At 38.1% G+C, this 576716-nt stretch overlaps 2 protein-coding genes across 2 annotated transcripts in view; both read left to right on the forward strand.

The window, feature by feature from the left end:
• Positions 1 to 51693: 51693 nt before the first annotated feature.
• Positions 51694 to 331740, forward strand: MALRD1 (MAM and LDL receptor class A domain containing 1). The gene is made up of 40 exons (XM_054818588.1): positions 51694 to 51982; positions 56350 to 56490; positions 61116 to 61210; positions 61291 to 61452; positions 64876 to 64969; positions 68578 to 68721; positions 73665 to 73822; positions 81967 to 82059; positions 84741 to 84948; positions 93300 to 93446; positions 96442 to 96551; positions 101756 to 101923; positions 102989 to 103109; positions 116368 to 116520; positions 116668 to 116773; positions 118039 to 118406; positions 120077 to 120489; positions 138304 to 138391; positions 140122 to 140298; positions 142723 to 142900; positions 159135 to 159291; positions 162826 to 162936; positions 163860 to 164073; positions 169259 to 169506; positions 174893 to 175190; positions 195255 to 195500; positions 198525 to 198682; positions 224532 to 224712; positions 238477 to 238605; positions 242470 to 242631; positions 249392 to 249549; positions 257119 to 257320; positions 272186 to 272461; positions 279622 to 279747; positions 281671 to 281737; positions 318426 to 318508; positions 318601 to 318691; positions 328881 to 328956; positions 330609 to 330665; positions 331397 to 331740. The coding sequence occupies exons 1-40, from the start codon at positions 51820 to 51822 to the stop codon at positions 331511 to 331513; spliced, it is 6444 nt and encodes a 2147-aa protein (XP_054674563.1). The 5' UTR covers positions 51694 to 51819; the 3' UTR covers positions 331514 to 331740.
• A 30213-nt stretch (positions 331741 to 361953) lies between these two features.
• Positions 361954 to 576716, forward strand: part of PLXDC2 (plexin domain containing 2) — a 272495-nt gene continuing 57732 nt past the window's right edge. The window contains exons 1-7 of the mRNA XM_054817548.1: positions 361954 to 362861; positions 489848 to 490059; positions 510633 to 510779; positions 514949 to 515018; positions 563348 to 563470; positions 566388 to 566506; positions 575288 to 575387. Of these exons, the coding sequence (XP_054673523.1) occupies positions 362753 to 362861; positions 489848 to 490059; positions 510633 to 510779; positions 514949 to 515018; positions 563348 to 563470; positions 566388 to 566506; positions 575288 to 575387 (880 nt within the window). The 5' untranslated portion in view covers positions 361954 to 362752. The remainder of the gene's footprint in view (positions 362862 to 489847; positions 490060 to 510632; positions 510780 to 514948; positions 515019 to 563347; positions 563471 to 566387; positions 566507 to 575287; positions 575388 to 576716) is intronic.

The raw sequence follows: 576716 nt of genomic DNA on the forward strand, positions 1-576716 counted from the left end.
ACAGACCTATGCCAATTATGCGACCACAAATTTAGCAGATCAGCAGACCAAAATTAAACAACTATTTAATGAAAACATAAATTATTTGGTAGCATCTTGTTCCAAAGACAGATTTAATTTCAAAAGGAAGAGGAGTTTGTTTATTTGAAACTGCAAAGAAAACCAGTATTTTTCTACTATATGTGATAGGCCACATTCTGTTTTCTTACTTCAATTGTTTATTCATTTTTTCTTTCTCTCTTTCTGTCTTTTTTCAAAATCAGTGTACAAGTTATGGTTTCTCCCCTGAAAAAAACACCACTTAGCACATTGCTATGGAAACATAAACAAGGATGTATTCATCTTAACCAATGGAATAATTTAAACATTGATTTAATCAAAGTAAACTGAAAGGATGATTTCATATTAATTTAAGGAATAGACATACAAGTTAACCTGACATGTGTCAACTTGACCATGATAATTGCTCATTCATGCATTCTTCAGACATGACAAGTCATGAGGTAAGTCTACTTAAGACACAGTTAAACAAGATTAAAGTAAAAGTGGCACTGCTTCCTTTTGCTATAGGTTTGGAGTGAACAGATTCCACAGCCTAGTTTTTGACTAGCAACTTCTTAAACCACATCAACTTGACCAGGTGCCTGAGTCTTCAGTAGTTTGAGACACAGTTTAAACTAAACTTAAATACTCTTTCTGTGCACTTGAAACTAAAATAGATTCCTTAATAGCATTTATACTGCTTCAACCTAATGGGAGCTTAAATCAAATTAAAATTAAAGCTTTGTAAGAAGACCTAGTCTGACTGTGCAGAGCAAGGGTAAGCTCAGTCCTCTGGTATGCGGAATGCTTCCAGTTCTTGTAGCACATAATTTGAGTGGGAAATGTTGCACATAGTTCAAGCTTCGGAAGAGGGGACTGGACCCTCATGAGCTTAATGGAGCCTGAAATTGATTTAGCAAACCAGTTCTTTAACTGGAGCCTCAATAGCACAATTGAAAACCACCATTTGACTATCAAAACAGGAATCGAAAATCACCAAGACAGACACTAGGTCTTTTGTTAACGATTATTTTCTCTGTTTACATGCAAATGTATTCTAAGTGTTCTGGGTGTCCCTGTAAGGACTGTGTTTTAATATATATTTTGAATACTTTTTAATATGTAGTGATATATTGGAAAAAATACAATACTTGCAGCTTTTCCTTTTTTAGCAGATACATGTTAGTGTTGCAGGAAATGGGCATCACCTGACTCCATAAAACAAAGAGGGGTTTTCCTTTCAAAAGACCCAGAGTGATAAATACTTATTGCTAGTTGAGACAACAATAAACTTCAAGTCATGTAAGTGAGGTTAGCTAATACAGGAAGTTAACCATTACGTATTTAATCAGAGGCAGGCACTTCCCAGGTAAAGCACAATATGATACAAATTTAAAAAATCTTCCAGTTCCTTATGAATGAGTGACCATAGCTGATCCTAATGTTAAAATGTTGCATTGGATTTAAGTGGCAAGGTTTGGGCAGCAGGGAGGCTACAGGGGTGGCTTCCATGAGAAGACATCAGAAGCTTCCCCCATGTTGGACAGAGCCAGTTCCAGCTGGCTCCAAGATGGACCTGCTGCTTGCCAAAGCTGAGCCAGTCAGCAATGTTGGTAGTGCCACTGTGATAACTTGTTTAAGAAAGGGTAAAAAATGCTGTGCAACAGCAGCTGGGGAAGAGGAGTGAAAAAATGAGAGAAACAACTCTGCAGACACCAAGGTCAGTGAAGAAGGAGGGGGAGGAGGTGCTCCAGGCACCAGAGCAGAGATCCCCCTGCAGCCTGTGGAGAATCTATGGTGACAAATGTTGTCCCTCTACAGCCTATGGAGGACCACAGTGGAACAGATATCCCCACTGCATCCCATGGAGAACCCCATGCTGGATCAAGTGAGTGTGCCCTGAAGGAAGCTGTGACCCTGTGAAGAACCCACACTGGAGCAAGTGCCTGACAGGAACTGTGGCCTTGGGAGAGGAGCCCATGCAGGACCCAGTTTTCGGGCAGGACCTGTGACCCCATGGGGAACTCACACTGGAGCAGTCTGCTCCTGAAGGACTGTATCCTATAAAAGGACCCATGCTGGAGCAGTTCTTGAAGAACTGCAGCTTGTGGGAAGGACCCATAATGGAGAAGTTCATGAAGGACTGTATTCTGTGGCAGGGACCCTGTGCTGGAGCAGGGGAAGACTGTGAGGAAAGAGTATCAGAGACCACATTTCCCATTCCCCATCCCCCTGCGGGCACAGGAAGGAGAGAAAAGAGTTGGGAGTGAAGTTGAGCCTGGGAAGAAGGGAGGGATGGAGGGAAAGTGTTTTTAGATTTGTTCTTATTTGTCATTATCTTACTTTGATTAATTTGCAATACATTAAACCAAGTTCCCTAAATCTAGACTGTTTTGCCAGTGAAAGTAGTTGGCAAGTCATCTCCCTGTCTTTATATTGACCTATGAGCTTTTTGTCATATTTTTCTCCTCCTGTCATGTGGAGAAGGAGGAGTGATAGAGAGGCTTGGTAGGCAGCTGGTGGCTAGCCAAGGTCAACCCACTACCAGAGTAATTGTAAGTTTGCTGTCCACAAAGGCATTCAAATCCAGTTGTAACAGGATAAATGTTTGCACCAACCTTTATTAAAAAGAGTCTTTAGTGGGCTTTAAGTGAATTTGTTTTGCCACCTCAATATTTACTAAGGTCTCACCATTGGACGAATGCTGAGCTGCAAGAACTGTACCTAGAAGGACATGCAGTAAGGGAGGTATTCAGAATGGCTGTGCCTAGGGTGATGGCTCAGATGTGCCTATTTGCCTCACTGCATACTCTGAGGACATGCCTAAGAAGGTACATCTAAAACCAGTTAATTTACCTCATTTTCATTTTCATTCACTGACTCAATTTTTCATTATGTTTAATCAAATCGACAAGAACTAGGTAATTTATTTTGTAATTAATATAGCCTTCTTTTTAATATTGGTGAGCTTTCTATTTGGACAATTCAATCACTGATGCCTAAAAGAAACCTGCAATGATTGCAGAAAATAACCATTTTTCTCCAATAAATGTGCTTTTTCAAAATAGTCTTGTAACTGTATTCATAGTTTTCTCTGACAGGATGCACTCCTGTAACAGTGGTCTAATTGATGTGGTAAGACCTGTATTGTATTGTTTATCTCCTTAAAACAGTAAAGAAATATTTTGTATTACCTTTTTTGTCTTCCTCTGGGTTGATGTTGCCAGGCCGTAACTAAGATCTGGGAAATACCTCGTAACATTTATAAATTCTGTTATAGAAAATTTTAGACTAAATAATCCTAATAGTCCATTTTGTGCATAAAACCTATGAAATAATAAATATTCTTGCCTGCACCTGGCCAAGTAACCTTGTAGTATAACCTCATGCATTCTTTTCAGCAACCTTGACAGTCTTTTTATCTTTTAAATTATGTTCTTGTATGTGTCATCCAACTACTGCTTCATACATAGTGACTATAATCTTTATTTATGTGCTTGCATGCATATATAGAGGGGAGTGTATGTGTATTTATTGGTTAAAAAAGTAATATATTGTAAAAAATGGCAAGTGTACAGACTCTGTCCCAGAGGAAGCTGGTGCATCAGGAAATGTCTGAATGTGAAGGAGCCAAAACCAGCGGCATTAGACAGTAAACCTCAAGTCTTTGGCCTCAGACATTGTTTCACGGACTTTCAGGCATGCATCTCTGGTCACATAGAAACAGTGAAATGTACGTGTTTGGGCCTCCAGATCTAGGCTTTGAAATGTCATTTAAATTACACGGTGTTCTAGCTTGGAGAAAAGCAAGCACTTTTACTTCCAACAGGTTTAATAATGTGCCAGTAATATTACTGTAGTTGAATAGATATTAATAATGAGTAGTTTCCATTGCACAAGTATTTACCTTTTATATATATACATATATACGCATACATCTATACAACATTGAACCAGCTGCGGTCATGCAATCGTAACGGGTAGCTGAATGTGGTTGTTACACAATTTTACACATGCATAAGTTATTCCCTGAAACTGGTCCTGCCCCCCTCTCAAGGCTGCATTTAAGCAGTGGCCAGTAATTGGCTACTAGTGATTTGTCTTTATATGCTTGGGGTTTCCGATACCATCTCGTCCCTGTGCTGTCATGGCCTCTGCTCTCTTCTTGCATTACTCTTCTACACTGCTACAATTCTGTTCTTCTCCAACAACCTGAAGGATATTGCTTCCAGATAGCTAATATTTTGCCAGCATGGCCTACTCACGCATACATACTTCATCTAGGGCAGTTGAGTATATCAAGCCACAAAAATAGTGATCCAGTAGAAGATAATTAAATGTATGTATGACTACAGTAGAACGGAGCTGTTTCAGAGGCACCTTTATGTCAGAATCAGGTATGAATACATTGGTCACACTGTTTTCCGGTATCATTACACACCTATATTTTGCTTTATTGCTGTCAAAGGGAAACATACTTTTATTGATTTGGTATTCTGTGGTTGTGTTTGGTCTTCCATGCTGCCCTTGAGGCGTGGTTGTAATGTGGATCCCACAAGAATCATGCGAAACAGGACAGAAGTATTGACAGTCAGATACTATGTTAACTCCCAGGTACAAACTGAGTTGTTTAGTTGGTTTATGTGCACACTATCTTCTGTTAGGAAGCATGCAATATATTGTGATGGCTCTTGTTTGAGAGTTCTTCTTCTTTCTTTCCTTATGGGAATCTGAGACTCTCTGATGAAGTTACACTTAAAATCTATTGTAACAATTGGTACCAAGTCTAAGGTCTCTCCCTCCAGCTTTTTCTCCAAAAAGAGAAATTTGCAATTGCAGTAAGTGACTCTGAACTTCGCCTTTTATTTACAGGTGGTCAAATCAATAGGAGATTACCTTCCCTTTCCTATGCTGTGTTCCTTCTGCTGTCATATCCACATTCTGTATGGAAACTGATGTCACTGCATAGCTGTGCAACGTAGTGCAAGAAATTCCTTAAGCTTAAACTTCCTTGTGGATGCTGGCCACATTTTCACTGCCTGGGGTCCCCAAACACAAGGATTGCTATTGGCAACTGCCTTATGAGTCTGCTTTTTTTCCAAGGCAATATAACAGCAACCATTAATAATTTAGCACAGAATATGTCAGTAAAGTACTTCCCAGTGCTAGGAGACAGGTCCCACAACTACTGATGCTGTGTTTAGTAGTCCATAGTCAAAATTTCTGAGTATATAGTAGCTTGTTCCATCACCATCGTGACTGAGGATGGAGGAGTTCCCATTCTGATTCAACCTCCAGATCTGTATCAGGTTTCATTTATGCCATTAGCAATTTAAAACCTTCAGTTGTTCCCAGCCATGGCTCATTATTGTCCACTACATGGATGCAGTTACTGAGTACCAACTATATTTAGTTTCCTAGCTCTCGTACAAAAAGGGGCAGAAACATTAATCAAAGCTCCAGAGTATTCAGCAGGTAAGTTTCCAGTCAAAGAAAAAAAATCTATCCTTTTACATCATTGTAAGTGGCTCATAATTTATGTCAAGGGAGAAGTAATAGGAGCACCAGGCAGCAATTTCCTTCCAGTGGTCCATGCAAAGGGAAGACACATTATTTGTTTAGTGGTCTAGTGACAGGTGCTGGTGCCTCACTTACCATTCCCTACACAAGGCAACAAAACAGAAAGGGTTTGTGGAGACCTATAAAACATGAGACAGTGTTTTGGAATCTTTAGTACGATTTTACGCTTTGTAATTACTGGAATCAACTATATTAGATTATTCATTAATTTTAATTCTTTTTTTTTTTTTTTTTAACCCCGTAATGTGTAACATGGTCTGGATAATGAAATTTATCCTTTAATTTTGTCAAAGAACAAAGAGGGTTCACTTTATTAAGAAAACACATTTTCAGCCCTCCTTTTTTGGTTTCCTCTTGCTTCTCTGTTTAGCTTTACTGCTGAAGACATCTACTGAGGCAATTTTTAATTTTTTTAAATTTAACAATAAAGGGCAATTTTGCAAGTGTAAAGGTACAATATTTTTTCCACATCAGCTCTCCACATCGTTCTTGCAGCTAGGTGCGTTGTTTATAGACTATTCTTTCAAATTCAATGTTCTAGCCATTTTAATTTAATTCTGTAATCCTACAACTTGCTGGTAGTTTTCAGTAAAAGTAGTTTCTTTGGCATCGTTGTTAATTAGAGAAGGAGTCCAGGAAGGGCTTTGCAAACTATTGCTTTTGTTTAAACTGTTCCTTGTCAAAGAAATGTAACTAAAGAAAGAAATTACATTTTAAATAGACGGAGATCTGTGTTAGGTAAACAAAGCAGATTATTTTAAAACAATATTCATTCTGCTTCTGACATTAGGAATAGATTTTTTTTCAGTTTTGTGAAAGTTAAAAATTTGCATTTTTCTGAAGTAAACCAGAACTCCAGGAATCTTGAGTTCTGAATCTGAAAAAAATCCTCCCTCCTCTTCCTATTAAAAATAACTGCTTTAAGTACCTGCTCAGACAGACAGTGATGGGAAGGAATGGATGGTTTTCTCCTTGCTCATTTTGACCAGACATTTCTTCTGTTGACTGAAGTGCCATTTCCAATGAAAAGTCAGGGTCCTGAGCAATCAAATTTTTCCAGTGGAAAAATGGTCTCATCATATATTGCTCTTTAGACATTGCTCTTGGTTGTCACCTGCATTGAGGGACAGATTCTTTGCCCTTTTCTACTCTCAGCCTTGCTGACAGAAAGAGAAAAGTCTCCAGCTGCAATACGCTTGTTGGTACCACCTCCGTGAGCAGCAGAGTCTCTGTGACAACTGCCACTCACGTGGCCTTGGTGAAAGACCTGAGCCTGGAGGTGAGGAGTAGAGGTGACGTGGTCAGCTGGGAGGCAATTCTTAGTCTTCTCCCACATGTACCTGCTCCAGTAAGTGGGCAATTAGTTAGAAAGGCAGAGTAATTTTCCCGACTCCATCGTCGGTTCCCTCTTTACCATTCTTCACCACGCCACAATGTATAATGAAATAGAAGCTTCAGCCTTGGGGGTGTAATAGCATTGGTTCACTAAGGTTTCAGCTTTTCGGACTTGAGAGAGAGGGTCATGTCTCTACTTCATGCATAGCAAAATTTTCTGAAGGAGTTGTGTGTCTGGGTTTGCTCTAGCATGGTACCAGTAATGCAGGAACAACAGTATTTGACTTCTGCATTACTTTTGCATTCCTTAGGCTTTGTCAAAAGATCAGCATTTCATTGGCTGACCTTTTTGTTTCTCTCTTGTTTAGCCTCATTAACCTTTGAGGAACGAGGTGGATGGGACAGCAGGCAATCAAAACACAGAAAACCCAAGAAGGTCACTGTAATGTGGTGTGCAGCTGGACTTCACAGAATAAAAGGGTACGTATTTCCTTTCCCTGCTGTCACACTCTTCTATTCAATATTTCTTAAGGGACAAAGCACAACATGTTAGCTAAGTCTGTGCTGGTCCCTCAGGAGCACTGCCCTTCTCCTGAGCACATAGGGCCTTCCCTGTGAGCTGACTGTTTCTCTTGGCATCCAAGTGCTCACCAGTTCTCTTCCCCATATCTTTGTACCAGTGGGAAGGTACTTGGGCCACGCAAGCCAGAAAGGAACCATAGTTTGCTCTGATAGACCCTCCACTCTGGACAATGTTGGGAACCAGAGCTGCGCTGTATTGCACATAGCGTTGGAAACCTATCTAGTCACTGCTTTTTACTTACAGATTGAGGAATTATCAATTCATAGTTTGAAGCACATCCTAATGGGTTCTCATGGGGATCAGGACCCTTTGCAAAACTGGACAAGTCTCCTTGTCTCCAGTGGTCTGAGAAGATTCCTGTCGGTAGGTTTTTATCATTTGGACCATTGTGGGAGTTCAATTTAATTTCATTTGGGTCAGATTACCTCCTTAACTCTGTGATTTCATTGTCAAAGCACAGCAAAATCAGGAGGTACTTTGATCAAATGTTTTAAAAAAATTATGAAGGACGAGATTGTGAGCAATAGCATGTAAGAGGAAAATCATGAGCAAAATAATGAGAAAAAAATGGGTGAGAGAATAGTGATGTGAGGGGTATTTTTGGTTCTTGTGCTGCTCCTTTAGGAGCGCTGCCCATCTCCTGTAGGATGTGCTCTGGATAACACTGGGGCGCGTAGCTGGTATAATCAAAGCTGTCACACCAAAGTCAGGCAGGTTGGGTGAATCCGAAATAACTGGGCCTGAGGTGGGGAAGATGCAGAAGTTACTGTGTTGTGACTTTGCATATGTGGTTGCTTTTAACACTTGTAGACAGAATTTTAAGATTGTATGCTAAACTAAAACTAAACTGAAACAACCAACCAGTCCCACAAACGTATTCATCACTGATAACTATTCCAACAGATCTGCTTTTTTAAAAGAGGAGAGAATGATTTAAAAAATGTAGCATTTGTGAAAAATGTCAGCTTGACAGTTAGAATTAAAAGTAAAAAACATGTCAACAAAACTTTTTGTGCCAGTTTAACTATGTTAGTATCAAATAAGACCTTTAATTATACCAGCACAGCTTTCTTACTAGGGCAGGGGCAGACACTTTGCAGACAGCTGTGCTGGTGGAAGATGCTGGCATCCTCTTTATTCCCTGCACTTCACTGGGGGTTACTACCCCACGGTTCACCTGCTAGAAGGGACCATATGGACAGTTCCGACTATGAACCAGGCAAAGGCAGGTTCAAGTAGACTGGGGTTACTGGGGGGACTCGCCTCCACACACAGAGAGATGGAGACAGCAGCACCCATCCAGCTGTCAGTGACAAGCATCTGAGAATCATAATGTCTTCTTTGCACATCTAGATTTAGAAAGGATACCTGTCCTGGCCTTAGGCAACAAATAAATGAGTGTACAAAAATCCCCGAAATCCTGTACTTGCTCAAAATATATGGTTATGTTAGAAATTTGCAGCAGCTTGAACTAATGGTTAGTCAATAACTTATATCACATTTAACTCACATGATTGAACCATCTAACATTGTCCATCAATGCTTATTCCTGGGCATGTTTTGTGAGCATCTACACAATACCTAATTTTAAGCATACATAGGTGTGTTGGGTTTGCGTGGCAGGGTTTTGGTAGCGGGGGGGCTACAGGGGTGGCTTCTGTGAGAAGCTGCTAGAAGCTCCCCCTGTGTCTGACAGAGCCAATGCCAGCCGGCTCCAAGACGGGCCCGCCGCTGGCCAAGGCCAAGCCAATCAGCGCCTCTGTGATAACATATTTAAGAAGTAGAAAAACACTTAGAGAGGGAGAGCTTTTGCAGCCGGAGAGAGGAGTGAGAAGATGTAAAAAACTCTGCAGACACCAAGGTCAGTGCAGATGGAGGGGGAGGAGGAGCTCCAGGCGCCGGAGCAGAGATCCCCCTGCAGCCCGTGGTGAAGGCCATGGTGAAGCAGGCTGTCCCCCTGCAGCCCATGGAGGAAGGATGAGGGGGTGTAGCGATTCCACCTGCAGCCATGGAGGACCCCACTCTGGAGCAGGTGGAGGCACCTGAAGGAGGCTGCGGCCCGTGGGAAGCCCACGCTGGAGCAAGTTCCTGGCCGGACCGGTGGACCCGTGAAGAGGGGAGCCCACGCCAGGGCAGGTTTGCTGGCAGGACTTGTGACCCCGTGGGGGACCCCACGCTGGAGCAGTTTGCTCCTGAAGGTCTGCACCCCGTGAGAGGGACTCCATGCTGGAGCAGGGGAACGATGAGAGGAGTCCTCCCGCTGAGGAGGAAGAAGCGGCAGAAACACCGTGAGATGAACTGACCGTAACCCCCACTCCCCGTTCCCCTGTGCCGCTGAGGGGCGAAGGTTGAAGCCGGGAGTGAAGTTGAGCCCGGGAAGATGGGAGGGGTGGGGGGAAGTGTTTTAAGAGTTGATTTTATTTTCTCATTCCTCTACTCTGTTTTGCCTAGTAATAAATTAGAAGAATTCCCTCTCTAAGTTTGGTCTGTTTTGCTCGTGACGATAATTAGTGAGTGATCTCTCCCTGTCCTTATCTCGACCTGCAAGCATTTCGTTATGCCTTTTCTCCCCTGTTTGGTGAATGAGGGGAGTGAGAGAGTGGCTCTGGTGGGCACCTGGCCCCCAGCCAGGCTCAACCCACCACAATAGGGCAGATGTACTCCAGCATCATTTAAGAAGACTAGAAGCTAATTTACCATACCCTAATATGACTGATAAAGTCAACAATGATTAGGACTGCATTTTGCAGAACTGTTTTAATAATGAAAAGAGGCAAATTCCACTTGATTACTGATAACCTTTTTGTTTCAGAAAGAAAAAGAAGGGGAAAAAAAGAGTTGTGTTTGTTTAAAACAGACACCTAGAAATTGTAAGTATTTCTTATTGTCATGTGTAGGACCTTACCTATCACAGGATAGTTGCAATCTTGGATGAGACCCAGCAGCTTCCCGAAGTTTTAAAATGTAGCAAAAAATAAACAAAGTATACTTTCACATTCAGAGAATCATGATTTTTTACATGTCTTTTAAATGTTGGGGTTTTGGGGGTTTTTTTTGGTTATAAAGATGAAAAAACCCTAACAGAAACAAGGGCTGGGGTTTTTTTGTGTGTGTTATATATATTAAAAAAAGAAACACACTGTTGTTAATATTACTTATACAGGGCTTGTATGAAGCTTGCAGTTTAAAAACCATAATGCTGTGTGGGTACAGGAAGCTGTATTATTCATCCAGTGCAAGTATATATGCGAGTTTGGAAAGATAAGCCATGATAGGGCTGTTCAGCTATCTCACTTGAGCATTTTCTCTGACATGTGTGACACTGCTTCCAAGTATAAGATAAGCAGGATTTGGTGCTCTGAAGTTGTGCTCTGACTATTTTGTTGTACATTGCTGTATCTTGCATTTGCTGCTTATAGAGAATTATAAAACAGGGTAGAAGTGGACTATAGTGGTGTCAGCCCAGAGTCTGAGAACTCTTGTGTCCTTTGAGTTAAGCACATGCTTTACTAGATCCAGGGTAGAAATTGTGAGAGTCTCAGGATGAGACAACATCACCCTGAACTGAAAAAACTTCCTTTCTTTCATTAAAAAAAAAAATCCCTACTACTCTAATCATTAATGAAAAAAAGCTAAGAAATATCAAGAGCTGTTCATTTCAAAGCCAAGCATGTCTGAGCTTTATAGAGCCAGTTGTTTTTTTATAGAGTGTGTGATTTAGTACCACTGAGACTGAAACAGGTTGTCAGGCAGAAGATGAAGCAAGCACGAGCTACTGAGCCCTGTTTTTGCAGGAGCTCCGTCATAACTGATGGCAGCATCTGTACTGTCAGCACTAAAATAAGTGTGTGAATAAGGAGGTGATCCAAGCAAAATTAGCTATTTCTGCTCCAGTAAATGTACAGTGACGTAACTGTCTGGTCACCGAGCAAAGAAAAGTGTTTTTTCATTGCTTCATTTTCTAGTTTCTGTTTATGTGTATATGGCATGCCTGAGAGAGCTCTAAACCCTAGAAGTAACAAAACAGCTTCCTCCAAATTGAAGAAAGAGAAGTGAGAGAGGAACCAGCTTGTTCTATCTACATTTAGACTTTGCTAAATGGAGAAGATTTGAGTAGTAAAGATAATACTTGTGTGTCACTTGCTTTATCGCTTCTCTCTTCCATTTGGATTTATCATCTAGTGATGGTATTCTGTGACTTCATTCAAAACACTTTTGTGCTCCCTATGTGACCATTCCGGACTTGAATGATTTGCCGATTTGAATCTCTCACAATCTAAATCATCTGATCAGGAATCACTGTGCCTGTGGCAGACCCAGCCAAAACCGGCACGACTGTGGCCATCTCTGTGACTGGCCCATGCTACAGAGAAGATGGGGTCCAGCCTCTTTAGCTCTCCTGGTGTGCTTATGCCTTGAACATCTAAGGACACTGTGGTTTGCATATTTGTGCAGAGAGCATACTATCCTGAAATGTAAGTGTTCTGGGAAATAATGGAACAATTTCAAGAAAGACGAAGGCCATGTTTCTTGGGCTCATCCAGTTCTATTAAAATACCTGTTTTGTGGGAGTCCATCGTACCCTGTGAACTGCAGCACTCTTCCCATATGCCACAAAGCAATGTGCATTCCACCTGCAAGGTGTGTTTCAAATGGCTTTGTGAAGCTGTTCAGCTTTTCCTGCCTTTTTGAGCTCTTCCCACTGCAGAGACAAAAGCGTCTTCCTGGACTGTGGAGCAGCCCATGCTGGCAGAAGAATGCAAAAGGCAAAAATGATGCCACCTTCTGTAAGACAAAGAGATGTGACTTTCGTTTACTTACTGATGGAGATGAAGAGATACTCTGATCTTCAAAGCTGAAAAATATAAGAGAAAAAGAAGGAGTAAAAAATATAAGTAAAAAAATATAAGAGAAAAAGAAGGTGTATAGTGCTGATATTCAACACTGTTTGAGGACACCTCAGACTTCCTCATAAGATCCCTTTAGATGAGGGAGACCAGAGGCAAGAAGGAAACATGGAACATTAAGTCAGCCAGTTGAAAAAAATAAAAAATGGTTTTAGCATTCTTTTGGAGGAAAAAACCCCACTCAAATTGTAAAATATCTATATAATATCTACCAGTAGATTTAATTCAATATCTCCATCTTCATTACTAATTTTCAAGGTATATTTCCACTATAGAAAGTGGTCTTTCTCCATTTCTCTGTTCGTCACAGACTTACAGCTCAATACCTGCCTTCCAGGGTCAACCAACGTATGCACTGTCTGCAAACAGAATACCCTGTGTTATGTCTGCCCCTTAGCCTTGTCTCTCTCTTTGCTTCTCCCTGTATCTCCTTCGCTCCCATAGATAATACAGGACATTTGGATGTCAGATTGTTTCATACGTGCTACTACTCCTTTCCCTAAAGTATTCCTGAGTTAAACCTGTGCATCTTCTGCGCAGCATGCTCAGACCATCCCATTTCAAGACTCATCTCTGAAAAATTACTTGGACAAAGGAATATTCTCTGGTTGTTTTGTGTTTTTTCTTTATTTTTGGTTGGTTTTTTTTTTAAATTAAAATAATTGAAAAAACAACATAAAAATAAATTATTTCAAAGCTTAGAAAGTCAGATCAGTATATTCTCATTGTGCTTATTTGAATAATTTTTTTTGTAGGGAGAGCATTACAATGGTGGCACTTTTATATTTAGAAGCCAGCACTGGGGGGAGGAGATAGTGGCTGATCCTTTCCTGTCCTGCTCAGACAAGAACACATGCTCTTTGTTTTCACAGTAAAACAAGCAGCAATAATAAAAGTGTCATATTGAGAAGTTGTTTTCCTTTTTAAAAGCTCAGGGCAAGATGCATATTCAACCAGCTGAACTGCTGCCTGTCATTGCAAAGGTCTGTTCATCCCACCTAGCTTGAGGCATCTAATTAAAGGGAGCCATTTTTCTTTGGCTCCTAAAAAATCACTGTGGAGAATATAAGGGGATCTTAACTTCCCTCCGAAGGAGCCTACCTTTCCTGTGACTTCACATTGACTACCTTCCTTACTAGGGTGTCTAAATTAGATTCCTCATATATATATTAGATTCATCATATGTGATTTAAATCAGATTTGGTGTGCATAAGGTAGCAAATGCTGTGAAATGAGATGGTAACAGGATGCTACAGTGTGAACTACAGAGCTATTCAGTTACAAAACCTTGTGTGTTTTGCTAGGCTACCCTGAAAAAAAGTATGGGAACTGGCTTACCAGGTTCTGGTTTTTTCAGAATATGAACTCTTCACATTAGAAACTTACAGGAAATTGGTTTAGATGTGCTGATAGTACATCACTCAATGAGGGAGATGGTTCAAACACATTGAATATCTATGTACAATTCTCCACTTTCTGAGGGTACTAGAACTTTTGAGAATGGGTTGATGATAGTGCTCCCTGAACAGACAGGGCAAATACATGATTTCACAACAGCTTTTTGAAAATTTAGGAGGGGGGGGGGGAAATGTTAGATCTTCAGAAATACATTTTTCATCTCTTGATATTGTTAATGCATATTTAATTCCCTTTAATACCCAGGTCAGATGAATTTGAGATTTTTTTTTTTTTCATTTATAACCATTATTTGCATGCTTTTCAGGTGTTATCTCATGCAGCAGAGGACTATTTTCACTGAGGCTGTCAGCTAAGGAGCTATATAAGAACATGATTAGGAACAAGGCAAGGCTGAGGAGGTAGTTTCCAAATACTCTGTCCCAGCTTCTTGCAGCCTATAGCTCAGAGATTAATCTAGTTGTCATTACTTTGTTTTTAGTAGTCCTTGATGGATTTCTGTTCAATGAATGGGCCTAGTCACTTCTGAAGTCAAGTAAACTTTTAGCATTCTCAGCATCTTGGAATTGCAGTTTACCTCTGATTTATGTGGAAAAGGTATTCTATTTTTTATTCTGAATTGCCACCTGCTACTTGCATTTGATGTCTTCTGCTTTTTTTTTGTAATCAGAAATGATGAATTACTGTTCCCTATTTCCCTTCAGTCATGTTTTTATAAAGTTTTATCCTATTTCCCAACAGACAATTCTTTTCCAGGCTTCAGAGTCCAAATCTATTGGATTACCTTTTCAGTGTGAGCTATTTTATACTTCTGTTGCCTTTCTTTGCAGCTATTCTAGTTCTACTCTAGCCTTTTGATGACAGAAGTGGAACACCCATTTAAGATGTACTCTGGATTTGTTCTGTGGTATAGGGATATTTTTTGCTATGTTCAATATTCTTTTCCTAAAAATAACTGACATCATAGTTGCTTTTCTGAAAGTATCATATTTAACCTATTAAAAAACTCTAATATCTTTTTCATGAGGGATAATAGCTATTTCAGAATGCATTGGTGTGTATGCATCCAGTGAGTTGCTTTTCCTGTGTGCGGTACCTTATCTTTATCAGTAATTTACCTTTCAGTGCATTGCTCAGTGACTTACCTCCAGCATGTCCTTCCTCAGTCATTTGCTTCTGGCTTTTGTATTTGCTGTCCTGAACTTATAATCATGATAAGATGTTGTCATCTTACTTTTATTACCTTCTACAAATTTATGAAAACTTGCCATAGTTTACCATTTATGAGTATGTTGAAGAGGATCAGATTCAGCTAAGATTCCTCTGGCATGCAAATGGGTCTCTCACCTTTTGAGTTTATTCTTATTCTGCTTGATATTTAGCAGGGAAGGCCCTAGGGATCCTGGTGGACAAGAAGTTGGGTAAGAGTCAGCAATGCACCCTTGCAGCAAAGAAGGCCATCAGCTTCCTGGGCTGTGTTAGGAAGAACATTGCCAGCAGGTCAAGGGAGGTGATCCTTACCTTCTGCTCAGCCCTGGTGAGACACATCTGGAGTGCTGTGTCCATTGCTGGGCTCCCCAGGACAAGCAAGGCATGGACACACTGAAGTTCACACAAGAAATGAAAACTTTTTTACTGTGAGGGTGATTGAACAAAGAACAAGTGGCCCAGAGAGAGTGTAGAGAGTGTGGAGTCTCCATCCCTGGAGACATTCAAAATTTCACTCTGCATTGCTGTAAGCAACCAGCCTCTGTTGTCCTCCTTTCAGCAGGAGATTGGACTACCTCTGGACAACCTCCAGAGATTCCCTCCAACATCAGCCCTTCTGTGTTTCCGTGTTTCTGTGGTTGTTATAGTTTCTACCAGTTTCCCCAGTGCTGATGTCAGAAACAGTTGTCAATGTTTTACCATCAGAGCCTTTCAAAAACGGATTGATTTTTGCTGTTTCATTCACCAGTACTAATACAGTTTTAAGGAATATAGTTTAGCAACACAGTTAATAATCTTGAGATTTTATTTTTCATTTTTCAGAACTTTTTTCTTATATTAGAATTCTATCTTTTCATTTTCTGTATTTTTCTAAAGCCTCTTCTACTGACACTTTTATCAGAGACAGATTCTTCAGTCTATTCCAAGTAAAGAAAGTTTCAGTCATGAGAACTTTTCTAATATCTCTAAAGAGACTACAGGTATAAATTATTTGAAGACCTCCTCTCTTCTTTAAGAACTTCTTTTATACTTTCATTTTCTAGCCCCACAGACTGTTCATCTCCAATTTTGGAATACTTCTTATGCATTTATTATTAGCCCTTATATCATTAGCTCTTATGTGTTTAATTAGGTACTGCAGTCCATAGACTACTTGGTGTCTAAAAGTATACATCAGCTGTGCATCATATTTATTCGTACTTGGAAGAAAATACACTTTATCCAAAACCATGTTTTAGGGCTATGAAAAAGTTATACCATTTTTTTCCATCTCTATAGTGTTCAGAATTTATAGATAATGACTTTGACCCCATCAGGACCTTTTCAGGTAATAGATAACCGGAATGATGTGTATGCCTGGAGTAGACTGTGTAGGGTCAAGAAGTTCAATTTCCAAGAGGTCTTTAGGGGATAAAGCTAAAGATTTTTAAGGACATTGCTAGACAGCAGTACAGTGATATTGAATTTTAATGAATACAGCTGCATCTGTTGGATGGTCCCTGTCCTAGTTTATAGCCATGAATTATGGTCTAAGTAATGTTTGCCTTATCTTCTTTAGGTCATTAGGACATCTTTGTGCACACTATTATTTTTAGTAGTGGGTCAATGTCACTTCATCAGAGTTCTCATTCTTTGAAAAATACCTTCTCTTTTTATATGCATACATATTTGTTTGTGGATATGTTTGTTTGCATTATTGGATGCAATACTTATACATTATGGGCATTACTTATTGGAACCATTCTGATATGCATGTATCAAAACTGAACACCCTCAATCAATATTTCATTAAGAAACTGAATTTTTAGATTTTTTTAAATGTATTTTCCCTTCAATAGCGTGACCAAGAAAGGAGTAAGAAAATATGAAATAATGAAAGACAGCACATTTGTAATCAGTATTGGACCAAACTAGAAAAAGCAACAGTGCAAATGGAGTGCAAAATAACCTGGATGGAGAACTTTTTGGCACTTATAAATTAATTTCTGCGAGCACTAAATAAAGACAATGTCTACTAGAAGCATATTTACAGACCAGATATACTAATAACAATAGGATTTCTTTGGATAGTGTTTGCCAGAAGTTCATTTGTTCATAAACATTGGTTTATTCTTTTCATCAGTTCAAAGATGGGGATATTAATTCCTGTGGGATATTATCTGATTTAAAGGAGTATATTTTGTACAATTTATTTAGTTTCATGTGGAATATAGGTAATATACTATGTGAATTCAGGATGACTGCTTGTATTACTGCCCATAAGATAAATCTGCCACTGCAAAAGGATTTTGGTCTCCAAGACAGAGAAGATTTTGTTTTCCAAGTAGCTCCATATGCTAGCCAAAATCAAGGGCTGTGGGAAAAGGACTGTTTGGAAAATGATGTGGAGTCATATAAGCTGCTGAACAACACTATGTCTGCTTTAGAACTTCTATCTTTCTGTTCTATGATACATGCAGATTGTGGCTGCCAACTACTGCCAATCTTTGCCACGGAAGAGTTTACAGATCAGTACACAGATGTAACGCCACCTTTTCATCAGACAGCAAGAACTTCAAAGTTAGGTAAAGCAGGCATTTTTTCTCAAAGAAGTAGACTAATTTCACATTATGCTACATTGTTGATACAGAATTTTGACCCAAATAAAGTTTTATATTAAAATATAAAATCCAATTATTTTATTCCTAAGAATGAGAATGAGTCTTGAAATAGGAAACTGTTCAGGATGGCTCTGTTGTCCCCCTGCTTTAGTATATGGGAAACGAGTTCCATGAGCAATGGCTCTTAGATGTACAGACCTTTGCAGATGAGAACCAATACAGCAAATTCTAAAGAAAAGAGACCAGAAGTGATTGCACAGATGAAGAGTAACTGAAATATATTCGTGACAACATATCACACTAAGCAGAGTGTATTATGAAGGTTTTCTTCCAGATTACTTTAGAACAGTAATTCTATTGACCCAGCATTGACCTGTCTGTATATCAGACTTAAGATCAGCACTGCCCTCATTCAACATGCCCTGCAACTCAAATCTGGGTTAATTTGAATAGGTATATGGACAACAGTCTCGTCTATAAAGTAGGAAATTGTGTTAGAATCAAATAATCCAATAAAAACAGAATTGCTCCAAATGAGTTGACGTGAAAAGGTGTATACAAAATTCCTGATATACCTGGAATTCTGGAATTATAGAAAGAATCAAATTTAGAAGAGATAATTTGCAGCTTTATTATTGACTGAAATTGATTGATAATCGTATATTTTTGGAGGATATAGAGAGTGTATTTTCTGCTTGTTTGGCAAGATGTTCTCAGAATGGAATTTAATCTGTAATAAACCAGTTTTTTACTTCTCCCTCTTCAGTCAAGGTTATGTTTGTTTTACATAGAAACTTTGGCTTAAATTCATTATGAATGCTTAAAAAATCCCAGACAGAATTTGGCCAATGGTTGGTCCTTTGTATAAAAAATTGTCTTCTAATGAGGTCAGCTTTGGTCACAATGATTTGTTAGAAGCAACAGACCATATTCCAGTTCATCAAAACTTCATTATATTCCAGTTCCTAAAAGTGCCAAGAAAAAATAACGTCGTAATCTAAGATGTCAAGGAAATAATGTATCCAAACAGTTTATGTGCTGCTTAACACTTTAGTGAGGTGATGATAAGCTGTGCTGCAACTTCTTTTTTATTGCATCTGACAAGACATTAGATCAAGCTTTTGCAACAGGAATAATCTGTAGTTAAGAACATAGTCCTATTATCTTTATCAGAGGTATTGAAAGCTATATTATAATTGAGAGCTTCTTTAGGTTCTTGAGACTGTATGGCATCTGCCTCCTTCAAGGCTGTTCAGAGTTGCAGAAGGATAAAGGAGAGAGTCTTGAAAAGAGTTTGTGATGTCTTCTGTTGTGAGGTCTATACAACATAAGAGAGCAATGTACGCTCTGCAGCACATATCCCCCTCAACATTCTCAAGACCCTTCTGGATTTTGGCTGTGCTTTCTGCTGACATTAGTCAGGAGGTTTTCAGGCTTGCACTTCTAGCTTCGTTTTGTGCCTAAATTCTGCTTATGTCCCTCTTGGCATGTCAGCCCTCTTTTAGGTCTGGCCCTCAGGTACTATATTGATGACCACTAGGAGGGGAAAAAAATGGCTCAGAAGGGACAAGCTGCATTCCAGTGTGCAAACTAGGGGATGCAGGAAAACAGAAATCTCTCTGTGTCCTACACTCTGAAATCTTTGAGTGTAGTTATTATACCTGAGTCCTGCTTTTCTACTTCAAAGGAGGCTCTAAAGTGATCATTAATGTCCCTTTGGTATAACCTTAGCATTCTGATGAAATTCCATCTCAGATAATTGCGTTCTGCCTTCCCAAATTCCCTGTGCCATTTCAGCTGGATATGAGATTCTTTTCTCACTATCTGTTCTTAGCTGTTGTGAGCAATTGCTGTCTAGAGGCAATGCTGCAGTGGGTGAGCTATAGTGTCTCCTTCATTTATTTCCCAAGGGAATACTGATTCTTAATTTAATGTTTTTAAAGCACTGTAGGAACAATTGTTGTAAGCATTGGACAAAGCATTATTTTCTTTGCTATTTCAATGTTTTTGATACTTTGATAAAAGTTTGTTCTGGTTTCAGCTGGGATAGAGTTAACTTTCTTTCCAGTAGCTGGTATAGTACTGTGTTTTGGATTTAGGATGAGAATAATGTTGATAGCACACTGATGTTTTAGTTGTTGCCAAGCAGTGCTTACACTGAGTCAAGGACTTTTCGGCTTCTCACGCCCTGGCAGCGAGAAAGCTGGGGGTGCACAAGAAGGTGGGAGGTGGCACAGCAAGGACAGCTCTTCCCTTTTTGTTAGTCCATGTTTTTGCAAGTAACCATTGTATTAAACCCATTTAGCCTCATAGTGGTTACTTGGGACGTGACTCCTACACAATTTCTGTAGTTTTTGTTTCCAAGTGAGGCCTAGATTCTTTGTTTCTTGCTATAAATGCTTACATTTAGCTGTATTAAAGGTTTTTGTAAGACCTCTTTAACCAAGAAATCTATATTATTTTGTATATCTTATTAGAAATACCTTTATATTCCTGTCTGACCACCGATAGTTGAATACTATTAAATCTAGATGCTATTAGAAATTTCCCATTTGTTGATGAGTCTCACAGACACTCCTTTCAAGCTTGGCTAATAGGCCAATTTGTAATCTTCTCATTATGTACTGGTAGTGCTAATTCAGATGCCTTTATTATTCCTAGAGTCTTCTACCTCTACTGTAAGTATGCTTAAAAAAATTTTATGCAATAATTAAGTCAATTTTGTTTGACAAGATCAATTTCCTGTAAAACAATTTAAAATGAAATTATTTGATTCCTGTAACAGGTTTGCCAAGAGTTTGTCTCATTTAATGTCAGTAGTTATTCCTGTCATCCTCTTTGTCTTTTGTGACTTTAGCCCAGTGTTAATTCTTTTGCAATGTTTTAGCATTTCCTTGGAGTCCCAGATTTATTTGAAGGAATATACACAGACCAGAGATTGTCCACTGATTTGAAAGTAACCAGCAGTACTAAGTGTTGATTAACAGCCTCTTTAGTTATTGCTAGTTGTGATGTCTTCCACATTTGTGGATTTTGATATTATCCTGCTTCATCCCAAAAGCAAAAAAGAAATATTTATTGAGTACTTCACTCTGTTCATTACTTGTTGCTGTTGTTATTATCATTACCATCTCCATTTGATAACGGATGTAAAATGTTGCTAGATTTATTTCTTTCCACTATGCTTAAAATTTTTTTGGTCTTTTGCTCTGCCAGCAATTGGTTTTCCCCAATGTATTCATTATCCCTTGTCACTTCTATATGCCTCATAACTTCTAATTTACTTTCATTTCCATTTTCTCTTTTTCTCAGTCTTTTATTTCTAATTGCTTTCTTATTTCCAATTGCTGCCTTAACTTTTCCACTGAAAGCAGAATGGGTTTTTAGATAAAGATGCATAGTTTACACATGCAGTGAAAAAATTAGGGCATCTTAGAGATCGTCATGGTTTAACCCCAGCTGGCAACTGAGCACCACGCAGCCGCTCGCTCACTCCCCCCTGATGGGATGGGGGAGAGAATAGGAAGGGTAAAAGTGAGAAAACTCATGGGTTGAGATAAAGACAGTTTAATAGGTAAAGCAAAAGCCACGCACACAAGCAAAGCGAAACAAGGAATTTATTCAGGCAGGTGTTCAGCCATCTCCAGGAAAGCAGGGCTCCATCATGCATAATGGTTACTTGGGAAGACAAACGCCATCGCTTTGAATATCATCCTGTCCATCTTCCCCCAGCCCTTTATATGCTGAGCATGATGTCACATGGTATGGACTATCCCTGTGGTCAGCTGGGGTCAGCTGTCCCGTCTGTGTCCCCTCCCAACTCCTTGTGCACCCCCAGCCCACTGGCTGGTGGGGTGGTGTGAGAAGCAGCAAAGGCCTTGGCTCTGTGTAAGCACTGCTCAGCAATAGCTAAAACATCCCTGTGTCATCAACACTGTTTCCAGCACAAATCCAAAACATAGCCCCATATCAGCTACTGTGAAGAAAATGATCTCTATCCCAGCCAAAACCAGTACAGAGAATTTCCAGAAGAATGTATTTAAAAAAATTTTCCTCAGAGATTGTCTCCACCAATCTAACCAAAACTGTTGAAACAAGTGGCTGCTGTGATTATTATTTTCACTAACCTACCAGTTTCAATTAGTTATTTAGTTTGTTGCATTTGGTGTAAAATAAGCAACAGAAATAATTTATTACTTATGTTGTACAGATTAAAATGGTCAAATTTAGTAATGTTGCTGCTATGTGTCCCACCAGACCTATTCAAGCGATGCTGACGATCTGAAGCTCACAGCGGTGGTGGTCGTCAGAAATGCCTGTCATTCAATTGCTTTGGCATGGGTTCACCTTCAGTGAAGTAACCATCACTACTTAAGTTACAACTCTATCCCAAGCATGGTGCCATCAGCCAAACTTCATACAGATGTAAAGACACAACCAGTTTTTTTAATGGCAGAATTGTGTCTATGGTTTGTATAAAAAATGGATTTTTTTTCCCCAGAAATAGGATACATTATAAGAAAGGGGTTGCAAACAATTTTCAGTTTAGTGTTTAGGCTTTGATAAAGACTCCAAGAACCTTTTCTGATATTTATGTTTTAAAAAGGCTGAAACACCTAGAATTTGCTAAGTATTTTCCATCAAAACATGTGAGTGGAATGTATAGCTCAGCAATTCACTTTATTCTTATTATTTATGTCAGCAACATTTTGTCACAATTTGGATCAATTTTTAGTTCCAGAGTGCGGCATATTTCAAACTAGAACCTTCCTGAATTGTGCTGAAAACTATTATTTGCTAATCATGACAACAAAAATAATACCATCACATTACTGCACCTTGGTATTAAAAACAGAAGACAAGGGATGTTAATTCAGCCAGCATGTGTGTTATTGCTCTCACTGTCACGTAATTCGATCTACTGAAAATGAAGATACACCACTCTTAAAGTGTAATCAAGAACAGTGTGATTCAGGCAGGCAATACTTTCCTCAAGTTGATTCCATCTATGATGTACTACTAAAGAAAAAGAATCTTTCTAAAGTGGTATTAATTGCTCTACACTTTGAGCCCTTTTAGAAATTATATAAGAGAATGTCAGGATAAAATGACTTAGTCTTCATTTGTCATGATAATTAAATTGTAGAACATATTGCTTTAAATTTGCCTCATTTCAGGTGCACATTGTATAATGATAATATATCCTGATAGCCACTATTCTTCATGCAGTCAAGTTGCTATTATGGTGACTATTTGATTTGAAAAGATGAAGACAAATCTTCATAATGATATTATGCGATCAAAGCAAATGGCATATGTTTTACATGAAGCATGTGAAGGAATAAAAATATGCTAATCATAAATTCTTTAGAAAAAGGATGCTTTTTGTTCATGGAAATATTCTACAGAAGACATTCGTGTCTTGGTAAGTATGAGCTTGCAAGTGAGCTGAAGATATTTACTATTTAGAATCATTCTATCTACTGAAAATAAATATGCAATATTGTATGAGTATTTCATTGTGTCCAGTGAGGGTAAAAATGCTTTGACATGATACTACAAATGGTTGTGGGAGCAGTTCTTGGTAGGCAAAAATTTACTATTTTTAGTCTACTATTTTTACATAGAGACAAGTCTTGGTTTTATGTTGTCTGATCATTACTTATGTGAATCTGTTAACTAGTGTTTGAAATTTTTATCTTTGTTTAAAATTTGAATTTTTCATAAGGAACAATGTTAATGGATTCATTAACACTTAATGACAAGCATTTATATTTTTGTAAAAAACACCTTCTAGCAACTTGAACTGCATCCATGTCTGATTCCAGAAAAGTCTCCGATGTCAGGACTTTACTGATTTCCTTGGTCTAAGTGGTATAAAGAACAGGAAAAGGGGTACGGATCTTTTGTATTTCCCAGACATCACATCATTTTGTTCTTAATATCTTGTATGGGGTCTGGCTGAGATGGAGTTATTTTTCCCCATAGCAACCCTCACAGTGCTGGGCATTGGTAGCGAGCAAGGTGTTGGTAACACACCAGGGTTTTGGCTACTCCTGAGCGGTGCTGGCACACATCAAGGCTGTCTCTCCAACATCCCCCTCAGCAGTAGGCTGCGGATGGGCAAGATCTTGGGAGGGGACACAGCCAGGACAGCTGACCCCAACCGACCAAAGGGATATTCCATACCATGTGATGTCTGCTCAGCAATAAAAGCTGAGAGAAAGGAGGGGCATTTGTTATTTGTGATGTTTGTCTTCCAGAGCAACCGCTCTGTGTACTGAAGCCCTGCTTCCTGGCAAGTGGCTGGACATCGCCTGCTGATGGGAAGCAGCGAATAAATCTTTTGGTTTTCCTTTGCTTCTGCATGCAGTCTTTTGCTTTTGCTTTATTAAACTGCCTTTACCTTGACCCATGAGTTTTGTTCCATCTTATTTTTCACCCCTCCTGTCCTGTTGAGGAGGGGAGTGATAGAGTGGTTTGGTGAACACCTGGCATCCAGCCAGAATTAACCCACTACACTCTAATAAGTTCAAAGTTGAGGTCATGACTGGATAGGGACTTTTTCTATGCTTCCTGTATATGCTGTTGCATGTATTACATGCATAATATGCAAATATATAATCATATTTTACATATTCACCAAGCATAATGTCTATGTGTAGATGTGTGTACACTTAAGTATATATGCATGTACACTTGTATGAAGACCATATATATGTACACATATCTTTGTCTTGTAGGACACGACTAATCATTTTGAGTTTCATTATGAGCTCAGACAAATAGCATTATCACTATATGGGACACAACAAACGCTAGCAAAAGAAAAGCAGGCAATTCATAACCAATTAATGCTTTAGCCATTGCTCACCCTATATTCAATTATGCTGTTTCATTTAATGTTCTGTAGTGTAACTATCATCCCTATACAAATAAGTCATTATACGACAAAATGTGTTAGGAGGCTGCATACATGGACATGTACCAAAGGGAAGTAATTCCTTCTGATTAAAAAGCTATTCTGCCACTCCTTGGCATGCCATACACAATTTGGAACACCCCTTTGAAATAATATATTGCTAGAGGGATTGAGAGCCATTAAAGAATGAAAATATTTATTAATAAAGCACCTCTGTGTTTTGCAGTGATGTAAAGTGCAAGGGGTCGGATTGAAGAGTGTTTAGATTTTGAAAAAGTGACAGCAATGCTGACACTTGGAAGCTCCTGCTTTTCCACTGATACTGTAATAAATCATGTTACTTTCCCATTAAAGAGAAGTCTTTAGTACTGCCACACCTGTAAACTCACTGTAGGCACCAAAATCAAATCATTTATCTTCCTACATAGATAACAAATCCAATTAGGACCCATCCGACTGTGATGTCTCATTAAAAAAGCTCCAATTTTACCTTGGATAATCACAAATGTGTATTTATTTAAGATACCAGAAAGCAAAAAGGAGAGATTAAAAGGCAACCGCTGGAAGTATGCCTACACTGAAATTCTAAGATATATTTTGACTTTATGTTTATTTCATTCTTCTCATTATCATCTTGGTCTGCTCATATTTAATATGATTTCTTTTGCTGTTTCTAATTTCTTGGGCAGATAAATAAGTCTATTGTAAGGTACGCACTGAGAAATCTTAGGGTAGTCTATGTTTGTCCTATGAGATACCACTTTTTTTTTTTCCTTCCCCTTATAAAAATAGTATCTTTAAAAGGATTATGCAATGTCTAGATCTATAAAGAGTGCTAACTCAAAATTAGTCTGTTAGATTACATTGACATTTTTTTATTAATCAGGTGATTGGACCAGATTTGGCTTTGAATTAGTGGCAAAGATGAGAATACCAATGGCTTATAGATAGAGCCATTACCTATTTGGCAACCTAGTTTGGATTTATGAGATGAAGATCTCCAGCAGTGGTTGGTATGAATCATACCACAGTAGTGGGAGGTTCATTATCTTTTGCCTTTTACACTTGGATAACTGGATTCATTTCTAACCTTACATCTTTGAAAATTAAGAATTAAATGCACATTATTTTCTGAAATTGGAAATACATTGTGAAATGTACAAAATGGAAGTATCAGCAGTGGAAAATCAGTATGTATTTACTAGTTTTCATATAGATCAGGAATGTTAGACTAATTTCTCTGGCATTTTTTTATACACAGTATTTTGATTAATTGTAAGTATTGCAATATGCAATATTGTTCTCTTCAGTTTTATCTTTCACTAACATGATTTTTAACCAAGCTTTCCCTTATCTTTCACTTGGAAATCTTGGAAAACTCTTCACTTCACTTTGAAAATTCTCCACTCGTGTCTTGGAAAATGGGATGAAAAGTGACCTCCTGGGCTGCTGATCTCCAGTCCTCTGCAATTTCAGACAACCATGCACCAGAACATCTCTATTTGATCAAATGTCAAATTTTGTCCTCAGCTTGTATTCCAGGACTACAATGCTCTGTAGGTTAGAGACCTTTTTTATTAGTCATCGATAGTTTATGCCAGTTTGTTTTTCTCCCAACACCCTTCTATTTCAAGTATGTCCTTTTAATGAGCTGTGTTTACCCTCCTGCCTGCTGATGTACTCCTTGAAAGCAGTTATATCCCCTCTTGCCTTGGTTTGGTGCTTCAGCTTATTTTAACCTCTTTTTCTAAGGTTATCTCTTCATGCCTCTTCTCAGGCTGGGTAATTTATGTTTATTACTGTAACTGAAGGTTTTTTTTTGTAAATGAAGGACTAATGCTCTGCAAATTATTTGTTGTGCACTGTCACCAGTGCTTGGGACAATGGAGTTACAATTCCTTAGCTCTGTTCACCATACCTCTTTCGTGGCTACGTGACATTGTTAATTGATAGCTGATGATTCTTTCTCCTCCTCTGTCACCTTCACTAAACTTGTATTTTGGACATCAGTGAAACTCATATGACCCTGTGCTTTGCACTGTCATTTTACCCAATTCTAATCACCCCTTTTCAGAGTCTGTGGTCTTTGTTATTTTCTGGAATGGGAAGCTAAAAATACATTTTGCTAGGACATTATCCTAGGTGTTAACACAGAGACTTCTAGGTCAAGTTCTTCTTCCAAAGAGTGTTTATGTATTTTAGCTGTATCTTCCACTGCCCTTTTTGAAGAATGTGGTATCTGTTGTTAAATTCTGCAGACAGCCCAATGACCTATTAGATGACACTCCCCTCGCCACTCCCAGTAAGTAGGAGGAAGATAGGTTAAAGACCATGACTGGGATTAGGAACTAATTAACTAAGCAGATTGCTTTCCACTGTCAACTCTAAGGTACTTCTGAGAGAGTACAAAGTCTTTGGACAAACATGAGCCATTAATATTGATGAATGAAACTTTTAGTGCTTTAGAGGTCTCCAGAAATAGGTAGTGAATGACCAGGGTTTAAAGGATTTCAGATTTGAAACCACATGCCTATATTCTGCTTAATTTTCACTACAGGTATTTTGATATAGTCTATTTTGGATTTGAGCCTTAAATTCTATGCCTTAGTTCTCCATTCTTAAAAGCCTGAAGAACCTCCTTTACATAGCAGAGTTGTTATGGAGAGAAATTAATTCCTGGCTCTGCAGTACTTGAAAATGACAGAAGAGTTGCAAACCCCTTTATAGACAGAAGTGAACAAGAAGATTTTCCTGCTACTGCACCTGTTATTTCTGAACACTGTGTCTGTCAGGCATTTGCCCAGCAGTGGGTTTGGTCTTCATTTCCCATTTACATAGTCCTCTCCAGGGAAGGTCAGGATAATTTCGATTTGCCTTTAATGGCTCATCGCTTCCTAATCAATATTCCTATGTGACATTTTACTTCTTACCAGAAGTTGATGCTTGATACAGCTACAAAGAAGTCAGAGAAGAAAAAAGGGCCTATTTAGGCTCCACTCCTAGTGCAAGTGTGAGGCAAATGCCTTCAATATGTCTGAAAACACTCCATCACATTGATTCTCAATGACTGTTGAAACTCCTTTCTTATGAGAAGTTAAGAAATTGTCCTGTAAAGCACTAAGGATGTTGCCTCTTGGTACTCAATCTCAAGCATCAGCACACTGCCCTCTTCAATGGAAATATGTGCAAGCATAAAATAAAAGCAGTATTTTAATGCTGTGCTGATACACAGCACTTCGCAGAATTTGCACAATACTGAGACCTGTTGCTATATACAATCCTCTACAAATGTCACATCCGAGAGCCAACCACAACCATGTTGGTGTTGTTTGGTATATCTCTAGGGATATCAATTAATCTGGATATCATTTAGCATGTAGTATTAGTTTTATTAAATATGCAGATTTATTAATATTTCACTGCATCATTTAGTTGGATGTTTAAAAAAAGATTTTATGAATCTATTATTTAAATGAGATAAAGGATTATATGGTTCTTTATGCAGAAAATATTTCTCATCTCTCTTACTTTATTATCTCATTTGGTTTTAGATGAAGGATGTCAGATTGCATAATGAGGGAACAAGATCTCATTTTCACCAAGGCTGCTCAAACTTAATGCATGGGCTTCAAGCTCCACTGTTCTTTTAAGTAATAAGACTCTATGTCATACTTTTTTGCTTGCGAAATGTGGAGTAGTGCATTGTGAAGTTTCTAATTCCATGGTGATCAACTGCCTGTGACATTATTAATTGAAAAGACTACAGTATATTATGGCTTTCAGGGTTACAGTTTTTTCTTCCTTTTAATATGCATGGTTTTGTTCCTTCAGGGCTTTTGGAAGAAAGAAAACAAGTGTGTGGTTAAAGAATATCTAGCAATGATGCATCAGTGATATTCTCTTACGTACAAGATGTAAATTTCAAATGTTTCTGAAAACCTGCTTACAAGTTAGAATAGACTTCAGAGGTAAAATAGAGGCAGCAACCAAACCTTTTTTCAGATATTACTTGATTTAAATTGACTGCAAGCCACTTGTCTCCGGTGATCATCTTCCATTATTCGTTATCAGGCTTGGGATTTTTAGGCCGCTTCTTAGAGCACCTAACTATTTTTTTTAGTAACCATGTGTGGCTTGCTTTGAAATGCCCAGACTGTGTTTGATGAATCATAAATCAATGGTGGCTAGATTCATTTGAAGGTCTAAGTCTAATGAAATATTATGAAATTATCTAAGTCTAATGAAATGTAAGGCATCAGGTGAAATATGGAATAGAGACAAGATAGAGGCTCTGATTTTCTTGCTTTACTTGCTGGGTCGGGGCCGACAAGGTCAAACCTCACATGCACAGCTAAGTAAAAGTTAAAATAGTGCTGTTTGCAATAACTTTTGGTGACACGTTTAAGAATTTTAAATTGCCCGAGGAATACGAAGCCAAGATATTTAAAGACTATTCAACCACAATTCATGTAATTTTAACTGGAGTGTAAACTGACAAGTCTCAGCGGGTCATAGACCTAGAAAAATAGTTTTTGAAATGCAAGATCAGTGGAACAGCACATGTTTAATACTTATGGGAAAGTCAGGCTTTCTGATTTATTCCTTCCCCCAACCTGGGGGGAAGAGAAGCCAGTTAGGGTTTCTACAGGCATTATTGAAGGTGTTGGGACTCGCAGGAAGGAGATAATATGCAAAACTCTGGTGGTGATCAGGGATTAACGTGAGATGAGAATTGCTGGAAGGCTGAGTTCACTGGATTAATATGGGTATATCAAGAAAGTATAATTTATTGCTTAACAGAGAAATTGGCAGATGTGGAAAGATAGTGGAAATTTCCTCCTTCTCTCAAATAATTTCACATATTGAATTCAGTGCATTTGTAAAATCATTACTGGGTTTGGTCCAAGAACTCAGCAGGAATTATTCCTTAATCTTTCACTATGCTGTTATTAGTGTAAAGTAGAGTGTCATGAATATTGAGGTGGCTGACCACATACAACTAAGCATGAAATTCCTGGCTTAATTTATTTTGTTGTTTAAAGAGAGAACTTTTCATTTCAGATCTGTAAGAAGGCGTGAGAGTTCTTCTCACACTTCCTCTCTCAAATCAGCATTTTTGCTTTTGCACTGCCATTTTTACATGTTGGCAAAGATACCAAACAACAGCAACTTGTCCTCACTAGGGCTCTGTGCACTTTGTAAACAAACTTGAATCACTGGTCTCCTATTCAGCTAAGAAATGAGTCCAAGTTCTACAGTCAGATCTCCAGAGATAATTGTAGTCAAATACAATCATATGTAAGCAATAGTGCAAGGCTTTAAATTTGAATTTTCTGAAATTAGTAAAGAAATTACTAGTTCAGACTGCAATCAAAGAGCAGATAAATAATCTAAAGGTATGACATCATGGCAGATCACCTTTATTAGGCTATTCTGTCTACAATAGCTCTCCAGATGGTTCCCATAGTTATATTTAATAGCTAACTTAAATGTCAGATAGAAACTTCAAAATGAGTTGATGAAGTCACTCAAGGCAAAATCTGGCTTGGTGATGCATACAGCATTTGTGATTCCAATATGGGCCTGTATTGCTACTGTTGTATTGCTTTCCAATATTGAATTTTAATGGCATGTAAAGAAACTTCAGTGAGCATTATTCAAACAATAATTGAAGACTGATTATTTTATGAATATTGTTTTGAAGGAGGCATTATTTTCTTAATGAGTTTGGTACTAAAATATGTGTGATTTAACTCTCACAAAACTAATGTGATGCATACTCCAAAATTATCTGATCCAACCTTTCTGCAGGTCTCTGTAGAAGAGAGAAGTGCCTCTTCGTACGCTCCTGAGGTAGAACAAAAGTAAGTCTAGAAGTATTACCCCATCATTTGGTATACATACGTAAACAAAATGATCCTTATAAAACAGAAATTCCAAAATGAGCAATTTAAGGAGTAATTGAGGATGGATAGGAGTTTGATTTGCACATAACAGTTTAATTGCCATTAATACTGTTAATGAAATTCCATAATTTCTTGTCAATACCTTAGTTTAAAACTATCTTTGAACCCACAGATCTGTAATGTTTTATATAGTCTGTTATTTCCTTACCAAAGAATCACCAACAATGATATCTAATTTATTTCCAAGAAAAGATATTTAAAATACTGAATTAAATGTTCACCTATTTATATTCAATATGTTCTCAAGTACCATTTTCGACTTTTCCACAGTGTTTTAGAATCAGCTAGTGTAACTTCCAAAAAGATTTCTATGTGTGGAGACTTATATGACTTATTTATGCAATAGTAATTTTAAAATGTTGTTTATATTCAATAGGAATATATGTCTGTTTGAATAATCATTTCATATAAATTAATGCAGATAGGAAATGAGTGTTTGGAATAGAAGTATTTCAGATAGAGGGCAGGATAGATGCTGGATTTGATGGCAAATAAATATATAAATATCCCTATATCTGGGTTGAAAATCACAGTCATAGTTTATTGCACTTAAGAAATGAAAAACAAATTAATCTTTATGCAAAATATCCTGAGACAGTTTTTTTTCTCTCTTCTTTTTTCTCATATCTAAAGTTCTTTATGTGGGGAAGACTTTGGGTATTCTTAAGAGTGTTACATTCTGGTTATCTGTATAAAAACAGGATTTGTTCAGAGGATTGAGTTAAAAGCACATTAGTATGATGTGAATGTTTTATTTTTATTGTTGATCAAGACAAGTCTGCTCTCTATGTAATCAGCATAGGCACAGGTTCAGCTTCCAACAGAGTTTTGGTTTCTGGGATACAAAACTGTTCCCCTACATCATGATACTATCCAGATTTTTTTCCTTAATCTTGCCTAGAATGCACTTGTGGTACATTCTTTGAAAGAGTACATAGGGGATGCAAGAGGGCTGTAAAAGTGACTGAAACGAAATAGCTTTGACTATTATCAAAAACTAACAAAATAGAAAATTGGAATATAACATATGCAGTGTAAATGATTGTAACTTTCTAGCATACCTATTTAACTAATCTGGTGTAAAAATATTTTTAAGACTCTCCAGATATCTTTATTCTCTTACAATTCTCCATTCATATTTTATTTTCTCATTCCTTTTTGCAGTTGGTCTAGCTGATGTTATCAACATTGCTTAGAATTTCATACTGTTCATTTAAGTAGTATCTTGACATCTACTTTCACAGGCTAAAGAGAAAAGTAGGCATTCGAATGTCTTTTAAAATTCATACTGGTCAGCCAGGCTGGATAAAATTAAACTCAGATAAGTTCAGATTATATCCCATTGCCATTTCTTGAGATTTGATCAAAACACATGAAAACTTCTGTCACAGAATGAGAACAGATCTATCTTTTGAGCGCATAGATATCAATTTTGTGTTCTTCAGATTTCAGCTGCATAGCAAAACTGTGTTATTTTGTAACAATAAACTACAAAACCTTCAATATTGAAATTCAGCTAACATGATTACTAATCCAATACCAAAATTTATGTTGATGTATAGCAAGAAGCTTCCTATTTCATGGGTTATGGCTGTATACAAAAATTTCAAAGGTAAAGCATAATGTCATTTTTTTCTCTGAAGTTTTTCTTTAACCTCCCTTGGAATGAATCATTTTTTTAATGGTTTTAAAAATTCAAGCTTAGTTTTCTTTTTTGTAGATTAGTAAGTTTTCCATGTCAAGAGCTGACTACATAAGCATATTTCTAGAACTGAAAAATAATTTTTAAGAGTTATGAGAAAAAGAATAAAGTTCATATTAGAACTTTAAACTTACTTTTAGAACTGAATAATTCAAAAATCTCAGTTGATTCTCTCTTCCCTTCCAGAAACAGTTTTCTTAATGAAAGGGATGAACCCCTGTACTTCAGTGAACTCTATGGGAAATTTGTCTTCAAATTCAGTGGAATCAGCATTATCCAATGCAAGCAACCATAACAGGACATAATTTTAAAAATATGTCAGGCAGGACATTACAAGGGAGAGCCCCTGAGTTCTGTAAACACAGTCCTTATATCTCATGAAGCAACTAAGAGAATACATTTTTTAAGATGGACCTCCAGACCGGTATGCTCAACATGAGCTCTTCAATTTCACCCATTTGCCCCTGTTTTGCTTCACAAGGAATTTATTAACTTTGATATTTTGGATATAATGCATACATTCTGCATTTAGGTACAGAAATATGAATAATTTGATGTCAGAACTCCTAAATACTTCTAATTCTGGCTAACTCTAATGAATATGAGGGTGATCAGCATTCATGAAATTCAGTCTGCTGTGAATTACATGTCTGTCCATAGATTTAGGTACAAAGGTTTGCTCAGACTTAAAATACTTCCTTAAACATTTCTGTGCCTAAGATATAAGGTGCAATATTTTTACTTGCTCATGTAAAAATGTTCTTAGATATAGTAGAAGTGTTTGAAAATTTGTTAGAAATAAAAAGGTTATTAAATAAGGCTACAAAAAGAAGGTGCATTCTCTGTACAACACTTCTGAAACCATGAGTAGCCTTTCCCTCAGTTTCCATTCAACCAGTATCATCCCTACTTTGTTTTGAGCACTCGTGTCCACATTATTTTAAAATCTTCTGTGTGAGTTTCCTACCTTCTTTTTCAGCAACAAGTTATTTCTCTATCTACTTAACCCCTCATCAAAGAGAAGAGTTCTTTCAATGAATGTAAGACCATTTCCTTTCTCTATATCTCTTCTACCTTTCTCTAGTAAATGAATAATTTAATACCGTCATATCAGTATTCATGCACATCCTTATCATTTAGTGATGACAGTAAATCAAAGCTGAAAACACATCTGTTTACAGAGAAATTACCATATATCATATACTGTATGCAAATTCTATGCAACATTTGTTATTTCCTTGAAGGCAGAAAACTCATTCTTCAGACACAGCTAATTACTTCCATATCTGAGTTTGACTTGCTGATGAGATATATTTATCAATATATTTTTCAATACTGCATTTGGAGTTTTCTTCCTGTCCATGAACTTGATATACTGAATCTAAGCTGCTGGAGATGTCATCATCTTAAAAGACCCTATCATTTTAAGCATGGTAAGTTAACACAAAGTTAACACAAAGGGAAAAGTAGAAAGAATACTGTAAGTAGAAGGAATAAACCATAGTCAAAATTTAAACAGAAATATCTGTTCTATTTTGTATCTTAATTAATGTTGCGGTTTAACTCCAGCTGGTAACTAATCACCACACAGCCACTTGCTCGCTCTCCCCTCAGCACTATGGGGAAGAGAATCAGAAGAGTAAAAGTGAGAAAACTCGTGAGTTGAGATAAAGACAGTTTAATAGGTAAAGCAAAAGCCATGCACGCAAGCAAAATAAGACAAGGAATTCATTCACCACTTCCCACGGGCAGGCAGGTGTTCAGCCATCTCCAGGAAAGCAGGGCTCCGTCATGCGTAATGGCGACTCGGGAAGACAAACGCCATCGCTCCAAACGTCTCCCTCTTCCTTGTTCTTCCCCCAGCTTTAGATACTGAGCGTGATGTCATATGGTATGGACTATCCCTGTGGTCAGCTGGGGTCAGCTGTCCCAACTGTGTCCCCTCCCAACTCCCTGTGCACCCCCAGCCCACTGGCTGGTGGGGTGGTGTGAGAAGCAGCAAAGGCCTTGGCTCTGTGTAAGCACTGCTCAGCAATAGCTAAAACATCCCTGTGTCATCAACACTGTTTCTAGCACAAATCCAAAACAGCCACATACTAGCTACTATGAACAAAATTAACTCTACCCCAGCCAAAACCAACATAGTCAAATTATTGCAAGTGGGATGGAAGTAGAACAGAATTTTTGTTTCCTATAGAGAAGGGGAAAAATGTATTCTTCTCTATTTCCTAAATAAATATCCACAATTACTTCACAGTCAGTGTCAAGTTTGTCACATTATGTAACAAAATAGTAAATCTAATTTACTAATTAATGCATTTTCAAGAATGTGATGAGCAGCAAAAGAGTGATTGTCATTCCTTCAAAACAGTGATGACATCAGATTTGTCCTGCTATACTGCCTGCCTTTGCTTAACTTTATTGTAAATCAGGACAAGATTTGGTCTCCTCCCTTTTACACATGTTGCAGTTCCTGGAGGAGGATTCATATGTGGCGTATGTACAACTATTAGGGAAGCTGCTCTTTAAAATTTGATGTATTTGAGGACAGAGTATTGTTTTGACTCTGCAGGTTTAATGCTTATGGTTTAATGTTTATGGCTATGGAAGGCATAAATTATGCTTTCTTAGCATAATTTGACATCCATCAATTAAAAAAATTACCTTACTCCACAGCTGCTCCTTTTTTTTTTTTTTTCCTTTCTTTTCTTTTGTCTATAATGCTCATTGCTATTACAAAGCATAGGACTGCATCAGTGCATCAGAATAAAATTCTGTTTGGGCCAGTGTGCTCCTGTACCCTGACAATGAAAGCATCAAGTGAATGTGAGCTGACTTTCCATATACTAGACAGCAGAAAAATCACTAACCAAAAAGTGTGATATTTTTGAATAGCTGAATGATTTTTTCAGTTCGGCTCAGAAAATTGTTTCATGTCTTTCAGAAGAAATGTGAGAAGAAAGTTGAGCAGTGTTTTAACCATTTTCAGGACCAAACCCCAGATCCATTCCTGTATCTTAGCTTTTCATCAGTAATCTTGCATAAGCAAATTCATTCATTGAAACAAAACAGCAAGAAACTGACAGCCATTCTTTCTTGCTGTGTCCATCCTGAATTAAGCATGTGGAGATTCTAGGTCAAAAAGTGATATGGCAATGCTGTAAAAATATCCATACAAATGACAGCCTGTCTGTTTTGTGTCACAGACACACACAGAAAAAATGTTTCCCCATCTTTTTATATTTTATTAAAAAAAAAAGAAGTAAAAAGCTCTCTTAAAAACTCAAGATAATAATATCATACGTACAACATATTCAACAAAAAGGAGCTATAAAAATTTGAGATATAATAAAGGATCTTTCTTTGTCAGGAGCAGATGACAAGATAAAACATCAATTTGAATAACTAAAATAAAAAAATTATTTCTGCAATTCAAAGTTTAGCACTGTGTTAGTACAAATCTAAGGAGATCAATCAAGACTTTATTTTGTTTTACAAATAATTATATACCTGGCAAAATCCTACTAATAAAAGTACTCAGGAAAACTTCAAAGATATCAAATCACCTGTGCTAAACCTACCGTCAGCCGGTTATCTATATTATGCCTGGAACGGACACAATGACATAAGCCATACTTAACACGACTAAGCTCTACCACCACCACTGGCAGTCAAAGCAGGTGGGCAGAGCAATTGAAAGCCAGTTAGTGCTTCCACTTGTATGAATTTTATGAATTGTAGGTGTTGAGTTAAAACTTGTTGCCACTGTGAATGAAATAGCTCTTCATTATGGTAGAGGAAACAAAACATTAGCTATTTCATGTGATCAGGTTGCTAAACCAAAAAAACTTCATGTAAAGTGCTGGTACTATCCAAAACTCAGACAAATTAAACCACATGTGCACCAAGAAAGCAGCTGGCTGTCCCTCTCTTGGGAGGTGAATGTGACTGAGAGAAAGCGGAAAAATTGAGGATATGGCAGTGAAAATCAAAGCCACAGCGAGAACAAAGATTGGGAACATGGGCCTGAGAGAAACCTTGGGAGAAGTTTTAGATAAAGTCCTGGATGAAGGAGTCTTACACTGGGTGTTAACAAACCATCCTTCTGTACTTGACTCATGGTCTATTCAGAGAAACAAGAATTCTCATTTTTTTTAGAAATATGAAGAATTGGATCTAAAATAACGGTTATCAATGTCATTTGACTGACATCATCTGGGCCCCCTAGGGCAACCCATCGGATTTCCCTTGGCTGAATGGGCTTTGAAGCTTGTCCTAAGTATCGGCTGAGGAGGTAGAGGATGCTGGCACGTGTATTCATTTTGGGTTTCTTGTTACTCATAAAAATGCTTTAATTTTATAGAAAGTTAAAATGTAATATGTTCTTAAAGTCAGATCCAACCAGGATTAAATTTCTTTTTCATGTTTATTCTTTCACTTCAGTTCTCAGTAAAATAAACAAGTTATTTAATATTTAAAACAAATATATCTTCTGTACCTGGAGATTAATGAGCCTGGGAAAAATTATTATTGTAATGCTGGGTATATGATTTTGACAATGAAATATGTATTTTTTTAGTACTTCTGGCAAGGAAATGGATTTAATATTCTTAAATGCTTAGAAATGTTAAGAAATTAAATGCAAATGTGTTTCTCTATTAAGCCAGTACATTTCCATCTAAACTGAAGTGAAAAAGCCAGTACAGTGGGATCTCTTCAGATTCACACAATGCGTAATATGAAAAACAGCATTCCCAGTGCATTTGTTCTTTCTTTTTCAGCTCATTTACTTTCCAACTATAAGCCTATTTGGAGCTTCTATTACACAGTGAATGGTTTTCCAATTTGTGCCACATTCATTTGTATTTTACTTACCGTCAGTAATTAAAAGAACACTTCTTTTGGCTTTAAAGCTTAATTTTTATTGTTATAATTAAGTTTATATCTTAATTCCACTTAATTTTATTGAAATTTCTGTTCTGTGGGTGGGAGAGGAGTTGGTTCAGCTTTCTCAGCGTTACACTGAGATGGAACTGCAAGACCTTGTTTTTCTACAGAATCGTGAGAAAGGTCCTTTAACTGCGTGTATTTCATCCAGATCTTCTCTTTTGATCTGAAAGCCTGTCCATGTGGTAGGACTTCTTCCACTAGCAGCCTTAACTTCAAACAAAGTTCATGTTCAGGAGCGAATCTGGGAATCTAAGTGTTCCCAGTGTTACACTATGTGAACATATACATCCACACATATGCACAGGCACGTTATTTCTAGCTAACACCCACTCCATCCTCCACAAGCCTGATGTTTACCTCCTGTGGGTAACTTTTACGTACTTGCATATACTGTGTATTCCTGCTGATACCCCTGTTTGTGCTCAAGGTGGCATAGGAGCTGTAGCTATGAGTTATGTAGTTCTCTCTTCATGTTTTCCCTTGCATTCTCTTTTTCGGGTGTTCTGGTACCAGACCTGGACAAAAACTTGGAGAAAGTATAGTCTTTAAAATAGATGCCAGCCTGTGAAGAGAAGGTGAAAATCCTGGAGACTGACTTTGTTAGTGATGTATGAGAAAGGAATGTTACACTTTCTCACCCATCCTCTTTCATACATATTTAAGAAAACAAAGAGAAAGGATTGTTTTTCCTAGCAGAGGCAGCTGTGCAACAACTTGCTGTCCCTGCTTTTCCCACTCCAAAACCAAATGGGATTTAAATTTAGGAAAGTCTGGCTCAACAACGATCCTAATTATTTTTTTTCAAAAGTGAACTGAACCAAAGATTAACTTAGTGTTGTGCTAACAAACTATTAACTAGTGTTGCTAACACACTATTTGGATAAAGGGCCATTTCTGTTGCTTTGGAGATGTGTATACTTCTGTGTGGTGACAGATTTGTTTTCATTTTGCTGCACAGTGCTTTCAGTTTGTAAGTGTTTTTAGCTGTGAGTGACTGTGGGAGGCTTGTCACAGTATTATTTAAAATTTCAGAAAGTAATTCTGCTAACAAATTAAATTAACTGCAGATTGCAGCACTGAGAATTCTGACATTATGCCCTTTAGTGGTGGATCTGCTAGCAGAGATGGGTTTTCTTCTGTTGCTTAAATAACTAGTTTCAATTTACTTGCTTGGATATTTGTATGGAACTCTAATGTAGCAACTCTTACCCAATCTGTTTGTCCACTCTGGCACATTTCTGGTCCAATTTATTATTTGTTTCATGAAGTTTTGTTCTAAGGCTGTCTTTCCAGACTTAGCTTTATTTTCTGTCACTCTCTCTGACTTTTAAAATCCCCTCTCCCTCCCTTTCTGATCATCTGGTCTGACTGTCCACAATAATTTCATCCAGCAGTTGTGCATCAGTAATAAAAATCATTATGTTCCTTTTGTATATGGGGATACTCAGGATTTTAGTTTCTTAAAAGTCACAAATCAGCTGTTAGAAACAAGCACCTCATATTCCACCCTCCTCCTAACAAACAAAGTATGTTTTCTCACAAAAAAAAAAAAAAAAAAAAAAATCCTGTTCTATTAAGCCCTGGGAAACCAGTTCCATCAAATAAAACTAAATACAAAATTAAGCTCTAAACTGGGGGCTAGTTTGATGTTGCCAGCAGGATTTGACTTTGGTTTATTCTTAAAAATTCCAGAGAAAATTGATTTCTACAGCTGTTAATTACACTGTCAGAACATAATTTATCACCAGAGAGCAAGACAAAAGTTTCCACTTAAATTCCCATCTTCAAAACCTCCTCAGAGTTCCTATGCTAGAATAGGAGGTATCGTATTTGATGCAAACCACCACAGTTTCTAGCTTCCTTTGGGATGAATAGTTTTTTGTTCACTGCTTTTTTATCTTGCTAGGACTTAAAATTTTAAGATAAAGTCTGTTTCAGCTATTAATTTAAAATCTAATGTCTATCTCACTTAGGCTCACACTCCCTGGTGATGCTTTGTTCCTATCACTTTTCAGGGAGTTTCTCCTTTTGAACGTCCCTGGCTGTTCTCCATATTCTTCACTGCTGGCTCCTTCTACCCCGGTTTCCGGTTCAGGTGATCCCCTGCAGCTGTCGTGGAAAGACAGGTAAAAATCAAAATGTACAAAATTAGACACTTTGGTGTAGTGTGTTCCACATTTGGTTCCACATTTTTTCATCTGTAACAAATCTCCTTGAGTTTTTAATAACAGAGTATTTTGATTTTTTTTTTTTGTATGTGTAATTCAAATCAGTCTCACCACATCAGCAGCATAGACATCTGAGCAGTGAAATAACATTTATTATTACTATCTTCAGAATTTCAAAGGCTTCACTAATATTCACAAGCATTTTTTGTAAGTTCATAACTTCCATAAAAAATATTTAGGAGGGATATGTGTTCTAATCTAAAAAAGTTCATGACTTCTGGAAAGGTGAATGCATGACCAAATGAAACCTCTGTTGACCTGTCTCTTGTGCATTTCTCTGTCGAGGTTACAGAGATTATTAAGGAAAAGTGGTTCAACGCTCAGGCGTGGCAGCGGCTGAGTCCCAGCTCTGGGCCGGCTGCTGAGGAGCTTGTCTCCACCATGGAGCTCAGCACTGTCCTTCATCCCTCTCACCATGCTGGCAGGGCAAGAAGGATTAGCGAGCAGTCTGGCAGATTGGCTGCCCCTTCTGCCCAAGCTTCTCCCAGTGCTCAAGGCTGAGATTTCCCAAGCTGATGTGGAGCCAATGGGTCCCAGAGAACGGGCGACTCTGGTGGCCTCTTTTCCCAATACTGGTCTCTCTCATTTGTGGAGCACCTGTGTAATCAGCTGCACGCCAGCTGCAGCCAGAGCCCCGGGGCTCCACGTGCCCTGCCAGCAGTCTTCTCAGTTAAGAAGGCATTGTCCACCCTGAGGGCACAAGCACAATGCCAAGCTGCTGTGAATTGTCTCTATGCTTGTTTGTCCAGATGCGCCTGCACCTGCATCCACCAGCCTGGACACCTCTGGGCAAACACTAATCATTGCCATGGTCTCTCTGACTTTTCACTGGAAGGCCTTTGTCACTAAAATGTCATAATGGCAAAAAGAAATCTGAGAAAAAGGAGTTTCTTTACCACTTGTCAGAGGTGCTCTTTTCCTGTACAAAAAGGTTCAGAGCACTCATTTCACACAGTGTATTGTAGAGAAGGAGATGTGAGGGTATAGGACCTTCTGATACAGTGTTAGAAGACAGCTGGATAATTGCGGTTTGTTGTGTGCCTCCAAACTGTCTTTCTAGACTTTGGTAGGTATTATTCCTTCAGTGTGGCCTGGTTTTCCTCCTGGGAAGGGTTATAATGCTGACAGTGTAGTTATCGTGTCAGTGATCCACTTGCTAGAAGGTTGCGTGCAAGGGACAACCTAAAAGAGACGTCTAATCTCTGTCAAAGATACTTCCTGCACCTGCGTCCAGCCACCTGCAGGACCTGGCTTTATCCAGACATTTGTTCTCATTTCCTGCCAATCATTCTACGTTAGGTTCAGAGTTGACCCCTTTGATTTGGAGTTATTTATTCAAAAATTCTTTGGGTTCCAAGTAGAAATGAAGTTCCTAATTTTATCTGGTTGATGTTATTACATACCTTTCATCCAGCCACGCTGCAGATTTGCACTGGTAGGTTTGTAACGCAAACTGTTATGCTACCTACTTTCTCAACACGTATCTGCATGTGTTGCTGTGAACATTTCATCTGTGCCACCAGGGGCTGGAATTCATTAGTACCTGTCAGTTGCTGTTTGCTTGTCTCCCACGGAGTGGGTCAGCTGTGTCAACCCTGTCCATGGTTTATGCCTCAGAAATGACTACAGCTAAAACTGGCATCTCTGCTGGCAACAGCCTCAGCAGAAGAATGGAGCAATTGAAGAGTGATAAAGCCTGAAGCAAACTGGCAAAAATCTAAAGGAGCGTTGACATTTTAAATCTCTTGAGAATCTGATTCAGTGACATTGCAAACTTCTTGTTCCCATGTGTGAAGTGGAAATCAGTAAGGTAAATGTTCACCATGGTACTTGGGTATGCTCTGCTTCTTTGGAAAGGTGATGATACTTTTTCTAACCTTTATTGTTGATTGAAAACTTCCATCATTAAAACTTAATTTTAATGAAAGCTTGTATAGGACATAGGTATATATTTACAGACCAGTCTGAATTTACTGGTCATTTAATCTCTTTTTTTTTTTTCTATGATCTTGTCATTAGATTGTTTTTTTTAAACTGAATTGCCATTAGTAGCTGTTTCTTCTAATATTAGTAGAATATTGAAGATGAACTGTAATGTGTGGTATTTTCCATGTATATAGAAAATAATTAACTGCTTGTTATAAAGTAATTTCTAGCTGCTTGTAAAACATTATACTGGGTTTCTACCTACTCCACACCTGTAACTTTACCTGATATTAACTTATACAAGTATACTTTAATGAGTTACCTCTTTTCTACATAATTCATGCTAAAAATGTAATTTTCTTGCAGTGATGGATGTCCTATCATTTAATTATTGTGTCTTGGGAATTTGCTTTCCAAACTAGAATTTTAATAGGCATTAAATCAATTAATATCCATTTACCAATCTTTGAAGATTAACTGTTTAGGGTAGAGCTCTGATTACTGTCCAGAAACCATCTTTTGATGTTGATTACTATGTGATGTCTGATTTTATCTCCTATGAAGGTTATGCTGAAATTGCTTCAGTATTATCTGGAGTTCTCACATTTCCTTGATTGCAGTTAGTGAGGCTTTTGGCCTTAAAAAGACAAGCAGAAGGCTCATTAATCAATTTTCTAGTGGCCAAATCACTGTAGCCTAGTCCATTTAAGCATAAGCTCTGTGATAATTATCTACAGCAAAGGTCTGAGAAATGATAGCCCTTTATTTCAGCTGAGGATGAGGGAGGCATTGGGTGACTTTCAAACTTTGCCTGGGAACCAAGGAGAAGGAGGAAAGCTCTTGCAAGAAAACTTGCTAAATTAGACCCAAATGTATCCTAGACCAAAGATGAAGACTCTGAATTATGCCTGTGAAAGGGTATAATTGTCCTCCTGGAGAAGACTTCGGGTTGCTGATGACTTGTCTCAATACTCCCCCATTCTTCTTGAGGGAGATTGAAACTGCTGATGTTAGGACCCAGAGGACCTTTGTAGAGATGCACATGAAAGGAAGAAAAGGGAGGCACCTGGAAGGTCGTGTACCTCAATTGCATTAATGAGGATTTTCTTAGAAAATTTGGACTATTAAAACAGAAATTGAACTGTTAAAAATTCCTAGCTCCATATTTATGTGTTTTTCTATTACTCTTGCAAAATTTTGAGTGTAACAGTTTCATATATTTCAGATTTAAGTTACTTGATACTGAAATACAGCCACTGGAGTGGGTGGAACAATTTCTCTCTTTAGTGTAGTGGACCTATAAACAGTTATCAGTTCAGGGAAATTTTTGGTCTAACTTAGAACTTCTCAAGACTCAAATTGTTCCAGAATGTTTTGATAACGTTCAGCTAAAATCTTCATTAGAGTTGTTTAATGGAACTGCTGCTTATATAGTTAAAAAAAAAAAGTAGGAATTTGTTCACTCATATGAGTTGTCTTTTTGATGTGGTAAATACCTAATTCATTGCAGCTGTTCAGAATTTTAAATCAGTAAGAAAAAGTAATAAAAAGTTTGTTGCCATACTTGAAATAACCTGTCATTATATATAACCATTACATTCATTTTAAACGTTGTAATTCAACAGACACATCCAATAAGTCTGATAAGGACCGAAAACTATTGCTGCTGATGGTAGGCAATACATAACTGTGAAAAACAGCAACCATGCTAAATTTTGGAAACAAACGTTTGGCGATCTAAAACCTCAATCACACCTTTGTCAGCTGCAGTCTGACAATGTGTGGTGCATCTCATAGAGGAGTGGATGAGATGAGAAAACATTTCTTTTTTATCTCAGTTTTTGATACACTGCAACTACATTCAAAGCAGCTATGGAAGTAGTTTTGCTTGCTGCAGGAGGACCACCCCCATGATGGTAGACCCTTGCTATGGCAACTTCTCTGGTATTGGTACTCTGAGACTTCAAGTTTTCACAAGAAAAGAAAATCTATCAATTTTCTAGGTGGCTTGTAGATAAGACCATGACGTTTTTTCTAAGACAGTAGCTGCAAGCTGTTTGCTTTAATGCAGGTGTAGTGGATCACTACATGATGCATCACCTGGGCAAAAGCAGCAGGCAGGGCAAGGACTCCAGAGGAAGAGTAAGGATTCAGGAAGATCTGGAGGCTGCATGCTAGACTAAGGTATTTGGGACTTCTAGGCTGTGGTTGGGGAGAATAATATGTTTCCTCCAGCTGTATGGGGCTCATCCAGCCTGCTAGCTCCATGCCCTTTCCTAGAAGTAATCAGGAGCTCTGTGGGTGCTTTTTCTGATTGTGAGATGGGAATAGTGGCATGGGGGTGTTTCTGATTCATTCTGTATCTGAGGTGGCTCTAGAAATATCATTTGGAACAGCTTCAAGGTCCTTCTAAGCTATGCCTACAGCTGCTGCTCTATGAGAGTTTTTAGATTAGTGGAAAAATTACTGTCCCTTAGTGGCAGCCCTCTTAGGAAGAGTAGAGCAAGGGTTTTGTTTGTTTGTTTTGCTTCTTTTTTTTTTTTCTTATCTCATTGATGATCTGTGGTGGGTTGACTTTGGCTCACTCTATCACTCGCCTCCTCAGCAGGACAGGGAGGCAGAAAATAAGATGGAAAAACCCACTTGTGGGTCAAGATAAGGGCAGTTTAGTCAAGCGAAAGACCGCATGTGGAAGCAAAGGAAAACCAAAAGATTTATTTGCTGCTTCCCATCAGCAGGTGATGTCCAGCCACTTGCCAGGAAGCAGGGCTTCAGTACACAGAGCGGTTGCTCTGGAAGACAAACATCACAAATAACAAATGCCCCTCCTTTCTCTCAGCTTTTATTGCTGAGCAGACATCACATGGTATGGAATATCCCTTTGGTCGGTTGGGGTCAGCTGTCCTGGCTGTGTCCCCTCCCAAGATCTTGCCCATCCCCAACCTACTTCTGAGAGGGGATGTTGGAGAGACAGCCTTGATGTGTGCCAGCACCGCTCAGGAGTAGCCAAAACCCTGGTGTGTTACCAACACCTTGCTCACTACCAATGCCCAGCACTGTGAGGGTTGCTATGGGGAAAAATAACTCCATCTCAGCCAGACCCCATACATGATCTTTCACTGTAAGCAAGATCACTCGAAGTACAAAGCAACGTTAACAAGAGGTTAGAACCAGTAAAGAAAGAATGTAAGTAAGGAAGAAATATCACATTTGCTAATATCTTCTGATGATTTATGGGAATGTATTACATTTCACATGAACTTGCTAATCCATCTAGACTGAGATTCATATTAATTTAGCTTAGATTTTAGGTTTAAATGAATCACTAGACCTAAATGATTTTTTTTTTTTTTAAGATGTGGTGGGCTTTTTTTGTTGTGGTGGTAGAATATTAAATAACTAAAACAAAAAATGACATAGTATTTCCTACAGTTCCTTAAAATGTGAAATTGCTATTAGTATTACATGGTTCCAATTGAAAAGTGGTTACTCTAAATACAGTTTCTAGTGTTGTCTGTGTTAATTTAAGCAAAACTAAGCATTTTAGACTTAAGATAAAGCTGCTTTGATGAGACAGCACAAAATGACCCTGTGGTTTATTTTAATTAAATTTTTTCCAAATGAAGCACACACTCTGAGTTTTACACAATTTCATTGTGTAAGTGTTAAGCTTCTATCATTAATCTCCCAAGTACTTTAATTTCTAGGACTCTTCCCAAACCATGCATGTACCTTTATTGCATAACGTTCAACTTCACATTAATTGCACTAGAAGTATGTTTTGAAGGAGCTGTTATCTGTTGAGAATGTCACCTTTTCATTTAATCTCTTTGAAAAACTGGAAAATATCCCTCCATTACTTTTAGGGAAATACTATTTCTTTGTGTATCAAGATATTGCCCTTATATTGAAGGTCGACTTAAAATTGGTGGAGAAAAGTTACTTGCTAATATTAGTTTCTTTTAGTCTTATTTATCAGAAGGTATCAGAGCAATTCAGCAGTTTTCAGATCACTTATTTGTTTACAGATGAGAAAGATTTGTAAGAATATACTTCCTGTACCTTTTGTTTGGGATAACTTCACGAAATGTGTGGAACAAGCATGACTACTGAGAAACCCTCAGGAGCAGTGTCATGTCAGAGATGTCTTAAAGCCAAAATCAATAACATGGGAAAGCCTGGTGGATAAATTTCTTTATTTTTAATCTAGTTACTAAGGTATATGTTCTCTTGAGACTCCCTCTAGGTCTTAACAGCCTTATTTCCAGTTCTTGGGCACATGGATATGTTTCAGGACTAAAGATGAATATTGCTGCAGTCACAACTCTGGGCTATGCTGATTCTGCTGCGGTTATGGGAGATAAGCCCAGGGAGATCGCTTTCTTCCACATTTCTCTCTGATCTTGCTGGTTTTTTTCTAACTAATGTTATGTGTTGACAGACAGAAACAGGCAGACAAACCATGGGAAAGATTTATTTGCCCTCACTTGCATACCTAGAAGTGATACCAAGGAGTAAGATTGTTATATTGCTGATGGAAAATACCAAGCACCTCTAAAGGAGTTCTTTCACTTGGAGATAGAGGTCTTTGGGTGATTTGCCCTGGGAAGGTGTTTGTCTGCTTCTACTGCTGCAAAGCCTTTGGTCATTGGCTAAGTCTTGAGCAACTAAGGTTAGGATAGATGAATCTTCCAAAGTATACAGTTGTGATGGATAGCAAAACTGTTTAATATGGCTCCAGTTTAATCTTTATAATATATTTTCTCTCCAAACTTTAGAAGAAAACTAGACCTATTTATATTTTTCGGGGGTGAGGAGAAGACCAGGTCTTGTTCTGAGAGCCATTAAGCATGCTCAGCACATTAGCATTTTTGGTTGCAGCAAGGGGTGCCTTATTGAAAGAAATGTCCCAACTATTGCTGCTCACTGCGTGACCTAAAGCAGAGCAGCCATGGTAACTGTGAAATGGATACCTTTGTGTTGGACTAGAGCAGAAGATGAGCTCCAGGAGCACACCTAGTACACCTTGGCCACTGATGGGTGTTCAGTCCTTGGGACCAGACTGGAGCTAGCTTGAGGTAAACACCTTGCAAAATTCATGTAGTCATGTGATGTAATGGTTTGTGTCACACAGTGCATCAGGTCCTGAGCACCAGGAGTTTCACACACAGCTCTGTTCCTGTGAGCCACTGCTACTTGATAAATTAGTTACAGCTGAAGAGGGCTTAGAGGAGCAGGGAGTTCCTGCTTTATAGCAGAGAAAACCAAAATGCTTGGTAGATTGATGTGATGGAAGAAAGACTTTCCGGCTGACATGGAGAAGACTATGTGGGAGTGGTATGTGCTGAAAGCTATTGGAAGTTGTTGGACCGGAAAACAAATGCTGAGAAAATAATTATTCTGCTCTTGCTCCAACCTCTAATTTCTCTGAAGTACACAAGGGGTAGAAACATTTTTTGCCTGATCAGAGTTATCTTATTCCAGTTTATGGTTTTCTCTTATAATAGGATATTGTTTTACGGATTAGAAGCACTTTTGGTGTTTCCCCTCTATGGGGGTGGGAGAGAAGAGCAGTTCTACTGAGCTCTTGACTGTTCAGAATTGAAAATTTTTTCCCCTCCAAACTCTAGGTGCAGGAACAAATTTTAGCACATGGTACACAAGTACACATTGGGATCAGATTAGTCTTTCATATCTCCCCTTGATTATTTTCTTCTCTTTCCTTTCCCTTCTATCTGCATCTGTCATCTCTTTTTGAATGTGACATGGTCTGTCATTACACAGATAGAAATTATGCTACCAAAAATTTTCCTGAAATGTTATTTTATTTCAATCTGTAATGATCTAGGACTTTGACCTGATTTTAACTAGTTCATCACATCATGCGTTAATATTATGGGCTTTTTCCTTCACTAGTTTTAACGGTGGTGTTCATGCTGTACACTTATCAATATATTGTTTGGTTTTAACCTCTCAATTGATTCTACTAATTTCTTTTAGCAAATGGAGATCAGTGGTAAGAAAACTTACCCAGAATCGTTTTTAATCAAATGTATTAATATCTTAGTCCTCTTTCAAGTTAACTATTGAATTAGTGCCACTTAACTGGAAACAGATGGTATGCAATTATTGCCTTTCACATCAAAGTAAAGAATTCTGTCAATTCTTGTTAAAAACTGGTCAGTTTGGGGTTACTGCCGTTGTTTGCCTTTCTTCTACTTTGCAGAAGTCATGCAGTTCCGATCTGACAATTAAAAACTAGAGCAGTCATGATAATATGAACAGCATAGCTCTGGGAGGGGGTTCTCAAAAGGAAGTCTTGGCTGAACAGCTGTGAATTATTTCAAAAATATGATTTTGATGATTTTCCTAATGATCAGATAAAATTGTTCTTGTATACATAAATTTGAAGGATTCTTTGTATTAACATTAATGATGTTTACTGAAAGTGTAGTTTAGGAGAAAATGAGATATATGATAAAGGTATGTACACTGCTGCTGTAATGCTCCCTACCCTGATCACATATAAAAATATAATCTTGCTATTAAAGTTAATGAACTTTCAATTTCTCTGAAGATGTGACTGTTTTCTATTCTGTAAGTCTTTCCTCTGAAAGAAGGTCAGCAGTGGCAGCAAAATTTGAACACGGTTTGCAGACGGTGAAGCTAATATCCCACTTTTTTGAGTTCTTTCCTCTGTTTCATGTGTTGGTAACAACTGGCTCTACAAAAACTTAATGGAGAATTGCTAACTGCAATCCATTTTCTGCTTAAGCAGATAACTTTCTGTTTACATGAAAAATGGACTTAAAAATGCAAAAAATTTCTGGTCCTATTTCAGAGCCTGTTTGGACTTCTTTATAAGACTTATCTTTTAAAAATCCTAGATTAAATATCTATAACTTTTTCAACAGATTTATTTAAACCAGTGGAAAGTCTGAAAAGGCAATCTTTTCTTGGCTTGAATGAAATTAATTAGGCTAAGCCAGATAAATCTAGCTTTGATGTAAATTGAAGCAGTTTTTTATTTTAACATTTTTCTCTCTTTTGAGAACTGCTTGTTTGCTAAACTAACTTTCAAAATAGATATAGTACCTGGCTCTGCTTGTTCTCCTTCCGGTTTCTAATTTCTCTGCAAAATTTCTCTACTGCTTTCAAAAAAACCCCATTTGATTATAGCCCATCCTTCTGCTTTTCTGACATCCTGCATATTTTTACTGGTTTATACATCTTCATTCTCTCTCTGCTTCTCCTTTTTCTAGATCTTGATTCTTTCTTCTTTCAGGGTGCTTGCAGTTCAGTACTTCAAATGTTTGTCCTTTTGACTTTCCCTGCAAGACTTGCTTCTGAGTTGTCTTTCTGTCCCTATTTATATGTTTCTCAGAGCTATGAAAAATTGTGTTGTTCTTCCTGTCAATTGAGAAGAGGGCTGACTTGTTGCACTTGTCAAGAAACTCTCCCTACTTGTACGTAACCACACGCTCACAAAAAAGATAACTTTTCTTTGGTTTTGTACTTTTTTTGTTAGATCTTCACTGAAATACCATTTTTTTCTTCACTAAAAATCCTTGGATAACACCCTAAATGCTTTCTGAATATTTGATACATTTTTCATCTATTTCCACTCATGACAGATCTTATGTTGATTCTGACTTCTTTGGGTTATGCAATTTTGCTTCTTATTAATGTTTTAGAGCATAATAAAAATGGAAATGGATACCAGTTTCTGCTAAAAATTACTCTTCTAGTCACAGAGCTGGTATACAGATTTTATGCTACAGACAGAGCAAACCAGCTCAGATTATTGCAGCAGAAGTTTTAATAAAACGGGAGAGAGCTGAAAGACCGGGAAAATTTGTCACTGTAAATTACAACAGTGTGAGGAGGAGGTTTAGAAGATGTAGGAGAAAGAAGGAATAAAATGAAATGTTGTATGTTGGAGAAAATAGACTGGAAAACAAAGCAGCTGAATACCATAAAACATGTAAGCCTTTACAAATGTATTAATATGACATATTATATGGAATACATTTCTTTATATATAAAGCTTCTAATCTGAGCTGTACTTGCGGAAAGGAAGTAAGCAATTCAATGATACACGTTCTTGAAAAACTCTGAGAGAGAGAGAGAGATATATATATAAATTAACTCTTAATTAATTTATTAGTAGTTCTGCTTTTCTTCAGGAGGTTTTCCAATCAACTCTATGGCCTGAGTCCAAAGCGTTAAAATGAAGCACGTAAAATGATGTCCAAAGAAGGATAGTGATGAAAAGGGTGGAGTTGAACTAAATCAGCTGGAAAATGCTTTCTAGGCAGAACCGAAACCTTTATTACAATGAACATATGTCTGCCTCTGGTGTTGGAGATAATAGGAAGTTGCATCAGACCTTGGACTGTTAGCCTTCAGGCAATGTTGGAGTAGTAGTCTTTGTACCCTGACAAGAGATTTCTTAAATTATGAAAATACGGATCTGCAATGACTGATGTCTCCAGACATAGGTTGTCTGTTTCTCTTTGTAGATACTATAGCACTTGTGCTTCCTGATCAGCATACTTTAGTTGTAGAGGTATGCCTTAACTCTGCTCACCGGGGCCAATGGGCAAATCAGAGGGATGCACAGTGGTATGCACATTCCAGTTATTTGATCTTGGGAAATATACAGGTGAAGAAATCTCCAGAGCTGCTGGCATCAGCTACTTATTGCAAGCTGCCACTTGGGCAATTGTATGATCCTTTCAATAAAGGAAAACAGCTCTGTCATAAAAGTAGTTACATGGTTTTACATCCCGCTATTTCTCTTGAAGGAGTGTCAGGTTTAAGCAATTGTCAGCCTAATTTTGTCTAGTTTTCAGTCATTTGCCTTGGGCTAATACTATCTAACTTTTGCAGACATCATCTCCTTTTGCTACTATCTCTCCTTCCCCTGGGTTTGGGGAATCTAAAGTACTTAAAGTACTCCATTAATATAATTTCCCTGTTTTCTTTTGTTGCTAGGCTGAACAAAACAAGTTGATTTAATCCTCTCTTACAAGGTTGGCTTTTTAGACTGGCTGGATATCTCTCCTCACTCCTCCCCTTCAATGTGAAGATCCTCAATTCATTCATGTAAAAGTTTCGTCAGAACTGCTGTGTTTCAGTGAAATATAGCTGAGAAATTCAAAGTTGATTTTGCATCAAAGGGATTGTAAGTCAGAGCAACAACTTCCGTCTCGTGTACTGACAGAGTTTTTTGTACGAGGATGCTTTAGTAATGCCCATCTCTGCTGGGCGAGCCCTGATGGGCTTGCCGTGTAACGCTCTGTAAATCTATTCACGCAACACAAATACTCTTCTTGACAGCTTAATAAGGAACTGTTATGTCACTTCTGACTAGATGCTTTTTCTTCTAAATGCATTATTTCAGAGCAAGTCATTATGCAAATTAGGGACATACACACGTTTATATCTATTACTAAACAACCCTGGATAGAAACTGAATAAGTTGGGAGGGCGATATATTTGAGGTTAATACTGATGGTGGTTTCCCCTAAAGATGGATTTCTGCACTGAGAGGCAGCTTGTTATTGTTATTTTGATGAATTCTGATTGTTCTTGTTTGTATGATCATATTGCTCGCTGTTCATAAGAATTCAGATACAGGATCCTAGGTATTTTTCCTAACCTTGGGAAACACTAGTAGTATCATACAAAATATGATTTTTTTTCTGGAAAATACAGGAAGCTAGTAATTTCAAAAGTATTTGCTAATAGCCAGCCCATTCATGCATTTATGCAAATTGTAGTTGCAGATAGGTTTCCATTAACAACCAGGTACTCTGAAGTAATTCAGGCATTATCTACAATTGTAGCCCAAGTAAATAATAAATATATATATATAAAAATATATATATAGATACCACCTTCAACTGTTAGCATCATACGTCTACAGGCTCTGAAAATTCTTTCCCTAGATCAGTTACTCACAATCCCTTTGAGGCAAAATCAACTTTGAATTTCTCAACTGTTTTCTACATTTGATGCAAAAACTCTTCATAAGTTTGTAAGCATTTGCCAACTTCTGAGAGAAGAGAGATCTTTATGAATGTTGGTCACTTAGTAATTCTACTCAGTTGTCCTGTTACTTTCTTATCTAATATATTTGCAAGCTATCAGGCAACGAATCCAATCAGTAAGTTAATGATATACGCTTGACTTGCACAGCATGCACCAAATTTTTTTAGTCATAAAACAATGTTATAATTCAGTTAAATATTATCCAAAGGCACACCAGGTTGAAAGTCACTGCTTCACAGAAGCCATATTTCCCTTAAGCTGCAGATTTGGAAAGTGAGGATCTAAAAATATCTTTCAGAGAGATGTGTATAAATACAGCTTTTTCAAAGACTTTTCATGACAAATACTAGACAGAGTAATTCTTTTCCAAGTGAAAGCTTGGATAGTAGCATAGCCCATGAACAGATTCATATTCTTCTGTGCATTATATTGCTTTGCTCTGGTAGATACTCAGTCATCTACAGGAGGCGAATGCCGGTGGGGTGATGGCTCCTCTGCTCCATCTGGGGAACTGTGCATTTTCACCAACCAGTCTGGAGGGACCAGTGATGAGAAACAAGGTAAGTCTCAGTGGACTTCATCGTAAGTGTGATACGGTTAGATAACTGAACATGGCAGGAGAGAGAACTGGGGGGGTTAATGTTACAAAAATACTCAGGAAATATTTTTTCTTCACCCTCTTCATCTGATTTTCTAAGACAGTTTCTTCCTGCTCCAATCTGATTTTTTCCTGCATATTTTTCAACCTCTATACAGTGCAACTCTTTCACAGATCTCCATACAGATATTATGCAGCAAAGCAAGTGTTTCTTCATCCACTTAAAATTCAATGGTGCTTTAACATGCATTACTTTTTTTTTTTTTTTCTTAATTCATAGTCAAAGTTTTTGCTGAAATTCAGGTATGATCCAAAATACCTAAATCAAGGCATAAGCAACAGCAGGGGTTTTTTCCTCTTTTTTTTTTTTTTTTTTTTCTCTTTCTAGGTTAGGCAAGGGGGAAACATTTTCTTGAAATCATGAACTGATAGTCCTAGCTTAATCTTTGTTAGATTCAGAGGTTATGAATATGGTTGCTGCTGTTTCCCTTAAAGGAAAGATCTAAGCAGTGAGAGTGAATTTTAACTGCTACAGTCTGAGTAAACTTGCATCAGAAATCTACTATTTCAGAACACTGTAACACAAAATCAGGCTGCAAATGATTTCATATGATGGATAATATAGTCCTGCTCTTTGAGGATCTTTGTTCTGGAGTGTGAGGAAGAGCTTAGATTTATCAAAAATTCTAATTTTAACTAAAAGCTTATCTAAGTTCTTCCACTCACTGTGCAACAAAGGAAGCTACTATATTTGTTGGGGTTTGGAGCTTTGGCTTTAAATTCAAAATAGATGGTCTTTAGATGAACCTGAGTGTTTCTGTGCGTGCTGAAAAATGTTAATTACAGCATGTTAGTGATCAGTGCATTCAGATGAAATCTAGGAGAAAGAACAGTAACTTAAATCTGAATCCCGCAAATTCTGTCTGTGTGCCCAGATACGTGGGCTTTTTCTTCTTCCAATATGTCTCCCTGTTTCATCCAGGCATGCAGGTATGTGTTTGGAACAGGAGTCTAGAATCTCCTCTAGGATACTTGGGGTTTGTTCCTCTGAAAATAAGACAATTGCTAAGACTGTATTGGATACCAGTACATTTTGTAACTTTTTTGTGCTGTATTAAAATGTATTAAATGCCAGTGGCTGGAAGTTATGCCTGTTGAATCCCCTGATGTGTTACTAACACATCTCAGGTTAGCATATTTTTTTATCACTATGCCTAGAGATCGTTATGCTACGTTTCACTGCATAGCCTTGAAATCCTCATTGTGCTTGGTCTTGGTCTCCCTAGAAAAGAGCATTTCCTCCAGGCAGCACTTTCTATTATGATTGCAGAATATGCAGCAAGAGATGCATTCTTCCGTTAATTTTTATGGAGGCTTTTTACACTTTTTTGTTGAGTGAATACTGCTATAGACAAATGCTTATACAAAAGCAGAGAAATTAAAGTTGTCCCAAAGACTAGAAAAGATTAGAAAAATGGGCCTATAGGCTGTGTGAAAGACCTAATTACCAGATAATGTTGTATGCAAATTAGGGATGAGCAAGAGGTGTGGAACTAGTCTCTGAGTGACAGGCTGTGGATGCTGGGGCTGCTTGGATAATGCTCTGGATCACTCCAGGAGAGAAGTTAGCTGTCAGACATGAAGATACAGATCAAGGTGTCAATTGAAGATTCATCCTGCTGCCATCCACTCTTCTTATTTGGGATTATTGCAAAATTATTTTTCTATTTAGGTTTCAGCTCTCGCATCTCCTGTTCATGATGAGTTCCTGCTGTTTCCTCTGGGCTCTACTCAGGTTTAAGGATGTTTCTGCACTGAAAATATATCAATGCTGGAATTTCAGATGATGCGTTTTTATTGTCATTTTGGACTTCATATGTGGTTGGTTTGTGCTTTGCCACAACGTTGGAAAGGATCAGAATAAACTCTACAGTCATTTTTTACCTCTGAACTACTATTGCAAAATATTCACTAGGGGATGACTAATAACTAACTACTCTTAAAAATATTTTGCTCCCAGAACATCCCAAAACTCAGAATATATACACATGCAGACTTGACATAGAACCTTAAACTGCAGTCTATTTCTGTGAGACTTGGAATTTTTTCTTAGAGTTTATTTAAATATTTGTTTTGTTAACAGGAAATTCTGCAAAAAATATCTAGAATATCCCACACGTTTCTTCCTGCCGGCCTTTTAATCTCTAAGCAGTGACTTTATCTTTGTAAATCTATCTTCCAGCAAATTTACATTGATTTGCTTTCAAGTTATATTTTCTCTGAAAATTAATATTGCCTTGGAAAATAATCATGAATGATCAAGTTTAGTTTTGGGGGGTTTTGTTTGTGGTTTTTATTTATTTATTTAAAAAGGTACTGTTCTTGCTATTTTGTGCATATTGATTTTAAATTGTTTTCTCAGCTATGAGAAAATTCCTGAGGAAATATTTAACATGATTTGGTGCATTTCATGTAATGTGAAGCAGACATGCCTCAGCAGCATTTGTGCTTTTGATGAACCGCTGACATGCTTTTCAGCCACTTAAAGAGCTAAGGAATAAAAGCAGCAATAAAAAGTTGGCTGATGAATCAGCCAATCTGCACATTAACTTGAGTCTGAAATGCTTATATGAATTATATCTATTTTCCCCTCTCTCACCTTATAATTAACTGTTGCAGTAAGTTGATGTGAATATGAAAGCCATGAAATTGGACATCATAGTGTGATTATAAATGTTGCAGTTGCAACTTTATTTAAAATGATTAGTGAACTGTGATAATATAGAATAGATTGAAAGCATTAGTGAGGGCCTGGAGTGAGCACCAATTTGAGAGGGAGCGCAAAGGTATCGTAGCTCTCGTGTCTAACCAGAATCCTGATTAGAAGGCAGCACGTTAGCCTATCCTCCTCTGCTGTGTAAGAGAAAATGCGAGTGAACTAAAAGTTTCCACACAGTGCATGAAAGTTGCAGACAGTCCCACAAACCTGCCCGTCTGCTTGAGGTGAAGTTGCAATAAGCTTGCTCTTTCCAGATGCATCTGATTAGACTTTTCTTTTTTTTTTTTTTTTTTTTTTTTTTAAAATCCTTCCCCCACTACAACAAGTGGTTCAAGGAATGGGGCTGTCCAGCCTGTCAGGCACATGCAAACTCTTTCAGTGGTGAGGCACTGGAACAGGTTGCCCAGAGAGGTTGTGCATGCCCCATCCCTGGCAGCGTTCAAGGCCAGGTTGGATGAGGCTTTGGGCAACGTGGTCTAGTGGAGGGTGTCCCTGCCCGCAGCAGGGGGGTTGGAACTAGATGATCTTTGAGGTCCCTTCCAACCCAAACCATTCTAGGATTCAGCTTTGATGCAATGGAAAAAGAGCTATCTGACACCAGAGCAGAAACAAACATCTGCCCCTCCCTCTCAGTAAACAATTATTTATTGAGTGGCATACCCACCTCAAATTCCCTGAATGAACTGGTACACCAAAGTGGGTCCTGTGCCAGAAAGACATGTCCTGTCTCCCTTTCCTAACCTATGCTGCCCTACAGGGCAGTGTGGAAGAGGAAGAAGCAGTCCTTTCCCACCACACTGCTATGTGCACTGGAAGACAAAAGATCAGAGGAAAGGCAAACGGGGAGACTCATTCTGAGGACTTGTTTCAGCTCTTTGAACAGTGTGGTTTCTGCTTTAATGCAGCAGCTTAGTAAAGACAATGAGCACTGGTAAACTTTGGAGCGTGTCAGATGATGAGAGCCTCACCATTCTGTTATTAGGCCCTGGGGGGCTTCTGGGACTGGGCTTACAGTCCAAGTTCCTGAAAAACTGCAGATTGCAAAATGGTGAAATAAACGGTAGTTGAATAAAAAAAATATTTCTTATATCTGGTTATTTCCTGGTGTTAAGCCTTTGGTTTTTTTATGCAAGAACCCTGAATAAACAGAGGATATACTGAAATTCTTCAGCTGACAGCTGCAGTATATTTTAAGAACAGCCTTTACATATAAGCTATGCTAGCTTGGAAAGTTTCCTACAAGTAGGTAGCTACACACATATTTGTGAAGAAAAAAGGATATCTTACAGTGATATAATATAAATGGACTGGCTTGGGTTTGCTTTGGTGAGGGGAGGGCTTGGTGATTTGTTTTGGTTTTTTTCATTTTCCGTTGTCTCTCTTCCACTGCCCTGTTTCTCTTTGTTCATGATTTTAAAATTCTGGTGTTTCTTACTTATTCTAGCTTGCAGCGTTTCTGTGTGCTAATTAAATAGGAAGTAATGGTGAGAACATGTCCCTTTGCTTCTGTTTTTGAGGTTTTAATTTTTTGTTTATTTGTTTGAATTCAGATTCCTCCTGTCAAAAGTGTGATTTTGAAACTGATCTATGCAAAGGTCTTCATGAGTTGCATTTACAGCCTGGATGGATAAGAAGGAACGGTCGATCTGGTATTGGACCACCATACTCTGATCACAATGGGAATGACAGTGGTAAGAATCCTCATGTTCTTTGAAGGAACCGTGGGCTCTTAAAGATTATGTAGTTCTTTATTTTATTTGCTTGATTTTACTAATTTCTTGAGAGTGCAGTTGGATTCTGCCACATGTTTTCTGAGTGCTCATGTCCAGGTGATTGTAATTACAATAACCCAGAATTTCAGGAAAAAAAACAATATTCCAGAAAGCAATTCTTGTTATCATGGAGGAGCAACTAATCAGTCATCAAGAGTCATGTTTATGTGCCTGAGTGACCTTTACCTGTTTTGGAGATATCAGATGACAATTTCAGTCTTGATGGTTGCAAAGTTTAGAAATGAGTATTGACTACCCCATTTTGAGATGTATTTTCATCTCTTCTTGGATTGGTGAATGCCCAGAGTGTGTGTATTGATTATCTCTGGCTAATATTACTGCTCCAAATATTTTGAGAGAAGGTGACTTTGAATCTGGGGACAGGAAGAGCTTTGATAGTCTGTTTGAGCCAACTCATCTCTAAATCTTATTACAATTCCACTTTGCATCAAAGACTGTCCCTCAACTCAGTAATTCATTGTCCCTGTCCTCAGATAAAATATGTTCCTTGTGCTTGTCCAATTGCCAGGTTAACCCTGCTTTCCGAAACCTGTCTTCTTCTTTCTGTAATATGATTTTCTTCATATATTTTTAGTTTATTGGAGCCAACTTCTTTAGCTGCAGCATGCCTTCTGCTTTTCAAAGCTGTTAGAAAGCTTGTTTGTAAGAAAGCAAGGAAGAAGGGAAAGAATTTGATGGGGACCTCTAATCTCACAGTAACATCGTGAGTTGGTTGAAGTAATCACCCTAAGCTGTTTAATTCTCTTCTCCGTGTTTTCTGTTATTCTCTTTCCCTTTTCTCCACCCACCCCCTCTCACCTCTCCCGTGCACAAGCAGTGATGCAGTAGACCTCAGAGCGAGCACCTGAAGGCAGGCATACAACATTGGAGAGTGTACAAGAATATAACCTTATGTGGAACTGGAGTGTTCTTGTGAGACTCAGTTTCCTAGATGTTTTTCACCTCATTCCCAAACTGTGATTATCTGGGGGTGTGGAAATCTGTACTGTTCTGAAGCAAGCGGCACCTCCTACACATTGCATAAGCTACCAAACAGGTAGAAGTTCCATATAATGATTAATGGGGATTGGTGGTTTAAAGGTGAATGCATGGAAAACTTGCTTAGAAATCAGTAAAATGAAAATGGCACAGAACTTTATTATTTTTTCATAGAAAATACATCAACAACAACAAAAAAACCTTTAAATTTTCCTGCAAATTCTCATTCCACAGCTGACAATTTTTATGATGCTCTGTAATTAGGAAACTTTACCCATGCAATGTACTTCTAACAACTTCATTTTTTTGCTTGTGTATGGCATGCAAGCACATCCTGCAAAAGCCAACACCAATCTTTAATATGTACAGCAAAAAAAAAAAAAAAGAGCATGGCACGGATTAGATAAACTAATATCGAGAATAGCTGAATCAATATCATGACCCACAACTGTTAACAGATATAAATCCCTTCTGTTACACTCTAGTCAAATCTGTTTTCTCAAACCCTTTGCCCCACATTGGGTGCCAAAAAGGACTATTGTGGTTGAACTGCAGCTGGGAACCGAGCACCACGCAGCCGCTCACTCACTCCCTCCAGCAGGACAGTGGAGAGAACTGGAAGGGTAAAAGTGAGAAAACTGGTGGGTTGAGATAAAACAGTTTAATAATTAAAATGAAATAATAATAATTTTGAAAAAACTTAAGGAAAAGAGGAAAAAAAATAACAGAGAAAAATAAAACCCAAGAAAAACAAGTGATGAAAACAATTGCTCACCACTAACTGACCAATGGCCAGCCAGTCCCTGAGCAGTGGCCCCCCTGCCAGTCTCCCCCCTAGTTTTATTGCTGAGCATGACGTCACATGGTATGGACTATCCCTGTGGTCAGTTGGGGTCAGCTGTCCCGTCTGTGTCCCCTCCCAACTCCCTGTGCACCCCCAGCCCACTGGCTGGTGGGGTGGTGTGAGAAGCAGCAAAGGCCTTGGCTCTGTGTAAGCACTGCTCAGCAATAGCTAAAACATCCCTGTGTCATCAATGCCGGTTTCAGCACCAGTCTTGGCTAGAAGTAATTCATTAACCAGGGAACAGTCTTGCTCTAGTTGAAGTTTCTAGGGTTTGTGCTTGATTGGTAGCATAGACCACATCAGGATGTAGCAAAGAACCTAAAAGATATTCTTGCCTATATTCTATAAAAAAAGTGACCTTTATCTTGTGAAGAACTGGTGGGAAGGGTTAAATTTAAACTTACGCAGACACCCAGAGCCAGCAAAAGATTGACAACCATCAACTTCAGGTGTTTGTTACAGAGGAAGCATGCTGTTCAGTGACCTGTATATTCCCATTGCCTTGTTGTGGGTGCTCAGACACCATTGTATCTGCCAGGTCTGAATTGTGTGGTGGCAATTTTAAACTAAGTTATTTTGTTCAGACAACAGAAAGCTCGAATACTTGTACCTATTCAGCTTGCTGAGACGCTGTGTACTCAGATCTGTGAACTGAACGGCTGAGGAAAGTTAAGTGTATTTGGTTATTTTGGTTTTCTACCTGGAGAATGGCTGAACTGCACTTTCATTTTCTGAATGCTGGTTCTAATCATCTAGGAAATATTTATCTCCTTATGGCAGCTATTCAAGTTTTCCCACTGCTGACTCGACAGACTGTGTAATCAGCTTTATGTTGGTTCCTGCCTAAAGAGCAGAAATTATATTGTATGGTGACAATTGAGCAGAGTATGCTCTATGGCAGGGTATTAAAGGGAAGAGTTCCTGCCGTCAGGATAAGTAATTGCACACGCATTAGCAGAAGAGCAAAGATCACTTGGTAGGTGTAACTCCTTTGAAGATGTATGTAATCATTTACTAGAACGTAACAGGTTTTGTTTAGCTCTGTCCCTCCTCATCGTTCTTATTTTCACTGAAAATTTAGTTGAACAGACTAGGCACAGCCACTAAACAAATCCCAAAACAAATCTGTTTTTACTAATTGAAACTTGTTACCTATGCAGAGGTTTAATGTAAAATCATTGTTCAAAGAATTTCTTAAAATTATCATTTCTGCTTCATGTGTAAGACACAAAATTCCTCGTGCAGGTGAAATCTTAGATACATTTGTCTTTAGGGAACTAAAATAAAAACGTTCAAAATTTCATGGAAGTTAAAACAAGAGTGAAACAGATTGGAATGAGGGATAGGGCTCTGCTGAGGCACCAAGCCATCTGTTGCGGGTAGAAGGAATATCCCTGCAGCTGGCAGGCTCTGAGTTGTGCAAGACCTAAAACCTAGGGGGGAGCATGGCCACTGCTCTGGTGGCAGGCTGCAAAACGCTTCTCGGGGAGGGATTGCTCAGCTGGTTCCAGCACCGAGCTACTCTCATGGTCCTTGGTCAGTCGCTTTCCAGTTGCACGCAAGGATGAGAGGTCATAGTGGGTAATTTTGTAAATGAAGTATTTGGATGTTCCTACATATCATCTGATATTTGGGTTCTGTAGTAATCTTTATTTTTAGGTCTTTTTTTCCCTTTCAGTCCCACCCGGCTTTTTTCTCCTTTCTTCACCTTTCTCCTTTCATTTACATATTAAGGTCAGTGGGCAACACTTTACCTGACATTGCTTGGAGTTTGGGAAAAAGGACAGAAGGAAAAGGAAAAGCCAATATTTTTTTTTTCTTTTTTTTTCTCTCGCATTGCATCCTTTAGCATCTAACACCTCTGAAATCTTCAGGTTCAGGAAGAGTCAAATTTTGACTAACAGTATTTGATAATCTAAAATAGGGTGATTGCCTTCCATCTTTTAGAATATCTGAAACAACATTGTCAGGAAGAGACATAATCGGTCAAAAGGCATAGCAACAACCACATTTCACTGACTCTTGTTGAGCTGTTATACTTTCAAGTAAAGCAAAGCTTTAATTTGGACTTGTTTTGTAAATGGAAGGATAATGGTATCTTTAATGGTACTGTGGAGATTCTGAGGACACCCCTTCACATTAGGAGTGTGTACATGGATACCACAACCTCCCCTCTGCCATGAGGCAATGTTCTGAGCAGCCAAAACACAGACCCATGTCTTGTGGAACAGAGGAACACCACAGCCTCCTCTCTCATCTTCCACCACCTCCTTAAAGACTTGAACTGTTGTAATAAATCTGTATTGTTGCTCACAACAAGTTTGCTGTTTAGGCATGAAATATGCAATCTATTCAATAACTGGCATTTAAGCTCTTTGATCAGCTTGCTGAGTTGGTTTTATCTTCGTCCCACAATTTTGCACTTATTGAGTATTCAAGCCATTTGCACATGAAACGTTTTGGAACCCTACTTGAAATTTCAGCAGGAACGTGGAGCAATACTATGTCAATATTCAATATGAATGAAAGCTTGGCAGACAATGGCTACAAGTGTGATATGAATCTTTTCTGGGGAAACACTTCTAGCTGGCTTTTTAGTTATTAATTCATACCTGCTCATGTGCCTTTTCTTGTTTTACTGTAATATTTTATATATCTTATTTCCAAGCTTCTAAGAGTTCTCTCTTATTCCTTTTAACAGCTTATTTCCTCTCATTGTCCTCTGACACGCGAGCCTCTTCTGCAACTTTAAGGACCAATGTTTTCCTTCCAACTGACAAAGAACATGTTTGCCAGGTATGTTGATGAATAGTCCTTGTATTTCATTGTTTGTCATAGTACTTCCCTGGAATAATCAGACCTTCTTTTTGTCCTAGATTACATTTCATTATTGGATCAGTCAAACGAGTGGAACATTGATGGTGGGGCTTCAAAAGCACTCTGAAGATACAATTACAAACATCTGGCAAGATTCAGGAGAACTGCAAAGTCAGTGGAAAGTAAATACCATCACAATCAATAGCACTGAAAAGTATGAGGTTCGTAAATTGAGGTGACTGTAAATTGCATTTGTTAAATGGTTTATAAATTGTGGGGTTTTTTTAATAAGTCAAAACTAAATATTTTGTAAATAGAAAGCATTATCAGGAGGTAAAAGAGAGAGAAGACATTTGGAAGCTCAGGGTTGGCATTAACAAATACTGTTTGTTCTTATCTCTTGGTGGCATTTAAACTAATGCCAAACCGTGCTTAAACTGTGCATGTATCTTAAATAAAACAATCAGTATCATTGCATCATAGATGCCCATAGTGGTGATATACTCTGGATCTTAACTTTCAATACAGTATTCCCTTAACCTCAGTCTAACTGTACCGATAAACTCAAGGTTTAATTTATATAGGAAATACCATTCTGTTCTATAGGGACACTTCAGGTGACAAATACTGTACTTAGCTATTCATTGTAGTTTTGAGCCTTTGTCACAGAACACATGCATTCGGTTTTGTTTTGCTCAAAGCTGCTGAGAAACAGGGCAAGTCTCAGAGGTTATTTAAACGTTTTTACATGTACATTTACACAAAATATTAGCACAGTAAATGTAACTTAGGGCTAAAATATTGTGGTTGATGTATACTCACTATTATGCATAATACTGGAGGGAAACTGGGGAACAGAGGAGAAAATCAGAGGCGTTTCCTCCTACAGTAGTTACTGTGAAGAGTTGGTTAGCATACAAACCTGAAGGCATGAGAGCACAACCTCATTTCAGTAAACCGTATGAGTAACGTAATTACTTGACTCGCAGAGGTAACATTGTGGTAAAGCATCCCACGAGATCTGAATTTTTGAAGTAATGCTTGCTTAACCCTGACTGAGAACATATGTTATAAAATACACAAGTACCAGTGTTGTTACTTGTCAATAACTTACCTCTACCTGATATGAGTGTATGTAGAGTAATGTAAGATTGTACTGGAAGGATTTACTTCTAGATTTAGTTTGTCATCCTTCATATTGTTCAGAAAATTGACTGAATCTGGGAATGGTTAATATAATGTGGCATCTTCTTCCTCTAAATTGCTGGATCAAATCCTAATTAGGTTATTGCTGCAAACCTTGTTATCCTTTGGCCTCTATAATGTGAACTGATGAGCACAGTCCCACTTTAAAGAGGCATGTGTCAAACTTACTGCAGAAATCATTACAACTGGCTAAATAAATGTAGGTGGGCACCTCACCAAACCTAGAGATCGAAGCTGAGCAAACTTTCTTCTTTGGTTGCATATTTTTCCTCCAGTGACAGTTTGCAGGATGCTGGTCATACAACTGAATGCAATTCACTTGCCCTTCTGCACTTGTTCTTTTGGTATGACAAGGTCTTTAGCCTACAGGGCTACCTGTGGCATTTTTCAAGATAAAATTTCAAGCTATGCACAAATAAACTAGAAAAAAAATTGTAATCAAAATTAGTAATCATACTGGTTTATTGCAGCAGCATGTAAAATTCCCATTGCAATGGAACTGTTGGAAATATAAGTTTTTTCCTGTTCCAAACTTCCAAAATAAAAAAAAAAAAAACAAACTTTAACTTTATCATGAACTGACGTCTCATTTTTCTCAAGAAATTTTCATGTTCATTGAATGCTTTAATCATATATTCAGATTTCTTAGTTATAAGATTTCTTAGTGATGATTAAAGTTTCTGTGGAAAAAATGGATAGGAAAAATGAGAGTGCTTGAGTATTTTTGCCAATTTTGCAAGCACACTTGAAGTGAGATTTTAGTTAAAATCAACCTCCGCTGCTTATTTTCTTTGTTCATTTTTATATTGACTATTTAATAGTTTTGTCTTTTCCTACTCGAAACACCCAATAAATCTTATCTCTTTTTCAAAAATATCCACCTGTAGGGAATTCTGAAAGACGAAGATTGCCACTGCTTTAATTACTGAACACACAGGAAGCTCAGTATGTCTGTCTGGGCTGGGTTTTGGAGAGCTGTATCGTGGTTTGCTCTCCTAAACTACTTCCCTCCCTTCTATTGAGAACAAATTTCTGTCTCCTAGACTTTGTTAAGGGAAATGGCTCTGGGCTTAGGGTTCACTTTTGTCTTTGTGCTTGATTCCTGTGCTTTACCTTGGGCTTCGTTGCTGTACCGGGAATCTGTCCCCATAGCAGCACCTGGGGGGGAAGCCCAGCCTGCATTAGACCCCCATCTACATTCCCACTACAGCTTTCCCTGCCACTAATGGAGCTGTAATTTTAATTTGTTCTGATGGCCATAGATATTGCATATTTAGGCAACACTTGTTATGAGCAAATAATGTTACGAGCAAATAGTGTCATTAAGTAGACATTTTCATTACAGATTTTTGGACTGAAGAGCTCTAGACTTTGTGTGAGAAGGAAAACTGAACAATCTCTTGCTCAAATAAATGTGGATGGCAATCATTTTGGTTATTACCAGACTGACTTCCTCAGGGGAGGGCAGATGGGTATCTCTGCCAGATAAAGCCCAGCTAATTATTTTTTGGACTCGAGAGCAGCTGGAGGCATTTAGCATGATTTTCTGTCATTGTGGAAGTAGGGAAGTTAAGGCACAATGAAGAAAAAAATAAACTGACACTTTTCTAGAGATGGGTTCAGAGTTGCTGCACTGCTCCTAGTTCAGTCCATAGTAAACTTTTCATAAACTCCAGGGTATCTGATTCCCCTCAAGGAATGTTATTCGTAAGATTGATTTGTTGGGCTGTTTTGATCGGTGTGGGTTTTGTTGGATCTTCCCATATACTGCGGTTGATCCAGCCCCTTCTATGTCACTGCAGAAAAACTGTGATAGTCTCTACGTTTACAAATATAGATTGAAATCTACCCTAAAGATGGAAATGTAAAATATTTGTAACTTCTTGTGTATAGAAAACTTTTTAGGAAAAAAAAAAAAAAATCACTGCTGTAACATTAGAGCAGAATAACAGTTGACCAAGGACTGCTCAAGGTTTGTTTTGGCTAAAAACTTGATGAAAGGCTTCTGATTAATGGTGTTTGTTGCTCTGACTTTGCTCCAGGTATCTGATAAATTCTGAAAACAACAAGAAAAGGTTTACATTTCCAGTCTCTGGTGGAATAAAGGCTTGATAAAACACAAAATCCTTTGTATTTCTTAACTGTTGTGATCCTTGCTTAGATTTTAATGTATTTTATTGTGGTTTTCAGATCCTTCCTGTTAAATGCTACTTCACTCTTGAGTTAGATTATTAGACTATATATATATATGCTGACAAGCTACAGATATGTGAAAAAGTCAGGATGTTAATCCTCAAAAATTAAGTGCATGATTTGAGTTCTTGTATTTCTAACAGGAACTCTGTGGACTGGACTGGCTTTTCTTGGAAGGTTTTTTTTCTCTTTTCTATGACACCAGTGAATGCCATTTCTTGTTGATTTGCTGTTAATCTCTGCAGGTTATCTTTTGGGGGATGGTGGAGACCCAGAAACAAGATGAAAGTGTTGCCATCGATGATATCGCTTTCAGTGAAGGATGTTCTCTGGCATGTGGTAAGAATACCTGTTTTTCAGGAGACAGGTCATTTTACTTTGTCTTTCCCTTGGATTAGAAGAGAAAACACAAAGGAAAGCCATTTGCTATTCAAAGGCTTTCTTAAGTCCGTAAGTGTTTTCATGTGGCTTATTTTCATTCCTCGAAGCCATCATCTGTCATATCACATCTAAACACAGTTACAAACAATGACAATAAATACCTTAAGAAATCTGGTACAGTATAAATGTAGCTTCCTGCAGCCAAGAGAGCACTAAGGCCTCAGTGGGCAGAAGAGATCTACTGGTTTTGGCCAAAGAATCGACGTGTTCAGCCAGCTCAGGAAAAGCTTTGGAGCCAACTTTAGGGAGATTCCCAAGGCACTTGTGCATATTGTTAAATGCGTGAAGGTCCTGATGCTCAGCTGTGTAGTGGGGCTATCTTGTTCCACTCTGCTACATCCAAGAGCTGTAGTGTTGGGTTGGTCAGCTCTGCAGCCGGACCATCTGTGCATGTCGGGATTCCCTAGGAATACATTTCCTATTTCTCTTTTCAACCCAATGTAATTTCGTGGGAAAGAAATGCTACCCATCCTAACATAAATTATATTGTTGCTGCTCTGTATTACACAAGAAGATTGCACTGTTGCACATATGCCACATCCTCAGGTGAGCATAGTCCTGATTCAAAGCACTCCCTTCGTTTTCCTGCCTCTGAGTTGTAGCACAGGCACTGGGGGTTTGGTCTTTAAATTTAACTTGAGGTATGGAACGCAGTGTTTGACACAGACCAAGCTAGGTTACGTGATTGGTTGTGTGTACTGTTGTCTAAAATAAAGCTCTCTAGATTTCCCACTAGGAAAACCTATTGAAAATGGTGGCATATGGTTATTAATATTAGAGTGCTGAGTAATTGTAGGCAGATCACAGTCGGAGCAAGATAAAATCCTAGTGTGATGATTTAGGCAGGCATACATATTTATTTCAAATGGGATCTATATTGGGGAACTGAAGTTTCAGGTAACTAAACTTGGTATGTAAGTGTCTCCATGTTTCAACTTTCTTACAATGGAGAAATACAGATGCAAATGTTATACAAATATTTTCATTCCAGGGCCCATCTTGCTTTTCTGTTTTGCAGAAGTTTTCTAGCAGTACTACTTAAATGAACAAGGATACTAATTTAAAACTTTGGGCATACTTGTCTATGAACTCAGGCTAAGTTTACAATATGCTTTCTCTGAAAAAATGAATTTCAAACTGACAATGAAAAGAGGACAGATGTGCGATTGTCCCAACTCCTTTCTGTTCCTTGGAGTATTTCTGCAGATGAAAGGGCAGGTTTAAAATGGAAAAAAATTCATTGCTAGATTCTGGCAACCTATATGATTGCTTAACCATTTCCCGCAGGGGGATATAAATCTCTCTGTAAAAATATATCGGCTTTTTTCATAAACAAAGTGCTTCTAAAGCAAACAAAAATGAAAAAAAAAATCAGCTATAGAGATGAAATACTGTCTCGAAGAGATGAAAAAATCAAAAATTTAAACAGAAACAGGGTGGACTCACCAGAACTTATAAATCTAGGTGTTAAACTTACCTTACATGGAAGCTGTTGAAGTATATAGTGTGGCATACAGATTGAGCTGCTGCACTGTTAAGTACCTCAGGTGTATTCTAATAAGAGCCAGTTCTTATCCTGTGCTTCCCCGTTATGAAAAGGCAACTTCATTAGATGACATCTAAATTGCTCACAGCAGCCAAAACCAGGGTCAAAGGATCTTCATTTTCTCCCTGAAAGAGGAATTTTACTACTGAACATTTTCCAATAATTAAAACAAAAGGTCAGATTAATGGTTACTTGAATTTGAAATAATTTTTTTCTCTAGTCCTTGTGGAATGTCTGGGTAAGAAGAGATTTTAAATGAAGACCACTTTAATTACATGAAATTTGTAGTTAAAACTTGCATTTTTAATGTACCCTTTGTGATTTTTAGTCCCAGTGTAAATGCACATAAAAAATAACCTGTGCATTTGTATTCATTAATATGACTGTGCTTTTAGGGTCAGTTTAGGGTGAGTAAAATGGCTTAAGTATCTGTGCTTTCAGGAGTTTCTTGACACAAACTGTGATAGCTAAATGTAAATGTAATTTAGTTAAGGATCCTTGAACGCTTCTGATGATGGGGCATCCACAACTTCTCTGGGCAATCTGCTCCAGTGTCTCACCACCCTCACCATAAAAAAATGTCGTCCTTCTATCCAATCTAAATCTACTCTCTTTCAGTTTAAAACGATTGCCCCTTGTCCTGTCACTACGAATCTTGGTAAAAAGTCTCTTTCCATCTTTCTTATAAGACCTCCTTAAGTATTGCAAGGCTGCAAGGTCTCCATGGATAACAACTCCAACTCTCTCAGCCTTTCTTCATAGGAGAGGTATTCCAACCCTCTGGTCATTTTTGTGGTCCTCCTCTGAACTCAGTCTAATAGGTCCATGTCTTTCTTATGCCAGGGACCCCAGAGCTGGATGCAGTACTCCAGGTGGGGTCTCATGAGAGTAGACTAGACGGGAAGAATCACCTGCCTTGACTTGCTGGCCACAGTTCTTTTAATGTAGCCCAGGACACGGTTGGCTTTCTGGCCTGCAAGTGCACATTGCTGACTCATGTCCAATTTTTCATACACCAGTATCCCCAAGTCCTTCTCTGTAGGGCTGTTCTCAATCAGTTAATGCCCCAGTCTGTACTGATAGTGGTAATTGTCCTGACCCAGGTGCAAGATCTTGAACTTGGCCTTGTTGAATTTCATGAGGTTTACACGGTCCCACTCCTCAAGCCTGTCAAGGTCCCTCTGGATGGCATCCCTTCCCTCTAGCATACCAACCACAGCACTCAGCTTGGTGTCATCTGCAAACTTGCTGACGGTACACTCAATCCCACTATCTATGTTATAATGAAGATATTTAACAGTATTGGACCCCATATGGACCCTTGAAGGACACCACTTGTTACTAGTTTCCAAATGGACATTGAGCCATTGACTGTAACTCTTTGGACATGGCCATCCAGCCAATTCTTTACCCATCTCACAGCCCATCTGACAAATCTCTCCAATTTAGAGATAAGAATATTTGGGGGGCGTACCAAAGGCCTTATAAAAGTCCAGGTAGACAACATCCATAGCTCTTCCCTTGTCCACTGTCCTGGTTTTTGGCTGGGATAGAGTTAATTTTCATTGACATCATATGGTATGGAATACCCCTTTGGCTAGTTTGGGTCAGCTGTCCTGGCTGTGTCCACTCCCAGCTTCTTGTGAAAATTAACTCTATCCTAGCTAAAAACCAGGATGACATGTAATTTTTTATGTTTCCTGGCAGCTCTCTCTGCGGAAGTAAATTCATGAAGGTTGCGATGACTGGCTAATAGTACTGCATCGCTCTGAGAGAATCATCCGTCTTTAGGGAATGATTTCTTAAAATGGTACGGTTAGAGATGGCAGCCTGAAATACTTAGACAGCATTCAGTGATACACAATGCTTTTGAAGTAACCAGTTTAATAAGCATATGTTTCTAATGGGAAGTCATAAATAATGACTTCTTAAGAAGTGATTTGTTTTCTTTGTCTTTTAGCACCACAGACTTCCAGTTTTGAGCTTAGCATGTGCAAGTGGCATTCAGATGAGCCGGCTGAGCCTGCTATGTGGGCACGACTGCAAGCTGGGCACAAGATTGTCTCCTGTCCCTTCCTGAAAGATTGGAGCAACAATACCAAAGGTGGGAAATTTAAGTTAATGCACAATTACTAGCTGTCATTAAAAATATGGTGTTTTTTAGGACAAGGTGGTAACTCAATGTAGAAACAGAACAAAAACATGAAAAGTAATTGCATGTATTTTGTACTTAGCTTTTGCTTTGACCATTTAGTAAGGGTGCTGTGAACACACATGCTGGGAAAACATGAAAGATTTTAATGTAAGAATTCCCATAAAAACTAATAATTGATTTATTCTCCAGTTAATTCTTTGTATCAGATCTATGCAACAATTTGGTGAAATTAAATTAAATCCATCTAAGCCTACAGCCCTTGCGTATGTTTTTTCTGGTTTGTTTGATGCTTGCAGTTTTACTTGTGTAGTCGTACTATGTTTGAGCATACACTCAGGAATTTCGCTTCAAACCTTTAATTAGGGGAGCTGTAGAGAAACATTTATTATAGAGAATAGTTTATTACTCTTAAAAACAAAATTAATCCAGGTGCAATTTTCAGAAGTAAAGAGCAGCACTTGTTTTTGAAGTCACTGTTTAGTGCTTGTCTATGGGTTTATGGGAAAGGTCTTGGAAAGCTTAATGGATATAAATGTCTAAGAGTTGTAATGTGAAATGGAATCGCCTTGCCAGCTAAATGTTTGACTTGTCTACTGAGACTGCCTTCAAAGGGGTTACGTAGCACTAGTTGTAATGGTATAATTTGTGATGTAGTTTTGAAGAACTGATAACGTGGAGATTACCGCTTGAACTCTGAGCCCACAGAAATGGAGTATATGTCATTGATAGCAGCAGAATGAGTGCTTAGATATTGTTTTCATTTTAGAAAGATTTTAAAAATAATTTTTAGCATGCATTTCAACACACTCTAGTAACTATAAGTCAAATTATAATGGAATACCAAGCAGAAGTGCTGGAGTGTATGCATTCTATTAAGACAAATTTTTACATGTTAACATTTATGTCCCACAGTGAGCACATAGACTAGTAAAGCAGATTTTTTTTCTTAGCTTAAAAGAAAAGTCACAGCACCTTTCAATTTCCACTGGGATATCTAACAAAAATAAGACTTTTCATTTGATTGTATTTTAAAGACCTCCCTGAAAGATGTTGTATCACTGCTGTACCTTAACGTGATACCTCAAGGGATAGTAATGGGTATAGATTTCCCTTTTATGGCAATAATGTGCTGGCAGAAAAGATCCTGAAATTCTGTAAATGGCTTTTACAGGACCAGGTCACAGGCAATGTCTGTTGAAACAGAACACATTTTGAAACGTCTGTTGTATAGGTGCTTGGGCATTACTGTATAAAAATATACAGGTAACTGAGTAGGCTGAACATATAACACAAACAACTGCCTGGGGACATTCCCTGTGCTTCCATGTCATAATGGAAAAAAGAAAACATGAGAAGAAATAAGTGTCAAAACCACACACAGAATTTAATTCATCATTAACATTGGAAAGTACTGAAAACTCTCAAATATGATTGCTCACCTCTCGACATATTCAGTATTTCTATTCATGCAGATCTGTTAAGGCATAAAGGAAGGGGTTGAATATTAACTAAAATTCTAAAAAACTAAAGAAATCATATGCAAACTGCAAAAATGCCATGCTTGAGGGCTCCAACTTGCAATGCAAATAGAGCTTGACTAAGCTTTAGTTTCTGATTTTGATCAAAGCTTTCACTACTATAAATAGAAGAGGAGTAAGAAACTAAATTATAAAGCAGAGGTCTAGACAATTATATTTATAAAGAAAGGATTGCTTATAGTCTTTGAATAATCCTCCTTTCCTGGTATTCTTAAATTTAATAAAATACTTTCTGTCCTTGGCAGACTTTTTTTCTTTGTTCTTTTATTGCTTCTTTTCTCCAGTGTTGTATTGTAGGCACTTTCTCTATAACTTCTCCTCTTAATTTCTCTAGTGACAAAAGTTCTTACAGAGGTTTTATATTCCTCTGCAATACTGTTGAGAAAATACTTTGTTGTTGTTGTTTTCTTTGTTGATATTTCCAGCATGTTAGGTAGTTTCCACAGTTCACTTTTCACATTGGGTTAATCTGGTTTCCTGCATCTGGGGTAATATTTTAATAAGAAACTAATGAAACCAATTCTCTGCATAACAAAAACAAAGATTATGAGATGCAAAAAGAAATCAAAAGAAGCACCATGGCTTTTCAACCCAACATTTCAGATAACAAATTATAAAAATCCCTGAAGTTTAAATCTGAAAGAACAGCCAAATCATTAGATTATGTGATTCTATTACATTACTCTTTTTTCTTTTTTTTTTTTTTTTAAGATTTCATCCATGACTTGTAAGTGTGTGAAAATTCACCTGTAAAGAGTAGAAACAATGGCAGTTTGATTTGACCTCTTCTTTCCTCAGAATGGTTGACTTGGGAAAGTTGCAGAGGACTAGTTCAGAGACTGAACAGTTCTTTGTTGGGGAAGAGAACTTGCCAGAAAAGAAAAGGTCCCACTCTGTGGCTCAGTTTTAACTAAAGGCTCAGTTGTTGCTCTAAAACTAGTAGCATAGATTCAAAGTCATGTATTTTGTGAAATAAAAAAAACCCAACAACAACAAAACATTAATTAAAGCAGGAGTAACAAATTATTTGAGTCAGAAAATGGTTAACATAGAGCCAAGCAGCTAAATATTTATAGGCTTTGAGTTTTCTGTGTAGCAGGATACAGGCAGGTTCACTAGCCCCCCTTCCCACCCCCCCAGCTCTAGGAAGAGACTGGGCCACCTCAGACAGTAAGTTGTAAGCTCTGCTTCTAGTTGGGCTCCGTTGCTGTCGGTGACTGATCTTTCCCCAGGACTCCAAGATTTTGCTTACAACAGACAAAATTTTTCTTCAAAACTGAAAGAAACAAGACTGTCTATCTCAAACCTGATTAAGCAGCCACATGGGGAAAATAAAAAACTTTATAGAAAGTTATTAAATTCTACACTCTTTGTCCTGGCAACGATCCCAGCATCTCTTGCCAGAAATACACACATCTCTGTGACTCGATAACCCTACTGCCACATTGGCAGGAATGAAATGGCTTTTCTGGGATTCCCGTTCTACTTCTAAAAACATGGGGAAGTTTGGCACTTCAGAAACAGAAAGTCATGGAAATTCAAGAGAGCAAGAAGGTCAGGGCATAAACACAGCAATATGCTATGCAATGTATTGGACTGAGGGAAATTCAAACCTTAGAGAAGAGCTACAAAGTTTGTAACAAATGAAAGAATAACTTTCCTAATACTGTTAATCTTTAGAAAGCTGCTCAATAGATGTTGGCTATAAGGTAATAATAATAAAAAAAAAATCCCCAGAAGAGGGGAAACAAATAAGTAGGTTAGCATAGTTTATTGCCTGTCCAGTTAAACTGACATGGTTCTACTTTTACAGGTTATAGAGAAGAGGGAAAATAATAATAATAAAAAAAAAAAATCAGCATTTTCAGGACAGGAGTTTCTGGAGTCTTCATTTCTGAAAGTAGACCTCAATTTGCCTCAGAAGCATTCACAATACTTGCATAAAATATATTCCCTGAAGAACAGTCCATATCCCTTGTGGACACACATTCTGGATGTTTTATAGAACTTTTGTTTATCTAGTGCTGTTCACTTGCTTTCTTATCTAAAAATCATGTCAGCTCCACTTTGCCCTGTTTGTAAGATTCAGGAACTTGAACTGAAAGAGGGAAAGGAATGTTAATTGTCATTAGGCTCAGAAAATAAAATTGGTTGCTTTTATAATGGTGTCAGACAATTCTGAAATTAGATAAAGAATGGGTAGTGTAAATTCTAATGTTGATGCATATTTCTCTTCTGCACAAGGCAGTAACTGTAAAAGCATAGATGTTTTGTTGATCTCTGTCAAACAGAATGCTGGGTTAAATCTGTAATGTTTCTTTATATCAAGGTTAGCCCGTGTGGCATGAAATTACAGACCATGTAAAATATTGCATAAGGCCAAGAGTAAACTGGCAACAAAAGGAATGTGGTCCCTTATAAAAATTGAATGTTTTCCTTGTGAAATGGTACTTTATTCCTTCAGCTTGAAATAGATTGTGTAACACTTGCATTTGAGATAAGTTGTATTTAGAGACATGAACACAGAAACAGCGGACTTAAGACCTTTAATCAGCCTTGTTTATTATTTTAATAGCTGCTTTAGAAGGCAGCAAAATGCTCAGTGACTCAGGAGAGGAAAAAAAAGACCTGATATATTTGATAAAAAGTATTTAGCCTTTTTATTTCTGACAAATAAAAGACACTGTTGAGGGGATGGAGTACTCCTTTAGATCTCTGCAGGAATGCTTTTATAAGGGGCAGTAGGTCAAGAAGAGCACAAATTGCTTTTCTGCTTTAGATGGAAAGACAATATGCTTCCAACATTTTGTTGCAGAAATTCTGGCTGAGAAGCAAAGAACCTTGACAACATGGTGGAGATGCTACTGCCTCCTGTAGCACTAAGGCAGAATGCTCCCCCCAACCCTCCCCCCCCTCCTTTTTTTTTAATTTTGAAGAGTCTACAGAAGTATTACTGTAAAAAAAAAATGGAAACCATAGTGGAAGATGGAAGAAAGCCCAGTTTCCAAATATATTTGTGATTAGGTATTGAATGGCTGTAAATGTAAGGAGGGTGAGCTGAATGGGGGACTGCTTACAGCTTCCAATATGCAAAGTAACAACTTCAAGATGCTATCAACTGATGTAATTCTTGGTTCCTGGGGCTATCTGGGAGTAAAATGAAGATATATATCTTTTTGATAGGAAACACTTAGATGACATGCAAGTCACATCATCAGCATAACAATCAGATTCCATTGTTGCAGGCATGGGTCCATGGTTTAATTACGGGAAAACAGTCCTTATTTTCATAGACTGAGAAAAAAAATATATGTTTTGTGAAAAAGCACACTTTTTTTTTTTTTATTTTTTCAGGCCATTTTGAGTGGTTAGAAGCTAATGACAATGCATTATACAAAAGCGCTTATCTTAACAGCTCCATGTGTCATTGCTCCAGCAAGAACTGCCATTTTCAGTTTCATTACTCCATGGCAGACAGCAGCGTTCTCAAGGCGGTACTGTTAACTAATCAGGTAAGGAGAAACATGCATTCATTTTCAAAGGGTAAAGATACGGCAGACCAGGTGTTACCAGCCGAAACGCAAGGAAGTACGTGTGCTAGCGCATGCCTGCCCCCTAAGTTAGTTTGTGCGGAACAGGAACTTGGTATCGTTCCACTGATCTATGCGATTGTAAAACCTGGGTGTTTGCCATCTCAGCTATAAACTAATTTGATGGGTGAGTGTTCTGCAATAAGACTTCAAGGACAAACACCAGCTACTACAGAATTAAATAATTTGAGGATTTCAGGGAAAAAATAATCTATAGTAACAGTTTTTCTAGCCTTCTTCCATTCTGGAAGTGGGAAAATAAGTGATTTTCTCTATGGAGACACAGAAAAAAAGGAAAGTTGCTGGCTCAGGATGGATGTCTGGAAGCTAAGCTCTTGCTTAGCCACCTGATTTCCTTCGCTCATGTTTTAGAGCTCTAATTTTCCTATTCTTCTACCTATTAGTATATAAAATAGCCATGCCCAACTGAAACACAAATGCCAGTTGAGCAATGATAACTATTTCCATCTTTCTTACCTCCCTTGCCTTGTGGAGGGTTTCTGCTGCTAGAATGTTCCCTTTTGAAAGTCTTGTTTAATAACTTAATATTGATACTATTGTACTGCTATTTAATGAAAGCAAGACCAGTACAGATTGTCTCATTAAGTTAATGGCTCTTATATCTTGGAGTTGAACTATTTTCACCCAACGATACAAGTATTTAAAAAGACAGATCCATTTCATTCACAAAGATAAGATGAAAAAACCCCTGAGGTGTAAAACTACTAAGGGGTCTAAATATAGGATAAGGTAATGGAAACATCTTATTTCTTTCCCACGGTGACTTCGAATATTCGTGAAAACAGCTCCAGGCTCTTGCTCATTTTTCGTTTATAAAAGGGAATAGTTGTGTTTTTCCATGACCCATTACTGTACCAGGGAATTGTAACATAATCAGTGTTCTGGTCAGAATGCATGGAGATTTGTGACATAGTACTTGCCAATAAATTCCCGGGTATGATGCCCATGGCAAGCTCGAGACAGACTAGGAATACTGATGTCTATGATTCAACTAAGTAGCATCAATGGATCTGATTTAAGAGTTTTCTTTCCCTGAAAACATAGCAAATCATGTGATCAAAACACACGAGAAAACTGGCGTTTGAGTTCCCATAGAACTGAGCGCCTAAATGGAATTCATTATTAATCAGTCCCTTACAACTGTATTAGAAGAATGATTTTGGCAGTTACTACATCAGTTCAGTCTACTGTGTTTCCACAGCTTCTCTTAGCCCTTTGATGTTTTAGTTATTTAATTTCTCCTTCAGTCAGAAGTGTATTTATTACACATAGACTTATTTGAGGCCGACATGAGTTACTCATACTGCAAAATTTGCCAGAAAAACCTTCAGAAACATAAGCTGGTCTGGTAACTTTAAAATCAAAACCCTATAGACTCATATTTAAGACTTCTTAAACTGAATTGAAGGAAGGGGTAGATTTTACACAGTTTGCTACTGAATCGTTATGTCGTTTATGGAAGACAAATGAATCTTCAAAACTAACCAAATACTGAGAAACAGAAGTGAGAGTCTTCACTCTTCTGACCCTGGAGGACAACAGAGCTGCTGTCCTGGAGGCTGTCATTCAGAATAACCTCTCAGCTGCACAGTCCAGTACCATGCAGTTTCCCTGCACCCCCTTTTACTGTTTTTATTGATCAGAACCTCTCATCTCTGAATAACTCTCGTTATGTCCCAGTACCACCAGGCCTGATGCAAACGGAGACTGGATTACTTTTAACGTACGGTTCTCAGGACAGTTCTTGGACAAGCACACAGATGTTGCAAAAGTATCCCTAGCCTTCCTTACCCTTTCAACACAGAGGCCAAACATGAGTGAACGTATTTTCTAATATAGACATTATGACACCAGTTGGAAGACACAGAATTTAAATTGTTCTTGAGTGCAAAGAAGAATAGGGAAAATGGAATCTTTTTGCCAACAGTAACCTGTTGCTGACTTATATTTAACTTGCAGTCCATGATAATCTGCAGAACTTCTCCTGTTTTATTGCTGGCTTAGCAAAGTTGTTCTTCCTTCAATACTACTGCATTTGATAATTTGATGTTTCTTTCCTAACTGTGATTCATATGTCTGAAATTTGTGTTATTGGTTTGAAACTGGTTTTTGTATATTGAGATGATTTTAAATTCTAATGATGTCCCTTCAGAGTGCTTGTAATTCCTCCCATTTTAGTGTTATCCACATTTTTTTTTTAATCTAATTTCTCATTACGCTATCACAACAGTTAGTCAGCACTATAATTACATCAGGCCCTGGAACAGACCTATGCAGAGCCCTATTATAATTTTCTTTCAGTTTAATAGAAAACTATTGACAGCTCCTCTTTTAAATAAGGTCCCACTCCTATTTCTACACCCATTTTACAGTAATTTCATCTGCACCAAATCTCTTCAATTTGCTTAAAGAATGTCCTGTGAGATTATGTTAAAATCCTTAATAAAGTAATTTGTACTTTTTCAAGTCTGTTTATGATGAAAAAATAAAATAAAAATTACACTGGCTGAATGTGACTTGCTCTTCATCAGAAGCAGCTAATGTAGGTTTCTCACTTCCTAATTCTCTAGCTGCTTACAAGATTATTAGCAATTTATTCCAGTGTCTTATGAGTTGCCAACCTTCAGCTGATTGGCTATAATTGCATAGTCTGTATTTTTCCCTTAACTGTAATATATATTCTTTGTTCTCCCAGTTCTCTAGTTTCCCACACATTCTCCTCAAGTTCTCAAGAGTTAGTTGTTGATAATAAGATATTCCTTCCATTATATAACTTTTACTTAAAACTTCCTGATTCCCTTCCAGTTTCAGTATTTCTGGCTTATATATATTTGTAATGCCGTTCTTCTATTCCAGTCCATGTTTGCATTCACATTTGGCATTATTAACTGTCTTACTAACATAAAATGTAAACAATATTAACTGTCTGATAAGTTTTAATCTTTTCTGTGAAAACTGAAATGAAAGAAGATAATATTGACTTCAGTCTATCATTTGCCATTCATCACTTGCTCATTCCTCCCATTAAGTAATGGGCTTATACTTATTCCTTTTATCTGCTTAAACTTTAGATCTTGTATGGCTTACAAAACAGATAGAAATTAAACAATGTAATGTGGATGTGGTCTACCTAGATAATTTCAACTGATGTTTATATGTACAAACATATTTATCATAGAATCGTTTAGGTTGGAAAAGACCTTTAAGATTGTTGAGTCCAACTGTTAACCTGGCACTGCCAAGTCCACCACTAAACCATGTCCATCAGCACCACATCTACACGTCTTTTTAATGCCTCCAGGGATGGGGACTCAACCACATCCTTGGGCAGCCTGTTCCAATGATTGGTAACCCTTTGGGGGAAGAAATTTTTCCTAATATCCAATCTAAACCTCCCCTGGTGCAACTTGAGGCCATTTCCTCTCGTCCTATCACTTGTGACTTGGGAGAAGAGACCAACACCCACCTGGCTACAACCTCCTTTCAGGTAGTTGCAGAGAGCGATAAGGTCTCCCCTCAGCCTCCTTTTCTCCAGACTAAACAACCCCAATTCCCTCAGCCGCTCCTCATAAGACTTGTGCTCCAGACCCTTCACCAGCTTCGTTGCCCTTCTCTGGACGTGCTCCAGCACCTCAATGTCTTTCTTGTAGCGAGGAGCCCTAAACTGAACACAGTACTTGAGGTGTGGCCTCACAGGGGCACAATCACTTCCCTAGTCCTGCTGGCCACACTGTTTCTGATACAAGCCAAGATGCTGTTGGCCTTCTTGGCCACCTGGGCACACTGCTGGCTCATGTTCAGCTGGCTGTCGACCAACACCTCCAAGTCCTTTTCTGCTGGGCACCTTTCCAGCCACTCTTCCCCAAGCCTGTAGTGTTGCATGGGGTTGTTGTGACCCAGGTGTGGGACATGGCATGGAGCCTTGTTGAACCTCATACAGTTGCCTCAGCCCATCGATCCAGCCTGTCCAGATCCCTCCTTAGACCCTTCCTACCCTCAGGCAGATCAATACACCTGCCCAACTTGGTGTCGTCTGCAAACTTACTGAGGGTGCATTCCATCCCCTCATTCAGATCATTGATAAAGATATTAAAGAGAAGTGGCCCCAGGGGAGCACTGCTTGTGAGTGGCCACCAACTGGATTTGACTCCGTTCACTACAACTCTTTGCACCTGGCCATCCAGCCAGTTTTTTACCCAGAGAAGTGTACACATGTCCAAACCATGAGCAGCCACTTTCTCTAGGAGAATGTTGTGGGAAACAACGTCAAAGGCTTTACTAAAGTCTAGATAGACAATATCCACAGCCTTTCCCTCATCCACTAAGCAGGTCACCTTGTCATAGAAGGAGATTGGGTTAGTGAAGCAGGACCTGCCTTTCATGAACCCATGCTGACTGAGCCTGATCCCCTGGTTGTCCTGTACATGCCATGTGATGACACTCAAGATGATCTGCTCCATAACCTTCCCCTGCACGGAAGTCAGACTGACAGACCTGTAGTTCCCTGGATCTTCCTCCCAGCCTTTCTTGTAGATGGGTGTCACATTTGCTAACCTCTGCCCAACAGGTACCTTCTCAGTTAGCCAGGACCACTGATAAATGATTGAAAGTGGCTTGGTGAGCACTTCTGCCAGCTCCCTCAGTACCCTTAGATGGATCCCATCTGGCCCCATAGACTTTTGTGTGTCTAAGTGGTGTAGCAGGTTGCTAACCATTTCCCCTTGGATTATCACAGAATCACAGAATGCTAGAGGTTGGAAGGGACCTCTGGAGATCATCTTGTCCACCCCCCTGCTAAAGCAGGATCACCTAGAGCATGTTGCACAGGATCATGTCCAGGTGGGTTCTGAATATCTCCAGAGAAGGAGACTCTGCAACCTCTGGGTAGCCTGTTCCAGTGCTGGGTCACACTCAAAGTGAAGAAGTTTTTCCTCGCGTTGAGATGGAACTTCCCATGTTCCAGTTTGTGCCCATTGCCTCTTGTCCTGTCATTGGGCACTATTGAAAAGAGTCTGGCCTCATCCACTTGACATCTGCCCTTTAGATATTTATAAGCATTGGTCAGATTCCCTCTCGATCTTCTCCAGGCTAAACAGACCCAGCTCTCTCAGCCTTTCCTCATAAGAGAGATGCTCCACTCCCCTCATCATCCTTGTAGCCCTCCACTGGGCTCTCTCCAGTAGTTCCCTGTCTTTCTTGAACTGTGAAGCCCAGAACTGGACACAATATTCCAGATGTGGCCTCACCAGGGCAGAGCAGAGGGGTAGAACAGCCTCCCTCCATCTACTGGCCACACTCTTCTTAATGCACCCCAAGATACCATTGGCCTTCTTGGCCACAAGGGCACATTGCTGGCTCATGGGGGCTTCATTCTGCTACTCATTCCTGTCTTCCAGTTCAGGGGACTGAGTACACTGAGAACAACTGGTCTTAGTGTTAAAGACTGAGATAAAGAAGGCATTAAGTACCTCAGCCTTTTTCTCATCCTTTTTCACCGTGTTCCCCGCCACATCCAATAAAGGATGGAGATTGTCCTTAGCCCTCCTTTTGCTGCTAATACATTTATACATTATTTAATGTATCTATAGAAAAAAATCGGTACCCTAATGCACTAGAACTTCTGTAAGTGTTCAGCAACACTTGCAAAAACCATGCAAGTATACTTGTCTGCAGAAGTTAAAGATGATCCATTAATCATTTGTACAAAGGGAATAAAGAAGCATTTTTTCCAAATTACTCTCTGAAATGAGAGAAGCAGGGACGAAATGATGAGTTCAGTTGTACAGCAGTGAATGTATCTGTAGAGAAATGTCAAAAATAATAACAAAAAAGTATTTTATAAATGGAATTGATAAGAAAAAATCATGATTGTCACTTCCATCCTTCAAATCTGAGAAGCATTCTCTCAAAAAAAAAGCATTGCAGGAAAAAGAAGCAATTCTTGGCCATTTTAGCTTTACAAAAAATTGTTTATAGATAGTAATATATCACAATAAGGGGAACAGAGCGAAGGTAATTTGAGCAACTGCTCCCCTTCTTCACCAAAATAAATCTCAAGGGAAAGGATTGGAAAAGCAATACATTCAACATTTTAAAAGAAGGCTAGAGACACAAGAAATGTGCTAGAGGGGTTAACCGATTTGTACCAAACAGGTGGAAGAATCTGACAAGCAGGATGAATACTACAGAGAAAACATTGTGAGGAAGGGAAATAATATTATTGGCTTGAGCTGTATAAAATCAGAAGATAATGTCTGTTGCATGGAACAACAGCCAGTTTACAAAGTTGTTGCATCTGAAGTGATTTACAGCTTTCAGTGTGAAAAACAGCCCTGGAAGATCTGGATACTGGCACATGGACAGAAAACTCAAGTTTACTGCTACAAAATATTTCTAAAATATTTCTAAAAGCAGACACATAACCACAGGCTATAGTTTTAACCTGCTGTTCAGTATGGTTCCTAGTACATCATCTTTTTCTGTCTATTATATGTGGCTATTGTAGGCTAATAACTTTGATAAATTTTCTTTGGAAGATGAATTATTTAGCAACATTAAGCAAGTTTTATGCAGAATGAAATGTCCCCGACACTGAAAGACATCTGTCACACGAACAAATTGACAAATACTTATATTCTATACTGATGTGGATACTCAGCTGACCTTTATTTCTGAAATCAAGTATGTCATGTGGTTTATCCAAATTTGATCTCTTATGTCATTTAGTGTTTGGAATTATGATATGGGCTTGGCCCTGTCTTGCAGTTTTCCAAAACTAATTTTTGAACACATATTCAATAGAGATTTAGTCTTCCAGCTTTGTTAATGTGTCATAACAGTTGAAGCCTGGGTAGGAAAACAGCATAAGTAATTGACTACTCATGACAAATCATATCAGTGTTGTTTTGCTGGCTCAGACCTCCCAGTCTATCAAACAGCAGACAGCATCTTCCTCCTCTTTTTTTATATTGCGAGACAGGAAAAAAGATAACTTTCTTTGTGTATAGTATTGATAAAATTTCACATGCCTATCATATCCCTTTTTATTCATCTCCTGTAAGGTAAACTGTTTTTATCCTTTCAATTGAATTTCCATTTCTATTATCCTGCTTCGCATCTTTTTCTGAACTTCCTCTAATTCTGTAATACCCTTTGTGGAAAAGGCATGACCAGGGCTTTGCACATTATCCTAACAAGAGTCTCACTATTGATACTTGTAATGGTAAGTCTATTCATATGTATATCCTCTATTAGCTTTTCCTGCATTTTTTTCTGTCTTTCTGGTTTTGCTCTATTTTGGAGCTGATTCTTGAAAAGATTTTATTTAGGGATATGAAGTTCACATTGCTACATTTCTTTTCTTCCAGTTAGGATCATGACCAGAAGCAGAATAAGCATGAGCTGGTTTTGTCAGATTATTGAATCAAAAGTGCTTGGAGTGCTTTCATGAAGGGAGTCATATTTGGCACTCTTGCTATTATCCTTAGGAGGTGGAGTGAAAATAGAGATTGAGGTAACTGCAAACATGACTAGGACTTGTTAGGTAGTACTTTGCCTGCTAGCTTTAACAGATGTTTGTTTTTTTTTAAAAAAGGTTTTAGCATGGTTGATTGTGCAATTTGACAGACCCCACATTCAGTTCTAAGAAAACTAAACCTCATTATAACACAACATAATATAAGCAGTTATTTATGAAAAAGAAACTAATGTAGAGAGAGCATCATAGAAACATATTCTTAAATTCAGCAATAACATGGCTTAATTTACATCTTAATTCCCTTTAATTCTACCAAGCTGACTCCTGATAATTATATTATTAACCTGTTTAATCACAGTAAAAATGTCTTGTTTCCCTTCTCTCCCATAGATTTCAGATGCAAAGATTGCAAAAGAATATATGTGAAGATCTAGTTCCTCTCATAGAGCAACTTTGTATATAGTGGTCATTTGGCTAGGATATGAAAAGATTGAGGACAAAAAATGGCCTTGATAATTTATAGAGGAACAAAAATTAGCTTTATAACATCATATTCTACATTTTTCAGGAGGAACATGTCTTGTGGGAAACCAGCATCATGACTAAGAAGGAATGGGTCAAAGTGGATATACAGCTACCAACAGGGACAGAAAAATTAAAGGTATGAATGAAAAAGGCACATGCTCGATTTTTGAAGATGGTTTACCTTATTGTTTATAAATCTTCTAGGAAACTTTAAAAATTGTTAAAAAGATATGTATCCTGAAGGTCTTGCTGTTCTTAGTTGCTTGAATGTGTGTAATGCTCTGGTTATAGCTCAAAAAACCATCTGCAGAAACATCATATGTTGAATCTTCTTGTCTTTAATAACACACCAGAAAATGAATACAAATCTCACCATACTTTAGTTAGTCATCTGAGTCCATCTCAGGTGTTACCAACTCATTTAAATATAAATGCTATTAAGTGAGATGATTTGAATGATGTTTGTGGGATTTCAGTGAAATTATGTAAATCAGTAATTGTGAGAGAATACCTTCTCCTTGAATTTTCAGACATAGAGAACACAAAATTGCAACTACTTAATTCTTAATTTAATTTACAAGTTTCTATTTTTAAGTAATTTTACATTTACATTTATTTTTCATAATTCTGTAAATAGCCATCATATTTTACTGTCTCAACAATCAGCTGAAAATGTAATCTCTGTGAAAGGACAAAGACTAAGCCTGCTGCAGGAATTGATGTTTTGACATATGTTAGAATGAATGCATTTCACCAAGCTAGTAGGTTATAAGTACCTGTTGTTGCCTGTCTCTCCTTTTCCCACAAGGACAAGTGTGAATAAACAACCAGATGTGTAATAAGACTATCTATCGTATCTAAAAACAAATAAAAAAAGGCTGCCGAAGTTGTATGTATATATGTAGAAAACCAAACCTCTGCATTCTTGTACAAAGATGGTAAGGATCACTTGTGCTTAGGGAAGGAAAGATACCATCTTTAATTATGTGATTATGTAATGTTTTCAGCATAGCATTCTGCCGTTTGAACTGGTGGAGAATGGATAGTATTAGAAGACTTTTGCATTTTGAAGAAATTGTCTCTAGTGGAAGATAAAGACATACATCATTCTTATTTCTTAGAAAGAAAAATTCCTCTTGAGATTTCACTCCAACCTAGTTCCCAGTCTTTGGTGAGCGTGTTAGACCCTTCTGCTTGTGACCCAAATCACATCTGTTCTAGTTTCCTTCTGTTTTGTCAGATACTCTTGTCCAGCTTTCCTTCCACTGTGTTTTCTGCCTCTTGCACATGACTACTTTCTGAGACTCACGCCCTGGTCATGTCCCAGCCTGTTGAAGCCCACAATGCCATTTTTGATTTGTGCCTCCAACTCCTGCTCTTGGTGGTTCGTTTCATTGCAATCTTCATCTTTCTGATGAATCCAAGCTTGCTTCCACCTGCTTGCTGCTTTAGGTCAGGTAAAAGAAACTTGGAGAGCACAAGTGGAGTAATCTGCTGTGCTGGTTAACCTTCGCAGTAGCTACTATGGGGCTATGTTTTGGATTTGTGCTGGAAACAATGTTGATGACACAGGGATGTTTTAGTTACTGCTGAGCAGTGCTTACACAGAGCCAAGGCCTTTGCTGCTTCTCACACCACCCCACCAGTGAGTGGGCTGGGGGTGCACAACAAGTTGGGAGGGGACACAGCCGGGACAGCTGACCCCAGCTGACCACAGGGATAGTTCATACCATGTGATGTCATGCTCAGCATCTAAAGCTGGAGGAAGAAGAAGGAAGGAGGGGATGTTTGGAGTGACAGTGTTTGTCTTCCCAAGTCACCATTACGCATGATGGAGCCCTGCTTTCCTGGAGATGGTTGATCACCTGCCTGCCCATGGGAAGTGGTGAATGAATTCCTTGTTTTATTTTGCTTGCATGCATGGCTTTTGCTTTAGCTATTAAGCTGTCTTTATCTCAAGCTATGAGTTTTCTCACTTTTACTCTTCTGATTCTCTTCCCCATCCCACTGAGGGGGAAGCAAGCGAGCGGCTGTGTGGTGCTCAGTTGCCGGCTTGGGTTAAACCACAGCATCTCCTTGCTTTGAGACCCAGCAGAGGAGGGCTCCACAGTGGCCAGGAGCAAGAGATGTTCTTCTGAAACTTCATTGCTCTAAATCAGCTTGTCTAAAATCTGGTCAGCACAAGTGAGCTTGTCAGAGAGAGAAATGCTCCTTGAATCTCCATGTCTATGCCAATAGCAATAAAATAAGCAGGTCCAGGGCACAGGACCAAGATTGACATGTGACAGTCCATGCAATTAAAACCTTAACATGGTCCCTAGCAAGGTTTTGCCCCAAGCAAATTGTTAACCTATGCTGTGCCAATTGGTGTCTGAGGACATTCCCTAGTCCAGTTTATTTGCCTGTGAATGTAACTGAAATTTTTTCTCTTGGGCATCTGCAAAATGAGGTTCTGAAGAGACTTCAGAGTAGAAGATGGAGTCTTTAGGATATTACATTTCAGGTCACTCTTCTAAAGCACAGGGGCATTGCAACTTTTTAGCCAAATTGTTATGAGATTAGGAGTTTTTCTTTTATATAGGCTTTTACTTAACTTCATTCTTTGAATTTGTCAAATCATTGTAGCTGAAAATTTTCAGAAATTTCAAACTGATGTAGTCATACAAAATTTCAGCTTTTAATCTGAATTTTTTTTATGTTTTTGTAATGGAAAGTATTCAGTGCTTTTTACACAGCACATTACTCTTTTATGTAAATAAAAATCAGTTTCTCTCTGTTGTCTGTTAATGGAAATATTTTAACTGTAACAATCCACAGCTTACGTTTAAAGGAACACTCCAGAGCAGGGCAGGTTTCATCTGTCTGAATAGCATCCAGCTCTTGGACACTACATCATCAGAGCCACCAGGTTTCTGCTCCTCAGAAGAATTCACCTGCACTGATGGGCAGTCCACAGAGCCTGGATCAGCCCGTGACTCTCACCCAGACTGTTCTGACGGCAGCGATGAGGATCCAGCAGCCTGCTGTAAGTGAATTGCATTGCTTTAGAAGGACACTGTGCTGAAGGGTAATGTGAAACCTAAACAGGTCTATCAAACAAATGGCTAGAAAATTTATTTATTACTTGTATAACTTCTTTTCCCCAGAATATTTAATGATGTACAGGTTAGTGACAATGTTCATAGCATTTTCTGTCCTGCATTTTTCTTCTTCTCATTGCTTTCTACCTCTCTGTCTGGCCTCAGCAATTTGTTTTGGACCCAGATAGTAAATTTTTAAGTATTTGCAGAAATGCAACATTTTGCATATTTTTGTTTAAATGTATTCCCTACATACAACATTTATAACCTCTACTTCCCTAATTTGAGTGGCACTGAAATCTGCCTTGGGATTTGTTGTTTGAACACTTTTCTATTTTAGACTGTCTGTGAGTTACCGTCAGAAAATACATTAGCTGACATGATATTTGCATGGTGAGACAAATCACCGTACAAATCGGCTACAGTTCAGAAGCTACGTCTTATTCGTGATATTTTCAACTGAAAGTTACTTTGCTTAGAAGTCACAGTTTCTACTGTACAATCAAGAATAAAAGAAAATAATTAAAATTGCTGGACGATGTCTATAATAATTCTGAGACATTTTAGATCTCCATATGAAAGTAGCTTTAGAGACTGTATCACTTCTAAAATGAATATTATACAGTGTACATCTGTATTTATGTTTGCCTGTGGTAGTAACAATTAAATGTGTGTTGCAGATGAAAACTGTGCACATATTTAAGATATTGGTGATGATATATATTGCTGCTGGGAGGGGCAAATTAAAATTTCATGTGTCACTCAAGACAGTGGGATGAAGAACACTGATAATGTTCTAGTTTCAAATTTCTTGAGAAGACTTTGAGAACTATTTGTGACTACGAGCTTTTTTTTAAAAAAAAAAACAAAACAAACCAACCTCTCACAGTCTGAACCTTTAATCTTTTCAATTACTTAAAGAACCATGCAGGAGCCGTTTCTGAAACAAGTAATATTTGCAAATGTTGAAATAACATTTTAAATAGGAAGGTTTATACTGTTTTATCTCTGGGTGTAATCTAAGCCAACATTAAAGTCTATAGGGGCTCCCTCTCTGAGATCTGTTTTCCTTTTCTACCAGATTTGACCCTGTGCTGCTAGCTCTGTGTGTTTGCTGGTAGGAGCGTGGAGACTCTTCTCATGCTCTTTTGGAGGGGGAATGGAATGAAATTGAATAGTACTTTATAAACTGGACTTTATTTCTCAGCAATTTAGTGTGCTCACTTCAGTAACAATGTGAGAAAATTGTGGTGAATAATAACTGGGAATATAGAAGAATAATTTTAAGGTTTAAAATGAGAATGAAAAATAATTGTGCCAGATGAAGGGTAGCTGTTAATAGTACTACACAAAGTAAAAATAAAGATAACTCTAAACACAGGTAATTATATTTTGCATGCAATGCATTGCACTTTCTTATTTTATTTTTACCTCTGTGCCTCAGACACTGGACATTGGCATTGGGTAACCAAAAGATTAACAAATAACCTAGATATAGTCAGTATTTTGAAGTTAAAGAAAGATCACAGTGGGACTCACTCTTGAGAATATTGCTTCCATCGTGCTTGTGTGGATGGGTCAGAAAAACTGGAGAGTGGGCAGCAGAAAGAAAATTCAGAATGGCCTGGGGTTCTCAACACTGTCCTTCGTGGCATCTGAGGGTGCTGGGGCAAGGGAGGTCCAGCCAGTGCAAAACCTTCTTTGATAGCTCTGCCTAGTGGTCCACTGTCTGCTGCTGCCTCTGCAGTTAACTTTGGTTCACCGTATGGCACTGATTCTCCACTAACTCCTAGTGTAGTTCAATTTAAAGAAAAGATCACACTCAGTTGAACCTGAGACATAGGGATTGTGTGCTCCCTTCTGTGTTGAGGCATTTACAGGTTGAAGATGTATCAATTTTTTGGAGCAGTGCACAAAAGTATACTCATCCTCTCAAAAAAGTGTGAGAAAAGGTGCTTTTCTTAAATATAAGTAACCCATAGCAGTTGCGTGTTGCTCTGACTACTGGCTGAGAAGAAAGAAAAGAAAAAAATAACAAACTTTAAAATAACAATAACTGGTTTTGAAGTGGGCCCATTTTAATAGCTAATATTGTCTTGGATACTTCACACATTCCTTTTCAGGAAAGAGGACCCTAAAGGTGGAATTTAGCTCTTCAGCAGTTTGGTCAGCTTAGAAAATTCATCTTTCTGACACTTTCTGCAGTCTGGAACAAAAGACCTAAAGGAAAAATCATCCTTTATTTCCTTCCTCTTTTCCTCTCCTTATGTACACTTTCCACATGATCTTGAAATTGTCCTGCATGATATGTAGAGTGCACTACATTTATTCACATTGATTTTCAGTAAAAATTCCTATCTGGTATAATAATGCATATTTTAGCCTCTATTCTTTTAGTTATTTTAGCCTCTATCCTTGGACACATCCTCTGTAGTTTCCTTTGATGAAGTACTCTCACGTACTGAAAGAGCTGGCAGATCTCCACACTGAATGAAAACAAAGGCAGACAGCTGTTACTTAGCAATGTGAAGGATTTCCCTCTTCTTTGAGGATTTTCTTTTCTTCATTATAACGGAGAAGGAAAAATAATGTTTCTCTTTGGTCATGTTAACTTGACATGAATGGTCTTATAGTAACGCAATTTATTACAGGAACAAATACATATATGTTTTACAATGCTGCTTAAACTTTCTGTTTAATCTCTGCCCATTTATATAAATATATATTTAAGTATCTGGGACTTAAAAGTTTTGAAAAATTAGGAACTTGTCTAGGAAACACTTATGCATATGAGTAACCACCTTTATTTGAGTAGTTTTGTTGAAATCAATGAAACTAATTAAGGGACAAATTATGAAATTAGTGGATTTTGTATTAAATTCCACATTTTCATTATGTCTTATTAGACACCACTTATTTGAGATCACTTGTAAAATTCTTATTTCATAATGACTGATAATAAATTATCAAAATCTAATTAATATACTCAGAGAAAGTGAGAGACAGTACTTAGATCATCTGAAGGATTAAAAAGACCCCTTTTATTCTGATCCCTTTTCTTTATTTCCTACCTAATATAAAGGAAGTTTTGCACTAAATGCCATACCAAATAACAAATATTTAAAGTGCTATACTTACTATCATTATGCATGATTTATATGTAACATACACGATACATATAAAAATATCACAAATTAATCAGTAGCTAGCAATCCTAGGAACTTGGCAAGAAGTCTAGGAAGTGTTTGCTATTGTCAAGCGATATCACACTTTGATACAGTAGTGTTCTCGGAAATTGCCTGCTCATCATCATTCATGTAGAATCGAAATGATTGTGGGGTGGGACGTCTGTTTCTGAAAGAACATCACCTTCCACGTAGCCTAATTAGAAGCTTCCTTAAAACACCCGTCTAACTCTTCTGGTTATAATTTTGCATCTCTAGTATTAGCTTAAATATTGTCAGTCACAGGATTTGTATAACTTATGAATAGAAAATAGGTAGAATGAAGGAAACTTGTATAATTTTAAAGCCATGTAATTTTTACTGCATTTCATTTACAGTATAGCAATTTACTATTGCAAATCCTTGAAACCTTCTACAGCAGATGAACACATATGCAAATTCTTTTATTACCATTCAACTTTAAAGTAGAAAGAGCATTCTGTAGTCTGAAACATTTTTTTTTACTACACATTTATGTGTTTCCTGTGACATTAATTGTCTGGAATTGTCAGAATCAGTCCATCAATCTTGTAGGTGCACTTGGAGAAAAAGAAGCTACATCCATATTATTTTCACAGACTTCATTGCTTATGAACACTGTGTAGCACTGCCTTTGTGTTTCACCAGAACAGTTAACTCAAAGTACTTTCACACTCTGCAGACCCAGGGTTGGCATGAGATTCTCTTAACACCACCAGTCTCTTAACCCTAAGCAAGGTAACTGCATAGATTGAGAAGCAGATGAGGCCATCTCACCTACGGGACTAGGGTGTTAGGACAGATCTGTCTAATGACATATGACATCTGGAAGTTCAGGCTAGACGACCTATGGTCATCTGTGACATTTCTGCAAGAATCCTTTAACAAATTCTAGACACATAAAACTAATCACAAACTGGTAGGGAATGTGCACGGATAGTCAGTAAGAAGGTATATGTGTAACCCTTCCCTTTCCCATAATGACATTAAATGTTAGGCAGGAATGGCAAAATATTAATGACAAAGTAATCACACAGAGGTGCTTTCGTCGCTGATCATACAGACAGTTTATACCCCAAATTCCATAGGAGCTTGAGTGGTGCCACACTGAGAGGGGGTAGAAGTCCTCCTCATTCAATACTTTTAGTTGGGGAAATCCCAACCTGATGGAGCGACAAGCTGTGTCTCCCCAGTTGTGTTCATTTGCTTGAGCTGCCAGAGTAGGACTGAAAAGCTTCATCCAGTTGCAGACTAAAAAAGTTGAAGCAATGTTAACTGGCTGGTAACCCAGCCTAACTAATAGTACCGCTTTGTCTTTTCTTCAGGAGGATCAAAAGAAGCTGGGATAGGTAGAGTAAGCCAGTCAAAGGAAAAAACATTTCCATTTAACCTCACAGTGTCTTGGAATATGTACTTTGTTTCCTGTATCTTTTTTAAAAAATGATGTGGAAAAATGTTTCATACTAATTGAAAAATCCTTCCAGTGTATTTTATGGCTTTAGGAAGCTCCATTTATTTCTTGAAATTCAAGGAAATATGTTTGGGGAACATTTTGTTCTCCTGGTTAGAATCATAGAATGGTTGGAAGGGACTTTAAAGATCATCTAGTTCCAACCCCCCTGCCATAAAGCCAGCCCCTCCTTGTTGGTGAGAACAAGGTCCAGCATGGCACCTCTCCTCATCGGCTCCTCTATCACTTGGAGAAGGAAGTTATCATCAATGCATTCCAGGAGCCTCCTAGATTACTTATGCCCTGCTGTATTGTCTTTCCAACAGATATCAGAGTGATTCAAGACCCCCATGAGGACCAGGGCTTGCAAACATGAGGCTGCTCCTATCTGTCCATAGAGGGCCTCATCCACTTGGTCTTCCTAGTTGGGTGGCCTGTAGCAGACCCCCACTATAATGTTCCCTGTCCCTGCCCTTCCTTTAATCCTGACCCATAAGCTCTTGGTCAGCTCCTCATCCATCCCCAAATGGAGCTCCATGCACTCCAGCTGGTCACTGACATAGAGGGTGACAGCCCTTCCTCCTCTTCCCCGCGTGTCCTTCCTAAAGACCCTGAATCCTTCCATTCCAGCACTCCAGCCACAGGAGCCATCCCACCACATCTCCATGGTGCCAGTAATATCACAGCCCTGCAGATGTGTGCAAATCTCCAACTCTTCTTGTTTGTTCCCCATGTTCCTTCCACTCCAACACTCCAGGAATCATTGCTTTTGCAGACCTGCTGTAATAATTTACTCCTTGACTAGTTGAGATAAACTGATATACCCACTTTAAAAAAACAAAAAAAATTCAGATTTGACTTGTTATTAAAATGAATGCAGGTGGTTGTTTCCTTTCTAATTTCCTTTCTGTTTTGCTGAATTATAAATATATGAATGTCCAAAAATGAGAATTAACTGGTTTTGCTTTCAGAACGTAGAAAACATTTCTGCAGTTTGAATGCAGTGAAATCTTCCCAATGAAATAAATAAATAAAAAACATAAGTTCTGATGGTAAAAGGTACAGTAGGAAAGGACATAATATCTCAGAAATCTGCTTTATGTCTGTTTAACTTACATAACTGCAGTATGACTCTTCAAAAAATATAGGTTGTGCGGTCACTTATTTTCCAACTATGCATAGTGAAGTGTTCCCTATAAAGACCTGAAGGGTCAAATAAAACTGTAGAAAAAGGCTGTGAATAATAAAAATTATGCACTGTTTCTGTGGGAAAGGAGCATTTCTCGAAGTTTATTAATGTTTAAGCAATGACAAAATACACTGAGAAACTGTCTCACTTGGATTTGGGTTTCAGACAAAGAACAGAACTTTTTTTCCAAGCTTGATTAAACATTTACAAGCACTCCTTAAGTTTTTAGAATTAAGCAGGTATAAAATTTAAGTCAAACTGTTAACTCAGACAATTGGGTTTCACTCACATTTATAACCTAGCTGTTCCCTAATATTAATACTTTAAAAAATGAAGTATCACTTCCAGAAGCTACGCACAGTGGAAGACTTGAGCTTGGTAAGTGACTCTGGCTCAGTGTCTCTGCATGATTGGATTTTTGTATAGACTTTGTCATTTTAAAAACACAACTACATTGTCATTTTAAAAACACATGTGCAGTGAAGAAAAAAAAAGTAGCATCTGAACTGTGCTCAACATGATCACGTTTAGTGAACTGGAGCCATGTTATTTTATTTCCCCTCACTCCTCAAAAAAAGAAAACTAAAAAAACACAACCCCCCCCCCCCAAAAAAAAAAAACCAAAGCACCATGAATATTCTCCCTACCTTTACAATTCTGCTGAGACTTTTGAAAAAATGACTGGGCAAAATAATTTGATTTGGAATTGTGTCTTTTTGTGTGTGCATGTCTTTTTTTTTTTTCTTTTTCCCCACTGCTTGTATGTTCAACCTAAAAGATGTTTATGCATTTCTTTCTAAATCCATAGTGTTACAAGAGACTGTACAGGTGGCTACCAATGTGAGAAATGATGATTTCACCAGACTTCTCTCTTTCCTGTTGACCATCAAGGGCAGTGATTGGCTCCGTCTGACCACAGCCTTGCTGATTCACCATTTCTTTTAGTATATGGTTTTGAAATGCAGCTTCACCAGTCAGGTTTTCACTATGAGCCAGGGAAAAACCCTGAGCCTTGTATTGAGCCACATTAAATTACTACAGTTCTGATGTCATCAGCACATGAAAGATGATGTTCTTCATACTGTAATAACTCTTCTCATGGTCCTAAGTATCTCTAGTTAAAAGAAAAAAATAATTAAAAAAACCCCTATGCTAAATACCTTATTGAACTGTAAAATAATAATAATTACTACCATATTGATTTCTCTTTTTATTATTCTGTCATTATTTTATCTTTGGTACTTCCAGGAACAGCTTTTTAGTTGCTTAGTAGACAACCGAGTAAGTCTTTGTGTCTACGTGGTGATTTATTGATGTCTTTTTGGGTATTACTACACAACCATTGCAGTCAGCTTCTTACACAGAAGACCTTTTGCAGGGTTTAGGGAGGCCCAAGGAAAGAGATGTTTAAGCAAAGAATGTTTGCTTTTTTGTGTCACATGGGTTCTCTCAAGACTGCTTAGCTAAGGAAAGCACAATGCCTAGACGTAGTATTAATTACTGTACAGCAAAACAGCTTAGTCTTGGATATCAATTTGCATATTCTACCTTAATGTATTAGGAATTGAAGTCTGATTAACAAGGTACCTTGTCAAAAGCATGAGAATTCTGTAATTAAATAAGTTAAACAAGTTTCATGTTTAACTAATATACTGCACTAAAGAGAAAAGCATGCTCCATTGAATTTTAAATTTATATCGAGATAAGAAATATTGATATTTGTGATTTATTTTGTACCTTAGGATTTAACTGCTCAATTTACGTCTTTATAGCAGGAAGACCTTTACTATGGACCTTTACTACCATGGTGTTTCAATAAAGATGCATTTAATTTTGGTTTTGTACAGTCTGAAATTGGAGTAATATGTATGTTCATGTCTGAGGCTGATATGATAGGGCAAATGTGCCATGAAATCTGGAAAGTGCTAAGTTTAGTTCAAAAGCAATTTTTACAATTGCAATAAGTGACCCAAACAGGTAAGTGCAGCACTTTGTGAAGCTGTTCTGGATTAGGAAAGAAAACTCTTAGATTATACTATTTTCTTATTAAAAAAATTAATTTTGTTCAAGAAATTAAATAGTGTGTGAGATTGTTATACAGTTTAAGTTGGTTTAATCCATACCAACTGAGAAAATGGTCTTTTACTTTGCAATAAAAATTTCTAGGAGACCTAAATAATTCATAAATTTAAATCTCATTTTCAAAAATAAATTAAGTGGAAGCTTAATTCATCTTTACGTTCAGTGTATTTAAAGAACTAAATAAATTTGATTTTTTTTTCCACACATTCTAGAACTTTTTGTCCATCTGAATAACCTGGATTTCAGTGAAACATCCCAGTGCTTCTCTAAGACCACTTGTACAGCCAAATACAACATAGTCACAGTTTTGGCGTTAAACTGTTGCATCAAATTCAAATTAACTATCTGTTATCATTGTTATTCTTCCAACAGCTAATTGCACTATATGTGATTTTGAGACTGACCTCTGTGGATGGAAGCCATTAAGCCTAGGTGATGCTGACTGGAACATAGTGAAAGAACAGGCTCCCCTTGACAGAAGACTCCCTGACAGAGGTCATACAACTAATACTGGACATGGTGAGATTTATTTTATTATTATTTTTATTGTTGTTGTTGTTATCATCATCATCATCCTTCTGTGATGAGTATTTGTATTGGTAAATGGTGACAGACTGATAATAACAACAGATTTGAAATGCATGCTACATAGTATGCATATAACATAGGTAATGATACAGAAAGCTAGTCTTTCGGGGATGCTCTTTCTTAGATGTCATTTGGTTACTATGTCTTCGTAACCTTCATTTTCTGCTGGGATAATCAAGGAGGTATGAGACGTGATCCAGCCTTCAGTTGTTTGAGAAACCAACCTTTGAACTGACATATCTAACTTTATTCATGCATAGTGTAAGCATCTTTTTACCCAGAGGCCATTCTTGAAAGCAGTATTTTGACAAAATATCAATGTAGCTTTTTGTAGAGCGCAGGTAAATTAATCAGTTTTGTCTGGGAAAAATAGAGTGAAATATCCTTTGAACAGCTGTTCTTCCTTCAGCCGATAGTTACTATACAATACATTCAGCAGGAAAAAGTTTATTCCAGTAGAGGGCTGTTTTAAACTATTTTTCCAAAATGAAAATGTTATTACAGCATACTGTATAAAACTAAAACTGCCTAGCATGTTTGTCATTGTCAAATAATATTGGCAAATATTCTGTTACTTTAATGTTATTAAGATGTATCTATTACATTGCTTCCTGTGGACATTAGATTACTAATTAAAATCTGGGTTACAGGCCAATACCCCTTTAAGTTAATTTTTTTAAATTATGTATATCATTTTACAACCAGACCTCCACACTTGTCTCCCATGTTCACGTTAAAGGAATGTGAAATATTAAGAATTCCACCTCAAGCATTAAAAGGTGGAGGAATTCGAGGATTAAAATTTGCCTGAGCAAACCCTGGTGGGGTGAGAGTACGTGAGTGCATGCTATACAACAACAAGGCACAATCATATGCCTTTTTTTCCATCGGTCCCCAACTGATGAAGTGCGCCAAAGTTGCTATTTGCTTCCTCAGCAGCTATTTCATATTTCATTTTATTCTCTCTCTAGAGTGGCACTGCATCCGCATTACTGCACTGTCTGCAAACGTTACTGTGTCACAGCTTCTGAACTCTCACAGCTCCGGAGAAGCGCACTGATATACTTGTGTCTTTCCCATGTGGGTTATTCTAGGTGCTGGTGAGATCTGAGGTGTAATGTGGTCATAGCAAAGGCTGCTGGTAGAAACACCTGCTCTGCAGCCTAAGCAGCATGTTAAGTTAGCCTATGTGGAGCTACGTGCTGCTGCACTTAAGCTACTTCGATACCTGAATCATTACAATTTAGGTTCACGTCTTTATATGTTGCTGCAGGTTGAAGCCTCAAGCAGATCTTGAGGTTACCATGCAGCACCTCTGAAGTCCAGTGACGATGCATTCCTCATACAAGTTAGCGCAAAGGTCTTTCTGAGGTGGTTTTGTACCCATCTAGCACTGTGCCTGCTACACCCACATCATGGCTTTAGAATTAAGTTTCCAGAATTTGAGCAAGTTTTGCCCAACATTAAATCAAGGTACTTCAGGTTGCAACAGTTGCTTGTAATACCACAGAGTGTTCGTCTCTCTTCTCTCCTGGGGAGGGCAGCAGCAAATTTGGTTAATGAACATCTTGGCAATGTTACCGTAGAGCCTCAGCTGCAAAGTAAAAGAGGATCCTTTGAAGTACCCTTGCATTCCAACGAGGGGAGCTTCCCTCGCGCTGTGGAGCGCAGCGCGCCTGTTTGTACGACGAGCTGCAACGGTCACCTCTTTGTGCCAGCCTTGCTAAAGCGATGCGATTATTCACATGGGGCTGGACTTACCCCTCTGCTTCATTATGTATCCATGGGAAATAAATGGCTAAGGAGTATGACCGTGGCAGCACAATAGCTGATTTTCGAAGATGCAAGGCAATATGTGTAATATCAATGCACAAACAAGACTGAGCCTTTAGTGTTGTTTTGCATAGACTTTCATGAAAAAGTCTCAGTATTCAGCGAAGGCAGCACTGACGGCATTCAAAATATGCTGCTTTAGGGCCCCTCGAACATGTTTATCCTTCCCTACCTTTGTCTGAAGCACATCTGCTGTAGTTCAAATCCAAAGGCAGTTCGTTTGCCAGAGTTCAGATTAGATCTTTAATTAAGCTTTCATCCCCACTAGCACAGACAACAATGTCAAGTCTGTGGACCCCATGAGAAAATATAACTTATTCCATTGGCTCCCATGGTCTGCAACATTGTTAGCATGCTTAAAACTGGCTGGGCTGCGCTGACAGTGAATACTGTACCCTAAAGGAAATTAATTTTTGTTCTAAATTCTGTTTGAAACATTATTTAAGCCAATTAAAATGTGTCCTTTAGGGATCCCAGCTGAGGCCTATGCTGTTTGATCTCCAGGATGCTCTGTGTTGCAGCTCCTGCAATCCCTTTGCTCTCCCCAGCCTGTGTGGAGAGCAAAGGCACTGTGCGAAGGTGATGGGAAGTAGTTGTAGTATTTGGAGGATGGAGGTCTTAAGGTTTTTGCCTGAGGAAGGTGGATAAAAAAATACATCCAGTGGGTCTGCACCATAAAGCTTTCACAGAAGCAACACCTGAACTCCCTTTGCAGGGCTCTGTATTTACTTCCACAGGTTTAAGTGCTTGCAGGCACCACGACAGCAAGGGCTGCCCAAATACCCTTTTTTTCTTGTCCCTCTTTCCTCATCTTTGGACTCAGTCATGTTAATTTTACTGCAGAGGAAAGAGGCAGGAGCATTTAGCAATTCTATTTTGTCTTTGCCTGCGTAGTAGACGCTGGTTGTCACAGCCTGTTACAGGACCCATCTCGTTATCCACAGAGACTGAACTGACGGCAAAGCCGTTTCATTTGTTTACATTTGTGAATAAGCTTTAGGTGCCTCACCGAGCACATAGCTGCTTCTCTGAGATAGCTCTTTGCCATTGGAGCATGACATATTTCTCATATTTCTTTGATTTTTGTTTTCAGGAGCATTCATTTACTTCCATGGATCACATCGGATGAACACAAAGATGGCCATGTCTCATCTGGTGAGCCCTTTCCTTGTCAAGCTGTCGCCTGGGCTCTCCTGCTGTCAGGTAGCAGTTTGATATTAACTGTCCCCACCTTTGTAAGCTATCACTCACCTGACGTGCAGATATGGTATTCTTCATGCTGCAAGGGATGCTGCAGAAAAACTGGCTCCATTCCGATACCACTGGCAGGAGTTACAGACTAATTCTTTGGGAGGAGGGAGATGCAGCAGGCTTCTTACTGCTTTACTGCCAAATTTTTATATCTAATTATTATTCTTTTTAAAGCATCCACCAGTTGACTCAGGCTATGCTTCAGGTTTTCATATGCTGTGACAAACGTAGCTGGACAACAACATCAGGGCCATTATCAGCTCACAGCCTGCCTTTCGAGCAAAAGCTGGCAGAGTCACGCTGTCATCTGTAGGCAGGACATGCTCACACGTCCAACATCCCATAGCAGGAGACCTGTGGTCTGACTCATAGAGTGGTTACGGTCGGAAGGGACATTAAAAATCATCTATTTGCAGCCCCTCTGCCATGGGCAGGGAAGCTATACAGACCAACTACATTGGTGTGACCAGAGAGAATTAGCTACCATGCTCGAGACATGTACTAAATTTTAATTAACGGTTTGAGGAAGATGCTTTTTTAAGCTGATTAGCACAGTACTTGGGAGTTTACCTTGAAGTGCTTTTTTTTTTTTTTTTTTTTTTGTTAAATGTCTTGTGGTTCCATAAAGGAATGCAAAAGCAATCAGCCAGGATGGTGGTTGATCTGAGAAACAAGAAAACTACCTGGAAAAAATGGGTCAGGAGGGCTAAAAAATAGAAAAGTCTTATATGAAAAATGAAAATAAAGTTTTATAACTATTGTATTGGAATTTTCAACAAAATGCCTATTTTTAAAATAGAACTTGAAGAAATATATATGTATAATTATATTATTAAGGAACATAATACAAGAAAATACTCCTAACTGTATTTTTGTTTATCCTTTTGGCCACTGAATAAAGTGAATAGATGCTGTACAGATTTATAAGGTTTTTTTAATTTTTTCTGAGCCTTTTTTTTTTATTTTCTGTTCTGTAACTTTTCAAAGCTTATGCCATATTGGGGAGAAACTAAGTTGAGTAGTTATGGTGTTATGTTTCTTCTGCTACCACATAATGCCTCCTGATTTTAGAAGTCACAGAGAAGAAAAGGAAAAGATAGGGAGAGCTTGCCAAAATAATTTTATTGCGTTCAGTAGTAAAAAGAGGCTTTAGAGAAACAAAATAAAATTTAGACTGGTTGCTTAATTTTTCAGACTCAATGTAGAATAGAAACTGTAATTTCACTGAGGAAAACTTTTTTCAAAAATAAAAATGTCAGAAAACAATGTGTGGAGGAACTGCACTTAGAAGGCCTAACAAATAGCAGAATTTTATTCCAGCAGGACCTAGGCTTCTTAGGTTTTTTTCTAGTGTAAGGGACCTGAAACAAGTTTTAGCTTACATAAATCTGTTTTCCTTGAGACTGTAGCTGATTTGGACTTTGCACATCAATGAGTTACCAGATCTCAGCTGAATAGTTTCAACTTGCAGCTGAGGCATAGAAGCCTCTTAAATAATTTAAGAACAGCACCTTGCCGTCATTTAATTCACTCTCTCAGTTCTTAATCTTCCCATGGCTTCTTAGCATTGTAAAAAATCAGAAATAAAATAGTTGCAGAATGAAATCAAGCAAAATGTTGCTGCAGGGAACACAGAAGGCCTCGCAGTATCCCATCGGAGCCCTGCGCGTTGCATTACTCCTGGGATACCAACAGCCTTTGTACGCACAGTGCATTCATTCGGGCAGTTCCGTATCTCTTTTGTAGACTTTGATACCGAGTAGATAAGTACCTTTCAACTTCAGATTAACTTATTTTAGAATCCCTTAAGGTGAACTGGGCACAACTGGTATGCGAATCAATGAATCATTCCACTTAGATCTATTGCAGAATTTGGTCTGCATTCAAAATAAATACAAATGCAGCAGGGATTCACATATATTTCTCTAGTTCAAAGTCAGAAAATACACTATTTTTAATTTTGAGTATGCACGTATTGAATGTATTCAGAGTTCCCAGATTCAACAAAACCAGGGCAAGTTCTCATCCAGCTATACATGTCTTGAAAAGAGAGTGTTTGAAGACTGGAAGCCTGGCTTTCTGCCACATTTTCCCTGCAGACTTTTATTTCTGGGAAAGAGCAAGGCGTAGGGGTTGCTCATTAGGATGTGTATTGGTGTGTTATGCTCTCTGCGTATAAATGTGAGATGTTGCCCTCTGTTGGATGTCCCACTGAGAGGATAAAAGGATCTACAAAAAGAGATCTATGTTTATTAATGGCTTTACACGTTCTTTGGCTCCAGTTGTTTAAAAAAAAAAAAAAAAAGAAAAAAAGAGAAATAAAATTGGAGTTGAGAGATAACAGTCTTATATTGTGCCTTACTGACTAATTGAAGCTTAGAAGTAACTTGTTTCTGCAGCTTCCTGCAGCTGAGTCTTTCTGTAGATGTCAGCTAAGAAACATCTTCATTTAGCTCAAGTTTTTGGAGTTGCAAAAGCAAATTTCTAGTCCTAGCTCTCTGTTTATGGTTCTTTAATGGACGCAGCAGTCATTGTAAAGTAGAACATGTAGATATAGAGAGGGAGGGTAATTGTATTTCTTACATAATGAAAACACAAATTTGTTTGAAAAGCTGTTTGATAAACATAAACCTTACATCTAGATTGTTTAGGGTGTAGTTCTTCAAATAGCTCATTTTGAAATGTGTTTGTATTCCTTAAGCTTTCTGGTGGGGAAAAAAAGTTACATGAAAGTATTTCAAATTATTAATAAGTCTTGAGTTTATTTTATGTAATATATGAGCTCATGAGTGGAGAAAAAAGAAACACCGTGGGAAATTGAGAGACCAAGTCCACCAGCCGTGAAACCAGAAGATACTAAAAATGAACAGTGTGTTGTAACAAGAATATTTCCTAACCACTGATCTACCTTGTGCTACGTAACACAAGCAAAAAAGAAACTCTCTGTTCATGCATAGCAGATGTTGTGTCTTTGGCATATTTGCCAATTTTATGGACTAAATTCAGGGCCAGAAGTGAAAGGTGGTGAATCCACATGCATGATTATTTTCAGATTATTAGTCAATGACTAGAATGTAAGGAATTCTCAAATTCATTAATCCTGTTAACAATTTCCTTGGCATACTCAGGGTCTACAGCTTTAACAGAGATGCTAATGTGATAATTTATTGAAGAAAAGACTCTTCTCAGATTCTAGTTACTCTTAAACTACTATTTCCCTTAAAAAGGAAAAAAAAAAAAAGAAAGAAAAAAGAAAAAAAAAGATCTCTTGGGGACAAACAAGGAGGAGAGGAGCAGAAGGGGACACTACTGGGGACACAGCTGGAGACATACCCACAGAAAGAGGTGGTCCATGCTGAGGAGGTATGGCTCTGAGAGGTCTGCAGCTGTGGGTGACCCATGCTGGGACAGGGACACCCCCCAAGGGACTGCGGTGGTGGGTGACACATGCTGGGGTGGGGACACCCCAGAGGGACTGTGGCCTGCCAAAGCCCTGCGCTGAAACAGGGGAAGAAGAGGAAGAAGCAATGAGCAGAGGAGAGGAATGTGCAGGGAGCACCAGAAAGAAACCATTACTCACATGCCCAACCTCCTGCTCCACCTGTTACCTCACCAAAGGAATTGGGCCAGATGCAGAGTAACCTGCAGCAAAAAATTAGGGAAATTAAGACTACGAAGGGGGCAGGTTAAGTGTTGGACTTAAACTGGTCTGGGGAAGGGAGAGGAAAGGTGTTTGCTCAAGTTTGTATTTAAGTGTTTATTCTGTTTTTACTTTTTTCTCAGTAGCCCAATCAGTGATTAGAAATTTGTGTTAATTCGCAACAAATTAAGTCAAGTAAAAATTACACCACTACCTTGAGGCTGGTTTGCCTGTTACAGTCCCTAATATAATACTTTTCCATGATCTGTACAGCCCATTGTGTCAGCTGTCTTGCTCAAATAAAAGACTTTAACTGTCTCATGTCTAACTGAAAGATGGTTAACACATGCATCTGTGTTTGTCCTAAGGCTAAAGATGGGTTTTCTCATATTTGTTATTGTCTTGCAAAAAAAATACATAGGTTTCATTTGGCTGTTAGCCCAAAATTGTCTGTATTCTTTAACTCTGTTTAAAAGTTGATATAACATGAAGAAATAAAAGGAAACATTTTCTCTGCAGTGTGATGATCCAAGATACACAGTGTAAGATCATATGAAGATGGGTAGAGAACTGAGTGGGAAGAGCTTTTTTTACAGCTCTTGTTTTTCCTTCACAAAGATTCATTATCAAGGCTTTTGCAGGGAAGTAGAGAGTCTGCAGTTGAAGAAATTTTAGTCTTTCGCTATGTGAAGAAGGACTCAGGGGGAAGGAAAAATAAATTAGTCTTTGAAAATCTTATTTCTTCCCTGGACTTCTCAGCTGAATTTTTTTAGTATTTAAAACAAAACAAAACAAAACCAAACTACAAAAACCCCAACAAACCAAATAACCAAAACCCAAACAACCCAAAACCCCCCAAAAAACCCCAACAAACCAGAAAAGCATCAGGTTTACTCTGTATTGCAGGGAAGGCATAGTGAACTGGGATTCTCACTATTTTCTGATCTTTTCTGCTTGTCAAGCAGTTTTTTGTAGCCTCATCCACCTACCGTCATTGTTTTTTCTTGCTGTATATTGGTCAACCCACTTGTTTCAGGAGATTGATTATTTTAAACATCTGTCTTCAGGTAATTTTCATTTGTGTTGATTGTGGAAATAGATCGTAAGATTTCTTTCATATAAGTACCTCAACTGTTGCACGTCTGAGATTAACATACTTATGAAGCTGCCCTAATTACAGCATTTGCAAAGAAAAAGAATCTTTGAGAAATTTCTAAGTCCTTACTAAGATAAAAAGAGTTAAGGGAGGTCATACCAGTCAGTCTGCATCAGTTGACAGATACAAGTAAAAAGTAAGTTTTAAAAATAAGTTTTACTTTTAATTATGGTTTTATCTTTACACATAATGCTACTCCTCAACATACCATAATTTCATACTTCTCTTTCTTTTATGCCAAGGCTGTGTTTAGACCTGTCATGTCATTTTGTGTTATAATGTACGTATAGGAGTTGGTATTAAATTTATTGCAGATTGACGATTTAGTTTTCAGTGTGTCCTTAAAAACTCTTTCAACAGGTAAGATTTTGGTACCGATTATCTCAGGATTCCCAGCTTTCTGTCTTTAAGAGAACTGCATTGGACGGAAGTTTGGAAAAATTGCATGACATTTCAGGATTGCCTGAGACGAAGTGGACAAAAGTGAATATACCTGTAAAAAGTGCAGCTGAGGACTTACCTTTCCAGGTAATTAGAAATTACATTTACACTGCTTTCAAAAATTTACTCTAACTTGGCCTTTAGAATTAATTTACTTTTATAATGAAATATAAAACCAGAATTTCTATTCTTTAATGCTCATATAAAAAATAATTCCATTCAGCTCTTTCAATAGATGTAGCTATTAAAGAGCATTGCCATCATTTCAGTATTGTATACATTAGAATAATCTTGTTCTAATAAAAATCAAGTAGCAATAGTGCAGCAGCTTTTAAAAATGAACTCACTATAAAAAGTGCTGATCAGAGTGAGGGCCTAATTATGTTGGTTAAAGGCAGGAGAACTGCAGATACTTCAATTTGCAGCACTGATCACAGAAAGAATTAGCAGTTTTCAAATTTAATTTTATTTTTACATAATCTCAGGCTGCTACATTTTACTAAAACTTAGAAAGGAACTGTTAGGAGAATCAGCAACTCAAATATAAGGATTTGGCAAATCAAAATTCCAGTTTTGGTCTCTTCATTTTATGTGTCATCTATAAAATGGTCTAAAAGAAAGGGCACTCAGTTCTCATTATTGGTAAGTTATGACTGAACTTTACTTCCTTTTATGACCTCCTGAATATTTCCTTGTATATACAAACGCATCCTTACAATCCCTACATTTACTGTACCACTTGTTGTTGACTTCAGCAGGCATAGTATAGATGAACACAATTAAATGGAGTTGTAAACCATCACATTTGGTAACCCTGAATAGCTCATTTTAAAAGGTGCATAACTTTTCACAGTTCCAGCAGGAAGACAGTTCATTAAAGTAGTGATGGCTTTTACCAGTTTAGATTGAAACAAGGTCATCTGGGTTGCATAACTTTCCATACGTAAAGGTAGTTATGGCTCTGACAGTTGAGGAGTAAACTTCTGACTGACCAAATCTCAGCTGTAGTTTTTGCTGGCTGGTATTCAGAGTTGGTTGTAGGCAATATTTACTTCCTGAGCACATGCAGTAAGTTATAAAGGAATAGATAGATATATACGTCTTTTTCCCATGTCACCTTTAATGAGCTAATTTATTTCTTTGTCTTTGCAGATTATTTTACAAGCTACCATTCTTACAACAAATGCTACTGTTGCTGTTGATGACATTAGTATAACAGAGGAATGTGGATTTGTGAATAAATCACTTCCAGGTGTCAGCCAAGAAAGTGAAGGCAAGTTCTGTGGTCTTCAATACATTTTCCCCAATGTCTGTTATGTATAATTGTGATTCAGCTGACAACTTGAAGATACCTTTAAGAAAGCAGGGGATAATCTGATGAAAAAGTCCATTTGCTGTAATCATCTACAATGAAGACTCACCCTGTGTTACACACTAGCTGCTAGTTTGCACTAGTTCTGCAAAGTAAACTGTGGTGGGAATTTCCAGATACCACTTACTGTGCAGCACCTGCCCACATTTACACTTGGACGCAGAGACAGAAGCAAAGCATCTTACACCTTCCACTGGAGAGCAAATTCTACTGCATTATCTCTAGAGCAAGAGCGTGCTCCCATCATTACTGTCAAACACCTCACATGCAGTCAGCGCCCACCAAACTTGTCTGCATACCTGCGGTCTCTAATCTTGAAGTGCAAATGGATGGAAATGTAAAATAATTGTAACCTTCTGTCAAACTGCTGCTTCTGGTCCTCTCGAATATTAATGACTACTTTTCTAAAATGGCACGAGCACGTACGCAGCCAGTGGTAATTCTGATGGGTTATACCCAGCAGATATCTGAATTTCTTCTTTATTTAAAGGCATAATAGAAAACTTCAGGGTTGTGTTTTTAAGGCTTCTCTGATCCCTATATACAGTCTGATTGATGGTAGCTAGGTATTCAAAGAAACATTAATTTGCTTTAATTATTTTCCCTACAACTTCCTTATTTACCCATCAGTCATGAAGATGATCTTTTTAGAAGGGAGAGCTTTTTTGAAAAAACCTCTGTCTGGATAGCAGTATGAGTATCAAAATAAGCTAAGTTAAACAAAAAAGATGAAAAGCTGCATGTCATTCCTCTCACTTGCTCTCTTTCAAGAAATCTACTGAAGAAAAAAACAGTAGTGAAATTTGGTGTGTTTTCGAATGTGTAGCTTGTGGTGCAAGCTGTTAGTGGTACAACATCAAACTTTTGGCTTCTTGGAATTTTCATTGTGAGCTGAATGCAGAGAAGCCACTGCTACAGCAGAATTTTTTTGTGAAAGACCTGCACGTGACTGCGGTGCAAACGGCAAGTTGCCGTACACGGCACCTCACCTCTGGACTGGAGCCTCGCTGTGTAACTTTAAGGGAGTTTTTATAATTTTTCTCACAAGTGTTTGAATATTTTGGAGAATAATATATAGTTTAAGAGCAGCAGACATTAATATCAGCTGTGTTTCTTGTCAGTTGTGATATAATCTAGCTCACTTCTTAGGTGATACTACATTCCGTATGCCATGTGCATTACTATATTCAAAGAAGACAAAAAGTACTTCTTAGACTATCGTATATATGTGGTTTTACTCATATTTTCCTTTCTGATTTTTAAGGGGAATCAGAATTTGCAGGTGCTAACTCTTCATCTTTTTACTGTCCACCGGGACTTTTTTCGTGCGGGGATGGACAGTGTATTTCATCTGACAAATTTTGTGATTTTACACCTGACTGTTCAAATAACCACGATGAAGTCAAGTGCCGTAAGTAAATTTTAAAAATCTAGGTTGTTAGGCTCCTGTGACTATTTTTGTTTGTCCTATTTGCCAGGTTTTCATGAATTCATAAATGTTGTAATTTTAATAACAGTAAAAGCTCCTGAGAAATAATCACTTCATTTTGATTCCATTCTGATTTTTTTTCCAATTTTATTTTCTGTAGCAACAACTTCCCTCTTAGCATTAAAACCAGAAAAAAGGTCTTCGATTAATTATTTAGTAGAAAGTGTTGCTTAAAATGCAGTATTTTATTTTATGAGTCTTAAGATGCTAAATATCAGGTACAGTGTTATACTTAATAAAATCTTAATCTGAAAATATTGGAAACTGATTCAGGAAGCTGTTGTAAAATAAACCAAACAGAACTTGTGCACACGCTTGTGCACACATGACCTCACATATAGAAAATTACACTAAAAAATGTGAGGGAAATACACTTGTACAAATTTGGAAATTCTGTAGCACCACTGTGTAAGATGCTTCTTTTTAAAGTGTAGATGGTCCTGCAATTAGACCTGAGAAACAGTGAGACTGAAAAAATTAAAAATGCAGTGGTCACAGGCTCATGTGAAAATTGTGTGTTTTGTATACTTAATTTTTATGTGAAGATACCACAACTGGAGTGGTAAATAAAGCATCCGTGCACAGACATGGTCACAGATATAATTTAGACTGTGTCAACATTTTCTGTTCAGATGTGCTGTGACTCCTGTCTGTACTACATGCCTGGTTTTTCTCCGCACGGAAACAAACGTGGGAAAATAGAGGGAGGTGGTGCGTCTCGGAGTCCCTCTCCAGTATACAGTCTGGAGAGAGCTTGGAAATGTTTCAGAGCCTTTTTCATTCATTCATTCATTCAGTTACCTGCTCTGCATAAGAGATCATGGTTATCCTTTCCATCTTCAAAAACGAGTCTCTTTCTTTTGTGTTGAACTATCAACTATGCTATGAAAGCCATGATGCATTTTCAAAGGGAGTTGCCATGCACAATACTTAGTTCAGCTGTTGGGTTGTTTTTTTTTTTTTGAAAATAGAACATGATGACTTTTAGCAATCTCACAAAAACCACAAATATTGTAGACAAGATCCTTACAGTATTTTTTGACTGTGTTGTGTTATGCATCACAAAGAATAAACTTCTTCACAAGTGCTAATGCAATCCAAAATCCATGCATATACTTTACAGTTTTTGTTAGGAAATTTAAGAGGTATTGCTCAGATAAAAAAAAATCTATTTGACTTTTAGCAGATAAAAGAAATAATTACAGCTTCTATTTGTAGTCACGCAACATCTCTACAGTTTTAGTATCCAATCTTTCTTGACTAGAGCACCGGTGTCCAGTGTTTTAGTTGTTTAGAAAGATTTGTATCCAAAATATACAGAGCTTTAAGTTAGGAAACTGCATTATCTTTAATTAGATAACTTTTTGATTACCTAAAACCATAAATAATTATTAGATGTTCACTAGGCAGAATATCTTTCCTCTTGTGGGCCAGATTGAAGATGGGGAAAAAATTCTGCTGTTACCATAGATAGTTGCGGTTGGAAGGGACCTCTGAAGACTATCCAGTTTAACCCTCCTGCTTAAAGCACGGTCCACCAGAGCAGGGTGCACAGGACCTTACTCAGTTGGGTTCTGCATATCTCAAAGGATGGAGACTACACAACTGCTCAGGTCAACATGTTCCAGTGTTTGATCACCTTTACAGTACAACAACAACCAGCGTCTATTGCTTCTGCTCATTTCACTGGGCACCACTGAGAAGAGTCTTTACTTCTTTACTCCATCCCTGTCCATGTTACTTGTATTAAAATTCATATTAGCCACTATCCCTTTTTGATTTACTTAATGTTTTTGTACTTTTCTTCAAAATATGCTTAAACATCCTATGTATTATTGGGTTATGACAGTCTGTCTGGATTGCTCTCTCATTACCCTTAAATATCGGGTACTGGAATTTTATTCTCTGATCAAATAGTAACACTTCCAAATGAATAGTTTAATTAAAAATATTTTAAATAGATTTAGTTTCATGCAACATCTTTTTCACTGCTCTGCAATAGTAGCTAACTGGTAACTTTAAATCAAGAAAACTAAAATCTACTGTTTTCACTTCAAATATGGTAATTCATATTTCAAAACACCCTTCAGCTCATGTTTCCATTTCAACATTATATCTAAAAGTGAAGACAAATGTCCACTTAGGTGTTTAACCAGTGCTAGATTATCCTTAATCACAAGCTTCCCATATGACAACTAATTTTCTCTTTCTTTTTTTCTCTAATTATATGAGAAGAAACGTTTATTAGATCCAATTCTCACTTGCCCGGACTACACATTAACAATGCCATGCTAAAGGGTAATCTATGGAGCCATTATAAATATATTTATGGTAGTCTTTGCCACAAATATATTGCTTACTTCTGAATCATTTTTGTAATTCTGAGTTTGCTCAGTGTGTGTTAGCGCTGCAGCTTGTAGCATGGGAAGTAGAATGTAGGTAGACAAATGTCTCTGCAAGTAGTTTGGCACAGCTGACTGTTTCCAAGCAATAAACTGGCCTTTCAGCATGTTAGTCTGGTAGTCTACAGCACTAGAATATTTCTTATAATTCTTCCACAAATGGTATTTCACCATCTTCATGCCTGCTTCTTTCTTGTTATCCATCACAGTATTCCAGTCATAGAATCATAGAATCACAGAAAGGTTTGGGTTGGAAGGGACCTTAAAGATCATCTAGTTCCAACCCCCCTGCCATGGGCAGGGACACCCTCCACTAGACCACGTTGCCCAAAGCCCCATCCAACCTGGCCTCGAACACTTCCAGGGAGGGGGCATCCACAGCCTCTCTGGGCAACCTGTTCCAGTGCCTCACCACCCTCACAGTGAAGAATTTCTTCCTAATATCTCATCTAAATCTACCCTCTTTCAGTTTAAAGCCGTTACCCCTTGTCCTGTCACTACACTCCCTGATTGATAGTCCCTGACCATCTCTCCTGTAGCCCCCTTCAGGTACTGGAAGGCTGCTCTAAGGTCTCCCCAGAGCCTTCTTTTCTCCAGGCTGAACAATCCCAACTCTCTCAGCCTGTCCTCATAGGAGACGTGCTCCAGCCCTCTGACCATCTTCATGGCCCTCCTCTGGACTCGCTCCAACAACAGCTCCATGTCTCTCTTGTACCAGAGGACCCCAGAGCTCGATGTGGTACTACAGGTGGGGTCTGATGAGAGTGGAGTAGAGGGGGACAATCACTTCCCTTGACCTGCTGGTCATGCAGCCCAGGACATGGTTGGCTTTCTGGGCTGCAAGCACACACTGCCGGGTCATGTTGAGCTTCTCATCAATCAATACCCCCAAGTCCTTCTCCTCAGGGCTGCTTTCAATCCATGCCCCGCCCAGCCTATAGCTGTGCTTGAGAGTGCCCTGACCCACATGCAGGACCTTGCACTTGGCCTTGAACTTCATGTGGTTTGCATGGGCCCACCTCTCAAGCCTGTCAAGGTCCCTCTGGATGGCATCCCTTCCCTCCAGCGTGTCAACCGCACCACACAGCTTGGTGTCATCGGCAAACTTGCTGAGGGTGCACTCGATCCCACTGTCCATGTCGCCGACAAAGGTGTTGAACAGTGCCAGTCCCAGTACCGACCCCTGAGGAACGCCACTCGTCACTGTTCTCCACTTGGACATTGAGCCGTTGACCACAACTCTTTGAGTGCGACCATCCAGCCAATTCTTTATCCACTGAGTGGTCCATCCATCAAATCCATGTCTCTCCAATTTAGAGACAAGGATGTCATGCGGGACAGTGTCAAATGCTTTGCAAAAGTCATGACAGGATGCCTTAAACAAGGTGGAACCACTGTTAAATCCATTCTTGTACATTCTACAACATACTTTCTACATTTTGTTATATATATTCATGTGATTGAATGCAAGCATTTCATTTTTCTCAGTCACTTTTCTTAATTTCTTAGCTTGGCTAAGCACAGATATTTTGTTGACTTCACCACCTACAATGACTTTGTTCCTTTCATCAATATTAATATTTTTTTCCATTATGTTCCATCTGCTGGTGATTGTATGCTCTTTAACCTCGTTAATTTTTATTTTTCATACTGTTATGAGAACCAAGTAAGGATATTACATGAGCTTAAAATATATTTTGAAATATTTTTGATTTAAATATTTTTATCTTATATTCCAGTGAGATGATTTCTTTAGATGTGTGGGTCCACCAAGTCCCAAGTCCCAAGACCCACCAAGCAGGGTCTCCATGCAATTTTTTTGTCTCACTGCATCAATCCCTGAGTCATCTCTTCATTTGCTTTCTTTCTGTCAGGACTGGAAGAATTCAGTTGAAGATCTCCACTTCTTGGAGTGTCTTTCTTATCGCAACGTAGGTTTCTGAGTTCCCGGTTCTTGCAGGATATGATCTTGGTCACTTCTCTTCATATACAGGACTGTCAGTAAATTTGTTTACTCCATTGACATCCTCTTTTGTCTTAGAACCACATTCATGCTCTTGATCCTGGTACGTAATAATACTGTTTGTTCGTCCAGTTTTCTAGTTGCATTTTACAAAAATACACATCCTGGACTGAAAAAAATCATTCAAATTTATTCTGATCAGTTGAGAAAAGTAAAAACAATATAAAATATAAACTATTAAATGTTCTCTTTCTTGAGTGCCACTACTCCTGACTTTAGTTAAAAGCTTTTCTTCTGCAGCTGATGAATTTACTGTGGCTATAAAGCTATTATATATGACTACCACACATTAAACCAGAAGAGAAAAGCAACTGCCTTACTCAAGCTGCAGATTTACAGCAGTGACCTAACATACCTATCACACTGTATGTTTGTGCTCTGGAAGATGAATGTATAGTATAATTTCTAAAGTCTACATCCTATGCATTTGATGGAGTCTAAATGCTCACTTTTCCAACCTAAGAATGATGATGATGATGTTGTACGGAATCAGATCAGATTGGAAAGTAATCTGGCAACATGAATGTGTTCCTGGTATTCTGTCTGACCTTTGCAATTCATCCCCCACATTCTGTCTTTTGTGGTTTGTTTTTTTTCTGTCTACTTATGGTGTTCATTATCAGGAATACTTATATGGGTCTATATATAAAATACACATGAAATAATTTACATTTGGATAAAAATATAACACATACTTATAATACTGTTTTTATTTAAGTTTTTATAAATGAAATATGCTTTTAATAGTTATTATCTCTATGGTGTACAATCTAGTGGAACCATAAGCATGGTCAGTCTACTCTTTAATTAAGTAATTCATAAACTGGACATATTCTATATGTTAGTACAGAGTTTTATATAGCATAATTTGACTTAGATGGCAAACGATGCATGTGTTGTTTCTTAAAATTACTTTTGTGGCATAATTGTTTAACTGTAAGCACCATTGGGTTTCTAATGGCTACCTTTATATAAGTAATAATAACTTCCTTTTAGTATTATAAGAAACATTCCCCTTATTACACATTACCGATCTTGCCAAAGCTTAAAATGTCTGCTCTGGTTATAAGGTAACTCTTCCAAAATTTCATTTTTGGAGTCAAAATCTCGCATGCCAAAATGCCTGTCTCATATGCTTGCTACTCCTTCATTTCAGCCAGACAAATCAGTTGTTTTTAAAGGTCAGGACCAACAGCCAACTCACAGGAATGAGTTTAAGTTCAAGGAATGAAAAGATCATCAACTTGTAAATTGGAGAAGGGACCTGATACTGGAATTGCAGAGACAACTGCATTAGAATCATAGAATCATAGAATGGTTTGGGTTGGAAGGGACCTTAAAGATCATCTAGTTCCAACCCCCCCTGCCATGGGCAGGGACACCCTCCACTAGACCACGTTGCCCAAAGCCCCATCCAACCTGGCCTTAAACACTTCCAGGGAGGGGGCATCCACAACCTCTCTGGGCAACCTGTTCCAGTACCTCACCACCCTCACAGTCAAGAATTTCTTTCTAACATCTAATCTAAATCGACCCTCCTTCAGCTTAAACCCATTACCCCTTGTCCTGTCACTACACTCCCTCATAAACAGTCCTTCACCATCTTTCCTGTAGCCCCCTTCAGGTACTGGTAAGCCGCAATTAGATCTCCCTGGAGCCTTCTTTTCTCCAGGCTGAACAACCCCAACTCTCTCAGCCTGTCCTCACAGGAGAGGTGCTCCATCCCTCTGATCAGCTTCGTGGCCTCCTCTGGACTCGCTCCAGCAGCTCCATGTCTCTCCTGTACTGGGGCCTGTACAGAGCTGGACTGATTAGGATCAGTTTCTGAAAGTTAAAGGTGGAAGAGCTGGGACTAAAATGCCACGTACAGTGATAGGAAACCATCTTTGCCTGCGAAGATCAAGGAATGGCTACAGAGGCTCCATTGCTCAAGTTTCCTGGTGTGGGAGAGAAGTAGCCAGGGGGCTGGAGTAAGCCAGGGCATGAGGGACACAGGCTGCTGTGGGGGAAAGATTAAGACCAGCTGATCAAAGAGCCAGTGATACATTGTCAGGAGAGATAACAATAATGAAAGATAAAAAAATTGGTAAGAGAATAAAACAAGGAGAGAATGTGAATGATGAATATGGATGTGGAGCAGTGATGCTTTGGGAGGGATCAGTATAAAGTGTGGCAGTAAGTGACGAGGCAAAGAGATGAGGACCGGATGAGGAAAGACAGTGAGGATTTCCAACTTTCCCCTGAGACTAGGACCAAGATAAGGGATCAAAGACGAGCTGTTGTGGAACAGGTAAGAGGGGAAATAGGCTGTGGAAAGGAAGAGCATTGAAGAAAGGGCAAGAACTTCTGGATACTGCATGCACTTTCAGAATTTCTATAGAACCAAGAAGCCAGGAAGCTAACTTTTCTACTTCTGTCAGCAAATTTTTGGGGAAAAAAAATATATTGTTTTATAGTTATTCCTATCTATTTTCTTGCAAATTATGCACTGCAACAACAAATATTGCATGAGGTCCAGTGGCAGAGGACTACAGGGTAAATAACAAGATGGCCTGAATAATGACCATCATATCTTATTTTTATTTAGTTCAATAAAAACAGGAACTTTCCCCTTTAGTTATACAGAAGGAGCATTCTAATGGATGTAGAAAGCCAAGCACTTGATTGTTAAAGAATGCTTAAATTTCTCTTATTTTATTTCACCTGGACCTGGGTATCCAACATCCTAAATCACCAGGTTATTGTGTTTAAGAAATTTAATTCTCTTCAGACTTCATTAACATTTTTTAATGGAAGAGAGATTTGGACCAAATCTGCTAAATTTCCAATGAAAATGTTAATCAAGTGTAATCTGATTATTTTGGAGGCTTTTATTATTTTAGGACTATTTCCCATATCAATACACTATAGTCACTCACATTCAGATCCTGAGAAGCATTTGCAAATGACAGTATCATATGAACCAAGAGATTTCCAGAAAATGTCAGATCTAATAAACCAGCATTTTTAGACACTATTTCACTTAACAATGTTGTTATGGAACCCCCTTCAGTTAGATGATTGCATATCTGCCTCACTGCACAGAATGGACTGTCACCAAAACTGGAGCTCTGTAATGAAGATTATTTTCATATCATTATTTAGAAAATGAAATTTTAGCAATTCGATGTAACAGTAAAGTTATTTTTCTGGGCAATACTTAGGTTAGATGTAGGGTTGATTAGTGTTGTGTTTGCACCCACAGAATTCCTTTCCCCTCCCTCTGCGAAAATCTGAATTTTTGCAAGTCCTGCAGCTAAATTAGTGTTAGGAGACATGTAGTACAGTTAGCTTGTTAAAAATGTTGGTGCACAGTGAAATCACAGATTTATTTATAACACAATCTTTTCCCTCTGCTTATTTCGCCTGTCTTCTATGTGAAACCCTTCCTCATTTCATAAGAGAGATAGACTTGTGTGCTATGTATGAGTCATGTTTGTCTATGACTGAAAAAGCCCACGTGACTGAAATCACAAGTAGTTCTGTTGCAATTTCCTGGCTATTGAAATGAATTTCCCAACAGAAATTAGCAGTGGAAGAAAATGTTCTGGAGTGCTTTGTTTCCTGTAGCCATCCATAGAGGAGACTGCATATCTGTCTGTCCTAAATGATTGTTAGATTTAAACTATGATTTTATGTATATCAGAATATGATCATGCAAATTAGGTTTACCATTCAATTTTTTTACTCTAAACGTTTATATGGAAGTAGTTTTTTGTGGGTTGTTTTTTTGTTATTTTGTGGGCTTTTTGGTTTTTTTCAAAACTGTAACAAATAATATATGAGAATAGAAAGTGAGGGAAGGGGAAACTCTAACTGCGATTTTGTAAAGATCAAACTTATTCGATCTTCAGATAGCGACTTGTCTTTTGTCTTTTTTTCCAGTTAGCTTTGCTTAATACTGATGAACTTTTGCAATTTTTTTTTTTTATTGAGATCTATTCAAATTTTTACCGTAGAAATTAAACCAGTGGACCTACAAAGTACAGTGTTATTTGAGTGTGTATGTATCATGACATTAGCAAATAGTAGCTGTGACAGAAAATATAAATATAGGAAGGCAGATGTAATACTTTTCAGTGTGTTTGTATTATAAAGGGGGAAAAGAACTTATTAGGATGAGTATGTCCAAAGTTAAACTGATTTTGATTCCTAGATTTGAAGATTGTCTTTTTTTTAATGACACCTAGCTATGAGTTCCTAAATTGATCTTAAAATTAAAATGATTTTTTAAAGAAAGTTTAAAGTCTATTGGCTTATTATGGTCTTTTTAATCAGCTTTTAAGTAAAAGAAAAAGTTGTAAGCCAGTAATGAACATGGTATCAGCTCACTTGGATGATTTTTTACATCAGGCTTTTCTCAGAATGTTGCATTCAGTATAAACATACATGTGCCAAGAGACAGGGAGAAATTTTGGGGGAATGTAGAGATTGATGAACTCGCAGTCTTGCAGAAATGCTAATATCTTAAACATTTGTTTTTAAATACTCTTTTCAGCAAGACTTTTTTCTTAAATTCTTGTCAGGTGTCGTACATCTGATTTGTGAAAGCCTTTGAGTGAAGCTCCTCAAAACAGAAAAGGGTAAACTCACATTGCATAAGAACCCAAAATCAAGAAGAAATCTAGAGTTTTGTGGTAGCAAGTCAGCTCAGAGAAAACTAAACCTGCTGAAGATGTAAAGGCAGCTTTCTCAAAAGAGTGATAAAGCCAACTATCCTGGAATGCTATGGTCACAGTATCACTCTGGTTCCTTCATGATTATTGAGAGAGCTTGTTAAAAAAGATGATAAAAGTGGCAGCAAAGAGAAATATATCCATACAGGTGGCATGGGTACTATTAGAAGTAAAAAAACCATCAAACAAATAGCTGGAGAAATGCCCAAATGAAAAAGGTAGAAAAAATCACAAATTTTGGTGGGTTAAATGTCAAAACACAGTAGGGATGACAAAAAAAAAAAAAGTTTAACAAAAATTAGCAATAAATTTCTTAAACACATGAGGAGCAGAAACCTGGCAGAGTCTGTAGGGCCACCTGATGGTTAGAATATAAAGAGAATATGTAAGAAAATAAGAAGTAGGGGAAAGACAGAAAATAAAGTACTAGGAGAGAAGGCAGATTAGTTTGTGTGTGTTCAGCGTGAAAGAAACCACAGAGGTACCCAAGCAACAGCCTTTCTTTCTGGATAATCTATCTGAAACAGAAGTGCCAGTCAAAGAGGTTATGGGACAATTAGGTAATTGAAGTGTTATCACGCATCAAGAACCAAGTGCATTTCACCCAGGCTCTACCAGCTTTCTCTCTTCTTGTACCTTCCCTAGGCCTTAAATAGTTGGCTTGAGATTTAGTTTCAGGGTTATTTTATCTCAATGTATTCATCCATGCTAAAGTTGAACGTATGGTCTGATGCATCCAGCTTTTTGTGCTTTGTCTCTGTTACAACTTACAGATGCAAGAAGTCTGGGTTCAGACTTAACAGTTTTATCTTGTTTATTTGCCTCTTTTGGTGTAATCATCTGTGTCCAAGGTTTGTCATATTCTTTGTTGCTGTTCTCCTGGGTATATGGGACAGTTTCTTCTATCGAGCAAAACACAAATCAGAAATAGCTCTCCATATTCCCTTACTGTTGTATTCTGTCAGTGGATTCTCAGTCATTTCCATCATGCCTAGGTCCTTGAATCTTTGTACTTTTAGCTTCATTTTATTCTCTTAAAACATTCTATTAAAATTTTTCTTCCTTCTGGTTTTTTTTTGTCACATTTGATCTACATCATTTTACCATTGACATTTCTGACCCACATGCACCATATGTATAGCAGACTCATATTTTCTTTGATTTCTTAAATGTTATTTGGCCTTCCATATTTGTGGAATGTTTTGGTTTTGGGGGGTTTTGGTTTTTTGGTTGGTTGGCTGGAGCTTTTTGTTCTTTTTTTTTTTTTTTTTTTAAGCAGCATTTATAACAGTGCATTTCTATGTGCTTTGCTTCATAATCCACAAAATCTTGTCTTTTTAGAAGCCCTAATCAACAATAATACTAATTTGCCTGGTTAATAATTTTTTCATTCTTTCTAATAAATGATGTATAACAATGTGACACAGTTCTTAAAGAAGAACAAAAAGAAACCAAACAAATAAACAAAACCAACCTCACATATCTTAAACATAAACATTTATGTTATCCTGTTTTCCAAGAGACTTCATTTCATTCTGAAATGTACATTTTCTATACCATAATGATATGGCCCCTGGAAGTTGTGATAAGATGTTAGAAATAATGATAGAATTCTGACAGTCATGTCAATTTTTTTTTAATTTATTCTGTGTATATAATTAGTAAATTATTGCTTAAAAAATCTTGAAGTAATTTTCTTATTATTTTCAGTTAAAAGCCTGTTATAATTACAGAAATAAAAAATATCATATTGTGATTTACCAAGGATTTTTTAAAGTGGAGAAGAGGAAAAAGTGATGTTTCTTCATTGTAACATAATAAATATTTGTCAATTTACATTCGTTCATACATGACACCCTTCCACTCCTTCTTTCCTTTATTTTGTATTATACACATTTTCTAAAACATCACTGCTATTTTAAATGAAGAATTGAAGAATGCAGCTGGATATGTCTTTCAAATCTTCTTCACTGCAGTAGTTTGTGTTTCAGAGATTTCCTCCTTTTACCAATAACATAATGTCTCAGTAATGCCTGATATTTAGCTTGATTCCTGTTACAACTAGAGGAAGGGTGGTGTTATCATTAGCATACTTGCTGAGACTGAGGAAATAAGGGATTTGATTTCTGGCTCCAACATAGATTCCCTAAAAGGTTTTGCAGAAGGCTCGTTACTGCTTTGCGTGCTCTGTGCTCCTGTGTTGTAACATGAGGCTTGTGAGGTCTGTTTTCAGCGCCTCCTCGCCTGCTCTGTGTGCTTTGCCTGCAGCGCCTTTAGAGGGAAAGACTTATTTTCCTGAATACATTGCATAGAACGATGACTCGGTTGTTCCTGTGCCACTGCTGTTTTACCTGACTCTTATACAACAAATATCACATGTTGTACTATGCCTGCGCACACCCCTTTCCTAGACTTCTTTCTAGAATATCAGTGACATCTTAGAAACATTTTATTTCCTTTTCATAGTGCAAAGCTTGTTTGGTAATGTTATGTACAGAGAGAAAGTAAAACGTCTCTCTCTGCATTTCAGCTGCTGTGTGTGACTTTGAAAGAGAGAGCTGTGGTTGGATTGAAACTGCAAATGCAGATGACTTTGACTGGGTAAGAAGTTCCAGTAGTGCTCTTGCGCCTTCTTTTCAGAAGCAAGCTCCTCCGCGGGATCACACCTACAACAAATCCGAAGGTAAGACAATCCAGGCCTAGAAACAGAGAAGTGGATTAGATATACCTGCCCTTTAACCAGATTTTAAGTGGAGGCCATGAATACTTTAAAAACCTTTAGAAACGCTTCCTTCAGCCTGAAAAGTTGTTTTCTGTTTTATCTTGATAGGTCATTTTATGTTCATTCTGCAAAACAGCAGCAGCATTTCACAAGTAGCTCGGCTACGAAGCCCAGAGTTCAGGCAAACTGGATCAAATTGCACATTGTCCTTTTGGTATGAAATAATTTAGATTTAAGATTCATGGAACATGTCACATTGCTTCTCCTGGACTTAAATTGAGGTCATAGTTTGCAATAGACACACCTTCCACTGAAGTATTTATTTCTTTTTATTCTTCAATCTTATAGTCTTCATCGTGAACAATAAGCAGAAATATTGTGCACTTGGAGAACAGAACTGAAACATGGATGGCTTTATTGTCAGGCTTTGAGCAAAATTATATTAAAGGATTGTGTCTGCGTATACATAGACAAATACCACACTCGTTTTGCTGACATTTTTACTTCAGTTAAGTAAATTTGAAAATGTTGTGGAATTTTGTTCAAGAACAGAAAACCATCCAAAAATCTAGTAGCTCCTTGAGTCACCTACAGTATCTAAAACTAGTTTGTATCATCTTTAAGTGAAAGCTCCAGTGCAAGAATTGAAGCTTTGTTTCCAATCCTTTTATATACATAGAAAAAAAAACCCCAAAACCCCAACCTTTCAGTTATTGTCTTGTCTCAGTCTTTGTGCAATCTTGTCAAAGACGGACAGAAAATATAAACTGTGATAATTTGTTCACTAAGGTTAAAAGTAGTGCTACTGTTTAAATAAATGCTTGTCCTGACTTTGATATTATAAAGTGCAGTTTTTCTCAGTAATGTCAAATACCTTTGCCACAGAAAGACAAAATGTCTTTTTATCAAAGAGTCAAGACTTGAAGTTGGAGTATAGGTCTGGAAATCACAAGTTATTGGTTCTGTTCCTGGTTCTGTTCCCAGTTTTGTTGTTCAATTGCTCACCTTAGTATATATGACTCTTAAATGCTTTGAGATCCTCGAAAAATGCTGTAAAAATGTGAAATCTTAACAGTAACTAACAAAGATAGAAGGTGTGCTTTTGCATTCAGTAAGCATTCTGTTTTTCCTTCTTGAAACTTTACAATTATGGATTGAATTAAATGTATAAAAAACATATTTTGCATCTGAGCGAGCAGTGTTCATTGTTTAATATCAAAGCAAATTTGTCTCTCCAGTTGTTGGTTATAATTTAACAAAGTATGCTTCTTCTCTCATAGTCTTCAGTTCTTGAAATGAGCCCTAGACTGATATAGCAACCTACCCTACTGTCATAAAAAAAGTGGACTGAATAAAAGAGAAACTGGAAAGAGGCACTGTGGACTTCCTATGTTTCACAGAGCTATGACAGAAATGCCATTATACTTGACATTGTCCATTCTCATCATTTGCACCCTTAAATTTTTTTTATCATTTTAGGTATTACAATTATGGACAGTCAGTTGGAGCAGCAGAGATGCAATTGCTTGTGGATGGGCTGAAACAGCCTACTGTCCTTTGGAGGGCATATTACAACGAAGGAGATCAATGGTTGAAGGCAGTCATTCAGCTTGGACGCCTTCCACATCCTTTCCAATTATCACTTGATAAAATCAGTCTGGGTTTTTATGACGGCGTCTCAGCAATTGATGATATTGCATTTGAAAATTGTGCTCTTCCACCTCCAGCATTAAGTTGTGAAGGTCCTAATCGTTTCTGGTGCAGAGACACAAAAGCATGTATTGACAGTTTATTGGTCTGTGATCTTGTGGACAACTGTGGGGATGGATCAGATGAAGACAACTGTAGTAAGTACTTTCCATTATTGCTTACTTTATATCGAACCAAAATTTACTTGCCAAATTCATCCCTGGAGTAAGCCTGTTACAGCCAGTGATGATTCAACTGAATAGAGTTACTGATGAAACAGACTCCGAAAAAATTTAACTTAAATTCATATGATGAGTTACAACTGAGGGTAAATGTAATTCAATCTCCTTTATTCAAACAACTCATATTTCTTTAACTTTTGTAAAACACACGCATACATTGCAAGTTTATTTTAAAAGAGAGAATTCAGTCTGCCAGTTTATTTGGGTTAACATGCTGTCTTTGATTACGCTGATGGAAGTAGAGTGGAAGATGTATATGGACTGAGAGGAGTGTATGTCCTATAACTCTTTCTACCTAGAAAACATTAAAATATCTGTTCTGGAAGATATTAATCATGCTGCGAATAGTTGTCCCTTCTAAGGAGAGAACTTGTAAGAACTGAGAAAACCTATGGGTCATTCACATTTTTGACATTCACCTTGCAGTGCTGAAGGGTGCTGTTGATGATTTTCTCCCTGAAGCAAGTATTCATCAATTTTAAGAACTCAAGAACATTAATATAACATAAAATTAACTAGCAGTTGCTTTATCACATCCTGAGGTAACTAAATTATGCACATCACAATGAGTTTGAGTAACAGGGGACACCTTATATGCTTGAGGGGATACAAGCCTACACTGATATTTCCTGAATATCAACTTAAAACTGACCTGAATTTAAAAGAAAATGAAGACTTTCCAGCCTGTCTCAGTTTTCCCACTTGTAAAATGCCTATCTTCTTTATAACCCATTTTGAGGTCTATAGTAAGAAAGTACTATATGACTTGCAATTTTAAACATCATAAAAAACAACAACCTAATTAAAAAAAAAGAATTGGCTGTTATGTCAGTTACTGTTTAGGAAGAGCAGATGCAAAGATGCGAGTTCTCCAGCTCTGAAACACCTTTTATTTTTTTTTACATTAGAAGTAATTGGTCTAATCAATATATTTTGCCTTGGTGTCAAATAATAAAGTGCATTATGTTATAAATGTCTCTCCTGAATTTATCTTTGATAAAGCTATCAAGCTACTATTATTGAGGATAATAAATATCTGAAAACCAACCCATTTTTAGGACTACTTCTGTCATGCAGAAACATATTAGGTCAGTTATTACATGTACTTAACAAGACTATATCCTGTTGTTTATTTCATCCAATTAACCTCAGTTTTAAATCCTTTACTCAGATAAATTTTAGTTAAAGAACTTTGTATGCTTTAATTATAAAAATACACAAATTTAATACTATGAATAATAAAATGTTCTTCACAGTTCTGTTTATTCAATAAATTAATTATGTACAGTTTGCCAGGTATATTTTGAAAGAAGAGGTAATTAAGTAATGTTTTTGGCAGGGGTTGGTTGGGTTTGAGTGTTGGGGTTTTTTTTTTCTTTCTCTAGGCAAGTGTATATTTATTCTTCAGAGATGAATTTTTGTAAGGAGAAGAAGATATGTGTTTTTATCTATACTGGAAAGAAATTTTTGCAAGGCAACAAAGATTTTTTTTTTTCATTATGTTAGAAAGTTAATGACAATATATTAAAGCATGATGACCTTTTGATACTGCTTTCACTTGACAGTCTGTTCTGTTTACATTTCAGACCCTGACCTCCAGTGCAACTTTGAAAATGGGCTGTGCAATTGGGAGCAGGACGTTGAGGATGACTTTGACTGGATCAGAATACAGGGTCCAACCCCCACGGTTAATACAGGCCCGTTGAAGGATCACACGACAGGCACAGCCAGGGGACACTACCTCTACATGGAATCCTCCGAGCCACACCTATTCCAAGATAAAGCAATTTTGCTTAGTCCTCTCTTCAACCCTTCTGGCAACGGAACCTGCATTTTCCGCTTCCATTATCATATGTTTGGAAAGCAAGTTTACAAGCTGTCAGTCTTCCAGAGAACTCTGAGTAATACCAAGGGATGGCTGTTGTGGTACAAGTTTGGAAATCAAGGAAACAGATGGATCAGACAGACACTCTACATCAGCAGCTATAAGCCATTTCAGGTATGATCCTTCTAGGTTGCAAAGTGCTTATTTGCTGCCTTGTTAAACACTGTGAGTATATAAATGACTGCAATCTCAAAGCTATTTGTAACTGTCTGATCAAATTGACTTTGAAATACATTTCTGGGGGTTTTTTTGAGGAAATATGTCTGAAATACCGATTTTTTTGTGGGATTTACTTTTCCCCCTAAAACACAAGACTATAATGTTTATAATAGGATCATGGGGTATTTAAAGTAGATGTTATTTTTGTTTTTCAAGCATGTGGTGAAACAAACTTATCTGAATCTGCTACAGAACAGCTTGGCAAAATTTTGATTCATTCATGAAAAAAGGATTATTAAAAGGAATATCCTTTACTATGCCTTACTTTTCCACAGTTATATGTCAATCTTTCATTATATTATGTCAGAAAAAAAAATCGATTCAAAATGTTTGGGTGCAAGGCTAGGCCAAAAGTCAAATATCATTTGGAGAAAGGTATGAAAACAGTAAGTTACAGCTACAAATCTTGGTTTATTTTCTCACCTTTTTAAAATTGTGTATGTTGTTTACCTTTCTCTATCTGTGATCTGTTTATTCTGGTCAGTTTAATGACACTGCAGGTTTATTAGAGGGGACATTAGTACACTTGACTGCCAACTAGTCATAAAATTAACTTAAAAATCTCCAAAACATATTATAAAAAGAAACACTTTCCTTTTAAATCTGATATAATGCAACATTTTCTGTAGGTTGTCCCACATTTATTTCCCAAAAGATTATTTTTATGTGGAGAGAAGTTCTATCCTCTTTAGAGTAAAAGACCTTAATATTACTGTGATTGCATGGAGGCATCTGGAAGGAGGGTGCTCATTTTTCATCAAGAGCCTTTGTAGAAATGTAAAGGAGTATCAACATAATACTAACAAGGTGTGGGGGTTTTTTTTGTTTTGGTTTTGGTTTTGGTTTTGGTTTTTTTTCCCAAGTAAGAAAACATATCCTGTGCCTGATAGTTTGTCTAGAGAACTATAAACCCGCGTGTCCTACATTTGACCTCCTGAGCATTAGGAAGGTCTGTTGAGTAACTGAAAATATTTTTACTATGTTAGTGTAAAAAGTTAGGGCTTTATATTGTACTTAGCCAGGAAATGGAAAGATCTTATATTCTTTTGATGTTTTGTTTTTCATAGTCATTTTTGAGGGGCATGAGGTGTAAGGCATCATTTGATATCTTGTTATGAAGAAAGAGTTCAGGATCTGATGGTCATTATTGTGTATGGCATTTCTCTTGATGGAGCTTGCTGTGTCACAACCTACAACCCTTCAAACCTCAGAAATTTTGAAGAGAACAAGTTGTTGTTCTGTTGCTAATAAGTTGTCAAGTGCTGACCTCTTTCCACTCTTTCTTTTAAGTGCGTAGTGTTTGGATACTGCCAGGGCTAAAGACGTGTGAGGGGAAAGGTCTTCAGACTCTGTTACCACTTTTTCTCTGAAGCCATATTTCTACTGAGCTGTGTACTATAACAACCTCTCAATTAGGTTTGGGCTGTCTACTGACTGGGTAACAGTATTAAAGTTGTAGTTCTATGTTTACTATATTGTGTACCTCACACTTTAGAAAGTTAGTGGTTCAGTGTTTCCACACCACATACTTAAAGTCTTGTAAGTCACCTCCATGGCTCCAAGGAAATGTATAGATTCACTTGAGAATGGATTTTTTTTTTCCCCCCTTGAAAGTCTAAATATAAGATAGAACTTTTTGATAATTTTCTGATCAAAATACGTGTCTTGACATCCTAATCTCCTTCTTCATCTCTAGCCAGAGCATCTCATCAGCTGTTTTAGGCTTTTCAGAGATTCCTGGAGAACAGAAAACTTTAGAACCTAAGACCAAAGATGGCCTAAGTCTTTGTAAAACAGACCTTCATTTTCTTTTTCTCTTCTAAATGTAAGAGATAATCATATATCAGAGATAGCTGATATCAGGTCTTCCTCTTCCCTCCCTATGCAAGTCCGTTATTTGTTTACCACATCCCAAGAAAGAATCACTATGAATAGGAAATCTCTTAAATTCACATTTTCAGTTTATTTACTAGCATGGGAAGCCAACTTTGGGATCATAGAAACAATTGTGCCTATATACTAACTATTAGGAAGAGGAGAACTTCTCAGCCAGAAATTCAAAGCAGCGAAGAAAGATACTTGAGGACATCTGGAAAGCCAGATCCCCTTATGAAAGTCTGGAATTCTATAGATATGAAACTGTATGGCCTTCAATTGAATGCTCTGGCAGAAAACCAATGGGAACAGCACAGGAAGACTTCCTTTGCTCACACCAGGTCCCACTAAACCTCAGAATCTTGAATTTCTCAGGAGGGCTTTATTCTAGCTTCCATCAAACCGTGGCTGAAGTTTGTTGCTGTTCTATCAGATGTTTTACATCAGAATGTTAAATGTGACATCAGTGAGTGGAACAGGAATAGCTGGATGAAAGGAATGCAGTTCTCTGAGCCAAAATTAAGCATTTATCTCAAATACTAATACTGACAAGTAACAAGTCTGGTCTAAAATACACATGCTTATAAAAATTTTGCAGCTTGAGTGCTCTTGAGTTTACTTTTGAATTCAGAACTTGTATGACACAGAAATCTGTGGATTTAATAACCTGCAAGAAATTATACTAATTTCTATTTTTTGTAAAAATTTCAGGTTAAGAATATATTCCTATTCAAGATATTCCTTTTTACTATACGAGACATCTGTTTCAACATGAAAAATGATAGGCTGTTGAATGTACTTGTCTCTTTAGATGATCTACGTTTATTTTAATCTCCCTGAGAAGTTTACTTACATGTCTTTTTCTTAAAAGTACATTTGAAAAGGTAGTAAAATAACAATCTGTCCATGGTAGCCTACTTATATTGATGATGAATAGTGTTTGCTTTTATATTACTTGAATAATCATAATACCTGAAATGCTTTCTGCTCAGAAGAAAGTGCAAAGATTCTATTTTAACATCTTAGATAAATGTAGCTGTCTTAGCTTGCTCTATTCATGCAAATTTCTGTGGATACAGAAAAAGAAAATGGTGGTATTATGTGAACAATGGTAAAATTCTGTATTTCAATTCTTTTGGGCAGTGTAGTCTCCTTTTAGTCATGATATAAATCATATATTTACCATGTCCATCATAAAACATCTAAGGAAGTTTTACTATATTCCAAACCATATTATTAAAAAATAAAAATAAAAATTTACCTTTACCCCAATCCAATTCACTTTTTCCTCATCTGTAATACGTATGTGTATGTCTGTAATCAAAGATGGTTACAGATCTTTGATACTCCGAAGCATAAGTAATACATAAAGGAGTCTAATATTCTGGGATGATTTTATAATGATCTGTCTAGATTTTTTAAGTTGGATAGTATGAAATTTAAAAATGCAAATACACTCTTTAAGTACATGATTAATTATTAATGCTATATTGAGTATAATTACTAAAAACTTTAGTATTTTGAGTATCGTATGTAAAACCTTGTATCTCCTTTCAGATATAAAACTTTCTCCCTTTAATTGTAAAAAACAAGGACCAAAACCAGGAGAAGATAAATAAATAAAATTTCTTGAAAAATACTAGCTTACGGAAGCTTACATGCAAAATAAAATTGCAATTAAGTAGATAAAAATGCATTTGGTATTTTCCTATTTTACAAGTGGTTAAGAAAAGTAAACAACCAAATCCACTGTAATAATTTTACTTGTATTATCAATTAGGTATTAGCTTAGAAAGTAATGGAATATTGATTGAAAATTAGAATGATACATTTGCTATGAATATAGAATAACGCTATTTTCTACAAACACAAATACAAGTCAACCTTTCTCTAGCTACTATTTTTAGTACCTCTTGTGCTATTTTTATGTTCTTTTCAGTGTAGAATCCAAATTGTTTGTATTTTAAGGGCCTAGTTCTGAAACGTGTATGGCTGAGTATATTGATAATGTTGCAAATTAGATTTCTCAAGCTCCTGAGCAGTATTTTAAATCAACCAGATATAATGGTCTGGAATATGACCAAACATGGGAAGGCAGACAGCTGAAGCACAGTGGATCCCTTTCCTTTTGATTTGTACATTGCTATTTGTACCTTTGACACTCTAACACTCTGTTTTCAGGTATAGTGGTTGCACCATTTCTTGCTCATGATTTAAAAAGAAGACAATTTTGTATATTTAAAAGTTTTGTCAGTTTGGGGAAAACCCACTTTCTATCCTGAAACTGACCTCTGTTTTGTTAAAGCAAAATGCGACTTGTGGTTTTGCATTCCTCTGACGTTCTGAATACCCCCATCTCTGATTCAGGCTGAACTATCAAAGCATAAGCACTGACCAGTCCTATTTCAGATGTTCTCACATAAAGGACTTTGATATTGGCATTTTACTGTGGGTTATAAATGTATCAAAATAAATTAACTTAGTTGTCTTCTAAAATCCTTTTTTTTTCACTTGGTGTGATGCGAGTTGTCTCTTGCAGCATCTGCAAGGTAGAAATGTTCAATATGACTGTAGTTACAGCTCGTGTGTGTGTGTGTGTGTGTGTAAATCCTAGAATCCCTAGGGATTCTTACATGCCATCTCCCTTTTAAGTTCCTCAGGTCATAGGATCTGATGTTGTAGCCACCCGGTGCTGAACTGGGAGGCATTCCCTCTTACAATCACTGAGCATCATGTCTAGATCAGATAGCGGGAAACATCTTTGAGAATCACTAGGGTCCCGTTACCCTTGCAGACATGCAGCAATGAAAGCCAGCCTTCAGGAAGGCTTTGTTTTACTTTGCTACCGCAGGATATTCACCGAGTGAAGCATTACAAGCATCATCAGTCCCAACTTAGACAGACAGCCACCTTGGAAGTTTTACCCCTAACGGCTGTTAGTTGTCTGTTGAAGAGGAAGCCCTGGGTCACTTCCAAAGAAATCCCTAATAAAATTCATATATTTCACAATACTTTAGATGAAAGAGAAAATTAGTTCTGAAATTATTTTCTAAGGTAGTCATAGCCCTAATAATGTATTATTTGTGATCTGTGACAACATCATAAAATATAATATCAGTTGTTCAAATGGGAAGGGTGAAGTGTTAGTCATAATTAGTTCTGACACATAAATCCTCAAGTATACCTCTTGAATGGTGCTAAATCAAGAACCGACTTTATTCTTCAGCAGCCACATTTGTCTAAAGACAGATAAGAATCTAAAGGAAGTTTTCTGCATTTCTGAGACACTGCATTAAGGTGATTGTTTTGTCTTTTAATACATTCATTTAAATCTTCATTTTTCATCTTTTCATTTCTATTATGGAGATATAGGGCATATTATAGCTTTTCTTACAAAGATTTTAAAATTCAAAGGCAAATTAGCTCACTCTCAAGGCATTTTATTTTCAGTTACTCTTATCTTTTAGCCATAGAATTGGTTGTGGAGGCGCATAGTTACAGATGAGATTCTAATCTTGATTATAGGGTTGTGTTAGGTTTTCCTCAATTATACCCAGCCACTCCTTGTGTCATGGTTTTGACATAAGATCAGCTTGGTATCAAATACATGTGAAGTAAACATACATTATTTGCATCCAGGCTCTTACCATTCATCTAAAAAGACAGGAAGGAATAAGAAAAGTGTTTAAGGTACGACCAGGTAGATGATCCCAATCACACAGATGGCATCTACTTTCTTGCCCTCTACTCCCTCCCTTTTCATTCCTCAGTGAGATGAGATAGTGATTCTTCTTTGGGGATTCTAACGATCTGCTCTGTAATAAGTGAAACAGGATCACAAAGCTCACTCTTTGGCTATTTCTGCAATTCTGGCTGTTTCTTGCAATTACTTTCCTGAGAAGAGAGCAGATTGATCTACACGCCCCATCCCCGAACCATTTCTGTAATGAAAAACTCAGGATTCTAGTGGAAAATGGATTTTTTGGCATAATTCTACTTTACAAACTATTTTTAAAGTGGTTTTGAGTTCTATTACAAACAAAAAGCCTGTGCTATGGCAGAAATTAATATTTTTATTTCATGCATGTCTAGTGGTGATAATTACATTTCATACGTGAATAATATAGCAGGACTTGTTATAGTAGGCTAATTTGTATCAATTTAAGAAAAGATAATGACTTTCTAGGCTTCCTTATCAGCTCGAATATCCTTGAAATAAGACAATTTCAAATTTAATTTCCTGCATAACAAGCATCAGAGCTATTGAAATTACAGGTTCTAGATCCCATGTCACATTTCACAGCACCTCTGAGAGAAATTTTCAGTGGGGTTTGCAGTGTAAATACTTTTGTAGATCGACTCATGTGTGGGAGTTTTTCAGTCTCGTCTAATCATTAACTGATAAGTGTTGGGTTGAAATTCTGGATTTATACTGGTGTACTCCAGAAAATGGAGCTGACCAAACTTAGCCATATTCTACTTCTTGCACGCAGCTTTGCTGGAAGAGTGTGCATAGCTTTTTATTGTCCCAAAGAGAAGTACTATTTCCTAGTGTGAAAAGCAGTGTGAGGAGTTCATGTTCCAGCCTGTTACAGTTGTATATCAGCACATGTAGCTAGGATTTATCCTTATCATGCACAGTGTTCTTAGAAGGAAACTGGTTCTGAACAGTGTGTGCTCTTTCTTCTAGATAGCCTAAGAAAAAAAATCAAAGTAATTGTGTATTTGGCCTTATGTTAGGAACATTAAGCTGGGAAAAAAAAAAAAGAAAAAAAAAAAAAGTAGAAATGTTTGACCCTTTCTAGAATACTTGGGTAAAGAGTGTTCCTCTTAGAAAGAGAGATGGTTGAGATGTAACAGAGAAACATCAAACCAACAGTGTCATAGAGAAACTGCATAGAGAATGGTCATTAATGATTTCTCTGAATACAGAGAATGAGAGGTACTCTGTGAAATTATTAGGCAACACTATCAAAACAAAAGAAAATACTATTTTAGGATGGACTGTTGTACAGTTCATTGCCAAGGGATATTTTGGGTACAAGGAAGTATGAATGGGATCAGTAAGTAACTTGGCAAATTACTAAAAGAAAAGTCTGTTAAGGGCTACTAGCACAACAATGAGGCTATAACCTGCCACCTGTGATACACTGCCACGAGTTTGGGAGCTACCACCGCATACCTGTTTTGTTCTTATTGTGGATATGGCAGCAGTCCACTGGGAGACACACATTGCAGTTAGCTGGACAGCTGACCTAACCTCTGGTACATCTGTCGTCATGCTGGGAGGCACCGGGCTGCAAACAGTTTTCGGTGCATCGAGAGGCTCACCCTTTTTCATATTGTAACTATGATTTCTGATTTTCTGCAGTTGCTTTTGCCCTTATTGAACCAAGTTTATTGTTGTCAAGTGTTGTTAGCCTTCTGCCTTGATTTGTCTGCTTACTTCCTTGTTCAGGGCCTCATTTTCAGTGCGTGCTGACATGCCAGTAGCAGTTTGTTAATGTTTAGTTGGTCAGATATATCTTTAATTAAAATCTGGTGTTGAAGAAGCACTGAATTTGTCAAGGACTTTTCTAAGATATTTCTAACACCTCTAAAACCCGCTTGTGATCATTTTTCTATTATTGCTTTTGATCCATTCCCTGGTAGCAATTTTCACACAAAGATTTAGTCATCGTGGATTTCCATGCTAGCAACAGCTTCAATTTCAACTTTCAATTTGTTGTTTCTCATCTTTCCTCTTCTACTTTTCTTCTTTGCACTTTGCCTAATAATCTGCTGAGATCAGTATTCAGGGATTTTTTTTTTTTTTTTTTTTTTTTGGTCCTTTAAAGTTTGCCACGATTCTGTTGCTTGTTACTCCTCTACTTCTACTCCAAATACATGGATATCCATCCATATTTGCTACATTTTGGTAGATCTCTTTCTGGGCACTGTTTTTCTTCACCTCTGATCTGTGCGTTGGCTTCCTTCATCAGTGATATGTTGCATATGTTGCATGCTACTCTTTGGTTTTCAGATTTACATTGTGCTATTGGTTTCTGATCTGCTTATAGTCATCATTCTCAGTTTTGTTTTCACTGTGGCAATGTAAAGCCTGTGATTTCTGGCTGACCTATACAGTTTGGTATGCAGATGCCTCTGGATCAATTGTTTATTAATTGCCTAAGTAGATTAATATTGGCAGGGAACTGCTACCCACATTTTTCAATCCTTCCTTGATTGTAGAACCATAGAATCACAGAATCACAGAATGGTTTGGGTTGGAAGGGACCTTTAAAGATCATCCAGTGTAACCCCACTGATGTGGGCAGGGACATCTTGCACTAGATGCAAGGTTCCCCAAAGCCCTGTCCAACTGGACCTAGAACAATTCCAATGGTGGGGCATCTACGACTTCTCTGGGCGACTTGTTGCAGTGTCTCGCCACCTTCATTGTAAAAAATTTCTTCCTTATGTCTAATCTAAATCTATCCTCTTTCAACTTAAAACTGTTGCTCCTTGTCCTATCGCTACAGGCCTTGGTAAAAAGTCTCTCTCTGTCTTTTTTATAAGCCCCCTTTAAGTATTGCAAGGATGCAATAAGGTCTCCCCAGAACCTTCTCTTCTCCAGGCCGAACAACTCCAACCATCTCAGCCTGTCTTCACAGGAGAGGTGCTCCAGTCCTCTGATCATTTTTGTGGACTTTCTCTGGACCCACTCCAGGGTCCATGTATGTCTTGTACTGGGGACCCCAGAACTGGTTGCAGTACTCCAGGTGGGGTCTCATCAGAGAGAAGTAGAGGGGGAGAATCACCTGCCTCAACTTGCTGGCCACACTTTTTTTATGCAGCCCAGGGTATAACCTACATATTTGTGTAGACTAGTTTAAAAAAAAAAAAAAAAAAAGCAAGCACCCAAACACAAAAGAGTTTCTGAGTTACTGATATTTAACTCTCAGGTCTTGTTAGAATGTGTCCTGGCAGGGTGTGATGTGCAGAGATGGTTATAGGGTGTCTGGGATCTGTGCCAGAGGATGCTGATGTCAGGCCAAATCATGTGGATTATTTCATGTCTGTACTGTAGAAGTATCAATGCCTTTTGGTATGACAGCTCTAATACCTACACTTGTATGACCTAGGCTCCTCCACCATGTCCTTTCCTCATGACCAGGATCAAGGACTACCTTGGAGGTCTGTAGCAGGCCAGGAACAAAGGCTGACATATCTCATGTCCATCTCATATCCATACTTCATGCAGAACTTGTGTAGACTCTAGTTTGGACAATTCATGCTCAGGTTTCTTCACCAGTCCACAGTATGTAGAAAATGTGTACATAAAGTGGAAAATGAGGGAAATGGGACAATTGTGGGAAAGAGTAAAAACCAACCATAACTTTATGGTTGGTGGTGAACTTTGTGTTGATAGTGAAGGCTATTCGGTACCTACCGTATGAAGCGAAATACAGAGAACTTACATCTTGAAAATGTGTGTGGTGTAATGCAGTATATTTGAAAGGCAAAAAGTACTGTGATTTTTTAAAAAAGTCATTTCTAAACATCAGTATTGCCATTTTTGACAAGTGTGTTTCGGAGAAAACTGTGAAAACAAGGAAATCACGTGACAAGCCAGGAAAATATACTGTCCATTGTGCAAACCTTCCGGGATAATTTCATGGTTTCAGTCAAGTTCTTTGGGAAAGAAATTTCCTTTTTGTCCAGTGCTATTACAATACTTACTATTATGAAGATATAATCCACTCTGTGGCAATAGAAATAATTTATTCTTTATGTTACTATTTTATTGGTATGCAGTGGAAGACTTGTCATGATGTCATCAAGTCACAACACATGCACACAGGGGACCAAGAATTTCTAAGCCTTTTCCAGTCAAAATTATATTCTTAATTTCACATCTGTTATTTCCTTGCAGTTTTTTTTTTTTGGGGGGGGGTGGGGAGAGGGGAGTGGGACACAAAGGGGGCAAGAGTGGGTGTGTTTTACCTTTGTTCCCTATTTACATGCAGGAACCTCAAAGGAAATCTCACAAGGTAAAAATAATCTCTCTATACATCAGTGACCTGTCAAGTATTGCCCAAATTTTCAATATGGAAAAGGTGAAGTAATGAAAGATTTTCACCACCTTTGACAAAGAGACTATGTTGAGTTGTTTGAATTTGAGGGGAGTCATGTAAAGTAGGAATTTTGCTTTTCTGAAAATTAAGAGTAGTGTCTTAAATTTGCTGTTGATATTATTATATTACTTATTAGGAATTGATGAACAGGAAAATGAGACTTGGGTAACTTTGCAAAACATCAGTGAGTTTTTTCTCATTTCTTTACTGGATCTAGAAGCCATCTTTGAAAAAGTTACAATATCACAGGAAAGCCGTACTTCACTGAAGCTTTAATTAAGTCACCTTCCATAGTTCTACGTTTAACATCAAACATGGGAGGGGTTATATAATTTTTTGTAATCTTTCTATGTTTATTGAGTATAGCAGAATTCAGAAACAATTTAGAAATTTTACTCCCACTGAGGTATATAGTAAAACTCTCATTATCTTTAATGAAAACAGGATTTCATGGCAAGTCGTATGTTCCATGATATGATATCCTTATGTTATTGTTTTCTTACTTGGGGAAGTTAAGGCCATATGTGTGGATGTAGAGGCAGCAATTCTGTATAACTTACCATCTCGATCAGGCAAAATACTTTGGATAATGAAAACTCCACACCTTTAGTCAAAAGATGTAATAGCAATCCCCTTGCTCGCTGGCATTTGCTGCTAAACAAATAATTGAATCAGTTGCTGGCACAAATGTTTTCATAAGCATTGAAAAGAAAACAATTCATGCCTTTCCTCAGGACAGTCCTTAGCTCAGCATGGAAGAATTGCCTTAACAGTAAGCCTTGCATAGATCAGACACAAGTCTGTCCATGAAGGCCCTATTCAGGCTCTGTGGACAGTCATATGGAGATGTCTTTATGCAGCCCTTGACATCTTGACATGCTCCAAGGTACAAGAGGAAGGGAAAAAAGTACTCAGGTCATAACAAGCCATCCTGGTCAATGTGGGACACATCTTTTAGGACCAAAAATCCCAGGAATTTGACATAGTAACTCAGCTAGAATCCTGTAATTTTATTTATTTGTTTGTTTGTTTATCTTCAAAATCTGGGGAAACTGTGGTTTAGAGAAAGAAAGCATCTATGTAGTGTATAAGTGACTATGTGTGCAAGCTGCTGAACCTGCATACACCTGTCATGGAAGATCACCCCAGCAGCAAAAAGACACGTATGGTAAAGGAGTGGTGACGAGATTCCATCTGAAAGTAGTTCAGGGTACCGTAATACGATTAGAGTCAGTAAAGACTGATCATGCAAGAACATCATCAGCCTTGCCATTGCTTTGCTAGTCCCATACTACAACTCATCCACTTTCACTTGTATGTATACTTGTCAGTTAGATCCAGCCTTTGGATCCTCAAACTGTCTGCGTAATTAACCACAAGGCTTTCAGAAATTACTGACACTCTAAAAAACCCCCTTGATTTATACAGGAACATTAAAGGAACTTGTACTTCAGATGTGGGAGAAAATTTACAGTATGTTTTGGCGGTGTTATTTTGACTAGATTTGCCCTTGCCCAGTTAAACATGGATGTTTTAATAATGTCTGTGATTATATCCTTATCTGTGAAGTATTTTCATTACTTGGTGTTTTTAAGTAATTTTTAAAAAGTCATCATCCATTCTCTTTAGGGAAAGAAAACTTTTACATCTTTAATATTACAAAAAGTAGAATTGCTAAAGGATGTATATGTATTTTTGGGTCCCTGTAGCCAACTGAACAGAAATTAAATTAATTTTTAGAATGAAAAATATCTTCCAATTTAAAGGAGGTTTTGTCCATTTTTCTGTGTTTTTCATGGGTTTGGGTGTGGGGGGTTTTTAACGTTTCATGTTTACAATCTCAGTGGCTTTTGAAAATAATCTCATTCTGCCATAATCTTGTGAAATAGAGGAGACTTCTGTAAATCTTTACAGATGAAGTCAAAACTAACCATGAAGTTAAATTGGATTAAAAATAGTTTGTCATTATAATTTCTAGATAGATTTTTCCTAAGTGGGCAGGCTAACCATGTTGTTTTATAAAGCTAGAATGTCAGAAATTTTTAGGCACTGACTATATACTACTTCTGCAATAATTCTTCCAACATTAACATTAGAGTGAAAACAGGATCTTTTCTCTTGAGTGAAGTTTTGTGGCCTTAATGCAGCAAAGTACTGACTCCCAGAATATGTAAACAGTTATTAATATTATGCTTGTCAGCAGTCCCACCAACATCAATGAAGAGTCTGAAAGAGGACAGAAATGTGATTCTTCCCTGTGCTTTAGAGAAACACTTGGAAAAACATCATAAATCAGCATGAGGGTTCACAAGCTTATAGTGAATTGTGATCAAGTGCTTTACTGAACTAGAAGTAGTGTTTTTCAGTATCTTGTAAAACCAAGCACTGTAAAACATCAAATATTTGACACAAGGTTTTTCATATTTGATGTGTATATCCTTACGATCATTGGTAAGAATTCATTTGGACACCTGTGTGCAAGGATTTTATTTCAGCTTTTGAAGTCTTGAGAAATTAATGCATTTTTGATAGACACAAAATGAAAGGTCTGATGGGCATGAAGATGGGCAGTGGAATCTCAAGCTTTTCTACGTGCATCGTTAAAATGTTGTGGTGGCCTAATGTTGATAATCTTTCCAGCAGCTGATGGGCTGTCCCTGCTTGTGCTTCCTTTTGGGGTAGAAGGGCTCCACGCTATGCGTAGTAGCCCTGACTGCCTAGTCATTCCCCTCATGAGGGGAGAAGCTGGAACACGCTGTGGCACCTCTTCTACCAGGGCACCCAGGTTTTTTTCCTGAAGAGAAACCATGGTACGGAAGGTACAAAGGAAAAGTTCAGCGCCATGTAGTCATGATGCAACTACTGGATGCCTAGATGAGAGATTTGGGAAACGGTGTCAGGTCCCACAGTGCCTACTCCTTTGATAGCAGCTGAGGAAGCAGAGAAACAAAACTAGGGAGGAATAAAATACCATGTTTGGACTCACTTATTAAAGAATAATAAGTCTTATCCGACATAAACTAATAACTCAAGAAGTCAAAATTAAATCTAAATATCTCAGATTTTTTTTTAAATCACAATTTTTCTGAAAAAATGGTATTTGCTTAGTAAATAGTTTCCGTTTTTTCTGTACTTTTTGAGATATCGTTATAGGAATATGTTCATGTGTTCTTGAAAAAAATAGTCCTACAGTGAAGACTTATTGTGACATTATTGTTGGATGAAGATATCTTGATAAAAAGGAGTTTTGAAGCAAGAAATTTTGCTACAGCTTTCACACAATTCATGGTTCTATGGGTTGTCTTTTATCTGTAATGACAAAGGTTCCATCATCTGATAAGAAATTGGTTACTTTTCTCAATGCAAAGTTATGAGGCATTTTCCTTTATACACAGCATTAAAACATAGGAGTAGTTTACTTCACAGATATGCAGTGAAATGTATATGACTTTCAATCCTGCATTTGCTTTCAGTAAGTTATGACAAAAGTTTTTGATGACAAAGTGTTGTACCAGTTATTTGTACTATTATCCACTTGTGTGATTGTTCTTTCTTCTTCGAACCAAATCACGTGGTTCCTTGCCAGAAATAATCGTGGAAAACCTAATCAAAATTAGCATGCTCTAAGTGGTAATAAAATCACTAAGTAACACAGCTGACACTTCCTGTGACAAACCTGAGATATTGTTTGGCTATATTACTAGATAAATACATTATAACTCATATCACTATTTCCTAGACATTCAGAAATTCTCAGAATTTTGAATACCTCACAGTTTTTGGAATTAATTCTGTTCTAGCTTAAACAATGCTCATATGGAAAGTAAGAATTTGTCGTGGTTTAGGCCCAGCCGGTAGCTGGGTGCCACGCGGCCGCTCACTCACCCCTCCCCCAGCGGGATGGGAGAGGAGAAGTATAACAAAAGGCTTGGGTCGAGATAAGGACAGGGAGGGAGATCACTCGCTAATTACCGTCACGAGCAAAACAGACTGAATGTAGAGAGGAGATTCATCTAATTTATTACTAGGCAAAACAGAGTAGAGCAATGAGAAAATACAATCAAGTCTTAAAACACCTCCCCCCACCCCTCCCATCTTCTCGGGCTCAACTTCGCTCCCGGCTTCAACCTCCTCCCCCCTCAGCGGCACAAGGGGGCAGGGAATGGGGGTTGCGGTCAGTTCAGCACACATTGTCTCTGCCACTTCTTTGTCCTCAGGGGGAGGACTCCTCTCAACGTTCCCCTGCTCCAACATGAAGTCTCTCCCACGGGCTACAGTCCTTCAGGAACTGCTCCAGCGTGGGGTCTCTCCCACAGGGTGCAGACCTTCAGGAGCAGACTGCTCCAGCGTGGGGTCTCTCCCACAGGGTGCAGACCTTCAGGAGCAGACTGCTCCAGCGTGGGGTCCCCCACGGGGTCACAAGTCCTGCCAGCAAACCTGCCCTGGTGTGGGCTCCCCTCTTCACGGGTCTACCGGTCCGGCCCGGACTTGCTCCAGCATGGGCTTCCCACGGGCCACAGCCTCCTTCAGGTGCCTCCACCTGCTCCAGCGTGGGGTCCTCCACGGGCTGCAGGTGGAATCTCTACACCCCCTCATCCTTCCTCCATGGGCTGCAGGGGACAGCCTGCCTCACCATGGTCTTCACCACGGGCTGCAGGGGGATCTTTGCTCTGGTGTCTGGAGCTCCTCCTCCCCCTCCTTCCTCACTGACCTTGGTGTCTGCAGAGTTTCTTACATCTTCTCACTCCTCTCTCCGGCTGCAAAAGTTTTCCTTAACTCTTTTGTTTTCGTTCTTAAATATGTTATCACAGAGGCGCTGATTGGCTTGGCCTTGGCCAGCGGCACATCCATCTTGGAGCCGGCTGGCATTGGCTCTATCACGCACAGGGGAAGCTTCTAGCAGCTTCTCACAGAAGCCACCCCTGTAGCCCCTCCCGCTACCAAAACCTTGCCACACAAAACCCAACACAGAATTTATTTTGCTAACCTTCAGTGGGAATTGGCTAGTGACAGATATGAGCATTACTGTAAAAATGGAACATTTGTACAGAACAGTATTACCCATTGTAATTCCTCTATTAACACTTGTCATAATGTTCCTTCAGCCTTCAAAACCCCGTTTTGTTCAAAATCTTAAGGGATCAATCCTTTTCTGTATACAGAGTGTCATTCTAATACATTTTGCTTTTCATGGAGGCTTCCCCCCCCCCCATTTTTATGTAGCATACCTTTTGCTACCTTTATGGATTTCATTCAGACTGGATCTCTAGAGTTCTGAAAACTGGAGAAATTGGGAACTATTTATCCTCATTCAAATAATAAATGAGATGTGAAATGAGCTTCATGGTAGATGAGTTCCCTGGAGGTTGTTTAATAATAGCTTATGAAGTTTGCAGAATTTCAGCTGGCAAATTAATTTAAGTGGTCAATGTTTAACCACAGCTGCAGAGAGACTAAGTTTTGTACTGCAGCACTAACTCATAAATTGGTCCTATTTTCAGTTTTAAGGCTATCAGAACATTTATCTACACCTCTGATGATACATTTTCTGTGTTACCAAGTGAGTTTATGTTATATGCCAAAGTGACAGACTCCCCAAGTGAGTACATAAATAAATATATAAATAAATAAATAAGGTGGGAAGATTTTAAGAAATACAAGCATAACCACCATCAGAACAATAAAGAGGTATTCTGGATGGAATTACTGCTGCAGAACTGTGTCCTGACACTTCTATGTTTGGATATTTTTACACCCTTAATAAAAGTATTCCTTCTTAAGGTGCAGGAGGGCAACCTCCTCCAGGGAAAGGTTGGGGGAAGATGATACATAAGGATGGCCTCAGACCGTGTGAATGTCATGGCTGGGGAGATGGGCACAGGGAGCTATGGGGAGAGAAGTCCCTAGACCTACTGGGTAACATCCATCCGAGCACAGCACAATCCCACAGAAAAATAGTATAGTTTTGAGGGGGCTTGGGTTTGTCTTAGTAATACCTGTGTAAATTGAGTTAACAAACCCTCTGCCTCTTTGTCTGAATCTTAGCTTGTTTATGAGTAATTATGAGTAGTTAATCATTCATGCTTTGAAAACAAAGTCAAAATTTTGTTTAAACAGTTTGTGTGTCTGCCAGTCAAAATTACACTGGAAGGAATTTTGTCATTCTGGAATAATATATTTCCTTGCATGGCATTTCCAAACAATAGATGTCTTGATTTGTCCTATTTCTAAGCATTTTTATGGTATTGGTACTGATACTGTAGTATTGCTCCCATTTTAACATAAAGAGGAAAAAAAAGACTGGGGTAATATTGTAAAGAATATTTGTGGATATTCTGAGGGAAAAATAAGAATCCCACACTGACATGAGAGCAGTAGCAGCAATGCTCTCATTTACTGTTGTCAATCACATTAGATACATTTTATGCTAAAATAACTCATCTTCAGCATGTCCATAGTGAGGGATATATATCCCTGAGAAGCTTGTTTAATACACAGTGCTGATTTCTGAAACTGGAAATCCATTACAGGACTTCATTTACTATAAGACAAAATAAATACTGAAATGTAAAATGCATATATTTTTGAAATGACAATGATATTTGATCAAACGAATTGAGATACTTATCTACAAAAAAATGCCTTGCATCTTTGAATTTGGAGCAGTGCCTCATTACTTGTTGAAAATAAGCTTTCTCTGCGAATAAAATTACAAATAAGTAAATTACAATAAAAATACTACAACTAACAGTACTGTGAAACAGTATTGCAGTATTTTTTCCACTATTTATACTTCCTTCCTTTGTGGGAATTTTCTGTTGAACTGAGGAACAAACAATGAAAAAAATATATTTGAAATTTTATGCAGCATTGCAGAATAACCCAGAAGCTTGAATGTGTGTGTGTGTTTAAGATGTGACAAAAGTATTTTAAAAAAAATTGCAAAGAAATAACCTTAACATTTAAACTCTATTGGATCAGCAAAAACATTTATTTATCTTTTTTAAAAATATATGGTTTAATGAGGCACTTTTTTAATAAATAAGAATTTATAAATTAGTTAAATTAAGAAAACTCTTACTAAATCTTTCCCTAATCACCTGCTTGGAGCAACAGTCGGAAGAAAAGAGGCTTATTCAGTCATCCAGAGAGTATTTCACAAATGCTAACCTCTCCCATTCTTTGGCAGTAGACAATATCAAGAAAATAAGCGTATACAGCACTGGCAACTCCAATGAAATAGTAGAATATATTTTTAAAAAGGTTCCATAGCACATCTCTAACCTGCTTGATTGTTTTCATCACAGTGGGATTTGTATAAGGGTATATAATCTATTCACATGAATGTTGTTATAATTAATCATGATTAATGTTATTACAATAAGTACCAAAGGAGCTAATCATAATATGCCACTTATGATAATGTCTTGCCATCATTTTATATCACAATGATGTTTCAATGGATTTACACGATTGTGAAGCCATCCATTCTGTTATGGTTCACTGTGATTAATGTGACCCCCAGTGAAAGCTGATAATAATTAGTCTCTTTCGTAAGGTATCACTAAATAGAATATATCCTCTAGAAAAAAATTTAATCTCATTTTAAGTGTGAAACATGGTAAATGACTCCTCTATCAATCGATATGAAATATTTAATGAGAAGTGGAAGTCTACTATATAGTGAAAAATGTTTTTGTAATTCTTGTTTCCCTAGATCTTGGTGAAAGGTACTGTAGGAGATGGTTTCACTGGAGACATTGGACTTGATGACATGTCTTTTCTAGGCTGTACTCTTTACAATGGTAAGAACAGAGTTCAAGTGTACACCTCCTAGCTGTGAGCTGATTCTTTGCTGTCATTTGTAAAGATTGCTAATGGAAAACAAAAACCAGATCAAACTGTGACTCGTGCCTGACAAAGAAATCCAGACTTGATTCCCTGCTTCTCAGACCCTCATAATCCAGGCATCAGCACGAAATAGTTTCTGCTGTGCACATAAGGTCCAAAAGAGACTCTCAGTAAGAAGTGTGCAGCTTCCAAACTCTTTGAGATCTTGATTCCTAGAAGGAAAAAGAAACTTAACAGTGTGTAAACAAACTGACCTTTCATTCAGCACACCCAGTTTGATACAAGTTTCCACCTCCCCCCAATAGTTCTTAATGTATTTACTGTGCCAATCGCTCTCACGTTACAGCACACAAACAGTTCAGATGAAAGAGCAGTCTGTCCACAGAAGTCGTTGCTATCTAGGGTAGTACAATGTCCACTGATGTATAAAATATTGTATCCCAAAATACACGTACTTCAAGACACCAGATTCTAGACCCGTCACTCCATCACAGAAGGGATTTCAGGAGGACTAGTGTTAGCTGCAGCAAGCATTGCAGTGTTATGTATGGTGTGACAGTTGATGTACAGTCATAATAGGGCTGTAGAACAGCAAACAATTTAGAATGGTGTCTGGATAATAGTATCCTAGCACTAACTCTAAAACACCCTAGTGCAAATGCATTTTATCCTGCTACTCCAAAAATTTCCAAAAAGGTTCTTTCCCCTAAGTCTTTTGTTTGAGTCTTAGGATATTATGGGAGTATCATTCATTTGACTGGAGTATTATTCATTTGATCTCATAGATGTGCTTTCTACCTTATGAAAGAGAAATGGCTCCTGCTCGTGGGAAATTTATTATCAGTCTTAGTGCTCCAGGCCTCAGTAGAAAAAAAAAAAAAAATTCCTTGCTATCCCAGACACATTTTATATAAAAAGTCTTTACATGTACTTTTTAATTAACTCAGGTGTATTGCTCAGGTGCATTGTGCACTACAGCTAATAATTTCATTAACTATTCAATTTTAAGAAGGAGTTATATAAGGAAAATTCCTTTTATGGACAATAATAGCAAAGGTTTACAAGAAACGAGAGTAAGCCTGAAGAAAGGTGCATAGTAAAGAACAGGAGGAAAACCAGACAATTGATTTGAAAGAAGTGGTAATGAGTTTGAATGAAGCATAAAGGAAATGGTGGAACAAGATGATGACCTCAGAATAATTTTTCTAATGAGAAAAAAAATATTTTTTCAGTGATGAAATTACAAGGTAAGAAGGTTACATAGTAATTTCCACAGTCACTTGCAGTAATCGACGTGTTAAAAAAAAAAGCAATTATCATCAGAATAATCTGTTAGCCCTGGTTCACAGGGCAATTAAGTTTCTGTGATTGTTCTGTCAGTCTCTGTGGCATTAGTTTACTGAAATAACTCACTGACTTAATCTGAATTTGAAAGACAGGTAAGAGGTGCAAATAAATTCCTGCAAGTACTAGGGATTGTATGAATGGTGGTTGGCTAGCATGACCAGCCTAGTGCTTTCCACTGAGGAAATGTTAAATTCAATTCCTGCTGGGCAGCATTTAAGTCATTCAACGGTAAAGCTGTACTCTTGACAAAGGGTGGGAGTGGCAAGGGGAGAAATCATTACAAAACTAGAATACATTGGTCCCATTGCTCAACATTTTGTTGGTTTGTTTTTCAAAGGAAACTTACCAACAATCACTACAACTACTTCAGGAACTTTGGTTCCTGTCACGCTCCCCATGAACAACTGCACAGAGAAAGAGTTTGTCTGTAGAGCCTCTGGCCATTGCATCCAGATGATCCAGAAGTGTGATTTTAGACCTGACTGCTCTGATAAGTCTGATGAATCAGCTTGTGGTGAGTGTACTGAATCTTGTACTTTGCTATCGTATTTGCAGCTATTAAACACGTTGCTTTAACTACTCTGTATTTACCTTTGCAATTTGATATTAGCACCTAGATGCTATTTTTGATGCGATTTTCCCTAGAAAGATAATATTTTGCTCTTAAAGTGGGAATCTGAGATGTTATGCACTTTCTGCCTTTTAATGGGCTGATTCAGACTTGACATTCCAACTCAACTTACTAGTAAAATGAGGGAGGAATCCTCAGTTCCCCAATGACTGGTAGCTATACATGACAATTTTTTTAAGTGAGTATAGTTTCTCAAATTAAATGACCTATGTCATATTTATTTTTTTCAAATGTTCACTAGTCCAAAATGAAGAAAAAATAACTTTACAGTCTCATGTTTGGGGTGCACATCTGGGAGACTTGGGTCCACTTCTTACCTACTTCAATGAATATGGGTTTGGGGCTTTTTTTATTACAAAGTATTTTTATCAGCAGCAATGACTGTGAAATTCAGCCTACTCCACACAGAAGTGAGACCCAGCTTGTAAATTCCTAAATCTCTGTTGATCAGATGGGAACACTGGAACTGGGACAATGGATAGGGTCACTACATGTTGTCCTAGAGATCTAAAAGACATTTGTTGATTGCTTCTAAGTTGCGGCGGTTCACACTATAGCATTTTAGAAGAAACTCTCAATGACTTTGTTTTGCCTTAAAGCACAGTACTTGAAAATGCTGCTGCAGGAAGCTGATTAATGAGAGGGACAGACATCTAGAGACGGTGAACTCATCAGCCTTTGCAAGCTAAACTATTCTCACTGAAGAACAAAACTCTGCCTCCATTGTACATGGTGTAGGGAACTCAATCACCTTTCTCAGGGCTGAAAGCTCAGTGAGGAAGAGTAACATTAGACTCTTCTCTATTTTTTATGTGGGAATAACTCTGGAAGAAATGAATCTGATTGATATATTAATATCACTGGGTAATTTCCTATAGTGTGAAAAAACACCAGTCATTGAAATTCTGCACTGAAAAACAAATGCAGAGCCCGTTGGATAAAACTCTTTTTTCCCCTCAGAAATTTACATTGTTTTACAAAACATCCTTCCTTTCTGAGAGAGATAAATACTGTGGAGAATAGAGTTTTACATATTTGCTCTGTCTGAAGTCTCCCATCACTACAGCAGTGATGGCAATTTATCACTCGAATGACAGTGCTGTAGTAGAAGTTATGTCCTGACTGAGGGCAGAAATACATTCTCAGCAAGTTGTTGTCTTTCTCAGAGGCATTTGAAACATAATGTTTATAAAACGTGTTAAAAAGGGGGAATAAGCACTTAACACTATGCCCCTCATCATTTTCAGGAAACGTCACAAATCTTTGTATGGGTAACTCATGAGATCACATTGGCTGCAGTTTGCTTCCTTACTGGAGGTACATAAGCTATCAATCAAAACGCACGCCCTCCTTAGCCTACCATTTTTAGCCTCCAAGGAAGCAAGCATCAGGCATGTTCTCCTAACACACTCCAATTTCTTGATATAGAAGTTACCTCAGCTATGCTAGCATTTGAGCTTCGTGGGTTAAAATAAATTCTTGTTTTCCTGCACAATTCTCACAGCCGTCACTTAGACCTGAGTATAATAATCGGTGTCAAAGTTTCCGGACAGTGACAAGACTCACCTTGGATCACCTAGATAATGTTTCTGCAAAATATTCAGGAGATATAATAGAGAATAAATATTCATAGCAGAAATGGAAAATAACGGGGTTTCTTTCCCCTAAATATTCTTACGGGGGGATGCACTGGGAGGGAGGGAGGGATGGTAGTGAGATCACTTTTCTTGTCCAGGAATCAAAAACTGAGGCACAGGAAGCTGCATATTTATTTAGTAAGACAACAGTTCAGTATTTGACACCACTACCAAATAGCTTCATTATTATGTGGCTTTCAGGTATGGTGGGGACTACTTGAAATACTGATTTATTTTTTTAAGTTTTGGTCATGGATTTTGTACACAATGCGCAATGAGTTGCTAATGTCATCAGTCTACAGGACTGAAGAAAGAACCATGCAGCAGCTGGCAGATTTGTAGCTCATGAATTTTACAAGCATTAAAGTGTATATCACACGACGGATTATTAGGCCTAAAAGCTGATCAGAACGCATATGAAGGTAGATACTGAGGTGCAAAAGAATTGCTATATTCCCCAAATTAGAATCTGCCTAATAGAAAAGAACACAGAAAATGTAACTGATGTTTTATCTATAGAGGAAAAACTATGCTTGTTAGTACTGTGTAAGTATTCATGGATTGTATAAATGGAATCCTTTTATAGCCATGTTGTTTACTTTACCATAACATCAATTATTGATTTCCAATTTTGATATAAACATGAAGTATTCACTGTTCATCTCTAAAGTTAAGGAAGTCTGCAACTTTGAAGATAAAAACCAGTGTGGATGGTATCAACCAGCTTTGGAACAGATGTCAGGAAATTATTCCATCCATACCACAAACGTATTCAAGTGGGAACTCGGAAGAGGGGCAAACCTCTACCCTGGGCAAGAAAAACACTGCCCATTAATTGATCATACTACGTGAGTACTATTTTTCAGGTACTTGAATCTTTCTGGGACTGTGTGAGTTCAGCCCTGTATGGATTGTCAGGGGGGAAAACTGCTCAGTGCACAGTATTGAAGCAGTTTACTGATTTATTAATGGCATATAATTAACTGACAATCAGTGAAGTAGATATGCAGGATCAATAGCATCAATACAACAGATGAATCAAAATGCAAAATATTAATAAACTGGTACAAATTTCTAAATACCCTTCTGTAAGTAATTCCCAAAGGTTTCAGTACCTCCCCATCCAGAAATGTGTGCACTTCCTCTCCCAGAGGACATGTGGGGTACAAGATGTTCCCTCTTATGGGAGAGCAAGTTTGGAGTCATGGCTGTTCCAACTTTCTGTTTACGCATGCCGCTGCCTACAATCTGTTAATACATATGCCATGAGATATCAACCCTCCTTGTAGCACTCCAAACTGTTAGCCCACCAGCTGGATGTGGGCTATTTGCAGCATCCAGTGGGGATGATGCTCTGTCTGGTCTGTGCAAGGGATGTGACACCAGCAAGATGATCTCTGGCATGTCAAAAACATGTTTTGGCTGCTGCTGTTTCCACTCTGCAATGTCTCCCCAATATTACAAATTTCCATCCGACTTTTATACTCCTTCTCAAGTTGACTTCTCCTTTGAAAGCCGTCTTTGCAATTCCCTGGCTACTGTTTAATTGAGTTGATGGTGATCATCATCTTAATCAGTTTTGGGCAAATACCTTCTCAGATGATCTTTATTCACACAGTGTGTGTTCACCTTTCTACCTTACTAGCTATTGTTACCCAGGCAGTTTTGCCCAAGGGTAGGTAGTACAAGTTACCCCAACAATGGGTCTTGTGAATTCTGCTGTCATTTAATAATTAACTAATGCAGTTCAAAATGACTGTAGTTAAATTCAGTTTAGATGATATTTTACCATTTTTCTGATAAATTATATCACTTTATAGTAAAATGAAAAACATTTCTATTCTCTCAGTGAAGATTTCTAAATTAATTTTGGATTCTAAGTAGATTGTTCTTGATAATTACTAACTCCTCCTAAAGACATTCCTTTGATTTGTCCTAAGGAGCAAAAATTAGCTTTTTTCCATGAATATTTGAGTTTACCTAAATGTATTTGGGTATGTATTAAGTACAAACAACTTTCAATGTCAGACAACTTCAATTCATCTAATAAGGAAATTTCTGTACAGCATTATTCTTCTGAACAGAAAAATACTTGCCTCGTTCTAGTGACAGGCATGTTTATTTGCTCTGACAATAGTCCACAGAGTGCAAAAATGGACTTTAAATTAAAACCACTCCAACAGAGCCTTTGCTGTATTGCTGTTAGTTTAAAATGAGATTTATATTGCATTTACTCAGCCTGAGAGTATTTCTATCACTATAAAAGGATCAGCTCGATACATTAGTTTCACTGCGTACTTCATTAAAATCACTGTATATTTTTACAAAAAAAGCCCCTAAAAAATCCTCATTCAACAATAGCAAAAAAGAATCAGAGTGCTACCTAATTGTTTCACGATCTCTTATATACATGTATATATGTAGGAAGTGTATTCCCTTAAAAAGAGCAACTATTTATGATAAATTGGCTGTCAAATCTTTCATTAACTGCTATTTAATTGTTATGTATTAGCTGATACCAGCACCGTATGTGTACCTAGTAAATCCTCTCACAGCATTTCCACTAAAGGTTTGCATTGGCACAGTGATACATGAAACTGTACTACTGTTTTTCAACATATTCTGCTTTCATGCAACTAACAGTATATTGAGAAGGACTGATGAAAAGAGAAAGTAAATGATCCATAGAGATTGCAGTTTTCAGGCAACACTGAAATGTATTGCTGTTGTGATGTTTCACATGAGATGCAATTTGGTCGTACCGTTTCCCCATTCCCTTTGTTTATTGGCCTGTAGAAGAGAACGGGAGCACGATGCTTCCACTGTACAGCAGGAGGTGCAGAGCAGCGCTTTTGTTGAATTAAAACCCCGCAATGTTTTGTTTTATTTTATCATCCATTTTCCCCAAATTTCCACGGAGCTAGATGGGAGAAGCTGTAACACTCCAATCCTGTGTGTTTGCTTATTAAAATACAACATTCTGGATTATGTATAGAAATGATTAGATTCATCCTGATGCAAGACTGGGTGACGGAGCAGCTTACTACGAGTCCTTTCAGCAGAAATACCTGTGAACAGCTGCAGGTTCCAACCATCTGCTTCCCATAGAATATGTATTTGGGCTAGCCACATGTAGGCTGATGAATTGTAAGGTGGAGGTGTAAGTCTTTGAAGCTGTAATTACATTAATTAAGTGAAAGTAATGACTTCAGAAATGGAGGACGGAACAGCTTGTATGTGCATATATAAGCCCAAGGCTGGAGGAATAGAAGCCGTTACGGGAGTCTGCTGTGACAGTCCTTGGCTGGAGAAAGGCTGGCACGTGTTTTGCAAAGAACTAGGTGACATCGGCACGGTGCACTGACAAGACCATCACGGGTATATGAATGCAGGGCTCTTATGGCACGTTTCTACTCTTAGCAAATGGGAATTCTCTATTGCAGTTAGGTTTCTAAATGCGATAATAATGAAAGCATCCGCTTGTGTAGGCTTAAAGAAGTGTATAGAGTAGACACCAGCAAATGGATAACTCTGTGAATTTATTTCCATTTGTGAGAAATTGGTTAGTGATGTAGCAAATTCTTTGACACTATTAATAATATTTGGGTACAGCTGTTATTTGAAAACTTTGTAGGCACTTAATTGATATAATAATTCATACCCAAATCTGTCATCAAAACTAATGAATCAAAACAAAAAAGGATGTGGAACTAAAATTCTAACCTCACATGATAATTATTGCTGTGTAAATAGCTCCCTTGATAACCATATGTTTAACACATCTGTCTTGCTTTTGTGTCTGCTTTTCAAACAATCATTATCAGAATTCCACATAGGAAAAATTAGGGAAAATTAAAGGTTTTAAGTAATATACTTAAGCCCTGAAATTTTTTCAGCAGTCAAGAAATGTCTTAAAGTTGACAGTCTACCAATGTCAAAATAGGTGAAAAAAATTACAATCCCACAGGAAACTACTCATAAAACACTGGAAAGGAGAAAGCTGAATTTAATTACTTGAAGGCACTTCTTTTTCTCATACTGCATTTCACTTAGCTGATAAAACCAAAACTAAAAAACATTTCTTTTATATTTTACATATAAATTGCCCTTGTTCTGTGCCATTGACCCTGACAGAGAAGAGATAATAAAAGGAGCATTTAAATCCACATTGAAATGCATTTCGGAGTACTTGGTAAATACTAGGTACCTTCCGAAATAGTTAAGTCCAGTTAAGGAATACCTTGTGTGAAGGGGTCAGAGACCTGATCAACTATGACCTGGAAAGTGTTGCACAAGGAATACTGAGTCAGCCTTATGTACACAAAGCTTTATTGGGAGCATCCATAGCTGGATACATCGACTCTAAAGGTAAGATTCTCTCTTTGTAAAAAAATAAAGGAGGGAAAACTCTGCAGTGGCCAGACAGGAACAGAAGTGTTTCCTAGATGAGCATCCTCTCCAGTACAGCATATTTTCCCCGTGACTCTTTTTGCATCGTATCTATATAGTTTTCATCAGGACTGAACTGTCTCAGGATTTGTGACATGCAAGGGCATGAGAGAACCCACAAGAACAAGAGGAAAGTCATTGCTGTAGCAGCCTGCTAGTGCCGAGGTGGAAGGGTGCAAAGTTGGAAGTCGAAAGCAAACTGCAGAATTACAAATGGAAGGTGAAAGGAGCCAAGGCCACCCCTCCTCCAGTCACAGCAATAGCTGTCTTCTGGGCTACCAGAAAGACAGCTGGAGCTCTCTGTCCTTTCCACACTCTCAGCACAGGCAGCTATTTCCTTGACCACTGTAGGAGAGCTTTTCTGAAGTTGCCTTGTCATCCCACTAGCTTCATGCTAGAACTTCATTCTTCGTTCCAGCCACGTTCTTGATTCGAGGAGTGCTTTATATCCAAAAGCAAACCTTTTAAAATCCTTTTCTGATATTGGGATAGCTTTTTCCATGTGATGTTTAGATATAGCCCTTGAGACACTTGTGTGTTATATGCAGATATCTCATTCAAAGGCTAGAAAATGACTCTTCACCTGGATTATCCTACGTGTATCTCAAAAGTGCATATACTCTCATATGGAGACAATTTCCTAGAGTAACTTGTTATGCAGAAGTAACAAGAAGATGCTTCCAGTTAGCCCAGCAGATATTTAAAACACATTTTCTCTTATAAAAGTGATTCAGCCAAATATTTTTCTAAAAAGAGAAATTCAGCATTTCTGTCTACCTAGGAAGATCAAAGTAATGTGTTGCTATTTTCATATTTATTATTATATTTATATTACTAAAAATAATTAAAGACTGGTTGAAAGTCTTGACTAGGTCGTTCATGAAAAAGATAAAAATGTCTATGACAATTTAGTCTGATCCTTTTTTGTTTAATTAGGAATTTTTCACAGAAGAAGAATTCAGATAATCGAGGTTCAGAAAACAAGTTTTCCTCTGCAGTCATTTTTAAACAAGGTGCAGCTTAGCATATGCTTGTTTTCTAAGTGGCTGTGAAATATGAACTAATTTGTGTTAGTACTTCATTAAAGTATTAACAAAGCATTGCAGGTAATCAAATGCTTTACTGTGCACACTAGTAAATATCCAAGGTGATGATAAGACCACAGATATTAGACATTTGATGCTAAGTAAAAATGTAGCTACTGAGAAGTATTCTACAGTAACATACCATTTTATACTAAACTATAATGCAGAAAATTGCTAATTAAAACTAATGCCCATTGTGATTAGAAATTTTGGTGTCTTTTTCACCTTGAGCTTGGTTATTTGAGAAGGAACTCATTCCTCTTGTTTCATTTTGCCTTCAACCTCACAGAATTTAGAGAGATATGACAGAATGCTAATAAGATGTGGCAGGTTCAGATGAGCCATGGAAACACCATGAATTAATCTCAGCCCTGTGTCAGTCAGAAGCCATCAGACTAAAATCTCCAATGGAGAAAATCCAACTAACAGCCACTGACTGTTGTGTTATGATCAAAACATGGAATCTTTCATCTCTGATGCCATTTGCTTTGTGTAGTGGTTGGTATGCTGCAATGATTTTAAGTGCCATTGGTAAATCTTGAGAGAGTTTGAACAGAGATTCTCTGAGAACCATGACGCTGCCAGAACAAAGGGGAAAAAAAAGAAAAGGAGATTAGACTCGTTAATAACATACTAATCTGTGTTCTACTGTTCAGCTATAAAAACTTATTTGTTTGCAGTTAAGTCTATTAGGCTTTAGTTTTTGATATCAGCTATTCTGTTATTTTAGCCTTCTGCTATTTTAAAGGTAGCCTCAAACCAATGATACAGTTCCTGCTCTTAAAGGATCCAGCACTTTATGCAGTTCTAAAGACACATCTGTGCACTTTTAAAAGACATGTATACAGCTCAGATGGTTTAGAGATTGGCAAAATTTGCAAATGCACAATCCATAGAGAAAGGCACAACTGCATTTACAGGAGTGTGCAGTGATCATGTTTTGTCTGAGCAAGAAATCTAATGTTTTTTTTAAACAGTTGTTGCTACTTCCAAAATGATGTTCTGCTCAGCTAGTGAGAGAAGGAAAATGGGATTCAAAGTACTTGATCAGATTCGTGGTTCATTCAGCATTGTGCACTTTCCTCTGATTACAAACTGTGTGTCAGCGCCGCAGTGCAGGTGTGATTACAGCTGATGTGGATACGCCTGCTCCAGCCCAATTTTAGCTCCCACTGGTTCCGATTGCCATAATACGGGAGTGTGGCACTCAGTGCGCAGAATTGTCCCGGAGTGCTAAGCAAAGACCTCACTCATGTCAACTCTGCTGTGATTACGCTATATCACTAAATAATCTACAGCGCTGAATTTGTATTAACGTTCACCAATTTTCCAGTCTGTTCTCCAACCACATCTGCACACCCATTTGTATTCTTTTCCCCATAGCTGAATAATACTGCTAGATGAATCTACAACTAGTAATTAAGATTTATTTATAAAATTCCAGTTTCTCCTGTAAAGTCTTGTTCAGAATATACTCTGGACAGTCTATATGTGCTTTGTGTTTTAAATTTCCTTATCAAAACTCTTATAGAGGAGATTTTTGCTTCTCTTGCGCTTTTAGACAATGATATGTTAATTAACACAGCAATGGAATTACCATATACCTTTTTTCCCATGAATTTCTTCTAAAAAAATCTTTAAGTTTTTATCACGTAATCAGAACCTCCACTTTGTGGAGATAATCCCAAAAGCATCTTAAATGTGTTTATAATGTATGAAAATATTTTTAAAGGACTGATGGACATTAACAAAAAGCTGTCTGCATTATTCCAACCAAAAGGATAAAAACCCCACTCCTGAGATGAAACACCTTCCTGAAGGCAAAACCCAAGCTGCATTGCAATACAGCACAAGAAATGCTTAATACACCGATTCTGTGTTTATCATTTTATATGGAGGGGTGTCTGAAGAGTTCGACATATTTCACTACCCCATATTTATGTTGGACTTGCTGTCTCATTCTGTTTAGGCTGTGCTGACTGCTATTCTTTAAGCAGGAATTTGCTTGAAGACGCTGAAATTAATGACGGTGGTTTTAAATGAGCCTTTTAGACAGGGAGAGTATAAATGATACCTGAGAGTACTATAGTCTAGTTACACTTATATAGAAGTGGAGGAAAAGTATGAGCTTTATGTGATGCTTTTACACTCCATAGATCTGTTCTCAGTAGTAGTATTTACTTTAGACAAATGTACACGTATATCTGTTGATCTCGCTTGAGAACTTCATTCACAGTGAAGTAAAGGACATAGCATTAAGCCTCATAGGCTCCACAGCTGTGTCTAAGATACTTACAGTACTCTTAAAGACAACGGAAAATGAAAGGAAGGGGATACCTCAGCCTTGTAAAGAGGAGTTTATTCAGCATGTTACAGTGTATCTGTCTGTCACAGGCTCTGATGGGTATTATGCTTCTATATGTGCAATTCTTGTGACTCTCGAGTTGAACAGGTGTAGATTTCATCAGAATAAAGACTTGAGGGCATCTAGAGAAGTAAGGTAACAAACGGCAAAAGCTGGTTTACTTTTTATATATTCATAGAATTATTAATTCACATACTTTCACACACATACCCCCAACTTTAAAAGCACTTTCTGAGAGTACCTACTATTTTCTCTTGTTACACCCAGTACGAGAAGTGAGGGTTATGTGTGGTTGCAGTACAGTCTGAGAAGAATCCCACGGCAACACTGTGCACAAGGTTTCTCCACCATCCTCTTGTCCCTTTAGAACTGGGACCATAAATTCAACTTTGAATATCAGGTGACTCCAGCAGCGCTTATAAGAAATGAGCCACCTTCAGTAACGAAGTCTGATGTGCTATCAGACTTCAGGTAAACATTATCTTTTGACTTCGTCATAATCTATTTGTTAGTGTCTGCTTACGTCGTTAGTAGCAAAGTTCAGATGAATGAGTGTGGGAAAATAACCTAGAAGTGCGCACAGCCATCACAGTAATATCGATAATGCAAATTAGTATCATCTGAAGCAATATGTTGAATGAAAACTAAATGCTAAAGACTGAACAGTTAATATTTTTATAAGAGAAACTTCTGTACCGTGTGTTTAACGAAACTGAAGCAAACATAATATTTTTTTTTTTAGGAAAAAAAGTTTGGGGTTGAAAAGTGCTGAAAAAGTATTTCTAAGTTTTGCACTTGGGGAGCAAAAGTATTCATATTACTTGTGTGTTCAACTTAAATATGTAGTTGTGAAATACTAATTACTTTTAAGAATATGCAAATAGTCAAAAATTGTTTGCAGGATGATGTCAAATAGCTAGTCCATTTCAAGTAATCGTAATTTAATCAAACATAAGTTTGTACAAAGAAAGAATGAAGTATTTTTTAGCTCTGTATATGAGGATGCCAGAGCATGGGACTAATCGCATAATGAAAATAGATTAAACTGTGAAGAATTTAATCATTGTGTGTAGGTAAAGCTTTACCAGCACATCAAAGTTGTACTCAAAGGTTTACGTGTTTTGCTTGTATCATGGTCAAAGATAGCAAGTTCCTTTTGGAATTTTGACTCTTAGAGTCTGATAATAAATATAACACACTTTGACTTAGTGCAAGAAATTCTCTTCACATTTGTGGGGATTTTCTTTGGACCACCTTTCTAATCTCTGTCCGATTGCAGGTCTGTGGCTAGGGCTTTGGTGTGTTAAGCACCTTTGTTTCTGTTCAGTTTGAATTAACCATTGAAGCTCAATCCTGTATTCATGTGCCAAAGTTTAGATGCTCAAGATGATAGAAAATTTTGTCTCTAGCACTGTGCAAAGGACCAGGTCTGTTGGCATCCAGCAATTTACAGACAGTTGTCTGTAAACACATCTAGAGGATGTCTTCTGCAATAGGAAATGGCTCTATTATATCCTTTCATAAAGCACTCTTCTGAAAAATTTACATCCACTTTGTTATGACATGACAATTATATTACTTTTTTGATTCTAAGTTATTATACGTTAATGTTGAATGTTGATGGAGGTGAGAGGTTACTAGATAAATTACCACTGTTTGTATTTAAGTTTATCACATATTGCTGTAAGTGAAGATCTGTATTCTTGATTACTGTTTGCTTTCAATTCTTTTAATTTTTTTTAAAAGTTTATAGAAATGCTTAAATTTAATTGAAGAAAAGCCTTCCTTTTTTTTTTTCCTTTGCTTTCTAGTTTTTCAATAGATATTTGAATTATCGACTGTTTAAAACATATAAATAGTTAAGTGATTAGAAGTGTTCAGTGGAGAAAATCTTTCTCTGATACATAGTGGAAATAATTAGATTATTGGAGTTCTTATTGTCCCTTAAGATTACTGGAAGTTATACATTTTATGACATTTTAATTTTGCATATAGATTCTTTTTTCTGCAATAATAGCCTCACAGCTGCAAACCTTTAATAAGGAAAGAACCCCCTTGAAGCCAGTGAATATGTTATGTGTAAGTCACTGCAAGACAGGGGCCATAAAAGATCTGTTCATATGTTATGATCTATAAGAGGCCATCCTATATTATCTACAGAAGGATGACTAGCCAAACTACTTCTGGTGCAGACACTGAATATCTAGCAAATACAGATACTAAAGAAACAAGTAATTTTTTCTCATTCTCCTTCGTTCTCCCCATAAAACTTCTCATGCTTCCTCGAGCAGTGCGCTCTGCCACATTTCCAATCGTGACAGATTCACGGTCATTTTACATCTTGGGTAAAACCTTGGCCACTGTCCACAGACTACCCTCTCCTTCCTACACCACGTGTTGCCTTCTGTCTGAAATAACGGGCATAACGGGCAGTGCGTCGAGTAGCTGTTCCCCAGAGCATAAGGGAGGTGAGAGATATCCTCTTGAATGAGTGCTTCAATATTAAGGTCTCTTTCACTTCTGAAGTTTTTTAGCAGCTTTTTATGATTTCTACAGGCAGATGCAGTGCTCAGGGAACTGTTAGGGTTTGCTTTTTTTCTTTTTTTAACAGAAGGCTTACTCTTTCTGTGTATTTCTATAATACTTCCTGTAACATTTCTATATTGCTTCTACCCACCTTTCAGCAGTTTCCCACCTTAAAGATAAATTTCAAATAAACAGTGCTAGGGGCACAATGTGTACACAGCTTCTCCATTTTACAGTTAATATATTGAAGTTACGTTGGACTCTATATGGACATATAAGAAGATAAAGATTAAGCCTTCCCTGTATCTTTGCCTGTTTCCTTAGGAATACTGTAATAATAATGACTTTTGGATGCTTTATGTTTCTATTGCAATCTTTGCTACCAATACTAGAAAACATGAAAGGTTAGCATCTTTTGAGAGATTTTTAATATAGACTGTTATTTTTATACCTACTTAAATTTTTACCAGAACTTTCATATCATTTGATTTCTGACACTATAAACAAGAAATAATAGGAATCAACATAAAACGAAGCTAGTGTGATGGAAACGTCAAATTGTTACAGTTTACAACCATCCTGTGTCATATATATAAAGCATTAAAATACCAATACTATACTCTGATGACACAGTACAAGAGAAAAATGACACCAATGTAAATATTTTCTCATAAATATGGTTGTTAGGAAGAAAAAGGGGAGAATTTAACTCCCTCTTAGCTAATGAAATAATAATCTAAAAAAATTTCTCAGAAAACTTTTGATTAAATATTTGCTAACTAGGAAATCCTAGCTAATATACAACTAAAATTCTCCTGCAAACATATTACCTTTGGCAAAACATTTGTCAGCTGGTTACCTATGCTCTTGGAGGAAAGGGAATAGATAGAGAAGAGAGAGACTGATGATTTCAGTGATTTCAGCACTTACATAAGATCTACATCCTCCAGCCCCACTACCCTGATAAAGGATGCATACGATGGGATAAATGCAAACTGAAGCCGCTGCCTTGTTTGATTCAAACCATCAACTTGAGCTTCGATGGCCCACATTTTCCTGATAGGTCTAGCATGTCACAATCCTTCCCCTTTGGTCAAGAGAGTGCTTCTTTTGGATGTCATCTAGCGCCCTACTGTGCTTTTTGACCACTAGTTTGGGGTTTCTCTCTGTACAGAAACCCATCTGGACTAACAGCAGGTCACTGACTTGGCAGATCCTGGACAAATGGTGTCAGAGAGCTGAAGAATAATGCTTTAAATACTTAATAGGTCCAACATGTCTGTGGGGCTCTGATTTTCTATATAGATGCTGCACAGTGTTTATGGACATATATATCCAGGAAAAATGGAAAGGAACGTGGGAGCTGCTGCTTTTTGAATTTCAAATTTTAGTATGGTGTGCTAATCATTGGGACGTTTATCCCTCTAAAGAAACTGAAATTTCCCTCTCTGGTTTGCCTTTTTTGTTTGCTTGTTTTTCTCATCATTGCTGAGATTTGGAAGGAAATCAGAACTCTCTAATGAAATGGAGTTGTTTGTTTTCTAACCAGATTTAGTTTTCACTCTAAATGAAAATCAGAGTGAAGGGTATTTTATAAGTCCATCTAAGTGCTTAACCTGGGATTCTCAAACAATTTGTAGAAGATATATAGATGAATTAACACTTTAACAACTGAGAGATGTCCAACAACTAATCAAATCAGAGCTTGAACTTTCTGTGCAGGAAAATCCAGCTGATTAATTTTTGATCCACTTTCAGACATTAAAACAATAGACAATTACTACTATGAAGTGAGTAATTCACAGCATGAAACCGTACATGATAATACTACCAGATTTAAGCTGGGCCTAATTTTCTTGGTAGGCCTCCAACTTTTTTTTAACACACCTAATCTTTCCCTCAATACTAATTCCCATCTAGCATATTCAGTTCCCTGTGTTCTTCTGAATGCTTTGTAGGGGGAAATACAGTGAAGATTCTTCTATGTGTGCCCATTCTTTGCTAACTACATTTTAAAAGGTACTTGAAATATTAAGCTATTAACAAAGTCAAGTATGGAAATGTAGCTCAGTTTCTTATGTTGAATTTTTTATGTCCATTAAAATGTTGTGAATTTCCCTCTGAAATTAATTAGGATTGTTGCACTGGCACAGGAATGTCGCTATATAGGGAATGCTTGCAGTACAGAGGTAAAATTAATTATTTTCAAAGGGTAAATATCAAGATTTTAATGACACATATTGTAGCTGCCAACTCAGAAGTTTTCCATGGGATAATTTTCCAAATGAGCCTGAGATCTTGCAGCTACTGGCAGGGGAGCCTGTATGTATTCTGCTGAATTTCAGCACTTACATAAGATCTACATTGAAAGCCAGATTTATTTACTCTTATATGTGTTGAACAAACTCTTGTTTTACACTGGTTACCATGAACTTCTTGAGGTCTCATTTGAAAAAAACAAAACAAAACAAAACAAAAAACATGTAAACTGTATGCAAACAGAATGATTTCTTATTACTTTATTCAAACTCTGCCCCCTGTGGAATGTGCATCTCCCTGTAAATTCCACGCAGGCTGCTATACCAGACAGCTTGAAGAATTCAAAACAGAGAGATTGCTTTGCCCTGCAAGGAAATGTGGTGCAAGTTAATGTCAGCTACAGACACAAGAAGAAAGCTTTCCTTTTAAACAACAGCATGGATAGGTCACAAGTATATCAGTCTTGTAGTCCTAAGTGTAAAAATTTCCATGATCGGAGTGAAGGTGAGCAAGGATGCTCTGCATATCCTTATCCAGCCCTTCTGATCCTTCTATCTCCCCTTACTTTCCCACGCATACTTAATATTGTTGTAACCACATACTGCCACCATGTTTAATGGCGAGCACTCCGTGAAGTGTATCGTACAGAGGATTTTCATTTGGTTTATTAGTTTTAAATGTAAGATTATAGCAAACCCTGAAACAAGGGCAAAAAAATCGCAATGACACCTGCCTTCTTAGGATGCACGTTGGGACCAGCAGTATCTAGGCAGTGATGTGAATTTGGTCTGCCTTCAGGACAAAGACATATTTGATAACACAACACACCAAATAAGAGATGAATATTTGAATTTCATCATAGTACTGATTGTATCCTACCACTGTTTCAAACTAATCTCACTGAGAGGCCTGAACGTAATACTGAATAGTCTGGGAAGTACGAGGGCTGTAAGTGCTCTTGCTTTTCAGAGCTCTTTATGAGACTGGTGCTTACAGCCCTCTTGAAGGCTGTTGTAAATACAGCACTGACACTCTTGGACCACTGAAGGCATGAGTTCCCAGGAGCAGACTAAATTCTGAATTTTTAAATGTTTTTCCAAACCTTAGGAGAACTGGGTATTCTTTTACCTCCAGGCAAGACTCTGGTAGAATACTTAGTGCCAAGGAAAAAAAGAAACCAAAAGTTGCTACATTGAAATAACAGCTTTCTTCAGCAGAAAGGAGTGAAAAGAATTAATATTCCAAATGCAGACTTGCTGAAAGTTCCATAACTATGTAGTTTTCAAAGTTTTCGATTATCACTTACAGTACATGCAGTTTATTAGGACAAGCTGTTTTAACAAAAATGCTTTATTACTTTTTATTTTGAGAATTTTTTTTTACCTAATTGCCCTAAGGCTTGCATATAAGTTACTCTATTTTGTGCTTATTTTCTGCAATAGTTCACTTCCAAACATTTATGCTACTCTCTCAAGGATGATGTAAATGCATGTAATAATTATTAAAATGTTTGAATTGCCAGGATACAGTGTTAAAAGAAAAGCTTCAGTGACACTTCTCTCATCTGCTTCTGAATGAAAAGAAAAACAAGATTGTGGAGAAGACGTAGATTTCCCCAGATCATTACTCTTCCCCCTAGAATCTCACTGGACTGACTTTGGTCCCTCTTGGTTTTATCAGCAGTCCCCAGTGATTTCACCTGTAACATGTCTGACCTACACCAAATGAAGCTCTGCCCCACATTTTAAGATGTATTTTTAAAACATATTGTTCCTCCTTCAAAAAATGTATCTATTTGTATATGGCTTAGAAATAGAAAAATTTACTATGAATTATTGGGCATTTCTTTTATAAGAAAGGAAGATTATAATTCTGTTGAGTAGCTAATTCTCTTTAATGAGTAGCACTAGAAATGTTAACTCTGATCATGACCACTACTTTCCTGCACGTATTTGATTTCTACCTAAAACTATGTGCATAGGCAACCCATCCCATATGCTGCTGATTTTTTATGTAAAAGTTTTCATTTTTCAATTATGAATCATATGTACTTTATGTTCTCCAATTAAGACGTATGAAACTATCTGCAGAATGTTATCTTTTCCTGTAAAAGTTCCTTCATTTTATGGGATCTTTCAGTACTTCACTTTTAATAAAACAAATGTATTAATAGTTTAGAGCTGAGGATGATCTTTCCTAGCTAAAGAGAAATTATGAGAATAATTTCACTTCTGTGCCTTTTGACATTTGCAGATATTTTACATACAAATCCTTACCAATATCTACAAATTCAATGATTCTCTCATTCTTCTCTCATTGCATGCTAGATAAGGTTTTGGGAAAGCTCTGAGAAGTGTGTAATGATTACAGGGTTGAGCTGCGGCTGATTAACCAGTAAAAGTGCTCCCCCCACTTCTGACCCACAGAAGTGTCAGAACTACACTTACCTGTGCTGAAGGAAACAGCCTGGGATTTCCATACCAAAACATATTATAATGACCAGAATTGTCTCTTACTTTCATCTACCAACATATTTTCTGTAGTTTCCCATGGCTATAGCAGTTGCCTTTTTAAACCTTTTTTTTTTCTGGTGTGACACCGGTGGAGGCAGAAGCAGTACTCTGCGTAAGAAGCAATGAACCAGCCTCTGGTTTGGAAGGATTTTTGAAGGGCTGTTTTGTGTCAATGGCTATTACTAGGTTTTAATTTTCCTAAGAAGCAAAAATTTAACAGCCTTGAGCATCAAGAAGGAGAAAGAGATGGAAAATTATTTTCATTTAAATATAACCTTAAGATCAACCACAGGTTATAGGAAGGATAAGGAGATACTTTATGAAATTCTTTGCCCTGGGCAAAGGAAGATCAGGCTGTTTGCAGTCTATCAATCTGTCACTGGTCATAAGAGAAACAAGTTTCTGCATACGTGATTCTAAGGATGAGTGAATTAATTAAAGGACTTCAGATCCTCAGAGGAAATTGCTGTGGGAGTACAGAGATAAAATTTGTCTGTTTCTAGCCTACTTTGTATTATGTACTAGAGTAGATAGAATGTGCTGTTCCTAAAGTTACTGAATATATGGTGGAATTCATTCTGTCCTTGACCTCCAGAGTACATGACAGGCCTTAATTAATATGTTAAAGTATTTTGTGATTACTGAGTGTAAAGTATTCTATATAGTAAATATAATCTATTAGTTTTGTTGTGACTTTGCAGTGATAAACCTGTATGTGCTAAATTCATAGTTGTCACACAGATCAGTACATGTTGAGTTCAATACAGGCATTGCAATTGGAGGTAAATTGTGTCTAAATAGTGACATTATTTTTAAAAATTTTATAACATGTTTTAAAGAAACAATTTTCTTACAAGATTTCAAAGAAACTTCACTAGATTATTGAAAAAGTAGTTATAAAAAGACTGCATTAGTCTGAGTTCTTGCCACAGGCACCAAAGTCTTTTAGACTGCTCTAAGTACAAAAACTGACAGGTTTTATAGTATAAAACCTTATAGTATAAAAACTTAAAGTTCTTGAATCTGCACCATTGAAGCCCTGACTTCCCATTTGGCAGGACTTTCAGTTTGTGACCACGCTCTGGGTACCCCGCGTTTCTCGGCAGGGTTTGCTGGGCATGGTCACTGCCTTCTCACAGTTGCAGTGATGCAACTTTACGGAGTGGTTGCCCAGAGCGTGGCCAAACAGGAAAACTGAAAACCAAGAAAAACCTAATACCAGGACCTTTTCAGAAACCTAGGTCTCATTGTCAGGTTTGTAAGCCCTTGTTGGAAAGATTTTTTTCTTTTGAGAAGCACTGAGTGTGTAGCAGCTCCACCAAAGAGAAAGCAATCTTATCTTTGGTCAACAGCTGCTTTTTATTTTGAAAAGCAAGGTTTTTAGGAGCCAAATCACCCATTTAGATACCCAAAACACTAAAACTGTACTTCTGGTCTCTCTGTACACTCGGAATCTGAAGCTTACTGCCAAGCCAGACTCATCTTTCCCAGCGGCCCGGAAGAAAGAATTTCACCCGGTTTGGGTTTTCTTGACTTCAAGCCAGGCTCAAACCCTCTGATTTCCCTGAGGAAAGAGGAGGGGAGGAAACCCAGAGGCTGTCCAGCCCTCATCTATACGACCCTGTGGGTAAAGGCTGACTTCAGCTCTGTAGTTTATTTTGCCTATCTGTAGTTTATTTTGCCTATCTGTGATATAAAAATGCTAGCTGCCTTGTCAAGGGCTTTTTGGGATTCTGGCTACACAGTAATTAACTAAAGGGCATCCAGATACCAGATAGAAGATGCTCTATCTGTATAAGGAAATATTACCATTTTACCTTTAAATATAATTTAATTATGATTAAATGTTTTGTTTTAATAAAGAAAAACCTTTCTCTCTGAGCAGGTTTACTGAAGAAGGGTGGTATCTCTTTGCAGACAGCTCAAATGGAGAATTCGGTCATATCGCTGACATTGCTACCCCAGTCATCTCCCTTACGGGGCCCAAATGCAAAATCATATTCTGGAACTACATGAATGGTTCAACAATAGGTTCTCTGGAGGTACGGAGATGTTCTTTGTTTTGGGTCGGGGTTGTTTTACTGCCTGAAATTGCTGTGTGAAAATTCATGCCTTGTCATTTAGTTTCACTAAAAACTAGGCTGCTAATAAAAGAAAATGAACAATTAGTAGTACCCTGTTGCTCTCAACATGTTATAATCTGAAGGAAGCATTAGCTTGAGTAAGCTGTGGAAAATGTAACTTTCTACAACTATCATAAATGCTGACCTTTATAGACATACTGTGGTTGGAGCTTCCATAAAAGAAAAAGCCTTGTACTGCACAATACCCTTTGACACTGAAAAGCATCAGTAGATATTTGGACAATGAGGTTTTTGGCTGAATGTGGGAGGATGAAAGAAAAGAAGTAATTGTATTAAAATTTGCTGTAAAATTCTGTAGAAACAGCTTATTGCTATGTTATCCCTCAGAAAGTTTAATATATATCTTTCAGAGGTTAATTATATTAATGTAAGCAACATCAAACTATGTCTAGGACATAACAATAACAAACTTTCTTATGCATAACATTTTCTTCACTCTAGTTAAAATAAAAGCACTTCTGTAATAGAAATGTAACTCACTCAGCAGCTCATAGATCAAATTAGTCACTGCAAAGCGAATGAATAAAACAGCAACGTTGTTCTCAACAATTCTTTTGCCACACATCTGAGTAACTATAATGGCATTTCCCATGAATGTTACACAATAACTACAGCATCAGAAATGGATTTAGAAAAATTACTCGGGATAAGATACCCAGTCACCTGTGCACTCAGTATCAAATTGGGTGCGGCCAGTGTGTGTGAATTTAATTGTACAAATAAATTCTCACTGGCTCAGTTACTTTGAATAACAAATTATATTAAAAAGCTGGCAGAATTCAGCTGTTTTGAAGATGAAATTAATATATATGTTGACATTAGAACTGAAATCTAAGATGTGGTGTGCTTGATCCCATGCATGTGGTTTGCTAGACATTCAGAGGAAGTATGTTCTGTGTTTTCTTGAAATTTTCTTAAACAATTTTTAAAAATATCACTGAATTTCTCCCAAGCAAGTAAGGATCATGCTAGGCTGACTGGCAAGCGGTCAAATTTTAATTCATTAGAATTAGTGGCAAATCAGAGTATGAAGATGGTTTGTCATCAGGTTTAGGACTTGGGACAGATCCATTTGCTTTGGGAGTTCTTTGCATTTACTCCAGATTCTGGGGCTTCTTTAGAGTGTAGGAACTGACATTAGTTGGAACAAGGTCCACAGAGTGTTTTTCGGAGATTAATAGCAAATTCTATGGAGCCATGCCCAGTATTACCACCACAAAAGGGAAATGTATATAAATTTTTTTTCTCTCAGTTTCAACACAGGAGACTACAGTCTCCCTCCATTGCTTAAGTGGTTTCTGCCCCTCCCAGCTAACTGATTTTAAGATGTACCAATGGAAAATCACAAAACCTTTGCATTTTAAACATTGAAAATAATTACCTGGTTTCAATTCCTTGATTAAGAAATTAATAATGAATGTAAAATTAATCCAGAATATAAAACTATTTAGGTAACTTCTCATTATTTTCTTCTAAAGGTTCTAAGTATTATATGAATGTGCATATTTTCTGTGCTTAAAAATCACTAAAGGTCTCTTATGCATCTCTTCCCCCAAGACTACCACATTTTTATTTAATTCACAAGTTTGGATTTTTGCACATTATTCTGCATCCATGCCATAAAATGTCACGTAAGACATGTTGAAGACTTTCCTGCTGTTTGCATGAATGGCTGTCTTCCTGTGTTTCTATGACTTTATTTAAATGCTGATTAGCTGTCACTTTATTGTGCAACCCTAGTTTGAAAATTTGTTGGAATCATTTTTGTCTGGTTTCTGCCCTCTGACTTGGCATGGGTAACTCTACCAAAGTATTAGATGTGCTTTTTCAATAACCTGCAGTGTAATCAAAATGCATAGGGCTTCATAGTGCATTAGGGTACAGGAAAGTCTTGGATTTTAATAGCACATAAATTTATGGACATCTTTAACTCCAAAATTAGAACCTTTAGCACAGTATGATCGAAAATGTGAATTTCTGATGAAGGATTTGGATTTATAATTTAGTAGGTAATTTACCATGTATGTAAAACCATGTGTGTATGTGTCTATATAGTCACAAACATTTATATCTATATTTGTATAAATATATAGCTTGTATGTGAGCATAAGAAAAACTTTTTCGTATTCAGCATCTTTTATTTTCTCAAATAATATCTGTCATCTCTGTTTCTCCCCAGTTTATTCTTTTTTCCCTTGAAATTCCTGTCTTCTGTGGGCAGTTCTTCTTCTCTATAAAGCTGGGTGTCACTTTGTTTTTCTGTTCAATTTAATATATTACACCTGTTTCTTTTGTTCCTCTGGAATGAAAACTCTTCCGTGTGAGGATCTGCTGTTTGCTTGGCAGAACTTACCTGTTATGCAATATCATATACACTCATGGGACTGCATAAATTCTCAAAAAAACCCTTTTTTTTCATTAAGATGAAAAATGCCCGAGCTGCCCTAAGAAGATTACACAGAGTAGCAATAAATCCTTGAAAGCAGAAGTGGTTCAGGCAGCTGATGAACCGATGTTTAGTTCTGCGAGTAGTGGCTGGAGACACAGCTTGACACACTTCATCAAACACCCATCTTGTTGTTATTGGCGGGTCAGTTGAATTTGGATGCCCAAGAGGTTGGAGCAAAGTATCTTTAGGACTTTGTGCTCATGTTGAAAAGTGCCAGCTTTTCCCAGTTCAATGACTATTCACAGGGGTAAGGGTGTTTATGAGTCTTCCATTGCTGAAACAGGTGAAATTTGGTCTTTGGAATAAAAGAACAAGTTTTTATTTGTAGAAGAAAAAATGCTGTTTTATAAGAATTGGGACAAGAAAATCTATCCCAGAATGGAGCAATCTAATGGATGCATGAGCTAACGTATTTTTCAGTAACTTTTATTGTTAGTGCTGTTTCTATGTTTTACAAATGGATCCCAACCCATTAAGAGGAATTTTTATTTGTGGCTAGCCACTCCAGATAAATTAATGACATAAGTTAGGCCAGGCAAGACTTTGCATTGAATATGTTTATGAGGAGATCAGAAAATCTTAAAGTATTATTTTCTTAGAATAGTCGTTTGCACTGGCAAATCCCTTTGCATTGTATTGGACATTAGGAAAAGGCTCTTCACTGAGAGAGTGGTCACTCACTGGAACAGGCTCCCCAGGGAAGTGGTCACGGCACCAAGCCTCTCAGGGTTCAAGGAGTGTCAAGGACGATGCTCTTAGTCCTATGGTTTAGGTTTAGGTAGTCTTGTGAGGAGCAGGGAGTTGGACTAGATGATCCTTATGGGTCCCTTCCAACTCAGGATATTCTATGATTCTATGATATTTAATGGTGGTATAGAGATAAGTTGTACAAGGCATTCTTGTATTCTTGTCTACAATTAAGGAACCTAAAGTCAGTTAGTAACGGAAAGATTTTTAGTGACCTAGAATTATATGCATTTTAGGTACTCTGTAAAACTGGTAACAAGACTTCTAAACTGTGGACTCAAAGTGGCAGCCAAGGTCCTCAATGGAACAGAGCAGAAGTGTTCTTAGGAATTCGTTCAAATTTTCAGGTATGTATTCCTATATTATGTGCTGTCTAGACAGCTGGCTTTAGGTAGTTATATTATGCATTCTTCACCTCCTCATTTCCCTTTTTGCCCCATACTCCTACTGTACCTCCCCTTTTGAATAGCAAAAGTCATCTTTTTTGGCTATCTGGTTATCTGAGCTGGACACAAGTTTTTGTAAATTTCTCACTCTCCCTCAATCTCAGACTGATATCCATTTTTAAGACAGAGAATCCCTTCTATCCTTGAATCCATTTCAGGTTAAACTATTCCACTTCCTTCTCCTTAGGATGTAGTAGTATTACATCTGGTTTATGAAAAAAAGAGTCTTGAGCATGATGTTTGCTTTGAAATATGAGCTGATTCCTAAGCCTTTTAGAGATATTTAGTCATGGATATGCCATGCTTAGTTATATCCTTTTTTTTTTTTTAAAAAAAGAGAGAAAGCGAGAGAGAGAGAGACAGCCAGGAACATATTTAAAAATGTATTACATTCCCTGATACTTCTGTCTTGGATGGTTTTTAATGAAACTTTTAACATTCTTTTTACAGTGATGGAAAGAACTGACGAATGACTCATACTAGTCTTTTTCATGCTTACCTTGCAGAAGTAGGTGGAACCCTTGCTATTAATTCAGAAGTGGGGACTACTATCAGTTTGTGTTGCTCATTTTCTTTCTCTTTTTTTTTTTTTTTGTTTGCACTTGGTCGATGTTAGAAGATCATCCTTCAATAGCTATAGTGACAGATCTGTACAAGCAGTAGTACAAACTTTCATAGGACTGTGCTGTGGCAGTAAGAACTGACCACCTCATATTCCAAGATTTGCAAGGACCATCGTAGTTTCTGTTCTATTCATTGTGCATATGTAAGCTTTTATATATCTTAACAGTGTCTTACTGTAATAGCTCTGTAATTTTTATTAGGTTGTTTTCAGGGCAAAACGTGGTGTCAGTTACATGGGAGACGTGGCAGTGGATGATATTACCTTTGAAGATTGTTCCCCTTTGCTCATCCCAGGCAGACCTTGCACATCAGACGAATTCACATGTGCCAACAAGTACTGTATCCCAAAGGATAATCTGTGTGATTTTGTAAATGACTGTGCAGATAACTCAGATGAGAGCCCTACTATTTGCAGTAAGTATGGTAGTTTTTTAATATAATTATCGTAAATAACTGTGCCTGCTGTGAATTGTTATTACTTGAATACTTTTGGCAGCTCATCAGCTAAGAAAGCAAACAAGAAGGTAATAATTTAATTTTATTCCTTGGCTTCTAAGGATTTTAAATTACTATTATTTAATTTGAAATCATATGATAGAAAAAAAAAGAGCTGTTAGTGAATTTCTTAAAATAACTCAGAAAGCAGCTGTCTTTAAAAACAGAATAGAAATCTCCTGTTTTCCATATGAAAAGAATTTATTGAGGCTAAAAAAATACTTCAAGCATAATACCTTTGGGATATGAGGGACCTGCCTGCTTTGATATTTCAAAGATTGTCAGGTCTTTTAGCAAATCATTTTGATCTGAACAGTGTACAATTTTGGTTTTACAAGAGATACCAAGAAACAGCATCTGTAGTACTGGATTCAAAGAATGAGGTTTCATATCAAATGGGTTCTCCTCTGGAGAAACAGATCACAATATATAGTACTAACAATTTCTTTTTTCTGGTACAATTGTGGGAAAAGCTCACACAATCAAATCTGCATTGTCTGGTACCGTACAAACAGTTGCCCCATTTTTATCGAGATTATGAATACAGTTTATCAAATTCTCAGTTAATACAATTCTATGAGCAAAGGTATGCCAATACCCTATGAAGCTAAGGTACACGGCAAAGGCACTGTGCTTTGCAAATCCTTTTCATGCTATTAAACTTCTCAGTGATTTCCAAACCAGGAATAACATGTCACTAAGCTATATGGGGACCAGTTCAGATCTTCTGCAACTAAAAACGAGGAATATTTCAAGTTGGAATTACTCTGTTCAAAAAGATTCTCATATTTTGGCTTTTATTTTCTGAAATATTTAAAAGCCGTTTACCTATGACTTTTCTGAGTTTTCTGGATAGTCTGTATTTCCCACAAAACACCATCAGCCAAGTAAAGACTGAAGCAGTTGGGGCAAGATGGTTCAAACAGGCCGATAGGATTTAGTTTTGCAACCCACTGAAGTAAGTATTTCATTCTGATTCCCCATTGGAAAAAAGAGGAACTGAAGCAGTCCCACAAAGAAAATGCTTTCCTATGAAGTGCTTTTCCTAGTCATTATTTTTAAGTTTAAAAAAAAAAGTTAAAAAATCTTTAAAAAAATTAAGAACTTTCCTAACTGCATTGTAACAGGAAGCTTTACAATGAAGTATTATGGAGCCTTTAGAGCACAGGGGTCATTACTGGGTGAAACTTCTATAGCCACATGGATGTTATCTCAGGTAAAAAATTAATCCCATTTGTAATGTCTAATTGTGCTGTAAAATGCTGGGTGACCAATTATGACTTTCTTTGTTAGGTCTAGGAGTGCATTATTCAATAGTATTTTCAATAACAGTGTCAGGAATTGGGCTAATTTTTGCTTTCCTTTTTTCCCTTTTATTTTTTGAGTTTTGAAATAGGTATGCTGCTTTAAATCTCCACTTCGTGGGTTTCTTTCATTGGTGCTGCCTCTGCTTTAGTTATTTAATAAAGTAGAAATACATAATATAGCACTTGCTGAAAATATACCTATCAGAAAAGTGCTAGTTCTCTTTTCACAGCTTTTTCATGAGGCGGGCTGCCTCTGAAGAGAACACAATGATAGGAAGCACATACTTCCACTCTTTGTGGGTTTTAATCATTCCTTGCAGCCATCAGAGAAGAGTTGTTTCCTCACTGCTGAACCATAGAATGGTAGCTTGAAAACCTCAAATTCAGAAGCCTGGGGAAAGCTTTAGTGGGGCAAAGCATGACAGATCAGAGCACAGGAAACAAGAAATGGGCAGTTTTGCCCAGGCGTGGCAATTGTGTTTAAAAACCATGAAAACTGTGTAGCTTCAAGACATCTCCATAGTACCTTTTAGCAGTAGGCCTGCCTGGATCTCTAGTTTTAATGGTAGATGTTGTTTGCTATGTGCACAAAGAGTCATTATATATTAATTAATGAAATCTTTCTGCACCATGTTGAAAGAAATTAGTCTCTAATCTCTGTAATATTCCTGAAACTCCAGAATGTTAATAGGACTATATCACATGATAATACTCACCAAGTCTAATTAGCAATGTCTAGACAAAGCCAGTGCTGCTGAGATATAACCTATGCCCCATAAAGCTGTTAAATTACTGTTGAGAGACCTGTGCCTTGGTTTTGTTTGCCTTGTAGAGGGCTCTTTCTAGCTAGTTGCATGACATCAGTGCCGTAAAATAAATCAAGTACACATTTTAACAGATACACTGATTCATCAAATGTTTAGAAATTATTCCATTAGATACTGAAAGGATCTTTAAGTATAATGTCACTAGTACTATTTTCTTACTACAAGGGTATGAGAACAAAATAAACCACAACAGTGCTGGAGACCTAACGGGTGGTAGCACTCTTTCAACCTTGTTCAGAAACTGCTGGCGTTTGCCTTATGCTGCTTGAGATTATCAATGTATCAGAGGAAGGTCTCTGAGGTAGCTCTGGCTAGATTGAGTTGGGCATGCCTCTTGAGGTAGAAATGGTGTTTTATGAGATCTAGGAAATTAAATTTTGTCAAAAAGGCTGTGGGGCCATAATGTTTTTCCAGGCTGAATTATGGATTAGTGCCAGTGCAGGTGGCTGTACTTGGTAGGTGTTTGGTTTTATCTGAGCTTGGTTAATGTTTGGTTTAGCTCATCAGTGTGCTTCTGAAGCAAATATCTCAGTTATTCCTATTTATTACAATTTGGTTTGCATTCTAGAGTGTGCTCAAACATATGAGCTAGGGTCTATTCATTAGAAAATAAATTGAAGGATGAGCTCCAGGAGGGCATCAAATATATTCTAACCACTAGTGGTCATTCAGCCCACCAGATCAGTTTATACCACCTCAGTCCTCTTTCCTCCACTAGCCCCCTAAATGCCATCAGGTCCTCAGCATCAGGTGTTTTGTGCTACAGAACTGCTCCTATAGCTCTGTACTTCTTGTTCATCTGGGCATAGCTGTTGGGAATAATATGACTTAAAATAGTTTAAATTTTGCTCCATTTAATTGCTTGGTTTATTACAAAGATTCATTAGTCTTTTGTCAGCAACATAATACGATTCATATACCTCCTGTTAAGTGTTTTTCTTCAATTATTAAGCGCTCATCCAGTAGAATAATTCAGCAACCCTGTGTCACTGCGCCACAGACAAAAGGATTAGCTCTGCTTTTGTACTTCATTACTAAGAGTTCATAGTTCTTCATAGAAGTGTCTACTACCAAAGATTTAATATGCAATCACACAGTCATCTGCTGTAACTTGAGCTTCTAAGCAGGCTGCCTGAGTTCTCTTTTTCATCACTAGAGTGACTCACTTCCAGGGTGAAGTTCATGTAATTTAAAATTGGTTGTTTGAGTTAGGTTAGATAAATTGTCCTACAGATATGACTATTTTTCTTTGTTGACTGTAGAGATCCTACAAGGACATCTAAATTTAGATTAGGTAATGCACAATATATACAGCATTAGCAGGGATGTTCAATGCTCATGCCTTGAGGTCTTGATTCTTGAAAACATGCCTTTAAAATAAAATGGTCTGTTTCAGGCATGAATTTTATTGACTCGAGGTGGAATGTGTAAGTAATTGAAGGAATTTCATGAAGGATCATGAAATATTAAGTAACTAAATGATCATATGGCAAAAGATGAGGAGTTACAAATTTTATGGGCAATTACATTCCATTGAGGTAAACTACAATCTATGTTTTGCATAAATTATAATCATATCTTTTAGCACATCAGGTTTGGGGCTTTTTGAATTGTTATTTCAGATGGCATCATATTTGCAGAAAAAAGTAAAAGATAGTGAAGCTATTTTTGCCAAATAGTTCATGTTTTTAAGAAAAAGTTTCTAGCTTCTTTTTCACCCTTATGACCTCCACAAGAAAAATACAAGTAAGAAATCTTTCATCTGATTTCAGCCTGAAATTTTAGAGGTAGCTGTCTGTACAGTTTTGGTCCATGCGTAGACTCCATGGATTTTAGCTCCTTGGCCTCATTACTGAGGCTTCTGACCAGCTGCCAATTAAATAAAGCTACTTTTAAGTGAGTGAACTTTATCAGACCCCAGAAGAGGGTTAGATTCTGTTTACATTTTATGAGAGAGCTTTTGTCATTTCTTATATTGTCTGACCAAATAATCCATACAGTTTCCAAATTTATTTTCAAAGCACTTTTCTTTCCAGCAACAATAGTAAGGATATTCAGGGCACACTTGAAAGTCTCTTGAAGGCTCTGCCAAAATTCCGACTTATTTCAGCAAGTTTAGTCTTACTTGGTAATGATTATAATGAAGTTATAGATGCATAGAGGAAAAAATATACACAGTTTAAACTTCTGGAGTGATGCAATTGAGTTAATTTACATGGACAGTTGGTTCACCATGCTGGATGTTTTGACATTCAAGATTGGAAAATTGGTAAAGAACATAAATTTTATTTCATATAAAATCAACCAACATTATGACAGCTTTCTCTTTTTCTAGGCATTAAATACAATTTAAGGAGAAATGTAGATAATCATCTACATTTGCATGTTGGCTAAGAAAATACAAGTGTGACTTCTGGAAATATGCAAAAGTAAACTATGGGTGTGATTCAGGTCAAAGTTAGCACACCTGCATTTATATTTTACCTATATGTGTCTGTATGGAGGCTGTGCCTTTATGGTGATCAATACATTCATTCGGATGGGTTTCTGTTCCCTTAAATATAGGCATTTGTTATTGTTTTCACCTGACCTTAACATGTTCCTCCGAAAAGAGGCTAGTTTTCTGCAGACGTCTTGGATGCCCTATGGAGACCACCAACTGACCTCTGCCTGTAAGACCCTAAAGACCTATTCAGCTTGACCTGTAATAGATTGCTATATTTGGTTACTTTTATACCAAGGACTGTGATGAGAGTGCAGAGACCTACCTCATATATATGCAGTTTTATCCTATCCTATTATTATATCCTAGAACATAAAAAATGCTCTGTTTAATAAGAAACATCAATATTATTTTTTCTACTGAAGCATTATTTTTTCTCTATGGATTTGAATACTACGCTGTAGTACATCTACCTAATTAACTTCTTGAAAAAAAAATCTCTTATCATGTATGCAAATGTCTTTCAGGTACATCTATCGGGCATTGCAATTTTGAGTTTGATCTTTGTGGATGGAAGCAAGATGAAAATGATGATTTTGACTGGAACCTCAGAACTAGCAGTACAACAAAAATGGGCATTGGACCAGCTACTGATCATACATTACAAGAGCCATCTGGTCATTATATTTTTATAAAGAGTTCATTTCTTGAGCTGCCAGGACAGAAAGCTAGGATTTCTAGTCCTGTCCTAAGCAGAAGGAATAAAGACTGTAAGGTATGTGGGGGTCTGGTACTAGCAGGAATGCAGAATTTGATTTCTAGATGGCACCAAGATAATATTCCTAAAATTAATAAAGATGATCACTGAAACATTTCTTGAGAAAAAAACAAGCATGTTGTAGAAGAGTCAGGGCCTGATCTTATTTCCTTGAAATCATAAGAAAACATGTATCTTGTTGTGGGAGAAAAATGATTTCTGTAAGTGAATAAGTACTCCGGGAGATTCAGATGAAGTTGACAGGGAACACAGCGTCTGATTTAGAATATGTCTTATGTGACACCAGCCCTGAGTAGCATACAACTATGTAACATTTTGTGATTTTATGGAGAAAATATATATAAATACAGTAACAATTGGCTTTCAGAGTACAACTGCAAATGGAAGGATGCATGACAGAAGGCTGTGTCACTGACTCTCTTCTAGGCAATGGAGAAAAGCAAGTCTTTATTTTCCAAAACATTACAGCACAGTGATTTGAGCTTGATCATCTCTCTGCAAATCTGGATTAAAATGTTTTCTAGTTTTGATACATCTTTTACAGTTGTTGCTAAAATGGTAAATTGTAGTTTCATAAGACATCTTCAGAACACATCTTTCAGAATCTGCTAGAGGAACAACATGCTGAAAAAGTGAATTTTCCAAAAAGTTGAACTATGCATTACTTTGAAATGGTATTTTTCCAAATTTTCAGTCTTTTAGTGTCAAGGCAAAACTGAGAGGTATCTCAGTTTCTAACAATGTCAAACACAAAATGGAAGTTTAAACATTAATAGTTACCAATAATTCTAATTATTAATAAAATTAGTAGTAATTTTAAAATACTAATTGGAAGTAGAGCTTAAGAAATACCTATATATATTATTTACATGGAGAGGAATATTGTGCATAAATGGAGCTGCTGTGAGAGGGAAAGTGGTACTTCTAGCTTTTGGAAAATTAGCAAAGGAAAATTTATAAAGACTTAGAACATTAGCAAGGCAGGAAAGGCTTAACATTTTCAGGGTAAATTTGGGAATGGATTTCTAGAACTGAAGAAGTGTTCTGGGGGAAAAAAAAAAAAGAAAAAAGGAGCTAGTGAAGAGAAAAAGGAGGTATTAGTATATTAATTTATTTCAGACTTTGTTTTGAGATGAACTTTTATACTCCATTCTGTGAGTTATTAGAGTTGAAAGGAAGTGTGAACAAATGCAGAGTGGTCTCAGTTGTATGCCAGCCTAGAATCCAGGGTAAATAATTTTGGAACAACTGTGAGTAAAAACAGCATTCAGGCTATTATTTTGCTAATTATTTTGCTATTAATACATTAAGATTTGTCTAACTTGGCAACAGGAATGTTTGTTGGCTATCTATCTGTACCCAGTTAAATAAATTCAATAGCTCTCTAATGATAAAACAGCCACCTTGCTCTCCAGCATTTGGAGCATCTCCACTGCTGATGCTACACCGGGAATTCTTACTCCATCTGTTTGTTGGAGATACTGGTCTAGTGACTTGCCTGAGAGATGATATCAGTGTTTTTATATTTATTGAAGATGTAAAATTTTGTTGACTTTCTGTCTGAAAATGGGATATGTAATCATTTTACATTAGATTTTGTCCTCAGTAGTCTCATTTTGCAAGTTCACCTTTATATATCTATCTAGCATCTAGTTCTCTCAAGAGAATAATCTTGGTGAAGAGGAGCTGTTTTTTTAAAAAGCCTTTGAATCAAACTGATTTTGTGATCACTGCACTATGCTCATCAAATGAAGGTTTTCTTAGACTGAAATAGTCCTAAATAGTTTTGCTGTATATGCAGATGACATCTCTGTTCAAAATGTCCAGTCATTTGCTTCTAGATCCATTTATCTCATATTTACTACTCACAAGGCAAATCAAAACCTGTAAAGAGTTTGTCTGTAATTTGGAAAGAGTTCTGCTTATGCTTGAGATTTCTAAGCATTTCATTTGATTGAAATTCTTCTGGCTGTTTGAACGCTCCCAAAACTCTTTATAGATAAGAAAGTCAGGAAGTCATAAATGTCTTGATTTTATGATCCAAACAAAACTTGATTAATTTCAATATGTCTGTAGCAAAACTTAATCTAGCCATTACAAAATATCTTTAAAATTCGAGCCATGGTCTCATGTTTTCCAAGTTAATATTCTGTATGGCCTAAAATATACATATTTAAAAAATTCTGCTCACACGATCTTGGACATGTTTGCTTCTTTCTCTAGCATCATATTTGAAAACCTCTTTTTCTCAACCTTATCTTGTTTTATGCTTTAAAAATAACTTTTCCACTACTTCTGTCAAGGAAGAATAAAACATATCTGTAAAGAAATGCAGAATAACTGAGAATGATTGGTTCACATCTGAATATACATGATGTATCACACATTAAATGCAATGAAAAGCTTGAAACGTAACTATTGGAAACAATTACTTTTGTCACACTGAAAATTATTTACAAAACCCAGGAGGTCTATGCACCTTCTACAGACAAATCTCTACATCCATGATATGGTCTGAAACAGTCAGTCATATTTATGATAGTTTATAGTGCTTTTTGAAGGTTCTGACCAGTTCTGAAACTTTCATTTAGGCAAAAGACTGAGGGAAATGAAATTTCTAGTAAAGTAAATTGTATGAATGAAAAAAATTATTTCAGGACCCAGAGCTTTATCTTAGCAGATCAGACAGTCCCTTAAAGTATTTTTCTCCTTTCTATGAAATATTAGAGAAGCAAAGGCTACATCACATATTACAAAAAACTTTTAGCCTGAGATCTTAGGTCCATTCAGATCAATGGAAAATGTACATTTACATCAGTGGGACAAGAGTTTTATGCAGAGAAAACAAACACACATCAACAAGTATAAAGGGAGATGCATGGGGAAAAAAAAAAAAAAAGGTTTGTTTGTTTACAAGACTTTCACAAACCAAGCTTCATCTTCAAAAAGAATAGAAATCCAAGGGAAACAATCTAAGTAGAGAGAAAGGGAGATTATGCCAAAATAAATCTGGGAAAGAAAAGGGAGAGTTCTGCAACAAGGCATCAGTGATAAATAATCATACTATTTGGAAACGTCAACCCATAAGAAAACCAGGAAATCTATATATGCTGTTGTGGAACAATAAAGAAATTGTGATGAAAATACTTTTAAAAACCTTAAATACCTTCTTTGAATTAGTATTCACTGCAAGACATCGTGTAGTGATACCAGTCTGAGGGCTGCTCCTAACTACCAATGTTGAAGTAGCACTGTTGCAGACTATGGTGGCAAAAGAGATGGTGTTGGGACAAAGTCTTACATTTAGTGGCAATTGGTAACCAAAAGCATACGGCATACATTGTGATTCTGAGGGATTTTAAGAATGAAGTCAAAGAATTTTAATGAAAGATATCATTAATACCAGCAATTCCTTTATAGTATGCACAGTAGAAAGGGTATGTTGTTTTGGTTTTGCAAGTATTGGATATTTCTGTATATTTTTGCATTGTAACCTTTCCGATTTTATTTCAGTATCAGAAAATTAGTTACAAACAGAACCATTTTTTATAATTATTTTAGTTTTCAAAAATCTATGATAAATTCTTCAGCACAGACCTGAAAAGATTAAGCAGCCAACTGATGAATGACAACATCCAGAGAACTTTGGAGAACCAAGACTAGAGCGCTAGCCTACATTCTGATAAAAAGCAAATTTAAGTATGGGAATGAATATTTCACATGCCTTATAATTGAAGCCTGAGTAATGTGGGGCCCCAGTCCTGAAAGGACTTGGATACATACTTAAATTTTTGCATAACTGCTATCAAGATTACATTACTACTATATGATATAACTAGAAATGATGGCTCCAATATACAAAATTATTCAGTGTAATTGAGATAAGGGTATTGCAAATAAATGTGAAGTCCAGAAGGTAATGTTGGGAGCTGGGGGAGGGGGGGATATGAATTCAATGATCATAGAAGAAAGGCAAACATACAAAATACAGTCTGGTAATTTTGAAAAGAACTGTAGCCAATTAGGAGCAGTGTGGTGGGCAGCTCTATGAAAATACCCCCTAGAATTTAATGACAGTCAGAAAAATCAAACAAAATTCAGCAGTATTAAAAAGAAATGGAGGTTACAGATAAAAATATGGAAATCATAATATAGTTTAAAGATAAACACATATATTGAATAGACAAGCCTCATTTAAAGAGGGATTTTAAGAGAAACAGTAGTTGCAGGACAGGAAATGGGCAGATGAAGAGAAATATTTCAATACAAGAAAGCTGACTTATAAAAATTGTATTTGACTATTTCATTGCACAGGAGACATTCTGAAAGTGAACATAATAAAACTTTCAAAAGAATTATAACACAAAGCCCTTGGTGGCTTTACTAATCAATAATTAGGGAAAAGCCATTAAATAGAAATGTGGGGTTTTTTAAAAAAATAGTATGTTTGTGCAATACAGTAGACTACAGAAGCCTATGAAACCCTATAGCACCAGGTAATACAAAAGGACGTGACTTTACATTTACATGGGCATCATCATATTTGTTATTAAGTTTTTATAGCTATAATAAATAAGATAGAGTTTTCATTCTTTAGGGCTTGTGTTATGCATTAAACTAGAAAGAATTTGAGCTACAGATATGTTCTTGCATATTGTAGTATGAATTGCCTTCTTTCAGGGTTCTACATCATTCTTGAAAATATTCTGATCTTTGTCAGAAACAAGATATTGAACTAGATTAAGTACTAATTTGATCAAACACAAGTATTCCTTTGTTGCTCTTGAACTGAAAATAATTTAGAGAGCAGTTAATGGTGACAACTCTTCACAGTGATTTTTTTTAATGTTCTGTATATGTAATCACTGTTTTCTAATCCAAGGACCTCCTATGTTTTATTTTGGATATTGTTTTGCATTTCTGCAGTCCATGTAGAAGTTTTGCTCCCATATTAGATTAGAGAAGGTTATTTTCAAATTACACACTCTATAATCTAGCACAAACACGTTTATAACCAGAAAAGTGTTCAGTAAACTGAAGTTACTTCCCATATTGTAAATGGCAGTGCTCCAAACCTCTGTTTCCTTATCAAGTTTTTTCATTCTATTACATTTACATGAAAGAGTTATTCAAAAGAAATGTAAGATCAGCTGTCACAGTATTGTAATGCTGGCTTCCAAGTTTTCCTTATGGAATAGTTAAAAAATTTTCACTAGTAAGTCTTTCTGTGTGCATTTTAATTAAATTGGTTTTAAATCAGTAAAATTAAGGGTTATTCTGAATGCTACTAATGATGCTTCATTTAATAATTAGGGTAAATACACTAGCAGAATGTTTCTGAAGTCACCTATTGTATATTTGATGCTATTGTTCTTGCTTACAGATACTTTTCTATTACCATATGTATGGAGCTCACATTGGATCATTGATTGTCTACCAGAGGACTATGACAAAACATAAAAAAATTCTCCTTAATCTTACTGGAAACCAGGGAAATTTCTGGCAGCACAAGGCACTGATCCTCGCTGGAGATGGAGATGATGATTTTCAAGTTGTCTTTGAAGGGATAGCTGGAGGAGGTCCCAAAGATGGCATAGCACTTGATGACCTCACATTTTCAAGGGGGTGCTTACCATCCCAAGAGTTTTTACCAGCAGAACCAACAATGCTGCCTCCAACAGGTAAGTTCCTGCTATGGACAAACAGTCTATGTAAGTCTGGAAAGAATGAATAGCAGCATTGCTTTCATTTCTTTGTCTCTCCTTCAAAAGAGGAATAGAATACATGGCTTGCTAAAGACTTGTTGAAACCAACATGCTTTTAAGTAGCTCTTTGAAATTCTAATAGAATTATTTTATTAAATAATTGTTTGGGTACTAAGTCAAGACTTGTGAATCTGCAAGACTTATTGTCCAGCCATGTATACTTAGACAATATACTGATTAATTCAGTGGGATTTATTTATCAATAGTTGTAAAATATAGTTATTGTAAAATAAAGAACTAAGAGTGAGACAGAGGCATTATGGATCGATTGTAATACTAAGGCCAGTAGGCTTTAATGCTTTTTGGCTACAGGGAGTTCCTGCTGATACTGTTTAGGCACCGTATCCATCTTCTTCCTGTATTGTATGGTGCCAGCACTGGTGCAATTATTTGCACCATCCTCACTTACTGCACAAGGGAAATAAGACTCAGAAAAATTTTACCAAAAATAATAGTTCTGGTGGATATGAATCCAAATAACCCCAAGGTAAGAGCTGCTCCTGAAGGCACCGATGTTCATTACCATTATTTGCTTGGGCACAAATGATGAAGGAGAAACACTTTCTGACAGAACAGGACAAATCTCTTTCTTCCTTCCACATTTATCACCAGAGCTACTGAAATGTATACCCCCAAAGTGGAATTTAGGAGATGCATTTTGTTCCTGGGACTACTACAAATTTCCTGCATGGCTGCGGCAAGTCATTTTATCTCACTTCCCTGTCTTTCTGATCGATAAACCAAAGTTAATATTTCCCAATGTCAAGGACTACCAGGAGAATGGATCATTAATTTATGTGAGCGGCTTTGCTTTGTTACTGCTGCTAATGAGTAGTCTTCCCCTTTAGGATATCATTAAGCACTGCTCAGGCACTGGGAAATAACACTGGTGAGACTACATCAAACCTAAGAAATTACACTGTACTCTGTGCACAAGATAAGCAGGAAAGATATGGGCAGTGTTTTCCAGATATATCTCTGATAAATTGCCAGTTACAGTACGTAGTGTTGGCTTCCTACTTCTGTCAAAACAGTCACGGAAATTTATTGTAAATGAGATTGGTATTTTAAAGTTCAGCTTTATATGAATGTTACCCCAAGAGGAACACTAGCTGAGGCTTTTGATTCCTTTTTTTTGATGTTTTCAGATTCCATCCTCTTAATGGTAGATGCAAGTCCCTGTGGCAATGTTAGAAACTTTAAAAGCTTTGGTTTTGATAGTAAAGGATGTTCCAAAACACTTTTATGATGTATATAATAAAAAAGCTACTAAAATTTCAGGAAAAAGCCACCGGAGACTGATTTCTTGGTGTAGCTCATCTAAGATGTACTTTGTGAACTTTGTAGATTCACAACACTTTGAGATAATAGTCTAAATTCATCCTTACAGTAAAACGTCTTTTCTATATCAACAATTTTCACTTGTCCCAGACAAGAGTTTACATTAGCCACTGAGGGTTCTAACTTACAGCTACTATTTAGCAGCAATATCTGTGTGGATCATTGCTTGAAATGTGGGCTTAGAAACCCGAGTATGAAATCTATTCCTGTCTACAGAAATGTTCTGAACAGTGGCAAAATGCATGCTGGAGGCTATGAAAAATGCTCTGTGATGTAACTTTATAAACCAGAGCCAGCTAGAATGACCGTGGTGATCAGCTGCAAAAATTTGGGCTCATAGACTTCTCTGTTTATATGTAGAGACAAAAGGAGAGGTTAACCAAAAGTGAAATACTTATAACCATTGCTCATTTTTGTAAAAGTTTCTGAAGAACATCATGCAGCAGAGATCTGCTCCTTTCTTGTCTCCAGCTGGAGAGAACATTTGCTAAGAAAGTTGAAATGTTTTCTGTCTAAGAAAGAGATTCAGTAGCTTTTGAAGTCTGTTCTCATAACATGACGATGAAGACTTGATACTGACGCTTATTTTTCTATCTGGTTAATATGCTCTCTCTGCTATATTTGGATAAATTTTTCCTTTTCTCAGGACTTGCAGGGAATGTTTCCTTCATTTTAGGTACTCAAAATAGCACAGTGAATATTAACTGTCATAATGTTTCCCACCCTTTCTCTTCACTCAAATGAAGTTTGGTTATTCAGTGTTCCTTCTCAGCATTTGAAGAGCTTACTTTATTATTTTTATGACATACCAATCTACAATTGGTATTCTGCAAACTGAACAAACTACATTAAAAAAAATCTAATACAATTGCTTTTTAATGTCTTTTTTTAAAAAATTCAAATTCATTGTAATGCATACATCAAGATTCTTCTGAGTCTTATGAGCAATAACACTTTAACACAGGTGTACTAATGTGGTTTGTGCTTGTTATTTCTGCACATGAAGTACTATCACAATGGGTATAGTGTGAGGACTAAGTAGAATAGAGTTATTAAATGTTCATACCTATGACAGAGACTCTCACTCTTCAGAAGAATTGTTCCCTGACTCTATGTAAACTTTTTGAAGTTCTAAACATATTAAAAAATCACATTCTGTGGGGTTGTTTTTCTTCCTGACAAACATGAAGTAATACTTAAAGGCTGAAAGCAAGCACTGGACAACTAGGAGAAATCATTTTGAAGGTTAGCGTTGTCATTTTCTGTAGACTGACAGCATACTGTAGACTGTCCTCATGATGCTGCTTAGCAACGACGATGCTGAAGTGGAAAGCCACTGAGAGCCGCTTAAAATGCTGCACCTGAGAAACAATAAACATCATTTTAAGCTGGCGCTTATCAACTCTTCACGGTTTGAATAGCGATGTGTGGGGGAATATCGAGTTTTGTTCATATCCTACAACAGTACTGTGTGTAGGAAGATACAAACACAGTTTTGTTCTAACTGATATTTATTCCTGCTGCTATCTGTCTGCAGTGTGGCCAGATTCTCAAGTTAAACTCTGCCCCATGTAAAGGGCTGCCAGTATCCACATCAGCCCAGAAACAGCCCTTGGCCACACTGAACTGATTGCAAAGGTGCAATTCTGGCTTTGTTTTCTCTGAGATAACACATACCTTCCTATGGAGCTGGCAAACTGGCAGGATTATGTAAGTCAGGTACGACATTTTCCCCACACTTAACCACTCTTTCTCTCCATTACATGTCAAAGATGCAGTGACAACTATTTTCTATATGCTTTTCCCAATAGAAGGACATTGTTAATAGTTTTCAAAGTCATGACATTTCCAGGAGGCATTCACATCCTCTTCTCCTTCATGCAGCAACCATAATTTTAAAGGGAGTTATATGATCCCCCAAGAATGTTCACAGATTAAGATACTGCCTGACTATGCCCACAAAATATGAGACCATTGGTATGAGTGATATTTTATACATATATTTTTTTAACAAAAGAGACATCATGGATTTGACAAGAACTTCCACGATCTCCAAATGTGCTTCTCCTTTCTCTCCTTTCCCTCTCTTCCCTTACAAAGTGTTGGTACTGGCTATAAAAATGGCAGACCCCTCCATCAGAGTTTCTGCTCATGTCTCCGTACCACTTATCTGGGAATACAACAGCTGCCAAGGGCTGCCTGGTCAGATTAACAGTTTACAGTAGAGAAAAGGTATTCCCAGAGACAAGAGAACTGGTGGCTGTTGACTTAAGTTTTGTAGAGAAGACAGTTGTTATTTCCAACAAATTAAAGGAGATTCATTGGAGTGTTACATGTGTCTTTAAGAACATAGGAATATTTACAGGAGAGCACATCAATGTCCATTTCACTTGATATCATATTATGTCCAACACTGTCAATGAGATGTTGAACAAGAACCAAAAAAGGACAGGCATATATGATACTTCCTCCTAATGTTCCTAACATTTCCTTATCAGGAGACCTTATGAACCAAATGTGGTTTCGTATATGCAGTAAACCTTAATGTATTTGCCTTCTGTACAGAGTCTAGCTTCTCTGGGAACACACTCAAAAGTTTAGCCCTCTCCTCATTTTTGGCAGCAAGTTGTGGAGGTCTGCCGCTTGCTGAGAAAGCAACTCTGTTTTCACACTGTCTCCTGTTTGATAATGTCTTTTACTGAAAATGGTGGTGAGCAATAGACAAACCCACCTACTTCCATATTGATCTCTATGCAATTGTCCTTAACATTACACACTGAAGGAGTTCCAACTTATTTCTTACATGGAAACTATTCCATATGTTTTCCTTTCTCTGACTTTTTAAAAAATCTGCTATAGTCTTTTGAGATTATAAAATCAGGTCTGTGTAGAGTATTTAGGGAATGAGTGAATAGTGGAATGATACTGTAGCAAAAGGATTATTTTTCTCTTTGCTCTCTTTCCTGATAAATCCTAAAGTTTTTTTTGCTTTGCCCTTTTTGAGCATTGGGCTGATGTGTTCTGGAGCTGTCTACAGTACTCTGCTGTGTCGCTCCTTAAGCGGTGGTAGTGGGTGTTGTCATTCTGTGTAACTCAGTTAACATTGCATTTCATTGCCAGTCACTCAGGATGCAATTCTTTCGCTTAATTGTGGCTGTTTAGTTCCATTGCAGTTGTATAAGATGCCGGACACAACTGCTTGGGGCTGGCAGCTTCCTTACAGGAAAGTCTGCTGCCCTGCAAAGGTGGCTGGTGCCAGGAAGGCATGAAAAGGACTGGATACTGTCTCTTTAAGCAACTTCATTTTCACAAAATACTCTTCTTATTATTCATAGTTATTCCCAGCTCATATCACCCTGAATAGCTTCATATCACTAGCAGAGTTTCTTAACTCATTACTCATGCACTTTCCTGGTCTGTTATGAGGAAGCATTAAAGAATACAGCCTCATTACATTTTCTTGGTTTGTTTGTTGGATTTTTGTTGGGTTTACTTTGTTTTTTCTAGACTAGATTTTGAATCTTTTTAGCACAAATGTCTAATTCACAAGAAAAAAAAGAGTAGAATTCAACAACATAGCTAAAATTAAAATAAATAAAGATAAAGGTAGAGAATAGTCAGGAAATCAGATTTGCCAAAATCTTTTCATTTGAAATATTGCCCAAAACTTTAGAGTGTACTCTAAAGACAAAAGGATATTGCTTATATCACTCTTTCACAGATATAATTAGATTTATAAAAATTTACAGGCACATAAATAGAAATAACCTTGGCAGTTATTCTAACTAATATATAATTACAAGAACAATCACGTTTTATGCCTCAGTGCATAATGTGATCTCCTACTGAAAAGAGGAAAAATATCTCCTTATGGACACTAATTGAATAACAAAGCATTTATATCTTCCTTTGAAGCAACCAGCATTGACCGTTGTCTGAGAGAACAGGATGTGAAACAAATAAGGGAGAATGTCTAAAGCACTTTAAAACCAGTTCTGGGAAAACTAACAAACAAACAGAAAACCAACCAACAACAACAACAACAACAAAAAATTAAATAAATCCAAGCCTATAAAGAATACTCATAATTTCTGATATGCCCCTAAACTTTTGGAAGATAAAATATACCTACATAATTGCCTTAATCGCATACAGCAGGTTGTGAAACTTTCTTTTTTTCTTAATTAGTACCTGAATAGAAACATACTCTCGGATGTATATAGAATGAAATTCCATGCAAGTGGCAATTTTTGTTTTCACCTATATAATACCATGAAAATAAAAGTTCATGGTTATAGTCCAAACTTTTTAAAATAATAAATCAACACATATAATTTTTTCTCTCTCCTTTCTGGAACAAGATACAATTGCTCCATACTTTTCAGAAAAATGATGGAAATACTGTAGAATACATAGATTGGTTTAGTAGCTGGACACAAAGCTAGCAGTGGTCGCATACAGGTGACTTGAATGCAACTTCTACATATATTGGCCAGCTGTTATGAAGAAAATAATCTTTTTATTTACAGTGAACAAGGAAAAATATATTGTCTGGATTTTCACGTTGTATTTTCTGAGCCTGTGAAGCTTTCCCCAGCTAAATTCCAAGTCAGTGTGATTATAATCACTGTATTTTATCAATTTATAGTTGGAAACATCTGCCCTTGTTCCACCTATTTCTTTCTACAGTTGCTTCTTTTTCTTTGTTGGTAGCTAGGACTCTGATTTATCTCCTTTATTTTTGAGCTCTAGCCTTACCAGATTGTATGATGGTTTTAAAGATTAAAACAATGTGCCCTTTCGCTAAACTAAAAAATTTTTCTATTTGCTTATATTAGTCTAGTTTGCAAAACAATTAAAAAAATTTACTCAGCTGCAGTTTTAAAGATACATTGGAATAAAAAATAATTTTGTCAACATTCTCTGGGGTTTATGATACATTTCTCTCCGTAACTGATTGCAATATTTGTACATACAATAAAGCATGGATAATTTGCAGAAATTTTTCATAATTTGTCATAATTTTATCTCAAAGCAATAAAATGTTTTCCCTAGTTTCTTCCAGACCTAATACCTTGAATGTGAAATAAAGCTCAAAGAGTATTTGGATCAGCAGTCAGAGCAGAGTCGGGATCGAGCCCATAACTGGTTACAACTCTGGAAATTGGACAACAGAATGTGATTAACGTCACCTGAGGTCCTTGGAGATAGGGCACTACCAGCACTGGTTTTTTTTCTGTTTTGTAAACCAGTTTAACATCTCCAAAACATTCCTTAGTTCTCGGGCCTCCCCAGACAGGTTTCTGAGAAACATGTCACAGAGCAGACATCCAAATAAATATGAGGTCAGGAGAAATGAATTTTCAGTGCTGGCAGTTTGAAGTGAGTCTCTGAGCAGCAGGTGAGGGCAGGAACATATCTCTGCGTTCACGATATGAACTGGTGATTCCCTTTGGCAATGGATAGCTGGGGGATGGGAACAGTGTTTATAACCAAAGGCAAACTGTTCTTAAAAGTGCAAGAGCGAGTCCTGATACCGGATTTATAAAGAGGAGCCCCATTAAAGAGCCCTGCTCTTTTATTTTCTCCCTACTGGGAGAACTAAGTAAGAAGACTTCTGCCAAACCTAAGCTTTCCCAGGACTATCAGTGATACTGGCATTATTAGCTCAGACCTTTCCCCATGTGTTGCATATTCCATGTGCAGAGCCTGCCCCTCTGCCTGGCCGATCTGAGAGCATGCGAGCTCCAGCCTTACTTTGCATTCCAAGAACTAACAAATTACCCTTACTTGAGTGTAATTATTACTTTTCTCTCACTCATATAAAGTAGAGAAATAATGCTGCAGTACAGGATATTCTTAGAAATATCAAATGTTCTCACTGTTAAGTCTTGCAACAGCAAAAGTGATCTAAAAAAAAAAAAAGTTGTATTTCACAGTATCTAGTCTGATTTTACATTTAGTGCAGTACACCTTTGCTGGGCATTTGAATTTTCTAGACATCCTGGAACAAAATTTGCATGTGTGGTTAAGACTGCGGACATGTGTGTGCTGCTTTTCTCTCCCTCTCTAACTGTCGGAAGCACGCTGAATTTAAAGTGGCTTTTCGGTACATACTTAGCAATAGTCACTTTGGACTGTATTTTACTTTTCTAGTTATAGTGTTTACATTTTCAATATGGTATACATTAGACAAAGAAAAACATTATTTTGCATAAGATATTTGTAAATTTTATTTGAAAGCTCAGTTTATATTTTGTGCCTTATATCAAGGAAGATTGCAAGCAATTCACTGCACAGCTTCATTTTCATTCTGTGATTTATGTTTTTCTCAAAATTTTCAACAGAATATGCTTCCCAAGATACCTAACTAACTATCACAAAATGTGCCTGGATTACTGTCTAGTGGTAGGATAAACAAAGTTAATAAAGTAAGTGGTAAAAAGACTGTTAACTGTCAAAATGTACAAAGCATTCCTGAGCGTGGAAGGGCCACGCTCGGTGTAAGCTCAAAAGTGAGATCACCTCATGTGCCTCACACAGGGAGAGCAGATTGTAGAAATGGAAATTCAAAAAGGGGTTTTTTTACATTTGGAAACTTCCAACTATCCAAAATAAAAGCAAAAGTTGTGTCACCATGTCACCAATAATCACAGACGTAGTCCTCAAGAACAAATGATGGGAGGTTATTGACTGAGGCTTCATGATCTTCACTGAGCATAGGGGGAAAAAAAGCTAGCTAATTTTCCTCTTAGGCTAGGCTGAAGAGGGAATATGCTGATGAACTGGAGAGAGCAAAGATTCTTTTCTCCACCTTTCTGTTTTAGTAACTGCTTCTTTCTTTGAGGAAAGCCTTCAAAGCAGCTGCTTTGAGGAAGCCCTCAAAATATTTTTGTGCTGCATTCTTAGATATCTGAGTAAGAAATACAGTTAGGGGGAGAGATAAATAAAACCAGCTTAACGTGCATAATGAATCTTTAAGTTAAGTAAATCCAAACTTTATCAGACTTATCTAAGACTTGAAATATTAGAGTGGGATTCAGCTCCAAGTAAAGACTCAAATCACATGTCATGTACATCTAGGTGTACTCAAGATGTGTCAGGTATCTAAATTTCAGTGGCAGTCGATGTACAATATTGTTCTTTTGCTGCTCAGCCACTCAGGACATGACTGAATTGCACATACAAAGGCATCTATTGTTATTTGTGATGCAGTAGGGCGTCTGAGAAATTCTCTCAGTGCTAACAGGTGTGTAATGCAGGATGTATGGAAATTATATGCCCTTCAGGGGTAGCACCTGGTGACAAGGAATGAAGTCTGATGATACATTTTGAGATGCTGTGTGTGGGAAACAAAATAAAACTCTAGGTTTCTATTTAACATGATGTGATCACTCTTTGAAGTCCAATGATTGTTACCAATCAGATCCCCATCAGTTTTAATGGCAACTTAGACACTTAGCTTGCCTACATGTAGATATCATAGAATCATAGAATGGTTAGGGTTGGAAGGGACCTCAGAGATCATCTAGCTCCAACCCCCCTGCCATGGGCAGGGACACCCTCCACTAGACCAGGTTGCCCAAAGCCCCATCCAACCTGGCCTTGAACACTTCCAGGGAGGGGGCATCCACAATGTCTCTGGGCAACCTGTTCCAGTGCCTCACCACTCTAACAGTAAAGAATTTCTTTCTATGTCTCTTTGTGAGCTGAATGCCATCTAAGTTTTTACTTTAGAATTCTTTTTGACATCGTTTTATTTGCATCATCTTTTACAGGTCTCTCTTTCCCTAGGTTGGTTTAGATTTGCTTTATCAGAAATGTTTTTTGAGTTACCCTGCTGCTAGCTTAAGCAGAAATGACTGCTAAGTGATGCACAGCCAGGTTGACAGCCTCAGTGTGCTGGAAGATACGGAGTGTTTCCCATAATGCTGGTGCAGTATCTCATCTATGGGATGTGACACACACTTGTTTAACTGTAGACTAAGCAGTTGTTGTGGGATGGCAGCACATGATGTCTTCTCCTTGTGACGTCTCCTTCTGGTCATGTTCAGCAGCTGCAACCTTCCACTCTGGGTGGCTCTATTAGTGTTTCCCCTTTGCGTGCACCTTCCAGAATGAGATTTTGTCTTCATTAGATCCTGCTGTTCTATTCTAAATCTTCTCCCTTTGAAACACTCTTGCTTCTTGCATCTACTTTCACAAGAGGTCACCTCAGGCTCTCAACCTCTCCTTTTCTTGTCTCTACTCAGACCAGATCATTACCATTTTTGCATAAGGAAGTGCAATAAAACTATCCTAGATACTGCAGGTATTCAAGACTGAGGCATTAAGGAGACACTAATTTGGATTCAAGACATTAGACTCACACTGCATGATCTCTGACTGGTAGTACTATGGAAACTAATGCCTCCAGTACTACTGTGCAAAGGTTTCACAGCAGTGGTTGAAGATGATGGCTGAAACCATCATGTTTGCTTCAGAGGAAAATTTAAAAGGTCAGAATACTGCCTTTGAAACACTCAAAATTAAGATATTAGAAATAATTCATAGCTGTTATGGGAGAAGACCTTCAAATATGCTTTCTTGTTTAGTCTGTGTTTACTTTGAAGATCTTTTATTTCTTTTAAGACTTTCGTGTAATTGAACTAATGATAGACTTTAATGTTCTGTGTGTTTTATCCAGGACTGCCATTTCTTACAGACACCCAGTACAAGATTTTTATCTTGATAAAAGTGTTTATGAATTGGCTGCATAAAGCTTTATATATGACATCTTTACTTTGATGCTATTACAGTTCAGCTTGAGGATATGTAAAGCATCATTTACATATTACGCCAAAGACTAGAATATTCCTTGTTTGACAGAAAGGTTTGCAAACTAATGTTTGTAGTAAATGTCATTCCATAAGGCTGAATTAAGTTACAAGGTCTGCTGCTAGCACAATAGCCAAATGTCTGTCTTCTAACAGATGCCTTTGCAGTTGTGTAGGATATGATATTTTCCAGTTTTGTTTATCATCTGCTTTTTATGGAGCTATTTGCAATTATGTGGGGTTGTAAGAAAAACTTGAATACTTTTCCAAATACATGAAGTACTTTCCATAATTCTACTGCTCAAATTCTACTGTTTTTTTGATTCCAGATCTTTTCACAAGTTGAATGTGTGCTTACATTTGTAGAACAATATAGTTTATGAGCACATATTTTGTTAAGCATCATCTGGAGCACTTTTGTAACTAGATAGAGAATGCACGAGCATTTAAAGGTGTGGGGTTTTTTTAATTAGCATAATGAAAACTAACTTGAGAAATTATTTTCTACAAAAAACAAACAACCTATTGTATGTGATGAATTTGGGGATGATGTCTTAAGACAAAGTGTTACATCAGAAGAAAATTGATACCAATTTCAGTGAGTGAGACCCAGAATGTCAATGTAATGCTTTTTCATAAGAGTAATCTTAGTTTTCTGAAGAGTTCTAATACTTCAATGCTAAGTGTGTAATAACTAACTAGACAGAGAACTGGGGGAAACTGGAAGCTGAAACAGTAGTTTTATACTGTGATAAATAATCATAGAATAAAGACCAATTGAAAGTTTAGTTTCTGAATCTCAGTATTAATTAATTGAGGTTGTTTAGCTAAAATATTTTGAGACTTAGAATTAATATTTCTATGCATACTTCATATAACTAACTAGTTAGTTAAAGCAGTTTAATTGTAAGCATTAGTTGTTTTTACTTTCATGTGTACTGAAGATCATAATTGAAATAACAACATATGTTATCCTAGGGGGAAGGAGAGCAGAGAAACAGGGTGAAAAAAAATATCTTTAAAAAGCTATGTTCTTCAGTTGTAGATGAAAGTAAGTCATGCAAAGAAAATGTTTATCTAGAACAAGTCTTTATGACTAAAAATTTACTGAACAGTTTTTCATTTAGCAAATTTCTATTAAATTTTTTTAAAAACAGAAATGTGACATTCATCAACAAATTAACTGTGGACATTTAATTACCAATTATCAAGTACAAATTAAGTACCTATTTCTTGAGGTTAAAAGGAACACAACCTCTCCACCAGCCATGAGTTATATCTACTCTGTCCCTCCCAACGGGGCACATACCTTTGCTTCTCCCCCATATATCTATACATACAATCACTTGCCCAGTCCTAAAGTAAATACTGACTTCTAATTCCCAAACTATTTGAGACTGTAAGCTTGGGAAACATGGCTGAAATATCTCTTCTTGTGATATTTTGACATTTTTTATGCTTCTGAAAAAAAACCCCACAAAAACCAGCACACAAGAAAAGGCTCTGTGCAAGTAGAATGTCTGTTTGAAAGTATTTCCCCACTGAGAAAATGCGTAACAGCTACACTGGTCCCCTTTGAAGTGACAATATCGACAGCAAGTTAGAATTATTCCACGATGATAAAAAGGCAGACATGATTTTGATCATAAGCTTTTAAGCCACCTTCTCTCTTATTCATAATTAACACAAATATTTTAGTGGGGTATATAAAACCTAATTAGCATGATAGATAACAAGTTACTTTGTTTAGTGATCAGGAACAAACAGTAACTGACAAAGCAAACAAAGATTCACTATCCAAGACAGAAATTTTATTGTTATTCTTAATTTTTTTGTAAAGGGATAACAAATCCTCAGTAAATACTATCTTAAGCAAAAATCTTGCATCTCTCTTTACAAGGAGGAAAAGATCCTTTCTATAGCTATTGCTGTTCTGTTTTTCCAGGCAGGGACAGAGATGGCTTAATACACATACTACACCTTACTCCCTTTGGAATCAATTTCTGTGAAAGATGCTTATGTGATTCTGTGTAGTGACTTTTAGGAGATGTATGGATCCATCCAAATGTAAATGCCCAAGAGGATGACTTCCAAGTAGATGCTATACATTGGTCAAAAAGCTATTCCAGTCATGAAGCTAAAGTAGTAAGGCTGTTATAGCCCAGGGAGAGTACAATTCTTTCCTTTTGTCCCTGAAGAATAACCCAGGATTGAGGCTCTGAGTTTTGAGAGAAGATTTGACAGATAAAGAGTTGTAAGTGCTGAAACTGCTAATTTGAGAGCTCGGTTAGCCAGGGCAGTGTTCAGTATTCTAGTGCATTACAAAACATGATCTACTGGGTTGTGAACTTGGAAACACTCAGAGATGTGTTTTAGATTTTAAAAAAAATCTTGAATTTGGATGCCCAACTTCAAATTAGTGAGACCTAGTTTGTCACAAAGCAGAAATGCCACCGGTGAGTCTTTCTCATGGTTTTGTCACAGCCATAGATATAAAATTATTCTTCTGTATTTTGAAGTTGTCTAGTGGTGTGGATAGGTTTCAAAAGAATATTGGTGTAAGCAAGTATTCAGCTTATGTTGGACTTTCAGATGGTTTGGGCCAGGTAAATACGATGGTTTTGAGTAGTATTGGGTTTTGTGTTTCAGATCTGTTTGTACTTTCTTCTGTGTTTCCCTTTTACCTTCCTTTCTGCACAGAGAGCTGAATGGCAGAACTTTCATACAAATCAGTGCATCTGACCTGGCCATGGATAAATTTAGACTAGATGTTAAAAGGGTCCCTTATCTGAAAACCGAAAAATAGCCTTCCTGTAACAGCAATTGAGAAAGTTACTGATTTTATTGAAGGCATAGGAATTGCTTGAGGTTGTTGCCTTTCATAAAAGTGACCTAGGCCCGGTGATTTGAGCAATTTCTGTTAAAGCCCAGGTTCCTATGAAGTAGTACAAAACAATTTCATCAGGGCTCTCTTTCCAACCATAAACTTTTCTGCTGTTTGTTTGTTCAGTCACTCGCTAAGCTTGCGAGTTCAGTCACTTGCTACTGTTTGCTTACTTCAAAGAGTGCTACTAAACATCAACACACCCTGAATTGAGGTACAGTTAATAAAGCTATTATTCTTTTGGAAATAAATGATTGTGCTGGATTGGACTAATGTTAAATGAGGATAATCAATTTTAAAATGCTTTTGTCTTAATAATTCATACTGGCTGGAAAAAACAAGGAACAGAACTACTTGATCATGTTAGGAGACATTAACAGTGTAAGTGACATTAGAGCATACAGGTTCCAAATGCAGTTGTTGTTACTTGCAGAATCTCACTACAGACCACTTATGCTGACTTTATAGGTATATTTTTCATCTTTTTCTTTCATTCTCTGAGAACAAACATGTGACACAGAGGAAAGGGAAAAGCTGACCATAATAGAAGCTATGGGTTTTTGAGATACTGAGTGATTAAAGAGTTTGTTGGTATCTTTCTCTTCCATCAGGCATAACACGTTTTTCATTTTCCTGTTGACCTTCCCAGTGGAGGCTCAAAGGTGTGTGGAAGGCTGTTCAAGGCATCAATAAAATCTTTTAATCATCATGTCCTCTTCAGCTCATGATAGCATTCTGTCTAATATAAAGTTTTGTAATATCATATGGTAAACACAGTAATCCTGAAACTTACTCCTTTGAGCAATAAGAGATGAAGGTTCATAGGGGTCATGAGATACAATTTAATCAGTTTTCAACTTTTTTTCATTTCTCCTATGCCTGCCTCCTACTCAAGTATTGCTAAAGAGTTTAAATACTATTATGTTTAAATGCTGTAATTGTTTATAGAGATTTTACACAAATTATATTTCTTGCAGCTGTTTTATAGACTAAATATGTGTTATTACTCAAGCAACATTGGAAAGTATGCACCATTTTTATTACTGACAGTATTAGTATATCCATACTGTAACAGTGGAGGAGTTAAAAAAGCCTAGTAAGACCTTCTCTAGTCAAAACCTGGGCTTTTTTATTTCTTTTGAGTGAATGCACATTCATATGCACCTAAGGACTTGAGACTGAAGTTTTTATTCTTTATAATGTTGGTTTTAGAATTCCCCTGCACTGCCTATAGTATATCAAATAAACTCACTATGAAGAGTCACTGAATACCCCAACTTGCCTTTAGCTCCCCTTATCCTTCAGAATTTCTGTTAACCTTAAATACAGAAAAGCACAATGTTAGGGCACACTGTATGTATCACAGATTGGGTATGTCTTAAAGTGTATTGAGTGATAAATGGCCATCCTTTTCTAATGAGAAATAATGAATTACCAGCAAATGGAACAAAGAAGATACTTCAGTGATCTGTCATGGATAGAGAAGATAATGTTGAACAGTGATAGGATACCTTTCTGTTTCTATTTAATGTTTCTGAGGATGAATATTACTGGATCTGATTACTGGAAAGGAATTCTCTTGTGTCTGTATTTGGAAATGGACAACATGAGAAATCAACTGAGGAAGTTTTGGTTGTTGTTAAAGTCTTCATCAGCTCTTCGTTATGGGAGAAACTTAGAAGGTTCACAGTTTCTTCCCAAAGTCCCTTTTGCAAATGAACTCAAGATGGTTTTTTTTTAAACCTTGGGTTGCTCAGAATGCAAATCAATATGCCAAGGTACTTGAGAGGCTTACAAAACCAAAAATTCAAATGTTCACACTCAGTCCTAGAAAAAACAGACTATTTACAAAGAAAGAGCTGGTAATGCATAGAACTTTTTAATTCTTTTTTTCCAGTACTTCAACTTCCAAAAGTCTTTAAAAATTCTTGTAATTTCCAAAGCTTTGCTTTTGAAACGAGATACATTTTTCACATTCCTGTGCTGACAAGTCATTATTACTATGCATCATCAACTGTGATGAAAGCACTTTATTCTGTGTCCTTGGGTTATACTGGTGAGATATTAGGGGAAAGATGTTCTTGTTAACTTTTTTTTTTTTTTTAAGGACATGTACAATTCAGTCATACAGTAATGTCAACTCAGAGCAAGAATGATAATGGAGTAATTTTTGCACAGAAAACCTGAGAGATCTAAATTACCTAGATAGCCCCTATCCCTGGGATGTCAAACTCCTAGCCTGCTGATTAACTACTCTGGCCTCTATACCAGATTATGGTTGTACAGGAACTCTAGCTTTGATTTAGGAACAGGTATATTTCTAGCTGTGTGAGTGTAAATAAAATCTTTTAAAAATATTTTGAAGCAGATCTAGCTTTCAAGCCTACTGATATGTTATTCTGATGCTTCTGAAAATTATAAACTATCCATATAATTTGATTTGGGGGTTGGATTGGAGAACATAGATGATACCATTAAATATAAAATGTTTAAAAAGCACAAGTTTAACAACTTTTGGAATATCCTTATCACTAGTCTATTTCCTCTGGTTCTAAAACATGATTGAGCTTGCTGGTGATTTTAAAGCGATGCTGACATAAAATAAGAACTAAAAAAGAAACAAGTTTAAATTATGAGAATTAAGTGTTAAATGTTTCTGACTACAGTCATAACTAGTGTAATCCCATATGCAATCATATTTTTGCAATTGTCTAGGAGTTCTGATATTTATGTTTATTTACCATACCGAATTTATTTTCAATAAGCCAAGATATTTAAAGGACCAGCTTCAAGAAGATTGAAATCTCATGGAGAAATTTGAGATTTTCATCTCTATTTTGTAGCTACTATAGGCATGGATAAGTTTATCTGTTATAAATTCTCATAAATATATCAGTAAATTGAGGTCTACAACTGCACTTTGATTTTTAAAACCAAAAGGCACTACTATTAGTAAGTCCTCTAACCTCCTGTATAACATTAACCAGGTTTTCATTGAGCATTTTCCTTGATTTATCAAACAGTTTTTAGTTAAAGTAAAGCCTATCTCCTGGGGAAAAAAATCAGTCTTTATTTAAAGACGTTAAATAATAAAGAATTTATCACAGTCCTTGGTTATCTGCTCAGTGGTTAATTAATCATTTTATTTTAATTTCTTCAATTTTCTAGCATGTAATGTTGGGGGGTTTTCTACTAGATTAGAGCTTTCTGCTATCAGTGTTTGTCTTCTTACAGGTAATTACAGAACATGATCAAGCTATTTCTTAAGCTTGTCTCTGATAAATTACATTAATTGAGCTCCATTTGGTCACTCAACATGTGTAATCAGACAATTCCTTTAGGAATCTTTCAGGACCATTCCAAGCACACAATTTGTTTTCATGAATATTGAGTGAAAATGAAATTATTGCATACTCAGATATGAGTCCAAACACCTTGTGAGGTCTTCTAATGGATTTTAATGGTAAATTAATAAGTGATATTAAAAAAAACCAAACAACCAACCAAACCCAAACCACCACACTCTTACCTTCAAAAAGGGAAGGATGACGGATTCTCATTCTGAAATAAAAGGTAAACTAAATGTTGTGGAGGAAACAAACAACTGGTAAAGAATTTGAGTGATAAAAAAATCAGCTTTAATTATAAGGTGTTTCTGAACAGAGATGTAGGAAGATCATCTGAAGATCTCAAGAACTTCTAAGTGATAGTGGAAAAATCCAAGTCTTCAAATATCTCCATCTGTTAAAGTGATAGAAAAGAATAAATAAGAGTGCTTGTGCACCATCTTATCACACATAATTTATTTTAGAGGATTTAAAATTTTATTTTAAATAATTTTTTATTTTCAGAGAGGAGCTGAACAAGCAATGAAGTTATTACTATGATATAGAGTGATGTAAAAATTCACTACCTTATAGAAATATCCTATTGTAGCACAGGCTATAGTTTCAAAGATTGAAGAATAATTTTTTTCCCCTCTGGAATTACTTCTTTGAGAACGCAACTGTTCTTGCCAGAGTTTGAAGTTTACATGAATAACACACGTAGGTGTTGTTTCTTAATATGAGTGTTTTTTCTGTAATTTATTGCTGTTCTGCCTCAATGCTGCAACCTATATACCATGTTATCTTTATTACTATTCAAAGTTCATTGATGTAGAAAAGAAACCATATTTCAGTTCTGCTAGTAAGATTATTTTCTCTCTTGATGTTTGCAGGAGTGGGTTTTTTTTCAAAATATATTTAAGAAGAGAAACACTTTTACAAAATAAAGGTTATTAATCCTTTTCCTAATTACATATTTTAAAATATAAATATTCCATCTGTTGATTTTGCCAGGGTATTTAAAGCAAGGGTTCAACTGTTTTCCTCTGTTGTGTAAATCCTCCTCAATTCAGAGATTATTGATCTGAAAGACACTAACAGCTCCTTTGGGTCCACTGCATCCCAGAGTGTTGATGCAGTTACCACATAGGCCAAAAAGTCTACCTGCTAATAATCTTTAAGAAACACTGCTTGGAGGAAAAAGTTAGTGAACCTTGGTAAGGAGAAGTTCCTCTCAGTTAAATATCCCTATTATACCCACATGCATCTGTATAACAGAGTGTTGGGATTGTTAGGCTTGAGAAAAAGTAGGGAGGAAATGAAGGAAACACAAAAAAACCTTTTCTTATAGGGTTGCTTTGGGTTATTTTTAACAGTTGTAAAGCCTTAGAAATATGTCATTTAAAGAGAAAACCTACCATGGAAGTACATCCAGAAACAAATCACGTTACAGACTCAGTTAAACAGTGTAATATTCATTACACATGCTTGAAAAGATTCATTCATGCCAGGATTCAAGATGGAATTTCTGTTTTTCCTCAGAAAACAAAGAGTTCACTTTCCAACTCCGTTTTTTTTACCTCAAAATGGAAGAAATGCTACAACAGGATTTCAAAATGCAATAGTTATTGTAATTATTGATGAACAGCAAGGAAAAGTATTTCCAAGCATGGACTGCATCCTGAAATTTAAATTTCTATTTTGCTGACAAAACAGGTTTTTTGCTTAATTTTTTAGTGTAATCACATACAAGGAACGCAGGGTCATAATAACTAGCTCCTAAAAACAGATGCCATTTAAATTAGGCAGCAATTTTATAACAAATCTCTGTCCCCCTTTGGGAAACAACACAGATGATACAGACTGGTAGAGAGGAGAAGTTGCTGACGGACTCTGACTGTCTCACAGGTTGCACTGACTGCTACTTCAATCCAATTACTGCGTTCTTTGGCCAGGACCATGTTCAGAGATTGTGTACTAACAAAAATCACACTGATGCTTTCAGAAACTTGTAACTGTGAACTTCAAACAGGTCATTCTCTTCTAGTCAGAGCCTACTCATTTTCATTGTCTCCAGCTCTGGACACCTTTGCCTGATGTTCTTGACTTTCTAAGTCATTATCAGACTTGTATTTTGGCTTGCTGCTTTTTATTCAGGACTTTTTTCTCCTTTCTCTGAGCAACTGTTAAAAGCCAAATCATGCACAGTCTTCTAGAGTAAACATGATACATACTTTTATGCTACTAAGAAATCAGGAATTAAAAATTAATAATTTCCCTGGAAAACTTGCTAGATAGTTCTATGGTATTACAATTTATTTGTTTGGGGTTTTGTCTGTTTGTTTGTTTGTTTGTTTATAGTAAGTATGTGTTAGGAGGATTTTTTACTTTAAAAAGAGGGGGTAATTCTTGTTTTCTTTAGCTAACATCTAGAGAATCAAGGTTTGTTTTCACTTTACCTAAAGCCTGCAGCAAAGGGGCATGGCAATGCTTTTTCACCTAGTTTGGGGCATTTGTAATTTATGGTCTGCCATAAACAAAGTCCTAGGGATGGAGGTTGCCAACACACCAACTGAATACCCCATCTCTTATTTTCTTTTTGTTAATAAATCTGTTATTCTGACCTCTTAATAAAATCCAGACATATGTGAGTTTCATTTAGCTCCATCAGGTCCTCCTTTAAATTAAGGTAGTGGTAATGGAAATGTTTTTAGCACCATGTGATTTTCAGTATCAATTAACTCAAATTCTTCCCGTATTTGTACAACTTTCATACATGTGCATGTTACTATTTTGTCTGATGAGCTACTATAGTGCTACTCCTATTTTTAAAAAAAAAAATTAGCCCTGTGCATTTATTTCTGGCAGAGCAGAATGGAAAATGGAAATAGGGAAGATCCTTTTCAGAATTTCGTGTTTGTCTCCTTTCCTGATTAGAGAATGTACTGAAGGGGCTACATTTATCCAGAGCCCTGCAGAAACTGATCTGAAACGAAAACAAGAAGCTTGGAAATGGATCCTGTTAAATGAGTGCTACAATTTTTAGACTATACAAGAATTTTTAGACTATACCAGAATTATCCCTCAATAGTGCCAGGAATACTGCACAAAAAGGGCAGCATCACTCCACTGAACTTGTCTGCAAAAGAAAAGTAAAAAAAAAAAAAGAAAAAAAAAAAGAAAGAAATCCATTAAAAGGCAAACCTCTGTAGTTAAAATATAAAAGCTTTTTCTTCCAAATTGGGGCTGCTAAACTAAGCTCAACTTTGCAGCTAAAATGAAATGGTCTAATCCTACACCACAAGAAAGGAGAACGTCAGCAATTAAGTCAGACTAGAAATCTTTGTTAGTGAAGGAATGCCTGGCTGGAACTTGCCCTCCAAGGCTTTACAAGGGAAACAGTCATTTATTTAGGCAATCTCTTGACAACATACAAAAGAAATAAACTGATAATGGATTGGCACTTCAGGGGAACCGAAGGCTTCTAATACAAGTGCTCTGGACCACCCTCCTCCTCCTAAATATCAAACTCCCTGAGATGTAACCTTCCAGTAACCTTGCTGGGGTGCGTGGCATGCAATTCACCAGGACACCCCGGTTCGTCTCTTTTCAGGCTCCTGCTCACACGGCTATTGGCCATGTCAGAACGGCAAGTGTTACAGGCCAGAACAAAGCTGTGATTTTGAAGACAACTGCGGGGATAATACAGACGAGAGTGAATGCGGAACTTCCTGCACCTTTGAGAACGGCAGATGTGGTTGGCAAAATTCCCTAGCAGACAATTTTAACTGGGTGCTAGGGGTCAGCTCGCCTCAAAGTCTTAGACCTCCGGTGGACCACACACTTGGAAATAGAACTGGTATGTTGTCAGGTCACAAATTAGATGTAATTGTCTTCATGGAGCTTCTCATACCTCCCTTCATAGGCAGCGGGGGTGGTTCTAACATGTCTAATCAGGGTGGCATTTTTAATGAATTACATGTATAACAATATCAAAATACTAATTACTGTTGTAAAATGACTTTAAGTTAGGAAAAATTGATTGTCAGTTGTTACTCCTTTAAGTATTGCTATATGAGTCAAGCGAGATAATTTGTTACTTGTCAGGAGAGAGGCACTGGGTCTGGCTGAGGCTTGCGAGGGTGAGTTAGCTCAGCTCCGAGATCCACTGAGTCCTGCTCCTCCAGAGCCTGAGCTCACTTCCAGGAGGCCCCAGCTCATGTTGGAACATGCAGCGATGTTCTGAATGGGAGAAAAAAAAATTCTACGCTGGTATACGATATTTTGTATGCTGAGTGTTAATAGTTCTGAGTGGGGACAAAATTATCTAAAACATAATAAAAATAGATTTCTGTAAAGAGCAATAAGGCATTTTAATCTCTTCCTGAGAACTGATTAAAGGGGATGCATAAGTACCTTTCTACCTTAGAAAAAAAATTTTTTTTGGCCACTTAATCATATCTAAATTGTGTCCTAAAGAAATATGGGGAAAAAAGCTATTTAGGAGTTAAGAAACTGATCTGATATTTTAAAGTTACCTGCAGTGACTATTCGTAGGTTAATTTTAGGTAATTTTAAATAAATAAATTTAAATAAATAAATCTCTTTTGTTAGTGGCAGCGCAGTTCCTGGCTTGTTTTGGCCAAAGCACCCAATTAGCTGTTCTTCCTTCAAGCTCCGTGCCTTCATCCTCTGTCTTTGAAGTTCTCATAGGTCAGGCAAGGATGTTACCGAAGCTGAGCTAAGAACGGATCTTAAATTCAAATGTTCCACAGCAGAGTTGTGCAAAGGCATGGGACTTGAATTTAGTAGTTGTTGAATGTTTACATGAACTGTCAAAAGACAGAGCCCAATAAAACCATAGTTTACTTGAAGATATGTAGAAACTCAGGGGCTAGTGAAAGCTTGCCGAGGTGAATGAGAGTGAACCAGGCACAAATAATCACAAAGATTATGTGCTCATATATTTTTAAGCTTACAGACAGTCCAGCCTAGCTGCATTTCACTGATCTCAGAGCAAGATGCAGAACAAGAAAAGTGCCCTCCAATGTGTCTCTGTCTTTCATTTGGCTTTTAAAATAGCCAAATTTCCCTAGCCTGGAAATTTACTCCATAATCTGAAAGTTAAGTGGTTTTGTTCTGGTGAATGATCAAAGAGGTCAAATTCTCCATTTTTTACTCCAGAACTGCTCTATAGTCTTGAAATTGTGCTCTCAAATAAATAGATTTAGAATTCATTTCACTTTTCACAATTTGAATGTAGTCAAATGTTTAAAGGTGAAGGTGGTATCTGCCCATATTGTTAGAACAGATAGCACTTAATAATTGTGCTCATCATGAGAGAACCAAACCAAAATTCAGCTCAGCTGTTAAAATTGTGTTGTATGTGGTAGAGTATACTACACTATTCAGTGATCGGTCCTTGTACAAAGAAAGACACAGAGGAATTTCAGCAGTTACCTCCAAAACCACAGCTCTTGAGCTTGTATCTAGCAATTGTTTAATTCTAACTCCCCTGTTAGCACCTCAGTTTTCAACATTAAAATGCAGAAAATTTGCTTATGGCTAGAATTACATCATTCTGATTGGTATTAAGTGATCTGTCCTATTCTCTCCTAGCCAAGCTTGACTAGCCGTGACCAGTCCACTGTCCCAGAGTGCTGGTCCCAGTCATTCAGATCCAGGTGCCTTTCAGAGTGCCCCATGTCTTTCACCTCAGTCAAAAAAGAAGACTGTGAAAGCTTTTGTTTTGGTTTATTTTCCTCCAAACAGAAGTAATTTGCCTAATTTTAAACAGATATTAACAAACATCAGCATTCCCAGCACTCAGTCCAGCCTAACCAGATCTTCCTAGCAGACGTTAATGCCATGATATGACATGCTTTTGACATCTCACAGTGTTTATGTACATGGCTTTTTTTAACATACAAAATAGCAGACGTAGAAAAAATAAGTTTTCATTTACATTTCCTAACTTTTTAATATTTTTTTTTTTTATTATCATGAAGAGGTCACTATACTTAAGTAAATGCTTGACCTCAGGGAAGCATCCATAATAATAAGGCAAACATCTATGGTTGTAAATTAACCACAGAAGTGTCAAAGTTAGAATTAACCCATTTTGCTCCATCCAATGGAGCATTCCAATAAAGGAATTTTTTTTTCCCTCTAATTCATTTACAGACTTCAGTAGATATGCAAATATAATTTGACAGGGTATTATTATACTACATTTATATTTATGTGAACTAAGCATTTGTTTTTGTATAAAGTAAAAAATTGAATTTGAAAATTTGTAGAATTTATTATAATTCTGAGTGAAAAAAGAAATTCAGAACTCAAGGAGCATATCAGTTTTGGAAAATATTAACTGTAGGCATCTATTTTTGCAATTTCTTCTGACTAAATAATTTAAATGTGAGTTAATATTAATACATGAAAGAGTACTGATGACCAAAAGTAATATGAATCATTAGGCATACCAAAAGATTTATAAAGGTATGAAGGGTTTTTTTGCCTGTTTCACAAGTTTTTGTATAGTGTGGCTTGCTGTTTTGAAGGTTATCTTTCAGAAAACTTCCTCCTGATATTTATCATGGTGTGGCTATTGTACGATGTTCTGTCAAAATAACAACTAATGATGTTGGACAAGGACATGTAATCAGAGCAACTGGGAATCACAGAAGTATTCTCTCTCTGCTACACAGGCCCATCCAAATTAGAAGCTGTTCCCAGCTTATTTCTGATATAACAAATACACAAGGAATGTGATCTGGTCATTTTTTACCCTAAGCAGAGGTTCACTACTTTGAGTTTTGTTGAGTTTTCAAATCTAATTTGAAAGTACAAAACAAATTTTCAGTAATATATCATTTAATTTCAGGAAAATTCCTATATCTTGAGGCCACTGCAATGGGCCTAAAAACCGAAAAAGCCCATGTGAAGAGTTCCAGATGGAAAGAATCAAGTGGGAGTTGTGTGATGAGCTTCTGGTACTTCAAGTCGTCAAAAGCCATGGGACATATCCAGGTTCTAATTAAGGTAATTAAAAAAAAACTTTTTAATATCTGATATCTGTAAGGGTGTATGCTCCAGCAGAGTGCTTCAGCAAGCTGACATTCTCTTGTTTGGCTTCTAGACTGGAAGAGCTCCCATATACCTCCTAGTTCAGCACTGGTTTTTATTATTATTTTTAGTCTCTTAAAAATGTTTTTACCATTTTTCTTCCAAAAGAAGTTTCTCTGAAAAGCGACAGAAAATATTTTTAAAACCTCTTTCCATTTTCCCTCTTTACATAGAGTATTTTTGTCTTTGATATTCTCCATATGAGAGCTATTTTCATATTTTGCTTCCATCCCTGCTGCTATCAGTATGCAACCCTATTGTTCTGATAGGATGACATTCACCAAAAGACTGAATTAGCAACCTGCACAAAGTGGGAATAAAAGGCAAAAATATGACTGTATTGAATTATTTGTCTTTTTATGTAGACAGGTACAGAATATATTATCAATTTTCTTTAGAAATGGCATTTTCTTCACTAAATGTGGAATGACAAAAAATTTATGAAAGAAAAAAATTATTTAAAATTATTCAGTTACAAGTGAAAACTGATACATTCCATGAAAATTGGATGTTCCATTTGTTGTTCATTAAAAAGAAAAAGCATTAAATGTTTGTAAAAGCAAGTTTTAAATTATAATATGATTCCGAGTAAAAGGTAGAAATTAATGATCAGTGTAGCAAAAGCAGATATTCCACCTCCCTGTGCATGCTGTGCATTTTAATGCCATTGGATATTTTAATACTGTTTGAACACAATGACCAAATATACCACTTTTAGATGTAGAAGAAATCTTTGCAAGTGAAAGTTTGTGTATTTGTGTGTGATTGTATCTGTGCAGGGATTTCTGGTTACTCAAGTATAAATTATGGTGCGATTTATTTGCCACATGTCTGGTACCTTCTTTCTTCAATATTGCTAATAAAATCTTGGGATATAAACTATTTTGGTGAACTGCATTAAAATTTCTGCTTTATTTCCAATGCACATGTTGACAGCCTTAACTTTTAATGACATTTCATCCTTGAAAATAAATTGCTAAATTTGTTTTTCTCAAATATGCTGGCTATTATAAGAATAATTCAAAAGCCTGGAAGATAAAACACTTCAATAGTCTTCAACATCTAAAGATACAACCCAGACTAAGTCTGTCTGAAATATAAAAGCGATGAACCCTTTGACAGCCATTAGGAGATTTTTTTCATGGATTAGTCCAAACACCTACAAATAACAATAGGCCACTCATCAAGTAGCTATATAGATAAAGAGATATATTTATACAGCTTTTTTTCCTAGAAAAGCTCAAATGCGTAAAGGAGGCAAGCAGATTAAAAATAAATAAACTTGTTGTTTGAAAATGTCTTTTCTTTGTCAATGTATTAAAAAATGAAACCAAAAATAGATTCCATGACTTATCATTAATAAGGTGCAAAAATGAACATTTATTTTAACTCAAAGTTCACAGAAGACCTTTAAAGGTCCCTTCCAACCCAAACTATACTATGATTCTGTGATTATGTTCTCATCATGTTACTCAAAGGTGTATCTTGTAGCACCCAAATATTGTAATTATGAGTATTTTGGGATTGCTTAATGTTAATTGTAAAATAGCTTGCAAACTAACTTTAGTGGAAAGTAAATAGCAACTGCATTAGGTATGTGTGAGTAGTTTGTACTTCAGTTATCACTGTTGATTGTGTAAAGTAATTATCATATTAAGTATGTTGCAGCATGGGCAGTTGTCTTAAAATCAGACAAACAATTATATCTCATTTTATTACGTGCAGTGAAATTAATAACACACACACTAGTACTTCTGTTAAACAGCGGACAAAACAAGTAAAATAAAAGAAAATCAAACAAACCACACCACCTAAACTGAATTAAAAAGAGACATTTATTGTCTGTTGGGATATTTTCTCTGAAGGGCTCAAGTCCAGTAGTGAAAATTCTCAAATATTTTTTCCGCTCTCAGGATGGACAAAGAGATTTCTTTTTTTTTTTTTTTTTTTTTTTACAAAATCGACCTGAGCAGAATTTTACTAGATAGTTATCCCTGCTGATAAAAGCCTGTACTGTTTCTTTTCTACTGTACTTTGAACATTGCATTTCAAATAAATATTAAAAATATGTGACATCTATGGAATTTTCTAGACCACAACCTGTGATATTTCCTTTCTCTAGGTTTTGGGAATATTCTTTATGTTTTCTCTTTCTTTTATTCTCATTACAGTGAGACATCACCCTCTTCTTATTTTGACCTAATTTTACTGTCCTAGTAAACCTTTCAGACATTATTTTTATGTTATTTTAAAACCTGGTCTCCAGGGATCTTAAAGAGATTTTTAAAGGCAGTGTAAATAGAAGACATTTGAGTAATGACTTATTATTCTTATTCAATTTATTTTAATGAAGGCAAGAATTCTACATGGAGATAGCAAAAATTATTCTCATTATTGTATCAAGGACTGTTTTGCAGATCAGCCTAGTTTACTTATTAGGTGGCTTATAAGGATTCATAAGTCAATATTATAATCAGAATTTCTATTTAGCAGTGTCTGTATGAATAAAATCTAATTAAACAACACATAGTCATGGGAAGTCATACTGAAGCTTCTCCTGCTAGTTCAAACTGCAATACCAATATATTTCCATCCAGTTTCAGTATCTCTTGATTTAAAGTTAAGTTACTATCAGTGAAAGCAGATCAGTAGATTAAGATTAGTTGAAAATGCAAGGAAGAGGAGATGACCTGGGAAGAATTTACCATCTCAAGTTTGACAGCTTCACAAACTGTGTCCAGCTAAAGTCATCGCGTCCATTAAAAGTTGAACTGAGAGTGAACACTGTACACACCGATGGTACAGTAATGAACAATATGATGAGGAAATATCGTATGGAGGCAGAATGAGAAAGACATTTCTCCTCCTATTGAATATCACAATGGAAGAAAAATGGTAATCAAGAGTAAAAAAGTAATTTTTTTAAAGTCATAGTTCATGGTATGTATTGGTGTGCTCTTTTAATATTCACATTGTTCATGCAGGTTCAGGAAGCTTAAGAATATTATCTATCATACTACTAAACTAGATTATGATATAACCAATAAAACTGCAGGATCATAAATGGAATACTATAGCCAAGCATGAACTTTGGTTTTAAGGTTTGCAGTTGGAGAAAACAAATTCATTTTCTAAGGGAATTTCTCTGCAGTTACTGGGTTTTTTTCTCCTCAAATTGTACTATATCTTCTTTGTAGAAACCTCTCTGTATATGGAATCATAATCCAATCAAAATCATGGGCCATTGAACTAGTTGCAGAAATACAGTATTCTTCAAATCAACCCCCTCAACATATATGCAAATGAAACATTGACATTAGAGCTGTTTATGGAGACTGCAATATCGAACTCACCACCCATCTCAATTGAAATTACAATGTGCTTACTAGCAGTGCAAAAGCTCACCGGGCAAACAGAATATTACCAGAAGAGATCTGGATATAACTAATCAAAACTTTGCTACTGCAGGGAGATTTTGAGATACGTCTAATCATCCCTGTGGCAGTTGTGAGAATACGATCCATTGTAGGAGACATTCTGCAGCTGAAGTGCAGCATATTCACTGTGCCTGTTTTAGTCATGATGGTGGGGTTCCTCGTTGGCACTCAATACTGGTTTATGAGTCAGAGGAACCAGTGTTATTTTTAAACCTGCTTCTAAAGAGGAAAACAAGAATTATTAGGTGAAAGGAATGATACATTTTATTGTTCTGCTGATCTGAACATGTTTCCTACTGCTGCTTAAGTTGTTTCTGTCATAAAAAAGTAGCAAGTCTTAGGTATCGCAATGAGAAAGGAACAACAATCAAAGGATAAAACCCTTTGTTGAAGATAATTTTTGTAGGATCAATGTTAATTGTCCTCCATATAGATATTGTCATTAAAAAGATAAGGATTTATTGCAATTAGGATGGGCCTCTTTCAAGGATTTTAAACGAGTCTCTAAAAAGAAATATGCAGATGTATAAGGAAGGTGAAACCTGCCATTAGTAACTACCTCTGCTGGCTGCGACAAGGCCAATATACACGGGATCTCCTTAGGAAGTTCCAGCGGACCTTACTCAGGCATCTGTCACAGTGAATTAATTCCATGCAGTTACAAATGAGCAAAGACATAATGATATTCAGGAGGACAAGAGGTGCTGGCCAGGTCATGGCAAGTGACGCAGGGGCCCGTTGACACCACCGCAGCGACAGACTAACCCGGCCATGGCAATGGGCAGCTGGAGCCAGCAGCCAGCATCCTCCAGCTGCTCAGGGCTGATGGCTGATGCAGCACTGACCCTGTCGTCTGGTTGCTGCAGCTTCTCAGCAAAAGCTGGAAGCCGTCATGGTTTTTCCCTTGATACTGTTATTGTTTTTAGCTAGCCTAAGGTAGAGAGGAGAGGGCTGGTACTGTAGAAATGTGGAGCGTAGCAGGTGCCACAGCTCAGGTATAGATGACTCATACTGGTTTTTTGTAATTCCCTGGTAATTTTTAGTGGGGCAACCTACTGTCCTGAGCTGTCAACAGAAAAACTTGCAGCAGAGGTGCTGCAGATGCCAGCTGATATCTTCTGGACATTTGTATTTCTGGGATCGAGTAGTTTAAAATGAAATTTTCACCAATCCATAGCACTGAACCTACGTCTATGGGAAGTCACTGAAGAATAAAGTCTGAGGAAACAACTTATTCTACTTCACAGCTTAAAATAGACTGTGTATTTCTACATTGATTCTTCTCACTGGCTGCATGAAAAATGATCAACTCCTCACATTAATGCAGAAGTTATAGATTTCATTGGGTTCAGGTAGTCTCAAAGCAGATTATCTGACCTCCGTGCAACTAGAGGAAGAGACTTTAAATTTTCGAAGATTTGCTTTAATGTTTTACCTAAGTGTCTGCTGAATTGAAAGCATGCTCCAAACAATATAGAAAACGTGTAGATTTTTCAGTTGCCTTCTTAAGACATAATAAACTTTTTAGAGAAATTCTTTAAATCTAATGCAGAAGTGTAGTTTTCCAGTCTCTGTATGCGGGTGAGATAAATACATGAGCATATCTAGCTATATGTTCAGTAGCTTACATTTACTTTTTCCCCTTTGAATCCTAGTAGTTTGTTTATTTGAAATAGTTTTTCTTTATTAAATCCAACAAAATACACATTCAGAATTTAGTTCCACATAGCAGCACATGGGTAATGGCCTTTATTTAATGAGTATCTATAGCTCTCCAAAGGGACACAGTTTTTCACTCTTTACTCCCATTGTTGACCTGCGAACTGTTATTAAAAGTTGTATTTGAGTCAATGAAATGTCTGATCTGACTAAGTGAGAGTAAGGGAGTACTACCTTAGTCCTTTAAAGGAAATCAGCAGCGATACTGTGAAATACAGTATTACTTGTCAAGAAAGAAAGGAAGATTAACTTTTATGGCAGCTTTACTTTCCAGAGTAAGATAATTTTGTATTTATATCTCCTGAATTGAATGCAGAATCTGAAACAGCACTTTGCACCTTTATAGGCATGGTTTCCAGCAGGGTTGTTCTAGGTCTGATTTTGACCCCATGACATAAGCATATCTCCAAGTAAATTGAGAGACAATGATTAAACAGAAATAAGTCAGTTTTCAGTGGAAGCATCATTTCTCAAAACCAGCTTACATAGAAGGGACAAATACGCACAAATGTAGATAAGGGCAGATTCAGTGCCTTCTATTTTCTCAAATAAGTACCTTAGGAAGTTATTTCAATCTTCTTAACTGTAAATTATTGGAAGCATATAATTCATTGTATTCTTATACTGCAACCAGATGTAAGCATTCATTCCAAATTGTTGGTGAGCTGGAATAATACATTCGGATGTGCTTTGAAGAAAAGGAAGTATTCTGAAGAAGGGTTAAAGAATCACCCTTGTATTTTGGAATCTTGCTTGTGAAGACGAGATTTATCAGAGGATTTGTAGTTTAAAATCATTGTGTTTCTAGAAACACATATAAGAGAAATTGTTTGTATGTGAATTATTAAGCATAATTTAAATTATTTGAGAACTTGACCTTTTTCTCCCTTAGGAGATGAGGACGATGAGTACTAAAGGATTAGTGTGACTAAGGGCATGTCTGTCAGGCAGGGCAGTGCCTGGTTGCTCAGAAAACTGAGCAGGCTGGCACTACGTGTGGCGAATCATTGAAGCAACACAACAATATCCTGTAACATTACACATGGAATCACAAGCCATGCCTCTCAGGGCTAGTACCACTATCCTATTTTCTGTCCCAGCTCAGCACCACATGGCACAATGTGAGACAGATGAAAAATGCACTTTCAGTCTTTCGACACTGTTCTTCAGTGTTATTTCACTGGACTCATTCCCCAAATCAGAGATCTCTAGGAGACATTTACTTTATTGATTTGTGGGCTCATAATTTCACAGAGTGATGGTGGTTATATTGCTCCTTTTTAGCATATCAGGCTTTGAAACATCTCTGGGATCTTTGCAGGTCAGACTTCTTTTGCTCTTTTCTAATGCTTTTCAGGGCAGACATTCAACAGTAAAAGTTGTGATTTAAGTATGTCTCAGGGCAGAGTTCTTTTAAGGATCTTTTAAGCTGCTGTTGAGTGATTTTTACTGAAGCAACAGACATCAAAATCAGGTCTTTTTTGTATAGCATCTGTGAAACAGAGACATATTTTTATGAAGACAAAAGGACTTTGTCTAAAAGATAGAGGCATAGCCTTGAGCTTTGAGCATTTGTATTAGTTTTTCTTATCTCTTCTTCTAAATAGGTAAATTTAGAAATTTAATTATGTATCTTTTTTAAAAAGAAAAATAAATAGTGCAATGTGTAACCCGGTGCCTGCTGATATCTTTTAGAAAGCATACAGCATTGATGAGACCTGAAATCCCAAGACAGTATCAAATTTTCCCAATCAACAACTCCACTTGAAAAAAACACATTGAACATTTCTAGGAGTTCCATTTAACCTCAGAAAAGGTGGAAGATCTTTCTTTTTTCCTTTTTCTTTTCTCATCTCTTTTTACATCCCAAGGCCCCTTGGTCTTCCATTGAGAAAAGTATCTTCCTTTTGTCAAACAGACTGAACTGACAGATGTTATACTAGCAAAACTTCAGCAAGCACGGATGTAGCCCTAGTGCTCATTTGTTTCCAGTTTTTTCCTCCTTTAATGCCACTTTTATTTTTAATTCATAGATCCATTTTTAGTGGAGATGTTCTAGTTTCGGGTAGTCTTTGATCTTTGCCAAGCTTGCAGTATCAAGCTGTAGTGAGCTTAAAATTACTTTGAAGAATCAACAAAGGCTTTTAGCATGAAGAGCCTAATTTTTATGCTTCCAGAGTTTGGTTTGGATTTTGTTTTGTTTTCTTTTTAGTTTCTGGCCTTCAGCTTTGAATCCACAGTAGATTCAGGGGGAAAAAATAAAAAAAAATAAAAGTCAATTGTGTTTCTGTATTTGCTGTAATTTATTTCACAAAGATGGAAGTATCTGATTCCAATTCATCTCATGCAAGAGTCAGACTAGGTATTTTTTAGTACCTATGTTTATGACTGTAATAATCTGTATGTCTATTGGTTTGTAAGTTGACCCCATTGCATTATGTAACGGTGAATTAAATGAAAGATAAAAGGCTGCTTTAAGTAGAACTGTCTTATCATAGCATGCACTGACATCCAACGTGGTGGTAGAGAGCAGTTATCATTTGCAGCAGAGACTAACAGCGTCAATGTAATGGGAGCTTTGAGAGACTTCAGTTTCCTCCACTATCTTACTTACCATGGAGACAAACCTTTCCGTAACCTGGTAACTTTGTGTTCCTTGCCTATGAGAGGGCCATTGCAACTCAGAGATGAATTGCCTGCAGACTCATGGAAACCCCGTAGTCCATTCATAGGAGTTTCGTGTCTAGGCTTTTGGACTCAAATTCTTTCGACAGGCCTTTAAGTTCAGTCGCACACCTCAGATTGTCCAGCTACCCTCAGCACTTCCCAACTTGCCTCATTCTTCATTAACTGGATCCTGCAAGTTTTGCCAGGCAATATCTGCAAAATTAAAAAACAAGGAGCTCATTTAAGGAATTTTAGTACTACTCTTAAGACTGAAGAAACCATGCTAATGTGATTTTCTGTTTGAATTAATGAAGTAATGAGACATAATACTGTAGTACCACTAAAACCCAGAATTAAAAAGACCATTTGTATTATGTCCCTGGAATACGTGGGTGTAACTATGTGGTCTGCAGACTATATTTGGTTTTGACTTCAGAAGGAGCACTGAAAGAAGGAAATGAGCACTAAAAATTGCATTTCTTATCTCCCACATATCTGATTAGTTGAGGCTCTTTATCTATGATACTAATTTTTCTTTAGCTTTGGATTTTTAGATGACATGGAAAGTTTTCAAAGGGTAATGCAAATGAAAAAAAAAATTACCTTTCTTATAAGTGTGGATCATATGGAATTAACAAATAAAGAGAATTATTTAATCTTTAGCTGTAGTGTTGGGCTCTAGTGTGGATCCAGATTAACTGGGTGTGTTCAAAATACAAGGATTTTCTTAGAAGAATTGGGGCCTTGTTTTCTAAAGGGAGTGAGGACACTAAAAAACCCCACAACCTACAAAAAATAAAAAAACCACCAAAAAAACCCCCCCAAAAAACCCCCACCCTTGAGACTATATCTATCAAAAAATCATGTGGATGTTTTTCAGATTTTCATAATAAATGAAAACTATAAGACCAATTTTTTTGCTTAACTTTCAAAATCATACAAGTGAAAAAAATAAAATTCTTATAGTGGAAAACATTCTAGTGAAAATTTTGTTTGTTGGATAGCAGTCTTTGAATAAAAATACAGTGAAATATTTTAAACTAGTTTAAATTCCAATACTCTTAATAACAGGAAAATAATTAAAAGCATGGAGAACAAAAGAGTGCAAATAACCTTATTTTTATTTCCTTGCAAAATCATCTCTTTTCTATAAACCATTAAACGTCACCATGCATTTCTCATTATAATGGTAGGGGACAGTTTGATAGCACAGGTGCCATTTTATATTAATTATAAACATTTTTTGGATGTCAATTGCTCTTTTCATTGAAAGGTAAGAAGAGACAATTGTTGTGAAAAGATCGTATGAAAACACAGTGGAATCTTAGGCTAATGCCATTGTATAACACCATTCATTTCATATAACTAACTTCTCAGTTTATTGAAAACTGTGTTTTGTTGTTTGAAATTACAGTGAAATGGACCAGGCATTCAATCTATATTTGACTGAATCAATAAATCAAGGCACAAACATCAAGCATCTTTCAGTTTTCAAATAATTTGCTTAGACTTGTTTTCTGTACATTTATACAATCTCATTTAGGCAGCTAATGAATATTACTCGTTCTATTAAGCATCAGTATGATAAAGCTACTCTGCCATTTACCCAATGAAAATCTGCCGCCTGTACTTAGATGTTATTTGGTCTTCCCCTCAGCTGCTCACTGTTGCCTTCCACTCCTTCCACTGAATAGTACAACTTGGTATCTTAATGTTTTATAGTTTAATTTAGTTTGATCTTTATGGGAGAAAAGGTTATTTAAATAATAGTTTCCAATGTGATCCAGAAGAGGTAGTATTTAAGTTTTGATACAAGAACCATCTAATTCATTTCATTGATCAGCGAACAGAATAAGACTCATTATTTATGACTTAGAAATACTCATTAGATTTGAGGGATTCTGTTGTGCACAACATTATTCTGAGCATTTTGACAGTGTGATTCAGTTCAGAATTGTGTTCAATGGGAGTTCAGAGGGAGTATGTTATCAAAAAGTTTATTAATGATCACAAAATTATTTAGGTGGATTTCCATCCCTTTAACACTTTATCTACCAGCTGCGTTACTAAAAGAATGAGAGTTCTTTTTTTCCAGCCTAGCTGTTTTAGGAGTATATGTGGGCTATGGAAAGGAATTAACAACTAATGAAAATCCTCCCCTGACTCACTAGCTACACACTTTAGTGCCTTAGTCACGAGTATAGTCTGTTTAAGTCTGTACATCTGGAATTTAATCTCTATACAAATTGCAGTCCAATTTTGTTCCAAAATTTCTTGTACAAAGAAATGAAGTGTTTCTTCAGGTAAGATTTGAAATCTCTTGACAATAGTGGTGTAGTAAGACTGCTCTAAAGAGACCAGCTGTCTTGGAAAGACCAATCTTAAAGAGTCAATCTTTTCAGTTTGAACAGAAAATTTTACTGTGTGCAGCTGAAGAACTTGAATGGTCTTACAAATAATATCCAGAGAAGGTGTGGTCATATGAGGAAGAAAGGTACAGGAGACCATGTAGCAAGACAAAAGTAAGCACGTTGTGGTAAATGGTACTAAAATACCTTAAAGCATACCACGTAGTTCATATTTTCTGAGTATGCCAATCTAATAGCTACAAATCTTACAATGGCACATATAGGATGCCATTCCTATAGAAACTTCTTAAGCTTTGTCTTAAAATATCCTTTTCCACACAGATATAATCAGACTTAATTTCTGCTGTAGGAGGAGTAGGAAAGGTATGTTCTTCCACAGCTCCTTTGGAGTTCTCTTATTTTCAGTTGTTTTGTCACTCAGTGGTTATATTTTTCCTTTGATTTGCCTTTTTTAATGTTCCAATGTTTCCTTAGTTCACACAAAAATATTTATATTCTGATAATTAGCTTTGTGCTTATTGGCTATAGGGAATAAATCCATTTAGAAAACACAGACAGAACTTCTGCACTGTCTATGACATCTAGAGAAAAACTGAAGTGGAAATGGGAAGTCAAGGTTATGACAACTATTGAAACTATAAACCAGAAGTGGATTATGTAACAGTTGCTGCACTGGGAAGAAACGGAAGGATATTGGAGGGATTTTCATTGAAAACCAAAAAATTAATGGAAGAGAAAAAACGCCACTGAATTTCCTGTTGTAAATTTCCTGTGTTTATTTGTATTGTTTTGACAGGTTGAAAGTTATTACAAATTCTCTTTTACATATTTGAAGTGTGGCCAATGCTTGTTCTTATGCTTATTTTAAGACCTATCATTTTGCCTTTATGTAGGCAATTTATTTCTATGTTACCACAAGAAAGACTTCTTAGATCTCTGCACTTCCTCCAGCATGTAGATTTCTTTCCTAAGAGATCACAGGAGCTGCTGTTAAATTGTAATTTGTGCCAATATGGGTGGGATTCCTGTAACTTAAAGTCATAGATACCTCCAGTGCAGTGACTGCAGCAATCACCCTAGCCTCCCCTTGTTGATGGTGGGGGTTTTACTCACTATGTCAAAGGGAGTCTTGAGTATGATTTATCTCATTCTAAAAGTTAGCATCTATGAGAAGAAAGGTGACTATTGCTTTCTGTAGACATGTAACTATATATTAATATTCAATAAGCAATATTAGGTACATTCAGGAATGTCACTGGATAAATATTTGAATTTTGGACATTTCAGTAAGTACTTTTGGATACTTACACAGGTATTTCATATCTGTGCTGGCCATACAAACATCAAGATCTCATTAGTCTGTTTGCAAACTTTTATCTTCTACATCCCTACCATACTAGATATATTTATATATTTATAACTTTATGTGTCCTTGAACATATAAGGTGGTGCCCATTGAAGAGAGAAGTAGGGAAAGAGAGGGAATCTCACTGGTGTTTTAATATAATAAGATCTGTCAGTCGTGAGAGCCCTCAATTTGTAGAGAATATATTTCATAACTACAGATTAAAAATTTAAATCAGATATCTGGTTCCTTGACATTCTCTAAGAAATAAATTGTTGTATCCATCAGATTTTATAGACACAGGACTTGAATATTCCTCTTAACGATGTCTCTTTGCTCAGGATCAATTCAGTCAGGCTTAAAAATACTTAATTGAGCTTTGACTATTTATTATAAAGAGGTTACTATTTTTTTCAGCCTTGGTGTTTTGATTCCCCTGAGCCTGTCCAGTTCAACTAATATCCCAGAGGATATGTTTTATATTTCTACAAGCCCAAAAGCTACAATCCAATTGAAAAGAATATTCTGATAGAATACAAACAGGCTGTAAAATAAAATGTGACAGAGGAAGAAGTACAGTTATACCCCAGTGAAACTCCCACTATATCAAAGCAGGAATGACAGCTGACTGACACTGATCACTCTCTTATATGTCTGAAAAACTATAAGATGCTCTTTGATGATTAGTAGGGAATATTCATGTCAATCCTTGTCCTGGAGACTTGACACTTTGAAGAAGTGACAGATGAAATATTTAGTAAAACCTTGAAAGTTTTAACATCATTGTACAACAATTAAGAATTACTATTGCTAGTCTTAGGAATTATTACTAGCCTTATGATTTTGTCGTACTGCCCTAAAAGAATCTTACTTTAAAAAAAAGTATGTACTTGCTTTCTTTTTTATTTTTTCCAATATTTTTATTTTTGTCGCAGCAGAATCCCTGTAAAGATATGTTTTCCAACTCCTTACATTCAGTTTTATATACAGAATCAAAGTGGTATTAGAGGTAAATTGCTAAATTGAAATATTGGTTAAAACAAACAAAATCTCTGAAAAATTCCACGTTTTGTTCAGCTGAATTAGCTTCGCCTTGGGGCTTTTACTTTTCAAGGCAGCTGTAATGATAATGCTTTAATTCTTCATGAACAAATCTTCACATTTTGAAGAGCTGAGAGAACTTTCACACAGACTGATTCTATGATTCCCACCTTGCAGAACTGATTTTGTAAACACTGTGACACTGTGAATAGAAAAATGTTTCTGACCTTAGCCACTAACCATCAAAGTTTCAGAGAAGAAAAGTTAGTCCCACCAGCACAGCTTCTACCTACCCACTGTGTCACTCAAACAGTACTTTGATCCAAGTGGTTGACTAGAGTAAGGTCCTCCACTTCCAAGCACATCTTTGCCCAGGACTGGCCACACACAGTGGTAAATTGTTCCAAGATAAGATGTGCCAATGAGTAAGAGAAGTTTGGTTGCACTGCCTGAAAATTTGAAATTCAATTAAATACTGGATAAGTATCCAAACCAGTAGATACTTATCTGAGTCAAAGAGTTTATCAATTTTTCCATTCAGTTTGTATTAAACACTGATTCAATGTGAGAACATCTAGACCAGATAAATTTCTTTCATTTTTAGGATAGAGAGACGTATTTTTTTTCTGTTTCAGCGGCCACAGAGAAAACTGACAAAGTCAGATTTTTGATGCAGCTCAGCAATACTTTCTGTCCCTGCTGAAAGTTTCAGTCAACATTCAGTAAAGGCAATGAAAGTGCCAAACAACTCTGCGCCATCTGACTTTTTTCAGACAGTGTACATAAATAGATGGGCACAGACATACATGAAAAGAAAGGTGCTCCAACATCCTCCTAAAAGACAAATACACATTGACAGTATCTGGTGTGATCTGTGGTCCTGAGCCGCAAGGTTTGCTCATGTCCCAGTTTCACTGTGGCTGGTCGCATGAACAGACTTTCCAAGGCGCTCAGGGGGCTGTGCCGAGCCAGCGCCCTCCCCAGTGGGTGCTCCGAGGTCAGGACGCAACCTGGGTGTCACGACTGGCTCGAGAGTTATTAGGGGCACGCACCTCCTATTTGGACAACGAGTTCATATTCTTTCTCTCATTCCATAATCCAGCTGATAAAGGAGAATATTAATGGGGAAAAATGTAGAAGATGAGTTAAAAAGTTAAAGCTGTTTAATAAAAAGCTGAAATTTGATATGTGATTTTGCCTCATCTATTCAAATGTGGTTTTCAGAGTATTCTCTGTAGGAGGAAAAACATCACAGATTTGAGGTTCTCTCATTTCTGTATATGTCTTTTTATGATCTTGATTCATAAGCTGTTTTGTTGCATCTCTTACTGTATGTTCTGCATTTGTTTAGGCAGTCAGTATAAGTAAAGGTTTGACTTTTATCTTATAATCCAAGAAATCTAGCTTTGCACAATGTTTAGCACGCTGTCCTTACTTTTGGCACCGTGGAGGATTGTAACAGTTGTTCAGAGTCTTCCTAGAGTCTTTGTAACTGTGATTACTTCTCTTTCAAGCTTTGGTTTTCCAGAGAATTGCATTTGCCTCAACTCTAAGATGGGAACAATCTGAGGAGACCTGTAGAAGATCATTAAAACAAAGGTGTGACGAGGTTTGAGACAAAATGGAACTAAGTTGCTTGAAATGCTAATGGTCTTATAAAATGGCTTTGATGTTTATTGTTACTCAGTCTTAGCAGTAGAACTGAAGGGAAAAAATGAAATCCAAGCAATCATAATTGTATCCCTCAAGCTACCTAAAAACCAAAATCAAATGAAGGTGGATTATGCCAGCAAATGAAGAAGAAATTTTGCATTTGAGGAGAAAGGAGGAATGGGAGGGCTAGGAAATGAAGATAAGACGAAGTAATACAAAGTGCCTAATGAATCCTCTTTTACAAAGAGGAGTTGTTTCATTTCTCTGTTTTAATTGGTAAGAATATACATATATACACACATACAGAATGAAGATATATTTCAAGAGACTTGTATTTGATGGAAAGGGCATCGTGGGAATGTAGAAAGGTACAAACAAGAAACAGAAAAGTTTTCTTGGTTATAAATGAAAGCTGGCTATAATGAAATATAGTAGATTTAATAGTTGTGACAGTATAAATCAAAGTTTTAAGAAGGTGATACAGAATAATTCAAAGAAAATAAATAAATTATTCTTGCCTTCCCAGTATTTTTTTTTTTCCAAAATAAGAATTTTAAAAGTATAACTTCATCTTTACTAATGAGCAACTTAATTGTTGTTCCTTGAAATGTCTACCTGCTTGAAAGAAAATCCTGACTCGAGATGAATTACCAACCACTTTTTATCAAAGTGTTTTTGAAACTGGCTTTTCTCAACTCAGCACTTACAGCAATTAGGAACCAGAAGTCTACCATTTAGCTCCTAGAAATATTGCAAGTGCTAACACTCATGACAGGGTGAACTGTTAATGCCTTCTGATGTTCTAAAGGAATTCACTATGAAATTCCAGAATTCCAAAACTGGTGCATTTTAAAAAAGGAATTTCATCAATGGTATAAGTTTATTTATCAAATTTATTCATTAGAATGCATGTTCCTTGCTGAAATGCATATTCCTTTATTACAGTGATGTTAATTTTGGAAATGAAAATTGGAGAAAAGATATTTCAGAGAGTGAAAATCATCTCAATGTTTTGCACAAAGGAGGAAAAGAAAGAGATGGATGGATGGGCTTTGTCATTAACTCTTATTATGAAAACCTGCTGAGACTAATACATGCAGACTGTCTAATAAAAGGCTTGAAGGCTGAAATATCAGTGTTTCATCTTGCTGTTTTCCTTCTTTCTATAATGCACTGTGAAAATGCAATTATCTGATTTTGTAAGTTATCCCTAAAAGTGAAGCCAATTTTTCATGCATACTAATGTACTTATGCAGTATACATTTTGCCTGCATCAAATAATTTCTTAAAGATACCATTTGATCAGCTTGATGTTTCTTTTTCAAGTTTTTTATAGAAGGCAGAGGCATACTAAACAGCATTTCTGGTTCCTGTCAAAATAGAACTCTGAAAAACTAGAAAGAAACTTATTTTTAATGTATTCTCTTCAGTGCTGAGAATCATGAATCTTCATTGAAGTCACTGGAACTTGAGGAAGCTCATCACTTTCAGCAGCACATCCCTAAAGTAAAATTCACCCCGTTTCATTACTCATCACTAACATTTTCTTATCTTTTGGGACCATTACTCTGTAGACTGTTGCAGTTCTGTTATCTGCCTTTTTGTTGCTGTTGTTTTCTTCTTTTTTTGCTGCCTCCATTTGCTGAATATTTCACAATCCCATAACATGCATCCCTCAGCATCCTGTAGCTTAGTGATGGAAAGTTTAAATTTCAAGTTTAAAATCTCTCCCTACATTGAAATTGTTTCTATTTGTCTATCTCAGAGCTATTCTAGGTGAACTTAATAATTTTGGAATTATATATTTAATGTAGAGCTTCAACATTCAGATAATTAGCAGTAATTTTCTAAGTGTAATGGTAATCGTATCCAGAAGTCTCTGCGGGTTATTTAATAGGAGAGACAAATTTTCAAAGTAGCTAAAGGCAGAGTAGTAAATAACTACTGCTGCGCCCAGATTTTCCTACATGATTAACAACATGTACAAATGTTTTATTTGGTTTGTTTGCATACACTTACCAACCTTACGCTTTCCATACAGAGTATGTGTCTTCCTCTAAAACAAAGTAGCTTGTCAAAGCTGAGATGAGTTATTGTAATTAGTGCTGTTGTAAAGTGCTGCTGAACTCTTTGTATTGAATTGTTATCAGCCTGGTGATTGACAGTATGCCAGAGGACACACATGCTCACTCATAACTCATATCTTCATGACCTTATTGTCTGCTCTCATTTGTCTTCATGTCACCATGAAGAAAAGAGAGAAGAGAGAACAGAAGAAAAGAAGAAAACAGGAAAAAATTAAAAGAGGAAAGAGGAAAGGAAAGAAAAAGTGAACTGAAAATTCAAACCTTGGGTGAACAAATATTGAATTCAGTTCTTTCTTTGACTCATTTAAAAAAATTTAATAATTTTATACTGTATGTTGATTTATCTGATTGTGGTGGGTTGACCCTGGCTGGAGGCCAGGTGCCCACCAGAGCCGCTCTCTCACTCCGCTCCTTCACTAGACAGGGGAGAAAAGGCATAACGAAATGCTTGTGGGTCGAGATAAGGGCAGGGAGAGATCACTCACTAATTATCGTCACGAGCAAAACAGACCAAACTTAGAGAGGGAATTCATCTAATTTATTACCAAGCAAAACAGAGTAGAGGAATGAGAAAATAAAATCAACTCTGCAAACACTTCCCCCCACCCCTCCCATCTTCCCGGGCTCAACTTCACTCCCGGCTTCAACCTTCCCCCCCTCAGCGGCACAGGGGGACGGGGAATGGGGGTTACAGTCAGTTCATCTCACGGTGTTTCTGCCGCTTCTTCATCCTCAGCGGGAGGACTCCTCTCATCGTTCCCCTGCTCCAGCATGGAGTCCCTCTCACGGGGTGCAGACCTTCAGGAGCAAACTGCTCCAGCGTGGGGTCCCCCACAGGGCCACAAGTCCTGCCAGCAAACCTGCCCTGGCGTGGGCTCCCCTCTTCACGGGTCCACCGGTCCGGCCAAGAACTTGCTCCAGCGTGGGCTTCCCATGGGCCACAGCCTCCTTCAGGTGCCTCCACCTGCTCCGGCGTGGGGTCCTCCACGGGCTGCAGGTGGAATCGCTACACCCCCTCGTCCTTCCTCCGTGGGCTGCAGGGGGACAGCCTGCTTCACCATGGCCTTCACCACGGGCTGCAGGGGGATCTCTGCTCCGGCGCCTGGAGCACCTCCTCCCCCTCCATCTGCACTGACCTTGGTGTCTGCAGAGTTTCATACATCTTCTCACTCCTCTCTCCGGCTGCAAAAGCTCTCTCCCTCTAAGTGTTTTTCTGCTTCTTAAATATGTTATCACAGAGGCGCTGATTGCCTTGGCCTTGGCCAGCGGCGGGCCCATCTTAGAGCCGGCTGGCATTGGCTCTGTCAGACACAGGGGGAGCTTCTAGCAGCTTCTCACAGAAGCCACCCCTGTAGCCCCCCCGCTACCAAAACCCTGCCACGCAAACCCAACACACTGATGTAGAGCTTTTTTTGCTTGAATGAAATATTAGGTCAAACTCTGTAGGGTTAAGTTACTATTTTCAAATAATCTAAGCAATATTCTTTTAGGAAGTTAAGTTTTAAGAGAAAATCAGTGCAAAATGAAAAAGAGATAGAATCTGTCATGTGATTTGAAAATAACTTTAGGTGAAGAAGACACAATAATTCACATCTTTTTCGTTTAAGATAAGAGATTCTGCTATACAGCATCAGTATTCAGTTTTATTGCATTTTACTGTGCTTTTTTTTTTTTCAAGCTATGTATGAAAGCCTTAGTTCTAGGAATTGAGATTTTTAACAATAAGCAAGTATTCTGTGTACAGCAGTGTTGAGGTAGCAACAGCCCAAATTTACAAAGAAGGTGCTCAGAGCCTTCTGAAAATAGGACTCACTCTCAAGCAATGAAACTTAAATAAGTAGATAGGTGATATTAGAAATGTCATCAAAGATATTCACTGTTCTGTGGGCAAATTAGGAAAAGCTGTGATTTTTCTTCCTCCACCTCCTGTTTCTTTGATGTACATGTAAAAGTACAGGACTGCACTCTACTCTGTGTTGAGTAAAAGGAGAAAGCAGGAAAGGAACATACCTCATCATAGGATACTTCTTCATTAAACTCCTTGGTCAGCCATGAAAAGGCTTTAATGATCATATTACATCAAGGAAAATAAAACTTCATTAAACCCAGGTTTATTAGTTAACTTCAACATGAAAACACACTTGATTCTAAACCAAGAAGAAATAGCCTGAAATGCAAACTGCCCTCCTGAAATGCTCTTGTAAAACAAATGGATTACCATGCATCAAGCGCCAGAGAAATGAACAGCGACAGTTCAAGTCACATTATGCTCATTCTATACTATGTTTCTGTGCTTCGCATAACACATATGAGATGAGGCTTTGGGCAACCTGGTCTAGTGGAGGGTGTCCCTGCCCGCAGCAGGGGGGTTGGAACTAGATGATCTTTGAGGTCCCTTCCAACCCAAACCATTCTATGATTCCATGATTCAATGATAACCTGTTTTAAAAATTCTGGATGGTAACAGCTTTGCCAGGAAGGTACTGTTTTCAAAGGAACCTGACAGGAGAGGAGAAAAGCTTTTTCCTAACAGTTTAAAAAAACTATGTAAAAAGAGTTTGACTTCTCTCAAAAGTCTGAAGGGTGCTGCAGAAAGAGAAGCCTTTTGATACAGTGAATCTTGAAAGTCTTTGTATGGTATGAATAATAAACACTTAGTGTTTTTTGATGAATCATTTGAAAATATTTTGTCTCTGATTAAAAAGCCCTCAAGTATGTTTGGTTTGAAGAGTCCAGGAATATTTAGCAAATGTTTTTATTGCCTCCATCCATTTGGTAAGCTCAGCTTCATTTCCTGTGGCTCTGCTGAAATAAATATCAGATGCAAATGAACCAGGGAAATATTCTGAACGCAGCTCAGAACATGAATAGAAGGAGAGGAGCAGATCAAGAACAGAATCTGGGTTTCATTCCTGTTTCACTGCAGATGTAACGAGGCAGATATTCTCATAGCAGAACTTTTATAATTGCATCTGGAAAACTTAGTGTATTCTTCTGACGGAGAGCATATTCATAAGAAGTTTCTTTGCAACGTCTTGTAACGGAAAATTGCATACTCCTCTTGCATGCTTTGGATTCAGTTCCTAATATCGTTCTGACTGTGTTAGAAATGTAGCCTTGAGAATAATGGTAGTCTCTGCTGCGTAAGAAAAATATTAAACTCGGCCACAAAATAAAAGGAATTCTAAGACAGAAAGAAATCCTTCCTTCTCCTTTATTCTTAGCATCCCCAGGTGAATTAATGAGGATATTGAGCCCAGTAAGATATACTTTCCCCCTGAAGTTCTCAGAAGAGAGGTTATAAACACTTTAGATCGTTCTTCAGATGAAGACAAGCATGAAGAAGATTCTGAATTGCAATGTAATGAAATCATTAAGAAATAATTCCCCTCAGACTATCAGAAAGTAGATAAAAAATCCTCTCAATGCGAATAGGAATTTTCCAATATGGCTAGGCATATAGACATACATATCTAAACAGGTTATGGTCTTCTTAGAAATAATTCTGCCATTTTCTGAGAGTGTTTATCTCTCAGCACCATGGGACAGTGGAAGACCAGGACCCACTGCTACAGGACAATGGAAAAACATGCCTTTTACTCTTAAGTTTTCCTTAATGATGGCTCATCACCTCAGCTTGACCTTCAACTATGTTCAACCCATAGAGGGCAGTGACATGCAATTCATAATAACTTCTCAGAGCCTTAAATGTAAACACCCTCCTTCACATCTGTTTTTACTGGTCTTGGTGTGTGTTTTTGGGAAGAAATGAAATTTTGTTAGCTGAACTGTCAATAACGTTGGACTTTCAGGATTTCTCAAGTTGAGTTTAGGGAATTATAAAGTACAGAATTAAAAAATAGGTTGTAAAAATTATATTCTGAGGAACTTTCCAGAGGTGTTGCCCAGCAGTAGTCTGCAAAAATACATAGCTGACCACATGCCATGAAGAAATAAGTACAAATACACATGATAAATTAGCAAGTGTTCTTCTATTGTAGCCTGTGGTCCACTTGTCCTGTAAAGCTTATAGGAATGACCAACAAATAATTCTCTTTAACTGTTTGTGTCTGCAACAAGATTAGGTGATCATTAGGGCTATTGAGACTGCTAAGTCCCCCCCTTCCCACCGTTCTGGGATGGAACAAATAAGTTTATTGCAATGTGAACCTGTGATGAGGACACCATTGATAAATCGGACTAAATTTCTCTCCTTTCTGCTATAGGTAGAGATATATGTTACCAGGTTAGCTTGTTTGATACCAAAATAACTTTTTCTCTGTCAGGAGGTATAACAGGGCAACATGGCTATTTCATTTTTGATCCACAGAAATATTTGGACTATGCTGGCTGCTATGACTGTGTTTGCATGGTGAAACTTCTGCCTGCTCTTGTGATGACATTCTGCACCTCTTTTCCTTCTAGGAAGTTCTAGTGGTTCCCTATGTACTTGCAGAAGGAAAAATCTGATATTCCAAGAACAAGAATTATTATAATACTTGGAGGTTTTATTGATACCTCAGTCCTATACTGTTGTCTCCTGAAATACTCATTATTTAAGTGCTAATTACATCTTAGGTATTGTAATTGAAATATTGACAGATATATAAACATACACATATGGGCTTTTGAGAAAACTGTGGAATGGGAGAGAGAATTGAAAAGAAAAAGGTAAAACTCATAAGTTGAGATAAAAACAGTTTAATATGACAGAAAATTAAGAGTATAGTAGTAGTAGTAGTAGTAATAATAATAATAATAATAATAATAATAATAACAATACAAAACAAGTGACGCACAGCACATTTGCTCAGCATCTGGAACTGATGCTTCACAAGTCTCCAAGCTGCCCTGCCTCCCAGCCCACCCCAAGTTATATATGAAGCATGACGTCATACAGTATGCAATATCCCTTTCGCCACTTTGGGTCAGCTGTCCTGGCTGTGTCCCCTCCCAGCTTCTTGGGCGCCCTCGCCTTCTCATTGGCAGGGCAGCATGAGAAGCTGACAAGTCCTTGACTGCTTGGCAACAACAAAAACATCAGTGTGTTATCAACATTACTCTCATCCTAAATCCAGAACACAGCACTATACCAGCAGCTAGGAAGAAAATTAACTCCATCCCTGCCAAAACTGGGACAATGAGCCAACATATGTTCATGAAAAATGTTACTGTGGGAGTCCAGTTTTTCTAGCTGATTGGCTGGGAATCATCACAGCACTATACCAACTACTAGTATGAAAATTAACTCTATCCCTGTTGAAACCAGGACAGCTGTGTAGATCATAAAGCAAGTTAGATGAAGGCTTTAGCAGTGTAGCAGAGAAGAATATGCGGAGCCTACAGTATGATTCTTACAATGCAGAAGAGGGTTGCATTTTTTAATTTTTTATTTTTTTTTCCTGAAGGACCACATGCAGCTAGACTCCTGCAGGGTAACTGGAAAATGGGATTTTCACCCTGACCAACAACCAGCATCATCAACCCCCCCACACAGAGGCAGCACAGATACTATTCCCCAAAGCCACATATCTTAACCGTCTTTTATCAGTGTGTTGGAGCATGGAGTTAGGCTGGGCCTTTTGCCACCAGCTCAGGTTGAAGAGCAAAATAGACACACAGTATGAGTATGTGTCAGTAGAATAATAGTCTCATAAAACCAGAAAGGAAGGTGAAACTGTGGCCTCCAGCCTCCTCCATGCTGAGGCACATTTCTTCTGACTGTCATATCTCTTTTACATATCTCTCTTTTACATTAACACATGTATATGGGAGTGAAAAAGATCAAAGAATTTCTGGATGCAATGGACAGGTCAAAGCACAGACTGATTTTTTTCCCCCCCTCAGGCCATGTTTGTGTTCGTTTTAGAAGCAAACACATTCCAAAGATATGAAAGAAATGCCAAAGCACCAGACAGATTAAATGGCTGGAGAATGTAGAAAACAAAACAATAATTCATGAAATGTAATCTGCAAAGCTTACAAACGATGATCCTCTCATGCCAAGTATGTATCCAGAAGAAGCGTATAGCTTACACCCACCCCTTAGCCAAGTCAGCTCCACTGTCTGGGCCTGGGGAGAGGAGGAGAGCCAAGCTTCCTGCCTGTCTTTCTTTTTCCCACCTCTTCCTTGGCTGTTTCATGCAGACAATGTGCAGGACTTGTGTTTTTGAAGGGACTTTTCCCTCCGGATTAGAACAGCCTTCGTGCAGTTCTGCAGGGGATGAGGTTGCTTTTCATTTTGTTATGTAGAGCTGTAGCTGAGCAAGTGAAAAATCAGCCTTCCCTGCTTTATAAAGCACTGCTGTTGTACAGGAACCACTACTGCTGAACCCAGACCGGAAATGTCTCTCTCTTCTGCATTTTATTTGCGTACTCCTATTCAAAAATTTGGGAAGTGCAAGGAGACTACCAATTCTGTTGAAAAGTTTCTATCTGAAAAAAATTCTTCCTAGCAAAAAGTATTTCTGTGTCTCACTGTGGAAAAAAAAATGCCCCATTCCTGTAACTGCATAAAGATTTGATACTTTATCGCTATGATACCATATACAAATTGATTGCTACAACATTTGTATGTGGATGTTTCTAAAGAAATATGTGATCAGTATTACTTGTTACTTGCAACATCCTTGATTCAAAAATCATGATAAACGTAGCATAAGTCTGAACAGAATGTCATGTAATACAATATAATGTGAAATCAATCAAAATCAGGCTAACAGCAGATGTGAGGCTCATATTCTGGTTAACTGTGCTACATTTAACATTTCCAGATTTTATATAAATATTTATCTCTGTATGTTTTAAGAAACTCCACTGACTTCTATACATCCAGACTTAAACACATATAATTTTTTTATAGATTTGGGGCTTATTGTCGGGATAGATACAAGTTTGGAATTTTTCAATCCTGCTTAAATGCATGAAAGTATAAAGGAATTCCCTTATCATATACTATTATTATTATCCACTTCATTTTTAGTCTCCTAAATTCACCACTAATACACAGCACTGAGCTACTTTTGTAAAATTAATCAGTAATTTCTTATAAACAATGTTTTGGAAATTTTCCCATTCCAAAGAGTGCTCAAGGGCAGACAGAAGAGGTTACATATACAAAAAATTGATTAAATGTAAAAAGTGCTTCTTTTCGAAGTTTTGTTTTTGTATTCCATGTTGGAGACCTTAAAGCCAAATGTAAGTCATCATAACAATCAATTTTATTCACATCATGGATAGATGGAAGATGTTTGCAGACTAAACAAGTTACTTCAATAATATGTAATGCTCTTTTGGAGGTTTCTCAAAAATATCAGAATCAATGGAACAGATATTGTTGAGTTACTGAAATAATTAAGTTAAATTGTTGACTACATATTTGATGAACAGGAATAAGTCAAGTTAAGATAGGTTTGCCAAACTGGTTTACTACTGTCAATATCTGCTTCAATTACCATATCTACTCTTCTGAGCTCAGTGTTAATATAGAGTCCTCTACGCTGTGTTTCTAGGCTGAAATGTAAGTGGAAGTTTTACACAGGGTCTCACTCTCGTTCTGATTCCAGTTCCCCTTAATTGCATCGAAAGAGGCTTCCTCAATGGGAGGGTGGTTGGTCACTGGAACAGCCTCCCCAGGGAGGTGGTCACAGCATCAAGCCTGTCAGAGTTCAAGGAGCATCTGGATGACGTTCTTAGTCATATGATTTAGTTTTAGGTAGTCCTGCAAGGAGCAGAGGGTTGGATTCGATAATCCTCATGGCTCCCTTCCAACTTGAGATATTCTATGATTCTGTTAAATGAATGTATCTCTGATGTGATGGCACATAGAGTCAGGAGTCTTACTGGGAGAAATACATTAAGAAAGTCATAACTAGTTGTCATCAACTGTGGAATTAGCAGTGCAAAACACCAGTGAGGTCCTGTTATATTATTTTCTTTTTAATGGACTGTGTCATTGGCTTTAAATCAATGAGCCACAACTGAAGAAGCAATGCCTAAACTTGCCTGTGTAGGTGCTTCTGTGCTCAGTCATCATGACTTATAAAGGGCTGCTATCACCACTAGTCCAACACCGTTAGTAGTGTGCAGCAATAGAGATGTTCGGCTGAATATCTATGACTTTACATGCAGTTATGGAGATCCTTCCCTGTGTTTTCTTTCCTGTTTATGAATTTAAAGTAAAGTTGCCATTGTTTTCAACTAACTCCTTTAGAGTTAATGATGATTTTTCCAGAACACCATTATTAAGTCACACTTCAGTATCTCTATATTTTCATAGGTCTGAGAAAAGCTCTTTCTAAAAGATATCAACAATTCTGTGAGTTCCCTGATTCAGAAACAACTAATATAATATTTTTGTGCATGCTTGTCTGCACTTTCCTATTCAGAATACAATATCTAAAGCACCAACATTCATTTTCTCATCATAAATATGCGTAAGACAAACTTATTAACATGAATCTGATCTAACAGGTTCACCACGTATAAAGAAATGTAATTAATTTGCTTCCCTGCCTATTTTTATTGTTGTCTCGATTTTCCTTAGATTTTACTGGTTCATGTGTGACTTTCTTAGAACCTTTGTTATGCATTACATTTAGCTGTTTGATGCATCACACAATGTTTTTATTAACCCTAGCTGGAGTACTAATGGGTTTTGATAAGCAAAGACTAGCAAAAAATTTCTCATTTACAGTTTGGATGATTAGTCACACAGTCATAAAGAAAAATAAATTTGGATTTATACAAAACTTTTTCAGATATTTACTTTTGGTCCTATCGTGTATTTGTATCATCCATTCACAGCAATTTAATTTGGTGCATCTGCATTCTAATACCACTATGAAAAAATAAAGCATGTTGTTTGCTGCTGACTTGGCAATTAGGTGATATGATTGGACATTTAAAGAAAAGCTTTAAAATATATTAGCATATTTGAAAGTTAGAATACTCCTATTTACCTTCAAATGGACTATACTAAACATATGATTATCTTACATTTGTTAGTTTTTCTTCCCTTGTATTACATTGTCACAATTTTATAAAGATATACCTATCTGATACTCTAATTTTAAGATGGTAGACTAACCTTTCATCCCATAATATACACAAAAGACAAAGAACAAATCTCAGTATTACATAAAGTTAAATACAACTCTACCAACATGGGCTGTTTTGGAGTTCAATGATACGCATAGTAATTTCTGTACCGAGACTCCATCTACTGTAGATGTTTATGTGATTTGTATGGTAATCATCTCATTTCGCTATTTTTCCTATTATCTGAGCAAAGCATATGTTTACCATTCCTTGACAAAACTGCAGGGGCGTCTTCCAGTCTTCTCTCGGTTTGTTTTATTGGTTTGGTTTGGGGGTTTTTTCAAAAAGTGGTATTTGATAATCCATACTTACATGTATCTTATTATATATATTTTATTCAAATTTCAGACTGATTATGGGATTATGAAAATATGGAGTGAATCAGGAAATCATGGTGATGAGTGGAACCAAGTCGAGTTACACTTGGGGAAACTGAGGAATTTTGAAGTTATCTTTGAAGGCATTCGTACGAGAGACCTAGGAGGTGGAGCAGCAATAGACGACATAGAGTTCAACAACTGCACCACAAGTAAGTTCAAGAGGGACACTTCTAGAGACGTGCTAAAGGAGATGTAGGATGTTCTTGCTTGTTTTTAAATACATCACAGTTTAACTGCTTTTGTAATAATGTCACTGTTCATAAAATCAGTTATGAATACACTGTTTTCACTCTTACAACATCAATACCATTTTCAACTCATACAAAAGTCTTGTATTAGTGTAGTGTTCTCACTCTAAATTATTGCAGATAAATCCAAGAAATGCTTGATCATTTGTTTCTTTAATTTATTTGGTTTTGAGTAAGAGCTTTCCTTCTTTATTTCATTGGTAAGTTATTGAGTCTCTGATGCTGTACATAATCATTTTATATACATTTTGTCAGATCATATCAAGTGAAGCCTGTGGTCTCCCTCTTTTATCATAAAGATTCTTGCCATAAAAATGAGTTGAGACCACAAATAAACCATTGTCACTATTCCTTTTCCCAGTTCAGTTAAAGTGTTAAGGCTGGTAAAGAAAAGTTTTGATTCCTTCATAAGGTATTCACTCTATTTAATTCATCTGTTTTGTGCACATAGGCTAAAATAGGAACAAAGTGTACCTAAAAAAAAAACTGGGTAGGAAACACTGTGACACAATATAAGTAGATTTGTTGAGTGAGGTGATCATTGCTGTCACCTCATATCTTCACTAAATGAGTTTTGGGGAAGTTATTTGGGCAAGCTTTAATCTCCTGCCGTGATCTGAATGCCCATTATCAGTGGAAAATGCACCGCTGGAGACCATCTTTTGATCTAGTTTCATCTGAAAAATGCAAGTTTTGCATTCAGAAATTGTTCTGTGGTGTAAACCAAAGAATGGGAACTGGATACAACTTGGCACCTACTTCAGAATTGCACTTTAATAAAACTCCAAGGCAAATGTACCCTTAAAAGTTCTTCCAGGCACATCAATGCTAGTGATTCCCTTGCACTTTTTCTAAGTGTTTCATTATCCCCATTGCTATGCATGTGATTATTCTCCAAAGGACAAGGGTAGATGGATAAGGATGCCCTAGTAGGAGATGGGAGGTCAACATTCCCCTATCATCTTGAATAACAAAGAGGAAGCTGATTGCTCTTGCAATTTATTGCCAAGTTGTGCTAAAATGTATTAATTCATATGGTAGGGTCTAGTTAAACCACATTTCTGGGACTCTGTCCCATTTTGGGGCTAGAATAATTTAGACACTTCATTTCACAGTCAGATTCATGAAGATATTCAGCAAATAAAAATAGCAAGATTTATTTTTTTAAGGAAGAAGAAAACTCCCTGGTAAGTTCATAAAGATGGTATCAATGTATCTTCATATAATGTAAAAATATTTCTGCTTACTCTTAAGCCCACATATTTTATAATAACATGAAAATAGACATTATATAAACATAACTGGAAATAGTCCACAGAGTTGTCATTGCGAGGATGGAAATTGTTTCAATAGAGAGTTGGAAAGCTGTCATTTGAAGGTTCTTAAATCTCTTACAATATTACAGTTGCTGAAATTTACATTGGGTTTAGCCTATGACCCTATAAATCTGAATGTTAATAGTGTTTTATAACCACTCTTGCATTAAAATACCTTTGCAGTGAAACAGTTCAGAAAGTAACTTGGGTTTATTACAATATAGCAACTATTTGTTTTATAGCACTGCTTCATCAAGAAGCTCTGTTGGGAAAGCAGTTGCACCGTGTGCTCCAACTACTTTTACATACCTACAGCTTCAGCATAGTAATATTCCTGTGTATTTCACAGAAAATTATTATTTATGAAGATGGGTAAATCACAGGAGGCTTTTCTCATAGAAGTTTGAATTACACAGTTGAAGCTCAATATACAAATACATTTTTTTTAAAGATTGAATTAGAAAAGTTGGAAACACAAGATGCTAATCCTTTATAGAGCTGCCATTTGTACGGTGGATCTTTTTGCACTGTAATAAGGTACAATCTTTGCATAATCAGGAAACATTCACCTACAGCATCTCCAGTAGCATATGCTAGGCACAGCAGGGTTTTCATTAAAGTTTAGGTGCGTGTATCCTATGGGAATGGGTTTATGCTTATCTTTTTGCTCTTCAACAGGATCAGAGCCCTGTACTATATTTGCTTGTTAACTGTATGTATGTGCCTATGTGCAAGTACATGTCTGTAAAAAACCTGAAACAAATAAACCCCCAAAATAACCTGCCACCTTCCCCATGATTCTCCTGTCTCTACAATATTTGAGCTCAAACCGAAGCCAAGAGGGAATCATTGCATTGTCTTTAGCACCTTTCACTTCAGCTTTGTGTATGACTTTTTTGCCTTCTACTCCACAAGTTGAGATCTGTTTGCTTAATTTTCTTGAGACTTTTGGTATGCTGACCTTCCTGCTGGCATGATGACATGAAGGAGCCTGGTCTGACCTTTTTCATTCTTGTTGTTATTGATTCTTTACCTTTGTAGAACAAACAAACAAAATACATTTTGCCAGATTCTCAAAAATATCATTTCCTCTCTGACCCAAGCCTGGGGCATTCAGGATAGAGAAAGCATGTCATGTCTAAATTGTTGGGGTTTTTTTCAGCGCAGGTTTCATAGTGTTATTGCATCTGTTGTTATAAAGCTAAAAGACAGCAAACACAATCTTACTGTGGCCAAACTCAAGGAGAAGAGTAGCATACAAACCAGGAAGGGTCAGGGGTTTCTTCTCAGCAAAACGACTTGATTTACGACACTTATTCATGTACTGTGTTTGTAGCTGCAGAATTGCTGAGCTAGGCACATGGCCAGAGTCCTTTAGGGGAACTGAAGGCCGTGTCTCTATTTTCCACTGAGACTTATTAGGTTAAACTAAGATCTTATACAATATTATGGATATGCTAGCCACAGTAATTACATAAGCAGAGGAATAGACCATGCACAGAAAAACTAGAAGATACTTGAAAATAATTTATACTTGAATAACAGGTTTGAAATAAACAGAAAAGAATGGAAATGAGAAAACCTTAAAGTGCATGGGAAAAAATTGAATGCTTAGCTACTTCCCATCAGATGGCAGGTAGTGGTGGGGAAGAATGTTAGAGCAATTCTGGATCTTTCAGATATTTTGGGATAGCCTGCTCCTCACAGACTGTCCTTTTGGAAGCTGCTGAATGGTATTCCTGGATCATGGTTTACAGTCAACACAATAAAATAATTACCTGTTTGCAGAAATAATGTACTCAAGTGGAGAGGGTGAAGAGGGAAGAGGGAGCCAGGCTGCTGTGATTTACAAAGCTCATGTTAAATGAGCATTTTCAACTGACAAAGGAGAATCTTTTCACCATTTCCTTTTAAAAATTAATTAGCTAGAAGCTTCTATATCAGTAGAATACTACAGATAATTTTATTTATTATGATTTGAGCTTCTGGGACCCTATCCTGCAAGGCTCATTTCCCTCAGCCCTCACTGATTTCTATGGAAGTGAAGGTCAAGAAGCAACTGTGGCTTTATTGGAAATGTGAGAGGCCTTGGAAATATTGTCAGAGATAGAAAATAAGAAGATATAAAAGACTCTTATCAGTGGGTGGTGAGTTGGTAAGTTATGTTTTGATACAGTAAAAATAATTTAAATTCCAAATCTGAGAACTTTTTATTTTGCAGGTTTAATTGAAAAATATGAAAAATAGTGGAGTCATATCCCAGCCAGAGAAAGATTGTTCTTAATATTAAATTAATTAATTTATGAATTAATTATGTTTTAATTTTTTTTCACCTTCTTGTACAATAATTCTTCATACAACTTTAGTGACAGACTATCCTATGTGATCTGAATGGAGTTTAGAGTGGTCATCTCTCGTGCTTTTTTAATAATTGACTTTGACCATGCATGAGGTTATTTGCAGTCCAGAAAAAAAATGCCTGAAATTTTGCCTTAATAAAAAGGTAAGATACCTATGAGTATTGTACAGAATAATCCATACAGAATCATACATACTGATTTTGGCATCCCAGGGCACCATCTGAAAAAACTACAGTGAAAAATAAATGAAAATAAGTGAAACATAACTTATACATGAAGTGGTATTAAAAATATATGTAGTTTTTAAAAGAAAGCAAAATCAAAATGCCATAGTACTATTAATAGGAAAATGATTTACCGAATTAAGCTGAACATAAATTTTCTTTAAAATATAATAAAGCTTGCTTTGCCTGGTGGTAAACTTTTTCTTTCCCTTTCTCCTCCTATATTTGTATTCCTCCTTACCTACTCTTTATGGCAAAGACCATAGGTGAAAGTACTGCAATCCTTTGAACAGCTTTGCTTCCATGCACCCATAAACAAGAAGCTTTGAAAATCTCAGCAGAGAAATCCTTTCTCATTAGAATTCCATTCTAGCTTTTCAGATCAGAGAGAAAACAACTAAAACATCCTAGTGTTTGGGTGCGTGGGCCAACTTTTTTATTTTTAAAATAAGCCAGTGTTTTCTTTGAATCCTCAGCCATGTATCATGCAAAGCTTTACATTTAGTGGAGAATTTAGTTCCTTCTGCTCAGACACTTGAGAAAATTTCGAACTCTCGTAACAGAAATATTCAGTACAAACCTGGCCCTGAAGTGAGAGAGAGAAGGGAATTTAGGCAGAGAAAGCTGCCAGACCTGATTTAGTCACACAAGATATACATTTGTATTCAGCCAGAATGTATGTCCAGTTACCTGGTTTTTTTTATCTTTTTCTTTTTTCTTTTTTTTCCCCTCTTCAAAGTACTTTAATGTTTTATGATGTTTTTCACCTGTTTTCATAAATAGGTCAATGTCAGGCTCTTCTGACATGGGACACTGGATTGCAACACCTGTCTAAAACTTCCCTAGTATATGTGCTTAAATTAATGTAAAATTCTTATTTGTTAGTCTAATGTTTGGATTTTGCCTTTAGAAGGAAATTATTCTCTGATTTCATGGTGAGCTTTCAATTTACAAATTGCTGATATCCATTGAATCTGCTTCACTGTAGAGGAAGAAAGCTCATTTTGAGGAGTCTAGTAATTTTTAGTAGCTTTAACTTAATTTGTGTTACTGTAACATAGATTAACATGAATGTGCTTTATCCTTTTTGAGTGAAAATCTTACTGAACTTAGATCTCATTACACTCAGCGGAGGGTACAGATGCCGCCTAATTTGGTTCTAGGCAAGCAAGAATATCCATTCTCCCAAATGCCCTCGCATAAAGGACTCAGTGGGGCAGGCGGTGTGCTCAGGAGGGATGCGGGGGAAATACAGGCTGCCTCAACCCAGCTTGCCAGGGCTGCCAGAGTTACACTGGGGGAAGGCTTGAATTCCTGCACAAGACGATTCCTTAAATGACATTGCATATTAATAATTTCTAGAAATTTATGGAAAAATATAAATTCGTTTTTACTGAAGAAGCAAATATTAATTATATAGCCTGGCTTCAGGGAATGAATAATATTCCATTTGAAAAGATTAAAAGAATGGAAAGAAAAGAAATATGGCACCAGCTTGAAAATCACAATATTCTCTACTTTTTTTTTGCACTGTACAGAAGTCATTCACACACCTATAATACTCCAGGACTGCTATTTCTGTGTGAAATGACGTAAAAAATGCATGAGAGCTTAACCAAAAGATTTTTTCACCATCTTTCCTTCTTTTTGCAATTCTCAGAATGTTATTAGGAGAGTACTTGAGGTCATTTGCTGCAGATTTTGAATATGAGAAGCAAGTTTTAGCTTTTACCTCACTTTTCGTGAAGAAACCTCAGTGGCTTTTTCAGTTTCTGTTTATCTCATGAAACTTTTGAAGACAAGTTGCTGACTTCACAGATACTTTGGTTAGGTAGCAGGTGGCTGCAAAAACAGCTTTTCAGTATAATATTAAAATCTTATTTTGACATTCACTTCACATATTGCTTACTCTTTATATCCTATGGTAGATTCCTTAAGTCCATGTATTTTGACTGGGTGACAAAAGAAGATTTTTCATGGCTAGTAAAAGATTCAGAGTAGAGATGACCGGATTTTAACTTCACAATCACTGTCTCTAAAGGCGGTACTAGAAGAATAAACACTGCCCTGGCTTGAGTTCATTTTCATATGAAATTACTGTAGAAGATAGGCACCCTTCCAATACAAATAAACTGCATATAACAGTTGGTCTTCTGTAACCCATCATACACCTCCCTGCAATATGATACTCAAGATGAATTTCACATCTAATGATGATTCTGCAGAGCCAGGGAGAGCATTCAGCTGGGGAAGTGCCTCCTTGTTGCAGACAATTGCGACCTGCGCCTGTTTGCTGTATTCCATTGGTCTGTCACAACAACCCCTGTGGACCACATTGGGACAAGCCCATGTACAAAAAAAATAAAATATTCATATGAGATGCTTCTAAGAAATCTGTGATAAGGGGACAGAGTGATGTGAAGGACTGGTTTGGATTGATTCTGCATCACAGTGGAAACAATGGCTTGACAGTAATTTTGTAGGGTAAAAAGCTCTAAAAGTAATCTGTTCAGCTGAGCTTTCTGAGGTGTAATGTAGCTCTACACTGGAGTCAGGATGGAGGCAAGACAGGGAAGGGAAAAAGGACCAAGCAACAGAGACCACATGTCAGATTGCTTCAGGAGATAATTTTCTCTGGTTAAACATGTTCATAATTACCAGGAAATAAAATTTTCTGCTAAATCATCGCTTGATTTTTTTACCTAATCTTCTCTTCTCCCTTTCTTTTACCACTTGCAAGCTCCAAAGAGATACAGCCTAGAACACCAGACCCTCCCTCATTGCTCAGTCTTCAGTGCTTCTCCCTTCTGTCTTCTTTAGTATTAAGCAAAATAAGACCACTCCCTACGTGAGGGCACTGTGAGCATCAGCTCCTTATTGATACACTCTATGCCATGGCTGGTATTTCAATCTTAATAAAATGTAAAAACTTCTGTCCTTGTCTGGTGTGAGTTTATATATTCCATGATATCAGCACTAGAATTTGAAGAGAATTTTTTCCTTATCTTTTGTATTGCTTGAAACAGAGCCAGTTGTACATTTCCAGTTTATTTGGTGGCCTTAGGCACCAAAATACCACTTTCTCTGAGCATCTTTAGGAAGTCCATTGGCAGAGTTTTGTATCTACAGGTGAAATTCTCTCCTAAAAGTTAATGTAATTTATTAGATCTGCTGTTTATGCCAGAGCCAATGTATATCTTTGAATTAAATCTAGCCTTTTACATGACAAATTCTGTGAGGAGAATTCAGTATGTTTTTTTTTTAATTACAGAGGAACATTATTTGAAATTATATCTAGCTTTCATGAGTAGAAACTTTTCATCTAGTTTTCCCTGCAAAAGATTGCCAAGGTCATCCATGGACAGAAACATTATTGATGAGTTTGCTAATAGAGTTTTAATGTTCTATAAAAAGTCATGTAGAAAAGGCTACTGAAGAATTGGGGTAAGCAAGTGGGAAGTTTAATGCAGATTGTGTTTCATAATTTCTGAACTTCAGAGTACTGAATACAGTTGAGTTCCAGTTCTAATGAAACCTTCTGGGAGCTTGTATTTCATACATTTTAATTTAAGCAAAGGTGGAAAGTAAAGCTCCTTTCACTGAATAATATTTTTGACAAAACATTTTTATTTTTTTATCCTTGATTATTCCTATATCTCAAGTATTGTGGAAGAAGGGAGGGAAGTGATATAAGTACTCTCGCTATACAACACATTTTAAACAACAAGTAATAGAAAGAGGTGAATTTTCAACTGTGATTTGAAAACATTTCTACTCAGAAAGAACCTTAATTTCTAAAAAGACAAATAAGGAGGAAAAATGTCTATTTTCCCTTAAATATGCATTACATGTTTCATTTCATACTGTTGACATGGTGGTGATGTACTGTCAAGTGCATGCATTCCTCTCGGAGAGCAGGAAAGATGAGACTCTTGGCAAACAGCATCTCAGCGCACTTGACCTTGAGTTACATGTTGCTTTTCAAAACAGCTCAAGATCTTGTTCACTGCAGCCTTTAGCAACCATAATAACTTGGGATTCACCCTGTGCCTTTCACAAGCACATAGCACTGGCCAGACATAACCTCTGACAACCCATGGAAGTCTTAAGTGTTGTAATGCAACGCAGCAAGAGCATCTCTTCTTTTTGGCTGTGTGATCAGTCAGTTCTTTCGTGATAAGTATTTTAAATAGGAGAACATTCATTGTGTCAGTCTAACATCCAGTCTATGATACTTTCTGGTATCTATCAAACTAAAAGATATTTTGCAGTTATCCATTTTGTTTCAGACAACCAAGATCTATAGCTTATAGAGTTGATATTTGTCCTGCTTTGTTCCTTCCATGATTTTAGATGTAACAGATATCACAGGAATATTTTCATCTTACAAAGCATTGGTAAAAGAAAGCTCTTGTACTCACAGAGTCAAAGACAGTCTCTGGCCTGGTGCTGTCCTCTAGTAGCAAACTTAAAGGAAGGAAGATTGCTTTCATGAGTTCTTTAATAGCCAATCTTCTCTTGGTAATTGAAACAAAGTGTCTGGGTTAATAGTGTTGTATTTATCATCACCAAATGAATTTTGTCATGTCTATAAATTCTGTGAGCACCATATGGGCATATCTATCTTCCATAGATAATGTATACTGGAGATAGATATAAATATATAGCTTGTGATGTATCCACAGTAGAGTCACAATTTATTCATGGTATGCATCTGTATCTTGCTTGTTTTCTACGCATATACGATCACACACATGTATTCTTACTAGGGAAAATCTTATCTTTGCTGATATTCTGAGAATTACATTGTGCAGAACAAAATATGTAGAAATGAAAGCGAGTGTATGTAAATGCAAGTTCTATGGCAACCATCATTAACATGCTTCTTTTGTAGGATTTAGTGATCCAAAAACCAAGCCAGTTTTATTGGTCTCTTAAAAACTACTTAGAAGATTATATGGGTCTTTGCTGCATCAATCCAAATTGCATTTAATTGAAAAGTGATATCCTGTGTATGCTTTTTCCTTTTCAAGTACTGCCATTTCATTTGGCGTAGGGATTTGCATAACGTAGTCAGTAGTTACTACTTCATCTAAACTATGTCCTGTGTTAGTTTCTTGTGGTGTCCTGGTTTTCAGGAAATGCTGCAGTTCCAAGGGGAGACCAAATAATGGATACAATAAACCATTAGCATTTTGCTATGCCATAATAATTGCTTTAATTTTTTTTTTTTTTTTAATTTATGAGAATCTAATCCCCAAGTATTTACTGTAAGGGAAAAAAAGGTGGTTAACAAGGATATGTGCTGTGGCCCGTCAACTTTGATCTAGGAGAAAATCAAGGGTTTAATTGCTACACTGATTCTTGTTAATCTAGTTATTTCTACGCTGAACTAAAGCTCAGTTGTTATCATAAGCTATGAAATTCTCCTTTCTGTTTTTTTGTGGTTTATATTTTATATTATTTTGCTTTGGTATGAGGTGGGGTTTTTTTGTTGTTTATATTCTCTCTTTGTGGGAAAGGAACATATTGTGGTCTTTCAACTTGCAGCATATCTGTATAGTCTTCAGACCCCACAAGTTTATGGACTAAATAATTGTAGGAGAAGAGAAAGCAAATCATAATGAAAACCAAAAGTAACTTGCCCAAGACATGTGCAGGAGTGCTGGAAATTAATAAATATTGCTGAATGTCTGTTCTCAACAACAACAACAACAAAATCCCCAAACCCCCACCTCCGATTTTTATAGCTCTATGCCTTTTATAACTATAACTCATGATATGCCTATAGACCAACACTCCATATCTGCATGAATATTTTCCATGACGTAAAATTTTGTGTAGAACTGAGCAAACAATTGATTGTTCAGTTCGGTGGCTAAACCAAAGATTTGGAAAAAGGTCAGGTCAAAAAAAATATTTATGTTTTTTTCATTAAGTGTAAATTTCTTTCTGGTCAACGGTTTTCTTAAATTTAAATAAAATATTTTCTTTTGCTTTTGGATATTTTAGCTCTCTTCAAACTCTCCATAGCCTATTCAGAAATAAGCTTAGTACTTATCAAAAACATTTAATCTCCCTGTAATTCCTCTCATTTCTATTGTGTGACGAATCCACATTTACGTATTGGATATTTCACTGTTTTCCACCTCTGACATTTCATACATGGAATCAGCTCATTCTTTTGCTTGCTGTGGCTCACTGATCCATTTTAATGTTGTAGCTTCTCAAAGATAACTTCAGAGTAACACAGTGACCAAAGTACAACTGATTTTTTTAAAAAATTATAAATTTTATCCTAATTTGATTTGAGTGTATTCAGCAGTATGTTAATTTTTTTCCTTATAGATTTCTTGAGCTGTTGTTAGAAGAAAGAGACAAGAAAGAAAATTTGCCATATTTTCTCATGTTTTTTCTGCTTAGAATAGTTTTTCTGTATGTTTGGATTTTCATGGAACACTGTGAGTTAGACTACTGTAGAAAAAAAAAATATAATATTACAAGTTATAAAATCAACCTTTATCCAATACATGTTATCTTTCTACTGACTGGTGATCAAAGTACAATTGAGGAATATGAGCAGTCAAAAAGCTATATATTTTTACATGCAGTCCCACACAACCAACATATGCAACGAAACAAGACGTCATGAAAATTTCTCATTTTACCTGAAATATCAGCTCTAAACATATCTTAAGCTGTTAATTAGGAGTTTTGCTTTATACTGCAGCTCCCTAGAGGGAGGTCTGAATACTGTTCTTGGAAACATCCTTCTCCAAATTCAATATTGATAGACTCAAACTCTGATTTTGGCAACCCTGTAATTTTGATGACAAAATTAGAAATGGGCAAGATAATATTTTGAATGTCCTCTCTTTTTCTTTGTTCAAAGTGGTTTCTAAGATGTTTTTTTTCTTAAATCACAGCTCAACACTCAAAATTGAGAACATATTTTCCAATATGTTCTTCAATACATTTTTCTGATTAAATAGAATTTTTGTATTATATTTAAAGAATGTCTGGTAAAAATGAAACTTCTAAGTTGCAACTTCTGTGTGAACTTCTGTTTGATTATTGAGGTTCTTGATGCTGAAGTTGTATTTTATGGTTAAAACCCACCCTATTTCTTGTTTTGATGTAGTTTTTAGCTGGTGTAGGAGTTTTGGTCAGAATGAGTGTGTGCTCTGCAACATTGATTTTTAATGCCATGATTCTGAATAGGAGTTTAGTATATTTAGTTTGACTATGCTATGCTAATGCTGGTATGCTAATTCTGATAGGGATTTTATTTTTATCTCTGCCAAAGGCTGTGGCAGAATCTCCATCATTATCATAAATAAACCAGGTATCCCTAAAAATGACACATAAACAAGGTCTTACTCCAAAAGGATAAAATCCACAGATATGTGACTCTCTGTCTGGACTTTATGGCATTCACATTTGTTGAGATACAAGTTTTCATTATGACTATGTATCACATATTATAGGATAAGCTAAGAAATGAATAATATTCTTTAATGCTGTTTTCTGATATGCTTGAAGTACTATAAAGTAACTTATTAAAAAAAAGAACAACTGTATTTAATATTAAGTGCTAAATATAAATGATAGAGTAACATAACATTGTCTTGATTATAGGTGAAAGGAGGTAAAGGTGAGGAATATGACCAATCACAAAGCCATGGACTTTCAAACATCATTCCCCTGTGCGGTGATAACGTACCTCTTTCATATGCAGTGAAATAAGATGTGAAAATTATTGTACCCTAATGGCTCTGCCATTAAATAATTTCTGTCATTATTTAAGCCATTGAGTGACTTAAGGAAGTCACTTTACTTTCCAGTGCATCATTTCCAGTGCATGGGAGGGAATGGAGATAAGGGAGTCAAGACGCTTCTCATAAGTGCCCACTGACAAGACAGAAGGCAATGGGCACAAATTAAAAAAACAGAAAGCTGCATCTGAACACAAGAAAACACTTTTATTACTGTGAATGTGGTCAAACACAAGCACAGGTTGTCCAGAGAGGTTGTTGAGTCTCTATCTGTGGATAGAGACCAAACCCAACCGCGCGTGGTCCTGGACAACCTGCTGTAGTAGAGGCTGCTTGAGCAGGGGGTTGGACTAGATGATCTTGAGAGGTCTCTGACAAACTCAACTATTCTGTGACTCTGTTTTGTTTCCAGAATTTAGGGTAAGCCACATAAATGAATTTTTGGTAGTATTTTCAATCAAGTTTTATCACATATTTTGGGAGAGGTGTGAAAACTGCCTTCACCGTTCACAAATGCTTCAGTCAATTTTTTCTCGAGTCCACCCCTCTGCCAAGGGCTCTCTGTTGTATGGATTCTCTGTAGAAAGCAGCCATAGCTTTTCCTGTATTTAAGGCATTCATAGCAGTGCTTGCTGTCTGTGGATTCCCTGACACCTAATCAGATCAAATTGTCAGTGTAAAGTTAAAAACCAAACCAACAAGACAGATATGAATTTGAAACCAGATTTTATTCATACCAATGCTCAGGGACATATATATCTCAAAACTGACAATTTAAGTCAGGTCCTGCATGAAACCAACCTTATCACTGAAATTTTTTTTGAACTATCTATACTAAATATTTTAATTACGTTTTGATGCTGTGTTGTTGCTCTGTTTAATATTACCTTGTGTACGTTTAAACTAAACCAAAAATTTAATTCTCCTTTTCTGTTTTGCTTCAATAAGAACATAGATCCTCAGTCTGTAAAATTTAGTATGTTCCTCTATTTAAGGACATTAATACCCTGACAACAATAATTTCCCCTTCTGGAAATATGGGCCTGCACAAAGGTAAATATCAAGGTGTTCTGTCCAGATTGTGTTTAATGATGTGTCACATTTTAGTCATGTTTGAAGGAAAAAAAATGAAGCATATTGCAATTAATAGAGTCAAAATACATTCTCCTAAATGTCTTATTGCACAACTTGGAGCTCTAGACTGGAAAACAATCTTAGGTTAACAGGAGTGCATCTTAAATGTCGCATTTGGGATTATCAGAACTGTTTCAACTAGTGCTAACTGAAATTATGCACCCAGCGCATTGAACTAAAAAATAATTTATGTAAGATTCTTTATAGACTGACAGTTTAGAGGTGGCTAAATCTCAGCACTCTTTGCCTTTGGCCCTAATGCTTTATGTACAAGTTTCTAAGTCACTCTTATTTTATGACAAGATTTTCACTCACTTTCAGAGATGATCAATAATCAGTTCCTCATATTAAATACCATAAGAGGAGTTTCTGGGCAGTCACACAGAGCAGAAGTTTTTCTAAACTCTTCAAAAAAAGTTAAATGTCTTAAAAAAGCTTTAAAAGTTTATGCATTACATAAATGCTTTAAAACATTAATTTTTCTCTAGTTTAAAATGTTCTTATTCCCCAAATGATGTCCTGTAATTAGGAGCAGAATAAAGCCTTTAGCCTGTCTACTTTTCAACACCTCACAGAACCCATTATATGGAACATGCACAACAAATACACTGAGGAAACAGTCATGTTGATGCTCAACTCAGTTTTCTTCCAGGCAAAACATCCTACCCTGGAAGCTTTGGGCAAGGCCAATACAGTAGTCTAGACACGCATAATGCACCATTGAAAGAGTGAGACCAAATAACATCTGTTGGAAGCAGTAAATCACTGAAGTCATGTTGTATAATGGCCAAACAAATAAAAAAGAGCATCCTTTGATTTAATTACAATATTGATTTAAACGTCCTGTTGGTTTCAGTTGGACAGAATCCCAGGGAATGCCCTGCCCTCACTGATTTTGTGTGTGGGAATGAGAATTGCATAGAGTCCCAGTTCGTCTGCGACTATAAACCAGACTGTGAAGACCTATCAGATGAAGCTGACTGCAGTAAGTATCTCTTTGTGTATTAATGTAATCTCCAGTTAAAATTATAAGTTTAAATTCTGTAGCATAGCTTAGGTGAATTCACACAGCTGCTCAGAAGATAATTACAAGTGGGTTGCCTGCTCCCCCAACACAGAAGGTCCGACATTTTCAGATCCTCAGAGACATTTGCTGCAAAAAAGTATTTAAGTGTGATTTAGTTGCAAAAGTGTGACTTACTCAAACCAAAGATTAAATAAAAAACAACCAAAAACACCCCAATAGCTTAAGAACTAAAAACATACTTAAGGAACAAAATCCATGTGTTACAATAAAAATTAACTCTGAGAAGAAATGTAACCTCATTGTTAAGTTGAAAGCATGTTGACCTGTCAATCTTGAATGAAAAAAAGAAGTAAACAAAATAACATTTTGACATGATTCTTCTATAAAAAAATGGGGTTTTTTAAAAAAACAGACCTGTTTTTCCTTTCAGATTAATCTTGTCTTTATGATCTGAGTTGTGTCGCTACTATGTGTTCATTGTTCTTTGTTCTTGCTCCTACTTCAGAGCTATGATGATATTTTCTTGCTATTACTCCATTACAGAACAATTGGACAAAATCCAGTCTATTTATATTTTGGCAGTCCTAGTGAATACTGAGACAAAATTTGTCTGTGGGTATTCTTCACTAATGCTGTTTGAGATGGAAGGACACAGCTCAATTTTGAAGACTGGATCAAGTTAACAGGCTTTCCAATTCAACTTGAAACTCAAAAGCAGTAAAACATTGAATCACAGTAAAGCAACACAATGTTTGCTATACTGCAGAAAAGCTTTTCCAAGGGAAGAAAAAAAAAACAACCCACAACGATACTCACTTTAAATAGAGTGGAATATCCTTTTATTGTAGATGGAAAGGCTGTAGTTACATCAAAATGTTTTCATCAGTCTTTAGTCTTGCTGTTACTGCAGAACTGACAAAATATCAGGTTAACAGTAGAGGATAGATGCTGTAATCTGGCATACAGAAAACCCAGATAAACGTCAGGTATAATATTTCCCTGTCTGCTATATCTTAGTTCCAACAAATGAGGCCTTACTTTGGTATAAACATATCTTTTCCCAGAATGTATATCTTATAGATGGAAATAAACATCATTAATGGGCACATAATACCTTCTAGATATGGAAACCTCATTTTTTTAATGAAAAGGCAACAGGAGCTGCTTAATCAGAAAAGAGAGCAGAACAGGCACAGAGAAAGCTCTTCGTAGTCTAACCTGCCCCATCATAAGTGGTTATGGACACTTTTGTCTGCAATTTTCTCCTTTTCTCTGAGCTCAAGGTCTGAGCTTATTTCACATTCTACTATAGTTTTATACCAATGTAAGTCCAAAGAAGTAAATGGACCATAATCTACTCGGCAGCAATTCCTCTGTGCAGGATTTACAACAGAGTCTGGATGAAATGAATTGAATCCACATAAACTGGTGAACCCTTTTTTTTTTTTTTTTTTTTTTTTAATAAACTCACAGAAATTACTTACTCTATGCTTCATTCAATCCAGTAAGGCAATCCTGCAAAATTTTCATTCTCTTTCAGTAACCCAGTGGAAGTACTGATGTGAAAAAAGCACCCATGAAAGCAGTTTCAATTTTCATGAATTGCAGCCAATTACACACCCAGATTTGATTAATAGCAAACCTCAGTGTTGATGAACCAACTAGAGGAAGGATTGAATTATTGAAATAAAAGCAATTTTTCAGATAAATGGAACAATCCTCTTCTGATGGCTTCTAAATCGGCTCTGTTTACCCATAAAATAAAAAGTACCCAGCAAGTGCAGATATGTCGGGTGACTCCATCAACCCTGTAAATATTGTTCATAAATCTTTTGTTAATGATTGCCTTCTGAATGCACTGTTAAGATAATAGGGTAAAATTCCTGAAGTCAGCTAATCTATTATGACTAGTCTAAATTCCAAATGCATTTGGACTTTGGTCTTGTTAGAACTGTACAAGAAAATTGTACTTGCTGTTTCGATTAATGGGTTCCTTTCTTTGCCCTCCCTGCACGTGAGGGTGTTTGGTGTTCAAGTTAGACTTTATTAGGCTTACATGACTCTTGTAATGCAGCGTCAATGTGGATGCTCAGTGCATTTGTGTATTCCTTTCATGATTCCTGAAGGTCATGCTGTGAGTAACACTAACACAAGCACAGAACAGCTGAGGTGGGAAGGGACCTCTGGAGATTGTCTAGTCCAACCTCCTGCTCAAAATAGAGTCTACTGCAATAAGTTACTCAGGGCTGTGCCAGTCAGGTTTTGAATATCTGCAAGAATGGAGACTCCACAACCTCTCTGGGCAACCTGTGCCAGTGTTTGACTAGCCAGACAGTAAAAAAAGTTTTTTCTTAACCTTAAAAAGTGCTTCCTGTATTTGTGCCCTCTGCCTCTTGTCCTGACACTGGGCACCACTGAGAAGAGCCTGGCTTTGTCTTCTTTACATCCTGACAGAAAGTTTTATGCATGACTGACTGCGATGTTTAATAGTTTGGAACCTTTTCCCAGAATCCTCTCAGAGGGGAAGCCCTCACTCTCACTCAGCAGTCTTGCAGCTGCCTCTGCTTTATAGCTAAGAAAAAGACCTTTAGAAGCCAAAGAAGAGTTTGTCATTCTATTTGATTCTTCTCTACCACAGTATTTGTATAATTTTGTTGATTATTTATTTTTCCAAAGTCACCTGAAGCATTGGAGTCAGATCTAGAAATGGGAAGTTTAACAAAGGTCTCCTGAATTCACTCAGTCTCCTACTCACTAGAACTTCTCTCTCATCCTAAAACTGCTTTCATGCATAACATTCACAAGGATCAGTGTCTTGGTTTAACCCAGCAGGCAGCTAAAACAACCACATAGCTGTTTGTTCACTCCTCCTTCCCAGTGGGATGGGAGAGAGAATTGAAAAAAAAACCCAAATCTCAAAACAAAAAAACTCTTGGGTTAAGATAAAGACAGTTTAATAGGACAAAAAAAGAAGAGGAAGAGGAAGAGGAAGAGGAAGAGGAAGAAGAAGAAGAAGAAGGAGAAGGAGAAGGAGAAGGAGAAGAGGATAACAAAAGCAACAATAATAAAATGTACGAAACAAGTGATGCACAGCACAATTTCTCACCACGTGAAGTTGATGCTCCATAAGACCCCGAGCTGCCCCGCCTTTCAGCCCACCCCCAGTTATATATGAAGCATGACGTCATACAGTATGCAATATCCCTTTCGCCACTTTGGGTCAGCTGTCCTGGCTGTGTCCCCTCCCAGCTTCTTGGGCACCCTCGCCTTCTCACTGGCAGAGCAGCATGAGAAGCTGACAAGTCCTTGACTGCTTGGCAACAACAAAAACATCAGTGTGTTATCAACATTTCTCTCATCCTAAATCCCAAACACAGCACTATACCAGCAGCTAGGAAGAAAATTAACTCCATCCCTGCAGAAACCAGGACAATGAGCCAACATATGTTCATGAAAAATGCCACTGTGGAAGTGGAGTCCAGTTTTGCTAGCTGATTGGCTGGGAATGATTCAGTCCATTCACCTTGAATAATAACTAAAACTGGTGAAGTTACCAAGACTTGAGGACAGTCCTTTGTCCTCAAGACTTACATTGTCATATATCTGTAATAATGTTTAAGGCTGTTTATACCTGCTTGGGACGCAAAGGGTATTTTTTCTTTCCTCACTAACTACCATATGTTATTTCTGTCAGTACTTAGAACACAGGGAATCTTAGCATTAGCCAAACAGAATCCTTTCCATTACCATGTACAGTATGTTCATTATAGCCTTTTGCATGTAAGAGCTGAGATAATGATTTACTTCTTGCTATATTTTCAGGTTACTACACAAATATTCCTGGAAGTTGTAACTTTGAAACACAAGATCAAGAATGGACCACTGTATGTGGATTAACACAAGACCCTAGCGATGATTTTGACTGGAATATCAGCAACAGTGCTGTAACTGAACAAACAGGTCCTGGTACTGACCATACACCAGGTATTGGCATGTGTCCTACATCACTTTGGGGAAAATGAAATATTCAATGAATTAAAAAAAAAAGTCCTGTAGAGTAATGCTAAGATAACAGCAAATCTCAGGTTGAGCTTACTGTATATGCAGACAAATCATAGTCAGCAATTAGCACGGTTCACAAAGCGGTTCCAACAAGCATTTAAAATGTTCCCGTTTGTGTTAAAATTACAATAGAGGATATATATCACAAAGAAGCCATGCAAAAAATAGATATGAAATGTTTTAACCTATTGAGTCTTGTCATTTATACTATCTGGTAACTTCTAGTTCTATCCGAACACAAAACCAAACAGCTTGACATAGGAGCCTATTACGAACATTTTTAATCATTGCTTCAGCAGCACTGTAATTTTATAGATTGCTCTTTTCGGGGTGGTCCTGATTACATCATTCTTTATGCTCCACTTCATCTTGATGCATTTGTTTAGCAATTTCCTAGACAATGAGCTGCTAAATATAATGTGAAGATACTAATTAGTCATCACATCTGGGACACAACAGACCTCTTTCTAAAAGAGTACAGCATGCCTGTACAAATGCAGTAACTGTCTCCAGCTCTGCAATGATATTATTAATTAAGGGTCTATTTGAAAATTTTTGAAGAACTACAGATATGAAAATTTTAATACAATGGAAGATGATATATTTGACAATAATCATGGGTCACTAAGATATTCCATCAAGTCTTACTCAGAAATGCTGTAACAATGAATGCTGAGCAGCTGAAAACCTCTGGATAAACGAAGGTGCAAATAATAGTCCAGCCATCCATTTCTCTTAGGCCACCTGAGCTCACAATGTAGAGTTTATATTATGTAGCACCTTGACTGAGACCATCTGATGACCCTGACCATGCTGTAGTCAATCTCTGGAAGACCTTGTTGCATTGTAGGCATTTTTATAGGTAACTCCACAAAAATATCATCTTTGTGTTTCCAATATCAGCTTGCAAGCAGACAAAGCAACATTAGGACATCTTTCTAACCTCTAGCTAACTAGTGTTCAAGAACCAATTTATTCTGAGAACTCAGCTTAATGTGTTATCGTTCCCTCTCTCAATCACCAGCTCTGCATTTTTCTCACCTTTCACTAGTATTTTTGTTCACTCCTTATAGAAGTCACTGAATTCAAATGAAATCTCTGTATGAAACCCTGAGTGTCAAGTCCCAGTACTCATGGTTTCTGTTAATGTATCTGCAGTATGAATGACAAATCTCAGCTATACAAACAGTCTGACTTTAAAAGTTGAATTCTCTAAAAGTGTAACTGGCTACTCCTCTCCTTGTCAACATTTTAAATAATCTACTTTTCCTGGAGTGTGGTACCATCCTAATGAATACTAGAAAAACATGCAATCATTCACTGATCCTTAAAGAATAGCTGAGGAGCAGTGTGTGTGGATGCACATGATTAAGGCTCCTACGTAAGATATTGGCTTGCCGGAAATATTAATGTAGAAGTTTTTCCCTAGATGCCCCTACAAGATGTTGCTGACAGACTACTACCAGAATGCCTATGGACTGTTATGCAGACAGCAAGCTATAATTATATATTCTATAAATACAAAATCATATATAATATATAATATATAACATATAATAATATAATATAATATAATATAATATAATATAATATAATATTATAATATAATATAATATAATATAATATAATATAATATAATATAATATATCTGGATGGTATATTAATTTCCATCATAAACATACCAATCTCTATTTGAGAAGTGCTTAGCTTTCCTTTCCAGAAGCTTTAATGGTTAGACACCCTATTTTAATTTCCACCTAATTAGCAAAGTATAGTTAGTATTCAACATAGAACTATCACAATCTCTACTGGTTTTCACTTGGATTTGTAAGCAGCATGATCTCCAGGTTTTGAGTCTTTTTTGGTATTTTACATTTCCAAAATCAGCAGAGACACCTTATCAGCATGTGGCAATAACCATTACTGTCCTACTCATTTACCTTCCCTTTTCCTTTAGAGGATTCTGCACCTGCTGCAGGAGCTGCTTACCTGATCATGAGAGAACTTCTTATCTGCCACAAATCACAGTTTTTCATTTTAGAGGAAGCAGACATCCATACCAGTTTGTGTTGCTATTGCAGGCTGTAAATCTGGAAGTTCATTCCTCTTGGAAAGGGACAGAACAGACAGGTAGAGGTAGAAACTATTGCAGTTGTCCCAGGCAAGCTGTTCCTTGCAAATCAGTAGTCTGACTTGCATTCTTGCTGTTATTTTGATGCAGTGTGATGACAAAACAACTACTAGCCCTTGGCCCTGCAAGGAGATTTTGGATGCTTTCCTATTTCAGTTTCTCTCATTTAATTGGTTCTTCTTTGCTTCTGTGAAATTACCCAGCAATTGTGAGAAAAACAAAGTTAATAAAAAGCAAAGCAAAAGGAAAACAGAATTAGAGCAAATGTGTTTGCAGAATTACCCATAACTGTAATTTACTTGTAAATTAACTGGGGAAGAAATATTCACATTAGCTATAGAGAAAAGGAATCACTTGTCAGAATTGCCAGCAGCCTAGATACTGATGACCTGTAATGTCCAGAAGTATCTATCAGCTCATTCCTGTCCCAAATCCAATTCCTTCTTGCTCCAAACTCATTTCCTCTAGGTACTAAGCATATAAATTCATTGTACAGACTGTACGTGCCATTATAGCAATATCAGGAAGCCTGTGGTATTATGCCAAATTTGTATTAAACATATTGGCACAACTTTGTGTGAAGGAATCTCATATTGGTTTAAATGTCTTATGTTGCTTCATCTAGCACAACTTAAATTAACATTACAGATTTCAGATGGATAGAAATGTTCATTTGAAAAAAAAAAAATGCATCAGTTTAATAAAACTTACTTATTGCATTGGTACTGTATCTGGGAGAAGATAAGTCCCATGATTTGAAAACAAAGACTTTTAGTGGTAAATAACAGCTATGCTTCACCTGTTTAACATCCTGCAATCTGACCAGTGTGTCGCTAATGCAGGTCTCAAATTTAAAAATATTCCTTTCCATACATTTCCTTAAATCATTCTTTCTCGTTCAAAACCAGGACACTTTCAACCTTTTGCTACTGCATCCGTGAGCTATTTAAATATTCAGAGGGTGTAGCTGATCAAGTGCAGAACATTTCACCCTCTAAAACTTCAGCCAAATGCCAAAGCAAGCTTGTTTAACTTTTACTATATATCATATATCGTTTTGCTATATATCATATATCATGTACTGAGGAGCCAGGCACCTTGGTCTTCCAGTTTGCTGATCAGTATGCGACTATATAGGACCATTCTATTTATGAATAATATAGTATATCTGTGTCATTATAATCTTTCAAATAGGTTTTTTTTTTCTCTCCTGAGAAAATTCACATCTTTCTTGAAAAAGCTTGAGGCATAACATGATACTCATATAACTTCACCTGAAATCTTCATCTCAAATAAGATTGCTTGAAAGACAGCAAGAGAAACTAAGAACATTTCCTTGACACTCATTACAATTTACAAATATTCCAAATTCTGGTTTTCTTTTGACTGGGATCCAAACTGAATAATTCTCACTTTGAACAAATGAGCATATGCACATCTGTAAGAATGGCTTGTTGGCTAGCAGTTTGAAACCCCATTACATAGCTTCACTTTATATGCCAAAGGCCTAAATTACAATCAATTTCAGGTAGAAATAACTTCAGCTCAATTTAATTGGGAAATATTTTTTGAAATTTTCACCCCAGTCCAAGTGGGTCTGACTCCTGAAGTAACACAGCAATGAGCAGCTTTCTGGTTTTGCTTTGTTAAAATCCTTATTTGCCACCTTACTAATAAGAAGTGCTAGATTGTATCTCATATTGATCTTGCAGCTGAAAAAACCTTATTTTTGTTCTAACACAAAATTTTTTGGTGATGGAAAAGTGGTAGGAGAAGGAAATCATTTGTCTTCTAGGTCTTCTAATAAGGCTGCCAGCTGGGGGGTTTTCATCAGTCTGACAGAAAATTTAGCAATCATGCCTTAGCATATGATGTTTATACTATTTGAATAATTTGTCAATATAGGGAAAGGCTAAATTTTAGAAATTAAGTTGGGTTCATCACTATCCGGTTTGTTTTACAAATATTTCTTTCCTTTCCAGAATAACAATTAGTTCATTGAATGTTCCTTCTGTGCATCTGCCTCAAGACCATCACAACTGACACTCTTTACAATCATACCTTCTTAAAAGTTACATCTTACACAGATGCATAAATCATATGCCTTATTCTTCACAAATCTTTGTTCTTGAATTATTTTACTTTAATGCAGACTGAAATTTGAGAAACTTTAAATTGCAGAGCATATGAAACTACACTCCTAGATTCAGCTGCAGAATACACGAACTCATATATGCGGGGGGGGTATACAGGGTGATATAAAGGCATCAAGTTTATTTTTAAGGATTTGAGAATTTATTGCCATAAGAAAAAGAAGATGGTATTGTGCAGATGCACAATTCACACGAGTTCATCCATAACTTAATTCAAGTTTGGGACAGTAATTTTTGCGACAGTAATGTTTGGAGTTCTTATCCAGAAGCTCCTACTCGTTGACTTCTGCAAGAGCTGGAGGTATGGTATAGTGAAGAGATACCATAGTTTAGAAGGTACTGTTTTGCCCAGTTTACAGACAGGGACTGAAGGTATGTTTGCACCTACAGAGTCTTTCTATTTTATATTTGTATTTCATGGTGTCCTTGAGATCAGCTTCCCAGGTGACCCAAAGGTGTGGTATGTGTGCCCTCTGCAGAGGACAGCACACAAGCACACCAAGCCATGGCTCCACATTAGCTCTGCAATACAGGTAGGACACTCATGCCTCTCATGAGCTGGAATGCTCCTTCCACAAGAGTAATGCAAGGATGCTTACCAGGAGGCCTGTCCTTCTGCATTTTGGAGCATAGACTGTCTGGATGGCCATGACTGGAGCATATCCCACCACCGGAGAACTGTCTGAAGGGGATAGCTTGACCATAGCGGTCTCTATCTATCTTACCTTAGATAAAAAATGTATCTCTACCCTTCTGTTCTGGCAGCAAAGCTGTTTGGTCAGTAAAACTACATTAAGAGGCCTTACCAGGCTGTCCAGACCTGCTCCCTGAGAGCTCAGAGCTTCAGCAGCCACTTGCAGTGGCTGTTGCCAGGTGGCGTGGGTGAAGAGGACTTGTGCATATCATCCATTGATGCTTGCAGCTACTCTCTACTTGACCCTCACCAAATAGCAGCATGTGTCCAGCCAGCTGCACTCCTCTTAAGCAGGTCTTAACGCCACCCTCAGCCTACCAGGACTAAAAAAACAAGCCACAGTTACAAAAGTGAAGGTGATTCTGACAGGAATGAACTTACCTTAGATAAAATATGCTACCTGAATACTGACACAACATCCTAGCTTCTCCCAATTCCAGTCTAGCTTGATCAAAGTCTCAGTCACTCTCAAGCCTTCTCCTTGTAAAGGACTGCAAAGCTAAGCTAAAGCTTTAGTTTTGAGCCTGTGTATTATGATCTTGAGGTAGAAGAATGGTATTTTTTTGGCTTGGTTTGGGTTTGGGTTTGTTTGAAGAAACCCTTTTAAGATAGTTAACCATTCTACAGCTATTCTGGCTGCAGCTAAGGCATCACTTCCATGCTAGATTAGAAAGAGCACACTGTGCTTTACCTGCCACCATAGTATGCTGACAGTGAAATTACAGGGAGACCAAATCTGGAAAGATGTCAGAACCCCATTCCCAAAGAAAACTGAAGAAAGCACTCGAACAAGACAAAAACTTGATCTGGTTTTTATGAACAGGAATTCAGTCTTTTACATCATGAACAAGAATTGAGCCATGGAGTTGAAACTTTCTTTGGAGTAGTTCAGCTACTCCAAAACAACTACTGACTTAGCTCTGATCTTCAGGTGTTACTTCTTTTGGATTTATGAGGAAATTGTCAATCTGCCAATTAATTTAAAAAACAACAACAAACAAACAAAAAAACCCAAAACCCCAAATGAAACAACCAAAACCATACAAAAAAACCCACAAAAAAACCCAAACCAAAACAACAAAAAAAAACCCAAACCAAAACAAAAACAAAAACCAAACAAGTCAGCAGCATGATTTGTCTATTCAACCACTTGCTTTTGGTGGTAAGTGGTCATGTTAGGTGAAAGGCCTCTTTTGGTGTGTAAGAAGGGGGCATCTTTTTCTGCTTGGAACTGAACGATGAATTCTCTTGTATACTACCTTGTGGTTTTTCAACAGCAGCTGAATGATAGGAAACGTAGATATCTTGGCCCACTAACAAGCCTCCGGGCTTTGATGCATTCCCTACTGCCATGCTGCACAACAGGGAATTTTCCTGGGTAAGAGTTATCAGCAAAGGTGCTCCTGATTCCTGCAATGTCAACCAACTGATCCTTAGAATCTGTGAGTGTTTTTGTTTGCAACATGTTTTAAATTTGTTATTCAAATATGAATCAAGTATTTATGCAAGGATAAAAAAGACACACTGTGTTCTGAGGAAGGTTGCGTTACTATTGTATGTAAAACCCAGAAATATACAAAATATTAACATGGAAGATCACTGTACAGCCAAGGTAGGTTATATGTGCATGCAGTAAAAGATACCAGGATCTGAAGCATCAAGTAGTATTGAAAAATTATAAATGTTTTTTATCTTTTTGTTAAGGTAGAGGACAGCGGTTTTTGTATGTAAACTCATCTGCTCAGAAGGAAGGAAACAGAGCGAGAATAATTACTACCAAACTCTTCCCAGCTAGCCTTGGAGTCTGTAGGGTTCGGTTCTGGTTCTGGATGTTTGCTTCTGGGCAAACAGGACTCTTAAAGGTAAGAGAAAAAGCATGTCTACTACATCGTGACATAGTAATATTTGCTTTAGTAGTATTTGTATTTCTGTCTAGAATGAGCAAAATCTCAGAGCTTATATTAGCAGTACTTCACAACTTCGTTGCAGTTACACCTATATACAAAATTTTTGCCAGCAAGATCAAGCAACAATTCTGTTTTAGTTTAAATTCCATTTGAAGTCCTTTTGCTATATATGTAAGAATTAACATTGCATGTTTGACTGCCATACTGAAACCTACTGAACATCAGCACAGTTCTCTGCACAATTCACCCTTTAACATAAAATAGAGTTAGTTTCCAATATTTAGGACAAAAACAAGATGTGGTTTAAAATAAAAGTTTTAAACATTATTAAAGTCACCATGGATGGATAGTGTTTGATTAAAATAACAGGAAATAAAGCATTTAACCATATTAACAATTGTAGCTCAAGCTTCCATGAAAACATCTTCTTGCTGTTCCCCAAGCATCCTTAATGGGCACACTTTTAGTTGTTAAGTACCCTAGCAAAAGTCCAAGCAGTGATCATTTCATGTGGCTCACTAAATAAATATGTTACATACTGCCTTTTTTAGAGGACTGAGCAAGACTCCTATCTGTGGCAATTTGTTAAATTTTGGAAATACAGGTTATGTCAGTTTTACTATGTGTGACAGAATATAAAAATTTGCACATACTACCAAACTCCTGAACTAAATTTGTCTATGTTAAAAATGAGCGAGAATATTTTTGTGGTCTTGGAACTGGAATTAGGTCAGGAAGTTTGGACCACTGTTTTTTGTACTTATTCTATTTGTCTTTGGTCTGGTTCTCCGCTGTAAAGGACAATCATAGCATAATTCCATGTGACTATAGTGCAATTCAGGCTGGAAGGGCCTCAGGAGGTCTCTAGTCCAACCTCCTGCTCCCAGCAGGGTCAGCTACAAGATCACCCTACAAGGTGCACGAATTTACCCAGGTGGGTCTTGAAAATGTCCATAAACGGAGACCACTCAACCTCTCTGGGCAACCTCTGCCACTGCCCAATTGTCTAGCATGAAAAGGTTTCTCCTGATATCCAGCCAAAGAATAATGTTACCTTTCATTCCAACTTTTGTCTGTCTTTTTTTTAAGTAATTTTTTTCACGATGGGGTTTGCACCTCAATTTTATCTCCAGCACCTAGTTCATGGAGACTCTGAGTATTGCTATAAACTTAAGCAGATACTTCTGCTTTTCAAACTGATTTTAAATAAGTTTCAAATTATTTTATATTTAACATTTCTTTCTATTCAGTGAATAAAAATGCTCCTAATGTATTATTCCCAAATATACTTCAGTTATTTAAGATGAATTTTTTAAGAATTGTCTGCAATCTTGTAATTTTATTATCTGAACAGAGCTTTTAAAATGTTCCGCCATGTCTTCAGATCCATTCTTTCCAGTTTACATTATTTATCCTTCCACATACACAAACTCTGAACATTAAGATTAAGAAAACAAGAGTAGGTAAAGGTCAAGAGCACTTCCAGATTAAATTGAAGTAAAAAGCAAACAGCAATTTCTTTTTGGATCTGTTGGTATCCGAAATACTGAAATTATCTTTTTGTTTAAATTCAAGTATCCTGGACATTACAGTATGCAAGAGTGCAGACAAAATTTTCTTGAAGGAGCTTCTGAAGTTTTTCAAGCATCACAGAAAACTTAGAATTAGTGAATAAGTAGATGTGTGTGGCCTATGTGTGAGTGAGTGAATTAACAGGCAGACAGCCAAGCAGAGCTTTTTGGTTTTGGGGTTTTTTTTTTTTTTTTTCATTTCAGACTAGTTTAATTAACTCTCATTACCTTCCATTTCATAAAGAGATCCATAAAGAAATGTCTTACTCCCACATAGAAATAAGGCTCCCTGTTTATGGCTTTGCAACATGTACTCTTTATGTAGAAGCATATAACAATATTCATAACAGACTGAAGTACTCAGCAAGGAATTGTCATCCTATCACAGACCCAATTTACCCTTATAGATGTTTTGGGTTTTTTCTGTCAAACTAGTAATCTATTTCAGCACCAACTGTTGCTGTTATTAAATCAAGAATATAAATGAACTGTAAACATTTAAGTGAAAAACAACCCTAAAAGAACAAAAAAGAAAAAACAATGAAACCAACAGCCCAAAACTTCAAAAGCAACATCTCAGCGAAGATTTTTGTTCAGGTTGCACTGAAGGTGAAAAAAGTCAAACTGTAATAGGAAGTCTGAAGAATGTGTTAGAATATAATAACATCTGTACAAAAGCTGATGTTATAGCTGTTATCTGAAATATAGCTATCTGGTCAGGTCTGAATTAAAAAAAGAAGGACTGCAGAGGCAGAACATACAGAGATGTGCGATTAAAACAACATGCAGGGAATCTGTAAAAAATAAAGATAAAAATGAAAGATGTCTTGGTATAGGAAGTAGATGTGGTAGAACTACATGAAATAATGTGATGTTATGGGAATAATCCTATTTTTAACCAGAAAAAGAACTATTCACTGAGAATAGAGAAAAAGGAATTAGAAGTGCTTCTCTTCTATATTCACAATGCACATTTCAATTGCAGAATTCTATTGTCATAAACTCTGTAATTTGTTCACAGGCAAACCAAAAGAATAGGCTATTATTATTATTATCTTTAAAAAAAAGACACAATGTTTAGAGCAGCTCTTGCATTAACAAAGAATGGATGCTATTTAAAAGAGATCTGAATACTAACGCTTCAGGACATCAGCCAACTGTTAGCCAATAGGAAAAAAAAAGTTGCTTCATAATGACTAAGTACAAACCCACTAGCTTTCCTTAGGTGTATAAGGTAACAGCCTTTGAGAGGTGAGTTATTCAGCACTAAATACATGACCAGTCTAATATATCAATTAATATGCTCTGAACAAGAATAGCTCTTAATATAAACAAGTTTTACTGCATTATGCTGCAAATGTAGATTAAAAAAATGCATTTCTCTTTATTTTTTGTGACTATTTAGTTGTATGTAATGAAGCAGGAGACAAGTTTCAGCAAGAAATTGAGGTTATTTTCACGCCTGTTTTATTCCAGTGGGGATCCCATTGGTCATCTCTCAGAGAGACAGAAAACATTCAGCTTTCATTAAGCTTCAGTACTCTGTCTCTGTCTGTTTACTTCAGGAGCTAGTCGTACAGTTGAGAAGTAAAACCAAAATTAATTCCTGATGTGATAGCATAATTCTAATGTATCAATTTTCTGCCATGGTATTTGTTGATAGTAACAGAACTGAAGTACAGTAAATTTTATTATAGGACAGGTCAATTTTACTAAAAATGACTAAATTTTTTATTACTTCAAACTCATGTTTGAAGAAATGAAAACAGGTATATAATGTTTTTAAAGTGCTTCTCTATTGTGACAGTGAATTGCGATACAATTTTGGTAATCTGATTTGTGGGCTTTAGAGAAACAATTTCAGTTTGCCTCTGGTGTAACATCAGCCCAAGGAAGATGCGCAATGACTGCCAAGGAATGTGAGGAGTTCAAAAGCCTGATCTTAAGGATGTAGAGCGGAAAACATAGTATCATTATTCACTGGAGTCAGTGGGAAGTTTCCTCAGCTGACACAAGTCTCTGGTGCCTAGTGAAGTGAAAATACAGATTGTCTTTCAGAAGATTTTCCTGCTCCCTTGGCTGGAGATGAAAGCCTATGTGTTGGGAATGATGGGAGAATACACCCCTTATTATGCGCCTTTCAGATCTGCATTGGTGTCTTGGTTATTAGTCAGTTAATTAACCTTCCAGATGGAACATAGTACCTTCCAGCATGCCAACTGCTAGAGTCAGGCAAGATCAGGATGATAATATGTTATCCTGAAAAGTCAGCAGGAGGGTACAGGAAAGCCACATGAGTTGTAACAGCCGATGACTAAGTAGAAAATAGCAGTTTATACTTCATGACCTTCAAAAGTGCATGCACTTTTCTCATCCTCAAAATGAAACAGAAGTTGAAAAAAGAATTCAGGAGTTCCTAATACACAGGACATGCTGTGGAGAATTAGAACTGAGTCATGATTTTAAGGCAGGAATGGAGTTTGCTAAAGAATGCTGTTCACATATGGACTACAAATGAACCAGCTGGCAAAGGCACCTTGGAGAAAGACCAAGAAGCTAGCATAAAAGCTTCTTAAAATCTCCACAAAGTGTGTATTGGGTATCGTCACTCCTGAGCTTTTCACACTGCAGTGAATGAAGTGATAGCTCTATTTCTGATGGTTCCTATTCATTTTGGTTTAGATTGTCTGTGCAATCTAGAAATGGTGTCATAGAATCATAGAATCTTTAAGGTTGGAAAAGACCTCTAAGATCATCAAGTCCAACCGTCAGCACAGAATGAGGAATAGACAGATACAGTGACTAGTTAGTACAATACATGCTTGTTACTTTTCAATTAAAATGATGGACTTTAGCCCACAACTAGGTCACTATTACCTGGAGCAAATCTCCCCAGACTGATAGATACAGAGTTGTTCAATGAGACCTCGCTACCGAGTTGGTTTTGGTTTTGGTTTGGTTTTTTTTTTTTTTCATTACATGCCAAAGCGTGGGATTCATCTTGCTAGCTTTTTCCTCTTTCACATGTTAAATTGTTTCCACCCGCAGGCTAGCTTGTACGTGATTCACAGGATGCAGTGTAGGGAGGTGTGGGGAGGTGTGGGGTCCCTGAGGCATGAAGCACCACACAGCTGCAGCTCTCCAGGGCTCTAGGGAGCTCATACCTATGAGAATTTGCTCTACCTTTCATGTGCCATATATGTATACACAGACCAGCAAAAATCTTGTATATGTACTTCCTGACCCAGAAGATGCTTCAAACTCTCATTGACATGTATAACCTTAGCAAAGAATGCAGTATCACATGTTATAATTGTTTCTTCACTTTCTGTGGGCACAATCTCTGAGAGAATAAGATCTGCATCCCCAGCTAAAGAAACAGACTCCCTGGGCTTCTCATGTTTCTGAACTCCATTGTAATCTCATTTGATTTAGCATATATTTTAAATTATATATTATTCTTTTAGAAATTTCAGTTAAAATTTTTTGAAGATGCATAAAAATATAGACCCTTTCCTGACTTAGTTACAGATAGATAAAGACTTGGAGAAGTGAAGCAAAAGTATTCAGGAGTACTTTGTCAGAAAGTGGGATTGAAGGATTTCCTCAGGAGTGTACATGAGAAATGGAGCAGAGCTGGGAGCTCATCTGAGATTTCCTATGTACCAGTTTAGAGATTTACACTAAATGCTGTTTCCACAGGTTACCTATGTGCTTGTTATGAGAAACCATACACCAGGTTTAAACTTTAGTCAAACCTAACTGAGGACATAGCTACATAAATTAACACAACATGTTAACTAATCCATAATAATCCAGATATCTGCATATCTGCATCTTAGTTTATGATAAATGAGTTAAATCTCAAAGAAAAGAAAGATAAGGCATATAAAATTACCTTACATCTATAAGAACGGAAGCTGATGTCATCAAAATGTTACATTTTAGACCCAGTTTGACTTGTTGCCACCCCAGACCCCTTGGCCAGTATACATACAGCGGGTTTCATGAGGGATTTACTGTTTTTACTGAGCTTGAGCTGCAGAGTTGATCTGTATGTACACAGAATGACCCCATGCTCCACGTGAGACCAGGCTCAGTATGGACGTGATGCAGTTTCTCTGTACATAGACAGAACTGCCTGAGTAAGCGGCGTGCTTTGAAATTTTTACTATGAAAAACTTCTCCTACCAACCTGAAAAAACGCAATGGGAAAAAAATCTGATTTAAAAAATGGACCAGTCTTTAACTGTCCTGTTAAAAGAGACTCTAGCATTGTCTTCAAATGTCTTTGATTCTTCCCCCTTCCCCAACAGAGTTATCTGTGCCGCTCTGAGTCTTTTCAATGAGATATATCTCAATACTAACCTTCAAATAGTAGAAAATACCACTGCATGATACAGTAATAGCAAAACCCACATGAATATTATTATGTCCTGTAAAATTCTAGATCCCTGAGATTGTTATATTTCATAAATGGTAAAATAGTGAATTATTCCAGTGACACATACAGGCGTTGTAACATAGTCCTGACCTCACATGTAAAGTTATTCTAATTAAGGGTTTCAACCTATTAAGGCCTTAGAGCCTGATAATGTGATTGCACACAGTTTTTCATTTTTTTTTATGGGTTGAATCATCTACTTTTTCTCAACACCCATCCTTTTAGCCCTGTAAGGTGCATGCTTTTAAGAAGACCATGGCCCTGGATAGTGCTGTTAGTCCTGTAATCGAACATCAGGCTCAACTAAATTAGGTCCTGATTTGGATTATTGTGTGTCAGTTTTCCGACAGTTCTCTCCTCCAAAAATGAAGTAACTTGCAAGAGCATTCAGGCATCAATGATATTTTAATCAGTACACCAACTTCTACAAAGTACGCGGTTCACAGTACCATTTGGGTTTTTAACTTACTTCTCCCACCAGGTTGGCTAGGAGAGGTAAAGGTATGTAGTTACACAGATCATTAGTATAGGTTTAAGTTTATAACTTTATGGGTCTCAGGTTTTGTGTTCCATCATTAAACTGGAGCACTCAAGTGGGAACATGAACCCATGGCTCACTGGAAAATTAGTCTAAAGTCTTAAGAGAAGGATTATGGTGGAAGTGATGAGGAGAGGATAATAATTAAACTATTCAGTCCCTTAAAGAACTAGTTATGATCTGAAATGGTTAGAGTATGCTTACCTTCATTACTCCAGTTCTTTTTCATTATTTCTTACCTGTTTTAGAATGTATAAGGATTTTGGACACCTGAGTGGGTAGAGCAACTACCTGTATAATCTTCAGACTTTCCTGTGCTTGGTATTAATTCATCAGTTGTTGGTTAATTATGAATTCATTCATTGTCATTCTTATTGCTTTCACTATTTGATGATTTTATATATTTTTTTTATTTATGATGTTACTAAATATGCTTGAGCTAATTTACCGTGACTGCCTGAAACATTGTATTATAAATTGCTTGTACCGGATGACAGACTTAAATCCCTAGACGTTAAGCCTTTTATTTATATCTCTAAAACCTTCACCCAGTCTATCAACTATAAACCGGTCACCTTTCAGGGATGAAAGGATAGCTCAAGATCCTATTCAGTCTTTTCTTCAATGTTTAGATGAATTTGGGGTTAGATCTTTACTCATTAGCTTCTATATGTCAGGCCAAAACTGTCTGTAGGTTTTCCACTTAGTGATTGTATCAGCAGATTGCTTTATTTTATTTTATTTTGTTTTCATAGTAGTTTTTTATTTGTGGCTGAACTAGCATTAGAAAAAGTATTCAGTAACATTTGGTCATCACCAAGAAGGTGTGGATTTGAACCGCATCCAGAGGGCCAGTACCACCCAGGCAGGTAGCTGCACTGTTGTGCTTGGGCTATGTTACTCCAGCTAGCTGCGCTCCTCTGTTGCTTAATGCGGAGTCAGCTGCATCTCTTGGGTTTCATTCTCAACAGGTATACACAGCTGAAGAACATGGAATGGAAATTCTTATGTGGTCTTCTAGCAGAAATGAAGAAAACAAATGGATGTATGCAAATGTGCTCCTCTCCAGTAACAGTCCTTTCAGAGTTGCCTTTGAAGCTGAAGTGGGGTTGAGTCAACCCACAGAATTTGCTCTTGATGATATTTCTTTCACCCCAGAATGCATTGATGAAGGTATGCTATTACACAAATATTTACAATACATGTTTTCTTTTCAGAGGGCAGAAGAAAATTGTAGCATTTTATATTTCGACGTACATCACAGTTACAAAATCGGTAATTTTTTTTTAATGATTGCAATACTGCTATGCTTTTACTTCATTCAGAAAAATGTAGAAAAGAAATGGACACATTTTCCCTTGCAAGGGAAAGAAAAATGTGCTAAGGAAAGAAAGACCAAATTTATCATTTATGACCCACATGACAAATTTTTAACTAGTGCATTTTTCCCTAAAGGAAAGGAGCCATTATACCTATCAGAAGGGTTCCTGTCTATTTGTTGGCTGAGTGTATCTGAATAAAGATATTCACCCATGGACTGTGGAAGATAGTTTTGTGTTATAACTGGCATTTGAATATATTAGTAATTATAGCAACTCAGAATATTACTCTCATGGAGGGCCTGTTAATGTTTTTATGAACCATGCTTGAGAGGGATTTACCATCATTCAACTGCATTGGTTTTCTCCTGTATGAAAACAGTCAGAGAAGGCCTTAGTTTGGGATGGAAGAGTTTTACGAGTATCAGAATGGTTCACAATTATTTAAAAAAGGAAATGGTTAGTTCTTTTATCTTTGCTCTCTTCATAAAATATATCAGCAGTATAGCAAAACTACCTCACTGCCAGGCTCTTTACAGAATTTACAAGCTCAATTCTGCTGCAAAAGCTAAGTGACTTGAATGGTATAAAAAAAAAAAAGTTAAATTCTAATGCCTTATAGTATCATGTTTATTCTGTGAGAAAGGCATTGGTTTACTTTGCAAAAGAAATACAGCATATGATACAGTATCAGAAGAAAAAATTAAGTATGTGTGCAAATACAGATTCTGATAGGAATATTGGCCATTCCTTATTTTAAAGAGTCAAGAGGGGAAGAAAACCAAAGAAACAGAAAACTCTTTGTGTAGATCATCATTGATAAAGACCAACTAGGAATGATTATGGTTCAATAAATGCCAATACGGATGTCATAAAAATGTTCTTGAATGACATTTCTTTCTATTTATACAGCTCTCACTGTACTGTTCAGATAGGATAGCCTGTGTATGAATTAGTTGTCATGCTGTTCAAGAAACTGCTTTTTCTTATTGTGATGAGTAAGCAGCTCCTTGGAGGATTAACAACATGCTGATTAAGGCTTAAAATGAAATATATGTTCACGCAGGTGGCATTTGCTCAGTTTCAAGCTGAACAAAAGTTTTGTTTATTTTTTCTGAATAATGTCACCAACGGGCTTGGGCAAATATTATTTTGGAATATTCTTCATTGAGCTGCAAACTATGTACATAAACAAGTGCTTGTTCTACTCTTATTATGTTAATCACCTTTGTTAACCATACCTGAATAATTACTTAGGCAGCTTCATGCATGATATAAGATAAGAGAAAGGGGAATTTTCAAATTATGTATTTTAAGTACCTGTAATTAACTGGAAGACCTAGGTCTATATTCAAACAATGTATATAAATAAATTTTCTACTTTTAATGGAACTTATACTTCGGTAATTTATTATGAACAAACATGAATTCAGAGCACGGGAAAAATCTTCCATGGAAAAATGTATGTTAAGGTATCCTGAAATAATCATAACTATAGAAATAAGGAAATTTTTATGGAGCAATGTTTTCTAATCACCTTATTTTTCTCCAGAGATTTTCCAGTTGTAGAGTACTTCGAAGTATCTAATCTGTAACACACTCTGTCTTACAAATACGGTATATCTTAAGGAAAGCCTTAAGAAAAATTGTTAGAGTTCTATTGGTTACTTACAGTTTGTTGGATAAGTCACAAACTCATACCTTATCTGCACGCGACCATCTAAAATAGATGAGACCGTCTTACTCGGTCATGTAGGCTCTTTGCCCAGCTGCAGAAGGGGGAGACATCTTCAGGAGTCAATTTATATTCCTTTGTATGGTAAACTGGCAATCAGCCTGGAATTACTTCTTACAAGCTGCAATACTTACACAAAGAAATAATAGTTTATCTTGTTCTATCTGTATTATCTCATTATTGTCTTGTCTGAAAAAGAAACAGACTTTTCCTTGGACAGTTAACCTGTTTAACTTAAATGCAGGAAACTTGTCTCTGTACTCACTTGTATGTTCCAGTCAATTTCTGTGTATTTTTTATGGTGATTTCTAGAGGTATAGGAAGGATCTGTACATTAATTCTTTATGAAACATTGTTCTTTGTAAGTCTATTCTTTATGCTTTTGCAAGAATAGCATAAATTATATTACCCTAAAAGCAGCCTAAGCAAGTCCTCTGATATGGCAAATACTGGATACCCAAGGAAATGTATTAGAAAGAACATAATAAATTCCGCCCATCCCCAGTCTTTCCTAATCTGTGTTAATCTGCTTCAGAGATTTTCTGAAGCTCTAAAGGTCATGCTTTCTGATAGCTCTCAGCTGATTTTTCTTCTATGAATTAGCCAGTTCTTTCTGAATATACACAAACTTTTAGTTATTATTGGAAAATCATTTTTCATTTTTTTTGGTATTGGAAAAACATCAGTTGGCAAACTTTGGTTGCAGGAGGTCTTTTTCATGTTTTTTAATTCCCGTCACATAGCATCCCTCTCCCATGCTCTACTGCAGAAGATCTTTCACTCATTTAAATGCATTACTTGGAATTCAAGTACAGAGTATTCTATTTTTACTATTTTTTTTCTTTATACTTCCATTCATAACCTTTGGATTGCATTAGATGTGCCATCCTAGATCTATCCTCCTCAATCTTGATGCTTCCACAGTTACAAATTCTACTAATCCACCTCTTGTTCCTCACTTAATCAGGCATCTGATTTCAAACATCTTATTTTTACATTCCCCACACATTTTTTGCCTCCACCAACCATTCCAGAGTTGTATGTGCACCCTGACAATTCTGCCAGTTTCTTCTATCATCCGTTGCCCTCCCCCTAGTTTTTAGTCACTCTTACTATTTTCCCAGGTGTGTAAAAAAAAGAAAAATTTAATTAGAAATTAGATAATGGAAGGCAATCTCCTAATGAATTTGTGACTTGATATATAATCTCCTCTCCAGACAAAAAATGATATCTAGATGCTGTTACTTAAGTGTGCATTGACGTTCTGTTTTTTCATGGGTTTGTACTGTCCTGGATAGAGTCCTATCCTAATAATCCTTGCTAGCCAGGTAGGCCAAATCTGTGCTTGTGAAGAGGCAAGAGAACTACACAAAATCTGTGTATCATCAATCACAGCAGTTTAGGAGGAAGAACCTATCTCTGACTTTTAAATATTGTTCCTGACAAAGAGCAGCTACTTAGAAAGAGGTGTTATTTTTTTTACTAATAATTGTTTCTAAGTGCTTAAAAATTCAGATGGTAAAATTTGAAAATATTACGTGCAAAGAGTATAAAATCACTGCCCTGTAGATATCTGAGCGAGAACATTTTCCTTTAACAAAAACGGTGGGAAAGTTTACTTACTCCACTGACAGTCCTGCTTTGATTTTTGCTCATCATGTTTATTCAAAGACGGAGATCAAAGAAAAGAGTATTACCTGCAGCACAAATTTTGTGTAATGCTCTCCCTTTCACAGGATAGCTTTGCTGCTGCAGATCTTTTTCCTCTATCTGTATTATTATTTTTTAGCTTGTCTTTAATTACTTTGGGTTTCCTGAGGCAACATGTTCTAAATACAAGCAATCACAATTTAGCTGGTTGGGAGCTCTAAGTAATAAAGCTTTACCAGCAGCTCTAATTCAGCTGAGATTTTTATTTGCTTTTAAGTAGTCAGCCCTTATTAGCCATGAGAGTTTTTACAGATCCAAGAATACTCCTGAACATTTAAAAAAAGCGTGGTCTAGCTACTCCCTGGCCTGCTGCAGAAGTAACTTCTAGCTGATGCCCATGCCTGGAGGCAGCTGCAGTGGCAACCCTCAGTGGCACAGGATCTAGCTTAGTTCAGCTAGGATCAACTGCTAAATGAGATGCACTCTTACCACTTCTCAAGGTCCTCTATTTTCTGCTGATAATGATGTGTGAAGATCTTATATTACAGGAATTAGTGCATCTTAGGGACCAAAGAATTTAGTTGTTACTCAGTTCTAACCATCTTCTTTAAACTTTTACGTAATACCTTGATTTTTTTTAAATTATTTTTATTTAATATCTTATTTTTTTAAAAAATAAAAGTTAAAAACCATTTCCATTTCTAGTTTCAGATGAACCAAGAATACCAAGGTATTGAATTAGATTTTGATGCCTGTCTCATAGTGTTTTCTAGTTCAGATGAAACAGGAGGCATCACAGAAATTCTTAAAATTTCTGCTTCTACTTAATTTAAATCCCAGCATTATCCCAAAGATGGCTAAAACCCAAACTTTATTCTGCTTATATAAATCAGAATTCTATGTTTCACTCATTAGTGGAGAAATAAGCTGGATGGACAAAATCCGTGTAATTTAAATAGTGAGGTATTAGTTACACAGCGCTTTTATATATTAGGAGAGTATTCTCAAGAAACAAATAAATAGTAAATATATTTTGTGATCCCTTCCAGAGATCACCCAAGCAAAATATTTGTGCTTATGGAGATCTTCTGCTGGAGGAAGGTAAATCTCAGTACAAAGTCAGCGCTGACCGCTACTCCAGCCCTCTCATGCAGTGAAGTTACCTGCTAGCCCCTCCTTAGCAACAGCTCTTTGTGAACTTACACTTCTAAATAGTAGTGTTTTCAGTAATTGCTTCATGTTTTGGTTTATTCAGAAACAATAGTTTTGACACTTTAAGATGAATGTTTGGGCTGCATCTTGGGTATAAACAGGAGTGCAAACCTCATGCAGTGCCCCAGGCTCCAGAGTGTTTGAGAAACCAGTATATGCTTTTCCACCATCAGTCATGCTTTCAATGTTTATCACCGGTTCAGTATTAACATTGCTTAGTAAAATACTTAACAATTCAAAGAAAATATTCTTCTACTCCACTTTTCCTTATCATGCTGTATTTTTTCATTTCTTTTTTTAGTCTATGTCTGCTTTCATAGTTTACTTCCCACAGCTGATCAATGCTATTTGAAGTATTTTCCTTCTTTTCTTCTGTTTTATAAACTACTTTTTATCATCCTTCATCATTTTATTTAAAACCCTTTTCTACCCTTGTGCTTCTTTTTGTCATCCATTCCTTTCTCATTTCTGTACAAAACATTCATAAAAAAGAGAACTCAGAACTTCAGGTCAGTCATAGTACGTAAGGAAAAGGTCCAGCTAGCAATATAACTTGTCTCCAACAGGTATGGATGGCTGGGAAAGAGTATAATAAAAGGGCAATTACACGTACTGTTTTCCCCCAATACTTTTCCCATTGCCAGCCGTTCGTAATTCAGAGTCTTCCTGAGCCGTATGTAGTCTCAGCATAGTGATCCTCGGGGGGCTTTTCCCTTGAACTTGTCAATTCCCTTTTTAACATCAGGGAAATTTTTAATACTCAGGAACTAAATTATATGCGGATGCTTGTATGAATCTAGGCTTATCTTCATGAACAGAAAAGCTGTTCGGTGCTTCCTCATTTAGGTCTTGAAAAGTATAAAAATTTTATTTAAATCTTGGTGATTGATTCACTCTTCTGTCTGGTGGGTAGGATTTCTTCAAGACTTCTCCATGTTGGCATTTTCAGATCTCACAAAAGATGTATGCCTGACAGACACAATCCTGAAGTTCTTTCAGAGCAAAACAATTTCCATTGATCTCCAGACAACAGTAGAATTAAGCTTTGTCTAACAGCAATATGCAATACCATATCTAAAAGGTGTGAAAGGTGTAGGTGCTGGCACCGAGCTGAGAAGAAGGAGAGTGTCCCAAAGGGTCAGAACTCTCTCGTTGTTCAAGGTGGAAGGAAATGGACTTTATCACTGACATCTTCTAACAAAAAAAAAAAAAAAAAAAAGTGTTTGTAATTAAAACATAGCAGAATGAAGATTGTTTCTAAGACTTTTTCACTGAAGTAACTTAGTAACAGAATAGTGACTATAAATACTATTTCCATATAGCCTAGATAGCATAAGGAAAGAGTAAAACAAAAATCAAAAAAGTCTTTGTGGATAATGAGCTAATGGTCACTAGTCAAGGTTTTAAAAATCAACTATTAGTCTGAGCTACTATAATTTTAGGTGTTTTCTTTAGGTATACTAAAGGTAGCTGGTTTTCAGAAAATGGTGAGTAGCCATACCTCAGAAGTCAATCCCCTTGTGATTTCGGATTAGAAACCACAGAGCAAAGGTAATATACCTAGAAATGCTAATTTCATATTGGGTAGTTGTTATTTATTTGTTTCTCTTATAACATATATTGAGGACTTTTTCCTCCCTATGTTATCTCTGCTTCATGGAACACACTTTTTGAATCCTGATTGTCTATAAACCTTTCCTGCTCCTCCTGCCATAGACTTCCATTTGCTTCGCAACAGGATCTGTATGTTTATATACGATGGCATAATCTTTAATCACATTATTGAACACTATGTTATTCAAAGCACCCTCTGCTTTTTCCAATATAGAGAAATCCCTCATGAGAGCTAATTGAATATTTTGTTTTCTCTGTGCACATTATTCAGATAGAGTTCTGAATGTAGAATTATTGATCTTTATGAAGAGGTTTTCTATACAGCATACAGCTAGTGTCCAAATATTTCAAAAATATTTGATAACTACATCCATAATTACTTTTTACAGTATAACGTTATCTACCTGGCAACTAAAAAGAGAATGAAATAAAATAAGCTCTATAATTTCGGGTATCAGATTGGAAATGTCCAAAACATTTTTGTTTTCAGAGTCATAAAAATAAAGAATGCTAAATTGAAACAAAAAGCAAAGTATGATATGGCCAAAATGTTTCTCCTGTACAGACCCTAAACCAGCAGACCTGCAGAAGCATTATGGGCAAACTAGCCGAATAACTAAACAGCCTAGAAACCATCCATTTGCAGATCATTTTATATGTTCTCTGGCACTTTTAGTAGATCCCATTTCACTAGATGTTATAAGAAAAACATAACTGACACCTGTATCTAATTAAGAGACAAAAGGTGTTTGGGTGGTGTTTGTGAAAAAGATAGCCCAGTGGTGCAGAGCGCGCCTTGCTGCAGGATGTGCGTGTGCAGGTGCGTGCGTGCGTGCGAAGCAATAGCGAGAAAAGTCTGCAGCGGAACAGAACTTATCTGACAAAGGCCTCGACCAAGTCAATGATCCATCTCTGAAACTCCTAGAGCCTGAACGTAGGAGATACTGGAAGGGTTAACTGCCTGAGTTACTGACACTACAGTGTTAGATCACAGGCAAAAACTCTGTACAGGAGACTTGACTTCTGATTTCATTAAGTTGCAAAGCCAGGGGAATCACTGTTAGCTTGCCCGCTCATGCTCACAGCGAAGCAGAAATCCCTCTCAGGTTGACATCTCAGGGAGTTTCTTTTCTGAAGGGCGAGAGGTGATTCAGGGGAGCTGCTGGGGGAAGGCTGCCTCTTAAAGCAAGGGAGGGGAAGAGGAAAGCAAGATTAGCAGTGATAGAGGACGGGGGATATGGGGGATATTTGTGATTAGTTTCTTTAGTTAATCAGTTTCTCCACGAAACTAATTAGAATATGTTTGAGACCCTCATTTATTGGCAGAGATAGGGCATTTCTGCATTTTTGAAGAGTAAAAATTGTGAGCCAGGGCATGGTACCTTAGAGAGATTCTTCAGCCTGTTTCAGTATCTTCCAGTGCACAGACCTAGCACTGGAAGAAGCCACATTTTTTTTTGTGGATATCACAGGAAGGGAAATTGGGAATAATTTTAGGATAAGATAGTTACACTATATAACTAGCATAATTAGTGGCAAGTCCTGAATGCAATTATGTCACGTATGTTTATAATACCTTGGTCCAAAACTTACCATTTCCCTCTGCTTTCTATACCTGTACAGAATACTGAAATCTTCTGATTCAAGCTAGATGCCTTTTGGGAAATCAAAAGTCTCTGGATTTATTAATACTGTATTAAAATAGTTTCATTAATATTGAACCTCCAAAACCCATCTGTTTACACCTAAAAAAACCAAAGCAAGCCTCAAATCACAGAGATGATATTTTGCCTTGCTAAGTTTGTTCATAAAAATCAACATATTTCCTTGGAGGGATAGAGACAAATAATTTTTGGAATGAAATACATTCATGATACTATCTTAGAGAGAAGAAAATTCTCAGATTCTTCATGATATAAAACTTACCTGTGTCCTCAATAAGAGTAAATCATAAGCTGAGATTTATCTCAGAAACTACACTGAGCGTACCATAGTTTTCTTCAGGGCTCTTCTCAGCTGATGATAAATTTGTACCTGTAGAAGCTAACTTTCTTTAGAAGTTGAGAAATAATGAGCTCATCTTGTTTTGTTGGAAACTAATGCTTCACAGGTTCTCCAGTTCTTCATTGCTCCTAATAAATAAACAAATAAATAAATACATCACAATATAAGGCATAGCTAGCAATTCCTGGACTGTTCTTAGCAGAAATATGACAAATATTGCCATATTTCTGTCACTGGTAGTCAGTGTGTTCCAGGCAGAAGCAGTAGTTTTCTGAGTGGAAGCTATAAATCATAGCTTGGTTTTACTGGCAATAAACCTGTCTATTTTCCACTATGTTTGTATGTTAGCAAACTGTGATCATTTAAAAGAAATTGTGCACAATTCTGCACAGACATATAAAACACTGAAGTCATAAGGTCAAGTTCTGTTTTCATTAATTCTTGCTTTGTAACAGGGTCTCTGGGATCCTTTTCAGCACCCTGCCCCATACTTCTGTGTTCTCATGGGGAGAAGAGATTTAAAGATTCAATTGCCAGACTCAATTTCCCTTTTTTTTTTTTGTCTTTTTACAAGCTTTGAAATTAACATTTTATTTTCTAGCAGAAGTTTTATTGACACTGATAAAGACTCACAGACAGATTGTTAAAGTGTTTGAGTCTGGTTAATTTTTTTAAACACGATTATTTCTTTGCAGCCACCTTGACTGGTCTGATTTCATGCCCTGATCCAACGTTTACTGAAGTGAAAGTGAGGACTGCCACTTATTTCAACCTAATTAATACATTGGATTGGACCTGTAATTAATTTATACTCTTGTCTAATGAAAACTGTTGGAGAGGGTTATTTTTGACCTCTTTTAGCTACAGTTAATAGATCCGCTATTTTTATTAGATTTAGTAGGAAAATTACTTATGCAAATATATCAGACAGGTTGTTAGTTTTAAAGGGTCTGATGCAAGGCCCATTAAAATCAATGCGTCTTCCCATTTACCTAAATGGGCTTTAGAGCAAGCTCTGATACAACTCAGTTAATGCTGTGTAATAGCTTGTGGTAACTTTATTTCATGCTTCCTAGTGTTGGCTTTAATGCCAACGTCTACTACTCTTAATTAGAATTCACTGTTACAGGTGCTATATAAATATAAATGGAGCCCTACTCTGCACCAGAGATCCTGCTATCTGACCAAGAAAGGTAGAAAAGACGGATAGGATGGAGGTGTTCCTTCATTCAAATTAAGCATGTTTATGTGTATCTGGCTGTGCTAATGACTGTGTAACACAAACATTTATTTTATATTAGCATTTGGGTAATAGTGGTTCTGTGGTTTCCTCTGACTGAATCCCTGTGATTCATGGGCAAAATGTTTACAGTGCCGACCTGGGAAGCCAGTCCGGAAACAGGATCAGTATGCTCCATGGATGACAAAGACAATAGCACAACAAAGCATGTGTGTACAGAAAATGTTCATCAAACAACAGTAAGCCTTTAACAAATCCCTATCCCACAAATATGTAATTATGTCCTTGACGATGAGCACTTATTGACTTAACACTTTTCATACTGTAAAGGAGCCTCCCAAATCATCGGCTCATGAGCTCTATTTAGTGTAACAAATGTTTCGATGGTTAGCAAATTGAAATAAAAATGTGTCTAGAAGTACTCGTTTTATCTGACAACAATGAAATACGGGTATATTCAGCTGTAGTTATTGCAGTTCATGAAGCAGTACATACCAAATTTTGTTTGCTTTACACACTGGTCTGCTTTTTGCTTTTTCATATCTACCTCAACTACCTAATTTCTCTTCAAAGTGTAAGGATGCTTGGAGGGGAGCACTTCTTGGTCCTTAGGTCATAACTCACCCAGCACAGCTACAGGAGTAGGTTTCACAAAGGATTTAGGACCAAAATAAAATGTCATTTTTTAGGATGTAATTAAAATGTCTTTGTAATTAAAATGTCTTTTTATGATGTACACGTAGATGTTATATGCACATTTTTAAATCCTTTCTTCAATTTTGGTTATTTACCAAGGCAAAAATAAGTGTAAAATGAAACACTGAGTGCAAAGTAAAATAAATAAGGACATGTCCTCAGCTTGCTGCTTAAAAAAGCCACGATTCCTTTAGCTGTAATAGAACATCACCAATTGCTACTGTTTATCATGCAAATCTGAATCTAGACTCTGTGTTCAGCAGAGCAGAGGTTATTTTCTCTGAAATTGTTTTTGATTAGTTTGCTTTTCATCTGTGTGCAAACACTGAATGTATTCCTGAGGATCTCCATTCCTGCTTTTCAGTGATCATGCAGCCTGGATACAGAAAGCTAAGCTTTTATCCTGTGTTCCTTCGAACACATCATTTTCAGTAGATTTATCTCCAGATTCTTTAAGAACTTCAAATAGATACTGCTTTTTTATAAAGTAACCTGTACAATATCCCCTCCACTCCTGAATGTGGTTTGAAAATGAGAGCCACACAACACTCAAAGGATGAGTGCAGAGTTGGGAACATCTTTTCTGCATTTGGAAGAAGGTGAGGGAAACATTTTTTGGCATGTCAGTATTAGGCAATCGATGAATCCCCAATTTGAAGTGACCGAAATGGCCCACGGGCCACAAACGAATAGTGCGATTCACATTGAAAAAACACACTTCAGCTTTTGCTGTTTACATAGCCTTCATATATATCCACAAGAGTGGATATAAGATTCATGTATATGCATAAATTTAGCTTCTATGGCTGAATCGGGTGAGTATAGCACTGTGTACCTCGGGACAATGGCGGGTGTTTATGCTGAGTCTCTCGTTAGTGCCAGCTCATTTTTCACCGCAAACCACGTTGCAGTGTTAACATGTTATTCAATTATTCCCAGGGGCAAGGAAACAGAATGAATATTGCCACTCCTTAGAATGAAACCTCAGTAGCAGCTACTGCAATGATGAGCTTAATATAAATAATTACATAGGTAGTAACTTTGTATGCAAGCAATTAGGTTTGCATTAGCATGTTGCTTGAGATTTCTTTTCGGTTGGAATTAGTTAATGATTTGCTAGATTTGCATATTCCTAATTACTCGGTTTTAAATGTTAGCTATATATAAATGAATGTTTTATAAATTTTCAAAAATTTTACCAGGCATATTTAATTTATAATTAAGAAAAGCATCTATAACTTACTTTATATAAAGTAAATAGATTGAACTTGGGAGTTCAGTTTTGGCAGATCACAGCAATCATAATATTTTATATAATGTCATCCAGAGCACAATTTTCCTATTGCATCTGAAACCAAACAGATGTGAACTAATTAATACATAATGTGAGTTAATAAGCAAGGTGACATTCTTACAGTCTTTGAGGTATAGTCTCATTTATTGTTCTGATCTAAAATGATTTTGCTAATTTCAGAGTACTGCTTTGGATTTTTATTAATGTACTGAAAACATAAACCAGACCTCAGCAAGACCCCTGGTTAACCTTACCCCTAACTTAACCTCTAGTAGAAATTGGAGACATCTTCACTGGCCTCAGTGAATACTGCATGCTCTGAAATAATTGGCATGCAAGTCAGGAAGACCTTCTTTCTACCCGTTATTTTCTAGCAACAATAGGGAATCAATAATAACAAAAACAACAACAACAACAACAATAATAATAATAAACAACAACAACAACTAATCCCCCATTCAATGAAGCATTCAAGCATTTGCCTAACTACTGAATTGAGTATGGGCTCATTTACATGCATAAGCACTTTATCTGATTGGGACCATAAGGTAAACTGATCAGTGACACAAAAGCCCAAAGATAGTTTAGCACTCAAGACCAGATTCATAACAAGCAACATATTCAAGCATTATTGAATTTAAGAGGGGATTTCTTTTTTTCTTTTTTTTTTCTCTGAAAAAAGTTGAGTAGAAACCTATTAGCAAACACATCATGAATATGACAGGTATAGGGAATTAAACTGGGACAAAAATGCTCACAGATGTGCTATAAACGCAATCTTTCCTGTAACATAAACAAATGGCCATAGTAAAGTCAAATGCATTGGAACTGTGTGGGGTTAATTTTCACTGCACCAGAACAAACACAGAAAAACTAAAACAGGAGTACGCAAGGACAAAAGTGCCTGCCTAAGTGGAACTGACAGCAGCTTAAGTCATTTTCACTGCCTAAATGCCCCCTGGGCACTGTGAGGAAAAGGGTCAGAAGTAACAGAAGGGGGGTGGGGGGGGGGAAAAGTGCTTTCTAGTATAATCATACCTTTTTTTTTTTTGTTTCCAGAGCAATGCAAACTAAAAATAGAAAATAATTCATTTCTTTAAAAATCCATTGCATAAGATTTGCTCCAATTTTAAAAGTACCGGGTTTGTATCAATAAAGAGAGAGAAATATGTTCTCCCAAAGACTTTCCATACATTTCCCTGTATCTTGGCAGAATCATGGCCTTGTATACTCAATTCTAACATCTGTATGTGCTACTATTATTAATCATCTGATAAAATATGGGAACAAAGTAGAAAAAAAAATGCAAAATCTAGAATACTTTTAATTTGTCCAAAAATAAATTCACTATGTGATTCAAATGTCTATAATCATCCATCTAAAGCCTTTCATAAGCCTTTTGAAGTAGCATAAATTAAAATAATTTTTTGAGACTAACACATTTATAAAACACATATAATGAAAATGCAATCTTTTCCATCCCATTTAAAAGGACATGTCTTTGAGGTATTTATGCTGTAATTCTGAATACAAACAAGCCAAAAGATCAGTAGCTTATTATTTTCACTGTGTCAGAACCTATTATTGCTGTTTTATGTTTAGCTTATGTCCAGTGTATGAAATACATTTTTCTAGTAGCATGATAGAATTTAACAACACTCACAGTATGAAATGATGTCAGGAGTATTCTATTGTATGAAGCTTTTCAATTATGATTTTCTGACATGATGTCAGTAGGAAAATAAAAAATTACTAAGCTAGCAAAGGTCAATGTTAGACAGCAGTTTGAGCTCTTTTTCCTTGTCACTGTCTCGCAAGCAACCAGATGGTGAAATACTATTAGTGTTCTGTTTATCTGAATGCATTAGCAGTTCATTTTTTTGTACAAAATGCTATTGTTATTCATGATGCGGGTATTTTAGAAACTGAGCATGTTTCAGCAAAGTTCTCCCAGCTATATAACTCCAGCCTGGCATCACAGAACACACGAACATACTGCTATGCCCAGTGGCTATAAAGTAGTAAAATAATGCCAAAATCCATGTATTCCCTTACAGTGTGTCATGCCTTAATGCATCAGTAACATTTGACTTCTGTGGTCAGAGAGCAATTCTTGCATCATTTCAAAAGGCAAGCTAAAACCCACCCATGAACTTCTGCACTTGATCTGCTCTGCTTCAGCCCAAGTCAACAGCCAAACTCCTCCTGTCTTTTACAGGGGTGGTGACATTAATTTGCCTTTCCTTATCTCTAACAATCAGAATATTATTTTCTTTACTCACCTGCTGCAAATTGACCGAGAATAGGTTAAATACATAGAGTTAAATTCTGGAGATTTTTCTATTTTCCGTGCACATAAAATAAAAATTACAGGAATCCATCACATTGCACCCATGAGAGACACTGTTGGTGCAAAGAACACAGCATCAGCATAACCGGCTTCTGAGAATTCAGTTTCTACAAATAGTTCTGATGCTTCTACTGGTAAAATTCAGTTGCAATGATTTTCATAGGAAGAAAGAGTGACTTGAGTGTCAGAGGAATATTTATTTGTATAAGTGGTCACAGAAAGTTTTTTCCAGTATTTTTTCCAGAAATGTAAGTAAGCATGGGATATTTCTTCTTTTGTCAGCTGTTTGAATTATTTAACGTCTGAAAATTAAAAATGCAATTTTTTTCAGTTGTACCCTGGAAATTTTATCTAGTACTTTCTTTGATTTAATTCTCTATCACATCAAACTAAGCTATAGAATCAGAGTGACAATAAACTATGTCAGTAAAAAATCTTTGTTGTTATTTTATGAAAGTCTTTTTCTTACTCTGCTGAGGGTTCAGACCTTACCATGGATAACAGCTTTCCATGAAATGAGTTCCTTGTAGATCCAGACTTACATAGTCTTTCTTTGATTTTTGTTCACCCATTCAATATACAAGTAGAGGAAGAATATAACTTCAGGGCTGTCAAGAATACTTTTTGACCCTTTCCTGAAATAAAAATTTCATTGATACTTTGGTTATTAACCCTCTACATGTACATGGCACAAGCAACAATAGGATCAAAACAAATGCTGAAAATGGGAAAGTGTTTTTAATAGTGTGTTCTGTACTTGGGAGCTGTGGTTTTATACAAGTTGGTGGGGGGGTTTGTTTGGGTTTTTTTTAGTTTAGTAATCAAAAGCAGGTGCCTTTGCAGCAGTCCCTATGTACATCTTAAAGGCAGTATAGACGACCTGAAAGAAGAGAATCAATAAATATTCCTTTTTTTTTCTTGTAGGTTCAGCTGATCCACACCCTCCAACTTGCAGGAGTGACCAGTTCACATGTGCATACGTGCAGCAGTGTTTGCCCCTCGCTGCAAAATGCAATGGGGCTGCAGATTGCATGGATGGAAGTGATGAAATGAACTGCCCCACAGAGACGCCTACCACCACGTCTCCAGGCTCCTGCAAGCAAACAGAGTTCCTGTGTCCTTCCAAAGGCTGTATCCCATCCCTCCTGAAATGTGATGGTGTGCCTGACTGCCACCTTAATGAAGATGAAGTTGGCTGCCGTAAGTTATTGTCATTGCTATAGTTAAGGCCATGCTAACTTACTTTCCTAAAACAGTGATGTGAAAAAAAACAACAATCTAATGAAATATAGTGTAAAATTCACTACACCTTCATCAAGAAAAAATATTATTTCTATCCCATATAATGTGTTACCTGGAGAGATACTCTACATTTGCAAATAGTTCTGCTTAAGCATTCTTATTCCCTGGGTATCAACTTGGATAAATGCTTAAAATCATTTGTATTGTATTTCTGTTAATAATTGGAAGCATTTCCAATTTTTCCATAGATCAGTCAGCTGCATTTGCATTGCCTCATCTCTGATCACAGTATGACAAATAGAGATTGCAGTTGTGTAAGTCAGTAACATTCAAGGCAATCCTGGTCTTTCAAGGATTTTGAAATCCAGTCTGTTCATGCAGCAGCAGCAATCTCTGCCCTGATCGAGGAAAAGGGTTCACAAGAAAAATGCAAGGATAACAGGCTTTGAACTCTGTAACTGCAATGAGGTACTATGAAGTTTCAGATAGTCACAAAAGTGAGTGTCTGCCCATTTCAATATATTTCATTATTGATAGATGAACCGAGACCAAATGTTTCATTTCAGGAAGGTCAAAATAATTATCTACATAGAACAAAAAAAGAGGCTTTTTTATATATTAAAACATTTCTTCCTAAACTTTCCATTCTGCTAAAGTTTTTTAACATTTTATTATTCATCCTTATCATAACCAAAACAATTAGTAAAATACCAGTTTCCAGTGGGCTAGAAGTTCAAGTTCTTTAGTAATTTGTATCATATATGCAGGCCATTGCACTTGCCATTTCTTTTACAAAATGTCTCTATAAAACTGGCATGAGCTTTGCAGACTATCTGTGCATGCCTTTCTAGGCACTTTTATTTAGAAGTGGACTCTGTGGTTTTGTTGCAAAAGGCATGATTTGAGGGATATCTCTTACCTTAAATTCTGGATGCCCCTAAGTTCAAATAAATCTCTCTTCTTAAATCTTCATTCAGTCCTGCCTCCTCATTTGTCCTCTATCAGAGACCTATCTGCTGTATCCAAGTACATGTACATTCCAACCCAAGACCACAGCAGCTGACGTGTTCTTCTAAAATCCCAAAATCCTAGGCCATAAGATTTCCACAAGTATCGGTATTCCCCAAACAACAGAGATATTGTTCCAGTGCCTTTGACTTCTAAGCAATGCCCAGGGAATGAGGGGAAATTAAGTCCTGGTCTATTCAAAGAACAAAAATTCTCCATAAATATTGCACTCCTTGGGATTCTGAGTTGGATGGAAACTTAGTCAAATCTGTAATCACACTGTTACTCTAAAATTCAGCTTTTACTATATAAATGTAAATTTTTACAATACAAGGTAGGAATACAGAAGCAGCAACTCACGTTTCTTCTCTGAAGAAGATACTGGTTGCAGGGCAAAGCAAAAGGTAAGCGGTTAGTGGTAGTCTGGAATGGAATCAGTGGAAAGCTGATTACTGCCACAATTTGTTCTCCCATCAAAATGTATATGCCATGACAGTGCAGCATTTCGTCTCTAGCTCTCTAGTTTTAACACGTGAAATGCCATGTAAGTTTGTCAACAGAAAATTCAGAGAGGGGAAAAAGTGACTGTCTCACAAGTTTGTTTATTTCACTGAAATATTTGCATAATTATAAAATTGATTGCTGTGCTAGTAACACCAGCCTCTGTGTACTATAATAACACCACAGATTGGGAGTGGAGGGTTTTTTGATAGATTTTACAATGAAATTGAAATTTTTTTCTAAGTAGCTATGAACACAGTGTAGGATTTAAAAAGCAAAGTTTTGTGGGTTTTGTTTGTTTGTTTTCCTTTGGCACGATCAATTCTTCCTGCTGATTTTAGAAAATTTCAGTTCAGGAATTAATGGTACCTTCCATTTTGTGTACACCACGTCCCTTAGCAGTTTTGTTCATTTCTGTGTAACAATAGATGGTCAAAAATGTTCTGGCTTCTGAATTCAGGAATTCATCAGAGAAAGTTTTCTTCTGGGATGAAGACCAGTTGTCAAAATGCGTCTTGCAGAGACTAAGTATAAAACCCAAAAGAACGCCAGGACAAAGAAAAACAAACAAAAAAATGCATTAGTCAGATCTCTGCTACAACCACAGTTTCTACCACAGAAATGTTTTTGTGCATGACTTAGAGATTTATGCAGACAGAATTTCCCGCAGAGTTCACTCAGCATTTAGGTTGTACAGTATTATTTTAATACTGCTTTATACCTACTAATGTGCTGAATTTTATGACTTGCTGCTTTTAACAAGAAAATCTTGGAATTGTTTCCCAGTCATAGATGTTATACTTGGCCAGCCCTCTTCTCGCTGTCAATTTTAGTGAGGGGTACTTTATCTTATCTATTTAATCTAATTTTTTAATTTCCTTTTAAATTGCCTGATTACAATGGTAAAGATGTAAAGCAAATATATTAGCACCAACAGGGTATATACATTACTTTTCCACAGGCCCCAACTCTATCTGACTGAAGTGCTAATAGCAATGAATAAAAATGATTTCTCAGTTTTCTGTAGTGCACTAAAATGTATCTGTTGAGGTCCTGGTAAATTCAAAATACCTAGTAAATATTAAAAATAATATATTTTCAAAGGGATTGTGATATTTTTATAATTTCTATAGATTTAATTTGGTCCCAGGAAATGAAATACAGGCAAAAAGATAATATTTTCATTTTTGTGTCTTCACTGTTGTTAATGCCTCCATTTAATGTCTTTATCCCCAAAACACTTGAAGACCTCTCATGAAAGTAAAGAATAACTAGTTGGGGAAATCTGAGGCTACTTGTAGCTTACTGTGCTAACAGTAAGCAATATTAATTGTAGTTTCAATGCAATAAGAGAAATAACATTATTTTTTAAATATCCTTTTAACATTCTTTACCGTGGCACCAATAACTTAGTGTCATTGTCCTTTCTGTCTTAAATGCTGAATCTGTGCAAAGTATTCAGCAGTCAGATCCATTGCTATGTTCCCTCTGTAAGCGGCATAAAATCTCAGTGCAATAAGCTTGATCAAGGAAAAGGGACATGTCAAAATCACCTTGATGATCAACAGATATAAATGGACCAAAAATAATTAGAAATTCTTATGTTTTATCCTCAGGTATGAGTCCAACAGCCAGCCCAGGACTAGGGGAAATAATAAAGGCCTAAATGAGATTTTCTTTTCTTACCACAACCCTCAATGCAAGTCAGAGTTCAGGAAATGAATCTCCATATTAGTCATGACATGTATGACAAGCCACAAGCAGTACTCTATATCCACATAGTTTATAGCATCCTCAAAAAAGACGCACAGGAAAAAAGGTCTTAAGCATATAAGAAGAATATGTTTTATGTCAAATTTCCAACCTTTTTTCTGTTGAAGTTCTAGTCTGAACATGTAATTATGTAATTATGTTTACAGACTGGGTATTTGTGTGCAAATTACCACTTATAAAACTGGTTCAAATACCATTGGGACATCATCCCAAATTGCAAAGGGTGTCCAGGATTTGGATCTGATTGCAAACAAAATAAGTATTGGTTAAGAAAATGCAGCAGACGGCACGACACTGTCAGTTACTTTCGGGAAAGCTGAAGATTATAAAAGATAGATGGTAGGATATATTACAAATGTGGAGTGATGCTGAAATCTGTTGGTTTTTTTCAGCCTGCCACAACCTGTTCAGCCAGACTGAGTGGTCAAGGGAATGGAGAGCAGAAAAGGAATCACAGAATCATAGAATGGTTTGGGTTGGAAGGGACCTCAAAGATCATCTAGTTCCAACCCCCCTGCTGTGGGCAGGGACACCCTCCACTAGACCACGTTGCCCAAAGCCCCATCCAACCTGGCCTTGAACACTTCCAGGGAGGGGGCATCCACAACGTCTCTGGGCAACCTGTTCCAGTACCTCACCACTCTAACAGTAAAGAATTTCTTTCTAACATCTAATCTAAATTGACCCTCCTTCAGCTTAAACCCATTACCCCTTGTCCTGTCACTACACTCCCTCATAAACAGTCCCTCACCATCTTTCCTGTAGGCCCCTTCAGGTACTGAAAAGCCACAATTAGGTCTACCTGGAGCCGCCTTTTCTCCAGGCTGAACAACCCCTGTCCTCACAGGAGAGGTGCTCCAGCCCTCCAATCAGCTTCGTGGCCCTCCTCTGGACTCGCTCCAACAGCTCCATGTCTCTCTTATACTTGGCCTTTTTGAACTTCATGAGGTTCACACAGGCCCACCTCTCCAGCCTGTCAAGGTTCCTCTGGATGGCATCCCTTCCCTCCAGCGTGTCGACCACACCACACAGCTTGGTGTCGTTGGCAAACTTGCTGAGGGTCCACTTGATCCCACTGTCCATGTCGCCGACAAAGATGTTGAACAGTGCCGGCCCCAGTACCGACCCCTGAGGAACGCCACTCGTCACTGTTCTCCACTTGGACATTGAGCCGTTGACCACAACTCTTTGAGTGCGACCATCCAGCCAATTCCTTATCCACCGAGTTTAATCCATGTGTCTCCAATTTAGACACAAGGATATTGTGCCAAATGCCTTGCACAAGGCCAGGTAGATGACGTCAGCTGCCCTTCCCTTATCCACCAATGCTGTCACCCCATCATAGAAGGCCACCAAATTTGTCAGGCATGATTTGCCCCTAGTGAAGCCGTGTTGGCTGTCACCAATCACCTCCTTATTTTCCATGTGCCTGAGCATAGTCTCCAGGAGGGTCTGCTCCATAATTTTTCCAGGCACAGAGGTGAGATGGACTGGCCTGTAGTTCCCTGGGTCTTCCTTTTTACCCTTCTTAAAAATGGGGGTTATGTTCCCCCTTTTCCAGTTGGCGGGAACTTCGCCGGACTGCCAGGACTTCTCAAATATGATGGCGAGTGGCCTGGCCACTTCATCCGCCAGTTCCCTCAAGACCCGTGGATGCAAATCATCAGGTCGCATCGACTTGTGCACCTTCAGGTTCCTTAGATATTCTCAAACCTGATCTTCTCCTACAGTGGGTGGTTCTGCATTCTCCCAGTCCCTGCCTTCTGTGACCTGGGCAGTGTGGTTCAAGGATTTGCCAGTGAAGACTGAGGCAAAGAAGTCATTGAGTACCTCAGCCTTCTCCATATCCTGGGTAACCAGGTCACCCATTTCATTCCGGAAGGGACCCACATTTTCCCTCGTCCTCCTCTTATCACTAAAATACCTATAGAAGCTTTTCTTGTTGTCCTTGACATCCCTGGCCAGACTAATTTCTCTCAGGGCTTTGGCTTTCCTAACCTGCACCCTGGCTGCTCGGACAGTTTCTCTGTATTCCTCCCAGGCTACCTGCCCTTGCTTCCACCCCCTGTAGGCTTCCTTTTTTTGTTTGACTTTGCCCAGGAGCTCCTTGTTCATCCACAGGGGCCTCTTGGTGTTTTTGCCTGACTCCTTCTTTGTTGGGATGCATCGCTCCTGAGCTTGGAGGAGGTGACCCTTGAACATTAGCCAGCTGTCTTGGGCCCCTCTTCCTTCCAGGGCTTTGTCCCATGGTACTCTACCAAGCAGATGCCTGAAGAGGCCAAAGTCTGCTCTCCTGAAGTCCAGGGTAGTGAGCTTGCTGTGCACCCTCCTCATTGCCCTGAGGATCTTGAATTCCACTATTTCATGGTCACTGCAGCCAAGGCTGCCCTTGAGCTTGACATCCCCTACCAGGCCCTCCTTATTGGTGAGAATAAGGTCCAGCATGGCACCTCTCCTCATGGGCGCCTCTATCACTCAGGGGAGAAAGTTGTCATCAACACATTCCGGGAACTTCCTGATTGCTTGTGCTCAGCTGCATTGTCCCTCCAACAGATGTCGGGGTGGTTGAAGTCCCCCATAAGGACCAGGGCTTGTGAACATGAGGCTGCTCCTATCTGCCTATAGAGGGCTTCATCTGCTCAGTCCCCCTGTTCAAGTGGCCTGTAGCAGATCCCCTCTGTGATGTCCCCTGCCCCAGCACTCCCTTTTAATCCTGACCCATAGGCTCTCGGTTGGCTCCTCCTCCATCCCAAGGTGGAGCTCCACGCACTCCAGCTGGTTATTGACATAGAGGGTGACACCCCTTCCCTGTCTGCCCTGCCTGTCCTTCCTAAAGAGCCTGTATATCTAAGGGTGGAAGAGATATATCTTCCAGCAGCCTGGCCATCCAATTGGGGAGTACAGTGCTGTGTACACTGGCTCTTGAACCCAGGAGCAGGAAAGTGTTATGAAATTTAGATGGAGCAGTGGGGTATTTTTAATATTCTTAGATTGTTGCTCTCACTTTAAACTCTCAAGCTAATGTGAATATATTTCACTCCAATGGAGTCAGAAGAGTTCCCTCTGATTTGCATTAGTGTATTGGTGACAGAGTTCAGATTAAATTAGCTAAACAAAAACCTTAAAAGCCAGTAGTTTAAGGCAGCATAAGAGAATGTTGTGTGAGACAAAATGACATAATGGTGTTATACTCTACAGGAGTCTGCAGACCATCAGGTACATCATGTAGATCAGTGACTCAGGGATAATTCAGTACCTGAAGGCTTATGTGATTCCAGTAAGATTTCCCCCTCCTAATTCTACTGGACAAACATAGAAAATATAACTGAATACTCAAGAATGAAAAAGGTGTGCAAGTTTAGATTTTTCAGTATAGTATTTCTCTATTTTTCATATGTTAACGATCTCTTAGTATCTGGTTTCTTGTAATAGAAGGTAACTATACAATGTCAATTTTTTGGTTTCTGTTTAAAAATTATTCCATCATTTTAAAACTAGGTTATGAATAAGAGTTAATTATGTTTTGTGATATCTTTTTATGGGTTTTCATTGAGGTTTAGCAGCTTACCCTGTCAACATTTTAAATAAATACACCCTGCTCTCCTTTACAAATATAACATGGGAAAATCCAACTTCTGTAACATCTGTGCTCTGTGTTTGTTTACTTATTTATCTACTCAATAGTAAAGTTGTATGTCTTTGAAGATGAAAGCTTGTAGAGGTCACACAGACACAAGTTTATATACTATAGTACAAATCAAGTATTCTGGTAGATTTTTAACAGTGAGAAAAAGAAACATAGCTGATAATAACTGTGATGTTACTTTTTGTTTCAGCCATTAAAGATTGTTTCAATGGTTCTTTGCTATGTGCATCAACTAATCAATGTATAACAATCTCCCAGCGTTGTGATGGCATTGCAGACTGCATTGATTTCAGCCTTGATGAGTCCAGCTGTTCAGGTACTTAGTTTGCATAAAAATATCATTTGAAACAAAAAAGTACAGTAATTTCCTACTGAATCTTCAGGCAGTCCTCAAACTTGACTGAATTCCCTCTGCTAAAACTTAATCAAATTACATCAGGCATGAATTTTCCTGATGAAAGTATGACACAGATAAAATAGTGAGAAAAAGATGGAGAATAATATGCTTAATTAATATCTTAGTTAAGTCTCTGCAGTATACTACTTAAGGCACTCTCTTGATTTTAGCCAATCGAATAACCCACTTAACTCACATTTCTGAGTTAATAGGATTTTTTGTTTGGATTTTTTTTAAGTGTAACAGAAATGCAGGTTGGATAATAAAACAAGATATATAACATTTGTTTTAGCACAGTGCATTTCCCACAATATTCAGGTTTGATTTGCAATAGGGAAATGATGGAGAAAGGTAGGAACAGAACAATAGTACACATCCAGCCTGAATCAGATTTTTATTAACAAAATCTAGCAAAAACATAGATAATAATATAAATAATTAGATTTAGATTCAAAGCATCCCATTCATTGACACAAAGTTACTGCAGTTCTACCCCAAGCCAGTTATGAACTCTGGGCCAGTTCTGTGATACCAGTATTCCCCCCGATTTTGGTGAAGTTGCATTAGCTGAGAATTTAACTCTCTGGTTTTATAAATCATTATAAGTTATGTATTAATGTTCACAATCTATAGCATGTATTGTCATAATATAATTCATTATAGTATTTTAAATGTTTATTCACATACTAAAATTTTTATATTCACTTCTTGGTAGGAGGCATCAACTTGTTTCTCTAGGAGTGAAATTTGCCCACCAGTATTGTGTTCATTATATATATTTGTTAAACTTTTTTTTTTTTTAATGTGAGAGGTGAAGTCATATTTAACAATAAAAATTACCAATTTTACAATGCAGAGAGAATAGCTACTTGGTAAACTTGATTTATAAGTAGTATTTTAAATTAAAAGAAATATATTCAGAAATTAATTCAAAGTAGAAGAATATAGAACATAAACTAATAGACTTGCATGACAGTAAATTACAAGTCTTCCACTATTTTGTCAGAAAGCAGATCTTTTAAGTAATTTACTTTCAAAAATTTATTCTTAAAACTGGAGGTATACACACTGAATAGCACTGTTTATACGCCTCAGCAAACAATTTTATGTGGCATATATCCAAAATTCTTTAGGTCCAATTCGTATTTTACCAGTTTTTGTCTTACTAAAGAAGATTGAGGGGGTTCATTTTTGATTTTGAGTTTTTCTTGCTGTAGGGATGTAAAACTAAACTTCAGTAAAACTAAATGTTATGATGTGGAAATCCATGTTAAGGGATGTCAAAAGTTGATAATAGTATATCACTGACATCCCCCTCTACTTAAACACCTTTACTCTTTTCAAGACTGATTTCTCTAGTTCTTATGGGAATGTGATTCTAAGTGTTAAAATTCTGGACGTCTTTAATAAGAAGGTTGGTGACACAGGAGTAAGTGTCTGTTCATCACCTCTATATAAAAGCTATTAATAATAGACAGGTACTAATTAAAAAGTTCAGTTCTTTTGGCTTTTATTTTATCCATCCTATTTGTTTGAAAATTGAGTAAGTAGCAAAAGCTCCATTTCTGGAATCAAAGGAAACTCTGACTTGACAAAAATTATAAGCCTGTTCAAGTGAAGCACCAGGATTTCTATAAGCTCAAGAGGAGCCCATTGACTGCAATGTATTTATGACTTGATGCTTTTATCACCCAATCACGGTCTAAAGGAAGAGTTTTTGGAAGGGTTAAGCATCCAAAATGACAGGTGTGAATATTCTGCCATTTTGAAAATCAGGCAACAACAAATATAATAATGAGGGGGAGTAAAATTAAATTATAATTTTAACTTTTATGTTTGCAGTTTGTCCTGAAGAATACTGCAAAAATGGAGGAAGATGCATCATCAAAGATGACATTCCACTATGCCAGTAAGTTTCATTGGGTATTGATTTGTGCCTGAAGTTGGGAAAATGTGCTGTTGAAAGAGCTGTTTTGTTCCCCAGGGACTGAAATGATGTTTAATAGAATTGTATTTTTAAAAGTGTCTGTATGTCTACACTATTTTTATTTACAGTTGTTGAGTTTTGAGAAGAATATTATTTATCAGATAGAATTTTCTCTAACTTTCATCTATTATTATATGAGACAACTGGTTGGCTTGACATTTTAAGTTTTCTCTGTCTCCTGTTTCACATCAACATTAACAACACATGCTCCTATGGAAAAGGATGCTTTATATGCAGCAGGTGTTGTGTAACTTGGACAAGATTTACAGCAGGCCATGTTCTCATCTTTACCTGAACTTGTGATGTATTTCTGTTATAATGTTATTTTTTTGCATATTTTTGGACAAAGAAGGTAATGTTTTTCCACTTATGCCAAACAAAAGGGTAAACGTATGCTTGGTTTTTCAGGAAATACTCTATGCTGAAAAAAAAAAAATACATATATATGCAATTCCAATGTGGACTGTGCAAGTCATTAGAAAGTGTCTCAGGCTATCTGAAGGGATTCATTTACGTAAGATATCACTCTGTTTCCCACTGGGAAATTACAGGAGACTTTTTAAAGTGCAAAGAAAGAAATGCTATACATTATTATACTTTTGCCCTTCATGTACTTCAGTGGATCTTGCCAAAGAGTTTGCCAAATTACTAAAGAAGTGTTTTGTCAGAATATCTATCTTAGTCAAGATCAGACATTAATGTTTGTCTCCTAGTCTCTAGGAAACTCACATTAATAAAATGGCTGACAAAATTTCAGTTATTGCAGAATTTGTATCTTTCGAGACAGGTTTATCCTTCACTGGTTGAAGAAATGTGATAACATACTCAGAAAATGCAGGCATTTTCATATAGAGTACTTTGATTTAGCTCTCAGAAAACACTGTTAATTTCCTGCAGATTTCCCAAAGAATCTCCTCTGTTGTAGAATAGAGAATGGTCTCTGTAAGAAGCTTGGAATTTCATTAAGCTGGCTGTTTCAAAACTTCCTGGGACACAGAAAGAGAGAAAGGGGACAAAAAACATAGGGGAAGGTTGCAGATGAAATGGAATGGATAGCCAGCAGAAAATAAAGTGATTGGGAATAGCCAGGGAGTTTATAATTGGTAGATTAAACCATTGATCAACAAGAAAATTGCTTGTAGGGACAAGGCACTGGGGGAGTAATTGAGACTTTAAGGATACCAGAGAATTATAACAATTGAACGTATGTTAGGACTTGCAAACGAAAGGAAACCAAATTAGCAGGTGTTCTTTATCCGCAGAAATAAAAGACAGTTGGAATAGTAAAATAGTAAGTAAGATACTTTCCCTCAGCATTTAGTAAGAAACATGATACTGAATTCTGATGCAATGCATAGGTAATTGGAGCAAAGGCACAGAAATTAAAATGACCTGATAGGCTAGCGTAACTCCAAGAGCTGTGCGTCCTTGTGCTGGGGAAATAGGTCATCTCTGTTCAAGAATACTAGAAAACTAGTGCATGTTCCAACAGTGGAAAGCTTTCTGAAAACTCTGCCGGTAAGGGATGTGACTGGAGAATAGCAAATGGAGAAGAAAAGGAAAGGAATAGCTAGATCAACATTCCAATATCAATACCATTCAAGGCTTTATAATATTTTGAAGGAATTACTTATAATAACAGGGGAATTAGCCATTTTTAAGATAAGCTTCTGCATGATATTTGAAAATCCCACGTCAGCATCATGGAAAGAAAGGAAGGAATAAAAATGTAACTTAAACAGCAAAAAATGTAGAAGTATCCCAGTTTTCCTAGGGGAAAAAAATGAAAACCCTAGAAATTAACATGGAGAAGATACCATTTCTTTACCTGTTTGTTTTCTGTTCTTAGAGTATATTTCCTGAAAAAGGGATGATAGATTTGGGTGGAGATATCTTCTTCGCTTGAAAGCAACTGCTCTACCAGACTGCAGGGTAGGTCAGGAGAAAAAGCAGAGTGTGTAAGAGTGCAGGAAGCCTGTAGGACAGCAAGGAGACCCCTGAAAAGAGCAGAATATGGATACTGCCTTGTCACAGAAGTGGCAGAGAAGGAGAGTCTTCCTAGATACCCAGAGGTAGTTGTGTGTCAATTACAGTGACCCTAAAAGTCATGGAGTTTGACTAATACTCTTCAGTGACACAATGGGCAAGGGGGAAAATTTTTTTAACATATCTTTTTATTTCTACTTTTTCTTACATGATTAACACTGATCTTCCTCTGCTAAGATGCTTGTGTTCTAGTTTCTAAAATAAAACCTGACTCCGGAGTTCAAAAATCTCTTTGACCTTCTCTGAGAAGCTTGGTTTAACAAAAAAAAAGTCTGGGCAAGTCTCAAAACTTCAGGTGATTCAAGGTTCCATCATGTTCCTATAAAAACTGAAATTGCTGCTCATCTTACTTTAGTTTGAGGTATATTGATAGAAAATAATCTAGTCTCTGGAAAACACTTTTGTTGGTGATAAGGGATGGGATTTTCAGTGTTTTAAATGCAATCTGGTTGAAGTGGTTAACTGTATGGACTCCCCCATGTAGTTTAATGTCAGCATCAGAACAGAGTGAATTTGCAGTAGCTGCTTAAGCTACTAAGATTGCAAGTTGAGAGCAGATTTTATACATTTAGTATTTATCAAGTTTCTTTCATGCTGTATATTTTTATGTGTGCACTATTGTTGCTTAGATATATAAAATGAATACTTAGGATGTCAACCTGACTTTCTTTCAGTAGTATGTAACTAAGAGGGTTCAGTAGAAGGTGGAAGGTGTGCTCTCACATCCCTCCATGAAGAGATATCTGTAGACAAGGTGGAAAAGAAAACAGTGGATACAAGTCTAGATAAAGTTTCCGTATATACCAGAGTGGGTAACAGGGTTGGTATATCAGGTTGCTTTCATTTCTGTTCACACTACTAAAACCAGCTTTTCTTAGCTGGTGCATAACAAATGTAGTAACATCAGTAAGAGGCCACAGTATTTGAGAATGCAACCGTTGATATGGTGGTGGATCTTCTTAGCAAGAGTTTGCGAGCAAATGGAGAGCAACGGTGCTTTACAGGTGATGGTTAGCTCACTTCTTGAAAGAAACACAGCTTGGTGGCTGTCCTGATCTTGTCTGGTATTTGACTTCTGAGTTAGGTTTGAGAGCCATTTGCATTTGCTTCTCCTAATTGGTCAGGAAGGTACTTGGGGCACATGTCAAATATGTTTACCTTGTTCTCACTACTTCTTGGGTATCCTCTTTGGCTGCCAGACTAGATGGAGCTTTAGTCTGAAATACCACAGCCACTCTCATTTCACAAAATGTTATTCCTATTTGTCCTGACTGACTTCCCTTCTGTTGTGAATGTGCAGTCAAGTGGCTAGTGCCGGCAATCAGCACGTGCAACTCATGATAATTTGAGCAATAATGGCTAGAATATTTGCAATTTCAATAGTCTGATTTCAAAATTATTCTTTTGATTGTACTTTCCTCAATTGTTTGTCCAGTGCTTTTTTGTGTTTATTTTACTTTTTTAAAAGTGATACCACAGACCTCTGGAAACATGAAAAAAGGGATATTGATGAGAACAAGCAAGCTGGGAAAAGTGTGTTTGTAACAGACTGAAATGTAAGGGTGAGGCTTCAAAGATTGTATTAGCGCTGAAAGACAAACCCTGAGAACAGAAAAATAATATTTTACTACACTGTTAATACATAATTTTAACTCTCATACCAGCTAGACAAGATTGATACAACAGATTCACATTTAAAATATACTAAAACTCACATATAATAAACATAATACAGTGCTTGTCTTTCCTTTTATTTTATACAAACACATTCTATGTAATATACCAAATTTCAGAGCAGTTCCATTGACTAATACTAAAGAGTATAATGACAGTGCTTTTATTAATGTCTGAGCTGTAAGAAGGTTCTATGCTTAAGCAGAAAATGTAATTACATTCACTGGCCTGTAATTAAACAATCATGTTATAAATTAGAAATATATCTTCATTAAACAGTTTTTAAATTACATTGAAGATGTACCATCTAGCTAACTGAGCTGTGGAGATTAGAATTTCGAGGAGTCATTATACATAGGTAATTAATTAAGTTTATCTTTGTAGTTATGTATCTAAATGCTGATTTGGCCCAAAGTATAGAAACTGAATTATTTTGTTTGCTTGCTTTACATGGTAAAAGTGAAAAAGATTGTTTTCCCTTTTATGTTTTAAAAGAGAATTGATTTTAGAGGGTAATAATTCGTTCAGAGGAGGGGATTTTTGCTTATTCTCCTTAGAAAAGCTACAGGCTATTTAGTCCTCTATTTTTTACTTCTTCTCATTTTTAAAATGAGCTCATTATTATAACCACAAATGGTCTTTTTTAATGTGCAAATAAAGTATTTTATCCCCAGTGGTAAAATAAAAAGTAGTATTAAAAAAAAAAATCCTTTTTTGGTAGTTGAGACATTTTCTCACAATCTCATTTTTTCTTCAAAATGCTAACTTCTGGTAAGCACAATACATTTTTGAGGAGAACCCCCACAAGGTGCCATGCAACTTGAAATAATGCCACAGTAGACACGTTCAATACCTTTTCAGTCAAATATCATAAGTGCCAAAGGATAGAAATTCCACATCCTCTCTGGGCAATCTTTTCCAGTGAGGAATGTAGAGGATTTTTTCTAAACATGTTTGCCTTGCATGTACTCTTACATGTACTGTTTTACTGAATTTTTGAGGAACCATGGTGTTAGTTATCTTTAAAAATCTAAAAGTGGAGGGATTGTTTTAATATCAGACAGTATGTCATGAAAATGGGGTGATAATGGTACTCCCACCTAAGAAAATAAAATGCTTGGAAGCATCTAGCCTGTGATTTGATGGAAATACAAACCCTAGAGACTGACAAGATAGACACAGCCAATTCATGAGTAAGGAGGGTTTAAAATGGGAGAAGACGGCAGTTTCCATTTCGGCTGTTTGCCCTGCCGCTCTCAGAGATTCCCACCTCGGTTACAGAGAGGATTGCTGACGTAGCAGCTGCTGAATCACTGCAGATTAACTGTTGAAGCAAAGCAAATAGGTACTGATTTCACTTCCTTCCTAAGAATTTTCTTTTAGATTTACTGAACAAAGTGACATAGGTAAAAGCTACATAGAACCTATATATCTACCCAAGAAACTGGCAGTCATGCAAAAGCAATTGTAGATGGAAGAAGAACGGAACAAGGATGTAACCATGAGTAAAAACAAAAGCCATGATGAGTAGTCAAAAAGATAAGACATTGAAAATAATGCTATGTTAAGATTTGGGTTCTGGGAAATTAAGACAAAGGTATTTTCTTATATGGTGACATATATGCAAACATACACAGCTAGCATAGAGGAGTTTTCTTCATATCTTTACATTAGGCAAGTACCATCTGAAAAAAGATGCTGAGGCAAATAAAGAAATTTAGGTTGCCAGAGTTGGGTAAAACTGAGAAAGGGAAGACAAGTAAATTTCTCGGTTCTCCAGAATAAATAAGACTGTCGTGGTTTAATCACAGCAGGTAACTAAGCACCATGCAGCCGCTCACTCACCCCTCCATCTCCAAGGGGATCGGGAGGAGAACGGAAAAAAACTCGTGGGTGTAGATAGATAGTTTAATAGGATAACAAAGAAAGAGAATAATAGTAATAACAATAATAACAATAATACAAGTGATGCACAAATGCAAGTGCTCACCACATGGAAAAGGGAAAAAAAACAATCCAATGCCCAGTCTGCTTCCAAGTAGGAATTCCACCTCTCGGCTAGCTTCCCCAGCTATATACGGAGCATAATGTTCTATGGTAGGTAATATCCCTTTGGATATTTGGTGCTTCTTGTGCACCTGGCAGGGCGTGAGAAGCTGAAAAGTCCTTGACTTAGTGTAGAGACTACAACTACCTAACAACAACTAAAACCATCAGTGTGTTATGAACATTATTCTCATACTAAATCCAAAACGCAGCGCTATACTGACGTCTAGACAATTAACTCTATCTCATCCAAAACCAGGACAATGAGCCAACATACGTTCACGAAAAATAAACAGTTGTATACGGAACATGATGTCGTACAGTATGCAATATCCGTTTGGCCATTTTGGGTCAGCTGTCCTGGCTGTGTCCCCTCCCAGCTTCTTGGGTGCCCCCCACCTTCTCATTGGCAGGGCAGCATGAGAAGCTGAAAAGTCCTTGACTACTTGGCAACAACTAAAAACATCAGTGTGTTATCAACATTACTCTCATCCTAAATCCAAAACACAGCACTATACTGGCCTCTAGACAGAAAATTAGCTCTATCTCAGCCAAAACCAGGACAGAGACACAGCTTGTTGTGAAAGAAAATATAGAGTATATTGATGGAAATGCACCTTTAAAGATTTGCTTGCAGAAAACTCTTTCCTAAAGTTTCTATTTCATATATTTCATGAAATCAAGGTGCCTGTTCCTCATACAATAATACTGTTCCTTTTTGGCTTTTCATGTTTCTAACATCATAGCCTTTTCCAAAAAAAACCAGGCAAACATGATGTTATTAAGAATATGTTTGAGGTAAGAGAACACTATGCACCAGAGGAAATTGAACACTTCAGTAGCCTTTTGATTCCACTTCATGAAAAAGTAGTAATCAGAGCTACACAAACACAAATATATGCAACCCAAACAGAACTGGCTCCCAATAAAATTTCATGCACGATTCCTGATGCTAGAGTCTTTTTTTAGAAAACAATTGATTTATTTTTTTCTCAAGGGTTTTAATTTTAAAATAAATTTGTCATGTTTGCAACTTTTGTGTTTGCTTTTGCCAGTCATATGAAATGGTCAGTTGAGCTCACCTGGGAGTTTGTTGCATTTTATATATTGAAGTACTACTAAATAATGTTTTCCATTCTTTTTCCCTGCATTAGGGAGACAACTATCATACAAGAATCATCATATATATAATCTAGGTATAATGGCCTTCCTTTGGAACCTAAGGTTTTTCTGAAATTTGTACCTTGTCTTTTACTGTTCCCTGTACCAAGACCTGGACCTCTGTTATTACTTCTCTGTCCAAACTGCATACTTTTGCAGCTAGAAGGCTGCTGTTGTGGAGAACCAGAGTACTGATTTCCCTTCAAGTCATGATATATCTCACATGACCTGCATGCATCTTTGTTTCTCCTCCCACCCCCAAACACTAGGGATTATGGTGCAATGTGCAATGTGATGGAAACATAGATTCATAAAACTTACACATTTGGTTTATTTTATAATAGTTGGAATGAAACAGCTTTTGATTTTGATGCTGACCACCTAAGGGCTTTCACCAATCATTTCACAACATAAATAAATTGAAAAAAAATTGTAAAATCCATTGACTTCTTCATATATGAGAATTCAGGAAATACTGATCTTCCACAAGGAAAGAAATATGCCAAATTTGTCTAACAATTTTTTTTAAATATTTTTCCCACTTGTACCAGGTGACTTCAAAGTAAATACATTTGGCCAAATCAGTTTTACCTAGTGAGAACCTTTCCATTGAGCAAATTATCAATTATTTCTTTACAAATGGATACACTGGCGATCTTTTTCTAGCTGTTACTTCGACCTTTGCTCTTTTTCCTCCTCTTTGCAGAAAATAGTATAATCCTGAGGTCAGCTCCCTATCACACTGGAGCCAGCTGCTTCATGCAGTCTGCAACTCCCAGAAATGATAAAAAAAACCCCAAATAACATTTATCACAGTCAAACCTAATTGAATATATAGAACAGTTTGCCACCATCTCCAGTGAGGCAGTGACATCCCATGAAGTTCACTTGCAAGTGGTCTGAATCAGTTGATTGCTGAATGCAATGATTTCAGAAGGACTCGGTCTTTTTCAGTTTCTTTATTCTAAAACTAAAACAAGGTTGTCTCTATGTAACTGTTAAAGTTTGACTGCACATAATTGAAAGCCAGATGTCTTACTCAACTAAACAAATACAACTAAACAGACCAAAGTTTGGCTTCACATTAAATGTTTCTGATCATGTTTTTGGAGAAATCTCTAGCACCTGATTCAAATGTAAATCAGACTTTCCCACTTAACACTTGGGTTTTGGTCTTTTTTTGTATGGAAAACTAAAGCTCAAGATATCTGTAAAACTGGAAACCAGCCAAGTAGCTTATAGTCTTTCTCTGACTTCCTGAGGTGAAATATTACTCTGACAAATGGAAGAAGTATCTCTTATTGAGCTATTGCTAGAATCTGAATAGTACTTATAATGGAAGGATGTAGTTTAGATATAGTCATATATCTATGGTCATGCTGGAAAGCAAACTGTGACCTAGATATTTTCAAATTGTCTCTTTATGACATGTTTCCTCAATGAGGAGGCATTTATCTGTATAGAAAATCAGTAAGGAATTTCTGGGACAATTTCTAAATCAAAGAGCCTAATGAACATTATGTACAACCTTTACTTGCAAGATTTTGAAGCTGAGAGGAGCTAACACAGCTTCAGGAAAAGAGGTAACTGCATGTTTCCTTTTAAAGGGTGAATTTAGTACATTATCAACCTCACTACAACTCTCAAGATCAGAGTGAGAATTATATTTAGAGTCTGATCAAAATAGTTGATGTTTTAATATGAAGATACTATAATCTTATTGAGAAGGGTATAGGCAAATAAGTATACTTAACAGATACAGTGAAAATGACTTGGGCATATAAGAATGCTTAAGGGAAAAAATTTTTCTTCAGCTGGATTTCCTTTCCCTACAAAACTTACTATTAGCAGTGCTTAAGATGCCGAAAGCATTCAACCTCTCTGATAAACATCCTATATTGTTATTTTGATTTTCAATTCACTCTTTAAAAACAGAGTCAAAGTGCAACAAGGTTACTATAAGGTGTAGGAAACCACAGTGAGATTTTTATTATTATTAAGTGAAGTGAACTTTATCTTAGAATGACTTATACCCCAGAACTATAAGCATTATTCCAGTTAAAATTCAGGAGATAGATTTGTCTACAATAGGGACAAGCTTAGAATCTGGGAAGTGTATCTGTAGGAGAGGATGCTTGTTGAGTGATAATATGAGAGATTTTTATAGGGAAGAATGTTAATTAATGTTGGATATTGGATGTTTGCCAAAGTATGAAGGGTTCCCTGAAGGGTTCCTCCTATGCACTCCAGCTGCTGAGAAATAGGAAACATAGATGAAAAGCTTTAAATCACAATATTTTTTTGTTCTGTTTTGCTCAAAACAGGAAATAATAGCTGTAAAAACACATAAATACTTTTCAAAAGAGATAAAAATAGGGAACAATTGAAGAATTACATGCCAATGAAAGAAGTATAAACACAAGGGTTGCAAAGATTCTTGTGCTACAGCTTCCTCTCCTTCACATTCACATGACTGTCTTTTGTTCACAGAAATTTAAACACATCTTTGGGTATATCTATTTATAGGCACAGAAATTACTCTACATGTTTTGGATTATCTGAAACAATAATTAATACAGTCCATGTTCAGGTCTTTTACTTAGCTTGAGTAACAATCTTCTTTCAGAATTCAGTTTTCCTGAATTTAAATGAAAGTACAAGACAGTACTTGGTGTGAAAACCAGTAGTCTCATACCCTAAGATTACATCTGCATGTCTGCATATCAAAACTTCATTTTCTAGGATCAGCTCACCACTAGAGCCCTCTCTGTAGGAGGTACCTGGAGGCCACTGGCTGAGCATGTCTAATACAACACAAAATGTATCATAAAAGTTGTGAGGGAGACTTTTGGAAAACATATACACCGTCAAGCATATTGATAAGAGTTTTGAACTTTTGCTGCAGCGAGGAAGACTGTGATGCAGATAGGCCTGTGCTGAGGATAGCAGGAAAGGTGGGGATGGTGGAGATCTGTATTTGAGAATCTGTGTTATTGCGGAAGACATATGTCTTCTATTCTGTACTAACTACATCCTACCCTACATGTGACCTACCCAGTCTGACCCACAAGACTCCCTGGTGTCACAATGTCCTCAAGCTATATCTTGCACATTTACAATTTTCCGTCTTGTTCAGCCGGTGTGAGTTTAAGTCTCCAAGAATTACACCCTTTGTGCTGTTGCTAGGTGGCTAAGGGATTGCCTAAAAGCAGCAAATTCTCTAAATTAAGAACTTCTGAACTTTTCTTGCCAGCTTTTGCAGTGTTGACTGATCTGAAAAGCTCTATGCATTTTAATTTTAAATGCACATACAAACATAGAGGATTTTTCTCAACGGCTGGAAGGATCTTTTCATGTTTGCTATTGCCCTAATCAGCTACTAGGCTACATATCTAAGCGGTAAGCAGTAACTATGTGCCATTCCCACACAGACTTTTGTATACTCTTTAGGGGAAAAGTACATATACATTTAAGCTAAATAATTTTGTCTGCATCTGGTCTGCAAGTCATATTTTCAACGTACAGAAATATTTCTCTTTTAAAAATATATATTGGATTGTAAGATATATGTGAACTTTGACATATCCTTTAAAGTCTGTCAAGTTTTTGTGATTCAGACAAGAGTTACGGTATTGATCTCAACACCAGACTTACTACAGGAATAAACATCAGTCATTAAGCTAGGCTTCAGAATTCAGTAAACTGCAGGAGGTTGAGATTTTGCTTGTTTGTTTTTAAATGGTGGCAGTGGGAAAGGTTTGGATTTAAGTGAATTATTTCCCTGTGGATAAGAAAGCTAATTGGCCAGTACGCACAATATTTTATTCTAGTCTTTGTTTATTTGCAGTATGTGTGCTTTTGTATCAGCAGACTAGATAACAAAGCAGAACACAGATAAATCATATGCCAGATTTCTGGAAAGTTATATGGCTTCCTAGCCATGCTGACCTAAACCATGCCTTAACTCACCCTCTGTGCAGCCACATGGAAGCCAAAACTGTGGTGATTCTCCCTGTGGCCAGTGAGAAAGGATTGTCAATGAGCCCAGATTGGCTTGCCCATTTTTATTTCTATTTCTGTACTTGCTTAGAGCACCTTGGAAGCTGTATAAATTCCTTGGATGGATTTCAGGTATCAGCTGTACATAAACACATGCATTCTACCTAGGCTAACCCCCGACAAGTGTCTGTTGGAAAAGAAAAGAAAACAGTATTGGAGCCAACAATACATAACAATGACTTCTTTAATGTAAGTGCTAGATGAGATTATACAGTAAGGATTGTCTAAATTCCAACATTAAATATGTTTAAGCTCTGGGTCATTAACTTAGTATATTATAAAATTATTTTTATTGCTTCATGAGTTTCCTTGTTTCCACTTTTCAGTTTTGTACTTTAATCTTTTTGCCATTCATCCTTATTAACTATTGTATTTTCCACTGTGGTGGGTTGACCCTGGCTGGAGCCCAGGCGCCCACCAAAGCCGCTCTATCACTCCCCACCTCAGCAGGACAGGGGAGAGAAAATATAACAAAAGGCTCATGGGTTGAGATAAGGACAGGGAGAGATCACTCACCAGTTACTGTCACGGGCTAAACAGACTCAACTTGGGGAAATTAATTTAATTTATTACCAATCAAATCAGAGTCAAGAAATGAGAAATAAAAACAGATCTTAAAAAACACCTTCCCCCCACCCCTCCCATCTTCCCAGGCTCAGCTTCACTCCCAATTTCTCTCCCTCCTCCCCACCCCCGCAGCAGCACAGGGGGACAGGGCATGGGGGTTGTGGTCAGTTCATCACACGTTTCTGCCGCTCCTTCCTCCTCAGGGGGAGGACTCCTCACACTCTTCCCCTGCTCCAGCATGGGGTCTCTCCCACAGGAGACAGTCCTCCATGAACTTCTCCAACGTGAGTCCTTCCCACTGGCTGCAGTTCTTCACAAACTGCTCCAGCGTGGGTCCCTTCCACGGGTGCAGACCTTCAGGACCAGACTGCTCCAGCGTGGGTCCCCCACAGGGTCACCAGTCCTGCCAGCAAACCTGCTCCAGCCTGGGCTCCTCTCTCCACGGGTCCACAGGTCCTGCCAGGAGCCCGCTCCAGCGTGGGCTTTCCATGAGGTCACATCTTCCTTGGGGGCACATCCACCTGCTATGAAGTGGGGTCCTCCACGGGCTGCAGGTGGATATCTGCTCCACAATTAACCTCCACGGGCTGCAGGGGGACAGCCTGCCTCACCATGGTCTTCTCCATGGGCTGCAGGGGAATCTCTGCTCCGGTGCCTGGAGCACCTCCTCCCTCTCCTTCTTCACCAACCTTGGTATCTGCAGAGTTGTTCTTCTCACATCTTCTCACTCCTCTCTCTGCTGTTGTTTCACAGCAGTTTTTCCCCTTCTTAACTCTGTTATCCCAGAGGCACTAACACCATTGCTGATGGGCTTGACCTTGGCCAGCAGCAGGTCTGTCTTGGAGCTGGCTGGCATTGGCTCTGTTGTACATGGGGGAACCTTCTAGCAGCTTCTCCCAGAAGCCACCCCTGTAGCCCCCCCTGCTATCAAAACCTTGCCATGCAAACCCAATACATCCACTGATGAAATGCCTGATCAACTGAGTTTGGTGGCAAAAGTTGTGCAAATAAAAATTTGCTTAGGGTTGTAAAATGAAGCTAACAACAAGATGACTACCTACAGTTAAATGGAGCCTGTATATGCAGTCCTTGAATGCTTGAGTTTCCTACACAAGCTACTGATAGTGCAGCTTTGCATGACAAGGAGCTGAAGGAAACATTTTTAGGCAGTGCTGCATAGAGCTGAATATCCTAATGCTTGTTTTTCACAGAGTAGAATTCTAGTTTATAAATAGTTATTTCTTCTCTGATAATTTTATTTTCAGATTTTAGGTATTCTTTTGCAAACCACTGATTTGTATCAGGTGAATTAAATTGCAGTCTATTAAAAAAAAATAAGAAATAAGAAATAGGCCAGCAGGAGTTTTTTAACCATCCATTATTAACAGCCTTCAATAGGTGGGGAAAAAAGCTTTTATTTGCTTTGTTTTTCTTTATCCCTCCTGTAAATTAATACTTCATTGATGTGAAATTTGTTTGGGACTTAGGAAAATGGAACAAAGATCTCTTAAAGCTTGTTTAATATTTCAGTATGTGGAAAATGTTGTGTTTACATAGTCATAAAAATGCACGGAAATTATCTTCCCATCACTTTTGCTTCTAGAGGTGAAGGTGAAGAGATTCGGCAGAATACATTTTGAGGCTACACAGCAGCTATTCATTATTATATTTCCAGTGTTTTAATAGGTCTCATCAAATTTTTTCTCCATTCATCAGGATGTCCCTTATGTTATCAGTAATACCTATCAGTATGGGGATTTTTGTGATAAGATCAGAAAAAAACCCACAGACTGAGAATGTTTTACTTAATGTAATTAGCTGAGAATATTTTCTGATGGATCATAAGATAGTAGAGGAAAGCTAAGAATGTGCATAGATCTGTGTAACAAATAATATAAACCAGTTATACCATCATAGTTCAATTAGCTTATATACATACATGCACATATAGAATGCTTCTACACCTATGTTTCTAATACTTTTTGCCCTTAGAACACTTTTCAGTGTGCTGTTACAGCAGACAGCAAGATACAAGTCACTGCAAACACAAATTTGTTAATATACCTGATGATTTATTCTAACCTACAAATATTATACTGTTACAGAACTATGAGCATCACATTTCAAGATGGGAATATAAAACACAACTGTGTATTTAAATATAATATAAAAGTTGATAAATTATCAAATTACTCTTTCTTAGCTTTCTAAAAATATATATTTATATTGTCACTAAAATATATCATATAGTAAGGCCAACGTAACACTTCAATAGGTGTCATAATGTGGCCCAAATAATGGACCTTATGTTATTTTATTTCTCTCTATATATATGTTTTATATGGCAGAGCCATTGTATATATGAAAAAGATGGTGAATATCTAATCAACTTTACCTATGCAGTCTGTACCCACTATAAGGTCAATGTCACTTGAGTTTTAGTCCTGTGGAAAGCTCCTCCAGACAACCTTTTCCTTAATCATCCTGAGCTATTCTACAATTCTAGACTCTGAACTTCCCCTAATACCTAGAGGCAGGTTGCATCTGTACATTGCACATTCTTCCTCAATTTCTCGTTTTAAGATGCATTCTTACCTCTCACATCTCACAAAAAGTTCTGGACCAAGCTGTCATAATCATGCGTCTCAGGTACTGCAGCATTGTCCCTCCTTGCTTGAATGACTGCAAGGTTTTCAGGCTGATGTTCCTCAGGAAGCAGCTGCAGAAAGGATTCTTCTGAGCATTGCTTTTACTATATTGTTCTTCTTTTTGCATCTCTGCTCTGTCTTTCTTACTGCATCAAATGTTAATTACCAACCTTGTTTTCAAAGCCTTTATAATTTATTCCCACTCCATCTATCACTCCTCATTTAGCAAGTATAATTTGTATGCATTTCAAATACTGCATGCTAATCCAGGGTGTAATATGGACAGCATAAGCCATCCCCTACCCAGTACACAACTATAGCAATAAATTGTCTGTGTTTTAACAGGTCTCTGCACCCTTGTCAAAGTTTAGAGCACAGTTTGACAAAACCCTTTATACTTACTGAACAGAAAACAGGTATCTCTTTCAAAATAACTTCATTCTAAATGTGCATGGAACAAGGACTGAGCACAGGAAGGAATTAGGCATATGCTTTCCCTATAAATCCAAAGAATCAAAGCATAGTACAATAATCTTCCTTTTGACATTTGAGCTTCTTTTACAACTTTTTCATCTTCAGTCTCTAGCCTTCTTTTTTAATAACCTATTTTGTTCCGGTAGTATAAAATCCTCACAGCTGGTATTGGCATGCAAAACCTGGAGCAAATACTTTGGTAAATTTTAGTTGTATATTTTCTCTTATAATTGTGAGGAATGTACAAGTATTCCCAAAAAATGCACAGCAGTGAACTGTAAAGTTGCTAGACTGCAACATTCAGAGCTGTGCTGATGACATTTCAGAAGCACACATGCTGCAATAGTGATCAAAATGAAAACTTTCCCCTTTTTCAGGCTGGCTCAAGAAAATCTATAGTTCATATGCTCTTTGGAAAAAAACAAAAAACCAAACTAAACCAAACAAACAAAAAAAACCAACCCCAAAACAAAACCCAACCAAACCCTTTGTTAATGCCATGGGCTAAACACATTCATTTGTATCTTTTTATTTTTACCTGGAACTGGAAGAAGAACAATTTGCATGCAATTTATAGGATACAAGGCATGTAATATTATTTCTTATATAGACAGGCAGATTTTATCCTAATTCTGTAAATTCTACTTTTTTTAGACTTTGCTAAATGTTACACAATGGAATTAAAAGTTAGTTAGAAGATTGATCCCTTTTTTTCCTGTCACACCACCCCACACCACCCCACTCCCCAAAGGACATGCTAATGAAAAGGAGAATAGTGTTATTCTTGCTCAAATTCTCAACACAAGGAATCTTCTTTTTTTTTTTTTTTTTTTTAGAATAACAAACTTTTTAAGGTTTTCAGGTGAGAAGCAGAAATTTCTACAAAATATTCTGCAAAAAGCTGTCTAGTCAGAAAAGTTTCACTGTTCTCAGTCCAAGCATGGGATATCACTGTACAAATATATCAGGAACACATATGAGTTATATGATGAAGGAAAGAGGTTCTCAGGAGATGTAATACTTTTTCAACATCTGAAAAATAATTTTCCTTCTTTTGAGTGAAGTGTGTACTCATTACAAAGTATTTCCACCCGGTATCCCAAAACAGTCTCACTTCTAATGTTAACACAATACAAAAGTTGTCAGAAGACTCTTTTATCTGTGGCTCATATTCTAGTGTATCATCAGTGAAACAAGAAGCACAGAAAAATTGTAAACCACATTTTTTTTAGTGGTTTAAAAAATTATTGAAGCTAAGTATTCAGAGCAATGCCAGTGTGTGCATTCCTCATGACTAATTTCACTCTTCTGCAACAAAGAACCCACATGGAAATTTTTTCTTGCTGTTGTTATTTTTAGGGCAGTTCAAGCAGTTTCAGGCCCAGATTTATGAAGCCTGGCAGGAAGGATGGCTGGGCCTTTAAAAAAACCAAATTTTTAAAGTAAAAATTCTAAGGCTACAGACAAAAGTGCTTCAGCAACTGAGCACTTAATGTGCACATCCATTCATTCTGCTTCTGAGAGGGTTTAAAACTAGTCCTTTAAGTACAAGTCTGGAATTGAGGATTTCTGAGCTCGGCGTGTGCAGCTGCCCTAATATAAGGTCTTCCAAAGCACACAAGCTATTTAAAAGCCCATATCCTACCTACTTTCCAGATGTTTTTTTGCAGCAATATCCCTTAAGTATTAATAAAGTTCACCCTTTTCCTCTCTGTGACTTACTTTTTCATCCGTAATGAGTTTATAACAGTGTTCCCTCTCATCCAACCCTTTTTGGTGTGTTTGTTTCATGCTTTTCAAGAGAGGGACTCTTTGGATTTTTTTTTTTTTTTTCATTTTTCCTTGATGAAATGGGACACAGATATAATAACAAACACAGGAACTGAAATAGTAAATTTTAAGTACACAAATAAATGTTAAAGTTCTACATGCTCTTTGAGACTTCCGTGTATCTTGAGAAGCCAGTGAAACAGCTTCTGAAAGAAAAAAAAGAGAAAAAAAAATTGTAAAATGTGGAAGCATAATAAGAGTTCTTGCAGAACACTTGGATTTTCTTATGTGCTTATTTCAAAAAGTTCAAAACCAAATTGATAAACAGCACACTTCTGTGTATTTTTTAAAGTTACTGAGGCTTCTGGAAGACTAGTGTCAGAGTAAGGCAATGATAGATGTATGTAACAGTTTGATGAATAAACTCTGCAGGACTTTAGTAATGAAGTACCAGACTCCAGTTAAAAATGTTCAGTAAAGATTATTTTCAATAATGTACTAAAGCAAAACTGGCATGGCTTATTCTACCTGGAATCAGTGAAGATTTTACCTTTGTGTTCATAATGTCACATAGTATATGTAGGAGTAAATCAGATATCCTTAGGCTAAACAGCAGTAAATATCTCTATATCTTTAATTTCTACTCACTTCTTCAATGTAAATATTGGTTTACGTTTCCATTTCTGCTTCCTTAGGGCTGACTGTGAACTAAATTCCTTGTAGGGAAGTGTCAATGATATTAATAGAAATTCCACATCTGGATCTAGGATAGACCTTACATATCTGTAAGCAATGAATGTATCAAGATTCGTCTGTATTGTCCAAATAATTCAAGGGTAAGATAGGAATTGATACAGATATGTTAGCTCTCTAAACAGTGCCGATCTTTCCAAATAATTACCCTGAGCTTTCAGCCAGTTCAGGCAAACTACAATTCTATGCAGATCACCAGGGCTGGAAGGATTATTTGCCTTTCCATCCACATTCATTTTGAAACCCTGTGTTTATGAAATGTCATGAGAAAAATACTGCATTTGCTAACCTTCCTTATGATTAGCTAAGCTGGGGTTTAGGGGCCAGAGAATGGCTTTCTTCCACTGCATGGTTACCACAAAATAAGCACATCTGCTGTAACTTTAAAAGTGTGGATCCAGTAATGCTTTCCTAATCACCACAGATATGGCACACAGGACATTTCTCCAATTCTTGGCTCTTGCTTCCCGGTGAAGTCACCACCCACAAAGTATTGTCTGTGCAAGTCAAACTTCTGGCAGCAGGCTCAAGAGCAAAAGCTCAGACCCAAACCATAAGAGATATGTCAGCAAACAGTTTAACTTCCCTTTTGTTGTGTGGGTGACCAAAGCAACAGGAAGGCTGTTTTTATTAAATCCTCATGGAAAGTAAGTTCCCAAAGTTTCTTTCCTGAGGACGAAATAAAAGAGCTGTAATGGAACTGCTTAGGGACAGACACCAAAGCAGCATAATTAACCTCAAAGGTAAATAAACTCATTTAAAAGGTTATTCACAACACCAAGTGTATGAACACCAAGTGTTGATCTCATGTTAACCCTTAACCTTTCAAGAAAAGACTGAGGGTTATCTGAGATACTAGCAACAATTCCATGGTAAAATAAAAAACAAAATTCAGTACTCAGTTTGCAAAACTGAGTAGATCCTTCAGTTCGTACTCATGTTTATACAAGTTCTACAATTTGTACATGCCTGCAACAAATCCTGATTCCATTCTTGTCAATACTTTGGCCCCATAGGTTTTGTGTTTCTAGCTTTGTTCTTGAGGACTAAAAGAAACTCATAGCAGTAAGTAACACCAATTCTTCAGCTGATGTAAATGTTCTTATCTCCGTCTGGAAGTGTAAAATGAAAAAGCCAGCCAAACTTACACCAACATTCACTCTATAAATTGGGCAGGATTTTGTTTGTGTCTTACCAAAAGGAATTCCTTTGAAACAGAACCTTGGTTTAACTCATTTAGTGTTTTAGACTTGAAGATACTGGTTTTAATTAAAATCTGGACTTCATTTTTCCATTTAATTTTGAAGTTGTTGCTAAACAGTCCTTCACAGAGTTAAACTTTTACATGACCAGAAATAAGGTGCTGGTCTGCTGAACAACGAAACAATTCCATCATGGTGTTGAACTGTATAAAATACTTAAGCACAGGACTTGACCTTGATTTTTTTGATCCTCTGATTTAAAGTTTGTGACAAAGACCAGTCCTTCAAGTGCACATTCTGTGTTTGACTGGCAGTTGTCATTTTTTTAATATTCAAAGAATAATTTTTATAATCCTTATGAAAGGATTTCCCAAATTTAAAATGCAGGGGTTTCTCATGACTCGTGACATAGTTGATTCGGTTTTATTTTTTCTTATAGGTTTATTGTGTTGTAGTCTTAATTTCTTGAAATTGAAGTTTCTTCAGATCCAGCCTTCAATGTCTTTTTCCTGATACCAACCACGTGTCTATTGTGTGAAACCAGTGACATGGGTATTATTTTTCATTTGTCTTTATAACAACTCATTAATTGTTTTTGGTTGGTAAGTTTGCTTTGCTTCCTCACTTCTTTTTCTTAGTAAGATCATCTGTAGAAATATCCTACAAACTACTCATGTGGTATTTACCATCTGTCCAAAATATAAAATATCAGGAAAAATACTTTTTCATTGGAATTCCAAACCAAATCAAGCAAAGAGTCTCAGAAAAGATTATAATCTACTGCCTGGACAGCACTGTTACTCTTCCATCTTCAGAAATCCTATCTCCTCCAATGTTTGTGATATCCCCGTCTAAATGCTGCCCTTCAAAGTAAGTCTTTAAACAAAAAAGAGGATTATAAACATTCCTTTCTCTCCTGGATATTTGAGCAAAAGATCCTGAATTGAATTCCTTTTAATAGAAGTCTGCCATAACTTTAACTGCTTAAAGGAGAAAAGTTATATGTCCATAAAGTATTACAAATATATTTATGAATCAAACTTAGATAACTGCTGTAGAGCATCCCAAAATGTTGTTACTTAAGTACCACCACTTGAAATTCTTACATGTTATAAGCAGGCAAGAAACAAATAATTAGATATTTTTTATTTTAATGTGTGTAGGATTAGAGTTCATGTTTTGCCTTTTTATTCTGTCAAGTCATTTTAGAACTCATTAAAAAGCAGGGGGATGGGGGTGGTGGTGGGGAGGGTGGCAGGGGCCTCAGTTATGTGTATGCTTGAAACCTGACCCAGAATTTGTTCTCTGCTCCATTCCAAATAACTTTTATTCTTGAATGGAAGTTATTCCCTGTCCTACAAGTCAGTTAATTTAATCTTTCATCAGGTCATCCTGAGCAAAAAGCTGAGTCCTCCATGCCCATCTTGGTCAGTTAAACTCAGATAGGATGAGGAATCTGGAAGGAGATGCAGAATCAGGCACTGTAGGAGTTAAATCTCTCTTGTGGGGATGTGTAGGTGTGTTTCTAAACTGGTGGAGCTCTGAGTGAACTGAAAACATTTTTAAGACCTTTAACTAGGAGAGAGATGTGTTTGGTTAATAAATGAAATAGGGCAATGTCAATGATAGAAGTGGAGGTAGATTGTCTGAAGAGCTAAAAAGTAAGTTAAAGGTAAGACATTAAAGACAATAAGCAGACAGAGGTGAAATACTGGCAAAACATTGTTTTCTCCAAGCCTGGTTAGTATTGTTCCTTACTGTGTGAGAGCTAAGAGAAGAAAATAGACATTGTTTTTTCCTTTTTAGTTCCTCTGGGATGAACCTGACTACAAGATTTTTCACAACTAATTTGCAGGAAAGGAAGAGAGGGTGGGAGGGGAGGAAGAAAGGATGGAAATCACCAGAAAATCTGGGCACTGGTTGTCCATGCCACCGTGTACACTGGCGGCTGTCTACACTAGAAGCATGTCTGTTCATCAAGATTTCCTCTTGTACCGTTTGTTCATCAAGATACAGCTCTGGCACAGGGCTGCTCTCTGGGATTTATAGTAAATAACTGGCGAGCCTTCCCTTAGTCTACTCAGACACAATGACTTACAAGAAAAGGTATGTCTGAGATCATTATTGGGACATAAAAGCCTTAATGGACATTGGACAGGGTTACAAGCAGAACAGAGAAATTCTGTATTTTTAAGCTGCTTTTTAGCCTGATACCCTAAGAAAACAAGGTTAGTGTGCCTGTACTGCTATTCTATTTGTCAGTCCACAATTGTTTCCACCCAAATCCATATTTAGCCAGTCAGTTAATTTTGTCCAATCTTGATAGGGGAGATAGAGATGTCCAATATAAGATATCCCTAGAACTTTTTTGAAAAAACGTTTACTATAGAGAGGCATGAAAACCTAATTTGTAGTCCTCTGCTCTCTTCAAAATAAGGCAAAATGGCAATATGAGCTCAATAGTTATCTATCCTCTTTGCCCTGCATGTATTAACCAACAAATCAGCACACACTCGTCTCCTGGCACCATGCTAATTCTTGTCCAGCAGCAGTATGTGCTCATGTGAGAGAGTAGAGATCTGAAAGAAATAGGCTGAAGATGGAAGATATCATGAGGACATGAAAAAACTTATGTTATTGAGAGTATAAATGGATGTGAACACATAGGAAACTAGACATCATTAAATCCACTGTTTGGAAAAACATCTTTTTATTAAAATTGCTAATAATAAGCACTATATACAATTTAATATTTCAAGATACTAAAAACTTCAGTAAAGACATAATTGAGATAATAAAGAAAATGCAAGTATTTGTCAGTTGCACTATAATTTGTAGCTGAAAAGTGTCTATATATTTTAAAAAAATTTACAAAGTCCCAACAATTGACCCACAGATAAAGTCCATCATGCAGGATGTTTCCCTCTGGCCTGCCCCCTTTTCAGCCAAGCAGAGGCAGGCTCAGGCTCCTGCCACTTCCCAGCAGCTGCATGTCTCCTCTTGTACTCGTGCAAAATACCTACAGATGCAGCTGCCACCTGGGCCAGTGGTTTTTACTGGAAGTTTGATCATATTGTCCCACCCACAAGATGGGGACCCCAAAAGGAGGCTCTAGTTCTGTGCCTGCCAAGGTTGCAATATTTCATGACCTACCCTAAGGTCAAACCCAAACCAAGAAAAAAAACATTTGGCTTTTTTTTTTCCTCATAATATTGTTATTTTTTTTGATCCCATAAGATGCTCTATCTTAAAAGTGGATGTGCCCAGATTGAACACAAAAAGGCTTTTAAACTAAAAGCCAGCTTTTACCAGAATCTGAATTAGAATACTATTTAAATCAAGAAAACTCAGTGTGACTAAGGACAATAGAGTAGAGATTAAAGCATTTACTCACAGCTGTCCCCTTGCCTACTTGTTCTCACAGATGTGTCCTCGCTTCCCAGCTCGTTGCAGTTAACTCGGACACTTCCTGAGTGGCCGCAAGCTCTGCTCCTTCTCCTCTGGTCCCAAGGAAGCATCCCCTTGGCTCTGAGGGCCAGTCTCTCTCTCTCAGTTGTTTCTCGGTCTCTTTCTCACCACCACAGGCTGGTGGCTCTGTGCTGTGTCTCCCTGTCCTGCCGAGCCTGATTTCATCTGCGGCTCCGCTCTCCTCCCCAGCTCTTCTCCGGCTGCTCAGTAGTTTCCCAGGAAAAGAGCAACCTGCTTCCTCTGTCAGAGGGTTCGGTGAAAGCTAATCATGCTGATTAAAGGAACTTAACATAAAGGTGAAAAACAAACATGCAATCTGTACATATATATTTACATTTGGAAAGAAACAGGCTGAGATGCTCAAATTTTCGATATAAAAACAAGCATTGCATGCCCTGTGATACAATGGCAAGAATGGCCAACACGCTAGCGTTGTGTTAGCTTGTCACTATTTTCACGGCTCTGTGCATATACTTGCTGCACACACCATATCTTCTGGGATTTACTAGTCCAGGACCAGATATAATGTCAGTCCTGATGGTGAGTTTTGGTTAATATCACAATACAACCAAAAAAAGTTATACTGTACAAGTTTTGGAGAGACAAAAAAGGTACCATAGACTACTGAGCTCTAAAATAAAAGATTGCTTCCCAAGACAAGAAAAAGGACAGAAAAAATGGGCAGGACATTTTTAGATGACAAAACTGGCAACTCTGTAAAGCAGCAGGTCATCAAGTACATCACAAAAAGGAGGATAAAATTTTGGGTTATTCTTGGGTTTAGATTAACAGGTTCAAAAGAACTGCTACAAGAAAATCCTTCTAGTAAGAAAAACTAGAAAAAGAAATTAGAAAACATCAATGTCTAACCTTGTTCAAAAGATAGAAAACTGTCATGTACAAGTAAGGTCAGTCTTCTTTTACACAGTACAGAGTTGCAGAGTTGGCTAACTCAGGTCATATTTGAGAACACATTTCAGAATATGTCATGCTTTGATATAGTATATTATTAATTTATGTACTATAAATGGGAAAAAGTAATTGATGTTCAGTAATGTGATACATTTCTAACTCTAATTCTTTGAAAAGATTTGTGAAATTAAAATGTCTTGATTTTCAGTTATTTGATGTGGAAGAATAAAGGCAGGGCATTGTACCAGATTTGTAACAGACTGTTTCAAGAGTAACAAAAAAAAATCATCTGTTAGCAACCATGCAGAAAAAAATTATATTTTTTACTCCAAACAGATGAAAAATTGCAATGTCCTTGCATTCAGAGAAGAAAGTGGGCTACATAAAAGCTGACTTCAGCTTGTATAAAAGTCTTGGTCCTGTGCCTTTACAATATGTAAATCTGGCCCTTATTAATACAGAATGTTTGTCATGGCTCCCTGCCACCTTATCCAAACTGTTGACATAAAATCATCAGTTAAAAAAACAGAACATAGCAAGGATGTTTTGACCTCACAGATTTTTGGATGCTACATCTGTCTGTTAGGGCTGTTGACCAGCAATGCAGGTTAACTAGGTTTTTGTTCTGCCTGGTGGTACACGTTAAAGGAGCATAAAGGCTGTTCTGAATTGTACAAGTACAGTGATTCATTGCACGGTGGCATTAACATCAGGGGAATAGTTCCCTGTTCTTCATCTGTACTGCATATTCCTTGGCTGCAACAAAGAAAAGACTTTATTGAATGGATGTTGGAATGCTTTTAGAAATTTTTCTATCATTAGCCATAGCTCACCATATATTATTAACAATATGTGGCGCGCTAAAGACCATGGGAAAGATTTTGCTTTATCAAAGTGCCAAGTATAACAGTTGAAATAAGCTCTTCTATTGAATTTAGGCAAATAAACCAGATTTAGAACTATCTATTCTCCTCAATAAAAGTTTCAAGAATGTACTTCTCTTCATGTCAACTGATAGAGTAGTATTAAGTGCTGAAGTTTGAAGATTTGAACGCTGATGACAGAAGAGGTGATTTAGCTATTCATAATAACAATAGGTTTTTTCTGGGTTTTGTTAGGTATAGTGAATTAACTCTGTTGTATGCCATGATAATAATCTTGTTGCAAAGCTAAGCACTGAATACCAGAATTAAAGTTTTTTATTTGGGAGGGAGGTACAGGGGGAGTTTGTGATCTTCCAATTAAATACTGTGCCTGAACACACATGCATGAGAGTTTGAATTGAAATTGCATGGGAATCCTTAATTCCAGCCTCTCCTAAATTCTCAAGTCTTGACTCTGTAACCATAACAACGCTAACAGAATGTGTGGCTGGGAGAAAGGTTGTGACGAAATTATTTTTATTGCATCTAAAGTGTCTTAGGTTCTCATAAATTGTTTAAAGGTCATTCCTCTAAAGATTTCATCAATTTAACTTGTTAGCAAGAAACTAGAGAGTGAATTCCCCAAGCTTCTGTGAAATTCATCTCTAATATCAGAAGATGACTGCGCAATTTATGCAGAGACAACATCCCGCCATTATTCTTTTCCATGGACTACATCGGCACGTGTACAGCTTATTGCAGAACTTAAACTTTCTCTGGGGAATGACTGATTCAAACAGAGTGTAAACCACTGTCTCTGTATTACATGGAGGGTCAGCAAAAGAGAAGTTTTGTGGCTTTTTTGTTTGTTTATTTCTCATAGACATACGTGTAAAATACAAGCAAAAAGTTTTAAAGAATATATTTCTGTTGATGTAATCTTAGCCGGTACTTGTGTACCTCGCTTGTACACTGTTGAGAAGCAGCAGCATTAGATGTTATTGTACAGTGTTGTCTCCCATGTAAGCAGATAAATTTACAACTGTCTGAGAATGACAAAATGATTTATAATCTCCAATATATACTATAATCCACCTGCCAGGAGCAATGCCCTGTGTTGGCAGGCTCTGGTTAAAGCAGACCATTTCAGCAGATTTAAAGACTAAACCAATGCTGGAAAGGGGCGGCAGGAAAGGAAAGAAAATAATTTTATCACATTTTTTTTTATTTGTGCCAAATGTGTGGTTTAATACAGACAAAACACTTCCATTGCTCAAGCTTTTAAAATAACTACATAATTTAACTATTTAATTTCACCTGGATGTTGCAGATTCATCCATATAAAAGCTATTCAGAGGGTAAACAGCAGTGAAAAGCAGATACGTGAAGCAGATATGTATTATTTTTTGCAATAAATACCTATTATTTCTTACCAAGCTAGTTATAGTGCAGCTAATAAACTAGTGACTATGTAGTACTGTTACAGTCTTATTAAAGGAAATAAGAGCAAACATTAAAAAAACAAAAAAAACCCCAAAAACCCAACCCTCTCCACCACCACCCCCCAAAAACCAAACCCACAATCTAGCAAAAATAAAGCAAGAAAAGGATGATCTCCGTGGAATAATCCAGCCACTGGATTCAGATCTTTTTAGGTTTTCTACTGATATGTAACCCCATCTATTCTATCAACACAATTGTTGTTTAAGCAAAAAAGTTTTTCTGTGAAATTAACAGGTCTATCTTAAAACTAGATGTCTCCTCTATATTTTTTTGCATTGTTCCCTAATTTTACCTAAATATGAAATCAGTGCTATTTCTGAAAGCAAAAGAATTTTGCTACCAGCTGTCAATACAGCTGCACAGTCAGGCTTTCTGTTAGGTCATTTGTTAATCTTTATTAAGTCCTCTAGAAGTTGCAGCTAGGGGCTATATCTGAGACACAAGCATGTAAAAAGTGTTCTTTAGAGATTTATGTTTCTCTGTCTCTTTCTTGTTCTCTTTCTCTATATATTCTTCCCCTTCTTGGAGTGTTCTTCAAGCATCAGCTCTGAGTGCATTTTCCACAAATAGCAAAAGGGAGGGAGGGAAACAGTAGAAGAAAGAGAAACACAAGAGGGACAAAGACAGGCATGTAAGATTGGTAAAAATAAAATAAAATAAAATAAAATAAAATAAAATAAAATAATAAAATAACGAACTGAGAAACAAGATGGGTGGGCAGACTTGCGTAAAGGACTGGTTCTTTACCGTAAACTGATTTAAGCTAAGCCGTATGTCTTCAATGAGCTTTTTTAAACAGTTCGGATACTGAGGTACAGATACAGACTTCTTGAGTAAGTTCACTTCATATTGTAAATGGTAATTTGCATTAGTTCATTCGCCTAGGTTTGTTCCAGTAAAACAAAAGTGAGGTAAGTCTCTCTTCTCACTAGTGAAATGCTCTCTGTGCTAGGCATATCATTGAGAGTACCTGCACCAAACTTCCCTCAGTCAGTAAGGTGCCAGCCCGCGCTCCCAATATCCCATCTTTTAATTCTAGTTCACAAAATTACTCATTTTCACTGGTTTATCCAAGTTTAAAATGGCAAGAATATTTATGGGCAAGATTATTTATTCTGATGCTCACTTTTATAAAGCACAGGTCCAGACTCAGAAGCAGGGGGCTGAAACTCAGGACCCAGTTGCAATTTGAACTCTGATCTCCAGTGGTCAATGAACCTACTACTTGCTTCCAGCTCTTTCTTTTCTGTTGTGTGAATGTCTCATGTCAGCATCAGTTAGAATTAAACAATATGCTTCCTGGTGGAAGCCTAAAAGACCTTTAAATAAAGTTGGGTTGAAATACTGGCTTTGTCCTAGAGAAAATTCTTTTTTTTTTCTTTTTCTCCCGCCCCCCCCCCCCCGCAGAAGGAAGCTTAAGAGTTTTATTTTGTTTAATGATTAGCTAAGTCATTTCCTTGTTGAATCTGGCACTGTATCCATTCTTCAGTGTCGAGGAGTAGCTTCATGCTTTGTCTCACTGTGGTTCTCAACCATCGGTGTTATTTTATGATAGTGGAAAATCTGTTAGCAGAAAACTAGCATTTAAGAAGGTGGGAAAATATAGCATAAAAAAGAGTGTAATTTTTTGAAATGGTGAATTTCAGGTCTGACCGTCTGCTGTGAGCACATACTTCTGCTTCATTGCCATAGCTGAATGAATCTGTGCCCTAAAATAGTGTGTGCACCACATGCCCTCCCTCAGTGAATTCTTCTAGGGTTTATTTCATTGAAGAGTAAAGACACAAAAGCAAATGACACAGAAAATAATTTCCACATAGGTCTGCATTTCCTTGTGGTAGAATAAAATACACTGAGAAAGATCTGTCATGTACAAGAGTATCAGATTGGTTTGAATCAGGAAGAATTTTAGTGAAGCCATAAAGTGATTATTTTTCAAATCAGTGTAATTGTCAGCAGACTAACTTGAAAATTTGGGTTTGTTCTAAGGTTTTTAGGGTAGGAGCCAGACAAAAATATCAGGGAGGAGATCAGGCAGGTTTCATGTGTCAACTAATTTCAGTGAAGAAATATTTGCTCTGAAATTTTCTTATCATCTCTAAAATGACTGAAGCTAGAGATTGTATTTACCCTTCCCTCTTTAATAAATGGTTTGCCTGGACCTAACAGGATGTCATTCGCAAGCTATCCATGACACAAACCTCACCCTCGTGCTCCTACCCTAACATCAGATGTTGCTCATTTTCTGTTTAAACATTTAACAGCAACCATTGAGGTGTTGTTGCTCCTGCCTAGCTGTGAAACAGCTAAATGCACCTGTCTAATCTGGACTAGTCATCGTGACACTGTTATAACCAATGGTAGAGGATCCAGATGAGGAGATCCTATCTTTATTTCACATAGTCTAAGTTTGTCTGGGCTGTCCCTAGATACCTTCCTTTACAGGTGGTTAATGTTAGAAAAATTAAGTCCCACTCTAAATCTTTAACATTGGTCACCATAGTTTCCTTGTGTATCTATGTAAAAAGCAATTAAATACACTGGGTCCATCCTTCTAAGAGTTACCTTTTCTCATTCAACACAGGCTGTAATTAGAACCTCTCACTGTGGCTATAAGAGCAATGAGTAATCACAGCGTGTCATGCTGGGGACCTGGGAGTAGCCGATAGCACACCCTGGGAGCAAAGAAACCAGAAGATACATGTTGAAAATGATGATGTCACTATATGAATTTTCTTCCAAGTTGCCCTCAGTTAACACTTTAAGCTCTGAAATCTCTAAAGAGTTTCATTCTTGTTTTTAAGGAGCTCTCTCCAGTGCATATCACTAAGTTCTTGGCTTCTAAGACTTACTATGGCAAACACTCCCCCAGGTCAGTTAAGCACTATGTGACAAATAGCTTCCTTATTATTAGTTTAAGATGCATTTCCTTTCAGTTTGATTGAATGTTCTAGAGGATAGACAGCAACACACAATTTTTCTTCCATTTACCATATATCATTTTGTTTACCTTCAGCATATCTGCTCCCACTCATCTTCCGTATAAATTAAATCTGATCTTTTCAGTCTCTGCCATATGATTTTAATCACTATAATCTCTAATGTCTTCTGTCTTACCTTTTTGCATAGTGCATGCTTTTATGATAAAAAGTGAGCAGTTACTTTCATTGAATAACCTATGAGGATGCCCAGATCTTTTCTCAGAGTACTTACATTTCATTTAGAATTTGTTTATACCTCATATTACTCTGCCTCATGTTGATTCTTTTGCATTTGCCAGTTATAATTTATAGCAGTTTTCAGAATAGAAGCTATATCTGGGTCTTCAAATTCAAGCCCTTGCTACCACACATAGTCACATCATGTAATTTTATTCAGAAGTTTTGTTAGCTTTCTTTTATGACCAGTTATGGGGAATTCTTAGCTTGTATATTCCTCTCTACCTTGCTGTATCTCTGGAAGTTTCCAGCATCTGGAGTTCTTTAGAGTGCATGGTACCATGTACAGAGGATACAAGCTGACTTTTCTGAAGCAACATGCTATCAGAACTGCAGGAAGGATAAGAGTCTTCCTCTTCTATTTGGATACTTTCTAATAATTTCCTCATAAATTTATTCATAGCCAGTTTATACCCATTTGCGCTTGTGCCAGTATCCTCCATTAACCTAAAAAGTCACTCAATACCTCTGTCATTTATCCTCCAAAGTGTTTCTAGAGAAAAGCTATGTGCCTTTCAGCTTTTCTTTCAGTAGACTAAACAAGCTGAACTCTTGGAATTCTCTTCTGAGACAGACTTTCTATTTTTCTGCTCACCTTAGTAGTCCTCCTCTGCCTTGTTCCATCTTCCTGAACAGGAACAACCAGAATTGCTCACAGTGTTTCAGAGAACATCTGACTGTCTCCCAGTGAGCTAATGTGCCCTTATCTACATGCTATAGCTTCTTGACATTCCAGGTTACCATCCGCCTCACCTGTCTTCTCAAGAGAGGTTTCTCTTTGTCCCACATCTCCTGGGAGCTTAATCACAAATGGAACAATGTGGATCCTAATTCCAGGCACAGTCAGCGGGCAACAGGTTACATTCATCATAAGTATGATATCTTCTGAGGCCATCCAGGCAACATTCATTACTGGAACTTTGTATACTTTGATTCAGCAATAAAGATTAATCAGAGAGTATGATTATTTTATTATTATTATTTGAGTACATTGTTAATAACAGCTAGAGTGCAAACAGATACCTACATTGCTGAAGCAGGGGTTACTTTTTCCCCACACTGGAAGGAAGAGTTGCTGTTTTCATCATACTCCTAAGCGTCTAGTGAAGCTTATTTTGCATAACACTGATTGCAAAGGCTAATGAGAAGAGAAACTTCTTCTATACTGGTATAACAGAGGGATGTAAACTCTGTTTTCTGTAGAGAGCTAAGTTGTGGGTTGTTTGGGGTTTTTTTCCCTGTATCCTCTGTCACCACTCCTGGAGCAGTCTGCACTCCAAAAGGTATGGCGCAGCTCCTGAGTAATGTCAGCACTCGTGTGTAATGATCCCTGTGTAATGTATTATAAACGTAGCAAATGTATTATAAACATAGAAATGGCAAATCTGGGTTCACTCGGAAGATACTAGCTTAGTGCATTGTGGCAGATTTATAAGTAGGTACAGTCTCTAGAGAATACTACAAAGTGTACAGTCATACTCCTCATTTTAATGCACAAAAAAATACAACTACAATCATCCACATACTGCTTCCTTAATTTACATACTACTAATACCATGCACACTAAGTACCTGACTAATTGTTGGTCATTCTGACTGTACACATGACAAAGCAGATTGGGTTTTTCTGTATGACAAATGTTTCTGATAAAAATCAGAAAAGCATTTGTGTCTCACAGCAGAGAAGAGGTGTGCTTTGGCCAAGAGGTATTGGCGAGAAGGGCAGAGAGAGCTCTCGCAGGCAGGAATGGTTAGTTCTGTATTTCCCATTTGTTGTTTTCTGTCAATAACTGAGTGAGCTCTCTTACAGACACTTGCAGACAAAAACAGAAATTAGTGCTGGTTTTACATTTATCACACGCTGAGTGTACTCACTCCCATCTACTTACGAAATTTCTGTGGGCAGAGGCAGCTATGGTCACTATTGTTTGTCCAGTGGCTAATTTTTCTGTTTTGTCCCCATTACTTGTTGAGCAATTCCTTTTACACATCTGGGTAGATTTAAATAAATAGGTAAAAATAAAAATTCTGTAGGCATTTCCATGATCGTAAAATATGATTGACATTTCAGGACTTTTTTTAATGTTCAATCTGCCTTTTAATGCAAATCTTTTTAACATAAACAAGATTGGCACTTAAATTACTAAATCTGAAGAAGTGCAGAGGAGATGTTGAATGGATATTTAGTATTTCATGCTCTGAATGCTTCTAGATTAACCTCACGTACGATTTAATTTTTTTTAACCTTTTATCAGGTTCAACATAAAACATGAGAGCTCTTGAAAAAAGTGAAACCAATACAGTATATTGACAAAAGCTAACAACTTCCAAAAATGAAAATACAGAACTCTGCTTTATGCTGAACAACCTTAGTCATTATGAAACATTAATAATTACTGCTGTTGGGGGGGGGGAAGAAAAAAAAAAAGGAAAGAAAAAAATACCAAACCAAACAGATTTCAGCATTCAATTTTCCTCATGCATCAAAGTGTTTCTTGAAAATACAGTTTGTTGGAACTCTTTTTTTTCCAAGTTAATGAGGAGCTATGTTTGTGCTTGTTCTTGGAGGTCATGGACTCGATCTCCTGCTGCAAAGCTCTTCTCTTGTCATTTGCCCCTGCCCAAAAGCCATATGTAATACTGATGGATTAGAGTGGTAGAGTTTATCTATCTCGGACTGGAGAAAATAATTGCACAAGTAAGGAATCAGATGCCAGAAGGAAAATAAGCAATCAAGTACACATCTGTACTTATTATGAGCTTTGCATATGTTACCTTTAATACAGCACAAAGTTTGATATTCTGAAATGCAGCAGTGTATCAGCCAGACATGTTCTTGTAAATTAAACCTGTCCTGAATGAACATCAAAACCAACAAAAATCTTGTCTTTTTTTTCTTTTTCATTCTGAGTGAGATGAGCCATAACCGCAGGCACAGGATGCAGCAACACAGGCAATGCTAAGTTCATTCCTCTGCATTACCAATATCTATATTAGGAAATAATGAGTTGGAAATCCTAGAAGCAAATTTGGAGGGTTAACATTCTCCCCTCCAGGGTGACTTTCCTGTAAGAACTTGCTAATAGCAGAAGACATTTTGTCAGGCAGGATAGATTAGGATGTGCAGTGGAATGGAAGTATTCAAGTGCTATTTCATCTGTCTTTCTCTTTTGCTCCTCCTGTTTCAACTATGAGGACCTTCCTGTCTGAATGGATTGCAATGGCTATCTCTGTATTTCAGATAAGCTTAAGACTCATGTAAAATGTGCTGCTGCTAATTAGTCAAGATGTAATTAGTCCAAGGAAATTAATTGTACATAAATAATGTGGAATTTCAGCTTCATGGCTCAAGAGATAAATTCAGAGCCTTTTCAGAGTTGTCTGTCTTAAAAATAAAATAGCAGAAAAGGATTATTAAGGAAGCTCTTCAAAATTCCCATTACCCTGCTAATGAAGATTTAACACATTGCCCAGAAGACATGGTTGATCTGCACTCTGTAAGGTCCTTCCACCACATCAGCATTTGTGTATCCCCAGCTGCTCTCATCAGAGAGGAAGCTAATAGTGACTTTGAAGAAGCAACTTATCTGCCTCCCAGCTGAAAGCACTGTAAGTACAGCCCATGCACAGCAGTGGGCAGGTAATTAAGAGTGTTCTCCTTCATTAACTGGACTTCAAGTGAGCCATCTCTTGGGTGCATACCACAGACTGCTCTGACCTACCTGGAGCTGTTAGAGTAATTAAAGTTCACCTCAGGATTGCATGTGTCAAGGACTGCACACTTAGAAAGGTGAAGTTTGACTTCATTTCCTATAAAGCTGCCTGGTATTATTACTGTTATTCACCGATACGGTTTTGCAGTAGCAGGCAAAGGACCACATCTGAGGGTTGAGACTGTTTTATTGTGATTGCAAAAGCACAGGGATATGTATTCTGTGCCCCCAGTACAAACAGCTAAAGAAGCCTCTTCCACGTTCTCAAAAACATTATGAACTAATACCATGCTAGGTTTGGAACTTGCCTTTCCCACCTCTTTTCCTGATATTTTTATTTTATTCCTTGATGAAAAGAGGGACACTTCTGGGTTTTTATCAACCACCTAGTCCCACATGCATTGGAGAGAGTGTAAAGTCTACGGGAAATGTTGCTAGATGAGAATAACATCACTTCAACACCTACCTCACACAATTACAAAGGACTGCACAGGCAGAAGGCTGCAAAGAGTCAGGCTCAGAGAAGTTGGTACCTGTATCTCACTCCTTAAGGACAATAGGTTCTGTGGTTTGTTGTATAAATTTTGTTTAGCTTCCAAATTAGTTTGATTGGTTGGTTATGGCCAGCAATGGTTTCTGGATTTTGTTTAATAGAAAATGATATGTAGTGGTATAGCACTTTCAGACCTGTAAAATATTCTCAATATCCTGGATTTCTTCTCAAAACCTCTGACTATCCTACAGAAGACCATGCCCAAAGTATATATTTGTTTAGAAAATACCCCTCAGTTTTCCAATGGAGTGAAATAACTGGAGTAGCTAATTTAGAATTATTTATATTTTAGTTTAAATTTATGATCTAGACCTGTTATCTTCTCTAGTGTGAGTTATTGGCAGATACTGGTGCCATTAAATATCTGACTCTATTCTCTCCTCTCAAGTTAGAGTGATTTCTCCACCAGAGCTATCACTGTAGTAAGCTAGAGTTTCTACAGAGGATAGATATAAAAGTATAAAAATCTTGTAAGACGTCTATAAAACAAGATTGGTTTTGGATATTTAAGACAAGTTTCCCTCTATTATGGGCACTGAAATGCTTGGCTTCAGTAAAAGCCAGAGGCAGTGCTTGTATCAGCTGAGAGCCAAAGATGTTAATGAACAATTTTCCCATGTTTTTCTTGGAGCCTCACTGAAAGTTGCAGGCTTCTCAGCTAGCTGTAACTTATTTTCTCTTGGGGTTTTTCAGGTTTGGGGTTTTTTTACTTGAGAAGACATCTTTTTGTAAGTAATAAACAGACAAACCTTAGGAAGAGTGAATGTCCAAATTATAACCCAGATTTTTCTGATAGTCTTATATTTTACCCCAGTAACAGGGATGATTTCTAAGTTCCCCTGCCAAAGATAAAATTGAACAAATAAATTAATGTGTGAAGATACAAGGGGGAATTCTTAACCAGCCAATACATTCACTCTTCAAGGCTGTTGTTGTTTAGTACTTCTTTTCCATCCTGGTCTTTGAGGATTACCTATGCTGTCTTTACAATCTTCATCTCTTTTGCCTTGTCTCCTTCCTCTCCCTATAAATAGTCCCCATGCTTCATGCTTTATAATTTTTTTTCCCACTTATTCACTTATTTGTTTTTTAATTTGTCCTAATCACTTACCAAATTGCAGAGATACTATCTTTGCTCCATCTTAATCCATTTTTTTACCTTTTTTTTTGTTTGTTTTTTTAAGCAATGGCACCATTATAAGGTGACACTTTCAGTAACAACCTAGATGGACACAGTGGGAAACAATTTCACTGGCCAAAATTACACATGCTGATAGTCTGACCTCAGATTCCTAAGTGATGTGTGTCATGTAACATAAAACAATACTGTTGGGATTCAGAGATTTGGAAGGGACTAAATGGCCAACCTAAGGTAGTTAGGAGTTGATTATAAAACCTGAATGTATGTATAAGAAGATAAACTCTGTCTATACAACTAAAAGGTGTTTTTATACCCATATTTCTAACACAGCATGAATATGTGGAAATATTTCATCAATAAATGGAAACATAGCTCATGAAGATATATTTAGCTGGGTAGCAGGACTTTCCCATACTCTTACCAGTACACACACTTGCTTTATGAGAACCACGTCTTGGCAACTCTGAGGTGAGCCATGCCCCAGTGGCTTCAGAGCAGCAGATGGCCCCTCTCTTGCCATGTCTGAGTCGTGCTTGTGCACAGCTGCAAATCTGCTTTCTCATTCTTTCTTTTACAGTCAAGTAAGTTCTGCAGTGACAAGAAAGAGGGCAATTTTGGTTAGAAGCATATCTAGCTCAACAGAAAATCTGGCAAATGGGGAGAAAGGAAATTATACAATCGAGAGCAATCAGAAAATGATTTTGATGGGTGATTACCATCAGATTGCAATGTTTCTACATAGATCCTCAGGGCTTGGTATGAGCCCAACCGCAATTTGACATTTGTATAAAATCATCGGTCCGCATAAAAGAATAGCTTATGAATGACATGATTTTTTGTAGTATTCTGAAGAAGAAGGACTGAAGGGACCAGGTATTTTCAGTCACTGAATACAATGGGTCTCTAGCTCAGTCGGAGCTGTCGGCTGAAATTGTGCCACTTTTTCTTTAAAATTAGTATGTTACAATATGCTACTGGCTGCAGTCTCTAAGGCTGATTCATTAGTAAGCCAATTACCAACCTTGAACAAGGTAACCCTTTAACCAGAGGAAGTTCAGATCTGTGGGGTAAGATGGATTAAATAAATCTCTGCCCACTGCAATTGAGTAGGGCTGGTACTTTCCTCCCAGCTGGTTCTCTGCCCACTATTTTCCAATGGTCCCCTGAGTTGCAACAAATCCCACATCAGCCTCTTTTGGTCTTTAGTGAAGTCATCTTCCTCCTGTCATAACTGAGACTGGGATATAGATCTGCTTTACAACATGCCCTGATCCTTTCAAGATTCTCCTAAATTTTACTGAGGGTGCAGAGAGATGCTCGCTATTCCTGTCATCCTACCCTTCCTCTCCCTACATCCTCAGGCATTTTCTGGGAAAATGAAATACTCCTCTTGCTCTGGAGTGCTTCAGTTAACTCAGTGTGCAACTGCTAGGATAATCACAGAGGCAATACCATGTGCTAAACCATAACAAACAGCTCAATGTTCTCTCTCTCATTTTCAGGTAAAATAGCCTTAATATAAAGTTTAATCGTGTATATTTGAGATTTCATATTATACATTTAAGGGCAGGAGAGGAAACCACAATTACATAATAGCAATTACTTTATAAAAATTGGTGACTATGAAAAAATGTTGGTGTTACAGGGAGAAAACAACTCAATATACAATCCCCCTCACATTAATACCTTTTGCGAAATCATAGAGAGAAATCATAAGAAGTGAAACTCATTTCCTATTCATGCAACATTAGTAGGACTGAAACTGGATTACTACCATAATTTCTTTCTGATGCTCCTTTAAAAAAAAAAGAAAGAAAGAAAGAAAGAAAAGTGGAAAATTTATGAAGCTCATAAGCCACCAGCCATGCAGATAATTGAAAAGTTGGTAGAAATGATTCTAGTGTGACACTCAGGGTGGGGTTCAACTCATCAAGTGGGGTGCCTGAAATTTAGGTGTTAATATGTAGCTATCCTTCTAACAACCCTTTACACCAGTCACAACTTAGGGTTTGTAAATGTAGGTGCCTACAGCCATTTTGAGACCCCCTGGGGTACCCAGAAGGGCTGCGCGGGGTGTTCCCAACTGCCACCTGTCTCACTAGAGGCAGCAGACCCTCACCTGGCTCTCCAAGGTCCCTTCATTCGGATGGGGAAGGCCACAATGAAAGCATGTAGCCAAAAGCTAAACCCAGTAAAATTAAAGTGAGTAATGATACACAACTTTTGGTGACTGTGATTAACTGTTAGGCAGCAAACGTAAAGTGAAACATCCAAGCTTGTGTCAGATTGTGTTTTGCTTACTTCAAATCAAGACCGGATTTGAACCAAACAGCAAATTTAGAATAATTTGACACGGCTGCAGTTGTTAGCTCAAATGTAGTGCTTCAGTTTTGAAGAGGCATTTGTTGAAGGGGTATTATTTTTACAAGAAAATGGAAAAACAAAAGAGAGACAGATTGGGTGTGGGGGAGAAAAACATCTTTCTCATCTCTAATCTTATCTCTTTCTCTGCATTTGGGTCCCAGATTCTCAGCTCAGAAATGTATTTAACCCTCACATGGGGGATAACAGGGAAATTAGCCCATTTTGCTGTGGGATAACAATACAATGGCAACATGGGCAAGGCAGTCGATTCAAACCTTTTAATTTTTCTCTCTCTTAGGTTTGTTTTGTGTATTTCTCACATTTCATTCCATTAACTTTGATGCTTCTCTTTGTGATTCCTCGATGAGTTTTAGTCGCAGGCAAAAGTGCTCAAAAGGATTTGCATTTCTTCTGTGCTTGTCACTGTTTATGATCCTTGCTTCTCCCTTTTTCAGAAATTTTTGTTTTATTCACAGATGTGGAAAAGAATGGAAAGGAAACCGTTGCCACATAAGTGCTAAGCCTCTTCAGCCTCCAACTTCAAGTCTCCTTCGAAATGGTGGGTCTGTAAAAAGAAAGAAATATCTTTCAATTCATTCTTTGAGTGTTTCCTTTTACTTATTTCTGTCTTTGATTGCTCTGATTTTGCAGATATTTGGATTGGGTTGGGTATCAGTTTCTTGCTGATTAAAATTACAGCTGCTGCCTTGTATTTCCTTTTGAAGAAGAAATTGCCAGAAACGTAAGTGAAACTTTTATTTTGTGTAAAGCAGACACAACTGTGGCACAAAGCAATGGCTAACTGCCCAGTCTCTTTGGTTTCAACTTTTAAATCTCCCCACAGTCTGTTTGCCTTCATATGCAATCCTAAGCATAAAACCTAGCTTTGCAACAAAAGCTGACCTTAGTGGACTCCAGTCTGGAAACAATGAGTTACGGATTGATTGTTTAGAATGTTTCAATGGCAACATTGTATGATTATTCCTAAATTATAAAATTCACCATTTATCCACCTTAACAGCAGTAGCCCTGATTTTTGCACAATGGTTAAATGTGAAAAATAGAAGGTATTTAGGGCTTCTTGAAACCTCCAAGGACAAATTAGATTCTTGCAGGCAGATTCATAGCTCTTCCTGAAGATACTGAATACCACATGCACCTGGGCAGGCATTTTTGCTCTAAATATTTCAATATTTACACACATCTGAGAACTTTCCCTGCGATAACTGGATGGAATAAAAGTGGGGGGTTGTCCACTTTAAAGTATGAGGGTTTTTCATAAAAAGCTTTAATGCATTGGAAAAAGTGCAAGCTGTTAGACTGCAGAACTACATGACCTTTTTTACAAATCATAGTGTTTGCCCCCTCTCCTTTAGTTACTACAGACACACTCACAGTCTGACTTTCTGCTTTAATGTTTTATTAGTCATCTTAATCAGTGGTTCTTTAGATGTGGTCTCACCAATGTCACCTTATTTGTTCCTTCCACCCACTTCCCCTAGCACTTCACCTCACACCCACTATCCAACACTGCCATCTTGCACTAAGATCATCCCAGTACAGATGTCTTGGCTTGTGGTACAAGAACCTGTCTTACTCATGGTGAACGAGTGCTCTAGATGGTGATTTTTATTTTTATTTTTCCAAAATCTGTATTTCTTCCATCCAGTACTATGTTTGCTATTAGTACTGTGCAAATATCAACTAAATTACCTTCTGACATCCTACAGCATAAAGTGCATCCTCAGTAAAGGAACCAGCAAAATTGGGGGTGGTTTATTTCAAGATTTAATTCAAGTGCTTTGAATAACAGTACTGGTAGTGCTAGAGATATCCCTTCATTCAATTATTAGAGTTCAGATTTTTTTTAAGATATGCCTTAGGCTGACAGTTCATTATTTCACAGATATATTTTCTATCTCTTCCTGCCATCCCTCTGATAATCTCTGCTTTCTCTCTCCTAACAAATTTAAGATTTAAAAAAATCATTTTGCTATTTCTTATTTTTCTCTAACACTTGTATTACTTCTCTGCCCATCTCTTGACTTATTCTGCTAGATCGTTCTCTGTGAGCAAGTACCTACCACTGTCCCTTCCTCCCTTTCAGCAACTCCTGTTGTGCATTGCCTTGTCCATTTTCATGTTGTTAGATTTCCCTCACCCCTCATTTTCTTCTCCAGAATTCATCTTCAAAGCTGTCACTGTTCCTTTAAACTTGTGCTCTGCTATAGACCTTTCTCTCTTTGGGGGTATCGTTATCTCCCAAACTATCTACTAAACTGTGCAGACTCCTGTCCTGACGTTATTGCTGCTGACACGTCTCCTAACACCGCATGCTACCCCTGACAGGTGGAGTTGTCTATGGACACAGAAGAAAAATGTTGAAGCAGGAACATTTAGTGGTTGTGCTACTGTTAATTGAGTGCATAGCTTCACCTACTTTCTTTATGTCTGCTTCCTCTTCTGTAAAGTGGGAATAATAGCATTTCCTTATCTTACTTCACAGGGGCTTTAAGGCTTAATTCATTCACATTTATATGACCTGCTAAGGTACACATATGGAAATGCACCTCAGAAGTGCAAGATTAGTTGTATTGTAAGAGCTGTTTGATTTTTTTGTTTGTAATTTCAATTAATATTTTTGCCCCAAAAAAAGTCTATTTTTTTTCTCAAAACATGTTTGATGGTGTTTTAATCAACAAATGATTATTTTTTAATGCTACTTCTCCTGTGCTCTAAAAACCTCCTTTTACTTTTTTCTTTCATAAATGTCTGCTTAAAGGTTACTGCACTGCCATCCATTTCTCTTCTACCCACATATCTGTATTCAAGGAATATTTTTTCCTTCCTTGTAATTATACATACAAAAAAAAAAAAATAGTCTTTTGTGTACATGAAAAGGTACCCTGTTGCAATATGAGGCTGAACACTTATGTGTCCTGTTAGGTATGTAATAAAACAGGGATGAACGAGGATCTTCTTACTATGGCACTAAGAAAATATTACAGTCCTGACATGAAGAGAATCAGAACTGTGAAATCGAGAGTTAGATAGTTTACACAACAAAGCTCATTCTGGTCTTGATTGTTTTTACTGTAGCTGCCAAAAAGGTAAGTTATGATGATGGAAATTTTTGTGGTTCCAAATTTTATCTACTAGGAACTGACTAAGATTATCAAATCATTTTGCCCATGGTACAGAATAAAAAAAAAAATATTGTTTTTAATCACAGTTGACTTAACATGTAAGTTAAAATGCATTTTATAGGCATCTTATCAAGAAATAATCTAGCTAATAACTGGAAAATTGATTGAAATTGTGAAAACAATGAAACCTGAAAATTTGAATTTGAGAAGATAGTCTAATCCAGGTAGTTTGTCTCTCCCTCTTCAACTACCTAGTGCTTAGCATCATTTGGTATACAAAAATCACAGCTGGAAACATAGTAGTAAATTAAGGCAAGTTATTCCTTAACTGACTAATCAGTAATCAGAAGTGACTAGTCAAAATGCAGCCAACGTTATCATACTGAAGTTTGGATCTTTAAGATAGCGCATTAGAATAAGAAGTGACTTGTGTTTGCATAAGTCTGTAAAATGTACAATGTGACAGCACCACACAGAGGCATGAGATTTTATTCCTGATTTTTTTTAAGGGGATTTGATGAACTAGAGGAATTTAACTCTGCACATGAAGGATACTTTCCTACAATTAATTTTCACTTCAAAGGCTTTTGTCTGCTTTTAGCCTTCCTGGGTCATGTTATTTTCTTAAAGTCATTGGGCAACAGATGCACTGTAGGAGTGCCTGCCTGGCCATTCTTTCACAGGGAAGCTTTCATGCACTTGAGCTCATATTTACTGCGTTTTGATAAATTCTTTTGCTAGCTATTTTTTAATAATTTCTATTAGTGCGTCTTTTTTCCTTACTGGCAGAGAACTAAACATGCAGGCACTGGCAGATGGTCCTCCAGAGGCACATTAACAGTTGTAGGTTCTAGCTCCCAGGACTTTTCAAAATGGAGTGAGGGTCCATCAATGCCTCAATGGAAATAGCACAGGAATGTGCACAAGAGCTGGAGGAGAAGTTTCAGAATCCAACAGAACTAATTTTTTCACCAGAAAACCAGGTAGCAGGCAGTAGGGGTAGGCTGGTGACCCCTTAGACAATTGCTGGCTAAGAAGTTGTCACTAACAGCAGTGAGAATTTGAAAGTTACATTTGTCCCTCCTCTTCTTCACTGGAAAGACTGATAGTGCCTTAACTCCTCCTTCCAACCCAGAAAGAATGCCCTGCTTCCCCTTTGCTCTCTCCTTCTTCTTCTTCCTTAGCAAGAATTCCATCTCTGATCTGCAGGCTTTAAACTCTTCAGTGCCTGAGTAGGAGTTACTGCAAGTCATCATAGGAGTTTATTTCCTAATGGGCAAAAGCAGCCCGCCACATGGCTTGGCAGCAGTGTACTTCATTACCACGATGGCATTCAGATATGCAAGCTACTTCCCAGTTCCCAGCTGGGAATATGTGAAACTTCTGCAGAGAAACACCAAATCAGAGGAAGCTTAAAAGGTTCTCACATTCCTGTTCGTGCTCCAGAGATGACGTTTTCTAGTCCAGAGGGGAAAGCTGCCAGTTACTCCATTCCTTCAGTGGGATCTGTCCTTATTGACCAAATAGAAGCAAAGCTTCGTTTCAGCTTCCATTTTATTGCAGCTACCATCTCATGCTTCATTTTACTTTAAAAAGTGAGAATGAAACACTTTCTGCCCAGCTAAGCTATACTACTTTTCTATTGTCTCCGAAGCAGTCAATGTCCCTGGATCCTTTCAGCTTGTTTCTTTCCTATTCTTGATCTGTGCCATCAGCTGCAATGCTAATGTATCACAGCTGTTATCAGTCCTGTCAATCATAATGAACACAGAACATTAAATTTCCCGAAGAGCATCAATAATGTATCCTGCCACACAGGCAACAGAGTGAAAAACTGAGGTGCTTTGATAAAATATTTTAAAATGATAGAAAATCATGGGAAAATAGGACCCACCGAGGCCATTTTTCATCCTGCCACAGGACAGACTCAATTGTACCACTTCTGGATTTGCACTTAAATACCTCGAGCAACATGAATTTGACAGCATCCTCAGGCCATCTTGGTACCCTAGGAAGAAAGAAAGAAAGTTTGCTGTTAGAAAGTTTTTTTATAACTGCTAATATGTCTGTTTACAATTTAAGTTCATTCCTATTCACCATGGACAAGAACAAATCATTTCCGTCCTCCTTACAAAGAGTTTTTCGTGTACTTGAGGGCAGTTGCCGTGCCTCCTTACAGGCTGCTTTCTTCAGGCTAAAAAAGCTCAGTGCTTTCAGCCTTTCTTCATGGTTAAGGTTTTCTTACAGTTATGATGATTCCCAGTTGTTGTTGCCAGGACTTTCTCCAATTAGATCCTACCCTTCTAGAGGTCTGGTGTGGGGGAACGGATAGGGTATTCCAGGGGAGGCTCTCCAAGTGGATCTGAAGGATTGCCAGGTGTCGTTGCTGGCTATGCCTCTGTTCCTATATCCCGAAGTGATAGACAGAATGACAATGGAATGACATTTATTGCATTGCTTTCAGCTTGTGAACTGGAATGGAGACAGATGCTGGTCTTGTAGAATGAGACAAAAAGGTGCAGTTTTATGAGAAAAAAGAAAAACAAAACTAGGAAGCAGCAGCCATAACTGCTGTTTGGAAGTTGTTTTATTAGTCTAATGCTGCTATCCAAATCCATTCCTTCTTTTGTAGAATATTTTTTTCCTGAAGGATGAAACCCAATGCTATAGTCAGAAGTCTTCAGGTTTCCCGAAACGTACATCTCACAACCTCCACATATAGGAAAGGTTGGAAAGAAATAAGAGGTGTCATGCTGAAAGAACAGAGCAAATCTCTCGGTCTATAACCTTCAGGATCACCGAGATGAAAGATGTAAAAGACTGATATTGTAAAAAAATAAATAATTAATTTTCCTAAAGTGACTCAAAAGGTACAAAGTGCAAACCTAGGAAGCCCAGACAGCATATTAACAGCTTAATCAAGCATCCAGGTGACTTGCGGACGATTCTAAATGCAGCTTTAGGAAAGTCTGCCCTCCTCACATCACGCCTCCTGTTTCTTCTGTGGGATGTGCAAAATCTAGCCTACTTCTGCAAAGCTAAATTTAGTTGAAAAGGTTTTATAAATGCTTTGGAAATTGAGGTCTTGAGTTATAGTTTCTGTTTAGAACAGAAGCTTTAGAACATCTTATAAAGAATTCTTTTAACAGATTATTTTAATTAGTAGCTTAATTGAATCTTTGGCCCACTAGGATTTTGTCATTGTTGTTATGGACCTGATTATAAACATCCTTCTAGTACTGTATTTCCTACAAATTAGTGTACTGTCTAAAAGAAATACTTGGTTTTTCATTGAAAGGTACATTGAAAAGTACAAAATTCTGAGCTATTGCATCCAAACAAATGAAATCTGTATAGTTCAATTTTCTGTTAAAAAGCATGATGTTACTCAGCAGTCCCTTTATACACTGGCAGGTATTTTGTGGAGCACACAACTTTCTCCCATCTCTGTGAAGTTATAGTGGAGAAACATATGACAAGGCAGTAGTTTTTGCTACTAAAGAATGCAGATGAGCTTAGCAAAGCTATGACCCATGTGACCTCATCCCAAGATGATTAATCGTCTCCTTTCCTACTGTGGTATTTCTGGTTTTGTTAGAAAACCCAGTTCCCTCTGAGCTGCCTTACCCACATGTTTGAGTCTTTTTTTTTTTTTTTTTTTTAACCCCTAAACCATCCTATGCTTAGCATTTTTAACCCTAATTATTCCCTGCTTGGTACAGTCTTCAGAACTTGGCATTTATGGGTTTTCTTCATAAATGAGATTTATAAACATTTCACATTGATTAATTATTCTGGACCATAATTTTTGTGAGTGATGAGTTACCCTTGCCTTTACTGTACAGTGGTAACACATACGTAACTTTCTTCACATCATGAGACCTTGTGATGGGCATATTGCTCCTTACTGTAGCAATAAGCTATCATTTTCTATCAGGGCAATGTTTCACTTATGTCAAGGAACAGCAAGCACTGCAAGAATGAGCTTAACTCAAGCCACTGCAATACGTTTAGTTAAACTGCCCGATCAAGAAGTTTAAAATTAGGGTGTAAACTGATGACCAGATGGCAACACTCGCCCCGCTGACTAATACTGCACTTTTATGCTTTCCTCAGCAGTATCTATATTGATGACAGAGTACTGGAGTAGGCATACCACTGCTTCGCTCTAATAAGGAAAGCTTCAGATTTCTAATTAACTAAAGATCTAATGTGTTGAGTTTACTTCTAGGGGTATATGCACAACATGTAATATGAACATGTCATCTCAGCTCCCAAGCACAGACTTCTTCAGGCAGTTACCACCTCATCCAACTGATGGATTATAGCACTGGTGTAAACATATGATTAAATTTTCGCTTGTATATTTTTTTGAGGACTTTTAAGTAATTTGAAAATATTTCAGACATTTTTAAGGATAATTACTGGTATCCCTTAGAAAGAATTGTTTCCTACATTCACAAACAGGGTATAACCATACATATGTTTGTAAAATACATTCATATACAGGATATGTATATGCATCTATGTGCATATATGTGTAACATATATGTTACATGTGAGGTAATAAATTCAAGATGACTTCCAAAGCCCTGCTTTGGCAAAAGGGTTCCTAAGAACATGAGAGAACTTAAGGAAGCTTAATGTCCACTTCACCTAAATCTGGGGTGCATAAATTCAACCAGTGCCCATGTTTTGGGACATACAGTTCCCATAGTCCCTAAGATCAGGTGCCCAACTACATATGCTCTTTCATGATTCAGACCTAAAGTGGAGGGACACCTGAAATCTGCTGGACAACCTGAGCAAGACTCAGTTTTCGTGCTTGAGGAAACCTCACACACACAGACAGGACGAATTTCAGCACTAAACAGAGCAACCACAGACACGCTGTTGAAGAACTCAGCCAGCACTCTTTTTGGTGCCCACAGTTTGGCACAGTCTCCTGCTGGTTAGTTATCCTTCTTGCAGAGGAAGCTGGAGTTCTGTACTCAGCGTCCTTCCTGCCCTCAGGAAAGACCTAAGTATTCAGCGTGGTCTTGCCCAAATAAACAATATATATGTCTTGCACAAATTGCTTAAGTTCAATGGGGGAGTGGGGAATGAAAGAAAATCAGACCCATCCCTATTCTTATCACTTCCTATTGGCACATTAAAGGTGGTTCCCACTGTGAATTGTGTGACTTGCATTGCCCTTTGGAAGTGTCTCCACTGACTGTAAGCAGAATCGATGTGCTTAGTTCCATATCATCCTCTTAGGCCATACAGTTGGTTTGTGATGTCTAAATGAGACACCAAAATTGAAGCATGCAAATCTGGCCCTTTGGGCACTAGTTTAGAAGCAGAGCAGAGTTCCTTGAAAACTTCTCATCTGAGTTTGCTTCTGGCCTCAGGTGTTGTGAGCCATGGTGTGATTTTAGAGTAAAAAATCAATTCTGTGTACATTTTGTGGACTTTATTCAGGAAGTTTAGTAAGCAAATATACACTTAGCAGGCGTATAAATAACCTAATATATTATAGCTTCACTAAACTAAAAGCATCAGAATATCATGATTTATTACAGTTAAGATTAAGATCAAATGAACAAATCAACAGGTTCAAATATTCAGCTCTCCACATTGCTGTGTCAGGTAATCAAACTGAAGTATGAGACTGGCATTAGAAGAAATTACTTGCTGAAAGTCTCGTTATGCAAGATTTTAAGGACACATGTCTGGTTTAGGCTAAACCCCAAACTTAGGTTCTTGCACTGATTTAATTCATAAGGTGATGTATTTCTGTAGCCTACGTGTGCCTTCTTCCTAATTATCCATTCTGGTTTTATGTATGGGGTCTGGCGGAGATGGAGTTATTTTTCCCCATAGCAGCTCTCCCAGTGCTGTGCTGGGCATTGGTAGTGAGCAAGGTGTTGGTAACACACCAGGGTTTTGGCTACTCCTGAGCAGCACTGGCACAGCACCAAGGCTGTCTCTCCAACATTTCTCCCTGCCCAGCAGTAGACTGGGGATGGGCAAGGTCTTGGGAGGGGACACAGCCAGGACAGCTGACCCCAACTGACCAAAGGGATATTCCATACCATGTGATGTCTGATCAGCAGTAAAAGCTGAGAAGTAGGGGGAGGAAAGGGGGCCAGCATTTGGGGTTTTTTTACATTTGTCTTCCGGAGCAACTGCTACGCATACTGAAGCCCTGCTTCCCAGGAAGCAGCCAGACTTCGCCTGCTGATGGGAAGTAGAGAATAATCTTTTGCTTTTTGCTTTGCTTCTGCGTGTGGCCTTTTGCTTTTGCTACATTAAACTACCTTTACCTTGAACCATGAGTTTGGGGTTGGGTATTTTGCCATCTTATTTTTCTCCCCTCTCTGCCCTGCTGAGGAGGGGAGTGATACAGCATCTTGGTGGATGCCTGACATCCAGCTGAGGTTAAACCACCACATTTTAGTTCTTTGCAAAAGAAATCATGCAGTGTGTCTCCCCTGTGGCTCTTGCTGAGGAACAACAGCATCCCCTCCCAACATCTCCACTGGCTGCTCTTGTTCCCTCAGTCCTGCCTGCCGCAGTAACACAGAGCCTGTCTATCAGCTCCTAGGGAGACACTGCTTAAACCATCTCTAGGAGCAGCTTTGGAATAGAAACACTTTTTAATACAGGAAAATCCATCTCTCAATCACTGAGATTGAATATTACCTTTAGGGAACGTTTTATGTCAGAATACTGTACAAACACAGCTTTCTATGTATACAAAGGCATGTGTATGCTCCTATTCATAAAAGCATTAGTGGAAAAAAAAATCCTAAATGCATCTCTTCAAAAGCAAAGATTAAAAAAAGAAAGTGTGCTTCTACTTCATTCATCGTTAATTTTAACTAATGCAGCTGTTGCTTTTTATACAGCATTGGAACAGTTTTGATGATTTCAAGCATTGTGGAATATTAGCAACCAGTCATCTACAAGGAAAAAAAATGTAGACATAGGCAGAAAGTTTCATCCTCAAATATCCTTTGCTTTTGCAGAATTAATGGGATTAACCACACAGGTCATAAGTGCTTCCGAAAAAAAAGGAATATGTGAAGGTCTCTGTCAGGAAAGCATATATTTAAACTTCTAGCTGAGGTAATGGACATGAGACCCATAATTAGTACGATTTGTCCTATTCATCTATTATAAATTGCTTAAGGCATTGTGTTCATTCATGAAACTTTTGCATTCTGATAGCTTCAGTGATTCTTTAAATATTTCTGACTTTGTAGCGAAAGGTATTGGCAGCTTCTATAGCTTTAAAACTAATTTTGACCTAAAATGTAAGTTCTTTCTTAATTCATTGGAAAAAAGAGTTCTTATAACAATTAAACAACTAAAGTGTTCTTGAACTCAGAGCTTAAGACCATGTTAATTACTGAATTGCTGGTGTGATAGTAGCAAAACACAGAAAGAACATGATCTCATCACATGCAAACACATTATAGCAATGCAACTTTTTAACTGATATCAGGTTTTACGTAATGTATAGCACTATACCTGCATTTTATGAGTACCAAATAGCTCTATGCATATCCAAAAGCATATATATTTTTAGCAGCAATAAACGAAAAAATATTATTTTAACCTACACGACTTACACAGAACATTGGTTTAATTTCATTCATTTCAGTAGAGCTTAGTTGGAAATATATTTAGCCATCTATATTTTTTGACTGAAGTCTTTTCAACCTGAAACTGTTCGGTTCTTTGACAATCTGTGTGATATTGTGGGTGGTTTTGTTGTTATTTGCTTGACTTTTCAAGGAAACTGGAGGCAACTGCTAACATTTCGTTTGCTAACCCATTGTACGAAGACCTTAGTTCATCTGTGAAAGTAAAGGTAAGTAGCAATAGCTGCTTCTGTACATTCAGAAAAATGTGAGGCTATAGTCCTCAAATAAGTTTTCCATTAAAACAAACAGTGTAATCCCTCAGAGAATGCTATTTAATAAAAGAAGAATTTAAAATTGCTGCATCAGTTCCAGTGCATTTTTCAAAACATAGGCAGATTTGAAATCAACTCAGTTTTGAGAACATCTTGATGTTTATAACTAATACTGACTGTGGGCTCATGGATCTGAGGAAAAAACATTTTGGATTAAATATTTAGCCAGACATATAGAAGAAAAAGCTCACTGAGGCTAGTTTCTTTTTCTTCTGGAAAAAAAAATACAAAGCAAACACCAACAACAAAAAAAAATCAATCACCACCAAAAAAATACAAAATGCATGATTCAGCACCCAAGTTGCCTTTGCACACTCACTTAGCTTTAATAAAATAGTTTATAACACTTCTCAATACCTTAAATGTGCATTATTATTCCCATCACTGTAAAATTAATCTTGACACTAAACAAACTCTTGGTCACATATTTCCCTAATACCATTTGTTGTTCATAATTAAGAGACTGCTAGAGTAACAAAGAAGTTTGTGAATAAAATATATATCTAAAAGTGAACATATTGCAACAGAAGATTTCAAGGCAAGATTTAATTATCAAATTAAAGTAGTAGCTAAAATTTATGTTTTACATTTGACAAGATAAATATGATTGACTTAAAATGCAGCTATCTCTGCTATTTGATTTATCGTTGAAAATAATACAGGCAAAGAATCTTGGAGGTAAAAGGAGGAAAAAAAATGTCTAAAATATCCTTCCTGCCCTCATTTTGATACTACCCTTATTAGCATTGAAAGAACTAGGCTTGGTTTGAAATAGAAAATAAAACTTCCTTGTCCTTTCCACAGTTGGTAATATAAGATTCCGCTGCAGCTTTGAATAGGATTAACTATGACATGCCATTTACTTTCTATAAAAGGTTCCTTACACCTGATTTTAGAGACATTAGATCAAATTAATTCACTTACAGGTTGGGGTTTGCAAGAGCTCCAGGTTGGAAACATTCCCATCACAATCATGTCCAATTTATCAGGACATTTTTATTTTAGTTACAATAGATTCCTGACAGACTTCATTTAATAGCAAGTTGGAAAACAGAAGCACAGTATCAGGAGAGACATCTTCATAGAAGACAGCCCCAGGCACTGTGATTGAAGTCCAGTGCTGTACCAGATTTTCCCCTGTTTTCTTTAAGATCAGGAAAATATGTGTTTTCACTAATTCTTCCTTTAAAAGGGAAAACAAGAGTTACAAGTTTTCTCTGAGTCTGATGAGCCTTAAACCTGAATGGTGTCTCACCAGTCAAAGACATGGTAAAACCTGAGCATCAGCTCTTATCTCCAGCTGAATACCCACAAGTTACGTGCTTGTGGGCATCTGCAAGTTTCATAAAGAAAGAACAAAGTCCCTGGGCTTTTCTGAACACCGAAACCATGCAGGCCTAGTGTTGCCACACACTTGCCTATAATATTGCCTCGTAGTTTTGGAGCCATAGAGTGTGTTACTCAGACAGCCACATGGAAGGATATTTTCGGAATACTATTTACAGCTCGCCAAAAATATTCTGAAGCAGGTTCTTTTCTTTTTATAGTCTCCTGGGCATGTCACCTCACCCGCTGTTCAAATCAGTGTTTCTCCGTGGCATGAGGTATGTAATAACACATTTGTCTTCTAAAGCAGGATGTTTGTTGAGCTATTACATAAAATGCATTTGCAGAGGAAAGGGAAAAATGTCATTTAAAATCAATGTCATATTGCTACTCATAATGTTAGCACCCCTGGAAATCTGAGAAAGATGACCAGGGTTGGATTGGCTGACAAGGACCTCAGAATAGCAATTTCATTAATGTTGCTTACTGTAGCTACTTGTTATACAGTTGTTTAACACTTTCCGGTAAGGTAGATGCTGAAGAAAATGTTTAGAACTACAGAAGTCCTTACCTGAAGAATTCATATTCTCTGTTTTCTCATACATTCCTCATTCAAGAGAACTAGAACTGGTCATTTAAATTACAATACTATGTACCAAACTTAGTGACCCACTGCAGTTACACTGTTGTACACAGATTCTCCCAAAATACTACTATATGTGTGTTAGAGCAAGAGCTCTGGAGACAGGTAAAACAAAGGTGGGAACGGATGCAGAAGAAGGTTAAATGACTTGATCAGGTTTATGTGGCAGATAATGGTTTTGGTGGAGCTATGCTAATTTTTATCAGCTGAAAATCTGGTCTAAAAACTTTAAAGAATTTATAGTTGTCTTTGAACTTAACATCATATGTTACTTCTGTAATGAATCTACAGCCATTCATATGTCCATTCTAAGAAATGAATCGAATGACTCGGTTTTCAAACTTCATTCTATGTTTTTTCTTTTAGCATCTGTATAATGAAGATGTGAATGCTACTTCTTTTCCAAATCCCCTCTATGGGGAAGCATCAGAAGACGTGGAGAAATTATGCAGTTCCTTGAAAATAGACATAAACCAGGATTAATATTGCTTGTAACTCTTTGCCCAAAGATTTGTTCTAAAATCTGAAAGTATGTCATGATACTGTAGCGTTTGCAATATGAATTAATAACTCTTCACAGAATAATTTTTTATTAAAATAATTATGTTTGGAAAGTAACTTTATATAAAAATTGAATCCATACATACGTAAAACACACATATATGTAGTCTTCTGTCATTTCTGTTGGTGCAGAAATTGGTAACTATAACTATGAAATCATTTTATATTTGTACAGTTCAAATTCCAGTTAATGTTAATAAAATGTTTAATCAAATCTGGATTCTTGAGGTTTGGGAATCATAATTTTACATCTATTATTTGAGAAATGATGACTTAAATATTTCTGTAATTTTGCATTAGAAAGGGATTTTAAATGGCTATTTTAGTGTTCCACTGGGCAGAAGCAAAAGAAAAGTCTTTGTATAATTAGAAACGTATCGAGCTAAATCAAAGACGGTCATGAATCACGGATTTGCATATCAGCTCAGCATGTGATTCATCAGTGTGACATACCAGTACGTACACTTATTTTTAAAAAATATGTTTATTATTAACCTTGATAGCCATATCCGACTAAATTCCCTTCTGGTCAGTTCTGCAGTGCTTACCACAGCGCTACTGATATATTTAGCTTAGTGGTTGACAGAGGATGGAAACTAGCATGTTCAGGAAACCATATTTCTGCTAAATAGGTTTGCCTCCCACACAGCTGAAACTTATGTTGTCCCGTGCCTACATGCAAAGGATATTGGGGGAATTCTGGATTGCCTTCCGCTTTTGAGTGTCATCCTCTGTGATACCTGGCATAGCTTGTAATAGTGTTTGCACTTTAAATAACCTGACAATGAGTCATCTCCCATGGTGCTCATTTGAATTATATGATGGTCATTTTTAGCTTGAAGGTTTAATTGTTCCTGCTGTGTTTGTGTTTTTCTCCCATACTGTATTTTTACAGCCTACTAACCCATTGGCAAGTTTCAAGGATACTAAACTCCTTCAAATTTCAGAAAAACAGGCATCTGGATAGTAGACAGTATCTCTGTTAATACCTTCATTCAGGGAAAGCCGAAATGCTTGACATTTATTAGACTTTTGAGACTCCAGACAGAAAAGCACATTGAAGGCTGGCTTCATTCCATCATGCACGGGACTGCTTGTTTTGGTTTTGTTTTGTTTTAATTTTCTTTCACTTTTTCTTAATAGCATAACAGTAGTCCACTGCTCTTTACCTGAGGCCACAAAACTACATTTTGACATATGTTTTCTCATCTGAGTGGCATGTTGTTTCATGGGTAGCAGAAGTAACAAGGCATGATTCCCATAGATGTTTGTCCATCATTCTCTCCATGCCTTTTCAGCAATATGCTCATAAATGCCTCTCTGCTGCATTGTAAAACCTCCTATTTCTCTTTCCCCTCTCTTCTGTAATCCTCTGCAGTATCCTCAGTTCTTCCCCAAGCTCCGTAGCCCACCCAAAAACTTTGTCTCGAGCTTGTTTACCTGACGTGTCCTAACTACAAACAGAAAAAGCAGCATCCATTGCTGTCTGGCCCAGAGCTACACCTGCTGATCCGCCGCTGTACGTTTGGCCGGTTGGCCAGTTGGCAGCACAGGTAACAAACTCACACTGCAACTTCTCCCCCTCCGTGCCCTGAACGCGTTCTGCTGTCTCCTGCCTCATTGCTACTTTAATGAAGCCGCTCGGAGCTTCACATCTTTCGTACGCCCGCCTGCCTTAATGCCGAGTCTAGGTGGAAGTTACCAAATGCTACTCATGGCGGTTTTAAACAAGAAACGGTGACAAGAGGATCATGCATGCTGCTTTTCTTTCTGAAAACAAACAAAAAAAAATTAGTAAGACAGAAACATAGAATTTGCTTACTATAATTTTACTTATTAAGTTGAGGCACAGAATACACTTGATCCAGCTAAGTGCCAAGTGCCTCCAGCTCCTGAACTCTGGTATTCTGATAAATCTGTATGAGATGATTGATCTGCACATTATAAACAGGCATTGAACATTCCTACAAGGTCAAGCCCATGTAGTCAAATTCTCATTTATTCTGCAATAGACTAGCACCACTTTCAGAATTTCATTAAACACTAAAATGCTGGTTATGCAATAGTCCTTAAATCTCCAATCATTTTGTCACACTTTGTATATCTGTAAAAAATTATAATAATAAAAAGGATAAAATTAATAATGGTAGAATTTATTTGCATTCTCCCTTATGAAACAAAATATATTTATTTTACTACTAATGGTACTCATGTTTTAATATCCTAAAACAGAAGCATATGATTATAAAGAATTATTGTAAAAGAACTCAAAGAATATTATATTTCTCATCAGTAGCTATTTCCTGAGACCACTGTGACTCTTCTGGATTATCTCCGAAGCAAGGTAGGCCTTTCACCAAAAGCATTTTCCATTTTTATATTTGATAGAATCTTCTTAAAGAAAGTGTTAAAATTCAGACTTCATCTTCCTGAACATTAATCATTTTTTACTATTCTTATTGCACCATGAACAAAAGATTTACTTATATTCACTGTATGGTTATTGTCTCTTGCCTAATGGTTGACTAAAACCAGCCTTATACTGAAATGTCTAAAATAAAAATTAACCTTTTAATTTCATTTTCTGAAACTTTTCAGTACTTTGAACCAAAGCAGTAGAATTCATATTTTCAGTCATCCGTGCCACAATTTCAATTTCAAAAATTGAAAATGACAGGAAAAAAAAAAATGTTACATCATTCTACATAGGTTTCTTACTTCTCCCAATTAATAATAAGCCCTTGACTAAATACCCTCTGTAAGCTCATGCTGTTATTGTCATAAATTCTAAGTAGTAAAAATGAATTGTTTCTAACAACTGGCCTGTTTTCTGGGAATAAATTAGAAGATGGATACACTATACAGATGATGAATGCTGTACTTAGTCTAGTTTAAACATATTTGTACATTAAGGATGCAAGGTAACAGCAGAAATAAATTACAAGACGAAACTTTTAACAAAACCTAATACCACCTGCAGTGTGGTCAATTTGGTCTGTTGTGTCAGTTTCCAAAATCCCATAATCATAAAGAATGCAAGTGAGCAAGTCTCTCGCTTTTGGCAAATCTGCGTTTCAAAACAAGACATATTTATGATACATATCAACAACCGTGTTTCACACACAGATAGCCAGATCCTTATCTTAGAAAAGGTCGTTGTATTTGCAGCTTGTTCCAATACTTGCCGAGACATCTGCTATTGGCTGCTACTCTGCAATTTTGGAAGAGGTCAGGAAGGGGAGAAGGATCTTATATTCTCTTTAAAAACCTTTAAGTACAACATGTGGCTGTGCAGCCTCCTCCCTGCCAATACTGAGGGACTCAGGCCTTGCTTAGAGCTTCCCTTTGGACTCATTGGTTGCACCGTTGCAGCTGCACCAGTGCTTTGTACTGCTGCCTCATTTCTCGATGTATTCCTGCATCTGCTGGCCATTACAATTGAGATCCCCATGAATGTAGTCCAGGCGCTTGCTGATGGTGACTTTCTCTCATCCTTGCCCTGTTTTACCCGCAACAGCCTGATCACCATGAAGATGATAAAATTGGTCAACCGCATGATCTAATTTTGAAGTTATTCTGACTTTGAGCTGGAGGATGAGTTAGATGACATCCAGAAGTCCTTTCCAATGTAAATGTTCTGGTAGTTCTATGATTCCCATGGTGTTGCTGGCATCCAGTTCCTCCTTGACAACATTGTCCTCATTCAGTTCTGTCTCCAGCTTGTGCCATGCAGGCATATGTTTGCTGAGATATTCTGAAGCCAAGGTTATGCTCAGCTCCCCCTCACAGTTTCTTTGTTATTTGCTCAGCTGTGGCTGAGGCCTCAGGCACAGCTTTTGACTTTTATCATTACCTGTTTCTGTATCTGACACAGCTGGAGATAGGCTATTGGATTAGTTAGAGTTTTGATCCGATCTGCTACATCTTAATTGCATTTGCTGCCATAGATGAACACCAGAGCCACCTAAGAAATTCCCGCTCTTAGTAGCCATCAAGTTGGCAAGGGCTCAGTTAATCTTGTCCTCAAGTAGATGCCTACTCTAAAGTGCAGTAATTGGAATTCTAGCAGCTCCTAATTCTTTCTGTTGACTGTAAAGACAGTCTAGTCATGATGTCTGCAATGGAGATGTCCAGATTTAATAATATGAATCTCATTCATACCATCTTACTTAATTACCTCCAAATTTCATTAATGTGTGTAATATGGAGATTGTCACTGAACAATCGTCCTTACAAGTGTCCATACAAATGCTCTCTTATACATCAGCATTTTCCAGACCTCTCTCTTTTTGGACAAATTGGACAAAAAGAGTTTAACATGTACATATAACATATGCATCTGTCAAAACCTGACATCTGTCTTTCATTTTCAGTTTGTGTGGGGAAAGAGAGGGAGAAGTAGGAGAATTCATATTTAAGTTAACAAAAATGGAAGTTCATAAGCACCTAAGTAGAAAAATCTATTGAGGGCTGTATTGTTCTTCGTAGATTACAGCATGTGAGAAGTCAGGCACCTGACACGCAACAGGATTCTTCTCTGCTAAGTACTTAAAAAAGTCATTTATTTTCCAAGGTACTAGGCACTTACTAAGACTTGTGAAGAGGAAATTGTTCTCCACTGTGTGGGGATGAAGAAGTAAAACATGCAGCAAAGGAAGGAAAGTCAGTATTAAGAACATGTGTAGTAACATCATTCCAAACTGTTCCTACACTGTTGCCACTCCATAGGTCTTATATAGTATCCCCTTTCTATTTGAAAGCAGGAACACAGTTGACCAGAACAGTGGCTGTAATGTGCATGTTCCTGCAGCAGCAACCACAGATCTTCAAAAATGTCAAGCAAGTTAATATTCACATTTGGATTTTAATTCACCATCTGCAGCTATAAAAATTCATAGGGACATATTCCACACTCAAAAAAATAGGTGTGCTTTTCTACAGGATATTTAATATGTGACAACTGACATATGGTAAACTGTAGAGCATATTAGTCTTGGTGGGTTTGCATTTTACTTTTATGAGGATACTCAAGGTGAATCTTAACAGTGGGGGGAAGGTAATAGATCAAAACATAACCTTAATCACACCAGGAATTTACAGCATATTTACTGGTCTGTTACAAAACCACATTTTTGGCCCTTATCTTAATATGGCCAAAGAGTAACATAGTGTTCAGCCTGGAAGAGGATCCAAGAATATAAAACTTGACCTGAGTGTTCAAGTGGTGAGACTGGGGTGTAGTAACTAGAATAGCTTGTAACATGACAACGAATTTCTTGCAGTCCTCTGGCCCTCCATGGATCATAACCTAAAATATGTCTCCGAACATTGGTTTCAACTACTAGAAAGAATTTTCCATTCTGATAGTTCAATGAATGTCTAAATGTATACCTCTCCTTTTGACCATTTCTTCATAAAAACAATTAATTTGTCCCTTAATTTCTGAAAAGTGTCAATTCATTATGCTTTGGGGAAGAGCTGGTCAAGTTCAGGGAAATGTTTAGGCAACAGGATGAAGCCAAAAAAATTATCAGCTAGAGGGGAGGATGAGTATTTTACTTTTCCAATGAAAATGTGAGTCTCTGATGCAAGTCAGCAAGGCATGCTCAACTGGGTTAAATGGGTTTAACAGGGAGAAATGAGCACAAATTATTCATGGGAATTCTTTAATCTTTTGTGTAATTATATGATCATTCCCAGAACAAAGACTTTGATTGATCATAACGGCAGGAAAAAGTCAGTTTGCACTTAGCACAATGATTAGCATACGGCTATGGAGAACAACAACAAAAAAGTTATAATCTAGTACTTTAATATTTTCTGCATATTTTGAAAGTTTGGGATGCTAAGTCTAAATAATTTAAAGGTAATTATAAGTTTTTGGGTTTGTTTTTTTTTTTTTCTCAAAAGAAAGCTGTTTTCATCTTGTTCATTTTAGTCTTTAATTTTGGTTCCTACTTCTTCAAGTCACTCATTTTTTTCAACCACTTAATGCAGGTTATAAAACAGTATAATTCTGTGACAAGTATTTTTCAATATATACGGTACGTGAATTTGTAAAACTTTAGTCAACATTATTACGGCTTTGATATCTAAGGCTTAGAATAAAATTGACTGAGCAGTAAGGTATAGTTATGTTAGAAACATGCTATATCAAGAGCATTAACATTAGTAATCTATTTGGTATTCACATGGACATGCTAGCAAGAAGTGGACATTAATAAGCACTACATTACAGTTGGTCTCCAATGGAACTGTATTTGACAGCTACCTTAGTAGTTAAAGTATTCAACATTATTCATGTAAAGTGTTGTCAGGGAATTAATAATGATTTGCTTCTTTTTGTAAAAAGGGGCTGTATTCATTGTAATAACATGATTAATCATGTAATAAATTAACTCAAGGAGGTAAGTAGGGCTCTCAGGGTTATGTGCTGCCCTGAGTTTATGTGCAAAATTGCTACCGACACAAAGCAAATCAAAGGGATAAAGGAATATACACCTAGGAATATATTCCTAGATATATACTCCTATACCAGTCTAGAATATCTGGAAAATAAAAAGGATTAAATTACTCTGCAGTTTCTGTTTAACTGTGTTAGTCTGCAGGTGGTTTCTCTGGACACTCTTGAAGAAATTCAGTGAACAAAGGATGCTCAGGTAGAAAAGGTCCAATACCTGAAAATAACTTCCTTTGCATGTGTTAACCAATCAGTTGTTAAAGGAGCGTTGTTGCTGCATTTTAGCAACACTTCAACTGCTACTTTAAACCACTGTAAAATCTGCCTATTTTACTAGCTTTGTGAACCTTCTCTTTAAGATCTGTTTCTCACAGGGGACAGTTTTGAAAGGCAGCATTGATAAATTTGGATTTACTCTCATTTTATTTTTTTGTTTGTATGCCTTTGTATTTCACTTTAACTTTTCTACCAAAAAGTAGACTTCAACAAAACTGTCTTGGAATATGCATGGGGTAGAATGGTGAAAGGCAGGGGAGAGAATTAATCTCAGTAAATATTCAACATACTAAGGTATCTAGGGATCAAGATTTTTATTTTCACATTTGTACACTGTTTGTAGCCCATTTCCTACTTCAAGATAAAACTCAAAGAATAAACTAATATGCTTCTTCTTTAAGTTCGCTGCTAATTATCATAAGAAAATTCTTAAGGCATTTAACTGGAAGAGAGGAAAAAAACCAAACAATTCATACCAAAAATTGTGTTTTGCAATAGTGGTGGGAATTCTTGAAAAAACCTCCAGTAGAAAGTTGCTGCACAAGATGTTGCCTATAAGTAGGGACATGTGGGCTCACTCCTTATATTTAGCTTGTCATCCTCCTATAAACAGCAATTAAACTCACTCATCATCACATATGTTCCTTCAAAGCTCTCTGGAAATGAAACTAAAACATAAGTGGTACCTAGTGCATACCATACACAGATCTCAGACTGATGTACAACTTTTTAACTCAAACTGAATATATATATATATATATATAACTTGCAAATATGGTTATATACATAGAGTTTTACAAGAGAAAATACAAAATATCTCAATACAGACGTCATACAGATAGCTTTGATTTCTTTTACCATGGTACTGATTAATCAAGTTGCACATGTGTTATTTTAAATAAAATTAAGCTCGCATTACATTCTGACACAAATAAATTACCTAACTCTGTGTGTGTATATATATATACACACACATATGCTAGCTGCCACGAGGAAAGGCAAGCAACACACGTACATCTCTGGACCTCTGCACCTCCAGAGAATTGTCTATGCTTTTGGCTGGACCTTTCTTTTCCTGTGCCAATGGGTTGTTTATTTCAACTTTCAATCTTTTGATCATTTTCAGCCTTCCAGTCTTCATATCCACATTTTTATCCTCTTCTTTCCTATCCTCTTTCACTGATCATTCAACCCTTCATTTATTCTCTCTCCTACATGAAAGGGAAATGGATTTTTGAACAAATATGTCATGTGTTTCAATCATTCTGGTTAGGTTACACTTATTCTCTATACTGTCTCAACTTATATATTGGATTGCAAATTCCTCAAGGCTTTCCTGGTCTGTAGGCACTAATACCATGATTTTCTTGAATAATGTCACCTGATATTCAAGAGTTTGAATTGCCTGTATATCTTATTGAAGCCAATGGGAACTGCAGCCCTGGGAACCTCAAGAAATTCCAGACACACTAGGAAACTCTTATTTAACAGCCAAAATTTGGATTGAAAGTCCTAACTTCAGGCACCTTGTTTTCAATGTTTTAAATAATCGCTTATATTTTGCCTTATCCCTGTCCCATTGCTATTTCTCATAGAAGAGACTTGCATCATTAGATCAAATCACTTTCAAACAGTTCAAAACCATGTTATAGCAACTGCACCTAACATATACCATCATCACAGACATCCTTCTGCATTACCCTATGCTATCTTGTGACACCATGAGCACAATGAGCAATGTGTGCTGCCTGATGTTTGAGAGGGTACACCCCAGGAAAGGAATGCAAGGCATTTGGCGGAGGAGAAGAGTTTATTTCAGACAAATAATGCTCTTCCATCTGACATACCACAAAGTAAAGTAACAGTATAACAATAAGAAAGACAAATTTGTTGTGGGGGTTTTGTTGTTTCAATTTGAATTTGCAATATGAGCAATACACTAATTTTCCCCTTCAAGTGACATGTTTCAGGAGCTCATCTATCACTTAGATTTCTAACAGTTACCTTAGCATGTTGCTCTGCCCAAGAGACTGGGAACAGTTGCCTATAAACCAGCCATGCTTAGTTAGCAGGATTAGATATAATTTTTATCTCTTCTAGTCAAAGAAAATCTTAGGTTTCAATGTCACATCAATGATGTTTGGAGACTTTGAGTCCCATTGAAAGACTGTTGGCACCACCAGCAGCATGGCATCTGTTAAAACATGGGAGAAAAGCAACAAACTTGGAGAATGGTGCAAAACGAGCAGTTCTGGAAGTGCTGGCAAAGTGACAGGCTAAGAAGCACTGCTGATGGTGACATTTTTACATAGTCATTCCACAAAGCTGTATCCATGCTTGGTGTTCAAGTACCATAATTAATGACTATAGGCCTTTTGTTTGTCCAATGCTAAGAACATATGGGAGTGAAGAATTTGCAATTCTGAGTACTTTTTACAAGCATGTTAATAATCTATCAATATGGCATATGAAAGTGGTATCCTCTTTAGAACCACTAAAGATGTAGGGGAGTAATTTTTTTGTTTGTTTGTTTGTTTTTTAACTGGGTACACTCAAAGCCTCCATAAGTTTTAATTCAGGAAGAAAAGACATCACCTGTCCAAAAGGGTATACTTAGCAGATTCTTCTTTTCTGAATCAAAAGGTCTGAATTCACATGGATGAAAATGACAAGGATCTCTGCATTGTGTAATTTGCTCATTCTGAATATCAGAAATGTCCCAATTCACTCTCTTTTGGGGGTGGGTGAGTGGGTGGGATATATATATATGTCAAGTGAGGTTGCCATTGGAGAGCCTCAGGTGCTGTCGTGGAGAAATGTAGCCAGCAAAATAAAAGGCTGGTTGGTTCCTTGGTCGCTGTTGGGAGAGACATAGTTTGCAGAGACAGGAATGGGGACAGATTGTTTTGGGTTTGGCTTTAATCTTTTAGAATAATCTAACCTATGTGAAAGTATGCCCAAAGGGCCAGCAGTGTTCCAGAGATCTACAATACTACACTACATAAAAATTTGTTTAATGAGTGTTTTAAGTAGTAAATTCAATTTTCTGGAGAAATATTTAAGAAAAGAGAAGAAATAGTCCACTTAAAAGAAATTCTTTTTAATTTAACCTTTTTACTCTACTTGGCTTCAAGTTTCATGACACATTCTGACCTTAACAATATGTGAATAGTGACCACATATCGATATGTCTATTTTATATTATGAAATCATTAACGGCAGAACTGCAGTGCAGCATAAAAGCACATCACACCACCTTTCCATTTACTTTATGTTAAAATAGGAAATATGTTATGTAGGACCCCAGAACAGACTTACAGGAGGAGCTTGTATATCAGAAGAAGATATTTTGTCCTTCTCTGACACCCATGTGACACATTTAATACACTGCCAGCACTGTAAATCACACAGACAGCCTTTTCTATTTAACAAAGAAGTATTGCTATTCTAGTAAAGCTTTACTTTTTTGGTGATGGCACTTGCTACTTTATGCAGCAGTCAACAGAACTCTGTATCAAAATAGATCATTGTGTAAGCAGAAAGCAAACGTGCAAGTTTTCAATTGCAAAACCACTTCAGCTGCAGTACACACAAAACAATACTTGCATTCAATAGCTAGGGGAAAAAACAGATTAATAGACATACCCGTCAAATTGCTGTAACTTCCAATCCAATAGAACAATGGCAAACTGCCCAAAGGAAATGCCCAAAATATTTGATCTGAGCTATGTTGAAGGACAGTGTATTGTACATTGGGAACTTTTAACCTTAACAATCATGATTAAATTTAAAAAGGAGGGAAAAAAACCCCACTACTAGTAAAGACACCTTGTCCAGTAGCAAAATTTAGGCAGTGATGCTTTATAGGATATATTCTATCCCTATATGTTTAACAGCTTGCTGTGAAATTCTTCCCTTCAGCAATTTTCTCAGAATCTAAATTGTAAAGGAGCTGATTTTAATTTTCATACATGCATAATATATAACTTTCTTCTGCTCTTGTTGATATTTATGCGTTTTATGTATTATACATAAACGTTTTACAAAATATGTATTTTCCATTATATTTAGGAGTGTATGTGAAATGTAATTTTATGGGGTAGCCTAATGAAAAGAAATATTCAGTTTGACTGAATAAAGTTATTTTCTGTTAATCTTTTTGTTATGACATAACATTTTCTATGTAATTTTTCAATGGAAAGTAACACTGCACATTGTTGCTGTTAAACACTAATGGCAACCCTTACAAAACAATAGAAATAGATCCTGAAGTTATGTGCAACGTCTAATTACACGTTCAATGATCCAGTTTGCAGTCTTCTTCTGCACAACACATTCGTGATTGATCAAAAAAGAATAGGTATACCAATTCTGAAGCTAACACGAAGTCACCAATGAATCATCTTATCAAGCCTTCCCTCAATCACATTCCAACAAAGTATATAGCTCATGCTTCATTTTAAACAGGTCAGTAATTCCAGAACAGACCCATCAAAATCAAAGTTATACCAATGGTTTAAGACAAGCCTGGCTGTAGTTTTGTGTGATTAGGTTAATCATAAGTTGTCAAAAACTCTGTTTAGAAAATGTATCATAATCCTACTTGATGATTACACAGTATGGATGATCATGGATACTCTTAGGTGGGACTAATTTTGTATCAAAAGGTGTTATGTAATGAGAGTGACAAAATATTATTATACATTCTCAGAAACACAAAATTCTGAACTGTTCTTATACAAAATTAGCTTATTCTAAGTAGTAATAGATAAATATTGGCTAGTCTAACTAAATCCCCTAAAAGTTGGAGTGCCTACCACCTTCTCTTTAGTATCCATAAAACGGTGGGAAGCACAAGTTAAGTTTCAGTTATGAAGCTAGAGAAGTAACTACAGTAAATGACACAATTCAGACTAGTTCTGTTCAAGGGGAAAATTGAGTGAAGTTTTTAAGCACACATTTAACTTTTAAGCATCTGCTGAAAATACTTGCTTAAGCTTTACTGGAATACATCCTTAAACTTCATTGCTGTGATTTACTCCTTAACTGCCTTAAGCACTAAAGGTCTGAGCAGGTAAAGCAGCAGTTCTTAAATGTTTCAAGACTGAGTAGTTTTTTCCTTTTCCATAATAGTTACCCTCACCTTCACACATCTCACACACTTAAACCTCCTCACTTCAGCCAGCAGCCCCCTACCACTGGGTAAGCACTCCATGTGCACCGTGCGTGTGGGAGTCAGCATGGACAACCAAAGTTGTTGCATCCTAGCGTGCGTCGTGAAACCTAAGAACACAAATGCTGCTCTCCAGCTTCTCTAAAGGACACCTCTTGCAACCTCACCGGCCTCAGAAACCCCATCCCTCCTCTTTTCCTTCCCCATAACCATCTCTTGCCCTTGTGCACAGACATCTCTTCCCATAACACAGCCCCAGAGCTGCATCCATCAAACTCTTGAGCCTCTGCTCCTGCAGGAGGAAGGAGCAGGGTGCTTACGTGGGGCTGCTGCTCAGCCCAAGCCCAGCATGGAGAGAGAAACAAGAGCAGGTCCCAAACAAATACAGCCACTAGGTGATCCGTGGTCATCTCCCATCCCACTCATTGAAAGCAAATGCGCTACTGTTTAGCTAGCAAAGAAGAGAAATGCCCAGCCAGCAAAGAAACTAAATCTTCTTCAGGTTTGAAAACAATATTACACTTGTGTTAAGCCTTTTTAGTTTTACAGCTGGAAATTAGAATTAATATTTACTGGAACTGACCATACAGATATTGTCCCTGGGTAACATACTTTGATCCCTGCACTCTGCTACAGAGCCTCAGACAGGGAATTTGGTGAAAAAAATCAGATATTCTGCATTAACTTTTAAACATGTTGTAACCATTTAAAGAACTTACATGGCCCCTATCACCAGAATATCCAAAAGCTTCTTCATCTTTATTAGATGGTCCATCCCTAATGCAACTCTCTGGTAGGAAGTCAGTAGCTGAGGTTCAGTTTAAATGTAGGAACTGAAGCTGAGTCCAAGGTCTGGATCTTCCTCTCCCCTCCAGATGCAAGGATTTAGGTGTATGCAGTGGAACACAAGAATTCAGATTACTTTATCCAAGCAAGCAAAGCCAAATATCCTGCCTGAGACCTGTGACAACTTTAGTCTCCTGCTTAATTCACAAAGTCACCAGTCTGGTGACCAGATCACACTGAACATCACCTTGTAAAAGGGTCAAACATGTGCCAATACGTATGTTCACAAATATGGGCAGGACAATTACCTGGTGGTCAGTTCTCTTATCTTTGAATAGTGAGATATGCATTCCTAGACTATGTTATTCTCCTAGTGAGGAGTGAGAGGGAAAATAAAACAGCTGTCAAACTCATATCTACACTTTTTCAGAAAAGTACATAGGCAAGGGCAAGCTATACATGCTCTCCACAAATTCTCTTGCAAACACACATTTTTAGAATGAATGTGAGTTTCACTGCCAGAGAACCTGAAGCAAGAGATCCCTGCATAGGAAGCTTGATTTCTGGTTCTTATCCTTCACATGTTTTCATCACTGATCCCTCGAAAGAAAATGTATGTCTTTTTAGGAGCCAGGATCAGACTCCAAGACCCAGTCCCCATCACAGATTTGAGGGGGAATGAGCTTGTTATCCAAAGTCAGTTCTCGGAAGAGGCTTTCATGCTATGAACCCCCATTTTACCATTTGAGTTTGCAGGTAAGTAGGTGGCCAAGTGCTGGAGAGCTCTGGTAAGGGAGATGCTCCTTTCTCCTCAGAACTTGTCAGCAGTTGGCTTAATTGCTTCTCCCGAGTGTGCTGCCTGGTGGAAAGCATCTTTCTCTGCACCTAGCTTACTTTGTTTACCTTTCTAGTGAAATTTGGTTGGTGACTTCTCCCACACCCTCCCCAGAGCAGTGCCTCACTCATTGCCTACCCTGCTCCACTGGGACACTGCTCACGAGTCTGCACCACAGGGACTTGCCCAAGCCCACGGACGAAGCACACTGGAGGTAAGGAGTTGAATCAGGGCACCCGATCTTCCAGGCTAGTGGTTGATAAGCCTCTTCTCTCATTTTCAAGCAGTCTCAGGTCCTGATGGAGCTGACCATGCACTAGGGCTGTACGTGCTACTGAGTGAAGCAGTGACCGCGGTGCTTTGCTCTGGCTCTCAGCCCAGCGCCTGCTGAAGACCACAAACCAGTAAGACACCATTTCCCCTGGGTTCTCATAGTTTATAAAACTGCTATCCTCAGCTAAGATCATCAACAGATACAGCTGAACCACGATTTAGCTTAATAGTAATAAATGACAAAGGATTATTCCCCCCCTCCCCCAAGCTTTGAAACTTAACGGTGCAAGTATCTTTGTTGCTAGAATCAATAACAAGTAGCCTGTGCAAGGATGCTGCCATCTGGAAATCAGAACCCAGACAACACAATGTATCCTTGTCTGTGCCTTTCCCGTTAGCAGGGACTGGACGTGCAGAGTGCCTTAACTATGCAGGGTAAATTCAACCTATTGTATAAAATCCACCAAATTCTGGAGTGCTTATTTGTGTCTGCAGAGATTAAAGATCTGTCTATTCTGAAAGCAGACAAGACTATATTTGGCATCTGGGTATATATTTTAAAAATGCAATTTGAGATACTGTGCTAGCAATATTTATAATAGATTTTATTACAGTATCTAAAAGATAGCTTTATTCACCTTCAGTGCTGAACATCCAGACATTTTATTTTTTTATTTTTTTTTATTCTTGTTCTGTACATTATTTAATAAAGGGGACAGAGAGGATTGGAACTTCATTACATGTTACTGTATAAGGAACAATGTTCAGCACAGGTTTTCTACTATATAGTTCCCCCCCAATGGTACATTTTGGGTCCTTATTAAAACCAAAATATGTCTCCATGTACCCAGAATAAAGATGACTTGTCTCATTGACAAGTATTTTCTCCTTGTTCTATTTCTAAACTTAGAATACACACATATAAGAACTCACACAGATAAACACAAATTTGCACATGCTTTATACATTTTAAAATGCAATTACTTTCCTGACAGTGTTTTTAATACATGATCAATTCAGAGCCAAGATCTGGGGAAATTGCTTTCTTTTCATAACCACAGCAATCAATCAAAAAGTAGAATGAGATCTTTTAGCATTGATATTTCTGAGAAATGGTCAAAAAAAAAATTGATAGTTGAGATTTTCTTCAACAAATATCTTTACGATGCCATTCTCTCTGAAAGTCAAACACATGTATTTGTAAGCTGCATATGTAGAAAGATGCTTACATCTGATTTCAAGAAATTACTACTGAGACCAGTACCAATACGAGTCAATCATATGATGTCACTGTAAGATCTCTGTTCCTTCTACCTTAATAATTTCAGCCACAGGTAAGGCTTTATGCGGATTATCATTTAAATGGTGTAACTTTTCAGCCTGCTGTTATCTGACAATTAGAAACTTCTTCCCCCAGTCACACTAGCTGGTACTACCAAAGACTCTGATGAAGAATATACGCTTCACACTGCAGCAGTCACCCAGGAAGGGTTAATAACACCCCAATCTGCTCTCCTCCCCCTTCTTTCCCTTTACTCCCCCACCAAGCAACTAATGAGGGGCAGCTGCTATAAAAGACTGCAAATCAGCTTGTGCAAAGGTGATGGATGAAGATACTGCAGGTGCCTCTGGAGAGGCTCTCGCCTCCTGCGGGGGCTTTGCCCACGGCTGGAGGCATCAGCAGGCTAACACAGGTTACAGCTTGCAAGAGAGGCCAAACTTGAGTCTGAGTTTCCCTGCGCAAGGGGAAATAGTGGCTCTGAGATTAAAGGACTGATAATGTAGGACTAATCCAGCCTCGATTTATGTTGCTCAGAGGTAATGCATGCTTTATGTAGGGGTAGTGAGGGACTGCTGTGCAGACAGTATGGAGCATGTCTTAGACATGGACGTTGGCTTTTGGCACCCTATCTTGAGATTAAAAAAAAGTGTGATTAGATTGAAATGGGGCTTTTTACTTACTTATTTTTAAGAAGAAATTGTTCAGGTTTGTTTTCCTCTTTTTCATCTCAGAACTCTTTCTTCAATTCCTCCTTTTCCAAAAGAAAGCCAGTTCTGTACTGTCACACTGGCACTGGTCCCCAGGGCTAGGCCAAATTCTGCCATCAGTTGTTGCAAGGAAACCGTTAGGGAATGATGGCCCTAGGGAGGCATCACCTGAATTAAGAAGAGCAGAATCTTGCCTTCTCTGTTGGTGGTGACATTTGTTTTTACTTGAATAGCTTTAATGGCAGGGTTTACCTTTTTTTTTTCTTTTTTTTTTTTTTTGTGGATGTGTAGTAAAACACTTCTACTGTGCTTGGTTTAATTTTCAAAGCTTTAAAAAAATCAATTTGCTTCTTTGTACTCAGTATATTGGAGTTGAAAACCGTAATGTACTATTACTTCAGGGTCACTGCTTAACTTCTGTTGACCCTCTCGCCCATGAATATTTCCTGGAGTTTATTACTGCAATCTATTTCCTGGATTTTTACACATAAACTTAAATTTCTTGTTCTTAAAGACTCTGATAGTGGTTACTTAAGAACAATGATTGATTTTTTGGGCAAAAACAATTTACCACATGCAGGAACACAAAATCCATGAGACACTTCTCATGAATAGCCACGTTTCCCTCTTTGTACTGCAAAGATTTTGAGGGGCATGAGAGATGTGGTTATTTCAAACAGAGTAATGTGCACTGGGGAAAGAAAACATAGAGCAAATAGGACACATCAACAAATGTTATTCTGTCCTTTGGGGCTATTCTGAGTTAAATACCTGCTATTGTTCATCACAGCTTCTTCAACCAGGAGGAGGAAGACAAGGATGGTGCCAAAATCCTTGTTAAGCTTTTGGCAAACGCTTTGTTTGACAGATTACTGGACGTACTAAACTTTTTTTAGTACAGGGAAGTCTTTAAGATCTATTTAAAGTATTGCAAGTGGATTGAAGGGTAGCATTAAAGGCAAACCAGGATTTCTGTTGTAACTGTCCAGGAAAGGGTTGGCCAGTAGAGTTTCTTCCTTACAGGCAGCCAGCAAAGCTGAGGACAGCATGTTACCCTGCCTATCTCTGTTGTTAAAGGGCGGTATGTAGATGTTTTGACAGTTGTACATATTATTATAGTTACCACAACTAAGTAATAAGATTTCTGTCTGAATATGTGTATGTCTATATTCACCTATTTAACCTCTTATGCCATGTTCAAAACATCTAACTCTCTCTTCAACAAGAAGCTGGTTCGTGTAAAGGCTTCTAATACCTCACTCATATTAGAAAAATCATTTTTATATCAATGCAATATATATAATGGATGACATGCCAGAGTTTCCTTCACTGTCGTTATCCAGTTTGGATGCTCTGTAACAGTATGTTTTATGAGCCTGATATCTCTGTGTTTTACAGGTTATAGCAATATAATGATGCTACATTAGTCACACCACCGATTCCCACTCTACTTATCAAAGTTGCCTTTAGATAACTTCCAGATGAGACATGACAGTGGATAATCCATTATCCTCTTTGCTGGTCCTTTTGTCTTCTGAACAAAGGATTTGATTCAAATTATTAAGCTGATTCCGTGATGCAGCAGTTAGGACTAGCATTTTGAAAATACTTTTTCCATACTCGAATGGGATGAATGAGCCTCTTCTACTTGCTCTAGGGAGAGAGGGCAATGTGTGGAGAGTGAGATGAATAATTGACCTGATTTAGTAGTGGAAAACTGCTGTAGGGAGAGATAATATTGTGGGAACAAATAAAAAACCCCAAAGCAGGGAAGCTGAATACTACTTGAGGAAGGTGGGGGGGAAATATTTTAATAATCCTGTTCTTTGTGTGAACAACATAGGAGAAAAAAAAATATCCAGACATCCTCAGCACATGACCTGCAGCTTGACAGACAGCAGGTCACCCAGGTTCTGAAGTGTGGGAATAGCACCATCTATTGCATGGCCACCCTTACCAACGCCACGTCAGAGCCTCCCCTGCGTGGCCCTCAAACAGCTTGGTGAGGTAAAGACAAGGTATTTTCTTAATTTAGGAGGGGGTATCTGCTTTCCTGGTGGCTTGCAAAAAAGCCAGTGATAAAACAGGAACTGAGCCCGGGTCTTCTGAATGACAAGCTCGTGCTGTAACTTCTGGCTCTGTGTGCTTCCTCTCCTACTAAGAAGTCACGTCTGCTTGAGAACTCTGATAAATCAGGATAACAAGACCACTTGTAACTATATCTCTGCTGATCTTAGGGAACATATTTACCCTCACCTTCCCATGTATGAGCTATGCTGTCTTTCAATTACAATTGCATCACATTTTGCAGGTGCTAGAAAAACTGAATGTTTGTATTGGAAAAACATGTTTTCTAGAGTTGCAGGTAGAAAGTAAGACAAGGGAAATTTATACAGGTAAGTGGAAAGTAAGACAATATATATACACTAAAGCGTTTTAAAATTCAACTTTGAAGCTTGGAAAATAGCCGCCATTTTAGAAAGAAAAATAAAATTTCAACAACTTTTTCTTATTTTGTTGTAATTTGAAAAAGTCAAACAGTCTTGAAAATGCAGTTTAGCAGATGGGAAAAAGAAGGGAAAGGCAGCATGTTAGAACAGCTTCCTCTTTGAAAATCAGTATCTGTGCACAAATAACAGCTGTCAAAAAGCAGGAAAGGGACTTAAAAACATCACATCCATGCTTCCATGTGTCATTTCTACAGACTGCCTTTAATTTTCTTACCTTTTAGCATGTGACTCCTGAAATAAGAGTCTGCTTTAAATGGGTCTGTCCAGACAGACCGTGAACTCCACCCAAGAGGGTCAATAAGTGGAAAAGCAAACTAGACAGGAATAATCATTTGGCAAACTTGGACTATAGTTATTTGCAAGGAGGAAATCTACTGAAGAAAACGGGAAAAAAAAAAGGTAAGACAGAAGGTTACAAACACTGTATTTCCACATAACCGAGAGAGAAGAACCTGTCTTTAAGCTCTTGCCAAGAGCTGATACTAGCTAGCCACCATGAAATACTAACATTAAAAACAACCAAACAAACAAAACCTCACAAAAACCCCTGTTGATAATGTAATGACCCTCTGGAATACCACATACTCATATGCTAAATAAAACTTGCCCCAAGTCCAAATCAGAAAGAATGAACTCACAACTTGCTACCAGAGAAGCCTGGTCTCACATTTTCCAGCAGGCAGAGGTGGAAACCCCTCACCCCACTTCATCCCTCTCAAATCAGTTTTGCAAAAATCTCCAAGTTGTAGTCATGATAGCTGATAATTACAGTTCATCTGATTGTTATCCAACAAAAGTAAAGGTAATATAACATGCTAGACTTAGCTCAGTATTTTAATGGAAACATAAATGATGTGTTTTTAAAGGCTGGATAGCATTAAGGAAATGGTTGTTTTCTAATTGTTACCTGCATCATTATGTGTAGATGTGGTCCTTAGGGACATGGTTTAGTGGTGGACTTGCCAGTGCTAGGTTAACGGTTGGGCTTGATGATCTTAAAGGTCTTTCCAACCTAAATGATTCTATGATTCTATAGCCAGCCTTTCCCTTGCTGAAAGACCGCAGGCAAGTCTAACTCATTCAGGGTGGGTGCGCAGGGGGAGGAGGTGTGTTCTGGAGAAGGGCTGTGAAGTCCAGCCATGTACTTCCACAGTATTCCAGATCCTCAAATAGTCTGAACTGACATAACTCTCTTGGACGTCCAAGTATTTCAGTTCACACCAGCTGAAGATCTTATTCTGATATCTTAACCAGATAACACTTTTTGCCTGGCTATTATTTTATACACACCGACTCAGTTGTCTTAACTCGGCTAAATTACCTTAGCAGTGTTGAAACAGCAGTGCTATGTGACTGGTGCTGACCAAGAACCTCTCCCTTTGGTCCTGCACATTTAATTCTTATTCAGACCAATCTAATTGACCTTACAAGGAATGTGGATAAATGAGGAATGTTAGAGTTCTTCCATTTGTGTTTCAAAGACTGAAAGAAACAGTATTAGCTAAATGAGCTGGTATGAGTAACAGTTAGTGTTGAACAAAATACTGGGAAAAAAAATGCAGATATATCCCAAACTTTACAAATTTAATTTTAAAAAAAACAGAAGTGGTGTGCTTTGAAAAACATTTGGGCTGAACTACTCTACTGTCAAACCTCTAAAAACCAATTCACTTCAAAGATTTACAATCTATTATTTAAGTATGTTTGACGTAGACTTATTTGCACAGTCTACAGTTCATAACTTTCTTGCTTCAAAGCACCATTATTCATGAGCAAAAAAAGAAATAGATAAGGGAAGATGCAAAGAAAAAATAAAGGAGGAAGGAAATGGATGATGGATTATAAAGCAGAGAAGTTTCTTTTTCAGAACAGAGTTTGACTTGTGACACTGACTTACCTGCATCTTTGAGGTACGTTCCATAACATGTGGCAATTTATAGCTGTCAAAACACTTAATAAGATTAATTTAAGATAAAATCCTCAGACTGTGTGCAAAGGTATCAGCTGTGTAGACTTCTTATTACTGAAAGGAACATAACAGACTTGTTTCTTTTGCATCATTTGCTTCCTTGATATTATTAAACAGCTACTTGTTGCCAACACAACAGCGTGGGTTGAGGAGAAACTGTGAGTTATGACTTCATGAGTTAAACAGACTTCAGTTGACATTTTCATGTGTCATCTGTCCCTAAAAATTCACAAACTGCTTCCAGACTTAATAGAATTTAACCTCCTTTTCCTTTTGCTCGCTAGGATTCAAACACTGCCAGTTTAAGATGATACTTTCTATTTTCATTTAAAAAGCCTTTTATTTTACAATCTGCATATGCATGGTCTGTCTTCTGCATGCAATATTCATTCTGCACTAGAAATAAAAGGACCTAATTCTTCTTGATGTTAGTAGAGCAACTTTGGTTGCAGCTGGGCAACTCAGATCAGACTTCATGGTGAAGCATAAAACTGAGAGGTCATAATCTCAGAAAATTCTTATACTTATTGAGCGTATTTATATCACTTGTATGTTTTTAGTACCCACTTATTTTTGGAAATCCACTTTGAATTGGTGACATGGCCATACTGGCAACCTTTTTAAAGATTTATTTCTTCAGCATTATGGGAATGAAATAGATGCAATAAACTGAAATTGTAACAAAGCATTAAAATACATCCAGAAGTGGTGTACTTCATCCCCAAAAAATGAGAGCTTCCATTGATTTAGTGAGACTTCACTTAGTGGCATCATACAAATACTAATGTGAAATTGTTTTTAAATTGTTCAAAATTAATGTTGGGAGAAAGAGAAGTTGACAAAGTTCACAAAACATTTCTGAATCAAGCTGAAGACCACACTTTTACAACAGTAACCTCAATTTTTTTGCATGAGCTGGTACTTTGACCTGGACAATTGACTACGTAACAAGAATAAAGTATACCATAACACGGGTTTTCCTGAAGATGTCAGCTGCTCAACTTTGCCGCAGGTAAGAACAGTTTGCATTTACTCAGAGCTTTGTTTTAAAATTTGGCTGTTGGAGGTAACATTCAGACACAATTTGGCATGGAGCTAGATTCATTTTCTGCAATTCCCAAACTTTTCTGAGTTCTCGGGCACCCGAAGGGTTTGTCAGCAATACCAGCTTGTTTGGGTTCCCATAGGCAGAAGAACTTCTGATTTACCAGAAGTTCCTGAGCTTATTTTAAGCACCACGACAGAGTAACAAGAAAATCAGAAGCTTTATTCTACCAAAAGGAAAAGCTTTAGGTTCTTAATTAGAGAGAGGCAAACCAGTTAATGTAGTCCTGAATCACATTACCTGTAAACTTCCATACCTCCTCCAGTGACTTGGCTGATATGAGGCAGACCTGGCATGTTTGCATCTCCTGTTTTCATGGCTGGCTTGTCTTGGAGAACCTTTAAAATGTGTATCTATTTTGAAGATGCTGCTTAAGCTGGAATCTCTTTCCCTTCTCTTTTCAGATCTCTTTTCCTAAGTTTGTTATTTTTTAAGACTACACTAAGATAGCTCTTCGTCAGTTATGACTATGATAACTTACTTTTCTCTTCCCCTGTTTCAATGCCATGCATAAAGTAAATGCAGCAATGTCGGACATTTCCTGGGCTTATCTCTGGGATTTAACGTGTTCTTCAATTGGCATTAATTAAATAGCCTTTCTGCAAGTGTTAATGTTTTCAAGACTGTTAAATGAGAAATATTAGCCATAAATGCATATTATTAAACTCCTTAATCTCTAGGTCCATGCTAAAGTCTACATAGGGACCATATGTGACTTAGCACATCTGTCAGATTTATTACTGTTAATAAAAGTGGGGGTTTTATCTGGAACCACATTATCGTCCTCCATCTTTCAATAGTATTAGATGCTTGCAGTACCATGAAACAAAGCAATGTAAATAGGGTCATCCTGAGGTAAACATGTTAAGTGCGTTGAATTGCTGCAGTTGACTTTAAAAGACGATGTAATCATCCCTTTCCACTGTCTAGACATTTGAAAGGGTTGTCAGGACTACAGCTACAGCTTACCAAGCATCTGCTTTTGCTCCACAGGGAGAGCTGAATCTTTGAGATCAAAGTCTCACGACAAACGCTTAGCTGGGGTGGATTTCTGACATGAAAAATCATCAAGTAAGTGCTCCCCTTCACTGGACTCTTGCTTGCCATTTCTCTCATTAGGCACACAGCCAGCCTCCATAGTGTACGTGGAAGCCGCAGAGAATTACATCTGGATGTTTATGTAGGGGCTAAAGTGTTCAAGGGTAGATTGGACCAACATGCAGGGGCAAATCACAGGGAAACCTTACTGTGGAGAGGAGTGGAAACTGCCGGAACAGGACTTACTGCTTGGGACAAGCCCATTGCCTGGCAGATGGATATACCTACCTTTGGAGAAATGATTTGTGTGCTTCTGACAGATAGGAACCATTACAGAAACCTTTTCAATCTGCCATATCCCAGTAGAGACCACTTCAAAACAAGATAAAATGAGACATTCATCTGCTTTAGCCTCCAACTGCTCCTGGAGAGTTCTCCCCTTCTTGAAGACTTCCCTGGCAACAGAAGTATTGCCACAGTGACTGGAAGGAAGAAAACTCGCTAGGTTATACTCTTTGAAGGTATATCCCCTCCTTAGGCCTGCTATCAGCACAAGTCACAGTGGCATTTTGCAAACATGCTGTGCATACCTACACTCTGAATGTTTATCCTGCATTTTGAGATGCTCCATCAGAGCACAGGGGAAATATGCTAAGGTGAAATCTAAGACAACACAGCTTCTAAGTAAATGTGTATTTCTGTTTTCTTTGCAGCCAGATCAGATCTGTACTGAAGGTGACTTAATTCAGTTCAATAGAACCAGTATTAAAAAAAAATACCTCTGGCAAACTCCATTCTCTGCCCACACAGGCTGTGGCCTCTGTGACTGGTTTAACTGGCCAGGTCCCTGCTTGCCCACCTTGGCATGGTGCTGGTATGCTCATGGTGGGGATGCAGGCTGCTGGCATGCTTCTGAAGCATGTTTCAGGGTATGCACATGTGAATACCTATGTGAGGTTCTGATGGGGTAATCATGTGGAAAGCACTTGCAGAGGTCATATGAGCAGAGTAACTGGAGATCAGAGAGGACCCAGGAACAGGACTGCCTTGCAGTTGAAAACTCACTCTCTTTGGAATTGAGAAAGCCTCTTCCAAAATGTTGCATGTTAATTCAGGCCTTTAAATTCTCCTGTTTGTTAAAATAGTGCAGAGGAAAAGAATATGGACCTAAGCATAAACTTAGTCTTTTGCTAGACTGTGCTAGCTAGTGAGGTTTGCTGATTATCTTGTTGGCTGATAAAGACTCTTCAAAACTGCTGCTTGAAAGCAAGCAAATCCTCTCAACAGCTTTGCAGAAGAGGTATGAGTGGATACACAAGAGTGATACAGGGGGAAAACCACGGAGCCCTAATACAGTAAAATGCTCATACAGCAAAATGCTATACTCTTTCAGAAAAGAGCACATACTGTCTAATGGGACTATTGTGCTTTTTTAACCTATGTAAATATCACATTGAGATATATATATTGATCCAGAACAAAAGCAGGACTTGCATGTTTAATAAAGGGGGGGCAGGGGGAAAGGCTGCAGAAAGAGGAAAGGTCAACATAAACCAAAGTTTGTACTGTTGAGACACGGATGAGAACAGGGAGTTCAACACAGGATCCTGGCATTCAGATAGTAGCTCAACTCCAGAGAGGATCAGGAGGATGGAGAATTGAGCTGAAGGGAAAAAGGGTTGAACACATGTGAGGAGGTAAAAACCTGAGCAGAAGGATAAAGATGTCTCTTCCCTGTTGCATGACCCAATGCAGCATAATCACTGGTTTGTGGCACAGATGTCATATCTGATGAGCCTAGAGACATCAGTCCATATAGTAGGTAAGAAGCCAAAGTTCTGTACCACATAGTCCCCACATTGTAAAGGAGCCAGTTGTTCAACAGTATTATTTCTTCCAAGTGTTAAATTGAAGAAAAAACAGTGTATATGAGCTGCACCCTAAACATGTTGCACAGCTGATGCCCATAAAGGACGCAGCTGTGGCAATCCAAGCAGCAGAGGTCTTCCTGGCCACAAACTGCTAGAGCAGCCCGTGGTGTGGTTCCATCAGCAAGTAAGGAAAAGGCAAACGGGCAATGAGCAGACGGATATGCAGTGGATCGTTGTGCTGCTGTGGCTACTGCACAGAAATGTGCTAGTTGTTTTCATGACTTAACTCCCAAATTTTTGCTACTGGTTGCAGCTGCCCCTGCCCCCACCCTACCCCCACAACTATAATTACCACCAGGCATTGACCCTCCACAGAAGGTCTGTGCCACAGCTACTCCTGTGTCATTTGTCTCAACTAAGCACTTGTTAAGATCATTCTAGCATTAAAGTTTGCCCAGGCTTGCTGACCTAAAATCTAATCCCAACCCAATTACTTTTTGTAACACCAGTCCTAACCCTTGTCTGGCTTCCCCTGCTGTGCCCAGCAGCAGATTTTGTTCTTTGGTCTCAACTGATTAAAAAAAGTTAACTCTACTCACAACTGTATAGGCCATAGTAATTACTCAGGCTCTCCTACCAGCTCCAGATCATAAGTAAGAAAGGCCTTAGTGTGGAATTGTTTGGTATAGTTCTGCAGATCCTAAGAAAAGTTGCTTTCTTGGAAAATGTGGCCACTGAAAAGCTATATTTGAAACTTCTTGGGGTTTAATTTTTAGCTGAAAATTTTTGTTGTATTTAAAAACTTCCGTCAGCTTTATTTAAATTAACAACTTCAGTGACTACTGATACCAACATACCCACCAAGAAATGTGTCTGTTCTGAATACCATCCTATGCTGAGCCCCACTGCCCTGGCTGAATGAGACCTCATGGATTGCTCTGGACCCATTCCTCTCTTTAGCCCATCCCACCTTCCCTGTGGCCATCCATGATAAAAGGCCTGGGTGCTGTGCACGTAGGGTTCATCACACAAAAGTTTGTGTCCATATATATATTCAGGTTTCCATCACAGCAAATGAGAAATGGCACTGGCAAAATTGCTTTTTTCTTCTTTCACTTCTATTTCCATGCTCGCTTTCTCTTCTGTGCCATCCCTTAGCCTCTTTCAGTTCTCCTCTGGCTTTAACTTAGCCTGCTGACCAGTGCTATTCTGAAATATGAACTCTGTTAAACTTGGCCCTGTCACAAGCAGTCAGGGAGCCTTCTGGTTCTTCTTCCATTCCTGGGTCCCATAGCTATCACTGTACTGGACACATGTCGAATAAGGGTCACAACCACAGCCTTTGCTGGAGTTGCAAGGATGGGATGTGGGACTTGGAACTCCTGGGCCCTGTTTTGGGCTTTGCTGTCTTGTGGTTTTCAAAGTTGAGTAACGTCCTCAGAGCTCCCGATCACAAGCAGGCAAAGGCATTGTTTGGTGCAGCATTGCTGGTGCCTGCGTCAGTGTTGTTGCAAAGGCAGATTCATTGAAAGAATATGTTTGAAGCATCTCTAGTTCAAATAACTGAACTCTAGCTGGAACTTTTTGGTTTCTCATTTTGAAAGGATGTTCCATTTCAAAAACTATTCCATTCTTTTAACATCATTACAGAGCTTAAATAGGAATCAAAACTGGTTTGGATTAAACTTTTTGTTTAACCTCAAGCTTTATTATTTTTTCATACTGCTTTCCTTGCTGAAATGTTTCTCTTTAATTTTTCCCCTCCTCAAATTGCCAGTGAACCACTTTCTCACTACATGAGAGATATAATGAGACTGAGTTCCAGTTTCCACATCACAAAGTGTCTTCCACATCAAGAATCTGAACTATCTCTTTACCCCCCCAGAATCTCTCCCTAACCATAGACTGAGGTATAGGCGTAAGGCAGCACACGTGGGAGGTTTGTCATGCTGCTGTCCTAGAGATAAGCAGAAAGCTTCACTGAACAAAGCTGCACTAGCATTAACCACACAGCTCTTAAAGCCAGAGTACGCGCATATTCTAATTAATCACAATTACGCAAACTCATGCATTTGCATATGCACCGCACGGAGTTACAGGGAATTTGGCAGATGCCTATTGGATGTGACTCAGCCAGGAATGGAACCTCAGCACTTGCCCCAGGAAATCAAGCTGAGTGGTGACACTCAGGCTCTCCCAGCCACGGGAACAGGGGGAGAAACAAAGGGTCATTTAAGAGTTCAGTGCCACTTCTCTGGAAAGTTACTGTATTTCTCTATTTAATAAGGAAGCTACCTCTCTTCTTCATACTTCACATCTGAGTTGTTCATGGCCCTTTAGTGATTCAGCTAAAATGCAGTGCTCCCCCTTTGAACTGGCAGAGTCAAAGGCAGCTGCCAGCTGGGCAGCGCTCTAAATTCACAGCTCTAACAGCTCGCTTTGACAATACTAAACCTAATGCCTCAGCCAAATTCCCAATAGCAATACTATTCACCTTCCTGAGCCCTAATCAGCTATCAGCAAAGCTCCAAAGGGAGGGACGTGAATCTCAGAGGCAAACTCACTCCAGGGCATTAAAGTCTACGTACAGCTTCAATCTGTGATACTTACAACGTCAAGCTGCGGACTACTTGCCCCGTAAGGGTCACATACTCAATTTTGTCCCTGTAGGGACTAATCCTGGCAGATCAAGTATTATTTATGGTTCTAAAATTATCTATATCTTTTTCTCTCTGCAGCTGGGAAAGTAGGTAATTTTTAGACATTGCCGAGTTACAGAAGAAGATATTGCTGGTTGTAGTCTGTTTATTAATATGCAGGCACAATCCTCTGCAGAACAACAGCAAGTGCAAGTTCACTAAACAGAAAAAACTCACTTTGGTTTGTTCCTGGAAGAGAACACAGAGGTATTCTCTCCACTCTCATGGATGCTGAAATTACCTATCAGTTTCTTTTTCCCAAATGAAGCAGAGATCCTCCCCTGATTTCTGAAATTCAAGTATCCTTCCAGGCTAGCACTGAATGCTTACAGGAGCGCAGTAAAGGGGTGCCTCACCTGTACCTTTGAGAGCAAAATAGATAAAAGCATTTAAAAAAAAGAATGAGAAAAGAAATGTTTAAAACTCTGCTTTTCATAATCAGATGCAAAAAGTCCAGAAGACATGTAGCTTGAAAAGACTGTTGATACAAAAAGAAAAAAGACAAAAAAAAAAAGCAAGCAGCAGATTCTTAAATGAGTGTATGAATGAGAGTGAGCACTTGCAAGCAGTATGACAGCAGAATACAATGAACAGGGAGAATCTTCCCACCCTTCTGTCCTGAATGATTGATGTTATAATCAGGGGTGCTGGAGCTACACAAGAAGAGAAAAATATAAGGCCATATTCTTGACTGGTGAAAATGAAAGCATTCACATTGATTTGTATGGAGCTACTGCTGTTTACGCCACTGCAAGATACATCCCTAAGAGAGGTGAGATAATGTGCAAGGATGGCGAAGATAAAAGCACATAAGAGAAATGAAAACTTACCACAGGCACTGTGTTCCAAGTAAACACAGCTCATAACCTCAGGAAGCCTTCAAGAAGTTGTTCTTTCAGTTTTACTTGTGCTTTATAAATAACAATGAACACATGCACTTCTCTGTTATGAATGCCTCTCCAGTAATGACATGTTGTCATTAATCATTATAGGATTCATTATTAGCTTTCATCTGAGGGTTGTTCTTTTTCAGTGCAATAAAACGTTTTGCCTGTGCTTTCACACACTATTATACTAAGGTATAGCTATGTCCTGATTACCTGTGTTAATACAAGAGGGACAATGAATACAGCCTTCCTTGGAGAGCATGGTTTGATTTTTACTGTGGAGCACAAGAGGCACTGAATGCAGTGACTGTATGCTAACCTCCCAGTGTGCACACTGCAAAACTGTCACACAACTGCATAGGCCATTGCAATTTAGGACTGTGGGACTTAGTATATTGCTGGTACTGTTATCTGCAACTGCATGCTTCAAAGGACTATTGATAAACCTTTCCTTTCGTCAGCATATAGAGTTTTTGTAGTCCATCTATGAAGAATATAAATCTGACACCATGAACCTCTATAAGATTGAGAAGCAGACAGCAAATGAAAGAAAATTTGAGTTGCCCTCATTTAGGCTTTTTTATATTATACATAGGAGGCTTGAAGGATTTATTATTATTTATTTTAGCAACAGGTAAACTTTTTTCCTCAAATCATTCAAGTCTTTCATATTTTAAGATTTACTATAACTTTATAATATGCTAATTTATGATTTAAAAGTACAAAAGCAGATGAAAACAGATTTTGAAAGTTCTCTTACTGTTCTTATTTTCATCTAACAATACTGCTGACAAACAGCTGAGAGAGAAAGAGGCAGTCCTTTTTTAAGACTACCTCCCTACCCTTTCCGGTAAAGGCCAAAAGCTCAATAGCCCTCTCAGCAACTCCAGCAAAACTTGGGGAAAATTGGGCAATCCAATCAAGTGGCAAGGAAAAAAGTGGTATTCAAACTGCATGAAGAAACCTTCCTCTCCCATTTTATTTAAGAAACAGCAATAGCTTTAACAATAACTTGACCAAATCTGCACAAAAATCTGTGGCATAATCCAGATCACACTGCCCAAATTCCCACAGATTTCAGCGAGGTCAGGATTTCATTCCTGCTATTACTTAGCGTAAGATCTTTGGTATCATCTTCCCTTAGAAAAAAATTATGCAGATACTCAGACTGCTTTTTTTTTGTTGTTGTTCAAGGAGATGTGATTGGACTAGAAGAGCCCACTGTAAACTCAAATGGATAAACCTTACTGGTATTAGCCTCCAGTATCCTATTTGAATACATGTTGAAAAGATTTTGCAAATTTCAGCTTATACTTCAAATATATGTCTTATAACCACAAGCGTTCTGCTTTGATTTACACATAAGCACATCAAAGATTAAAGAGCAAGACAATTACAATGGAGCTGATGAATTCTTAATCTCAGAAACAGTGGTAAATTAAGGGAAAACACAGCCTCGTTACTGGTTGCTCTTTTGTGATTAAGTATTAGTTATCTGCTATGTTTGACATTCTGTAGCCCTATTTATTTGATTAATTTAATTGTCGTCCTAATTAATTTAATTATTTTGTAGCAAGGGTTGAGAGGCTGATGCATTCATGGTTCTCTACATGAAGTTCAACTGATTACCAGCGCCACAGTTTGCTGAACTGGTAAAAAGCCGCCGCCCGGTCCCCGGTGCCCCTTTCGCTTGTCTGGACTTGACTGATGTGCCCTCTGCTAGTTTCTGTCTCCGCGCCGTTGTTCACAGATTAATGTAGGGGACGGGATTATTCACGGTGCGTTAAATTAAGCATATAGATCAATTTATTTTTTGTTCAGCAGAGAGCCCCCAGTCCTTGCACTTTTGAAGTGATGAGTGTGCATAAGCAAGTCTTCGATTTGCAAAGAGAAAAATAAAATAAAAGGGGAAGGGGGTGAGGGCGAGTGTGGAGTGTGAAGGGAGGCTGGTTTTCCCGGAAGCACAGGGAAAATGGGGGGGGGGGGGAGGGGGGAGAAGAGGGATTCAGGGGTTACTTTAGTTTGTCACTCCGCGAAACGGACGCATCTTTACAGGGCAACTTTTGAATAACCAGGCGACGGCGGGCTGTGCTCTCTCCGTCCCGCGGAGCGGCGGGGTGCCGGTCGGGCCCGCAGAACAATGCGCGCCGTCCGCCATCCTCTCCCCACGCACACACCGTGCCGCTCCGCGGCCGCGCAGGGGGCGAGCATCTGCCCCAGCCTCCCGGCGTGCACCGTAGGTTCCCGGCGCTCCGGGGCAGCGAGCCGCTCCGCACGGGGAGCCGCGCTGTAGCCGGGTGCCCGGGGAGGCAGCGCCTCCCGGGACCTCCATGAGGCTCGCTGCCGCGGCCGAGCGGCAGCCCGCGGAGCGGAGCGCGGCTGGCGAAGCGCTTCACCGCCGCCAGTCGCGGGAGAGACGGTGCAACCCCGGCGCCTGCGCCCCACCGCGCTCCTGCGGAGGGGGGCGGCGGGCAGAGCGAGAGGGACGGCCGGGACCCGGCCCCGGGCGAGCCCCCCTCCTCCGCCCGCCCTTGCGCAGCGGGCGGCGGCGACAACGCGGGCGCGCACGGCGGTGGGGGACGCGCTGTGGGCCGGGGGGGAGCGCCCGCCCCCCGCGGCTGTCCTCGGCCCCGCACTATCACCGCCGGCCGCGGATACCGCCCCGAAAGAGAAGCAGAACTTGTGCGTCTCCGCCTGCCTCCCCGCCGCCCGCACATCCTCTCCCGCGGCGCATCCGCCCGCCCTCCGGGTTCTGCTCCCCCCGGGGGTCGGGGCCGGCCCGTCGGCTCCTGCTGGAGGATTTCACCGCTCGTTTCCCTTGGAGGGGTTTTGTCGGCAGCGGTGTACCGAGGGGAGGCTCCGTCCCTAAGGCACCCTGCCTCACCCTGCGGGGGAAGGGAGCTGGGTGGGGGCAAGCCAGGAAGGGAGGATCTCAGTGGCTCTCCTAAAATCTATCAGCAGGCTGCGAGGAGGGAAGAGTTTGGCACTTCGCAGGCGACGCTGGGCGTATTTTCCCCAGCGGTGATGCCGCTGGACTGAGAGTGACGCGGCCGTGCAAGTTGGGGGTACGGAGTCTGCCCCCCCTTCGCCGCTCCCCAGACTCGGTCCAGCGCCTTCAGCCCCGGTGGCTCGTCCCTGTCGCCCCGCTAAATGAGAGCTGGTCCGTGGACGGGGCAACTCGGCGCCTGGTAGGGCTGCTCTCCGCCACCCCCCCACCGCCCGGACTTCCCACCCCGAGGAGGAGCGGCGCGCACCCCGCACCCCAGAGTTGTCTCGGCAGGCTCCGTGCTATGGCGAGGCTGCGGAGAAGCAAACTAGCCGCTGGATTTTTATTACTTTTCCAGTGCCTGAGCGAGCGCTGCCAGCTCGCCGGCGGGGAGACGCCGAGGCAGAGCCGCGGTAAGCGAGGCCGGTACCTGCCGGGCGGGGCCGGCCCGGGCAGCGCCGTGGAGCCCCGGGCAGCGCGGCCGGGCCGAGGCGGGGGAGGGACGGGGGCGGGGGGCCGGCCCGGGCCGGGCCGGGCCGGGCCGTCTTTCCGCAGCACCGGCGCGGGGTGGGCTCCGCCGGCAGCTCCGCGGGACGCGTACACGGAGAGGGCAAACACCGTTTGGGGGTTGGCTCCCCCTGCTTCCGAGGGAGGCCCGGAGTGGCCGCGGTCCCGGCTTCTCACCCTTCCCTCCCTCGGTTTCTCCAGAAAGAGCTCTCCGTTACTTCGGTTTTGGTTTGGGTTTTTTTTTTATTATTATTATTATTATTATTATTTTAATGAGAATTCAGGACTTTCCACCTTTAATAAATCTGCCCCACGATCACCGGGAGCCGGTGCTGTTCCCCTCCCCAGCCCCCTCGCGGGATCCCCGGAGCCTCCTTCCCAGCCATGTACGAGTCGCTCCCGAAAGCGAAGGGCTCCACTCGAGCTCCGGGAAGGGAGGGACGGAGACACCGACGCCCCCGGGAGCCCGAGGCAGCGGGGAACGACGGGCCGGGGCGCCACGGCAACCCCCCCCCGCCCGCCCGCGGCGGGGCCCCGCTGCTCTCCCGGCAGCGAGCCGCGGAAGGGAAGGCAAAGTTTCCCTGCAGATCCTGCCTGGGAGAGCTAGCGGGCACTCTCCTCCCCCGCGGAAGTCAGTAGCTTGCAGCCTTCCCTGGAAACCGGGCGTTGAGAGAAGGAGCAAGATCATGGAAGAAGCCCCACAGGGTTGTGGGACCTGTTTGTTAGGAGCGAGAGGCTCGCTCTGTCGGCTAAGTTTGCTTGTGATAGTGTTAAGGTCCTCTTGTCAGTCCTTCTCTGAGACACCTGTTAATGCATGACAGCACAGCACCTGTAGTGCTTTCTCTCGGGCCACTGTTTCCCACAGCGTGGGGTTCCCTTTTGATCACTAAAGCCTTCTGTGTCCCGCATTCCTGTGCTGTGGAGGGGAAAGCCGCAAAAGGAAAGCTTGGTGCGTTTCTGGATAGATATTTAAGGAACAAGTGAGGAAAGTCGTGGGTTTTGTGTGTCAGGGGACCTTGCTGCAGCTGCTTCTAGCTTATAGATATTTTCAGAAGCTGTGCCTTTATATTGGAAATACCAGCCAGATTATTATCAGATGAAACATGTCCACTGGCTTCCCTGGTGCAATAGAACTGCCCCTTCTTCCTTTTCTAAAAGACTTGATACAAATGTGAAGAGTTTTGTGGTCACAGCGTAACTGACCCGAACAAGAGAGACTGTGGAGTTATTTGAAATGTCCGGTGAGATAATGTGCCAGACAGAGCGGGGATTTTCCCAGGCAGGGGCCTACCACTGGGTTTGGGAATTGCTAAATGACAAGGTAGCTCAGCAGGTTGCTGAGGCTCACATGTCACTTGGGGCCAAAGGGAAAAACCAGGAGGAGATTTTCATGTACTGCTGCAAAATTCATGCTGCTGCTCTCGGGGCCGTAGGCAACAAACGTTGGTATTTGTTAATGTTAGTTACAAGGAAAAATAAAGTGTGGTGGTGAGATTAGAAAAAGAAAATTACCGTGTTGTGTGGCAGCGGACTGGGCTCAAAAAGTTTATTAATCTTCCAGCCATCGTATCTGGAAAAGAGAATCAGTGCTGACTAAATGAAATATAATTTATCAGTGGGCAAATAATCACTGCACATCACCGATTTAGGCTGTTAAGTTATAATAGTCATCACTGTCTGCATCAGAAGGTGCTAAATAGAAGATATACCAACAGCTTGCTTAGCCGTAAATCATTTATTAATGTCTTGTGTCTTCCTGGATGTGATATGAAGTATCAAGGAGTTTATAATCAGGCAAATATTATTTTGATCTTTAATACATTCTGAAGAAAACATACCAAGCAATTGTGTTCTTCCACTAGTAAGATGGACAATCTGATGCCAGTTTTGACAGCTAGATGTTTATAACTTTGGCTTCTTTTCCTTCCCTCTTGGTTAAAAAGTCTGTACTATGACAGCAATAGTTAAATGTCATTAATATAATCAGAGTTGTATTTAACATGTTTTCATCATTCTTTTTTGTTTGTTTGTTTTTAATACTGCTCTTCATGGAAAAAATGCAGCGAGGGACTGTGTCTAATCAGCAAGAGGATAATTATTATATAAAGCCAGGGAAATTCAACTTTAGGCTCTGTGAGTCAAAATTAAAAGTGCTGTTTCAAAGTTTTACTCTAGTATCTACTGTATACCTCAGCTCAGATAAAACCTTTTAGGAATTAAAGTAAAAAAATAAATCTTTGAAGTAGCTGCAAATTCTTAAAGGGAGGTTGTTTTGACATATTCTTTGAATACTCAGTAGCAAAACACCTTATTGAAACTGAATGAAATAACAGTATCAAGAAATGCAAACGTTTAGTATGCCCTGGCAGAGCTGGAGCCAGGAGAGGATTTCCAAGGATGCGATGATTCCAACAGAGACGGGAAAAAATGCACAGGCATTTTTTGCCAGGTCCTCAGAATTACTTTGCTGGCTAAAATCAGATCGGATCAATTCAAGTCAAATCACTTTCTAGGCATGCCGGAACTTGTCTGGCTGCCTCTAAGTGTTTTTAAAATCCAGGTTTTTGTGACCAAGGTGTGAGCCTGCGAGGCTGCGCTGGCAGGAGCGGGGCTGTCCCCGCTAGAGGGCACAGCGGCAGCCCCGCAGGATGCGGCTCTTCTCCAGGAGCGCTCCGTCTGCCCGTCCATCCGTCCATCCGTCCATCCATCCATCCATCCATCCATCCATCCATCCCCCTGTGCCTGGTCAGAGCTTCATTTTTTGCTGACAAATATGCTATAAATCAAAGATGAAGGTTCTTAAACATAAGATTTATCTGCATGTGTGTTTTACAGTAACCAAACTGAATACAATATGAATTTAGTGAACTGAAGCAAATGGTTTTTTGAAAGCTCACGCAACAATTAAGGCTCCCAGTTGTTTAAGGGAGGGCTCACTGCTTACTGAAGTGTTGCCACAAGAAGCCTTGAAAACGTTACATTCTTTTGCAAACACCATCAGTCAGAATTAGGAGGGTGTTATTGTAATTTTTCTTCTGTCAAAGCATATTCCAGAATCCTGGTATAATTTATATTCATTGGACTGCTGCTGTCTCCAGGCATCAGCATTCAGAGAGGGGTAGAATTATTTTTATGGGATAAACTACTATTAGAGAGTGTTTATCTAGCATTTATCTACTGCTGAAATAGTCACATTTTCTGTATTGCCTGAGCTTTACTCTGTTTAAAAAAAAATAAACAACTGAAACCAAACTTTCATCGTTACACATTAGGACCTTCGGCTTTTATCTTAGAAGTATCAAAAGAAATACAATATTAGACAACATGTATATCAGGTATTTTTTTCTCTTTGCATTCAAAATTTACATAATTTTTTTCTGTACATGATATGTAAATGGGGACAATCAGGTTAGAGAATCCCAGTGACATTTGAGAGTAAATCCTATTTACATATTGATGTATTTTACTAAGAATTCCCTCTAAAATAGTCATCTTTTTTTAACTTTCATCCTGGTTCTTCCTTTTATTTTTCATGCTTTTTGTCATTGTCATTTCTTCTGAAAGTGTGGTTTGAAATGTTGCTAGTAAATAGTGGGTAAATTAAGACTATGATAAGGTTCACTTAAGTATTAAATTCAGTTTCCTAGGAACTCATTTCCACAAATTTAGAGTAAGATCAATACTCATAGTTCATTAAAGGTTTAAAAATTCCTTGCGGAAAACAGTGTTTTTGTTTGGCTGTAAATATTCCTCTTCAGAGTTTACATCCTCACACAGGCACTTAAAACCCAGCAACCGCTTCACTCAGACGCTAGGTTTTGTCTGACACTTAACTTGGAGTTGATGATAAACAACAGTGAAACCAGCTCTTTACACTGTAAACAAATGTAGAAACTGAGGAAAAGGTCTTCATAGTTGGAAAAGTTCTTTTGTTCTGGGCAAAAATTTATTAGCAACACATACAGGCCATTTAGAGCAAAATGCTGGGACAACATCTACTGCCTTGCTGAATACCAGATTCCTCTAAAAAATTTGCAGCTCAGTAGGGCTGTTTCCTTTGGGAGAAGAGACTGCTGAGACCATGAAGGAGGTAGATGTGAAATTCATTATGTCAGGTGATGAGAGAGACCCACTGAGCAAAATAGTCACAGACGTATGGTGAGTTAGCATTATCATTAAGGACTTTTTGGCACATTTTTGGTGGAGCAGTGCTGCAGGTCCCTGCACCTGCACAGACCTCAGGAGATGGAGGTTTGCACCTGAATCTTGTGTTTCCTGCAGGAGTACTGTGCAGCGATGCCCAGAAAGTTGCTTTGCTTTGAATTATGCTAAAGACATAATTCAGCACAAGAAATATGCTCAGTTGAATCCTACTGTTTTTTTTTTTTTTTCCACAAAGGAGATAAAAAAATATTATTAAAAGAAACAAAAGTGTGATTTGACTCTCTTTTTGATAAAAGTCACCGTGATTTCATTGGACTGTCTGAAGTACTGAGCAGTTCTGCTGCTGGTAACCTTGAAAGCACTGGCAAAAAGAAAGCTCTATAGCAGCCCCAGTTGGAAAACTTACCGAGGCCACAGTTTCTTAGACTGAGAACACAGCTGGGGTTACTGCTGTGAGTGTAGTTTGAATTCCGGGTGTGGTTCATGCTTCCTAAGAAAAATGAATACCAGAGGAATTTGAGAAGGCAGTAGTTAAGGTAAGTGTGTGCTGGGGGCTCTCTACAGAGTGAACAACAGGTAATTTGATGGGAGCATTTCTCATCCAGTACAAGGAAATGTTGCAGTCTTACCAGCAGTGTGAAATTATATCCAACTATTAGGTTTGATGAGGGTTGAGCTGGGATTATTAATGCGGTGCAATTGGCAGATGTCATATTTACTAAACTGGAGAATTGCATAATCACAGCAGGAACTGGAAGAACCCAGGAGATTACTTTCCACGGAGAAGTATGCAGAGAAGCCACGATAAGTGCACGTGGGTTTTGTTTTTGTTTGTGACTTCAGACAAATGAGTGTAAAACATTGCCCTGAGGTAATGTTTGTGAGTGCTGGATGCTGTGTCTCATCATGGAACACTTCCTCCACTTCCTCCTCTTTTCTTTTCCCTCATCCAACTAATAAACATAGCTTCAATTAGCACTCTTTGCCGTCAACATTGAGCAATCAGTTGTGCTAAGTGTCCTTGTGAATTCTGGGTTTGAAGGAGCTTGTGTAACATTTTCATCTCCCTTGACGAAAAGGCAGGGCGTAGGAGTGTGCTTTCAAGTTGGATTTGACCCAACCTTCTTCTCTTCTCAAACAGGCAAATGGAGCAGGTTTTTAGGCCAGATCCAGGGTCAGGCTTGACACTTGAGTTGAACACACCGTTTTAAAAGTAGCAAACATCTTGATGGAATGATACATCAAGAGGAATGTAAGGATTAATATGAAGATAGATACAAGACAAGACATCACAAGAGTGATGCATCTGCTCTACTCAACAGTGGTAAGATCCCAAGAATATTCCCTCCAGTTTCAAGCACTGCACTTTAGGAAATATGTGGGCTAAATGAGGAGTGTCACATGAAGAAAAAATGAAAGTACACTGCTATAGAGAATAAAACCAAGAGGTAACATGGTAACAATCTTCAAGTGTGTAAAAGGCTTCCACAGAGAAGAAGGGAAAAACTTGTCCTCAACAAGTAATGACTTAAATTGCAGCAATGCAGACTTCTAAATGTTAAGGCTAGGAGAGCAGATTATCTCTGAGTAGTCTTCATCACTGAAACAGTTTAGGTAAACATATGTCCGAAATGTCATCCCGTCCAGAAAGGCAGCTGTTCCTGCCTTGGAGCAAATGGCTGGACAATGTGACCTTTCAAGGTCTCACCCAGCTATCTTGAATCATCCTGTGTGGGTAGCTTTAAGTACACAAGGGTTCACCTTAAACTCAGCAGCTAGATAAAGCACAAGCATGGATTCAAGTGCTCTCTTAGCTTGAGGCCTCTTCCTCTCATTTGTCAATGATGTATGTGGCTTTAATGTGATTTTAACATACACTTTCGCTGGCTCCAGACAAGGTAAAGACATTTAAAATGCTGCTTTAGTTAGAGTTCTTATGTCATGACATAGAGCTTTTAAAATCAGATTTTATTCTTACTTGGTTTAGAACTTTTATCTTTTAATATGAACACTACCTAGGTTCCATTATAAGCAGATAAGTATTTTTTAAGATATTCTCATAGTGATTTTTTGACTTTAGGCAGGCATCACTTATCCCATGCCACTTTATTGAGTAAAAAATCCTTGATTTGAATAGGGAGAGTTCCACAAATGGAATATATAAACCTTTCCATTTAACCTATCTCTGATAATGTTTCAAGTATATGTTGTTTCACAGCTGATGCTAGGAGCTCTGATCCTTTTCTTTATAGATGTAATTGAACTGTGTCAAAGGGCTGCTTACGGTACAGGGATGCAATGCCATTTATAGCTGTTACTGCAGCTTTCCTTAACTACTGTGGTTAGTAAGGCAGATTCTGTTGGAAGTTTCATCTGCATTTGGTAGCAGAATAGGATGTGGTGGTTATCCAGTAATAAGCACTTTGAGCTGTATTTAACTTTTTCTTCTATTCACACGTTACCTTTTTTTCTTTCCCCTTTGGTCATAATGTGGATCCTGCAAATATGAAATGGGCAGTACTGCATCTGGGCTGAATATTTACAGCTTTTCTCTTCACCAGAGTTGTTAGTAGGCTGATTGTAAAAGGCAAGTGTTATCTGAAAAGTGAAGTGTTAAAGAGAAGGGAGTTCATCACTATGCAGGTTCTTCTTTTGATGAGTCAGCAGTTGAACTAAAAATCCATTGGAAAATGCTATCTTGGCCTCCATAGAGAACTGGGAGCCAGCACGAGTCTTTATTAATATAGTTGCTCCATGATATTCTCCAGCTGCATGTTTCTGCATTCCTGTGTGTGTGTTTGTGACTCTCCTTTTGAATTTGCGAGCCAGCCAGTATGTATTTGCAATTCAACCTCAGTCACCCTGAGATACAAACCCAAAGCCCTCTGTCAGGAAGCCTTTCCTGGCAGGACTGGTTTCAGTGTTCCTAGGCTCTTTTCTCCCACCCTTCGTCTCCTCGTTGCCCTTCCTGCCTGCTTCGGAGATTATTTCCTCCTCGTTGCACTGTTTCAGTAGTTTATGTGACCATGCTCTAGGTCAGATGGATCAGACCTGCTCTCGTTAGTCAAGTGAGATTTAAAAAAGACAGACAGACAGACAGGAAAGATCACATTTTGGAAGGGGTAGGGAAGGTGAGAATAAAGTTATGAGGAGAATGAATGTTGTATTTTTAAACCTCTTTAGTATTTTAAATCCTCTTGGAACAACATGAAAATGCTGGAAAAGTAGAAAATCTGACTTCTCTTTAATACGACCAAGTGTTACATAGGCTTAGTCAAAAAATGTTCAGAGAAACAACTAGTTGAAATGGGAAAATTATGTCAAAGTTGACATACTCTTGTCAAATATTTCAACTGGGAAGTGTCAAAACAAATAATTTTGAGTTTCTTATTTTGATGATGATAAAATGTCCCATTTCGAATTTTTCATTTTGAGTTTTAGATTAAAATTGTTATATTAGGATGTATAAGCATAATTAAGAAGCACTTTGTTTTGGAGTTTATGTGTGTGTGTGTGTATATATCATTTCATATCCTACAGCAAACATTGACTTTACTTCTAATCAGAACAAGATAAAAATTTTGACTTAGGGTGGGAAATTAACTTTCTAGTCATCTCTGAAACTTACTGTTGTTGAGAATTTGACTACGTACTGTACGCCCTATAAGAACAGACCATTTTATCTTGTGGGAACCTTACTTTTATGAGATGACAAGAAAGGGGGGAATGGCTTAAAAAAGCAGTTGTCTTGATCATCCAGTTAGTTGTTTTTTTTTACTTTATAGCATATTTCTCATTCAGGTTGCTGCTTGGTTAATATGATATTCATGAGACAACTAAATTAAAAGAGAGCACATTTTCCAGATTGCAGCTGCTGTAAAGAGAATAGATTTATGGTTTATTTGCAGTGAAGGCATTTATGGACTAGAAGCTTAGCATTTGGTGTATTGCAGAAACTTGACCTCAATATCAACACATTTTATTACTGGTTACTATTTAAACATATATATACTGATCTAAATTGTAGTCTCAAAACAAAGAAAATGGATAGGGTGAATCACCATTATAGATTATCATCAGTTCTGGTTTCCATTTACTTTTTATTACATCTGTTATTCATGTTCTTTAAAATAGTTTTTATGAATAAAGTATATGTAATGCAATGCTTTTTAGTTAAGTCTTGCATAATTTTCATAACAAATAATTGAAATGTATAGGTGCATGCTGTGGAAGTACACAGTACCACAGAAAACCAAAGGGATCTTTCTCCTGTTAAACATCAAGCTAAGCAAAAACGTAATTGCTTCCAGTTTTGCTAATGTTAATGTATTTACCCTTCCCAAACCTTCTCATTTCACTTCTAATACTGCAAGCTATTGGAGGCATTTCCATCTTTCCAATGCACAATAAAGTAATAACAATAGTAAGTTGTCCTAACAATTTCTTTCCTAGGACTGCATAGCTGCGCAGGACCACCTAGGTCATCAAGTCTTTCCCAGGGATGAGAAGCTCTTGTGTCGCGGATGTCTGTTCCACGTGCCCCATGCACCGCAGGCCATCAGTAATGCTCTTCCCCATAACAATCTGCAGGCACGTGCTAAAATAGCAGCAGCCACAAGTATAGTGTGCCACAGAAGATAACGAGGGCATTGAAAACAGTTTAAATTTCTACAATAGCAAAGAATTTTTAACTTTAGTATGCTTTGTTTGAAAGCTTGTCTTTGTCTATTTTTACTTAGTCTGTTTTTCTGTTTGTTTTTTGACCTAATATACCTGGCTTTTTCAGCCTCTGTTTTCTTTCATGCACGATTGCGTGGATGTTTATTGCAGAGTTGGTAATACTGGTTTTGTTTCAATTTAGAGCCATTTTCTAGAATAGCATAAATGACCTGCAAAACGGCTCTTCCTGTAGTAAACTTGTCAGTTTGACAGGCAAAAAGGAGCTACCATTATCTCTTGTCAGCCTCTTGAGCTAGCCATGTATATATACATCCTAAAAAAGGGTCTAGCATTTAAAAGGAGGCAGGTTTATACTCTGCCTCAGCTGAGATGCCCAAAGATTGGCAGTTCTGCCACGCCAAGGTCAAACTTTGTAATCATGGGTTTTGTTTTTTGGTTTGTTTTTGTTTGTTTGTGGGGGTTTTTTTTCCCCTGGATATGAATTTGTGTTATTTCAGCTCCTTGGACTAATTTTAATCGTTTAACATTGTGTCTTAATGCAAGCTCAAATCCAGCTTGTATTCCTGACTTTGTTTAGGTACTCTCTGAGGTTCAACCCCAGACTTTGATTTCCATCAGTCATCAGGATGCAACTTACGTGCTCTACTTCTCCATTGCTGTTTGCAGGCCACACTTGTCTTACAGCTTTCTCAGTTATTCCCATAATCATCATAGCTATGCGCTTCATATTCATTGGTATTCTTATTCTTGGAAAATCTTGTAGAAGTAAGGTAATATCCTAATTTTACGAACAGGAAGGTGGTTCTGAAGAAGTGACTACCTTGCGAAAGTTAAAAATGCATCATTTGTGTTTCATAGTGTGAGAGTTGCTGTTTTCTGCAATAGCCCAGTTATCTTTTCTCTTTCCCCTTGCTTCACTAAATTTAAGGCTGTAATTTCTCTCTTCATTCTCATCCTTGAATTCCCTAATCTAAGATTTTAAATCCCAGTCAGATCTTTGATCAAATAACCTGTGTCTATCTGGAAAAAAATCCAGATTAGAGTTGACTAAGGGCTCTGATCAGTGCAGAGACAACAAGGCTTAGTTTGGGACTGCTGTAGGTTTTGCCATTTCTGATGTTCCTCTCTTCACTCAGGCTTGCAACAGGAGAAGGATGTGTGTCTCAGCTGTTTATATAGCAGATCCCAAACTGCCACATTTTATAGTCTAATATAGTAAGTTTCTTTCCCAAACACCAGCGTGTCTGAAGGATAGACAAATACTGGGTCAGATTTCTGCTGGCTGGCACTTCGACAATTTGGAAGGACCATGTCCCAGTCTTTTTGGTTTTGCCATTAAGTTCTTGGAGAGAAGAGAACGATAGTGTTTCAAAAACTGTAAAATTATTTTTCCTGTAATTAAACTTTAAGAATAATAATCCAGATTCAGTAATTACTAGTCAGAAGAAAGATTTCCAAAGCAATCAGTTTGCAGCATTGCTGACTTGAATTCTTTGGCTGTTTAAAAAGTTTATCTTCCTCAGAAAATTAGCATTTTAAGAGGTAGAATACTATTATTTTACTGCACAAATATGATAGCAGCTTTTCCTGGGAGTGTATCTTCATGAACTTTTAAGCAGAAAGATTATTGACAAATGCTGTATAAAACACATGTATTTATACAGAGTCCACGTACAATGCTGTGCCTCCGATGCTATAAATCATGCTGAAGTTTCCTGTAGAGTAAGTATCTGGCTGAAAACAGAACTGATAGATCTTCTAATACAATCAGTGCTTTTCAGTGTCTGCTGGTTTATCACCAGTGGTGGTTTTGTTTGTTGGGTTTTTTTGTTCTGCAGAAATAGTGATAGGTTTAAAAAAATACTAGGTTTTAAAAAGCTGTTCTTAGCATGCAAAGTATGAGTCCTGTCCATCGTGTCATCGCCCCTCCCTTAATTTGAAAAGGAATTTAAATTATCTTTTCTGGACTAATAAAGTCATCAGTGGGGAAAAAAAGAACCTCAACCCAAAATAACACAACAAAAAACCAACAACAACAACAACCAAAACCAGACTTTATGCTTTGAAATGTTTGGGCTTGCATCCCTAGACTCCAGTTATGGAAAACTTTCCTTATTTAGTACTGCACTTACATTGCCACTGTTAAGTAAATATTTATGCAAGTGGTGTCCTACAGATGGGTGGACTGGAAAAGATGTAGATGTTTAAGATTTATCTCTGATCTCAGAGCTTCAAATTTAGTTGGCCCAAAAGTCCCAGGCCATTTGCAAAGGTGGTAATAAGTTTTGCAGCATTGTTGCAGATCCTAAAAAATTTCTGGAGAGAAGGATCTTTTAGTTTGCAGAAAAGATTGACTACCAGCTCCCTATATTGTGGTAGTGGATAACAGCAGAGGACTACAGAGACTAATCTATCTTCTGATGCATGCATGTTGTGTTTCCCTTTAAGGGCTGGGCTTTGGGATTTTATTTTAATTTTTTTTTTTTATTTTATGATGTGCAAGACACATTTAGGAGATGCACAAACTAAATATTCACTTAGATTTTACGATCTGTCTCCAAGGGACTGAAATGTGGCCTGAGCTTGAGAAGCAATAAGCACACACAGCTCACATCAAATTTAAGTGTAAACACTTATTACATGCTGCTTCTCGAATGCAAATTTATGTTGTATTGTTCTACTATTTACACAAACAAAATTCCTGTTATCTTCAAGGGATGACCCAGAGATGTTAATGAATCATTTTTTTTTTCCCCAGGCAGGAATAGATAATAATCTGAAGGTAAGGTCTTCAGGATAGGAAGTTATGTCCACCTTTATCTGCAGAAGCTTGCTGTAGTTAGTGTAGGCTGTAAAATAAAAACAATTCTTTTACCTTTAGCCTTGACTCTCCCATGCCTATATTTGAATTTCATTATTTTATCCCTATTCTGCTGTTTTATGGCACAGCTTAGTGGGGGTACATAAGAAGCCAGCATTCCTACTGAAATTTAAAAATTCTGTGGCCAGGGAGATTGTCCAGTGTTTGGTTATGTCTTGCATTGACACAATCATGTTTTATTGATCATCATAAATCAACTGCAGTTTTAACTTCATCTCTCTAATTATCTGAGCGCCTTTGAGACTGATGCTGGTACAGTTGTAGAGCCAGCCAGTTGGTCCTCTTTTTCCAATAATCTATTGTTTGGAGATCTAGGAAAAGGTTTTTTTTGACTTTTCAGTAGAAATCAAATCCATTTTGAGGTTTTCCATAAAGTAGGAGAAGGCAAAGAGACGAAAGATGTAAATTTTTTATAAAAAGAAAAATGGTTGCTACCCTTGCAAGTCTCAGTTTGGCACAGCACTTAGAAATGTGACTGAAGTGTGTGCTTGAAGAGAAGTGCCTATGTAAAGTCTTTGCCAAACTGACTTGTGCTGGAACACACTGGTAGGTGTTGCTAAAATGCTTATAGGGCCTTTTATATCTAGAATTTAATTTAGGAAAAAAAGAGGTTAAATTCTGCCCTCACATACTTCAAGGCAGCCATAAGAGCAGTTTGGGCAAATTTGAAAAGAGCCTTTAGCCCACAAAGCCTTCCCTCTAATTCTGTGCTGTGCTCAACAGCCCTTGGTGTATATGAAATACTGCAGTGTGGGATCTTTGGTCACCGTGCAGCTAGACACCACTTTCCCATGGGCAGTAAGCATGGCTTGTACACTCTTAGGAAGAGAATGAGTGATTTTTACCTTGGTACTGAAAACATATTGTGTTTCGCAAAGTTGATCATTATACTTGTTGAAGGTATTTGGGATTTGGAGGCTTGAAGTTTCTGGTTGCCTGTCTCATTGCTGATGTTTATATTTGTATTATCGACTTATAATTTATGATAATGTAGTTTGCTTAATTGTAAGGGTGAAGGAAATGCATTGGATTTCAGAATGCTTGAGGCTCTTGAAAAGGGAAAAAGAGGAGCAAGCAGAGCAGAGTCATGGGTTGACTGAGAGCTATCAGAACATTTGCTGGGCAGGAATGAAAGGCCTGATTCAGTTCACTCTATACATTTCAGCAGCCGTATTAATTCTGTGGGACTATTCATCCTGGAAGTCTAGAGGAAAGAGATCAAAACATCCATGTTGATTAAAAAAATAGGTTACTTTGAGGACAAATATTCTGCTCCTTTAATTTATATCTGTAGGGAGCCAGAAAGTAGAGATAGGAAAGGATATATTCAGAAGCTCTGTAGGGAAGCAGTGTCCTTTTAGGGAAAAATACTGTATTTTCTATTCTAATTCAGTTTCTTTTCCAGTCTTTAAAAAGAAGTTAAAAAAATTTCTCTGATTCTGTACTCCTGAAAATCACAGAAAGGGGGAACTGTCTGTTACACAGTTTTAGGAATGTCAGAAACTTCTTAATTATATAGGACAGGTAAACTGGAAGAGGAAAGTTCCCAACCTGTATCTCCATTCCAGGTGACTGCTTTTATCAATGGCTGCCTTGTAAAAAATATCTGAGGAATGAAAAGACTTTTCGCCTGGGTCTATGCTGGGGGATGCTTCTAGGCATTCAGGAGCAATGCTTCCTTTTTCATTCCTGAACGCCTGTTTGAGCAAGGCATCGCAGGATGGGAGGAGGACAGGCTCGGAAGGCAGAGTGGGACCCTGCTGGTCCGTAGCACTTCCTCAAAGATCCAGTTGTTTATACGCTCCTATAAACATGCCTTTCTGAGGGGGAAAGAGGACAAAATGAATAATGATAATAAAGATAAGTATAGGCTGAGTTTGTCTGGCCCTATGGTAATCTTCTGTATATTTACAGCTGTACTGTGGCAATAGTGGTTTAATTTGTAGCTTGACAGAGTATCCTCTGACCATCATTGTGGCACTGCAAATCACAACAGAAAGCACTAAGATATAACCCAAAATAATGGTTTCATTATAAATGGGATGCTCAACGTAAATGTGTTCTGCTCTCGCTGCGCATCCCTCTGCAATTGTGGGCTGTATTTCCTTAACTTGTTAACTGACATGGTAGATCATTTATCTTCGTTTGCCAAGGGAAATTGCTCCAGTCTTCGTCTTTCCCAGGAATCCTAAAACACGTTTCTCGTTCAGAGGTGCCCATCTCCCCCAACTTGCTCTTTTCATTAGTAACAAGGCATCTCTGCTCTTACTCACTTAGGGATTTTGATACCCACCTGCCAAGGTATTAGTAGAAAGTCCATTGAACTATAGCTATTCCTGCTGTTCATATTTATCCAGCCAAATGACATTTGAAGAATAACAGTCATCATTCTACAAACACACTGAAAAATCCCATGTGCATTTCATGATTTAAAGACATGTCATGTGGTTTTTCTGCCTCCGATCCCTCTTGATATTTATGCTGTAATATATTTTACATTTGTGGATTTAGAATGGATGGCTTTGAATTTTGAAATAACTATTTGTAAGCTTTTCTATAGGTTTCATCATCATCATCTATTAAAGTACTTTTTTAAAGACTGATGAATTTAGCCACAAAACTGCCACATCTAATAACTGCTATTATTTATTTTCATTTTACCAATGGAGCACCGTAGTATTGAATGACTTGCCAAGATCACACACAGCAAATTTGCTGTAGGCACAAGAAAAAAATCTCACAATTCTAATTTGTGTTTTCATGTTTAACCTTCAGAGCAGACACTGTGTATACTTCATAGTGATGGAACTACAGACTTAAAATTGAATATACAAGAACTACTCACCAAAACACAAGCTGATAGCCTCTTGACAATTTCTCTCAGAACTCCACCATCCTGCCAACAGCTCTTTAACTTCCATTTAAATATTTGGCAATCCAAGGCTGGGTTTTTCCTCTCTCTGTTGCTGCAAGATGCCATTCAAGCTTACTGCTGAGTAGAGCTGCAGTCTCTTAGAGTAATTAGGGAATCTGCTTTGCTTCCACAGGAATACTAATACACACTTTACAAAAAACCCAAAAAAACAACAACAATAAAAAACCCCAACACCTCACCCCCCAAAAAACCCACCAAAAAACCAAATCCCCCCAAACACAAACAAACACACCCCCCCCCATACTTCTGTGTGAAGTTCTTAATTTAGTTACAGATTGTATTTCTTTGTCATTTTAGGAAACCTTCCTACAATTTCAAAATTTCCTACTATTCTGTTCTCATCTTTCTCATCTTTATGGTTTTTAATTTTTCCTTCAGTGCTGTGAGCAAGAAGTAGAAGTGGAAGTTACGTGAGGCCAAAGGAGCAGGCAGAGATCCGCGCTGTCCTGGAGCAAAGACTTGTCAGAGAAGTGGAGGCCTAGAAGGGTCTAGGCTCACGTTCAGCATCTCTTGTGTCTATGTGAAGGAGATACTGAAGGCCATAGAAATCTCCTTAGAAGAGGACAAATCTGGAGAAATGCCATAGACCAAGGATAATTAGATTACTAAGGCATTTTTCTAAATGCTTCCTTCAAATGCATTTCACTAAGAGCAAGAGTTTCTCTGCCTTGGTGTGCAAGGACAAAAGTGTGTGACTCCCTAACATTTCTTCTGGCCTACGCATCAAATGTACTTGGTCTTTCACTAAATTATGCTACATATTCACAGGTAGCAAAAAACTGACTTGGTATTGTAACTGAGCTCAGCTTTGGGACCTACCAGCAGAAGAGGTACTCCAAATTTTAAGCTCTGGTGCTAGTAGAAACCTATATGCTTTAGGATGTGGAGCCCAGCACAACTTTTCAGATTCTTACCTTGATCTAAAGATTGAATAGTGTGTAGCCTAGAAATAAATATATAAACCATTTATCAGCTCATTTTACCTTGAAAAAGATATTCCAAGTTGCTGAAGAGCTGTTCCCAAAAAATGATGACCAAGAAAACGCAGCCAAATGTGAACTGTTAATTTTCTTGTGCAATATATGCAACTGAGCATTTAATCTAATTTATAGGCCTTTTGCAATATAAAATTAATGACCTGTATGATTTATTTTAAGGTCTGCTATAAATTAAATGCATCAGCTGGATGTTTTCCTTTTCTCTAAAGAACAATTATCTGGTTTGGAAATTTAATCATCAAGTAAAATTATTGTCTCAATTCTGAAAGATATACAATTGTCTGAATATTTAGAGCAGATTTATAGGAAAAAATATATTAAAAGTTTTCTAATCCTTTGCTTAATAACTTCCATGAAACATGTGCTCCATTTAGCTTGGAATGTCTGGCTTTACAATGACCACAACACATTTGGAGTCCGCTTAGCAAAACTGAAAACACGAGAATTTAGTTAATAAGATGAAATTAACTTACAGTTATACCGTGCAGTTCTGTGACTGTTACTGTACAGTTTCCTAAGTACTTCATCTTGGGCATTTAGCACTGACGTCAGTGGGAGCTAAATGCCCAAAATCTCCTTAAGCACTTCTAGATGTGCAGTAGACAAGTTATATTTTGCATTTAGTTTGGGTGAGTTTATTTTCTATTCACTTTTAATAATACAGGATAACGTGAAGGTTTTACAGCTAAGTCAGCCTTTCACTTGGGAGCAAATTGAATTCCAGCCATTTAGTCCTTGAAATCAAAATAGATAGAAAAGACAATAGTCAGTCTTGGGACACGATGACTTCTGATCAGTAGTCCCATGTACTCATAGGGCATTTGAATATGTGTTTTTTGAAGAACATTTCCCATCGATTCCTGAAGAGCTCAGCTCTGCAGCTCTCACTGCCTGAGGGAAGCTGCTGGTTTGGGGAGCACTAATCTTTATGCTGCCAGGTCTTATGATCCTGCTTGTCTTTGTTTCCTGTTGCTAAATATTATTTAACGAAATGTAAAATGTCACAGCTGTGTTGGAAGGATGTAAAATAAATTAGAAATATTTAGAAGGAGCTGTGGGACATTGTGGATTTATATGTTGATAATATTTATGAACCCATGGTTTGTGAACTGGTGCCCCGTTGCAAGTCATTTTGTTATCAGTGTGTAACCTCTTATATAAATGTACAGATAGAAGAAATGTGTGTAGGTACATGCTTGGGTGTATATATAGACATATTTAAAGACAACGTCCCATATCAGTTTTACAGTAAATTTTCTTTGTCTTTATTCTTTATTTGCATATTTATATGTTGGTTTTCATGGTCTCTACAACAAGGATGTTATTTTGAACACTTGGTATATTAACTTCCCAGAGGTACCATTACTTCCACTGTTCTAAGAGTGTATTCCACGCCAAGTTTTGCTTTCATTTATTGATACAATGTCAGGTATTCAGAAAAGCACAACCATGTTTATCCTAGCTTAATTACTGTTTTCAGTATTTTATCATCTTTTTTATACTCAGTACAAATCAATGTGATAAATCAATAGAAGACTGCAAAAAGTATCTTTTTGCGAAGTTTACTTCTACTTTTCAACTTTTCACTTCTATTAGTAACTTATATTGTTTCTAATAGTACCTCATAGTGCATTCAAATAAAGACTGCATAAGGATATCCGGGTTCTTCTGATCACTTTTTTTTTTTTTTTTTTGTTAGTCTTTATAAAAGCAGCTTCGCACGTTGATGATCATTGCGCACTGCTATACTTACAGATGTTAGTCTAAATTCACTTTCCTTACTCTGGCAAAAATCCCAGTGGCTCCAGTAAGAATTTCCCTGTTAAGGTTTATAGCTGTCCCTGATGGAGCAGCCTGGGTCCAGCTGCTCACCGGGGCTGTCTGGAACCCAAGAAGAAGAAGGCGCGTGAGGCTCAAAGGTCCCCAGCGTGGTCTGGTCAACTGATGTGTGACACAGCTCTTGGGAGGTGGGTGATGACTTCTCCCTATGTCTTATGGCTGTGGCATACTAACACAGGGCCTGGGCTAAAACTCACGTTGAAACAAAAGTCGAATCATGTGGTATCAATACTGTAGTAGGTATTTAGTGCTTCAAAACTCACCATGGGCTGCAGGATCAAGTTTCAAGGGAGAAAATCCCCTGCTTACTTATACATCTAATTGGTTTCTCTGTAGCAGGTGGATACTTTTTGTGTTTGGCATGAGTTACATGCTTAGCATATAAAAGCAAATAGCAAGAATAAGCTTAAATTAAAACAAGATGATTTGAGTTTACTGCTTTTAAAATACTGTTCTCCTATTTGGGGAAGCGGGAACTGAAGAGACTCGGAATGTCTAATGACTTTTCATAAATAGACCACATTGGCAGATAGGCCTATGTAATTTCCTGCTCTTGAGAGTTTTATGACCTCTTCAGCCCTGAGCCTCTGTCTTTTACTGCAGCCCTCCATCTGCTGAAGAGAATGAATCTTGTGAGAAATAGTTGTAAGTAGCGAAGCAGCTTTGTTTCTCTCCCTCAGCAAACTATTACCAGCTTCCTCAGGATTCTTCATTAGGACACCTGAAGTGATGCATTTTTGAAGAGGGTTTAATTATAGGTCTAGTGAAATGTGAATAAAGAAGGAGCTCAGCAGGCCCACAGATGTTAAAGCAAATTATACAAAGCGCTTTGTTGAAAGAGGAGCCTTTTTAAACTTAGATATTCCAAAAGATCGCTCATAAGTTTATCGAAGTTTTAGCAAAGAAATTCCCTACCCTCTTTACCCCATAATGATAATACAAATGAAAAAAACATTCTCAACTGAATAGCAGTCCAGGCTCGACCTGTATTTTAATTGGAGGGGTTGTTTGTTTTGCAGATGGTTTTGTAAGAAACGTGTTTTTAATTCTTCTTTTTTTTTTTTTTAAAGACTTGACTAAAATGGGAAAATGTAGTCACTCAAGGAAAAAAAAGTAGCTTTCACCTTCTCACCCTTCAATTTTCAGTGTTTCTCTAGGAAAAAAGAATCTGTTTTTTGTTTTGGTAATACATGACATTTTGCCATGTGTCTCATTTTTCAGAATGAGAAAAACAGTGATGCTGGCAATTATACTCTTAGGCTTTAGAACATATTTTGAAAGAATATTTTTAAAATTTCAGTTGTAAACTGACATGATGATTTACCATTGTGTTTTTTTTAAGATCTAGGTGATGGAATTTTTGAGAAAGGAAAGATTATTATTTTACGCTTTAGTGAAAGGGGTTTGTGGAAGGTCTTATTTTACTTTTCTTCCCAAAGGCATTTGGTATGGTATCACATGGAAGTTGTTAGTTCAGCTAGGGAAAATGGTTACTAACAGAAGAATTGTAATGGACATAGCAAGTCTCTGTGAAAGAGAAAGTAGGAGTAGCTTCACTCCAAGCAAATAGAACTTCTCATAAATTGGCTTTGGGACTGGTCTTTTTTAGTATTTCCATAATAAATTTGTCATAAAAAGTGGGAGTACACCAGTAAATTCTGCGGTTGTACTGCTGATTCCTTTTCATTTGTGTCAGAGGAGGACTAGGAAATCATGTGAAAAATAATTAAGGGATGGTGGAGTATAAAAAGGCATGAAATAATGCAAAGTTAAAATTCACACATTTGGCGATTGCTAGCCAACATTTCTGCTTCTGAGCTGAAAAAAACCCCTATTATCTGCCTCCTTACTGCAGAAAGACTGGACCTTAAAAATGTGTGATGTGGAAAAAGCAAATGTGCTGTTAAAGATGAGAGAACCAGCTTTTTCAGCAGAGAGAAGGAAGTACACTGGTATAACTGAGCATAAAATACCGCATAAAGTTCTGCTCATTCATTTGCAATAAAAATTCATTCTAATTGCAACAGGTGCAGATGAAGCCTATTTGGGATGAAAAGGGACAATTTATTCTCTGTGAGGTAGGATAAATTTCTTTAGTCTCACAAAATAAAGTCTGAAAGAAGATGTAATAGCTTTCTATAAATATATTTAGGGAGAAAAAACAGGAGATATTTGTGGTAAAGAGCACACAGTTATACATTGGCCATGAATAAATTTATGCTGTAAATACAAAGATCAGTAACCAGTAAAGCAGTGAGGTTCTGAATGTGCTTCCCTTTCAAAGTCAGAGAGCTCTCTTAAGAGTGCGTACTTATAATTTATGAAACATTATATAGTGGATGCACGGGGCTGTAGGGTGCTGGAGTCCTAACTCCAATGTAACTGCTGCATAACTTAAACTGCTTCTTTCAGGTCCTGCTGTGTAATACTTGTGGAGAAAAGTGTTTGTTTTGTCCATCTTGGGAGGTGATGAATGAGCCCTTCAACACTGCTCAGTGAATCTTGCACAGATACACACCTGCAGGAGCCGTGCAAGGGAAGGGTGTTGCCCAAGGTCTGTGGTTGGAGATGTAAGAGAAGTAGGCGTGTTCACAGGCAATCCACTTACTTCTTTTGGCGTGTTCTGGCCTTACAATTCCCTTTTTGCCATGATCTGAAAAGACGCTTAAATCATGCATGCTAGACTCTAAAATGAATGCCACAGCTTCTGCTGCCTGGAGAGCAACCCCATGGGGCTTTGTCCAGGAGCCTTGCCTTGCAGTGCCACCAGCAGTGCTGTCTGGGGGCACGGGTTATATCATAACTTTGCTGTTTCTGCTTCAGCTTTCCCAGTGAGAGCGGGTTTTTAGCATCACGGTTGTGTCTAACCTGCTGGCTTCTGCACAGGCTTTATGGCATGGCTGTTTAACTACAGATTTCACTCTAGGTTTTTCTATAATGGTACTGATAGGTATTTATATCACCCTGCTGTATTCCTTTGCAGTCTGTCCAAACCTTGCAGCACAGTTTTATATATTGAGAGGATGCCTGGTCATTGGTTTTTAAACCCACCGTGGCCCCTTTGTAATGGAGAATTGAAAATGAAGCATCATACCACTGTGTCTGGGCCCTTCCAGCATGCCCCTGAAGGGATACAGGCATGTCACGCACATCAGACAACCCATTTCATAATCCTGTAATTAAGTTATGCTCAAGTACCGTGTTTAGATCATGTTGGCTCCTGAAGGTGAAGTAATTTCAGTTACGTGACTAATGCATGTGTCATTACAAAGTTGGTGTGATAACAATTAGTAAAATTTTATCATTATGTATTAGGCTTTTAACTAGCAAAAGCAGTTTAAAGCTAAGTCAGAAGTTTAATGCAATTAAGAAAAATCTAGAGATATTAAAAAAAAGAGATGAGGAGGAGGTGTATGTGTCCCAGCACCCGCCGACAGGAGAAGAGAAAGCAATCTTTGAAAGGACAAATGAGTGAGGCTCTGGCCTTTGACGTTGGGAAACATAGTGAGAAGATCCCAGCTCCTTGCTCTGTGCCATTCCTCCCTTTTCTGAAATGTCATTTAGGCAAAAAAAAACCCAGAAAGGCTCAAAATAAGGTTCAGCAGCAAAGAGAATCTTGAAAAAGTGATAGAACTGGTGGTCACAAGAGCTGTCTCAGAGAGACCAAGCAAATGTAGCTCCAAAGGCTTGCTGATGTGGTAAGCTTGAGAAGCTAAGCTGGTCAGCCTAACAAAGTAACTGTACTGTGGGAAGTGTTGGTAGTATTCTCTTGCTTTTGTCGTCTTGGATCTTGTTTCAGTCTTGCAAATCTGTTTACAGGGCACAAAGAGCACTAAACTACTCCTCAGTTGTCCAGTGTCTCAGTGTCTGTCTTCAGAGTATCCAAGGGATAGCAGGAATGTACAGCCTAGTTAAAAAAATTGGAAGGGAGAGTTAGGAATATCTGTGTGTAAGAAGCATCGACCCATCATCAAGCTAACCTAAAAAACTCTGTGGTAGGCAACTAAGTAACTGAGTGTCGGTTCTTAGGGTTCTCCAGGAGTTTGCAACTTTGATACTGTATTGTTAAAGCCTGAGTATACATGTATTTTAAAAGAAATCTGACTTAAAGACTTCAAAGAATGAAGACTCCAACATATAGTTTCATCCTACAGTTATAGGATAGTCACCAAACCAATTTTCAGAAGGTCCAGTTCCGATCTCAGTTCTTTCAAGTATTGTCTGTGTGAAAGGACCTAACTGAAAATCAGTTTCTGTGCCTGGTCTCCAGCAGTTTTGAGAACAGTGTTTCCTTCTTTCTGCCTTTTGTCTTTGAGAGGTGACAATTTTTAATACATTTGGATGATTTCTATAGCAAGGAAGCCTCCACCCTGGTTCAAAACACAGAGGCAGTGAAATCAAAACTCCAAGATTCAAGCCAGCTGGTATTTATGTTGCCTGTGCCTCTTCACACACAAAGACTTATGTCCAAAGACTTTAGCCAGAAGAGGAGGGATGACTAAGGGAGCTTTGTACCCTGCCCCATCAGAACCAGTTACGTACATTTCAGCAACATGTGAAGAGAAGCTCTAGGAGGTTAAGCTAACTCTACCCTCAGAGCTTCCAGGAAAGGCATGTGTTGCAGCAATTGTTTGAAAAAGAGTTGTGATTTAGGAATTGATTTTTGTTAGTACCTCATTTAATATAAATAACATTTTTTACAGCGTATCAAAAACATATCAGGTAATGGGAACACCTGAGAACCCAAACTTCCATTCCATGTTTGATATTGAATTTTCTCCTTTGCTTCCGATTCTGACTTTTCTTTGCTTTGCTGAAGCACTCATTAGATGTATGGTATCATATCCCATGTTATTGTTAGCACCCAAGCACTGATTATAGGGCAGCAGATATCAGAAAAACATTATAGTAATAAAGACATGAATGTAGCAGCCAAATTTTGCTCTAGCTGGAAACCTCCTCCTTATGAGGAGCAAGTGCTGCAGTGTTTTGCCTGACACTAGTTTAATGTATTCTTCAAAGTGATTTTTATCAGTCTAATTAGATAAAATGGAAATGTGAAATTTTAGATTTTCTTTGGTGATGTTGGAATATATATTTCCTACTCCAGTGTACAAACTGAACAAGCAATAGATTCACGCTTGTACAGTGTTCAAGCTTTTTTAATACTGGTGATGACAGGCTTGTAGCCCTGCCTTCATGAATCAAGCTTTACCATGCACCTGTATATTGCAGTGATGTCTTCAGCTTTACTGACTCCAAGATTAAATGCCATGAGTCTCAAGAAACCATGGGATTTGTTAAGAAATAATCTATTTGCGTTCTTTGTTTATTTCTTGTATAATTTCCGAGTTGTCCAGACTAATTTTTTTTTTTTCCCCTCTAGAAGCCAAAGAATAAAAGCTGCAATCTTTATTCAGTGGCAGAACTTTTGTAATTGATCTTTTAGAAAATGAAGTATGTGTGAGCTAATGGAACTTATCTATGAGAGCTCAGTAGTGCATTAAGTCTATTTAATCTCTTGCCATTATTTGGCCACCTTTGCCCACTGGGTCTTAGATACTCTGAGCAGTTTGTATCGTTTCCCTATTTGAAGGTCTCTCCACACACTTGTTAGCCCATAAATTAGACTGTGCCAGCTTGCGTTGCCATACTCTAGGCTAGTAATCCTTTCTCTAAGCCTCCCTTGCTGGTGCCGCACCTTGCTGCAGAGAGATGGTTTTGCATCCCAGTATGGTGTATGGTGTGTTTTCTGTCTAGCTTGAGACTGAAGAATGGCTAAATTCTCTCATTTAGGCAAAAGAATTGCATCACCCTCCATGGCTGCAAGACTTGGCCAATGGATTTTTCACACGGTTGGCATTAACTTTAATGAGTGCACTGGTTTTATGTAGCACTAAATGGCAAATGGTGCAAACAGATCTCTGTCCCTGCTATCCTCTGACGCTAACTTCAGAGCAGCAGTGACAAAGTTCTTGTGGTGGTGAGGGAACTTTGAAGGCAAACAGTAAGGTTAGCAAGCCATTATCTGCTAACATCTGGAACAGGAACACAGAGTGGGATCTACTCCTCATACGAGGAATATGAGGCTCTTTTATTGTTGTTATTTTAGCACTGAATGTCCTTGAGAGCTGGCTGGGTGGCTGAGAAGACCACAGAATTAATTTCAGTACTGATCCTGAAAAAAAAAGTTGTTCAGTTTTCTTCTCTCTCCAATCCTATGGCATCTTAGGATTTATGAACTGAAGTTTTAATTCAATAATAATGTTTTTCCCCCACTGCAACTTCCATGAAAATATTTCTTGCCGTTAGTGAGGCAGTAGTAATGTGTGAATTGTCAGGCTGTGATCTGCTTTGGGAGTCTGGCTTCCGTTTAAATCTCCATCAGTTTAAAGCCAGGGATTGTGACTATTCACATGGCTGTCCACCGCTATGACATCTGGGGCGTTTATACACATCACGTCCCTTTTATCCAGTGTTCCTTTGAGAAAACCTGCTTGAGTATGATCTTGAAAACTGTGGTTAAGTTCTGAAAACTGCAGACACTTCAAGGCTCTTAAAACACTGCTAAGGTACATGAAGATTCTGAACAGCCCTTTTAAAGGGGAATTAGGATTTCTTAAAATATGAGCTTTTTTTCAGGTATATGTTTTATATAGCAAAGTTGAATTTGCATGCATACATGTGTAAGTACTCAAGCATAGTTTTCCCAAAAGATTGTTTACAGATTTTATTGTCTTCTGCTTTTTTTATTTACATCTTGCTCACTGTAACCTTTATGTCACTGCATTGTACCTTCTTGTCTGATGGATTTTATTTGAGGTAACCTAGGGATGAGTGTTCAAGAAAATCACCACTGTGATTCTAAGGCTTCAATTATCTCCTGGGGCTCTGCTTTCGGAAACATACTTTCACAGTTTCTGACTTCATGAGAAGATTCTGATTGAGTAATAGCCTTGAAACCAATTAGGAAGCACGTGCTTTTTCTGAGAAAAATATGGAGAAGGTGGCTATTTTCCCATAAGCAACCTGTTTAATTTTCTTGCAGTCTATCTCCACATTACACATGTGCTGCTCCTGTTGTCATTCATTAATTTTCCTTTTGAGATGCTTGTTCAGTCATTATTTTCTGCCAAGTCCTGAAGAATGTATTTATATAGGGTTGGTTTTTTTCCAACTCCTTATTCTTACTGTGAATTAATTACAAATTGAATCATTTGCTATCTGCTTGTCTATGTTCCAAGCAAATGATAGTTGGGTGTGCATTTGATTGCATCAGTTATTATTTTATGTATTTCAATTTCTGGAGTAATCATAGTTTGACAAGTGCTGTCCATTCTTCTGTGTCTCAAAGACTGCACAGTCAGAGAAGGGAAATTACAGAGAAAACATGCACCACAGCTGAATGTGCTACGTGACTATCCATCTAAGGACCACTATGGCTTCTTTCCTTTAGCATCCAGCTACAACAGAGTTTTAATGAGTCTTTATAAATAAAGTAGATATTTCCCTGATACAGATTAGGGAAGTGGGTCGGTATCACTCGGTGTAACGTACTGGTTGTTTTGTAACTGTGATTAAACTATGGCCACTTTTGTAGGACTCGTGTAGAATTGGAAGCATTTTCTTTTTTGTTTTGAAGAGTCTTTAGTGCTGATGGATGACAGTGAAATGAGACAAGCAGAAACTTGTATGGTTAAAGAATCTGAGCCATGGTACAGTGAACCATGATGGCTCTCGCTAGCATCTTGGGTTGCCACATGGGATTCGCCTGCCTGCATGCTTGCTCTGTCGCTGGCCTCTGCAGTAAGGCTCCCAACAAGCAGAGTAATTGGAAGTGTAGGGGGTGGTTTTGGCTCATATCTTCAGAGATAATTAAGCATGTTACAGCACTGGGATTTTGGTATCTAAATACTTTTCAGGATCTAGGTCTTTCTCATTTTTTTGCAATACACATGCATACAGAGAAGTTCATCAAGAGAGACTTAGTGCTAAGCACTTTGGTCCCAGTCCAATATAACCTTCAAACTTGTACTCAATTGTCAAGCTCTTGGGTAATCCCATTGAAATACCTGTGTGAGTCCTTGGCTGGAACAGAGTAGACTTGGCATCTTTTAACCTGGCACTGTACAGAACTGCTTGTCTAGCCAGAAATTGCTCATCACAAGTCCAAAAAAAGGACTGTGATTGCCAACTCTTCTTGTGTCCTTTGGGTCACTGAATAGTTACTGGACAGTAATGATATTTTATATCTGATGACCCAGAAGTTAAAGGTTATGTTACCATTACTAAACCATCTCTCTAGTGGGGAAGCATTGAACACTCACTGGTGTGTGCCGATTATCTTTCTGGGTCAGTGGCTGGTAAACCCTTTCAGATTCATTGAAATATTGGCAGTTCAGGCTCTTTTATATAAAACAGTGTTGTGCCTCCCCTAAAAATGAACAAACGGGAAGCTATTGATTTCACAGCCTGTTCTCTTTACTGAGCCTGACGGTGGATGAACAGAAGGAATGCACTAGGTATACTTAATCCAAGGTCTCAGTATGCATTTCACATAGCCTAGTGAACAGCAGATATCATGTTCTGCCCAGTCTGGACATGGTATGTTATCTGTTCATGTGTGGTAAGTTCTAAAGCTTTGACATCTTGTCACTCTTGTACAGATTACTTTACTTGTAAAGCTGAGCTATAGTTTATTATGTTTTAAATATCTTGTGCCATGCTGCTAGGATTTCTCTCTTCTCAATCTTGAGTCACAGAATAGCAGTGGAGACTGAACTCTATTTTTTTGGTATACCTGCTGCTGCCTGGAAAAGGGTCTTGATTGTTGTTGCATACAAATTTGTAAAGGAGGGAATGTTTTGAGTGTCCACATTATCATGGATGTAAAATGAAGATGCTATATTCTGCAGCCAGTATTTTTGGCTTCAGTGCACTCATATTCTCTGAAATGTGATAATTATTTAATATTTTGAATTCACCCTTTTATGGAAAAAAAGCAACATTTTAGCCTTCTGATGATAATGCACTTTTTGCATGGCACACACAGGAAGCACTGCTGTGGTTCTCAGGTCTAATGTTTCATAGAAGTAGTCTATGTTGTTGGGGAAAAGAAGGGATGGATAAGAGAAGGTGTTAGCTGAAAGTGTCCGTAGATGTCTGCAAATTACAGCCCAAATACTGTGATTACAAAGGCCAAGCCAGGTGTAGCAGCGTGTGACAACAGGAGGTGCTCTGTGGTTTGGTTTTATAAAGCTTAACAAAGCAATAGCCCCTGTGCTTACCTGGGAAAGTAACTGGTTAGAAAAATTATACATAATTCTAAATAATTGTAGCTGTTTGTGTTTGCTTGTTGCTGTTTTTCCTTTTAAATGGGTTTAATTAATGGTTTTATTATTTTCTTTTAGGGCTTGGTCATGCACCATAAAAGTAACTGGGCTTTTTTCCAGTGACTTGAATGTGACCTGCTCTACAATTAGCTTTAAATTAGCAGCTAACATAAGGCAGTGAAACCAGCAGTGGATACTGAAGTTGTTGTGCTGTCTCCAAGAGAGATATTAAGGAATTCCTAAGAGTTTTTGTTAAGGGATGATTTATACCCTCACAAATCAGCCACCTGACTCTTCCATCTTTCAAAGTGCGGGTGGATGTTGAAATAGAGCCAGATAACCCAGATAACATTTTACAAACTCACCTATGTTGAGCCTCCTCCAGCTGAGGACAGAACTTGCCTTCTGTGTTTCAGGAGAAGTCTCCCAAGGGTAATGAGGAACCATGTTCTCATATTTACATTATAAGTAGAGTAATTCCATTCAGAGTGACCATATCCTCTGAAAAGATAAACTCTGAAATCACTTTAGTCTGAAACTCTATAGCTGAAGCACCTTATAAGAGCTGAGACATAAAATGATTAAGGGGATGGTATAGCCTTTTGCCTTTATAATTTCCCAAGTAAAATTCAAGGCTCCTGGCAGTAGCCAGGGGCAGCAGGCAAATCTGTTGCTATTGCTGCAAAAGGCAAATTTTACCACCATTGGTCATTTTGTTTAAAGTATAAAAACCAGAATGAACAAAACTGTGATTTAAGATGACTTAAGAAATAATGTTGCCATCTGTTCTTACCATCATAGCTCCATTTAGTCCTATCTATGTGAGAGCTTTTTTAGGGAAAAGACCCAGTAAACTCTTCCGCAGTCTTTGTTTATGGCTGTGGATACTCATTTCAGCTATTGTAATTCTTTGGGCACTACCGAATTAGCAGTACGCAGGATTGGAAATGTTAACCAGGCCTCCTAAAGCCCTACCTGCAGTAGTTATGGAAAACAAAAGACTACCTTGAGGTGCAAGCAGATTGAATATCTGATTTCTTCCTTCTATGTTATTCCCAGTCATCCTGATGAGCAGAATGGGATAACGTGGGATTTCATTGTGTGCCGTTCTCAGCCTTTCTGTAAAGGTGCCCTTTGATGTTGTTGCATTTTCAGTGTCTTTGAGGTTGCATATTATCCATTTTTAGAAAAACTCATTCTAGTTTTTGTTTAACCCAGGTAACCATCTGGCTTTGCCTCATTGTCTCTGTTCTGTGTATAATACTCCCTGTGCTTTTTTTCTCCTGCTGGTCTCTAAGGATATATCAGTGAATGTCCTTTGCTTGAATACTGAAGTCATTTAAGGTCATCCTATGTGAAATCAAAAGACAAGGGGGTTCAGAAATGAGCTAGAAAATAATTGGGGTTAAAAGACCTGCCCAGATGGACGATACCTCTTTGTCATGGACTCCGTAGTTCTGAAAGGCACCAACTGAGGAAAGAAGGAAAAACTAGGGATGCAGCACACAAAGAGGAAAGGCATATCCAGGAAAACTGAAAGGAACAACAACAAAAAAAAAATGCCGAAGAAAAAAAGTGGCTGTGATTTTTTTGGTCTTGTTTTGTTTTTCATGTAACTCAAGTTTAACCTGTAAGAACTCACTGCCAAAAGTTATGGAGGCAGAGAGCTCTGCTGAATTTCAAAGAGAGTGAGTCGCTCACAAGGATAATGTGAACATCCCCACCACAGGCGATAAAAATGTGCTTCAGGGCTATGTACCATTCTTAGGGCTGTGACATATAAGATTCTTAAATGCTGTTATTTCACGGGAACTTAATTTTCCTCAGAGGTTACAAATATGCCTTCTTTCCCAATATTCTGCAGGGGAGCATTAACTGTTGTACAACTTCAAAGTTTTAAAGAGTTTAATCTGTTTTACATTTGCTACCAGTTTGAAAAAGGCTTTCTATTATAATAAAACAAATGGAAGTTGTGATGTCTGCCTGAGGAAATGCAAACCACTCATTATTTACATTTTTAGCTCTATGTATTGGAGTAGTAGGGGACTGGGTAAAGACATTTTCTTGAAATAATAGTATATTGGACAACTGTCAGGCTTGTTCTGGCTGTGGGACAATGTACTACTACATTCATTCTCTATTCTGGATCTTTTTTCCCCAACATCTGTACAGAATTCCTGTACAGATTTTATTTACATATTTTCATTTACCACTCAGAGAAACAAAAGAAATTAAAATCAAACTTTGCATTAGTGGGATTGGGAGGCAAAAAGCTATGAATACAGAGGCGGTTTTGTAATTAGTGTGACTTTAAATCAGTCATATATTGTAAAAGTTTGGGCAACAAAAATTATATTAACGTGGGATGTTCTGATTAGATATTAAGATTTTTCTTTTTACCATGAGCATGATCAAATACTGGAATAGGATGCGCAGAGAGGTTGTGGTGTCTCTGTCCTTGGAGGTCCTCAAGACTCACCTGGACATGGGCTTGAGCAGCCTGATCTAAACAGCCCTGCTTTGAGCAGAGGTTGGACTAGACAATCCTGGAAGTCCCTTCTGACCTCAGTTATTCTGTGATTCTGTGATTCCATTTACCATTTTGAAGAAACTCACTGCTACCCGTGCTTTCAATGAAAAGGAGTTCTCCCCCCTTTCCCACAATATGGTGAGATTACAAGGGTTTCTAGTAGAAGCTGTGTTATACAACATACATTTATAAACAGTTGCTTTCTCCATAAAATCTGAGAAACTATGCCCTTACTGAATTATTAAGAAGGTTATTCAGGGGTTTATTTGAAGCAATGCAAGAAGAAGAAAAAATATTTGTAAGACTTATTGAAATAAAAATTAATTTAAGTAAGACCATCTTTTCTGTAAATGCTGTGCAGTCAATAGAAAGGAGTTATAAGTAGCATGGCACCCTTATTGATTCTGTCACTGAGCACCTATTATTCAATGCATTGATTGGACTCTCCATTTCTGAAATGCTTCAGAATTTTGTTTGCAAAATGTCTTTTACGAGGCTGTCAGTTTGCAGGGAAAGATGGAAGAAAAAAGATTTTTTTTTTGGTGGAAAAAAGGGCAACAGAAATAACAGCTGCTGTTACAGCTGGTGAATGCGGTAGGTAGCCATAACATTTTCAAAAATGAGTAAGCAATTCAGGACAGCATTGGGCAGATGCAAGCCAGGTTAGAATGAAATCAAGTCAGAGGAGACTCTTCAGCTTCATAAATTAGGTGATTATTTCTGTGATGCATCCTGTTCAAGGATACAGTACCTCCAGATCCAGTTATATTTTCATGGATTAATGGCTGGGTCACTCTCTTTGGGGGCAAAGCCAAGGATATTTTACTGAAATGAAATCACCTTTGCACCTCTTTTTGGTCTGTCATTGGCCGATGTATGTCTAAGTCACCTCTCTGTAATGTAGCTGATCAAATACAACAAAACAATTACAGGGTACATTCCCAGGTACAAATTACTTTCTACAGACCACTTGTGTTAAATTCCTCTGCAAATAGCCCCATTTCTTGGTCTTGCTCCAGCTGGCCCAGCTCAGCACTGTTCAGTATTCTGGTTTTCACTTGAGTCTCACTTGCAGCATCTTTCAGAAATGATTAGCAGATGCCCAGTTTGAAGGTACGGGTCCTCTGATTGTTGAGTGCATATGTTCTTTTGTCATTCTGTCTCAATAATTGAAAGTACTGTCAGATGAGAAAACAAACCCCTGCTAAGATCCTAACAAAAAATTGTTTCTGCCTAATCAGCTGGATGAATTTTCAGTTTACAAGCAGTTCCTCTGTACATTTATCATCTTCTGTCCAAGGAAAGTCTGTCTGTACTGATAGCTCTTGGCTTTGCTTCCTGAGTGCCTAAGCCCACTCACCATTTTTTCCTTTGCTATCATCTTGTATTTCATGTAGAGAATTTTTCAGTTATTAACCTAACTTCTTGGTAATGAAGAATTTCCTTCTTATCTCTTTGCCTTTTTGGTGACATTCACGGTATTCATATGTATGGAAATAGTTATTGTCTGGCCATGGTGTTGGTGGAATAAAAAAGTTTTTTGGAGCCCTCTTTGCAAAAAATGATCATTGGCATCTTTGACAATTGCCAGCCTTGTATTTCCATATCGAGCTCACTGAAATGGAAACTCAGCTTCTGTACTGAAGCATGTTTAGTCTTTTTTTTTTTTTTTTTTTTTACTTCAGTATAGAGATATATTTCATTTAAGATTACTTCAGCTGAATCTTTCAACAATACCCAGTTAAGCCCTTTACCCATTTGCGTGTGGGAGATCATGAAGGAAACCAAGAAGACAGCTGAAATACAGTGCAAGCAATTAAAAGGCTGCTTGCAAGGAGAAACTGTCCCAGCAGCACACAGTGGATACTGTAAAAAGAAATGAGTGCTTGTAGCGCGTGACTCTTAAAGGGCACTGAGGCGCCCATCTGCCGACCTGACAGGGAGTGATGAGAGGTACACTGCCTTTCAGGAGCTAAGATCTGAGACGTTGCCAAGAGGTTGCCACACTTTGTCAAGACCACAGACTACTATCCACTGTTACTCTTTCGTGTGGACATGAATGACACCACAAGTCAGAACCCAGGCAGAATCAAGGAAGACTTAGGGGTGCAAGTGAAAAATATTGGTGCCCAGGTTATCTTTTCCTCCATTTTACCAGCTGGAGGAAAGGGGGCAGCCAGAAATAGATCTATAATGCATATCAACTTCTAGATACGTGGCTGGTGCTGTCGCAAGGGTTTTGGCTTTTATGACAACGGGACATTATTTGATGATTATAACCTGTTAGAGAGGGATGGAAGCCACCTGTCTAGAAGAGGCAAGAGAACCTTTGGCAGCAGGCTGGCCAACTTGGTGAAGCAGACTTTAAATTGAAGGACCTGGGGGGCAAGGTCCAAAGTGTCAATGCTCATGCCATCGCATCCAGGCCAACCAGAGCAGCGACAAACGTTCCTTAGCTACCTCCCAAGATGAGAACCAGAAGGCCAACCACCTCAAGGGTGTGCATGTCTATGGTGAATCCTCTTGCACACCTCCAGGGAAACCTGTATGCTTGATTACCTCTCTGAAATGCCTGTATACCAACACACGCAGCATGGGAAATAAACAGGAAGAACTAGAGATCTGCGTGCAGTCACAGGGCCATGATCTCATTGCAATTACGGAGACATGGTGGGGTAGCTCATATGACTGGAATGCTGTCATGGATGGCTGCGTACTTTTTAGGAAAGACAGGCCAGCAAGGCGAGGTGATGGAGTTGCTCTTTATGTGAGAGAGCAACTGGAATGTATTGAGCTCTGCCTAAGGGTGGATGAAGAACAAGTCAAGAGCTTATGGGTAAGAATTAAGGGGCAGGCTAATATAGGTGACACTGTTGTGGGTGTTTACAACAGGCCACCTGATCAGGAAGAGGAAGTCGATGAGGTCTTCTACAGACAGCTGGAAGTAGCCTCATGATTACAGACCCTGGTTGTCATGGGGGACTTCAACCACCCTATTTGCTGGAAAGTCAATACAGCTAGGCACACATTGATGATAACTTTTTGACACAAGTGGTGAGGGAGCCCACAAGGAGAGAGGTGCTGCTGGACCTTGTACTAAAAACCAAAGAAGGACTGGTTGGGTATGTGAAGGCTTGGGGCAGCCTTGGCTGCAGTGACCATGAGATAGTGGAATTTGGGATCCTGCGTGGAAGAAGCAGGGCAATAAGTAGGATTACAACCCTGAACTTCAGGAAAGCTAAATTTGGCCTCTTCAAAGACCTACTTGGGAAAATCCTATGGGTTAGGGCTCTAGATGGTAGTGGATCCAAGAGATCTGGTCAATATTCAAGCACCATTTCCTCCAAGCTTAAGATCATTGTATCCCGAAGAGTAAGAAATCAAGCAAAGGAAGCAGGAGACCTGCATTGATGAGCAAAGAGCTTCTGGAAAAACTCAAAGAGAAGAAGGAAGTTTACAGAATGCGGAAAAAGGGACTGGTCCCTTGGGATGAGTATAGGAACGCTGTCAGAGTATGCAGGGATGCAACAAGGAAGGCTAATGCCCACGTGGAATTAAATCTGGCAAGGGATGTCAAGGACAACAAGAAGGGCTTCTTCAAGTACATCAGCAGCAAAAGGAAGAATAGGGAAAATGTGGGCCCGCTGCTGAATGAGGTGGGTGCCCTTGTGACAGAGGATACAGAGATGGCAGAGTTACTGAATGCCTGCTTTGCTTCAGTCTTTACTGCTAAGGCCGGCCCTCAGGAATCCCAGACCCTGGAGGCAGGAGAGAAAGTCTGGAGAAAGGAAGACTTTCCCTTGGTCAAGGAGGATCAGGTTAGAGATCATTTAGGCAAACTCGACATCCACAAATCTGTGGGCCCCAATGAGATGCACCCATGAGTACTGAGGGAGCTAGCAGATGTTATTGCCACTCTCCATCATCTTTGAAAGGTCATGGAGAATAGGAGAGGTGCCTGAAGACTGGAGGAAAGCCAATGTCACTCCAGTCTTCAAAAAGAGCAAGAAGAAGGACCCAGGGAACTACAGGCCAGTCAGCCTCACCTCCCTCCCTGGAAAGGTGATGGAACAGCTCATTCTGGATGTCATCTCTAAGCATGTGGAGGAAAAGAAGGTTATCAAGAGTGGTCAACATGGATTCACCAAGGGGAAATCATGCCTGACCAATCTGATAGCCTTCTATGACAGCATCACTGGATGGATGGATGAGGGGAGAGCTGTGGGTGTTGTCTACCTCGACTTCAGCAAGGCTTTTGACACCGTCTCCCATAACACTCTCATAGGTAAGCTTAGGAAGTGTGGGTTGGATGCATGGATGGTGAGGTGGATTGAGAACTGAATGGCAGAGCTCAGAGGGTTGTGATAAGTGGTGCAGAGCCTAGTTGGAGGCCTGTAGCTAGTGGTGTTCCCCAGGGGTCAGTACGGGGTCCAGTCTTGTTCAACATATTCATCAATGACCTGGACGAGGGGACAGAGTGTACGCTCATCAGATTTGCTGATGATACAAAACTGTGAGGAGTTTTGGCTGTGCTGCCATTCAGTGAGACCTGGACAGGCTAGAGTTGGGAGGAGAGGGACCTAATAAAGTTCAACAAAGGCAAGTGTAGGGTCCTGCACCTAGGGAGGAATAACTCCAAGCACCGGTACAGGTTAGGGGGTGACCTGCTGGGAAGCAGCACTGCAGAGAAGGACCTGGGAGTCCTGGTAGACAAGTTAAGCATGAGCCAGTGGTGTGCCCTTGTGGCCAAGAAGGCCAATGGTATCCTGAGGTGCATTAAGAGAAGCGTGGCCAGCAGATCAATGGAGATCATCCTACCCCTCTACTCTGCCCTGGTGAGGCCACATCTGGAATATTGTGTCCAGTTCTGGGCTCCCCAGTTCAAGAAAGACAAAGAACTACTGGAGAGAGTCCAGCGGAGAGCTACGAGGATGATTAGGGGACTGAAGCATCGCTTTTATGAGGAAAGGCTGAGAGAGCTGAGTCTGTTTAGCCTGGAGAAGAGAAGACTGGGAGAGGATCTTATCAATACTTATCTAAAGGGTGGGTGTCAAGGGGATGGGGCCAGACTCTTTTCAGTGGTGCCCTGCGACAGGACAAGGGGCAACAGGCAAAAACTGGAACACAGGAAGTTCCATCTGAACATGAGGCAAAACTTCTTCACTGTGAGGCTGACAGAGCACTGGAACAGGTTGCCCAGAGAGGTTGTGGAGCGTCTTTCTCTGCAGATATTCAAAACCCATCTGGATACAGTCCTGTGCAACCTGCTCTATGTGATCCTGCTTTAGCAGGGGGGGTGGACTGGATGATCTCCAGAGGTCCCTTCCAACCCCTACCAATCTGTGATTCTGTGATTCTGTGATCTGCTTTCATCATACAGCATGGAAAATTTCTTACAGCATCTGTTAGAGAATACTTCACAGCTGATTTTCAATGGCATCTCACACCAAATTGTTAGAGAAATATCTTGTGGATTGTATCACTTTTAGGCAGCACAGGGGTCAAAGGAATGCTCTGTACAGAGGTCAATGAAAGAGTGGTTTTCTGAAGTTATTTAACATGTTAGGAACTGAGACAGCAGTTTCTATTCCTGATTCAGTGGCAGGGTGAAACATGGAATAATGAATGCTAATTTACAAAGTTTTGACTTGGGGGATATGACTCTTCTATCAAAGAGAGTTGCAGAAGTTACTAGTTAATGAGAAGTGATGGGACTTGAAGTGGTATTTCAAAGAACTGTGGGAACAAAGAGACACAAACTCCAGTTACAGAGTTGATAGCAGTTCGGGGGGATGAATTATGGGAACACGAAAGGTCTGATGTTTGAGGATATGAGAGAAATATTTTTCTGGTAAAGTTAATTGGTTCTGATAGATTAGATAAATGAGATCTTTTAGAGCTTTCTTGAATCTAAAGAGAGCTGTTATCTACAAGGAAAAATGTGTTGTGGAGATGAATATTAGAAATCCTATTTTTACAGTTAGCTTCCTTTTCCAAGAAAAGTTAGTTGAACAAAAAGAGGTAAACTGTATGCAGTAACTCATAACTTTGCTGTTCTGAATTATATATCCTTTTGTGATATATAAGTATAATGGATAGGCTTAAGAGCACCCCGTTCCTTTTTGAAGTGCATTCTGATCAATTACAGGTTGGATGTAGGGAGACACTTGTTTTCAACTTCAAAAATAGTTGTACAGGAAAGGCAAGGGTCATATCAGCTTGGATCTGATCTTATTTCATCTCTACGGATTCAACCATCCTCAGGCTTTTAAGAGATTTATAACTAGACACTTGAGAAATGCTAGTAAAATATGCAGTGAAATGAGAATAATAATTGCCATGAGAGCAACAGTGAAAAGGCTTGTTGCCAGTTCCACAGACGTCAACTCATCAGAATAATTTAAGTCTTGGACACATTTCAGAAAGGCCATTTATATAACGACTCCAAGTGAACTGTCTAGCTTAGGCACTCTTCTCTCTGTTGCTCATTTATCAGCTTTCATTCTGAGAAAACAGAAGATGCTGCTGGTGGTTTTAAAGAATTCTGTAGTAAAGACCAGAGATGAAATGTAGAGCTTTCATGAGCCAGAGCTGTGATTTTCTAACTGATGGAGAAATAGTTTTTTGTTTCTCACCTATCTGTCATACTTCAGTGACAGAAATAATAGCTGTGTTCCACATTCCCGTTTTTCAGAAACTCCATTCTGCAGAGATCAGTGGATGGTCTGAAATGACAGAGATGGTGTTGACGGAAAACACCCTTTCCATCATCCTGAAACATTTCCTAATTACTTCCCTTGTTTCACAGAACCTCCCATCTGAAACTTCTTTAGGCTCCTTCCACACTTCAGTTAAGAGTATTCACACCAGAGTAGGATATGTTCATGAAATTAGGGACTATTGACCAGAGGCCATCCTCCAGGCCTTTACTACAAGAAAGATCAGTTGAAGCAATGAGTTTTGTTTGTGTAAAGGTTAAGACTGAAATTCAGTGGTCTTCGATGTGACATGACTTCACCACAGGCACATGAAAAATGGAGAGTTGGGTACTATGTATACCGTGATACTAGGCAGTGCAGCCTAATAGACTAGGGACTCTGTCCAAGAAATATGCATAGCTTTGCCCAAAAAGTATGTCATGAATAGTTTTGTACTATACACGTGTTAACTTTAAAACCAAACAAATAATAGGCTTGTTTTGGAATTTGTTGTGTAACTCTCATGAACAGCTGCTTTGATATCAAGCAGATTATCTGCAAAGAGTGACAGCTACAATGTCATGCTTATACAACATAAAAAGCATTTTAGCCTTTTAAAAGTAAATATTAAGTTGCATAATAGCAAAGGTAGTAGGGACAAACACTGTCCTAACATTCCTTCAGCAATGAGAGGCTTAGTACAGATTGTATAACACAATTATAAAGAACAGGAAAATTACTTGGGTGACAGTATACCTGGGGGAAAAAAAAAAGAGTTCAGGATATAATGGAAGGGAAATAGGTATATTTTGTTCTGTAGCTACGGATTCTATAACATTGAAAAGAAACTAGAGAAATGAGAAATTCAGTGCTCTCATCTGAGAACTTGGATGCTATTGCACATGCTAGACATGCTTACTAATAGGTTGTCAGCTTTGAAAAATCAACTGAGAAATACTTACTAAATTTGCAGATGAAGCAAAAGTGAGAGGATTAAAAGTATGTCAGAGGGTTGGATTCAGGATGATCATGACAAATGAGAGCAGCATCCTGAAAGAAATAGAAGCCAATTCTATGTGAAAATGTGCAAGAGTCTGTTCCTCAGCATAGTGTCTGCACCATTACAGGAAGCAAGACAGAGGATTCATATTAGAAGTTTTAAAGGCTAAAATGGATCCAAAGAAGAAGAACGTAAGGCTGTCTATTCTCTTCTGAGCTCATACAGCCTCAACAGAAATGCTGCATCCAGGCTTGCACGTTGCTTGCACGTTGCAGTTAACTAGACCGAAGAAGAGGACAAAAAAGATGCAGCAAATGTGACCTACGTGTCTGGAAAGTGTAGAGAAACATTAAAGGTTAATAAAACAGGCAGCAGACTGAAGTAGAACTCAAAAATATTTTTCAGGTACTTAAAAAGTAGCTGCGAAGGGAAAGGCAATAGTTTTCTCTCCCTGTCCCTTGTGGATAGGATAAGCAGTGCTGGGCTTCGATTGCACCAAGGTGAATGGGAGTAGGGGGTTAGGAAAACCCTTGTGGGCAGTTAAGCTGTACAGTAAATTGCCTAATGACATGGAAAATCTCCACTGATAGAGATACTTGGGAATGTATTAGACAAACATCTGGCAGGTATAACCGAGCCTGCTTCCATGCAGGGGGATGTAATAGAGGCACTAGATTTCTTCTTGCTCAATTTTCTATGCTTTCCGTGAAATACATAAAAAGATATTTTGTCTTTCTCCAGAGAGCCATTTCTGTTTCCCATATCGTTTTAGTTTGAGACATTTTGGTTGATTCTAATGCTGAGTAACTACAGCTGGCCAAATCTTGACTGTTGTTGCTTAGATGGACCCTGTGTCTGAGGGAGAAATCCGTGTATTCACCGTGGAAATCATCTTAACAGACCCAGAGCAAAGATCTGGAAAAGTTGCATTTGAGTTGATGTCCCGACAGCTAGGAGTGAGGTATGGGCTTTCGGTGGTAGAATCTTTTGAGACAAAACTGAGCAACAGGTTTTTTCTGTTTTAGAAAAAGAATCTATGGGAAGTTTTATTACTGGTTTGTTATGGACAGGCTTTATAAGATTAACATACAGAAATGTTGACAAGTTGTCAGTCATTCTATCAGTACTGAATGACAGAAATACAATTACCACAACCAGAGGAAAACATAACAGTATTTCCTTCCAGAAGAAATTAGCACAGCAACAGTTTAGGAAAACTTGTGGAGATTCATTGCTATTACCCTTCAGTTGTCACTGTGTTTGCCTTTCATTCCATTTTAAAATGTCAGGTATGACTGTCTGCATCCATATATGCTGACAGAAGGGCCTTAGGGTAAAGTTTGAGTTCCCCTGAGTCAAGGAACTTTGCCAGTTTCTTGCATTAGGTCAAGACTGTCTCCAGTCTTTTCTTTTTCTCTTCATATCATACTGGGAACTTTCTTAATTTGTATTCTTGCCTTCAGAACGGTAGATGGAAGTCCAGGGACTTTATGAAACCTGAGGCTCATGGGAATTTTTCTTAAAGTAAAAAGAAATAAATCAAAACTGGAGCAGTGTTATATGAATGGGCTTCTGAGAGCTGGCTAGACTAGTGGCAAATGCCTTGTGCTTATTTGTGATATGATCTGACGCTGGAACTCAAACGGCCAAAGCTGCCAGACATGTTCATGCCTTTTCCTCAGAATAGTAAATAATGGACATGTTTGTGAGTGTCCTTCAGATGCTCTGAATTCCAGGTTGTGTAATCACCCTGAGTTTCAAGCTTGAGAATTAAAGCACATACTGCAATTACTCCTCTGGGATAATTGTTGTCTTGTTGAACAAGAATTCCATTGCTTTTGTTGCTCGGCCAATCCTGAAGTATTAAGCACTTTAAATAACAAATACAATAATTGAATTCATATTTTGTTTAGCAAGTTTGGTGCCTTGTATAATACAGCATGTTTTTGGTTGGACTCACATTCTGTGCTGTATTTTTCAGCACCACCTCTGGCTCTGAATCCCGGCAGCTGCCCTGGCTCCCAACCTTTACCTGGCAAACATCCTCCTTCAGAAAGCCAGTGTTTGCCGGGACTAAAGAACAGGTCAGAGCAGCTGCAGATCACTACATGGGTATCTTCTAGATCCACTAGTATGTGATTACTTGAGAACTTAAGAAAAAACCCTAATCTCCTATGCATTAGTAGATGTAAAATGTGTTTATTTTTGAGGGGCTGGCTGATTCAGCACTTGGTAGGCCTATTCCAAAGCTGAGAGAAATGAAGCAAACATCTTTCTTTAGAGATACATTGAGCTTATTTGCTTAATTACTATTCCTTCCACAAACAAATAGTTATAGTGCAGGTTTTCTTGTTTCCACTTTGATGCTACTAAACAGTCTTCAATTAAAGCTTTTCCAAGTCTTTTCTAAATATATTGTTTCATTTTTCATCTTTAATCCTCCTTTGAACTCTTTTTGTTTTCTATAGTTTATTGAGGCCTTCTCAAGACAAAAGAAACCAAACCAAATATAAAAACCCAACCATTTTCCCTCCCTCAGAGGCTGGTGGCTAACTATGTCAGTATGTTCATCTTTTGAAAATGAATCAGAATCTGACTGCTTCTCAAGCAAAACTAAAATCTAGGCAGATTTTTTGTTTATCACTATTCAAGCCAGCAGGAGTAAGGAACACAGCAAAATGTCTGCACTGTGGTTAGATGTCTGGCAACTTAATGCACAGCATCTGTAGCTTCCAAGGAGTGTCTTGCCTAGTAGTTAGTGGGACACATAGACAGATATTAGGATATGAATTGCCTTTGTGAGAGAACTTGGAGTAAACTCTTTTTCGAAAGAGAGCATGAGAATGGTTGAATAGGACGTGGCTTCTGAAAGCCTGAGTTAATGAACCCACCTCCAGCATGTCTAGCTGTGCTTCATCCCCACACTGCAGTATCTTGTCCTTCTCGTTACGCTATTCATTAAAATATTTTCTGCAGACCAGATAGGATGCATGTGCTGAGCTGTATTGCACTAACAGAGGTCTTTTTCTTACTTAATGACCAGTATGATTTGTTTGGTATATTAAAAACCCTGCATGTAGGTGCTTAGATCTTTCCAGCAGATGGGTGATTTCAACCTAAAGCATCCAATTCTTTTACCCTTTTTTCTTTCATTCTGGTGGAATGAATTTTTTTCAAAAACTTTGAAATGCATTCTGACTTTTTGGGAACAGTCTTGGCAATAATGTGTACCTAAACCGTTCTGACCTGGAAGAAGCCTATTTGCATCTCCTGTGGTGTATGGCAGTTTCGTGAAAAAGCTATATAATTCTGTGCCGTAATTTGCCAGGTCAAATTACTCTTTTTTTTTTTTTTCCAGGCAGGAAAGCTGGCAATCTGGGAACATCCTTTCAGATTTCAGTTTTGCCAGATATATGATTATGAGGACGTATGATGCTTCTGGATGGAGAAACATCAGTTTTCTTCCAGAACTATGTTGAAATATATTGTTTAGATAGCAAATCATTCAGTCTGCTCAGAAACACCTTTGGAAGGAAGATTCATACTACTAATAGAAACCAAGCTATGGACACATACACATTTTGTCTGCTTGGTGCATGAAAAGGGAAGTCTGTCTGTGTGAAAAGCTGATGTCTAAAATGCCCTTCTCTGTGTTTCTCCCTCTTCGTAGAATATTTAGTATTTACTCAGAAATTAAATGCTATAAATTGAAGAAGATATACTTTTTGAATGCGTACAAAAAAGAACATGTCTTTCACAAATTTGAGTTAGTGAAAGATCTTGAAAAGAGGCCAAAAAAAGCCTGTAGCTTGTCGTTAGGATTTGGACATCATTGCTGTTTCACAGCAGGAATTGCTGCTTGTCCTCTCTTTCCTCTGTTCTGGGTAGAAGCAGAAATCTTCTGTTCTAAAATAATTAAATGGTCTTTAACTAATTAAAAAAAATAATGTCCAGCTAATTCTACCTTCTAAAAGATTTACTGACTCATTTGGAGGCTTTGTTGCAGTTTTCTCTCTATTCCCATAGTTTTTTGGGTTTTGGAGTTCTGTGGGGGGAGGGTATTTTACTCTTTCATTACCATTTCAGTGCAGTTGATGGATGATGGTCATTCTTAGCTACTTCCCATGAATTATTACTTCTGTCCACAACAGTGGATATAACCCAAGAAAAAGGAAAAATTCATTTTCTTACCTGTAATTTTGCCTTCCCTTAGTATTGATTAACTACTTAGTAAAGACTTTTCTTACACTACAATAGTAATCTGTCTTACATTTGGTCTGGCATAGAAGTCCTGGTTTTTTGGATTTTTCTGAGTGAAGACAAGAGTGAGGATCACATAAGGTTAAACTTTCACATACTGGCACCTTGCTGTGTCCTTTGCACGTTTGGTTCAAAGCTGCTCTTTGTGGATAAGTTTTGTGCATCTTCTGCTGTGGAATCGTAGAATCATAGAATGGTTTGGGTTGGAAGGGACCTCAAAGATCATCTAGTTCCAACCCCCCTGCTGTGGGCAGGGACACCCTCCACTAGACCACGTTGCCCAAAGCCCCATCCAACCTGGTCTTAAACACTTCCAGGGAGGGGGCCTCCACAACCTCTCTGGGCAACCTGTTCCAGTGCCTCACCACCCTCACAGTCAAGAATTTCTTTCTAACATCTAATCTAAATCGACCCTCCTTCAGCTTAAACCCATTACCCCTTGTTCTGTCACTACACTCCCTGATAAACAGTCCCTCACCAGCTTTCCTGTAGGCCCCTTCAGGTACTGGTAGGCCACAATAAGGTCTCCCTGGAGCCTTCTTTTCTCCAGGCTGAACAACCCCAACTCTCTCAGCCTGTCCTCATAGGAGAGGTGCTCCAGCCCTCTGATCCTAGGAAAGCTCCAATGGTCAGTCAGTGTATTAAAACTCAAATAGCAGGTTTTAAAAAAGAGAGCGGAGAATTGCATAAGCCTCCACTCATCCAGGTCATTATTGTAACACTTGAATTTGCAAGCAGCAAACCCATCATAAGAGAAAACAAAGGATCAAAAAAGAGAGAACCAATTTAGCTTTTTCATTATGAATATGCTATCAACACTAGGTATCTGAAGCATTTTGCTAGTATTAATCCCAACCTCATTATATGCCAAAGTTGATACTATTTCAATTTCATTGTTTGGAAGCAAACTGTATGGGAAAAAAAAATAAAGCTCATGGCAGTGAGATTGTAGAGAATAAAATAAAATAAAAGAATGTAGTTAAAACATTGTATGTTTTCATTGAAAATCTTTCTGCCATTTCTTTTGTATTTTATTTAATCAATTTTTTTTTCACATTTGGGCTTTGGATATTAAAGAAGTTTAGAACCAGGTGATGCCTGTACCAACTGCTAAGGCTTCCTACTTAACCTGTATTGCTACTTGCTTTTTGTTTATTTGAACTTGTGAAAAGCTTCTAATCTGCTACCTGTTTAAGGCATAGAGAGAACATTTTGGGATGTGGGGATTCTTCCTTTTGCAAAGGCTAGTAGGAAAAGCTGTGGCTAAAATTGCTTAAGCTGATGAGTAGCTCCATATCCATTTAGTTTTTAAATAGCTTCTGAGGAAAAAATGGAAAAAAAAAATTAAAAAGCAACATTGTTAAAGGAACTGTTGGTTTGGGTTGTTTTTTTTTTTCCTTTTGCTTTCCATTCATTATCTCTGGGGCTACCTTAAATTATTTATTTTGAAGGTTCTTGCTTCATTCCCTGGTAGATGTTTGTGTTAAAGTTGTATTGGCATAAACATCTGCATAAATCCCAGTTCAAAAGAATACTTAGTTGAGGGAATTGTTACAGAGACAGCTGCCAGTCGACATCCTGTTACTGCAAGGCTGGAGAGGCTGGCATACACCTAACATTTTTCCCTTTCTGCCTGTTGTGTAGAGACAGCTGAGTTGGCCTGAAATTACATTTCATGTAGTAAAGAGTGAAAGACTGGGACAGATATTCTGCAGAGCCTGAGTGTTACTGACTCCTCATTAATTATTTAGCATGGTTTTGCTCACTCACTGTGATCATTCTATCATTCTTGATGCAAAAAAATCAGGAATCTGTACAAATTTTAAAGAAGCATAGAAGCACCATAACATCCCTTTGCATATGAGCAAACAAGGGGGGGGGGGAATAAAGGTAACACAGTAATTGTCCAATGTTAGTGTAGGTTCTGTCTTGTCAAAGTCTATCACCAGGCGTAGTCAGAGGCATACTAATCACTGATAGGTTTTTCACTTTCAATTATAGGGCTAAAATTACAGGGTTTTAAAGCAGTAACATTTTATTTTCATAATTGCTTCATTACTCCTTACTTTCAATTTCAAAAAGTATGTCAGGGGATACCAGAGGGGCCCTAGGTTTTGGGGGGAGAGAAAGAGAGGAGGAGATATTTTTTTTCCCCTCTCAACTGAAAAAGATTAAGAAACACTATGCTTGGGTTTTGTGCATGTATTGCAATGCCAGGAGAACATTCTCTAAATCAAAGCATTCATGGTAATCTTACTTCACTGAATTAAGCGTGTTTGTTGGTTATTTGGAATGGAATGGAATGGAATGGAATGGAATGGAATGGAATAGAATAGAATAGAATAGAATAGTTCCAGTTGGAAGGGACCTACAGCGATCATCTAGTCCAACTGCCTGACCACTTCAAGGCTGACCAAAAGTTAAAGCATGTTATTAAGGGCATCATCGAAATGCCTGTTAAACACTGACAGGCTTGGGGCATCAACCACCTCTCTAGGAAGCCTGTTCCACTGTTTGACCACCTTCTCGGTAAAGAATAACTAATAACTAATAACTAATAACTAATAACATTTAAAAGCAAATGAAAGCTTTATGCCAGTTGTCTAAAACAAGTAACATTCTAGTGCTGGCTAGCTGTGAGCAAAGTATTCTCTTTGTCTCAATTATGAGAAGGTATTTAACAGCTGAAGCAAAATTAAATCATGCTGTCATTTTCCTTAGAAAATGAGCTTGTGAAGTAACAGTATGTTGCAAGTATATACTGTCCGTGCCTATACTGCTGGGCAGCTATTATTCTAATACAGCTGAGGAAAAGCTACAGAGACTAAACAGTATCCCACTGGCCAATAGGATTATAACGCCGACCTTTGTGAATAGAGTAAAACAGAATGATGCATTGCACTTAGGTCTGAAATGTAATTGTCGGAAAACAAAACAAAAAAATAGTCTCTACAAGTTTTGCGTTCTGCTCTCCTACTTGCAGGAAAATTTCCTAAAAGTTTTATTATGTTCTTTATGGACTTCTAATAACCTTGTTCTCAGTCATTTTTTATCCTTATGAAAAAGAACTTTGGGGTAATGAGAAACTTAGAGTTTAAATGCTCAGAAATTAGCAGTAATGGTTGTTTAATGGTATGACTTTGTACCTTTTACTTGCCAATGCTGTCAGATATCTGACAGCAACACATTGAAACAGTTCTGATTCTGCATCCCTCAGCAATATTTGGTTCTGGATCATGTCCTTAATCTCTGAGTCTGTACATTGCTAGCTACAAATGCTAGCAATGTGCAATTAATACTCATTAATTCAAAAGTTGGTGAAAATATTGTCAAACCCACATGCTGATCTACTGACTTGCTAATAAGCACTAATCTTCAAATCTAATCCAGCTAATTTAAGTAAGTCTTATCAAACAAGGCTAAACTAAGACAACGTCCTAGAAACTGGCACTTGCAGAAGCCAAAACATTGAATAACTTCAAACATTGAATAACTTCAAGGATTCTCTTCCTTCCTCTACAACCTGATATATTAAAAATGGAAGCAAGATGCATTGTTTATGATATATGCTTTAAAAGTGGACCAATGGAAAGTCTACCTGTTTAAATCATCTTGACTTCCTTGGGGAAAAATGCTAGTGTAATATTATTGAACGCCAATATCCTAAGATGTATTATTCTACTTCTGGTCTGGAATTGTGACATTCAGTCCCATAAACAGGCAAATTTAAGATGTTGTGTTGTACTTTGGAGTTTGAGGTAAAGCTTCTGGATGAAGCTGGTCAGTACACTGACCTCTCCTTCACATACACTCACACGCACAAAAACATCAGCCTAGCTTTGCCAGGAAGACCTCAGTTCCTGCTTTATACTATTCATATCTTTAGCTGTCCACATCCAGACAATGCTCTATGATGATCATGGTAGATAACGAAATTTTGAGTTGCTTTGAACAGCAGCCCCGTTATCTGTCTCCTGTGGCATTTTCAGGCTCTGCCACAGAAACAGGTAAAGGTAAAGCTGGATTCCCCCGAGACATTGCACTACAGTCCACTGACAAGCCAGAGGGATGAGATGTTACAGGAATGTCTAGTTTAACACATTAAGGACTTGATCTGTAGTAAGTTAGTCATCAAACGTGTTCATTTGTTTTCTTGCAATAACAGATTTGTGCATTATCAAACTGCTGTAGGTGCTATCTAATCACAAAGGAACACAAGGGGGTTTCCATTTATTTGTATACATGCAAATATGTTCCTATTAAGCTATTGAAAAGTAGGTTGTAGTAGAATTGTAATTCAGATTTTGGTGCTATATAAACAAACTATAAGAGTATATGTATTTATAAAATACATGAAATGCAGTAAGTTATAGATAAAAGTTTTTAACAGATCAGAAAAATATCGTAAGGATGGTAAACACAATTTTTCAGAAATGTCAGCTAGGAGCTCTGAGATACTTGTGCTGGAAGGAGTGTTGGAGCAGCAGGCATTAGCAGGGGCTAATGGAAGGGAGGGGAGAAAGGAACTGACAGGTAAAGGAAATGATTCTTCTTGAAGTGTCCCTTGATTTTCATTAGAAGAAAATAATTAGCAATGAGGGTAGTAGAAATGATAGGAGGAAGCGAGCCAGATAATTACAAGCAGGTAAGGATTTTTTTGAGAGCCTTTACTGACTAGAATACCTTCTTTAGTGAATACTGCCTTGGTGAAAACTGGGGAATGTAAATTCAGCAACTCTCATTGTTTAAGCAAAAACTCCAAAAGGCAAGGCATGAGTATTATTTTTGCTCTTAAAGACTTAGACATTTTTCTTTAATTTAGCAAACAATAGCCAGGATCCTTTTTTCTTTATGAATAATCCATCAGTCTTCCTCAGTTTGAGTAACGCATAGCAAAGAGACAGAATTTTTTATTGTCTTATTTCTTAGTGGTAGGTTTGTGGGGTTCTTCTAAAATGCCCTGGCAAGGTTTATCTCATCTGTGATGTGATCTGGACAAAAGCAGAGGTTTCTGTGTTACCTGGAGTGTCTATAACAATGAGTTTAACATTCATGCAAAGATCGTATCTGGAATATGGTATCCCTGTAGATCCAGCTCACGCACAGATTTATCTGGCTGAAAGGTCAGGCATTCAAAATGCAAATCTGGTTTGCATTCTTAAACATTAACTTTTTCTTGAATTCTCTGAAGTTAGCAGCAGGGTCTGTCCAGAAGGAAAGGCAGAATGAAACTGGAGGAAGGCCTTCTGTGCTTGGTTTCTGTTGCTGGTAATTTCTTTTTATATTAATAATGTTGATGTCAGCTGTGGGCACTGTTTGCCACAGACAATCTGAAGCTGTGAAGAATGGCTAGTACATTGCTCAACTTAAATTTATTTCTCTTTTCTTATTGAAGCAGGCGAGAAGGTCATCAATATACATCGGAAAGTATACAGCGCAGTACAATAGTAATCTCCGAAAGGTCAATGTTTTATCTTTTTGCCGTGTTGTCAAGTTCTTCACAAATCAACATAAATGATTGTCATAACTGATCATCAACACACTCCTAGTGCAGAGAAAAAAATTGTTTATCTCATTTAGAAAGTGAGAATTTTTCCTGAAAATAAGGAAACTAATGAGAAAGTTCATTCTAATTAAAATCTGTGAAGCATGAGCTAATGAAAATACAAGTATCTCTTATTTTTTTTTCCCTTTCACTGTGTACACATTCAGTAAAACTTACCTTACTGAAAAACTTTTCCAACTAGAAAGTTTTTAGAAGTCACATTTCACAGAAGAAATATCAGTTGCTCCAGCATAGCTTGGAATGCCCTTTGGGGATTTTCCAGCTCAGGCTGGTGGTGTCTCAAACTTATGGTCAAGCTTATTTTTCAAGAGGATTGATGGCCGGGGACTGCTGGGAAACTGCTTTCTTCTTCTTTCCCAGTGTAGGGTACAGAATCACCTGCCATTTAGAATAATTTCCCATAAAGTACCTTTGGAAATCTAGACGAATAATGGGCAGGGAAGAAACACGAGGATTTTACACTGTACGTACATCAAGGCTTTTTCCATCTTAATAAAATCATAAGTATATTGGGTCTTTTCCTTAGCATGTGAACTTGAGGCCTGACTGCTAGGTCCCTTTGTACATCTCAGTCACAGCCTTCATACTCTTCAAGGTCTTTATTTGATCATATGTTTCACTTACGGTAATAAATACCACTAATAAAAAAAAAATTGTGATTCCAGAGAAAAGATTTTTCTGAAACTTGAACTATTGCTGCTGTGAGTATAACTACTATGTTCTGAGAAAATGCTGTGGAGCAGTAGTAAAATGGCAGTCTGTTGCTTTTCAAGCTTAGTTATAATGTTCCTAGCTAATTGCTTATACCTGGGAAACCTGAACACAGTGTTACAAATCTAATTAGGACTTTGGTTCTTCGTATTTTTAAGCAACATAACGCCTGCTGGGAGGTCCAGGTATAATTGAAATCTTGGCCCAATTTCCACATTCGCTTTGCGGGGAACTTTCTACCCTCTTTTGTGGGAATCTCTTTGCTCAGGTGCCAGCGGCAGCAGGTGCCCCGAGGCTGCCCGGCTCCTGCTGGCATCTCTCCCTGAGCTCTCAGCGGAGCAGGGATTGCCTGTCTGCAGTTTAGGGGTCTGCCTTGTAGAAAACGGGCTGTAAGCATACCTTTGAAAATGGCATTTGAAAGTGGTGTTGGTTACGTTTCCATTTGTAGCTATTGTAGTAGAGCAAGCGAAAAGCAAAACCAAATGTAGACTGCTGAGAGGCTTTGCTTATTGGGAGTGTTGTTGGTGAGAGCTGGTTGGCATGTTTAATCATTTGAATGTAACTCAAAAGCAGACAGTTGTTTATTATTAATTGGCTAATAAGGCAAATACATCCCTGTTCTAATTTGGTGGGTAGGGATGTATTTAGACCGGACAGTAAGGGTATTTTAATGAGATGCTTCTGAGGTCTGGCTGTTCTGACACCAGTGATTTTTAATTGATATTTATGTAGTTACTGTGGTATGATTAATGTGGAAGTAACATAAAAGAAGTTTTACTTCTCTTTGTTAATAGACTCCCAAATACACTGTAGGGCACGCAAAGGTTTTTAATGTTTATGAAAATAAGTATAAAAAGTTTGTTTAGGAATGTTCTCCAACATGCCATCTTTAAAAGTCAGCAGTTGGCTTCGTTTGCCGAGCCAAAGAAACTCTGGATATGAAAAGGATAAATAATAACTGCTAGCAATTTTTTGCTTTTATGATGAAGGTCAAATTTTATCTTTTTTTTATTTTTTCTGGGAAAAAAAAGACATTATTTGTTAAACATTTTAGTGACAGTGGTCAGAGATGGACTTGGCAATAGCCATCTGCACCTTTTTTAAAGTCAAATTTGGCCACCAGCAGCTGATAAATAATTGAATTGTAGAAGGTTTCTTCCAGCTGTTAAATTGCAGGCTTTGGTAGATCTCTGTTACAGAATTACAGGAAAAAAAAAAAGGCATACACATTGAGAAAGGCATGAATATGTAGTTCATATGTTTCCAAGGCAACAAATAATTGTTATTGCTGCTTTTGGACTTAAAGCTAGCTAAGAAAGCAGGAATTGTAAAAACAAGGTGTATCATTCAGCATTTCTGCATTCTGGTTATTCAGTAGGCCAACAAATGTACAAAGGGGAAGATGGGGCAAAAGGTAATTTCTTTAGATTTTTTTGCATATGCATTTGCATCTTCCATAGGCAGTACAGGAAATGTTACAAAAGGCAGAATTTGTTGCTGTCATTGATTTCTTGATCAACTGTTGCCAACATTGGACAGCAAGGAATGAGTAAAATTTAAAGGATATATTTTCTTGTCGGGTTTTTTTCCTGGCAGTGAGGCAGAGATCTCAGCACAAGATTAAAAGTACAAATAATATCTAGATGCTGTGGAAAGGGATAAAAGTGTCAACTGTTGAATCAGATAGATTCCCAATATCTTCATTTTTTAAAGTTTCATTTCACTGGACTCACCTCACCAATAGTTAGAAAAAAAGCTGAAAAAACTCAATTCCTCTGAGAAGTCTTCAAACTATATATCCTGCCATATTTATGGGACTGTTGGGATGTTTGGAGGAAAAGATTAATGATTTTCTATTGCAGAGGATTTGAGAAAGGAGAGGTACTATGTTGTGCTTGTCCCTCGGAGCATAATTCTGACTAGAATCTGATTCCTAGCTTTTTCAGTTCAGGTGAGATCATGGCTGGTTTGGAGAGATATAGAGAAGAGGGGTAAGTTCCTGGAAATGTGCTCCTGGTTGCGACAGGGTGAACAAGTTGCGAGCGTGGGAGAGTCCCGAAGGATGTGCTGCCATAACAGGCTGCTCCGCTCCGTGGAAAGCCGTGCCAGTCCCCTCGGGCATTTTAGGTTACACAGTGCAGCAGTATGCACAGGTGCTTCTGGTATAATGGCACTGCATCGTTAAACCGGTTAATAACCCTTGTTAACATCTCCCTGCAATGAGTTCCTCTGAGAGCAGTGGTTGGAACCTGAGCCAGTAGTTCAGAGATGGCCTTTCTTAGGTCAGCGGTGACATCACACTGATGTAATAATACCGCTTGCAGTTGCATGCACGCCCAGGCGGGGAGCTGCTCGGGCGCTCTGACCTGTGCCCTGCTGCACAGTGGTCACAGGCTCTCTAAGGCGCTTACAGCAGTTTTAAGAGGAAGGACTTGGGGTAGAGTTAAAAACAAGTAAAGAAAACTGTAAGAAGCAAGTGTGAACCTTCTAAATAGCCCAATGGTGACAAGCCTTTCCTTTTCCCTGCATGCACGTGCTCACACACACGTATATACCTTGTGGGAATGGAAGTTAACCCCATCATTTCAAAGTTATTACCTCTAAATTTTTTACACAAAGACACTTACTTTCTTTGTTCTATACTTTGTGCAGAAAAATCTGAGACTGTAGTACAGGGCATCCAAAAATCAGCCCTTCCTATGGGAAGTACACCTTTATATTCAAGTCTTCCGAAGTCTGTAAGTGAATAGTGTTATCCCGCATCTCAGAGATAAAACATTTTGGGAGCCTGTTGTCATCCTGGACAAAAAACCTGTTGTCATCCTGGACTGTGTACGTCTTCCTTTGTATCTTCAGTGTGCTAAAGTAGACTGAGTTGAAAAAATACAAATCTTGAAAGAATATGAAAAGAGGCAGCCGCAGAATTGTGTGGGTAGTAGTAGACATCTATAAGCATGGGAAACCCAGAAATAACTGTAGATGCACTGGGCAAGCGTACTATGCTGCAGATGGGATGAAGGGGGTCAAGTCCCAGGAAAGGGCGGTTTTGATACCTTTGGCAACAATGTGGAAAATGCACTAGAAACAGTGTTAGAGGTTAGGTTTTTAGCAGCTGTAATTTACAATTCAAAGTGTTTGGAGTGGAGACTTCTTGACCAAATTCAATAATGGCAAAGAAATGAGATGAGCACAGTAAAAACAATCAATACATTCAGTAACGGGAGAGAGAGGCACGCATAATTAGTGCATGTCCACCATGTGCACTTGACTCTGCACAGACAGCTGAAGCTGACACATGAGATTTTGGGGAGCAGTCTGGTGTCAGGCATCCTGTTAATTCCCTTAGATTAATTCTTTCACCTTCTGCACCTTCATTGACCACATCATCTGCTCCATCTGGCAAAGTCTGCACTGCTGATTGTAGAGACTATGTTTGAGCATGCTTTTGTTTTGCTTTTTGCTTTGTACTTCATGGTTTATCTAATGGCTTATTGCCAAGTGCTAAACCTAGAGGCAGAAAAATACGGATATTAACATGGCATAGACTATGAAAATAAAAATCCATGTCTGCTCTGTGAAATCTACATTAACATATTCAGAAGAATAAAATAAATTATTGCTTTTTTCATTTACTTTTCTTTGTTCCCATTGATGTTAATAGAAGTTGTGCCTGTGGACCTGCGGAAGGGTATGTCAGAACTTTACTGGCTAAATTATGTGACCAATTACCTTTTTGAAAACTTCTCATTTTAAAGTTAACACTCATCACCCATCTTGAGTTGTAGACCAGGACATATGTGTCCATGAATGGAATTTTAATAGTAAAAGAGTTTTACAAAAGTACCATTTCGCTATCCTAATGTTAGATATGCTTCAGATTGCTTCTGGTCCTATGATACCCAAGGGAACCTTTATGTGGCCTCAAGTCTCACAGCATGTAATTCAGAAAGGCAAGAGGAGGGGAAAATATGTACGTATCTCAAAGGCAAGAAGCAGTTATATGGCAAGGCTAATACTGCATCACTGCGTGCTGGGGACTAGGCTGGTTTGGGCATGCAGCTGTGCTTTGTGTAACCCAGCAAGCCTGGTCTCAGCAGCTCCCTCTTGATACGCTCAGTTGCTTTTGTGCCAGATGATTGCTTCTAATGCCAACCATATACCCAGAAGGTACCGGCTTCTTGATCAACACAAGAGAAATGCTTGGTTTGGAAGCCTCAAGTTAACTGTCTTTGCTGTGTCTTCTGTTAAAGCATTTGTTGAAATAACAGTGAGTAATAGGACTGAAGCATTGCAATACGAATTCTCATTTCCAGTATTGCAAAATGCAAAAGGACAGTAGCATTACAATCCCATGGCATACCTTATTTTTGTATCTCATTTCTTGTTATTGTGTTGTATAAAATAGGACAAAGTGTTTTTTCAAGGTTAAAATTTTTCAATGTGAAAAGGAGATAAAAATAATGCATTTTATTGTGGTGTAATTAGCCAGAGTGTTTGGTAGAGATTGCTAAATCTGTTGGGGACCGTTGTGCCCCCACAGTTTAGCTAAATCATGGGTATTTCTTGCACAACACAGAATAGAATAAGGTTAAACAAGGAAACACCTGACCTAAAACTAAGGCGCTACTTTCTTGCTTCAAGAATGTGCGTGGCTCTTCTTAGAGACAGAGAATAGGCCAGGCTGCTTTAGATTGTTTTTAGCTTCTCATTTGTAGAACAGTCTTACCCTGACTTCAGTCCTTGTGAGCATCTTAGTAGCTCCATTGTTTTCAGTAGGCTTTTTTAACTGAATAGCAATTATTTCTGTGAATAAGCATTTGTAGTGTTGAGCTCTTAATCAGTATTGCAATTGCCAAGTGTTAATAATGCACAGCGTGTTCTGCATGGAGTTACGCTGGCATTTGCCTTCAGCATCCCTGTGAAACTCCTCCATTGCAAGTGGGTGAGACAACATCCTGGCTCCCATGACTTGATGTACCCTTTTCACCTTTTTAGAATTTTTTGAAGTAATGCTTAATCTTAATAAACATTAGTTGATGCCTTTCCTAAATTGAAAGGATTGCTTCGAGATGTTAATCAATGAGGAAAACCAAAACTGGCCTTTGGCTATCTCCAGCATCAAGTAGGAGTCATGTTACTGCATCCCTTCTGTTTCCTGAAAAGTCTCTGATTGCTTCGGCTGGACAGAAGTTTTGAAGGAGTGTAATCTGCGGACAATAACCAGTCTAGATGCAAATTGAAAGTTTCTGGTTTGCACTCATGTCTGGCCCGCTGGCTGCTCAGCTGCTGCTTTCAATATGGCTCTCTGTGGAGTTCTGTCACTCACAGTTCATCAGTAAATAAATGGGATGATCGATAGTCTTAGTTGCAGCTTTTATAGTTATATGACAACTCATTTCGGAGTAGGGATAGTTCAGATCTCTCAAACAGATGTATTTGAGTTATCAGAATACTACCCACTCAGTGATACGTTAAAGCCAGTAGGAGAACATTTAATTAAATAATCTAGTAACTCCAGATCTTTCAGAATATAATTAAGACTGTACAGTGTGTGATTGGGCACAGTATGAAATTTTATGGCTTCAGTTGTGATAAGTGTAGGGAAATCTGGCCCATTAATAACTGAAGATTGCTTTTTTTTTTGTCTACACTGGAAGAAAGGAGTCTCTTGTTTCTTCCATTCTAACTCCAGGGTTGTTTGTGTTCTTATATTATCAGCAGTCTGGCTTGGCTCTGGTTTACAAAAGAAATTGCTAGAATTTAGTGATCTTGCTTTGATTTTACCTCCTCTTTATTTGTAGTAGCATTGATTTTTACATTTTTTACTTGAAGAGGAGTCAAATTCTCAAAAGTGCTGAGAGAAAAGGTAAGCGAAAATGCTGCCTTTTTGATGTCTTAAGTCCTTGCACAAGATGCCACTCTGCATTGTAGCAAGCGTCAAAACTTTGATGGCTTGTCAGATTGCACTGTGAGGCAGTGAGGGGGAGATCAGTTTGAGTTCAAAAGCAAGTCCGTAGGGGCAGGTAACTTGCTTTTCTCTGCCATATCGAAAGCTTTTTCTCCTTTCTGCATCTACCTGATGCAGCAGACAATTAAAAACCAATAAGGTAGAGATTTTAACACTAAATTTACAGGCTGCTGTGTTTTACTAATGACTGCTGACTGCTTGTGCAGCTAATCTTATTTTACTGAAAATGGGTTTGCTTTACCTATTGAGAACCACTTGGATGGAGTTCATAGAGCTTCAGACCCACAAACCACAAGTTAAAAACAGTGAATTCAGTTAATTAGCTGAGCCAGAACTAACATAAATTATTTACACAGAGCTTGGTCTTTAGTACTTTTTCATGAGAGACAGAAAACAACATGGTATAATATTCATAACATAATAGTAAATCTTATCAGATTTTCTCAGGAATAATTTAAGATCGCTTAAGGCTGTGGTTTCGTATCCAGTCTACCTCTGTTTGTGTAGTTATCTTAGGAGACTAATCAGCATTCTCATGTTCTCACAGAGACATTCTTTATTAGTTTGCAAGGTGGGATGATAGAAATCTCAAATATTTTATTACATTGGTTTTGGGCTAAAGAGAATGTGGTTTGTTGACCCGCTAAGACATTAAAATCTGGCATAAAGTTTTCAACAGGACTGGCTGGAATTTTGCTCTTAACACGCTGGTAATCTCTTGGTTTTCTAAAAAGGAGAAGTTTGTATTTTCTGTCTGAGCTGCCTTTGTCTCACAGTAAGGGAGTAAGCTGCTTTTGCTCCCAACACACAGTGTAGCATGGGAGGTTCAGCTGTGCTTTTCATCTGGGCTTGTCAAGTAGGTACTGCTGGATGCAAAATAGCTTTAAAGCTTAATGTTCCTATTACACAGCAATGTAATTTTAAACTCAAAACTTGTATGTAATTTTTACCAGCTATATGCTTCTATGCTCATGTGACAATCCGCACTTAGCAAGCAATATATGCAACTTAAAGATTCAAATCTCACCTAAATGTTTGTCCAATCCTTTCTGTAAAATAACAAGAGGTTTAATAAGTGCCATTAGGAAGCAATTGCTAAAAAATTGCTAAAGAAGTAAACCTAGGTAAGGATGGTGACTTCTGTAATAAACCAAATGGTAAAATTCCCATGTTCTTTGCATATATGAGGGCAACTTAATTTATAGCAAGTATCGCTGCTTGCTCAGAGAGGAGTACATGCCTTTTTCTCTACCTACCTACGATGACCAAGCAGGATGTGGCATTTAAAATTTGGAGTTGGTTGCTTCTCTATTTTATGCTGTTCATAGGCTGCTCAGAGTGACAGTAAAGTTCAGGGACTGCCATAGGGCAGCACAAATGGACCTTATCACTTTAACTGAAATGTATAATACGTGGTAAAATACATACAAAATATCTTATTGTTTAATACTGAGAAAGTAGTAGTTTCAGGGGATAAAACGGTGAACATCATTGCATCTTCCACGCTAGTGAGAGAAAACCTGAGCAGTTTGTTATAGCAGGGCTTGCTCTGGGCATGGACAACGCCAGGGCACCTAAGTGCCAGGGGCATCCAAACACTGTGGCTGTTCTGCTTTGCCCATCCCACCGGCAAGGAGGATCTGGTCTGCTGCACCACGTGACGGGCAGTGGGAGCAGAATGCCCAAGTCCCTGCAGTTGTTGTCCTTTCTCCCAGGCTTCCCAGCTGAGCCCTTTGACTCCAGCAACAGGCCCTTTGTTACTGTTGTGGCAAAGCTGAGTTTTGCTTTTGCTACCAGGAAGCCTCGGGCTGTCCCTGACCCTATTGTGGGTCACCTAGAGTGGTCAGGCTAAAGCTAGAGTCAGGACAAGGGCGATGGGGCAGGACCATGCAACCTAGGAGGAGAGAGAGAAGGGTCTTTCTCTTTGGTGATGGTGACCTGACAGCTCTGCTCAGCAGGTCTGGTCAGACCCTGGGCCACAGAAGTATCTGCTCCCTCAATCCAAACCTGTTATCCAGCTCTGGAAGCAATGGAGGAGAGGTCCTACATTGAATAATGTACCAGCTGTATGCGCTCACTGGAGATGAGTTGGGTTGTGAATGACTTGAAAGCTTTGTGAAGAAAATAGCGTAACTGTGTATTCAGAAATGCTACCATAAAGAAGCATACACAGGGAATAAGTAAGTTTGCATTGGCTTTTCCTAACTTTAAAGAACTGTTCTTTGTGAAGGTTTATTGACACAGAACATGGTTTGGAAGAAAAAGGAAAACAAGGAAAGGGTGAGGAGATGCTGAGGGGCCTGGGATTGTTCAGCCCTAAGAAAAAAGGGTGAGGGAGGATCTCACTGCTGTCTGCAACTAAAAATGGGAGGTGGTAGGACAAGTAGGAATGGCCACAAGCTGCAACAAAAGAAATCTAGTTAGATTTTATAAAACAAATATCACAACATTGGTCATGATTTGAGTAGGGGATTGGACCACGTGACCCCCAGAGGTAATTAATCCCTGAGTAATGATTCTAGGGGTTTTTTGGTATGTTATGTCCTGTACTGATGACCTGTTGTATTTCGCTGATTAATCACGCTGGCTCCTTTTTGTTTGCTTTTGAGCTATAATTCTTTTTATTCTTTTACACCTCCTGCTGGTTTTGGTGATTCGTATTTGTCTTTAAAAAAAAAAAGAAAAAAAGAAGTAAAAAAAAAGAAAAAAAGAAGTAAAAAAAAAAAAAAGCTTGGTTTAGGCTGCAGTACCAGTCCTGTGATTGTATCTTCTCACACTATAAATTCATCATAATAGTTAGTCACAGCTACATTCTTCCCTACTGCAAGTCCACCAGCTTCAATGTTACATAATATTGATTTGCCAGGATTATTAGATTGCACACGTCCGGCTCACTGAGTTATGGCTGTTTGTCTGACATGTCCTGGCCACTGTCCACATTCCTCCTGTTCTGAAAAACAGAGGACATGAGTCTGCAAGTCTGCCGAGCCAAGCCCTTTTGCAATCTTTAGATTAATTTATTTTTATGTATTTATTTTGGAAATACATCAGTAAAATGAAGTTTGTGTTGTTGCTGACAGACTTATATATGCCAAAATCAGAATATAAAGTATTAAATACTGCCATTTATTTTTTTAATATTCACAGCCTGATTAATTATATAATTGCAATATGGCTCAGTTCAGAAAGTTATTTGGAAAAAATATGACTAAAGTTTTGGAGGAAATAAGTAAAATTGATTTTGAGAGCTCAAATGGGTAAATGACTATTCTCAATTCAAACCTGAAAACTCAGCTGTTTTAAATCTTTGACTGAAATGTGATCTTAATTTAAAAAGGAAGAACAGAAAACATGGAAAGAGAAAAACAAATTTTTGGCAGGAATATGACTATGGCAGTCACTGGGGTAGAAAAAAAGGAGAGTTCACCGTCTCCAAGATATGGCATGATCTCACAAATATCTCTAATTTCTTCACTTTCGTTCTTTTAAAGATGACTGTACAGACGTTAGGAGTGCTGTGGAAGACTCCCCATAGACTAATGAATAAGCTATTTGAAGAAATAAGTGTGTGTCTGTGTTAGAAAAAGGCTAGAGAGGTCTTGTTCAAATTCATGTGTTTTTCATGACAGTTGCTTTGCTGGGAGCCAAGTTCTGCCTTGGACCCTGTGCAGATGTTTTTCCTGCTATGCAGAGAGGAGGGAGGGATTTGATACCTCACAAGCGCTGTTTGCTTTTGCTGAACATGAGCTCCCCGTGTTGTCTGAGGGTGGAGGAGAGTCTTACGCTGCCTGGGATCAAGAGTCAATGCTGAAAACAGGGAGAAGGCCTCGTAAAATAAAATTTGTGGCACTGAATCAGGCCAGTGTTCAATCTCACTAGATTGAGCCCTTTGATGTTCAGTACCAGCTGCTTCAGACTAAGATGTCAAAACCATTATAATGCACCTTACATACCTGGTTTTTTCTACTTTTAAAAGTTGAGAAGGTGTTTTTGGTTGGTTGGTTGGGGTTTTTTCCCCTAAATCACATCCCAGTCGTTACTTTACAAGTCTTTAATGCATACTTTTAATATTTTTTCTAGTGGCTCAAATACATATTACCTGTTTGAAGAAAAAAGGAAAAGGGAAAAAATAAACCCTACAGATCTAGTACCTGTCTTTGTTCTCTTGGAAAGAAAAATGGAAGCATACCTTGCTGGCTAGTAGCCGTTATAAAATAATAATTCTTATAATTTTTAGCTTCCTGTTTCTACCAAAAGAAATATGCTTTGGGATATGGCATAATAATAATATCCTAAAAATAAGTTAATACATATGTGAAAATGTGAAACGTAGTGCTTAAAGATCCCACTATGTTAGGTTAAGTATAGCTATGCTTTTTCCTATACTCTGTAGGATTTTGGGGGGTTTGTTTTTAAACTCTCCTTAGCAAAACACTTGCTATATAATTACAGTTATTTTTTCCTAATCTTTTCCTAACGCTTTCAGCAACTGTCGTCTCTGCTTTTTGAGAATCAGAATGAGGTCATCCAGTGGTCAGAATGAATATTTACAAGTTCTGATATAAAAACATTGACATGCTGGCATGGAACAAGTTCATTCTTAAGTCTTCAACTGAGATCACCCAAACATATGTTAAAAAGATGGATATGACATATCCTCATGTCTTAGACCATTTCAAATACTGCTATCATCTATTAAGTCTTACTGTAAGTAGTAATATTTGTGTATTGATCTCTACTTTCTTTTACTAAAATGTATTCTCTTAGTCACTTTGCTGCTGCATATAGGGTAGACTTCATCACTGAGTCTTTGTGAGACCTGGATTTTTTTTACATACCAAAATTATTGGGAAAACTGTACAAATGAGATGTAGTCATAACTATCCCTTACGGGGTAGATCATCTTACCTTGTTTGTCTTTGTGTCCTTCATCTGAGTTTCCTATTTATATATTTTGCATTCTGATCTGAGAGGTGCAGAAAATCTGCCTCTTCCAGTAAGGTTTTACAATTACCTCTAGTCCTAATTAAAATAATTTTTCATGTTGGTGCCCTTTTTAGGTTATACGAAAACTGTCCTGTAGACTAAATAGTTATTTCTCTCAATGTTAAGGAAAGCCTGCCTATCTTTGCTCTTCGTTTCTTGCCTCTTGGCCATCATCACACTTTCTTGAAGGCAGCTGCTATGAGCAGCAAAGGGTTAAGAGAAATTGAAAAGGCTTAAAAGTGTAAGAAGAAAATAATTAAAGAATTGTTTTGTGGTAGGAAAAAAAAAGAGGTTGTTTTTTATAACCACAATTAGACAGCTCTGCCAGGGCATATGTCATTTTGAAATAGAGTTAAAGCTGAAGCTGCTAAAGGCGTAAGACAAACAAGGCATTTGGGGTCTAACATTATTTCAGCCCAGCCTATGCTCTTTGATGTTTAATTGCTTAATTACAGTTTACTGTACATTTTAACAGCACAGACTCTGAATCACTCAAGCTAAAGCAATGTATGATGCTGTGGTGCTCACTGCATTTTTTCAGTCTAAGTGGAATTCATTAATGTGCCTAGTCAAGCAAATGAAATGATCTTTTGTGCCATTTGCTCTTGTTCCTTCCCGGTTTTCTCAACTGACTAGCATTTTTGGGGGCAGGGGGGAGGTTAACAGCTTTGTAAGGAAAAAGGGAAGGAATAACAAGTGAGTAATGGGCCACTTTTTTTTTGCTATTGAAAATGGCAAAAATATTGGTCAACGATACTGATTCATCCAGCATTTAGCAGAAAACCGCAGATTTCCATTTTTCAAATACAGATCCCTGATTTGTTGACTATTGATTTATCTTGGTCACTGAAGCATGCTATAGTCTTAACACAATATTGAACTTCCAGATAGTCTTTCAGGGCAGTGTTAAAAGCTTGTTGATGTTCAACAAATCATTTGATCATTAATTAAACTGTAATTCAGTAATCCAGTTCCTACCACCTTTTCCTTTGTTTCCTTTTCTTTTCCTTTTCCCTTTTTTTCCTCTTTCCTCTCCTCTCATTCCTTTCTCGCCTCTTTCTTTTTCATGAAACAGAACACAAAAGCTACATAGCTTGTTTTGAAATTTGCATGCTCTAGTTTGTAGTGAATCCATGATTTCAACAGAGATTATTTACTACTACAACCAAACAGCTACATGAGTGGTGGGGAAGTACTTTTGTAGTATGTTAATAAACTCACCAGGTTTTGCTACACTTTGATAAATCATGATGGCTGCATGGCATGCTACAAATGATAGCTAGAATTAAATTTCTCATTTTCTGGGTTCTCGTGATTTTTTAAGTACTTTGCTTGAGATCATCATCGGTAGAGTTCAAATTAAAGCTTGGCTGTAGTCAGGGTGATAAATATTTGATAGACATTCATTAAAAGTGTCACCAGCTGTTCTGGATGATACACTTCAGAGAGAAACACAACTCGTTAGCTGTGGAATGAGTAGCTGCTTCTTTCCTCCTCATTAGTCCATCAGGAGTGCCCTCATCAAGGGAGCATAAAGGACAACAACCTCATTGAAATCAGGCATAGAAGGTAAAGTGTTTCAAGCAAATCAGTAGTAAAACCATATTTGATTTCTATCGGACCTGTGTGGAACCTGTAGCAAATGCCAAATTCTTTTGGAGTTTTTTTTTGTGGAGGTGTTGGATGGTTTATTGCAGTTGAGCTGGCTCCAGAGCAGAGCATGTTCCTTGCTGTTCACTGGGAACTGCCTAATGGTTGCATGCAGCTTTAGATCGTGCTGTCTGCATTGGCTACTTATTCCTCCAAAGAAGTAGCCAGAGGATGGGGACTCTTCTCTAGTCCCAAAGAAAAGTAGAAGGTTGGAGCCTGAAGAAGAGAGCAGTAAGTGGGGCAGGGTTGGAGGCTGAATCTGGGTCTAGTCCTAGCAGGAGTGTGCCACTGCAGTGCTTTAGATAATGGATGAGCATTAGAACAGTTCCTGTTTACATCAGTATTGGTACTCGGAGTACAGCTTTTCTGTACGCTGCTGGCTCTTATCCCATTGCTGTCAGGCCATATGAAATAGAATATGGTTTTGTACGTGTTTATCCCCTCATCTTCCTCCAAGGGGAAAGTGCCCGTGTGTCTGCAGTGAGCTACTTTGTTTTCATAAGGCTTTTTTGTCATGAAGATTTTGTTGTGATAGCATCTTGCATCTCTACGTGGATTGTAGAGCCCTACATGAAAAAGGACAAAGCCACAGAAATGTGTCCTGTGCACGCAGCAGGTAGCGATGAGGGTTGTGATGGTCATTCATGCTGCCTTGGACCAGGTTCTGAGAAAGTTTCTCCCCTAGAGACAGCATTTACCCTTACAGTAGAGATGCGTTATCTTTGCTGTGTCAGTGTCTGACCTGCAGACTTGTAATACTGAGCCTGGTGCTTGCATGCTTATTTTATCCCCTTAGGAGCAGGGCATGGGTTATTAAATGGAGATACAGAAAACAGAGGTTAAGTTGGTGCCACAGGTGCGAATGAGAATCTTTGCCTGTATTACCAAACTGAAATTGATGGCAGAAATGAGTTAGTGTTAGAAAGACCAATTTGTGAAAAGATATTTTCTGCCTTACCTAGGCATCTCTTTATTTTTGCAGCTTGATTACTGCAGCAATGATTTTTCAGTGCTGTCACTATTTTTCTCCCAGGCCAAATTGTTGAGTGCCAAAATGAACAATTTTTTCACTTTGAAAAATACACAAACTTCTGAAACTGGAGAGTTAAATGGAAGTGAGAACAATACCACCTGACAGGGATTACTCACTGATGGCAGTTTCAAAATGTAATCTATTTCATATAAAAAATCCACCCTTCTCCTTTCTTAAAAGTGAAATTATGGTGGGAGCAGTGAAGGAGGGATAAGACAAAACTCAGTGAACTTCATTAAATGGCCTCTTCTGCTGAATGGAAGACCAAGCAGCAGCAGAGTGGTGTTTTGAGGGTATTCTTCATTTGTAGCTATGTGAAAAGAGGTATTCTGCCCTTCCGATCCTGCGGGCAGGCAGGATACTGAAACACGCAGCAGTCCTGCCATACGTATTGTTTTGAAAGATATGATTTTTGCACATTTCAGCATCATGTCTTTTGAGATAAACCAGACAGATGGAACAGAAAAATATTTGATTATGTACAGAGACATACGCACCACCCACCCAAATACAGCCAGTATGTCTAGCCTTAGGTTTCCCAGCATATATAATCTTCCTCTAGCTACAGTAGTGTGAACGGTTGCCATAAAGCACCCTAAAGAAAAGTGTTAGTGAGTAGGTAGGTTTTTTCTCTTGCATGATTTGTATTCTGATGTATGTTGTATTGTGATGTAATCACTAAGGCTCAATTCCACAAACACAAACAAGGCGTAGTTTTTCTCACTGAGCCTTTTCTGAAAAGTGAAGCAGTTAAATAACCAGATCTGTTTGAGCTTTCTTGTGCCATATGTCTATATGCACATTTTCACAAACAGGCTACAAATTGTTTCTCTAATGTAAATAAAAATACTATGATTTCTGGCCTGTGGATGCCTCTGAAGGCTCTGTTAGCTCACAAAATTTAAAATGCGCTTCTGAAATGTCCTCAGAGGGAGCAGCGGGTGCTGCCCATCTACATCTGCCTGTACCCATAGCAGAAAACGTCCGATCAGAGAGCCCCATCCTGTCCCCCCTCGCTTCACACGTGCCGCCTGCCTGCTGCCGAGGGAGATGGGCGCTGCTGGTCCCTGCTACCGCCTCGTGTCACCCATGTCACTGGCTGTGCCGGAGGAGCCCGGGCTCCGGCTTTCCCTTGCTCCTGATGTGTTCCCGGGTCTGGTCTAGAGGTGTGCCTGCCCACTCCTCTCCGTTTTCTGTGAGCAGAGATTTCTCTTATATAAAGTGATGTCAGGACTTGCCATTTATATTTAAACTGTCAGGCACTCGCATTAGGAAAAAGTGAAACAGGATAATCATTCTTAATTTCCATTTTTAGGTATACGGATCATGTACCTTGCAGCTCAGTGGAACAGAATAGGATTTCCAGCGTACAGTACAAATCAAATTTAAAAGCATAACTCCCATTAGTGCAACCAGTGTGGCTGGATTTCTCCGTGCTGAAAATACATCTATTGCATTCATCTCAGATCCACTTAATCGCTGCTTACCATTGAATTTTTCTCATTGATCAAAGTTCAATTCTGCCTACTGCAGTGTAATGCTGGCTGTTACCAGACATAGCAAGAGCAGGATTTCTTCAAAATTAAGGTTCAGTTCCAGGAAATCCAAGCCTGTGCTCAGTTGTATTGGGGTAATTTTACTGGCAGCTGTAAAATGCTCTGTTTTTAAATCCTGGCATTAAATTCTCTGCTGTTAAAATCATTCAGTAAATGAATGTGAAGTCTCTTTATATGTTCTCTGTGTAGTTTTGAATTTACACGTGCTAGTTTTTGTCAATCTTGAAACAGTTCTCTTAGCAGCTAAGAGGATCTAATGATATTGCAAGTTTCTATTTCTTAATGCCAGTGTGGCCAAAGTGCCCCTTGGCTTCCTGTGTCTCGTGAGTCAGGACTGCTCTGTGCAGACATTTTGAAGATGCCGGTCTGGTTTATCTTCTGTCCTAAGGGACTGGTCCTGACCTTCTTCACTATGAAAAGCAATAATCCTGGTTTTTGGTGTGACTGACAAATGCAATCATATCTTACTAGTCACACTTATATAGGCTTTTGGGGGGTGTGGGGGGTGGCACAGAGGATTGATTTAGCACGGTGTCTGTGGAAGCTTTTTTTGCAACAAGGATAGATTTTTGCAGGAGCCCAGGTGTTCGTGTAGCTTGAAATTACAGATGAATTCCTACTCGTCCTAATCCTTACACTATTCTATCTACAGGAGGATTATGGGCTCTTTCAAGGGCAGGGACACATTAAAAGAAAGTATCTGGTGTTGTTTAGACCTACTGCAGCTAGTTTGTAAACGGAAATCAAAATAATCGTTGCGGCTCTGCTGCCAAAGCTCAGCTAACTATTCAAGGCATTATGGTAGCAGTGAACTGGAACCACTTTTTTAGGGAAAGCTATTTTTGGCCAGAGAGAACCTATATGACAGCAAGTATTATTGCAGCCTGTGTCATTTACTTCTCCTGTATGACTTTGTTTTGCATTTCACTATGTCTTTATTGACTTATTTGGATAGCAATTATATCATGTGCCAGAATGGTATTGTGTACATAGGAATCACTCTCAAATACAATTCAAAGGCCACAGACTTGTTCCGAAGATCTGAGCACATTACCGAACGCATTAACACAATCAAATTGCAAAATGCATTAACAAATCTATAGTCTCTTTTAAATTTAAACCCTCTAGGACTGTGGAAATCTGTAACAGTGAAATCAGTTGTGACAGCATTACTGCCTACGTGTTAGCAAAGTCTCGGTAACAGCATAACCCAAAAGAAGCAGTACTTACACTAATGTACCATAACTATTAAAAAGAGAAAGGGAAAACTAAGAATAATTGAGAGGCCAGAGAGAGAGAGAATACATTAGCCAGAGCAGAATAAATGTTCAACTAATGTCAGTCTGCCAGGATGGGAAAAGCTCTAAACCTAAATCCACATAATTCTCTCAGATCTCTTCTCTACAAATTCACATTAGTCATGAATACCAAATACACTGATTAAAAAAGTACATCTGTAAGCTAAGTAGGCTAGAACAGAAAAAAATCCCCACTGGTAAGACCATCCATGGGTATTTGTGATGACATAGTTTCCAGACCAAGCAAACAAAACAGAAAAAAAGAAAAAGTGAAATCTGCAGAAATTGTGTCTTGTGCACAACCTCTTAATTGCTAGTAGGCATTTTTTCCCGTGGTTCTTTAGAGAACAGATGGTGTCCCTGTTATTTGTAAATTGGTTGCAGTACTGCAGAAATGAATGTAACGCTGCAAGTTATTACATTTTAAATTGTACTCTTCCATTGCACCAGGATTGTGCATTGTAACATCCGTAGCCAGCCCTTTTCTGATTATTTTTAACATTTTATTCATTGTTTTTCTGTCTGAAGTAGGAAATGCTTGTTCAAAGGATCAGTGCCCTGCCATGACTGCCGATATATAATGAAAGTGAGCTTCAGCTTAATCTTCATTCTTCTGAAGTTTTTTTACAGAGATAGTTAAGTCAGACATTTCACGTCATGCTTACGCTGAAAGCAAATGGGAATATTTGTACTGGTTTTTTAAAAAGTTATTACATGACCAAAGTGACAGATTGCATTATATTATTTCAAAGGAGGGATAATGTTCTAATACACACTGGTACATATGGGCAAACTATAATGGTATTTCCTGGCAATTCAGAAAGGTATTTTTGCCCATTTGCAAATAGAGCTTTATTTCTTTTAATTTTTTTTTCATACACAGACTTTTTTTTTTTCTCCTCAATCTCCTCAACTTCAGTACTGAACACATAGAAGAAAAACATGACGTTATGATGGATTTCAGTCTGAAAAAACACCCTAAACAATAACCAATGCCACTAAAAACATGGTTACACAAAAGTAACCTTTCTAGAAAAGGAGATGTTTTCAAAAGAAGTCACTCTCAGCTGGTTTAAGAGCTTTTGTGGTGACTAGTGGAACATGATTTCCAGTGTGGTGAGAGGACTTGGAGACCAAACACCATCTGCAGATGGATGTACCAGCCAAAAGGGTCTAGAAATTATATGCATCATTAGAGGCCATCACCTTGTCCCTTCAGAAATAATACTGATAAACTTGAAAAGATTGACAAAGGTGGTGTTTCTCCCAGTGAGAAGCTTGATCGGTTTAGCTTATCAACGAGAAGGCAAACGGGTGACATTTCACGTTCCAGAGGAATCCTGGTGAAAACATTTATTCTAGTAGAGAGCCACCTAATTTAGCAGAAAGGCATAAAGTGTTCTAATGACCGAAGGCTTCAATCTAAAATATTAAGACTTGAAATGAGACATTATTTTAAAAGGGTTAGAATAATTAACCCCAAGAACAGCTTGCACAAGTATTTGGCAGATTCTCCTTCACACAAAATCTTTAGATAGAGTTGTTTGCATGTCTTTCTGAAAGCTGTGTTGTAGCTAACAGGAGGTTACGGACTTGATCCAGAGATAGAGATGTGTGTCTGAGCTAAACCTGGGCCTCTGCCAGTCTCTCCCAGCATCCAGAACATCCATCCCTGGATCTGGGCACCTTTTGGAGCTTGAGATCTTATAGAGAATTTAAAATCAAGGCCTCCCAGGGAAAGTTCTCTTTGACACAAGGACAGGGTGATGGCAAACCATGCTGAAACTCGGTGACAAACTACCCACCGAGGAGCGGTCGAGAGCAGCTTTTTAACTTAAGCGAGCACTCCTGGATCTATTTAAGTGTGAATCCGTGCAGGTTATGTTCAGCCAGCAAAAACGGAGAGTGAGCACCTGCAATGGTGGGTGACATCTGAGAGGTGATTTATGGAGCCAGTGGTTCTCACCTGTTTGTGGCAGCCTTCCAGAACAAGTGACCTCAGGCCCAGCCTGCCTGTGGGGAGCACTCAGAGCGCATTAGCTCCCCGTTAAAACCAGAGGGCCCGATGCACAGTCCCGTTGCGTGCAGCGCGTCGGCAGGGCTGTGCAGTTGTACGTCGCAGGGACAGACAGGAGCTGCTGTCGCAGGTGAGCGGTGGCTGAGGCTGCCCTGCCGTGCAGCTCTCATGACCTCCCGACTGGGGCAGGAGATCCCCGGTCACACAACACGTGAGCACAAGCACAACACAAGGTATGTGCTTGTGCAACCCTCTCCTTCCTGTTTTGTTCTTTTGCCCATCCACATCACGGCTGCATCTTGCCCCGCAAAGATGATTTCTAGCACTTTTTATTCTCTTTACTGTCGGCAAATACTGTACAGTATGATGTCTGTTAATTGTCAGAGAATATCTGTGAACGAATGAATGCGGCACAGTGCTGTTTTCATTTTAATTGCATTCTGTTCAAGGCAGCATCACATGCTGTTTTCATCCTGATTCATTCATAAAGGATATTTTGCTGTCGTGTGTGTACACGGCACTCGATTGCAAGCACTGCTGTAGAAACCTGCATGAAACGTGGTGGGAGGGCTGGCTGCGGAGGAAAGAAAGCTTGAACATGCGTACACATGGCTTGGAAGCACGCCGTGGATGCAACTCTGCAGGTGAATTGCTGCCTTAATAAGGAGTTACATTTTTTCCCTTCGGCACAGTGTTTCCTTGTACTTTTCTAGCACTTAGTGCAGGAAACATTCACCCTTCTGGAATCACCAGAAGTGTTGCCAAAAATTATTCTGGTCTAAAACTTTCTGAAGTAATGACGGCAGGTCATGTTGAGTTGCATAGGTTTTTTCCTGTGGCAATAAAAGGAGTGGTGGGATAACTGCACCTAGATATTACCAAGCACTGATAATACCAAGAAGTGTTGAGAATGAATGAAATGTGAAGTTAACCCAATATAGTTTGATCTTATGCTTCACTCAAGTTGGTAGCAACTGTGATGGTCCTGGATAGTTGCCATTGTAAAAGACAGTACTATAAATATTTAAATCACAAGCAGCGTACTCACTGGCTGTCACAGCAACATGCATCCAAACTGGCATTAAAATTATCTTCTTCATTCCTGGGCTGGGAGGACCTCTGCAAAGCAGTTTTCTGCTGTCCATCTTCCCATGCAACGAACTGGGAATGAATGCCATTCTCTGCGGCTGCTAATTCCACACCAGCCATAATGCAGAAATGGTTTTGGTTTAAAAGGTAGTGTCGAGGTCAAACTTTTCATTCCGGGGGGCAGGGTGGAAACAGTGGGGGAGGAAAGTCTCAAAGAATTCAGTAATTGAATTAGTAAAAGTATAATAAGAGGAAAGAAGGCTGCATCTTGGTTCTGACTGACTTTCACCACGTCCCTTTCAGTCACAGAAAAATTTAATGTTCAGCCTTGTTCTGCAAATATTGTCGAGATTGTTCATTTACCCCTTTTAACTTATTACAAGGCATTCATGCAGTGGATTTTTAATTAAAAAATAAAAGGCAAAGCTCAGCCTTTTTTATTTGGACCGCTCAGTTTGCATTTCAATCTTTTTTATGGATGCCTTGTTGAGCCCTCAGTTGCATGTCATTTACAGCCTCTGCATCTATCCTCTGGCATGATTTGAAAGGAGAGAGTGGAGTTGTCTCATTCAAATTTGACACACTTTTCCATCTCAAAATTCCTACACACCTTTTTCTGCATCCAGTTATACTGGAGCAGAGAAATAACGGTAGCAACAGAGGCAGCATTTATGAAAAAATGAAACTAGGCACTGATTGCAGGAGATAGAGCCACAAGAAGCCACTTGACGTTATATGGTTCTCATTTAATTCCTGAAGGAGGAAAGAACTCACAAGTGAACTGCATGGAAATTGGAGGGTCTTCGAGACTGTCTGTGTCGTATGTGGTCTCAGAGTTATGTAGCAACATTTACCTCCCTGCTGAGTTTTCACTTCCAAGCAGTTTAGCTGTACGTATATGTCTAGTTTGTTGCTTATTTTATTTTTCCTTTGTTTTTTTTTTTTTTTTTGCTTCCGCAACCTGATTCCCTAGGATGTTATTTCTGGTAGCGGGATGCAGGGTTTGGATGAATGACTCCGCAGGGGTTCTCCTGCTCAGTATTCTGCAGGGGTTCTCCTGACAACCCTTCAAAGCCCGCTGGCAGCCAGCAGACACTGCTGACGTGTGACCACACGACAGCTTTCCTCTGGCGCTGCACAACACCCTCTGGAATATTGTTACTAATTCTTATTTGTTAAACTCTGACACTGTGCCAGACACAAATACCAAGCCACTTCTGGTTTGAGAGCCATAGTCCAGAGAGACGTGGAAGGATAAAATGTATGGGGAGACTCAAGAGGCAAAAGAAATTTATAGGTAGGTGTGATGCGGATGTTGAATGCATAAACATGCTGCCGGAGTGCCCTGACCACACGATCAAACTTCCAAACAGATTTATAGCAGGTGACTTGCAGTAGGTTTAGCAGCAGTTCATTTGCACCTGAATAAAGATGTTAATAATCAAGAGGAAAGATGCTGGATGAGAAGGAGCTTAACAGGAATAAGACCGCACTTTGATGAGCTGGCAAGTGCTCTCTTAATAAGTCCAAACCAACTGACTACAACAGCACAGTTTTCATCATCTTTAAATGGGGGTGACCCTCCTGTGACTGCTGAGGCTACTTTCATTTACCTGACACCAAAAGCTGATGTCTTGGGTTTTTATAAATCTTTCATTTGAATTTTAATACCCTGCATTACCTTATCTCCTTTCAGAAATGACTGTGAACTCTATTTATCACTTCTGTAATATATATTTATCACTCTCTATACAAACTATTTGCAGGTACCTATTTAATGAGCACTATTAGTCCTTTATAAAGACAGGAGTGTTTGGCACATTTTCTTTCAAATAATTTATCCTCTCCTTTTGTCTGCTTCCTCCACATCTGCTGTGTTTATATTCTTACTACTCCCATGCTCAGGAGTTTCTCACTGCCTTGCAGAAACACGCTAAGCAGCTTGACTAATGTTTGTCATGTGCGGTTCATTCTTTTTCTCCAGGTGGGAGATTGTTTAAAAAACATTGTTTTACTTTTAAGGGTTTTTTGAACTTATGTGTACACTATATACTTATGCTATAAAATACTGTGTTCTCAAAATCTAAGGAGCGTCTATTGCACTTGGGGGGGACGGGGGACGGACACCACCAGAAAACAAGATGGAGTTTTTCAGCTCCCACAGAAGCTTGCTCTGGTCTGAAAATTGTCTTCTGCACAGCTGAGCTTTATTCCATTGTGATAAACTCTTTATCTGTCTGTAGCTATAGGAGTCAGATCATTAGATTTCTTGGCTGTAAGAAATAGCACATGGAAGTCGAGATGGTGTTTTAAAGTTTGTCATTGCAGAAGCAAAGATCACTATCATGTTTGGGTTTGTTTCTTGCCAGTTGATTGCTCAGGTTGCTCTGTTGTAGACCAGCTGGCAAGAAACAAAGTTGGGTCATCATTTGGGAAGAAAACAAAGCACCAATGTATGTGATTTTTTTCATTTATTCCAAATGATGGGATATGCCTAAACATGGTCCATTCCATTGTCCATTGCTTTCAAAGTGTCATGTGCTTAGGAGATTGTTATTTGCATGAGTTTCACTTCCATTTTCCTAAAACTGAGAATATTTGTTTCACATCTGTATTATTTGTACTTTTCTATTCATTTTTCATGGTACATAAAATATTTAGGGAAGCTGCAAAATTCCAATTTTATAATATCAATATTCCTGTCATTTTTCTCATTCTCCTGGTACATTATAGTGAGGTGGAGTTTTTTTCTGTGCCATAAGAAACATGACTTTAACCATCAGTGAATCTGTTTTTTCACAGAGGTACATTATGAAGCCCCTGGGGGTGGGGGGAAGGAAAGAAAAAGGCGGCAGGGAGAACAAAAAAGAAAAGTCCAATACCATGAAAAAATCAGTTTACATTTAGCAAGCAGAAGAGAATTTACATTAAATCATTTCTACATTGGAATTTTTCAGTAATTTTTACATTTGTTTGAGACTTTACCTTTTGCTCTGTAGGGCAGGGACCACACTAAATCTGTTATGCCCGATGCCAGTAATTCATGCAGAATGACTGGACTGTGATGGATTGCTTTTGTTTCAACAACTGAAGTAAACAGATGAATTTTTTTACCTTGAGACTTAATAAGAGATGATGAATGAAAATGTCTGTGGAACAAGAAGTAAAGTGTACTTTCCTAGGGCATGCTATAATGCTCAGCAATCTCTGGGAATATGATGAAAAGCAGGCAAGCAGCTCCATGGAAATACACACTTTTCCAAATAGAGAAAGTGAGGCACTCAATGGAGCATGACTTTGTATGAATTGGTCTCCAAAATGACAATAGCTGGACTAAATGAAACCTCTCCTCCTGGCTTGTTCCCTTTTGCTCTAGTTGTAAGACTGCAATAGAGCAGCTCTTCCAAATTTCATACTTAATTTAGATGGAACCAAAAAGGTGTTGGCATTGTTCTGTTACAGGCTTTCTCCCTTCTGTGAGGAAATTATCTAAAATGCAGTTTCAGACACTGAATTTCTGCTAGTTCCAAGCTGGGACACCATGACATTTTAATTTTAGGCTCTAGTAACCAATATCTTGCAGTTCTCAAGTCCATTGAATGTTTTGATAGATTCAGAGTCTGGCCTAGCTTCGAGAAATTGTTTCCAATTATAGTCTCACCACAGCAAAACATGAAGACCAGCATTGTCAGATCTGTTCCTTGCTAAAGGCATCTGACCATCTTTTTTGCTTATCAGAACTGAGTCGTGTATCCCTGAGCTGGAAGCCTGTTAATAGAGGGTACAAGAATTTGCACACATCCAGTACTCCCACTGCAAGTCCATTAAATTAAACAAACACTTTGTTAATGAGAGCTAAAAGTACAACACAGAGAAACATACCAAATTGTTTGGAGTGATATAAAAAGCTTAGTGCATCTCTACAATATCCCAGTATAGATGGAATTTACTCTGTTAAATCAATAGCCTGCAGTCTATGTTTACAAACTGGCAATCTCCATTTAATGAATCAAATTGTTTCATTCACCAACAGTCAGACACACTGTGCACAATGAAATTACTTCTTTAGAGGCATCTCTGTCTTTTTTCCCTCCTTCCCTCCTTCCCTCCTTCCCTCCTTCCCTCCTTCCCTCCTTCCCTCCTTCCCTCCTTCCCTCCTTCCCTCCTTCCCTCCTTCCCTCCTTCCCTCCTTCCCCACCACCTTTTCTTCTTTCCCAGTAAATTCAGTGAAAGGAGTTCTGCCTCCTCCTTGCAGCATGTGCTCAGTAGGAACGGTGGGGCTCTCGGTCCCCCTTGGAAAGCACCACAGACTGAAAACCAGAACTTGCACTTCTCCCTTTGGTATTGTTTGATTGCCAGTGCCTTGCCCTGAAACACAGTAAAAAACCACCGCTGACGGATAGACTGCATTCATTTGCACGTATGACATTTATAACAGCATTTTAAGTAGAAGATGTATTCAGCATGATGCTTCCTTAATTAATGTATCTGAAATCACCAGCTTTACTGCAGCATTCAGAAACATGTATTCATTAAAAAATTTAATAACTTGATGATACAGCTTTAACTGCATGAGTGGTTTAAACATGCAGACATGTCTGCCTCCTGGAAGTCAAACCTGGGACACTTCCAGGTGTTCATAGTCTTCTCTCCTGCTTTTCTCTGTATTGTTGAATCGAAGGCTGCTGGATTTTTCTAAGTCAGCACAGTAGTATGTCAGTGATTTTAAAACCAAGCTTAAGCCTGTGGAGTTCATGAAAATGAGCTGTCTCTGAACTACTTTGCTGAATAAGAAGAGGTGGAGGGGAGCGGTGGGCAGGAAGAAGAAGGGTTGCCATTTAATGTCATCTGTACTGCATCTCAGGATGGACACCTGGCTGTCTTGGTGCTGTGGTGGATCCCTAGAAAGTTAGCTTTTTGTATAAATTCAGCAAAAATAACACTGGATCTTGTGCTAAGTGAGTTTACAGAACCTTAGTTTATGTGACATGCAGGTTAAGAGGGTTGGTAATAATAATTAAAGCTCTCTTTCTGAATGTCTCTGAGTAGCTCCAAAATATGTTCCAATCCTGTATTTACTTGTATGCTGGCTATAGATATATGTCCCATTTTTACTACATAAACAAAACAGAACCTGATTTCAGGTTTTAAAAGTGGCTTTAAAAATACTAAGAAAAAAAAAAAAGGTGAGGTTAGTCTTCGTAAGCAGAGCCAATTTGTTATTTCACTAATGTGAAACCCACCAGTTCCATTTTGATAGTCATGCAAGCCTCACTCCTACTGAGTAAATGCCTTGTAGTCCTGTGAAAATAAGGCATCCTCATACGCCTGATTTAAAAATGCGTGCAATTCCAAGAGGCAGGATGATCCACTGAGTAAAATATTAAACAAGGACTTGGCCTAACTGTGAGATTTGCTCTGTTGCTTTTTCCCTGTATGATGTTTACCAGATTACTGTGGTCACGATCAGCAAGTCCATACAACTTGTGTGCATAAATTTATTGCTAGGTTTGAGTCTGACTTTGTTTTTGGAAATTGTGTCATGTGACTGTAGCTGCCCGTGGAGCTGGGTAAGCTTGAGTCTAATCAATTCATTATCTAGGATCCCCCTGTAACCAGTGGGGAGAGGTAAGTACCACCAGGTTTGATTCAGCCCAGCGTAAGGATGGTGTAGGAAATGCTGGGACAAGTGAAGTTCTAGATGTGCTGGTGTGTTGTCTCTCAATGTTGTAGGAGCTGAGGCATCTAATTCAGGCTAAATATAACTAGTAACTTAGTTGCTGAAATTAAGTGAAATTAATCTCCAGGTCTATTTGCTCTCCTCTACGGTCAAGACACTAGGTGGATGCTGTGAAGATAAAAACACTAGAAGCTGTGAAGTGCTTATATCGGTGACTGAGATTTGCTACTGTTTTCTGCTGTCCCACCACTGTAAAGTCTGAGCACCTATATGTCTTAGCTTTAGACATGCACAAATACTCACAGACAGTTAAGATGGTGGAGAAAATAGGGTTTCTTGGGGGCTCGTTCAGGTTTACAATGCATGTAATTCTGTACACCTGATTTTTCCAATATTTGATGCAGTTAGAAAACCATTCTCTTGAGGTTTTTTCTGTCTTAGGTAATTCTAAGAAGAATATCCAATAGGGAAATGCTGGATTAGTGCCTCAGGCTGTATGTCATTCTCAGAGACCAGGGGATACTTTGGGAGGCTGAATAACAAAAAATCCAGTACAGTTTTTTATTTTTTCAAAATTCCAGCATTTTTTTAAACATATTCTGTGATTAATCTCCTTGGCTTTGAGAGGAGTATTACAGCATACAAAAAATTTCCTTAATGATTGCCTGTCACTCTATTATGACAGGTATTTTTCTTAAGTTTCAGGAACTCTCTTAAGCTGTCTTCAGATTTTTGTGCTGTTCTAGAGGCTGGCAGAATAGGTCAGCTGTACAAGAGTGATGTTTTCAGTACATACAGTATTTACTGTCTAATGCATGATTTTAAAGGGTGTTGGTAATTCTGGGTTTAGGATGCAGAAAAAATTCCTGACACAATTACATCTAGATTGCAACATTTTCCTTCACTCACGTTTAAGCTGTGGCTTTATTTTTCTTTTTCCTTCTATTTATCTCTTCTTTGAGAGAGTTGAATCCAGTAAAATGCTGCCACTCTTAAGCCAACTGAAGCTAGCTGTGATTGTTGATGCTTAGAGCGTGACTGATGGTGCTTAGCACCAAGCAGAATCGGCTCCCCTGCATGTGCTAAATCTCCTCATGAACTGTTTAATCTGCAAACAGAGCTGTTATCTTTCAGCAGGAGTTTCCTCTAGGTTCCATTTCTAAAAGCAACTGCGAGAACAGATAAGGAATGATACCAGAGAGAAATAAGAAATGGAAAATAAAGAAATGAGAACAAAAAAATGGGATATGTTATAGAGAGCAGATAAATATTTGAAAGAGAACAGTTATAAAACATTAAAATTGACAGTCTCTTACAATCACAGGAGATTTTATGTATTTCTGTTAATTTAAGATATAAATTAATACATACAAGGACTTCAAATGAGCTGACGATCTTGCTACTTCAGCTAATGTGCAAACCTGTGAGATGTAGTATTTACCCTGAAGAGCCTGCAAACTAGACAATGAATCCATCAGAGAAGGTGGCTATTTCAAAAGTTGATTTGTTTTGGTTTATTTTGTTGTGGTTTATTTTAAAGTGGAATGACAATGGATGCTTCTGAGTGTTTGGTTTTGGTTTGGGGTTTTGTTAAATTGTCAGGAGGCTTTGTTTTTTCAAGTTGGAAAGATCAGAAACAAGAAGTTTAATACCAGATAACCTGCTATGGGGAGATCAGCATAGGTCGTTCATGTCCTCGGTTGATGCGTTCATGTTCATCTCCTTCCTGCTCAGTCCTGATCAAAAATAAAGAACCTGCAACTTTGGAACTAAATGTAGCTCTGAGCCTGCAGATTGTCTGCAGCTCCATTTCACTGGTCTGTGGTACTAAGTTGTGACTTAAGGCTCATCGAGACAGTTTTAATATTTTTTTTGGCCGTTTTACACTTCAAAAATTTCTTTTTCTTCACAAGGAAAAGGCTCGCCATGTGGGGCTCTTGGGGGTGATGAGATGGCTGGTCTGTTGTTTCATGCTCTCCTGGTTTCCCACCTGATGCTGGGATTCCTCCCTCAAAGGCCTGTGATTCAAGGACAAGGTGAATGGATACATGAATTTCTTGTGATGACGTGAAATTTGGTCATGATTATTCCCAAGCGACTTTATTAAAGGCTATGTGGAGGAAATGTGGTTTAACCTCTCATTGGTTTTGCCTCTTAATTTTAAGGAAAAATATTACTTCTATCAGTATAAGCAATATTTTCTGAATCAGGGAATTAAAATACTGCCATATTTGCATTTTATGGAGCAGATTTTTAGGTCAGTTTGGCACTCCAGAATTACCCAAGAGTTTTGTTGTTAATTGCAGTGGAACAAGATTGAAGAGTTAAAGAGCAGATATTCCTCCTGACAAATTGCTACCTAAAGAAGCGGTTTTGGACAGTGAAATTACACTATATTGATTTACTGATTTATAGATTTACATTTATTTAGCTCTGGACACTCTTTACTTCTGAGGCAAGATACATGATTTAGAAAGTACTCTACTATACTTAATCCTCTGTAAGAAAGAATAATGCAAGCCACTAAAAATAAATTAGTAAGGTATAGTTCTTCTTCGGAATCAGATCTGCTCCATGTCATAACAGGTGAATAATGGGGAAGATCAAGGAAGCATTTAAATTTTTTGTTAAGGCAGAAAAGACACTTGGCAAATTAATCTAGGAAAGAAAAGCAAAATACAGGAGAAGGGTTTGGAAGAGGAAATTAGTGAAAGTACAAAAATATTTTTCTGTACTTTTAAAAGACTGCTTAAATGTTTATAGGATTGTTGTATGTGAATCTTAGGTTTATAGAGAAGCCTCTCTGTGTTTCCTTCACAACACAGAATAAAATACAGAATTTCCCAAATTTTACCTCATTTAAAGCACCTTTACTCAGGTAGAGCTCTTATGGTTTGGCATTTGTGGAGCCAAATCTGTTGCTTTCCTTTTCCCCAAGCTCAGTGCTGGAGGCAGAAGGGTCTCTAGTGATGGCCACTGTTCTCTGAATGCTAGTCATCCCCATGTCAGGTCTGTTCACTAGCATAAGATGGTTAAAACCACATTATTTTGCATGTAGAGGCTAGTTAAAAGGAATGTGAACTCCTGATTCAAGCTGTCTCATTTGCTCAGTGTGATGAGGAGCCTGTTGCAAAAGGGGCAATGCCAGAGTTACAGAATTGAACAGTCTGCTCAGAACAACTTTCTTGACGCTTTCCAGTCTTAGCAAATAAAAAGAAAATTTCCTGTCTCACTGCCACCCTTGGGTGTCTGCAGTCTCATCCTGAGGTGGATATGAACATTATTTACTTTCCTGATGAAAGCTTAATGCTTCAGATGATGAAGTCTGAATGTGAGCTTTGTATTCTGTTGTCAGAAAAATAATTTGTTGATTGCTTCTCTGTATTCCTTTGTTTTTAATATAAATGTGGTTTTTATATAATTCGTGGTTTTCATATAATTTGTGGTTTTCTGTGCAGTATCGGAGAACACGAGGTAGCTGTATTTTTAAGTCTTTTATGTGGTGTGCTTGCTGTTTGCAATATGCTATAGTTTTAGCTACCACTTACTTTGCATTGTAAGCAAGAATGTATTCTTCATAAAACTGCAACCTTGTTAAATATTTTGATAGATGATGCTTTGCACTGTGGCAGGGGAAGAGGCTAAGCGCCTGACCTGCTGGCCATTGTTCTTAGCATGTTGTCAACACAGAGTCCCTCATGATGTGCACGTTCTGTTCAAAATCTGTCTTCTGATCTAATAATAAAAGAATTTTGTTAATATGTACTCTGTTCCCTGAGGAAGCAAAGTATGCAGTGATTAATAACCTCAAACATCTATAAATATTTCCTCTAAATTTTGCATTGTTTTGCAAAGAGTAAGTTCCACAATATTTTTCTAATATACTTTATGTTAAGTATCTTCTATTTATCTTTTGTATTTGATTCCTTTCTGCTATGTTGTTTACACATGGCTAAAATGAATTGCCTAACATTACACATCGCTTAAACCCCCTGCATTAGGCTTTGAATATGTCCACCCAGGTCAGTTCACATGCACCATCAGCTCCAATAGGAGAGGTGCTCCAGCCCTCTGATCAGCTTCGTGGCCCTCCTCTGGACTTGCTCCAACAGCTCCATGTCTCTCCTGTACTGGGGCCTCCAGAGCTGGATGCAGTACTCCAGGTGGGGTCTCACAAGAGTGGAGTAGAGGGGCAGGATCACCTCCCTCGACCTGCTGGTCACACCTCTTTTGATGCAGAACACATCTGGGCTGCAAGCACACACTGCCAGCTCACGTGGAGCTTCTCATCCATCAATACCCCCAAGTCCTTCTCCTCAGGGCTGCTTTCAATCCATTCCTCACCCAGCCTATAGTCGTGCTTGGGATTGCGCCGACCCACGTGCAGGACCTTGCATTTGGCCTTGTTGAACTTCATGCAATTCGCACGGGCCCACCTCTCCAGCCTGTCAAGGTCCCTCTGGATGGCATCCTTTCCCTCCAGCGTCTCGACCATACCACACAGCTTGGTGTCGTCGTGAAACTTGCTGAGGGTGCACTCAATCCCACTGTCCATGTCGCCGACAAAGATGTTGAACAGTGTCGGTCCCAGTACCGACCCCTGAGGAACGCCGCTCGTCACTGTTCTCCACTTGGACATTGAGCCATTGACCACAACTCTTTGAGTGCGACCATCCAGCCAATTCCTTATCGACCGAGTGGTGCATCCATCGAATCCATGTCTCTCCAATTTAGAGACAAGGATGTCACGCTGGACAGTGTCAAATGCCTTGCACAAGTCCAGGTAGATGACATCTGTCACTCTTCCCTTGTCCACCAATGCTGTAACCTCATTGTAGAAGGCCAAAATACCCTGAGTCATGCTATTACTTGTTAAATCTCAAAGTAATATTCCTGAAAATAGATTTATTTCTTGTTTAAATAGTTTGGATTGCAGTATCCAAACTGAAAAAAGCAGAACCTGGAAGAAAATGATTGAGGGTGGCACATTTGTGTAAACATCACCTTCGTATTCTAAAAATACTGTTTCCATGCTGAGATGTATGTGGCAGACAATCCATTGAGTTGTTAACCTTGGCAGCATGTAGGAGTGCTTAAATGGTATAGATTAATACCTCAGAAACCTTCTCTTCCATTACACTATTTATTTATTTATTTATTAGTATCAAGCACAGCGGTTTTATTGTTGCATTTGTGTTCCAAACTGAAGAGTAGAGTATGTGGCTCCAGGATAGGGAAATGGATACCCTGGTTTTTGATGCTTGGGTCCTGCATGTGCCATGACGATCAGACCTTTAGATGTCCATAATGCTGGGTCACGGTGACTGCAAATAGTAATGTGGGAAAAGGCCTGGCAATGTTTATCATCTTAGGTAATCTTAAGTTACCCAAGATGTTTCTTTCACTTTGATGCCCAGAAGTCTGCAATATTAATAGCTTAGAAACTATTTCCCTTTACTTCTTTTTTTGTTTAATATGGGCATTTTAGTAAAATGTATATTTGTATTTAGTTCTTTTACTGTCAGTGGAAAATACAATGCCACTGTAAGGAAAATAGACAAAAAACAACGAGATGACTTATCAGCCTTGCTGTTGCTAAAAGCAGTGTGCAGTGGATAGGTGCCAGGGAACGTTGGGAAGGTCTCAGAGCCGTTGCCAAGGGAACTCCAAGTTGCACATTATAAATGTTGGGGTTTTTCCTGAAAAGAGAACAAATGTTCCTTGGGCACTGTGGCTGGATCCTTTGCTCAGAGTCATGGTGAAGTCTTAAGCTGGAGAACTTGAGACCAAGCAGGCTCTCGTGTCGGCCCTGGAGTTAGCGTGTTTGATTCAGGGTCGGGTTTATTTAGACGTCGGGTAATGGCATCACCAAGGCCAGTCTTAGTTTTCTGCCCCTGAATAGGGACTAATTATTTTTGATAATTAGAGCTAATTAGAAAACCTGAAAGATGCTTTATTTCCTTCCATGTGGTTTGGGTTTGGTTTACTCTTTCTATGCCCAAGTATTTTCATGTTTATAATTCTTGTTCATTTCTCCTTCTGCTATTTTTTTTTAAGTTGCATTTAGGATGTTCCTATTAACTTTCAACAATTCAAACATTCATTCATCTTTTGGATATATTTTTTTGTTTTAAATCTATGTTACTTCTGTAACAAAATCTATGTTACTTCTGTTACTTCTGATTCAAGACTATATCTTGAAATAATCACAGTAAAATGCAAAGTAGTTACTGTGTTTATTTGACTACAGCTTAAGTTTATACTAATGAGGGAGGCTCTGTCTTAAGCTAGCGGGGAGAAAGGGAGCTGTCCCTTACTTCAGATACTTGCATTAGGATGGGATGAGTCACCAGCTAGTGACAGACAGGCATATCTGGTACTTGGTGAGCTTTCCTGATGCAGATGTCACCCTCAGTGTCACCTGAAACCACATCCAAATCTTTGCACATACTTGGCACTAATTGTTCACATCCTCTAATTTGGTTGAATTGTCAAAGGTGGTAAATATGGTGCACTAATCATGAGACTTTCACAAATCTGAGCTTCCTTTTTGCTCAAACATTCTGCTCTAAAATTTTAATTTACTGACCATCTCTCCAACAGTAACCTTCAACTAATTAGTGAATTCATGTTGTCTAGGAGCAATTAACTGTTCCTTTGGCTTATTAGTACCTTTCATATTCTAGATGTGAGACTGTACATGTAGGTCATTTTACACAGCTTTGTGTGTAAAATATGGTTTCCGTGTATAATGAATAGAGGGATTGAGGTACCTCCAGAAGCAATGTATCCCATTCTAAAACAGCTGGGATAAATTTTGTGGAGAGTTTCCCTTGCCACACACACTGATTTTCGCAGAAGTCTAGATGACTAACTTATGCCTACAATTTTAACTCTGACATGTTTCTGGTCAGGTCACATGATGCCTATCCATGCTGTAGTGATTCATGCATAAGTATTTCCCATTGGACTTCTTGAAAAGATTGGTACATTAGTTTCTGGTAGACATTATTTCCCTTCAGTTAATTTTTGGGAAGCAATTAGTAAAGCAAATCTAAATTATAGCTTTCCTCATGCACACTAAGAACAACAGGTCTACAAGAGCTCCTGCAGAGCCAGTAGAATTGGAATAGAGGAACAAATAAAGACAAGATCATAACAGAAATACTAACTGGAGTCTTTGTGTTGATGTTCACTGTAAAAAAGAAGCTGTAGAGATTTTCATGATGAAAATCTTGTGATTGAAGAAGAATTAAATCTTTGGATTTCTTTGTGGAGGACATGGTGGGGAATCTGTTGAAAGAAGAAGAATCTGTAGAAGATGTTGTGGAACAAATTGACAAAAAGTAGCAAGTCCCAAGGATGAGAGGGTGTTCAGCAGAGTTCTCACAGAGCTCATGGGTGAATACCTAACCATTTGCTTAAAACTGCTTTGGACTCTGAGGACTGGAGAGAAGCAAATGTAGTGGTGTTTTTTATAACAGGCTCTTGGGTACATGTAGGGAACTACAAGCTTGATACCGCTGATCATGCAGAGATAAGATGTAGATGAAATTCAGTACAAATAAATCTAGTGATCCTTACGTGGGGAAAAAAACAATGCTAACTACAAAGAGAATGATGGACCTGGAGCTGCTGACCATGACTGCTGGAGAGCAAGATCTAAGGGTTATGGTGGATAGTTCCATGAAAGCTTCAGATAAATGTACAGGAGTGGTCCAAAACCAAATAGAAGTGTAGGGCTTATTAGGAAAGTAATAGAAAACTAAACATGACAGCATCACTGTGCGGTTGTATCGTTACACAGGGCACTTGTACATTGACTACTGTGTGGTGTCCTGGTCTCCCTGTCCCAAAAAGGAAAAAGTTCAGAAAAAGGCACCAAGGATAATCCAAGGTTGTTATGCTCGTTATTATATTTTCATTTTCTAGTGTTATCACAGTGTCTACAACAGGACAATAGATCAAAGTGGACCATCTCAAAGCTAAGAAAGAGGATATTTTCTAACTGGTGGTGTGACACATTAATTTTATGATAGGAATCCTTCTTCATGTGTTGTCTAGATAGAGCTGACAATAAATAACTTCTGCAGTAGCTTCTCAACAGAAGTATTTGCAATTTCAGGTACTGTGCATCAATTTTGCTTTATCCTAAACATGTTATCACAGCCCTCTCCTGCTCAAGTAGGGTGTTTCTTTTCATCTTTTTCATGAAGAAAGATACATTCATCCTTTTTTATTTTTATCTATGAGTAGAGGGTCTTTAAGAACCTTGCATATTTCAAACATAAAGCTTCATTTTATTAATTTGGCTTACAAAAAGGGTTTCCTCTAGGATTGTGAGCTTTTAAATATCTGTGTTTGCACAACTCAGTTATAGCAAGAGAGGTCTTGGGCAGATAGTGGTGGTGGTGTGTGCTTTTAATAAGTCTGGTTTTCCTTTTCGCTGTAAATTTGCTGTGAAAAGAACAAGGATCCAAACAGCACTTTATTGTCTATAGCAGCACATTGTTAGCAGAACACCTCGGGGCAGGGGAGATGTGATTTTCTACTTAATAGAAGCACCAGCAGGCAGAATTCTCAATCTGGTTTTGTTTTGGTTTGTTTTGTTTTCTTCTCCTACAGTGTTTTCATCAGGCACAGGAAATGTAATAAGCAATTACTAACAAACACTGCTTTAATTGTTCATTTTAAAATTCTGAAATAGGTAAAAGACATGCTTTAGGTTTTTTCTTTCTTTGGATAGTCTACAAGAGATCTACTAATTTTTTGTTGTTGTTTTCATTTGTTTGTAATTACTTTGTCCCTGAGAAACATGTAAAAATGTGAAGAAATACGTGTTCTCTAGATGAAACATTGTACAGCGAAGGTTGCAAAATGCTTATTTTAACTCTGGCTTATATTCTTATAATGATAAACCATAAAATTATAATGAGCTGATATGCTCCTATGCATGAGTACTTTCTGAACATTTGTTTTGCCTGGAGCCAATTCCCAGCACTGGGGAAAAAAAAAAGAAATAACAACAACAACAACAAAAACATATTTAAGCATACTGTGTTTGAGGTAGACATGTTTTAGAAAGGCATCTCAGTGAACCACTGGAAATCATTGGCCAATCACCTGAAACATAAGTTTGCTGAAGTACAGAATCAGCTTCTGACAGAAATGTCCTAATCTTCATGGGAAGAATTTTATTTCAGTTTATTCAGTGAGTTGTATTCAATGATTTGTTCCCTAAAAGTTAAGAAATAATTTGAAATTAGAAAAGCCTGAAAGTTGGCCTTATTTTTAATTTTCAGTCTATGGTTAAAATACAGTGAGTGAGGGTACTGCTTACTAGTTCTAAAATTTTAAAGACTGAGCTAACCAAAATCAATCTATTTAAACTGAAAAATATATATAGTACATCCTTTGCGTTTGAAAATGTTTTATTTAATAGTGTAAGTTTTGCTAGATTTTTTTAATGTCTCTAGTGCATTTAAGTGTTTAGATTAAATAATATGAGTGAGAATCATTCCACCTAGCATTAGCTGTTGAATTACAAGCAAAAAGTTTGCCTTCCCTTTTTAGTCAGTGGGAGAAGATAACCATTTCAGATGGCAAATCATCTCATCATTAGAAAGAAGAATCACCCAAAGAAGTTGCCTCTTATCTCCACTGACCGCAAGCAGCTTCAGTTACTGGCTGAGGCTAGGTGCTTAACTTTTAGATGAATGAGGTTAAGTGAGATTACTCCCTGACTTATTTTTTTCTTTTCTGTTTAGCTTAAACTGAGATACAATTTTCCATCCATATGCATCAACCCAAATAAAGAATAAAATTTAACCATTAGCTAGTTAGAAAGAAATACTCCACTATATTCATACTTAAAAGTAAAAATTAAGAATTTGAATAAATTTGTACAAAATGACACAATTATATTGGTCACTGTTTATGGATATATTCTGTGTAATGCTCCTTGGTTGCAAGAAGAGATGAAAAATTATACCAGCCAAAAAGATTCAACTTTTCTTTAAAGAATAAACCCTATAAATGAAAAACAAGATTAAACTCGAAGATTTAAGTCAAGCTCTTCTGCTTACTGATTTAACTCCTGATTAAATTTGGTGATTCCAATCATTTTGATTTAGATCTTTACACTCTGACATACAGTGAATTGTCCCATTAATTTTAATGAGTCTATTTCATGTGCAAAGCAAAGCACCTGCGCAAGTCTTGGCAGGGAGTAGTCCTTGGAGCATAAGGTTTCTGTTTTAATTATTAGCTACTCTTGGTTTTAGTGTTAGTTTATAGTTTCTTTTTTTTTTTTAAAGATATAACACATAAGTTAACCACTTAATCTACAAGTTATACCTCAGAAGTGGGATCGTTGAAGACTTTTCTAAGTGACTGAAGTGAGTCACAAGAAGATTTTGCTCGGTTCCTTCAAGAGCTTGTTTGTGAACTAGACAGAACTTAAGGAAAGATGAGAGTAAAGAAGTAAACCATTTGTGCTTTTATAAACCTGCTTCTTCTAAGCCTGTTAAGACAGCAAGTTTTGTTGTTTGGGTTTTTTTTAACTTCTGTAATTTTGGTACCCCAAGTGCCAGTACTAACGGCTGTGGAAATTGAAGTTCATGCTAGGACTGGAAGCCAAATTAATTGACAGGTTATCTGTATTGTATGATTCAAATAAATTCAGTAATGTAGTGCATTTTGACATATTTTCCTACTGGATTTCAAAGGTCAAAGGACTAAATTGATGACAGCTGACAGAATTGTGTTTTGTCAATATGCTTGCTAGTACTCCTAGCAAACTTGCTTAACTTGTAAGTCAAAATTCGTCTTCTGAAAATGTCAACTCGTTTAAGAAACCTTCAACAAATGCATTCACTTGTAGCATTGTCCTGAAATATTTAAGGTTAGCCTTTTCATGCTGGCAGTGAGTAATCTAACATGCTAGTTTATTATTCCTCTGAAAATAGGCGCATATGCAAGAGCAGGAATGAACAGATCACTTTAGCAGAAGTCCAGACATCCGGTAGGCAAATGTGTAATAGTATTCCCAAAACTTTATGTTTAAAAAGTAGGTCAGGAAAGGAGAAGTAAGAATAGAGAAGAAAAGACATCAGTGGTTTAGCGTACATGTAAAAAAGTAAATGAAAAGCATCAGGTAAGGTTCGGCTAAACAGGCTTCCATTATTGGCCTGAGAAAGGCTGCAGGATGTGTGTGTTCAGGATGCCAGCATGACTTTATCAGAAAAGAGAAAAAGCGCCTTTAGGTCTTAAACTGATACAAAAGGGATGTTTTCATTATAGACAAACAGGATTTTACAAATTTACTGATATCTTGGTGTGGCACCTGGTGTTCTAAATGTTAGAAAAAGTAGCTTGAACTGTCAGGACTTTGAAGCAGAATATTTTTTTAAAATGCAAGAAAGGTAATGGAGATTTTTATTTTATTTTATTTTTTAAAGGGTCATTTTTTATGATACACCATGAGCAACCATTCTGAAAACAGTTCTAACAGAAGTTAATGTTTCATTCTCAGCCCACCCACGTGAATGAATGGGTCTTTCTCAGCTCTTGGTTCAAAAGGCGGCAGCAGCTGATGCGAGGAGCTATATTTTTGGCACCCAACTCTGCTTTGTGTGTGCTGCAGGAAGCAGTTATTCCCCTGCCTCGCCATCCCTCAGCAAGTTCGGGTCATGCAGCAGTGCTCTGCCCTGCTTATTTTTACTCACTGACAGCACCTCAAGTGACTGAAAGAAAGAGAGGAGGGAAATAGTCCTCTTATTTATTTTCTTATAAATCCCCAAAATGTTCAATAAAGATAGTGTGATGTTTAGAGAACATGTGCTGTTGAAGTGTGGGAATATCTTTAATTACCAGTGGTGTGAGATGAACTACAGAGCTTCCTCCCGCGGCACTCCTGCACGTGAGGAGCAACGTCACCGCTCCTACGTGTCAGTAAAGGTCCCGATTTCATGAGACATTTCCGTTTGCATTTATGCCTACATCGCAACCTTTTAAGCCTTGTTAAAGAACATAAGAATTTCCTGCTAGTTAATCTCCAGCAGTTACAATCCGAATATGTGTATGTATTTGTGTGTGTGCACTTGCAATGCAAATCCGTTCTGTGGGTTTTTAGAATCCAGAGGTTATTTTATGTGACCAGCATTTGAACACTGTTATGCTTGAGCCTCACTGGAGTTGGCAGCATTACAGGTGTTATTTTATGTGACCTGCATTTAATCACAGATGATCCGTGAGTCTTGTTAAACGTGGTAGCATTAGAGGGATCCTATTTTCACATTCTCTAATGTAGTAACAAGAAACCTTTGTGCCAGTGGGACATACACTTATGTTTCCTGATTTCCTACATCTTGCTAATTAGTTTATCCTGGAAATTTCAAGGAGAGGATGCTTCCATTCCCTGTCAAACTCCTCCTATTTCAAAAATCAGAATGAAAATGTTTTACTTTCGGAGCCGATCTAGATGCAAAAAATCTCTCTCCCTGTCTCTCTCCTCCTTTTCTCTCCCTCTCCCTTTATATATGGCTGAAGTCTGAAAAATTCTGTTATATAAAATATTTTTTACATCTGACATGTCTAAAAAGAAGCACACATTTCTCTGAACACTTCAGAAAATACAGAAGTATTTTTAAGTGTTTACTTTTCTTGTTCTATTTTAATTGTTTTACAGATATTAATTTTAACCAGGTATTTACTTCAGTTCATGATGGCAGAAAAACCCCAACATTTTCCCTTAAAAAAGCCCTGTCACCTGCTCCTACTTAAATGACCTGAGGGTTGCAGTAGGAATGTTACAATATTTATGTATTATACCGTACTGCTGAAGCTGCGGTTGACACCAAGATTCACTGAGGTTTTTACAATTGTCTGTCACAAGTCAAGCTTGATATTATCTCAATAATTATCATGCTCCAGAGGTTTACACCAAGGCTACACTCCATGAGCAAAGCCATTTAACAAGTTCAGAAAATCCTAGGGCCAGATTTACACTCGAGAAGAAGCCTGAAGTCTTGGTGGCAGATGCCATTTAGGTGTATGGAGTAGGACCTTTCACACGTTGGGGTCCTTAATAGCTAATTTAACAGTGGTGAGTAACTGTCAGCAACAAATTTTGATTAAATTAGCCTCTCTTTCTCAGTTCAGAAAAGCTTGCTGACTTGTTGCTTAACCGTCTAGGCAAGAGGTTGTTTAAATATACTCACCAAAAGTTTTTAGAATTATTACATTATGTGGATCAACAACAATCAGAACGTGTTGCTTATCTGTATTTGATCAGAGAACTTGTATAGTGTTTAATCAGATCTGTACCGCGGTTTATACTCCTTGTAAAATGCGATTGGGACGCTTTATATTTCTGTTCTAAGTATGCACTATGAAAATACTTTATCAACTATATATTGCAAAGCTTTTAACATCACTGGTCTGCATTTTTCCGCACAAAGAAAACATGCTTGAATTTTTATAATAGTCCACATTCATACTTGTTCACACATTTTTAAGTCTTATCAGGAGAAAAAAAGAATTGATTTTAAGGGCATAATGATGAGCACAGCTTTGATCTTCGGTCATGGAGTAGTCTTTGCTGGCAGTAAATGGTTTCTTTTTTTTTTTCATATTTCTTTCAGTGTTAGGGGTGGAGAGAAAAGGGTCAAGGCATGTTTCCAGAACCTGCTCCAATAATGAATCTTATTTATTTTTTTCAATATTTTTCTACATATTCTTTATTTGACTTTACATACTTTACAGCTAATAAAAGCTTGTTAAAGAGTATTTGACAAGCTAAATTAAAGTTTCACCTAGGGTGTATGCAGAGTACTTCATACTTTCTCAGGTAACAAGAAGGTGTTGTTGAGAGTGGGAGTGTTCATCACCTCTCCACTGCCTGAGGTACTCCTCTGTGTGCGTGTCTGTGCATGCACGTGAGCGTGTTTGCGTTATATCTAATATCTGAGAATGCAAACAAGTGTTTGAAATTATTATAGATCTCTTCTTTTAAGGAAATTACTTGCTTCTGTTAAGGTACAAACTGCTTCAGAGTGGATAAGAGCTTGGAGATGAAGAGGGGGAATTAAAAAATTGCTTAATCTTATGCAGTCTTCCCCCCCCCCCCAATAACAGTATTAATGAATCCATTGCTTTATTATGTCTTACTTGCCTCAGTAATTGTCACTACTTACACCTGTATCATGCTTTAGCAGTGGCTTTTTATTCCATTTGGATACAAAAAGAGCTGCTTCTTTTTGTGAAGAAGCAAGAAAAGAAGCAAGACCAGTACTTACTTCTTTTTTGAGCTCCTTTTTCCACCAGGAACACTCAGTTTTAAGTTCCAAAAAGCTTCCAGTGTGGTTTGTTGAAGTCATCAGGAGGACCCCATGCCAAGAAGCATTTTTGTTCCTTAGTAGGGAAAATTAACCAGAAGCATACAAAAACTAGGAAAAAAAAAAGTGAGGAGAAATAGGTGAGAAGGGAGGAAAGAGAAGAAACAGAAAATAAAGACTAGACTGACAAAGAGAGAGGAAGACGGATGAAAAGAAAGCGTGGCAGGAGTTGTCCTATATAAATGGTGGGCAGGGGCACCGTCTGTCAATCCAGCGTGGTCAGAGGCTCCGCTGGAGACCGAGAGCGGCCGGGCCGTTTACACGTGAGGATGAGTGAATGCAAACCACAGCTAAACCGGGCCCTCCTCTGAAAGAGGAAAGGGTGGCTGCTTTTATGCACATCTATGTTTCCATGAATCAATCATATGTATGTACTGTATCTGCATTTTGATGTTAGCAACAAAGAATGATATTTTCAATGATGCTTTTTATTAAAATTAATTCGATTTCCCAAAAGAAAAATTCAAAAAATCAGTTGTATTTGTATGTAGCAAGTCAGCAATGGAATAATCAGCATAAACACATGGACTTTCAGTGAATGAAGTGACAGAAGGACAGTGAAATCACCCCTGCCAAGAGTGTGAAATAAGTGTTTCTATCCTAATTTTATATCAAAATTGGGAACTCTACTCTTAACATATTCTGTTCTAACATTTGATACGCTGCCATTTTTCTCAGCTGCACTCTCAGAATTTATAGAAGACAGCGTTCACCTTTGCTTTAAGCAATGCATACTGAATAAAAAATTTATCTTTTTGTTGTTGCTGTTGTATCGCTGCTATTTAGTATTACTTTACCTGCTTGATGTTATTCAGCAGGATCACTTGGAGTTGCAGACAAAGCTGTGAGGAAGAAAACAGGAAAGACACAGAACAGTTTCAAAGACGGGATGTCACCAAGAGAAACAGGAGGCCCCGTGAGAGTAGTGGGAGTGCTAATAACGGGGAAATGTCAACGTCGATCCAGGTGGGCTAACAAGATCATAAGGCTTACGATTGAAAGAGAGGGAGAAAGCTTAAAAGTGCCTCTTAACCCAGGAGAAAAGAGAGCCAGCCAAAACTTCTGGAAATGTTTCTATGACAAATTGCTGAAAAACTGTTGCAGCAGGGTCGTGATTCTTTGACTCTTTATCTCACCTACACTTGCAATGAAAGGACAATATTTAAAGAAGAACTTACAGCCTGAGTCATTAAACACATTCCTCGTTTCAGTGGGAGTTAGGGATGCTGAACACTGAGTCCTCTAAATATTTCTGAGGTTCTGAGGTAAGTGGATTCGTAGGCCACTTACTGTTTTAATCCTCATTGAGCAAATAACTAATGTATTATTTTGGTGAAACACTTTTAGTATCTTTGAAAATCTTTGTGTTCCAGAGAGAAGGATTTTGTTTGTTTGTTTCAGGTACAGTATCTGTGGGGCCTGTTTTATTTTCAGGAGTAGTGAACAGGAATTTTTCTTGATCCAAGCCAAGAAGAATCAGATCATAAGGGATCTTACCTCAGAGCAAGGTGGAAGAGTCCAGGCCTACCAACTGAGATACACAACAGGGAGAGAGTGAAGGGATCTAAATTAAAGTTGTGATATAGAGAACAAAGCGTGTTGTGACTTACATGTGAGTAAACTGGAGAAGGACCATGCTGATGACCTCTAGAAAGAGATGGGCAGTATCTCTGAAGAGACATCATGTCTTGAGAGAGACAGGGCGGCACTTACTAGAAGAACCCATCACTTGAGCGCTCTTGATTTCAGCTGTTCAGCACGTAATGTGTTGAACAAGCCCGTTCATAAATATTAAAGATCTTCTTTGTCCCAAATCATTTTTAGCGTCGTTTAATAGCTTAAGCACAGTGCTCAGGAATCATCAAAGAATAAGAGCACTGCACTTTGTTTGGGAAATATTAGATAAGACAAACCTGTCAGCAAGGCTAGTTTCCTGCATCAGCCCTGCTAATTTAATAGTGCTTTTGAACATTGGAAGCACAATTTGTGTTTTCTTTGCTTTGGCTTAGTTCCAACCATCTGAGAAATGTAGTGCTTTGCTCTTTTAAATGTATTAAACTATTCTTGTGGAGTGAATTATGTTGATAGCTTGTTTTCTTGGAGGAGAAGGCAGCAATAAAAATGATTTGTGAACTTTTTTTTTTGAAAAGATGGACTTCAGACATCCAAGAAATCAGGATTTGTCCAACATGAGTCCCTTTCACTTGCTCAAGTAGACTGCCATTAACCCTTACCACTGTTTGGTTTTTTGTTTTGTCATACATTGTCCCTTTTTTACAGCCATTCTTAATGTGGTGTTTAAAAAAAAGAAAAGAAAAATATGGTAAGGACATCTGAATCACTTCATATTCTTATAAACTGATCTTTGGGACTTGTGTGAAGGAGAAAAAAGCTGTTAATATATGTAGAATTAATTCTGATGAATTATTCAACGTGTAGGAATATAGTGTATAATCTCTCAATAAACCTCCCATCTTAAAGCCTTCAGTTCTTCTGGGACTGAACAATGCTGGCTGATAGTTCTGAGGGTTGTAATACATTCTGATATGTCCTGTCTCGTTCTAGTACAGGTAAATTAAAAGCAAATTTATTTCTAATTAGCCAGATGGATTGCTCAAAGGACGAGGTCTGCTAGGTAGTGTTCAAGCTTTTCATTTCTTGTGATCTGAAGTTGGGGTTATATGTCATTGATTATTTGAATATCTGGAAAATTAAGAAAGCCTTAAGCAAATGTAACGGACGGTCTGAGAAATTATGGTAGGTTATGTTCAGAGCCACTGTAAGACAGATGTTCACCACAGTGTGTTTTGGCATTTAAACAAAGATGTGGTTTTTCCTCTTTATTGTGAGCAAAAAGTTAGTAAGTGCCAGATTATCAGAGCTTTCAGAGCCTACATGGGATGCAAGTTCCTTGGAAAAATCTATTTTGTATTTTACCCTGCTTGTTTGATTTCTTTTTTTTTTTTTAAACTTGACTTGAAAACATGGCAATGCCATCTCACTGGGATACAAAGCCCAGTTTGGTTTGTGAGTAAACCAGGCAGCTCGGAACAGAAACGCAGTGCAATATGTTAGGGTTTGGCTTCAGTTAATCTGCCATGGTTCATGAAGGAAACGTCAGGAAGGTCACAGAAATAAATATGCTCCAATGGTGATGTGATCATAAACTGTGGTAGTTGAGACACTTCTGGTAAATGGAAACTAATTACATTGTGCAGAGAACTGGTAAGACTTCTTTTCTGTAGTGCTGCACAGAACTTTGGTCTTCCATCTTCTGGAGGGATTAACTAAAACTGGAATAGGCACTGAAGAAAAAGCAAAATTAAACAGAACTGTTCAAAGAGAGGGGACTAGGAGGCCTTGGCTTATTTAGCCTTCTAAAATGAAGGCTGAGCTGGTTGCTTCATGCATGCTTAGCAGGGTTAATAACTTAGAGGAGAAGACCTATTTAAACTAAAGTATAGTATTGGCACAAGAATAGATACATATATACTACTAATGAATACATGTAAATCAGAGTTTAGGAGAAATATATAAGAAGTTTTTTTGATAGCTTTCTGCTAGGATAGTAAGACCAAACTACTGATTAACTATCAATATGATTCAACTCATGAAGGAGCTTGTGAATCATGGAGGTATTAAGTTTTCTGCATTAGTGAACAAGATAAAGAGATGTATACCTTTTGGCCATCTTTATTATTGAGTCGGGGACTCAGCTGAATATATTAGGCTTGAGATGTTTTCTGTAAGAGTTTGCTGTTACATCAAAATTACCAGACATTTGCTTTACCTGAGGTCTAAACTCCTTTTATTCCTGCTATGAGTCTGTTGTACACTTTGAAGCCACCTTTCTGTCTTTATTCCATGCCTCTTCTTATGGTATCCAAGTGCCTTTCAGAAACATGTTGACTAATATGATTGTAACGTGTCATATGAATGATTCTTTCTCTTTCTTTCTTTCTCATAGTCTTCAGGAAAAAGAGCTGTGATGCACACACACGGAGGCACACAAAAATATATGGGAAGACATGCTGATAAAATGGATTTTCTCATAGCATGTGTGGGCAAGATGCCAAGATTAAGCAAACTTTCATCCCATATTCTTATACTGAAATCTGTGTTCTGGTCAAGCTGTAGGAGAGAAGAGTGTGGAGCATCCTGACTGCTTTCCTCAAAGCAGCGCCTGAGGAAACGTTTTAGATACTCCAGCAATCATTAAGGGTCATGTTTTCAAAGGCCAAAGTGTCAGAGGATGCAAGCAGGCATACTGGGACTTTCAGAAGTGTTTTTGTAAGCCTTTCATTTCAATCAGCTGGATTTGAGCACTGAAAATCAAGCCAGTGATCTGCCTCATTCGATATGTATCTAACTTGGAAAATTCCTCCCTGAGATCCTTGAAGACAATAAAAACAGTCTGACATGATATTATATAAGGAATCAGATCATGAAAGGATTAATGCTTGTAAACTTCTGAATGGTTGGGGGTGTTTTAAAAAATTATACGTTTGCATATGACTTAGCTCGATGTTGCCTGTTGGTGTAACTGTAGTCAAAAGGAAGGTGTTTGCAGCAACCCATACTGCAGAGAAAATGCAATGTTTGCATTCATAACAGCTGTAATCTCTTGAGAGTGCATAGTTTCATGTTTCTGTGGGTTTCAGTGCTGTGTAAAAAAGAAAGACTAAACGCATGCATTGCTAAGTCCAAAAGGTTATTTGTCAAGATGGAGAACAGTTTCCTAGGCAGCATTAGTGGAAGGACGTGTGGCTCCCAGAAGGCAGTACAGAAAAACATGGCACATTAAGACTCAGGTGTATGCTTAAATCCCACACTGAATCAACCAGTTTTTTTAAAGGATCATGCCAGCACTGAAAAACAAGCATCAGAAGAACAGTTTGTGAGCACACTGTTTTAGACTATCACAACTGAAGTTGTCATTCCTGGTTTCTGTACATTTTGGGCATATATTGCACAGTCATCTGTAGCTGAGGGCAGGAGCCTTAGAATTAATTTTCTAAAAAGCAGGTTGAAACAAACTGATGTAGTGGTAGGAAAAATCCAGGCCCTAGTCAACTTCAATAACCACCATTATGATAAAGATTTAATAAAGCACAAGGCTTCATGGAGGATGCTAACTCCTCTGTAATGTTCAAAGTTAACTAGTACAGCTGGCAGTGGCTTCATCCTGAGCTCAGACATCTGCATGCCTAACTGCAATGGCATCTGCATATCTTCTGGGAGTATGCAGGGTTAGACTTAGAGAGACAGTAAGTGCTGGTACTTAAAAGAGTAATTTGGATAGCACTAGGGAGATATAATACTTATTGAATGAAATTAACTGAGGGGCAGAGTGGAAAAAAGTGCTAACTCTCTTCCTAAAATATGAATCATTCTGTCCAAATCTGACCAGTGACAGCATAAGCTGAAGTGATATTTTTTCATTAACTCCGTTAATTGCTTTTATATTCAGTGAATGGTGGATATAACTGCAATTGTATCAATTGGGCTTGGCAAAACTTACACTGTAATTGATACTAATTGTCACACTTTTTTAGCACACTCTGTTAAGTTGCCAAAAATAAAATGGATGTAAATTGAATTATCTTCTATTTCTAAATCTGTGATCTCTAAGTCAAGATATTTTCGTAGGTAAACTTGCCTTTCTACTGCTCCTCCCTTAAATAAAGGGCACTTTAATTTCTAATGCTGTCAAACTAGAAACGCTCCCTTCACTGGAATTTGGAGAAAATAATTCAAAGTGGTCAAAAAAGTCAAAAGTGTCAAGAGATGACAATCCACTAGATGTGAGGTGAGGTTCCCTCTCATTCTGTAGTTTCTCGTTCCTGTTTTTAATGAAATCAGACAGGTTATCGCATTTCCTTTTAATGTGAAATTCTGTGAATCTGCTGGATAAAGTGGTATTTGGGCAAGGCTTAGCAATTGTGTGCAAATGTAAGTCAGCTCAGCAAAAACGTGATAATTGAAACTGAAATTGAATCCACCGTTGCTCTGCAGATGGTGTTTAAGCAGCCTGACTCAACACATGAAATAAGTGAAAGTATTCTTTTTTCTTAAAAAATAAAAAAGGAAAGGAAAAAAGCTCACCAAAAACCATATCTGCCATCCAGCTCAGTAGAACGTCTTTGAAGCAAGAGGAATTTCACTGTTTTCCGAAAGTGATAGAAAGCAGTCACAAGTTAATCCCCAAAATGTCTGTCCGCCCTCATGTTTCCAAACACGTTTAGTAGGTGATACCTTGGGACAGTCAGGTAGTTAATATATTTGCTTCATTAGGTTAGAACAACACATGGAAGACAAATTCATGTCTTAGTAAATTAATTGAAAATTCTCATTAACTTCAACGAAACCAGTGTATGGCACTTCAGAGTAAATTGTCAATCGAGCAGCAGTTGCAGGTCCAAATTTGTGTCTGTAGATTGCACACAGATTTGAATCTATTTTATAATTTAAGGAATCCCTGTAAAATCCAAGGGGATAGATATATCTACTATAGCATTCAAACCTGGAAGGACATTGATGCTGGGTAGCCCATTATATTAGTCAGGTAATGTTCTGGTTAATTGAAGAAGCAGCAGAGCCCCTTACGCTCTGATCTTGAAAAGCAACATTGTGTGATAAAACACTTCACGGTAAACTAAATCATCTGTGTATAGAATCATTTTATAAATTGTGCTATCTTACTCCCTTTATGCCTATTATACTGCAGTTAATCACTCCAAGAAAATGCCCCACTGTTACAAAAAAGACCTCGTCAAACAATTCATCTTTCTTCCACCTCGGTCAGCAGCTATTTTGAGGTTTGAAATAAGCTTTTGTCCTCAGTTGTATGTCCGCTAATGTCAATAACAAAATTACTGCTGACCTCATAGAAAGTAAAACAAAGTCCTTAAGACTTCCCAAATGCTGGGCTCTTGTAGCAATCACAGACGTTATTTTATCTCTGCTTTATTATGTTACATAATTGACAACAGATAAGTGTTAAGGCAGATGTCGCTGCGTGGTGCAGTTAGACATGTGCTTCCAAGGTCTTTTCCTTCATGTGCAATGTAGTGCACGGTCCTGGGAAGTACATGCTGCAGCGCTTGTCTTCTGTTTCATTAGCCTTGGCAGAAATAGTGGTACTTAGAGAGAAAGTTATATGGCTAGAGCCTGCTGTTGGCATTGGCTTTTCATCAGAGTCTGTTTCAGAAGCAGAATTTCTCCTGCAGAATGGTCTACTTCTATGGAGATGAAAGAAGAGATCATACTGCCTGCCTTTGGTTTCAATCAGATGCACTGAGAATATACTTACGGAGTAGATGTTCACAGCAGAGTTAATCTGGCAAATTAGTGCCTGGGTTAGACTAGTCTAGGTGGTGTGAATTTCCTATATAAAAAGCTGTATTAGAGCTGGTTTATTCAAATGGGCATTGCATTCTCTCCTGTGAAGCAGTGAGGTGCATGAGGGAATATATCCCATGGTTCTCAGAGCTGCATTCAACTGCATGCCTTCAATTTAATTACTTCCTAATATAAAGTGGAAAAGATATTCTGCTCTTTCCATACCCTAGCAGGTGTGAGCTTAACCCATCAGTGCAGTCAAGCCATTTCCTTCAGTCTGCAATGCTCTCGATTTCTGTCTGCGGCCTGTCTTCCCACCAGTAAAGTGAATATCAGTGTTGACTGCTATTTTGGGAAACACTGCCTATTATCTTCTGCCTCTTACTAATACTATGAGTTGCTCTCTGAAAAGTTGTAATCATACGTATACCAGTTACAATATGATGGCAGAATCATAAACTTTGTGACTGGAAGCCAAAAAGCCTGTTAGACACCAGCAATTACATCACCATTTCTGGGATTGTCACATGCTGTGATGATAAAGGACAAAAGCAGGAAAATAAAACACTTAACCAGAAAGCGCACCTTTGGTTGGTTACTCAGGGACGGTCTAGATCTGAAAATGGGTTGCATACCTATATCTTTAGTGTGAAGAAACCTGTATTGAGAACGTGGTTGTGACCATGGATACGGAGCACAGCCCTGGTGTGCTGTATGAGTTTGCATTTGAGACAAGTGGTTTTATATGTTCTTATTTTGAGACTTTATTAAAAGTCTCTTTATTAAAAAGAATTTCTTTATTCTCTCTCAAACACTTCTCCTCTGAGAGACTGAATAGGAAAATGCTTTATGAAAAGTCAAACTGACAGGCAGCTCAGAGAACATAAAGCCCGTAGTGCAATGCCCTCATACGTGACCTTGCATTGGCGCTGCAGTTATGTACAGACTGTGGCAGAATGGGGCTCGGGGGAAGGGGATCGCCCTGGTTGCCTCTCCCCGAACCGCAATTGTCCCAGGGCTGCAAGGACTGCTAGCAGCAAGGGAAGCCACCCTAACAGGCTGGGTCTTGACCAGGACCAGCACATCTGCAGTGCTGTGTCCCGCTGCCTCCTGGCCGCTGCGTGCAAACAGCTGTCTGCAGACTTTACAGTGCCTGTGGCAGTTCTGCCCCTCTATCACCCCGTCCTGCTCAGGGGAGTCTGTTAGTAGCTTTCCCGTGTTGAGCATGGTTTCTGTTGCAGCCTCGGGTGCTTTTAACTTACAAAGTCCTTCCACTCTTCAAATTGCCTTTATTTTTATGCAAAGAGAAGAGATACTTGCATCCTGCAAATACGTTATTTTTTCTGTATGAGAAAGATGAGAGGAATCAGGAGAGAAATGCCTTCTCCCTGACTTGCTCAAAAGGAAACTGCGAGTTTTACCCTTGTAGTCATGAATTCCCTAACTTTCTCCAGCTCTGCTCCTCTTTCTTTTCAACGTTTTAGTCAGTAAAAATGTACTATGTGATTTATACTAAAGAAAAAACAATACAATATAGATGGGATATTAGGTACTTTGATATATAGCCTGAAGAAGTCAAGGTCCTTTATTATTTGTGGTTGTGTTGGCAATAGAAAATAGGAACTTGCTGGGAGATCCTGGAGTAAAGACTGCAGCGGAAGGTCATCCGTCTATGCCATAATGTTCCTCATCTTGTGATGTGTGGTTACCAGGTTAAAGCAGAAGGGGCCCTTGAGCTGCAAGGAGAAAATGGAAAACCTGCTTTGCCTGGGAATTTGGTCGCACGTTCAGAGTTCCTGCTTCATCAGATGATCTCTTGCATCATTACCCAGCAATGAGCTAAAATTAAGGCCAGGATAAACAGGATGTTAAAATAAAATGCTGCAGCATACCAGCATTACAGATGTCCGTGCAATCCACACCCCTCTTCTCTCCAGGCAGCTGGATACAGGATCTTTAGGGCCAAGAGTATTCTGGATGTAAGACTGCCTCAGTGTCTTAGTGCCTGGTATCTGTATTGCTTCTGGAAATGCTCTAGGGCTGATACCAGAGGGAAGGGAAAGTGTGTTGTCTCTTGTGTGCGCCTGAATGGTCCTGGATAGTACTAATTCCTTGTCTGCCTGCATGCAGAAGTGAGTACCAAAATAAAGCCCTGGTTGCAGTTGTACCTCTGCCCCTGTTTGGATCCAGCCGCGTGCAGGAAGGGGAGCAGGAGACGGGCAGGGCCAAAGGCAGCAAAAGGTCTTCTAATCTCAACTGAAGTGGTACATCAAAAATGTCACCTCAGAGTCTGCAGAATTTCTGGATTACAGAATTGCAAACATATTAAGAGGTGGTCTTAGTAAACGTGTAAAATTTCTGTGGCTACAGTAGATTATTATTTCTGCCTAATCCAGGAGCTGCCATGAGCCAAGTTGCTATTTAAGGAGCCGGTATTATAGGCTCTCACAGTTAGTAACAGGCTGCATTTGTTTTCAGAGGGCTCCATTACTTTTAAATTAGGATAATTATTTTCTTTTAATTTTTTGAATGACTGGTATTATTTTATTCCATGCACTTCTTTTTAACGTAAAAAGCTAAAATAAATTAGTTCAAAGTTTATTTGTCGAAAGATGCCTTCAGGTTGAGCAACAATACAGTCTGTTCCAAGAGGAGAAAATGGTTATGGTCAGGTTAGCCTCTTTTGCAGGTAGGAGATGATAGGAAAAAATTCCTTCCTAAGATACAGAATGCAAGTAAGCCAACTGCGTGGAAAATATTAACAGTAGGGTTGTAAGATTGCATTATTTTGATTATATTTTCCAGGTGAACCTAGAAAAATATTGCTTCTCTTTAGAAATGCATGAAAATTAATCATAAATCAAACAAGGTGACAGGTAACTCTCCTGATCTTACAAATAGTAAGGGACATTTATATAATTTCCATTTTACATTTTAGAATGATTACCATCCTGAGCAATCTTCTGCAGGGCATTATTAATGTGAAGATCTCCAGATATTTGAAACTAGAATTGTTTTATATCACTAGTCAGTGTGCCCGTGGTGAATGCACTACATTCGTTGAGGTGGTATATAAGGCGGTGTAAAAGGTTCCCCTTTCTATCCCAGCTGGTATAACTCCACTGGCTTTCTCTGAAGTACTTCTCTTGGCAAGAAATTGTCAGTGACTCACTCTCTCCATTGGTCCCTAGTTTCTTCTTTGATATTTCTTCATGAAACAGCAATTAATGCTGGCAGTACGACTCAGCAGAGGCCTTCCCATGTTCTTAACATATCCTTTGGGCATGAATGAAAGAGGCAGCAATCTACTTGTAAGGCTGCATTCTTCTTTTGAGAGCATAGCATGGTTTCTTTTAGCGTGAGAAATTTACTTAATTTTCCCTTGCAGAGATATTTTGAAGAGATAGGGAAATGTCTGTAATCTGTAGCCTCACATCTGAGTTACACCAGGGATTTACTTGACTCAGAATCTAGTGTATAAAGACACCATTATTTCAGCAATCAGAGGAACTAAGATGCTTTAGAAAATACTAGTGCTATTAAACCATCACTGATAAGTAGTTTGTTAACAATTCACTGTATTGGATTTCACAATGTATATTCACTCTTCAGTCAGTTGCATTTAGAAATTAAGATTTACAGCGCTTTGAAGAGCACTCTGTATAGCTCTTGACAGCACTGCCAGCTTACCTGTAGGACTGAATTTCACAGACTGACGTGGTTTGATACCATCTCACAAAACACTAACTCCAGGTAAAACCGGGAAGAAAAATGCAGCGCTTATATTCTGAAAAAATAATAAAACCCGAGTGATAAAACCTGGAAAATATTTTATGTGACCACTGGATTATTATTTTGCGCATGTGATTGTTTATTTTTACAGCTATAGTCTCTATAAATATTTTCTTGGGAAGGAAGCACCTATCCACGTATTCCCTAGAGTGTAAGGAAGTTGCCACACGCTCGTGAGAACTTTGTCTGCAGGTTTCATTTCCTTTTGCAGCAGTGTTGTCCCTTTTAGGGGAGATTCATCCAACCCGTTGAGATTCTACCCTTGGGCAATTTTGGCCCTGTTCTTGGACACCTTTTGCATTCTTCCTGTAGCTGTGTAGAATGCAGCACATGTGGGCACATGTAGAGCTGATAAATTTCCAGAGATTTGCTATGCGTTTTCATTATTCAGACTTGTGGATGTGTCATGGGAGGCTGAAGGTTGTGCCCTTGATGCTTTGCCTATCTGCATTATCATATGCTGGAAGCACATGAAAGACAGAAAAAGACCAGGTGTAAATAAAATGCTTCCCTTGTATTATCTAAAATAATTTTGCTCTTTTTTTTTTTCCCCAGCTGAAGTGAAAATTAATTAATGTTCATGACAGATGCCATTAGTCCCAGTGCATGTCCACGAATCCTCACCTTTATTACAGTACATTCGTACATGTGCTGCTGCTGGTTCAAATTCATGCTGTGTGGAAGAAAATGGAAATATCTTGAGTTTGGATACTGTCAGTATCCTTCACCCTTATTCTTCAGGGTATAAAATGCTTCCTAACATTTCCACCAGGCCAAGAGACACAAATCTGTATCAGGGGACTGCTTTCCACCCCAAAATCAGACAAGGAAAATACACAGTAACTTGTCTGTCTCTGCAGAGTAAATGATTGAGAACAGATAGAAAATTGGTTTAGAGTAATTTTAGGACTACATACAGCTATTAGAACAACAATTTCCCTGAAAATTGGGAATGGTGACAAAGTGCTTGATGGAGTTCATGGAGTTTCACTGTCTTTGCTTTTAAAGTATCAAAATCTCTGTATTAATTTGTCACTTTTTTTGGTATATTACTCCTAATGGCCTGACTGCATTTTGAATACATTTGAGTTTTAGGATTGCAATGGTAGTTGTCATGTTAAATCTCCTCTTCTACCTCTGGAAATCTAGAGAGTAAATCTTATGTTGATACTCTGCATGCACTGAGTTTTCTCTCTGCTGTGCCAGATCTTTGTTCCTACTTTGGTATTTTGCAACATTAAAGAGCCTAATGTATAAATATAATTATACTTTTTGACACTTGTAGAATTCACAAAATCACTGAAGTCACACTGAAGATTAATAACATAATTACTGGTAAAACTTGCTAAGCTTGCTGAAGAGGTTTTGCATCTTGGAGAATATTGTTTGAAACATTTTCTAAACCACAGCTGAGCAACTAGATATTAACCTGGAAGATTTTCCCATGCATTCTTGTGCTAATTTAACAGACAGTCAATTTACACTAATCTAGATTAATTGCTTTACCAAAGTAGGGAGAAAATATTTTAAAATAGGCAAAATCTTTCTTGATAAAAATTCAGCTAATAGACATGAATGATGATTAGATTCCATATTCTCAAAATATTTTAAAAAGGCAACCAAACCTCTACCTTTCACAAGGAAGAAAATGTAAATAAAAAGCCGTTTAATGTAATGGAGATTTACAAAAAGCTGTGTTTATGTTGCCATATTATATAACCCTAATATGTTTGAATTTCCTTATAGTCAACCAAAATCTAAAAGACTTAAATTCTTTATTTGTTGCTCTGTCCAGTCACAAACTTTCCATTTAGAAATGATCTGTGGATCACTATGTCCTTAAATCCAGGTCTCTTCAGGAAGCTGAAGTTAGCTGCTTGGTTTATGTGTATTATTTTAAGTTATTTATTCCCTGAAAGTTTAAAGTTATTCGCTAAAGTTTAAAGAAATATTATGAGGTTATTACATTGTATCATTTTTGCCAGGATGGTTTGTATCTGAAAGGAATTAGCCCTCCAGCTCTCTTTGTACCTTTGCTTTTTTTGAAGCAGAGCACGAACAAAGCTGTTTGGCGAAAGCCCTCTGTCACAGTCATCGGCCTTGTCCTGCAGGCCTCCACTGTGCAGATAGCATACATCTCACTCTGAATTAGGGAAATGCAACGGAAATTAGTGACTAGATTCATGAATTAAATCTTTCATGTTAGACCAGACTGTACTGTTTTCAATGTGCTCACCTTTCTCTTTCACATTCTGTTAGCATTAGAGCTCACAGTTAGATAATTTATGCTTTTAAACTATGTGTCTGTCTCTGTCCAGCTGTGTTTTAAATCTTAAAACTTGTTTTTTAAAACTCTTATTTTTTTCCATTTGACACTACTTGGCCAATGAAAATAAGCAAGTAATCCAGGTATCTGTTACAGCCTTTTTCATTATCTGTGTTTTTCTAACCCAGAGCTGCAACGTGGAGGTGCAAAACTGTATAAATCCTAACAGCTTGAACTCAAAAAACCCAATATTTTTGACGTCTACATTAATAGTATGGCTTTCTGAACTTTATTTGAGAAAAAATATCCAACCAGTAGACAAAAGGGGGAACTCTAGATAAAACCACATTAAGGAGCTAGAATACATCAGGAGTAAATCTTTGGAGAAGGTCAGTAACATGAAACTCTGCAAGCAGTTTTGTAAGTAAGAACAGATTTAAAATCCAGATACAGAGCTGGTAACGAGATGCTTACCTGAGCTCTTCACCCCCTGCATGGCATTTACCAGAGGGTGCCAGCTGATGTTCTGATGAAAAAATTCTTCCTTCGTCCTGGTGTCTGACATTACACAATTCACTTTCTAAATTTGGTGGCTCAGTCCAGCTCCTGAGTTTTCTAATCTTAACCCATGTTTATCTGCATCAACATTTGTATTCACATTTCCTATTTCAGGGACAGAAGAAGAGCCCCCTATTTATCAGAAACACATGTGTACTTTATAGACTACAGAAGCTTAAGATGGAAATTATTTTCATCCAAGCAGAAGAGTATGTTCGTGATTTAAAAATAAATAAATAAGCAGAAATTATGTTCAAAGAAGAAAATAAACCAGTACAATTCTAGATGATGCTCTACATGCAAGTGCTTCCTTAGTTGCTCCAAAGTTTTCCCTTGTTAATGGAGCCAGCAAACTAGTTTCCTTTACCCCAGGCTGGTACATGCAAAACTGTAGATCAAAAGAGGGGTTTAAGCACGTTGGAATGGATTATGAGTGGGCTGCTTTGTTTGCTTGCTTCTCTGGCAGTAGCTTCACTGCTCGGTGGGGAAGCCCTAACTTGTGAAAAGTTCTGTGAAAGAGTAGGTGGGGCTTTTGTTTTAAGCTTTTGAACAATAAAGGACATGTCTTCTAGAAAGGGAGATAGGAGGGAGGAGACCTGTCTGCAAAACTTCAGATATGCTAGCAAAAATGCATTTTCACTGTGAATTTTAGCCTTTTTCTCTCCCAGGGGGAAAAAAAAAAAAAAGAGTGGATGGTGCTTTTGCTTTAATATGTTGACTAAAATGAAAAATAAAACCAAAATAGTTGGCATGCTGAACAATACAAAATGTCCATGTGGACAGAGTTAGGCTGGTCTGGTGAGAACGCTGCTCCCACATTTGAGCATGTTTATGTATTTTTGCAGTTTTGAAGGTGTCTGAAAAGTTAGTGCAGAGAATGCAAGAGTCTCTCTCCTCGACAGTGATGCTGGGTTCTGTACCCATTTCTAACCCTCCAGTATACCCAGTACTCCAGCTGGGGTCAATGGACAAGTCTGAAGTAGGCAGGTGGGGGGCAGTTGGAGCAAGGCACCCCCACGGCAGGGGTGGGCATGGGCACAGGCAGCCCCCCCGTGACCAACAGCCTCTCCTTGCCCCAGTTTGGTGCTCCAGACTCACAGCTCAGGCTTCTGCTAATGGGCCAAGCGAGGCTCTGTGGCTTCCCTCAGAAAGGGAGAAGCTGACAGAGAACTTGCACAGGGATAAGCAGGAGCCCTGGTAAAAGTGAGACTTTATTTGCCTTATTGAGGACTGGCCCAGAGCCCACGAAAGTCAGCAGAAGTCCAAATATTGGGTCTGTTCTTGAATCTGTGTGGGTGTCGTCGTCTTGGCTGAAAGCTTAACTGTTATCGTATCAGTGTATTTTATTTAGCCAAATCACAGAAACAAACTAAATGCAAAGATTTGCTTTTCTGGCAGGGCTTTTTTTCGTTGCTAATTAAAATGTTTAGTCTTCAGAAACTTCCTTATTTGCGTTCTACAGTTATACTGCTGAGTAAGAAACAGGGGGTCTTTGCAAAGAACGAAGTGAATTAGTTTTAGCTAACTGCATTTGAAAAGCAGAGCACGTGATCTTTTGGCCTTGCTCTGAGAGTAACACGGCTAGCATTTTGGACAGCAAGCTCTCTGAATATCAGACCCAGGAAAAAATGTCACAGATTATTAGAAATGGGATGGATGGAAGCAGGCTTTACTGGAAACATTGGCTAAGCTTACATCGTAATTGCTGTGCTGAAGCAGTAAACAGCTGCTGATCCTGTGATCTTTCTGGTGAAAAACAAGCATTTGTTGTAGTTATTTTTCAGATGTATGTTGTTGTTTGCATGGTATTTCAAGTGTCCTACTTGGTATTTATATTATTAGCTCAGTGTTCTACATTACAATAAATGTGTTTACTTATTACAGAAGTACTGACCCTTAAAACATCTGCTTCTCTGCTGAACATCCATGGCTCAGTGGGTGTGGGTAGCTTCTGTTAGCCATTCTTTCATAATATTTTGCAGTCTTTGGCAAGCAGTTTGAGTCAGATTCTGACCTCAGATGCACTCCTGTACAATGGGAATAGCTGTGCTCCAGCCAACAGCATACTTGCAGTTCTATGTCAGTGTTAACTGAGGTCAGAGGACATCGCAGCAAGTGGGCCACAATCCTGTCTGATTTTTGCTTGGCGGAGTTCTTTAAGCAAAAGACATAAAAACTCTGGTGGCTTCAGACTGATGCCAAAGTTGCCCTCACTCATCTAGAGATGGAGCGAGAGCAAATGATATGGCAGAAGGTTAATTGAATTGTTATGAGGAATAAAGGGTTCTGTGTCTATCAGCATCAGCACGAGAGCTGTAACCACGGTCTGACGGGCTTGGAGGAGCGGTGGCTGGCTGGAGCGTGCCTTTTGGTCTTGTGCTGTTTCTTGCCTCTACCAAGTACTGGACCTGTGAGGGGAACAGCTCAGAAGCTTCTTTTGGAGAAGAGGAAAGAGCTTCAATTGCCTCATGAAGTGGGGGATGGGGACACTCGCCATTTCCTGCAGCAGGAAGAAAACTATTGAAATCTCTGTGGTTCATGTTGAAATGGGGAAACAATCATTTTAAGGGCTTTGGTGTCTTAGCAAAAAGTCATCATTTTCCTCCTTCCTCTTATTCCCAGCCTTAGGTCAATATTTCTCAGCCCAGTCTCCCTTTTTCCCATCCCAAGTGAATTTTCCATGGTCTGCAATCTGTGCCTGCTCTGCCCTTGTTTTGGCCACCTCTCCCACCCCTGATATCCCACTCCAAGGCTGTGGAAGGAGCGCCCATCTCAGATCTCCCCTCTCCCAGATCCTTGCTGCCTTCTCTGCCACTGGGCCACCTGAGGAGAGGGAAAAGGCTCAGCAGTTGAGAAAATACTGTGTTTGCAGGTAAGATGCCTTCAGTCTTGTACCAGCTGTGGTTAAATCTAATTAAAATGTGACGAGGAATCAGCCATCCTCTATATACATGCTCTATAGGTTATCTCAGAGCACAGCCTTTAGCGCATGCTTGACTCTTTATGCAGCAACAATAAGGACGGGACAGTCTTTTTCTTTGGTGTTTGCAGGGCAGCTGCCATCCTGGGTCTTGTCAACAGTGAAGGAACTTAGCCATTATGATCATACAAGCAAAAAATAATGTCAACCAACTGTAGGCCATGTGGGTTGGTATCAGCTGGGACTTCTGTAGTGGAAAGAGTCCAAAAGTGCAAATACAGTATGAATTTAATAGACACAGCATCCCCTAGAGGTTTGTGCTGCAACTTACAGACTGGATAATTGAACAGTCCTTTTCCATAAATGGCTCCTCTTACAGATACCATCTAGTAATCATTATAATAGGAATACGTGTTGTAATTAGTTTGTAGATGAGTCATGGCTTAAACAGTATCGGTGATATATTTTGGAAAACGAGTCTCTCTCTGAAATAGAAAAATGTTTTGCAAAACTATTTCGAAACCTATCCTTTGCAGATTGGTAGAAAAATTGAGCCGTTCTGTATTTCTGTTCATTGCTTTATCGCCAACAAACTCTGTTTATTTCCCAAGTGTATTTATTGCCCTTTTGAAAAGTATTAAACCGTTACATTTTCTAGTACATAGATTTAATGTTGACAGCACTGTTTCCGCGAATCGAATGGGCTCTGCTAAAGAATATGCAGGCCATACAGCTTGTTTATGCTAGATAATAGGTATCCAAATAAAATTGCAGTGAATTTGGCCTGTACAATACATAGAAACATGTTGATATAGTTAATTTGACATATAAATAAACCATATTCACACCCTGAATGAAACCACTTGCTAAAAAAAGTAATCGGTGTTTCATCTGCAGCTTTTCTTTTTGATGTGGAAGACAGTTTTGATATTTCCAGCCTATAGTACTTAGTATGCCTCCCTGTGCAAAGGAGGAAAATTCCTGATAAAGCTATTCTAATGTTGTTGATGTCCTGTGGAAACTGGTGATTGAGCACGGAGAATATAGCAACAGATGGTATAGCCCTGCACGAGGTCAGTAAGCTGTGGAAATACAAAACTGCCAATCCTGAAATTGAAAACAGGTGGCAAAAATTTCACTTGGAGACTTGGCATCTGTAAGTAATCAGTTACTGTAAGAGCCTTGGTCAGACACAAATTAACTTTATTGCTGATTGCATTTTCAATAAGTAAAGGAGAAAGCAGCTGCATTTGGTTAGAATCACAATACAGGGTAGAAATACATAGAAAGTGTTTAGAAGCACTTAATTATTTTTTTTTTTAGTTGGTTTGAGTATATACTGATCATTAGGGGTTTTTTTTTTTGTCCCTAGTATTTTGGTTGAGAAAAAAATATGTTTTACAACAATTTTAGCAGTGCTTCTCGGCTCAAGCTTTTTCTCAGAGCTTTCAAACTGCTTCTCACCATTTCTGCATCACTTTCTGCTTCTAAAAAATGTAAATAAATAAATAAACACAGGACATCTGGATTTGATTTGAGGGGGTTTAATTTCAAATAAGGAAATAAAAAAGCTATTTTGACTAGAACTGAACTATGCTAATGGGGGATGTTGTGTTCTTGAACTGTGTCCTTTCTGGCAAGCCCTCTTTCTCCCCACAAACAGTAGTTACCTAACAGAAAATGCCTGACAGTGACCGGATGGTGACTTTCCTAGCAATGACAGGGAATTTCAGAGCAGACAATGTGTTAGTGGGTGCTAGTTTAAGAAAAATGAGGTTACTTGCATGCCAAATTGAAGTTTAGAACAATGTCAAGACATCTAAACAGAATTTATTATTGTATAGGCAGCCAGCCTACCTGAAACATCTTCAATACACAAGGGGAAAAACTGGTGTTGATCAAGTTAGTCAGGACAAAAAAGGTTTGGTGCATGGGAAAAACCAGTCCAGTAACACTAGAGCCAGAGCAACCTTCAGAATTGCAGTATTCAAGAGGATTTAAAAGTTGGGCAGATGATCTCCTCCACCTGATGTTGTACGAGGCGTATACATTTATGAAAAGGTAGCAATACCTGTTTTCAGAAATTTGAGAGTCTATTACAGCTGAGTTCAACTCGGTTTGCCACAGCTGGATGTTTCAGAGAGGCTACTGCCTCCAGGCTGTACCGGAAGCAGCTTGACATCAAAGGGACTCTGAGCATCCACAGCTCCACTGAAATCATTAGATGTTCAGAAGGTTGCATATTTGCATTTACCTATCCCAGAAGTGATTATAATTCTCAGTCTTAAACTGTGTGGGGACAGTGCTAATATAAGGAAGAAACTGAGCTTACTAATGAGAAGAACCAGAAGATCAAGAGTTGGTGGATGTCTGTGGGGACATGTTTCTGGATGGAACGTGCTAATAGGTCGCCCTGCAAAAATTATGCCTCAGTCAGGCACCTGCAAAATGTGAAATGCTCAGTCATGTCAAGCAATTCTGGCCAAAGGGCTTGGTAATACAGAACATTCACAAATTCATGTTTCAACAGAGATGTTGCCTCATGGGCCTACTTCCCAGCCTATTTGCCATTGCATAGATCGTTATCCTCTTTCTGGCAACAGAATAATATTCCTGTGGCAATTACAGCAATTGCTTACATGGAACAATAAATATCAGATAAATATTTAATATGAGTTTAACTTTTAAAATGTTTAATAGCTGAATACAGAGGAAGCAGCATGCTGTGACTAATCAGCTCTCTGCAGACCACCAGCAAGTACTCCTAATCACTGTAATGCACAATGTATAGCTTCCAGACCACTTTATGAGATTTAAAGATGTCCATTTCTTGGATATATGGTGCATCTTGCAGTAGACAAATACTAGAATTCTGTCTTTTTATGAGTTTCCTAGCATCTGAGTTTTCTGAGAGAGACAAGGCAAGCCTACTCCATGACTAGCAGTTTTATGGTGTTGCTGTATGTTAGATATCATCAGCAAATTACCTCCTTCTTTTTCTTGGAACCTAAACATCCCATTGGACTCAACGTGCACAGCCATTTCATTGCAGTCCCTGTGTGCACGCAAACCACTTTACTGTTTTGCCACTGCCTTGACTAAGTGATTTTCTTAGTGATTTATGTCACATTTATTCATGGAACCATAAGTAACAGATTATAATATGCATATAGACTGTTCTGTAAATTAAAACATGTAAGTTCATTGTCCACAGGTTTGAAGAGTGTGAAATAAGCCCAGTGCTGTTGCTATGCACTCATAAAGTAACACATTTCTCAGTCTGTTCAGATATGAAAGGTCCTAATTTTAAAATTTTAAAATCAGAAATAAGATTCCTTTTGTGATACTGAGAAAATATATGATAGCAAAATAGAATTCAGGCTTGTCATGTTGCTTATCAGAGCAGTGATTTTCTGACTGTGCAGAGCTCCACGCAGTCTTACTCTCCCCTCTGCTGTTTTATCTTTCTCTGACAGGTTACTGAAGAGGATAACGTCTAATTTCAGACAACAAGGTTGGGAAGAGGTAGCAGGCAAGTGGGGCCAAAGCCTGTGGCTGAGGCTATGAGACAGTCTCTGCATGCAACATCATTTTTCCCTCTCTGCTCTGCTCCTCCTCCCTGGCAGCCAGGCTAAACAAAACGGAAAGTCGTGCCTCTTCCTGGGAGAGCACAGGCTGATCTAGAGCGACCAGGCAGCTGGGGAAAAGGGAGGAGATGATCGGGGCAGGGCTGCAAAATGCTGATTTATTGAATTGGGGGCAGAAGGAAACCTGAGGAAACACCTAAAAGGAAGATTTCCCTATATATAGGTCTGTAAGCCGGAGGGATGGAGCTGTCAGGGCTCTGGGTAGTAGAGCCTCTAATAAAAGCGAGTGTTCAGGATAATGGAGGGATGATTTAGATTGGATGGGGAGAGACTTGCTTTGGAGTCCAAGGACATTGGAAGGAACAGTCAGTCTGGGTTATTATACCCTGCAGGGGGGAGGGAGGGGGTGTCCGGGGCAGGGCACACAGTGAGGAGTGGGGTCATGTGCTCATGTCAAGGGAGAGAAAAAAACACAAGGAGAAAGCAGATTCAGTTTGCAAATATTTTCATACCAGTGCATTACAGACCTAAAAGAAATGTTTGTGCTGGTGCTTGTGGAAATCATTCGTATTTAAAGCTTAAGCTGGAAAACAATCTATTGATGAGCCTATATTTCCTGTGGAGAAGCTGTATTAATGACACTGAAAGTTTTCTCCCACAGCTTTCAGTCTCCTTACTTCAGCAAAACTGATGGGAGTAATAAAATAAGTTGTTGCTTTTCCCTTTCTTACTGCATTTATATGAGAGCAGGAGGCTGAATGTGCTGTCTTTTATTACTTTTCTCCTCTAGGAGTAGGTAAAAAGTGATATACGGTTCCACCTTTTTTACAAACAGCTGATACTAGACAGATGCTTAGAAACAGCTTAGCTAAATCATGTAAAGGGAAGCACACACAGTGTGGAAAATCTGCAGCTTTTGGCATAACCAGCAGAAGTGGAGATTAATTTGGGGCACAAGAAGTTGTGAGCTTTTGGTTTACCATTAATGGAAAAGAAGGGAAATGGCCACTAGGAATTATGCAATAGAGTTCAGTTAAATAACAGGCCTTTGAAAGTGTCAGCGGTTTTGGGGGTTCATTTAGAGCCAAATAATGTGTCCAAATGCACTGAACTATGAGAAACTTCCACATGACTGACATGAAACCAGAACACTCAGATGCGATACATGGGTTGCAGAAGCAGATTTAGTCTTTGAAGCAGGTGGGCATTTGCTGTCAACGCTGATTCATGTTTAACAAACACTTTCCTCCCAAATTTGTTTAAGGTTACAAATGCAATAAAGGAGTTGAGCACCTACAAACTCAGTGTTTTCATGACAAGTTTGTAGCTTTCTAATTCCCAAGTGGAATTAAAGCCTTGTGATAGTTGCTTGCTGTTAATACTTAAACTGTAATCCCAAACACCCGTTTGTGGGTCTGGGAGTTACCTGAAAATGAGAAACAAAACCAAGCAATGCCCATTGTGTGTCTGAAATCCTGTTTCTTTCTGGGGATTAGCTGCTCAGTTAAGGGCTGCAAGAAGACACCCAATTGCCCCAGGATCCAGCGTGTGAAATGCACTTCTCAGAGTGGCACCTGCAGTTGGTCTTTGCAAGAAACGAGAAAAGCTCTCAGTTTGTCTTCTAAGCCCAGTTACTGGTGTCTTGTATTTGCATAGTGTCTTAGTGGTTAAGCACTCCCCAGGGAAGTGGCACAGAGAGTTCAAGGCTCCCTTTACCCTGGAGGAGGTCTTCTGTCTCCTAGCAAGGTGTCCTGCTTTTGAAACTGTTCCAAAAAATATTGAAGACTAGTTGGAACAAAAGAGAGGGCAGGACAGGCAGTTTATAAAAGCCATGGGGACTGTCACCAGCCCTGATTTAAGAAGAAAAGAGTTTACTCTGTGTTTTGAGAGACAGTTCGGTCACAGTGAGCACATGCTTTCTGAAACTGTAAAACAGGAGCAAGTGAGCTGCTCAGGCAGGGAAGAAAGGTGGCCAAGCCAGCTCTTAGTAAGGGGGGGACATGTAGTTTGCCAGTGTCTTTTACTGACTGACCCTGACTACATCCTTTACTGCTAGATAGCCCAGTCCTTACATTTATCTGAAGAGAACATATCATAGACCAGACCTGTTAACTGTAGTGGGTTTGGAAGTGATGGGGTCTGTAGGACATACTGCACGAGGAGAGCCAGTCTCTGCAAGCTTAGTAGTCACTTGTCCAGGACACCTAGACATCCAGGAATTGGTAATTTATCCCTCTATAATTCAGACATGGAATGAGGTATCTGTAGTGACCGAGCTGTTTCTCTGCATGATTAAATGAGGTGTACATGTTGAGGAAGGCAGTCAGCATTCAACAGGAAGACAGATTAATTTAAGATTAACTCCTCAGTGGAGTGGAACTGACAGGCCTGTGGAAGATGAGCAGGTCTAGGGACTGTTAAAGCCCCATTTAAGTTCACCAGGTTGAGACTTGCATGAGATGTAAGTGGTTTGATAGTGTGAATATATGTGGTACAGAGACAGAGTTTGTGCCCTGCTGCTTCTCTGCATTGAGCTAATTAGGAACAAAACCAAAATGATTATGAGTATGTTCCTGAGAAATGTACATATGATTTCTAGGGTCATATTCTGTTCAGGAATCAGGTAAATCTTTGCATCGCACTCTTACAACACTGAATGAAGTCTAGCTGTTGTTGAATTGGTTCCCTGTTGCAAGATGTGAAGAGTTGGTTTCCAAACCTTACTGTGGCTGTTGTGGCTCTGGATGGGCTGTCAGCCAGTCTGTGGGTTAAAACATTGGCAGCAAGATGCATTAACATAGAAATATGACTGCTGTAAAAGATGGCTTTTCGTGCAACTGGCTAGTGCTTTACTGTCATTGAGTCTCAAGGACAGGGTATTGAGGAATCATAGCTGACTGCTGCCACTGTGCTTCTTTTGGAAAGGGGAAAAAGTATATTGAGACAGCGTTAATATGTGCTTGTTAGGAAAAAAATCTGTAGTGGGTAGAATGAGAAGAAACAGGGATGATTTTTCAAGTATATTTTATGGATATATCAGTCTCTGTCTAACTATTTTGTGGCTTATTTTGGCCACATTTCGACTGACTTTTACTTTCACAAATCATTCTGTACATGGATTAATCCTGTCTATGATTATTAAGCCAGGAGGATGTAAACATTCAAATGTCATGGTGTCCAAAAACTTTTAAACCCCACTATATTCACTCTTATTTCCAGTCATTTTTCCCACATTCTTCTTTGAATTTGCCTTCTAACCGGTGATAATAAAGAGCTTGAGCAACAGCTTGAGCATGTCACTAAACAGAAGTGTAAATGCTCTGCAACATAGTGATTACCCAAGAAGAAGACAAACTTTCTTGTGAAGAAGGTCTCCTCCTCATAGAGCCATCCCTTCAGCTCTCTTGGTGCACTGGGCAGTGTTTGCGTGCATCTAAGTCACTGAGTCTACCAAGTCTGAGCCCCTATAAGCTCAGTGCCATTTATAAAATAAGCCCCTCCAAAGCACTTAAACACACTTGGTTTTGTTGGGTTTTGTGGGGTTTGTTAAGAAATGTATTGAACTGTCTTGTTCTGTGTGTTGCCTTTATTCTTTTTTTGCCCTCTGACAAGTAGAATACCATACTCTTCATGTGATCATCAATGTGTAATGATCTTCAAACATTACGTAATGTCCTGTCTTCCACTTAGAAAAGCACAGGCACAGCAGAGTGTTGTAAATCTGTCCTTTCATTAAGTCTAGAGTGATGTCATTTGAGTTGGCTCATCCGCGCACAACTTCCAAAACACCATGTGCTTTGCAGCGCAGCAGTTTCCATCTCTGCCTCCTCGTTAAGAAAATGCACAGATGAAACGTATGTACATGGCATGCTAGCAAAGCCACCCCAGTGGGAGTGCTGCAAAGCTGTTAATGTTTTTTCTTGGGAATGTTGTAGTAGAATTAGAAGGTGTATAATAAAGAAAAAAACCCACTTTTATTCAATCTTTTTCCAGAACGTGTCTATCCAAATAACTAAGTTCCATGTAAGTTCTTAGCATTAAAAGCGGATGCCAGCAATGCATTTCCCTCATTCTATTTAGGCATGATGGAAATGCATGTAAGCAGTGTCAAATGTAAAATATATAAAAAAGTATACTTCTTTATTTGTAAATTCTGAACTGCTTTTATAGGAGTTGAGTCCTTCCAGTCCAGCTGGTTAGCTAAAAACTGTGAAAATGTGCCCTTCCTGTACTTTGCTCCCTGTAGCTGCACAATCCACAGTACTAGTTTTTCTGTCTTTCGGGAGAAGAGAAAGGCAATATTCAATACTCCATATACTGGCCAGTCCAATTAAACATTTGCTAAATAATTTAATTGCTTTGACAAGTTTCAAGATTGATGCAATATTTTCTCTTCTCTTTCCCCAGTATCTTTGCCAGTTTTCAAACGGATTATTTCTTTTCTGCCAAGCAAAGAATGTCTTTCTATCATTCATATCTCTAACTGGCTTAATTCCTATTTTTATGTCTCTGCTTCTTGATAGGTTTAATACAGCTGTTCTTTGACTCTAAATACATATCTACAACAATTCCTTGTTAATATATGATTTATTTATTTTATTTTCTTTTGTTCTGACATCAAGTCTAGCAATGCAGATTTTCTGCCAGAGCTTAAGAACAGTCTCCGCTCTAATTTCTTCACATTAGCGTGCTAGAAACATGATGTTTTTTCTCCGGCAGATCTCCTGATGAAGCAAAAATGAGAATTTTTTCCTGAAAAGAAGCTGAAGGCATTTAGACCCATTTTAATTTCAGTGACAAATTTAATCTTTGTGTGATAAGACAGAAAATAGCTTGCCCCTGCACAGTAACAGAGAGTCTGGAAGAAGTGAACAATGGCATTTCAGCAATAAAATAGTACAGAGCTATTATCTGGCGCTTGTCATCAGTAACACAGAATATGTTTAACAGACAAAGCCAGTATCATTATCTGCATCTTGCAGAGAGCAAAACTGAAGCATCCGTTGAACTATTATGCAAAAATACTGTAATAAATTAAGTAAACCAGGCTTTCACAGAACGTTTTCAGTTGCTTTTATAGAATCCATCTCTACACCATATATTTTTACTATAGTTACTTAGTTTTCTCTTGTGGTTCCTGGAAAATTGAAAGGTTCTAACTTCTCTATTGGCTGGTCCTACAGAGGGCCATATCTATGCTACTGACTTACAGCATTGGGCCAGATTGGAGACCTCCATGTTTAAAATCACTATTATGTTTTCAGAAGTCCTGAAAATACCTACGTAATGCATATGGGTGAAAATGGAAGGCAATAGATCTTCTTTTTTAAAGTTTTGTACTATACTTTTGGAACAAAAGATATAGAAATGAGGGAACTGAGTAAATGTATAGAGAAATTTAAATTGAACAGTAATTACGGGTTTAGGATGAAGAGACATCGAAACAAGCTTCCAACTCTTCTTTTAAAAATATTGTCATTGTCATTTCTTGACCATCCCATCTCTACAGAAAAAAGCCTCAGGAATAAAACACAGTAAGCATAATTCAATGTATCTGTAAAGCCAAAAAAAATGAGGTCAAAAATATCTTGAGAATTTTGAAGTACTAACATTTAATGTATTTCTCAATCATCGCTGACCTAAACACATAACCCCACCACATAAGCCTGGTGAGAGCATCTTTGTTTTTCCTGACCCTTGGAGCAACTCTGTGTTTGAACATGCCAATTTACTACTTTTACTTTTTGCAGGACATCTTATGAAAACCCTGCCTTGACACCGCAGTGTAGGGAGTTCTGGCACTAAGCCTTCACTTTTTATCAAATTCATTCATTCATTCCACAAATGATTAATGTATTTGCTTGGAGCTGGCATAATCTTTCTAAACCCTGAATCACTGTTGGTCTAGGAAAACTTTGTGTGCAGAAAATGAAAGAAGATATAAAATTTCCTTATTTAATCCATAATGAAAATGAAAGGGTTTTAATTTTAAGTTCTGTCTGAAATTAGTTTGTGCATTTAGCATTGAGCTGAAGGAAAGCCCAAGTTATGTCTCCACAAAGAGTTGTGAATTTTAACTTTCCCATCTTCAAAATCTCTCTTTTACCAGCACAGTGGAAGAAAAGTCATACAGCTTTTTTTCTTTAGCTTTTATAATGACAGATATTATTGCATTCCCCGCTACACATTTCTGGGCAATGGCAATTGCTTGTTCATTTTGCAGTTTTCCAGATCCTGAGCTCTGTGAAACAACTAACACCACAAACCACTTTCTACTCCTGCGAGGGGAGCGGAGGGAACTGAGGACACAGCAGGAGAAATGTGTCATGTTTCAGTTGCGTGATCTGCCTTGTTTGAAGGTGTCCAGGTTGGTTTGAGTTCTGAGCGGTGGCACTCTTTCTGTAGGCTGTATTTTTGCCTCCTGCCACAGACTCAGTAAGAAATCCATTAGGAGCGAGTAAGGGGCCTAGGAGTTTGTCCCTATTTGCAGACAAACTTGTTAAAAGGTGACTACAGTCTGTTGGGCACTCCTGAGAAGGGAGGAGAGGAAAACCTCATTCTGTGTGTCCATCAGTGTCGGTTGTACCCAATGAGGTGTTATACTGCTTTTCTTCTCTTAATTCCACTGTGCTAGGTTGCTCAGATTTTAATCTGTGCTTGTGAGGTGATGTTGCATATACATGTATGTATAGGTAGCTCCACTGTGTTGATATGTGAGCTTTGTTTTCCTGTCTGTGTCTCTTTGCCTGAGACTCCAAATCCAGCGTGGTTGCCTTTGGTGTGAATGCTGACCTTGATCCCTGTGCCCGACTCGAAGTCAGCCTGACAGGGCTACCCAGGAAGCCAGTAACCTTCTGATGCTGCTCCAGCACCAGTGAGTGACAGGCTTGTGGAGAGCTAACCAATGTTGTCTCGGCCAGAGTAGTGTACCTGGAATTGCTGCTTTGTGTCTCTGTGGACTACAAAAAGGCTAGTGCTGTCTGTGCAAATCCATTTTGAAAGCTATAAGCTTGCATCTCCCTTAGCCTCGGGCTTTTCCGCAGGCTAAAACTGAAGGTAAACCTTCTACCAAAGTTGTGTTTGCCACTGTATGCTGGGAAGGGCATAAATTAGCCAAGCTAACACAGTTTGGCACATCCAAGATATTTGCTCTCTTGTCCCTCAACAAGTCTTGCAAAAGGAGTTCCAAACATATGCTGCAGTTCATAGAATCATAGATTCAAAGAATGGTTTGGATTGGAAGGGACCTTAAAGATCATGGAATTCCTGCCATGGGCAGGGACACCCTCCACTAGATCAGTGGGGGATCAGAAATCAGCTCAAAGCCCCATGCTACCTGGGCACACACTTCCAGGGAGGGGGCATCCACAGCTTCTCTGGGCAACCTGTTCCAGTGCCTCACCACCCTCACAGTGAAGAATTTTTTCCTAATAGCTAGTCTAAATCGACCCTCCTTCAGCTTAAGGCTCCTTATCCTTTGACTACATGCCCTTGTAAGCAGTCCCTCTCCAGCTTTCTTGTAGGCCTCCTTTAGGTGCTGGAGCGCTGCTCCAGGGTCTCCCCAGAGTGTTCTCCCCTCCAGGCTGAACAATCCCAACTCTCTCAGCCTGTCTTCAAAGGAGAGGTGCTCCAGCCCTCCGATCATCTTCATGGCCCTCCTCTGGACTCACTTTAACAACTCCACAGTACTCCAGGTGTGGTCTCACGAGAGTGGAGCAGAGGGGGAGAATCACCTCCTTTGACCTGCTGGTCACGCTTCTTTTGATGCAGCCCAGGACACGGTTGGCTTTCTGGGCTGCAAGTGCACACTGCTGGCTCATGTTGAGCTTCTTGTCCAACAACACCCCCAAGTCCTTCTCCTCAGGACTGCTCTCAATCCACTCCTGCCCAGCCTGTAGCTGTGCTTGGGATTGCGCCAACCCATGTGTAGGAAGTTGCACTTGGCCTTGAACTTCATGCGGTTCGCATGGGCCCATCTCTCAAGCCTGTCAAGGTCCCTCTGGATGGCATCCCTTCCCTCCAGCACGTTGACCGCACCACACAGCTTGGTGTCATCGGCAAACTTACTGAGGGTGCGCTTAATCCCTCAGTCTATGTCCCCAACAAAGATGTTAAAGTGCCAGTCCCAATACTGACCCCTGAGGAATGCCACTTGTCGCTGGTGTTCACTTTGGACATCGAGACATTCACTGCAACTCGCAATGAGTGTGACGATTCCTTATCTACTGAGTGGTCCACCCATCAAATCTGTATCTCTGCAATGCAGAAAAGGATGTTGTGTGGGACAGTGTCAAATGCTTTGCACAAGTCCGGGTGCCAGTCGCTCTTCCCTTATCCACTAGTTTTGTCAGGCACAATTTGCCCTTAGTGAAGCCGTGCTGGCTGTCACAAATCACTTCCTTATTTTCTGTGTGCCTTAGCATAGTTTCCAGGAGGATCTGCTCCATGATCTTGCCGGGCACAGAGGTGTGACTGACTGGCCTGTAGTTCCCTGGGTCTTCCTTTTTTCCCCTTCTCAAAAAATGGGCGTTATGTTTATCCTTTTCCAGTCAGTGGGAACTTCACCGGTCTGCCACGACTTCTCTAATATGATGGATAGTGGCTTAGCAACTTCATCCGCCAGTTCCCTCAGGATCCACAGAGGCACCTCATCAGGTCCCATGGACTTGTGCACCTTCAGGTTCCATAGATGGTCTCAAACCTGATCTTCTCTTACAGTGGGTGGATCTTCATCCTCCCAGTCCCTGCCTTTGCCTTCTGCGACTTAGGCAGAGTGGCTAGAGCTCTTGCCAGTGAAGACTGAAGCAAAAAAGTCATTGAGTACCTCAGTCTTCTCCATATCCTGGGTAACCAGGTCTCCCATTTCCTTCCAGAAAGGGCCCACCTTTTCCCTAGTCTTCCTTTTAGCACTGACATACCTATAGAAGCTTTTCTTGTTGCCCTTGATGTCCCTGGCCAGATTTAATTCTATCAGGGCTTTAGCTTTCCTAACCTGATCCCTGACTGCTTGGACAGTTTCTCTGTATTCCTCCCAGGCTATCTGCTCTTGCTTCTACCTTTGGTAGGCTTCCTTTTGCATCTGAGTTTGTCCAGGAGCTCCTTGTTCATCCATGCAGGCCTCCGGGTTTTTTTTGCCTGACTTCCTCTGCTCCTGAGATCGGAGGAGGTGATTCTTGAATACTAACCAGCTGTCTTAGGCCCCTCTTCCCTCCAGGGCTTTGTCCCATGGTACTCTACCAAGCAGATCCCTGAAGAGGCCAAAGTCTGCTCTCCTGAAGTCCAAGGCAGTGAGCTTGCTGTGTGCCCTCCTTGCTGCCCTGAGGATCTTGAACTCCACTATTTCATGGTGTCACTGCAGCCGAGGCTGCCCTTGAGCTTCACATTCCCCACCAGCCCTTCCTTGTTGGTGAGAACAAGGTCCAGCATGGCACCTCTCCTCATCAGCTCCTCTATCACTTGGAGGAGGAAATTATCATCAATGCATTCCAGGAACCTCCTGGATTGCTTATGCCCTGCTGTGTTGTTCCACCAACAGATATTGGGGTGGTTGAGGTCCCCCATGAGGACCAAGGCTGGTGAACATGAGGCTGCTTCTATATCTGTCTATAGAGGGCCTCATCTACTTGGTCTTCCTGGTCAGGTGGCCTGGAGCAGACCCCTGCTATAGTGTCCCCTGTCCCTGCCCTTCCTTTAATCCTGACCCATAAGCTCTTGGTCAGCTCCTCCTCCATCCCAAGGTGGAGCTCCATGCACTCCAGCTGGTCATTGACATAGAGGGCGACACCCCTTCCTCCTCTCCCCTGCCTGTCCTTCCTAAAGAGGCTGTATCCTTCCATTCCAACACTCCAGCCATAGGAGCCATCCCACCACATCTCCGTGATGCAATAAGATCACAGCCCTGCAGGTGTGTGTATGTCTTTAACTCCACTTGTTTATTCCCCATGCTACGTGCCTTTGCCTAGAGGCATTTCAGTTGGGCCCCTGATGAAGCTGACTGACTGGCTGGAGTGGGTCGAATTCCTTTGTGCTGCATTTCAGGTGCTTTCCTGCTGAGCTGTGATCCTTCTCCCAGCTCTGGGCATCTGTTGCGGGCACTGGCATCAAATTGGTAGGAGTGGGATGGATTGAGGTTCCCTCCTCCAACAACTTTAGTTTAAACCCCTCTTCACCAGCTTGGCAAGCCTATGACCGAAGATGCTCTTCCCCTTCTCTGATAGATGAACCCCATCGCCCCCCAGCAGACCAGGTTTCTCAAAGTGAGCTTAATCCCTGGCTGTGGCACCAGCCCTGTAACCATTTGTTAACTCGCCAGATTTGACTGACCCTTTCAAACCCCTTCCCTTTAACTGGGAGGATTGATGACAAAACCACCTGCACTACAGTTCAAATTATGAATCACTATTTCATTTTTGTATGCTTTTCTCTGCTGCTCAGAAACAAAAATTGGACCCAACGGTGTGACTACAGAGTTGTCCATCTAACTTCTTCACTCTATTTTTATCATCTACATTTATGCACATTGGTGCACTTCTAGCTGAATGGATTACTCGCTTGCTCTGGTTAAGCCTGTATCTAGAGGAGAAGTTGAGCCACTGTGGGGCTGGCATCCTTGCGTTGTTCTAGTGCACAGGTTTGCTGGACCCTTCAGGAAAACGAAAGATGCTTTCAAATTGGAACTGTGAGGTGGACATGTTGGAGATGGCTCTAAATGCTACTGTCCAACATTAGCAATCATACTGTAATCCAGTTATCGAATAGAAAAAAAACACCTTTATAAACTTTTGTCCAGTGTGCTTGAATAAGGTACAGTTGGTATTAGTATTCTCTGGAAAACCTTTGAATCTGGGCTAGAAAAGCAAAAATTTGCATATAAATAGAATATTATGGAGAGATCTCCATTTCTTTTAGCAGGACAATTTTTTGTTGAATTCTTTATTTTTTTGCTGCTCTTTCCACAAATAATTTTGTGGCTTAGTGAGGGTCTGTGATATAGTGAGGTTTGGACAGAAGAAGCATAAATTACACATGAATTAACATTTTGACATTATTGGTACGATAGTTAATCAGAAAACCTCGGTTAATTTAAAACATGTTAACTTCCTGTTTTTCTATGCTGTAGTTTGATAATCCACAAGAAAATACAATTATGAATGTTTTGAGTTGGGTGCCAGGGACATAAAAACATTACAGACATGCTTCATTTTGCTTTATGTGGAAACTTAGTATGTGATAAATATTCATCTGCGTACACTTGGGTATCTGCATTGCTAATAATTATTGGAAGTGCTACTGGGAATGTGGATATGAAACCTATTTGTATGGTGTGCAAACATTAAGTGATGTTAACCATGCTGAATATGGGTAGCTGAAAGTAAACAGCCAGAAGGAAGAATCCCAGCACTGTTCAATGTATCAGGAAGCGCCTCTTTTCTGCTAGTCGGGTGAGATTAGGAGAGTCGGGCTTCCCTTCTAAAATGCCAAACTGTTTGCTGGAAAGGGGGAGAGGAAGAGGAGAACTGAGAAGTATTCCTTTGCGTAGGCTTAAGTCTACAACAGTAGTAGGAAATTTTTAGGGATCTTCAGCTCAAAAATGGTTGAAGGCCAGTTTTTAAAAAAATGGTCGTACATATAGCAAAGATGAAAGCTATGTGAAGAGAAGCTATACTGAATTTATAGCAGCTGAGACAAGCAACACTTAAGGAGAAAGAAAACTCTTTACTTTCCCATTTTTCAATTGGAGAAACTATTTCAGTAGTGCACTGTATACTGAATTTAGATAGGTACTAATAGCATGTTTTTGAATTTTCTCATGTGTCCCATGAGGTCCAGCTCTCTGACCTGATCCACCTGAAAGCTCTGGAAAATATCTCATTAGTAACGGCACATCTGTGGAGTCTTAAATCAGAAATACACAGTTCTGGCTTTTCTGTTTGTTTGTTAGTAGGGATGCTGAGTAGTACTCGAATTTGCCTTGGCTGGGTATCTAAGCCTATTAGAGCATCTTCTTTTGTAAGGAAAGGCTAGACCAGAATCAATTCCATCTTAATTTTCTGTGGTTTCCTTTCAAAGTAATTTTGTTTCCCTGTCTCAGAACGTGGAGAGTTGCAATAAAGGATTATACTCTGCATTGTTAGCATAAACATAATTGTGTTTTTACTGTTCCAAGAGTAATACAGAAGGTCTGTGCCTGTGGGATGCAGATGCGCATGAGACATGTAAGAGCCTAGTAGGTGTGAAATGTTATACGCCTTCCACTTCTGTTATCATCAGCATTCCCTAGACTTGTGTCACTGTTTAAACCTCAGTTGTGAAAGCAACTTGAATCCATGTAGATTGTGTGCAGTGTAAAAAAAGAGGCACTTCAAATGACAACATATGGGGTTTTTTTCCTTTTTAAACCTTCATCTTACTATAATCACTTCAAAATCTTTATACTGGTTAGGTTTTTGATGATGACCAATATTGCTGTTTACTGACCAAAACTCATTCTCCCTTCTCTTATTACCCAGCATCTTCCAGCAAGCCTTCCTTGAGGCATGAGTTGTCATTTTTGTTGTTCTGCATGCATCCAGTTAGCAATAAACTTAGGTCCTGGTCCCTGAGTGGAACTGACAGGAAGAGTAGCAAAACATATCCATAATACATTGTAAAGCTATAATCAGATTGCTTATAAATTCAACGTGTATGTTGAATTATTGTGGTTTTATGTAGCTGGAGAGTATGAGCGAAGCTGGAATTAGAGAATATTTCCTCACGAATGTACACTAATCAACATTACAGTGTTGTTACCTGTGGACTCAGACTCCTGACTTTACCAATACCAATTTAATTTACCAGTATGATTACATAAATAATTGCAAAAAGAAAGTAAATCATACAATTTTGAAACAAACAAATAAACAAAATCCCAAACAAACAAATAAAAACCCCCCACCCTGCAGCAGTTCTACTTGTGATGAAGATAAAGTTCTAGCAGTGTGGTAATATGCTCTTTGGGACCACTTATGGTGGTGAAAAATAATTACTGAATAGAAAGAGGTTGTGAAGCAAAAAGTCAGAATGCATATTGTTGATAAAATGCATGTGTAAGGAAATTGCCAGTTGTGTTATTTCCCTGCCATAGTAACTATTATCATTGATACTAACTCTCTGTTAGGCACGAGTCTTAGTAGCTATTTATTGTATAATTGCAAGAAAAACGTGTATCAAGATGGTGTTATTATTGTAGACACTATTTGCTGTTCTGAGCATACAGTTCAACAGTAGCAGTTTCAGTACCATGATCATGATCTGCCATCATTCAGTATTTTAATATTGTTAATCTCTGACTCCCTTTGCAGGCCACACGAATTCTCATCCCCTGCTTGGTGAAAATAGGATCATCCGAAGCATCATTCTCACACATAATATCAAAATTCTTTTAGCAGAAAGAATTTTAAAAAGACAATGTCAGGGTGTGGCCTTTTGTTGTTTTTAAAATCATGATCCAAAGTGACGCAGGTTTTGGAGTGTTCATTGTCACTGTGGGATAGTTTTTACAAATCATGTTATGTATGAATTTGTTAAGAAACTTATGCTATCATTATCATGAACATATTGAAGGTCAAGCATATCTGTTATTTCTTTCCTAAATTAAGGCCAGAAAGATGGAATTGGCCCTAGTCCCATGTATCAGGAACAGCAGAAAAAGAAGTCTCTGTAGTGTTGAGCTGGTCATAGGCAGAGATAATTTAAACTGGAAATTCTTTTTCGTATGAGAAGTATGATTGATTTTGCTGTGATATTGGGCATTCAGTGTATGAGCACTCTACCTGGAGAATCCTTTAAAGAAACGTTTATGCTTTGAAGACTCTATCACTTCATGGGTCTGATATTTATATCTTCCACCAACGTTTGTTGGTTTCTCATCTTTCCTAATAAAATGGTCATAGTAGAAATAAAGATTCATGAGATGGGCTATAGAAAGTTACTTAAGTTAAAGGAGTATGATGGCATTTTCGGTTACTTGATGAATAAATTTGTGTATTTGATATTTAATTTTGCTGGCATTTCGGCTGTGACAGATTTAGAAAGATTATACTGTATCTCACAAGCTATCTGTTGAATAGAGATTTCAATGTGTGTGTATTTCTGGGCTTTCAAAAAAAAAAAAGTCTTGTTGATTATGGTGCATTTATGAAATTAGTCAAATTGCAGAGTTGGCCTAAATATGTGCAATCATAAAATGTAATTAACAAACACATGTTTTTCAGAAATGCAGTTCTGAAATTCTGATGTGCTGAAACATTTCACAAACCTCTGTTTGACCTCACAGAAAAGGGGGAAAAAACCAAAAACAGTTGAATGAGTGGTAGATGATTTACCTATTTGCCTTTTTTGTTTCAAAATAGGGCTTCTTTCCCCTTTAGTTACATTGCTGTCCATAAAATTTTGAATGTTTCTTTTTTCTTGTAAAGTGAGAGCTAGATCTTCATTCCAATAAAGCTTTATGCAGACCACATTTCCCTACTAAATCAGAGCTGTCTTACTTGTCAGCTCTGCTGTTTCATTTTGGTTTTATTTACTTAGGATTTTTCCCTTCTTGTTTGAGGGCAGGCTTGACAAAGCAGAGAACCTGTGCCCCCACCATAGTCAGGCAGCTTCTTCCCTTTCAGCAAATCTTCCTTGTATAGTCCAATCCGCACTTCCAATCTGTAAGACCTGCTTGCATAATTCGCAATATTGAAGTAGACAAACTTTTCTATGTATTCAGGTGTTGTCCACTTCAGCATTGATTTATGTTAATGATATAAGCAGTTCTGTGTATTTTGTAGTACAGGACACACATCTTCCTGCCCAAAACTCAGACTGGCAGAGCCACTTCAAAAGTCAAGTCCCGATGTACAAGATGATACAGATTTTGGTCATGTGCCCTCCATCAGGTTAGCTTAATACAGTTTAAAAGCTTGTTTAGTACTTGTTAAAATGCAAGCTAAGGTAGTCAAAAAACTATTGTCTGGGTACATGGTTATTTAGGCAATAGGTGCCAAAATCTTTTAAAAGTCTCTTTCCTGTGAGCATGTAAACTTGTACAGAAGGAAATTTGAAGCACATGTCTGAGATGTGAGTGGAAGTGAGTCTGTCTAATTTTCACCTAGTCCTCTTCCTTAGTCTCCTCTCTAAATATTCAGCTTAGGTCCTTCCAGTTGCCCCTATTCCCTTAAAGCCTTTGGTGGTAATTCTGATCAGTCACAGTGACTACGAAGGGCTGAATTGGACAAGTGCAGCAAGAGATTCTGAACTTGCCAACAGTTGGTCATTAGCTCCAAATTGTCTCAGAGCAGTGAAAGCTTTTTATAGAATTGTTTCCCTTATCCCCACCCACTGCCTTTCTAGGTTAATTCAGCACAGAGTTGAAATCTTGAATTTTAACTTAACCCAGGGGGGAAAGGAGCTGCAGACATGTGATTTTCATTGCTAATTTTATGAAAACTTCAAGGGCAAGAGCTGAAGGATCAGACCAAAACACCAGCTTAATTACATGTTCATTAGAAAGTTCTGTACTCTATTTTTACGGCTTCCAAAATATTACAGTACAATATCAGCTCTACAGACCTTCACACCGAGGGATTTGCATGCCAGTGACAGGACTATGTATAACACTCTTGTGGTTTGCACATAAAAATGTCTGTTGAAAACTGTAGTTCCAATTTTAACGGATTTAAACGCTTATTGTAGTTCTGAGTCTCTGTTCATACACGTTGAACAAGTTACTACTCATCTGTGTTTGCCAATATTATGATTTTATTATTAATCAGATTTTACAGCATTTGGCTGCTTTCCAATTGATTTGAATGACATGCTCTCCTTCAGTGTTAATTAGGTGCGAACTCCGAGATCTAAAAGATAAGAGTATAATACTTTGGTACATTTCCTCTAAAATGCCTTTTATGTGATTTATTAGCTACACAGAGATTTCAACCAGAAACATGAAATAATTCTAACTTGTAAAGTATTGGAATTTTAGGTCTCTGAATGCTTTTTCTTCATGAGCTGCCTGTGTTTAGAACTTGAAAATTAATTTATCAATTATCTGAGAATTTATATAAATTACTTATTTCAATTATATTTACATAAAATGAACAGAAAACACCCTGTTCAATTCACTTTAAAAAAATCTTGTTTATCACTTTCTTAGGATTAGAGATGTATCGGGATAAACCGGAGACACCATGCTGGATCAGAGCTGGTCTGGCCAGGCCCATCATCTCTCTTTCTCCATCCCCAATAGCTTAAGAAAAAGGTGTAAGGATGGAAGAAGCCTACAGTAAATTCTGTCTTTATTCCCTGAAAACACATCCAGATTTTACCTCATGTTTTAGCTTCAGTATTCCCACTCTGCCAGCCCAGGACAGTTAACTAGTCTAGTGGTAACGCTGATAGAAGCTTTCAGGGATAATGGTGAAAAAACCCCAAAGACTAATTTTAAACTGAAAACATTATCAGTTCATGCTTTTAATTTTCTCTACTAGTAAATGTTGAAGGATCTAACGTATTCTAAATACAGTTAGATGATTATAAAGCTTCTTTATGTCAGTATAGCTTGTATGTATAAAATAATATTTATCAGTGTAATAGTGCAGTAACAGTATGTTTTAGAACATTTTCTATATTTCAAGAGAAAAATAATTAATTAAAATGGTCGAAGCAGGATAAAAGTTGTGCACTGACAACATCAAAGATTTCTGTAATGGGGAATGGTCCATGCCAAATTTTGCAGATGCCATGATGCAATTATACTGTAAAAGAAAATTATGGAGAAACGTGTAGAATTTACAAGCGGTTGGAAATATCTGAACGTGCTTATTTCCTCCATCTGTCCAGCACTATATCATTATTATTTTAAAAAGCAGTTTATGTTACAACACCTTAAAGCTTTGAAACCATATTCATTTCTGTTTAGGATGGGGGAGAAAAAAGTATAATTGCTTTACTTTACAGACAAGGCTCAGCCTGAGGTGGATAGGACTTAAAACCCTCCCGTAACTTTCACATTTTCTAATTTAGGTGATTGCCTCAATGTGTTGATTGTTGGCCATAAGGAGTAGGCTACAGTGGGAGTGCAAAATGAGGATAAATATGGGTTTTGCCTCTCTGAATGTTGGTTTTGAGCCACCAAGAGCAGCCAGGGAAGATGCTTGAGAAGAAGGAAACAGGGTCCTGGAGACATGTAGCCATTGCTCTGTAGCCTGGGACCCCTGTTTGTAGGTTTCTAATGCTCCCCATGCCTCGCAGACGGTGCTGAGCGTCTTAGTGCCTCAGACCTGGCTTGCGACAGGAGAGCAAGCGTTGCCTCCATGGACCCAGCCTCAGGTGTTGCGTATCACAGGCAGAAGGTTCCTATCTGCAATTGTATCTGAGCAGTTCGCTGTGCCCGTCAGCCCATAACAGCGTGGTGAGTGCCTCCAAGCTGAAGCAGGGAGGGCAGCTTTGAATAGATTTTGATAAGGACAGCAGAGGAGTAAGTTAGTTCATCTGCTGAGCTGTTCCTCTGCATCTGGCAGCTGATTGCTTGATAAAACAGGGAGCGCGGTGGCAATTTGATGAAGATAAGTGTTCTAAGGCTTTTAAGAAATGCAAGGAAACAGGTTTCAAAAAGCCACCAATTAAAATAAAAGAAGCCTGATTACTTTGGGTCTGAGGAAAGTTATGGCCTGAGATTGCTCGTTTTGCATCTCTATTAAATTATGATTTCTCCAGGTGACAAAGCATCTTTGGCTCACCTTAATTTCAGCATGGTTGAGAGTGATCAAATAGCTTAAGAAATAAGTTTAGTTGATTTGGGGGAATTTGATAGAAAAATGGAATCATACAGAGCCTAAAGTATATTGGAGACTGTTTCTGTACTGTAACTCTGTCTGATCTGTCAAGAGCAATGTCTGGCAGATTCTCCTATATCCATGACCCCTATACCTGTTCCTGCTATGACGCAGGAAAATCTTACTTCTTATTTAAACCTTTGATAGCTAATTTTCTATTTTTCCATCTCTTCTGTACCTAGACAACATATGTGATGCTTAGTAAGTGATGCCTTCCTTTGCTCAGAAGCTTCTGCCAAACAGAAGCAATGGAAATATTTCTACAAATCATTTATTTACCAGTCTATCCTTTCTCAGTATTTTTCTTTTACTTTGCCACTTCTCTTGAGAGTTCATTTGGAACCTCACAGTTCTGTGTTTTTTTTAACAAGATCCCTTTCTTCCTGGCACATGAGAAGCACAGAACACACCCCTACTTCTCCTTTTAGACCCAAAGACAGTATGAAAAGCATATGTAATTTTTAGTGCAAAGTATGCAAAATTACTCTACCCCCTCTTGATGGTGTTAACTGAAATAAGTTAACAAAATATACTTTGATTGGCTTTTGGATTGGGCAAACTGGAAACTGCCAAAGAATTTATAGTTTTGTCTTAGTGGCAGTTTTACTAGCATGAAAAAGTTATGAATGAGCATGAGTAAAGTCCAAAAGGAATATGTAAAACACACCTCCCAGCTGCTCACCCTTTGCAGGGGATACGGTGGGTGTCTGCAGACTTCACACGACATTTGCATTTATCACTTATACAATGGGGCAGCTTTATTTTTGCATTGGAACAAATGTTTATGGGAAGTTCATGCCCCTCATGTTTATTCACCTTTCACCATGGCTTCCAAGCACTTTCTACATAAGATCAGTAGCAAAAGCTAAGTCCATACCGGTGTTTCTCTGCCTCTTCTAATTTTGTTTTGTTAGATGACTAACTGATTTTGTTTCTTAGATTTATTTTATTTTGAAAAGTGACACCTATGAGTAGGCAAGTATCAAAGTTAGAATAGTTACAGGGAAATCTTTTTCCCAGACATAAAATAAGCAGGAAAATAAAACATTTGGGATGTTTAGAGGAGTCTACAAAACTTAGTCCAAATTCTTTAATTTTGTGGAAGTATAATATGCTATTTATTCTTTTAAACTCTTATGCTGTTGTAGAGGCTTTATCAGAGATCTAACTGGCTATGCTATAGAGTGGTTCGAAACATTTATTGAAAGATTACTATTCCTAGTTTTTTGGTTATGAACCAAAGTTCCACTCATTATCTTGGTTTCTGTTTTGTTTTTCTTTTTTTTTTTTTTTTGTCAAACAGGTGTGTTTTATGAAGTTGTTCAGAACTTCCCTGTAGTGGAGGAAAATGTGCGAGTGGATTCACATGTAAGCAGCCACAGGTGGAGAAGGCAGTCAGAGTCTCTCAAATCAGTCGACACCAACAGAGCCAGCATGGGCCAGGATTCCTCTGAGCCAGGGGGTTTCACGGATCTGCTGCTTGAAGAGGGACGTGACAACAGCACCCAGGTTGAGGTAGAAATTAATTCAATCTATTTTTTTATTCAATGTGTTATCTTTGATTGGTAAGTAAAAGAAATGAAGATATTTATTTCCATCTACTCAAGCATTGATAGGGGAAGAGAATCTCCTGGTCTTATTTGTGTGTCTGTCAGCATGTGGAAGCCAGCTTTTTCTCCTCTCCTGGGGCTGGACCCTGTCCTGTCTGACTTTTGAAGATAGTCTCTTGAGGATGTTTATTTCTCTGCTGGAAAACAGTTATGTGAAATCCCATGTTGTAGCAGTTCTTGTTGGAGCACTAGAAAATGAGGTAGTATTAAAAAAAAAAAATTAATTATTTCTTAAAAGCTTGGGTACACATCTCCATTTGTGAGTTTTTGCCTGGTCTTTATGGAGAGTGATATCCAGGCATGAAGGAGAAAAGGCCCTAGAGAAAAAAGAAAGTGAAAATAATTCCAGGTTGGTCATTAAGAGAATTTGCCCATATTATTTGATTATTGATCTTCCAAAGAAGAGTAACATGGATCAAATCCATCTAAGTGAAATATTGGGACGTTCTCCCTCTGTTTTACAATTTCATTCAACCTCTGATTGCTTGTTTAAAAAATAACTGCCAGATTGCCTTCATATGGATGTAATGTAAATCCAAGTGAGCACCAGTTCTGTCTTTAAAGCTGCTCTTGGTTTCTGAGAAGTGTTGGGAGAGCAGAATTTGACCATAATGTTATATTGTGATTGATTGGTACCAAAGGTCTCGATCTATGATGATTTGTGGGAATTCTGCTATTCTACTATTTTATTTTAGTGGTTCTACATAAACACATTGGCTGAATTGATTTTGTCTTTTTCCACAGATAGCAAGTGTTTATTATAATTTTATTGTATTTTTACTGATTTTGGGTGGGGGGGTTTAAGTATTAGGTTTGAGGTTTTCTTAATAAAATCTACATCCTATTTTTCAATAAAAGACAGCTTGGAATAAGCTAAGCTTAACATTTTTGGTCTTTATATTCTGGTTCCAAAGCAACAGCGCTATTTATTTTCCAGTTGTGAGGAGCTCACTCTCAAACAAACAAAACAGCTTTCAGATTTTGGGTTGTTATCTTACACAATAACAAAAGCAAAGCAATATAAAACCCATCTATAGAGACAATGGTGTCTCTACAGCATGAGTCAAATAATAATAATAATAATGCTTTCTGAGAGGTGTGTTTTGTGCTTGTTGGTTTTTAAGCTTCCCAGTTTGCAAGGTACTAATTATGTTTCCTCTTGCATAAACATGGAAATCACTAGTTGGTAAATCATATTTTTGAATTGCATGTTGATTTTTATGATTTGTTTTTTGCCCCCTGTAATCCCCGTCTGGCCATACTTGTAACAATTCACTCAGGCATGACACGGATCAATCATTTTTCTAATTATTTTAGCAGGTGAAGTGGAAGATGTCTCAAATACAGGAAGGTTCATGTAGCTGATCTTTCCTTGGCTTACCAGTAGATCCCCATGCGGTATCTCCATTCAGCTGACTTCCAAGCTCTTACGAAGCAAAATGAGTGAGAGCTCGCCCTCTAACACTCATATGTGGCAACATTCAGGAAGAAAATGAATGCTTGTAAATGGACATACATAAAACAGTATTTTTCCAGGGCCATCTTTCCTGCTAGATTAATGGCATTACAGTGTCGTAACCTCAAAAGTACATCACCCTTACCAAGTTTATTGAATTCAGGTTTTGTGTTCTGTCACAGCCGCCTCTTCTTTTTTTTTTTAAAAGTCTTCCCAGCACAATAAGGTAACTGAGTTGTGGTTTTACACGTTATTGGATTCCACTGTAAATCCCTACTACAACACACAGGCATTTTACAAAAAAACCTTGATGCCCAGCTTTGTAGAGGAGGTGGAATACAACAGATATTCACAGCGGAAGAAACCATATGTCGCAAAGTGTTCTGCAGCTTGGGAGCTTATCGGCAGTGCTGGAGAGCATATTGATTTTTGAAACCCTTCTTCTGTGTGTGTTGCGGTTCTTGCTGAAGAAAATCCGGAGGATGAGTGCTACCTGCCATTCATATTTAATGATGCTAGAGAAATACAACATCCCTCCATCACAGATACTGTTTCTCTCAAAGGATTTTGTAGGCTTGCCATGTAAATGTGGAAGACTTCTTTTACTGGGAGGCTAACAGTGATGAGCATATCTTTAATTTTCAGTTGATACTGTTTTCTGTTCTTCTTTATAATGGTGGGTTCACTTTCTCTCCACCTTTAAAAAAACAAATGAATCAAACACCACCACCCTCCAAAAAAGACCCAAACAAAAAAAAACAAGGACAAAAATAATTTAAAAATTATTCTAAATGTTTCCTGTGTTATGAAATCTATACAGTCATAGAATGGTTTGGGTTACGAGGGACCTCAAAGATCATCTAGTTCCAACCCTTCTGCCATGGGCAGGGACACCCTCCATTAGACCATGCTGCCCAAAGCCTCATCCAACCTGGCCTTGAACACTGCCAGGGATGGGGCCTCCACAACTTCTCTGTTCCAGTGCCTCACCACCCTCAGAGTGAAGAATTTTTTCCTAACATCTAATCTAAATCTACCCTCTTTCAGCTTAAAGCCATTACCCCTTGTCCTGACACTCCATGTCCTTGTAAACAGTCTCTCTGCAGCTTTCCTGTAGGCCTCTTCAGGTACTGGAAGGCTGCAATAAGGTCTCCCTGAAGCCTTCTCCTGTTTTTCAGTCCCAACTCTCTTAGCCTGTCCTCGTAGGAGAGGGGCTCCAGCCCTCTGATCACCTTCATGGCCACTGTCCAGACTTGCTCCAACAAGTCCATGTCTTTCTTGTACTGGGGGACCCCAGAGCTGGATGCAGTACTCCAGGTGGGGTCTCATGAGGGCGGAGTAGAGGGGCAGAATGCCCTCCCTTAACCTGCTGGTCACGCTTCTTTTGATGCAGCCCAGGATACGGTTGGCTTTCTGGGCTGCAAGTGCGTGTTGCTGGATCGTGTTGAGCTTCTCATAAACCAACGCCCCTTGCTTGGGATTGCCCCAACCCATATGCAGGATCTTGCACTTGGCCTTGTTGAACTTCATGGGCCCACCTCTCAAGCCTGTTGAGGTCCCTCTGGATTGCACCCCTTCCCTCCAACACATTGACTGCGCCACACAGCTTGCTGTCATCAGTGAACTTGCCAAGTCATAATGTGAAAAATAAAATCAATCTATGTGGAGCATAGCTTAATTCCACTGGATTTTCTTGATATTTTAAAGTAATGAGACTTTTAATTCATGTTTTTTCTTTGGAACTACTGGGAGTTGTTCTGTAACTTCACAGCACCATCCTGGGTCTCCTGTCAGCCCTCATCCATAGGCTGTTTTAAGATCAACTTGAGTGTAACATGAAGTTCAGGCCTTCATGAACAGCTATTCAAAGTGCATTGTGAAGCAGTTTACCACATCTTTGCAGTAGCCAGGTTAGGCCCACCCCTATATGTAGGAAAGATGATAATTGCCAGATTATTTTTAGAGATGCTGTCTGTCTGGTCCAAGAGCTGGAGCAGTGCAGCCACTGGGTACCCCAGGACATTCACTGTTTCTCTTCGCAGCTCTGTTTTGCCTTCTCCGTGTTTTGGTAATATGATTCAGGACAAAACTCATGCAAAATCATGTACATGTCCAGGTGCTTTTCTGAATAAAGATGTTCTCTTGAATTCGACTCTAGAAGTTGAGCTGCATTGCAGAGACTAGCATAAGCAGTGGATATAGCCAGTTGATGTGCAGGACCTTCAGAAACGAGCAGGGCCTTGAGAAGGAGAAGATGACCTCCAAGTCCCATTGTGTTGCTGGAGAATAGGAATTTTGTGGTCCACGGGTGCAGTGTTGTGGCAGCACAGACCCGCAAAACTGGAGATGCCAAGCAAAAGGCAAAGGACAGGAAGAACAGGTTTCTGCTGCAAGCCAGATTGTCTATGCATGTAGCATTTGTGGTCTTTCTGGAGGGCTGATAGCAAGCTAGAGATTATAGAGTAAAATCAATGTATAATAAATGCTTATCATAAATGCTTTATAAACCAGTACGAAAATCTTGAAAATATTCCTCTTTTATCCTAGTTTAGTAGGATTATTATAATGTGCCAGTTAGAGACTAGAATGTTGTAAATCCAAAAAGGTTCACAGGGATGGAGGTTGGTCCCATTTGCTTTATTTGCAATTGGTACTTTAGAGCCCGAATATAGAGGGAGAACAAGTAAGTTACTGGGGCTGTACTCTGTAAGTGATTTATTAAGGCTTCATTCCCACGACATAACGTAGCCAGAGAGTAAGCAAGCTCTAAAAAGGGACAGGTATAAAAAGGGTGAGATCCCATTTTGTACAGATGGGCATAAATGTTACACCCCTAGAGAAATACCCAAAGCAGATAGCCTTGGGGCAGATGGAGAAAAAGATTGTCAGCAGTCCAAATATACTACAAAGGTCAACCCCAAAAAGACAGTGTTCTGGTGATGCAGTGCAACCAAGATGACTTCTTGGCTTCATGGCAAATGAAAGCATCAAAGAGTCTCCCTTTGAAGATAGATAGGAGCATCCATGGCTAAGATATATCTTGGAGAAACTTGAAACGACAAATTTTTTTAACTTTTTTTTTTTTTTAAGACAAATTATTAGTGTAGTCTAACTTTTTATGTTATTTTTATGGTTTTCTGTGTAGTTTGGCTTCTGATTTGGTAATTAATGATTTAATCTTTTTCCTTCTGGGGTGGGGGGAGGTCCTGTTCTAGAAGGTGGTTAGTTCATAGTGCTTAAGGAGAACTCAAATTTGAAGTTTTTCCTCCCAAGGGTCACAAAGCCTAATATTAAAGTCTTCTGCCTGGAATACCTTTGGGACTGTCAGAACCTGAAGTGTTTCCCACTAAGCCAGAGGAGGTTTTTGGAGTTTGGAAGCCGCAGAATTGCATCCCATATGCACTAACTAACCCGACTGGGCAGTGCAAAGGCTTCCACAGTCCTGTGGGTGCCAGGCTAAGAGGGGAAATGCATACCGCACTATAGTTACAGGGACCTCAAAGACAGGCATTATTGTAGGCATATTTGAGAAATCAGGTGGGACATTCTAAAAATTAAGTGCCATTTATATCAACAATTTTCCATTCTAGAGATTTTGTTTCTTAAATTTCTAGGATTTCACAATGTTATAATTTCAAGTCTAGTTTCCCTTTTTTTTTCTTTTTCTTTTTTTTTCTGCCTCCTATCTTTCTTAGCACTCCCCTTCTGAGTCTTAGGGGTGAGTATTGGGGTTTTTTTGTTTCTTGAGTAATCTGCCACTTGTTGTGCTCAGGACATTCAGAAGTGCCTTTTATTTAGAATAAATAGAGCCTAGGAAATGCAATGTGTAGGGTGGAATTTGTTGCTGCAAACACTGTTAAGTCCTTGAAAAAGCAATGAGCATGAAAATATCTCTTAATGAATAAGTCTAGTTTGGCATGTCTTCTTTCAAGCAAGGAGAAAAATACAACAAATATACTACCTTTCTTCACATACTCTCATAAAAGAAAAGTATGGTGTATAACAACTCACTGTTATTAAGTAAATTATTATTATTAATATTGTTTAAATAAACTCAGATGCATGGTTGTGGTGGGTTGACCCTGGCTGGAGGCCAGGTGCCCACCAGAGCCGCTCTCTCACTCCCCTCCTTCACCAAACAGGGGAGAAAAGGCATAACGAAATGCTTGCAGGTCGAGATAAGGACAGGGAGAGATCACTCACTAATTGTTGTCACGAGCAAAACAGACCGAACTTAGAGAGGGAATTCATCTAATTTATTACTAGGCAAAACAGAGTAGAGGAATGAGAAAATAAAATCAACTCTTAAAACACCTCCCCCCACCCCTCCCATCTTCCCGGGCTCAACTTCACTCCCGGCTTCAACCTTCCCCCTGCCTCAGCGGCACAGGGGGACGGGGAATGGGGGTTACGGTCAGTTCATCTCACGGTGTTTCTGCCGCTTCTTCATCCTCAGGGGGAGGACTCCTCTCATCGTTCCCCTGCTCCAGCATGGAGTCCCTCTCACGGGGTGCAGACCTTCAGGAGCAGACTGCTCCAGCGTGGGGTCCCCCACGGGGTCACAAGTCCTGCCAGCAAACCTGCCCTGGCGTGGGCTCCCCTCTTCACGGGTCCACTGGTCCGGCCAGGAACTTGCTCCAGCGTGGGCTTCCCACGGGCCGCAGCCTCCTTCAGGTGCCTCCACCTGCTCCGGCGTGGGGTCCTCCACGGGCTGCAGGTGGAATCTCTACACCCCCTCATCCTTCCTCCATGGGCTGCAGGGGGACAGCCTGCTTCACCATGGCCTTCACCACGGGCTGCAGGGGGATCTCTGCTCCGGCGCCTGGAGCTCCTCCTCCCCCTCCATCTGCACTGACCTTGGTGTCTGCAGAGTTTCATACATCTTCTCACTCCTCTCTCCGGCTGCAAAAGCTCTCTCTCTCTAAGTGTTTTTCTTCTTCTTAAATATGTTATCACAGAGGCACCGATTGGCTTGGCCTTGGCCAGCGGCGGGCCCGTCTTGGAGCCGGCTGGCATTGGCTCTGTCAGACACAGGGGGAGCTTCTAGCAGCTTCTCACAGAAGCCACCCCTGTAGCCCCCCCGCTACCAAAACCTTGCCACGCAAACCCAACACAATGGTCATGGTATGACCAACCATTCTGTTAATCCCTGAAGCCCTGTGGCCATAAAGGTAATGAAGGCAATTAGCGCAGGTTCTTGTTGCCTGTTGCTCTTTTGCATTTACTGGAAAAGCAACTGATCCCTGGAATGCATCTGGTATGGATGTTGGGTCCCCACTATCCACCATATATTAATGCATTAATATATAATTGTGCATTGCACAAATGTTGCATAATAATTTTCCATAGTTGAAAATGTGCATCATTTTTCAAGTGATATCCTGTGATTATGGCTATGTGGAGCTCCACACAGAGGTGATTCTCCTGTATGTATAATTTTTGTCTGTTTATCCCAGATCTTCTGTAAAGCAACTCCAGATGCAGGCTTTATAGAATAATTCTAGGCAACTTGCTTGGTCCTTTACTTCACCATTCTCTGTCCCTGATCCTTGTGACTGCTTAACCCCAGTGAACAGTACGACACTGAAAAATGAAATGGAGCAGTCTTTACTATACAGCTTGCACTGGCATTAGCAGAAGTTCACAAACTTTGCAAAATAACTTTGGAACATGTGGATTACTTTCAAAAATGTTGCCACTGTGTAGAGATACGACATCAAAACATCAGTCTTTCACAAACTTCAAATATCAAAAAGAAATCCAACAATAAAATAATAGATTAAATCATAGTCAGGCTTGAGCTGAGTGCAGCCATGCTAACAATACATTTTTATTGCTTTGCACCATGAAAAGAGTGAGAAAAACATGATTTTTCATATAAAGTCTTAGAACAGAATGAATGATTGCAACTGTATAACAGAAAAAGATTCGGTTCCAAGCAAGAAACACCATGCTGAGGATGCTAAGTCAAATCAAACTCTACGGTATCTTACTTTCTCTGCCCCTCCCAACGTAGTACTTGTGAGCATAGCAAATTGTGGCTACTGCAGTGCAAAACAAATTTTATTTTTGGTAGTGAAGTGATTCATTTATTCCTGTGGCTGTCACTGATATCTCCTGCTGTGTATTGCTCTTAACTAAAACAGAGTTGTTCCTAACTGAAGGCACCCTTCTTTCTTTTTCTCTCCTTTCTTTAGTTTCTCTAGATGTTGTTTGAAATGTAAATTTTAGCAGTTCCTGTAGTTTAGACCTGAAAAGCTTCTTGCCTCTATCAGAACACCACGGGTGGATTTCCTACTGGCAAGAATCTCTGGCTGAATTTTGCATTTTTTTCCAGAGCTTCTGCCCAGAAGAAGGCTTCTCCCTTATCAGTCCCAGTCACTCGTGGAAGTGAAGATGTCTGATTCTGACTGGCAAAAACAACAGAAGGGATTGAGTTTTACAGCCCTTGGGATTTGAGAGCAATTACTCAGCTACTGACAGCAGTGTCAGCGTGCCCACTGCTATGTTCTTACTGCAAGTCTGAGCAAGGAAAAAAAAATAATGGTTAACATTAAATTTCACTCAGCTGGACAAATGATAAGGCAGTCCTGCGATTACTGCTCTAATGCACTGTATTAGAAGTAGAAAAACTTGTCCATGCATAATTGAAGCCTCAAAACTAAACAATATCATAGTCACATAGTGAGCTGTCAGTTTGGCCAAGCCTGCCTCTGTTTTGTTCCTTTTTTCTCTTTTTTCTCTTTTTTCTTTTTTCTCCATCCTTATGCTTTAATGCCAGTTGCATCTGAAGGACCTAGAAATAAAGAGCAGTGGTACTAACACTGTATTCTGAAACCACGGTCCCTCCAAGTTACTGAGAAGAATGTTTTTCATTTAAGAAAAAATTCTTTTTATCATCTAAGTTTAATGAATATTTCTGTTCTCTTTCCTCAGCCCAAGCTATGAGAGTGACATGCTTTACTTCTAAAGTCTGTTTTCTGACTTGCCATCTCTTAGAGCCTTTAATTATCTGTGTAGAGTTGCTGGCTTGTTTAGCTTTTTAATTTATAGTTCAAATGTTTTGCTTAAATAGTGCTTGTATCTTCCTTTCCCTTTCAGTGATCCTCAGCAATGCAAGAGTGAATTCCGCGGACAACATTTTGATATACTCATTCAGTGTAATAAAATCAGGGATGCTATAGATCTCTGCATCAGGACAGAATTCTTTTTTAACACGTAGCCACATTTTAATGTGGATTATAAAGTATCAAAGTAATGCATATTCAGTACAAAGGTTTAACTAGGTTTTAGGCTTTTAATTTTTATCTGAATTAAAGCATTTGACATATAAGTGGGGAGGAATGAAGCTTTGCAGAACACAGATTTGTCACTGGAGTTGGCTAATTCTTTAGAGAGCAAAAGAGCAGTACTGTTCTGAAAACTGTATGTGCAAAAGCCATGTGGAAAAAAAAAACCACAACTAAAAAAAGCAAAGAGATAATCAGTTTTATCTTTTATACCTGCTTTCTAACGTGGCTTCATTTTGGGAACAGACCATAGACTATATTATTGAGCTCAAATAATATTGAGCCCTTGAATAAATAAGGGCTAAAACAGCTGTCCCAGTTTTGGCAGGGATAGAGTTAATTTTCTTTCTAGCTGCTGGTATAGTGCTGTGTTTTGGATTTAGGATGAGAATAATGTTGATAACACACTGATATTTTAGTTGTTGCCAAGCAGTCAAGGACTTTTCAGCTTCTCATGCTGCCCTGCCAATGCAAAGGCAGAGGGTGCCCAAGAAGCTGAGAGGGGACGCAGCCAGGACAGCTGACCCAAACTGACCAAAGGGATGTTGCATACTGTATGATGTCATGCTCCATATATAACTGGGGGGGCAAGGTGGCCAGGAGGAGGGGCAGCTCAGGAACTAGCTGAATATCGGCTTCAGATGGTGAGAAATTGTGCTGTATGTGACTTGTTTTGTATATTCTATTATTGTTGTTGTTATCATCATCATCTTCCTTTTCTGTCCTATAAACTGTTTTTATCTTGACCCAAAAATTTTACTTTTTTTTACCTTTTTTTCGTTCGATTTTCTCCCCCATCTCACTGGGGAAAGGGGAAGTGAGTGAATGGCTGTGTGGTTGTCTTAGCTGCCAGATGTGTTAAACCATGACAGAAATGGCAAATTTTCTTTTAAGATCATTTTAAGTTCTAAGTGAAGAAATCCACTTTAACTGATTTGATTATATGGCTGCAGCTTACCCGGTCTACTTGCAAAATCTTTATCATAACAAAAGTTGCATTCATTCTTATTTTTCATTTTATGGAAGTATAGTTGTTTCTTTTTCATAGTTAATGATTACTACATCATGTGATTTTTGGTATATGTAAAGGATTCATTCAAGAGAGGGAGGCAAAATTTGGGCTCCTCCTGTAAGCTTTCAAATATTTTTTTCAAGCTTTGATTAACCATTAGTCATTTAGTATAGATGAAGCTCACTGGCATTTCCAGGGCTAAAACTACTGTGACTAAAAAATGTGGTTTTACAGTTGAAGGTGGTATTACATCAGGTTCTCTGCCATTCCAGACCCTATCTTATCTTGCCTTAGACTATTTCATGTTCAGTTGTATTTAAAACACAGTTGTCTTGCTGTTTTTAAGCCAGTGTAACTTAAGCCCAGAAGTCTCTGTTTGGATATGTGCTCTCTTGTTTCTGTAATGTTCTAGAGGATTAAACAAGCGTCCCATATGATTCCTCTCCACTGCACATCATTAAACTGTGAAATCTCTGGAGCTCATTGACACTGAATGTTGCAGATGCCACAATTTACAGAACTAGACAAATTCATGGAATAGAAATTTGTCAGGGATTATTAAATACAAAGGGAGTTCCTGAAGAGCAGATTGCTGGAACCTAGGAAAAATGGGGAATTACCACTGTTTGCCTGGGGTCCTTTACTCTTTCTAGGCATCGTTCCCAGTCAGTTCTGGGGGCTGGACTGAAAGGATGTTTGGCCTAAGAGAGTACAGCTGTTCTTGTGCTTATTGGTATCCGCTCACTAAATTAAGTTAAATGTCATAGTATTATTTTCATTGTTAGAAGCTTGAAAGTTGCAACAGATATATAGGATGTACTGGAGGAACAATCTTGGGAAATGCTGGAGTTGCACTGAAACCATCACGGATATATCTTTTGCTTTTCTATATAGCAGAATATTTAGATGTCATATTTTTGTTGTAAGAGAGCTAAAAATTGCTGTTAAATGATATAGTAATTGAAGGCTAAGATGTATAGAATTTTCTTGCAGTGTTTCTAAACAGCTTTTATTACACTCTTTTGAAAAGGTTGTTATTGCTGTTTTAAAATGTTTTTATTCACACTTTTCAAGAGTTTATTTTAGAAAATAACCATGTTACTTTGGAGATGATGGAGATGGAGAAAGTCATTTATTTTCAGAAAAATCAAGTCTCCTTTTTTTTCCTCCTTTCAAGGGAAAAGAATGTTCCTTACTTCTGCATGTGATGTTAAGGAAAGTATTTGAACTTCTGAAAAAACAAGCTGCTTCAGATGACATCCCAGGTCAAATTAAGATTTCTGTAAATTATTGCTAAATCCAGTATTTAACTGATTATTTTTGATAGCTATAAAGAAGAGCCAGAAAATGAATTGATCTGGAAGCAGCCCGGATCACACATGAAACATCCTAGTCCTCTATTCTTACTAAATCACACCAAACAGTATGTCACCTGCAACTAGAATTAGAATCTGGGACAATCATTAATTTACTCACTTTTTTCGGCTTGTCCAGCTGAGTTTTCCAACAGTGATGTCACACTTTCTAGCTGGCCAGCAGACCGATATATCACTGTCTTGTTTTCTTTCAGGCTTTCAGATGCAAAATGGTAAACTAGACAAAAGCCTCATGTATCTTTTTACACTGAATTTACTAATTGCTTACTTAAATTAAGGTCATCTTGACACTTGCACTGGGTCTTGCTACAGTCTTCAGCTGGACTGAATTCATTGCCAGCTCTGCAAGAAGTGTTATAGCAATGAGCCTGTCGACATTTCCATTATTCTCAATCTAAACTCAGGGGGTGATGGTTCTACTTATAACTCAGGTATAGCTGAAAAACGAAAAGGTGAAGACTGGAGGTGAAATTCTTACTCTGTTTCCTTTAAACTTGGAGGGGTGACGGGGAAGGAAAGACATTAAAACCAAGTTTCCTCGCTCCTAAGTAAGGGAATTTACAGTTCTCCGTGGTAATCCTGAGTTCATTTCCACATGCTTAGCTATGTTGGCATACAAGGCATTTAATTTAACATGCTGATGGTAATGAATTCTTATAGCAGGGAAGGAGACAGGGGATTCAGAATTTAATGGAATCTGCTTTGAATTTTCTTGATGATAGTATTTTACATTTCCATATCCCTCTTCATCTCCAAGTTCCTAAAGCACATTACAATTACTCCAGAATCGCTGAACTCATGACTGAAAAGGGCTATGAGCGGTATCAGCGACAGACCTTGTACTTTCTTTCTGAATTAATTGATGCAGTCATACATGCCTCAGCCCTTGCTTGCATAAGTTCACTGAAATAGATTCAGATAGTGAAAGCCGAATATTAGTGTGGCTGTGAAGACTGGGAAGGTCTCCTCTCCAACCACTTCCTTTATGACCCTCTTCACCATGTTCATCTGGAGTGCCCTCATGAGGGAGACTTGTATCTATTCTGTCATGCAAAAAGCAGAAGATGATGTTCATTTCAACCCATGCAAAACAAACAGCCCTAACTAGTTTAACAGCACACAGCAAATCGTGCATAGCTGGTTTGGAGCAGGGAGTGAGGATGAATATACTGCTGAATTGTTAATGCAGGGGAATTTGGGTAGGTAAGTACAAAGTTGTTGCACTAAGCCAAATAATTCCAGTTTGGATAACACCAATCCTTAGGGATAGATTTTCAAAGCTGTAGGAATCCTGCTGACATTGATGGATTACTCTGTGCCACTCTGAAAATCTTTCATGTTTTTGTAATATCGAGAGTCAATTATCTGTTATCCCAAAACAGTAACAACTTGGCATGTAAGCAGATGTGTACATCGTTTCAGATTTGGTCAGACACTTCCTTTGACTGTGTGTAAACTTAGTAATTATAACTTGAGAGCTTTCAGCATTTATCAGGAATTCAATGGCCCATCTTCATTGTAACTGCATGAGTTATACAGGCTTTTCAAAGAGAATAATAAATGGGGCCAAAGCTCAAAATTCCTATCAAGAGGGGGATCGGAGTTAAGTTCCATTTGTAAACGTGCATTTGTGCTACCAAAAATGTCGGCTAAATGCTATCAGCTGCCGATGAAACACTTTTAATAGTTGTAGTATTTCATACGCAGAACAGAAATTCATAAGTAATGAAAATAACAGATTTTTTTTGTTTGTTTTCTTTCTTTTGTAACACTGGTATGCATTCATGTGCAGCACGTCTAGCTTTTCACAGACCATCAGTTAGAAAGAGTATATTTATTTCTAGAACACCAAATTGGCAATGGAGATTTTAAAGTCTGCAACAAATTGCAGTGTGAATAACAGGGAGAAAAAAAAAAAAAGTCAAACTTTCACATATTCACCAGATTTTTTAGCAGCACTACATTTAACTGAAGTAGAGAGATGTGATAGGGTTAGTGGAAGTTTGCTTCAGGCATTTGTGTCAAGCTGCATGACCTTTCAAGAGTTCCTATTAAAATTTTTAAACAAATGAAAGCATCACACTCTTAGAGTATTCTTAGCAACAAAAGAAGTAGGAAGGGGGAGCAATTGCAGATGGAAATCCTATCTGTCTGATCTCATACAGGCGGAGCAGTAAAATGCCATGGGGGCTAAAATGCCATGATCTTTCTGGGGTAGAAAGCAAAATAAAAATGGCCTGATTCTGGTCAGGGTCAAAATGTTGAGATTCCTCCTCACTCCCTCCAACACCACAAAAAAAAAAAAAAAAAAAAAAAAAGATTGATTTGGAACCCAAGTAAAATCTCATGTCTTCATCTTTCTCTGTTTTTCAGTGGTTAGGAGGCAATACACGTTTGCCATCACTTTTTTTTGCTTGAAATTGCGAAAAGACACCCTTCAATTAAAAAGTAATTCTGTAATGCCTTGTGTATTATCTTCTTGTGTCCTGTACTTGGCTGAAAGCCAAAAATGAAAATGCAAGTTTATGAAACTTTTCCACTTTGAATAACTCTATTCTTAAAATGCAACATAGAGTTGGAAATTATACAGAAGAAAAAATAGCATCTATCAAAAAGAAAATCACGTGTCAGTATAATTTTGAAATATTTGAGAATATTGGATCAACTGGACAGTGGGTTAATTTGAACGCAGTAGCACTTTGCAATTACTCAGACACGTATCCTTCCTCTGCTGTTTCTGAAAAGTGCTCAAAGCATCCTCGCTGTAAAGAGCGAGAGTGCAGATAGATCCTGCAGAAAGCTTGTTTTGAGCTTGCTGTTATGCAAAGGGAGTGACTTGGAAGCACCTGTCTAGCCAACATGTACCTCATCAAGCATCTCGATTAAATATAATGTCTTACAGTTGCAGCACTTATATTTGAGAGCTCTCAAGGGATTTAATTTTATTTTTTTTCCTGCACATGACTGCCAGATTAGATAAATAAGCATTTCTGTGACAAGAAATGTGGCTGGTGAGAACAGTTTGTTAAAATTGTACATAGCGTTCTTTTCAATATTATTGTATAGAATATCCCGACTGAACTGCTGTTACAGATGTATATAGAAAAGTACATGTGAACAAAGCAAAATGCATTCTTTTTCCAAAGCAAAAAGCATGCTTTCCAAATAGCAGTAGAAATCGGGGCTACAGCTTAACCACTTTAATCATCACTCTTTCTCTCTAAGACATGAATGGTAATTTTGAAATTTTGCATATTGGTTGTGGATTTCAGCCTGTCCTGTCTTTTAGTAACTAAAGATTCAAGTGTGTTGTACGTCAGAGCTAAACTAGAAAGTCTTCTGGTTAAATAGACTACCAGTTTGGATTGCAATCTGTTTAAACCAAGTGTTTTCCAGAGAAGCCATGGTGGTGCCGTTTGTCCTTCGATGCCCGGGCTCTGTGATGAGCGTGCTGCTGTCTGGCTATATGCTGAACAGCTCGGGTTTGGCAAAGGCTGGTGCTGAATGAGGTGAACATAGGACACCTTTAAAAGCTTCAAATTAGACTTTATCCCTACAGGTTAAAAGCTACCGCATTCATAAAGTCATGTTCCTCCCTGTATCAACCTAATACCGGTCGTACGTGTTCCTACAACTGATTGCTTTACGATTGCAGCTGTGGGACCTGTCGGATCCCCGAGACACGGAATTAACTGCTCAGGAATTGCAGCACACAGCAGTGAGTGTGGAGGCAGCTTCCTGCAATGTCCTACATAAAGCCCTGATCAACTAGAAACTATACCTGCTAATATTAATTTAATCCTCCAGACCTGTACCACTTTTCATCCCAATTTAGATTTGCCATTTTCCCTCCTCATGTGAGGCCTCAGGGTTGCTGGGTCTTGGTTGTTCTGTTTTCTCCTTGTTTCTTCCAATAGAGAATGGGAAACAAGGACAAATTACCCATCCCAGCTTCTGAATATGCACCAGAGGAAGAAATATGCCACAGAGAGTTTAAAGTTCCTCTAATACCCGGATTAAGAAAAAAAAAAAAGGAAAAATAATAAACTGAACTTATGTATCTTAGGGGGAGGAAAAAAATGCACACAAGTATGGCTGCAAGTACATAAAAGCATATACATTCAGAAATACGTTCTTGGTTATATTGCACACAAGAAGTGAATTTTTAAGAGTCTAAAATACTAAATCTTTAAAAGCTAATTTGACAAAAATGTAATTATTTATGGCATTATCTGGAGTCATGAGCCCCCAAGAATGGGGCTGGTAACAGACATGGGGTCATAACCACTGATGCTCTGTAGTCTAGACCTGGCAGTTAGTTTTTTACGTTTGCAGTCGTTTTTAGAGTTTCAGTTTTGTGAACACTTTAGGCATTTATATATATCTAAAAGTTAGAAAAATAAACTCTATAACATGTTTCATAATTACACCACAATCAAATTGCTGCTAGGTGTTTTCATGGTTATTTTATTGGAATGGTTCCTATTATTTTCTTTTAGTGGAGAGGATGCTGCAGAGCGGTTAATAAAGACTTAGTTTGAGAATGTCATTTCTCAAACTCCTGCTCCAGCAAATCAGGAACAAAACTGCCTAATAAATATTTCCCTGCTGTAATTGGTTTTTGAGTGACTTGGTGATTTGCCTTTTTCCCCTTTCTTAAGTAAGACATTGCAGAGACTTTTGCTCTTTTGAATCTTGTCTCTTATGACAAGACAGTCCAAAGGGCTTTATAAGACTGCTGTAATGACCCCTAAATAGGCTGACAGTTTTATAGCCGTCCCCAAGAGGGAAGCTTCCTTTCAGAAGCGGGTGAATATCATGAAAAAGGCAATGGCTCCACGTTGACTTTTCACAAAGCTGGGAAGACTAAACGGCTTTTTGGATTAATAACAGGTTTATGGCATCCTTCTCTGCCAGACTGTCTGTCAGCCTGTGTGACTCTCCATTATAGGTGCTGTCAGGCGCTCAGAAAAGTGCCGTTTAAAAACCTGGGAGTTTAAGATGTTGTAGAGCTGTATCAAGCCTTGCATGTACTTCGGGGTGAGAGCTGTGAGCTAAATGCTTTTGTTTCATCCCAACTGATGACATAATTTAGTGTTCAGAATAACAACCTCCAGATGTAAATCTGTGAGACTCCGGGCAAAGTGACTTCCATACTGGCCCTAGTGAAAACCTGCGTTTGGGAACTCCTGCACACACACAGCTTTGGGCTTTTAGGACTCTGCAGAGCACTCGTGTAACCTCTTCTTGGAGAATATAGTGTGAGACAAATTTCTTAATCCCAGTGCACACAGACAAAGGATTTTCTCTTTTGTTAGATAGGCTTCCCCTCACTCATTAGACATGATATTAGCTATTCAAAATGGATTTTGCTAAGGCTTGTATAATCAACAGTGATGTTTGCAGGCTGTCTTCAGGTTCTGCTGACTGTTGATGTGGAATATGCATGCTATGCCCAAATATACATATATATTTTTCTAAGTTCTTCCCACATCAGATATTAAAAAAAAAAAAGAAAGAAAGAGAAAGATTAAAAAAACCCAAAAGAACAGATTGTAGCTTTGTCATTGTGAAAGCAGCAAGGCAGTTCTGTAAATTGTATGTTTCCTCAGTAGAGATTCATACAGAACAAATGCTTTTGTTAAGAAATTGAACAGCAGAGAGTTTATCCTTGATACAAAGCGCTTATGAAATGAAATCGGTGCTTCTGAGCATCAGAGAACCACTTGTAATAATCGAGCTTCCTAAGTAGCAGCCACTATATATATCCTCTGCAAGACTTTCATGTGGTAGTTCATGTGTAGCTTATCTACTGAAATTAGAGCTTTCACATTTTGAGAGGCCGGTTGAAATTAAGCATTCCTCGGGGTTCTTTGGTTATCAGATCTATAAAGTGTAAAACTGCATCACAACATTGCTCTATTATAATTACAGTTCTCTGCTAAAATGCAGCTATATGGCAGCAGCATGCAAGGTGTCTCTTTCCCCATTTCTCTGGCCTTAATCCTACCATTAGGATCCCATCTAAAGATAGATGACCTTTCCTCGTAGTATCTCATCTCCTCCGCTAATGGCTGTTAGATTGGGGATATTCTCCATGTATCCTTGCCACCTGCCCCTGCCTCATTCAGTACCTGCCTAAAGAAAAGGTAAATAAACGAGGAAATTCAATTGCAACAGTATACGCACATGCTTTCTCTGCCCTGGTAACACAGAGTGTGACTGTGCATCTCTCTCGCCCCTTCTCAGTGCCCAAATACGTGCTGGCTGGAAGAGGCTTTCCATCAGCTGCAATGCAGAGCGAGCTCAAGTCCTACATGAGTTGTGATTTCTGTTCTCCCCCTTGTGCTTTTTTTTAGCTGGGGGGTACTAATAATGTTCAGAAATCTAAGAGCAATTTTCTAACAAAAATCTGAAACAATTCAAAAGTCAATTTTAGCTGTATTTTACTGACAGGATAGGCAGAGATACAGTAAGAGAGTAACAAGCATTAAGTGAGATTGGGTAAGAGTGCAAATAGTTTTGAGGAGGCTGGTTTTGTTGCATTCGTGCAGGGCCATCTTGTTATTAGCTTATTTTAATAGAAAGGGTGTTCCTTTTTCTTTTGCAAAATGAATTGTCAGAACTGCTTGTCTTCATTAGGGAAATACTTTTAATTGCTGGCTCATTTCCTCCTTCTGAATTTCCCAAGGAGTATTTTCTTATTATCTTTGCTTCCTCCCTGAAAAGTAGTTTATTTTTAAATACGTAATTGCCTGTTTTCTCCTTTCAGTGTTTCCATTTTATTCTAAAAATGCAGCTTTTAGAAAGCATAATTGTCTGATTAATTTCATAAGCTATTGATCTATAAATGCGCATACTATATTCAGAGTTAAAGATGACTTTCTGAACTAAGTATTTGGTGATGAATTTCCTCAGCACTAATTTTTGGGGCAAATACCAGCAGCACTTTCAGTTAATTTAAAAATATGCCTAGTCTGAGATTTTAGCAATATTTAGGCAATTTGTTAATGTGTTTTATTAATAATCAAGTTCCAGACCTTCCTTTTACAGTGATAAAATTAAGCATCTATAAAGTCTAACCTCATATCCTTGATTCCATTTAAAGCATTCTTACAGAGCAACCAACTCGGCTCGGTGTTAGAGCCTTCTAGTTGCGGAGATAGCAGCTTAGCTGCTGCTGGTTAACTGCAGTAGCTTTATTAGTTATGAAGAACTCAAATGCAAAACATCTGCATAGTTTTAACTATAGTTGAAATATTGCTTGTTTATCTGAAACAAGCTATTTTGGTTATTATTTCTTCTTCTTTGTCTCTTGGAGCGCCTTCCTTGAGACTCATTGATGCCTTAAATGTAACTTTTAATTTCTATGGAAATTCTGTCAGAATGATAAATTAGATGGGGGAAAATATATCTTTGTTGTCAAAACCTTTTAATTTACTGTACCTCTTTTGTATACGTGACAGTAATAACTGTTTCTGTTGACCATTAAAGAAGAGAAGAATTTGGTGAGATGGCTGGCTTTTCTCATCTTCCTGACAGTATAATTTTAATAATGTTTACTTGTGTGACTACCCTAGAGCTGCTGAAGTTGTTAGAAGTTGCTTCAAAAGCGTCACTGAGATTTACTGGGCAAGTACATCCTGGCATATAAAGTACAGCAGAAGATATAGAAAACGTCAAGGAGAAAATAACCTGATTATATGTGCAACAGCTTAAGTAAAATGCATCAGTAATGGTGTTAATGTAGGATGAAATCCAGCTGAAACAGGATTTATGGTCAATATATTTAACCTAGAACTTTACCGGTTTCATCTAGTATATAAGCCCTTGCGAAGTGTATCTTCAGCGCAGGACCACACCAGTCGGAATGGGTTGTGTATGTTCTGGGGAGGGGGCGTCAGGTCTGCGTGGCAGCACGGCGCGATAGGAGGGTAGTCCCACGCTGCTGACTGGCTACAGGAGATGCTCTTCTCCATCACCAGGGGTAATTCTAAGTTCTAAGTCTGCCTCTTCCATTTTCTATGCCACTGTTTGTTTTCTAAGTTTATTTGAATTTTAAAACACTATCATTGAGCCTTTGTTTATTTTGCTTTGGCACAGAGGAAAAGGAAGGGGGGAAGGAACTGAGAAATACCAGCATGTACTACTTTTGCACTATTACTTGTAGCTATTCAGCAGAAAGCTGGCGATGCTGTTAATTTAAATATTTGATGGTTACAACAGCTTGGGAACAGTTAAGACTGGGAATCTGGGATGTGTTTCATCTCTTGCCTCAGACCATGCACTTTTTCTTTTTTTCCTTTCACTGTCTTAGATATTTTGTAGGAGGGTACAGAGCATCATAGCTACTGACCTTGACACAAATTTTGGAATTTCCTATACTTAGGTTTTTAAATATTTACTAAGTTTTGCCTAATAAGATTTTGATTTTTTTTTCAAATTTTTACTTGTTTTTACTAAGCTAAATGTGTACTATTTCAAGTGTAAACTGATTGCAATGAGGTTGAGTAACATACAGAGTTTTTTGAGTGTTGGAGTCTCAGCTTTGTCATTGAAATAAGCAGACATTGCCAAGATTTTGACTATGTTCTGAACCATGCACTTGATTGCGGAATTTGATATCCGCAAGCTGCAGGATTTGATGGACCACTAGCACAATCTCCCATGGCACATGTGGGGTTCATGTATTTTACCTCTGAATTTGCTGTGATGTGAGCATGAGAGTAACTACTGTCGTTTTAAAGACCACAAAAAGTAGGAAATTTTCTTCCACAGATATATATGTATTTGTTTCTGAGCGGCAAGTGTACATCAAAACAATCTTTTGGAGATTTAAAATGAAATAACATTGTAAGCCTATAGCTGTTGGGAATTTTTTGAATGTTCTTATAAAGGGTATTTTAGCAAATTATGTTTAGAAATGTTAAAAAATACAATTTTTTTTTTAAGGGTGTTAGCTATGAGTACTGCTCATCGCTTTGTTTGAGCATGGCTGTTGTTACATTTTGCCTTGAAAGCCATCAAGTATTTTGCCATAGATTTCACTGATGTGGTTACAGGAACTGTATGATTGGGATTTGGGGATAGTGAACATTATAATCATAATATGAGATGATTGCATGAGGTAACTGTTTGCCTTCCCAACTGCTTGTGGTTAGGAGCAGAGCTGTCTTCTGCAACACATTTTCGATTTGTACTTTTTTCTTCATTGTTGACTTGCAATGTCTTTTCTGCTGCTCCCAGGAGCACCAGGACGCAGTATTTCAAGGGTGAGTTTATATAAAACTAAGGTTCATCTTCCATTCTGATCTGTATTTGCTGTGGATTTTTTTGCCCTTTCAGGAGGATACAGATCATAATTATTATACTTCAAGGACGTATGGCCCGTATGATTCTACCAGCCGGGATTTGTGGGTCAATATAGACCAAATGGAGAAAGACAAAGTAAAGATTCATGGGATCCTTTCCAATACTCATCGGCAAGCAGCAGTAAGTTGTTATACCTTTTTCCTCTTTGACGGACGTGGACATTTTTCACCAGTGAGCAGCACAGTAGTGTTACTAAGTATTGTGCCTGCCGTTCACAGAGCTTCATCTTTGACTTTTAGTTAAGTTATGAAAGTCTGCACAGTGTTGCTATCAAATGATTCCAAGTTGTCTTTTTGCGCCTGCTGTAACAGTCCTTCTGAGATGCCTTTATAGATATATTTAAAATCCACCTCTGTTTCTAAGGATCACAAACTATCAAACAATAAACTAGTAGTGTTGCTGAATTTGGATGAAATTTTGCCATTGACTTCAATAAGCAACAGAACTGGGTTTGGGATTAAGTTGCCAAGGTGTAAGTCTCCCATGGAGTGTATCTATGTTTGCACTTCCGTTTTGTACGAGGTGTCACACTTATTTTTTCTTTTGGATGAATTGATAAAATTCATGAGAATGTTATTTACACTCTGTGATATTTTTTTGTTGACACTCTGAAACTGTGATCACATTTATTACTTCTGTTACTATATGACAATCTTATTTAACTTATTGTAATCATGCTGCCTGGTAAAATGGGTATTAAAATAATGGGCTTACATGCTTAGAAGCGAAATCGAATGCTGCATGATTTACAGATTGTATTCTCAGATCTCCCCTGTGGCTGGGAACTGCATACATAGAAGAGCTGATATTAGAACAAATTAAATATAGAAAATTACAACTCAGAATTGTGATTCATGAGATTCTTGTTTCATCCATTCACCAACTTAGCTCCAACAAAAAGTCCTCGGGTTTTGCCAGTTTAAACACAAAATCTAGTTAATGCCTTATTTAAAAGTTGTACAGTTTTTAAAGATGTGGGTGTGTTTAACAGTTTTAAAGCTGAGAGAAAAGCCAAGTGGAATTCATCTTTTCTGCCAGTTTATCTGTTATCTCCCTGGCACCAGCCAGGTGACTGGCTTAGAGGAATGTAAGAGGCAGCAAGAAGAAATACTGTGGTATTTAGCTCAGAATACAACAAGCAGAGTGGGGTGATAAACCCACTACATGTGACTAACAGAGAGTCTAATACATAAAATATATATTCCTCATAGCCAAAAACCCTGTAAGGAGCCTGGGATAATGCAAATTCAGAGGGTTTAGGCGGTTATATATCTTTGGGGTAGATTTAATAAAACACTGTATCAGCTATTTTCTTAAGACAATTTGTTTCTAATGAGAAAAAAACCCAAAACCTCAAGGGTACCTAAAAGTTAGAATCTGTATAGTCTGCCTTACCTTATTCATCTGGGAACCTGGTGCTCTGTGTTGAGGGAGAGAATGGAAACATACAAAAAAAAGTAATAAAGGAATTAAAAAATACCCATATAAGGTAAAACATTTCTCTCTAATAAAAGTAATTTATGAGGTTTGGGACCTAAACATTAGTGAAATTCTTTTGAGAAATTTTAACCTGTTGTTTAATGATTAGTGAAGGTGACATCCTCCCATGCCTTTGTTCTCCAAGCACTTTTGTTTCCGGTTGGATCCCTGAGATTATACGCCTAAAAATGTCAGTTCCAAGGGGGGCATTTTGTTGAAGCTATTGAACCAGAGGTTTAAAATGAAATAATGCATTTGGTCTGGTTGTGGGATTGGTGTGGAGGACCATTCAGCATGGCAGACGGGAGCTTGGCGGCATGAAGGCTTCAACTCTCTTTCCCCAAAGCAAGCAGTATAAGATTTTTCTGCTGAATGTCAAGTGCCCACTCCACCTTCCTGCCACTCTAGCAGAGAAGGCTGTGGTCCCACTTTAGCACACTGATATCCATCTCTATTCATATTTACCCAAATATCTCGGACTGTGAACTAAAGTGGCTGCAGCCATGTCTACATGCTGGTTTAAAAACTTTTTTAGAGATTTGTTTTATGTCCCTTCTGAAGGACAAAAAAGTACCAGTGAGTCATCCTGTAAGGCTTTATATTTTACTCAGGGGCCTATAATTGATTTCTTGTATGTGTCCGAGCAAACAACACCCGTGTGTACTACACAACAAAGTTATTTAAAAACAAGATGTGTTCTCTATACCTGTATAACAAGTGTACAGTCATGTATTCTGCGCAGATCATACGTAACTGAGCAGCAATCTCTTCCCTTCTCTTCCATAGAGATAAACTTTGCCATTGCCCTTTTTAAAAGGGCATTTTGCACATCCTTCTGTGACTTGGTGATTTACATACTGATAATTTCTAAAGATTATTCTCCAGTTTGACAGGAGAACAAGGAGTTAAATTACTACATTTTAAGTATTAATGATTTTTTCTAATAACATCTAATTAATGCTAAAATTTTTACACTGAATTTGTGTGTTTTCCTTAATTTGGAAGTGTGTAATCCTAAGAGTTCCCAGAAGCTGCCAGTTGGTTTTGCTTCTACAGGAAAAAGTAATAAAGATAGGATCCATGAGGTGGTTTGGCTCTATAAACAGCATAATTATTGCTTGGGGAAAGTAACGGACAAATATTAATGGAACAATTAAAACATCTAGCACTACAGGATTTACATCACTAATAGTGATTTTTTTTTTCTTTTCAATATATTGTCACCATCTTAACTGTATAATAAAATTTTAGGTGTGGCATGGATGCTCAGTGTGTTTAGATTAGGTATCTAATAGTTGATTACTCAAATATTGAACTAGATACAGGATCACCTCATACTTGGAAACTCAATTCCCTTTCCTGTAGTCCATTCTATCATTTATGCATGGAGAAAACATTTACATTTTTATTCCAGTGGGTTGAAAATTCAAATATTCTTTCTGAAAAATGAGGCGTGCTTCTTAGCAGCAAAAGTAAAAACACGTTTATTTCTAGTGGCTGTTACAATATTACACTTTAAAACATTCCTTAAATCTTGTTGATTCTTTATTACAGTATTACATTAAACAATTGTCTATACTAAACATTTTTACATTGGCAGAATTTAAGGCTTCACTTTTTGATTGAAGTCAATGGGAGATCTGTATCTAGCCTGAGTGGGCATAGGATCAAGTCTTTATTGCAAACATCTTTATACTAATATCTATATTATAGCAATTCAGAAGACTGTTAAGGGATCAGAGTTATCTTTTTAAACAGTTTAATGGTTATTTTGTTATTCAGAAAGTTAATTCTAGCAGTGTAAAAAAGGAAAAGGGGGAAAGTTTGGTCAGAAAATTGATGTTTTTAATCATCTTGGAAATTATGTTTGGTAGAGCAAGGACATAATTTAAATGGAGCACACATAAATTTAGCATACACCTTCTGAGCAGTGAAAATTTTAGAACGTGGAAAAACCCCATTTGTTTAAGTTAATATGAGCTGTCTTTTGCATATGCCATTTTGATTAGAAATGTTCGGTTGTATATCCATATTTATGTACATACAGAAAAGGTCATTAGAACCTACTCAGTCCAATTTGGTCTGTTCTGCAAATTACCGTTCTCTGCTGTGAATTCAGCTGATAAAGGATAGGCATCTGTAGGCTGACAGGGGAAAAAAGATTTTTCTTCCCTTTTGCTTTTGCAATAAGTACCTTAAATAGAGTTTGTTAGTACTTCTGTTGCATATTTCTTTAGAAATCGTTTGAGCTCCTAGTTAGCAGTGTAGAGAAGTTTGGGGACTGGTGTCACGTGGGTTTGATAGAGGACTTGCCTTCCAGTGACCAGCCTTCATCAGATAAGCACCCAGGTAGCAGCAGGATGTCAGGGAGAGCACTTGAATCTGAAGGAGCATTTGGCAGAGGAGCAAACCACCCGCAGCCGAGGCAGTGGGTATCGTGTAAAACTTATGTATTGCTAAGGCCTTAAATATCGATGGCTCCCCTTAAGAAAGAGGCTAAAGCAACATTTGTTTTAGAAAAAATTCTAGGAATCTGTCTTAGTTTCATTGTCATGAGAGAGTTATAATGTCTGTTCATGTATTTTATTTTCTAAAGTCTTCAGTTACGAAAATCCATTGATTTCAGGTGTTTAAGTGCTACACAGAGTTGTTTCCAGTTAGCTATTGGCAATTCCAAATTAAGAATAGCAAGGCTCCAGTGAAAAATAAAAAGTAATGAAACAGATGTTTGAAGTGGAAGATTGTTCATTTTGTTTTCTCTTACCTTTCTGCACAATATCGATTTTATTTTCTGCTGTTGTTCCTTTCAGAGAGTGAATTTATCCTTCGATTTTCCATTTTATGGCCATTTTCTACGTGAAATTACTGTGGCAACTGGGGGTAAGTGGCTTTCTAACCATTTAGTTTTGAGTAATATGAGAAGAGTTTCTTGCAGATATTTAAATTACCTTTTTTTCTCCTGTATATGTCAAGAGATAAACTGCAGCATTTATTTACGTAATTTTGCTTTCCACAAAAAAGAAAATTACAAAATATTGATATGATGAAAAACCTCCAGCTGCTCAAGTTGAAATGTTATAAAACCCTCTCCGTGTAAGACTTTACAGCATTAATCATTTTCTACTTAGGTATTTCCCCCAGTGATCATTTGTGTGTGTGTGTGTCTGGAGCAGTTGCACTTGTGGAGATGGTGCTGGAGCCAAAGCAAGGAGGGAAACTTGGGGTTTGGCTGCATGAGGGCAGAGAATTTACTGTCCAAAGATGAGAAGTGCTGCTAGAAGTACATAACTTGTCACCTGTAAGGCAAACCCACTGTGGTGTGTTGCCTTGGTGTGTTACAGTGTCTGCAGCAGTACCATGGTGTTCCTCTCCTCCTTCTGTGGGGTAAGATGGGAGCTATGGAACAGCTCAAGCTCCTGGTCTTGTAACTGGGCACCACTGATGGCTCATAGTTGGGGCTCTCCCTCCCACTGCTGCTGGCTGCTGCTTGCACTGATCTCCTGCATCAGGAACAGCCATCGATCCCTTCTGCTCCCCTCCCACTCCACCTCCTTGAAAGAGTATAGAGACACAAGAGGAGACCAGAGGAGAATGAAATGATGTGGAAGACAACAAATGAGAAATAGGAGGAGGAGTAAGGGTCAAAAAATGAAAATAGGGAGGCAGAGAGAGTACCCATGCATCCTCTGGTCCTTGAATGTGTCCAGGAAGTTCGTGGCCTCTGGCTGGTGATGCTCTGCCTAGAGGTGTGACAGGACAAGCCAACAGAAATAGGGACCACCACTGCCAGGACCAATCCTACCCTGTCCCTGGACAAGGTTTCTCCTTCTCATGCTGTGGGTGGCCAACTGGCCAGGACCAGGAGATGTCCATGTCCCACTGGAGCTCTGAATGGGGAGGATATGACTAAAAGGTTAGGGAAAAATTGGAGCCAGAGCCTCAACAAGAGCAGCAGCTGAAACAGGTTTCTGTCATGCTCTGTGTCAGGATCTGCATTTTACTTCTTGTCCTGGTTTCAGATGGGATAGAATTAATTTTCTTCCCAGTAGCTGGTATAGTGCTGTGTTTTGGATTTAGGATGAGAATAATGTTGATAATATACAGATATGTTGTTTATTGCTAGGCAGTGTTTACACTGGGTCAAGGACTTTTTAGCTTCTCATACTGCCCCACCAGCGAGGAGGCTGGCGGTGCACAAGAAGCTGGGAGGGGACACGGCCAGGACAGCTGACCTAAACAGGCCAAAGGGATATTCCATACCATATGATGTCATGCTCAGTATATAACTTGGGGGAAGCTGGCTGGGGATTTACACCACAGCTCAGGAACTAGCTGGGTATCGGTAGTCTGCACGTGGTGAGCAATTCTGCTGTGAATCACTTGTTTTGGATATGCTGCTGCTGCTATTATTATTATTATCATCATCATCATCAATATCTTCTTGCTTTTCTGTCATATTAAACTGTCTTTATCTCAGTCCACAAGTTTTACCCCTTTTTTTCCCTGATTCTTTCTCCCATCGCACTGTGGGTGGGAGGAGTGAGCAAACGGCTGTGTGGATATTTTAGCTGCCTGCCAGGTTAAACCACACCACTTCCAAAGCAGAAGAATACAAGACATGGACAGAGGTGAATAAAGGCTCATTTTTAAATGTTTGATTTACAGTTAGAATGATAAAAAGGATGCAGAGTTATGGGATGCCTTCAGTATCAGGGTTTTCTCTTCTTGATCAATAATGACATTTTGATGCTGATTTGGATCAGATGAGCCATGAACTACTGATTGGGATTTTGAGACTTGTCTGATTTCCATTCTCCTTTGCTTTTAATTTCACTTTGGTACTTGATCATCGATGCCTAGTTCTGTATTCTCTTATTAGAGGAGCTGCATTTGATGGGGTGCCAAAATCAAGTGCATGATCTGTGTAGCGTGAAAGAATGGGGTGGGATGGGTCCTGCACAGCTGAAATAGCAGTAGTGGGGACAGTGTTCATTCTGTAAATGCCCCCCTTATTCTTACTGCTGAACTTGGTTCCTTAAAACTACACAAAATTCACTCTTTCTCCAAGTAATTCTTCTTGTGTGGTCACTCTCCTGGGTCTTTGCTTTTAATGGAAGTCATGGATTTTTACCACTCCTGTCACTAATATGCTGCTGTCATCAAGCTCCACCATCTGCCCCGAAAGACTTGGGAGTAAAGCTAAGCTCCCAAGAAGAGCTGTGTAGTAGTAATTTGTGAGGGAAATATTTTTTCTTTTGGTGTAGAGCATTTGGGAAATTTAGGTGTTTTGTTGGGTTGTGGGTTGGTTTGTTTTTGGTTTGTTTTTTTTTTTTGGGGGGGGGTTGTTTTTTCTTGTTTTGTTTTAAAGCATGTAAGCATATGAGAATAGCTGCAGCTCTGCAGCACTCTTCTCTTGCTATTAAAGTTAATGGAACACTGAATGATAATTCTGCTTTTCTTATTGCTCCACTTCTACTAAATACTATAATACTGCTGTGAATAAATCTACGGATTATTTTCAAGCTAAATAGGACTTTAATGTCAGTCCTTTTACTGACATTAGCACGGAGACACTTCTGTCTTTCTTGTGACCCTTCTGTTATTTTCAACCTCAAAATTAAGCATGAAAAAGTAAGATCTAGTCAATAATAACTTTAAAAATATTACCTTGAAAAAGCCCAGTAACTGTAAGTCATCCTGTCAGTCCAGGACAGGATGCAACCTTTCCTGCAACTTTAAGACTCCTAAACCCATTTAGTGGGGAAAAAAAAGATCTATTTCTGTCCTAACTCTCTGATAAATGTTTTGCTTTGGCTATATTTGCAAATTTTGTTACCGTAAGTCCTTGGTGGTGCAGTGTAGCTTATAGCCTAGCAACAAAGGATAGAGACAGGCTCCAAGTGCTTTTTATACTGTATGGTCTGCTATTTCTTAGTAAGATTTTACAATGGCATTACTATTATTAGAGGTCTGGAACACCTCCAGAGGTTATTCTGAGATCAAAAAAATGACAGAGTTAATGTGTACAGGAGTCCCACGTGACAGATGTCCACTTCCTGGAGAACAGGCTATGATTAATTATGCTAATGACAAGACTACCGTTTGTTTTTACCTCCCAATCATAAATTAAATAACCTTATTAAAAGGAAAGTTTAGGACAATGGCACATTAAATCCCTGTCACAATAAAAATATCTACCCAAATGGTTTCTGCCATTCTTTATGGAGGGTGCATTGTGACATAGTAGGCTTTCCAAGTTACTTAAGATGACTTTGAAATTGCTGAGGCGTAAAACTCTTTTTTTTCTTCTGTTTAACCAATATTTATTTCCTCTTCCGAACGGTTTTGCTGAGCTGATTGTGTTTGACTAAGGAAAGGAGGAGTGGGGAGTGAAAATAACTAGTTTGAGGGCTTCATTCACAATTGTCCTTAGTTTGTATTTTATAAGGCTATTTAATTCATAACTATGTTCATAATTATGTTATTAACATAATTAGTAAATTGTGGTTCTTTGGAATACAGGCATCTATCTCCCCAGATTCCTGCTGAGAACATTTTTAAAGCAATCTCTGGAGAGCTCCTAAGGCCATAATAATAGCAGATAACACAAGAAAAAAAAAAAAGGGGGGGGGGTGGTTTTTGTGAGGCTTTCTAAAATTTGTGCTTCACAGGCCACAAATGCAGATATTTCTGTGATAAACCACTCGTGAGTTAGTGAGTCATGTTGCGAATGTCAGGGAGCTAAGCTCATGAAGCCTGTTTGATTGGCAGTCACTGATACCCCAAACAGAGCTCAGTGGCTGTGGAGGTGGGAAAACCCTCTCTGTGCAGCCCTTCTCAGGGGAGTCCTTGAAGCTCTGTGGTTCCACATCCTACTCAACATGCAGCAACGCTTCATACTTGGTTGTATTAATCAATCTTTGATGGTCATGCTAGTAAGTCCCTCTTATTTATTCTCTGTGGTTTACTCGTTTTTCAGCCTATGTTTTCTAGTGCATCCTTGTATCAAATATTGTAAATTTTTTAGGATTTTTTTTTTTCTTTCATGGCATCTCTCATCAACAGAACATTTCTCTATGGTATTGCTATGCCTGTAGCAGCATTACAGAGGAGAATGGTAGCTAACCCAGATTATTATGGATTTTCATTAAATCTTATATTTTTTGCCCAGGATTAATAATTTTCTTCCAAAGCATCTGGTACTGGATGGCGTTAGAGAAGAGACTCAAAGGGAATTGTACTGTATAGCTCAGCCCAATATGGTAGGTCTTATATTCAGAAATAGCTGCAAAACCTAATCATGTATTTTGTTTGAAGACTGAGCATATACATTTTTTTTCCTATTTCAATGTAATCATGTTTTTATAGATAATGTAATATCTGTCTGAAGATTTTATCTGAAGGTTCATTTGGGGCTAATTCATACCGGAGGCACCTGTCAGTATATGGTGGCAATAACTTTCCTTATTTGACAGTTTATTTACTTCCCCTTAGCCCTTTTTTTCTGGCAGAGCAACATCTGGAAACTCCAAAACAGATTAGATGATCCTGCCAGTCAATATGACCTTTGATTTATCCAGTCTTTCAGGAATTGTCATTAAAAAGAAAACCATGTATGCATCACTGAAAAATTTTACGGTTTTCCAATAAGTAAATATCAGCTTGTGTTCTGTTGTGGTTTTTGTTAAGGTTTTCAAAGCCTGTTTCTGTTAAATTTTCCCTACCTCTAGTGAATGTTTTTAGACTGATCTAGAAAATTCTGCCATGAGTAGAATATTCTGACACTGAGGTTGTTCGCTTTCAACCATCCGTTATATTTTATTCCCAAAGCCAGTGACTGCTTTGCAAAACAGAGGTCGATGCAAGTATTAACATGCTGATTATGACTGTACTCTTGAATGTTTCACTAGCAAATTCATTCTAGTTAATTATGATATAATTACTGAAATGAAATTTTCAGAATTGAGAGAAACTGTTACTCCTTGAACATCAGTACCAAAAATGTGGGAGTAATTACTTTCAGCAAACTAAAAATGGAAATTAAGTCTGTGAGCTAAATCCTGAAGTCTTTGGTTGATTTTTTTTACTCAGTCTTAACTCAGGCAAGTAACTACTGATTTCCAAGTTCACAGAGTGAAAATAAGGTCTGAATCTAGGAGAGAAAGAAGTGAAGGGCAGTGGAAGGTTGAAGCTTAGTTTGCTCTGGGACAGGAATGTGCAGACCCCAACCCCACGTGGATGGTAGCAGGATGAGAGGATGTTGACAATTAAGGGACAAGATGAGTGAGAGGAAGGGATTCCCGACTGGAGTTGCAGTCGTGTATTAAGGAGCCAGGAGCCCTGTCAGGTGAATGAGCTGAAAGAAGTTTATGCACTGAAAAGGAGGAGTACACCTGGATGTGGTTTCAATTGACAGGGAGCACTGGATTGTAGGAGATGGTATTATCCTGGAAAAGCTAGAGGGAAGAAAAACTGCAGGAGAAATGGATGGAGGGAGAAATCAAGCTGGAGGCCACTCCTATTAGGGTAAGTAATAGCCATTTAATAGATCAGCAATTTCAGTAGTAGCTCCCAGTGGGGAAGCTGTTGTACTGGTTTCAAGCGGCACAGATGAGCGGCAGAAGAGAGAAAAACAGGTGTGAATTAAGAGATGAAACTTCAGAGTTACACTTCTCTATACTATCATGCAGGTGATTATGTTGGAAATGAGTGCATTTCTGCAGGTATGTGAAACTGGAAACAAGAATACTGTAAAAATGACAGCAGAATACAAAGCAAATAATTGTGGCAGGCTTCCATGTGGAATAATATGAAAATCAGCATGCTTAATAGTAGGTAAGTTACACTAAGAAAACCACAAAGTTGTAGGAGGATAGATTATAAATTGAACAAGGTAAGAGCAACCACCCGGTGACCTCTAGTAGGCAAAGATCACTATCTACTCCAGCAGCCTCTAAACATGGCAGTAACTGCCTGGATATACGATGAAAAATTCAATTTGAAAGACACGTCTTTATAAGAATAACTTATAACTTAAGTCTTACTTACATCTTTATAAGCATAAATTATAACTTAAGTAAAAAGTAACAGAAGAAAGCAAAAGGGGACTGAGTGACATGGTTATTGCTTTGTGAAAGCTTAGCTGGTTCGTGATGGGTTGATCACCAGTAGTGCTGGAAGGGACACTGTGCGATGAAAGTGCAGGGAGTCTAAAATAACTGTACCACGAGCTACAGGAATGGGCACAGCATGTAGGCAAATTTACGATTAAAACAAATACATTATATACAGAGGGTACAATTCATCTAGCTGTGCCAACATCTGTATCCATGTTTGTCAGCCTAAACTCATACACAGTCCGTAGAGGTGTAATCGATATAGTCAGTGGCATCTATGAACACTGAAGGCAGATGTTTAAAGTAGGTTGGATGAATTGCATCCTGTGTCTAATTCTCTCTATACATCAATGTATACATATATTGCCACAAGACTGGTGTGATTAGCTCAAATATAGATGTTTACATTTTTAGATTTATAAAGCTGAGTTGAGTATTGAGACATTTTACCAGCTAGCATGAAGAAGGCTCCAGAAATGTCCATCTACCCCATGCAATAGCAAATGCACAAATACAAATCAGGGAAAAAATGAAATTCAAAGGACTCAAAATTGTTACAGAGAAAAAAACATGAATCAAAAATGTTCAGTATAGGTAGATATCTTACATAAGAATCACAAGGAAAGCTTGCAACTGCTAAACCAGTCAAAAGATAGCTAAAATGGCATGTTGTAGGCAATGGAATACTTTGGGTGTTTGAAACAACTTGGAATGCCAAAGACAGCATATATTGGCCAAATATAACCAAGGATATTAGAGGGCTGATGGGAGTGTATGGAGAGAACAGCAGTAGGAGCCAATAAAAATGCGAGTAGGTTTTGAAGCAGAGTAGGGATGGGCCTTTAAAAAGCAAGTCGTGTATTACCACATTGATGTAGCTTACTGCTCAGAGATCTGGAAACTAGACAGCCTGTCAGATGCTTCCACAGCAAGCAACGGACCCAACGCACTGACACATTTCAGCAGAGCAGTAGGCTACTCCAGTCTGAGACATTTGAGGCAATGACTCCCAGTAGTGCTGTAGTGAGTTTCTGGCATTTATCAGAGGATGGGGATTCGGTCACATATATTCCTGCTGAAGTTGGAGCAAGCACTTGAATTTGTAAAGATTGTGTCAAAACCTGGAGAGATAATATTTGATAAATCATCCTCCAGTAAAGGAACGTTCCGGAGCAGTAGATTGAGGAATTATTTGAAATAATTCTTATGATGGAGATGCTGTCTGGGCATTTCTACCACTGTTAATAATGGAAGGAGTACCAAAGAAAGAAATAAAAAGGCACCCCAATATTAAATCCCACTGTGATCAAATTAAAGTTGGTAATTTTCTAAACCCCAAATCAAGTGCTCTTTGTATGATTGTTACTTCCTAAAGTCAGATCATATGCTTAAAAATACTTGTACTTATTAAAGAGAGAGACCTTTGTGTATGTAAGATACATACAGCATTTCATCAAAACTGCAACTGTTTTACCGACTGTTGACCCAAGGTAAAATCACAGGCAGTGAAGGTGCTGAAATAAACTTTCCACTGAAACCTGATGTTATCAGAACTTGTGCTGACGAGCAGCTGTGAGGTACCTGAGCAAGGTCTTTAAACACTGACCGGTCAGGACAGCTGATTCATCTTTTATTCTTAGAAGAATAATGATCTAAGATTCATTTTTTATTCTTAGAAGAAAGAATCACACTTATTCCAGTATCAAACTATTCATAAGTGTGCATGTAGCTTGTGGGAAAGTAACGGAGACAAAAAATCTTGAGTTAGCTAGCAAGCTGATTAACTGCTTAAAAGTTTTATACAGAAAGAATACATTTTGCATTTCCTTTTGGATGTTGAGTGCATAAAAAGGATCATGGTATTCATGTTTAGTTGTACTATTTTCAGTACATCAGGAGGGATATTATGAAAAACAAGTACGAAAGTGCAGAGAATTCTAATATAATTTGCATCACATTTTGCAGGACTTTCAGGGAAAGAGGGTCAGTGAAAGAGGAGCGTATGCTGTGGGGAAAGGAATAAAGCCTGGTGTTGCACTGTCTGAGCTCCATCTTTTTGTGTTGGCACACAGCGCAGTATCTCTGAGCAGGAGAGAAATTCATCCACCTAGCTGGAAGTGCTATGTAAAGAGAAGGATCTACAGGGTTAGGAACTGAGATCGTTAAGGGTAAAGATGGTTGTGAATGTGCAGCCTGGAGTAAGCCTATGCTACTGAAAATATTATCTGGAGATTTCCAGTCCTTGGTGGACAGTTACGCTTACATGCATTTTCCCTGCATCTCTAATAAATTTACTTTCTTAAGCTTTCAAAACCAGTGGATAGGTGAAGTTTGCCTGGCTCTCTGGAGTACCAGTGTACCGAGTGGAGCATCTTGTTGGAGCTGCCAGAAATCTCAGCAAGGCTTTTTTGGTTCTTCCTGCCGCTCTGGCCCCTTCAGCACAGGAGCCAGCAGGAGATGTGTTCATCACTTAATGAAGAGCTCTTTGATAACAAAAATTACCCTATGGGCAACATCTGTTAAATGGCAAGGGTGATACAAAGCAGAGTGAAGCACAGTGTTTCTACCCAAAATGAGTGACTCAGACTACCCTGTGTTTGTTGCAAGGGATAGCACTTGCCAGCACCGGTGGGCAGCTCACTCTGTAAGGACTATAGAGTCTAGCTGTTGACTGGCAAATATCAGCTCACACAATTGTCTTCTATTTACCTCCTTGCATCCTGTTTCTTTCTGATGTCATATATTACCTTACAGCTGTTAATTTTTTGGGTTTTTTCCCCTGTAAAGCTTCTGTTTTCTGTCAAATGTCCCGTCTGGAACTATCTCCTGTTTCTTTAAGGGTATAGCCCTTCTATCAACTTTCCCCTGAAACACTTTTTTGTCATGCTTTCCATCAGTGAACTCTTACAAGTCTTTCTGCTCCTACCCTTATGCTTTATCTTTACAAATTGGATCAAAACACGTAGGGCAAAGAGAACGATAAGCTTTAGGGAAAAAAAAGTTCCATGTGCCTTGACATCACTCTGACCTTCGTCTAGGAAGGCACAGGTTGCCAACATTGACTGTGTGGCTTAAGGGCAGTAGTTGTACTGAAGTGGTAACAGGACTTAAAATGACCGCATTTGTGTTTGTAAGGTTCTGTTTCATAGAATAACAGATAACTAGCCAAAACATTTGCCCACTTGCAATGCCAAATAAGCACTTAAATAATTTTGCAGATCAGGCATTTAATAATAAATTAAATGGCTTAATGTTAAGGCAAAGAGCCTTCAGGATAGCCGGCAACTGCTTCACTGAACACCAGGAAGTTGTTACATATAGACTATGTCTAAGATCCATCACTTTTTATTATGGAATTTTATAGTAGGCGTATATCTTATGTTCAGCCTTTATAGCAGCATTGCAAAGTTTCAATAATATTGTGCTTTTGCAGACTAGTAAAGATTTTTAATGCATGACAAGTCTTTATTTTCTGCATCTTCTACAAAATGTTTATTTGGTTTGCTGCTTGCTTATAAGTTAAAAATAAACTTCATTCCATTTCTGCCTTTTTACCAATTGACTTGTAAAATCTACTGTGTATGTCCAGTCTCATAAAATTTTATGTGGTTTTGTCTTTCCTACCTTATAGCACAATTTAAGCTCCTATCCTCAATGTAAAAAATTGAATAATTTAACTCTGCAAAAAAACATTTGAAAAGTCATTTACTGAGAAAAACAAAAAATCATTCTCAAACCAAAACCGGGTAACCAGAAGATGATGAGAACAATATATAATATATTTAGTTTCTAATTAAAAGAGGAAATTCCTGATTAAGAGTGGGAAATAGGCCTTTTGCTGCTATAAAGCAGTATTTCATAAAACTGATGTATTAGTGTGGAAGTCCTGGGCCTAATGAAATGTGCTCAGTCCATAAAGATTCTAAGATTTGTAAAATAATACTTGTATATATCTGTTTCATAGAGTCAAAATAAAAAAACATGCTGACAGTTGGTTACAAACATTTTTTAAAAAATTAGGTCTTTCAAAGTATAGAACATTTGGAGACCAAACAGGCTGGGAAACATATTAAAAATTCAGCTCAGAGTCAGTATTAATTATTACACTTAAGGACTCCTGTAAGTCGCAGTATTTCTAAAAGGAGGTGGGATCTTGTCAGTTTGGGTTCTGTCCAAATATAATTAAGAGTTTTCCTTTTCCAAAAAGTTAATGTCTAACTTAGGAAAAAGCTCTATTCCTTGTCCTCCTAAGCAAGTTTTTGTTCCTTTTTTTTTCTTTAATGTGTTGGTTTCCCAATGATATCAATTTAAATACAAAGGGCTTTTAAAGGTTTCCAGTCAGTTGGACCCATGTGCATCTCAGTGAAAGCTCTTTCCTTTTGTCTTTCAAGGCAACTTTTTTAGGTCTCAAATCAGGCTGTTGTACATGCAGTATTAAAATTTGGGATGTGAAACCCTGTACTTTATGCAGTACTATTGCTGTCTGGTGCCATAGCACCATGTACCATTGCTGATCACTTGTAACAGCCAGATAAACTGAGGGCTTAATCTCCTTCACGTGTCATTATTCATATCTGTAAATGTCATAAATGTATGTTCTTATTATTAAATACTTATGAAATTAATATTGCTCCTCGTGTTTCTGCTGAAATCTAGAGTTTCCTCCATTGACTGATCATTTAGGCTCACTAAGAAATTACTGTTAAAATCATAGAAATTATATCCTGATCCTACTGCCATCAAAGTAGGTTGTAAAGCTCCTCATGTTGCCACAGGATGTTTCCTTAATTGCCTATATTTCATATCACGGCAACTCTCCCGTTCAAGGTAGCTGCTTTGTTAAAATCATGTTCTACTATGGAAGGCAGCACCGATACCCACTTCTGTTCTGAAATTACTGAGTATATTTACAAGTTGTAGCAGAGCAACAGTCAAAGGGTAAAGTGTCAAAGCCTGTGGAGATTTTTTCCACAAGACGTTTATGTTGGGTGGTATTAGTTACAAGAAGAGAAAAATATGGGCAAGGTTTTTGAATGTGTATTGATAAAGTGCCTTTAATTCTGTCAGGAAATGATATTAGAAATATTATACTTGGAGGAACTCATAAACTGTTATGTCACTTTTATGCTGTCCAGTTTAGTACCGCAAAAGGTATTTCACAGCTTGTATGATGACATATAGGAAGGTGTTTAAGCCAGTGCAATGTCAGTACAATGGTTAAGCATTTATGCTATATTATCTTTGTAACTTAATCTAATACCTCTGCATTGCAATACTTTACCTTTAGTATCTCTAACATGGTATAGATGTGCTTATAAAGGCCTGATTTTAAAAATAAATAAATAACCTGAAGAGCCATCATCCAAAGAATTAATTAACAAGGAAGACAAATTGTAAGAAAAAGAGAAATTTAAAGCCTTGAAACAATGTCCTAGTTTGCAACTTGTAATATCTTGGAAGAGAAGCTTTTTTCTTCCCTTTTTATTTCACTTCAAGCTTACTAATTCGTTGGGCCACTGGCAATATGTCCAAAGCAATTTTCACAAGTGACAGTAGGTTTGTTTCCCAGCTGCATTAGTGAGCGTGGAGTTTTTGGTTGTTATGCAGTAAGCAGCTTGTTGTTATCTGAAAGAAAAGTTTGGAAGCTTATGCAGACTTAATTAAAATCAATGAAGGATTTAAAAGTGAACACTGAAATTATTGGTGGAGAAATATAATTAACAAAGTAAATTGCATCCTAAAATGGTTCCAGATCAGCCCACAGGGACCCAGTGCCAGTCCTCACTGATGAGGAAGCAGGAAATATTTTGTGGGAGCCGAAAGCAGGCAGCAGCAAAAAAGACTGGAACCGTCCTACTGATGGCACAGCCTCACATTAAGCAGAGGCTATTTAGTCACTTAGTTTTACATGTTGCCAGCAGCACTATTAAAAAATAAATATAACTCCTCTTTCTTCTCACTATTAAGAGTATCTGTTTTGTTGTATCCAAAGCTACTGATCATCCATAATTTCCATTTCCTATCTGTGTGTCTGAAGAAAGACTGCTAGAGAGTATGAAAAGCACATGAATCAAGCCTTGTAAGCCTTTTTATGTTTATTACTTCAGATAAAGTATGCTAATTTCCCTGTTTGGGATCTGTCAATGTCAGAGGAAATGTCTGCACCTGGACTTTCGTTAGCATCTCTAACAGACAGTATAGGGAATACAGATTTTCTTAATATGTCGACTGTGCTGCAATGTGGATGTGATGACTGTACCCCTCTGACTCTTGGAGAGTCTTAAGAAAAGCAAATGCTGCTACGTGGTTTGCATGCTCAACAGTTGGAAAACAGAGTGCATGCAACTGTTGTCTGAGTCACATTATGAAAAATCACTTGTCCGTTGCCAGCTTCTTCATTATAACATCATTCCTTCCTTGGCAACAACCTTGTCTCAAGCCAGTCCTTGCTAAATTCATTACCCTTGCAAATTGTTCAGATTGATATCAGTCTGTTTCCTGAAACCAAGGCCATTGAAATAAACAGGTTCCCATGGATCTTTGTCAGTTTTGAATTGGGACCTAAATTTCTTTACTCGCTTCCCACTCCTTACAATCTTGGCCTTGGCTCCATTCACATCCTTTCCCCCTTCCTTCTGTCAGTGATGTCATTTGGCTGTGATATCCCCAACCTTCAAGCTTTTTCATGCATATGCTTGTTCCTGAGGAGATGTTTCCAGGTGTGAGCGGTGGAAAAAAAGCATTTAGGACTAAATAATATTTTGCTTCTCAAATCTTGGGAAAGAATTCATCAGAGGGATTGTTTGGGTTTTTTTCCTTGCTATGTCTTGAACTGATAATTTTGTGAGAAAGCTTTGATTTAATGATAAGAACGTGTCATGAAAAATTGAACAAATAGAAAATAGTTTTTCTTGTTTTCATGGAAAGTTTACCTCAAAACTAGATATTTTGTTTAATGTGGTTTAGTTCCATTTTAGAATTACTACCACTAGCCCATAATATAGTAATAATTTCACATTATGTGTGTCATTTTGATAGTGACTTTCAAATAGGCTCCTAGTTGAGTCTGGAGAAGCAGGTCATTGTCGTGTCTTTCTAGTGTGTCTCCAGGAAACTATAAGGTAGCCAGGATCACTAGCATGCGGTTCTTACTCTGCCTCACCAACGAGTCCTGATCTCAGCTCTTAAGAAGTAGGGGACGAATAGACAAGGGGTTGGGGCCATCAGTGCAAATGCTGCTTTTCCTTCAAGTGTCAGCGGGTTCAGAGCTGCCTTGTGTTGCCAGAGACAATGTTGGTAAAACTTAGCAGGCAGGGTCTGCCCTGCAATTCCCGTTAGAAGTGTTTTAACTTCACCCATTACAGTACTACAAAATCTGTTCAAGCTGAAGTATAGCCTATAACTCTGCTTTTAACCAACCTGAAAAAAGAAAGCCAGACCTTGTAAAACTGCATCATGACCCTTGATGCCTGGGGCCACTCACCTTGAAAAACCCTTTTGTAGCTATTTGCTCGAGCAGAAATGGTGACTTTTGATTTCAAGCTGCTGCACGTGGCAGTCTGGTACGTGCCTGCGTGTCTGAGAGCAGAGAGGGTCTAAAGGCTGTTGAAGAGAACTTGAATGGTGGCTGGTTTAAGAATCAAAGGACTTAACTGGCTTGCTAAAAATGAGGGTGGTATAATACTATTGTCTCTTCAAATAAATAGATGCTTATTAATTTAAGAGTTTATTAATTGGAGTGAGATAGCTGCATAATTGTTATATCCTGAGCTGAATGGCAGTAGATGTGTGATTTCATCTGTCTCACTGGTTAGTTGTAGTGAAGCCAAATAAAAGAAGGTGTTATTTGGCAATGGCATGATAGTGCAATAAAAGTCAATTTCTGTAAGCCTGTTCTTTTTTACTGCAGTTTATGTTCTGCTTTCATTCCTTGTCTTATGTGGAGGAGGCATGAAATATAAAGCAATAAAAATATCTATGGAGTGTTGACTAAGATTCTTAAATTCCATCTCTCTCATTCCTATACACTAAAATAATTTTCCTTCTTTTGAGTATATTTCTATGAAGTGTGATTAGGAGGCATTATACATATTAATACATTTTACTTTCAGATTCCTATCCCCTAATTTCTACCTCTCTCACAAATGCATTACAACCAGTATTTTAATGGCAAAATTGTGTTTCTTAACCAATGGCCCACATTTATTCCCTGAGGGCTTTTCTGTAAGTCATTAGACCCAGAGATTTTTGGGCCTCCTTAATGATCATAGCAATTATTATATGAACTGCACACCTGCTTCCCTGTCCAAATCATACACTCCCACCTGTGACTAATGCTTAATTTCCTGCACCTTAAGCAGCTCTCAGCTGTACCTGGTTTCAAGTGTCAGAGCAGGGTTAGGACAGCAATGACATTACTCTCCACAGTGTCCTGGTTTTCACCTAGCATAGAGTTAATTTTCTTCCTAGTAGCTGGTATAGTGCTATGGTTTGGATTTGGGATGAGAATAGTGTTGATAACACACTGATGTTTTAGTTGTTGCTAAGCAATGTTTACCAAATCCAAGACTTTTCAGCTTCTCATACTGCCCCACCAGCGAGGAGGCTGGGGGTGCACAAGAAGTTGGGAGGGGACACAGCCGGGACAGCTGCGCCCAACTGACCAAAGGGATATTCCATACCATATGATGTCATGCTCAGTATATAGCTGTGGGGGAAGCTGGCTGGGGGCATGATCACTGCTCAGGGATAGGCTGGGCATCAGTCAACAAATGGTGAGTAATTGCATTGTGCATCACTCATTTTGTATATTCTTTTATCATTATTATTATTTATTTTCCTTTACTCTCCTATTAAACTGTCTTTATCTCAGCCCACAAGTTTTACTCTTTTTTTTTTTTTTTTTTCTGATTCTCCTCCCCATTTCACTGGGAGTGAGTGAGTGGCTGCGTGGTGCTCAGTTGCCAGCTGGGGTTAAACCACAGCACAGTTTTAAAGATCTATGTCCACATTTTTGGGAAATGAAGTCTTCAGGCCTTCTTTGAAAAAAGTTTAAAAGTTTTGTTCTTAGCCATGCTACTACATTATTGGCTTCTTTTAAACAGTAATATAAAAGAGAAACCATTTTTTACTTTGGAGGACACATGCTTTTGCTGCCCATAAACAGCCAACCAGAAGCTTAATTAGATATGTAAAAAATTCTCTTTAAGGAGAATGTCTAAATTTTTACAAATACTTTTTTCATGCTTCTGCAGTTATAGCTTTTATGACTATTTTATTTGTTAATTCCAACTTCTGGTATGAACATGGGCTTCTGATAACACAGAGATGAGAAAGCTGTCCATTCAGCTGTGAAAATGTCCAAGGAATAATATTTGGCATTACTTCATATGTATTCACTCAACAAATAACGAAAAAGTTTGGTGGAGCAGGTTTCATCCTCTGGTACTTCTGAGAACTCAGTGTGCTTTAAAATCTAGCCCTATATCTCCAACTGCAAAATGAATTTATTCCAATTTTTATAAATACGTTTTTCATCTATTTGCATTGCGGGTGGAGGGAATGGGACAGATGTTTATGAGGCGTACGGCTGGTTTTACCCTACATGAAGAGTAACTCAAGTATTTCTTATCCAGCACTCTGGACATTTGAAAGGAGTAGTTGGGGTAATTTCATAGTTTGAGACATGCTGTTTTCACTGCTAGCTATGTGGGGTTTGTTCTATCATCACTGGGTTTATTGAGAAAACACAGTTTTGCTGGAAATTCAAATTGAGCACAAGTAATACCTATCCATAAATGCATATCTTGAAAGATGAGCATCGATACATTATAGCAGCATAATTATCAATTATTACAATAGGTCTAATTGCATTTTACGCAGACTATAATACAATGGTAAAATGTGGATTTTCTGTAGTAAAAGGTGTATTTGGTTTACTGTGAAATGAATAAGTAGAAAAATTTTTTAAAAAAGTATTTTAAAATCCATGAGATGGGCAGTTTCTAGTTTGGAGACAGTTTCATGTATATGTTTTATTGACAGAAACCTAATCTATTTCTATCACATATTCTTGTTAAGACTAGGGAGAAGGAAAGGATCAGAATTTTCATGAATCTCATATGACATGTTTTCTTTTCACAGTTGTTGAAAGTACTTATCTTTCAGGCACAAAATGCAGTACTGGCTAGGCAGTCAAGAAGATTCTCAAATATTTCTGAGGCTGAAATGTAGTTATTGTGAAGTATAGCAGTGTTGGCATTTTGTTTTCTTTTAAATTTAGTAATTTTGGCAGTCAGTATAGTTATTAAAGGTCAGCTCCACTCACAAAAGCACTTTAAACTTATCAAATATTTGAAAACTAATAAAGGCATGGGGTTTTATTCAATGTTTCCCATTTAGTTGTCTATTTTTTTCTAATACATTTATGGTTTGGGATTTTTACCTTGTAGTCATGTTATCAGGATGCCAGAGTCAGGTACGCTTTTCCTGGTTTTGTTTCTGGATGATGTCTTGTGAAGTGAAATGTAAGCACCGTTATCAACTTGCTGCTCCTCGTGGGTCACTCACATTCTGCTGTGTTTGCCACCGTGCAGCCTATATAAAACCGTTCCCTGGGAGAGGCCTTTTCAGCCTTGCTCCTTTAGATGAGTGATCACTGAAAAGGAGGACGCACGGTAGTTTTTGCCCCTTCCATAGCGACTTGGGAGGTTTGGTCTTGTTGATGTGGTGTCCATGAAATTGCCCATCTAATAGAGACACTTTTTGGTCTTGCAAATCCAATAATCATAGATGGCTATTAAAATTGTTCTACATAGATTAAAAATGATCCTTTTAGAAAAACTAGTGCAGTGCTTAAGATGCAAAAAGGACTGAGGACTCCAGTTCCAAAATGCAGAGCTACTGTCCTCTGCTACCAGAGACTTGGCATTAACAGGGCATGGTTCAACTTTGAGAAGCTTCTGTAGTGAATTCTCTGCCTGTTGATGATTCCCTCTGTATGACAGGTAGTTGGATGGTCAGAGGGTACTATATGTGGCTTTTTGTTGGGAGCATGCTGACGTCTCTTTGTCTGTTCTTCAGCAGTGCTTTGGTGTTGCCCTCAGCAGTCAGTTACCTTCCCTGGACGTGTCAGAAGCTTGCTTACTGCAGGAGCAAACACCAGCACAGGGCTGGTAGGGAGCTTGCTGGTGCCTTTTCACTAACGCATAAGTGTTTGATGTGCCCGTTAATTGTATTGCAACTGAACAGCAATTCTGTAGGAGACTGATGGTTGTGTTGCAACAATTAAGCTATGCCTTTTGATAATATGGCAAATAGCTTTGTCACCTCAGTACATTAATGTAAAATTGGGACAGTGTGAAAAAAGATTCTGTTTAGCAAGCAGTCAACTTGTCCTTTAAGCCAGCAGGAACTGAAAGTATATTTATTGGAGAGCAATGCGAAACAGGTGGTTTCCAAAGATAACAACGTACCAGGAGAAGCTTCAGTCAAAAGAAAATGTAAGGAGTAGCAGAAAGGAAAGCTCATTTTGAATAGGTTTACAGAGATCTTATCATCTCATCATTATTTTCTGTGGCAGACTAGCACTCCTATTAATATTTTGACTTCAAATAATCTAACATCATTCCTTCAGTATGTTTGGCAGGTGGTTTTTTTTGTTTGGTTGTTTGGTTTTTTGTGACTGTCTTTCTTTAAGCTAATGTCCCTAGCTTCCACCCAGCTGCAACTATGCACTTAATAATATGATTTTGAGTCATAGATCAAAATCACAGTCAAAAGACAAATATTTTGTCCTCACATGTTTCTGTGCATGTAAGTATTATCATGCATTCTTTGGTCTCATGTTCTGGAGTAACGAGATGAGTCCTGGCATGACAAAAAGTCACATAACCACATAACTTGGTGGAACCCCATCCCCACAGGCAAGCCAGCACAAAAGCCCCAAGAAGCTGAGCTAGCATCTCTTGTGTGTTGTTACCAAGAAAATGGAGGTCCCTTCACAGTTCCTAAAGGTAAAGAAATAGGTGGGTTCAGTGTGTCCTGAAAAGTCTACTTGGCCTTAATATTGAATGGCCATCCTTCTGTGGGGAAAGAGACAATAGCTGATTCAGGAAGATAACCTGTGTCCAGATATAGCATATAGGAATTTCTGTACTAAGCACAGTATTGAAATGTGTCCTTATGGGACCGCAGTAAGATTATAAATTCACAAATAAAATCATTGGTTTGGGTAAATTTTTTGCCAGAGGGAAAGAAAAAGGACAAAAATAAACCAACACAACCGTTTCTAGGAATGTGGGGAAATACATCCGATCATGCATAACCTTATATATGTTTGTTTATATGACATCAGGATTACGAAAAATGTGAGTTACTTGTTCAAATTGCTATCAAATCATGGTAGTCAGCTGTATAAATACATCTTTAAGGGCATTACAATTGTTGAGGTATGACTAGACAGAAAAAAGGGTCATGTTACTAGATTGCCGCATGTCATAAAACTATGATGAAAATTTTCTGAATTTTCTGTTGAAAGATTATTTTTCTATTCCATTTCCAGCAATAATGTTGAATTTTAGTTGCACCTGTAATTCTGTTTGTGTTCTTTGATGTGACCTGTCCTGGAGATTTTCTTCTGCATGATTATGGATGTTTAGTGTTTTTTACTGTCTGGAAGTAGGAGTAAAGGGCATTGATCAGGTCATAAGCTTTTCAAAAAATACTTTGTTTTCTCTGTTGAATTTAGTGATATGGGTATCTCAGGCTTGTACTTGCTTTCTCTCCATTAGTTACTTTGCAATATACAACATCAGATTTCAATTTTGGACAGATGAATCAATGAATACATTCTTGATCTTATTTCATTGATCTCTAGTGATAACAAGTCTTCTTATTCTGTTGGCAGTTTCAGAGCTTCAGCCTGATTTGTCTCTTCTGTTCCTGTCTCTAGTCACTTCATTGTCATCTTGCTGTTATTTTGGCTTCTTCTGTATATTGTTTTTATTTAACAATGCTCCCATTCTGGAGCCCATTTCTGCCTATATTTCAGCATATTCTCAAGCTCTACAACAACAGTTGAAACAGAACCTTTTAGCTCAAACCTCGACATTATCTCCTCAAAATCCTTAGGAGATTTGTTATTGACTTTGTCAAGAGTGGGAATCAATCCATGATGCAATTTAGTCTCATCCACTTGTTGTGTCTCATCATTAACTGAGACTGAAATCTGTTGGATGGCAGAGCAGTTCTGTTCATGGCATGCTTATGCTAAGCCCTCACAAAAAGAAGGCTCAACCTTTGATTGTGGACTCTGCATGGGATAGCCATATAAATAATCACAGAAATGTTGAACACTTCAGATTGAGAAGGGCCTTCAGAGATCACTGTGTCCAATCTTGTGCTCCAAGCAGGGGGCTAATAAATTAGTCTTGCCTGCAATATTTATTTCTTCAATATATTTAAAATGTACAAACCAGGAAGGTAGATATTTGATTTAAAATCAGTAGTAGAGTTGCAATAAAATTTGGAATTAGGTACTTACTAATTACTGTTTCCAGTAATATTAGGGAGGTAGAATTGCAGAATACCATTTAAACGGGGACCAAGGAAAACTCACTAGTACATTGATACACGAAAACAAATTTTGCAACATGAAATGAGCAAACCATGGTCTGCCCGTAGGCATCCCTGCTTCATAAATATTCATCTGACCTTCTGGTTTAGCTGTAGTCAGAGGGTAAAAGCCCTTGTAGACTCAGTGAAGCAAAGCAGATCACGGTCATGGGAGACAACAACCCATTACGTTTTTGTTACTGTTTGTTCCACTTAATTTCTGTAGGATTGCAGGAACTTCTTTAATGGTTAAATTCATCTTCATGTTATTAGTCTAATTCACTATTTTCATCTTAATCAGATGTTACATGATCCTTGGATAAAAGTACAGAGCTGAGGACAGCTGTATGAAGCTGTTTTCATAAACACAGGAATTTTCAGGTGATTTGTTTTATTTTTCTAAAAAAAAAAAAAAAAAAAAAACCAAAACCAAACACCAAAAAAACCCACAACACCCAAAATAAAAAACAACCAGAATTAACTACTGCCATTTATTCTATTTATTCTGAGCATATGTTGACTGGTCCTTACCATAGAAAGAATTAAAGCCTGACTGCTTCCCTGATTGACTTCATGAAAGCAAACATAACTGCATGGAGCATTTTTCCTTTCACCTGCTCAAGAAAATGAATGATTTAAGAGCACTGGCCTAAAAACCCATTTCCTGTCACAACACCTATAAGCAGGTTCTAGCCCAGTGGTTTCATAGCAATAAACCCAAGGAAGAAACAAATAAAAGGTTGCCTCTGTAATGAGTGAGTGGAGAAACTTTAAGGAGACACTGAGTAGAAGAATCTCATTATAAGAGCTGATTGATATCCAAGGAAACCTTCTCAACCTTGTAAGAAGGTTGAGAAAATAAATAGCCATTAAAAAAATCACTGAATAGGACTCAGTGCATTGTTATCAGTTAACTGGATGATTAAAATGACGAAGCATTTAGATTTGGCCCCTCCTCTAACCCATCAACAAAATGAACATAGTGTATGTATGAATTTGTAATGCGATGTGCATTTTTTTGTGGGAAAAGTTTCCATGGTAACGCAGCAGAAAATCGATAAAAGAGTTGTGGTGTGATCTAAACAGTGCTTTACCTCCAGGTAAAGTTTGAAGCAGTACAAAAACAGTATAGTTATCAGCGAACTGCAGACAGTTTGTGTAATACAGCTGGCCACTTAATTTTATTCATGGATGACTTAACTTCATCCTGTAAGGCTGCCCTATTCTATAACTCTAGTTTCTCCAACAGTACAATTTAAGAATGAAATTGTTGTGCCCCATGGGGCAGGCGATAACAACTTCAGTAGTCAGGCAGTAAATACAAAGGACCATGACTAGATTAGTTTAGCAGGTCTGCTAGTGTTTTAATGACTTTGATATCCATTACATATTCTGGTTCCAAGTATATCAGCTTGATCTCGTTAAACTGCTGAGGTTGGAAAGATAATTCATGAAATGTTCATTTATGGAATGATGCTTTTTCAGGCAGAATTTCTTATTAGTCTGAAAATTAATGGATCTGTCACAAAATATACATATAATAGCCTTGCATGCATTTGCCTCCAGTCAGTCATAGAGAAGGTAATTTTTAAATATAAAAGAATCACACAGGCTTTGAGGTTGGAAGGGACCTCTAGAGGTCATCGGGTCCAACCCACTACTCAAGCAAGGCCACCTAGACCCGGTTGTCCAGGACACTGTCCAGACAGCTTCTGAATATCTCTGGGGATGGAGACTCCACAACCTCTCTGGGCAACCTGTGCCAGTTTACCCTCACAGTAAAAAAAGCACTTTCTGATGTTCAGAGGGAACCTCCCGTGTTTCAGTTTGTGCCCGCTGCCTCTTGTCCTGTCACTGGGCAACACTGAGAAGAGCCTGGCTTCGTCCTCTTTGCACCCTCCCTTCAGGTATTTATATACCTTGATGAAATCCACCCTGAGCCTTGTGTTCTCTAGGCTAAACAGTCCCTTAATCATCTTAGTTGGATTATCCTCTCTGGAGAGTCCTTCACTGAACTCTCACCAGTAGTTCCATATCTCTGTTGTGCTGGGGAGCCCAGAGCTGGACACAGCACTCTGGTTGTGTCCCACCATTACTGGTTCATGTTCTGTCCACCAGAACCCCCAGGTCTTTTTCAACAAAGCTCCTTTCCAGCCAATCACCCCCCAGTATATACTCTTTTAAAAAAAAACCCAAAAAAATGCAAATCCAAACACGAAGTCTGAGCTCCAACCCAATATTCAGATTACTCAATATCTCAAAAATGATGGAGTTACGGGTCTCTCTGTTGGTGTCATCAAACCTTAAAATGATAGCTTGCCAAACTGTATTATTTTAAGGCATGGTCTTCTACTTTTGCTGAGAAAAATCTAAAATGGACAAAATCAATTACTCCACTTGGGTTATACCAACTGTGAATTTGGACCAGCAGTGAAAATTGATGTTTAAGATCAAATTTCAGTGTAATGGCATGCTATAAAACTAGCTGCAGACTCTTGTTGTTTAAGAATTTGAAGGAAAGACACCTGACACTCCATCTGTGATGGGAGGGATCTCACAAAGCTTTGCTTCAACTGTTGCTACTTTCTTGCTATCAGCAAAGGTAGTACATCCTTCTGACTTTCATCAGCTAATTTTCTGAAAACAAAGAGCAAAAAACAACTGGTAGTAGAATATCATAGTATATCTACCTAGCTTTATGCTTCAGTGGGTCTCATTCCGCCGATTTTGTGTACATAGCACATGCTCTTATGACACCAGAATTAGAAAGACTAAAAATTAAAATCCGTGGAATTTAAAAGCTCGAAAAGTTCAGAAGAATGGCCTTTTGTTTTTCTTCAGGAAAGAAAAATTTTTGCTTTGCGCTGTAAAAGGTTTTGTTGGTGAGGGCTTTTTTTTAAATTTTTTTCAAATGATGTTGATTGAGGATGCCTTTATCGAAAAAGTTTAGCTTTGTAATATATCTATATGTCAGCACAGTCCGGTTTGATTCAGTTAGATTGCATTTGGAAAGGTATTCCTCATCTGAGGAGGTCCTGCTACTGGGGAAGAGGTATCACTTTCATTATTATATATAGTAGAGGCTTTGTTATGCAGAGAGAGGAGAGGAGAGAGTTTCAGGCACTTAACTGATTAATATTTGGTCTCAGGTGAGGATTTAGTATGTCACACTAAGCAAAGATCATTTCCAAACAAACTAAAGATCCAGGAATAGGTGACTTAAAATTGGATTCTCCTTAGCCATGTAATGAAAGAAAAGCTTGACACAGCAAAAAGCAGTATGTAGACCCAGGAGAGCTTTCTATGAGACTCTTTATAACAGGGTAAACATAAGGTAGTGCCTGAATGTGAGAGTATGAATTCTTAATGTCCCATCAACTCCCTTCCCTGGAAACTCAAATGATAACATAGCAAGGAGGTTTCTTATGCAGCTTGATATTTTACCAACCAGGACACAGTTTTTCTTCCCATTTATCTGCTGTTTCAGAAGTCACAGTCACTGCCTGAAGTAAATCTTCATAGCTGAGCATTGTAGCACTACAGCACATTTTCACTTTACTCCTGGTATAGGAATTCACTCCCATTAAGAGGCTGTTGATGAGAAACCAAGAGCAGGCCATACCTGCTGAGCTAAAGGAATATATTACCAGCAGACCTTCAGTCTGAGAAATGGAGTAAGAGAGTGAGTTACACCTGCTGAAGGTAAATGATTTATCTCAACCCTGTAAGGTTCTCAGATCTCTGGTAGCAAAGACTGTAAATGTGCCAATAAATAAAATGAGCAGTCCTTTGTTGAAGTGTAGTGTCAAAATACGTGAGATGGAAGATGTCATCAGCAGGAGACAGCAAGACAGGAAAATGCACAGCAAATGGATGTGTTTGGGGCAGCAGCTAAAAGCAGCCTATGTGAGCTAGTAGTCCTCTGCTGTTCTAGCTACCTTTACTAGCCTCCTTGACACAAGAGGAGAAATATGCTGTAGAAAACAATTAAATTAAAAAACCCATTGTGTTATGATACTGCCAAAAATTGTGAAGTATACAGGCTGCATAACACAGATAATTAGTTAAAATCAAGAGTTGCTCTGTTAGGTACAGAATCCCTTGCCCTACTCTTTTTTCCAAAATCCCTCTGTTAGAAATATGCAGTTAAAATTAAGCACTGAAGTTCAGAAAAAAAAATAAAAATTCTTGCAGGAAGTCAATTGCAGAAAAGGTTACAATTCTAACCTGGATATCAGAAAGTCTGTTTCACGGGGAAAGACCCAAAGTATTGAAAATATGCAGCCTTGAGAAAGAAGAGAGGACTTGATTACAGAGTTTAAGTATTTAAAAGACCAATGCAAGTGCCTCAGGAAAGACTTGCTGAGATTAAGAAGGATGGCAAAGCAAAAGATTTTGAATTGTGATACGTTGAGAATTGACAGTACGGGGAAAATTTATCTCTGAGCAAAAAAGGATCAGTAGCAGTGAAAAGTCAAGATGAAATATTCAATATGTGTGACTAAGTAGTGAGCAGTACCTTGCAAAGAGCTGAATCTGCAACATTGGTATCTTAAATTCCTTTCTTCATCAGCACTAAAAGGAAGGAAAAGCAGGAAGTACTTTGTTAAATCCTACCAAATTTTATTAAGGCATCAAAAGATCACCTGAGTACTTTCTTTTCTGGCATCTTGCTCAAAAACATTTGGCTGACTATGAGTAAGATTAAAGGGTGTAGATCCAGCGAAGAGTTGCACCGAAGAACGGCGTGAATTAGATAAGTCAACTATTACTTTTGCCCTGTGTTCTTTCTGTGCACTTTTGCTAAAAGTGGGTACTATCTACTATGAATAAGAAATGTTGTACCTGCATATGCAGATCTTCTGAAGGATTCCCCATGAACACAGCATGAACAAGTTGGGTTTACTTATGAAATTTAGACAGAGTTATGGAAAAAGGCCACTTTTCCTCTGCAGTCTCATGGAAATGAAGCACTGATATCATGATGGGCTAGTTTAGACCAAAACATGTCATTTCCCAATGGTAAGTGCCAGTGAGATTCCAGCTTTTTTTGTTAGAGGCCGGGCAAAACTGTGCCTGGAATATTCAGGAACCATTTTTTTCACTGATTAAAATAGATTTCATTAGAACTTTCTTGCTAACATGTGACAGGAGAACTTGCGCATTATGTTTCACATTAGTAACTCACTGGGAGCTCAGCCATACTGTCTTAGGAACCAGCTATATCAGAGTGTGAGTTGTGCGCTCTGTCAAGATGGATGCTTCTCTAAAGGATGTATCCATCAGGTCTAAAGCTGTTCGCTGAGTTTGGCTGATTCGCATTATGTGGTAGTTACATTTTGTCCTCTGCACTTAAACCCCAATGTATCATGCCACAGTTTCATTTGGTCTTCACCCAAGAAGAGCTCCTACTAGCTGATATTGGTACTTGTTCTACAATGTATGAGTTTTCCTAGCTTATTAATTTGCAGGTTATGTGAAAGGGCATGACTCGCACATCATGTAAGAGGATGAAATGTGCAAAACCAAGCAAATTACACATTCCCAAATAAAAGGTTAAGTGTGGCTGAAAACAAATTGTCACTGCAGAAATATTTTTGACTGCATACCTTCACTCTACTTGGAAAGTGAGATATGTTGTACTGAAGAGAAAATGTGAAAATAAGTGATGTTTAGTAGAAATGATGCTCCACTGTTGTCCGTGTGGACTTCTGGTATCCTGATCTTCACATAAAGCACCAATATTTAAAAACAATTAACAAGGAAGAAACAGAAGTAGAAACCAAAGCAATGGTGATAGAAGCAAATGTATGAACCTGTAACACCCATGTACAGACTGACTAGTGCAGTCTGTATGAAATATAGCCAACTTTAAGAAGTGAGATGAAATACAAAAAACCATCTATCATCTTTAATTCTAGAAAGGGAGGTAGCACCTTCCCTCTGCCCAAATTAGCCTGCCACCTTTATTGGCTTTTCTGTATTGATCCTTTTAAATATGCTCTCTGCTTGCTCATTTCAATAAATACTTAGAGAGAAAGAAAGAATGTATCAGTGGCATTATAGAGTTGTTGTCTAGCTAGCAACAGTCAACATGATGGAAAAAAGTTTTTACAAGATGTCTTTTCTACCTAAAATGTAGATATATGATCTGAGCATTGTAGATCTTCAATTAAATGTAGTGGACAAAAGATTATTTTTGTTATTGTGATTTTTTTAAAGGAACAATAACCTTTGTGCAATAAAAGCTCTCCTCTCTGAAGGTGGAAGGAAAGATGGAACAGGAGGCATGGCAGGAGAGATTGAGCACTCTTTCAGTTAAGACACATATTTACTTATGTAGTCAATGGAATGAAAGAGGCAATTCAGAGCACCGAATTTAGCCTTCTCCGATAGACACCTCCTAACCTCTGCAATAGGATTCCCTCCTCAGAGCAGGTCCCTCTCCCGTCTGTAATCTGAAAAGGTGTTGTGAGAGCAGCCGGTGCCAAGTGTGCAAGGATTTTCTCCCTGGTGCTTAGGTAACTGTATGATTTCCATCTGCCAGAGGTGTAAATACAATTTTTTTCTTACGTTTGGATGGAAGGCCTGGAAGCAGTCTGAGGCAGAAAAGTCACCAGGTATGGATGAATTCTTCTTTTCTATGAGGATGTTTGACAAAATAGGAAACACTGTCCATGGCATTCAGCCACTTCTGCTGCAAGAGATATTTGACGGCCAAGAGGACTGCATCTGAATGTCTCATTAGGGCTGAAGGGCCACCCTGAATCAGTGCTCTTAGATATCCACACAGATCTTTAAGGTAGTAATGGACGTGTGTAGAAGTTTAAATCTAGCTTTGAATACTGTATTCCATGTGTGACTGAATGGTGGCTGTAGACATTTCTTGAGTGGTATGGTAATATTGGCAGGAGCTGTAGAGATGGGCATTATCCTTTGTTAGAAAAAATATATACGTGGAAAACCAGACTTGCTGTCAAAACCATTAGCCCTTTTGTACTGTGAGCACCCTAAATATTGACTGAACTCCATAGATATTGATGGTCCTTCAAGCCTTTGCAGGCTCAAGCCCATAAAAACGTTTATAATTTCCTAAGTGTGAAAAGCCACCTCTGCAACTGGTAGAATATTCAGCCCTTTAGGGCTTTTCATTTGATGGTGTAACCAGCTTTTGCTGAATAACTGAAGCAATACATTTATTCATAAAATGTATGGATTGCTTATAGGCCTCACGGAAAATAATATGTATTTATTTCATGAAACATGATTTTCATGAGTATATTCCAGCCACTCCAGCCAGTCAGTCAACTTAATCAGGGGCCCAACTGAAATGCCTCTAGGCAAAGGCACGTAGCATGGGGAATAAACAAGTGGAGTTAAAGACATACACACACCTGCAGGCCTGTGATCTTATTGCATCACGGAGATGTGGTGGGATGGCTCCTATGGCTGGAGTGTTGGAATGGAAGGATACAGCCTCTTTAGGAAGGACAGGCAGGGGAGAGGAGGAAGGGGTGTCGCCCTCTATGTCAATGACCAGCTGGAGTGCATGGAGCTCCACCTTGGGATGGATGAGGAGCTGACTAAGAGCTTATGGGTCAGGATTAAAGGAAGGGCAGGGACAGGGGACATTATAGCTCCAGGCCACCTGACCAGGAAGACCAAGTGGATGAGGCCCTCTATAGACATATAGAAGCAGCCTCATGTTCACCAGCCTTGGTCCTCACGGGGGACCTCAACCACCCCAATATCTGTTGGTGGAACAACACAGCAGGGCATAAGCAATCCAGGAGGTTCCTGGAATGCATTGATGATAACTTCCTCCTCCAAGTGATAGAGGAGCTGATGAGGAGAGGTGCCATGCTGGACCTTGTTCTCACCAACAAGGAAGGGCTGGTGGGGAATGTGAAGCTCAAGGGCAGCCTCGGCTGCAGTGACACCATGAAATAGTGGAGTTCAAGATCCTCAGGGCAGTGAGAAGGGCACACAGCAAGCTCACTGCCTTGGACTTCAGGAGAGCAGACTTTGGCCTCTTCAGGGATCTGCTTGGTAGAATACCATGGGACAAAGCCCTGGAGGGAAGAGGGGCCCAAGACAGCTGGTTAGTATTCAAGAATTACCTCCTCCAAGCTCAGGAGTGATGCATCTCAACAAAGAGGAAGTCAGGCAAAAAACTCCCAAAGGCCTGCATGGATGAACAAGGAGCTCCTGGACAAACTCAAATGCAAAAAGGAAACCTACAGAGGGTGGAAGCAAGGGCAGGTAGCCTGGGAGGAATACAGAGAAACTGTCCGAGCAGTCAGGGATCAGGTTAGGAAAGCTAAAGCCCTGATAGAATTAAATCTGGCCAGGGACATCAAGGGCAACAAGAAAAGCTTCTATAGGTATGTCAGTGCTAAAAGGAAGACTAGGGAAAAGGTGGGCCCTTTCTGGAAGGAAATGGGAGACCTGGTTACCCAGGATATGGAGAAGACTGAGGTAATCAATGACTTTTTTGCTTCAGTCTTCACTGGCAAGAGCTCTAGCCACTCTGCCTAAGTCGCAGAAGGCAAAAGCAGGGACTGGGAGGATGAAGATCTGCCCACTGTAGGAGAAGATCAGGTTTGAGACCATCTATGGAACCTGAAGGTGCACAAGTCCATGGGACCTGATGAGGTGCCTCTGTGGATCCTGAGGGAACTGGCGGATGAAGTTGCTAAGCCACTATCCATCATATTAGAGAAGTCGTGGCAGACCGGTGAAGTTCCCACTGACTGGAAAAGGATAAACATAACCCCCATTTTTTGAGAAGGGGAAAAAAGGAAGACCCAGGGAACTACAGGCCAGTCAGTCACACCTCTGTGCCCGGCAAGATCATGGAGCAGATCCTCCTGGAAACTATGCTAAGGCACACAGAAAATAAGGAAGTGATTTGTGACAGCCAGCACAGCTTCACGAAGGGCAAATTGTGCCTGACAAAATTGGTGGCTTTCTATGATGGGGTTACAGTGCTGGTGGATAAGGGAAGGGTAACTGGACTTTTGCAAAGCATTTGACACTGTCACGCACCACATCCTTGTCTCTACATTGGGGAGACATGGATTTGATGGATGGACCACTCGGTGGATAAGAAATTGGCTGGATGGTTATACTCAAAGAGTTGCAGTCAACGGCTCGATGTCCAAAGTGAACACCAGTGACAAGTGGCGTTCCTCAGGGCACCAACACTGTTTAACATCTTTGCAAGGGACACGGACAATGGGATTGAGCATGCCCTCAGGAAGTTTGCCAAAGACACCAAGCTGTGTGGTGTGGTCAACAAGCTGGAAGGAAGGGATACTGTCCAGAGGGACCTCGACAGGCTTGAGAGATGGGCCCGTGCAAACCGCATGAAGTTCAAGGCCAAGTGCAACTTCCTACACATGGGTTAGGGCAATCCCAAGCACAGCTACAGACTGGGCAGGGAGTGGATTGAGAGCAGTCCTGAGGAGAAGGGCTTGGGGGTGTTGTTGGACAAGAAGCTCAACATGAGCCAGCAGTGTGCACTTGCACTTGCAGACAGAAAGCCAACTGTGGGCTGCATCAAAAGAAGCGTGACCAGCAGGTCAAAGGAGGTGATTCTCCCCCTCTACTCCGCTCTGATGAGACCACACCTGGAGTACTGCATCCACTTCTGGTGTCCCCAGGACAAGGAAAGACATAGAGCTGTTCGAGTGAGTCCAGAGTAAGGCCACAAAGATGATCAGAGGGCTGGAGCACCTCTCCTATGAAGACAGGCTGAGAGAGTTGGGGTTGTTCAGCTTGGAGAACAGAAGGCTCCACAGAGACCTTATTGCAGCCTTCCAGTACCTGAAGGGGGCCTGCAGGAAAGCTGGAGAAAGCTACAAGAAAGACTCTTTACAAGGGCATGTAGTGACAGGACAAGGGGTAATGGCCTTGAGCTGAAGGAGGGTAGATTTAGATTAAGTATCAGGAAGAAATTCTTCACTCTGAGGGTGGTGAGGCACTGGAACAGGTTGCCCAGAGAAGCGGTGGATGCCCCATCCCTGGAAGTGTTTAAGGCCAGGTTGGATGGGGCTTTGGGCAACCTGGTCTCGTGGAGGGTCTCCCTGCCCATGGCAGGGGGGTTGGAACTAGATGATCTATAAGGTCCCTTCCAACCCAAACCATTCTATGATTCTATATTAAAAACTCCATTAAAATGTGGGTTTGATATTAACATAAATTAACTAGTTGAGTTCTCTCTTTTTGTGATTCCATCTTGTGGATTCGTCAGTCTTATTTTGATAGGTATTTTTAATGGAACTTGGTCCTTCCACCGTTTCTATTGAGAAATGGCTTGGAATTCATTTAACTCAACTTTATAAACTATTAGTTTCAACATGGTGGGGTATAATGAGTTTTCAAAAGCTGAAATAAAGTATGGAGCTAGGATTTCTTAAGAACCAATGTGTTTTCCACCATAGAGAATCATATCTAATGAAAGACAGATTTATGATCCTTTCTAAGTTTTCTGGTTGAGTGTTTTTAAGTATCTTGTTTTAATCATAATATTCCTTTTTTTTTTTTTTTTTTTCTCCTGGCTTATTTTGTGGCTGATCTAACGTTAAACATTCAGGTTCAGAATTTTCATATCATGTGATTGCTTCCTCATGCTTCATCACTGAAACTGAACTGAAGAAAAAGCTAAAGTCCAACTAGAAGGTTTACACTAACTTTATATTTGGAGAAGTAAAAATTTTTGTTAGATGCAATTTAGGCCAAAAATTTTAGAAGTTTGAGAGGGAGTAGATTAGCTTACTTAGAGTCTCAATTGGAAATTGAAAGTTCAAGAGATTTTCAAAGTAGCATTAATCATACTGACTTGTCTAAGGCTGGAAGTTCATAAAGACTTTGTATTGGCATAAGCCTGCATAGCCAACAAAGGAAGCAGTTTCACTCACCGCTGACCCTGCCTGTTACCTTTAGGGAACTGTCCTTATGATAGCAGAAGTGTTTGTGCTGCAATGCAGTGGAGTAATGAAGCTTTTCTTTTGGTATTTTTGCTGTCTTAGTTTTCTGTCCCTTGTTAGGAGGCAGGTGAAAGCAGGGAAAGTGGTTGGGGACAGAGTGCTGGAAGAGGATGTGGCTTTACATCACCTTGGTGTGTTCATTAAACTTAAGCTAAAGAACTGAGAAGCTGAATTTCAATTGGGAAGTGTGAGTCTAGTCTTCGAGGCAAAAAGCCTGTGGCATGAAGATCGCTAGTGCCAGATCAGTGACAACCTCTTTCAAGGTTATAAACACATGGTGGACATTTATTGTGGTGTGTAAGCCAAAGGTCTTGTGCTGGCCATTTGTACTGCAAAGGGAAGGCAACCCTGTTCTGTAATGGGGATTTCAAGACAGTTTTCCCAAGAAGATAGGAAGGGGAAAGCTTTCACTTCTGATACCAACCATCATTTCAGCAAACAGTGCCAGGGAAAGCAACAGCCATCATGCTCTAGTGACCGCTCTTTGAGTTTAGGCACTGCCAGAGCAGTTCTGTTTCAGCCTTTCCCTTGGGCATCTGGAGAATGGATCTGTACATAGTTGCATTCATACTATGGTATACCTGTATCAAGCCTCCCTGCGTTCAGAGCTTCACTGGTCTTAACTGGCATCTTGCATTAACTGCTCGAGCACACATGGATAGAATAAATGTCACACCAGTCACATTGGTAGAAATCTTCAGCAGTGATTTTTTTGAGATGGTGCCCATTCTGCGTAATAACGTGGTTTGTGTGAATGCTAACATCTGCAAAAGTTCATCTGCAAATAGAGGAGGATGGGAGTGAAGACGGAATTTAGGGACAGAAGTATGAATGTTCTTGAAAACACCTGTTGAACCTGCCTTTTATGCAGTGTTTCAGGTGACAGAAGAGAGTTGATGTGATTGTTTGGAAACTGCCTTTCCCTGAGCCAGATAGCTTAGTGCAAAAGAGGCAACAAGCACCAGTGTAGCTCATGAGATGATATCCCTCAGCCCTCTAGTCCTGCATTATCACTGAGTAATAGATATGGAGGTGATCATACCGGGTTTGACTTGACTGCTTTCTCAGTGTATTGGTCCTGTTGATTGGACACATCCCAACCATTATCTTCTCTGCCAAGAAAAAATATTATTCTATCACCTTGTATGCCAGTGTAAATGACACTCAAAGTTTTCCTTCTGTCACTTTGATTGATGTAGGAAGTTGCATGGCATCCTTATCTTCCACAACTCCTTCCTGACTGATACTGTACAAGAAAGTCAGGATGCTAGGTCTGTTAAGATCAACAAAGTCACTGTGCTGCTCTTGATCATTTGTGGTGTTGTCTTCCTCATCAGCAGTCACTGAGCTCAGAAAGCTCTGCTCTAGCAATGTCAGGAATTACTACAACTTCACTACTCGCTCCTGTAGTGGTTGACCTGTATCAGCAGAGTATAGATGAAGCTGGGTCTGACCCCTTATCAGGATCCTTTTTTTCTGAAGTGTCTTATATAATGTTTGCATGATTAAAAGGGGACAGATAGTACCAGGGTGGGAAGGCAATAGCCAAACATAGGATTGCACTGTCCTTTGTACAAGCTATTGCTTTTTTACATTTCTAGATAAATCAAATCTCTGGGGGAAATTTTATGTAGACTCAGTTACAAGATCTTGGTTACTGCTAGCTATGACTTGTACTGCATATACACATGGTATAATTAGTAATAGAGGGTGCAAGCTGGTTCCTCCTTGCTTCATTTTACCAAATGTATTTCTGGTCAGAACAAGTTATGATTGTTTTTATGTCTTTGTATGTCCACAGTGAATTTCAAAAAATTGTAACCATCATGTATTGGCCTGATAAGCCAGAGAGAGCATCCAGGGAAGATGTAAAATAACCATGTCCAGATGAGTGGGTTCTCAGGCTAGGGAATCTTCTGGGGAAAGAGCTCTGTTATGCACTACAATTCTTATAAAAGCCCTTATGGCATGACAGATGCAGAGACACAAACTCTTTGGTCCATGATGAGGCAAGGGAGCTGAGGTTCAGTGGGACTGGCATTGGATGGGAGAATCTCCTTGTCTGGTGGTGGCCAACTGAGTCCTGTGACTTTTGCAGAACAACCAGGTGTGGAAGAGACCCTGAGTACTTGAAGGGAAGCAGTCTGTGGCTTTTAAAATCAGGTAGTGCAGATGTTCCTGGAGAGCATGGTGTCATGTCATGGTGAGGACTGACCATTGCAGCTGAGTCCCCAAACCAAAGAGGATGGACACTCAGTTGTGTGAGTAGATTTTCAAACAATAAATAGTACTGATGTTCAGCTTTCAAAATTTTCTTTGTTGTCTAAGTGCACCAAACTGTATACTCAGGGTGGGCATTTGAAATCTTTTCCTACTGCCTTGTTCTTAATTTCTTGGCAAAGATCATCAAATCCTGTGGTGGAAAAATACATTATTTATTTTCCTCTATTAAGAAAGAACGATATATGCACCTTACCAAGTGAGATCATGTACTCTGAACAAATAATTATGTTCCTCAAAGAAGGAATATTTTAGGATGTACTCAATTAGCTTTTTCTATCACTTGGTTAGCTATTTTGTTTGATCACTGAAATCTGACATACTGGTAAATATGGCTTCAAATTCTGTATATGATTTGACAAAAGCAGTCTTTTTTAAAAAAATCTATTTAATGCAGTAAGTCAATTCTCGCTATCATGAGGATAGCTGTGGGTGTAAATAGGTATATATAACACATATTCCAATATTGCTGTGCACAGGACAAATAAATAACAGTATTACAAGTAAACCTTTTAAACTTCCTTCTGAGAGCAACGGTGACACCCAGTAGTATGGGTTGTGTGGGAAAAATTCTTTTCAGAAACTGATACTGCAAAATCAAGAGGCAGTTTGCTCAAGAGACATGAGGAACTGCTAGTCTGTTGTAGTATCTGCATGACCTTATCTTGCTTTTTTATTTTATTTTTTTGCTCCTTGTAAGCTTTGCTAATATCAGACTGAAGGAGTAAGTTGCAGGGGATTGCACCTCCAAGCTGTTGGTTTTTTCCACTCATTATCGCTGAGTGTGCTGCAATGTGTTTTGAACCACTGGGAGGTGATATTCATGTCTGCCTCCTTGCCTGGCCTACAGTCTTTTAAATCCAGTCCACAGCCCTCTCGTTCAGTCTCCGGCTGACAGAAACACTGGCTTACTTTCTGATTGCCTTATTATTGACTTGGTGTGGCATGCAGGAAAGACAATTCATTTCACCATACCCATGAATGAGTTGCCGTACTGCTGGCAACTTGTGAAAGTAGCAGCTTTTGGGGTATAATATTTAGACGTGAGTAAAAGTAATAATGAGTTCCCTAATGAAGCCATGGCAGCCATGACAGCAGCCAGAAGGTTGCCAAACCATATGTCTATATACTTTCAAGGGAAATAAATAGTACCTGAATTCTTTTTGTACTAGCTGAATGAAGTAAAAAAATGCATAGGTTCTCCATTTTTCCTCTGCTGCCATTCATGACCTCCAACAATGAAAACAACTGTGAGTGCAGGTGGTAGCTGAAACTGTTTTGTTCCTGCATCTGCCTGTGCATGCTTCCTGAATTTAATCTTTCAGGAACTTCATTTCTTAAAAAAATAACAGACTGTGAACAAGACTATATTTTGCCTTCTGAGATTTCATGGCAGGCAAGATTTTCTTCTTGTATCTTGATGGTTTAATCCATACTCTCCATTTTGTTATTCATTCAAAAGGAAGTGGGTAAAATGCTCATGCAAAAAAACTGTCACCGCTCTTCTATAGCTGTCAGCTGATGGGAAGAGCAGTTTATTGTGTCTTATGCAGCATAAAGACATTTTCCATGACACCCTTATCCTCATTACAGCTAATGTCTGTCTAAGGCTTCATACATTAAGAGTAGTCTTCTAGCTTCCCTGCTATAACTTTTATCTTTTGGATGGGTGATGAGTCATGGGGCTACAGTTATGCTTCACCAGCTCCTAATGTTGAAAGGAATGAATATGTTTTCTTTGGGCAGAATCTAAATGGCTTTTTCTTGGCAAACACCATCCAGCCACATGCAATGATTACTTTTAGTAAGTCTAAGCATAATTATGTTGTAACCTGCACTTTGGTTTAGGAGGCTGGGATCACTGTTTATGTACCCTGTAATTACATGGTATTTACCACAGATATCCTACTGCTGCTTGTAACTTATCATATGATTAAATGACCAACATTTATCATCAGAGTGAAGTGTGTGTTGCATGATGTGTCTTCCACAAAGTAGAACAATATTGTAACTTAGGATCTCAACCCTTTTAAAATTACTTTTTTGGTCTAGTTTAGTCTAAAGGCATTTTCTGTTTACTTCTTATGACTATTCCTCCAAGAGTCATATTTAAGCTCATCGCTGATTTTTGGAAGACTTACACAAAACATTTGCAATCTGAGTCATTCATTCAGAGTTTCTTTCAGATCATGTAGCATTGCATACTGAAGTTATGAAAAGTGACCCTTCCAGTCATTTTCAAATGTCTGAAAGACATGAACCACATGCGTTTTCATAAGTATTTTACTGAAGCATGGAAATACAAACCCAGTTTCATGCTTGTGTTAGTACATGCTTGCTTGTGATTCAAGGCATTGGGGTAGAATTTACTCATTAAAGGCATCTGCCTAGCAGGGCTAATGCTAGCGTACAATAAAGTGTCCAGGCTACCCATCACAGCGTGTGCATCCCACTGATGACTCTACATTTCAACCTGCTAAAAAAGTATAACAAAAAGAGCCATGAGACTTGGCAGAACTGTATTTACTAAAGGGGTTTGCAGTGACTGCAGGCAAATCAGCTTTTTATGCCTATAACAAGTGAATTCTGAGCAGCACAGCTACATGCCACCAACTACCCAGCCATGGCCTATTTCCACACTTGGACTGTATGGAACAGATGGGTTATTACTGGTCTGAGGTCTTCAGAGGGAAGGATTAATTCCCTTGTGCTCCTAAGCCTCTGCATGCACAACTCCAACACAGGCTCACCCCTGCCAAGATTCTCATTCTTTACGGGGCAACCCACATTTTAAAAACATGACCTGATTTGGAACCAAAGATTTTTCCTTTTTTTTTCTTTTTATGACCATAAGAGAAATCATTTCACTCTTCCCTTTAGAGCCCTTATTCACATACACAAGCACTATTTTTAAAGTTGCAACCATACTGCTGTTACTTTTACTACAATCTTCGTGTTCAAAGTTGAGCCTAGTATGCTTCCCAGGGCAGAAATTTATCATCAACTGGCTCAAACTGGTCGAATTTATTTTTTTTCATTCATTCTTTTGGCTCAGATTATTAAAACCTTGGAATAGGATCTATAATACAGCACAGGTCCTGTCCTAACAGGAAGATACAGAAAAGCTTTTTCTCTGGTTAAAAGAATTAATCTGAAGAGAAAGCGTAATTACCCAGTTTGACACCACAGATTTTCCAGACACTTTTATGGGACCTTTGTTAAGATACTTTCTTAGAGAGAAAATTTAATCTTTCTGGATCTGAGTGAATATCGTCCTGTATTAACTGACTCCGAGAAAGACATTTTGCTCTTCCCATTCCCATTGTGTATTATTAAGTTCTGTATGAATATCCATATTTCTCATGAAGGTGTTTAGTATTGAAATTTTGTAAAAACTTAAATATAATAAAGGAACACTTTGTCCAGGCAATATTTGCCTTTATCGAAGAGAAATCAGTCCATTTCCCCACCTGTTTGCAGAAAGTTTTTTTGTGTGCTTTGAAGTACAGATGAATACAGTGCTTTCATGTAATGTTATTTGCTTTAACGTAAACCAATGCAGCACAAGAGAGGAAACACACTGATGATACCACAACTAATGTGACTTCATTCCCAAACTCTAAACACTGAGACTAATATATTCCAGTTTTTCCCTACTTAGATTTTTGCCTGTTCTCTGTTTCATTCTGTTTGTGTTGCTCTAAGCCAGATGTTTTCATAGATTCACTCCATGACTGAAGAGGGTAGCCCAAAGTGATAGTAAAGTAATGAGTGCAGGAAGGAAGCAAAGAAAGGATGAGCCCAAAATTGGTGGCTTCAACAGGATACGGTGTGTCTGTTACAGTTCTGGTTGAGTATTGGTTTCCCTGCTTGCTGTCTGTTCCTCTTCAGCCCACCAGCCCCCCCCCGCCACGCCCCCTGCCCACACAACCTTTGACTAGTACAGTAAGACTTAGACCAGCAAATTGATCTTGGTTGAAAATATTTGGTTTGGGTTGGGTTTTACTTATTTTTGACCCAGGGTAGATATTTCTCATCCAAACAAACATTCAGCAAAGTTCCATTCTGTTATGCATAAATTTTAAGCAGACTTTTTAAAATTTTAAAAAATAATCTTTTTCTCTTCTACAACATCATTTTCTTTCTGTTGCAAACATCTATAAAATGTGTGAAAACCCAGTTTGATGGCATTTAGCATTTTTCTAAACTCTATTATTCTTTTCCTTACTGCATTTTTTGAAACTTTGGAGAATAATGATTTCATCATAACCAAAAGTCTTTCATTTTTCCTGAAATTCCCATCATTCATGCGATTCGCATTTCATGTGAATTATCCAGGTAAGAACTAGCTTTAAAAGTCAGAAGGAAGAGGAGAATAAACAGGGCAAGCAGAAAAGCTTTACAATAGTTACTTTTATTAGATTCTGTGCAATATAGGAGGAGGGAGACACAGCAGAAAAAGAAAAAAAAAAATCTGTATTGATATTACAACAGTTTGACTCAAAGATGAACCAATTTTTATTTAATGTTTTCAAACATTAAAAGACCATTTTCCGCAGTTCCATCCAAACTTTTTTACTGATGACAAGAGCTGTTCAGGCATGAGGATATTTTACCCAACCAGTGGAAGAGAGAGACATCAGAAATAGACTGCAAAATTAGATTTCCCCCCCAACAAGCCTATTCAAGCCTCATCCTAGGACTTAGCAGCGCCAAGGTTACTGCAATGACACAGCTGCTAAGATACTCGGCCCAAGCAAGATAATCCTCCCGCCAACCTCTTTTCTCTGGTTCCGGCCTGTCTAGGAACCGTGCTGGTCTTTGTTTGGCCAGAGCTGAGAGGCACTTGGGAGCTATCGCATGGCGGTATCTCACCAAGTAGATACTGTATTTCATGCCTCTGTCCAAGAATTTTCTCTGGGGAAGTATGTGCCTGATTGGACAGGAACTGATACAAGTCTTTAGACTCCAAGTAACCTTTGGGTTTGTTTCTTCTGAACTTGAGAGCATTCACAATTTAGAATCATTAAAATTATGCAAACACGTACATCAGTTACAATTAAATTTGCAAGCTGTTTGCAGTCCATCACAGTGCCCTTACTTAAAAGTGTTTTTCTTGCTCCTGTACTCTTCCTAGTGATATCTAACAACCTCCTGGCAAGGGATGTCTTGTGGCATGTCAAAAGAAAAACCTCTACTGGAAGAGTTTCATGATACATAATCCCCTAAATCCCTTTGCTGAATGGAATAGGATATTCATCAGAATGGGTTACATTCCACCAGATCATATACTTTCACAACAGCCGTGAGTAGCAGGGAAACTACAGCAACCTGGGAAACTTTTTGGCATTTACTCAATGACATACATTACATGTTCTCAATTTTTCCAGATAATGTTTTCAGTATTAACAAAGCAGCAGGAAAAACAATGGTGAAAAACTAATCTTCTGGCCTTTAAATATCTACATAAGATAACACAGAAGTACAGCCAAGAGTATGAGGATTCTGGCTAGCTTTTCTTCTTTTTTTCTCTCATGCACAGACATACAAGAAGTCCTTGTAAGGATACGCAATTAAGAAACAGTGTTATACTTATGCCTTCTGGGGTTTAGCTTTCAGATAGCCCACTTTTCAGGCCAAAAGAAGAAATGGGTTTGTGCATTCAATCTAGTCAAAAAAAGCAAAGCCAAAAAATATGTATAATCTCTCTCTAATTCATTTTACCCGGAAGGCTGAAAAAATTATAAAATAGTATGAAAGATTGGTTCATTTTTACACTGATCTTGAAAGCCCATTGAGGTATTTAACTTTCATGGATCGTCTGAGGGATCTGGAGTTGCTGTTATCCTTTTGTTTAATTACAATGTAATCTTCATACAATTACAGTGATGATAACATTGTTCCACAGACGTAACAATAAATTAGCCATCTGGGGATAAATTACATTACTTGAAGCTTACTTCAGTGAAGTATCAAAGAAATATTAATATGGCTATATAGGACAAGGCATGAAAATAAATGACATTATCTGTGTCTAGAATTCAGCATTCCAATATATTTTAGGGGCTTAATAGCATAGCATGTTCTTGAATTTGCTTCATCATGAAATAGATGGTGGAGAAATATCAGGAAAAGCACAGGGAAAATGCACTTTAGCATTGTTGAAAAAATATACAGTGCAGAGTTTTGTGGGCTATGCTTTATACACTTATGCAATATTTGTCAGCTTCAGCAAATAAATGTGAGCAACACTTCCTGATATGTTTTATTTCCCCAAGACACATCTTGCCATTTTGCCATCGAATGTAAAAGTGTCTTTTGAGTCCTTTTGTAGTTTAATTCCAGAAACGAGAATAGATTCACCAGGTATTTACTGTCACTACTGAAGAGAAAAAAAGAACGTAAGATGAAAATAAATGGTATGTCAGAAGCAGTGAGGTGGAGAACACAAAACATCCTGAAAATAAAATGCAAGTCAAAATTTTGAAGCTGTTCTCAGCAGCTCCAATTAAAATAATTAGAAAAAAATAGCATCTTTCTGGGCTTTCAACCAAAGAGAAAACTTGCAGCTCTGACCTTTCTCAATTGAGGTATCAGCTATGCTCATAAATTGATGAAAATTGTTTTGAAAATATACTTTGAAATGGAAAAACCATGTGACAACTTTACAGACAGGGAGGGATTTTCATCAGTTGATAAAGTTCAAATACCTTTCTACTGGTTAGGGAGCTGATCTGCTTATTCTCAGTTCATTTCTATGCTATTGGTTATAATTGTACTAAGGTAAATTAAATAAAAGATTGGAATTAAACTGATATAATAACTATTTCAAGAACATGTTTATACAGTGTCAGTCCAAACAAATGTCTTCTAACCAAATGAGAAGATGCATCTGAAGCAGTAATGTTTTATCATCCTGGAGAAGACTAGTTGCAACAAAAGGGATGAATCTTTCCCTTCCACTTAGAACAATTATATTTATTAAATGAAAGAGGTGAACAGGAAGAGGTGTTAATGTGTGTGGAAGAGTCTTTTATAGGAGGAGTCTAGTTTCTATAGTTTCACGTGTGGCACAAAACATAATTTATTCTCTTGTTTGAACAGAGCAGAGGTTTTTGCAAATGAGTTTTGCAATTGAAATTAGTTTTCTTGAATGGGTAGTGAATAAAAGGATGTCAGGATTTTATTAGGTACTAAGTTTTAATAAAAATTTACAAAAATCTTTTCGAAGTGAATAACTGCATAAGAACCAGTTGCTTAAAAGTTGATGTTTTCCAGTGGTAGAACAATTTGGAATTCTCTGACACTGAAAATAATACAAATCCATATCTTCTTGAGTTGTGCTTGTGTTCTTTATCATATATTAATCTCAGCTGATGGTTGGATAAGCCTAAGTAACTACATGCAATCCTAAAATTTTCTGGCCTTCCTACTGGGGAAAGCTTGGTGGTTTGTGCTGAAGGCAGATGAGGCCGCAGCTTTCCCAAATGACAGCTGTGCTCTCTAGCACCTTACTGCAGAAAAAGTACATTAAGGAATATCTGTTCACATAGTGAAAGATTTTAATGGTTTGATTTTTGGTTTGGGTGTTTATTTTTGTAGGTACATATTAGCACACGGTCAGCAAATGAAGGAGATCTTGGATGGGATGTCTGTGGGCTGGTCCCACCGAGCTGGGCTCACTAATAGGTCTGGACCAAGGTACTGGAGTGATTTCAGCAAGGGACAATATGAGACAGAGCGCACACAGCATGGGGTGGCCCCGAGGCAGAGGCTGCAGTTCGCTTCCTGCCTTTGTATGCACCAGTAATCTTTACAGAGGGTGCAGATACATTTCACTACCTCTTATTTCGCTCCCTAAGTCTGGGCTTCTTAGCTACAAATAGCAACAAACTGTACGCTGATTTCCCTCTTCAATTTATTTGCAGCTTTCTATTTACAAATGGTAATATCCAGAAATTGCTGAAATGGTCTTTAAGGCTAATCACATGCAGACATGCTGAGATGTTGTTGGGTAGAATTAAATACAATATTTGTCTCAGAATATGCTAAGTATGAGAATTATTTTAATTTTTGAAATTACTATTAGAACATCAGTCTTACAGGATATTTATGTAAATTCTCACGTTCTACTTCTCAGTCTCTCTCTCTGGTCTATTTTTCCTACTGTCCCACCAAATAGTAATTTAACAAGAGAAATGAATGCACCGTTTTGTATTACCAATGATCATAGTCAGTGAGTTGGAAAACTCAGAGGAAGAATTTTTGAACCACTTTCCAAATTTTTTCTTTGGCAAGACAATATCTCTAGCAGCTGGAGACATCAAGATGGCATATGAATCAATTTTAGGATGTGAGGGTTTTTACCCCCCATTAAATTGTGAGTGGCTTATCTTTGTCTTGGTCAATGATGCTCAACTCTGCTCGATAGAAACTAGGCATTAAACACTTCTTTGGCCCCACAGCTGGTTATGGTGGTGTTTTTATTGTTTCTCTCCTACTGTTGTCTTCGTCGGGGATGGGGAAGTAGATCCTCAGATGAGGTAGATAAAATATCACATTTTATGTCAGTCTTTCAACAATATATTAATTCTAGGTCAGGGATATAGTTGTGAAAATTGTGGTACATCTTAATCTGTACAGTACTGTACTTATGCTGACTTTGGTATCCATCAAAAATGGGCAGTGTGCTGGGTCTAAGATGGTAAAGATGGAGTAGAAGCACTGGTACCCATTGAGGTAGCTTTGGGGTCATACAAGATACCACCAAAAGCCCCAGGGCAGATCCTCTCAAAAGGCTTTGATTATGCTGAGACCGAAAGAGAAGCAGTCAGAGAGCTGGGAAGCTCCTGCCAGTTTCTCTGCAGTTTTCTCTCCTGGCTGCACAAATAGTTTCAGAGTGTTTTGGAGGAAAATGAGCAGCAGAAGTCATGTACTCTCACCCTGCTTAAGTAATAAAATGAACAGAGAGAGATGAAAGGAATGATTCCTCTATGCAACAAGACAGTTCAGAGTGTGTGTGAGAGTGTGTTGACAAATCTCTACAAATCTTGTTGCATATGTGAATATACAAGCTGAAATCAAGGCTTTCCCTTGGGTGATCTGGGTTGGAGCCTATCCTCTTAGGGAAACCACTTTGGTTCCGTTTTTCAGAAGCTGCTCTGCTATTTCCCCTCTAGTTTATATGCTGCAAAGGCACTCAAGTAAACCCACACTGACCTGTGGCTCGAATGGCAGCTCTGCTTTTGCCCAGTGACAGTCTCGCTCATGCAAAACCTTTCATTGTTCAGCCGCTGCTGGCAGGCCGTTCCTTTTCCAGCTAAGTAACCACAGCTTGTTGTATTACTAAGGGTTTTAACATATGGTTTTACTTAACATTAGCTGCCTGATAAGAAAATGAACTTTTTTTTTTTTTTTTTTTACAAAGCAGTCTTATTTATTTCTACATTTAATATTTTGTATAAGATGGTTGGATTTGTTCTTTGTTTTGAGGTCCAGGTTCTTGTACCACTCCATTCATTTGGGTTTTTTTAAATGCATACTTTTTCATTTGGTCATAAATTCCAAGTATCATCTTTTCACTTCTCTGATCTGGAATTAAGTAAGCTGTCTCAGGAAAAATGTACGTCATGTCTTTTGCTTCCCTGTGAGTCAACATCTTCAGGCACATTGTATGGCAGAAAAAGCCTTCTCCGGGGACTCCCTGACACACTGGGTAACGTCAACCGATGTGGAAGGGGAGCGGTTAGTTACCTTTAAAACACATCGGGCTTTGTAAATCATAAAAGTAATATTGATGTCTGCACCTAAAACATGAATGCCGCTGTACAAAAGGTACATGAGCCAACTTGTACCGTGATGGCAAAACCACCTGATAAGTAGAGTTGGTTTATGGGGCTTTGGTGGAACTTACCTGCCATTCAGTCAAGCTCTCAAATTCTTCAGAACTATGAAAAGAAAGGTAAGATAATTACAGGGTTTTATTGAAGTCTATGACAAACAGCTTATTGGCAGCTATACAAAGTGGTTTCAAGCATTCCTGCTCTTGTCAAATGTGTTGCTTGGTATTTCAGGTTGAAAGAACTATTGTTTCAGGTATTTATTTCCAATAAAGATCATTTTGGAGAATAAGCAAAATTTTATATGCTTTTTATGAAAGCAATGTCATGGCTATTTGAAGGAGTAAATCCATATCCACTTATTTCATTGCTATTATTTATCACCATTAAATTTTTCATTTTTCAGCAGACACAATGATTGTTTTTCTCTAGATCATTTTCTTTTTGCCAGAACATTTTTCCCTTTTTAGAAGACAAAAGGTATTATACAGTAGGAGTGACCTGACCTGGGCAAGAGCTAGCAATTGCTGAGGGAAGACTAGTGCATTAAGTGCTCTGTTTCAGCTGCAACTTTCTGCCTGTCTTCTACTAGAAAATCACTGTTCTAAAATAAAAAAACTCCTAACAAGATACTGGAACTTCCAGTCATTCGAGTAAATAATGTTATTGCTTCATATTAGGTAGTTTATATAAAAATAAAATAAAATAACAAATAGATAACATATAAAACAAGTAAAATATTAGGTTAAGTCTTAGGTTGTATTAGGGGTCTGTGGCAAGGTTTTGGTAGTGGGGTGGCTGCCCCGTGTCAGACAGGGATGGATCCAGCCAGCTCCAATGGACCCACTGCAGGACACAGCTGAGCCCATCAGCCAAGCTGGTGGTACCTCTGGGAAAACATATTCAAGAAAGGGTAAAAAATGTTGCACAGTAGCGTCAAGAGTGAGGGGAAAAGTGTGAGAAACAACCCTGTGAATACCAAGGGGAGAGAAGGAGGGGGAGGAGGTCATCCAGGCACTGAAGCATCTGTGGAGGAGACCAGGGTGGAGCAGGTATTTCCCTGCAGCCCATGGAAAAGCCCACACTGAAGCAGATATCCACACTGCAGCCAGTGGAGGACCCTGCGCTGGAAATGTCCTGAAGGAACCATGGCCTTTGGAGGACCCATGCTGGAGCAGGTTTATCCTGAAGGACTGCAGCCCGTGAGAAGGACCTACACTGGAGCAGGGAAAAATGTGAGGAGCAAGGAGCGACAGAGATGAAGTGTTATGAACTGACTGCAACCCACATTCCCTGTCCCCTTGCACTGCTCAAGGGGGGCAAGGAGGTAGAGGGGCCAGGAATGAAGGAGTGATGTTGACACTGGGAAAAAGGGAGGGGTGGGGGGAAGATGTTTTATTTTGTCTCTCACTATCCATATCTATTTTATCTGGGAATTAATTAAATTTTCCCCAAGTCAATTCTGTTTTGTCCATGACAGTAACTGGCAAGTGTTCTCCCTGTCTATATCTGGACCCTCAAGTTTTTTCATCTTATTTTGTCCCCCTCTCCCATTGAGGAAGGCACATGAGACAGCAGATGGGTGGGCGTGTGGCAGCTGGCAAAAGTCAGCACACTGCATAGGTAAAGACTGAACTGTCATAATAGATTTGAAGAAGTATTAAGCATCTAAAATATGTATTCTCAAAATGGAGCCTACTCATCACAAGTACGTAGAAGTATAATTCATTTATACCCCATATTTAGTATGATGCTTTTAAGATATGACCAGTTGTTTCAGATATTTAAAAATAAATCACATATGAAATTATAATCTAAAGTGGTTTTTGTCCTAATTCAACTAAATGCTGAACTGCAAAGCCTGTTTATCATAATGTCACCTGTAGAAAGTCAGTCTCAGGTTTATGTAACTTGTTCATGCAGCATCTTAGAAGGGGGGAGATAGTTATCAACCTAGGTGTTTCATTTTTATGTTGCCTGCATATCCCATATCCTATCATATCTTTATAGACGCACAATAGCAACTTCAAAGAACTCTGCCTGTGCTACTTTGAACCTGTATTCTGTTATTCTGCACCCTTGGCAAACATTGTCAGAAACTTTCTAAGTGGTAACAAGTTTGTGCACAGCTAGGACTAGAAAAAAGAAACCACAGAAAGCTTATGTGCAGATTGTTGTAATCTTGTGTGTTAAACCTTACATGTAAATCTGATATGTTAAAGTGCAACAGACATGGAGCATATTTTGGAATGGATAAATTCAGATGTAAAATGCATTTTAAAATCAAGTCAGGGTCTGCATCAAGTGGAAGTGTGCTTTCATATTTAAGTAGTTTTGTATATATATTTCCCCTCTTTTTGTGTGAGTATGCATTTATACACTGAGGACTAGAGTATACCCTCTGTGATTTACAAGTGGCTTTAGTATAAGTTCATCCTTAGTTTTAGTTAGATTTATATATACTTATAAAACTTACAAAATGCTGAGCACTCTTTCCTATTTATCTTCATTCCAGAATTTAAGAGCATATTATGCTTCTAGGTATAGTACTTGTGGAGAGCTTTGGAAAAAAGCTCTAACAACCCCTCCCACAAAGGAGAGATTAAGTGGTTCAGGAAACTGCAGGTCTGAAAAATTCTTCCTTGACTAAATGAATCAACCATGGGCATTTACCACTGTCAGAAAATTAGGTCACAGATAGTATAAGCCAGTTTTCTGCGGAAGTCCATTCAGGAATAAGTTAATGTTAGATTTGCTGGTTTCTTCAAGTTGTAGTGGCAATGATAAAATGTCCATGCTCAACCGTGGCTTCAGCCTTTGAATCTCTGGGATAATTTGAAATGACTTTGTGTTTCTTTTCAAGTTGTTTCAATGCATGACTGGAGTTCGCATTAGAATGATCTTCATGCAAGGCCTGCCTGCTTCCTAGCTATCGTCCACCTCCTGCTTTCCATTTTTCTCTAAAGTAAAGCTGCATCCGGCAAACACTTGGAAATACGCTCTGTGGTTACTAATTACCTGGGCTGATTTACTTAGTTATGTGTTCCAGCACAATTAAGTCCTTTCTTTTCCAATTGTATCTGCCTCATTATTAGTTAAAATGGTGACATTTATACTGTAAATGGGAAGAAAGCATGAAAGGGAAACTGTTTAAGGATAGGACCGTTGTGCAAGGGATGAATAAGTACTGAAGTATTAAGGCTAATTGTAACACGTGAATATGGATTCAAAGGTTTTGTTTATATTGTCTTCAAAATATTTTTGAGGAATGGTTTCAAGATTATAGACCTACCCAAGATTGTGTTAAAATATGTGTGCACATGACCATAGGGATAATAAGTGGCACAAATATGCTATGAAATGATATGTATTTAAAATGTCTAAATAAGCATGAGGAAATGCTTCTCAAGGCAATGACATTTTAGAAGCAGACAGCAATAAATAGGAAATAATGAAAATGCATTTCAGAGACTATACTTTGGCAAGACTGTTGGCTATCCTAAAATGATGAGTAATAGAGTAAAATTACAGCCACAGTTGTTATGTTCCAAAAGTTCAGGTTTATACATGACTTGTAAATATGTGTCAGTGGACTTTTTTTTTCAGTTGGTGTTTCTCTCTCCCTATCAATTAGCAAAAGAGAAAAATGGTATTTAGATATTTAACTGAAAGAATCTACCCCCCTAAAGAAAAAAAGACAGTTGTAGTTTAGTCCTATGAATGAATTTAGTAGTTAGGGGGTGCCCAGATATTAAAATACTGTATTGTTTGAATACATAGGTGTGTTTTAAATGAAGTACAGGCACCTAGGGTCATAGCTCACCCCTTTGTCAATGACAAATGTTTCCAGCTGAATCTTTTGTTGCATTTTCGCCACACCTGGCTTTTTTTAGGTCTCCTATCACCTCCACTTGAGTTGACTTCATGGTACTTGATTTTAACTGCTACCAGCCATGCAAGAAAATTATTCCAAAGAACCACCATTTTTGTTTGTTTGTTTATAGCATCTTAGGACTTCTAGAACTAGTTCCGTGAACAGTTGGCAAGCATTTATCAACATGTTTCAGGAGAGGACAGGAGTAGAAGGATGTCTAAAGCACTCTAGAAACTTGTTATTTTTCTCATGCTCTCAGAGATTTCCTATATCATATCAAACAAGCCTTTTAATAAACCTGTCTCAATCTCACAGTGATTAGAATGGAGATACTATCGTTAAGAAACTGGGATTGCACACTAATAGGTTTTTAATATCGTATATTAACCAGACTTGGCTGGAAAATGGTATTTCTACCTTGAGGGTAATTCCAGTTGTTCAGGTTTGGTTTTAGTTCTGGTATTTCACAATCATACATTTTTACGCTCCTTCATCGTGTGTTGTATTGCGATGATACTAAATGCGACAAAGGACCTCTTGGGCTTGACAGTAAAAGGGGCTGTGGAGGAACACAGACTCTCAATATGACTGAAGAAGTGAAAGAAAACACAGACCAGCATAAATGGTCTCCATGGAGCCTTCTCTTCTCCAGGCTGAACAACTCCAACTCTCTCAGCCTGTCTTCATAGGAGAGGTGCTCCAGCCCTCTGATCATCATCCTTGTGGTCCTCCTCTGCAGTCACTCCAACAGGTCCATGTCCTTCTTATGTTGGTGGCCCCAGAGTTGAACATAGGAGGAAGACCTCTAGTTCCAAACCAGTAAGAGGTTTTGGGAGAGCACTTCTGATGAAAGAAGCCCACTGAGGAGTACTGGGGATTCAGGGGTGAGTAGGATAAACTAGTGAGACCTGACAGTACAGAGAATACAGTAGCAATGCTGCTTGGCTGATAATCATGAAAAAAAATCCTGTCTGTTTCAATCTTCATCTGACTTTTTGGTTTTTTAAACATTGTCACCTCTCCTTATCTGAAATAGTCTCTTACTCTGTGTCTCTAGAAATATGAGAAAGGGTTAGACTAACTTTTGAAGAGGTAACAATTTGCAAAAGCAAAACAAATTCCAGATTTTTTGAAGGGTTGGAAAGCACTGTGGAATATGCATGGTGGTAAATGGCTCATTTTGATAATGCCACATGTTTGCATTTTGTCCATAATCAGAATAATTCTTCCTTGAGTTTTCTCTGGTTTTATTTCTGTATGAAAACTTGCTTCTTGAACTGATTGTTCCTTTGTTCACCTTGGATCTTGTTCTTCTGGCAACCATCACAGACATTTTCCTGAAATTTTAGATCTTAATTCACTCTAAAATTGGTGGTGGGATTAATTTCTCTCAGATGACCCTTTAATGCTCTGGCAATGCCTAGTTCAACCTGCCATTCTATTAAAACTTTTCAGAAATTACTGAAATGGTCTCAATATTTTTTTTTTTTTGTAGGTTTCATATATACTGGAGAAGTTGTGCATCGAATGCTAACAGCTACACAATATATTGCACCCTTAATGGCAAATTTTGACCCCAGTGTGTCAAGAAATTCAACAGTCAGATACTTTGATAATGGTATGTAGTAGTCCTTCATAAATGAATGTGTCTGTGTCCCTTGGCTCTTTATATTTTCCTAAATAACTATTTTTGAAGGAAAAACTGAAGATTTTTTTAAAATTTTTTTTTTTTTTTAACCTCACAGGCTGTATAAATCATGTGTCTAGACATCCATAAACAGTTCTTAATGTAGAACATGGTTAAAGAGTCATGAATGCTTTTCCCTAATTGGACAGACATCTTCTGGATGTTAAAGTACATAAACTCAAACTAGCAATGTATTTTATCAGTTTTAGAAGAAAATATCTGTCTTGTATAAAAGTGCAAGTTCCTGTTACTTCAAAATATATAGTAAATACCATCCACCCACTAGCTAAAATGAAAATAGCGTTTGTGGAATACAATAGCAAGAATGCACAGAAGCAGGGCAGGTATAAGGTTAATAAACCTGTCAATGACTAAGTGTGCATGGAGTCCCAGGATTGGAATCCAATACACTCATCTACACCACGAGTTCTCAACAGTCCCTTGTACAAACGATTGAAAGAGTAAAAAGTAAACTGCTGTGTTATACTTGAAGCTCTGTGAGATATTTCAAAGGCCTTGAATGTGTGGATATTTGTCTCATGAAGTCAATTATAATCCATATTTTGAAAATATAACCTATGTGATTAAAAGGCATCTGGTGCCTTACCTCGGGCCTTTAGTGATCAAATACAATGGCAGTGACTGTCTATTCTGAATTTAAAACTTAGTTTAGTATGATGACTTGATATCATGAGATCTATGACTGTTTTAAATCTACCTGGATAAGTCTGTGCCATTCTATATATGTTTATTCGTAGTAAATTTAAGCACAAATTAGGAACATGTCCAACAATATGTCACATTTCCAGCCAGGTGTGTTAATTTTTATTCTTTAGATCGGGGATCAAAATGTATCCTATAACCTTTGCACCTAGTCATAGCCTTTCCTTTCAATCTAGTCATTACTTGCAGCATTTTTTTGTTAAAAATCCAATGAAATAGACTTACATAAGAAAATCCCACTCCTTGCATGGAGAATTTTCAAACAGAAAAAAAAATATTTTCATTTCATTAAGTATTTGACATTATGGCCTGAGATTTGTCATCTTTACTGACAGAATCTGAGGATTCTGTGGAAGACATTGCTAATTCTCATTGTGCTCCTCACTTCCAGTCATCACACCAGGTGTATCAGACTGTATCACATGGCTTTCATGACAAGGTTGAACACTTCTTTGAGATTTTGGATCCCTCTTCATGTGTAAGGCACGATGATCTTTTGGATCCCATGTGTTTTAGGACAAAGAATTTGCTATCCTACCCCAAATAAAAAGGAACTGAGTAAATTGTATCTTCAGCTCCTTATTTCTTTCTTATCTGTGGTTTATCCCTGTAAGTGTGCTGCTTTAGAGTGGCATCTGTAGTGGGCGAGCATAGAGTGTGGTGACTGCTCCAAGTCGCACGCATGGAGCTAACTGCAAGGAACTTACGTACGCACAAAGGCCCTGGGAATGAGAAGACTGTTTTGGTGGCAGCTGACTTCCACTTTAGCTTGGAATTCTGAGATGCACATAGATCTGAGGTACTCAAAGACTGACTGCAAGAAGTTCTGGCTATTTTTGCTCCAGTAATTTTAAAAGTCCCTTTAAATTCCTTTAAAATGAAATTTAATACGATCAAATAAATATTCAGAAAGGAGTTAATAAATGTGGTCACAGAAGGAAAAATGCACTGTGCGCACAATTAATGAGCATGTACTCTACTTATGAAAGACACATGGGACAATAATGTAGTGAACTTAGTGTAGTGTGCACCAAGAATTTGCATGCTCATAGTTTCATGGCATACCCTGCCAAGATGTGTTCATGAAAATTACAGCACAGAAGATCTGTGACAAAAGATGTTTCAAGGATATATCAAAAATGCATTGAGCTGGATGCGTACTGACCCACCTTGAACACTCCAGGAAGAAATGAAATTAAAGTGTTGTGAATCAAAGCACATAACTCCCATTAGTGCCAAAGAGAGTATATGTTGAGGAAGGCATATAAAGACGAAAAAGTCATTTTCAGTAAACACAATTTTGGTGATAAGTGTCTTTCAGCCAAGCTGCTTGAATGTAACCCTTAACAGCTGTAAAACATGCTCACAGGGTGTGCAAGTTGCTTGGGGTACATTTTTAGTGTGATAAGTGGATATTCAGCCAGAGAAGTCCCATGAATATTAACGAGCCTCTTGCAACTAAATCTCTGCACACCAGACTCAATATTTACCCCATCTATGAATTCTTAGTGGTTTTAATTTAAACTACATTTATTTATTGCCAACACCTAATATTTTTTAACTCGCAGAACCTCAGCAAGGGCTTGTACCATGCAGAAAAAAAATTAATGCTATTTATATTAATGCATAGTTAATGGAAGAATCTGAATTCCTCAAATAATAACTTTTACTAAAAAGGCAATGCTATTAGCACTTCACATTTCAAAGTCATCAAGGTGTGTGTGTGTATATATATATATATTTGAAAAAAAGCCACTGCAGAGCAGTGGTTGTGGCAGCACACCTGAATTCTGCGTGCTGGATCCTACCTTTAGTGATTGTTGACTCCACGTGCAATTCCAAACAAGTTACTTAACCACTCTTGCTTTAGCAGACTTTTGTGCGAGTAGTTGATATAGGTATTTGTGGCACTGTGGTGTCTACCTTTAAGAGGATTTCAGTTGCAACTTGTTTTTGTAATATCTTTGGCATTTCAAGATGTTGGGCTGAAAGTTGCTAAAAAGAAGCAAATCACTGTTCTTGTTTCAAGTAACTGCAGTTAAGTGTTTTTTCCTACAGTGAGTTAACATTTTTCTCACATTTTTTTCCTCCCTTTGCCTCTCCACCCCCACTCTGGGGTTCACAGGCACAGCACTAGTTGTCCAGTGGGACCATGTACATCTGCAGGATAATTACAACCTGGGCAGTTTCACTTTTCAGGCCACCCTTCTCAATGATGGGCGTATCATTTTCGGCTACAAAGAAGTAAGTTGGGTGTGAAAATTGTCATTTAAGTAGACAAATTACTTTATACCTGACAGGAATTTCCCTACATTTTTGGGGGAGATATTTGACAGTTCAGTTATATAAGGTCATTTCATTATATTGCTTATAAGGTCACTATTTTGCTGAAAATTACATTTTATTGTAAAAGTGATGTTCGTGTGATGGACTTGAAAACCATCAACATGGCTCAAATGTGCTACTGCTGGATTTCAGCTGGCCTTTTTTGGGTGGTTATAAGTGTTGAGTGTTTAGTAAACTCTTGACTGTTTTGTAAATTCCTCTTGGATTTTCAAGGGTCAATTAGTTCACCTAATTTGGGCCTGTTTGAAAATACTCTAGAATCAATGGTTAGTATTAAAAGGTCACCTTTTTCCTGCAGCTATTATTTCTTGGCAACTGATGTATTTCAAAGTTCATATATTTAAAATAAGAAATAACTGGTTTGTATCTCTAGCTTTGTGAGGTTTTCCACCTATTTGGTGATCATGCTGCTTAGACTGAGGCCATTTGGTTTGCCTTCATAGCACCAATATGTTGTTGTCTTGGTTGGGCTCTTCTGCATTCTCCAAGTGTTTCAGAATTTCAGTTGTTACTTTAGGTGACTTTTTTTTTCTTGCTAGAGCTGCTAGAGTCCTGGAGGCTATAGCCTAGAGGCTATACCTCCAGTTGTATTTCATGCAAATGAGAATCAGAAGGTAGATAAGATCAAATCTCTAGGGGCAAAGAACACTTCCTTTTTGTTGGTTATTTTAATCTCAGTTTGGCATGCAAAGTGTGACTTTCTCTTGAAGATAAAAGTCTCACTGTTATCCTCCTTAGGTTAAAAAAAAATGTAATCAGTGATATGACTGATTGTCCAGACTTGGAGGAATCTGGGTTCTCTTCTCTCTCTGCTATAAACCAGTTGTGAGCCTTCAGGCTCATTTTTCATGCCTGCGTTGAAGCCACGCACCTGAATGAAGCAAAAATAATAATACTCCTCTCCCCTTCATTAGAAAGCTAGTGAGGATCTGAGCTATACTACTAGCAGCAGTCATATCTTCACCTAAGATAGATGTCTTTGCACCTTGCAAACAGGATTGCTGCAGGATACTCTTACTGGATTAGTTTTGTAGACACAAGAAGCTTCTGGTATGCCCATGTACCTGACTTTCTTATTTTATAAAAGACATGCTGATGCAAGGTCTGCCTAGGCGCTGTTTCTGAATTTTATGTGTGGGTTAGTAGTCTTCATCTATGAAAATGCAGTTTATTTGTATTTTGATTCCAGCTTCATGAAAGCTTTACTCTGCTTAGCATAATGGAGCCTGTGCTTGATCAAAAGAGTGTGCACCAAAGCTTTGTTTATTCTTGAAACCTTTATAAAGAAAAAAAATATCTTTTTAAAGGCTGCAGAAATGTTCCTGCCTTCAAGGCCCAGAGAAGTGGGGAAGGACACTACTTCAGTTTGAATTTTAAGATAAATTTGACAAGAACTGTATATGCATTCTGACATTAAAATGGTGACATTTTCAGGAGACTAGTGTTCTTGTTTATGAGATGCTCTGCCCTGTCTGTTACTGCCCAGCCCTGTGCAAAATGAATCTAATATGGGTGACAGAAGCTGTTGCTATAAATTAATAGTATCTTGCATTCATTTTGCATAAATGTAAATGATGATGTGGAGTGCCAGGCAGTGGAAAACTTTATTCATTTAGGAAGACAGGAGGAAATGGGCCACCTCATTAATCACATGTGGTTCCCTAGAATTGCATGCAACTATGGCATTTAATCTGTGGATAAACAATTTCTGTGCTATGATGGCATAGTCTGCTTGCTTTCCTTGCACTACTGGAAGATTCCTCCAGAACCACAGTGCTTTTGTGGGGAGTAGTTATTGATGTTCTTTTCATTAATCTTGAGACAGAAAGAATTGGAATTTAGAAATGAGATAATTTGTATTTTTTCCACTTCTGAATCTATGAAATCCCCATGTCCTAAAGTTATTCTTGTCCTAAATGGAATTACCAAACATTACTTTAGAACTATTACACAGCATTAAGGAAAGAGACTTTTTAAAGTGTTAATAGTAACATACTAGTGATCTACAAATCTTTTGACAAAGATTTTTGTAAAACAACTAGTGTATTCCACTAGGAAGTACTTGGGGAATGGGTTTCGAGACTGAGATTTCCAGAAGACTACACTCTATTTGCAGCTTTTATTCTGTTAAAACTACCTCAGCTTTTCACATAAATGAGGAAAATTGGATAAAATTCCCAGTCACTGATCAGACACAAATTGTCTGAAAAGAAAAACTGAGACACTTGTCAACTTAAACTTGACTCTAGTGCTTGTAAGTCTGGCTGGGAATTGATTTACTTTCCAGTGCTGAATCCATTGCTTTCTGAGGAAGTCCTTCCTTCTGGAACCATTTCTCTTGCTGGTGAGTCATGTTGTCAGGAGCCCCATTAACTCCAGTAAGATTACTTGTGTGAGTGCTCACTAGCATGAGTAAAAATTGCACAAGAAAATTTCTACCGTCTTTTTGGTGCCATTTCATTTTAGCATCACAGTTCATCAAAAATGACAGTGATGTATGGCAGATCTGCAAGGTCTCCATTGCATTGTCGTTGAAAGTCTCCAAGCTGAAACACCATGTAAGAAATGAAGCAGACAGGTTGCCAGTAACTTTATAAAGCATCCCACAGGAGCTCTGTACTAGTGACACCAGCCATTTATCTTGAAGAATTTACTTTTGAAATAACTCTGATTATACATTTAAGGTAGGTACAAATAGGGACTTTTATGTCTACAACACTTCAGGTAAATTTTGCCTTTTATTTCTTATTTATTTAAATGATTTGAGATTCCCTTTTTCATGTCCTTCCTGCTCCCATATTGGGTTTGCTACCTCATAAACCTGGTGTTGACCACCAAGGCAGGATCTTGGCTGAGGGTTGCTGGCTATCAAAGGACCTGTTCTGCCCAATCTTCTGCGTTCTGTTGTTTGCCCAATAGGAAGCAGTCTGAAATGCACAATTGTTTTCCAAAACCAGAATAGATTCTGAAAAAGTTTAGAAAAGGAGCTGAGCCACCAGGATAGTGAAATCTGGCGACATCAGTATATCTTTTGAAGAGTTAATTGGTAGAAGCAGCTGTACAGTCAAGTTTTCAAAGTCTAAACCAAGTTTGAAATATACGAGTTCCTACAGCAAGCCAAATACTTATTTCTTTACCAATTTACATTGTTTACAGTGCATACACCTTCCATTTTAAATATCACTTTGCTTAGACCAGCTGTTAGTGTTCTGGCAAATGGTAAATATGTCAGGAAACATCATCTGGCAGGAAAATTTTGCTGGTGCACTTCCACTATGTATGAAGTACATTACAGTGCAAACTAGCCACCAGAATATAGTAATAAAGACAATTTTCTGCAAAGGCATACTTTTTGATGTATTAGTAGTGAATACTCATTTCTTACATTCTACATTTCACAGAAGTTCAATTCTCAAGAGCTTTACTTCTTTTTGAACAAAGTAACTATTCTATATTGTCTTTTCTCATTAGTGTTTATAGCTAATGTTCCTTAGTGTAACATTTGGTTTCTTTTTCTGTCCATGATTAATACAGGACAAATTAGGCAAAGGTACCAAAGGCTTTGTTAATGGTTTAGGATATTTTTCTTAATTTCATTGGCTTGAAGGCTTTCTTTGTTCATTTAAATAGTAATGACTCTTTATTTATGTAGTCATCCAGAAACCATTATTAAAGTTGAAATCGTCCAATATGTGAAGTTGGAAAATAACTCTAAAAGATATGTGTAGCAGAATTTCTTTCTACTGTGAAAGGAGGCAGAATTGAATGGACCTGATTAAGTGCTAGCACTTCAGATAAAATTGATTCTCCTGCTATGTATGATAGAAAATATTCTGTTTTCAGTAACAAGACTCCAAACCTTGTGATTGTTACCTGAAAACTAATTAAAAAAAAAAATGCAGTCTTCATGGATATTCTGTCTGCATTATACGTCTGGCATTTCTTTGCCTCTGTTATTATCAAAAATATAAACAAGAAAACAGGATCTTTGATTTTATTAGGTGATCAGTTTATGCAACTTAAAATTCTTGATTAAGTTTCATGCAGTTTTGCCTGTAATTAATAACTATTTAGGAAACTGGCAATGAAAACCCTACATAACTGCTATTGTGTTCCTAAATATTATTTTGCAGCATACTCTGGCTCTTATCTTTGACTCAGTTTTGAAGTGGGGCAGTAATTGCACCCTGCTTACCATCTCCTTCAAAAAAAAGGGCAAAGGCCATCCTTTTATTCTTTTTTTAAGGGTAAGATTCTGAAATGTCATCAAAGTTGAAAAGAATAAAATTTGAGAACTCTGATGGAAAATACTGTCTAGATTACTGATCCCAATGATGAATAGAATTCAGCATGAATTCTAAATCTCTTCCTCCCTATTATTAAAGTATATAATCCAAAATATAGATATCAATGGCCCCAGCGCTAGTGTGTATTTGGGAAGCTTATTCATAAACTAGTGACTTGTAGAACACAAGAGTTCCTATTGTCTATGGTAGAGCTAATACACACTTTGGAATGATTCTAGTTAAAATCCGTGCTCTGAATGTAATAGCATAAAACCCCTACCACCCATTAGCAACCAGTTCCACATTCCTAGCTCACTGTTCAACTGTTTAACGTGTCAGGCTGTCATGACATATCTTGCCATTCAGGTGAGGAATTCAGAACACCAGCTATCTGCTTGCTACCTATGTTTCACTGTAATTTTCAATAAATTATTTTATCATTTACTACAAACCATCTGTCAAAAGGGCACATTTCCTAATAGGCCATCATATGGTAAAAGCCCATTTGATCTTGACATCTCATTCAAAAGATTTCACCTATAAAATGGGACCCAGTACACTCATCACCAAGTGACGGAAGTATTCAGTTCTGTAAAATGACTAATTTTCCCACACTTTAAATTTAAATAAGCATATGTATTTGTAAATGCAGATTTAATAACATTGTAGTTTTTCAAGGTAAGAAAAGAGTTTTCCTGGGTCATGGATTCCCTTCTACTTTGACTGCCTCTCTATCTGTATGCCTACTTGTTTGACACAGGATGTACCTCAGTTTCAAGAGCTGGCTATACTAACTTAACTTGTGATTTCCTCAGCTCAGACAAACACGTCCCTGTTTCTAAAACATATATCCAAAATTTTGGCTGCTTCTTAAAGTTGCCAGTCTGTTAGGCTGGATCCTACTACAACTTTCTTATTAGTTTTAGAAAATGATTCTGTAAGGTCTTCACTCTCACTACGATGCCCAGCACAAGAGAGTGGACACCTGCAGGGATTTTGGCAAAATCTACTAAAACATTTCTGCTCCAAAATTTTCTAATTTCTCCTCAGGTTTTTGTTTGTATTTTCTCTTCTGTTTCTACTGTGTCCTATTTTATTACCAGATATCACTGAGTCATACATAATTTTTATTAAATAGTGAAAATGAAAATGACTTATAGCAGCCTTCCATTACCCTTAGAGCAGCCTTCCAGTACCTGAAGGGGCTGACAGGAAGGCTGGAGAGGGACTTTTTCCAAGGGCATGGAGTGATAGGACAAGGGGTAATGGCCTTGAGCTGAAGGAGGATAGATTTAGATTAGATATCAGGAAGAAATTCTTCACTGTGAGAGTGGGGAGGCACTGGAACAGGTTGCCCAGAGAAGCTGTGGAGGCCCCATCCCTGGAAGTGTTCAAGGCCAGGTTGGATGGGGCTTTGGGCAACGTGGTCTAGTGGAGGGTGTCCCTGCCCATGGCAGGGGGGTTGGAACTAGATGATCTTTGAGGTCCCTTCCAACCCTAACCATTCTATGATTCTATGACTTTCAAGCTCTGAACCAAGTTGTAATGAAAATAAATTTATAAACAAAACCCCCCAAAAAACAACAAACAACTTGTGGCATTAGTACTGCAAGAACCCATTACTCCTTCCTAAAAGAAAAAAAAAAAAAAAAAAAAAGAGGAAAGAAAAAGAGATAAATTAGTTTGCTGTTACCGTAATCTTTAAGGGAAAGATGTAAATTGTTCAATTATTCACAAATTCAGGAAAAACATGTGACACAGCACTAGACTTGAAATTAAGGAGGCTTATTCAAGGAGACCTGAGTGCAACTTCTCCTAGTTTGCACTCACACATAAAAATGAGTATAATTCTTTTCATGTATCAAACACAATTTGTGCCTTGAGCTACCAATTTTGCCAGCATATTTTGTTGGTCACACACCTACTCATAATTCCAATTCCAACTACATTTTGTGTTCATAAAACTCTGATTTCTTTCTTCATCTCCTTCATTTCTTCTCTAACTTGGAAGAGAAATAGTCACTGCATCCTTCTCATCAGTGCTTTTTCTAACTTGATTTTCAATAGCTTCTCTGGAGTATCCTCAAAATCTTTTAAGACAGTTTCTTTGGTAGTTAGTATAAGCTTTTCTCTACAGTATTCTGAGAATGTGAATAATTGCCTTATTTTGTTTATACTTTCATGCTCAAGTATATAGACTTATTTCTGAACTCTGTGAGTCTTTTGTTTTGAAGACTTTGAAAATATGGCTTTCACCCTTCTTATGTCATATTCTCCAATAACTGCATCAGAGCTAAGCTGACATAAGCCAGGTTTAAACTGATGTATTACTAGCAGTATTTCCAAGCCAGTTCTGTTTTTCATGTTGGTTTAAAATCATTCCTTTTGTTCTGCCAAAGCAGATCATGTATGCAAGAACACCTAAATAAACCAGCCAGACCAGTCTCTAAATCAAGTATAAGAAATGGAAATTTATGACACTGTTTAATTCACCAGAACTCACTTTTTCTGTTAATATTCTCAAATTTAACCTTTCCTAGACAGATACCAGTGTAATCAGGAAAAAGGACAGCTAAATGATATTTTGCGAACGAGGAGAACAACAACTACTGATGCTCAGCTCAAATACCAGAAGTCATGCCATTAATTGACATGTAGACAATACTGAATCCTCATTCACTGGATGTGTAACCAGATTTTTACTTTGGCATTTTTCTGCTATGTGAAAAATTCTAGCCAACAGTATAATGTTGGTAGTTTTACACAGGTAAAGCCATAGCAGACTATTAGATTAGCTGAGCTAGCACCTTGTATCTCAGTTTCTTACACTTGATCCAGTTTCATCTGTCTTCAGCCTAGTAATTTCTAGATAACTGAAGGCCGACTTTGAAAAATAAGATATCCAGCTGTGATTTCAAAGCAGCAATGGGTAGAGAATCATAATTTCCCTTGGTAGTTTATCCCAGTGGTTAATAACATTCAATCATAGAAACGTGCCTTATTCTACTTTGAAGGTATCTGTCTGCAGCTTCCAGCTTCTGGTTATATTTTTCTGTGTGAAAAAACTCTTTAGCCCCTGAGTAATTTCTCCCCATGGCAGTATTCGTTTATGGTAATCCAGCCAGCTTTCCATTTTCCCTTTGAGAAGCCAGATAGATAGAGCTCTTTAACTCTTCAGTTAATGGCATTTAAGAACTGCAGAAGTATTGAAAATATTTTTATTACTCTCTTAATCTTTCTTACGTTCTCAGCATCTTTTTAAGAAATAGATCCTCCCAAACTTTGTGTAACAATTTCAATAATGATCTAATGTGCAGGTACAAGTAAAATGGCCACGCCACTCCTAGGCTATATTCCACTGTTTGTGTAACCAAAGGTCACGCCAATTAAGTTTTCTTGCTGCGATGTTCCTTCTGACAGCCGGAGTTGTTCATCTACTACAATATTGAGATTCCTTCCAGAACTGCTGCTTTCTAGAACATGGTCCTCAAATCTCTCCCTTGCAGTCTTTGTTCTTTGAGTTGTAACGTCGTGATTTTTGCAAGGTCTAACTTTGTTAATTGATCCAGGCATTTAATTATTGTTACTCTGCCAGTGTCATTTGCAGAACTGCTAGGCAGTAAATTTGTTTCCTTCCCAGTCTTTGATAAATCTTTTGAATATGAGGTCTGATGTCTGGAGAAGATGTACTGTAAAGGCACACTGGCAGTCTGAGCTGCTGCTTTAGTGATGGCTGCTGTTTGTGATCCGTCAGTCTAGTTAACTATGTTAATGTTGTATAAATGCTACATGCCACTAAGTCAAACACCTTACAAAATTCTCGAAGCTATTACATGTATATAGGTATCACCCAAAGCTGCACTCTTGCCCAAAGAATGAAATCAAACTTGATACCTATTTTCACACAGCCATGTTACCCAGCATCAATATCTTTGTTATGTAAAGCTGGACTGGTCTGCGGCTATCTAAGTCATTTTATTTCTTCCTCTAGATATTGGCAAGTGAGCATCTGGCATTTTCCACATTTTCCATGACATTGATCATTTCCCTGCTATTCCAAGACATATTAAACATAAATATCACTGGGCCAGAGCTCTCTTCAGATAGCCCTTCAAACAGTCTTCAGCGCAAGTTAAGTGAGCCAAAAGTTTTTACAATGTTCATCCCAAGCTGAACTTTCACAGTTTGTGTGTTCAACAGTAGACAGGAGGTATTTCCTCCTCCTCCTTGTCTGATACTAGCACGTCATCCCACTTTGTCTTCAATGGGGGGAAATAAATTACTTCAGTAGTACTTAACACTAGTTAAACGTTCATTCTGACAGTGTTGTTCTTTTTAGTTTGATTTTTTTAACTTCAATATTTCATGCATATCTTCCTGTTTTGTCTTCCAGATTCCTGTCGCTGTGACACAGATAAGTTCAACCAACCACCCAGTGAAAGTGGGACTCTCAGATGCATTTGTGGTCGTGCATAGGATCCAGCAAATTCCCAGTATGTAGAACTGTAGTGGTGTTAATGGTTTGGAGGCTGAGAAATGAGTATAAGCTGATTTCATCAAGGGTGATTAGCTGCACAACAAATCACTTAGCTAATTTCAGCTTGTTAATTCAAGTGTAATTTTATTTGCTTGATAATTCCCAATGTGGCTTTCTCTGTCATTGTTTCATTTGAGCTGATAAATTAAGTAAATAAAACTAAATGGCCAGCCAAATAATGTAAAATTAAACTGTCAACCAGCACAATTTGGAATTCCATAAGATACTTCATCTGGAATATGTCTCCATATCCATAGTAGGGAAGAAGCAACCTGTTCAGAAAAATCATCTGTATCCAAAAAGAAAAAAATATCCAGGCTGGAAGTTCTTAACATTCTGAACTTCAAATTCATATATACATTTAGTGAGAGAAATGAAGAGATGTAGTTATTAAATAACATCTTGGGCTCATATAGTTGTGGCAAAAGTAATGCAGGTGACATTTAATTTTCTCTGGCTTTAACTATACTTTGTATGGCTTAACTGAAAATGAATAGCAGGAAATCAAGTGTGATTTCCTTGAAGCTTTGTTTTAACACACTGTGTACAGAACCCTTTGAGGTTGTTTAGCCATTAGAGACTGTGCTTACTTTCCAAGTCTGCTGGTTTCATTTATGCATTTGGAGCAAATTTACTAAGGTCAATTTTTGATGGTCCCTTGATAACAGGGTATAGGTGGAAGAAGCTGGGCTTGAACCAGCCTCCTAGGACTGAGTCCAGGCATATTCTCCTAAAGTGAACCCTGACAGAGATGTGGCACAGATAAAGCTCATAAGGACTGACTTGATCCAGCCCATCTTTAAGGCAGTCTGCAGATGGGGCTAACACTGAAGTTGCAGGTACCATTGCCTCTCAGTTCATCCTATCCCCTCATTACATTTAAATGGTCTTTGATATGAGGGAGCATAAATCCTATGGCTTATATGTCCTGCCATGGGGAAGATGGAACATTTTGGTACCATCTGTTACTTGTTGTGAACTCAGAGTAGTGTGAAGGAGGTTGGCATGCCCAGATTTCACTTAAGAGATCAGGTCTTGGAAGAAATTTGTTTCTGAAGTATGATAGACAGTTGTGATGTGCCCATGGTCGCGTGGATTGCTTTTGAGTGCTTAGGAACAAATGAATCTAGGCAACCTATTTCAGCAATTTGAGTGATGTTTATAAGTGAATGATCTGAATATTTCTGTGAGTCTTCAGCTTGTAAGAGCTCCTAAAATGTATTCAAGTGGAAATTAGGTTGATTGACTTGTGCAAATTATTTATGAGAATAGTCATACAAAAATT

This window comes from Grus americana, chromosome 2 (genome assembly GCF_028858705.1).
Source record: "Grus americana isolate bGruAme1 chromosome 2, bGruAme1.mat, whole genome shotgun sequence".
Classification (NCBI taxonomy): domain Eukaryota; kingdom Metazoa; phylum Chordata; class Aves; order Gruiformes; family Gruidae; genus Grus; species Grus americana.

Excerpts from the sequence above, each read along its gene's own strand:
- MALRD1 (XM_054818588.1), top strand. The coding sequence starts at position 51,820 with ATGAACAGATTCATATTCTTCTGTGCATTATATTGCTTTGCTCTGGTA. Across the intron at positions 142,901-159,134 it reads CCATTAATTGATCATACTAC|GTTTACTGAAGAAGGGTGGT; the intron begins GTGAGTACTATT and ends CTCTCTGAGCAG. Across the intron at positions 175,191-195,254 it reads AACAATGCTGCCTCCAACAG|GCTCCTGCTCACACGGCTAT; the intron begins GTAAGTTCCTGC and ends GTCTCTTTTCAG.